At 36.2% G+C, this 472740-nt stretch overlaps 1 protein-coding gene and 1 pseudogene across 6 annotated transcripts; both read right to left on the bottom strand.

Moving 5' to 3' along the window:
- Positions 1 to 28129: 28129 nt before the first annotated feature.
- On the bottom strand, positions 28130 to 316439 carry KYNU (kynureninase). Of its 6 annotated transcripts, XM_055380094.1 has the most exons (15): positions 316304 to 316439; positions 314280 to 314379; positions 179359 to 179546; positions 145650 to 145770; positions 136630 to 136712; positions 109491 to 109552; positions 108087 to 108158; positions 106643 to 106717; positions 103576 to 103722; positions 79145 to 79243; positions 78312 to 78385; positions 40742 to 40794; positions 37096 to 37181; positions 29782 to 30012; positions 28130 to 28394 (listed from the first exon to the last, which is right to left on the bottom strand). In XM_055380094.1, the coding sequence occupies exons 3-15, from the start codon at positions 179525 to 179527 to the stop codon at positions 28269 to 28271; spliced, it is 1398 nt and encodes a 465-aa protein (XP_055236069.1). In that variant the 5' UTR covers positions 179528 to 179546; positions 314280 to 314379; positions 316304 to 316439; the 3' UTR covers positions 28130 to 28268. The 6 variants fall into 6 exon arrangements, with proteins under 6 accessions (XP_055236069.1, XP_063550874.1, XP_004032663.3 ...); XM_063694804.1 differs by lacking the exons at positions 314280 to 314379; positions 316304 to 316439 and adding an exon at positions 206174 to 206325; XM_004032615.4 differs by lacking the exons at positions 314280 to 314379; positions 316304 to 316439 and adding an exon at positions 186977 to 187260.
- On the bottom strand, positions 208697 to 210818 carry LOC109026006 (RNA polymerase I-specific transcription initiation factor RRN3-like; annotated as a pseudogene).
- Positions 316440 to 472740: the final 156301 nt, after the last annotated feature.

The raw sequence follows: 472740 nt of genomic DNA, 5'->3' as shown, positions 1-472740 counted from the left end.
TTAATTATGGATGCTAAAAGCAACTTGGACTTCTCCCTGAAGTTCTATATGCTGTCAGGTTTAATTATTCACTCTTCTCTGAATCATTGTCTGTGTCCCACCAGCACCAATGAGATTAGGTAGTGATAAGCACACTGAGCTACTATTTATTCCCCAGTCTAGAATAATGTTAATGCTATCCTCTACTGCTGTGAGCTCCTATTCTTGTTAGCATTGTACAGCCAAAATCTGCTACTCCTAACTCTATAGATGTATCATTATTTAATTCTTTGGAGTTCTCAGAAATTCACAATTCCCCTGAAACCCCAAGTCAGTAAGAGGTAAAAATGTCCTTCTATTATTGCCAAAGCAGCTTTAACAGGGAAGGCACAGCGACTTGCTTCAACAGTATCCTTCACAAGAACTCCTTGTACACACATTCCTGCCTACCTGGAACCCAGAGGATAGAAACACAAGTCCTAACCTTGGGAACCCTGATAAAGACAAATCAGTGACGGCCTGCTGCAAATCCAAGTCGGAAGTCTACTAGGGTCCATTGGGAGGTAGGCTAAGAATGCTCCTTCATGACAGAATACTTTTTGGTCAATCAGCTACTTTTTGTTCAATCTCTTAACAGAGATTTATGACCTGAAAAATTATGTCTATATTATCTGACCAAAAAGAACCACCATTAGAAATTCCAGAGAATTTTAAGTAGTTCCAATATGATTTCAGTGTGTGGGAACTGCAACAAATTATTGTTGAGATTTAGATGGACAACTGCATGTGTGGACACACTACCTAAAACACATGGAGTTTGCCTAAGTCATGAGTTGCACACAATTCTATACATGGCTCAATCTACTCCCATCTTATTAGCTATGGAATTCTCAGCATGCTCTGTAGCTGCAGAAGTTTACATTTTAATAGTGAAATCAGGTTTCTCAGTTTCTTCACCTATATCTGTCCACTTGTGAGTTCTTCCAGAACCAGGACCACATAATCAATCTAAGTGGGGATGTGCTGGTAGATGTTTAACGACTAGTAATCTGAGTATACTTCGGACATGAATGTTGGCTGATTATTTATTTACAGTAATGTGCCAGATGAAAATAAAACAACAAAAATATTAACTTGTTCCTCAATGATGTGAGTGATATTTTGATGAAACAGATAATAGTTTCGAATACTGAAAGAATATTTCCCCATTTAAAAAATGTTATTCAGTGTAGCAGCTACAGCCATGACACACTTAAAAGTTTTATCTAAATTATTAATATTCTCTTTTTTATGTCTAAAAAATCAATAAAACAATAAGTCAAGTCCTGTTTTGTAGTGTTTGCCAATTTCCATGGTATAAATACTTCTACCATGGCTTATTTTAAGCTATCAATGTAACGTTAAGGAATGCAGAATTGGAACAAAATATGCCATTTTATAGTATTTTTTCATATTTAGATACAATAGACATAAACTGAAAAGTACGGATAAAAGTAAAATGAATAGGAAGTGATAAGGTTTGCATGTTTATGGCTAGCTCTTAAAAAAATTTTATAAAGCAGAAGTTGCCAAGAAATATACAGGGGGATCTGACGCACCTTCACTTCCCTTCCTCTAACGTTGCTATCTTGCATAACTACAGCACAATAACAAAACAGGAAATTGACATTGGTACAATACACAGAACCTATTCATATTTCACAATTACACATGCTCTCGTGTGTGTGTGTATAGTTCTATGCCATTTCATTACATGATATGGCATTATAGCATTATATAACCACAACAATTAAAATACAGAACTCTTTCATCACCAATGAAATACTCTCAAGTTACCCCTTCACAGCAATTTCTTGATTCCCAATCTTTAACTCCTGGCAACCACCAATCTGTTCTTTATATCTGTAAAATGTGTTATTTCACAAATGTTGTGTAAATTGAGATACACAGTGTGTAACCTCTTGAGACACGCTTTTTTCACTCAACATAATCCCTTTGAGATTCATCCAAATGTCTGTAAGTATTACTGATTTGTTTCTTCATATTTAGGGGTACTATTTTACGGTATGGATGTACCACAGTTTGTTTAACCATTCATCCATTGAAAGACATGTGGCTTGTTTTCAGTTTCTATTATGAATATAGCTACTATGAATATTTGTGTGCATATTTTTGCATGTTTTCATTTCTCCAGTATAAATTTCCAAGAGTCCAATTGCTGGGTTCTATTGTAAGCACGTTTTTGGTTTTAAAGGAAACTGCCAAGCTAATTTGCAGAGTGGATATGCCACTTAACATTCTAACAAGCAAAATATAAGTGATCCAATTTTTTCTTCACCTCAACAGCATTTGATATTATCATGATTTTTTTTAGCTGTTCTAATAAGTGTGTAATAATATCTCATTTTTGTTTTAATTCACATTTTCCTAATGGCTAACAATGCTAAACATGTTAATTATTATTTTTTACTAAATATAAATAGTGCTTATTTAAAATCTGTATATTCTCCTCAGTGAAATATCTCTTTAGGGTTTTTGCCCATTTGCTATTTGGATTATTTGTCTTACTAATGCAGAGATTTGAGGATTATTTATATATTCTAGCTAGAAGACATTTCTTAAATGTGTGGTCTGAAAATATTTTATCCCACTGTGTAGGCTGTATTTTCATGTTTTTAACAGGATCTTTCTTGGAGCAGGTCTTTCCACTCCTGATAAGGTTCAACTTAATTTTTTAATGAACTATATTTTTGGTATCAAGTCCAAGAACTGTTTGCCTATCCCTAGGTTCTAATAATTTTCTCCTAAGTATTTTTCTAATAGTTTATGGTTTTATGTCTCACATTTAAGTCTGTGATTCATTTTTAGCACATTTTTGTATGAGGTGTGAGGTTTAGGTCAAGGTCTCTTCTTCTGCTGTTGAGTGTCTCCCATACCATTTCTTAAATAGGGTATCTTCCTGTATTATCTAATGGTATTGCTCCCGTACCATTTCTTGAAAAGGGTACCTTCCTCTGTTGAATTGCTTTTTCACCTTTGAAAAAAATCACTGGGACACTTTTGTATGGGTCTCCATCTTGGTTCTCTCTTCTGTTCTGTTGATCTTTTTATCTATTCCTCCTCCAGTACCACACTGTATTGAATATTGTACCTATATAGTAAGCCTCAATGTCAAGTAGAGTGATTTTTTCACATTATTTCTTTTCATACAATATAGAATAGCTTTTGCTGTTGTACATCCTTTGTCATTCCATATAAATTTTAGACTAGACTTGTCTACATCTATAAAAAGCTTCAAGTAACCAGCTAATAATAAATAAATAAAAATATACAAAGCTGACAAGGTTTTTAATAGAAATTGTCTTAAACTTACAGATTTAGGGAGAACTGTCATCTTTATTATGTTGACTCTTCCAATCCATGGATACAGAATATCTCATCAATTATTTAGATCTTCTTTGATCTCTTTCATTAGCATTTTACAGTTTTCAGCATACATATCCTATGCATGCTTTGCAAAATTTATAAATGATAATTTCATTTTATTTGGAGCACTTGCAAAGGGTACTATGTCTTTAATATTGATTTCTACCAAATATTCATTGTTTTGGTTTCCATCCATGTTCATTGTTAGGATGTAGAAATGTAATTGTTTTTGAATATTGATCTTATATCCTGTAACCTTGCTGAAATGATTAATTGGTTCTAGGAATTTTCTTAAAATTGGTCTTTAGAATTTTCTACATAGACAATAATGTCATCTGCAAATAAAGACAGTTACATTTCTTCATTTTCAATCTCTATATCTTTTCAAAATTATTGTCATTTTTGCAATATTATGCTTGCCAGTACTCTTTGTTGAATGAGAGTGTGGAGAATAGATATCTTTGCTTCCTTCCTGATCTTAGGGGAAAGCATTTAGTCTTTTATTGTTAAGTATGATGTCAGCAGTAAGTTTTCTGTAATTGCTCTTTTTGAGTCAATATCACTAATAGATAGACTCTGTAGTTTTCTTTTCTTATACTCTGGTTTTGTTATGAAGATAGCTCTGGTCTCGTAGAATGAGTTGGGAAATGTTCCCTTTTCTATTTTTTAGAAGAGTTCATAAAGTATTGCTGTTAAGTCTTTAAACGTTTGATAGAATTCAACATTAAGGACATCTGGGCCTGTAAGTTTCTTTGTTGGATGTTTTAAAATTACTAACTAAAACCTTTTAAGTGTATTTAGATTTTCCATGTCTTTTCATTTACGTTTCAGAAGTATGTTTCTGTTTGTTTTTTGTTTTTTTTCATTTGGGTTATCTAAGTTGTTAGGACACAAAATTTTACACAGTGTTTCCTTCTAATTCTTTTTATTTCTGTAAAATTATTCATGATGTCTCTACTTTCTTCCCAGGTTTTAGTAATTTCAGTTTTACTTATTTTTCTTGGTTTCCCTAGTGAAAAATTTGTCAATGGTGTTAAAATATCAAAGAACCAATTATTGGCTTAGTAGATTTACATTATTACTTTTCTATTCTTTATTTTATTAATTTCCATTCTAGGCTTTACTATTCTTGTCTCTGCTTTCTTTGGGTTAAGTTCACTTTTCCTTTTCTAATTCTTAACATGAGAGATTAGGTTATTAATTTAACTTAATTTTTGTTAAACATAGATGTTTTAGCTACACATTTCTCTCTTAAGCACTGCCTTTGCTGTATTCCATAACTTGATATGCTGCATTTTTATTTTCACCTCAAACTACTTTTAAATTTGCCTTATGATTCCATCCTGGACCCTTGGTTACAGAGGAGTGTGCTGTTTAACTTCCACAGATTTTTGAAATTCTAAAATTTCCTTCAGTTATTGATTTCTAATTTTATCCCATGTTGTTGGAAAACAAATTGTGTATGATTTCAACTCTTTTTTTCAAATTTGTTTTATGGTCTAATGTATGGTCTATCTTCAAGACTGTTTTATGTGCACTTGCATTCTACTGTTGTGGGGTGAAGTGTTCTATAGATATCTATTAGGTCTATTTTGTCTATAGAGTTTTTTAGTCTTATATTTGTGTGTTGATCTTCTACCCCATGTTATCTTAAGTATTAAAAATATAATATTGAAGTCTCCAACAATTATTATTGAATTTTCTATTTCTCCCTTCAATTTGATTTGTGCTTTATGTGTTATTGAGCTTTGTTGTTAGGGGCATACATGTTTAAATTGGTATGCCTTACTGATTAACCCCTTATTATTAAAAAAAATCTTCTTAGATTGCTCTTGAGAATAAAAATAACATCTTAACTTAAAACATTGTAGTTTGAATGAAAATCAACTTAATTTCAATAGTATATAAAAACATTGCTTCAATGTATCACTATTCCCTGCTCTTTTTTGTTCTATTATTGTCATACAAATGACACCATTACACATTATAAACCCATTAACATGGTTTTATAATTATTGCTTTATGAAGTTGTCTTTTAACTCTGATATGAATTAACTCTAGTAGGAGTTACTAACACAAAAAGTTTATTTTGTCTCTTTTATATTTAACAATGTAGGTACCTTTATTTCTCCCACATACCTTGTCCTACATTTGTGAAGCCATTCTTTAGACTATATACAGTTTACAAATTCACAGTATAATTTGCATTGAACACCACTGCTCTATATTTTTTCATTCTAAGGTAGTGCATGAGTCAATCAGCAGGCTTACTTTTTATTTTAATTGACATAAGTAGATGAAGTAGAATTAGATTTTCAAAGACTTTGAGAGATATAACTCGTTCTCATTATAACCATCCAAACAGCCAAAATATTACATTATACATTTTAGGCACTCAATGTATAGCAAATATTTTTTAAATTCCTACTATATGTAGGATTCTGTAATAATAAGTGATTTTCTATTTAATATCTAAATATAGCAAATAAAATGAATTGAATTTTCTATATGATGAATGTTTCAAAAGAAAACCAGCAATTAATCTTCTTAGTCCTACTAATTTGTTCTCCTTTCCTTTTTATTCTTTTCCCATTCTTCATTTTCTGTCTGGTAAAAAAATACTATGAAAGTAAATTTGAAATGTTTTACAAGCTGCAAATAACTTTTAAATAACTAAATACAACATGAGTTGAATGAACAGAGGAAAATGTAGATAAATTTTTCATTATCATGTAGTTTCTTCATACCTAAATTTTTTTGACTAGAAATGTCTTTAAGTGTTATATGCCTGGCAGTAATGATTGGATTAGTCTTTGTCCTTTGAATAACTTGTTCTTTCCTTTAGTCATCACATACAAACACACACACACACACACACACACACACACACACACACACACACACACACACACTAGCTTTACTTTTTTCATAAATTGTATATTATTCAGCATTTCCAGGATGTGCCTAAACTTGTGAAGATAAACATGTCTCATTTTGATTCTTTCCTGACCCTCAGATACTCAGAATAAAAATACTTCCAGATCCAAATAAAATGTATGATGTTGTATATTATGATGTTGTATATTATCACATGATATCTTTCCTCTCTTTTAGATTATGTATGTTAAAAAAATGAAAACTAAGTATTTATTTTACATCATGAACCTCTGTTTCTTCACATATAAAATGAAGATGGTGGCAACCTTTACTTCACAATATTGTTATGAGAATTATATGTGATATTTTATGTAAAGCATATAGCACAGTGTTTGGAATTGGTAAGTTCTCAGTAAATTCTACTTCTAATTATATCTTCAAGTCTAAAGGAAATTAATGATAAGTCAATTTAATAATGGTAATTTTTAATATTTTAATTTTTTATGACTTGGAAACATGGAAGATTATTATTTAGCTCTACAATATTCTAATTTTCACCATTTATGAAAATATAAATTTCTACATCATATTTAAACCAGGAAAATTGAACTTTTCTTTATTTGTAGAAGAGCTTAGTCTACATGGTAAACTTTCTTTCTGTATTAGTCTGAGAAAATTGGGTCAAGCATGGAATACAAACTCAGCTCTTGGGGTTGTGGCAATGTAACTTTGCAAAATTGGCCAAAGAAAGCTGTATTTGTATTTCTGACCTTCTGAAAGGTCAATTGTGCAGTAATAAACTTAATTGACCATAATAAAGACAACCCAAAATGATGATTAAGACTCAAAATAATTGAAAGTGATGTATTGTCTTTATTTTTAAGTATGGAGACCCGCTTAAATTTTAGTCACGCCATATCAATTACGAATTGAAATAGCTTAAGGATTTATGCATGTTATACTGACTAGCAATTAAATTGAATGTATATGTGTATCACTCAGTAATGATCTTTGCACAGGATGTGTACCATACAGATATACTTGTCTCTTCAGTTACCCCATACTTCCCTATAGAGTGTGTTGTGCATGAGGACTTGAGGCAAAGATTTGGCCCATGTGTGAAAGAGCAGGTTTCTATTTATACGACACCATTCCTCCTCAACTCACTCAAGCCTGGATTACAGTATGTTGTCTAGCTTCTCCAGAAATCTCCTTTTTCATTTACAATAATAAAAATTCAATTTTTTGTCCACATGTTTAAAATGTTTTAAAGCTGCCATTCAGTAACAGCCGTAGTTTAGTTACACACAAACTGTTGGAATACCATCAGAACTTCTTAAATTACAGCTTTCTCCCTAATTATGAGCCATACATTATTGTCTATATCATCTGTCAAATAAACAGTTTTTGTGCCTGCCAAAAGAATATCTGGAGGTGTTCTTATTTACATTGTATGTTGAAAATATAAATAAAAACACAAACATGATTTACTGCATGTTATAATTAATAAAAGCACCATGATCAAAACATTACCTGATTTTTTTTTTCTTAGTTAACAGCATTTCTTTAAATAGAGTTGATATTTGGGGGAAAAAAGTCTTTCACTTCCATTGAAGAGGAAAAAATGTCAGTATCAATTTTGCTGAAATTTTGAATTCACTGTATATTAAAGGTAGAGATGTGTTATAAAAGGTAGAAATGTGTTAAAATATGTTGAGAATTTAGAATTTTCTTAATGTCAAATTGAGATATAGAAAGCATATCTACTACTATATGAACATATCTAAATCAGATGTAGTACTAATGTTCAGCAGAACAGAGGAAATATTAACATAAGGATTAATTATCCTTCTGACAAATGTTAATTATTAGTTTGAAATCAATTGTACTGTCTTGATTCTTTTCAGTGAATAAGATTCCTATTTTTTTAGAAGCCTATTTTAATTTATACCTTTGGCAATATATTCACATACTGGTAGTTACAAAAGACACAAATGAATTTTTCATGATTAAGCATAATTAGTGAAATATTCTTGTTTAGATGTTAGATAATAAGAAACATACTTTATTTCATTATTGAATATTCATCAACTTTCAGTTTTGAAATATAATGATTCTTTCTATTTATTCACTACTTTCCATCTATCTTACTATGTGTTTGCCTTCTTTGTAATTTTTTATTGATGTAATTCATGTAAATAGTTAACAGCCACATGGCAGTACTAATACTAATAAATTGTGCCAAATATTATTTAAATGATTTCACATATTAACTCATGTAATCTGTAAGATATCAATATGATTTACTAATATTAGTATTCAATTTTATAAACAGAGAAATAAAGTCATTAAATATCTAAGCCACAATATCACAACTATTAGGTGGTGGAAACAGTATTTGAACCCTATATTTTGCTTTCAGGGCCTGTGAATTTAATGCTTACAGAGTAGTTATTTGTAGATTTTAATGCTTATGCTAAAAATAATGGTCCTCTGACCCATTCACATCTATCTTAATTTCTGCAAATAGGGAATTGCTTACAACTATTTTCGCTGTTTCTACTTATATTTAGCTCGATATTTTTAAGTAATATGGGTTGATTGCTATTTTGTATCTTTAAATTTACATTTTTCCCTATTGTGAAAATTAAAGATTTAGCTGTCACATATCTCCCTCTCCCACATTGTGCCTGCATGCAAGCACAGACATACACATTTTCTCTTTCCTCATCCTCCAAATATAATGAAATCATGACTTTGATCACATCAATATTCATTGTTTGCATCTTAAGGCTGCATTAATATTATTTACAACTGGTGTTGTGTACATATGAAAGAGTAGGGACATAGGTAAAATATATTGGGGACTTAGCAATGTTTAATATTAAATATGTCATATTTTGTACATTACCTGGTTTACTCTGGTAATGTTTCCTTCACTGTATAGTTTCATTTTAGAGTTCACAATTGACTTCATTTACATTTGTTCAACATTGTTGTCTCTGTTTATTGGGATCCTCAAATTAGTTCCTTCAGAACTTAAAATAGTAGATGGGAAAGGAATATTCTAAGACTTTGCTTACTGAAAAACATCTTCAGTCTACCTTCACATTAATTGATAATTTGGCTTGTCATATAATTCCGAATTGAAAATAACTTCCATCTGCTGACTTCTTGCATTAATCTAATTATTCTCTTTTGTTCTAATTTTGAAAATGTTTCTCAATTTTATATTACAAAATTTTCTTGAATTATTTATTTCCTATATTACATCTTTCATTTTCACAAGCTCTTTCTTGTTCTCTGTATCTTTTTAAGAGGATAGTTTTCCCATGGTATTTTCTTTTCTCTCTGAATATATTAATTATACCTTTTTTCCCTGTGCTTTATCTTCACTGTTTCCATTGAATTGTTTGTTTCCTGTTTGTCCTTTTGGACTCTGTCCTGAATTTTAAATGTTATGGTTGACAGTCTGGTGATACTTTGGGTGCATTCATTTTTAAAACTGGAACTCTAAAAACCAGGTGCAAGCATTTTGTGCAAGGGCAGAACTTTTTGATTGGTGGACACCATTGTACCACAATGAGCCCGATGTAATGATTTGTAGCTCTTATCAATTGGACTGGGCAGTTTTCCCAGAGATAAATCTATAATCATATTCCTGGGGTGTGCTGGGGGAACGGCGAGTATAAGCCTGGGTGTATGAGTAAGTTCTTAGGAGCTAAGTAGGGAAAGGGAGCAGGGGCTTTCACCACTTAGAATGCAAAATGTTGCTGAATCACCCTATTTTTCTATCAAATGGCTCACTCATCTGCCTCCTCGGATGTACTCATGTCTGTAAGCCCAGAACTATACTAGTTCATCTTTTCTAGAGAGTAAACTCCCACTATCATGGATGTGGAGAAGATTCAGTGTTCTGGTTGCACAGGCTGGAGGAAAGAATCTGGGCTCCAACTGCTAACTTTACAGACTTTCAACCACCTGTTTTCCAACTCCCCTGCATCGTAGCCTTCAGCGATAACTAGTACCTCCAATGCTGAAACATTTCCATGGTTCTTTGACTTGGATCAATTACTACTCTTTGATATCCTCCCCTTCTCACACAGGCAATTATCTTCGAACTTTTCTGCAGCCTGCTAAGTCAGTTTCCTCTACTTTCTAGCTTTGAGTAAGTTGACATTCCTAATATGCTCTTGTCCCTTATCATTTTGGAAGGGCTTTTCATGTTTGTACCACTTTTATTCATTTGTTAACATTTTCTGTGAGTTAGATCACCAATATTACCTGGAGGTGTGGTTATTATACAGTAATTTTTCTCACTTATGATTATTGTAAGTTATTCAACTTTGCCAGAGAAAGTACTTAAAATTTTAGTTTTTTGTTGTTGCCTTTTTTACATTTTTACTTTCTCCGACACAAGTATACATCTAAGCTAAATAAGTTATTTTCTAATGAATAGGTAATCACACAAGTGCTGAATGTTAAACTGCACAGAAGTGCATGAATTGATTGTAATGAGTATGCCAGCCTTTGGCTAGACTGACTGAAAGCCATTCAAGGGAAGTGTCCCCGAACCTTTAACCTGCTTCTCTTCAATCCTCCTAAGCACTGTTGAAACAAAGAAAGATAAGAAAGAATCTAGACAACAAATATAATGTATAAAAATATATGTAACAAGCTTGTTATGAAAGAAGTTAATATGGCCACCAATATAACCAAGTAATGGTTATAAAATAGCAATATTATTTAGCATTCAGTGAAAAATGTGACATTTGGAGTCAGTTACCAGTTTCAAGCAGTCTGGTTCTGTTGTTGCCACCTAAAAAAAGACTGTCTGTGATTCTCTCTTTCTGTTCTTTTTTTCCCTCTTAATTGCCATTTTTTCCCAGACCAGCTGTAGCATCTATGTCCTGACTTTGATCCAACAACTTACTTTAACCCATAGAGAAAATGTCTCCCATAGACTGTGTATATTGCTGCAATGCCTCCATTCTTGACAAGCTTGCTGTTTTAACACAATAGAACGTGCAGAGAGCTGCATGAAGTGAAGCTCCCACATACTGGGAAAGAGAAAATTAAGACCTCTGTTTAGTAAATATTGGCATAAAAATGAAATTCTTTTCACCTAAAATAACATTGTGAGTATGTGAAATTGAAATTTCAACAGAGGCCAAGGAATCCAATGTTAGCTTGTTTGTCTTTCCTGAGAAATCATGCTTTAAAACATGTTTCTCATTTGATTTAGGACAAATAAGTCATTCTCAAGTTCAGTCCTAGGTGGGGCACTGGCAGAGGGTCTTTGAGGCCCTTCTAAGGCAAAGAAGGTTGTAGTGTGATAATAAATAAGACATAGCCAGTGCATTTAGATGCTCTCAAATCTGAAGATTTTATAATTATCTTCAAACTGGATAATAGAGTAAAATTGAGTTTCTACATGTGGAAAACTGGTATCTATTAAAATTATGTTTTGTAAATTTCACGTATTTCTGAATTTTTCCAGTGAATCCGATTCAATTATAAAGGAGTTTCTATAACCTGCTGTTTTGAGGCAAAGGCCCCACTGTTAGACTCAAGGTAAATATGTACAGCAGATATTACTTGTCGGGACTACACACTACTCATTAATTATCTGCTCATGATGGGATGAACTAAGTGTTCAGCACAAGTGTAAGTACTGTATACACCAACAAAAACAGAAATATTAACTGCATTACTGATCGGTATATGTTAAAGGAAGGAGGAAATACTTTGTCCACAAATACAATGCAGGATCCAATGTTTTCTTCGAAGCCTATTATAAGAAAATTACAGACAAAAACTTTTAAAATATGGAGGCTGATATGGTTTGACTTTGTGTCCCCATCCACATCTCATCTTGAATTGTAATCCCCATGTGTTAAGGGAGAGAACTGGTGGGAAGTGATTGGATGATGGGGGCAGTTTTCCCATGCTGTTCTCATGGTAATGAGTGAGTTCTCACGAGATAGCTGATGGTTTTATAAGAGGCTCTTCCCCCTTTACTCTTACCTTATTCTCTCTCCTGTCACCTTGTAAAGAAGATGTCTCCTTTGCCTTTTGCCATGATTCTAAGTTTCTTGAGGCCTCCCCAGCCATGTGGAACTGTGAATCAATTAAACCTCTTTTCTTTAAAAATTACCCAGTCTCAGGTAGTATCTTTATAGCAGCGTGAGAACAGAGTAATACAGTAAACTAGTACCAGGAGAATGGGGTACTGCTATAAATATACCTAAAAATGTGGAAGGGACTTTGAACTGGGTAACAGGCTGAGGTTGGAACAGTTTGGAGGGCTCAAAAGAAGATAGGAAGATGTGGGAAAGCTTGGAATTTCCTAGAGACTTGTTGAATGGTTTTGACCAATATGCTGATAGAAAACGGACAATGAAGTCCAGGCTGAGGTGGTCTCAGATGAAGATGAGGAATTTATTAGGAACTAAAGCAAAGGTCACTCTTGCTATACTTTAGCAAAGAGACTGGTGGCATTTTTTCTCTGCTCTAGAGATCTGTGGAACTTTTAACTTGAGAGAGATTATTTAGGGTATCTGGTGGAAGAAATTTCTAAGCAGCAAAACATTCAAGAGGTGGCAGGGTGTAAAAGTTTGGAAAATTTGCAGCCTGACCATGTGATAGAAAATAAAAATCCATTTTCTGGGGAGAAATTTAAGCTTGCTGCAGAGATTTGCATAAGTAACGAGGAGCTGAATGTTGATCACCAGGACCAAAGGGGAAAATGTCTCCAGGACATGTCAGAGACCTTCATGGCAGCCCCTCCCATCACATGCCCAGAGGCCTAGGAGGAAGAAATTGTTTCCTGGCCTGGGCCCAGGCTCTGTGCACCCTTGGGACTTGGTGCCCTGCATCCCAGCACGTGTGATTGAAAGGGGCCAAGGTACAGCTCAGACCATTGCTTCAGAAGGTACAAGCCCCAAGCCTTGGCAACTTCCACATGGTGTTGGGCCTGCGGGTGCACAGAGGTCAAGAATTGAGGTTTGGGAGGCTCCACTTACATTTCAAAGGATGTATGGAAATGCCTGGATGTCCAGGCAGAAGTCTGCTACATGGACGAAGCCCTCATGGAGAACACCTGCTAGGGCAGTGCAAAGGCGAAATGTGGAGTTGGAGCCCCCACATGGAGTTCCCACTGGGGAACTGCCTAGTGGAGCTGTGAGAAGAGGGCCACCATCTTCCAGACCCCAGAATGGGAGATCCACTGACAGCTTGTACCATGCACCTGGAATTGCTGCAGACTCTCAATGCCAGCCTGGGAAAGCAGCTGGGAGGGGAACTGTACACTGCAAAGCCACAGGGTTGGAGCTGCCCAATACTATGGGAGCCCCCCTCTGGCATCAGCTTGACCCAAATGTGAGACATGGAATCAAAGAAGATAATTTTGGAGCTCTAAGATTTAATGACTGCCCTGTTGAATTTCAAAATTGCATGGGGCCTATGGCCCCTTTGTTTTGGCCAATTTCTCCCATTTAAAATGGGAGCACTTATCCAATGCCTGTACCCCCATTGTATCCTGGAAATAACTAACTTGGTTTTGATTTTACAGGCTCATAGGCAGAAGGAACTTGCCTTGTCTCAGATGACACTTTGGACTTGGACTTTTGAGTTCATGCTGGAACAAGTTAAGACTTTGGGGGACAGTTGGGAAGGCATGATTTTGAAAAGTGAAGACCAGAGATTTGGTCAGGTGTGGAATAATATGGTTTGTCTTCGTGTCCCCACTCAAATCTTATCTTGAATTGTAATACCCACATGTCAAGGGAGAGGCCTAGTGGAAAGTGATTGGATCATGGAGATGATTTCCCCCATGCTGTTCTTGTGATAGTGAGTTCTCACAAGAGTTGAAGGTTTTGTAGGGTCTCTTCTCCCTTTACTTTTCCTTTCTTCTCTCTCCTGCCACCTTGTGAAGAAGGCGCCTGCTTCACCTTCTGCTATAATTGTAAGTTTCCTGAGGCCTCCCCAGCCATGCAGAACTGTGAGTCAATTAAATCTCTTTTGTTTATAAAGTACCCAGTCTCAGGTATTTTTTATAGCAGTGTGACAATGGACTAATACAAAGGCAGAAGGGATTGTTTCCAACATCAGAATATATGGTGAAAAATATTACATACAAGATGTTATTGAAGTCATAAATTTTGAGGCAGGTGACATAAATTCTCATCCAAGTCATCAGTGTTCATTGTTTTTATTAAATTTTCCAACATTAACAAAAATAGAGAGAATTCCACATATTATTCACCCAGTTTTCAAATTTATCAAGATTTTTTCATACTGTTTTTTTCTTCTTCCCTCCTACCTCTCCTCTCCTCCCTTTCCTTCCTTCCTTCCTTCCTTCCTTCCTTCCTTCCTTCCTTCCTTACTTCCTGTGGTAAGATGACTAATGACCCTCAAAGATGTCCATGTCCTAATCCTTAGAGATATGAATATTTTACATTATATGGCAAAGAGGAATTGTGATTGTAGATGGAATTAGGTCACTAATCAATTGACCTTAACATAGGGAGATAATCCTGGATTGTCCAGTTGTCCTCAATAGACTCAAAAAGGCTCTTAAAAGTGGAAGATAGAAGAAAAGGAATAGTTAGAGAAAGATGTGAGGATGAAAGAATAGGTAGAGAGATGAAACATTGCTGTCTTTAAAGATGGACCTTAAGCCAAGGATTGTGGGAAGCCTCTAGAATCTAAAAAAAGTAAGAAAACAGAGTTCCCCCTGGAACCTCCAGAAAGAAACATCACCCTGCCAAGGCCTTGCTTTTGATCTCATGAGACCCATGTTGAACTTCTAACCTATGGAACTGTAAGATAATAAATGTGGGTTATTTTCAGTCACTATGTTTTTTGGTAATTTGTTATAGTGGCCATAGAAGAATACTACACCTTTTTAGTTTGTCATCGTTCTTTTTTATAATTTTGCAGAGGAATTTTAAGGCAAATTCCAGATTTTGTATTATTTCACTCCTATGTACTTGGTATATATATATAGAAATATGAATAGCTTCTTACTACCACAATACTATTATCACAGCTAACAAATTAGATAAAAATACATTTCTCATTCAAATTTCCTCAATTCTCACAACAATGTCTTTTTATAGTTGGTCTTTGAATGAAGATCCCAACCAAGTCCACACATTGTATTTGTTTATTATATCTCTTCAGTCTCATAATTCAGGGTAGTGCCTTCTCCCCTACCTGCCTCCTATTGTATTCATGCCACTGACATGTTGAATAAATCCAATCAGCAGCTATGTTGCATGCCCTGTATTTGACTCTTTATGGTATCATTTAATTGCCCGTCTATTCTTCATACTTTTTATAAACTGGAAGGTAGCTTTAGGGCTATTTTGATTGGACTTGGTTTCTTATTTCCTGACTGTACTGCAGAGTGGTGCAGTCTACTTCATATTCATCACATTGAGCACATAATTACATGTTGTTCCATTTTTAGTGGTATCAGTATTGATCAATGAAGTTTTTAACAACGTGATGCCTCCACTATATATTAATAGTTTTCACTAACTTTTACTTTAATGTTTTATCTTTGCCTGAATCTGTTATCCTAAGTATTGAAAAATGATTATATTCGATTTTCTTCATCAAATATTATCTGTAATTTCCTATAAAGAATAATTTTCCAAAGTGGAGTATTTATAATATGCTCTATATTATATATGAGAAAAGAGAGAATTGTGAATTGCCTATATAGCTCTATTATATAAAAAAAGCAATAGAAAGATAAAGTGAAACTTGGGGAAATACTTATACATAGTAAGAGGGAATAAACTGAAGAATTGGAGATATTGTAGAATCTAAAATTTAAATAGAAAATTCATAAAAATTAAAAGAAAAATTTCAAAATACTGAAACAACGTATCCAATTGGTGGTTGTAAGGACATAGGGAAAAAACCAGTGTTATTTCTATTCTCTCACTCAAGAATCAACATAAAATGCTTTACCTCTGGTCACCAAAATGTGTATAGGGATTTCTCCTCACCAGCAAGCAATTCTGCATTCAATGCAAGCTAGGTATCCTCTAATTGAATTCAATTCTGACATGATATACCTGGAGATATCATTCAACCCCACAGGTTGAGGGCTCAGTTCCACAAGACTGCCCCCACAACCCCACTTCCAACGCTAATGGCAAGTCCCTGGCTTTTTACCTACTAGCTATAAATTAGTATATTAATCCGTTTTCCCACTGCTGATAAAGACATTCCCAAGATTGGGCAATTTACAAAAGAAAGAGGTTTAATGGACTCACAGTTCCACATGGCCAGGGAGGCCTCATAATCATGGCAGAGGTGAAAGGCACATCGCACATGATGGCAGACAAGAGAAGAACTTGGGCAGGGAAACTCCCCTTTATAAAACCATCAGATCTCATGAGACTTACTCACCATCATGAGAACAGCACAGAAAAGACCTGCCCTCATGATTCAATTACCTCCCACCGGGTACCTCCCCAAACACATAGAAATTCAAGATGAGATTTGACTGCGGACAAAGCCAAACCATATCATTCTGCCCCTGGCCCCTCTTAAATGTTCTCACATTTCAAAACCAATCATGTCTTCGCAACAGTCACCCAAAGTCTTAACTCATTTCAGCATTAACTCAAAAGTCCGCAGTCCAAAGTCTCATCAGAGACAAAGCTTTAAGATGGACCTTAAGCCAAGGATTGTGGGAAGCCTCTAGAATCTAGAAAAGGTAAGAAAACAGAGTTGTCCCTGGAGTCTCCAGAAAGAAACATCGCCCTTCCACCTATGGGCCTGTAAAATCAAAAGCAAGTTAGTTACTTCCTAGATACAATGGGGATACAGGCATTGGGTAAATACAGGCACTCCAAATGGGAGGCATTGGCTAAAACGAAGGGGCTACAGGCCCCATCAAAGTCTGAAATCCAGTGGGGCAGTCAAATCTTAAAGCTCCAAAATGATCTCCTTTGACTCCATGTCTCACATCCAGGTCACACTGATGCAAGAGGTGGTCTCCCACAGCCTTGGGCAGGTCCGCCCCTGTGGCTTTGCAGGGTATAGCCCCCTCCTGGCTGCTTTAACAGGCTGGCATTGTCTGCAGCTTTTCCAGGTGCGTGGTGGATTTACCATCCTGAGTTCTGGAGGACAGTGGCCCTCTTCTCAAAGCTCCACTAGGTGGTGCCTCAGTAGGGACTCTGTATGGGGGCTCCCACCATACTTTTCCCTTCTTCACTGCCCTAGCAGAGGTTCTCCATGAGGGCCTTGCCACTGCAGCAAACTTCTGCCTGGGCATCCAGGCATTTCCATATATCCTCTGAAATCTCGGTGTAAGTTCCCAAACCTCAGTTCTTGACTTCTGTGAACCCAGGCTCAACACCATATGGAAGCTGCCAAGACTTGGGGCTTCCACCCTCTGAAGCCACAGCCCAAGCTGTACCTTGGCCCCTTTTAGTCATGGATGGAGCTGCTGGGACACAGGGCACCAAGTCCCTAGACTGCACACAGCAGAGGGACCCTGTGACCAGCCCACGAAGCCGTTTTTCCTTCTAAAGCTCCTGGTCTGTGATGGGAGGGGCTGCCACAAAGGTCTCTGACATGCCCTGGAGACATTTTCCTCATTGTCTTAGTGATTAACTAACATTCAGCTTCTTGTTACTTATGTAAATGTCTGCAGCCAGCTTAAATTTCTCCTCAGAAAATTGGTTTTCCTTTTCTACTGCATTGTCAGGCTGAAAATTTTCTTAACTTTTATGCTGTATTTCCCTTTTAAAACTGAATGCCTTTAATAGCAACCAAGTCACCTAGTGAATGCTTTGCTGCATAAAAATTTCTTCCTCCAGACACCCTAAATAATCTGTCTCAAGTTTAATGTTCCACAAATCTCTAGGGCAGGGGCAAAATGCCTCCAGTCTCTTTGCTTTATGTCTAAAACATAACAAGAGTCACCTTTGCTCCAGTTCCCAAGAAGTTCCTTATCTTTGTCTAAGACCACCTCAGCCTGGACTTCATTGTTCATATTATTATCAGCATTTTGGCTAAAGCCATTCAACAAGTCTCTAGGGAGTTCCAAATTTCCCACACTTTCCTGTCTTCTTATGAGCCCTCCAAACCATTCCAACCTCTGCCTGTTACCCAGTTTAAAGTTGCTTCCACATATTCGGGTACCTTTTCAGCAGTGCCCCTCTCTACTGGTGCCAACTTACTATATTAGTCAGTTTTCAGGCTGCTGATAAAGACATACCTGAGACTGGGCAATTTACAAAAGTAAGACCCAATTCCACATGGCAGGGGAGGCCTCACAATCAGGACGGAAGGTGAAAGGCACGTCTCAAATGGCACAGACAGGACAAGAGCCTTTGCAGGGAAACTTCACATTATGAAACCAACAGATCTCGTGAGACTTATTCATTATCATGAGAACATCATGGGAAAGTCCTGCCCCCATGATTCAATTACCTCTTACCAGGTCCTTCCCACAAAGATAAAACTACAAAATCAAACAAGTTAAATAAAACATCTTATTATCCCAGACAAAATTGAAAATACCACTATGAAATAAAAATATAATTTATAATTTTAAAATATGTATTTTCTTTTAACTAAAAAATCCTAGAAACATGATCAGCTCAATTAAAATGAGCACTCTTCCTGTTAAGATTCTGGTTTCTAAAGAAGGTTTTTCTCTGAAAAGAACTGTATAGTCTTAGATAAATAAATAACAAGTTTGAGGTTGCAAATATGTAATATAAGCCTACCTGTTTTTATACTAAAGGCTATGAAGTTATCAAAAATAGATAGGGTCATGTCAAAAGGACTCAAGAACCATCTTAAACAATCAAAAGTTGAAAAACTAGAGAATTAGTCAAAACAATTATTGCAATAAACCAAAACCACATCAGATCTATTTACATCCACTACTTCACAATGACCTCCATTATTATTGTGTTATTTGAGACTATATCTTGCTGAAATTAAAAATAAAATTATTAGTGGGAAGAGAACATAGAGCATATCATACACACAGTGCACATGCTAATGGCCCACATAAGCATCACATCCATAATCTCAGTAACAGGGTACCCTAATCCATTGATTCCCAGGTTGTGCTTTATTGATGTGATATTTCCAGCCTGTTTGAAGGTTTCTTTCTTGAAGTGGTGCAAAAATCCATTTACTTAAAAAAATCAATGTTCTAACAACTTCAGTTTATGGAGAAAATACACTATATAATTTAAATGTGAACCCATAGAGTTTTGAACTCAAGAATAAGTAGAAAGTTATTGAGCATAAAATAGCTGTAGAAAAGTTTATTTAATTTGAAATTAATTTACTGACTTCACACCCAGTCTTTCTTCAGTCTGTTTTTTAATAAGTTAAAGCAACATGAAATAAATATAATTAGTTTTAAACTAACAGCCCTATATATTGTAATAGCCCCAGAAGATCCCTATAAAAGAATTGACATTCATATAAATTTGCATGACTGGATGAAGAAAATGTGGTATATATACACCATGGAATACTATGTAGCCATAGTATTGAGGAATGAGATCATGTCCTTTGCAGGGACGTGGATGAAGCTGGAAGCTATCATCCTCAGCAAATTAACACAGGAACACAAAACCAAACATCGCATGTTCTCACTCATAAGTGGGAGGCGAGAATACATGGACACAGAGAGGGGAACAACACACACCAGGGCCTGCTGGGGGGTGGGAGGTGAGGGGAGGGAACTTAGAGGACGGGTCAATAGGTGCAGCAAACCACCACGGCACACGTATACCTATGTAACAAACCTGCAGGTTCTGCACATGTATCCTGTTTTTCTTTAGAAGAAATTTTTTAAAAATACAATTGCTTCAAATATTTATTATATTTATATTATGTAAATATATATTTATCATGTTTACATAAAATAGATTTTACATAAAATAGATTTTATACTGTATTATATATTTCATATTTTATATGTTTTTATTTTATATAAATATATGTTTATATATTATATATATATATATATTCAGGTAAATCCTACTTATGTGATTGGAAAAAAACCGAAAACAAGAATTTAAAGTGTTCTTCTCATTGATTCTCTGCAACTGACAGAAGCAAACATAAAAACTCTGGAAAATCAGACAACTCAGTTTTCAAAGAATTCAAAAGGTCAAGGTAAATGAGCAGTTCGAAGCTATCAATCACAAAACTACAAAGGAAACAAGGCATCATATGTGAACTCCAACAGAAACAACTGTACATTCATTATATATTAGATATGGACTATCAACTAGTTGTGATTAAGAATAAAGAAAATGCTGACTTAGATCAGGTTCCCGTGACACCGTGCTTGAGACTGGGATTTGGATGACTATGTTTTATTGAAGGAGTGCTCATCAGGGAAACCTGTAACAGAGGAAGTGAAGGGAATCACCAAAAGAGCTGGGCAAGGGATGGTCTCAGGAAACTTCTAGTCATGGTCTAATCCACAGAGAAGGGGTGGCTTCTGAAGCATAAACTGTAGTGTGAAAATTATCCTTCTCCTGACTGATACAAAGTGTAAGTTTTTCATATTTTCATTTTTTTTCCAATCCTTTATAGTGTGTGGCCTGACCCCAAAGTTTGAGGAGGGAGGTAGCTAAAAGCGTTGGTGGCAGCCACCAGGCAAAACAGCTGATGCAGGGAAGCTCAATGGGGAACCAGAATGTCCACTGCTAATGCCTAAAGCAGAAGCACATTCGAAAGATCACAAATGGAAGGAATTTTGAAAAGAAATCTAATGAAACTTTTAGAAACTAAAATATATGTTTTAGAATTCTTAATCAAGAATGCAGCCCAGAAATTCAAAGAAATAGAAAATATGAGGTTAAAGGCATAAAGGAGAGAGTGAAAAATTCTAACATATATCCTTTTATTTTAAAAAGGAAATAATAGAAAGAGGTAATAATTGAATAAATAAATAATACTTCTGAATTTTCTAGAACTTAAAAAATTAATCCTCAAATCTTGGATAGACAGCAAATAAAGAAATAGAATAAACACAATAATAACTGCCTAGACACATCATAATAAAAGTGCAGATCATTAAAGACAAAGAGCCCTTAAGAGCAATGGTTGAACTAATTTACATTCCCACTAACAGTGTAAAAGCATTCTTATTTCTCCACAGCCTCACCAGCATCTATTGTTTCGTGACTTTTTAATGATTGCCATTCTAACTGGCATGAGATGGCATCTCATTGTGGTTCTGATTTGCATTTCTCTGATGATCTGAATGCTTAACAGCAGTAATGGAAGCCAAAATACTGTAACTTAATATTTTCTACTTCCTGAAAGAAAATTACTGTCGACATAGAATTCTATATGAAGTGAAACTATTTTTAAGTAATGAGAAAATGGTATCAATAAATGTTTTTTCCAAAGACTAATATAATTTACCACTAAAAGTTTTTCATTAAAATGAATTGTAATAAATTATATATGTACTTCATCCATAAATAAAATTCTGAATTGTAGGGAGAAATAGCAAACATTAGTGAGAGAGAGAGAGACAGAGAGAGAGAGAGAGAAAGAGGAGGGAGGAAGCAAGACTAAAAATGCTATAATGAATAGCAATAGTGTATAAGTAAAGAGTTGGCTGTTTGATGTTAAAGCATTCTCATTTCTTCAACTAGTCAGAAGGAGAGTTATAAAAATGGCTAATTCTAAACTTCATTATATTTGCATGTTAAAATAGCCAGAGTAATTGCTAAAATAACAAAGAATAAGTGTATAATTTCCACACAAATTGAAAGAAAAAACAGACTCAATACACCTCCACACACACATCCCTAAATCCAAAAGAAGAAAAACAGAGGAAAATAAATAAAAATCAAAAAGAAAATGAGGGGCTGGGTGTGGTGGCTCACACGTAATCCCAGCATTTTGGAAGGTCAAAGTGGGCGGATCACCTGAAGTCAGGAGTTTGATACCAGCCTAGCCAACATGGTGAAATCCTGTCTCTATGAAAAATACAAAAATTAGCTGGGCATAGTGGCCCATGCCTGTAATCCCAGCTACTTGGGAGGCTGAGGCATGAAAATTGCCTGAACCCAGGAGGCAGAGGTTGCAGTGAGCTGAGATCGTGCCACTATACTCCAGTCTGGGTGACAGAGAGAGACTGTCTCAAAAAAAAAAAAAAAAAAAAAAAAGAGGTCCAGGAGTGGCAGCTTATGCCTGTAATGGGAGGCTGAGGAGGGAGGACTGCTTGAGGCCAGGAGTTTGAGATTAGCCTGGGCAACATAGCAAGACTCTGAATCTACAAAAAAAATTATTTTTAAAAATTAGCTTGGCATCGTGGCATGTGCCTGTAGTCCCAGCTGCTTGGGAAATGGGGGGCAGAGGATCACTCAAGTGTTTGAGTTGGAGGTTGCAGTGAGCTATGATCATGTGCCGCTGCACTCCGCCTGGGCAACAGAGTGACACCCTGTGAGAAAGAAAGAAAGAAAGAAAGAGAGAAAGAGAGAGAGAGAAAGAAAGAGAACAAGGAAAGAAGGAAGGAAGGAAGGGAGAAAAATGTGCTCATTTGCATAAAATTTCCCATATTAAAAATATATATCAATCAAATTCATGTATATACAGTATCAATTATCAGTTAAATGTTAAATTTTATAAAAGATAACACATGGGGCTGGTGCAATGCCTCATGCGTATAATCCGAATATGGGAAGCTGAGGCAGGAAGATTGCTTGGGGCCAGGAGTTTGAGACCAGCCTGGGAAATGTAGCAAAACACTGTTTCTACAACTTTTTTTAACTTAACACTTAAAAATGAGCCAGGCATTGTGGCACATGCCTGTAGTCCTAGCTACTCCAGAGGCTGAGGTGGGAGGATCACTTGAGCCCAGGAGGTTGAGACTGCAGTGAGCTATAATCACATCAGTACACTCCAGCCTGGGTGACAGAGGGAGACCCTGTCTTTTAAAACAACTACAAAAAAGATAATGTGGAATGACAATAAAATTAGAAGTACTTAGGAATTTGTCAAACTATAAATGTGCGTTTCCATAATAGAGAAAATAAAAAATTTTGAGAAGCATTAAAGAAATCATAAATAAATGAAAATAAATGCCATGGTCTTGGGTAGGAAGGCTCACTATTGAGTCAATTCTTCCAAAACTGATCTAAAATTTAACTGCAGTTCAATTGAAATCCCAACAGGGGTTTTATGGAACACAACAGATTTATTCTAAATTTATTTAGATGTATTCAAAAATATAAAAAAAAGTAGGGGGCCCAGGATAACCAGGACAATTCAGGGCAATCTTAATAAAAAGAAGCTGAGAGATTTAATCTAGCAGATGCCAGGCCCTGCTATGTTGTAGTAATTAAGGAAGTGAAGTATTGATGAAAAAACAAGCAAATTAGCCAGTGTGAAAGTACAGATAGCCCAGAAAGACATCCATATATATATTGCTTTCATATATCTACATATCTATATTTATATAGATATATAGAAACCTTGCTTATGAAATAGAAGGAATTATTAATAATATAAATTATCTATATGGGAAAAAATGAAACAGAATCACCACCTCACATCATTTACAAAATTACTTGTAACATAGTAGAACTTAAAGATGGTTTATGATTCTTCCCTAAAACAAATGTAAAATTTGTAATACAATACTGAGCAGCAGTGAAAATGAATGGAAAGCTACATGCCACAAATGGATGAATCTAAAAATATGTGCAAAAGCAGAATATATACAGTATAATTGCATTGATACAATATTCATGCACAACAAAAATTAGCTAATAGATTTTTATGGGTACATACATGGGTGTAAAACTTAAAGAAAGTAAGGGAATGAAGAAAATAAAATATAATTTGATGGTTATCTGTGGATTTGGGGAGGGAGCAGAATGTGAGCTGGAAAGAGAATTTTTAATGCTATTTTTTAACCTAGGTGTTGAGTACATGGTGCTGAATATGTTTTCCATGATAGGTATATATACTTTGATATAATTTTAATGTGATTAGCATGAAATATTTTAGAACATTTATAAACTTATGAGCACCTTCCAATATTTCCCCCACTCAAACATCTAATTAATACCCTTCAGAAATTATGATTTGTCATTATAGATTTACTTCTCTGCTTACAAGTTCAACATATGTTTCTCCTACTAAGCTCATTGTTCCATGAGAACTGAAAACACATATGTTTTGTTTACCACTATGAAGTTGAAAAACAATTCCTGGTCAGGCACGGTGGTGTGTGACTAAAGTCTCAGCTACTCAGGAGGTTAAGGTAGGAGGATCATTTGAGCCCAGGAGTTTGAGACCTGCCTGAGTAACATAGAGAGACATCATCTTCCATCTTTAAAATAAAAGCATTCCTATATACCAACATATGTATATAGGACAAACAGAGAGCCAAATCATGAGTGAACTCCCATTCACAATCGCTGCAAAGAGAATAAAATACCTAGGAATACAACTTACAAGGGATGTGAAGGACTACTTCAATGAGAACTACAAACCACTGCTCAAGGATATCAGAGAGGACACAAACAAATGGAAAAACATTCCATGCTCATAGATAGGAAGAATCAATATCCTGAAAATGGCCATATTGCTGAGAGTAATTTATAGATTCAATGCTATTTCCATCAAGCTACCATTGACTTTCATCACAGAATTAGAAAAAACTACTTTAAATTTCATATGGAACCAAAAAAGAGCCTGTATTGCCAAGACAATCCTAAGCAAAAAGAACAAAGCTGGAGGCATCACACTACCTGACTTCAAACTATACTACAAGGCTATAGTAAACAAAACAGCATGGTACTGAACAAAAACAGATATATAGACCAATGGAACAAAACAGAGGCCTCAGAAATAACACCACACATTTACAACCATCTCTTCTTTGATAAACCTGACAAAAACAAGCAATGGGGAAAGGATTCCCTATTTAATAAATAGTGTTGGGAAAACTGGCTAGCCATATGCAGAAAACTGAAACTGGACCCCTTTCTTATATCTTATACAAAAATTAACTCAAGATAGATTAAAGACTTAACTGTAAGACCTAAAACCAAAAAAAACCCTAGAAGAATATCTAGGCAATACCATTCAGGACATAGGCATGGGCAAAGAATTTAAGACTAAAACACCAAAAGCAATTGCAACAAAAGCCAAAACTGACAAATGGAACCTAATTAAACTAAAGAGCTTCTACACAGCAAAAGAAACTATCATCAGAGTGATCAGGCAACCTACAGAACTGGAGAAAATTTTTGCAATCTATCCATCTGACAAAGGGCAAATATCCAGAATCTACAAGGGACTTAAACAAATTTACAAGAAAAACACAACCCCATCAAAAAGTGGGTGAAGGATACGAACAGACACTTCTCAAAAGAAGACATTTATGCGGCCAACAAATATATGAAAAAAACCTCATCATCACTGGTCATTAGAGAAATGCAAATCAAAACCACAATGAAATACCATCTCATGCCAGTTAGAATGCTAATCATTAAAAAGTCAGGAAACAACAGATGCTGAGAGGATGTGGAGAAATAGGAACACTTTTACACTGTTGGTGGGAGTATAAATTAGTTCAACCATTGTGGAAGACAGTGTGGCAATTCCTCGAGGATCTAGAACAAGAAATACCATTTAACCCAGCAATCCCATTACTGGGTATACCCTAAGGATTATAAATCATTCTACTATAAAGACACATGCACACGTATGTTTATTGCAGCACTATTCACAATAGCAAAGACTTGGAACCAACCCAAATGGCCATCAATGAAAGACTGGATAAAGAAAATGTGGCACATATATACCATGGAATACTATGCAGCCATAAAAAAGAATGAGTTCATGTCCTTTGCAGGGACATGGATGAAGCTGGAAACCATCATTCTCAGCAAACTAACACAGGAACAGAAAATCAAACACTGCATGTTCTTACTCATAAGTGAGAGTTGAACAATGAGAACATATGAACACAGGGAGGAGAACATCACACACCAGGTCCTTTTGGGTAGTTGGGGATAAGAGGAGGGTTAGCATTAGGAGAAATACCTAATGTAGATGACGGGTTGATGGGTGCAGCAATCCACCACGGCACATGTATACCTATGTAACAAACCTGCATGTTCTGCACGTGTATCCAAGAACTTAAAGTATAAATATATATATATTTATACTTTATATATATTAAACTTTATATATATTTATTTATATAAATATATTAAAATATAAATATATAAATATAAATATATATAAATATATATTTATATATTTATATTTATATATAAATATATATTTATATATTATATATTATATATATTATATATAAATATATATTTATATATTTATATATAAATATATTTATATATTTATATTTATATATAAATATATTTATATATTATATATATATAAATATATTTATATTTATATATATAACACATATATATTTATATATATGTATATGAATCCACTTATGCCTGAGTTTTAAGGTTTTGAGAACTCTTCCATCTATGAGGATTCGTTACAGTAGGAAGATTTGCTAAAGCAGTATGTAGCCACTCAATTAAGGGAGATAACATGAGTAATGTAGCACAATACATGGTACATGGTAAGTACATGATAAATATCGGTAGTTACTGGTATTGGTAGGTGTCGATGTTGGAGTTCCACATATTATTATTTACGTCTATCATCCAAAGTGTTTATCTAGGTTTGTTTATTTCATTCAAACTTGTTTAATCGGAGGCAATAATTATGTCACTCTTTCTTGTTGACTATGTATACAAATCTACACTATTTTGTCAACTTATAAATAATGATTGTGGCATCAACAATTGAAAACTAGGTAAGTCCAACAGGGCTAAGTGTAACTTTAGGTTTTTCACAGTGGGTAAGAAAGGTCCATAGATTTGAGATAAACATGTCAAGAGATGGAGCACATATTTCTTATACCTCTAATCCTCAAAAAGATCTCGGGGTTATTTACTTACTATGGAAACATAGTAATATAATATCTAAGCTCTTATATTAGGGGAAGTTCTCATTTAAAAAGTAAGAGATTATGATACCATTAAAGGAAGAAACATTCTTAAAAAGTGTGAATTAGGGCCCATGAGTGGGTAAGGAAATCAATATAATGAGTTTCCAACATTTCTTATAAGATAAAATGGAATAGTACCTATTAGAGCACAGGCAAATAATTGTAAAAACTTTTATTGTTGCTGTTTAGACTATTTTATCAAATAGAAGATGGTAACTGTTTATTTGAGATGCATGCTAATTTCATAGATGGTAATGAGAAAGATGGCCAATGGTGACTGTAAGAAACTATTGATTGAAAATTGAAAGATGGGTCCTCTTTCAAAGATGTTAAAATACGATAAAATATCTTAGAATCAATAATATTTCTCATATATTCACATAAATACTGGTTTCTGACATTACAGATCAGCAGGAGCAATGTGGATTGTACCCAAAAAATATTTGAAAGCCACTATCATATATATATTATATATATATTACATATATATATAATATATATATATCAGACTACAATGCTTCAAAGAAACTCCTTGGTAAATTGAAGCTCAAGTAATATTTCCAAATTTGACACAATAATTGCACATACATTATGAAGTTGTCAGTTACATCAGAAATTAAACCAACATAAAACATTTCAATGACCATGAAATGTGACAGCTTATCGAGACTGTATAGATAATACTTGAACCAACACAGTTTTGGTCCCCCAAACACAAAGCACCTAGGCAGCCCTGTGGACTCCTTAGTGCCACAGACTCTGAAAAATTATATCAGATTTTCTGTAAGGTATATTATTTATTGTTAGTTACATGTGGTCAATGGTGACATACTTTCAATAATTAAAAATTGAATAATACTGAAATAACCACAGCAGCTTTCAGTATAATTTGCTTAAGTTGTTCTAGAAAACACTGCTAACTTGTTGTTTCTGCAGAGTCAAGTATAGAAGTGAGCAGATTGGTAAATTTATAAACATCATGGAAAGAATTATAGAGAGGAACTGGAGCCACTCGAATGCCATTTGGATTCCGCTTGTCACACTGTGGGGAAAAAATAAAGCCACTATAATGTTAGCGTTATTCACACGTTGAAAATCTACATTCCAGATAAACTTATGTAAAGCACTTTCATAATGATTTCCCTAAAAATTAATATATACGCAAAATTTTTTTACTTTAAAACATGGTGTTTTTCTGTTTTATGAAACTTTTCTCTTGATAATAATTTAAGAAATAAGAATGGATTGGTGCATAAATAGCCAAGATAAATTCCTGAAATCTATTCAGCAACTATCTTCCTTAAGCATTTAATAGACCATAAATACATTTTGTTTTTTTTTTCCTGTGGGGACCCCATGGAAGGACTGGAATTCTTGGGTGAATTTAAGTGAATGAAAACCTCATTAGGGTCTAGAGAGTTTTAGTAAATTATCCTTGAACTTAATTCTCTAATCTTTGATCTCACAAATAAGAAGTGGGCTACATTGTAGGTCCTGAAGTAGCACCAGATAATTTGACATGCCTAGGGATCACTATGGTTAACTTTAGAAAACACCTGCTATAGGCTAGACAATATAGTATATAGTTTATGTGTGCTCTCCCATTTCAATCCAATCACAACTCTTGGAGGTAATTTATTTTATACCCCAAATATGGATGAAAATTTCAAGCCAATAGATCCTAATGAACTTTCCAAAGAGGACAGAGTTTGACGACAGCAGAGTTTGATTTAGAACCTTGAACTTCTGACTTGTGTCTCTAGCATCTGGGAGTAACCTCTCCTACAGGTAAACATGAGCCAAGCAATGCCTTAATTACATAATCATTGGAAGTAGATACATTATCTTTTTTCCCTGAAATTACTCAGTTCACATTTATTAGTTCTCTTCAAGAGACCAAGAAGGTCATATAGGCCGAAGGGTTAAAAAAAAATTATTCCTTGCAATGTTACCACTCCTGAGAAGTGTATATATATCTTTTTTGACAGAAGTGACAAGGTTGAAAATAACTTAATTTGATCAAGCGACTAAATAAGACTTTCTTTTTTAACCCTTCAATAAATTGGTATGATCTTTAATTCCATTCATCCAATAAATGAATTGTAGTACAGACTAGAGAAAACAATGTCCCGACTGAGTATGATGAAATAATAATTTTTTCTGCCCAAACTGTTATGAAAAGAATGAGTAAGTTACAAAAAACTATTCCTATAAGCCAAGTTTGTGGTATCTTCTCTTTTATCAGAAACGACAGATCTCTATGCCTTTCAGTTAGCACAGTGCTGAGGGCTTAGTTGGCACTTAATTTATCCTTAATTGACTGACTGATGTGAAATAACATGCAACAATGAATAAACCAAAGAATCCAAATTTTATCCCTAACATGCGGCCCATAGACAAAATCTGGTAGCAAAGCAAGACATACTTACAACCACTCCTCTTTTTTCTAGTTCTTGGAAAACATCTTTGTTTGGAACAGAAAATGTTATTGTTAGCTGGCACCCCCGCTCCTCTACATGAGACGGAGTAATTATGTTCACAACTGGTTTCTTGGTTGCTGCTTTATCTTTGCCATAGTTATGCTTGATCAGGTATTCCAGATAGCCAGTTAGCAAAACAGATTTTTTCCGCAATGCCTTCATTGTCGCTTGCTTAAAGATCTGTGGAATGAGAAACAATCAGATTAAAGTGTCTTATTGATTTACAAAGAAGCAAAAATTAAGAGTAAATCATGCATAAAAAGGAAATGCCCATATTTGATCTTTCCAATAAATATCTCCCTTTACATAATCTTTTTGTGTAAAATCATGCTCTCCTTTAAATGCTTTGCTATTAAATACTGAAGGTCAAATTTCCATGACAGAAAAATTGTACAAATGTCACTTAAATAAAACTTGCAAAGGAAGAAAATGTAAGTTAATATCACGTACCTGTGGCAGGCCAGGTTTCACTAATGCAGGCCTCCATCACAACTGTTTCAGTACTGACCGAGTGGTTACGTTAAATATTAAAAACTAAAAAAGTCAGTGCCCTTATACAAAGGCTGGGATGAACAAAAGCCTATCAAGAGTTTTGCCTAGGCTTTCCCTGGGCCTTAAAGCATGACAGAATAATGAAGGAATTCTTAACAGGACCCATTCAGGATTAAACAAGTTTTACTGTGGTTGTGAAGAAACTCTCCAGGCCTCTACAAACAAGTTTATTGAAGGTCTAAAGGAACTCCTCAAACCTCAGTGATTTAGCAGAAGACAAGATAAGGGTAATCACTCCAGCACCTGGACCCATTTAGATTAAGTAAATTTACTGAGGCTCCAGAGGAAGGTCTTCAGGACTCAGACCTTAGTTGTAGATTAAAAGAAGTTAATCACTTATGTCTTTAGATGAATGCACACTTACACCTGTAAAACTTCGTAATTTTGAGTTGGTCTGGTGATAATTTCCAGGCCTTCTCCCTGTAACCAGTTACAGAAATAAAAACTCTCTTCCTCCCCTGTTCATCTGCATCTTGTTATTGGGCCAAGAGAAATAGCAGCCCAACCCTCAATTTGGTCCGGGAACATACCTTCAAAATTATTTTAAATTAAGTTAGTATAATCAAGTAAAACATACCTTAATAAATGGATTTAAATATCATACAATGTAAGCTTTTCCCCAAAACCACTTTTTGAAATCATAATCAAGAAGACTTTTCCAACTTTGATGTAAAGTTTGTTTATCCTCAAAAAAGTGCAATATGAGCTAAACAAGTGCAAATGTGGAAAGCAGTGTTACTGGTGATATTTATAACTGCTTTACTGACTCCCAAATCTCTTCCAGTTTAACAATAAGAAAACAAGCAGTTAAATAATAATGCTAAGTTTCCTCAGAGAGGAAAGCAAATAATATTAGATAATGCATTTATTTTTACTGAAGCATTTGGGCTTGCTTTCTCTCATTTCCCCCCTTCTAAACTCTAGCACTGGTGTGAAAATACTGCCATTTGTGGGCTGAGATGTCTTATACTAAGATGAGTGACAAGGGCACACAATAACTGGTGTTGGAATATTAGGGGTCAGAACAGATGTGCTTTTCTGGCTTATCTCTTAAGGTCAAGTAGAGTGTAAAAATATATCCTATGTATAAGAACTAAATGAACTGCAAACAGAGCGTGATGCACTGGCCTGCCACTTAATGTTCCTTTTCTGTGTCATGAGCAAAGATATCAAGAGCAAAGATAGGGTCATTTGGTGATACTGAGACTTTATCAAGTCTATGAAAACAGTTATTCCTGTATGTACACGTGGCATGTGTAGGCAGGCACTCTAATAAAACTCAAACCATTCAGCCATAGATTTCCTGGAACTGTACTGTATGGAGGCTATGGATTGGCTGAAGCAGAGGCTGGGAACAGTACTGAAGGTAAATGATATCTAAGCAAGAGAGGAAAAACAGGACAGAATGGTGCCTGTCTCTCTCTTCAACCACAACTCCCAGACAATGTCTGAAGTCTATAGAGACAGCTCAAGTAGAGGCTGATATCTTGGCTTCATAAGCCCCCGAGAGAGATCTGGAGTACAAATAATAGTGCTCCAGATTCAGATGACCCAGGTTACACAGAATTTGGTAGGAGGCATCTCCTTCATTTTCTTGGGCAAAGCAAATGTAGGTAGACTTGGCATAATGAAGACTCAAGGGAACACTGCCAAGTTTTGGGTCAAGGGACAAGAATCAAAATTCTCCCAGAGGAGCAGGGACAGGCAAGGCACGGGCCACAGCTGGTTTGGCTGTGAAGTTTGGAATAAAAAGACTATGTGAGGAATCTTTCCAAGATTCTCTCTGGAGCTTAATAATATTCTAAGAAATTCTAAATAATAAATAATTCTAGGAAATTTTGTGGTTATGCTATGGGTGCCCTAATATGTACATGGGGGCAATCGATATGTGAAGTATCACATTTAATGATAGTTCATTTGCGTGCATAGGTTAGTAAAACTTTGAGGAATATTACTTGCATTTAGTTTTTAAAGGGGCGTAGGGAATGTTGCTCTTGAAGCTTTCTCTTGATAACTAGAAACCAATTTTTTTGGTATGACAAATAGCTTCCATCTTAATATACTGTGGAATGTTGCCACTCTTTAATCATAAAATAACTTTTAAATATAAAACTTACTTTCTCCATTACAACCACAATAAGGGCAACTGCATTCTGAGGCACTTTTAAATTCATCTCACAGAGGGTAAAAGTCTATTCTGAGCCTCACAGAAAAATATTGAGAGAGAATAACAGGGAAGTAACATAAATATTCTATTTTCTTTTTTGCTTCTCATAAATGTTATGCTTTCAATATTGAGAAAGAATAATTTTTTTTTAAATTAGAAAAAATGAAAAGTGTGGTTTGAAAAATATTCAGCTTAGAAGATAATACTTTGCAGAGTTTCAACTACTTGTATTTTTTTTCTTACTGACAAAATGAACACAAAGCTTGAAAAGCTAGATAAGTTTAAACAGGAAAAATAAGTTTGGTGTGATGTTTTCAATTGTCATATTTTTCTCTTAAATTCTTAAAACTGTCTCTCTAGGAAATTTGAAAGGAAACGTATAGTACATTTCTTTGTTGAGTCTTCTGACTCGCCATGTATTTTAATTGAATGCTCTAACTTTGTATTTTGAAGCCATTTATTTCATTATGAATTCAGAATACTGAAAGGGACTAAATATTGTCTACCTATTGCTACACATAAATATGAACCCTCAAAATATAATATATGTATTGTTTAAATTTAAGTATTTTGGAAAGTGAGGAGACTTCCAAAATAATCTTGTCCAAACATCTTACTTTAAAAAATAAGGCAAACACATCCAAAGGGAGTTGTTGCTTGTGTAAGGTCACACTTCGTGCCCATTGAGGGAGAGAGTACTTGCCACCAGGTTCCTGGCCTCAGGCTTCATCCCTTGATCCACAATATTTTAAGAATTATTGTATAAATGATTCGGATCAAAAAATATAAACAAAAGGACAGTTTGAAACTGATTACAATGTGCTATTTTTTATATCAATCAACCATATACACACGTATTTATAAAAAAGACATATTAATATCTTTTTAAAAAGTCATTGCATTAAAAATCTAAGGTCTTATTTATATATGATTGATTCTTAAGTATAGAATCTCTCCTCCAGTTCGTATTTGACTGTGTTGAATATTTCTTAAAAGTAGAGACAACAAAGAGGCAGTTTGATTCATGCATTTACTTCTTTCGTTTATTGAAACTTCAACCACCTATCTCCTAAAATGGAATAAACTGGTTTAAAAAGATAAGGTGGCTGAGTGCAGTGGTTCATGTCTGTCATCCCAACTGCTTAGGAGTATAAAAAGTAAAGTAGAGGTTCCTCTTCAAAGACTTTCCTTCCCGTCTAATTAGGAATAAATAGTAACTTCTCTTAGAAGCAAAATTTATTCAAAGACCTGTGCTAACATTCTTAAATATCTGCTAGCTGTAATAAATCAATCAATATACTTTATGTTTTTAGCTCCCACAATTTAGCCTAAATATTTGCCCTGGCATGCTTATACTGGTCCAAGCAGCATTAGGTCACAGCCTGTTCCTCTTCCTTATTTAAAAGTGTTTTTACCTTTCTTAGCATTGCACAAGTTACTTCCTCCTTCCTTTGTTACCCTCTACCTTTACGTCTTTTAAAAAGTTCTAAGTTACTAGCCAATCGGGACAAATACAGAATGGGAGGTCCCATTCCAGCCATTGGAACTGGACACAGCAGTAGGGTGGACACGTCAGGTTATAAATGACCCTGTCTCCTTTGTTCGATGTACTCTCATGGCAAAACTGCTGGCGAGTGTATCCTTTCTGCAGGAAGTAAAAATGGCCTTACTAAATAAATTAAATTTGCGTTCAAGTGCTATTTCTTTATAGCACTGAAAAACAAACATTTCAAACAGGAGACTGAGGCAGGAGAATCGCTTGAGGCCAGGAGTTCCAGATTAACATGGACAACATAGCCAGACCTTATCTCTAAAAAAATTTAAAAATAAGCTGAGCACAGTGGCATGCCCTGTAGTCTTAGCTACTCAGGAGGACCACTTGCAGCCAGTAGTTCGAGATCAGCCTGGGCAACATGGCAAAATCCTGTCTCTATAAAAAAATACAAAAATTAGTTGGGCATGGTGGTGCACTCTTGTAGTCCCAGCTGCTGTGGAGGCTGAGGTGGGAAGATCAACTGAGTCCAGGAGGCAGAGGTTGCAGTGAGCTGAGATCCCATCACTGCACTCTAGGAGTGACAGAAGGGGACCCTGTCTCAAAAATAAAGAAATAAAATAAATAAATAATAATAATCAGCCAAGTGTGGTGGTGCAGTCCTGCAGTCCCAGTTACCTGGAAGGTGGGGGCAGGAGGATCACTTGAACCCCAGGAGTTTGAGGCCATGCTAAGTCATGATCGTACTATTGCATTCCAGTCTGAACAACAGAGCAAGACCTCATCTCTAAATATAAATAAATAAAACTTAAAGAAAGGTAAGTATTAATAGAAGCATAGTTAATTCACTGATGCTTACTCACATGAGAAACCCATAAATGTCTAGAAAATAAGACATTTTAACAGTTAGAGAAAGGGAAGCAATTCAATGCATTAGTTTGTAGTTCAAAAATTTTGCAATTTACAGTAGGAAAGAATTTTGAAAAAACACTTTTACCAACATAAGGCTTGATTAACTAGAGATAATTTTGGTTAGAACATAGCCTCAGCAGTGAAATGAGCAGAAAGAGGCTCAAGGGAAATATGTAAGTGATTAGAAGATCCAGAGAAATGCATATCATTCTTCTTGTGGCTTTTAGGGTTTTAAGTTTAGATATTGACTGGGTAACATAGTAAGACTTTGTCTGTACAAAAACTACAAAAATTAGCCTGGTGTAGCGGTGCACACCTGTAGTCCCAGCTACTCAGGAGGCTGAGGTTTAAGTTTAGATATTAAAAAGAAACAATAAATCAGTTCTCAGATTATAACTGAAAATAAAAACTTTGTCTAGGTGACTCTAATACAGTGTGGTAGGAAAACAGCGGCTGGAAGAATAGGAATGTGCTTCCTTTCCCACAAGAGAAGGGTGAATACTACTAGAAAAGCCAGTCCACTGCAGAAAGTATGCCAAAGTGAGGGCGTCTAAAAGGAAATTTCCAGGTACGTCTGAGAAGTTATTTGCAAAGATATGGTGCATCAGAGGAAATTACTTTAGGTACAAGCTCTTCCTAAGGTATGTCCTGGTGCTTCTGATATTGTCACACATCTTCTTGCTGATACAAACTTGCAAGGAATGCAGAAACTTTATTTTGTTTTAAAATGTTTAAACAAAATATTTATCTGAATGGATACTATAAAAACAACTCAAATATCATTGTCTGATTTACTAAGCAGATTTTTACTCAAAAAACTGCCAAAAATATATACCACTGGCTGAAAAATCTCGTTACTGTGTCTATTTTCCAAGTTAAAGAAAAATTCTGCCATGAAGTGAAAACAACACAAGCTCCATCTAGTGGTTAAACTGAGTAGGTGCGGTTTAAATTGAGACAGAATGAAATGAGGTGATGATCACTATCCAGTGGTGAAATTTAATAAAAACAGAGGAACTTGATGCTGCCATCCAGTGGCCAGAATGAGAAACTGCTGTAAGTGTTCACAGAATTATGCAATTTTAGATTAGAAGGAATTTTGAATCTTCATCCTGTCACTCATTTGATGCTGAAATCGTCTATAAGTTTTTGCTAAAATATCATAAACTACATGATTTTAGAAGGAGACATGAAAAAATTTCAAATCCTTGTTTGAATAGTTCTATGTAAAACTTCTATTAGAAATATATATGCACATTTACTTAAAATATATTTTACTTAAATATAGGTATACAAAATATACATTTACTTTATATATTTACATTATTATGAATTTTATACTATATAACCTATATATTTTTACTTGGCCACATTTAGTCTAATACTAAATAATAGTATCTAAGGAATCACAATTTCATTTTCTTGTTATGTATATTTATCATTTCAGGGTGAAACTAAATTTACCTAAATAAAAATATAAATTAATTTAAAGGAAAATATTGAGTCAGTGATAGTGGAGACTATAAATGGATATAATGGCATAGAAGTCCCAATTTAAAAAAATCATAAAACCACCCTACCTTATGAGACCACCTTATTTAATCTTTGGTTTATTCTGATTATTCTTTTTTCCTTCAAGTAAGTCTTTCCTAGCTTTGTCACATGGTACTTGGTCAGTCCATTCACCTACAATGAACTAGAAAAAGTACTGTCCCCAGTAATCTCATCAGGCACACAATATTTTCTCAATAAATTTATGTTGAATGAGCGAATTTATGAAGAACTAAATATTGCATGCTTATTTGGTATAAAGAGAGGCCAAGAGAAGGTTAAATAACTTATTCATGTTTAAACAGATTCTAAGTGGAGTAAAAAATGTATCTCCCCAAAAGAGTTCCATTTAATATTTACTATGTGCCAACAATGTGCCAAGCATTGTGCTGGGGGCTGGTGACATGAATGAAGGGAGACCCTCACCACATCATCACTGTCCTAAAGGGGAATGCTGCCTTCTGTCCCTTGTTCATGCACAGTGCACATGTATCATCTTGCTGTGTAGCAGAGAAAGTACTACGAATTGTCACAATCAGATCAAGAAAAAACGCAAAGATGTGGGAAGGCTGAAACATACATCACTTACCTCTAAACTAGCATGCAAGGAACAGACCAACAAAATGGGAGGATTTGAAATTCGGAATCCACAGACCCCAGGGATTAACTGCAGTTCTGAGAAATTAATATCATGTCATTATCATAGAAGGTAACTTTAAAAGTGTCCATAAAGATACTAGAGTACTGGAGAGTAAAAGAGCAAGGCTTAAACTTTTATTCCTAAGTAGGATTTCTGAGATATTTAAGATAAGCTCCATGGAACTAAAATATCGACGTTATTTCCCATTTACCAGCAGTTCCCACCTCCCTTGTCCCCACCTTCTTAGCAGAACACCAGAAATCTTAGACCCAAGGTAAAAATGACCTCTTCCGGAAGTTTTTCCGGACCCCATTCTCTGCCTTCCTATTCCCAAGCCAGGATTCCTTATTCTGCTCAACATTTGCTATTCTATTATGAAACCATGTCAATGAGAAAGAGCATCAGCTTTTAGTAGCATGTAATTATAATGTCTCCCAAAGGCAGAAATATGAATGAAATGACCTATGAAGGTGACTTTTAGCTCTAGGATTGTTAGGTCAAGTGGTTTCTCTTACAGAACACACACAGACACACACATGCACACGCACACACACACACACATACAATAGAGGGAGCTTTAAAAAAAGATCTGCCTAAGTATATAAAAAAGGTAAATTAATAACAGATGCTCTACTAATTAGAATTAAGCAGATTGGACTGTAGCAAGTTAAATTCAATAGGGTTAAGATAGCTAGTCAGAGATAAGTTAACACTATGACTGACTAAAAGAATGTTAAAACTTGATGACTTTTTTATAGTTATCAAATCCAGGATTAAGCAAACTATGGTGATATGGTTTGGCTCTGTGTCCCCACCCAAATCTCATCTTGAATTGTAATCCCCATATGTCCAGGGAGGGACCTGATGGGAGGTGAATGGATCATGGGGGTGGTTTCCCGCATGCCGTTCTCATGATAGTGAAGGAGTTCTCACAAGATCTGATAGTTTTAAAAACAGCAGTTTTTTTTTGTTGTTGTTGTTTTTGTTTTGTTTTTTTTCAGATGGAGTCTCGCTCTGTTGCCCAGGCTGGAGTGCAGTGGCACAATCTCGGCTCACTGAAACCTCCGCCTCACAGGTTCACGCCATTCTCCTGCCTCAGCTTTCCAAGTAGCTGGGACTACAGGTGCCTGCCACCACGCCCAGCTAATTTTTTTGTATTTTTAGTAGAGATGGGGTTTCACAGTGTTAGCCAGGATGGTCTCAATCTCCTGACCTCGTGGTCCTCCCGCGTTGGCCTCCCAAAGTGCTAGGATTACAGGGGTGAGCCACCGCGCCTGGCCAAAAACAGCAGTTTTTATGCACTCTCTCTCTCACCTCCCATCGCCTCATATGTGCCTTGCTTTCCCTTTGCCTTCTGACATGATTGTAAGTTTCCTGAGGCTTCCCCAGCCATGTGAAACTGAGTCAATTAAAATTCTTTCCTTTTCAAATTACCGAGTCTCAGGTGGTATCTTTATAGCACTGTGAAAACAGACTAATATATGGCCATATGGCCTATGGGCCAAATTTGACCCACTAGTTTCGTTTTTGTTTTTGAGACAGAGTATCACTCTGTCACCCAGGCCGGAGTGCAGTGGCTCAATCATGGCTCACTGCAGCCTTGACCTCCTCGGGCTCAGGTGATCTTCCCGCCTCAGGCTCCCAAGTAGCTGGGACTACAGATGCATACCACCACTCCTGGCTAATTTCTGTAGTTTTTATAGAGACAAGGTCTCACTATGTCACCTAGGCTGGTCTCAAACTCCTGTGATCAATTGATCCATCTGCCTTGCCTCCCAAAGTGCTGGGATTACAGGCGTGAGTCTTCGTGCCAGGCCCTGTTTTTAAAATACAGTTTTATGAAAACATAGCCACAATCTTTCACTTATGTATCACCTATGGCTGCTTTACCACCACAATGATGGAATTGAGTATTTGCCACAGAGACTGTATAGCCTAGAAAGCTTAAAATATTTCCTATCTGGTCTTTCACAGAAAAAGTTTGCTACCCCTGATCAAATTCAATTCCTTTATTTTCAAATAAGAAAACCCATCTCAAAGAATTTAAATAACTGGTATAATAATAGATCTAATTATTTTAGCAGCCAAGGTAAAATACAGGTATCCTGACTTGACTGGAATATCCCATTTTGCAATTTGGTTGCTACAAATCTGCATACCAATGGTCCCTGACTTAACGATGGTTTGACTTAATATTGTTCAATTTTACAGTGATACAAAGCAGTATATCTTAAGTAGAAGCCAGACTTCGAGCACCCATACACCCATTGTGTTTTCCACTTTTAGTATAGTATTCAATAAATCACATAATATATTCAACGCTTTATTATAAAATAGGATTTGTGTTAGATGGTTTTGCCCAACTCTAGGCTATGTAAGTGTTTTGAATGTGTTTTAAGGTAGGCTAGGCTAAGCTATGATGTTCTATAGATTAGGTGTATTAAATGCATTTTTTACTTAAGATATTTTCAGCTTATGATGGGTTTATCAGGAAATAACCCCATTGTAAGTCAAAGAGCACCTATATATATAAAATATTATCTCAGGCCAGCCTGGACAACATAGCAAGACCTCATCTCCACTAAATAATAATAATAATCATCATCATCATCATCATCATCATCATCATCATCATCCAGTCATGGTGGTGCACACCTCTAGTCCCAGCTACTTAGGAAGCTAAGGCGAGAAGATTGCTTGAGCCAGGAATATCAAGGCTGAACTGAGCTTGATCGCACCACTGTACTCCAGCCTAGGTGACAGAACAAGACCTTGTTGCAAAAACAAAAAAATAAAGTCAATAAAAAATGAAAACGAATTTAAAACAGTATCTCAGGGTTTAAAGCAATCTGAAGGATCAAGTTTATGTTGAACTCTCAAAGCACGTATGATCTTTCTGCATCCCATGTGATTGAGAAATAAGGTCATGCAGGAAAAGGAAGCTCTGCATGGTAGAGTTTCACTTCTATCTGCTGGGGTTGACTGCTCACAGGAATTGCTACACTCTTTGGTACATGGCAAAAGCCACAAAAGGAAAATAGGAAAAAAGAGGAGTGAAAATGAGTATTTATTAAGGTACTGCTGTGTCCTACTTGGCTTATTGTTTTGAGCTTGACTAACCCTAAAATCAAATCTTTAAATAGATTTTATTATTCACATTAGATAAGTGGGAAAGAAAAAACAGTGACACAAGATGATATAACTTGTGCAGGATCAAAAAACTATTAAGCAGCAAAGTGTGATTAACACCCAAGTCTTTCTGGATCTGACTCCAAGCCCCAAATTTCCTCCTGTCCTCCATGCCCAGTGTTTCAGGCACTCTGTATTGATGGCACCTGACCAAGCCACATGACCCTTACCTTGGACTTCATTTTCTTTTATCTCCCTGCTAAGGGATAGACTCAAAATCATGCTAAAATCTATAAACTCTTAGTCTTACACTCTGGAAATGTCATTTCTTATTTGAGAATTCTCAGTGACATTTTTGAAGTGCACTCTCCCTGGGGCATATACATTACACATAATACAAAGACAGATGAACACTGAAATAAAGTTAAAATAAAAATGACTTATTAGGTAAAATAAATACACTTACTGTTATCCATCTTAAATCTGGTGCTGAGTTCATGGCCAAACCATCCCACTAATCTAAAATATAAATAAAAACATTAGGTTTTTGGGGGTTTTTTTGGATGGAGTCTTGCTCTGCTGCCTAGGCTGGAGTGCAGTGGCGTGATCTCAGCTCACTGCCACCTCTGCCTCTTGGGTTCAAGCGATTCTTGTGCCTTAGCCTCTCAAGTAGCTGAGACTACAGGCATGCACCACCATGCCTGGCTAGTTTTTGTCTTTTTAGTAGAGATAGGGTTTCACCATGTTGGCCAGGCTGGTCTTGAGTTCCTGAGCTCAAGTGATTCATCAGCCTTGGCTTCCCAAAGTGCTGGGATTACAGGTATGAGCCACTGTGACTGGACATGATATTTTGATCTATAAAAATAAACACTACTAATTTAGAAATCTGGGGCCTGCATTATAAAGCCATTTGTAATATAAGTCATCAAATACTTCAGCAGATAAAATACTATATGGTATCATATGGTAATTAATATTTATAACTAAAAGAATGAGGATAAAAATCTATCCATCTCTATTATTATTTTTGTGTGAAATGTCAACTTAAGAGTTATAGTTAATGACCAGTTTTTATTTAATATAAAATGAACAAAAATATTATGCAGTTTTTATTTTAAAATTAAGCTAAAAGCTCAAAAGGTCAAACAATTAATACAATATTTTCACAATAGAATCTCTAAAGAGAAATGTACCCAAAAAGCCCATACAATTGTTGAAAGTTTTAAAAATACTTTTAAAGGAAATTGGTTGCTTTCATATTGTTTTTGTTTCGTTTTGTTTTGTTTGAGACAGAGTTTTGCTCTTGTTGCCCAGGCTGGAGTGCAATGGAGCAATCTTGGCTCACCACAACCTCCGCCTTCCGGGTTCAAGTAATTCTCCTGCTTCAGCCTCTCAAGTAGCTGGGGTTGCAGGCATGTGCCACCATGCCCGGCTAACTTTTTTGTATTTTTAGTAGAGACAGGGTTTCACCATGTTGGTCAGGCTGGTCTTGAACTCCCGACCTCAGGTGATTGGCCTGCCTCAGCCTCCCAAAGTGCTGGGATTACAGGCCTGAGCCACCATGCCCGGCCTCATATTGTTAATAAGAATGTGGGCCAGGCACTGTGGCTCACACCTGTAATCCCAGCACTTTGGGAGGCCAAGGCGGGTGGATCATGAGGTCAGGAGTTTGAGACCAGCCTGACCAACATGGTGAAACACCATCTCTACTAAAAATACAAAAATTAGACAGGCGTGGTGGCATATACCTGTAGTCCCAGCTACCAGGAGGCTGAGGCAGGAGAATCACTTGAACCCAGAGGGGGAGGTTGCAGTGAGCCGAGATGGAGCCACTGCACTCCAACCTGGGTGACAGAGTGAGACTCCATCTCAAAAAAAAAAAAAAAAAAAAAAAAAAAAAGAATGTAAAATAAGCCAGACATAAAATACAAAATATATAGGGGAAATCACATACGTGTGTGTATATATTACATGAAAAAGACTATAAAACAATTTAGAGAAAAATATAAAAAATTTAGAAAGAGAAATATCATGTTGCTTCTAATCAATTATCCCTAAATATTTTAGTTTTAGTGATGTCAAAATAAAAATTCCAAGGCACTATTTTTTGGGAGATGACAAAATGTTTTAAAATTTATATAGAATAGAAAAGTATAGCGAGGAATATGCTATATTATCTTGTAATAGTATCTTATATGCTTTATATGATAATATCACATATTATAAAATGCAGTACATAAATGAGACTAATTCTAGTAAAGAAACATCAGTGAGACAAATGAGATATGACGGTAAATACAGAAACAGTCCTCAGATCATGTCACAATTATCACCTCTTAATTATGACATTTCCAAAATGCAAAAATGAAAAAATTATATTTACATACTCATGATTTTCAAAACAGAAATTTCTAAGTATAAAACAGAAGAAAATTCAAAGGAACATACCAACAGATTTATAAACATTTAAAATTCTGTATTAAAAAGACAGACAAAATTGCAAGGCAAACCAGAGATGGGGAAGAGAAGTGATATTTGTCCCATATGAAAGAGTTTTCACTAAGAGTTTTTACATAGAAAAAGGACAATGTACCAAGAGCAACCCAGCTACAGAGCAGGGACAGGCAGTTTATAAAGGAGAAATGTCTGTGCCCCATGAATTCAGGAGAAGCAAACAAAACAAACAAAAACACCTCATTCTCACTAACGTTTCACACTATAATGTAAAGATGAGACCATATTTTATATATCAAATATACAAAATGATTTAAAATTATGCATATTTTCATTAAAGATTCAAAGAAAAGGAAATCAGCCACTGTTGAATAATGATAATAAATAAGTAATAAAATCTTTCTAGAGGACAATTTAAGAAGATATATGGGAAATATGCATTGTTTTCTGTCCCAGAAATTTTACTCCTTCCAATTTATCTAAATTGGATTACACTATTTGGATTACACTATTTGAAGTACACCAAGATTTGTGTATTAGTGATAGGGAACAGCAGGCACAGAAAATCTAGGCAGAAAAGAGTAGGTCCCCAGGAATTCCCACCCTCAAGCTGAAAAGCCTGAAACCACAGCCCAAAGTGAGAACTTCTATCCCCGTTTTCCCGCTCAAATGTTGCCTTTTTCTAAACCACTCATGGCCCCACCCCGCCCCATCCTGTGCCTATATTAATCCCAGACTCAGCCAGTAGACAGGATACAGCTGGGCATCGGAGAGAAGTGGCTTGACTTCAGAGGGACAGCTTGGTGGAGTAACTTCGTAACTTCGAGAAGAATCTGGCTGTCACACTGGCTCTTCACCCGGGCTGGTGGAAGGCAGCCGCCTCATGTGAAAAGTCAGAGGCCCCACTGAGCTATTAACACTAATGCGGACTGCGGAGCACTGTAACGTGCCCTCTGGGGCTCTGAGAGTCGCAGGCACCCCCGGTTGGACTCTGCTGTGGGGCCTGCATGGAGTTCAATCCTGCCGGTTCTAAAGCGTGGGGCCAGTTCCTACACCTGCTCACCTGTGCGCTCCCTCCCATGAGGGGTGGAACGCTGCAGGTCCGAGTGAGTGGGGTTGGGTCCTACCAGCGCCAAGTGGCCAGCCGATTCCAGCACTCATTCATTCCAGCTCCCGTACTCGTTCGCTCGTGCACTCCCTCCCGCGAGGAGTTGAGAGCAGCGAGCAGGGCTGAGTAAATGAGGCACCGCTGTCAGGAATTCCGCCAAGGGGTCAGGGAAATATCCTGCTTCATTAGGACAATTAACACAATACAATTTTCAGTGTCGAAACCACCTGAATATCTCGTAATGGAGAACTGATAAAAACAAATTACACCATTGCATATGAAGGGATACTCTGCAGCCATTATAAAAATCCTATTTAAAAGAATATATATACAAAAAGATTAAAATAGAGATCACAATATTTTGAGTGTGATTCTAGTTTTAAAACAATAACATGTATGCATTCATATTTGACTATGGCCAAAATGTTAAATATTTTAATTTATGCTTTATTCCTATGTTTTCCAGATTTTTCTTAAAGAGCACATATTGTTGTTGCATCAAAGAAAGTTTCTAATTATCATTTTAACTCCTCTTTATTAGTCCAAATTTTAATTTCAAAAATATTTTATGCATTTTGCATATAGTTTTATAGAATTAATTAGCAGAGTCTGATTAATTATGCAAATGATTAAATTTTTTAAAATCCATCACTTAAAAATATCATACAGTTCTCACTAACTTATTAAAATTCATAGTGTACCAACCCAGGCATACCTTTGAAACCTTATTTCTAATATATATTCTCTCGTTTCAAGTAATTCATTATGAGAAACTTAATAATCCTCTCTTTTTATCCCCAATGGTTCTTCTGCCTATATTGATGATATTGGGTGGAATCTGCATAGGAGGAACTGAAAAAAATCAGAGCAGAATGGTAAAAGCTCAAGTGATGGAATATCTACTGAAGTTCCAGTTAAAAAAAAAAAATTATCTAAAGTAAAAACAAGGTGCCCAATTTGAATTCCAAAAGCTACACCCTTGATACAATTAAGGGTATAGAATACAAGAGAGCAGGGCCATTTTCAGAGCAGTGGTTACATTATGTATCCTGCAGAAAAAGGAGGCACATCCATAGAAAGAATCAACAGGACCCCTAAGGGATGGAAGTAATGAGCAAATGAAAAATCTGAAGGGCTACTGTATCCTTTCTCCCCTAGCCTCCTGCTTAGGTACCTCCCCCAAATTGCTAATCCAGGAAAATTCAACACATTCAGTGATGAACAATGAAAAAAGAACTGGGTATAGCACTAACACAAAGATTTTCCATGAAAAATGGGAGAAATCTACAAGCAGATGAAAAATATGCACGAGGAAAAGATTGCCTGAAAGTGGATGAGAAATGTAGTGAAAATGAATACATAAAGAAAACAACAGAAGCTTAATGAAATAATATTCCATGCGTTTGGAAAAAGCCAAGTAAAAATGTAGGAATAGGATTAACATATCTTAACAATAGGAGGGATGAAAATGAGCATGCAGAAATCAGGAAAGAACTAGAAAAGAAAAACAAAACACATAAAAGAAAGGAAAAAAGATTTGAAAAACTTCAAGAAAGGCAGGATACTATGGAAAAACTAGCAAGGGACAAAAGATAGTTGTGAGAAAAAATAAACAAAAAGATATATTTAAAATAGTTTAGAGAGAAAATGACAAATTTAGTAAGCAGATAAATAAGTTCTATCATAATCAAAATGAGTTTCCAAAGAAGAAAAGCCTGAGAAGAATTTTTTTAAAGTTATAATTCAAGACAACTTTAAGGAAATAAAAATGATTTGAATCTACATTGAAAAAATGCAACATCCTCTGAGTTAGTTGGGAGCGATTAACTCAGAATGGTCAATTTTGGTTACTGCCTATTAAAATTATTGGATTTTAAGGATAGAGAAAAAACTGAAGTTCCACTCAAAAAAGGTGAAGTCAGACTAAAGAAAGAAATGTCAGATTGGCTTCAAATGTATCAAATGCAACCATTCAATGACAGAGACTAATATAGAAATACCTGTACAATACTCAGAGAAAAAAAAATGCGATACATGAATGCTATGTTTGACCAAGTCGAATTGTATAAGTTTTACTGGTATTGATCAAGCAAGTGTTCAGCTAATATTTTTCCCATGAATTCCTCATTACTGGAAAAAGAACTTAAGTCAGCCAAGAGATGACTGGTGAAACTATAACAAAATGACATATTGTGACTATCGAATATACTTAATTATAGGACTAAGACTGAACAAATGTGGAGATTAAGGTAACAGTAAATAGGAAATGATATGTGAAAGTGTAAAAATAAACAACTAAACAAATAGAGGAGTTAACGTAGTTTTACTCACTATCCATAATTTAAACATGATAGATCAGGTAAAACAAGTATAATCAAATCTAAGAATACAAAGTGAATATCAAGAAAGTTAAAATTATTGACAAAAGTATCCCTCATCATTTTTTTTGGTCTGAATTCCATTTTGTCATATATAAAGATTACATCTTGCTTTATTTTACATTTTCTATTTATACTTTTGCTCATCCTTTTATTCTATTTTTTTCTGAGTTATTTATTTTAATTGAGTCTCTTTGCTTTGTAGTACAATCTGGTGACTTTATCTTTCAATATATGAATTAAACCTATTGATATTTATCACTTTGACAAATATGTCTGGTCTTAATTCAATGTCATTTAATGTCATATTTTCTATTTCTAAAGCTTTTTTAAAAAGTCTTTCAACATGAGATGATTTGCTTTTATTTGAGTAATTTACTCATTTTTTATTTAGTACTTATTTTGATATTTAAGGTTTTAAATTTTTCTTTTCCTTTATTCTATTAGTTCTCTTCCTTGAACAATTATAGATTTAGCAGCTTTCCTCTTCCTTCTACCTAATCTGTTATCACTTGATAGTTTTGTCAATAATTTGAAAAATTCACAGTAAAGATAAAAGTTATGAATTGCTGTTCATAACACAATACCACACCAACACTCATAAAGCAAACATTACAGAGACTATAAGGAGAGAGAAATATCCTGTGGCAGAAGTTTTATTAACCTAAGTCCATGACAGATCAAGGGGACAAATATATCAATTAAGATGGTAAATCTAACATAAATGTTTAACGCTGTGACTTGAAATAAAGATTATAGCTTTCAAAAGAAATGCTCATAAAATGTTGACTATAACTATAAAAAATCTTTAATATCTCCAAAAAGTATATATTGCTGACCATAGTATCTGAGTATAATCCAATAAGACTAACAATCAATAAAAAACTCAGAAAATGAAAAGACTCAATTACCTGGCAAGTTTAAAGTAAATTGATCTGAAATTACTTTTAGGATAAAGAGAAATACATACTGAATTGGTAAAATTTCCTTTATAAGAATGATTTTTAAAAGCTCCAGATCAAGACTTTTGGGAAATTGCCAAAACAGTGCAGAGAGAACAATTCATAGCTTTAAACTGTAGATCAATTTTAAAATTAGAAAGAAAACAAATAAATCAATAATAAGACTAAAAAGTGTTATAAAAGTACATGAAACAAATCTAAAATAAAGCAGCGGTATGCAATTAACAAAGAAAAAAGCTGAAATTAATAGTTAGAAAACATAAAATGACAGTTACACTGATACATAAGTCAAGTTTGTTGTGGTGAGGGAGAGGAATACCAATTGATCAAGAAAACATGAGAAGGTAAAGCTATGAAAAGAAAAACATATGCAGAAGGATATTCACAAAATAGGGAAAAATAAGCACATCATAAAAGAGACATTGCTTAAATTGACAAATCTAGATTAAATGAATAATTTTATGGGAGAATATTACTTATTCATCCTAATCCCAGCAAGGAACAAAATGGAAACTAATAGATTTTAATAGGAGAAATAGAGAAAAGACCTAAACATCTAAAACTCACAAAAGAAGGTAATCTCATGGGGAAATTCTATCAATACTTTTTAGTAGATAATTCCAATGCTATTTAAACTAGCTCAGTGCATAGAAAACAAAAACCAAATCAAAAAAGAGGTATGGGAGATATTATCATTTTTTGTGATGCTATTATAATATTAATATTAAACTAGGTTAGGATTGCATACATAAAATATTCAGTCTTAAAAATATTAATACAAACATCATAAAATACTGCAAACAGATTCTAACAGCATATTAAATAACACATTATGAACAGTAGGGTTCACATAGAGCAAAAATGGGTCTATACTAGCAAATTTATTAATATACAATTCATTTTATTAATAAAACTAAAGGAAAAATAAGATTATCTCCTTAAACCCTGTAAAGACATTTATGACATTCTTATTCTTAAGTTTTAAAAAATCTAAAGAAAACAATAGTAGAAAGATACTTAATGTAATGAAATACAGCAACCTCAGCCTGAAAGTCAAACTCTGATTTAGCAACACCGAAGTAATTTTCGTTAATACCAAGATTTGGCAGATATAAAAACAGGAAAGAAGATGTAAATTATTACTACTGTACTTTCAAGTTACATAATTTTTTTACTTGATATAAATATTCAGATACTTTAGTATGGTAGTCTGGTGGAAAATTAATATAAGAAATAAATATCTGAAAACTAAATTGCAACAAACAGATATATTACCAAAAAAGTGTTCAAGACCTGCATTCCTGAACAATAAAAATACTTGAACAATATTCAATATTAAGAAAATGTCAATTATCCTTAAATTGATGCACAAATTTAATATGATCTCAGTTGATATAATGTGGATTGTGTCCCTGCCCAAATCTCATATTGAAATGTAATTCCCAATGTCGAAGGTGGGGCCTGGTGGAAGTTGATTGGACCATGGGGATGGATTTCTCATGAATAGTTTAGCACCATCCCTCTTGGTACTGTCCTTGCAATAGTGTGTGAGTTCTTGTGATTTCTGGTCGTTTAAAAGCGTGTAGCATCTCATTCCTTGCTCTCTCTTGCTCCTGCCACGTGAGGTGCCTGCCCCCCATTTGCCTCCCGCCATGATTGTAAGTTTCCCAACACTTCTACAAAAGCCAAGCAGATTCCAGCACCATGCTTCCTGTACAACCTGCAGAACCACGAGCCAATTAAACCTCTCTTTTCTTTGTAAATCACCCAGTATCAGGTATTTCTTTATAGCAATGTGAGAAAGGCCTAACACACCAGTAAAAATAGATTTTTATTTGGGAAGCAGAAAAGCTGATTCTAATGTCATTTGGGAAAACAAATAATATTAAGAAATCTCTAAAAAACAATATATAACTCATTCTATTAATAAAGCTAGAGAAACTCAGGATCAATTCTATAGACCAATGAATCAGAAGAGAAAGTCCTATCAAGCAACAATATATTTTTTAAAAATCCTCTGCAGCTCATATTACAAAGGGTTAATCTTTCTAGTACAAGAGTATATATAGATCAATAAGGCAAAAATAAAAATCTAAGAAAAATGGCCAAAGGATACGAATAGACCATTTACAGAAAAGAAAAACAAGTAGTTCTTAAAAGTTAAAAAGAAAATCTCTCCAATTACTAATAATATAAATACAAATTAAAACTACATTGCGATACCATTGTTCACCTCTCAGATTGACAAAAATACAAAAGTCTGATTATGTACTCTATTGGTGTGACTGTGGGTAAGGGCTAACTCCCATGTATTACTTTGAGAGTATAATGTGATGCACCTCTGTGAAAATAAATGAGCAATAGCTACCAAAGTTATAAAGATAAACACCATTGACCTATGAAATTCACTTCTGGAAATTTAATCTCCAGAAGTATTTAAATAAGTATGAAGTAAATTACGTATAATTATACTCAGTGCATCTTTTTAGTAACAGTCCAAGATCGAAAGGAACCTACAAATTGTCTACACAGAAAATCATCAAAGAAATATCAAAGTTAAACTACAGTCTACCAAATGGACCTAACAGACACTTCCAGAATATTTCATTCAACTACTTTAGCATACACATATTTCTCATCAGCACTTAGAACATTTGCCAGGATAGACCATATGTTAGGCCACAAACAATTCTCAACAACTTTTAAAATGTTGCAGTCATATCAAGTATCTCTTCTGATCATAAGGGAATAAAACTAGAAATGAGTGACAAAAGGAACTTTGGAAACTGTACAAATACATGGAAATTAAGCAACATGCTCCTGAACAACCAGTGAGTCAATGAAGAATGTAAGAAGGAAATTTAAAAATTTCTTGAAACAAATGAAAATTGAAACATAGCACACCAGAACCTATGGGATACAGCAAAACCAGTGCAAGAGGAAAGTTTATGGCAATAAATGCCTACATCAAAAAAGTAGAAAGTAGAAAGATTTCAAACAAAAAACCTAATGATGCACCTCAAGGAACTAGAAAAGCAAGAACAAACCAAACTCAAAATTAGTAGAAGGAAGGATAGAATAAAGGTCAGAATAGAAATAAATAAAATTGAGAATAAAACAAATATAAAAGATCAACAAAACTAAATGCTGTGGTTTTTTCAAAGATAAACAAAATTGGCAAACTTTTAGCCAGACTAAGAAAAAAGAGGACCCAAATAAATAAAAACACAAACTGAAAAGGGAACATTACAACTGATACCACAGAAATACAAAGGAAAATTACAGACTATATGAACAGCTATATGCAACAAGTTGAAAAACCTAGAAGAAATTAATAAATTCCTGGATGCACATGATCTATCAGGGTTGAACTATGAAGAAACAGTAAGAAGATTGAAGCAATAATAAAAAGCCTCCCATTAAAGAAAATCCAAAGACGTGATGGATTCACTAATAAATTCTACCAAACACTTAAAGAAGAACTAATACCAATTCTACTCAAACTATTTCAAATATTTAAGAGGAGGGAATACTTTCAAACTCATTCCATGAGGACAGCATTACCCTGATACCAATAGCAGACAAGGACATAGCAACAGAAAAAGAAAACTACTGGGCAATATCCCTGATGAACACAGTTGCTAAAATCCTTAACAAAATACTAGAAACTCAATTCAAACAACACATTAAAAAGATTATTCACCATGATCAAGTGGCATTTATCCCAGGGATGAAAGGATGTTGCATCCAACATCCTTGAGCCATCAACATACACAAATCAGTAAATGTCATAATCACATGAACACAATCTAGGACAAAAACCTTATGATAATTTCAATACGTGCTGAAAAGGCACTTAATAAAATTCAACATACCTTCACAATAAATATTCTCAACAAATTGGTTATAGAAGCAATACACCCCAATAACATAAAGGCCATAGATGACAAACCCACAGCTTACATCAAATTGAACAGCAAAAAATTGAAAGCCTTTTTTCTAAGGTAGGAACAATACAAGGATGCCCACTTTAACCACTGCTGTTGAACATATTACTGAAAGTCCTAGACAGAGCAATCAGGCAAGAGAAATAAATAAAAATCATTCAGACAGGAAAAGAAGAAGTTAAATTATCTCTCTTAACTGATGATACACTTCTATATCCAGAACACCCTAACTAATCTTTCAAAAGGGCCCTGAAACTGATAAACAATTTCAATAAAGTTTCAGGCCACAAAATCAATGTAAAAAAATCAGTAGCACTTCTATACATCAATAACAATCAAGCTGAGAACAAAATCAATAATACAATCCAATTTACAGTAGCTGAAAATAAATAAATAAATAAAATACCTAGGAATACATCTAACCAAGAGGTGAATGATCTTTACAAGGAGAACTACAAAACTCTGCCAAAAGAAATCAGAGATGACACAAATGGAAAAACATTCCTTGCTCATGGAATCAATATTGCTAAAATGGCTATACCATTCAAAGCAATCTACAGATTCAACACCATTCCTATATCAAGCTACCAACATTATTTTTTCACAGAACTAGAAAAAAACTATTCTAAAATATAAAGAGAACCAAAAAAAGAGCCTGAATAGACAAAGCAATCCTAAGCAGAAATAACAAAGCTGGTGGCATCACATGACTTGACTTCAAACTATACTCTAAGGCTACAGTAATCGAAATGGCATGATACTGGTACAAAAACAGACACATAGACCAATGGGACATGACAGAGAATCCGGAAATAAAGCTGCATAACAGCCATCTGATCTTTGACAAAGTAGACAAAACAAGCAATCGGAAAAGGACTCCCTACTCAATAAATGGTGTTGGGATAACTGGCTGTCAATATGCAGAAAAATAAAACTGGACCCCTACCTTTTACCATATAGAAAAATTAACTCGAGATGGATTAAAAGCTTAAATGTAATACCCAAAACTATAAAAGTCTTAGAAGAAAACCTAGGAAATACCATTCTGGATATCAGCTTTGGCAAAGAATTTATGACTGAGTCCTCAAAAGCAATTGTGAGAAAAACAAAAATAGACAAGTGAGACCTAATTAAACTAAAGAGCTTCTTCACTGCAAAAGAAACTATCAACAGAGTAAACATATAACCTATAGAATGGGAGGAAATATTTACAAACTATGCATCTGACAAAGTTCTAATATCCAAAATCTATAGGGAACTTAAGCAATTGAACTAAATATTTTGCCCACTAAAATATGGGCAAAATACATGAACAGATGCTTCTCAAAAGAATTGAACTTAAGCAATTGAACTAAATATTTTGCCCACTAAAATATGGGCAAAATACATGAACAGATGCTTCTCAAAAGAAGACATACAATTGGTCAACAAACATATGAAAAATACTCAACATCACTCAGAAAGATGCAAATCAAACCCACAATGATACACCACCTCACACCAGTCAGGATGGCTACTATGAAAAGGTTAAAAAAATGGCCGGGCATGATGGCTCACACCTGTAATCCCAGCACTTTGGGAGGCCAAGTCAGGTGGATCACCTGAGGTCAGGAGTTTGAAACCAGCCTGGCCAACGTGGTGAAACCATGTCTCTACTAAAAATACAAAATTAGCTGGGCGTGATGGTGCATGCCTGTAATCCCAGCTACTAAGGAGGCTGAGGCAGGGGAATCCCTTGAACCCAGGAGGCGGAGATTGCAGTGAGCTGAGATTGCACCATTGCGCTCCACCCTGGGCAACAAGACTGAAACTCCATCTCAAAAAAAAAAAAAAAAAGAAAAGAAAAGAGAGAAAAGGTCAAAAAACAACCAATGTCGGTGAGCCTGTGGAGAAAAGAGAACAGTTATACGCTGTTGGGGGGAGTGTAATTTTTTTCAGCTATGTGGAAAGCAGTTTGGATATTTCTCAAAGAATTTACAAATACCATTCAACCCAGCAATCTCATTATTGGGTACATATCCAAAATAAAATAAACTATTTTACCAAAAAGACACACGCACTTGTATGTTCATTGCAGCTACTCACAATAGCACAGACATGGAATCAACCGAGGTGCCCATTAATGGTGGGTTGGATAAAACAAATATGGTGCATATACACAATGGAATACTATACAGTCATAATAAGGAATGAAAGTGTGTCCTTTGCAGCAACATGGATGCAACTAGAAGCCATTATCCTAAGCAAATTAATGCAGCAACAGAAAACCAAATATCGCAGGTTCTCACTGATAAGTAGGAACTAAACATGGACATAAAGATGGGAACGTGGACATAAGGATGGTAACAACAGACACTGCGGACTACTAAAGCAAGGAGAGAGGGAGGGGATTGAGAATTGAAAAACTGCTGGTACTGTGCTCAGTACCTAGGTGATGGGATCAGTAGGACCCCAAACCTCAGCATCACACATTATACCCAGGTAATAAGCCTGCATAGGTACCCTCTGAATCTAAAATAAAAGGTGAAGTTATAAAAATAAAAAATAAGAAATAAACAAACTGGAACTAAGCCATAAAGTCATAATTACAAAAAGTTCTAATTTTCTTTTTGGTATGGTTAGAACACAAGTCAGAACCCTTCTCAAATCTGATATAAACAGCAGTTCATATAACTGAACTACATCAGTGGGGGTAAACTGGGAGAAAAAAATTTTGACACGGTTGTTTGTATGAGATGTCAAGCTAATCATAATGGATTTTCACTTGGAAAATTATTAAGAATTGATTTAGAAGACAGGCATAAAGTACTTGAGACTTTTCTGGTAATGATTTAAAAAATTCATGTCCACTCAGAAAATTCTCAACCTGCATTGTGTACATGAAAGAGAGAATTTTATAATCCTATTAGAGATAACCAAATTGTTTCCTAAATTACATATTAACATATTGAAATGTGCATCTATGTGAAAAACATAATTTGAAATACAGCTGAATATGAAGTCTTGCCTCAGAGGTGAAGTACATAAATCTTATTCCAAAGGAAATAATCACTGACTGTAAAATTTTACATGATAGTAATAAACTTGATACTTTATCTGTACAGACGTCCACTTTCACTTTTCAAAGCCTCAGAGCAAGTTTTATTTTAAGTGTTAACTCGCTAAAATATTTCAACAGAATGAACGTTTAGAGAAAACTATATTCTAGAATTGGTTGTTGTTTAGACTTGCAGCTAAAGGACAGATTTTGAACAGTCTGGAGAAAAAAAGGAAAGGAGATAAGAATATGTTTCAGGTGTGAGGAAACAGACTATTAGGGCAAAGACATGCCTCTGGCATTACTCCAAACTGAACTTGAGCCACTGAGTTAAATTCAAAGAACCTATCAATGAATTTCACTGTTGAAATTGACGTTCTGTCTAAGCCACACTATTTGTTGCTAGGAAAATCTGAGCTTCCAAACTGACGTCACTGATTCCAGTGTGTCTCAAAATATAAAGTCTTAAATTGAGGGGAAATGTTTTGAGTAGTCTCATTTATACGCTCACAAATCTATGTTTATATTTCACTGATCCTACCTAATGCAGAACTTCATAAACAGAACAAAATAAAAGAGGGACAAAAACCCAGGAAGAAAGAAGGAATGTCATTCACATAAACATAAACAAATATCCAAGCTTACATCTAGCATTTAAGGACATTTAAGGACATACAGATGGTCTTTATCAGGTCATGAGACATGACCTGATAATATATTATATACAGCATTTAAGTACTGATCATATTTTCAGTTGTATGCATTGACACTGTGAATAATTACCACATACTTATTCACTCTACTTGGCGCCTGAGAATTTTGCATGATGCCCCTGGTCTGTTCATTCTACCTCCAATATGCATACAGGATAGGTAATTTGATTTCCCCACACCCTCTTTTTCCATTCAAATTTTTACTTTTAGTATTGAACTGTTTGATCTTAAAAGAGTTCTGAGGACCTCTTCCATTAAGTTTGCTAAATTTTTAGGCACACACTTAATATTTAGCTTCAGAATTGTTGTCTAATGATTTTTCCAGAAAAGCACTAAATCTGATTAGAAAACTTATCATCCATTGAGAGGCCAAGACAGGAGGATTGCTTGAAGCCAGGAGTTTGAGACCGGCCTCCACAACATAGGAAGATCTGTCTCTTAAAAAACAAAAAAATAGCCAGGCATGGTGGCACACACCTTTAGTCCCACCTACTTGGGAGACTAGGGTGGAGGAATCACTTGAGTCCAGGAACTCGAGATTACAGTGATCTATGATCACGCCACTGCACTCCAGCCTGGGTGACGGAGCCAGACCCTGTCACTAAACGAACCCAAAACACAAATAAACAAACACCTGATGAGTTTTAAATCTGTCCCTGTTTTTCTATGCTATATTAAATCTCATGTTGTCATTTCCTCTGATTTGAAAACTGTATGGATTCAGAGACAACTACTCATATCCTATTGCTTGGAAAATGTTTGAGGTGATAAAACTTTAAATGTATTAAGAATTTTGCTCATCATTTATAAATGGTCTCCCATAACTTTCTTCTTCTCCACAGTGAATCAATACATTTTATTGCTTCAGGATCATTCGTTAAGTGGAGAACACCAAACGGTGCATATAGAACCAAAATTCTAATTTTTAGCTTTGAGTTCCAAAACAAACTTCTGAAACTTATAGCAGAGACAATTCTCTTTAAAAGCCAAGACTTTTTATTTGCAGTAGACATGTTTGATCTCAAATCATGTGTTACCTATAGCCCAGCATAAAATTTATGCCTGATACAGCACATATAAAAGAAAACTGAAGAAACAATGGATCTCACCCATTAATTAAACCAAATTTGCTCCTGCTGGGGAAGGAGAAGCCTCAGAAAAGGATGAGATTCATACCTGATTCAGGTTCCTAATACTTAGCCAGGTTGTACTCCATACCACTAGATAAATTCCAAGGGATGAGGCTGGGAGGGTTGAGAGGTCAGTGGGAACTCCACATATGTTTGAGAAGATCTGATGATGGAAATGGCCTGAGCCATGCTCCCTCAGCTCTAAGGGGCAGTCCAAAGGTTTGTAAAGAATTTCTTCATACCCCAAATTGGTGCCATAGTCTTGGTGTAGGAATGTTAGGAGAATGGACCTGTGTGTGATAGCACCTCCATTTAAAACCCAGGTTCATACTATATCCTCCAAAGATGCAAGGGACTATTTTGAAATTCCTGCTCCCCCAGGGATAGGTATAGAAGTGACTGACAGACTCCAAGTCTCCAATGGAGCTTTGGGATGGTTGGGATAAAAGGCATCAGGCCATTTCAGTTTCATACACATCTTGGAGAAAGTAATGGTAATGAAAGCAGTTGACCAAAAAGGTACAAGCACATCTCAGTGTACTCCAGGAGATGGCTGTGGGTCCGAAGCCTCTCCCTTACCTATGCCTGAGTGTTCTGTATATCATCTACCTTTGCAATGTCATTCTGTGGAGGAAAGGAAAAGAATGCTGAACCAACAGAACTTAAAGTCCAAATTTACTGAGAAAAACAGCAAAAGTCACTAAGCTTACCTAGAAGTTACAAGACCAAATTTCCTTCAAGAAACAGATGTGGGTTCATGATAGAATTAAATTCAGATAGACAAAAACAAAGAAAATAAAATTATTTGCTCATTTAAATTCAAGACCTGATAACATTCACATATGCAACTTTTCTTTAAAATTATCAAATTTCTAGAAATTAAAAATAGAGCTACAATAAGACCTAGCAATTCCTTCTCTGGACATATACCCAAAGGAAATGAAATCAGCACCTTGTAAAGATATCTGCACTCCCGTGTTCACTGCAGCATATTCAAAAAATTGTGAAGATTTGGAATCAACCTAAGTGTCCATCAACAGATGAGTGGAAAAGAAAATATGATGGACACACACACACACACACACACACACACACACACACACAGAGAGAGAGAAAGAGACAGAGAAACAAAGAGAGACAGGAAGAGAGAGAGAGAAATATTATTTAGCCCTAAAAAATAATAAGGTCTTGCCATTTACCACAACATGGATGAGCCTGGAGTACCTTATGCTAACTAAAATAAGCCAGAGCCAGGTGCGGTGGTACACACTTGTAGTCCCAGCTACGTGGGAGGCTGAAGTGGGAGGATCACTTGAGCCTGGGAGTTTAAGGCTGCAGTGTGCTGTGATAGCACCTATGAATAGCCATCACACTCCAGCCTGGACAACATAGTGAGACTTTGTCTCTAAAAAATTAATAAGAAAAAAAGAAAGAAAAAAGCCAGAAATGGAAAAATTGCATGATCTCACTTATGTATGAAATCTAAAAAAAATTCAAATATACAGAGATAGAGAACAGAAGAGTGGTTACCAAAGACGGGTGTGAGGGAAGAAAATGCAGACAGGTAGGTCAGAGGACACAAAGTAGCAGATATGCAGGATGAACAAGTCTAGAACTCCAATGTACAGCATGAGGACTATGGGAAGTACAATTGTATTATATTTGGGATTCAAGCTAAATGAGTAGATTTTCCCTGTTCTTGCTAGAAAAAAAATGGGTAACTGCATGAAGGTGGATATCTTAATCTGCTTCACTATAGCGACCTTTTACTGCTTCTATGTATCCCATACATCATGTTATAGACCTTAAATATACACAGTAAAAAATAAAACAAAAATATGAAAACTATTATGGGAAATGACACATGGGCCTTTGTACTCCATAGTCCCTTTTTCTTTCTTTCTTTTTTTTTTTTTTTTGGAGATGGATTCATGCTATGTCACCAAGGCTGGAGTGCAGTGGCATGATCTTGGCTCACTGCAACCTCCACTTCCTGGGTTCAAGCCATTCTCCTGCCTCAGCCTCCCAAGTAGCTGGGATTACAGGCATGCACCACTAGGCCCGGCTAACTTTTTGTATTTTTAGTAGAGATGGAGCTATGCCATATTGGCCAGGCTGCTCTCGAACTCCTGACCTCAGGTGATCCACCCGCCTCGGCCTCCCAAAGTGCTGGGATTACAGGCGTGAGTCATCGTGCCCGGTCCAGAGCCCCTTCTGAGATAGAGCTGCTTTCTTCTGTTCTCCTTTGTCGCAGGAAACATGTTATATTTTGGAGAACCTCCAACTTGGGGAGACCCTCCGATATGGGGACAACCAGTGTATTTTCTCTAGCTGAATCAGCAGTGACTTTGGATATTTCCTCCCAGAGCCATTAGTATTCTAGACTCTACTTACAGCTTCAGTGATTTGGGTTCTGAGGACTTCCATGTATTGTCGGAACACAGCATGAACTGAAGCAATGTGTGCTTGTCGCTTCAGATTGCAGCAAACTTTACCTTGCTTTCCATCCTTTTCTATTCAGACTGGTCTTTGTAAACCAATAATCTATCATTCTCTACCCAGAAATATTACATGTTGGTGCGAAAGTAATTGAGGTTTTTGTCATTACTTTCCATGGCAAAAACCACAATTACTTTTGCACCAACCTAAATAGTTCCAGGTTTTTTCTCTTTGGTAATCATAACAAAAATACTTGGGAAATAATGTACTATTCAAATATACAAGGTGTGTATATTTATACTATTTTATGCTATATATATTTATACTATTGCAAACATACAACTTTGTATACTTCTGCTTTCCCGGGAAATTTATTGACATATGACTGAGCCTTTCTTCTTATTTTTTCATCAACTTCTCACTCCTATTATAGATGCACATGTGACTTGTTGACAAAAAGGGTCAGACTATTTTGTTTCCAGTTTCTCTAGGTCGCTGGAAACTCTTATGAGCAGGGCCTTGTTCTGTTTCTCTGCATGCCTAGGTCCTAACATGGAACCTGGTATATGAGAGCTCTACAGGTGCTTCTTAAAGTGAAATGGGACTGCCCTAAGCAAACTTTAGACACAACCAGGTAGGTCATTTTCACTTGCTACCCTTTAAAGCAGTGTTAGACAGTGCCTGGGGGAAGGACTGGTCTCTCCATCTGTGACTGCAGTCTCATCATAGTATTAATGAATTTGCTAGTATCAGACTTGAATCATCTATTACACTCGTCAAATACCTCACATCTCCACTACAGGGTAGATCTTTCCATCCAACATGGGGAAGACATATCCCTAGAGTCTGGATGACCTACTTATCAGGAAGCCTCACTCTTAGCTTAAGCTAGGGCAAGATATTTTGGTTGGTTTTTATTTAGAGAAAACACAATTTATGTTAGCCTTGAGGTGATTTGACTATGATGCATTGGATCAGATGGCACCCAACCGATGAAAATAATACTAGTGACCCCGTTAGTAGAGGGGGGTTAGATACTGGTGATGGCAGATTAACTTCCCTCCAGGTGACACCTAATGAGATATGATTTCATCACCCTAAGTGCTTAATTTAGTAGTACCTAGTTTAACTAGAATTTAGGAAACATTGGTGATAGTAAAGATAGTATTGTATGCTCGGGAGGAAAAATGAATATTGCCTTTATTTTTATTTTTGAGACAGAGTCTTGCTCTTTCACTCAGGCTGGAGTGCAGTGGTGCCATCTTGGCTCACTGCAACCTCCGCCTCCTGGGTTAAAGTGATTCTCCTGCTTCAGCCTCCCGAGTGATGGCGCACACCATCACACGCAGCTAATTCTTGTATTTTTAGTAGAGACGGGTTTTCATCATGTTGGCCAGGCTGGTCTCGACCACCTGACCTCAAGTGATCCACTGACCTCGGCCTCCGAAAGTGCTGGGAATACAGGTGTGAGCAACCATTCCAGGCTGCCTTTATTTTTTATTTCCTCTAGCAGCTTCAACACATTTAGAACTATCCATGTTGAGAGCTGACAAGGAAGATTTTACTGGACCTGAGACTTGAATCTCAATCCCACAACTTTCTACCAGTAGAGAGCTGGGTACCAGTTTATTCATCTATAACTTCATAGGCCTATAGTTAAATAAAGTGTGAAGTTTCTAGCACAGTGCCTGTCAAGGTAAGCTTATTGTAAACATTAGTTAGATTCCCTCCCTACTTGAATATATCTGGTATTCATCTTAAACCTTACAGTTGAAAATTAATGCATGGGGAAGGAAATGTAGAAGCCTATCATCTAATGAGTTTGTTATATTTTCATGAATTAGTCAAAATGATAGGCATATTAAGTAATCTGTCTTCTGGAAGCTTAAAGTAAATGAAAGTGATGTTTGTTCATGGAAGATCTTAATCAAGTAATAGGAGAATGTCTTTGATTAGAAGTCAGAAGCCCTATTCTCTAGTTCTGCTTCTGCCCAAAACACAATATGTCAAACACAGCATTCATGTTTTTCTTTATATTTATTCATCAGCTCAACTCTTTTTGTTAGGTAGTTTTAGACACCTGAATTGGACACCATTAGGTTATTTCCCTCTTCTCTTTGAGTCTTATGAGTTATTAATTTTGTTGTTTATTCTTCAAAATGGACTTGTTATCTACTCCTTCCTTTATATTCCACAGTTAGACCCTAACCTAACCCATATCATCTGGTTTACAGAAAAAAAAAATCAAATTTCTGTAGACAAGCAAAATTAATGACAAAATTTTGAAGTATGAATACCAAAGTCTTGTAAAGAAGTGTTTTTTGTTTGTTTGTTTTCAGACAGAGTCTCACTCTGTCACCCAGGCTGGAGTGCAGTGGCGTGATCTCAGCTCACTGAAATCTCTGCCTCCTGGGTTCAAGCAATTATCTGCCTCAGCCTCCTGAATAGCTGGGATTATAGGTGCCCGCCACCACACCTGGCTATTTTATTATTATTATTTTTTGTATTGTTAGTAGAGACGGGGTTTCACCATCTTGGCCAGGCTGGCCTTAAACTCCTGACCTCAGGTGATTCCCCTGCCTTGGTCTCCCAAAGTGCTGGGATTATAGGTGTGAGCCACCCCGCCCGGCTGTAAAGAAGTGTTTTTGTATTAAATATCAGAATCAGGATTGGACAGCTATCTTAAGTTAATTTGAACAGATAACTGAGCTATATTAATGAGTTAAATTGTGTAGAAAAACAAAATCGTCTTAGAAAGTAATTGCTTATTTAATGTACTAATGTTTATCATGATGTATATTCAAAACCCATTCTTTCCGCAAGCATGAATGGCCCTGTGCTGAGTACTGAGGGGAACTTATTATGACTCCCCCATTAAGGCTGGTAAGATAATGTTTGCATAAAAAGGAGGAAATAAGGAAGGAGTTCTAGCATAAATGAATCAGATCCATTCACCATAGTTTAGAACCATAGGGCCATTGACAATTATTTTATGTTTTATTTTTTGAAAAGAAGAAATGCTAAAATTTACCAAAGAAACTTACTTCTCCTATATTGACATATCAAAGATAATATATGAAATTTTATGCACATAATGCTTTCTGTGGAAACTGATTCAAAATGTACTGCTTGGCATTTTCTTTTTTAAAAATCTGATGCAAACAGCGGCTGTGAGACAGAGAAGTGAAAAAAATAGCAACATGTATTTCCCATTTATTTTCAATGGGATCAAAACAAAAATCAGGAGCAATATTTCAGTATTTCAATCTTTCTTCTTATTTAACAAACTTTTCTTTCATTTTTTGTGCATTCACTAAAGAACTGGGTACTTGACACTTCTGTTTGTGGAGTGATATTAAAAATTCAAGAGTATGAGTTATGATGATTGCTGGGTATATCTGACAGAAACATCAAAGACCTAGTGTTCAAACAGTAACACAGGAGGAAATAATAACTTGTGCTTGAAAATAGTGATGACATTTTCATAACCCAAATATGAAAGAAACAAGGGACTACACGAAGAGTAAAATGTGTTCTTAGAAAAAAAGAACTCAGAACTGATTCCATAACTGTGGTCAAGGCATTGGGGTTTTATTAATGTTTTATTTACTGAAGTTACAAAAGTGCTTTATATCTGAAAAAGTATAAGTACAATATGATTGTTTACAAAGAAAGAATTTCCAAGTTGCCTATCTCATTATTTCATGCTAATATCTCTCTTTTGCATTTATTCACTTAAGAAATTATATATTTCCACCAGCTTTGTACAAAGGACACAAAGAGACCATCTGGACCTTGAACCAGCTCCACCGAAGACTCTAATTGTTTGCCATCCACTGTCTTTCCCCATCCCCATTACCTGTGCATCTATTACCCCTGTATGGAAGCTATAAAATCCCATAGAACATTTAAGAATGGCCTGGCGAATCAAATTATTGGCTCCTGTGCCAATAAGAAATCCTGTTCAAAAGGAATAGTTTAGCAAAGCTTCTGCACATCTAGCTGCTAAGGAAAAATGGATGGAAACTAAGACATGTTTGCTGGGAAGTGGGCATAGTCATTTCCTGTATTCTCACTTAATTTTTACAACACCACTTTGAGGTAGATAGTCTTTCTACCATTTTAGATTTGAGAAAAGTAAGGCTTAAAGTGGTTGAGTGACTCATCCAAAGGGGCACAGCTAGTTAAGCCAATGTTCTGCTCAATAAATAATCAGGAACACTGACCACAAGCAAGAAGCTGTGATCAAGATAGCATAACCAGAACAAAGTTGAAGGAGGGAGTAAAACTGAGTATCTTAACAAGCCAGCAGGAAAGCAGAAGCTGAGATGCTCGGTCCCTGGAAACTGAATGGAAGAGCAGAGGTGAAAAGTAGGGCTGAGTAAAGCAAAATGGTTTAACAACTCTACAGTTGATACTTGTTACTAGGGGCTCTATATATATTGTTTATGCTCCTGATTAAATTATCCTTCTTTTTGGAGGCTTATTAGAGTTTTCTTATGTTTCACTTATTAATAACCCAAAAATAGTTAATGAGACACTTTGCTAGAAGCCAGAGAGAGACAGCATAAGACAAAACAGGCATTGTCTCTGCCCACCATCCCTGCCCAATAGTTTAAAGTCTATTGGGTGTGAGGATGGCCTGGGTAGGGGGTAATTAAGTATATTCAATGAAATTGTGGTGGGCAGACTCTTAAAGTGCCCTCCTAGTGTTCATGCCTTTGTCTAACTCACTCCCTCTTGCCTAGATAGGATCTGTGACTCCACACCAAGAAGTAAGAATCCAGGGGACAAAGTGAGATAGAAAGAATGAAGAGAAGGAAAATAGAGTCAAAGCTAGGTGTCTGATATTTTCATAGTCAGTACTTAATGAAGACAAAGTGCTGACATATCCCATCATGAGTGAGGCAATAAGTGGATTGAAACACTGAAGGATATGAAACCAGAGACTCAAGATAAGATGTTTCAGTTTTATCGCCATGAATAATGAAGCAATTACAAGGGGAGAGGAGGGTGAATGCTGATTATACAAATTGGGTCATTCTTGTCATACTCACCTAAATCAAAGTCTAAAGGCCAGAGGAAAAAAAGCACCCAGGGCACATAGCACTGCTTCAAGAATTGACTTCTCCACAAGCCCAGCTGCTGAAACTATCTGCTGTAATCCGAAGCCCAGTTTCACTTAGTATCTGCTGAAATACCTGCTATAACTAAGACTAGTTTTACCTACCACTGTCACTCACCAATTAGAGACTGCCAGCTCCCAAAAGCTTTTCTAGTGCCAAAGAGATTTCTTTCAAAAGGATATGTAACACTTCTTTAAAATAAATACCCCAACATTTTCTTTGTTCTTTAGACATACTGATGACTGCCTGATCTGTATGTGTGCCCCAAATTGCAACTCTGTGATTCACAAATAAAATGTTAAATTTAGAGATTTGTCTCTGTATTCTATTTTGACCTCAATAAGAGTAAGATAAATAGAATAAAGAAAATAGTTGCTCTTTATAGAGTTTATTTATATTATAATTCTCTAACAATGAGTAGTAAATGGAGTCAGAGTACTCTGGATGTGGAAAATAATACAATTTTCTGCAAAACATGGCATAAAGATTAATATCTTGATGTAACAGTGACATCATTGAATTCAGTGGTCATAGCAATTACTTAAATAAAATATTCATCAAAACAATTCAACCAGTCATAAATACAGACTCACATAGTTTTCTGCCATGTAGCAACAGAAAAGTAGGGGAGGGAATATTTCATATTATATGTGCTATAAAGTCCTGGGGCCATTGGTAGCTAATTATTTCGGACTGTCACTAATTTTTCATATGATGTTTTTCTTCCTTTATGTCTTTATTTGGATATAGAGTATTAATAATTACCTTGTTATTTTAATAATTGGTGGTTTTGATCTTCAATCTTAATGAAATTCTAAATGTTATCTCCTCTAGAAAAAATTGCAACTTTGTAAGATGAATGCTCTACATGTTCATTTGATAAAGAAATTTAATCATTTGATAAAAGAAATTTAATCATTTAAGTGGATTACTATAAAAAGAAGATGAGATTTCTGTCTTATTAAAATTTATTTTTACCCATACCCCTTGTGAAATAAAGACATGTTGGCTCTCTTCTGTGATGTATGACATTTTTCAGGCTATTCTGAATATTTTCATGAGGAACAACATCAATGATGTTACATTTTTAATATAACAGCCCATACTGATATATGGTTAGCTAAAGTTTTGAAAAACATTACTAATTTAAATAAGAAAATAAAAAATAATTACATTTAGTAAAACAATATTAGAGAGCCTGTTTCCCATATTATCTTCCAATTGCTAGCTCACAACTTGACCTTAGGTGATTGATGACTCCTCAAACACTCAGCTAAGGTCTTATAAAAATAATCAAACAAGTTTAACTTAGAGCATGTGTGATTTTTCTTCCACTTAGGTTCTTTTAGTTGTTTTAATAATATTGAGACCAACAAAAACAAATGTTAATTGAGATTTTATTATAAGCCAGACACCATTCAAAGCAATCACTTAATTTTTAAAATAATCCTATGAATTATACTATCATTATCCACATTACAATACAAAGGAGGAAATGAAGGCTCTAAAATTCTTGATAAATAGTCTAAGATTCCACAGTTATTAATTGTTAAAGTCCAAATGTAGACATAGACCATCATGACCCAGGATATTCACAGAAAATGCAAAACCATCGGGAGCAGGTTTTTAAAAACGAACCAGTGATTTAATAAAAGCAATGTTCTCCAGACTACTTCCGGGTTTGGGGCTGGCAGAATGCTAGGCTAGGATAGACTAGAATAGGCTAAGATGGCAGAGCTGCTGTTCTTTTTTCTTTTTTTTTTGAGACGGAGTCTCAGTCTGTCGCCAGGCTGGAGTGCAGTGACGTGATCTCTGCTCACTGCAACCTCAGCCTCCCGGGTTCAAGTGATTCTTGTGCCTCAGCCTCCCGAGTAGCTGGGATTACAGGCATGCACCACTACACCCAGCTAACTTTTTTGTATTTTTAGTAGAGTTGGGATTTCACTGTGTTGGCCAGGATGGTCTCAATCTCCTGACCTTGTGATCTGCCCTCCTCAACCTCCCAAAGTGTCAGATTACAGGTATAAGCCTCTGCGCCTGGTCACAGAAGCTATTCTTTTTAGTATGTACAATGTCCACTCCCTCAAACAAATGTTCTTTTGACCTTCTCTATTCTTTTAGAATCTCTGTAAGGAGTTGCCTTTCTTCAAAATGCATGATCCTAGACACTTGATTTAGTGAACTTGAGTAAGCATATCACTCATCTGTTACAAGTTCAAGTCTTTACAAACAGAAATAAGAGCTGTTTAAAACCTTTTAAAAAGCAAATAAAGAAATGATTATTTCAAAACAACATTTAAACATGAAATACATTGCACAGAATCTAGGAGGAAGTTAAATTCATTTTAAGACCCATCACTTGGAATGTAGGAAAGGTAAAATCCAAACACAAAAGAAATGCAATCGTAATGAAATCTTGGATTCTTACAAAGCAAATATTCAAAAGCTAATGAAGTAAAATTAAAAATCACTGAATTAGTTTATAAGTAGCTATTATCACAATGGGCTCATAAATCATTCCTAAAAACTAAATGTCAACAATAACAATTAAGATACAATCTCCTTGTGCTTGGACTAGAAATTCAAATGCTTTCTCATCAAAAATTAAAAATCAAAAAGGGAATTAATTTACTAAGAATGGAGATATAAACAGAATTTGAGAGAAGTAAGGTGTTGGAAGAGATCCAATAAATAATAAAAGCAGAGATCTTAATATGCTGTGTGTTCTTTGAACATCATAAATTCCAAAAAAGTAGTTTCAAATAAATGTTATCAAATGGAAAGCATCGCTTATCATAAAGACATCTTTGAAGCATGATACTCAGATTCAGTAAGAGAAAGCCACTGGGGATCTAGTGAATATGATTTCGGATGTGAGGAGTTATGAAATGAAATATCCAAACTCTCCTTGATCTCTTCAGCAAGTCTTTAATAGCAAAATGCTCAATACGAATTCCTAAATATGTCATTCATTAACTTATCCTTTAAACCCCTTACCTCTCACCTCAACCTCACAAAAACTAAACAACAAACATCGGTTTCTTAGCTTATGTTAAAGAATAATTTCCCCTTTGGCACAAAATCAAAATATAATAAAAATAGTTCACAATCTTTCTTAAGAACATACATTTTCATAGAAGACTGCTGTCATAAGTTTCTTCAATTTGGCAACTTATTATCATACATTTAATAATTTAAGTTTGTGTTCAGGAATGAGAACATTCTTTTCCTCTTCTCTCTCTTCCTAAAGGCTATAACTTAAAATGAAATACAATTGTCTTACTGTTTTCTTGGCTTTAAAAAATGTGCTGATCAGACAAATTGTCATAGCATTGCAAAAACATGGAACATGCTGGGTACAGCATGATTGTTTATTCTAAAAATAAACAAGAGTCTGTAATAACAACTTGGGATAAGTTAAAATGCCTGTCATCCCAGCATCCTCTATAACCTAATCTGAAGTATGTTACTTATTTTCCTTATTAAATAATCAGGGTTCATAGAGTCAAAACTTCCACAAAGCTTGTTTTGTTTAGAGAACAATCAGAAATTTATCCATTTAAATAACTTTGATATAGTCTTAATTTTCACAGTAAAAACTTTAGCAACTGAAGTTTAAGAAATATATACATAGTACTCATTCATACTTGAGAAAAGGAAAAAGATAAGAATGTTATAGCAAATTTGTTATCAAGTTGTCTGAACTGACTGTACTTTACTGCATGCACTTATTACAGAAAGGAGTGGAAAGGAGGGTCACTGAAGTTATTGATATAGCCGGTGATGCACAGATTTCCATCAAGCTGGTTTTAGTTTCTGAGCTATCGCTACCAGCAGTTCACTCAATTGTGATAATTCATTTTTATCACTTGAGAATGACAGCGTTCGAAAGCTGGAAGAGAATCTTCCAGAGATCACTGGGGTCTATTTATTTTTTCCACAGGCAAACCAAGACTTAGAGAGGTGAAGAGACCTGAATTTGTAATCTTGTTCCCCATGAACAGTCAGTGGCTCCCCTTTGTCTTTAAAATAAAACCAAAATTCCTTAGTTGGAACATAAGGATCTTAATGTTCTGGCCCCTGACTGGCACATGTGGAAAATCACCCTGCCCAAGAGGGCTGCCCCACAGTTACTGCCTGTTCCCTTTCAGTCTGACTGAAAGTTAGGGGATTTCTCCAGTTAGCTTACATTTCATCTTTGTAAGGTTCTCCCAACATCTCTCTTCTTTCACTGCCCACACTGAATGGTAAGTTCAGGACAATGGGGGCTCATTCATGCCTGTATCCCCAATGCTTTGAATACAGCCCAGTCTATAGTAAATCCTCAAGAAACAGACCAGCATGGGCAACACAATGAGACCCCGTCTCTACAAAATAAAATTTTAAAACTTTGAAAATGTCATAATTCTTTCATAATGTTCAGTATACATACTAACTTTTTCTTATGAATAGGTATAGACTTTCTGCTTTTCCTTTTGATTGTTCCAAGCTCTATTCATCTATCATCAGCCAAAATGTTTCTTCCAGCCTCCACTAACAATCTTTTTTAGCCAGTCAATCCAATTTGGATGGCCTACTACAAAAAGCATGAGCTTGACCATACTACAATTCTGTCTTCAAGAAAGTAAGGTCAGTTCGGTAGGATTTGGGCATGGCTGCATGGGTTCATAAATCCCCTAGTCAAGATCTTCAGCCATATTCCCACAGTAGGGCATTAATGTTGCTAGACTACCATGTGTAGTGAGAAGAAAGGCTTAGGAAACGGAGACACGTTTGGTACAGTGCAAGCAGATATTTGAGTTCAGAAATAAGAGTAGTTCAGGCACATATAGAGAACACAGAACTAGTGCCTATAAAATGACGATCAGACAAAACAGTAGATATGCATCAAAACAAGTGGGCAAAACAACACAAAACAAAAAACAATGAGAGAAGGAGCAAACAGAGTCTAAATCCAGGCAGTTGGTAATCAGCATAGCGGTAGGAAAAACAAAAGTATGGCTAAGTGACAAAAGCAGATTCAAGGGTACTAATGACAAAGAAAAAGTGTTGAAAACTGAGAAAGTAGATTGCTTCAGCTCATAAACTGTACATTCACCCCTTGATGCCAGCAACTGGTCCCCAAGCATGCCCATTAGAAGGCTTGGCATGGGATGACATTAAACAGGTACAATATTGCTAACATACTCTTAGTTTAAAAAGATCTCTATCAATTCCTAGTTTAATAAAATATTCATCTAATCACAATTGTTCTGCTTTGTTCGAAGTTAGCTGACTTAATGCTATTCTAGAAAGTAGTTTTAGGATGTATCATAAAATTCAATTTCATTTTTTTCTTCTCATTTTCCCACCCATCTGTAAATATTAGTGCTTCACTTGGTTCTGTTACATATTCAATTACCTCTTCAAATCTTACTCTGTAAGAGGCTTGTTCTAATATGTCCAGTAAGCTAACAGTATGATAAGCATAGTCATAAAAAAGCACTTCCAGAAATGATAAATTTTAGTTAATAAAAATTGTTTTCTGAAGTTTCAGAATATGTTGTTCTTATAAGAGCTAAGTCAATATCTTTTTTGGCATGAGACTATTATTAACAAAAAAGCCTTTGAACATTTTCTGAATATACTTTTCTGAAATATCTTATTATTTTGAAATATTGGTAAAATAATCCTTTGAGTTAATACCGATGCTCCAAGTCCAAGAACAGAAAGTTTTCTAGATTTAGGACTTTAGAAAGAATGACTTGAATTTTGTTCATCAATGTTGATTAAAAATTCATAAAGGATTTTAAAGTTGTCTGTAGCTAGTTTTCATGGATATATTTGGTCTTCATAGAAGCATATGGAAATGCATATTTAATTTGACAGTATTTTGCAAATCATACCCACTTCAGAATAATTTGCAAAGTAGAAATGCTTCCATATGCTAGAAGATGGTTTGTCTATTATGCTGAGAGTAAAGACAGAGCCATATATTCAACAACAAAAATTTAAAAAATACTTTCTTGGGCACTGTAGATTATGAAAGTAAAGAAAGATTAACAGGACAATGTCCCAGGACTCAAAGAATTTAGAATTAAGATTTCAATCTATAATAAACTTATTAAGCAACCATATAAGACATGCTAAAATGAATTTTCATAGGGATCATTGGGCCCTTAAAAAACATAGTGCCACATGGTTATTTTCTGCCTAAATTGCCATGGCTTGTGTGAAATCTTCTTAAATCCTGACCAAAGCTGATTGGAGCAGGGACTGATATGGGAGACAAAGCAAGCTATCTATACATGAGTTGGTCATGAGGACAATAGATGCTAGCTCTGGACAAAAGAATAATTCCCACCCAATCAAATTCTCTCCTGTTGAAGAGCAAAACAGGTGAACATGGAGAATATGGATCATGTGGTTTAGAAGTTTGTTGTGAGTAATATATTCCAAGTATTCTTGTGTAGACTGTGAAGTTAGCCTGCCTCAGTGTTGGAAGTACCAGGACTCGGTACCTGGTCTGTGTTGCTGAGGCAGCTCGCAATGCTGCTTCACACAGCATGGATTATTACAACAAACTTCCACCCTGTCTGCTTGGAAATCATAAAAAGCCAGATGGATACATGTATGTTCTAAACAAGAACACATGAAAATGTAGCAATAGCTCTTCACGATTAATAGTAAGAAAAAAAAATAAAGCCCCTGCAGATTTCAAAGGTTACTTTAGGGATAAAACTTGAAGTAATTAAAACAAGAGCTGAAGCTCTTTGACAAGTTTTACTTTTTATGCCTGAAAGGTTCATTGACCCTATATATCTTCAGAGACACTGGACTGCAGTTTTAGAACAGAAAATAAATGTTTAGGTTTCAAAGGACTTCAGTGTTCTCAAATTAATGACTATTTCATCATTATCTGAGAGTAGTGATTTACAAGCAAGAATAGCTTTAATGTATGTTTTTATACTGATAATTACTATTTTGGCTTTCTTTAAGATCTAGGATTACTTCATCTCTGGAGTTAAAAAAATACAGATTATTTACTGAATTTATTTTTAACTGTGCTCGTGCCTCAATGCATGTAAGTTATTTTTATGATCACAGCTTAAATTCCCTACACAAGAAAATTATCTGGAGAATTTCACACAGTAAAAATTGTCAAGCCAGGAAGATTTTTTAAAAAATCCTTTAAAAATTATTGATCTAAAATGGTTTCTAAATGAAAATAGGTTTAGGTTGTATGTCATGATTCCACAGATGAGTTTTCTTCAAGTGGTGTGTCTACTTTTGGGTCCCTTACAGTCACCATTTGAGGACTAAGACTGATGACCGGTGTAACCCACTTCAAGAGTGTGTTCCCAGAGCGAAGGGAGAGCTTAAAGCAATCACGATTTTACCACTGTTTATAATGGCTAAAATATTGTTGAAAGATAAAGAACAATTTTATGATAATGAGGCAGGCTTTAAAATGTTAAGTCAATAACTCCAATTCCATAAAAATTCTAATGAGGAGAATAAAAAGGAAAAGATCACTTGGCATATTCCTTTAAGAAATGCCATTTAAGTAATTCTTTCTTCTTTTTTATATCCCCTTAAATTTATGGAACTTCTGAAATGAATCTTCCTCACAGGCAACAATTTTAGTTTTCAATGTAACAGAGTAAATTTATTCACTTAGTTAGTATTGCATTCCATTTTACAGAAGATTCGTATCTGTAAGTTTCCCCACCTCCTTGCTCAAGCTCTTCCCAAGCAGCTCTGAGTCAGTCTGCTATACCTCCGCTGCCCCTACGGCAAAAGCAGTCTGAGAATTCACCCAGTAATTAATCAGAGGCTGCCTTATGGCACATATTCTAAGCTTGGGTTGCCTGTAACTTAAATCACTTATTTAACTGGTTAAAAGATATATCTCCAAATGAATTATAACATTTTAAAATCGCAGGCAATAGCCTATATTTATTTTTCATCTATGAAAGCTTTTTGCACAAAAATATTAGTTGGTTATGTTTGTTCATGTCTCCTTAATAAACTCAGGATCATTCTCTTTACATGAGAAAGTGAAGATTACCTTAGAAAGATACCTATGTGAGATAAAATGCAAGTTTTACCATATTTAGTTTCTGAGATAGAAAGATGTATGTGTGTGTGTATGTATACACACACATATACAGACATATCCAAAGTCCTTAATATCTGATGACAAATGAAAATATGAAAAAACCACTTAAATAAATCAATTTTAAAGTCAATGGCAGAAGGTTTGACAGAGATGCTATCTTAAAATATACAGCTTAAAATTATTTTTAAAATTTAATATATGATTTGAAAAAATATAGATTAAAATTATAATATTCTAATAATTAAGAATAAGGATAAGGCGTGTTGATTTTTTGGTATATTTCTTGACAAAATGATATGGTAGCAAAATATCATCCCTTTTATAGTATACTTAACTTTCTCAGCATGACCTTAAAGATAATTTTTACATAGATTTGTGAGGCATTTATCATTTATCTTGAATGCTTGATATTCCAGTTATTTCCTTTTGAAGTACATTGTCAAATGTCCTCTACTTCACCTGTTAACTGCTCTGACATATTATCATTGGTCGTGATTTTGTGATTCAGGAGTTTTCCAAATTCACTTGTATCATGACATCCTGAATCTCCCTTGAAAAATCTTACTTTAAAATCATTTTCATTATATTTTCACTGTATTATCTGATATTTATGATATTATATAATCAGCAAGACACTAAGACTTTGTAGAGTAATTCATAGAGATAGATGCTGCTACTACTTGGAAAATGATGTTCAGGTAAGGACTAATTTTACAAGCGGGGAGTTTATTAGTGAATATTTTCCTTATATCTTTGGGGACTGAGATCATGTTTGAATAATGACAAACTCTTGCAATTTGCAATCGATGAAAATAAGGGCTAAAAATTATGCAAGTGGTAAAGCTGGAAATAAAAGTTCGTTTCTTCTACACCAGTTGTATATTGTTGAAATAACTGTGGATGAGATACTTTTGGGCAAGAGGATTAAGGACTGAGGTTTTGAGAGAATCAATGAAAAGGTGAAAAAGTAAACATTTTAAAATACAGAAGAGTTCTCACATCCATTGGAGCAGAAGCACAAGAAAATGGTACCACAGAAGTTTAGAGATGTGGGAGGCAAATATTAAAGACAAAGGAGATAGCCAATTATATATGGCTGAGAAGCCAAGAAGTAGTAGCTGGAAAGTCATCCATGTTAACACTGGCTAAATACAGGCTAAATAAGCAGAACAGGTGCCTCAGAAGGCCGAGGTCATATTTCAACTGGGGATTCTATAAAAACTCACTGAGAAATCTATTGGTACTGGTCTATCTCATTTGAAAGCATCAGAAGTGTTGTGAAGTCACACATCTTGCTACTGTGACCTATGTGTCCTGTTGTCTCAAACTTTGCACAAGAAGGCCTTATTCTGGTACTAGATAGGGACTTGATAAGTAGTAATTCAGAAGGCATCATTCGAAAACTAAAACAGGATTTAAATTATAGATAAGTTTTGGGCTACGGCATTCTCAACTATTGCCTGGAAAAGCATATGGAAGTGAAATATATAAGTCAGTGTTACCCAGAACAAATGTGCAAAAGATGATCTCTTCACACAATGTTAATTGTACAGTTGGGACAAGCATGGTATAAAGTTATAATTTTTAAGTCTTTTTGCTGAAATTTCTGGATGTTTATTTTTATTCTTTCTGGGACTTTCCTGGGAATTGTTTGATGCATATTGTTTTTCTAATGTTGTTGCCAAATAATAACAACTCTTATTCCTTAACCATGCACTGAAGTCAGCCAGCCTTTTCAACTGGTTCTTTTTCACCAGCAAATTACTCTTTACAATAAAGGAGATAATTCAAGCCCTTAATAAGGCCTTTAAAATGTCATCACTGTTTAAAACTTTCAATCAAATACCTCTAGCTGATTATGGAAATGTGTTGGCATGATTTAAAATTCAAGCATTTTTATAAAAATTGTCAGTCGGCCCCATTCTTGCCCATTCAAAAAAGCTCAGAAGAAAAGTATCCCAAGGGAAATGTGCATTTTAGGAGAATCTAATACCATGGGCACATGTGGAGGTTTGCTACACCAGCGTGAAGAGTGACGAAGAGCAGGTTTTCAGTATGTATGATTTCACTGGCTCACATAAAAAAGTAAATGATAGATGGATTTGTAATACCTCGTATTATCCACTCCTGTTTTCATAGTAGACTCTCTATTAACAAAAAAAGAGAGAGGTGGTATCTTAAATCGCAATGTGTGGGCTCTTACAGAAGAATCCTTTTAAAGGATTCACAAAGCTTTGAATCCCCTAAAGTTAAAAGGTTAAATAGTCCTCTAAAGTGTGCCATGAGGGTTAACATTTGTAACTTTTTTTAAAACATTCAAAATTTACAATGTTATTTAAGCATGTTTTTAGCGAAACATTTCATATTGTCAAATTTGTACAATTAAGAGTAGTTCCCTTCATATTTCAGAGCAATAATTAACTGTGTAGACTGAATTAAAGTCTACCTTGAAGTGGGGCAAAAACATCCAAGAAGTCATGACCAGTCCTAATTTATTGTACAGACAGAGTTTAGAATATGACATTGCAATGAGCAAAGTTAATAATGAACTAGGAAAAGGTTAAATTCTAGGTGAGAATAACAGCTTGAGTTATGATGCTTAATGCAGTGGGTTGACTCTGGCCTCTAATTTATTCACTCTCTTTATGGGCAAAGGGCTCTTGGAAAAGCCTTAGGTCATAGGTTTTGAACAATGTCCAAAATGCATATTTAAACAAAAAAGGAAGTGAAATCTCTTGGTACAGATGCAATTTGCCGTTTGCTAATGGAAACATCACATAAAGGACTATTTCAAAAATTATATACCAAATATTAGACTTCTAAAATGCAATGTTATATATCTGGGGATACACTCTCTACACAAGGTGGGTCACCCATGCTTATAATTCCTTTCTTAGACCAGCCTTTATGAACTGTTAAGCTTTCTGTTTAACCAAGCACTAAGAATGCCCCCTCAGGTTTCCTTCCAATTTTCATCACATTCTACCTCTTTATTGAAGGCTTAAACTGCACAATTATTGCACTATCAACATATAGTCAAATTGTCAAAAAGAAGGACACACAATTCAAACATATATACTTCAAAATACTTGTTAAAGAGTGAATGAGTGGACCATGAAAAGAAATGTTATTTCGATATTATTTATTTGAAATAACATGTTTGGCCAGTAGATGTCACCCTTTTTAAGCAACAAAGACTACTTCACAAAGTGTGACATCAATAGCAGTTACATTTGTTCCACTGTATTTGATGTTCTCCATATGGTTCTCGGCTACATACTGAACACTTTAACAGTGAAAAACTCTTTGGTCTCTCTAAAGCTCTAAGAGAACAGAAAAGTAAGATGACAGAAGGCTTATTAAACATAGTTAAACCAGCTAATCTTGGAATACTAACAACTGAAGTATAATTATTAATTGGCAAATAGAGTCAGTAGTCATACAGACTCTAAAGTTTACTCAAAGTTTAAACTGGATTTGACCTTGGAACTATAAATATTATTCACAAGAAAACTTCCTCTCCCCATCTTCACAATATTTTATGTATGGAACATTGTTGTAACATCTGAACAATTACACTTATTTGAGCAGCGTGATATTGTAGGCTTTTGGGTCTTTTCTTTGTTTATCACTCTTCTCACAGGTGGTATTTGATTTTCAGGTGAATAAAAAAGTAAAATACACTAAGGGACACAAAGTTAAGTTTCAGCAAAACATTTCTTTTCCTATCAGGGACAATGAAGTGATGATTGGAAAATACCTTGTTCTTGACTTGTCCAAATCTGTTGCATTCCATTCCTAATTAAAGAGCTCCGATCTCCTAATGCAAATGAAGTACAATATAAGATACTTGGTACAGAATAGAGAGCCAAGGCTAGAAGTTGACAGCACTGAGATCAGTCACTGACATCACTTAAAAAGAAGCTTAGGAGTGTGAGAAAACAATAAACAGAAAAACAACCAAGGTTTTCCTTAACGTGGCCTTCATGAGTCAAGCCTAATTTAAGTCCCATAAATTTCCATGGCTAAATTGTTAAAATGCAACAACAGCTAATAACATATAATTTTCCAAAAAAGTTAAAAGCAAGGTTCTCATACACATACAAAATAAACAGCCATGAAAGATCTCATTCAACCCACTAAATAGTGGCAGAATCAGTAAGATGGCAGGAAGGCCAGAATTCTTTCTTATAGCATATAAGAGAGATTATATCTCCAAGGAATGGAGATTATATTGTACAGTCAGCTCATCAAAGGTCTGCTAAAATAAACTTGGTGATAGTTACAAACTAATGTCCTACAAAGTCACAAACCATAAACTTTGAGGTTATATTTTCTGCTTAAGAGAAATGATCTCCACTGGGCAAAGTCTACATGTTACTATGCACATTCACAGTGAGTCAACGAAGTACTTAGGGGTCAGTATTAAATAATTACCAAACAATACTTGGGCTATGGTGTTACAGAATGTCACCCATCTTTTTCCTGTATATTTTAAATTTTGGATTTTTTTTTCATATAACCCCATACCTATTGATCACATATAATGCTGTATTAGTCCATTCTCTCACTGCTACAGACAACTGCCTGAGACTGGGTAATTTATAAAGAAAAGAGGTTTAATTTGTTCATGGTTTTGCAGGCTGTGCAGGAAGCATGACTGGGAAGGCCTCAGGAAACTTACAACCATGGCAGAGGGTGAAGGGGGAGGCAGGAACATCTTTCATGGCCAGAGCAGGAGGAAGAGAGAGAAGGAGAAGGTGCTACACACTTTTAAACAACTATATTTCATTAAGAACTCACCATCATGAGAATAGCAAAGGGAAAGGCCCCATTGTCCCATCACCTCCCACCAGGACCCTGCTCCAACACTGGGGATTACAATTCTACATGAGATTTGGGTGGGGACACAAATCCAAACCATATTAAATGTTCAAGTGATACACTTAGTGTTTTACATACATCATCTCATTTTATTCTCACAATAACTGCTTATGTGTAGGGGCTGGTACTACCTCAGCTCGGAGACCAGAATACTGAACAATCATAGAAGATTCTCCAGGTGACAGACCACTGAAAGACCAAGCTGAACTGTGAACCTGGTCTGCCTACATGGTCTTTCTCTTGGGAGCCTAGACTTAACATAGATTTAAACATTGTCTAGAAGATTTTGAAATTCCACAAAATGAGGCATATGTGAGCACAACACAATCCCTTTGTCCTTGTTCCTTGTCCATGGTGAGAGAAATCTCAAGTGCAAGACCTGTGTGTGCTAGGAGGTCAAAGCTTAACTCCGAACACTGACATTCTGTAGAATTTGTGTATATTACTTCTTCCCCCCCACCCCACCTCCTTCTATCCCGGCACTGGCTTACCCTTTGGGTTGATATAATACATGAGATCCTCTGTTTCAATTTAAATAAATGGAGACTGAGAAATGGCCAGGGTTGTGAGTCATCATACAAAAGCAAGCAATATCTTATATACTGTCTATGTGGAAAACATGGTATTCTTATAATATTTGCTTTTTAATCTTCTCAGAGATGTTGGGACATACATGGAGGGAAATCTAATGTACTGATAATGATATTCAAGTAAGATGTCTGGTTGACTAAATATCTGTCCAAAGATATTTAAACTTAAGACAAATGTTGTCTTAAGTTTAAAACCTTAAAACCTTGAAAAAAATTTAGACACAATTAAAGAAACTATAGAAAATCATCTTAAATTCCTAGGATTTATATGCATAGAACTTCAGAAATGTGAGGTGCTCCAAAGCCTATTACTAATTCAGCTTCAATTCTTGTAAAGATTATACCACTCAGTCAGTGGCTGAGGAAATTCAGAAAACTAATCAAACATTATTACATTATCTATTAGGAGTCTAGACAGTCTCCTCACCACACATACTCCAATACAACAACTATGAAAAGGGTTTTTTTTTTCTTCCCAGCATATTATTTCTTTATTTCCATACCAGAAAAAAGTAAAAGGAACACTTATGAATTCCCCAGTCAAATAAAAATGTGTAAGTTTGTTGGTGTATTACATTTGCATTTATACTTGCTCTAAAATATGAAGAGTTCTATAAAACAGAAAAGTATTACTTTTTATGTAGTCAGTCTGTTGTTCAGTGTTCAGCTTCTTCGGGTTTCATGGATTATAAACTCTTTTAGGACAGAAGATATTCCCTACAAGCTATCATGTAACATTTACAGCTTTAAAGGTAGATGCAATTTTAATAATAATATGCCATATTTAAGGCTCTATTAGGCACAGCTCTGGTTGCCTTTGATTTATTCATTAACGTGAGGAATCTGAAATTTTCTAAAGTCTAATTTTTGAAAAAAAATATTCAAGTGGTCTCTTTGCATTAAACCATCTGCTTTACATGATTGCAGTGACTCGTTTTTAGCACTGAAGCTTCCCTTTTTGATTAAATTTCTTGTTCAACCAATTGAATTCTTTGGAAAGCATGTATTTCGAATGAAGTATATTGTTGTTAGCAGAGTAGGAAAATAATTATAATCCAATCCTAATTCCTATTGGATAGCATCTTAAAGAACTCATGTAAATTTAACATATTATTAATGCAAATTAATTTGTTCATCACCAAAAAATTAGCTGAAGATGGTACTCACGCAGGTTTAATCGTATGGGCATGCTTTTCATGAATGAAGGCACCAGCAATTCCTCCTGCTCCTGCATTTAAATACTAGATTGAAAATAAATTAAATTATGTGGGTTTACTTAAATATATGACAAAACTAAACAATGTAGTCATTTGAATTTTTTAATTGAAACCACAACGTTTGATCAGTTCAAAATGTGTGATTATTTGTGTATTTATGATAAAACAGAAGCTTAGGTCACCTTCTTCAAAGAAAAACAAATAAAAAATAGTATTATTAGGTTGAGAATAAATGGCTATTACTTTTACAGGGCAATTTTGCTCCAGCTGGTAGAAAGCAGTTTTAATGAGATCTGGCTTTGAAATTCATACATTTAAATTATTTTGTCCTAAAATATTGTAATAAAAATATATTTTTAAAGCAAGTAAATTGTAATTGGTTTTATTTTCATGCTCCCTGTCAACTGTTTTAAAATATGAATTCTAAGTTGATTCTCTAAAAATTATCTTTATATATGCAGAAATTTCACAACTTATCAATAAAAAAACTAAAAAGATCATCAATTTGAATTAAGTGTAGGGCTTTTTCTACAGAATCTCCTGACTTTTTCATAGCAGCCTAGGAATTGAAGAATTAATTTCTCTATATTGATAGAAATACTAGAATTACATTAATTATCATACTATTCCATCATATAACTCGATTAACTAAAAGCAGAAAATACAATAAAAGAAATAGGGAAAGTAACTCAAATCTTTAAAATTGGCCCACAGATCCAGTTTCTCCTTCAGATTAATGTCAATGTGAAATAAAGGGATGTAAATGTATTAACTCGTTTGTACCTTGTAGGAACACCAGCAGGCAAAATCAACTCCCCAGTCATGTAAGTAGAGTTCAACATTTCCAACTGCATGTGCTAGATCAAAGCCAACATAACAACCCTAGGGAAGAACATAATAATAAGCTTTAAGTTTGCTTCATGATTAGAAATAATAAGTACAAATATTTTTAAGAAAACATTTGACAAACTTCTGTATCATAAATTATGGTTTGCTCTTTGATGCAATGGTTCACAAAGTATGATCCATAATTCCCAGGACCCTTTCAGAAGGCCCACCAGATCAAAGCAATTGTCATAATGCTAAGATATTCTTTGCCTTTTTTGCTGGATTGACACTTGCATTGATTATGCAAAAGCAGTGATGGGTAAAACAGCTGCCACCTTAGCAGGAGCCAAGGCAGCGGCACCGAACTGTACTAGTAGTCATTACATTGGTCCCAGCCTTTCACCTGGGGGCATGGGAAAGTTTCATGTGAAAATATCCTTGTGAAAACTGTAAAAATGATCAATTTTCATTAAATCTCAATATCTTAATTCTATATTTTTAATGTTGAGTGTGGGAAGTACACATAAAACCCTTGACCACATTCTGATGTAGGATGGCTATCTTAAAGCAATGTATTTATGCAATTATTTGAGTGGCAAGCTGAACCTGCCACTTTTATATCATGGACAACCATTTCTGCATGAAAGAGCAACTGACAAACAATGACGATTCACATGTGTGATGTATTTAACAGATATTCTTTTGAAAATGGAGTGTCACTTCAATAAAACAACTTATAATATTTGCTGCCAATGATAAAATTAGAGTTTCCAGGGGAAATTAGAATATTGAAAAACTTGTATATCCACTTCCATGAGTATGACTAGCTCCCATTATTGAGATAATTCTGATGAATATAGTAGTAATACATAATTTCTAATTATTATATGATTAAATATGTCAATATTTGGAAAATACACATAATTCAATGAACTAATATTTTCTGAATGGCCAATGCTCGATGTTACATATTGTGCATTGATAAACGATCTATTTAAAATGCAAGTTCAGTCGATGAATTTTAATATAATAAAGTACAGAAAGTTCAGTGATTCAGTTTCAAATTCCATACCAGAACTCCTAAAAAGTTCTCACTTGTCAAATTCTGATGTAATATCAAAGAATACACAAAATTGACGGAAAGGCTATTCAACTACTCCTGCCTTTTCTGATTACATATCTTCATGAGTGCCTATTTTCTTTGTAAGATTCAAAAAGAGAAAAAAAGATTGAATGCAGGTATAAAAAACCAGCTGTCTTTTATTAAGTCAGGTGCTAATAGGATTTGCCATATATAAACAATGCTACTGTTTTTTAAAGAAAACATAGTTTGTATAACAATATTTTGCTTATGTTAATATGTAATGCATTTGTTGTTATTCTAAAACAAATAAATACATTTTAAAATTTTGTTTTAATTGCAAATACAGTAAATACAGATATAGAGCCAATGTCAAATCTCTAAGATCCTCAGTGGTTTTTAAGAGTGTAAAAGGTTTCCTTTTCTAAAAAGTTTCTGAACTGCTGCTTAAGTGTATCCTAGTAATATGAAAGAGTCAATAGTTTTCTTGTTTAGCATTTAATCCCACATCGTGTGCATATTTAATCAGTTCAAGTATATGCACTGTTATAAATTCTATCAATGGTTCTGCTTCTCTGCCCTCTCTTGCACCCATGTTATTTGCCATGTAAGTTCTAGCTCCTCCACTGTGGGTAAGGTGTAAGTCTCAGCCACTGGGATCAGCCATGTGACTTTAGACCAACAGAATGTTAGCACATGTAATAAAAATAGTCTCAGAAAAGTACTTGAGTGACTAAGCTTGCTCTCTCTTGCTCTCTGCCATCTCTATGAGAAGGACTTGCTTGCGCCAAACTGCTGGCCCAGATGGAAGATAAAAGAAATGTGGAGCATAATCATCCTCACCTGAACTCAATCTGGATCAGCTGCTCCTCCATGCCCTCCTCACCCCTTGCAGTTTGCCACAGAAACATGAGTGAGCTCAGCTGAGACTTGCAGAACCCCTCCAGCCAAGTCCTACCTTGATGCTCTGACACCAAGGTGATCCATAAATCAATGGTTATTGTTTTAAGACAACAAGTTTCAAGATGATTTGTTACACAGCATTTTAAGGGAAGAGTGAATTGATATACTCAGCCCCCAAAAACCAAGACATCCTTTACTTGGTCTCAAGAATTACCGCTGCCATTCCTCTTAAAGAGTACAAGATACCAAAGGATCACAAGATGGAGGCTTGGATCAGTTACTGCGTGAGTTCTTCTAGTTCTCATGTTAGAATAAGAGTAACAATCCTTGCTTAATACTATTCGGTAAGCAAAATATGCATACTTTGATACAGTACAGATCCTCAGTGTGAGCCAGCTGTTTTATATGGTGCTTAATTTTTAAAAAGTATTCTTATCCAATAATAAAGAGAAAGAATGATGTTGTTTGGGAGAGAATTTCAAAGTTTAATGTTAACTCTACTGTCTCCTTCATACACATTGACTTTGTACCCTAAGAGTCTCTTCTGATCTGACTCCATTCTGTTTTAGTTATTTACTTGTCATGAGGTTTTAAGTGTTTTGTGTGTCTGCCTAGTGGAATTCACAATGTTAAAAAAGCAAGTCTCTGTTTCCACTAAATTCCCAGAAGCACAAACTGGAACAATGAATACATATTATCCAAATTGTACCCAAGTAGGAAGTTTCTAATTTATTTACTGATGATCAAAGTTATTTAACTTACTACATATCAAAATGTTGAAATGTTTACTGAGAAAATATAAAGATTCATTCCACATTAAGACAACTTTGTACATGAACATGAATTTAAAAACTGATGGCTAAATGCAGGTGATAGAACTTTGCAAAACATTTTACCTCTGGGTTTGTGTATGATTGGTTTACCAAGTGTAGTTTACTATGTGTATGATTAGTTTACCAAGTGCACATACCTGCTCCAAACTAGATTTTTTGGAACACTGAGGGCACACAACTCTCAATGGAATTAAAGTTTTTGAAGTAAATACTTGAATAAATTTTAGAAGTGTTCTAACACTTCCTAAGAAAAAAAAAAACCCAAATTACAAATACAGGTGTTTTCCCTAGAGAAGAGACATGCAAACTATAGTCTGTTTCTGTAAATTTAATTTTGGATCACGGCCAGTCTCATTTGTTTAAATATTGTCCATGGCTGCTTTTACGCTACAGCAGCAGAAATGAGTTGTTGCAACAGGGACCATATGGCCCACAAAGCCTAAAATATTTGCTACTTGGTTCTTTATGGAAAGATGTGCTTACTTCTACCCTATAGGATTGGTTTGCATAAAGAAACCTCAATATACTGAAAAGTTAATTAATTAAAAACCTCATTCACTATAGTATGACTGGAGATAGTATCTCACAAAAGGACAATATATCAGCACAATATAACTGCATTTTGAGGGAGGAAGGGAGATTAATTTATTCTTTTTTCCTCACCAAAAAAAAAATGAGCAATACGTACCATGAAAATAAGACAAGTGCTCCATTGTAATATAAGTTTAAGGAGTAATAGGACATGAATATAATTAATCTTCATCAAAACTTACAAGTCATCAAGTCATCAAAACCTAGGTTTGGAGACTAATGTTTAGCTTTAACAGACACACACACACCCCTCCACACACATTTATTTGTTTATATTTTAAGATACACTTATAATACTGAAATTCCATATGGGGAAAAAAAGTTAATTATTCTAAATTTGAAACCCTCTTTTCTTCTCATCAATATTTCCAATTAAAGCAACTTTTATGAAGCAATTTTTACAGCTCAGATTTTCACAGATTTGTTTTTACAACTCAATTTCTCTAAGAAAACTCAAGAAATAGAAAAAGCAGCACTTTCGTTATCAATTACTTATAAAGAATGGCACATTGAAGAAACCACAAACCTTTATGTACAATATCCCATTATTAAAATCCTTGCGGCCACATTTGTGGTACCACGTTGAAAAATCAAGTATGACTTCTACACTATGTTTAATGCATTTGTAATTATTTCCCCATTGGTTGGTAGACAATATAAATTATTAAAATCTAAAATGTATTGAGAAAAGAACTGGAAGATACAAACATGAATATCACTGCAAAGTGATTTCACAAAAGTGTCACTAGATGGCAGCATCTTAAACATTAAAAAAATCTAATGGTTCTCCAAAACCTCTCTACAGCCATCCAGTTATTTTCATTGTTTTGCCTCATGTAGGTAACATGATATGCATAAGTGAAAGCAAACACTCTATACTTGAGTACCTACTTTATGCAATTTTTCAATAAAAATCAAGTATTTTTCAACACATTTTATTTAAAATTACCCACAGGTGCTCACACTCATGTTGATACAATCACACTCATACTGACACAGCTCACACTCATATTGACACAACCAGCACAGCATTGTTCAGCCACCATGCCACCTTACTTTATAGTCAATCCAAAACTTGCAATCATTTTCAGGCCATTCTGATTATTTCCAGCCTGCCTTCCTCCCAGAAACATTATAAATGATACATTTGATTATAAGACTCACTGCCTTTGTTCACAGAGCCCCCATTAATTTCAGAATGCAACTCATAGTCCTTGGTATGGTTATCAGAGGTGTTTGAATCAGAGCAACTCCATCTTGGGTAGGGCCTGGGTAAAATAAGGCTGAGACCTGCTGGGCTTCATTCCTAGTAAGTTAGGCATTCTAAGTCACAGGATGAGATAGGAGGTCAGCACAAGATACAGGTCATAAAGACCTTGCTGATAAAACTGGTTGAGTAAAGAAGCTGGCCAAATCCCACCAAAGCCAAGATGATGACAAGAGTGACCTCTGGTCATCCTCACTGTTCATTATAAGCTAATTATTAGCATTATAAGCTAATTATAAGCTAATGCATTAGCATGCTAAAAGACACTCCCACCAGTGCTAGGACAGTTTACAAATGCCATGAAAACATCAGGAAGTTACCCTATATGGTCTAAAAAGAGGAGGAACCCTCGGTTCTGGGAATTGCCCAACCGCGTCCCAGAAAAATCATGAATAATCCACACCTTGTTTAGTATATAACAAGAAATATAATAACCACAAAAATGGGCAACCAGCAGTCCTCGGGGCTGCTCTGCCAATGGAGTAGACATTCTTTTATTCTTTTACTTTCTTAATAAACTTGCTTTCACTTTACTTTATGGACTCACCTTGAATCCTTTCTTGTGAGAGATCCAAGAACCCTCTCTTGGGGTCTCTTGGATTGGGAGCCCTTTTCTGGTGACATAGCTATTTATTTTTTATTTTTTAAGTTTTTGTAGATGAGTTCTCACTACGTTGCTCAGGCTGGTCTTGAACTCCTGGGCTCAAGCCATCCTTATGCCTCGGCCTCCCAGCGTGCTGGTATTGCAGGTATAAACCACCATACCCAGCCCTCCTGGGTATGACTAAAGATCTGTATGATCTGTTAGTGCCCCTTGTTCAGATACCCCATATAGACTTCTCTCTATTTACATAAACTTTTCCCTTTCCTGGGGATGTGCTTTCTCTCCTCCATTTGCCTAGCAAGCTCAGATTTTGATCACCAGATAACTTTGAGTGAAGATTCTTTAACCATCTCTCTCTTCTCTCTTATTCTACTGCCCTGTTTGTATATCTCTCTTGTAACAATTTTCTAATCTTACTGTCTTCTCTCACACAGTATGAACCCAAATAATTGTTGAATAAAAAAATAAACGAATGAACAAATAATAAAGTCTTACAAAAGGCAATAGCTATTCTCTAAAGTGATGTTAAATTTATAAGAATATTATTTGAGGGATTCTGTTTCTGATGCAATTTTATTGCATGTGCTATTTATTCAGAAATGACATCTTTTAGAATGAAGTATCTTGGGCAAAATAGTAGTTAAGAATATGTTCAAAATCATTCTCAATTAACAAGAAATATCATGTGTGTTTTGTCTTTGCCATCTTCACTAACACAAAACTAAAATTTTTTCTAATTCGTGAAATAATATGATACATAGGGCCTGTGGTGAAATTTCCAGGAGAAAAGCTAGCTCACTCTTTCCTAACTTTGATTAATTGCCTATTGAAATGAAACATAAAATGGTAAAGCTGAAGTATTTTCCTAGTAGCATTAAAGCTCTGATCACTTTATTGATTGATTTGGTATCAAATTGATTTTGGGCTATCATTATTGTTATTATTTAGTTTATTCCTTTTTCACCAAGATTAAATCCTGTGAACTGTGAAGACTCTTAATAATTAGCAAATTTGGTATGAAAAATAGTACTTATACAAGATAAGATATTTGTCACTATACCCGGGGCTGATATATAGATGGTATGCATTGATATGCTCTTATTAATTATTAAAATAATAAAATAGTTAAGGTACATAAAAAGTCTTTGTCCTAAGCCACCTGACTAACCAACCATGATTGCAGCCCTTGAGTTCATGAGAGGTGTCTGCGAATATCAGCCTGTGAATGTTCACTGCTAGGGACTGGCCCAGGCTCCAGTGGATGAGACAATGCCTTTGCCAGTGCCACTATCATCATGGTAGGTGAATTCCAGGTGAATATCAGTACTTTCTAATAGGCTAATGATGGATACTACCTGGTATTAACATGGAGTATGACCTTCTTTGTGACTGTGGGAAATGCAGCTTCTATACCACACCAATCAGAACTTTAAGTGTTCTGAATATCATTCCTTGTTTGATGCAAAAGTAATAAGAAACAATCCAAGAACTACAGTGCTATAAATTTGGACAATATTACTTTTTATAAAGTATAATGGGAAATTTAAAGAAAATGAACAAAAAAAAGAAAATGGTATAGGGAGATGTGTGTCTGGGTGTGTGTGTGTGCACACATGCTGGTCATCTTTATATAGAGGGTAGGAATAAATGATCAGCAATAATAGGTTGGCTAGTTAACTCTGATATTGGAATTTCCCAAAGGAATTCCTAATGAGGGAGTTTTTGAATAGTACTAGAGAAAGTTGGGAATGGAAAGCAGGAAGATGAAAGCTGGTAGGTTTTTTTGCCACAGTCTTGGAGCATTTAACTTTCCAGAACTCATTCAAGTGTTATGATTCAAAAGCATACTTAGGTGCTAAGTTAAAAACAACAGTAAATATTTCTATAAGAGGGGCCTCCACTATCTCTGTAAATGCCTCTTTTCAGAGTGAATTTCTATTCTGAAAGTTCTGCTTTTCATGCAGACTAAATTTGCCATGGCCTTCAAAAATCCTTCTCACTCTTTATTTTTCCTTTCCTCCCAACTCTCTGGTTATGAGTAGGAACTAAGCATTATTTTGCATATTATGTTCATGGTGTACTTAAAGTCAGTAAGTTCTATAGGTCACAATTCCTTTCCAAAAATTATTTAATATAGCTATCTACTATTTTATGCAATGTGTTAAGCTTCATTTATTTATATCGGTATAGTATAGTTCAATGAGAATAGCAACTCCTCACTATTAAAACATGAAACAATAGAAAATGAAAACCAACACAAATAAAAAGGAAAAAGACACAATCTTCAAGTGGAGCTTCAGTGAAATTTAGTAGAAATCATGTCGCATGGCAACCAGAACCAAAGCTTACGTTTTCTGCAGGACAAAACCAGAATACTGTTCCAACTTATTTTAATCCTATGGCTTTTATAGTCAATATAAGAGATCAAAAAATGAATAATCAGTATATATATATATATATCTCCACACAAAATTCCATCCAGGAAGCTAGCCACCTGAAAATCAATTCTAAATGCTCACATTTTAGTTGAGCACCAAACAGGAACAGAAACAAGAAAAATTCAGATGGTAGAAAATATTTGAGCCTCAATTTTGTAAACCACAGATAAAATTCTAAGGCCCCCGAACCATCTGAATGGACCCCTCCTCTTGGCCAAGGGCATTCCAGAGTTAACCTGAGAAGCTAGTTCAAGCCATGATGGAAGAGGGAATGGACATACTTCATTATACTTTCCAACACTAACATCAACACAGACCATAAGTCTGATAAGAAATATTTACATTCTATTCCCTCTGAAGCCTGCTACTTGGAGGCTTCATCTGCGTGATAAAACCTTGGTGTCCACAGCCCCTTACTGGAACCCAGCCATTCCTTTCTATTGATAATAACTCTTTCAACCAGTTACCAAAAATATTTTCAAATCTACCTATGACCTGGAAGCCCAGCCCTCTCCTCCCCAGGCTTTCAGCTTCGAGTTGTCTTTCCCTTCCAGATTAAACCAATGTAAATCTGGTATGTATTTACTGATGTATTATGTCTCCCTAAAATGTATAAAAGCAAGCTGTACCCTGACCACCTTGGGCACATGTCATCAGGAGCTCCTGAGGCTGTGTCATGGGTATGTTCTTAACCTTGGCAAGATAAACTTTCTAAATTGACTGGGACCTGTCTCAGATACTTTTGAGTTCACAACCTTCTGATAAATTACCTAAAATTAAGGTAATTTACCTAATGATTGATTTCAAATATATCTTTTACCAAATATTTTAAAATATAAGTGCATAGAGAAGGCGATCATTACAAAAAACCTTTACACAACAAATAACTTGGAAAAACCCCATTGTCCTAGAGCTATTGAATGACTGTACTTATGTCAATATATACAAACAGAGGAGACAACAGGCCCTGGTAGAGACAACACTTCTCCATGCCACTCAGGTGGGCTAATGCTAGAGAACTGGATGCCATGAATATACTTGGGAGATTCCAGAAAGGTTAAATGTGGAGTCTTGATAAGTAAGCAACAACAAAGAAAGGGCCCCAGGTGGGGAAGAACAATGAATAATTGTTCTGAGAAATGTTAATCACAAGTAACCTGTGGACACAGTGACCTCCTTCCACACATAGCCCCAGCAGCATGGCTTCAGTCAGCATGTGGCTCCCTCCAGCACAACGCCATAAAACTTCCCTCCACCCCTTGCCTCTCTGCAGACAGCCTCTTCTCTGTTGTAATGCTCGTTGCTTTCTTGCAAGGTATCTTCATACTTTCTCTAATAAATCTGCCTTTCTTTACCTATGACTGTCTTGGTAAATTCCTTTACCACCCATGATGAGCCCCAGCTAGTCGCACCTGTGACATTAATTTTGAAGATAAGAAATCCAATAAGGGAGTGTTCTGAATCAAAAAATGGGTATCATGAGAAAAGTGTGCACAGCAATCAAGGAACTCATTGAATTAAAAATGAGTATCTTTAACTTGGAATCAGAATGAAATTAGAGTAAACATGTTTACGTAGTGATTTAAAAACTCTGGTATGGATCCAAGGATAAGCTAAACAGTGAAATGAATTCATCAAGATATATTCATTTATTTATCAACTTGTGCAAATTAGGCTAACACAGAATTAGGGAGATGGGAGAGCTCCCTGGACCCCTTCAGAGGATTTACGACATGGGTGTGCTTCACTTACTCAGCTGCTTGTGGGAGGGGGAGCATGCAGGCGAGTGTGTGCTGGGGCCAGGGTGAGTGCTTTTGGGCTCCTGACCCATGGTAGCATCTAGGGGTATGTTACAATTAGTGCCCTTTTAGCAGTTGCCTTCCATGGATGGCCAAATGTTAACAAGCTCAGTGGGGAGTCAGGTGACAGTCTTTTACAACTGGCCCTCTTGGCACCTAGGAGGTCCTTGTCTGGCATCCAGGAAGAATGAGGTCACAGGGACTTAAAGGATGGTGAATTGAGTGATGGAGGTGGGATCTCAGTGGGATGAGGAACTGGAAAGGGGATGGAGTAGGTAGCTAATTTTCCCCTGGAGCTTGGCTGTCCCAGCTGAAATCCTCTCTGACTGTCCAGCTGCCTCTTTGATGTTCAGATGCTTCTTCTCTCCTTCTCTGCCATGCCACTCTGCTCCTCTGCCAGAGGAGTTTGGGGTTTTTATGGGTACAGGATTGGGGGGGGGCGGGGGCGGTCATGCTGAGCCAGGGTGGTTTTGGAAAAAACAACATTTAGGCAGGAAAACAGGGATAACTGTTCTCATTTAGGGCCATGGTCTCCAGGCTTGAGGGTGAGGCCTTTGCTGGGGAAGCGCCTCTTCTACCCAGTATTTCCGTGGCTCCTGACTTTATCATTAGAATTTTATTACCCACTGATTTCAAGCCATACCCTAATATTTTAAAAAAGTGTAGTAGCTTATAACTATTGCTACTCTAAAGGAAAATATGAAGGGAATGTCCTGTGGGAAAAGAGTCACAGAATGGGTAGTTGGAGAGAAGAGGCTGGACAGAAGCAAGCTGATGCTTGTCTTTCAATAAAAACCCTGGATTCCTGAACAGCGATGGTGAAGATGTTGAAGATGGCCAAGCTATCACAATTTTTATAGGCCTTCTTGAGCTATGTTTATTTCACAAGAAGGAGAGCCTTTACATTTTTTTAAATTAATATGTAACTCAAGTTACTCTTTGTTTAAGTTCCAGAAGGCTTCCAGCAATGTGATTTACATAGCTAGTCAGTTACTCCTTGGGGGAAACTGGCAAAGAATCTGGCACCATTGTTATGCCCTCTAGTTATGCAAATAGATGGCAGGGGGAAATGACAGCTTCTCAACTTCAGTGGTGTGAAAGAAAAATAAAAACTGGGACCTCAATTTACTAGGCCAAAAGGAAAAAGCTGAAAGCTGAGTCGTACTAGAAGCTGCCTTTCCTGTTTTTCTTAAGCAGATAGCTACAGATAAAAGGTTAAATCCTACTCTACGTTCACCTTATTTTATGTAAAGTGCTGATTTACTGAGCATGAGAGGAATACATAATTGATTATTCCCTTACCTGCTCCTTCTCTCTTGCACCATGTGGGTTACCATACCCTTCCTCTTTCCCCTCCAGCCCACTTTTCCCTTTACTGAGGCCCTCAAAATTATCTTTGTAGAAAGGCACAGACCACAGTTTCTGTGATTCCATTTTTATTTCTTCTGGGCATGTACTTATCCTTGGAATAATAGACTTCTAAACTGAATGAGACTTGTCTCAGATACTTTTTGGTTGACTATGGGAATGAATGTTCTGAACTATCTGAATGCTCTCCTTGAGGTTATTCACAGTTTGTGGTTTTGGCCAACCTTAAAGCTAAATGAATTGGAGCATACATAAGTATACTTTGGGTGGTGTTAGAACAGGTCGAGGGTGTTTTTTCTAAGACACCTTAGTGAATCTATTGTTTCCCTTTGTCAAGCACTTAACACAGTCTAAAGCAATATTCTCTTTACATATTTCTATGTCACACCTGATTCTGATCTCTTTAAAGACAGAGATGGTGGGATTTTTTTCTTTTATTCTCTATTTTCTCTCTGTCTCTTTTTAAACCCAGAGCCTGACATAAAATGAGAGGTCATTATACATCTGAAAGAATAAAATTTCTTGAGTGTAATGTGCACATCAGCTGGTATTAGACAATGGGAGCAGGGGATGAGTACTTCCTGCTGGAATTCTCTCCAGTGGTTTGCAGCTGTGTTTCCCAATCACACGGAGGCTTGCAAGCTCTTAATTAGAGGGAAAGCTGCTGCAAACACCCCAAAGGTCACTGAAGGTATGAGGATGGGAGTGGTAATGCAGCCATCATTGCTGGGAGCTGTTGCCAATGAAGCAACTGCCTAAGAGACCTGCCAGAAGGAGATAAAAGGGGTATGGAGGGGCCAGTGTATTGGGGCTTCCCTATATGAGGGTAATTGGAAAGAGTAGGCTTGAGGTTCTGAGAAGGAACAGTGATGAATGCTGGCACTATCTCATTCAGAAAGACTTTTGATGCTTATTGACATTTAGGCAATGCCTTCTTGACATTTAGGAGCAAAGTAAAATTTGTGGGTTTTCAATATTCTCAAGAGAGACAATTATGTAGACTACAGAGACAGAGGTCTCAGATTACCAAGAAAATAAAGGACCAAGAAAAAGATTATATATTTTTTCTTTGATGTTTCTAAATGCTGACACCAATTTGCCATTATATGATTAGTTTATATATACATACAAAATATATATAATGTGTATATATGAGATTAGTTTATATATAAATATATATTAGATGTATATATGATTAGTGTGTGTGTATATATATATATACACTAATCATGTAATGGCAAATTGGTGTCAGCATTACAAACATCAAAGATACAATCTTTTTCTTGGTCCTTTCTTTTCTTGGTAATCTGAGACCTCTGTCTCTATAGTCTACATAATTGGCTATGTATGGCAAATTCATATATATATGTAGAGAGAGACCTCATCTCTGTAGTCTCTCTCTCTCTCTCTCTCTCTCTCTCTCTCTCTCTATATATATATATATATATATATATGGCCTCTGTCTCTGTAGTCTACATAATTGACTATAAATGGCAAATTCATATATATATATAGACAAGACAATACTGTGGAAAGAGAGCTTTGGTATCAGCTATAGCTAGACTCCAATTCTAGCCTTTACTTGCCAGTTAAATTGCCTTGAGGAAGTGCTTAAACTCTCTCAGATTCACTCTCCTCAAATGAGCAGTGGTGAAAACTTACTGTTAGGGTTGCTAGGAAAATTGGAAATACATGTCAAGTACCAGAAACACAGTAGGCCATCAACTGTAGCTATTATCATTCACATTTTTACGAAGCATTATTTCAGAGACTAGATTCACTGTTTCAGCTCTGCTTGCTTAAAGTAGACATTGACAAGATTGTCAAATCCAGAGATGAGAGATAAGAGGAGGGAAGAAAATGAGCATTTTGCTAATGAAATTTAAGGGAAAGGTGTGAATTGAGAAGGTATTAGAGAGAACTGACAGCTGGATGGATAAGAGTAAAGGGTTTGGAAGAAAGGAAAAGCAAACCAATCCTGAGCCCCTAAACCATTGTATAATTTGCAGGTACAATAATCACGCCACTTTAAATAAAGCATATGCTTGAAAGAGCAAATTTCAGCTGTTTCTTTTTACCAGAAAAAAATAATTGTCTTTACTTACTGTCAAAAGTAAGTATGAAAACCAAGAAAAATTAAATAAATTCAGTCATGCTGTTCTCTTCTACAGTCTTTCTCTGGCTAGCAAGGACCTCACACAAAATGTAGTTTGTTTGATTTATTTCTGAGACTCAAGATGGGAAAAATAGCTTAAGATAATTTTTCAAGGTTAATTTAGTTCATTTAATATTTAATGACTTAACGGAGCAGTCTGCATGTCCTAAATGTGTCAAAGAATAGAAGTGGAATTTGAAAAAGAACTCAAAACTTACAAAAAGCATCTTGATTTTTTAGACTAACTAACCAACCATTATAACTTATTCTGTAGAAGCTTCTGATTCTTTTTAAACAGGAATACAGTTGTGCTTTTTATGCAGTATTGTTCTATCAAATCAACCTGGCCCACTTGACTGCTGATGTACACACATTTATACATTCACTTGTCTAGCAGGTATGTATTTAATGATGAAAGACTATGTGCAAAGCACATGAATCTGTGAAATTTGCAAGGTCTACCCTCAATCAGTCATTGAACACTCTACTGAAATAGCTTCCTAAATTTGAGAATTAAAATAGGCATAGAAGTAATTATAAGACAGTGCAAACAGTGGCCAATGATACATTTTTCATCATGGTGTGGAAGTATAACAGGAAGACAGATATATCCTGATACAGAAAAGTGAGAAAATGTTGCCAATAAAAGTCAAGGATTTCATTTGCAGGTTTCTACAAGAGTCAGTCAAGCAATGTACGAGTTGGGCCTGCAAGAAATACTTTATTTTACACTTCATTGTAAGAATATCATAAGCATGAATACACACACACACACACACACACACATAATGTTGTGGTATTCATATAGATATATTCACCAGCTATGACTTGGCTTCAATGGTGGGCTCAGTGGGTAAACACGGACGTTGTGTTGAAGAGCTTAAGCCCCATCTAAGGGACAGAGCTGCTACCCAGTGTTGCCACCTATAGGAATGAAGATCCATTGTTGTCAAACTTCTAATTTTTTGGAAGATATTTGAAACCAGGAGTTTTTATATCAAATCTCATCATTTCCTATTGTTGGCATATGACTACATTTTAAAAATACACCATGTTTGCTAATACAATGAGGGCCTACACAAAGCAAATCTCTAGGACAAGTTGTAACCTGTGAAGCAAGTAATGGTTGACTGGGAATAGAGGAAAGGAGAATCTTCACTTGTGGGAATATGTAGGTGGAGGGAAAGCTAAAAAGGAAGACAAGGAGGCACAAAGTAGGACACTGAGACAGGGAATATATACAACTTTTGGCTTAGCTGATATATGTTATGTGAAGAAGAACAGTGGAAAATATGATACTGATAATTCAGCATATGCAAAATCATAAAGAGCTAAAGTTATTTGCATTCTATTCCACAATCAGTAAAGGAACAATGGTCATCCTGTGGGAGAAACATGATGCAGGAAATTCAAGTAGGCAAAACATGGTGCCAATCACAACCGTCCCAACAAAGTCCAACTGACTTTTCAGACACATGGTGACTTTTAACCTTTATTCATCAATTTACCTAGTAGTCTTATTATAAAGTGGATTTAAAGCAAGTATTTAATTTGTCCATCATGTACTAGTGACAGTTATATCTGGAGATAGCCCCATTTAGATATAAAATAAAGGAACAGTCTCCCATAAGGTATTTTTCTGCTGAATACTGTCAACATGAATGGCCTATTCCTCAACCAAATTTACTTTATCTTAAAATATTTATTTACATACTGAATTTGATAATATTGCATAGACACTATGGGACAATTCTCGAAGACACTGCTTCTAAATTGCTTCCTTTGATGCCAGTTTTTATAGACAATATGATGATTATCTTCTTTGCTCACCACCCTCCTCCATAAGATAGATTATCTGCTGGGAAAATATTTTCTCTTCAAATCAACTAACCTTTCATGTTGACATCCCTAATCTTGTTTGTATAAATAATTTAACTGATGAAAGAAGTGAATTTCAGAGAATGGTGTGGAATAAATCTCTCATATTTTATTGGGATTTTTTTTTCTGCCCAAAGCTCTTTTGGAATTCCATTTTTATTGCCATGAGACATAGACCTCCTTTTCCATTTTTATGGAGGGTAGAATAAATTAGAACTGATGTGTACATTTCACATTGGAACACTTTTATTTTTCAGTTTAACAAAGACTTAAATCTGCCTTCCTTGGTTAGTCAAGAGGCATGAAAAATGGAATATTCAAGAATATACTCTGGGCTTTAGGCAACTTAAGTATTTTATGAAACATCTATCATCTACAAAAAACTTAAGTGTAACACTCCCTTCGGGAGGCCCTAGGTTTAGCTGTTATGCCAATGAATGAGGCTAATTCAGGAGAAATAGATATCCCTCATGGCTTTGATAAGGGTGGCTGCAGAAGCAGAGATCCTGATTGACAACCAGGAGGCTTGCTTTTCCCAGATCTGTAATCCTATAACAACATCTGGAGGCCAGGCTTCATTTCCATTGAGAATTAATCATTATTTCTCAAATGGTCTATTTAATCAAAAGCTTAAATTAAACACCTGATGAAGACTTCTTAGAAACAGCTCAAAATTTTCAGATTCTTGGGCACTGATCCTCACCAATATATTTTGACTTATTTGACATATTTTAGGCTTCCACCTGCATGGATTTAAGACTACAGATTGTTCACTATCTGTCTGAACAAAACAATCTTCCACTATTTCCAAAATGAAGAGTAAAGACCAATTAGCTAATGGAACATTGCATCTAAGCTTTATGTCATTTTCCCCTACATCAAAATACAGGTGTAAATTCCTTAATCAACATTTTTCATAAGCAGATATAGTATATCTTTTATCACCCTGAAAATATGTGTCAAGTATATATACACACATACATATACACATATATAAGCATAGCCACAAATATTTACAAATATATATATGTGTGTGTTTGTGTGTGTTTAACATGTCTTTTTCTTGAATTCTGTGAATAGAACCAAAGGTGAGTTAAACTACAGGAGTTCAGTACAGATACTTTATTTCTGATGCTTATACGTAACCTGTTTTTATTGTCACTGAGGGAATGAGGATGAATAAAAATGATTTCCCCTGAGATAAAAAAAAATTGTGTGCATGAAATGGATCTGTCCTTTCATACCTTCATCTTTTGAACTGTATCATAATGACAGAGCATATTTATTTATTTATTTATTTATTTATTTATTTATTTATTTAGAGACAGAGTCTCACTCTGTCCAGCAGGCTGGAGTGCAATGGTGTGATCTTGGTTCATTGCAGCTTCCACCTCCTGAGCTCAAGTGATACTCCCACCTCAGCCTCCGGAGTAGCTGGGACTACAGGCACACACAATCACACCCAGCTATATTTTAATTTTTTAAATTGTTTATATAGACGATGTTTCAACATGTTGCTCAGGCTGGTCTCGAACTCCTAGGCTCACGCAATCCACTTGCTTCAGGCTTCCAAAGTGCTGGGACTACAGGCATGAGCTACGGCGCCCACCCAACGGAGAGTTTTCAAATTCTTGCAAAGATACTGCAATTGCCTCCTTTCGTCCACTTGTATTTCATTCCAATCTATTCTCACCACCATATGCAGTATATTTCTTTGTAAAATTAATATAAATATGGCTCTTTGAATGGCTAAAACCTTTCAATGGCTTTCCATGGGTCTTCAGGGCAAAGCTAAATAAATGGCTTAGTGGGACCTTCTTTAGTTGGCCTTTGGTCTGCTTTATAGACTTGTCCTCCCTTTTCTAAAATTATACAAATTACACTGAAATACTTGCTTCCCTGCAATCCTACCAATATTTTTAACTTTCTAGAAGGGATTTTACCTTATAATTTCTACCCATATTCTATAATTGGCTCAGATCTCATCTTCTTTAAGAAGGTCTCACCCTGACAATCCAGGTTAAATTAGGTGTTTCTATTTGCAACTCCTTTATTATAATTTACTGACCAAATATGCACTGATAAAAGATCCAAATGCATACCACTCTATGGTTCTACTACAGAAACAATAGCGACAGGATTCTTCTTATACACTAAGATCCTATTCGGTGAATGGCCAGTGACAATAGCAAAATGTCTCTAATGTCAACAATTTCTGGTAAAGATGACTTATTATTTAACATTCCAGTATTAAACTTCTATGAAAGAGGTTAATTTTTATGGATAAAAATTTCATACATTATGCTAATTTATATTTGTACACAAAAGTGTTTAGTACTCATTTATTCTAGCTAATTAATTGCTCAAGTTCTGATATTCCATGTATTATTGATATCATTCTACTGTAATAGAGATATTACAGAGATATTATTCTATTATAATATTACGACAGTTGATTTCCAATTTTCAGGACTAAAAGCATCACGGCCAAGCTTTCTGTAGAAATTTGAGGCTTGATCACTCAATCATTGTGTTCTAAAATAATCTCAAAATTGTTTTTAAAAAATAATTAGGACTATCTGAAGATAAATAGAAGGTTCACTGAGGTGGATATTCATATTTAAATGTGGTTTGGGTACCTGTGATTTTACTAAATGATTTTATTAATGATGTCTTTATTCGTATTTCTGATTTTTGCCTTAAATTATTCTGGATCCAGAAGTAATTCATTTTTATTCAAACTGCTTGGGCTATCATTGTGATTATTATTTTTTAATAATTTAAACAGTTTATGATTGAGTCTAAGAGATGTGAGACGTTTGCACCCAAACAAAGCATTATATGGCACACAAAGAAGTAGAAGCTAATAAAACAATGTTGGAGTTTGCAGAATTTGGTCTTCTTTTTAACCACCATTTGCATTCAACTTTTAGTAAGCTGAAAAAAAACAAATATGCCAGCATCCATTAGGTACACTAAAATGTGTAAAAGATGTGAGAAATTAAGGGAATCATTCATTCGTTCATTCAACAAATACTTATTTGGCTCTTCCTAACAACTAGGTCCCATTTAAGTTTCCATGTGCTTTAAGCCACTTTAGATGAAATTAGAAAGGGATGGAGGAGTACAAAGAGTTTGTGCTGAGTTTTTTTAAAAATAAGATTATTGAAATTTTTGTAAGTTCCATCTCTTAACTTTTTAAAACTTCAGTCTAGTCTCTCGAGTCCTGGCCAAACTGCTTAGATTATTCTTTTCTTTTTTTTTTTTAATTCTAGTGTGGAACTATTCAGTGACAGTCTTTAATAAAAAATTCTGGATATTTCACTTTCTGCCTAAAAAATCTCATTTCTTCATTATTTCTTTTTCCAACAAGGCTGGATAGTCCAATTTTTTTTCTTAACATGTTGACAACTGCTAACATTTATTGAGTGCTTACCATCTGCTAAGCACTAAGTATTTTTAAAATGTATACCTTTTCATTCTCTTTAGAACAAACCTGTGAAGTTGGCACTATTATTTTCCTAATTTGTTAAATGGACAAAATAACTCACATTAGTAAGTGAATTAAAACTATGCTGAAAAGTAATGTAGAGACCTAGAGTCAAGTCCAGGTCTGACTGTGTCTTCCTGATCTACACATTCTGTTAATGAAAATGCCATACTGCGTCTTAGAATAAGTATCCTACTCCATCAGGAACACACAATAACTAGTTCCAGGTGTAGCAAAACTAATAGCTGTTCTTGAGCATGCAGTAATACTTCATTTCCCAGAAAAGGTCATGGACTGAGTGTTAGTCAATGGAATATAAGTGGAAGTAAATGTTGCCATTTCTAAGCTAAGACTTTAAAGAAGTGAGTGTGCATTCCTTTGACTGAATCCAGACAGAGGCTGTGGACACAAAAGCCAAAGGCCACAACCATGAATCTTTTGGAAACCTGAATTAATGGATGGAGAGAAAGTTAATTCCTGCCCGATGCATGAGTAAAATATAAACATCTATCACTGTGAAGACATTTGTGACTGTATTTATTTATAACCAATAACTATTCTACCTAACACATCTAGTTCTTATTAAAATATTTTTCATTATTTATTTCCTATTTCTTATTATAATCTAAATTTGTGGGAAAGTCTATTCATACCTCAAGATAATTTAGCCATACAATCTTGATTCCTCTTGCTTTATATCTTATTGTCACCTTGTCAATTTTCCATGAATTGTTTCAAATGCTTTGTGAAATGAGATGACAAAAGAAAAAAGGAAGAGAGAGAGCAAGGGAGAGAACAAAAATAAAGCAGAGCGAGGGGGAAGAATAAAGGGATAGAAAAAAAGGAAAAAGGAGCAATGAAAGAGGAAAGAGGAAAATGGGTTAGGAACAATGAGATCCTATGAGGGTATAATTGAGGAACATAAGAAATATTATATTTAGCCAACCCGAACCCCATTCCCAACCCCTTCCTCTTAGTCTCTCTCTACTTTAGGGCCATAGATGTGAAATATTTCCTTACTCATGCTCTTTCTTAGCTGCCATTTCAGGAAGCAGTGAGTCATTAGCAGGAATCTGCTAGGTTTTTTTCTGGGAAAGATTTAGCACTTAGGATGAAAGAAACAGATGAAGCTGCCCTGCTGCTTCTCCCTTCTTCCTTCTCTCTGCCTTAAATAGAAATGAGATTTCTGGATTTGAGACAAATATCTTGTGACTGTGATGGAAAAAGTCTGAGAAAACTCTAAGGAAACTTGGGAGATGGCACTCAGACATAATTGAGTTGCTGAGTGGACCCCAGCAGCCCCTTGCCTCAAGTCTTTCGTGGTGAGAAAAAGAAATCTGCATTTTTCACCCAAGGTTAACATTTGTTTCTTGTAGCTGAAAACATTCATCTTTGATTCAGAAATATTAAAAGAAAGACAGACCCTGAAAGGATGAAATTAATAAGAGATAGGTTAAAAAGGTCAAGAACAGAAAAGCTGAGTGTACTGGTCCAGAAAGATGGTGACATGATGATACAGTAGAGACATCTTGTGGATGACACAAATCTCTTTGGAGCATATTGATCCCAAGGCACATATAGGACATCCAGATGTAGTGGGGAGATGCAGGCTATTTCCTATTGTATGAGTAGCCTGGAGTCTGCACTTGACAGTGGTAGCTGAATTATGGCAGTGGTTAAAAATCACTAGAGATACAATGCAGGGGACAATCAGAAACATCTACAATTAGTGGGTGTAGGAAAGAAGTTCCTAGTAGAAACAAGTAACAGAATATGAAAAATATAGAAACATGGAAGTAAGACAGAGCTCCAAAAAGATGAGTTGGCACATCTTCATCTTGAAGAAGCATCTTCAAACTGATGTCTCTTGCCACATGCTGGCCCTCCCTTGTGATTGAGCTCTCTAACCTGTTTTCCTTGGCCTCCCCCACTTGCTACAATCTCAGGCCTCCTCAGTTAAGAAAAGCCTCAGTATCTTAAATCCATTGTGTGAATCAAAGTCATATTATCAATTGTTCTTTTTATTAATTAGTTTTCTTCTTTGATGACCACTTGAAATCTTGTATTTTCTCTCTCCTTCAAAATCAATTTCTATACCACCTACAATCAAACCACAAAAAGAAAGCTAACCATATAGAAAAATGGGCAACACACTTGAACAAGCATTTCATAAAAGATATATAGAAAATCAACAAATATTTGGAAGATTCTCAATCTTATCAATAATCAGGGAACTGCAAAATAAAACTGCCATGCATTACCACTGCAAACTACTTAGAACAGCTAAAATTATAAAGACTGAAAATAGTAACTACTGGTGAAGCTGTAGAGAAACAGAAAGTCTAATACATGCTGGTAGAAGAACAACTTTTTTGGAGGATTGGCATTATTGATTAGAAATAAATATACAAATACCTTATGGTCCAGGAATTCTAATTCTAGGTATATACTTAACAGAAATGTATATGAATGTATACCCCCCAAAATTTATGTGAATATTTAGAGTAGCATGTATTATTATATTAGTAGTTCTCAAATGAAAATAAAATCCAAATATCTACCCTAAATAAAACAGAAAAAACCTGTGATCTATTTCATACTATGTAAAAATACACTGAAATAGAAACAAAAACAAACAAAAGTACTGCTAGGTACTACATGAATGAATCTCACACATATAAAAGTCAGCAAATAAGCCAAACACAAAAAAAACTTTATAAAAGATGAGCATCTAAAATCCCAAATTTAGAAATCTGAAAGGCTCCAAAATCCAAAACTTTTTGAACACTGACAGAATGCTCAAAGAATAAAAATTTCATTGGAGCACTTGAGATTTCCAGATTTGGTGTGTTCAAGCAGTAAGTATAATGCAAATATTCCAAAATCCAAAAATATCCAAAATACTTCTTGTCTCAAATATTTCAGGTAAGGAATATTCAACCTGCATATACCTTCATATAAAGTTCAAAACTAGACAAAATAATGCATTTATATAAAGTTCAAAATGGACAAAGCTGACTATGTGGTTAGAAGTTAGGGGAATTATAAATTTGAAAGGGGGATGCTATGGTCTAAATGTTGGTCTCCCCAGACCCCACTTTTATATGTCACAACCTTATACCCAATGTGACAGTATTAGGAGGTCAGGGCTTTGGAAATGATTAAGTCATGATTAAGTGATTCCTCATGAATGGAATTAGTCCCTTTGTATTAGAGGCTTTAGAAAGCTCCCTTAGCGCTTCTGCCATGTGAGGAAGGGCAAAGCAACAAGGTGTCATCTGTGAAACAAACAGCAGCCCTAAGCAGACAACAAGTCTGCTGGCATCTTGATCTTGCACTTCCCAGCCTCCAGAACTGTGAGCAATATATTTATGTTTTTAAATTACCCAGTTTAAGGTATTTTGTTATAGCAGCCCAAGTGGACAGAGACAGAAGGTAACAGGTAGTATTTGGAAGAAGACACAATTGAGGATTCTGAGTATTGGAAATACTTTTTTTTCTTGATGGGGTGATGGTTACAAGGCCTCAAAATAACTCATGAAGCTATTTGCTTATGATTCATGCTGTTTTTGGTATACATACATTTCTTAAATTAAAATATATTTCACAATTTCTGTTTCTTCTTCCTTATCACATGACTATGAAGATTTTACCTCAGAACCTCCTGATTGACTCTCATTGCTCCATCCCACCATCATTTTGTATTCCCACCATGCTTTATTTCTGAAAACTTTTTTTTTGCCTCACATGTCCAAATCTACCAGTGACTGTGTCATGCCCTTTGTTCCCAGAATTTCCTATCTCTTTCTTGATTGACACCTTTAATTTCTTCTCTGCCTCTCTCTTCAGTTTTATTCACAGATGACCAGACCACCGGAGAGACCTACTGAAGTCTACATTTCAAAGAACTTTGCCTCACCTTGGTTGATAATAAGAGGAACTATAGCAAGAGGGTAAAAATTTGTTAGAATAATCTTGATAATGGATAAATCTACATCTGCTATATCCCCATTTGATTCCCATAGTATTGATTGCTTCTTCATAGTTACACTTAAAGCTGCTCATTCCTACCTTCATTTATTTGACTGAGAGTTCTATGAGACTAACTTGGTAGGCATTTATTATATTTTTTAAGTTAAAGAAAACCTGCAAAACATTTAACAAATGGCTTTAGCAATCAAAGTACTTAAGTATGAGATTGATGTATAAAACCTAAAATAAACAAATTTATTTTGTGTTTCAATGGGAAACAAAAGAAAGTGTCTCTCAACCACTTTATAATGTCATATTAATTGAGAAGAGTAGAAAGGTAAGGAAACCATCATTTAATAGCAGAATGTGTGCCAATCCATTTGGTGTTTTATATTCATCATTCTCACACTGAACCTATAAGGTGGGTGCTGTTATGTTAAATTAGCACTTTTAAAGAGAGATGTCAAGTAACTTGCTCAAGATTGTGTAACAATTAAATGACCTAGCCAAGATTTGAACCTCAGATTGTGTGATGGAAACCCATGGTCTTTCTTCTGTATCTTGCTGTCTCATATCTAGGAAGGTTAATGAGATATACGTGTATACTAAGGAAGCAGGGACTGCTGATTACTTGCATAACATTTCAAAATATGATTTTTTATTGGCCTCCCTTTATTTTGGTGCTTAACATTTAACATCTAAATTAAGAAGACATTATCTTTATATCTTTTGTAATGCAACACTTTCAGAGTTATCCGTCAAAGCAGTTGGAAGTCGTTGTTAGAAATTCCTAGAGACTGCTGATAACAGTGCTAAATATATTTTCATTAGTTCCATTCATTAGCTTCAATAACTGAATATATTAACTAGATCTCACACGTATATTAATCCCATAACTTATTAATGTTCAGAATAAAATTCAATTGTCACATTTTTAAATACATGGCTTGATTGCTGAATGAAATAGAAGTGCTATTTAAAGATTTTAAACACAAATTGTGACTGTTGAATGTTGCCCTTTTTTTTTCAAATAAATACTAAAAACACTTTTTACAAACACTTACATACAAAGAGACATGACTTCAAAACAATTTAACTGTGATTTAGTAGTGGGTAGGAAAAAAAGCTCTCGTTACAGGCAGCATAAAAAATTTTCAAGAGCCTTAGGAATAAAATGGCCTCCTTAAAGTAACTTGTATAAAATTTGATCTACTGATAAAATTGAATTCTGCATTTCTTCATCTTTAGATACTCAGCATTAAGTGAAAACTCATTTATAGAGTGATTTATAGTATGACAAAGTATGAGTTGAATTTTTAATAGACCTAGCATGTAGTTCCTATCCTAAGTATTTTGTCTGCTTCCTGGTGACTGACCAGCTGAATACCAATGGCATCACCTGCAGCTTGCCTGGCCTGCTGACTAGAGGCAAATGCACAGAGCAGCTGCTACTAAGGAGGTGAGACCACAGAAGTGGCCAAAAAAAAAAAAAAAAAGCAGTTTAAATAGAGGTGCCTGAAGCAAAAAAGAATACAGATTTTCTTTTAAAAATGTAAGATTTACTTGCTTTTTTTTTTTTTTTTTGAGATGGAGTCTTGCTCTGTTGCCCAGGCTGGAGTGCAGGGGCATGATCTTGGCTCACTGCAACCTCCACCGCCCGAGTTCAAGTGACTCTTCTGCCTCAGCCTCCCGAATAGCTGGGATTACAGGTGCCCACCACCATGCCCAGCTAATTTTTGTATTTTCAGTAGAGATGGGGTTTCACCATTTTTGTCAGGCTGGTCTCAAATTCCTGACTTCGTGATCCCCCTGCCCCGGCCTCCCAAGTGCTGGGATTACAGGCGTGAGCCACCGTGTCTGGCCCAAGGCTTACTCTTTCTTTTTTTTAACTTTTGAAATAGTTTTACTCAGACACAAGCTAAAGTACTTCACAAGTCATGCAATTAGAACATTCTTAAGTAGAGTGATGTTTGGAGTAAGGTGGGAAGAAGTAAATGGCGTGCATACCTTCGCTTGTCCAGCTTTTGTGATGGCAGGAATATTAAAGTGCTGTCCAGTGTAAAAATGCACCCCACTGAACAGGATCACTGCAATTGAGTCTCCTTCCTTCTCAATTACTTCAAGGATATCCTCTATTCTTAAGGTTTCTTCCCCCTAAATCAAGTTAGGCACAAGTTAGGTCATATCGATAATAATAAATTTGTAATTTCATATTGCTGATCTAAATTTCACCACGAGCTCTTTTGCATTATAAAATAGTTTTTTTTTCAGATTAAGGTTCTTTAAAAATCTGGCATAAGAGCAGCATTTGAGCATAATTTTTATTATTAAGAAATGATAATTAAAAAGTAAAAAGTGGTTTTTAAAGTGAAAGTCTTCAAAAGCCTAATTGCTTGATTTATTCTCTAGTTTTTAAAAATTAATTTGTACTCTTTCCATAGCTATAAGTTGTTTTCTCCTTATTCCTGACTAATAAAACACCACAAAGTGCAAGAAGTCCATGAAGTATTATATAGCAAGATAAATTATCAGAAATTGGTATTGCATTTATCAATCTGATATCCTGTTATTTTTTCCAAAGAAAGAAAGCATGCTGGGTGTGTGGCTCATGCCTGTAATCCTGACACTTTGGGATGCCAAGGTTGGCAGATCACTTGAGGTAAGGAGTTTGAGACCAGCTTGGTCAACATGGTGAAACTCAGTCTTTATTAAAAATACAAAAATTAGCTAGGTGTGGTGGTGCATGCCCGTAATCCCAGCTACCTGGGTGGCGGAGGCACGAGAATAGTGCCACTGCACTCCAGCCTGGGTGACAGAGCAAGACTCTGTCTCAGAAAAAAACTAAACTAAACTAAACTAAACCAAAGAAAACATAACACTTACACATCTTTTATCTGAGTTTTACCTAGCCAATATCTTCTATTAGATTAAGATTAAAATCTCCTCCAAACTAATCTAAAGCTCAAGACCCAAACAAGAAGAAAAATATCAATAAAACTGACTATAATAGAGGGTTTTTTTCCTTATATCTTGCCACTACAACTAATAATTGATTACTTACTAAAAGTTGTGAAAGAATTTAGATTTGGTCTTGCAAACAACTTGAGCTGAAAAAGATTAGTTAAATACAAAGTACCTATGTGTATCCTGTATCCTAGCAATTCTGAAGTTTTCATAATTTTTTTTTTCTTTTTTTTTTTTTGAGACAGAGCTTCACTCTTGTTGCCCAGGCTGGAGTGCAATGGTGCGATCCTGGCTCACCACAACCTCCACCTCCCGGGTTCAAGTGATTCTCCTGCCTCAGCCTCCTGAGTAGCTGGGATTACAGGCATGTGCCACCACATCTGGCTAATTTTGTATTTTTAATAGAGATGGGGTTTCTCCATGTTGGTCAGGCTGGTCTTGAACTCCCAACCTCACGTGATCTGCCTGTCTCAAACTCTCAAAGTGCTGGGATTACAGGCGTGAGCCACTGCACCTAGCCATGAATTTTCTCCAGTGCTGTCTGACATGATTTTGAGGTCAATGCATCATTAATTACGTTAATATTTGGGGGAAGCTCATTAAGATATTATCCTATAGTTTACTTTTAATTTTTAATTATCTTGGTATTTGCCAATTACTCTGTTCCATGTTAAGAGAGTACGTGTGTGTGTGTGTGTGAGTGTGTATGTGTGTGGGTGTGAAATAAACTCTCTACTAGAAGAAACCAGGAATTTGTTTACAAAATGGGCATCAATAAAAATTGGCATCCCAATATTAATGGGATTGTTATTAAAATATCTGAATTATTAAGTGAAGCATACTTTATATAAAGAAAAGAATGTCATTAATTGTAAGTAAAATTGATAACTTGGCAATCCAAAACTCTTTATTCTTAAAATAATCTAATAAGGTTTACCCACCATAATTTCCAATAAAGTGGTAAGGAAAATATTATAGATACTAATACTTAATTTATATCTTAAAAAATCGGTATTAAGCACATAAGAAATACATTTCTCAATGACAGGATATGGCCCTCTCTCATGTTGACTTGTTCTAGGTAATGCTCAACAGTGGTCCCAAGATTATGAGTAACTCATGAAACTCCACAATATTGGTCACTTATGTGATTATTAGCAGCTATGTTCATTTTTGCTAGAAATTAACAGTTTATATCCTCTCAATTTATATCTTCTCATGTGAGAACTTTTTATTCCATTAATTTATTGTATGTTGGCAAATGGAAGTGAATAGAGTACATCTTTAATTTATTCAAAGTAATTCTGGGTTGAAAGAAGTAATTGTCCAAACAATGACTAGCGGCCTGGGAGCATCTTATGTGAAACCTAAAATTTATTCTGTATGATTCGACTAGTGACAAATTACACAAGCTGCAGGGTTTAAATGTCAAAGTCTGTGAGCCTTTTATCTCTATTAATGTAAAGTACACATTTAGATCTGAGGTCAAGCCTGATTAGACACATGCTTTTGTTATCTGTTTAAATATAAAGGAGTCTCAGAGAATAAAGTAACTTTCCCAAAGTCACATAGCCAGTAAACTGGAGAGTCTGAGATTTCACTGGAAATATTAGCCAGACTGTAAAGACCAAGCTCTTCCCATTTACCACATCCCTTTCTCCACTATCCTAGTCTAAACACAAAGAAAATGTTTGATACTTAGAGTAAGAGGGGACATGAAATATAGTCACGATTCCATTTTAACAAATAATTCTGGTCTTTAGCATGATTTTAATGGCACCCATGGGCGTGACATTTGGAATTGAAAATGATATACTAAATTTGTCACCCTTTTCCCATCCCATTGAAGAATATGGCAGAATCCAGTGGTATTAACAGAAAAATAGTTTGCTTGCCATATGGCTAGCCCTTGAAAAATGAAAATAAATACACATCTGAGTTATTCTCTATTTTAAGCAAAATGATCTAATAGTAACAGAAGTATAGGTCCTTCATGCTTTCTTGAAAGTTCCATTAAAATAATGACGATTTTAATAAACTTTTGAGGAAAATGAAGGAAAAAATCAATACTAAACAAAGCATGACGAATATTTCTTTCTTTCTCAAATACCTCTCTTGGCTTTATCATCCGCATACTTTCTTCAATGTTAAGTCCGTGAAGTTGTAGTTGTGACTCAATAGCATACTAAAAAGGAAAGATGATGTATTTATCAAATCAAGCTGAGAGCACAGAAGTACATTGAAATAACAAATAATAAAGTAAAAATAAGGGCATATTATTATATTAAATCCAAGGTGAAGGTTAAAACACCTAAACAAAATACACAACAGAGAAGAACCACTTAATAAAATTCACATATAGAATTCTGAACATTCTTTGAGATAGATGAAAACAGAGGGATCTCCTTGACTTAAGGAATTATAAGAGATTTTAGAATAAGAAATTAAATCATCTAATCTAAGTCAAAACCAGAATTTGCAAAATAAGCAAAATGAATAGTAGGGACTTGTCATCCTTGAACATAGGATATAGAAATGGCTTACCCTAGGAAGAGTAAGTTAGCTAAAAAAAAAAAGGCATTAAGAAGTTTACTTCATTAAGAGTACCAGATATGCATGTGGATAAGCCCCCACACCGACCTGGAATCTTTTGTAGATATTAGGATTTTTATCCATTTTAGTAAGATATTAGGGTTTTATTCCTTTTGACATAATTACTTGCCCTAAAATGACAAGGGCTAGAATAAAAGACAACAATAATATAGAGAAATAAAGTTTCTCTAACACCAAAACTAAAATATAAAATGTACATTTAAAATTAATTAATTAATTTATTTATTATTTACATTATAGAGACGAGGTCTCACTATATTGCCCAGGCTGTTCTCAAACTCCTGGGCTCAAGTGTTCCTCCTGCCTTGGTTTCCTGAAGTGTTGAGATAGCAGGAGTGAGCCACTGTTTCCAGCCTTACAATGTACTTTTATTTGTGTTTGTGTCTGAAACCATTAAATTTCTTATCAAGTAAGAATAAACATCTCATCATCAAGTAAAGTAATGTGACTTTTTTTAGTAAATCACAAGAAATATTTTTAATCTCTAATAAATAATATTTTGATAATAATGGGCCAACATTTATGGTAGCATGCTATGAAAACAAACTGGACAAATAAAAGTTTATATTCCTATTCTATTTAGCTAAAGGGTTAAGCACTGGGGTTTGTATTGATTTGATTCCATAAAATAAAAGAGCAAAAAGAATTAATAAAACATTTATAACTGCACTTGATTTACAGCAGTGGTTTGCTCAATGTCTTTAAAAAGACTAATAAATCAATGTTCCTATTCCATCTTCTCTTCCCTTAACACGTGTTTTACTTTAACAAAAGAAATAAAGCTATAATCTATTAAAAAATTTAATCAAAAGCATTTGACAGATCTTTTTATTGTAAGATTGCTTGGAAGAGCCTAGTGAGTAAACATTCAAGTCAGGCAAATGATACACTGCTCTAGGAAGAGTAGAAAGAACATAAATACAATTTGAAGAAGTCCTTACATGATCAGAAGGGAAGGCTTTGGCTTCTAGAAGAATTTTATATCGTTTTGGCGTAGGCTTAAAAAATGATAACTGCAATAAAATGGATTTATTGAGAAAGCATTAATACACAATTTATACATTTGTTCATTTTATGTCACACTTTCATTTTATAATCTCCAGTATTTTAAAGACATTAATTAACTCAACATCTTAAGTGTTTGTCAGGGCTACCTTTTCAATTAGCCATGTTTCCAGTGAATTGCAAAGAGAAAGAAGATATTGGCTCAATTTGCTTATCAATGAAACAGCAAACTCGGGGGAAAATGTGAATGTGATAACGAATCCTCAAACTTTACTTATATATTAATTGATGAAACTTAAAGTCTGGTGATTAACAACAAAAAAAAGCTGTTAATTGACAAATTATCTTCCCAAAGCATTTCATGGTAATTTTGATGGCATGACACTGAAATATTATGGTCTATGTATGTCTTATTTGTATTGATAGTAGCTCATTTGTTCAGTGAAGCTCTTTCATTTCTCCTCACAGTTCCTAGAGAGTGATATTGACAATAATAACAACGAAGATGATAGCTACTGTTAACTGAGTGTTGATCACTGGCCAGGGTACTAACGCAATTTTCACATATTATTACATTTAATTCTCATGCAGATCTTTGAGGTAGATATTATGTTTCTCATTTTTACAAAGGAAAATACTAAGACTTAGAGATGCCAAAAGCCTTTTTCAACCTCAAATAAGCATTATGTAATTTAGCTGGGAGTCAAATCCAGGAATATCTGAACTTGTAGACATGTTTCCAAAACATACTTGAAAAAATGAAGTCAAGATTCTTTAAAGCACTGGGCAGTCACCATTAACACAATATCCCAAATAGATAATAGATTTGACACTTTAAGGTAAAACTGTTTATTGAGTAAGATGTAAGAAGTACTTTAAACACATTAACTCATTTAAGGTAGTAGACCTCTTTTTAAAAATTTAATTCTCCAAGTCTTTTTTAACCTATATTAATATACAAAAGTATACTGATCCACTAACTCACTCTGCTGAAGCCATTAGAATATTGTCTTTCCAAAAAGGTCAGTGCTTTGCTAGCATTGTACATCACTGTTTTGTAGGCTTGCATGTAGTTTGCCTATTTACCCATTATGGCTCTTATTCTTTATTTTCCCAGACAAGAACTGTTCATTATTCTAAAGCTCTTCTCAAGAGTCAACTCTTCCATGATTAGGAAGAAGCTATTATATCATGGTCCAGCATTTCCTAGTAAAAATGAAAATAACCTCACAATTTATTTTTAAATAAGTAAACCCCCAGAAGCTCATGAATTAAAGATAGAAAAACATCAGATTCTGTAAATGAATGTGTTCTAAACATTAGTGGGAAAGAAAACTTACCATTAGAAGATGTAAATTTACAGTCAAAGCATTCATTAGGGCTATTTCTTTCTCATTGGCTCCTGTAAAATAAACATATCATAATTTAGATGTTTCTACTATGTCTAAAGATACTGAAAAAACAAAGTAGGAAGACTTCACTCAATCATTCTTAATGTCTTTAGAGATAAGGGCATATTTGATGTGTCATCACAAAGAAATGGAAGTTTTCCCACTTGACTCATTTTATCAAATGATATCTGGACTTAGATGCACACAGCTAGCTAAAATTAAATTTCTTTTATGATGTAGTAAATAACAACAAAATAATGAAGCATTTGCTTTTGCCTGTAAACTAAAAATGATATATCCTATTATCAGCTCAATTGTCAAATTCCCAAGGAGCATATTTTTGTGGTAAGTATATCTTCAAAGGAATCTAAAAAGATATTAAGGCCAATTACATGTTTAAAGTTCGTTGTTTCTAACATCAAATTAAAATACACCTTTTATAAAAGGAGGCAAACTTTGTGAATCATAACTCACTGTTATTACAGTGAAATATATAACAAGACAAAACAGCCGCATAGCAAATTATGACCCAAATAGCTCTGACATTTATTCATACACACTGAGATAAAAGATAACATAGACGTGTATTGTCTGATGAGAAAATATGCAAAAGTAAGATATCCACTACATAATTATTAATATAATCTGATCTAATTCCTGCTAACAAGGGTTTTGACACTAGAAACAGACCCAGAGACAGAGAATACATTGGTTACTTAAGAATTCAAAGCATAATCACAACAATAATAATACCTTCCATGTTTTGAGTCCTTATGATGTTTCTTCAAGGCAATTAGACCTGTGTAATAGAAATTACACTCCTTTACTGTCACTGAGAAAAATGAGATGTGTACCTTATCCAGAGGGATATTTCTGAGAGAGTCCCATTTTAAAAGAATAGACAGTACATAGAATAAATCTAATTGACAGATTCCAGGATAAGTTCACTAGAGGGGAGAAGCCATGTAAATAAGTATATAATTTAAGAATTTATATTTCAACATAGCCATTTAAGGAAGGGCTTGTATCTTTATTGGGTCAAGGAAAACTTCTTGTTGCATTTGCCACATAGATTTCTCCATTTAACAGACAAGGTTGATGAACAAGTGGTGGATGTTAAAAGATGTATCTCTGATCACTGTAAGGTGAATAATATCTAACGTCAAGGGGCAGTAAGAAAAATCTCACTGTATATTCCTAGAACTAAATAAAATTTGTCCTGGATATACTAAACAGATATGAATATAAGCTTATGTTGCATATAGTGACATATGCCTTCTTCTCCATGTTTCAAAGAGAAGATTTCTTTGAAATATGGTTTAAAAAATACTGCCATCTTCATTATATTTATTTCCCTACATTATTGTGGAGGCTAAAGCAACTCTATATTGGGTGTTAATCTGCCATGTTGACTTCTGGGTAACCCCTATTCTGGGAATGCCTTTAAGATTTCTATTTTAACTGCTGCTACCATAAATCCTGCCCTTAGGCAGATTCACATAGCATTCTTGCCTTTCCCTGAGAGGTTGACTTCAATCGTTACACATAATCCTTCCCTATGTTTTACATATAAGTCATATGCTGTGGGTAATGGTACGGGGGGATTCACTATCTAATCTTGTTGCCAGTTGCCAGGACATCATGACTTCTGTTTCTCACTCCCTATTAAATGTTTCTTTCTGAGAAACTGGATTTGTCAGTCTCTTTCTTGGGCCTTTCAGCTTCCTCCGGTTTGGGGGATAGGTCTGCATAAACCTGTCGACCACAGAACAATTATAGTGTGAATTTTTACTGCTATTTCTAAAACAAACACTATCTAAAGTAACTTGATCTTACTCTTGACTCCCTGTTATTTGCACACATCTTTTTGGAAAACCATTTATTTGAAAAAAAATGGCAGGGTGAGTGGAAGGAGGAAAGAAAAAGTAATATGAAGAAAAATACAGAATTAGTGGAAAGAGAAGCATTTTAAAGAATAAAGTGAGGAGAAAATAAAAGAAAAAATAATTATCACAAATAAAATCAAGGAACGGAAGAGGCAGGAAAAAGGAGGCTTTCTGTAGAAGCTCAGACATTCCATTTTTGCTTAAATATTATATTCTGATTAAAATGGATATAATGGTAGGCTGAGGCAGGAGGAATGCTTGAACCCAAGTGTTCAAGATGGGCCTGGGCAACATAGTGAGATTCTGTCTCTGCAAACAGTTTTTAAAAATTAGTCAGGTGTAGTGGCATGCTCCTATAGTTCCAGCTACTCTGGAGGCTGAGACAGGAAGAGTGCTTGAGGTTCCAGTGAACTATAAATCGCACCACTGCACTCCACACTCTAGCCTGGGTGACAGAGTGGAACCTGCATCTAAAAAAAAGCAAAAACAAAAACAAAGAAAGAAATAAGAAAACAAACAAACAAACAAAAACAAATAAAAAGAAACAGAAAAACATAAATGAAAAAAGAAAATTTGGATATAGGCTGGGCATGATGGTTTACATCTGTAATCCCAACACTTTGAGAGGCCCAGATAGCTGGATGGTTTGAGCTCAGGAGTTCAAGACCAGCCTGGGCAACATGGTGAGACCCTGTCTCTACTAAAAATACAAAAAACAGCTGGATGTGGTGGTGCATGCCTGTGTTCCCAGCTACTTGGAAGGCTGAGTTGGAGAATCGCTTGAGCCTGGGGAAGGTGGCGGGTCAGGAGAGGTAGCAGTGCACTCCAGCCAGGGTGACAGAGGGAGATTCTGTCTCAAAAAACAAAACAAACAAACAAAACACGATACAGATTCCTGGACATTTTGGTTCTCCAAACAATACAGTGTTCATTTTGAATCACCTAAAATTTTTCTGGCTTGGGAATGTGATGCACCTACACACGTTCCCCTCCAGATGTGCTGGGCAGAATTAAACTACACTTACACTTGGTATAGAGCTTCCCTCATTTCACTTTCAATGGCCTCCTCACACTTGGGCCAATTCTTTGTAAATAATCCCTTCCTGATTTGAACAATTTTTCTGTACACATATACAAACATTATTGTACAATGGACCACTTTAAATTAAACTTAACTGAGCACATCACAAAATGCAATCTTCATCTGCTACTGACCTTTGTCCAAGGACAGGGTTAGTCCAACATGCAAGAATGTGTACACTTATAACTGGGGGTGGTGCAAATAGTAAAGTTTCAAAACATTAACAGAAGTGTTTACTACAAATATGACCTAAAGGCACTAAAGAATTTAGTGTTCTTAACATCAAAGAGCTACAACAGACTGATTTTTAGTATACAGGCATACTTTGTTTCATTGCTTTTCACTTCATTGTTTTTTGTCTTATTTTGTCACTCAGGTTGGAGTACAGAGGCATGATCACAGCTCACTGCAAACTCTGCCTCCCAAGGTCAAACAATCCTTCTACCTCAGTTACACGACATCCAGCTAATTTTTTGTATTTTTGGTAGAGACAGAGTTTTACCATGTCCAGGCTGGTCTCAAACTCCTGAGCTTAGGCTATCTTCCTGCCTTGGCCTCCCAAAGCGCTGAAGGGATTATAGGCATAGGCCACCACACCTGGCCTTTTGTTTTTGTTTGTTAAACAAACTGTAGGTCTGTGGCAACCCTCCATCAACTGATCTTATCAGTGCCATTTTTCCAAAAGAATGTGCTCACCTCATGTCTCTGTATCACATTTTGATAATTCTTGCAATATTTCAAACTTTATTATTATTTCTGTGATCAATGATCTTTGATGTTAATACTGTAATTATTTTGGCATGCTACAAACCACATTCATATAAGACAGAGAACTTGATCAATAAATGTTGTGTGTTCTGACTGCTCCACTGATCAGCCCTTCCCCCATTTCTCTCCCACTTCTCCAGCCTCCCTGTTCCCTGAGACTCAACATTGAAAATAAGCCAATCAATAACCCTACTATGGCCTTTAGGTGTTCAAGTGAAAGGAAGTGTCACATGCCTGTCACTTTAAATCAAAAGCTGGACATGATTAAGCTTAGTGAGGCAGACATGTCAAAAGCCGAGGTAGGCTGAAAGCTTGGTCTCTTGTGCCAAACAGCCAAGTTGTAAATATAAAGAAAATGTTCTTGAAAGAAGTTAAAATTGCTACTTCAGTGAACACAACAATGATAAGAAAGACCAACAGCCTTGATATGGTTTGGCTGTGTCCCCACTCAAATCTCATCTTGAATTCCCATGTATTGTGGGAGGGACCTGGTGGGATGTAATCATGGGGGCAGGTTTTTCCTGTGCTGTCCTCCTGATAGTGAATAAGTCTCATGAGATCTGATGGTTTTAAAAATGGGAGTTTCCCTACACAAGCTCTCTCCTTGCCTCCTGCCATCCATGTAAGATGTGATTTGCTCCTCCTTGCCTTCTGCCATGATTGTGAGGCTTCCCCAGCCAGGTGGAACTGTGAGTTCTCTGGTAAACCTCTTTCATTTGTAAATTGCCCAGTCTCAGGTATGTCTTTATCAGCAGCATGAAAACAGACTAATACAGTAAATTAGTACCAGCAGAATGGGACATTGCTGAAAAGATATCCAAAAATGTGGAAGCAACTTTGGAACTGGGTAACATGCAGAGGTTGGAATGGTTTGGAGGGTTCACAACAAGACAGGAAAATGTGGGAAAGTTTGGAACTTCCTAGAAACTTGTCAAATGGCTTTGACCAAAATGCTGATAATGATATGGACAATGAAATCCAGGCTGAGGTAGTCTCAGATGGAGATGAGGAACTTGTTGGGAACTGGAGCAAAGGTGACTCTTGTTATGTTTTAGCAAAGAGACTGACGACATTCTGCCCCTGCCCTAGAAATTTGTGGAACTTTGAACTTGAGAGCGATTATTTAGGGTATCTGGCAGAAGAAACTTCTAAGCAGCAAAGCATTCAAGATGTGACTTGGGTACTGTTAAAGGCATTCCATTTGAAAAGAGAAACAGAGCATAAAAGTGTGGAAAATTTGCAGCCTGACAACACGATAGAAAAGAAAATCCAAATTTCTGAGAAGAAATTCAAGGTAGCTGCAGAAATTTGCATAAGTAACGAGGAGCAGAATGTTAATCCCCAAGACAATGGGGAAAATGTCTCCAGGGCATGTCAGAGGTCTTCATGGCAGCTCCTCCCATCACAAGCCCAGAGGGCTAGGAGGAAAAAGTGGTTTCATGGGTGGGACCCAGAGCCCACCTGCAGTGTGCAGACTAGGGACTTGGTGCCCTGAGTCCCAGCCACTCCAGCCATGGCTGAAAGGGGCCAAGGTACAGCTCAGTCCGTGGCTTCAAAGGGTGCAAGCCTCAAGCCTTGGCAGCTTCCACATGGTGTTGAGCTTGTGAGTGGACAGAAGTCAACGTTTGGGCACCTCTACCTAGATTTCAGAAGATGTATGGAAATGCCTAGATGTCCAGGCAGAAGTTTGCTGTAGAGGTGGGATCCTCATGGAGAACCTCTGCTAGGGCAGTGCAGAAGGGAAATGTGGGGTGGCAGCCCCCACACAGTGTCCCTACTGGGACACCACCTAGTGGAGCTGTGAGAAGAGGGCCACTGTCCTCCAGTCCCCAGAGTGGTAGATCCACTGACAGCTTGCACCATGCGCCCAGAAAAGCCACAGATACTCAACACCAGCCCATGAAGGCAGCTGGGAGTGAGGCTGTACCCTGCAAAGCCACAGGGGTGGAGCTGCCCAAGACCACATGGGAACCCACCTCTTGCATAGCATGACCCAGATGTGAGACATGGAATCAAAGATCATTTCAGAGCTTTAAGATTTGACTGCCCCACTGGATTTTGGACTTGCATGGGGCCTGTAGCCCCTTTGTTTTGGCCAATTTCTCCCATTTTGAACAGTTGTATTTACCCAGTGCCTGTACCTCCATTGTATTTAAGAAATAATTAACTTGCCATTTATCTTACAGGATCATAGGCAGAAGGGACCTTCCTTGTCTCAGATGAGACTTTGGACTGTGGACTTTTGAGTTAATGCTGAAATGAGTTAAGACTTTGGGGGACTGTTGGAAAGGCATGACTGGTTTTGAAATGTGAGAACATGAGATTTGGGAGGGGCCAAAGGTGGAATGATATGGTTTGGTTGTGTCCCCACCCGAATCTCATCTTTAATTCCCACATGTTGTGGGAGGGACCTGGTGGGAAGTAATTGAATCAAGAGGGCAGGTCTTTCCTGTGCTGTCCTCCTGATAGTAAATAAGTCTCATGAGATCTGATGGTTTAAAAAAGGGGAGTTTCCCTACACAAGCTATCTCTTTGCCTGTCGCCATCCACATAAGATGTGACTCTCTCCTCCTTACCTTCTGCCACTGTCATGAAGCTTCCCCAGCTATGTGCAACTATGAGTTCTCCATTAAACTTCTTTCCTTTGTAAATTGCCCAGTCTTGGGTATGTCTTCATCAGTGGCTAAAAACAGACTAATACAAGCCTTATTGCTGATATGGAGAAAGTTTGAGTGATCTGGTCAGATGATCAAACCAGCCCCAACATTCCATTAAGCCAAAGCCTAAACCAGAGCAAGGCCCCAATTCTCTTCAATTCTTTGAAGCCTGACAGAGGTGAGGAAGATGTAAAAGAAAAGTGTGAAATTAGCACAGGTTGGCTCATAAGGTTTAAGGAAAGAAACTTAGAAGTTCAAGGTGGACATAGGTCCCAGGAAGAGGAGTACATAGCATAGGAGCCAGGCAGTGGCCAGGGTGCAGCAGTGCCACTCCCTGCATAGGGTCCAGGTGCACTTGTGTATCATGAAATGCAGATCCTTTTATTGATGATTTCTTCGGTGGACACAATTATTAGATCTTAAACATCTGGTCATTTCAATTGAGAAAATAGAGGCAACTACTCTTTGTAAATAAAGAGGCATCCAGGCCTGACTTGGAGGACCCAATGATACAAGAAACTTTGAAGAGCAGTCTCTCAACAGGGCATCATGACAGCAGCAAACTGAACCCTGCTTTTTTCAGCCTATAGCTATACTGCCTTTCATGATGCCCATGGTATTTCTGTAGATGATGCCAGCAAAAGGGAGAAAGTCCATGGTTTTGCCCCAGGTTTCTTATAAACTTACATATAATTATAGCACACAGCATTATCAGCAGAAATGCAAACTGTAATCATTGCCAAAGAGTATATTACTAGGGGAAGGAGTAATTGCTTCTTCAATCTTCTTTGGAATAATCCCTCATTTGGGCCCAAATGAAGTATGCCCAGGATAATCTTTAGATGAAAAAAACCTGACCTATCATCTTTCTCAACCAAGTCAATGGAATGAATGTTTTTGCATTCCAAAGTTTTGGGCCCATTCAAGGGATCAAGGTAATGAGCAAGAAAGGCAATGTCATGGACCATCTCAGAAGAGCTGGGAAAAAGGCTGTTAAAGAAACAGCAATATCCAGGGAAGCGCTGTTTGGGACATTAGCTTTCATTCCGATGTCTTCAACTATTTTTTAAAAAGACACAGTACAGTAAGCTTGAAGAGGAAATCCCATCTGCAACAGAAAAAATGGAATGCTTCTATGACATAGGTGTGTAGTGGTGAGTTTTAAGTGAATTTGTCTGGTTCCTACTTGAAAATCTTCCTCTCTCAAGGTTTCAGTTTAGAGAACTCCACTGAAGTTTTCTTGGGAACCTCAGAGGTGTCTGCATTAGCAAGATGACTTAAGATTACACATACTGAGGTCATTTCCAGGTTGATTGTGTTGGGGGTCTGTAAGGGTGGCTGAAAAAAGCAACAAAAGGATATACTGTTTGACATTACTCACAGGAGTTGCTTGGGGAAGGGTGAGGTGAGAATCAGCCCACAAAAGGGTACCATGAAATTACTAATAAACTTGTCTCAAGTTGGCTATTTGAAATACAAAAAGTACAAGGTGAAACAGTTAAGTGCTGATGGAGAATCTGCAGCAAGTTACCCAGAAAATCAAGCTAAGATCATTGATGCAGGCTTCACTAAACAACGGATTTTCAGTATAGATGAATGAGTCCTCTATTAGAAGAAGATGCTATCTAGGACTTTATGGCTAGAAAGGAGGTCTCAGCTACAAACCTTCAAGGGACAGGCAGAATCTTATTTGGGATTAACGTAGCTAATGACTTTAAGTTTAGGCCAATATTTATTTACCATTCAAAAAATCCTAGGGCTCTTAAGAATTATGCTAAATCTACTCTTCCTGTGCTTTATAAGTGAAACGACAAAGCCTGGATGACAGCCCACCTATTTACAGCATGGTTTGCTGACTATGTTAAGCTCACTGTTGAGACCTAATGCTCAGAAAAAAAAATATTTTCAAAACATTTAGTGCTTATTGACAATGCACATAGTCGCCCAAGAGCTCTGATGGAGATGTACAAGGATATTAAACTTTTCAAGTTTGCTAACACAATATCCATTCTGCAGTCCATGGATCATGGAGTAATTTTGACTTTCAAGTAGCATTCTTTAAGAATAAAATTTGGCAGCTGGGCAGGGTAATCCCAGCACTTTGGGAGGCCTAGGCAGGTGGATTGGTTGAGCTCAGGAGTTTGAGACCAGCCTGAGCAAAATGGTGAAACCCCATTTTTACCAATCATACAAAAATTAGCCAGGCATGGTCGCTTGTACCTGTGGTCCCAGGTACTCGGGGGAACCTGAGGCCAGAGAATTGCCGGAGCCCAGGAAATCAAGGCTGCAGTGAGCTGATTGCACCACTGTATTCCAGCCTGTGTGACAGAGCAAGACTCTGTCTCAAAAATAAAAAATAAAAATAAAAAACAAAATACAACAATTAAAGTTAAAAATTTGGAAAAAAGGCCAGGTGTGGGGTGGCTTATGCCTGTCATCCTAGCACTTTGGGAGGCCACAGTGGGTGGATCACCCAAGGTCAGGAGTTTGGGACCAGCCTGGTCAACATGGTGAAACCCCACCTCTACTAAAATTATAAAAATTAGCCAGGGATGGTGGTGCATGCCTGTAATCCCAGCTACTCGGGAGTTTGAGACAGGAGAATCACTTGAACCTGGGAGGCAGAGGTTGCAGTGAGCCGAGATTGTGCCACGGCACTCCAGCCTGAGCGATAGAGACTGCTTTTCCAAAAAAAAAAAAATTAAATAGAATTAAAAAAAGCATTTTGTGAGGATATTGTTGCCACAGATAGTGATACCTCTGATGGATCTGTGCAAAGTCAGTTGAAAACCTTCTGGAAAGGATCTACCATTCTAGATGCCACTAAGAACATTCATGATTATTGGGAGGAGGTCAAAATATCAACATGAACAGGAACTGGGGAGAAGTTTATTCCAACCCTCATGGATGACTGATAGGCTCAAGGCTTCAGGTGGAGGAAATAATTGCAGATGTAGTGGAATAGCAAGAGAACTAGAATTAGAAGTGGAGCCTGAAGATGTGACTGAATTGTTGCAATCTCATAATAAAACTTCAACAGATGAGGGGTTGCCTCTTACGAAAGTGCAAAGAAAAATGGTTAAGATTTTGAAGATGGTGAAGATGCTGTGAACATTGTTGAAGTGACAACAAAGGATTAAAATGTTTCATTAACTTAATTGATAAAGCAGTGGCAGGATTTCAGAGGACTGTTCAAATTTTGAAAGTTCTACTGTGAGTAAAATACTATCAAATAGCATCACAAGCTACAGAGATTTCTTCCATGAAAGGAAGACTCAATTAACATGGCAAACGTGATTGCTATCTTATTTTAAGAAATTGCCACAGCCACTCCAGCATTCAGGTAACACCATCCCAATTGGTCAGCAGCCATTAATATAGAGGCAAGACACCCCACATCAGCAAAAAGATTACAGCTCACTGAAGGTTCAGATGATTGTTAGCATTTTTTAGCAATAAAGTATTTTTTTAATTAAGGTATCCACATTGCTTTTTAGATGCAATGCTATTGCATACTTAATAGACTACAGTATACTGTAAACATAACTTTTACATGTACTGTTTAACCAAAAATTTGTGTGATTCACTTGATTACAATATTTGCGTTACTGCAGCAACCTGGAACCAAGCCACAATATCTTTGAGGTATGTCTGTATTTTCAAAAGATTATTTACCTAATTGGCCTATCTTTTTTGGTTCAAATTAGATTTCTGAAACCAATATTGTCCTAAGATGTTTCAATATCATCATTTCACTAACAATCTTTTTTTTTAAAAGTTAACCAAAGTTTATTCAAGTTGTTTTTCTTCATTCCTTTACTTTTTCCTAATTATTTTGAATTAATGTGGAAACATCAAGAGCTCCAGTTATGTTGGGGCAAAATTTTTAAAATGCTTCTGGAGAGCTTAGCAGGTTTTGAAAGGATCTTTACTTTATCAGATCATCTATGACTCACTGCAATAAATGTCAAGATTTAAATCACTTCTGAGATGAGTGTGAGCCAGTGCTCTAATCCAGAGTGCTTCTCTGCTTATTTATTCCTTGTTTATTTATTTATTGAACATCATATTTTTGCTTTACCAGAAGATAAAACTTAGTTAAATGCAAACAACTGCATTCTGGTCTCAAAGATCAGCAAGCTAATGTTTATGGATCCCTCAAGTATTTCAGCACCTCTAATTATGTGACTTGTATTATTTCAGCATGCATAGCAACTCAATAAGGTACCTACTCTAATTCTCTTCATTTCATAACGAGGAAACTGATGTGCAAAGAGATGAACTAACTGACCAAAAGTCTTGTAGAAGAAAAATAAAATAAGAATGTTCTTTCAGGGTTAAAGCATTGTTTACAGAAAATACTCTGTGTATTTGACTTGAGACTGAGGATCTTAACCAACTTCCCTCTGTGTCTTTTGAATCCTAACATAATTTCAAATCTCTTGCAAAGTGGGGATGACAAGGCCCCAAGCTGTTTACCATTGGATAAGAGGGTTCATTACGGGTCTCATAACTGCCATACCATGTTCTGTATATTTTATTAAGCAGATGCAAATGTTATTGTGGCTTTGGCTGTAAGGTTTGTAATTAGGCTAAGTCCAAGAACTTTACATTCCATTTTTCAAGTAACAAATTTCAGCAGCCTTTAGAGGTGGCTGGTACATGACTGAGGGTCTGCAGCTGTGGGGGGATAGCTTCCAGGGATTATTGCTTCTCTGAGGGTCAGCCACAGATTTCATAAAGCAAATTTATGTTCACATTACACCATTTTTATAACCTTGAACGCATGTAGCTAACCCTGTGTGATTTTTATCTATCCAGGGAGAAGTAAGCTTAATAATAATATTAATAATATTCTTCAGCAATTTTATTTCTACCATCTTGATAATATGACATTAATTATAAGGGAAAGTTATTCCATGTTTTGAAGAATTATTGGTTCTCTATAAAATGTTTCATTAATAGTTTTTCTTCTCATCTGAAATTGAATTTTTTATACTTCTATGAATAAATATGGTTGTTTATTATTTCTTTCTCTTCTCTATCCACACTATCAATTTGTACACATAATAATTTTTATTATCCTCTTGGTAACTTCTTTTTAAAATTTTTTATGGTAAATTAAAGGCTGTGGTTTTAAGAACCTGGAAGACTCAATCATGACCCAAAATATACAACTTGTCTGTTTGCTCATGGCACATTTAGACAACCTGGTGTTACAGTAGGTAGTCAGGCAGACATGAGCAGGGCAGGCATCTCCCTCCCATCACCAGGAATGTCAGGTGATGGTCAGGCAGTTGTTAATTGTCTCTCTAAAATAATAATTGGTTGCAGCCAGTGCCAGGGAAAGACAGTCTCCCAAAAGATAGAAAAAAACCTGAAACTGGTGATCAGCAGTTTCCTAATATCTCAGGATTTGGGTGAGTGGGCTCAAGCATGTACATTAAGAGGCAAAATGGCCAAGTTTTAATGTCTCTTATGTGACCTTCTAGGGACATTCAGCTGGTAAGGGAAGAATGCCTCAAGTGAGCATGCACATATCTCCAGTAAACGCACTGCACATGCAGCCCCTCCCAAGTGCTACCAGGCCAATGTGCATGAGGACAGCCCATCCCAAGGGAAGAATCAGGGGAGAAGGGACACAAGCCTCCAGAAGCATGCCAAAATACAAAACCCAAAGTCAAAGGTCAAACCATGCACTTGATCTCTCAAGTTGCCCACTTGGCCCTTTCAAGCGTACTTTACTTCTTTTCATTCCTGCTCTAAAACTTTTTAATAAACTTTCACTCCTGCTCTAAAATTTGCCTTGATCTCTCCTGCCTTACACCCCTCAGTTGAATTATTTCTTCTAAAGAGGCAAAAACCGAGGTTGCTGCAGACCCATATGGATTTGCTGCTAGTAACCCTAGCAAGTAGAAAAAATAAATTTGGCCTTTGCTACTCTTTACTGCAGTTACTACACAATTATTTTAATTATTTCATCATTTAAACCACACTTACTTCCAAAGAGGGTTTCAGATAAATTGTAATACAAAACTATTTGAGGAAGAATGATAGAAAGTAGCAACACAATAAATGCAGATGAGAAACAAATTAGAATTTATTAAATATTTTTGTTACTTCAAACTTGATCAAATTTTTCTCAGAACTTCTTAGTAACCAAGGCAAAACGGGAAGCTGCATGGGGTTTGCAAACAAAATGAACACACACACAAAAACACATTCTAAAAGAGTCTATCTGAGTGAAGTTACACATTTTTCTTTTTTTTTCTTTTTTTTTTTTTTTTTCTGTCACCCAGGATGTAGTGCAGCAGCATGATCATGGCTCACTGTAGCCTCAAACTCCCAGGTTCCAGCAACTCTCTCACCTCAGCCTTTTGAATAGCTGGGACTACAGGCATGTACCACCATGCCTGGGTAATTTTTGTATATCTGCATTTCTTGCAGAGGTGGAGTTTCACCATGTTGCCCAGACTGGTCTTGAACTCCTGGGCTCAAGCAATTCTCCTTCCTTACCTTCCCAAAGTGTTGGGATTACAGGCGTGAGCCACTGTGCCTTGTTTATTCATTTTTTCAATTTGACTTAAGTAAGGACCATTTCTCTGACTAATATGTATTTAATTTTGGAAGCTAAAAAATTTCGGAGCTAATAGTATGATCTGAAAGACCAAAACAGATGCTCCTTTATTGATAAAGATGGATCCAATGGTTTAGGAAACTAAATTACCTACGGGTCAGGTCATGGGTTCAGGGCCCATCCAGCATGGCAAATCTCTTAAATTCCTGTGGCTCTAAACTCCCTAACCATAGGAGCTATCACACCCTTCCTAACTCTGATTTACAACCCAGACCACTGAAAAGACTTCAAATAAAATGTGACAATGCATTTGTCATATAAGGTTTGAGGCTTTGGGAAAGTTATAAATATTTTCTTTATGAAGTTTCAGGTCCACAAAACTCACTTTGCCCATTTTAAGAAATAATTGTTATCTTCTATATCCCACATTATATTTTGGGACCAAACACATCTAATTTAACTAATGCAGCATTCAAAGACAAAAATGTAGAAAACTAAATGAATTTTGTCCCATAGATGTGTTGTAACAAGAAATATTTGGTTTTTGTTCTCAGTTCAGGGTACAGGGCTCCTAAAACCCTTGGATATTCCAAGTGGTAAAAGTATTTTTTGTTATTCGTAACAAGCTCCCTTAGATCACAGGAGAGTTGATGCTAATGAAGTGACTTAAGTTGGGGCCCTGAGAGACGTCTCACGATGGGGGGCTGCCCATCAAAAAGACCAAGTGATCAGAGGGAGTAGAGGTGAAACTTTTAGCTCTACCCACTGACCTCCCAGAGGGAGAGGAGGGCTGGGATTGAGCTTTATAAAAACAGTAAGACTCAAAGAGGTTCTGGGCTGATGAACACATTTAAGTACCAAAAGAGTGGCAGGCTCAGAGAAGGCATGGAAGCTCCCTCATTTCCATGCCCTATGCATCTCTTCCATTGGCTGTTTCTGAGTTGTATCTTTATAGTAAACTGGCAAACATAAAGTAAAGTGAAAGTAAAGTTCTGAAATTGCTCTAGCAAATTATAGAGCCTGCAAAGGGCACTGTGGAAATCCCTGAATTTACAGCTGGTGCGTCTAAAGTAAGGGTGGTTTCTAGGATTTTTGACTGGCATCTGAAGTGGTGGCAGTCTTGTGGGCCAGAATATAAATTATATTACTGTGTGATTTTTCAAAGACAGGCAGAAAACCCCTACAGCTATGGTTGACGAATTTTCTTTTAAAAATTTAAAGTAAGCTTAATCCCTTTAGTTTTCTAAACAAGACTGAATATGTATAGTCTTTCTCTTATTTTTAGTTTTTCCTTAGTAACAATAATGAAAGGTGACAGGTTTGAAATTTCAGTGATCTTTATGTGTCATACATGTATTTATGTGTCAACAAGGCTCTTGGACATTTAATAAGTTGCAATAGAGCTGTAAACTTTCAAATGGTCAAAGGACATCTTTTTGCAGGATTTATTGGCTTCATAAATAAATCTCATTGAATAATATCACTTTACCACTTCCCTGGCTTGTATATAAACATTCTAACTTCTCTTTAGAGGATGATAAATATTAAGAACAAAATAACAGGATTAGAATGCAGTTTATGTTCTGAAAGCAAACTGAATAAAGTGAAAAAAAATTCACAGCTAAGAGAAGCACATATTCTCTGGTCAAATTAAATGCAAATTCTTTTTCCAGTTTTTTTGTTTACATATTAGAATATTTGAATGTCTAGAATTGGCTTCTAACAAACGAACACAAATGAAGGATTTATTACACAAACACTTCGCACACTTTTAAATGCAATTCAGGATTGTTCAGAGAATTCTCTCCATCAGAATATGCACTGCTCTAGGTAATTCTGACAGCCTGATCAAGTGCACTGTGTTTTGAGAATCTACTGGTGTGGGAGGAGATTCTTGGTTTTGGCCTTTACTGGATCTGGCTGTCAAAGATTCTGGCCCTGGGTTCCAGACTTAAGCATCCAGGGCTGCCCAGATTAGCCCTGGGGCTTCTTGGTAAAGTCTTTGACTCAAGTCCTACACTGAGCCTGACTCCACGTGAGCTGCCCTCAAAATACTACTTTCTGATTTCTGACTGTTCCTTTCTTCAATAATGGTTGTAAATTCCTGGTCTATGCAGATTTCTATTTACTTATTTTTAACTGTTGCTATATGTTTGTTAATTTTTTTTTTCAATCACTTCTCGGTATTTGTCATAGAATGGAGAATTTTCGGTTTGTACTCAATCTGTTATCTTTTCTTTTTCTTTTTTCTTTTTTTTTTTTTTTTGTGAGATGGAGTCTCGCTCTGTCACCAGGCTGGAGTGCAGTGGCACAATCTCGGCTCACTGCAACCTCCACCTCCCGGGTTCAAGCGATTCTCCTGCCTCAGCCTCCTGAGTAGCTGGGATTTCAGACACATGCCACCATGCCCGGCTAATTTTTGTATTTTTAGTAGAGACAGCGTTTCACCATGTTGGTGAGGCTGGTCTTGAACTCCTGACCTTGTGATCTGCCCGCTTCAGCCTCCCAAAGTGCTGGGATTACAGGCATGAGCCACCACTCCCAGCCTCAATCTGTTATCTTAAACTAGAAGTTGATATTCTGATCTACAATATAGTCACACAAAACCAGTAGAAATTTGTATAATGTAATGATTAATAATAATTGGTAGGAACTTGAGTTTGCTTTTGTTTACAACTCTACTATGGAGGTTTGAGGGGTTTGTTTTGTTTTGTTTTGTTTGAGACAGGGTCTTACTCTGTCACCCAGGCTGGAGTACAATGGTACAATCATGGCTCACTGCAGCCTCCACCTCCTGAGCTCCTGCCTCAGCCTAAAAAGTAGCTCAAACTACAGGTATGAGCCACCCACACCCCACTAATTTTTCTTTCTTCTCTTATTTATTTTACTTATTTATTTATTTATTTATTTTGTAGAGACGGGGTCTCACTATTTTGCCTCAACTGGTCTTGAACTCCTGGGCTTAAGTGATCCTCTCGCTTTGGCCTCTCAGTGTTGGAACTACAGGTGTGAGCCACTATGCCTGGCCCCCTATAAAGTTATTTAAAAAAGTTTAATAGGTTAACATATTCATATGGTCATAAACTAAAAACAGATTTCTTTTTTCTTTTTTTAAAAAATTTTCCACACAACATGGATGTATAAAAATAGATTTTCATGAAAAGTTTTGTAATTTGGGTATAATAAACATGAGTGTTGTTGAATCAAGTTTAGCCTAAAGCTATCTACTTACATATTTCAAGTTTGGCTTAAAGGTTTCTCTGTGCATAGTGAACTATAACCTAAATGGAGATGTAAACAAACTGTAACCTGCTCCAGTGCTAATCACCGCATTTTGGCCAAAGAAGAGAAACTGTTCAAACCCTGCTCAAATAAGGCAAATGCTGAGCTGTAAACAACCTGGCTGTTTCTGTACCTCACTTCCCTTCTCTGTATGTCACTTTCCTTTTTCTGTCCATAAATCTTCTTCCACCACGTGGCTGCGGTGGAGTATCTCTGAGTCTATTATGGCTTGGGAGGCAGCCCGATTTGTGAGTCATTCTTTGCTCAATTATACTCTGATAAATTTAATTTGGTTAAGGATTTTCTTTCAACAGATTTAAACAAAATTATGGGAGGATACTGTTTTGGAGTGAGCTCATGCACTAGGACCCCACAGACCAGACCAAACCAAAAAGCAGTCACTTATGATAAATGTGACATAATAAAAAATAAGACTTCAAGGAAACAGATATATCCTAGAACAGACTAGGTTTTGTTTTTCTCCTGTAAACAGGATATTCCAGCATGAGGAGGTACCCTCTACTCTAATCCATAAAAAAAAAAATTACCGAAGTCCTTGTTCCTATCTTACAAAATCCACTATTATGCTATTTTCCGGTGGGTTTTAAAACCAAATAAGGACATTTATGATGGTGATAGTTACATCAATGACTAAAGTTTTGGTCAATCTCTCAAAATTGAGAAGATGACCAAAAAGGGAGATTGTTAAATTAACTTTAGCCTAAACTTGCCTCCTTACATATTTTAAGTCCAGCCTAAAGCTTTCTCTGAAAATCATGAACTGTTACCTAAATGGAGGCATAAGCAGACTGTAACCTACTCTTGTGCTAATCACCACATTTTGGCCAATCAAAGGAGAGCAACTGTTCAAACCATGTTAAATTAAGGTAAATGCTGGGCTGTACCCAATCAGGCTGTTTCTGTACCTCACTTCCATTTTCTGTACATCACTTTACTTTCTCTGTCCACAAATCTTCCAACCACATGCCTGTGCTGGAGTCTCTGTGAACCTACTCTGGCTTGAGAGGCTGCCTGACTCATGATTTGTTCTTTGCTCAATTAAACTCTGTTAAATTTAGTTTGGCTCATGATTTTTTTTTAACAGTGTGTTTTGCACATGATGGGGTTTGTTGTAAGGTGATCCCATTTGCCCATCGTGCTGGGAAATGCCCTCATGTCAGACTCTTTAGGTTGTGCAGATAACAGAGTAGACTTGTCCAGCCTCCTGTGTGGGGACTGGTAGCTAAATAAGAGTGCAAGTGGATAAACATTTATTTAATGCTTTTTTTTTCACTATTGTAAGATTCTTCCTGGGGCCTGAAAGTTTAAGATGAGTAACTCCTCCCTTCTCAGGCCCAGTACCAAGGTGCAAGGCCACTTACATTAGCAGGGTGCACCAGCAAAATAGCAGAAGCAGGAAGAGAGCTGGCCAGAAGATAGCTACCCTGGTTGGAAGACACATACTCCTGAAGATCGAGAAAGAGGCCATCCAGGTACAACATAGCAGTTACGACAGACTAGGACACTTCCTGTTTACAGGAGACTATAAAACCTTTATCCCGTCCTCACTTGGTGCTGATGCCATTTTAGGCCTCAGCCCACCTGCACCCAGGCGCTCATTAAAACAGCATGTTGCTCCACACCACCTCATCTTGTCTGTTGCACTCTTGGGTTTCAAACCAATACAAAAATTTTACGTTCTGGTGCCAAAATCTGGGAGGGGCTCAAGTCTGCGTCCTCCTTGGGCCTACCCCTCCACCTCAGAGAGCAGGCCACAGCAGCCAGACAAAGGAAACTCCTCAGCCTCCAGTCACCCCTCTGCATGCACATCAGTCACTGATCTCACCTACCAGTAAGTTTCCTGGGAGCTCTGTCAACAGGGAAAAATCTACATGGCCTCTCTTGGTTTCTCCGGTCCGAAAATCCAGCGTTGGTCCAAGAAGGCTCTGGCGTGTGCCAGGCAGTTGCTGATCATCTGTTCTTAGGGGACACCTCTAAGCCAACTGATCCCATTCCCGGAATGAAAAAGGCAGCAGTGACGATCACTCCTTTTATCGTCTCCCTCCAGCTGTCCAGGACGGTCTCCTTTTTCTCTGTTCTCCCATGCCTACCCTCTGTTATGCGAAATTCCTGGTCTTCTATTCCAAAAAACAGCCCTCTAGGCTGCCTCATAAAAAAACCCTGCAAACCTTAGGCCTCAGACAAGATATCCACCCTAAGTGCCTCGTCTTTTTTTACAATACAGCCTGGATGCAGTACAAATTAAACAATGCATCTAAATGGCCCTCAAATAAAACATTTGACTTTATAATTTTAACAAACTTAAGCAATTATTGCCAATGACTGGAGAAATGGGGAGAAATTCCGTATGTCCAGGCATTTTTTGCACTCAGATCACAGCCTGACCTCTACAATTCTTGCTTACCTGTTCAAATCCTTCTCTTCCATTCTTGCTATCCAGATCACCTTTCTCCTCCCAACCCTACCTCTTTTGCCTCATTCAATCCAGCAGACTGCTGTCCATGCCTCCCAGCCACTACCTCTTTCTCTCAACTGCCTTCTTTAACCCGTTCGTTGTCTTCTCAGTCATCATCTTCTCAGCCGCCACCTTCCCAGTCAGCTGTATCCACTTCTTTTCCTACACCGTCCCATCAGGACAATTCTAGCATTGCCTGTACTCATTCTCCTTCCTCATCGCCCTCTCCTGAAGCCTATAAACCCATCCTGCCACCTTACGCCCGTATGTATCCTCCACTGCTTATCAACTCAACTCCCTTCCCCCTTCATACCCTCAGCAGGAACCACTTCCGGCTTTTTCCTTCTCTCCAGCCCATACTCCTTCAGATGCCATCTTTAGCCTATGACCCACCCTTACTTCAGGAAGTAGCAGGAACTGAAGGTATTACTAGAGTTCATGTTCCCTTCTCCCTTACTGATCTGTCTCAAATTAACAAAAGACTCGGTTCATTTCCAGAAGACCCCACCTCTTATATTAGGGAGTTTCAGTACCTTACCCAGTCTTATAAACTTACCTGGCATGACCTCTACATTATCCTCTTCCACCCTCACCCCAGAAGACTAAAACCATATCTGGACCCTAGCTCAGGCGCAGGCTGATACAATTCATCACCAAACTCCTGCCCAGCCTACCGGCGCAGAGGCAGTTCCCAATCAGGACCCCCACTGGGATTATCAAGATGGGGCCTCTGGATGCCACCATCAAGACCACATGATTGTGTGTCTCCTTGCAGGACTCAAAAAGGGTGCCCATAGAGTAGTAAACTATGAAAAACTTTCAGAAATCACCCAGGGTCCTGATGAAAACCCAGCCCTTTTTCTCTCTTGTTTAACTGAAGTCATAAGAAAATACACCAACCTAAACCCAGCCAGCCGAAAAGGAACCACTATCTTAAACCTTTGGTTCACCTCCCAGCCCACCCCCAATATTCCACGCAAACTTCAGAAGCTTGATGACGGCCCTCAAACCCCACATGGAGACCTTCTTAATTTAGCCTTCAAAGTCTTTAACAATCATGATGAGGAAAATGAAAGGCAAAACACAGGTAGTTTCAAATGCTTACCTCCACCACGCCCGCAGGGCTGCAGCTCAACAGGGAAGCCTCCTAGCAATCCACCTCCACCTGGCGCCTGTTTCAAGTGTGGCAATGAAGGCTACTGGTCCAGACAATGCCCAAACCCAGGTAAGCCCACCAGGCCATGTCCCCTTTGCGGAGGACCCCACCGGAGGTTGGACTGTGAGCGGACCCCACAAGGACCGCCCCCATCCCTTCCTAAGCTGGCCAAAACCTCCTACTAGGATCTCATCGGCCTTGCCACTGAAGACTGACGGTGCCCTGAAATGGACACCCTGGCAACTACCATCTCTTCATCCGAGCCAAGGGTAACCCTGATGGTGGCAGGTAGGCCAGTATGTTTTTTAATTAATACCAGGGCAACCTACACTGCTTTACCTAATTTTTCAGGACCCACTGAGTTCTCCCAAGTCTCTTTTGTAGAAATTAATAGACAAGTCTCCAAACCCCAAGCCACCCCTCCACTTTTCTGCTCCCTGTACACCTTTTCCTTCACTCACTTTCTTAGTCCTACCCTCATGCCAAACTCCACTCCTTTCAAAGCTCCACACTACTCTTCACTTCCATGTTCCCCATAGTACCCAACGCATCAACCCAGACCCCTCTGGGGCTTCTAACTTTCTTCTACTCCTCCAACCTGCCACCTTAAAACATGCAACTTTTCCTTATCCCCCATCCGTAGTTAACCCCTCTGTTTAGGACACTTCCACACCCTCAGTCACAAAACACCACACCCCCATCCACATTGCCCTTAAAAAGCCCACCCAGTTCCTATCACAGAAGCAGTATCCCATCTCCCAAGCAACTCGCATAGGCCTAAAGCCTATCATTTTTCGCCTCCTCACCAGTCACCTACTCCACCCAACAAACTCCCCTTTTAACAAACCAGTTCTACCTGTCAAAAAGCCAGATGAAACTTATCACTTAATCCAGGACCTCAGGCTCATTAACCAAGCTGTACTCCCAGTATGTCTAGTAGTTCCTAACCCATATACTTTACTTTCTGTAATTCTGTCTAATACCACCCATTTTTCTGTTCTAAACCTAAAAGATGCTTTTTTCCCCCCACAATTCCTTTACACCTTGATTCCCAAAACCTCTTTGCCTTTACATGGGAAAACCCCAACTCCAAACTTTCACGTCAGCTCACCTGGTGCATACTACCTCAAGGTTTCAGAGACAGCCCCCATCTTTTTGGACAGGCCCTTGCTCTTGACCTCTGTACCCTATCCCTAAAACCATCCACTCTCCTTCAATGTGTTAATAATCTGCTCCTGTGTAGCCCCTCTCAAAAACACTGCAACACCCACACTATCTCTCTCCTTTAAACTTCTTGACAAAACGAGGGTATTAGGTCTCCTCTAAGAAAGCACAATTATGCACCCCCTTAGTCACCTATCTAGGGCTAGCTCTTACCCCGTGAACCCAAGGGCTCACAGCTGACTGCATATCTCTCCTCCAATCCCTCCTGCCTCCGCAAACTAAGCAAAAAATTCTCTCTCTTTTCTAGGATTAGTAGGATGTTTTAGGCTCTAGGTTCCCTCCTTCGCTCTACTTGCCAAACCATTATACCAAGCTGCTAAAGCCCCACTCCATGAGCCTTAAAAATCTGCACAGCCTATTACCCAACCTTTCCGTCTACTCTGGAAGGCTCTCACCTCAGCCCTGTCCTCACTCTCCCAGACCTCACCAAACCTTTCTCCCTCTATACTGACAAACAGCATAGAGTTACACTAGCTGTTCTAACCCAGGCTAAAGGACCCACCCTTCAGGTTATTGCCTACCTCTCTAACCAGCTTAAAGCCTCAGTTCTTGGATGGCCTGCCTGCCTCCGACCATTGGCGGCAGCTGCTGTCCTAACCCTTAAAAGCCTAAAACTATCTCTCCATGCCAACCTAACAGTTTATTCAACCCATAACATCAAAGACATGCCAACTCACTGCAGTGTACTAGTCTCATCTCTGCCCCATGACTCCTCCAACTGTATGCTCTATTCATAGAAACCCCCCAAATCACTATGCTAACCAGCTCCCATCTAAACCCAGCCATGCTCTTACCTGAAGCTACAACCGCCAAAGACCCTAAACACTTCTGTGTGAACACTGTTCAAACCTTTCTTATACCTTTTCCAAACCTAACAGATGAACCCCTTCTTTACTTGGTTTGTAGATGGCAGCTCCTTCTTACAGCAAGGACGCCGGCATGCGGGCTATACTATAATGTCCCCCGCACCCCGCCCCCACATACTATTGAAGCCAATCCACTGCCCCTAGGCACTGCCTCCCCAAAGCTGAACTCATTGCCCTCACTCAAGCTCTCACACTGACAGCCGGACAACAAATTAACATATATTCAAATTGTCATTATACGTTCCATATAGTACAGTCACACTCGTCTACCTGGAAAAAATGGGGTTTCCTAGCTGCAAAAAACACTCCTGTCATAAATGGCTCTCTCATCAACAAACTCCTTCAAGCTATCAGGCTCCTGCAGAAAGTTGCCATCATTCATTGCAGGGGCCACCAAACCCCAGACAATCATATATCGGCTGGAAATGCGCTAACAGATCAGGTAGTGAAACAAATAGCCCTACGATCCGTGCAAGGCCAGTTTTTCTCCCTGTCCTTGTTCTCTCCTCTTCACTCCTCAGAAGAAAAGCAGGACTTCTGAGCCCAAAACCTTCGAAAGCAAGGACCATGGTATGTCAAGGAAAGGTGCTTCGTTCTTCCTGACTCTCAAAATCTTCCTCACCTCCAAAGACTCCACAACTCTTTCCATGTTGGTTACAAACCTCTCTTGCAACTTTTCCACCCTATTCTCACTTGTCCTCATCTTTCCAGCCATGTCTGAGAAATTACCCAGTCTGGCTCTATCTGCCACTCGTGTCACCCCAAGGCTCCCTCTGGCTGCTACCTTTTCCTACCGACCAAGCCTGGGGCCAGGTACCAAGGCAAGAATGGCAAGTAAACCTCACTCACATGCTGCTCTGCTATCTTCTAGTCTTTGTCTATACTTTCTCCAGGTAAGTAAAAATGTTCCCAACAACTTCAGAAGGTGCAAATGTCGTCACACAAACTCTCATCATGCATATAATTCCCCATTTCGTACTCCCAACATCCATCCAGCCCAATGACAGGCCGGCCTTCATCAGCCAAATTATCCAAGGTGTCTCTACATCCCTAAATATGAAGTAGGTTCCCCACACACCCTACAGGCCTCAATCTTCAGGCAAAGTTGAAAAAACTAAATCTGTCCTTAAAGCTCAACTCACGAAGCTGGCTCTAAAAACCCACCAGTCGTGGACAAAAAAAAATCTCCCTTTTGCCCCCATGAGACTCCGCACAACACAAAACGCACCCTCTTTTTATAGTCCCTTTAAAATCATTTATGGCCGAACTTTTATCTTAGGGCCTCCACCCTTACCAAACTCTAACCCACTCAGAAATTACCTCCCCTCCTTAACCCAGACACAGTCTTTCATTCGTGAAGCAGCAAATGAGGCTGTATCTCTCCCTGTCGACACCTCCTTGTCCTCTCAACATAACTGTCTTGCAGGCACAGACGCGTTTCCAGACAATACAGACGATGCTCCTACTACAAGGACAATGTGGATACCAACCCGTCTCTCAAGAATACCCAAAAAATTAAGGTTTTGCTTTTCCAAGGTGCCCACACCACCCCCTATATCACACGTGAAGTAGTTATTGAGAAAGAGGCCCCTTTTCCCTTTTATCTACAACCAAATAGACAGGAATATAAGATTCTCCCCGAGGCCTGAAAGCTTAAGGAGATGAATAACTCCTTCCTTCTCAGGCCCGGTACGAAGGCGCAAGGCTACTTACGTCAGCGGCGTGCGCCAGCAAGACATCAGAAGCAGGAAAAGAGCCGATGGAAAGACAGCTACCCTGGCCGGAAGACACGTACCCCTGAAGATCGAGAAAGAGGCCATCCAGGTACAACGCAGCAGTTATGTCAGACTAGAACACTTCCTGTTTACAGGAGACTATAAAACCTTTGTCTTGTCCTCACTTGGTGCTGATGCCGTTTTAGGCCTCAGCCCGCCTGCATCCAGGCGCTCATTAAAACAGCATGTTGCTCCACACCACCTCGTGTTGTCAATTGACGTGCTCTCGGGGTTCAAACCGATACAGAAACCTTACAACTATGGTATATATTGTTAATTGAGTTGGTTGCCCCAAATTCATATGTTAAAGCCCTAATCTCCAATGTGAGTGTATTTGGGGATAGGCCTACAAATTAGTAATTAAGGTTAAGTGCAGTCATAAGGGTGAGGGCTTGATATGGTAGACCTGGTATCCTTAGGTGTCCTTATAAGACGTGTGAGAGACACCAGAGAACTGTTTCCTCCAGTACACAAAAGAAAGGCCGTGTGAGGACATAGTGAAAAGGCAGCCAAGAGGAGAAGCCAGGAGGAGAACCCTTACTAGAAACCAACCCTGACAGCACTTTGCACGTTGATCATGAATTTCTAGCCTCCAGTACTGGGAAAAAATAAATTTATATTGTTTAAGCCACCCAGTCTGTGGTGTTTGTCATGGCAGTCTGGAGACCCTTTCTCCTCCCTTTTCTGGAAATTAATCCTCTAGTCATCTCCTGAAATGGGGTGTGGGAGTATTCACCTGCAGCATCAAGTTGGCAAGGGGATCTGATATTCTAATTATATTTTAAACAGAATTTCAACAAATCTTTTTTAAAAATTCGTATTTTCATCACTACCTTCTGGAGGTGTGAGGACTAAACTGTGACCTTTTTTCTGTCTTGCCCAAATTCCTAAGAGGCCTGGGGAGTAACATCCTACAAAGCATAAAATCTCACCAGATGGGTTTTATTTTATCCTATATGACAAGCTTACTTTCCAACCTTACTCTGGCATAACATCAAATGACAGATAAAGAAGAAAATCAAAATATTTTACCCCAAAATATGTCTCTTTGACATACTTTGAGTGGCCCTACAAAGCCTTCTGTTGTGAGGGAAAATTTACATCTGTCAAGAATATGAAGAATATAACCAAATCTTTCCCTTTTCAGTCCCCTCCAATCCTGAAGAGATGAACTGAGAAACTAGAACCCTTTACAGTTAGGAATGGGAAACAATTGCCATCTATTGTCTGTAAGGCCAACCACCTATGAGACTTTATCTACATAATAAGAACCTTGGTTTTCATCACCCCTTATCTTCCTCCAGACACTCCTTTCTATTGATTCCAGGTTTTTAGATAATAACTTAAGTCTTTCAACAAATTGCCAATCAGAAAATCTTTGACTCCATCTATAATCCTATGACCTATAAACTACTACACTTCCCACCTGTGCGCCTGTCCCCTCCTCTCCCCCAAACCTATGGATACTTCACATGTGTAGATTGATGTCTTTTGTCAACCCAACCACCTTGGGCACATGTTCTTAGGACCTCTTGAGACTGTGCCTTGGGTCATGACCACTCATATTTGGCTCAGAATATTTTACGGAATAATTTACTCTTCAAATATTTTACAGAATTTGGCTCTTTTCATGGTCAGGTGATTAGCAGGGTAAAGCAGCTGGCTTTTTATTTTTTTGCCATTGGGAGATTAGGATTTGGTTTACTTTTTTTTTTTTTTTTTTGAGAAAGGCAATTACCACTTGTCTATCAGCGAGCCAGCTCCCCAGATATTATTATCATCTCCTTTGGCATTCTATTTTGTCCTCTGCAGTTTAGACTTTGTAATTTTTTTTTCTATTCCATTCAGAATTCTTTGGTGAGGTTTTAGAAAAAAGAGTAGTTACATGCATGTGTTCAGTCCTAAATCAACTGGAAAATTATGCCTCTTTGGTAGTGTGATAAATTTTATATTTCTTTGTATTTTACTTATGTATGTACATTAATTTTGGATTTCTTTGCATCTTCCTTTACTGGCAGTCCATGAGGATAAGGAAGGTGAGTGTTGTTCGTTTTTTTTTTTTTTTTTTTTTTTGAGACAGGGTGTCACCCTGTCGTCCAGGCTGAACAACAGTGGCACGATTTGGGCTCACTGCAGCCTCAACCTCCCAGGCTCAAGCTAACCTCCCACCTCAGCCTCTCAAGTATTTGGGACTACGGGTGTGCCAGCATGCTTGGCTAATTTTTAAAATTTTTTTGTAGAGATGGGATCTCACCATGTTGGCCAGGCTGGTCTCGAACTCCTGAGCTCAAGCAATCCACCCACCTCAGACTGTCAAAGTGCTGGGATTATAGGTGTGTGTCACTATGCCCAGCCCTTATTCACTTTTATGTCCTCAGAGCTCCCACAAGTCATGACATATAGCAAAGAATCAGTAATTACTTTTTAAATAAACAAGATAGTCTCCAGATTTTAATGATTTGCCAGTTGCCATAGTTTTTTCTATGCATAAGTCCAGCTTTCCCCACTCCATTTCCCTTCCAGCCACGTTGATTTTCTCTCGAATTACTGGTCAAGATTCAAATGGAATGAAGCAATAAAGATATTTTTATGTTTGCTTATAAGAGAATAAGCTTTCAAAAAGGATTTGAAAACTTGAGTTTTCCCTGAGTCCTTAAAATAGTTCCAAATAGCACCACTCCAATTACCAAAATATCATTAATTTTTTTGTTCAGTACCTTAAATTTTAAACAATGCTGAATATTTAAGCCAATTAAATAAATTTTTTCAAAATGTTAACACATTTACCATCTAAAACTATCTTAAATACCACCGATAGTATATATAACTCTCTTTAGGATAGCACATTTTAGACTAAAAACAGCATCAGCTATGTCATTTTCAGTAACATGAAGCTAAAATTTAAATAGATCACCAAAGATTAAATTGAAATGAGCAAAAACATGATTGGTGTTTTACACCTTTAGCATGTGCAAATGTTCATTGTATCAAATAGTTAAATTATAGAAAATTCATTTCAGTTGATTTTTATGAAATGTATTCAATTATAAATTAATACAATGTGTGTGTTTTTCATGTGTGATAAATATTACATTTAAAGTATGACAGAAAAAAATAACATATATTTTATTTTTTATATAAATAACCTTGTTATGCTCACCATAGCAATCTTTGAGTTAACAAATTTAAGTTGAAAGTGTACTTCCTTTTTACTATTATAGATTAAAATAGAAAATCACTATGTTCTTCAATAAGATTTTGACTTTATGAGCCTGTGTTTATAACTAAATGATAATATCTTTACAATTCATTTGGAAAAACTTCAGTGTTTTGTACTTACCTACAATGTCCTTCATAAGGCCTACAATACTTTCATCTCCTGTAATCCAAGGACGCTTCCCCACTTCATGACCATAGGCTGCTCTGAAATTGAAAACGGACATAAACATTTCTTAGCTTTTATGTGCATGTGTGTGATTATTTCAAATATCAGCTTTAGCAAATAAACATTTCTATGTGGACCTTTCTATGTGTTAGTAATTATATAAAGTCAGGCTTTTTTAAAACAAAATATATAATACTTGGGATTAATGTCTTTTAACTTCTCTTTTTAAATTTCTTTTATTTTCTTTTTGTGGGGAATGGGGGATATTGTTCATATGTTATTTTAATATTTTGCTATATTCTAGAGTCTAATTTTTTTGTTCTCAGTTATTTTGCAATTTTTAAGATTATTTGAACACTACTTTTATACCTGTAGAATGTAGTATCTATACTAAAACTTCCATACTATTTTGTAAGGCTAGAGACTAAAATGATTATAAATTGAAATATAGCTATAATCTGTAAATTTAATAGAAGTGTATAAAATATGATTATACTCATGATACCATTTTATAGGTAAATAACAAAATTTATGAATAATCAAAGCCAACACTACTTGGTCTGACATATTTGCTAGCAATTTCATCTGTCACATTCCAGCTCAATTTTATTATTCTAGTAAGTATCCCAGGAGGCATAGTAGAAAAATGCAAAATACATAGAGTACTTCAACTTTCAATAAATTTCCATGAAATGAAGAAGGCAAATACACTTGAAAAACATAGAAGAAATTAAAACAGAGGATTAAGATGAAGCGCCTCTGAGTGCTGTTACATTGTTGTATCTTATGATGCTCTGAATGTGATAGTTCTGTAAGCAGGCAGGGGGGTCTCCAGGGATTATAACATTTAATAAAGTTGAACCATCAGCCTGTTTTACAGCCTCCTGCCCTATCACTTGTTTTTTTCCCAAGCCTGGTGTGTAATGCTGTCACCTTGTTGGTTAGGGCAAGCTTCTGACAGACCCCAGCAACTCATAGACGAGTCTGTGTGAAATTTCCTCATTACCATGCTAAAGTCTCCCCCCTGGGGAGGAGCTATAGCTTCATTACCATAACATGCGATCTATGCACTGGCGTGATTACTCACTGCATCTCCGCAACTGGGACTCTTCCTCTACATGAGATGATGCACCTTCTCCCCTATCACCCCATAAAACTTCCCTGTCACTTTCCCTCTGGGAGACACTGCTTTTGTGAAAACTCCCAGTGTCCTCCTTACTTATGCCAAGTAATCAAACTTCTATTGATCAAAACCTGCTCTATTTTTTTTTTACTACAGAGAAATAATTTATTTTAAATCATATTTTAGAATTATGCAATATTTTAAAACTTATTTCATAATAAATGTTGCAAAGATGATTTCACGATTAAAAAGATAAATATTTGAGCCTGCTATATATTCCTCTGACTTTTTTTTATTATACTTTAAGTTCTGGGATACATGTGCAGAACGTGCAGGTTTGTTGCATAAGTATACATGTGCCATGGTGGTTTGCTGCACCCATCAACCCGTCACCTACATTAGGTATTTCTCCTAATGCTCTCCCTCCCTTAGCCCCTCACCCCCCACAGGCCCCAGTGTGTGATGCTCCCCTCCCTGATTCCATGTGTTCTCATTGTTTAACTCCCACTTATGAGTGAGAACATGCGGTGCTTGGTTTTCTGTTCCTGCGTTAGTTAGCTGAGAATGATGTTTCCAGCATCATCCATGTCTCCAGAAAGACCTTTGTTACTCACCACATGAATAAAGCCCATTTTTTTCTGGGTAACAGTTCTTAATTCTTTAGGAATCCAAAAGTTTGTCAGTTTGAAAGAAAGGAATGAAAATGTGCTTTTTGTATAGTACCAACCTGGGTTGAATCTGTGTCAGTAAACTGGTGCTGGTGGGCTGGTACTCCCTAAGAGGGGTGGTAAGACCAGAGGACTAGAGCACTGTTTTTCCTCCTTTGCAGATTTCCAAGGTATAAATACTCCCATCATGGGTGATTTCATACTACCAACAGAAATTCTGAGTATTTAATAATTGGCTTTTGATATCTGGTATAAGCCAGCTCCAGGTCAGTACTGGTCGTGAGACCACATTTATTGGAAGCTATAGGGCTTCATTTTCCACATTTGTACAAGTAAATGGGTAACAATATGGACCTTAAAGGATTCCCGTGAGAAATAAATGAGATAACATGTGAAAGAGACGGTTACATAGTACCCTGTTTCTGAGTCTTCTTTCCTAATGTAAACCTAATGCTAAAACTCCCTTCATCAGCATGTGGTATAGAACACAATTTTTAAACTAACATTTCTATTACCATATAAACTAAGATGAAGGAAGAGGACTTTCTTTGAGAATAAACATAGGCTGCTAAGAACTAAGGATGGAAGAGAGGGGCAATTGTTAGTTATTATTATTCGTATTATTATTAGATAGCCTGCAGCTTGCCTCTTTCTTGATTTCTAATATAAATGCTAAAGACAAAAATCATTATCATTAAATGGTAGTTAAAGGCAGATACTTGGATCCTTTTTTATTTTCATCACATAGAGCTCCATGGCCTTTGCTGATAGCACAATACATCTTATTACATTTAGGTAGTAAAATTCTATGTTCTGCCTCAGAGAATTTATATCTCAGAATATTATGCCACCTACTCCTCACTCTGGTAGACACCATGGTAATAATCTTTAAGGATATGTTTCTTCCTGCAATGCTTTTGGCATCTCCCTCCCTTTAAAATACCACACAGAGTCTGCTTCTTCATTTTGTTAGCCCACTAGCCTGGGGTAGTGAAATGTATTTAGAAAGTGTTACCCAAATAAACCCAAAGTAAAGTGGCCTGTCATTAGAAAGAGTTGATGTAGATTAAAGTGCAGTTATAAACATCAGTATTAAAGTTAAGAAAAAATATTATATTGTTCAAACAAAGCTACTTAAAATAGTCGCAGCATAGATGTAATCTTCTTTTACAAATGCTGGAAAGGAAAAGAGAGCATGGGAGAGAGTTAACTCACTGCCACAGAATAAATCATTGCTATAAGTGGGTGTTTTCTGAGACATCTACTAGGAGTATTTACTCACAAAATTAGAATTGCAGGATGTAAAATTAGGAAGTTAATAGAAACTTGGATCCTCTTTAAAGTAGGACCATGCTGCAACCATCCCACAAAATGAAAAATGATCCTGTTTTTAGAAAGCTTCCTTCCATAAGTAAATAATTACAATTTCACGGGCTGCCTTCATTACATTATAATTTTTTTTCCATGATCCAATTGATGATTAGCCAATAAAGATGTTGAGAGGCCAGGGACGGTGGCTCACGCCTGTAATCCCAGCATTTTGGGAGTCCAAGGTGGGTTGATCCCTTGAGACCAGGTGTTTGAGACCAGCCTGGGCAACATAGGGAGACGTTGTCTCTACAAAATTAAAGAAAAAATTAACCAGGCTTGGTGGCATGTACCTATAGTTGTAGCTACTCAGGAGACTGAGGTGGGAGGATAGCCTGGGCCCAAGTGTTTAAGGCTGCAGTGAGCTATGATCACGCCGCTGCACTCCAGCCTGGGCAACAGAGTGACACCCTGACTCCAAAAAAAAGAATGTTAATTAGAAAAACAAAAACAAAGATGTTGTGAAAAATCTTTGTAACATGCCATTCTATGTATTTTCTTAATGCTCTCTTATTCAAACACTATTGCTTTTAATGGAAGAAATCCTTAAATTAAATGAGACTAGAGGGATCTGAAGGAGGCATCTACATCTCTCTGGCATGTTTTATCAGTGTCCTGTCAGCACACACACACTGCCATGTAAAGTAAACTCTGTGGTTTATTCCTGATATTTAATTCAAAGGGACATTTTTGTCTTTAAATAATCTTACCTAAACTGTCACAGTTCTTAGAAGAATCCCTGTAGAGACAAAACTGTAGTAGGTTTTTGCTCTTATGAAAAAGAGAGAACACCCTTTATGTAGCAGATTTGACAATGTAAATGACCTAAAATATTGTGATTCTATTTTAGGAACATAATACCCATCTCCCAGCTTACAATATGCTCTTTAGGACTGATATATCCTTCTGTTCTAGCTGAATTGTGACACTATGATTGTTAACCAATGTTATTCTCCATTAAATAATCCAGGTCATTAGTAAATATTTAATATAAACTATTATTCCCAAATACTTTATGCCTATTGCCTACTCATTCCGACAGACCCATAGGTTTCAGGCATATTGTTGCTTCTTCTTGTTACAAAACCTTTTTACTTATAATTATTAAGTATCAAATAAATATAATCACCCAAAAAGTTTTATATTTCAGAATACTGGAATTGCCTAAATATTGCCATTTTGCAAAACAAATATATTCTTCAATGTGTTATTAATCTACTTTAGAAATCCCATAGAGTTGAAAATGAAAATGCAAAATAATGGTAATAGAATTTTAAAACTAACACAGAGGTAAAAGATTCTAAGAAAACTATTTTCACAGTTTTCCTTAAATAAGTGTAAGTTTTAGAAATCATTTGGTTCTACTATCATCTGAATGTGTCCCCTTCAAATTCTTATGTTAAAATTTGATCTGCCAATGTGACAGTATTAAGAGGTAGAGTCTTTAGGAGGTGATTCAGTCATAAGGGCAGAGCCCTCATGAATGGGATTAGTACCCTTGTAAAACAGGTGGGAGGCAGGTGTTTGCCTCTTCTGCCACATGAGGATACAGCAAGAAGCACCATCTTGGAAGCAGAGAGCAGACCTTACCAGACACTAAGTCAGCCAGCACCTTGATCTTGGACTTCCCAGCCTCCAGAATTGTAAGAATATTCATTTCTCTTCTCTATAAATTATCCAGACTCAGGTATTTTGTATAGCAGCGGGAACAAACCAAGACAGATCCTAAAATATTTCTAGTTGTACCTCTATTCTTGGTTTTTCCTTAGTATAAGAAATCAAAGATGGTAGCCTTATGAATTACAAAATCAGGCTGCATTATGACAAAAAATCATTTATTCAATACTTAGGTGTGGTAGGCAGTATGTCTGCAATAGGCCATAAAACTAGAGAAGATGGAATCCATGAGCCAAATGGCATTTCCTACTTTACAATACTTGGATGGACAGAGATTTGACATCTATATGCCTGTGTAAAATCTTGCTTTGTTGAAGCACTCTAATTTTTATGTTACTGTTAAGATTATAATTTTTTTTGAGACTGGGTCTGACTCTGCTGCCCAGGCTGGAGTGCAGTGTCACAATCTCAGCTCACTGCAAACCCCCACTTTCCAGGCTCAAGCGATCCTCCCACCTCAACCTCACGAATAGCTGGGACTACAGGCATGTGCCACTACATCCAGCTAAATTTCTTTTGTATATTTTGTAGAGACAGGGTTTTACCATGTTGCCCAAGCTGGTCTCAAACTCCTGAACTCAAGTGATCTGCCTGCCTTGGCCTCCCAAAGTCCTGGGGTTACAGCCTTGAACCACCGCGCCTGGTCAAGATTATACATTTTTAACATTATCTTTTTCAACTAAGCAACTACTTTCAATGTGCATTGTAGTATTTAATAAGTGTGTAATCCTCTTTGACTCAGTGATTCCCATAATCTTCCATTGGTCAAGAAGAAAGGGAGTCACTGACCTGGCTTGAGTATCAACCAAGAAGTAGAGCAGAAGTGGCATAGAGGGAGGCAAAGAGGAAGAAGTGATCAGATAAAACTTACCACAATAATGGGAGGCCCTGGATGTAGAGGCAACTGAACACATGCAGGGTTTGATTTTAGTACAAAAAAACAAGGCAACAGTCAGAATGAAAACTGAAGAGACCCACAGACCACTGAAGTGGCATGAAGACTACATGTATGTATGTATGTATGTATGTATGTATGTATGTATGTATGTATTTAAAGACATGGTCTTGCTGTAGCCCAGGCTGGAGTGCAGTGGCACAATCACAGCTTACTGCAGCCTTGACCTTCTGGGTGCAAGTGATCCTCTCACCTCAGCCTCTCAAGTAGCTTGGACTACAGGCATGCACCACCATGCCCAGCTAATTTTTGTATTTTTTTGTAGAGTTGAGATCTCACAATGTTGCCCAGGTTGGTCTGGAACTACTGGGCTTTTGTGGTCCACTTGCCTCAGCCTCCCAAAGTGCTGGGATTACAGATGGTAGCCACTGCACCCATCCCTTTGTTGCTCAGGCTGGTTTTAATTCCTGGGCTAAAGTGACCCACACTGGCCTCCCAAAGTGCCGGGAATACAGCCATGAGCCACTATGCCTGGTCTGACTACTTTGAACACATCTGAACAAAGAGCAGCCACAGAAAGAAATTTATCTAAACTTAAGCAAAGCCTCCTAAAAATACAGCTGCTACTGACCCATCCTCAGAGGTAGATGGACCTTAGTACCTGGAGGTACAAATTCAGCTGCCATTCATCTCCCTCTTGGGAGCTTCCAGCTAGGAAGGATACTGCCCATTAGCATCATGATGAAAAAGCCCAATAGAAACTTTTATATTTTCCCACTGAAGCTCTAAAACTCTTCCCTTTAGTCAAGCTGGTATATAAACCCTTACCCATGGCTGTTCATCAAACTACCCCTTGTAGAATTCTTGTATCTGAGTGTGAAATAAACTTTTCTCCTGTTAACCTGTCTGTTGTCAATTAATTGGCAGGCCCTCAATCACCTTGACCTAAGTACTCATTTGGTAGAGAAAAAGTTTCCTCCCAACAGAACTTCAGCTGGAAAACATCAGAAGTGGGATTTTAAGCTAAATATTTGGGAGGTAAAAAATAATAATGAGCAAACAGTTTTGGGATCAAAAACGATGGGTGAGGTAGGAAAAAGAGGCAGGTGATCAGGCATCCCAAACACCACAGACATTTATGGGTGGGGCCATGATGTTGACTGAGTCACTACAGCTTAAAACAAGAAGACTAAAATAAACAAAGTGAGGATGGAATAGATGTCCATTTGCTTAGAAGTCTTCTTTAATTCACTGTACATTGCCTGAAGCATTAAAATATACAACCTTTCTGAATCATCTGTCTAATGAAAACTCAGTAAGAAGGTTTAATTAAAATGATGAAATTTTCCTTCATCACAAGGTGAAATATAAAAGACAAAACAATAGAAGAGCATGAGGTGCTTTCCTCAAATGCAACTTTAAAGTCTTGAAAATAATCAACCAGTTTCTTACTTAAGTAGGATGACCATAAGGATATGAATAGAATAGCAGGGCAGAGTATATTTTAAATGCTTAGGGGATAAAAATTCACAACCTTGCTGAATGAATATCCAAGAGGCAAGGACACTCTATAAAGTTCAAATTCATTCAATCTAATTATCTGCCCTCTCTTACATTAAGGCCAAAAATGAATATTAACCATTTTTATTAACTATGACCCCCATTCATTAAATACTAAAACCTGCTAGAGCAAATGTGGTGGTATGTATTTTGCAAATTATGCATAAAATTTATGCAGATAAAGTTATAACATGATTAATAAATTATATAAACTTCTATCATTCTTACATCAAGTGGTGAAATTACGTTCTTAATCACTAAAATTAAGAACTTCACAGTGTTATCTAATAGCCATAGTTGTAATCATTTGCACAGTGTAAGCTAAACATTATTTATTCATTTATTTTATTGAAGCAGAGTCACCCAGGCTGGAGTGCAGTGGTGCAATCTCCGCTCACTGCAACCTCTGCCTCCCGGGTTCAAGCTATTCTCTTGCCTTAGTCTCCTGAATAGCTGGGATTACAGGCACCTGCCACCATGCCAGGCTAATTTTTATATTTTTAGTAGAGACGAGGTTTCACCATGTTGGTCAGACTGGTCTCAAACTCCTGAGCTTAGGAGATCCATCCATGTCAGCTTCCCAAAGTGCTGGGATTACAGGCGTGAGCCACCATTCCCGGCCTAATTTTTGTATTTTTTTTAGTAGAGATGAAGTTTCGCCACGTTGGCCAGGCTGGTCTCAAACTGTTGACCTCAAGTGATCTGCCTACCTCGGCCTCCCAAAGTGCTGCAATTACAGGCATGAGCCATTGTGACTGGTCTACTAAACTTTAAAGAATGGATATTATTCCCAATTTGAAAACCAGTAGCATGAAGAATGAAGAAAGGTAAAGAATGTATTCTGAGTTTCTATGACAGCCAAATGTTTTTCCTCTGAAATTCTATTTGGTTTGGTTTCATCTTTCTGAAACGTTTTCCTAACTGTCAAGTTTGGCTCATCTTCATATTGATTTTTCAGTTTCAAATAATTAGAAAATATTTCTGGTTATCATAAAAGTAAGTGTTGATAATTTAGCCTAATCATGAAGAAATTAAGCTTCGGAACATTAACTCCTCTGTTAGCTATTAAAGAAATAAAATAAAATGATTACATGTGGTTTAGAGATGTCAACACAGGAGAGGAACTTAAACGTTTAAATATTGTAAAAGTTTTAGTCCTGATTCTGCCACTAGCTTGCTATGTTACCTTATTCTGATCCTCAGTTATTTCATCAATCAAATGAGACTACTGAGCAGCTAAGATTTCTCTGTATCCATGGATTCCCTCTCTATGGATTCAACCAACTGCGGATCAAAAATATTTGGGGAAAAAAATGGATGGCTGCATATATATACTAAACATGTACAGACTTTTTTTCTCGTCACTATTCCCTAAACAATACAGTATAACAGCTATTTACATGACATTTATACTGTGTTAGGTATTATAAGTAATCTAGAGATTATTTAAAGTATATGGCATAGGCCTAGGTTCTTTGGAAATATGATGCCATTTGTATTTAAGGGACTTGACCATTGTGGATTTTGGAATGATAGGGAGGCTCTGGAACTAATCCTCCACAGATACCAAGGGATGACTGTACTAGGATTCTATTACACATCTTTCCAAATATTAGACAACCTAATTTGATTTTGTAAATTTTTGTATGAGATGTAGAGTAGTAGCTTTTAAAATAATACTTACATTTTGGCCCACTTATCTAGTTCTTCTTCAAGATATGTTTTAACCATTTTTGGTTGAAGGCCAAGAGAATTTCCCAAGAAATAGATGGCATTTTCATCTTTATTCACTAATGATAAATCAACTGAAACAGAAGAAATGTCAAAAAAAAAAATACAAGCTTTTTCAGTATGGTATTGTTAAGCCAGTACAAATAATTAATGCAGTCAACTCTAAGAAGGATAAAAAGTAATTAAAAATTACTCCCAAGGATGACATCAGGTCCTCTAAAAAATAATTAACTTTTGCATTTACATTTAAAATATAATTTAAACCTATAGAGGCTATTATGAGGATCTCTCATATTTACTGTGCTCCATGAGGAAATCTAAATTAGCAACTACTTCCAATCATGAATTGCCAAAGCATTAGAAAAGAGTTAAAAACAAATGTTTTTAATTAGGAAATACATCAGCCTATCTAATTGTATAAGAAGATTACCAGAATTTAGTCAAGTACTAACACTGTACTAATTTGTGTTGTAGACATGGCAATTTTTTAAAAAAATGCAAATAATTATTTACATAACTTAAGTAGATGTACTGGATTTATGCGTTTTTTTCATTCTATATCCATACACACGTACACATAGTACTAACACATGTATAGGCAAAGATTGTTTTCTACATCTACTTCTTATTCATATAAATCAAACTTAGATGATTTTTATCCTGCAGTTAACCCACTGCAAACAAACCAATCCATGTGCTTAAGACGTAGTCCAGAAAGTCACAAGTTTACAATCACATTTGTAAACTACTGAGTTTTCTCTTATATCTTAGGGAAAAAAAGACTAAGCTTCTCGTTTATATTTCACTGGAATCATTAAGTACTATGTTGGTGTTTACTTCAGACTACTTAATTAAACCTTTAAAGACTTTTTAAAGACATACCATCTATTTCAACCTGATCCCTTTTATAGATATTGTTTTTCACTGGCATCTTTTAAGCCTGACCAATAAAAGATATGTACATATTGTTTACACATGTGTGCCAGAAGAGTCCTCTTGGTTAAGGTATCCATTATTTCCTGGATCTAGGATTAGATATGCCTCCCCATTTCCCATCCTCAAGGTTATCATGTCAGCCAGGCACAGTGGCCCATGCCTGTAATCCCGGTACTTTTGGAGGCAAAATTGGGAGGATCACTTGAGCCCAGGAGTTCAAGACAAGCCTGGGCAACATAGTGAGACTCCATCTCTATTTAATTTATTTTTTTTTAATAAAAGGTTATCACATCAATCGTTCTTGTCACATTGGACATTACTGATAATCCCCTTATAGCTTGAGTCCATGTTTAGTGCCTTTGGGATTATATCCACAGTTTTCATGGCTCCTGCACTTCCTCTACACAACCGTTGAGAATATGGGAGCTCTAGGTTCATCCATAGTTCCCAGTCCTTCAGTGCCAGATGCTGACTCTTCCACAACTCAATGTCGTGTGGATTCTGTTGGACATCTTGTTTAGTATTTAATGCTTATGAAGTGGGAGAGGGTCCGCTTTCTGAAGCATTTATTGTATTTATCTTTTTTTCCCAAAGGCAAGTCAGGATTAATGTACACCAGTCAATCCTATTCTTTAGGATTATTTTCTGTCTCCTCTACTGACAACTTTTTTAGCATATTGTGGGTTTAGTGCTATGCTAAAACATTTATTGTAGAGATTGTGATATTATTACATTTTTCTTTAAAGTAGGTATTGCCAATTAGGGCATACATTTTTTGCAGTTTCTCAATGGTCCTCTTGGTTTTCTTTCTCACTTCAATGGCCTTTTCACAAAGGCCGTGGAGCTTACTAGAACTTTCCTTTTCAAAGTGAACTGCTTGATTAACACATGTCCTGTTAGTAAATCCCAAAATTTTGGTTAAGTCACAATGCTTCAAGACCGCAGTTCACTCTTCTTGTAGGTATTGTTTTCCAACTCTTTCTTTTAGTGCCTTTGCTTCTTATTCCCTGGAAAGTCTTCCTGCATTGAATTTAGCCTGATCTTATTAGGGAGAGGAAAAGGGGGATAAGGTGTCTCAATTTCTTCCTCTTAATCCATACTGTCCAGATCTACTATGAGAAAACACTGAGAGGTGTCATGATCTGGGGATCCTGTGGGTTCATGTTCAGATCAGATCATTTGCTGCATTTGTTCTGTTAATACCCAGCAGGCAGGATCTGTAACCAGTACCCTTGTTTTAAGCAAGGCAAGGCAAACTTTTTCTGTAAAAAGCCAGAAAGTAAATATTTCAGGCTTTCCAGGCCATACAGTCTTTGCTGCAATTCCTCTTTTTTGTTATGATAGGATTAAAAAAGCCATAGATAATTAAAAAATAAATGTGGCAGTGATCCTAAAAACTTTATTCCAAAAAAGAAGGCAGAGATTTTTGAGCCTTGTCTTAGGGTCACACTTCAAATTCTGGCACAGATTGGCCATGTTAAAAGAGTTCATCAGTTCCCCCTATCAGCCAAGTCTCCACATTCAGTAAATCCTCCTTGAGCTGGGAATACTTGCTTCATGTAACAAGCCCCCCTAGTTTACTAGGGCTTCTAGAACTAAAGCTTCTGGGTAGCTTAAACATAAATTTATTGTCTTACAATTTTGCAGGCCCTAAGTCCAAAATCAAGTGTTGACAAGGTTGATTACTTTCAAGCACTGTGATGGAAGAATATGTTCTAGGCCTCTCTGCTTGGCTTACAGATGGCCATCTCTTGAGTGTTTGGCGTTCTCCCAGTATGCCTGTGTGTTTCCCGATTTCCCCCTTTTATAAGAACATCACAACATATTGAATTAGGGCCCACTCTAATGATCTCATTTTAACTTGATGATTTTTGTAAGGACAGTATTAGGAACAGGTGGTTAGGCTGTCAACACATGCATTTTTAGGGAACATAATTCAACCCATAGCACTCTGCTTAAAAGTTCACTTGACTTCAAACTTGTTTACGAGCTCAAGATTTTCAGCTTTTAACAAGCAGGGCTTGCTCCAGTTAGTCCTTAAGTCAACAGTGTTAGAGCCATTCTTCTGGAATGCTCCTTTCTTTGAAAAGGCTACAGTATGATTGCTATAAAGCTCATGGTTCTGAAAACTCACTTGATTGCTTGAGGAGCATTTTAGTGCATCAAAAATGTCCACCACTGTGGACCTTATGAGCTTACTCTTTTAGTTTATATGAAGCTTAACCTAGGAACTAGTTTCAAAATATCAACATCACTTCAGATTTAAATCTTCTCCCCAGCCCTAGCTCATGCTTGACTTAAGTTCAGGAAACTGCAGTTTGGAACAAAGGAATGTGTCTATTAAGAATTTATTTTCTTGTTCCTCACTGCTGCTGCTTCTAATTCCTCCAATGGAGTGGAAAAAGAAAGGCAAGAAAATCTTAGTCCAGCTTTGGTGCTTTTTGGTTAGCTCTTTCCCTTATGAAGTATTTTTTCTGAGTTCATGAAAATCTCCTTCCCACTGGAGACCTCCAATCTCCAGTTTCCTGAAGTAGTTAATGAATACTTAAGCTGATGTCTCACAATCTGCTCACTACCACCACTTCCCACCTCATACAATATATTTCTAGAATATTCATGCAAAAATTACCACAACCCAACAAGCAGGCTTCTCAGGTATGACCCTTTTGCAGTATATTTTTGTTATAGGAGTTATTAAGAAATTATTTTAGGCAGATACAGATGAAAAGGGGTCCTTGGGAAGTTTTTGTTTCTTTTAAAGCAGCTCCAGAAATGTTTCTTGTCTAACAGGAAAGCCCCGGCTCTTAGAGCCTGCAGGCAAGCTTTAATATGCAAATGAAGGCCATTAGAAACTGGGTCCACCAAACATGGTGATTTCCCTTGTCTTCCTCTTGTCCCCACATGTGCCTGGCAACATGGCCGCCCTCACATATCCCCACAACTGGTCTCTAGCACAGTCAGAACACACACAACATTTATTGATAAAGTTCACCATCTTATACGGACATAGTTCATGTTGCCCCAAGATAATGACAATAATAACATCAAAGAGAACTGATCACAGATTACTATTACAGAGATAATAATGAAAAAGTTTGAAATATTGTGAGAACTGCCAAAATGTGCCACAGAAACACAAAGTGAGCACATGTTCTTGGAAAAATGATGCCTATAGACTTGCTGGAATTGGAGTTGCCACTAACCTTTAATTTATAAAAAATGCAGTATCTGTGAAGCACTCTAAAGAAAAATATAGAGCTCCCCAGATATGGGCAGTTTTCCAATCAGGAAAACAGGTGAGGTGCTCAAGATGGCTGACTAGAAGTAGCTAGTATATGCTGCTCTCATGGAGAGAAAACAAAGTGGTGAGTAAATGCTACGACTTCAAGTAGATCATCTAAGATGTCATGTTGGGATTCAACAAGAAAGCAAGAGGACCCACAGAGAAGAGAGGAACAAAGCCAAGGACTTGCCCACTTGGGACCAGTATAGACCTGGGGAAAGTTACCTAAAGTCAGGAAAGGGTTGATGAGTGAGAGTTCCCAGGGGATCCAAACATCTGCCATGGACCTTTGCAATCCTGGGCATGGGAGAAGCCCTTGACCTCAGTGGAACTCCAAATCAACACAGAGACCAGCCTGGAGTCTTTGCAGGGGTACCGCTTAAGCCCAGTGGAGCTGCACAGGCCTTGGATCCCTGAGCAGCTAGGCATCAGCTGCCATAGCGCCAGTAGAGGCTACTGTAATGGTGCCAAGGAGTGGCCAGACTGCCTAAGCCAACAGCAATAAAACAGGTCAAAGAAGAGCAATACATAATGATAAAATGTTCATTTCAACAAGAACACTAAACTATCCTAAATATATACATAGCAAACACTGGAGCACCCAGATTCATAAAACAAGTACTTCTAGACCTATGAAAAGACTTAGATGGTTAACAATACTAGTAGGGATTTCAACACCCCAAAGAGAGCATTAGACAGATCATCAAGTCAGAAAACTAACAAAGACATTTTGGACTTCAATTCAACACTTAGCCAATGGGACCTAATAGACATCTACAAAACACTCCACCCATCAACCACAGATTATACATTCTTCTCGTCTGTGAACAGAACATACTCTATGATTGATCATATGCTTGGAGATAAAGCAAGTCTCAATAAATTCAAAAAATTGAAATCATACCAGCCATACTTTCAGGCCACAGTGGAATAAAAGTAGAAATCAATACCAAGAAGATCTCTCAGAAGTACACTATTACATAGAAATTAAGCAACTTACTCCTGAATGACTTTGGGGTAAACAATGAAATTAAGGCAGATATCAAAAAATTATTTGAAATAAATGAAAACAGAGACACAACCAACATGCCAAAATCTCTGAGATGCAGCAAACACAGTATTATGAGGAAAACTTATAGTGCTAAGCACCTACATCAGTAAGTTAGAAAGATCTGCAATTCCAAATTTAGTAACACACCAAGAGGAACTAGAAAAGCAAGAACAAACTAACTCCAATGCTAGTAGAATAAATAACTGAAATCAAAGGAGAAAAGAATGAAATCAACTCCTAAATATTCATAAAAAGGATCAATGAAACCAAAAGCTTTTTCTTTAAAAGGATAAACAAGATCAGCAGACTACTATCTAGATTAAAAAGAAAAAAACAGACGATTCAAATATGCACAGTCAGAAACAACAAAGATGACATTACAACTAATCCTGCAGAAATACAAAAGATCCAGCCAGGAGCGGTGGCTCCAGCCTGTAATCCCAGCACTTTGGGAGCTGAGGTGGATGGATCACGAGGTCAGGAGATGGAGACGATCCTGGCTAACATGGTGAAACCCTGTTTCTACTAAAAATACAAAAAAAAAATTAGCCAGGCGTGGTGGCGGGCACCTGTATTCCCAGCTACTTCGGAGGCTGAAGTAGGTGAATGGCGTGAACCTGGGAGGCAGAGCTTGCAATGAGCCGAGATCGTGCCACTGCACTCCAGCCTGGGTGACAGAGCGAGACTCCATCTCAAAAAAAAAAAAAAAAGGAAGAAAGAAAGAAAGAAAGAAAGAAAGAAATACAAAAGATTCCGGCTGGGTGCTGTGGCTCATGCCTGTAATTCCAGCACTTTGGGAGGCTGAGGTGGGCGGATCACCTGAGGTCGGGAGTTCGAGACCAGCCTGACCAACATGGAGAAACTCCGTCTCTACTAAAAATACAAAATTAGCTGGGTGCAGTGGCACATGCCTGTAATCCCAGCTATTTGGGAGGCTGAGGCAAGAGAATCGCTTGAACCTGGGATGCAGAGGTTGTGGTGAGCCGAGATTGCACCATTGCACTCCAGCCTGGGCAACACGAGTGAAACTCCATCTCAAAAAAAAAAAAAAAAAAAAAAAAGAAATACAAAAGATCTTTAGAGACTCTTATGAACACTTTATCCGTGAAAACTAGACAATCTGAAGGAAATAGATAAATTCCTGGAAAGATACAACCTCCTAAGACTAAATCAGGTAGAAACAAAGACCCTGAACATTCCAATAGAGTTTCAACTTGAATCAGTCATAAAATCTTACCAACCAAAAAAAGTCCTGTGCCAGATGAATTCATAGCCAAATTCTATCAGACTTACAAAGAAGCGCTGGTACCAACACTGCTGAAACTATCCCAAAAAATTAAGGAGGGGGTGACTCCTCCCCAACTCATTCTAGGAAGCCAGTATCACTCGATACCAAAATCTGCCAAAGAAATAACAACAACAACAACAACAACAAAATTACGGGTCAATATCCCCATTGAAGCAAAAATCATCAACAAAATACTAGCAAACCAAATCCAGAAGCACATGAAAAAGTTATTTCACCACATTCAAGTAGGTTTTATTGCTGGGATGCAGAATTGATTCAACACATGTAAATCCATAAATGTGATTCCGTATGTAAAGATAATTGAGAACAAAAACCATATGATCATGTCAATAGATGTAGAAAAAGCTTTCAGTAAAATCCAATATCCTTTCATGATAAAAACCCTCAACAAACTAGGCATCAAAGGAACATACCACAAAATAATAAGAGCGATCTATGGCAAACTCACAGCCAACATCATACTGAATGAATAAAAGCTGGAGGTATTCTCCTTAAGAACTGGAACAAGTCAAAGATATCTCCCACTCCTACTCAATATAGTACTGGAAATCTTAGCCAGGGCAGTCAGTCAAGAGAAAGAAAGAAAAGGAATCTAAATAGAAAAAAAATTATCTATCTTTACTAATGATAAGATTCTATACCTAGAAAACCCTAAAGACTCCACCAAAATTCTCCTAGAACTGCTACACAATTTCAGTAAAGTTTCAGAATACAAAATCAACGTTAAAAAATCAGGAGCATTTCTATATGCCAAGAATGTTTAAGCTGAGAGCCAAATCAATAATACAATCCCATTTGCAACAGCGAAAAAACAGTAAAACACTAAGAAATATATCTAACCAAGGAGGTGAAAGCTCTCTACAAGGAGAACTCCAAAGTACTGCTCAAAGAAAAATTATAGATGACACAAATAGAAAAACATTCCATACTCATGGATTGGAAGAATCAATATCATGAAAACCACCATATTGCTCAAAGCAATTTATAGATTCAAAGCTATTCCTATCAAACTACCAATGTCATTTCTCACAGAAATAGAAAAATCTATTCTAAAATTTGTATGTGACCAATAAAGAGCCTGAATAGCGAAAGCAATCCCAAGCAAAAAGAACAAGGCTGATGGCATCATTACCTGACTTCAAACTACAAGGCTACAATAACCAAAACACCATGGTACTGGAACCAAAACATATACATAGACCAATAGAACAGGTTAGAGAACCCAGAATAAAGCCATATATCTACAACAGTCTAATCTTTAACAAAGTTGACAAAAACAAGCAATGGGGTAAGAACTCTTATTCAATAGGTGGTGCTGGGATAACCAGCCAGAAATATGCAGAAGAATGGAACTGGACCCCTACCTTTCACCAAATACAATTATTGACTCAAGATGGATAAGACTAAAATGTAAGACCTAAAATTATAAAATTCCTGGAAGAAAACCTAGGAAATATCATCCTGGACAGTGGCTTTGACAAAGGATTTGTGACTGAGTCCTCAATAACAATTGCAAAAACCCCCCAAACTGACAAGTGGGACCTAATTAAACTAAAGAGCTTCTGCACAGCAAAAGAAACTACCAGCAGAGTAAATAGACAACCTACAGAATGGAAGAAGATATTCACAAACTATTCCTTGCAAATATTTAATATCCAGAGTCTATAAGGAATTTAAGCAATTCAACAAGCGAGAAACAAATAACCCCATTAAAAAATGGGCAAAGAATAGAGGCAGAGGCGGGCAGATCATGAGGTCAGGAGATTGAGACCATCCTGGCAAACACAGTGAAACCCCATCTCTACTAAAAATACAAAAAATTAGCCATGTTTGGTGGCAGAGGCGTGTAGTCCCAGATACTTGGGAGGCTGAGGCAAGAGAATCGCTTGAACCTGGGAGGTGGAGATTGCAGTGAGCCGAGATCACACCACTGCACTCCAGCCTGGGGGACAGAGCGAGACTCTGTCTCAAAAACAAAAACAAAAACAAAAAAGGCAAAGAACATGAATAGACACTTCTTGAAAGAAGACATACATACAGCCAACAAATATATGAAAAAATGCTCAACATCATTAATTGTTAGTGAAATGCAAATCAAAACTGCAATGAGATACCATCTCACACCAGTCAGAATGGCTATTACTAAAACGTCAAAAAATAACAGATGGTGACAAGGTTGCAAAGAAATAAAACACTTATACATCGTTGGTGGGAATGTAAATTAGTTCAGCCACTGTGGAAAGCAGTGTGGAGATTTCTCAAAGAATTTAAAATAGAACTACTATTTGACCCAGCAACCCCATTACCAAGTATATACCTAAAGAAAAATACATTGTTCTACTAGGAAAACACAAGCATTTGTAGATTCATTGCAGAACTATTCATAAAAGCAAAGGTATGAAATTATTCTAGATGCCTTTCAATGGTGGATTGGATAAAGAACATGTGGTACAAATAGACCAAGAAATACTACATAGCCATAGAAAGAATGCAATCATGTCCTTTTCAACAACATGGATGCAGCCAGAGGCCATTATCTTAAATGAATTAATGCATGATCAGAGAACTGCATACTATATGTTCTCATTTTTAAGTGGGAGCTAACATTTGGTACATATAGCTATAAAGGGAGGAACAATACTACCTATTGGGTACAATGTTCACTACTTGGGTAACAGGGTCATTTGTACTCAAAACCTTGGCATCACACAGTTTACCCATATAACAAACTTGCACATATATCCCATGAACCTAAAATATAAGTTGAAATTAAAAAAAATAATACAAACAGCAAAGTGCAGTAAAATGAGTTATGCCTGTATGTCCCTTTAATATATTCATTGTTGCCATCCCAATAAAGCTAATTTTAATCTGAATTGTAATTATGTTAAAGTCTTTGTGTAAAGGCTTATATCTTCTACAAATATGGATTACCTATCATAATGACTTCCACACACAAAAAAAAAACGATATATGTTTGGAACATCCTATTAATAGCATCAACATTAGCCATATATGATCACAATTGTAAGTACATTGTTAGATACAAGTATCAGATAGTCTGTGTTTGAAAGAGACAAACTGCCATTAATGTTAATGTCATACATATATTGATATGTTACTTTTAAAACTGGTTAGAATAATATTCCTGAAACAATTTTTTGAATTATATAATTAGAAAATAAATCATTTTGGCTGGGTGCAGTGTCTCACACCTCTAATCCCAGCACTTTGGGAGGCCAAGGTGGGTGGATCACGAGGTCAGGAGATCAAGACCATCCTGGCTAACACAGTGAAACCCTGTCTCTACTAAAAATACAAAAAATTAGCCAGGCGTGGTGGCGGGTGCATGTGTTCCCAGCTACTCAGGAGACTGAGGCAGGAGAATGGTGTGAACCTAGGAGGCAGAGCTTGCAGTGAGCCAAGATCATGCCACTGCACTCAAGCCTGGGCAACAGAGCAAGACTCCATCTCAAAAAAAAAAAAAATTGATCATTTCATATTTTATTAGGACTTAGATACTGGTCTATCACATCAGGAGCTTGAACAAATACCAGTGCCTAGGTTTGAGTCAGAAACTCTAAATTTTTTGGTGTAGGACTCTAATATAGGCATTTTTAAAAAAAAAAAAAATCCCACAACCAATTCCTTATATGAACTCACTTCAGAGGCCTGGCATTTAATTTACCCATTAAAAACAAAACAAATAATAAAAAAAATGAGACTTCTCAATTTAATTAAATTATTCAAGGTCACATAAGGTAGCTTACCTTCAACTTACTACAGCATAAGGTTACTGTAATTTAAGATTTAATTAAGTTCATTTTAAATATTTTAAAATTCAATAATAAAATACATATGAACTCAAAACTTTCCAATACTTTTCACAGATGAAACATACAGAAAATTACATTGTTTCCCATTTGTAATAAAATTAAAAAGCTACGTTAGGACAGAGGTGAAGGGCCAGTCCAGTTCCCCCAAGGGCTAAAAGAATAAAAATCTCAGCATACTTCTAACTGCCAAACAGACACATATACAAACACTCAATAAACAAACTCATATTGAAAATCAGGTGTAAGTTTAATTGAGAAATTACCTATATTTTCCTTTTCCTTTTGCAAATTGAAGAGGAAACCTAGAAGTAACAATATGTTTTGATGGAAAAGCAAAGGTAAGTTCTAATTTTTTTTAAATGGCTCGTCTGTGTAAAGAATATTTGAAGTATTGAGAGACAGGACTAGCTGGATTTCCTAGGTTGACTAAGAATTCCTAAGCCTAGCTGGGGAAGGTGACCACACCCACCTTTAAACACAAGGCTGGTAACTCAGCTCACACCTGACCAATCAGGTAGTAAAGAAGGCTCACTAAAATACAAATTAGGCTAAAAGAAGGAGGTAAAGAAACAGTCAAATCATATATCACCTGAGAGCACAGTGGGGGGACAATGATAGGGATATAAACCCAGGCATTTGAGCAGGGAGTGGCAACCCCCTTTGGGTCCCCTCCCATTGTATGGGAGCTCTGTTTTCAGTCTATTAAATCTTGCAACTGCACACTCTTCTTGTCCGTGTTTGTTATGGCTTGAGCTGAGCTTTCGCTCACCATCCACAACTGCTATTTGCCACCATTGCAGACCCGCCATTGACTCCCACCCCTCTGGATCTGGCAGAGTGTGCTCCTGATGCAGCGAGGCACCCATTTCCACTCCTGATTGGGCTAAAGTCTCACCTTTGTTCCTGCACAGCCAAGTGCTGAGGTTCATCGTAATCAAGCTGAACACTAGTCAGTGGTTTCCATGGTTCTCTTCCATGTCCCATGGCTTCTGATAGAGCTATAACACTCACCACATGGCCCAAGTTTCCATTCCTTGGAATCTGTGAGGCCAAGAACCCCAGGTCAGAGAACAAAAGGCTTGCCGCCATCTTGGGAGTGGCCTGCCCCATCTTGGGAGCAGCCCACCATCATCTTGGGAGCTCTAAGAACAAAGATCCGCCGGTAACATTTGGTGGCCTCGTATGGGGATTCTCCAAAGCAGTGAGTAATATCAGACCACTTTTGCTTGCTATTCTGTCCTCTTCCTTAGAATTGGAGGAAAATACCGGGCACCTGTTGGCCGGTTAAAAACGATTAGCATGGCCACCGGACTAAAGACTCAGGTGTGAGGCTTCCTGGGAAAAGGCTTTCTAACAACTTCTGGGTTGGGAGCATTGGTCTGCCTGGAACCAGCTTCCACTTTCACAATTTTCCTAGGGATGCCAGGGGTCAACTAGAGGCAGAAAGCTGTCGTCCTGAACCCCTGGCATTGGCCGGTCGAGATCATGGTGCAGGCTAGAAGTCTCTACTCAACCAGTTGCCCATGTGTGCGCCCCTACCTGTCCTTCTGACCCATACCTCTTGGGTCCTAACCATGACTTTCTTGAAAGTGTAGCCCCAAAATTCTCCTTACCTCTGAATCTACTTCCTCCAATCCCTGCCTCCTAGATACTAATGCTTCAGACTTTCACTCTCTCTCCCAAGTATTAGAGTAGGTTGTATCTCCAAAGGGATCTAAGGAAGCGCTATGCTGCATCCTTAGGCATCTAGGCTATGAAACCAGGGAATCTTGTCCCTGGTGCCCCTCCCAATTTAGGTATATAACTTTTGATATGGGCAGTTATGTGGGACCTGTTCTCCACCACCCTTGCCAGGCCCCGAGTTTGTAAATGGCTAGGATTCCTCTCTCATTGTGTAAGATGCTCTCCTCCCCTAATTTCTACCCAGCATCCCCCAACCCACCACCCCGCAAGGCAATCTTCAATACGATCTTCAAGCCTTGGCTCCTTGGCCAGGGCCTTAGAACTGATGACCTAGTACTTTAACTTCTGGAACTGGGTCTACAACAACATAATAGATCAGGATGAAAGCAAATTGAGTAAATTAAAGGGAGGCACATATTCCTATAGTGGCAAATGGGGGCAACAAGCGAACTTCCTTCCGCTGTTTTCCAAAATCCATCTACAGAGACAGAGAGGAGACAGAGAGAGAGACAGAGATGAGATAGAGAGAGAGAGACAGAGAGGAGAGAAAGAGAAAGAGGCAGAGAGAGAGAAAAGGGAGAAAGAGACAGAGAGGAGAGAGAGACAGAGATGAGAGATAAAGAAATAGAAAGATAGAAGTAGTAAACAAAAAACAGTGTGCCCTATTCCTTTAAAAGCCAGGGTAAATTTAAAACCTATAATTGATAATCGAAGGTCTTCTCTGTGACCCTATAATACTCCAATACTACCTTGTTGTCAGTGTAAACAAGGGCATAGCCAGAAACACTGAGACCACTGACAACCTGTAGCCTTCCTATCAAAAATTCTTAACCCAGTAACTGCTTTGCTAACAGAAGAAAGTAGAAAAATAACCTTTAGAGGAAACCTTATTGTGAGCACACATAACCAGCTCAGAGCTATCCTAAGTCAAAAAAAGCAAAAAGGTAGCTTACTAACTCAAAAATCTTAAAGTATCGGGCTATTCTATTAGAAAACGGTGATTTAACACTAACCACTGAAAATTCCCTTAACCTAGCAGCTTTCCTAACAGGGGATTTAAATCTTAATTACCATACAAAGGTCCGACCAGACCTAGGAGGAACTCCCTTCAGGACACAAGGATAGATGCTTCCTCTCGGGTGATTGAGAAAAAAACCACAATGGGTATTCATTAATTGATAGTGAGACTCTTGTGGAAGAAGAGTTAGGAGAATTCCCTAATCATTGGTCTGTCAAACGTGCGAGCTGTTTGCACTCAGCCAAGCCTTAAAGTACCTACAAAACCAGCAAGCCCATCTTTTTCTCCTTGCTCTCCCTGTAGGAAAGAGGCACATAAGATAAACAGGATCCCTCTCTCATATTTCGTACCCAAAAGGACTTAATCTGGGGCAACAAAAAGCTTAATATCAATATTTAGGGCATATTCCTACAAAAGTAAAGAAGGACAAAGACCCTAGTGGGCAAAGAACTCCATCTCACTCCTGACTCAAAAGGTTACCTACTCCCTCTCTGAAACGAATTTGCATAAGAACTGTTGTTTATGGGAATGCATCTTGATGGGCAGCCGGGTTGTTATGAAAGACTCAGGAACTCCGCCCAGCTCTAGGACTCACCCCTGAGCACAAAGGCAATGTTGGGCACGCTGGTAAAGGACCACTAGAATCCAGCAGCCTGGATCCCTTTCTCTGTGGTCAAGAAAGGCGGGAAAAGGGGTGCAGGACTGCTACATTGGTGAGCACAACTAATCCAATAAGCAGAGGTCCATGGGTGGTTACACACCCTGGAAAGGACCATAGAGAACACTGTAGAACTAAGCTCATCAGAAAATGACTAGGGGTGCTGGCAAAACATTCCCCCCAAGGCAAAAACACCCCTAAAATGTATTCTGGAGAATTCGGCCTTGTCAGAGTGTATGTACCTTTTTCCCTGTCAGACTTGAAGCAAATTAAAATAGACCTAGGTAAATTCTCAGATAACCCTGCTGGCTATATTGATGTTTTACAAGGGTTAGGACAATCCTTTGATCTGACATGGAGAGATATAATGTTACTGCTGTTATGCCCAGACCATTAGTTCCCTAAAGAAGACCACCAGAGTCCAGAGTCAAAGCCAAGCGGCAAGGATCTTTACTACAAGTTCGAACCTGGTCCCTCCATTCCACAGCATACAAGAGGGCCTTGAACAATGTGAGTGTTTGCTTTTTATAGCCTGAGAGTTACAGGGGAACAAAGGAATTCTTTTGGTTCCCACTTTTTCAGTAAAACTTTGAACGGCTGTCCTCTTATCGGAGACTTTCTTGGTGGTGTTTGTACTGGGCTCAGGAAGTTTGAGAGATATATGGCGATATGTGGTGAGATGGGAAGATGGGATGTGTTTGTACTGGGCTTGTTTGTTTTGAGCCCGGGGCTGAGGAATGTGCCCGGCTCCTTTCACTGCTAGATCAGACACTAATCCCAAATGAGAGAAGTGCTGCCATAACTGCAGCCTGAGAGTTTGGTGATCTCTGGTATCTCAGTCAGGTCAATGATAGGATGAGAACAGAAGAAAAAGAACAATTCCCCACAGGCCAGCAGGCAGTTCCCAGTGTAGACCCTCATTGGGACACAGAATCAGAACATGGAGATTGGTGCCACAGACATTTGCTAACTTGCTTGCTAAAGGACTCAGGAAAACTAGGAAGAAGCCTATAAATTATTCAGTGATGTTCACTATAACACAAGGAAAGGAAGAAAATCCTACTGCCTTTCTGTAGAGACTAAGGGAGGCATTGAGGAAGCAAACTCTCTGTCACCTGACTCTGTTGAAGGCCAACTAATCTTAAAGGTTAAGTTTATCACTCAGTCAGCTGCAGACATTAGAAAAAAACTTTAAAAGTCCACCTTAGGCCCAGAGCAAAACTTAGAAACCCTATTGAACTTGGCAACCTCGGTTTTTTATAATAGAGATCAGGAGGAGCAGGCAGAACAGGATAAACGGGATAAAGAAAAGGCCACCACTTTAGTCATGGCCCTCAGGCAAGCGTGACTTCAGAGGCTCTGGAACAGGGAAAGTCTGGACAAATTGAATGCCTAATAGGGCTTGCTTCCAGTGCGATCTACAAGGACACTTTAAAAAAGATTGTTCTAATAGAAATAAGCCACCCCCTCGTCCATGCCCCTTATGTCAAGGGAATCACTGGAAGGCCCACTGCCCCAGGGGACGAAGGTCCTCTGAGTCAGAAGCCACTAACCAGATGATCCAGCAGCAGGACTGAGGGTGCCTGGGGCAAGCGCCAGCCCATGCCATCACCCTCACAGAGCCCGGGGTATGCTTCACCATTGAGGGCCAGGAGGTTAACTGTAACCTGGACACTGAACCGGCCTTCTCAGTCTTACTCTCCTGTCCCGGACAACTGTCCTCCAGATCTGTCACTACCCAAGGGGTCCTAGGACAGCCACTAGATACTTCTCCCAGCCACTAAGCTGTGACTGGGGAACTTTACTCTTTTCACATGCTTTTCTAATTATGCCTAAAAACCCCACTCCCTTGTTAGGGAAAGACATTCTAACAAAAGCAGGGGCCATTATACACCTGAACATAGGAAAAGGAACACCCGTTTGTTGTCCTCTGCTTGAAAAAGGAATTAATCCTAAAGTCTGGGCAACAGAAGGACAGTATGGACGAGCAAATAATGCTCATCCTGTTCTAGTTAAACTAAAGGATTCCACCTCCTTTCCCTACCAAAGGCAGTACCCCCTTAGACCCGAGGCCCAACAAGGACTCCAAAAAATTGTTAAGGACCTAAAAGCCCTACGCCTAGTAAAACCATGCAATAGCCCCTGCAATACTTCAATTTTAGGAGTAAAGAAGCCCAATAGACAGTGGAGGTTAGTACAAGATGTCAGGATTATCAGTGAGGCTGCTGTTCCTCATCAGTGAGGCTGCTGTTCCTCTATACCCAGCTGTACCTTACCCTTATACTCTGCTTTCCCAAATACCAGAGGAAGCAGAGTGGTTTACAGTCCTGGACTTTAAGGATGCCTTTTTCTGCAGCCCTGTACATTCTGACTCTCAATTCTTATTTGCCTTTAAAGATGCTTCAAACCCAATGTCTCAACTCACCTGGACCGTTTTACCCCAAGGGTTAAGAGATAGCCCACATCTATTTGGCCAGGCATTAGCCCAAGACTTGAGACAGTTCTCATACCTGAACAGTCTTGTCCTTTGGTACATGGATAATCTACTTCTAGCTGCCTGTTCAAAAACCTTGTGCCATCAAGCCACCCAAGCACTTTTAAACTTCCTCGCCATTTGTGGCTACAAGGTTTCCAAACCAAAGGCTCAGCTCTGCTTACAGCAGGTTAAATACTTAGGGCTAAAATTATCCAAAGGCACCAGAGCCCTTAGTAAGAAATGTATCCAGCCTATACTGGCTTATCCTTATCCCAAAACCCTAAAGCAAATAAAAGCGTTCCTTGGCATAACAGGCTTCTGCCAAATATGGATTCCCAGGTACGGCAAAATAGCCAGGCCATTATATACACTAATTAAGGAAGCTCAGAAAGCCAATACCCATTTAGTAAAATGGACTCCTAAAGCAAAAGCAGCTTTCCAGGCCCTAAAAAAAGGCCTTAACCCAAGACTCAGTGTTAAGCTTACCAATGGGGCAAGACTTTTCTTCATATGTCACAAAAAACAGAAATAGCTCCAGGAGTCCTTACACAGGTTGAAGGGACCAGCTTGCAAACCATGGCATACCTAAGTAAGAAAATTAATGTAGTGGCAAAGGGTTGGCATCATTGTTTACGGGTAGTGGCGGCAGTAGCAGTCTTAGTATCTAAAGCAGTTAAAATAATACAGGGAAGAGATCTTACTGTGTGAACATCTCATGATGTAAACAGCATACTCACTGCTAAAGGAGACTTGTGGCTGTCAGACAACCGTTTGCTTAAATATCAGGCTCTATTAATTAAAGGGCCAGTGCTGCAACTGCATACTTGCGCAACTCTTAACCCCGCCACATTTCTTCCAAACAATGAAAAAAGATAAAACATAACTGTCAACAGGTAATTGTTCAAACCTATACCACTCGAGGGACCTTCTAGAGGTTCCCTTGACTAATCCCTACCTCAACTTGTATATTAATGAAAATTCCTTCATAAAAAAAGGACTTCAAAAGTGAGGTATGCAGTGGTCAGTAATAATGGAATACTTGAAAGTAATCCCCTCACTCCAGGAACTAGCTCTCGGCTGGCAGAACTAATAGCCCTCACTTGGGCACTAGAATTAAAAAAAGGGAAAAGGGTAAATATATATACAGACTCAAAGTATTCTTACCTAGTCCTCTATGCCCACACAGCAATATGGAAAAAAAGGGAATTCCTAACTTCTGAGGGAACACCTATCAAACATCAGGAAGCCATTAGGAGATTATTATTGGCTGTACAGAAACCTAAAGAGGTGGCAGTCTTACACTGCCGGGGTCATCAGAAAGAAAAGGAAAGAAAAATAGAAGGAAACCGCCAAGCGGGTATTAAAGCTAAAAGAGCCACAAGGCAGAACTCTCCATTAAAAATGCTTATAGAAAGACCCCTAGTATGGGGTAATCCCCTCTGGGAACCCAAGCTGCTACTCAGCAGGAGAAATAGAATGGGAAACCTCACAAGGACGTAGTTTCCTCCCCTCAGAATGGCTAGCCACCGAAAAAGGAAAAATACTTTTGCCTGCAACTAAACAATGGAAATTACTTAAAACCCTTCACCAAACCTTTCACTTAGGCATTAATAGCACCCATCAGATGGCCAAATCATTATTTACTGGACCACGCCTTTTCAAAACTAACAAGCAGATAGTCAGGGCCTGTGAAGTGTGTCAAAAAAATAACCCCCTGCACTGCAGGCCATACATTTCAATCCGTGTATCTTTTTTTTTTTTTTGAGATGGAGTCTTGCTCTTTCGCCCAGGCTGGACTGCAGTGGTGCAATCTTGGCTCACTGCAGGCTCCACCTGCTGCAATCCCTGCATCTTTAACATCCTTGTTAAGTTTGTCTCTTCCAGAATCGAAGCTATAAAACTACAAATTGTTCTTCAAATGGAGCCCCAGAGGCAGTCCATGACTAAAATCTACTGCAGACCCCTGGACCAGCCTGCTAGCCCATGCCCCAAGTTAATAACATCAAAGGCACCTCTCCAGAGGAAATCTCAACTGAACAGCCCATACTACACCCCAATTCAGCAGGAAGCAGTTAGAGCAATCATCGGCCAATCTCCCAACAGCACTTGGGTTTTCCTGTTGAGAAGGGGGACTGAAAGACAGGACTGACTGGATTTCCTAGGCCGACTAAGAATTCTTAAGCCTAGCTGGGAAGGTGACCACATCCATCTTTAAACATGGGGCTTGCAACTTAACTCATATCTGACCAATCAGGTAGTAAAGAGAGTTCACTAAAATGCTAACTAGGCAAAAACAGGAAGTAAAGAAATAGCCAATCATCTATCGCCTGAGAGCACAGAGGGAGGGATAATGATCAGGATATAAACCCAGGCATTTGAGCTGGCAATGGCTATCCTCTTTGGGTCCCCTCCCTTTGTATGGGAGCTCTGTTTTCACTCTATTAAATCTTGCAACTGCACACTCTTCTGGTCCATGTTTGTTACGGCTTGAGCTGAGCTTTCGCTTGCTATCCACCACTGCTGTTTGCCACCGTTGCAGACCCACCACTGACTTCCACCTCTCTGGATCTGGCAGTGTGTTCGCTGTGCTCCTGATCCAGCGAGGCGTCCGCTGCCACTCCTGATCGGGCTAAAGGCTTGCCATTGTTCCTGCACGGCTAAGTGCCCAGGTTCATCCTAATGGAGCTGAACACTAGTCACTGGGTTCCACCGTTCTCTTCCGTGACCCATGGCTTCTAATAGAGCTATAACACTCACTTCATGGCCCAAGATTCCATTCTTTGGAATCTGTGAGGCCAAGAACCCCAGGTCAGAGAACAAGAGGCTTGCCGCTATCTTGGAAGGGGCCTGCCACCATCTTGGGAGCTCTGGGAGCTAGGACCCCCCAGTAACACTTTCACTTAGGCATTGATAGCACCCATCAGATGGCCGAATCATTATTTACTGGACCAGGCCCTTTCAAAACTATCAAGCAGATAGTCAGGGCCTGTGATGTGTACCAAAGAAATATTCCCCTGCACTTCAGGCCTACATTTCAATCCCTGTATCTTTAACCTCCTTGTTAAGTTTGTCTCTTCCAGAATCAAAGCTATAAAACGACAAATCATTCTTCAAATGGAGCCCCAGATGCAGTACATGGCTAAGATCTACTGTGGGCCCCTGGACCAGCCTCCTAGCCCATGCTCCTATGTTGATGACATCGAAGGCACCTCTCCTGAGGAAATCTCAACTGCACGACCCCTACTATGCCCTAATTCAGCAGGAAGCAGTTAAGAGCGTTGTTCAGCCAACTTCCCCAACAGCACTTGGGTTTTTCTGTTGAGATGGGGGACTGAGAGACAGGACTAGCTGGATTTTCTAGGCTGACTAAGAATTCCTAAGCCTAGCTGGGGAAGGTGACCGCACCCACCTTTAAACACAGGGCTGGTAACTCAGCTCACACCTGACCAATCGGGTAGTAAAGAGGGCTCACTGAAACACAAATTAGGCTAAAAGCAGGAGGTAAAGAAACAATCAAATCATATATCTCCTGAGAGCACAACAAGGGGACAATGATCGGGATATACACTCAGGCATTCAAGCAGGGAGTGGCAACCCCCTTTGGGTCCCCTCCCATCGTATGGGAGCTCTGTTTTCACTCTATTCAATCTTGCAACTGCACGCTCTTCTGGTCCGTGTTTGTTACGGCTTGAGCTGAGCTTTTGCTCACTGTCCACCACCGCTGTTTGCCGCTGTTACAGACCTGCCATTGACTCCCACCCGGGTCCACCACTGCTCTTTGCCACCATCTCAGACCAACCATTGACTCCCACCCCTCTGGATCTAGCAGAGTGTCTGCTGTGCTCCTGATCCAGCAAGGTGCCCATTTCTGCTCCCGATCGGGCTAAAGGCTCACCATTGTTCCTGCACAGCTAAGTGCCCGGGTTCATCCTAATCAAGCTGAACACTAGTCGCTGGGTTCCATGGTTTTCTTCCGTGACCCACAGCTTCTAATACAGCTATAACACTCACCGCATGGCCCAAGATTCCATTCTTGGAATCTGTGAGGCCAAGAACCCAAGGTCAGAGAACAAAAGGCTTGCTGCCATCTTGGGAGCGGCCTGCCCCATCTTGGGAGCTCTAAGAACAAAGACCCACAGGTAAGAGCATCAGTATTCCCACTGATTAATTTCAGCATTGCAAAAATTTAAAAATTCTTTCCATATAATTAATGTTTATTTTTGGAATATTACTAGTTAGGTATTTGAGTTTAGAAGGAAAAACTAGTTTGTACCATATTTTGCTTTATAATAATTTTTTGAAGTAAATATTCATTGTTTTTAATACCATTGAATTTAAATTGATTTTTTTTTCCCTTGAACTAGGGAATACAACTTCCTACCTTTCATATTTCAGGAGAATCCTAAGACATAGCTAAGAATGAAAGCTCATCAAAGTTGTGGCCTATGATCTAAGAGAGCATTTGATGCTCAATAGCTACTGTGGAAGCAAAGTCCTGGGATTGGCTACAGCAATTGCTAGGATCTTGATGACAATTTTTTGGCCTCGAAGTATGAAAAAAAAAAAGAAAGAAAAAGAAAATAAAACATCTCTGTGGAAGTTAACTTCTATGAGAAATGTGTGATTTGTTGGTTTTGAAAAGAATTCAGCTGTGTGCAGTGGCTCATTCCTGTAATTCCAGCCCCTTGGGAGGCCAAGGTGGGCAGATCACTTGAGCCCAGGAGCTGGACACTGAGCCTGGGGAAAAATTTTTAAAAGTTAGCCAGACATGGTGGTGCATGTCTGTGGTCCCTGCTTCTCAGGATGCTGTGGTGGGAGGATCGATTGAGTCCACGAAGTTGTGGCTGCAGTGAGCTCTGACAGCACCACTGCATTCCAGCCTAGGTGACAAAGAGACATCCTGTCTCAAATAAATAAATAAATAAATGAAGATAGACAGAAGAAAAAAGAATTTACATTTAACATACTTTCCTCCATATCTGTATGTAAAGATAATACTCTACTAAAAGGCCAGGTGAGTTTAGGGGTTTTATTAGAATGCTCTCGTGTTTAGATATCGTAGGTTAAAATTTTAACATATTATGACTGTTCATTTGAGAAACTTAAGTGTTGCTTATTTTTTTTTAACCAAGAATTTAAGGAAAAAGAAGAAAAGCACATCCCTAAAGATATACAATGTCTCTGCAGATTGGTGAACCTGAAATTGTTGCTGATTGTATTATAAGTAGTAATAGAAAGCATAAAGATTTCAGCTGTGTTTGTTTCATTTGTGCTTTGATTATTTGGATCTCTGGTATTACCAAGAAAAATACAAGCATCTAATATGAATTTGTTGGGTGACAACTGTCTAATTATAAAACTTTCCCAATCTTAATAATTGTGGTACTAATGTGATTTATTTGTTGTGTTGTTATTGTTGCTGGCAATATTGAATTGAGTTTCAGCAATTTGGAACAGTGCTTAAGTGGGATTTATGATTATGTCCATAAATCTGTGACCAGGGTCCTCTGAGGAACTAGGTCTACATTTTATTAGCAGACAAATAATCCCCAGAACTGAAAAACGCCATGAACCAAATGAATGTAACTGGCTTTTAAAGAACACTCCAGCAAACAGCAGCAGAATAAATATTATTTTAAATGCACATGGAGAGTCATTAAGACAGACCATTGTCCTGGGTCAAAAACAAACCTTAACAAATGTTCTCTAACCACAATAGAATTAAACTACAAATCAGTAATAAAAAGAAAACTGAGAAATGTTCAAATACTTGGAAATTAAACAACACACTTCTAAATAAATTATGGGCGAAAGAAGTCTTTAAGACTGATGGTTAGATGAGGAGGTTTTAGACATGGTAACTAAAGCACAATCCATAAAAGAAAAAATAAATATACTGTGCATCCTCAAAGTTAAAATCTTTTGTTCTGTGATAGACGCTAATAAGAGAATAAAAAGATAGCTACAGACTGTGAGAAAATATTTTCATATCGTTGATTCAACAAACAACTTGTAAGCTGAAATGCATAAAGAACTCTTAAAACCGAAAACATGACTCACGCCTGTTATCTTAGCACCTTGGGAGGTCAAAGTGGGAGGATATCTTAAAGTCAGGAGTTCAAGACCAGTCTGGGCAACAAAGCGAGACCCTGTCCGTTAAAATTAGCAGGAGATTTGCTTGAGCCCAAGAAGGTCAAGGATGCAGTGAGCTATGATTGTACCACTTCACTCCAGCCTGGCTAACGAAACAAGACTTCGTCTCTTTAAAAAAAAAAAAAAAAAAAAAAAAAAAAAAAAAAGCTCCATAATCCCCAAAAAACAAAATTCAACAATTAAAAAACAAAAAATCCAATTAAAAAAAAGTGGTCAAAATATTTGAGCAGACATTTCTCTAGAGCATGGATGGTACATAAGCTTATGAAATGTTTAATGCTTAAGTTCATTAGCCATTAGGAAAATGCATATAAATACCAAAATAAGATACTTATACAAACATATGTGACTAAAAAACAAAACAACAAAAAACTGGTAATACCAACTGGGGGTGAATATGGGGAACAATAGACATTCCCACACATTACTGGTGGCAATGCAAAATGCAAAATGGTACAGCCACTCTGGAAGTTTGCCAGTTTCTTATAAAGTTAAAAATATACCTATAATATGATCCAGCAATCAACTTATAGCATTCTAAAACAGGACTTGACAAACTGTGGTTTGAGTTCCAAATCAAGCCCATGACCTGTTTTTGTATGGCCTGAAAGCTAAGAATATTTTTACATTTATAAATGGGAGAAGAAAAACTAGGAGAAGACAAAGGAAAAACAGAAGAGAAAGAATATATGAGACCTGGCAAGATGCAGTAGCTCACATCTGTAATCCTAGCACTTTGGAAGGCCAAGGAATAAGGACTGCTTGAGCTTTGTTCAAGATTAGACTAGGCAACACCGTGAGACCTCATCTCTACAAAAAGTTAAAAAATTAGCCTGGTGTGGTGGTGCACACCTGTAGCCTGGGCTACTCAGGAGGCTAAGATGGAAGAATTGCTTGAGCCAGGGAGATCAAGGCTGCAGTGAGCTGTGATTATGCCACTGCGCTCCAGCCTGGGTGACAGGGCAAGACCTTTTCTAAAAAAATAAAAATAAAAAAAGAATACATGAGACCTGTCAAGAGTGAAATATTTACTATCTGATCTTAAAAAAAATTTAGATAAAAAATTTACATTCACACAAAATCCTGTACATGAATGTTAATATTAGCTATTCATAATCACCAAAATTGGACAGAGCTCAAATGGCCTTTAGTGGACAAATGAATAAACTACTGTAGTCCATTCTTGGGGTAGAATACTATTCAGCAATACAATGAAAGACTTCATTGACATAACTTTGCTTAATCTCAAAGGCATTTCCTTAAGTAAAGGAAACCAGTCTCCAAAGACTAAATACAGTATATAATTTCTTCATATGTTATTCTGGAAAAGACAATAGGGATATAAAATAGATTAGTGGTTGTCAGAGATTAGAAGTATAGTGGAGAGATTGGTTACAAAGGGCTAGCATAAAGGAGTCTTTTGGGGGTTATGAAATTGTTCTATATACTGAGAGAAGGTGTGTTTATGTAATTCTATACATGTGTTAAATCTCAGACTGTACAACAAAATATTCCAATTTATGGAATGTTTATTTAAATATTAGCAATATCAATAATAAACTCTCCTGATGAAAAGTTATTTCATACTTCTGTCATTAGGAAAGAGAACATTCTACCAATCCTTCTTAATGGGGGATAAGAGCAGATCTTAGGATGAAATTAAAAAATAAAATGCTGGGAACATCATGGTCCAGCAGCACTTGTTAAATAGAAGTATGAACAGAAAAAGGTGTGTAGTGACAGGGTGTCACTATGTTGCCCAGGCTGGTGTTGAATTCCTGGACTCAAGCGATCCTCCTGCCTCAGCCTTCCAAAGAGTACTGGGTTACAGGGGTGAGCCATATACTTGGACAAAAAGAAGCAGTTTTAGCTGTCTGGCTTAAATAATTGAACTATGGCATTAGTTTAAAAAAGAAAATATATATTCTTCCATCTCTCTCTATATATGTAAACATACATATTTTCATTTTAAACCTATTTTCTATTAAACATATTTTCTTAAATACATATTAAGTTGTGGCATTTACATATGTTACACCAGATCCACAGGTTTGGGTCATTGAATAAAAAAGAACTTGGAGTGAATTTTAGGTAAAACTTCAGAAGTTGATATTCACATACTGGCTACAGAAAAACTGGTTAACCCTAAAGAAGGAGTTCCTGAAAGGGGGTACGAGGCAGTTTTCCCAAGTGCTGGCAATGTTATGTTTCTTGATCTAGGATCTTGTTACACAGAGGTGCTCATGTTGTAAAATTTGTAGAGATGTATGATTTCGGCATTTTACTAAATAAAAAGGTATATTCTCTTTACTGTTATTCAGAAGGTAGTGAGTGAAGATTTTTTTGTGTTGCCATGTACCTCATAATATTAAATTTCCTGGTGGTGCGCTGAGGAAATATTCATGTCCTTTTTCCAATAGGGATGCCCCATACAAGGCTATGCTCCCAACAAGCTTCTTGGGCTTTGAATATAATTCCTATAATTTCAGGAAGAAGATGGAGAAAAATGTAGGATCACTACAGTCTACTTGCACACACTCCTTAGATACTCTTGCCTAATTTTGAACCCATTAGTTCTCTCTGAGGTCTAGATTGATGAGTGGTATGGCATCTGAGGGAGAGACACTTCGTATTTCGAGGATTTCAAAAGAGATTTTCCACGCCTTTGTGGATAAAATTCCTTGAGGAAAGAGTTCACATGACAAGACAGAAAAGACCAAACATTGTCCCAGGCAAAGGTGAAAGTGTACTCTCCTTGTAAGAATCTTTCTATTCCCAGTCCTTTGTCCTGTGGCTGAGGTATGTTATGCCTGGTATCATATTGCCCAAAAATATGGAAAAGTTGGTTGGGACCTTGAGATTTCTTTGTAAAATCTCAATCTGGCTAATGTTGACCTTAGACATTGGGGCCAATATATCCTTAGAGAGTAGGGAAAGATTGTCTTCAGCAATTTGCATTATCTTAGAATATTGGGTTCCATGAGCTGAAAAAGGTGGGAATAGACAACAGATCCAGCATGCACTCTGCTTGACTGAAAATCATATTCACCTCTGTTATCTGTCTGTCTGTCTCTTTTTTTTTTCCCATACCATCTTCTCAATGCACAATCATATTCAAGCCCCCACCTTGCTTGAAAAAAGCATGCATTCATTTCCTTTTGTTCCTTGTTATGTTTCCTTTTACAGCAAGGTTTCTTGGAAAAGAAGCCTAAAAATCTCATTTCCGATACTTTACTCCTTCAATGACATCTAGAAATATACATAGTTTCCCTGCCTGTCATTCCAGTGAAGCTGTTAAAGTTAAGACAATTTAATAAAGCTCTCCTGACTGCTAAAATGAAAGGCTTATACAGTCTTTGTGATAGCTGATGATGGCAAGCCCTCTGATTTCTTTGAATATGTCTCTTCCCTTGGTTTTAGAACACGACACTTTCCTTGTTCTTCTGTGTCTCTGGCTCTTTCTAGAGTTCTTTCTTTGTCAATGCCTAGAATTTTGTTTCTACCACCTTCTTCTCACTTAGGTATGATGCCAAGATAATATCATCCGTACCCACAGTTTCAACTATTACCTAAATGCTGATGACTGTCAAATTTCTACCTTCTAACTAAACTCAACTGCTAGTTGTACCCTACATGCATTTCATTTTTCCTTTATAGAAATAGAATTGTTCGCTTTGCATGTGGCCACCAAGAACAAAAATTGTGTTTTAGACTCAGTCTTCTTTGCAGATAGGCAGGGCCATGACCAAACACTGGCCCAGGGGCTTAGGTCTATATATGTGTTAAAACTCATGAGGCAAACTGAAACCTTTCTCAAGGGAGAGTACACACACATTATTTGTCTTTTCTTCTTTGTCACTGCCTGCTTCTCACTGCTTGTAACAGCTGCCACCTTCTTGGACTCGGAGGTCAAGGCCACAGATGACAGGGCAACAAGAGATAAACAAACAAATAAAAAACTAGTTCGTCTTTCAATGAATAGTTTCCAAAACAAGTTAATTGTATCAGTGAATATCACCACTATTCACCTAAAACAGAAATTATGGCTCATGGTATGCCTCTCCTACTACTAAATCAGGTTTATTTAATGAGTATTTCATGTATTTACTGAATATTTTCCTTTACCTCCACTTCTATTACATTTACTTCTTCAGACTTACTGTTAGGTACCCACACGCACTCATTTACTCTTCACCATATTATACCAATCATCCTAGTACCCTATATTCCCTATTCCATACCTTATTATTTACCATTTACCAATACCCAGCTTTTTACATGACATTCTTTGATCATGTAAAACTATTCTTAGGGATCAAAGTAACTATGCTTTCTCTTGTGTGTTTGCAAATGCTGTTCCCTCTTTGTGATTGGACGTCACTCCACTCTAAGGTCTGCCTAGGTGACTCCCACACATTCACAGAGAAAGAAGACAGTTCCTACACTCAGGGAGCAGACAGTCCAATGCAAATGAAATGACAAGGTTACAAATATGTCCACTAAATGCAAAATTTAAGTAACATGAAAGGCTCCCAATATTGGCCAGGCATGGCGGCTGACGCCTGTAATCCCAACACTTTGGAGTCTGAGATGGGCAGATCACTCGAGCTCAGGAGTCTGAGACAAGCATGGGCAACATGGTGAAACCCTGTCTCCACCAAAAATACAAACAGTTAGCTGGGTGTAGTGGTATGCATCTGTAGTCCCACCTAATTGGGGGGCTGAGGAGGGAGGATTCTTTGAGTTCAGGGGGTGGAGGTTGCTCTGAGTCAAAATTGCACCACTACACTCCAGCCTGGGTGACAGAGTGAGACCTCATCTAAAAAAAAAAAAAAGTCTCAATGTCTACAAAATTAAACTTTTAACTAAGGAATACTCTTAATTGTTTTCTTATGAAAGTTAGAGATTTATCAGACTATCAAAATTACAGTTATAAATACATGTCCTTTTATAGCTGGATAAAATCTTTTATTTAACATATCTTTATCTGTTGTTGAATAAAAGATTCTAGTTTATAGAGAAAAGTATGCTTTCCTATATTTCATGCACTGATAACTCATATCTGTCACAGCCTTCTAAGCCTAAAAGCAGTTGAGTTTAAGAGGCTCTCTATTATGTTATATGGAAGCCCTGGAGACAAACTGAAGCATGATTATTTTGCTATGCCAATTTTATCTGAGTCCAAACAATTACATGTGCAAAATTGTAAAAGATCTTGTTTGGATAACTTTAAATTTTATAAGTACTTACTAAAGTCTACTAAAGTTGGGTGTCAATTTACTGATCTCTCTCCTGGATGTGTGGTAAGATTGAAGGAGAGGATTATTTGACTATGAAAAGAATATTGAAAGCAGCACCGTTTTTTTTTTCTCCAAATATAGTTTAATAGTAAAAAAATTCTTTGAGTTAATAATCTTCTATATAGATCAAAATAACAGCAAGCTCAGTAGATTACTGTTTGCCTAGGCTAGAGATAAAAAAGTGGAATGAAGAAATGTTCTAAAATTGGATTATAATGGTAGTGTAATCATATGCAATTACTAAAAATTATTAAATTGTATATTTAAAATGGATGAATTTTATGGTCCATAAATTATACTTCAATTGAGTGATTTTAAAAAAGTAAAAGCAGGATTGAGTCAAGACACATGGGCTAGCAGTCACAATATTTGGAACCCATTTCTGGTTCTGCTATTAGCCAGCTATATTGACTGGACATTTTCACTTAAAATTCCTAAGATATATGAGAGAAGGAGTTTATATCCTTAAGAGAGAAAAAATAAAACATTACCACTTATATTTATTTTAGTTTAAAATTAAATGTATACATTATGAGCAACTTAAGACAAAAAGGAAAGCAATGACCAAGGAGTTTATGAAAACTATCTCCAACGGTTGTCTAAGAACTGCAAATTCAAAGAAGAATGGAATAATTATTTTATTATCTAATGAGCAAAGATTCTTAAAACTGCTAATCCTGCCTGGCATGGTGGCTTACACCTGTAATCCCAGCACGTTGGTAGGCTGAGGCGGGAGGACTACTTGAGTCCAGGAGTTTGAGACCAGCCTGGCCAACATGGCAGAACTCTGCCTTGACAAAAAATACAAAAATTAGCTGGGCATGGTGGCACGCACCTGTAGTTCCAGCTACCCCAGGAGCTGAGGTGGGAGGATTACTTCAGCTTGGGAGGTCAAGGCTGCAGTGAGCTGAGATCACGCCACTGCACTCCAGCCTGGGTGACAGAGGAAGACCCTGTCTCCAAAAAACAGAAACAAAAACAATCCTACTGATCCGCAAAGTCAGTGAGGCAATTGTCTTTACTGTTGGAGGAAATGTAAATTTGCACAACTTGTTTCTGGGATGGCAGTTTGACACTCTGAAAAAGATTGTCTTTGTCTTGTGTCTGTGCAAAAGCCATATATCTTATGGGGCTATCCAGTATGCTTTCAGAAATTTAGGTATGAGGATGTTTCAAACAGGAATATTTATTATTTTAAAAATTTTAGAAAGATATCTTTCCACATGTATGCCTTGCATTTCTCTTGCTTTTCTTTTTATTTCTTTCTTATCTCTTCCTTTTTTCCTCCCTTCTTTCTTTTCTTTCCTTCTCTCTCTCTCTTCTTCCTTTCTTTCGCTTGTTTATTTTTCAGCTGTGCTCTTTAGGACAATGTTGAACATAAGTACAAAAGCTGATTAAAAATATTTTTGACCCCTTTCTCTGATAACATCTCAGGCACCATCTAAGAATAGAAACTGAAAGTACTTATTTTAATAAAATTATATTAGAAACCCAGAGAAAACATAATATATAATAGAAAAACATCAAAAAAGTACAGGCTATGCCTGTAGACTTTCTTCAAGATTAAAAAAAAAATCTCATATTGGGAGTTGTGATGCTTTCATTTGTTCAAAACTTGTTTATTTCTGTTCTGTTTTTCATTGTTCAGAACTGCTAAAGAAAGTTTATTTTCTTGGTGTTATGCTAGTCTCCAAAAATAATCCGACATGCTTTATCATTTTTAGATGCTCTTGGAAGGCTTCAATAAGATAGGGAACACTGGTTTCCTGATGAATTCACATCGTGTCAAAACAAAAAAGAAGGAAATTTCAACACTGTTGGGGGTCAGAACATAGTATTCTAAAATACAGCGCCTTGGAATGCTGAGTACTTGGAACTGAAGGAGATTGAGAGGGCCTCAGAAACAAGGTCTTTCTGATCTTCTCCAATCCCCTGCCCTGTGTCCTGCAGCCAGGTGAGTCAAAGAAACTGAAATCCTCTCCTACAGCAAGCCTTAAAACCTAGAAAGCTCACGCACTGACCTTTTCCCTTCTCCCTGATAGACTTTCATATGACAGGTGCCCCGCCCTATATGCGAAGGGAAGAAATGCTACACCGAGGGAGCAAGAAGAATCCAAAAATACAGGACTTGCTGAGTCCCCCCACCACTGTCTGTTGATTACGGTTAGATCATATTTCATTCCAATTCTATTTAGTCACATCTATTCATTTCTTTCATTCAACTTAGCATAAAATCTCAAGTTTTCCCTAGGTTTTTCTCTTGCTAACCTGTCTTTGTTATAGAAACATCAGCCATGCCTCTTGTGATGGTTATGAAAAATGTGTTATCTTTTTGCCCCTACATCATGTGCTCCTGAGTTGGTACCTCTGTCCAGCATAAACCTGGACCATGACCAGGCTCAGCTTCACCTGTGCTCCATGAGGCTCACTTCCTCACTGTGCTGTCATCTTTGTTCAGATGGCACCTCACCATATTTCCGTGGGTAAGGTCACACCCTTATCTTCACAGCCCTTATTATCATTTAGAGTGCTACCTGATGGTAGAGCATAATTAAGTTGTTTCTAAGTTTGGTTATTATCTGTTGTCATACTAGATACACGTTCAAGTATGTGACAGCTTTGCTCTTTGGTTCTCTGAACCGTTCTGACAGAAGTGTCTCGAGTAGGGTAACTGACTATTAAATATTTGCCGAATACATGAATCCTTAGACATTAAGATGCAACTGGCGTGAGAATAGTAAGAAGGGGAATTAATTGACCCAACTCTAGGATACCATCTTATCCTAGAGGATCTAGAATAGAAGGCTGGGCCTCACCTTAACAATCTGATTCAGTAATTCTGAGTTGGGACACAAGAACTTGTATTTTTAATAAGATCTCTAGTGAACCTCATGCTTTTGGTCAAGGGATCACATTTTGACAATCACTGATGTAGAAGAACACTTGGGGTTAATAAAGTTTTACATCATTCAAAATTATTAGAATAATTATTGTTATTTAGAGACAGGTTCTTGCTCTGTCACCCAGGCTGGAGTTCAGTGGTGTGATCATGGCTCACTGCAGCCTTGAACTACTGGGCTTAGGTGATCCTCCCACTTCAGCCTCCGGAGTAACTGGCAGTAAAAGCACATGCCATCACGCCTAATTAATTTTTGTATTATTTGTAGAGATGGGGTTTTGTCATGTTGCCCAGGCTGGTATCAAACTTCTAGACTCAAGTGATCCTCCAGCCTCCACCTCCCTAAGTGCTGGGATTACAGATGTGAGCCACCGTGTCCAGCAAAACTATATTTTTTAAACAAGCAAACTATTTAAATTCTTTATTAAACTAATTTCTATCTCTTATCTTTAAGAATCAGCAATGACTTATCCAAGGTTGTAATCCTTCCATTACTTTCTATTGGATAACTAATCAAAATCAATATCATACCTATAATTAGGATACTAAGTCAACTTTTAAGTATAACAGAAGTGATTATATGTACAATGCTGCTTTTCTCTAAGGGGAAAACGTTTTTATTTTTGATAAATATTTAAAATGCTGTGCTAAAATGCCCCTAAAATTTCTTCTCTTAACAATTTTAAGGGTACAATTCAGTTAAGTACATTCACATTATTGTGCAACCAATCTCCAGAATTTTTCTACCTTGCAAAATTGAAATTTTATACCCATTAAACAATAACTCCTCATTTCTCCCTCTCCAAGCTCCTGACAACTACCATTCTACTTGGTTTTTATGAATTTGACCAATCTAGATACTTGGTATAATTGGAATTACACAGTATTTTTCTTTTTGCGTCTGGATTATTTCACTTGGCATGATGTTCTCATAGTTCATTCATGTGAACCATGTAGAGCATAGTTCTTTTTAAAACTTAATTCCATCATATCTATATACATTTTGCTTGTCTTTTCATGCATTGATGAACATATGGGTTAATTCTACCTTTTGGCTATTATGAATAATGCTATGATGAACATGAGTGTACTAATATCTTTTGGGGATCTTGCTTTTAATTCTTTTGGCAATATATCCTGAAGTGAGATTGCTGGATCATGTGGTAATTCTATTCTTCGGTTTTTGAGGAAACTGCCATACTCTTTCCTACAGTGGCTGCACCATTTTACATTCCCACTAACAGTGCACAAGGGCTCTAATCACTCTATATCCTAGCCAATATTTATATCCTGCACTTTTTAATAGTAGTCATAGAAAAGGGTGTGAGGTGATATCTCACTGTGGTTTTGATGTGCATTTTCCTGGTGATTAGTGAGGTACAATGCTATTTTGTTGTTGTTGTTGTTGTTGTTGTTGTTGTTGTTGTTGAGATGGAGCCTCGCACTGTCGCCCAAGCTAGAGTGCAGTGGTGCAGTCTCCGCTCTCTGCAAGCTCCGCCTCCCGGGTTCACGCCATTCTCCTGCCTCAGCTTCCCGAGCAGCTGGGACTACAGGCGCCCGCCACTACGCCCGGCTAATTTTTTGTAGTTTTAGTAGAGATAGGGTTTCACCGTGTTAGCCAGGATGGTCTCAATCTCCTGACCTTGTGACCCGCCCGCCTCGGCCTCCCGAAGTGCTGGGATTACAGGCGTGAGCCACCGCGCCCGGCCGTACAATACTGTTTTTAAACTGGGTTCTGACTCAGTACAGGAGCCCTGCAGGCCAGAGAGCACATCAGGGCAGGGCCACCATCAACCAGACCTGACTTGTCTCATGTGGGTCCTCGCTGTTTCTAAAGGTTTCCACATTGTGTGATGCACATATCACCAAGCCCCTTATCTCCCATTTCCGTAAGAATTCCTTTCCTAAATTTTATTTCCTCACAATTCACTCCCATAGCAGTATTTTATCCCTTACAATTCAAATAAAAATGTCCTTTTAATTTTCGTTTCTAGAATGACCTAGAAGATTTTTCTTCTATGGTCTCAGATCACTTATAGCCTCATTTTATTTCGTCTCTTCTAGCTGTCATTTCCATCAATATCTCCCTCAACTTATACTACACAACTTTAAGTCAGATACAGGTATTTCTCTTCTTTCATCCTTCCAGAATTCTATAGGTTGTTGGGTACATAGTTGAAGACAAATAGGTGTTTTTAACATTTGTTATATAGTATATATTAGTGTTATACAAACCAGACATCCTAAAATTTTATTAGCTGACCTTCATGGCTCCTGAGTACTTGTACCCAAAATTGTACCTTATTTAATCTGAATAAAAATGTAATCAGACTATTATAAAGGATGCGAAACCCAGTTTGGTAGACTAATTCCATTCAACCTGGGAACCTTTTTTATTAATGTAAAATGGAGTAAAGCTAAATATGATGAATCATTTTTTATTGTTATACCTTTGCTACTTATGTTTTATTTTTTAAATGACTTCCTCAAACCCAGAACAGAGTCAGATTACTACATTATTTTAAAATGTAGTATGTATTTGTTGGGCATTTGTTGTTTCTTTTCTTGGTAACTCTTACACTCGCCATCTTTACAGCATGCAAAGATGGCTATTCATATAACATCCCTCCTAATATATCCAGGTCACAAAACAATATTTTCTCTAAGACAAACATCATATTATTATAAACTAAGTGCCAGAATATAAGAGCTATTCTAACACTGCATTCTAAAATAATTGCTTTGAATCCCAAGTGCTTAGAGAACAAGTAAATGTATCTGTCTATAATTTTCAATCAGTCACTCGATTGTTCAGAGAAGTAGTTGACAGTATAAGTACCCTGCATGTATTTCATTCAGAGGAGGGGAGAAAACAGATAATCTGAGGCTAAGGTAGGCTGACAGGTTGATTGAGAGCACGAGGGATCTTCTGCTTTTCAAACATAATTGCAACAGCTCTACTATGTAATACAACAATGATTTTCAAAGATTATAATAAACACATGCAGTAGCAAAAATAAATAAATAAATAAAATTTAAAAACCTTCGCAGCATTCTTACCTGGAGGCAGATCCTGTATTTTGGGAATATAAAAGCACTCCCTGAAGTGCCTCAGCTTATCTTCCTCATCTAGGTGGAGAGCCACCCTCTCATCCGTTGGGTGGCATTTGAGTTCAGCCGCAATGCGCTGCACTGTGTCAGCCGGCAGCTCAAGAGATGAAGGCTCCATTACAAGTTGTTCTCTAAAACTGAAAGAGAATAATAAAACATAATCTAGCCACCATAATTTTCCTGTAGAAAATGAGCCCTTTAGGTAATACACCTTTTGTTTTCACTAAGACTCCCCTTTTCCCAACCTCAGGAATAATATACTTAACCAACCAGCATTAAACTCCATGCATGAGTTTTTCTCATATATGAAAAGAAGAAAATAGGCCAGGCGTGGTGGCTCATGCCTGTAATCCCAGCACTTTGGGAGGCCGAGGTGGGCGGATCACTTGAGGTCAGGAGTTTGAGACCAGCCTGGCCAATATGGTGAAACCTCATCTCTACTAAAAAAATACAAAAATTAGCTGGGCATGGTGGCAGGCGCCTGTAATCCCAGCTACTAGGGAGGCTGAGGCAGGAGAATCGCTTGAACCCAGGAGGTGGAGGTTGCAGTGAGCTGGGATTGTACCACCGCACTCCAGCCTAGGTAACAGAGCAAGACCCTGTCTCAAAAAACAAACCAAAAAAAAAAAAGGAAAAGAGAAACAAAATAATAGTAACTTAGAGATATTGAAAGGACTAAATTAGATAATAGTGCTCAGGACAGAGTAAGTTCCCAATAAATGTTAGCTCATTCCATTCTTATTATCTAGAAATATGTACCACACCTGTGGCTTCCAAATATATATAATGTCATCACCTTTTCCTCTAGGTATCTTGTGAGGAGATAATGGTAAGGATGATCTTTGTCAAAGTGTCGAAAAGCAGCATCCCACTTAGCTTGTCCTTCTCCATATCCCAACTCCACTGTCCCATCCCCAGTGGTTCTTGGATCATGGTTTTAAAACTATGGACATAGTGAACCTGAACAAAATCCTTTTTTGTGAGTGAAAATCATATTCATGGAAAAGGTAACTTTACTTAAAATGTTAGTACTTTGTTCATATGAATACCAAAGAGATTCATCCACCTGCTGCTGTTAGTAATTATAAATTTCTTCCTTTCAACACCATATTTATTATCTTAGAACAAACAGGATTGTGTGATGTTTCTTGAAACCACATTGTATTCTGTTTAATCATCATGCAACATTTCCCACTTTTTGGAAAAGGATAAATGACAATGGAGATTTAATCACATATGTTTTAAACTTCACCCAAGCTTGTTTGTTTATATTTCTCCTCTCCTAAGTTTGGTTTTTTGAAATTGAACAAAATGATATTACAGGACATAAAATTTCTTTGGGCTAGTTAGATTTACATATGGTTTTGCTGATTTCATTTAATTTATACATTTATTTACTCTTTCAACAAGTATTTATTTGGTACCTATTATGTGACTCCCAGTACCGGCAGGACAGCAGTGTATGAGAGAGTGCATAAGTGCCAACCCTTGTACAATTTACTTGTAAATGAAGAATAGAAAAACAATGTAGTTTCAGACTTAAGAGCTATGAGGAAACAGCAGAGTAATGAGACAGAGTCACTGGAGTGTGGAAGAGCTACCTTAAAGGATCATGTTCATCCTTCTGAGAAAGTGATAGATGAGAATGCCTATATCATGTGAAGACCTGGACCTGGAGGAACCTGGCAACAAGTGCAAAGTTCCTGGGGTGGAAATGGGCTTGGCTTGTTCAACTAAATGCACTAGGGAGGGAAAAAGAGGGAAGGAGGAATGACAAACTGTGATATGCAAAAAACAAAGGCAGAAGGTAGTCATAAAGAAATTTGGGGCCAGGCACAGTGGCTCACACCTGTAATCCCAGCACTTTGGGAGGCAGAGGCAGGCGGATCACGAGGTCAGGAGATCAAGACCATCCTGGCTAACATGGTGAAACCCCGTCTCTACTAAAAATACAAAAAAAAATTAGCCGGGCGAGGTGGCGGGCGCCTGTAGTCCCAGCTACTTGGGAAGCTGAGGCAGGAGAATGGGGTGAACCCCGGGGGTTGGAGCCTGCAGTGAGCCGAGATTGCACCACTGCACTCCAGTCTGGGCGACAGCGACACTCCATCTCAAAAAAAAAAAAAAAAAAAAGAAATTTGGGAGCCAGAAAGAAAATTGAAATTTTATAAGTTTAATGGGATACCATTGGGGAGTTTTGAGTAGAAAAGTAATGTGATATTATTTTACATTAAATAAAAACCACTTAGCTCTGTAATGAGTTTTAAAAACAATGAGATACCACCTCACATCAGTTAGAATGGCGATCATTAAAAAGTCAGGAAACAACAGGTGCTGGAGAGGATGTGGGAAAACAGGAACACTTTTACACTGTTGGTAGGAGTGTAAACTAGTTCAACCATTGTGGAAGACAGTGTGGTGATTCCTCAAGGATCTAGAAGCAGAAATACCATTTGACCCAGCAATCCCATTACTGGATATATACCCAAAGGATTATAAATCATGCTGCTATATAGACACATGCACATGTATGTTTATTGCAGCACTATTCACAATAGCAAACACTTGGAACCAACCCAAATGTTCATCAATGATAGACTGGATTAATAAAATGTGACACATATACACCATGGAATACTATGCAGCCATAAAAAATGATGAGTTCATGTCATTTGTAGGGACATGGATGAAGCTGGAAACCATCATTCTGAGCAAACTATCGCAAGGACAGAAAACCAAACACCACATGTTCTCACTCACAGGTGGGAATTGAACAATGAGAACACTTGGACACAGGGCGGGGAACATCACACACCGGAGCCTGTCGTGGAGTGGGGGGATGGGGGAGGAATAGCAGTAGGAGAAATATGTAATGTAAATGACGAGTTAATGGGTGCAGCAAACTGACATGGCACATATATACATATATAACAAACCTACACGTTGTGCACATGTACCCTAGAACTTAAAGTATAATTAAAAAAAAAAAAAGTTGAAAAGGGAGACTGATTAAGGATAACACAGTAGTTCAGGAGAGAAACGGTGGTGAATTAAATTTGGTGATGAGGGCAAAGGTAGAGAGAAGAGTGTGGATTTATGATGTAGTTTGGAGAAAAAGTAGATAGGACTGGCGGATAGATTATTTCTAGTGAGGACAGGAAAGGAGCTTTCTTCTAGCTTTGGGATATGGGCAAATATGTGAAATATGATGAAATAAAAATACCTGGGGAAGAAAAATTTTGAGGAGGGAAATTGGAATTCAGTTTAGCGGGCTGGTTGTGGTGGTTCGCACCTGTTACCCCAGCAGTGGGAGGCCGAGGCAGGGGATTGCTTGAAGCCAGGAGTTTGAGACCAGTCTGGACAACGTAGCAAGACGTCATCTCTACAAAAAAAAAAAAAGAAAAAAAAGAAAAGCCAGGTGTGCTGGCACTGGCACGCACCTGTGGTCCTAGCTACTGAGGAGGATGGGGTAGGAGACCAGCAGTCTGAGGTTGCAGTGAGCTAATTGTGCCACTGCACTCCATCCTGGGCAACAGAGCATGACTGTTTTAAAAAAAATTATATTTAGGATATATTAAGTTTCAAATAAGTATTGAACATGCAGGTAGAAATGTCAAGCTGGTCATTGGATATTTGAGTGTATAACTTAGGGGAATATTGGATCACAAGATATGTTTAATATTTTTCAATTCAGACTGTACTTAATGCCTAGAACTTCTGGGGGCCCAAACTCACACAGAACTAAAGCTCTAGAATTCAATTCAATCTCCATTCTTCTGCCTCCCTTCACCTTTTACCTTAACTAACATACACAGTGTTTGGCAATAAAGAGTTGCATATCTGAGTGTTAGATAATGCCAGTAAAACAGACATTCTTCTTGCACTCTCGATTTTCATTCTTGTACTTTTTGGGCTTCTTCTTTTCTCAATTGTCAATGGTCTCCACTGATAAGCCATTCTTTATATTCCTAGACAAAGTTACCAAGGTTCACCATTGCATGTTTTTTACTTTGATATCAGTTGTGACTCCTAACTGCTTCAATCCATGGTTCTGTACAAAAGTGTAGGATTTCAACATCGATGGATGGTGCTTTCAATATCTGACCATAAGTATTATTTGTCCTCCACATGAAATTTTCTATTTATGTGATTTTTTCTCATGCCATTTCCTTTGCCTAAAATGTTTTGCTCCCCTTCAACTTGTTTGGATTCTAGCCAACCTTCAAAGACCTAATGCTCCAATGCTTTTTTCAAGAGGCCTGTTAGGATGTCTCAGGCAAAAGTAGCCTGTCTTCCTCTGAACACCAATAACAATTAAGAGCACGCTTATGTACTTTACTTACAATAATAATACATTCTGCCAGGTACTATATTTATTTGGACATATGTATGGATAGGAAAGATCAAAAACATTTGCTATGCCTGAAACTTGATTCTAAATGGCTCCCCACCCATAGCTTTCTGATGAAGGAAACTGCATTTTGAAGAGAGATCACTGTGTCTCTACCACTTGGCATTATCAATTGCCTGGTCATAGCTTATTAGACCTCTGTTGGACACTTACCCACTAAAGACAATGTAGTTTCATCAAAGATCTGTGAATTATTTGCTATAAAAGCTGTAACCAAACAGTGATGATGTTTAGCTGAGTATATAATCAAATTCTTTCAGGAATCTGAACTGTGGGATGTGTTTATTCATTCAGTTAGATACAGGAGCTAGAATTTAAAATAATCACAGATAGAAGCTATGAAATGCTAGGGTCTAGGAGGAATACTGTCATAGAATGACTCATTTTTCAAAGTAAAACAGAACCACTGATTGTTAAAGCATGAAAAGCATGAAGTGATTCCAGCAGCAAGAGTCACTTAGTTACACAATGGCAAGGGATTGAACAGCTATGAAAAGGTGACAAGACAAGCCCATCTTGCAAGTCACTGAATCCTTCATGCAACATGCTATGTGCAAGTCTCCAGGGGACCCATCTTCTTGGCTATTCCTAAAATTCCATGAGATGTTTTTCTGCCTTACTATCAGATTAGTCTTACTACAAACATATTACTGATGGTAGCTGGACTGAGTTGCTGTTCTACCCTACTGAACTGAACTCTACCTGGGGGCCTGAATCATGTTTAATTTATCTTTATAGACATCTCATTTAGACAGAGTACCCCTGCCGCCAAAGTGGCAGTTCGAGAGAATAAACAAAATTGGTTGATGAATTATTTGACATAATGACATATTACTAGGAGGACACCCTCTCTCATTCTGACCATATGAGAAAGACTTAGACAAACATTTCTAATGAAATTCAGAATCAAGAGAGCTTGCCTTATATTTGAGACTTTCTTTGGGAGGTCAGCCCTTTGAGTTGATTGGAGGTGACTTTAAACTCTAAGTGGGGTTACTTAAATAAAGAGATTAGTTTGTTAACAACAGATTCTGAATAAAATTCAACTTTCCTTATTTTAAAAATGATACTCGTTAGCGTCATTCTATCTGTATCTTATTTAATGCTTGTAATAATCCTGAGGCATCAGAATCCTTTTCCTCTATATTGAGATGAAAACCTGACACAGACAGAGTAGAAACAACAGTGGACTAAAAGGATAGCAGAGTGCACAGTAGGGTACGTAACCATGCCTGAGATGCTGAGTCCATTGTGCTGGTCTTTGGCAAAGCCCATGAATGGAATGCACAGAGCTCAATTCCTCCTCAAAGACTTGAACCTCTCACTTTATTTTTCCTTGCATGTTGCTTCCTGATGTGTGTGTGTAAGTGTGTGTATTTCTTCAGCTCATTCCCTTTTTCTTTGGCTTCTTTTTTCAGTCCTACACTTAAGCTGCAAAGGACCACAAGCTACGTATGAATTGATTTACCTTTTTAATCCATCCTTCCCAGTCCAGTTTCAGCCAGGCAAAAATTAAAGTGGCTGGTTCCGCTCCTGGGCCTATCACATCTGGGGTACCTTGAGATACCTGATGGGCATAGTCTTCCAAATGACTGCACCCTGCCCTACTCCACCACTGTGCACAACTTCGCATGGTCTCAAATATAGTCTTTAGTTCCCAGAATAGCATAGTGCACTCACTCTAAGGATGCAATTTATTCACTCATACTAATTGCTGCTTAATTCTGCATTCACCCCAGCAGCTAAGACAATTAGTGTTCACAAGCCATAATGTTATGCCATGTTTAGTTTGCAAATAAAGTGACATGCTCATATTCTGAAAGGAAGAACTTAAATCCAAACTCTTAAAAACTTCAACTTTTACATATTTTACAAATTTTCCAATGTTACATATTTAGTGTTAATTTTATCAAGAAGGGGGACATACATACCATATGGTCTCAGACAAATCACCTAACTGCTCTGTATGTCAATGTTATTTAAAGTTAAATTTTACTTTCTTCAAAGGATTATGGTTAAGCTCAAATGACATTAGGTCCTTTATAAAAAGATAAAAGATAGTTTGTAATATTTTTTTAAATTATCAATACCTTCTGATGGACAGCACCAATGTGCCTTCGATTTAGGTTTGGAAATTGTGCTTTCACAATTTTATTTAGACAGCTACAACTTTAAAGTAAAAAGCTTGTATAATAATTAAAAACTGATTGATTTTAACGAAATCACAGAATTCAGAATCTCCTAGTCACCCACTGATTTAGGGCTAAAAAGTTAAATAAATGACTGTGAGTGTCTGGTAGTTAATCTTTATACAGTTTCACATTCATGCCTGAAATAAGCAAATTGTACATAGGAGTTCAAAGTTTAGAACCTGACTTAAAAATATGTTGAGAAAGTGTGTAGTTTTTCATTAGTAAAGAAAAAAGGAAAAACAATATGCATATTGAGCAAGATTCTTTAAGCATATCATTGAGAAATGGGTAACATTACTCTGCTATGAGTGTATATTTCATATCTAGGATATGAATTACTTGCTGAACACGTTAAGAAAATCAATATATTTGCTTCAGTGTTACTATTAAATAACACCCCACTGGCCTCAAAATAAAAGCAGAAAGGAAAAAAGAAAATCTAGTATATTTTTAAAAAGTGTATCAACTTTATTTCTTAGGTTTCATAAAATGAAAGGGGAAGAAACTCTGTTCAAGAGTAGGCATTTTCACTTCTCTAAATAAATATTTAATATGACTACTAGCAGCATAAGACAATTAAAGTTACCAGAAAACAGAGGACTTAAAATCTGTTTAAGAATATCTTTCCCTCATCTGGAGTTTGACCTAATCTTACCGCTTAAACTCAAATAAGAATAGGACTAACTTTGGTTTGTCAAATGTAACCATATTCAGTGCACTATGTTCATCAGTTCTTTTCCATTACATTAGTAAAGATCTCTTCATTTAACCCATTTCTAAAGGTGGGGCCTTTAGGAAGGTCATACCATTTTTATTTACAAAAAGAATATATATAAAAAAAGAAGAGAGTAGCAGAAAAAAACCTCTAAAACACTATGACAAGGATTCTAGCTGACAGAAGTTTCATTTGGAAAAAACATGGAGTAAACATTAGGGTAGAGAGTTTTTATCAGCGCCTCAAGCTTACCAGCTAGGATCCCAACGGAGTGTTTGGCTCCCAGAATCTCTCCAAGGACCTCTCAAGAATTCCTTGAAAATGTACAGGCCAGATCTTAGGGTGAGAAATTCAAAGAACTGCTCAGACTCCACCCAGTGGAGAATTTATAAATATTTTACTTTACTTCCTCTCCCCTAACCAATCTGTAATCTCCAGCCACTGTCAGAAATTTAAGCAACATGTGCTCCTGCCCACCATTTCAAATGCCAGAGCCTCCAGTGAGGGCTTGTTTCCAGAGGCAACTTTGCTCTTTAAACTCAGGTAAACACACACTTGTCCTTTAACTATATAAATCTCTGACCACTGAACTGATGAGTTTGTCCTAGAGCTAAATTCCAAATTTTGCCTTACTTCTTCACTTTGAGCTCTGTATTTCTGAGACAATACCCTCCTTCAAATACACTGAGGATTTTCAGTCTGATGGTTGAATCTATGACATTTAATGGGTAAACTTTTTAGTCAAAAGTTTAAAATAGGCTCTCAATTCCAGAATACACTCTATTGCCTAATATGTGAGTTTTAAAAAACTCCTAGGTAATAAATCTGGACAGTTAACAAGACAATGAAGGAAGAAAGATCTGAAGATTCAAGTGGAAACTAGCCTGGCAAACTTCATTAATGCAAATTATTCATTTAAGTCTGTGAATTGTCTTTTGTTCTAGTCTGACTACCTCTTTAGGCTTATTCCTGAGCTTGGGTCTTTTGATGAATATCCTTGTAGTTATAAAAACTAAGAGCAAAGACTTTCGATATTAGGACTAGGGATGAAGCATGTGCTTGAATAATTTAATGACTTATGCACACCTATGCTTTATTTAGTAACCCACAACAAATCAAGTAAAGTGTCATTTAATCATTTCTATCAAGTGTTCATTGTATAACCCTGAGCAATTCACTTAACCCTTGTGGAGGCTCAGTCTCCTATTTATCAAATGAACTTAATAATACCTTCCTCCCAAGATTACTGAAATGATAAAACCACGCAGGTTGAAAGCCATAGATACCATGACACTCAAGTCAAAAGTGACATATTGTCTTTTTTTTAATCTTAAGTAACCAGACAAAAAGTACTACTCTCCAGTTTCCAAGAGAGGGACATAAAGTGCATGAAATTGCTTTAATACGAGTAATTGACCATTGAAAAGAAAATATATTTCACTTCATCGATCGTATCCTTACAATAATCCTATAAAGTAAGTAGACTACCAATTGATTAACTTAGAATAGTAAAAGTTTGAATCCATTCAGGAAATTTCAGAAGGTGTACTTTTTTTGCATCTATTCTGTGTATGCCTTATGCTGTAAAAACTTTGGAAGATTACCAGGCTCTAATATATGGGGAGCGAACCAGAGGGCGGATCTGTGTCATTTTTGTGTCACTCTTTTAAAGACTATAGATTTAGAGAGCTAGATATGGACATTAAGGTTTTGTTTTCACAAGATCTTGTGAAAGGAGCCGGGCACATTCCTCAGCCCCGGGCTCAAAACAAACAAGCCCAGTACAAACACATCCCATCCTCCCATCCCACCACATATCGCCATATATCTCTCAAACATCCTGAGCCCAGTACAAACACCACCAGGAAAGTCTCCGATAAGGGGACAGCCGTTCAAAGTTTTACTGAAAGAGCGGGAACCAAAAGAATTCCTTTGTTCCCCTGTAACTTTCAGGCTATAAAAAGCAAACACTCGCATTGTTCAGGGCCCTCTTGTATGCTGTGGAATGGAGGGACCAGGTTCGAACTTGTAGTAAAGATCCTTGCCGCTTGGCTTTGACTCTGGACTCTGGTGGTCTTCTTTGGGGAACTAACGGTCTGGGCATAACACTTGCTTCTTCTAAAATCTTGTAATAATATGATTAAAAATTTCATCAAAATATTATCTTAAAAACTACTGTTTAACTTGTCACCTTTAAAGAACTTGCTTGGAGGTCTAAGCTATACTTCTATTTCTTATGTTTTATAAATTTCTTTCTTTAAATTTGTTACATTTGAGGAATAAAAATAAAATCCCAAGCCCCTAGATTAACTGAACAGACACCCTCTTGGCCAAGGGGATCCCAGAGTAAACTTGAAAACTAAATTTTTGGCCATGACAGGATAGCAAGTGGAACACATACCCGCTCCATCACTAACTATGATTAGGCTTTCTGCCCTATGGCTAAAAAGAAACCAGTCATTTCAAAAGATTACACCAATGACATCAACCATCACCTAGTGTTATCCCTCTCTTTTGTGGTTTGGAAAAAAAAGAGAATACTGATCATGGAATGTTTCTGGCTAGTCTATGGAGAATGTGCAGTAAAGGTTTTCATGTCCTCTGCTTCACATTGGGCTGAAAACTGCCCCCTCAGATTGTATTAATGCTGTCATTTTTTGAACACAGATCCCATGGAGAAGCATGAAACTCCATTGTGCATGTGCACATTTCTCCTTTCACAAGTATTCATGGCTTCCCCTATAGCTTATTGAATATATATATTCAGCTACCCTGCTCAACATAAATTTATGTTTCCTTTGCTCCTCCCTCAAAATGTCTGTTTCCAGCTTCTGATTAGAGGCTATACTTTTCAGAGGTCAGAATGATCACCCTGCAGGTTGCAACCCTTTATGTGAAATGAAGCTCTCCTTTCCAAATGTATGAACCTGTCATTCTTCAGTTGACACTTTCATTCATTCAAGAAAAGTATTAAGCATATTCTTTGTACCAAGCACAAAGTGAAATGCCAGGGATGTAATGGGGAGCAAAACTTGTATAATAACATAGGCCGCTAAATACAGAAGGGAATTACGAGAGAACAAGTCATGCGGGGAGGGGTGAAAGCAAGACCCGCTACATGGCCAGCAGTCAAGGTTAAACAGAGAACACTGTGAGATACCATTCCTTCCTTTTGGAAACAGGAAGAAAAAAAGTGTTGCCAGAATAAGCTGTTGTACAATTCCGAGTTGTCTATTAATTTCCAGGTATGGCATCCTGCTTATAAAATGATACGTTTCTGAGAGGAAAAGACTAATTTTATCCTCCTCAGAGCTCTGCCTATGTATGGAGCTAAATAAATATCTACTGAATTGGTTAATTTGTTTTTTTTTAATTAAGATCTAGTTTATTTTCTAAAAATTGATTATTGGAAATATGGGAAAGTTTTGTCCTCTCAAAAGGTAATCTTGAACCATGAACTTTATTCTTATTCTTCAGGGCATTTTTGCCATAGTTAGGCCAGTATCTAGCATTTAGTAGACTAAAATGGGTGCTTGCTGGATCATTAACTAAATTAAATTCAGATCAGCAAACTCTTTCTGTAAGAATCCAAGGCTGCACTACCAGGCTGATCATAACGCTGTAATGCTGGGTGCTCAGTATGTGAAATGAGTAATGAGATTAAAGACAGGGACAAGTTAGGAAAGAACTAATAAAAAAAACTGCAGTCTCAAACTTGGGTAAACAGAAAATTTCACAATACACTATTTTTCTTAATTAAATAAAAAGGCAGAGCTCACATGTGACTTCTTAGGAGGAAAATTTACTCTGAGTCATTATTGGAACTCTCCTTTCTTCTTTACACAGGGTGTTGGGAAGTTCCCAGATGGGAGGGGCAGATTAGCTTCCTTCTCTCTGCCCTCCTGCCTCTCCTTTCCCCTCACCATATCCCTGGGGCCTTGCACACCCAATCACTCTTTCCAAACTTCCCCTTGGGGATAACCAATATAACATAACAAAAACTTTCTCAAATGCCAGTCATGAGATTTGTCTTAAGCAATTTCTGCCAAGGAACCTACAGCATCTTCTCTATATAGGTAGGGGAAAATATAAAAAACAGACCACACACAAAATTATCTCTCCTATCTTCTTCCCTCTCCCCTTATCTGTCCTTCCTTCCCCTCTCCTTCCTTTCCTGCTGCCCCCTCCTCTTTCCCTCTTCTCGCCTTCTCTCCTCTTTCTCTAATGCCCTCCTCTTGCCTTCTCTTCCTCTCTTTCTCTCTCTCCTTTTCTTTTTCCCTTTTTCTCTCTTCCCTCCACTGCACTCTCATTTCCTCACCCATTCTCTCCTTTCTTCTCCCTCTCCCTCACTTCTACAACAGGGAAGGCAAAGCAAATTAATATGCTAATAAATCACTAGGCTATGTTTAGACAATCTACTTTTTCCTTCCTGTGAGGTACATAGTCTGGTTATTAGAAAAATTTCTCAGTAATGGGTGGGGACTTTCCTACCCTCTCTATATGTTGTATTTTCAGTTTTTCAGAGGAAAATGCAAGGGCTTGTTATAAGCAAATGACATTTTGCCAGTTGGTGATTAAAATTTATTTAGAATCTAAAATTTCTATAACCCATTCCCTTTTTCCTAGATCAGAACTTTTTCCTCACTGTTAAACTCACAAAGGTATAGAAGGCAATCTAAATCATGTGCGGTAGCAGAGGAATTTAGTAGTTTTCTGTTATATGTGTTTGCAGGTCAATTTGCTCAATTGTCTGATTGTTTACATGAGGAATTTCTGAGTTTCCTGTAAAACATGAAAAACCCAAAGTGACTTGAGTCATATTGACATCATTGACCACATAACAACATCATTGATGTCATGATGACTCTGGAAAATGGGAACAGGCATTACAAAATCTCCATTTAAAGACAAAGCTTTCATATACCAGGGTTTCTTTCTATAGTACAAGGTACGATGTACATGCCCTCTTTTACCACAACAACTTACAACAGAAAATTTTTTTTCTTAATATTAAAAATGACTATCAACAGGGATAGTGTAGAGCTGATGTTTGGAGATGTCACTTCAGGATCCTCTTCTGGGATTTATCCTTTTTCGTATGTTTGTCTGGCAAAGTATTTTCTAGTGTCACTATAAACGCTGTAAAATTTCCCATTTTGGAAGTGTCCAGTATGGGTCCACCATTTTGCTAGTCGTTTGAAACTTCTCATAGCTTACAGTATGACAGACACCAAAATATAGCAAATTCCTAAATTGTCTTAACCCCACATCGCAGGCAGGGGAAAAGAGTTCACTAGACTAGGATCTGAAGAATGGTTCAATATGTCCCCAAAAGCCAAAGAAAAGTGCTTCTGAGGGGCTCTGAATCTAGACAAGGAAGATGCAGAGTATTAGATAAGGATAAGAGCTAGTAAGAAACAGAAAAGGACAAATGCATTTGAAATTTTAACTTGTCTTCATGTAAGAAAATAGTATCCTCTATAGAAATATTTTTGTAATTTAGAGGAAAAATATAATTAGTTAGCAAAATACAAATTTTCAAAACTGACCAAATAAGAGAAACACTTGAAGAAAACAATTCCTTTAGAGGAGATTAAAAATGCATTTAAAGAGTTATTGTATAAAAGGAAACATCCCCACTGCCAGGAAGTACAGAAAAAAAAAGAAGGCAACATTACATTTGAAAAGTTTTGCATATGAATTCTAGCACAGCATTAAAGATTAGGAGAATCTCATGTTATTCAAACTATTCCAGATCATACAAAAAGATGAGCTTTCCTGTTCATTTTCTGAAATTATGCTAATTTCAGTTCCAAAGCTTGATTAAGAATAGGAGTGTAAGCTTCAAAATACTGTTTCAATTAAAAAAAAAGTTGATAAGGAATTGTATCACATCTATTTTCCTCCTCAGAGCTAAATATTATTATTTATTTCAGATAAACAGGTTTTATTTTCACCTTGAAAGATTCTGTTTTTTTTTTGTTTGTTTGTTTGTTTTTGAGACAGAGTCTCGCTCTGTCACCAAGGCTGCAGTGCAGTGGCGTAATCTTGGCTCACTGCAAGCTCCACCTCCCGGGTTCACGCCATTCTCTCCCCTCAGCCTCCTGAGCAGCTGGGACTACAGGCGCCCACCACCATGCCTGTCTAATTTTGTTTTTGTATTTTTAGTAGAGACGGGGTTTCACTGTGTTAGCCAGGATGGTCTCGATCTCCTGACCTCGTGATCAGCCCGCCTCGGCCTCCCAAAGTGGAAAGATTCTATACTTAAATTGTTTTGTAAAAAGATTATACAAAGTTTAAATAATCCTGCAAACATACAAAGTAAACAACCAAGTATATGTGCAATAGTTTTGAGCAATATCACTCATAATTACATAACAGTAATAATTCGTTTTATTCAGGATACACTAATTCAGTCTAAAATAAATTACAGCTTTTCCCTGCTGTATTGTTTTATCATATTTTGTTGTTTTACATGGTGTTGAACTGTATTTTCCTTTTCAGCTTATTTTTAATTAAAAAATGTTTATTCTTTTATATAGATTTTATTCTATTCCATTGTGCAATTTTAGGTTCATAGCAAAACTGGGCAGAAAGTACAGTGAGATCCCTGTATCCCCTTACCCTCAACTTATTTTTTTTCTTTCTTTTTCTTTTTGAGACAGGGACTCATTCTGCTGCCCAGGCTAGAATGCAGTGGTGTAATCATGGCTCACTGCAACCTCCACCTCCTGGGCTCTAGTGATCCTCCCATTTGAACCTCCCCAACTAGCTGGAACCACTGGTGCGCACTACCACATCCGGCTAATTTTTGCATTTTTTGTAGAGACAGGTTTTCACCACGTTGCCCAGGCTAATCTCAAACTCCTGAACTCAAGCGATCTGCCCACCTCGGCCACCCGAAGTGCCAGGATTACAGGTATGAGACACTGTGTGGTCCCCTCAACTTATTTTTTTAACGTTTTTTTTTCCAATCAAGTTGCTTGTCTCTTTCACTTTTGTCCAATTTGTTTCTTATATTTTCTTTTTATTATTATTTTAATATTGATTCATTTTTTAACTCTTTTTTATTCCTTTTATTTCTTTCCCTAGTTTATTTCATAACTCACTTTTATGCTTATTTCTATTTTAATGATTTCAGTATTAATTATTTTAAATTGCTTTCTTTTGCACAGTTTTAGCTTTATTATTTCTTATATTATGCTATTTATTCTTTATTTTTACTCAACTTCTTAGTTTCTGGCATTCTGTTCTTTCACTTTATCTCATTGGTTTAATTTCATAATGCTAATTATTTCCTGGTTATTTTAACGTTCATTTTAAGAAATTGTTATTGTTTTTAGTTTAAAAAATGGTCTTTATATGGTATATGAAAAACAATTCAATATGGATGGCCCCAAGGACAAAGAGTCTGTACCATGGAAAGGTGGCCTTGCAGTTTTCTATCAAACTTCCCAGGAACAGAACTTTGCAACCTCCTCTTTGCCGCAACACACCAGAAGGAGCAGAATCATTGACTCTTAGTAGTTCTCAGCTGTGATGCAACAAAGCATTTCAAAACCTCTAGCTGAATGCTAAGACAAACGTAATCATAACTTTGGTTCATATTCCTGTCGCATTATTTGTAGTAGAACATTTTATATCCTGAGTAATATCAGTTCTATTTGTTAGAAATGTTTTCTTCCAACTTATAAATGTTATGCTAAGTTAAACTGTTTCTTCACTGTAACTGCAGGCTTCTCATTGTGTGAAAGCTGAAGGATCTCTCCCTGCATTCCCTTCATGGGCATCTCTAGGCTACTTAGCCTCATGGATGCTTCAGGCTCTCCAGTGGCTTCAGAGATCCCTAGTTTCCAGGTTTGATGATCCTGCCTCATTCCTAACCTTCCTGCATAAAGACAAAAGACAAATGACAAACTGGGAAAAAATACTGGAATATATAGTGAATATACAAGTTAATATTCTTAATAGATAAAACTATTATTATTTATTTTCATTTTACTCAATAAAATATTCCCATTTGTTCATGTTATACTTTTTCCTATGAATTTAATTTTTATCTTAATATAGGAAAACCTGTTTTCGTTGATATTTTGCTTGTATATTTTCTTTGATTTCCTCTTTTTCAATATCTTTTGTGTCATTTTATTTAGTTTTTTTTAAGGCACATACTTAAATAAATATCTACATACCACTTTACATTTATATCGATTCTGCCACTGTGTTTCACCCTGTGCAACAGAGCGAGACCCTGTCTCTATTAACAACAAAACAAAACAAAAGCAATTCGTCTCATACAGGACCCCTATATCTTTATTGTGCTTGAAAAATGGACCTTTGGACTCACTGCACTGACATAGGCTGAATGCAATAGTAGGTTAATGTTTTACTGACACCAATGAGTAGCTAAGCAGGATACTCCAGATTTTTAATTGATGAAAAGACACGAATATAGAACAAAAAAAAATCAGCCAGAAGACATAGGCAGAAGAAATTGCTTTCTAATTTCCTCTTATCCATGACTTTTCACAAAAAGCGTAGAATCATAAATTCTATTGGGTTTTTAACAGAAAACATGGAGTCTTCACTTTGACCAATGACTGTCTACTCCTTCCTTCTATAGCATTCCCCCTCCTGCTGCATGTCTCAGTCTAACTGGTCATTGATAGTGGCAGGAGACAGACAAATTCCTAGGCCGACAGGGTTGGGTTCCTGGTGAAACCCAGCCTTCAAATCAAAGACAATTTAAAGCCTGAAAACCGAGCTGCTGATTCCAGATAGAGTCTACAACCGGAGTAAGAACTTCTATTCCTGTTTGCCCACTGTTTCCCTAGTTGGTCCTTTCTGAATAATGCTTTTTTTTTTTTTTTTTTTTTTTTTGAGATGGTGTCTCACTCTGTTGTCCAGGCTGGAGTTCAATGGCATGATTTTGGCTCACTGCATCCCCCACCTCCCAGGTTCAAGTGATTCTCCTGCCTCAGCCTCCTGAATAGCTGGGATTACAGGCATGCCACCACACACCGCTAATTTTGTATTTTTAGCCAGGACGTGGTTTCACCATGTTGGTCAGGCTGGTCTTGAACTCCTGACCTCAGGTGATCCACCTGCCTTGGCCCCTCAAAGTGCTGGGATTACAGGCATGATGAAGAATGCTTTTTAACCAATCAAATGTTGCCTTTTCCAAGGCTACCTACAACCCGCGCCTCCTAATTGCAAACCTATAAAAACCCCAGACTCAGCCACACAGACAGCAACCTGCTTTCTGGCCCTTGGTACACAGCGGGCTACCCACTTTGGGTCCCCTCTTGCTGTTGAGAGCTTTTCTGTCGTTCAATAAAATGATTCTCTGCCTTGCTTACTCTCCGCTGTCTGCATACCTCATTCTTCTTGGTTGCAGGACAGGAACCCAGAACCTGAAGAAGAATGGGAGCAAAAGAGTTTGTAACATACTCCTGGCCAGCTCACCAAGCTGAAGGGGGTGAGGATGACAGGAGCTGTGACCCTTCTGGGGGCCCAGACCTTGGGACTCTCTGAGCCAGAGCTGTAACACACCACTGTTCACTAAGCCACAGGCGGTAGGAATGAACAAGCTATAATACGTTCCCACTCGCCAAGCTGCAAGCAGCGGGAAGGAGAAAGAGAGTTGTGGCATTCCCTGGTGTCTCAGACCTCGGGACTCCCCTAGCAGAAGCTGTGACACCCACTTGGTGCTCCGCGGTTGCTTGTGTTTCTGAGTTCTCTGGCACCACCTTGTCCCTCCTTGTCTGAAGGCCCACACCCAGCTGTGGAAACCACTTTGGGCACACCCGGTCCCACTATGGGCTGTGCACAGAGCTGTGGTGATCACAGAATCTGGGAGTAAGCCAACAACAGCCTGCCAGGCCAAGCGGGCGGAGCAAGCCCAGAGGGACTGAGCAAAGCTGGGGCAGAGTACCAGCCACAGAGGTTTTCAGCCGGCAAAGCGGCAGCAAAAGAATCCTGTCTCATCATCATGTTACAACTTCCTTTGGACAGTTTCTTAACTTCATTCCCTGTCTCTATATTTCACCTTATAATCAAAACTCTATGTCATCCATAGATCAATTTTTCTAAAATGCAAATGAAATCATGTCTTAAGATATTATGTAAAGGCCTTTTATAAAATACATCTTTTTCTATATTATGATTATTTTTCATTGTAGAGATGGGGGTCTCACTATGTTGCCCAGGCTTAAAAGCCTTTCTTATTGATATCTGAAAAGGGTGAAGTTTTAATATGACACACTGGGCCTGTGCCTAGTTCTAGAGTCTCATTTTGAGTGTCTCTTCCCCATGGATGCTATAGTTCAGCAAACTTAAAATTGAACTGCCCCAAACTCTCTCACTTGCCTCTCTGTTTTTCCTTAAGTGCAGTTACTTCTTTTCTTTGCAATATTCTTTTTTGTTTCTCTTTCTTTCTTTCTTTTTTCCCATTCACCACTGATCAGAAGGCAGGAATATTTTCTTTCTTGATTGCCCTTTTTAGGAAATCAACTTGAGTTTCAATCCTAACTTTGAGATATTCCTTTGTACTCCAGTCAGTTTGTTGTCCCTTTTTAAAATGTTTCCGGCTGGGTGTGGTGGCTCATGCCTGTAATCTCAATGCTTTGGGATGCTGAGGCAGGAAGACTGCTTGAGGCCAGGAGCTCAAGACGAGCCTGGGCAACAAAGTGAGGCCCCATCTCTGCAAGAAATTTTTAAAAATACAATAAGATAGAGAGGAAATAAGATAATTACTTCTGAAGGAGGTAACATGTTCTATAAATCAGAAGTATGACTGGAGGTATGAGGTATCCTGGAGGTATGAGTGGATTTATCTGCCTGGTAAGGCCCAATTCTCTTTGTTATTAAAGCAGGAAATCAACACGACTCAAGTTTAGCACCAGGTAACGTAGGTTTCATGTGGCAAGATGACTTAGCTAAACCTGATCATCATGTTTGAAGCCAATGGCTGCTGATCTTTACTTCCCTATCAAACCTGCTGCAATGCTTTATAGTAATGGCTATGTACTTTCTATACACTGTCTCCTTCAGTCTTATGTCTCTTTCCAATACTCAGAGTGGAATGGAGTTTAGGGATTGCTCCCTGGTCTATCCAATTTTCCAAAATTACTACTCTGGGTAAGATTTTTTTTTTTTTTAATTTTTTGAGACAGGGTCTCACTCTGTTGCTCAGGCTGGAAGGCAGTAGCACCATCACAGTGCACCGTAGCCTCGACCTCCAAGTCCCAGGCTCAAGTGATCCTCCCTCCTCAGCCCTACAGGCGTGTGCCACTGAACCTAGCTAATTTTAGATTTTTTTTTGTAGACTCCCTAATTTGCCCAGGCTGGTCTCAAACTCCTGAGATCAAGCAATTCTCCCACCTCAGCCTCCCAAAATGTTGGGATTACAGGCATGAGCCACCACACCTAGCCAAGATATTCTTCACTGTATTCCACGGGACCATACCTCCTGTCCAGGGAGAACTCCCTGGCTCACAAAAGATAAGAGTGCACTCTCTATGCCTAGCTTCTTTTTTTATATTTATTTATTTGTGACAGGGTCAGGGTTTGCTGCCCAGGCTAGAGTGCAGTGGTGCAATCATGGCTCAGTGGCTCACTGCAGCCTGGACCTCCCAGGCTCAAGTGATCTCCCACCTCAGCCTCCTGAGAAGCTGAGACTACAGGCGCATGCCACTACATCTGTCTGATTTTTGTATTTTTATTTTACAGAGATGGGAGTCTCCCTATGTTGCCCAGGCTAGTCTCAAACTCCTAGGCTCAAACATTCCACCTGCCTTGGCCTCCCGAAGTGCTGGGATTACAGGCATGAGCCACTGTGTCTGGCCCCACACTTGGACTTCGTAGGTCTGAAACTTCATTTTATTCAAGAGCTATTCTTAATATAATAGTTTGTGGTTTAAGATTATAGCTATTAAGTTTTATTAAAGACAGAATTTTCTTCTCAGTCTTCTAAAAAGCTTTTTTTTTTTTCATATTCTCTTGGCTTTAAAGAGAAGAGCAGTGTAAAAGTGGCTAGCCTGCCCCTTTAACTGCAAGTTCCCCTTAAATCTTACTTTCACTTCCACTGTGTTACTGAACCTCCTCTCTGACAAAGGTCTAATGACTTCCTAATTGACAAATCAAAAACTGCCTTCTCTGCTGACAGCCTCTACATTGAAAGCTCTCGTTCCTATCACTTCTTTTACAGTGCAAATCTCAGTTAATTTCTATTCTCATTCTCCTTTGTCTTCTCTTTCAATCTCACTCCACTCTTTTCCTTGGGTTACTAAGGACAAACATATCCCTTTATTTTCGTACCTATAGCAGTTTTTGTACTGCTGTTAATAACCCTTAGTATAGGCTAAGTTCTCACTTTACCTGTACACGATTGCTGCTGTGGTTTGTTTGCGTGTATTGCTCCAAAATTCATATGATGGAACCTAACCCCCTAGGAGGTGGTATTAGGAGGTGGGGTACTTCGCAGGTCATTAGGCTATGAGAATTCTGCCTTCATGGATAAGATAAATGCCCTTTTAAAAAATGCATCATAGAGCTGCCTCCCTGCTCCCATGCCTTTTGCCATATGAGGACACCTAGACTGCATTATCTCTGAAAAATGAGCCTTTTTCTTTTCTATTCTCCTTCTACCATGTGAGGACACAGCTTTACCTCCTTCTCCAGAGGATGCAACAATAAGGCACCATCTTGGAAGCAGAAAGCAGCCCTCACCAGACACCAAATCTGCCAGCACCTTGATCTTGGATTTCCCAGACTCCAGAACTGTGAGAAATAAATTTTTATTTTTTATCAATGAGCCAGTCTAAGGTATTTTGTTATAGCAATGCAAACGGACCAAGATAATTACCTTTTTTACTAGCATATTTGTTACTTGAGCATGAAGTTTTATCTTTCTTTACTGCCTTTTACATAGGAGGTAATCAAATGTGTTCTAAATTCAGGTTATTAAATTATATAATGAATTAGATTATATTGCCACTGTGTTGTCTCTTTTCACCAAAATCTACTAATAAATAGTTATGTTAAGAAATTAAATATATTGCCGGGTGTGGTGGCTCACGCTGTAATCCCAGCACTTTGGGAAGCTGAGGTGGGCAGATCACAAGGTCAGAAGTTCAAGACCAGCCTGGCCAAGAGACCAGCCTGGTCAATATGGTGAAACCCCATCTCTACTAAAAATACAAAAATTAGCCACGCGTGGTGGCAGGTGCCTGTAATCCCAACTACTCAGGAGGCTGAGGCAGTAGAATTGCTTGAACCCTGGAGGTGGAGGTTGCAGTGAGCTGAGATTGAGCCATTGCACTCCAGCCTGGGTGATGGAGCAAGATTCCGACTCAAAAAATAAAAAAATAAAAATAAATAAATAAATAAATAAATAAATAAATAAAATAAATTATATTAAAATATCACAAATTAAAATCAACACCAAAAATAAAAGCATTACGACAATGGACTAGAAAATTTAAAAACAATAAAAACAAAAAAAATCAATGTTGAGCCATATGCCTGAGCATCAGTTTACTGTCTAGATTTAGCATGAGTATAACTTGGGCTGTTAGCTTGAGTAGGCATACATTAAGTAGACAAAAGAGAAAGTTATTCCACACAAACAATATTTTTAACAGGTTAAGCTTAAAATCCTTTAATATGCAAGGACTTACTTCTGGTTTCAAATAGCAAAGTATGTTGAAATATGATGATTTTTAGTCATTGGTCAGAAAATTTATTTTAGTCTAATTTTCACTAACAAAATTTTACAAGTAAAACATGGCAGAGGTATACAATTTTAACTAAAATTTAAAAAAATCCAGCAGAATAAAACAAACCCTTTTTTTTAAAGAAGCCATCACATTAAAAAAACCATCACATTAGGCCGGGTGCAGTGGCTCATGCCAGTAATCCCAGCACTTTGGGAGGCCAAGGTGGGCAGATCACTTGAGGCCAGGAGTTTGAGACCAGCCTGGCCAACATGGTGAAACCTTGTCTCTACTAAAAATACAAAAATTAGCTGAGTGTGGTAGTGTGTGCCTGTAATCCTAGCTACTTAGGAGGCTGAGGCACAAGAATCACTTGAACCTGGGCAGCGGGGTTGCAGTGAGCAAAGATTGTACCACTGCACTCCAGGCTGGGTGACAGAGTGATTATTCTGTCTCAAAAAAAAAAAGCCATCACATTAATAAGAATGCCCCCTGGTATTATTAAACTCTAGCTGTAGAAGCATTACAAAGAGGAAATTCTTTACCAGCACTTCTTTCCTCATTGTCACACCCCACAGCCTACTCTCTCAAAAATGAAGTTGCTTCTATCATGAGCAATCCCAGGGATGGCAGGAGAAACATATACACACACATACCGGCAGAGAGTTAGAACTAATCCTTTCCACTGCATGTCCACAAAAAAAGACTGTGTTTACATTTTCAGCTAGAGATCATAGGAAAAGCTTATTCTTTGCAACTCTGTCTCTTAGCTTAACTGTTGACCCAAAGTCTTTGTTTATTTAATGAGTCCAACTCATGTTGTATGAGATATCCCTATTGTGTCTATTACCCTTTCTTCTTGTGCTCTCTGTCTTGACTACAGTACAATTACAGTACAAAGCAATAAAAGAGACACTTTCCTTTATGTTTGCGAGAATAGAGCCTATTGACATATGGTTTACAAAACAATTATGAGTACACTTACAGTGCCCATTGAATTAAGAGGGTTGGCTCAGTTTGGAAAACCCTAGCATATGTATAATTTCTAAATCTGTAATATCTAGTAATCTACTTGATAAATTAATTGAATTTATTGATTAATGTAATAAAAGTCCATAGCTGATCTGAAATCTTTCAAGAAAAGTAATTATTTTATATTTATATTTAATCTATTAGATCTCCAGAGAACATGATTAGAATTGAGCCCTTCAAAATATTCTGAAATTACATCCTCATGGAATGGCAAGAAGTAATAATTGTTCTGCTTGGGGAAGTCAGAGAGGGTTCCAGAGCAGAGTATACACACATGAACCTACTCCCTCTCATTTGCTTACTGCAGACATTGCGAATAAAGCTCACACTTCACTCTTTTCCTCTGTTTCTAGATGTGGTCTTTCATTTCCTCAGCAGAATACTCCTGGCATGATCTTTAAGGAATGAAATGTTGTCTACCAACCTCGGCTGAGTGTACACAGTTCTGGGAAAATGTGCATCTTAGACTAATCTGATTTAGTAAGTGAATATAAAATGCTCCCCAGGACACCTTGCTAGTAAAGACTCCAACTAAGATTAGAGTATGAATTAATAGAGCCAAGAATGGACATTGGAGTGGGAATTTACCAACTAGCAATTTATTTTAATGATTATTTCCTGATAACTTCTGAAATATTTTTAATGTTTAGAGAATTTGTTTAGCAACTGAAAGGAAAACTTTCTACTAAAAAATATGCCATGCACATTTAAAAACATTCCAATTGCTCCACTGTCTTTCATATCTATCTCTGTTTGCTAATATCTATAATGCAAATTTTAGAAAACACATCTTGACTCAGCAATTTATGAATTATTTTACTCCCTATCATATTAGCAGTACATTTTTTTTCCTTTCCCTTCTAGGTTTGTTTTTCTTCAGGAAAGGAAATCAGATACAACATAGATGTTGTGTTTCACGATGTCTTTTTCAAAATATTTTGACAACCTGGGTAATAAACCCTGCAGGAAGGGCTAGAGTAGAGTAATGATGATGAAAGTGTCACAGTTTTGAAAATATAAACATACAGATTTAATGGGTACTTTTGTGAATCCCTTTGTCATCAGCAGGTCAGGTACCTGATGCAGAAAGGGAGGTCAGATTTAAGGACAGGGTCTCTTTCCCACACAGGCAGGAGTGCCCGGCTAATGTGGGTTCAAGAACAGAGTAAGGCTCCTGATTTCCCAGCACATCTTTGTCTATCAGTGTAGTCTACATGCTAAGCTTAAGGTGTCTAGCCTAAGATTTTGGTCTGGGATTAAATATGCTACTGGAAAAGCACTTAGTTTAAATCTAGATTAAACTTAAATTTCCTAAATTTATACATATATCTAGGTACAACAAAATATCAATTCAATTTGAAAAGAGACACTTCTCAAAAGAAGACATTTATGCAGCCAAAAGACACATGAAAAAATTCTCATCATCACTGGGCATCAGAGAAATGCAAATCAAAACCACAGTGAGATACCATCTCATACCAGTTAGAATGGCAATCATTAAAAAGTCAGGAAACAACAGGTGCTGGAGAGGATGTGGAGAAATAGGAACACTTTTACACTGTTGGTGGGACTGTAAAGTAGTTCAACCATTGTGGAAGTCAGTGTGGCGATTCCTCAGGGATCTAGAACTAGAAATACCATTTGACCCAGCCATCCCATTACTGGGTATATACCCAAAGAATTATAAATCATGCTGCTATAAAGACACATGGAGATGTATGTTTATTGTAGCACTATTCACAATAGCAAAGACTTGGAACCAAGCCAAATGTCCAACAATGATAGACTGGATTAAGAAAATGTGGCACATATACACCATGGAATACTATGCAGTCATAAAAAATGATGAGTTCATGTCCTTTGTAGGGACATAGATGAAGCCAGAAACCATCATTCTCAGCAAACTATTGCAAGGACAAAAATCCAAACACAGCATATTCTCACTCATAGGTGGGAATTGAACAATGAGAACACATGGACACAGGAAGGGGAACATTACACACTGGGGCCTGTTGTGGGGTGGGGGGAGGGGGGAGGGATAGCATTTGGAGATATACCTAATGTTAAATGACGAGTTAATGGGTGCAGCACGCCAACATGGCACATGTATACATATGTAACTAACCTGCACATTGTGCACATGTACCCTTAACCTTAAAGTATAAAAAAAAAAAGAAAGAGGCTTAATAAATCCCTGGTGGTATTGAACCCTCACTATGTGTCAGATGTTGTATTAGTGTTTCACGTTCATTATCTCATTTAATCCTTAGAGGAAAAAAAAAAAGAGTTATAGGTATGATTATTTCTACTTTACAAATCAGAAAACTGAAGTAGAGATATAATAGGCCCAGTTAATGGAAAGTGACAGATTAGGAAAAGATTTATATCTAGAATATTTAAGCTCCTCGGGAAGAAAGAAGACACAATAGAAAAATGACCAAGGAATTAAAATAAGCAATTCCCAAAGGGAAAACCTGAATGGCTAATGCATTTTTAAAGAGATGGGCACTTTAGAAATCAGAGAAGTGCATGTTAAAGGCATGCTGAAATATTTTTATATATGAATCGTGTTGTTAACAATTAAAAATTTAGATAATATTTACAGCTGGAAAGAATGTGGAAAAGTAGGAAGTCCACTTTGCACTCTGTTCCAGTACAGCCATTATAAATAGCTTTATTCAGTTTATTGACACTAAATAGGAATATACCCAATGTCCCAGCACTTTTACTCCTGGGTATATATCTGTATTGTTTTTTTCCCACATCAGTTATTTAAAGTGTCTCACCAGACCTCCTTGAGGCTTTTAAGGCTTTTTGCACCAACCTAATATCTAAAGAACGCAGGCACGCTTTGGAAATCCAAGAGATACCTACAGCATGAGCTCTTGGGGGTCTTATCTTTGAGCTCTAGGACTGAGCTGAGTCTCTGATTCAAATTTCCAGGATCTGTGCTAGGAATTTTGTCTTTGGAAGAGCTCACCTCAAAAGCTCTCAGTTCCTCCTTAAATAGTACAATCAGGCTTATCCAATGGGTTAAGACAAAGTCAACAATAAAGAAGCTAACTTTGGGCTTGGCGTGGTGGTGCATTCCTGTAATGCCAACACTTTGAGAGGCCAAGGCAGGCAGACTGCTTGAGTCCAGGAGTTCAAGACCAGCCTAGGCAACACTGCAAAATGCCATCTCTACAAAAAACAAAAAAAATTAGCTGGACATTGTGGTGCATGCCCATAGTCTCAGCTAGTCCAGAGACTGAGGTGGATGGATTGCTTGAGCCTGAGAGGTCGAGGTTGCAGTGAGCTGAGATCCTACCACTGCACACCAGCCTGGGCGACAGAGTGAAAGGAAGATAACTTTGGGTATCTAGGAAAGTTTCAAACCCTGAACAGAATATCATGAATTCCATTGCCCTTTCCTTGGCAAAGGGTCAAAAACCAGACTTCCAGGCACCTCCAGAGATACAGATAGAGCTCTTCCTGTCCAGCTGGAAATCAGCCCTATCTGTACTGGATCCCGCAGAAACACTTCTTCACTTACAAAGAGAAATGTGGGCTATTGTCCATATAAGCATGTTTTCCATAACAAAGATTAGAAATGTTAAACATAAGAAAATGAAGAGACACAATATGTGATATGCATATGATGGAATACTATAGAACAGTAGAAAGAATAATATCTATCTATATCGACAGAGATATCAAAAGTAAAATATTCAGTAAAAACCACAATCATGACATTTTCATGATACATAGTATATAATGCAATTTTGATCATAAAACATACAAGCATATACTATATATTATTCAAAAATCCCCATGGATATAAATAATGGCATGGACAGTGGTTTGGGAAGAATGCAGATTATGAAAGAAATAATCAATGCTTATTCTAAGAGGGAATTGGATTAGGAATGGATCAAAGGAAAGAAAATAAGATATATGTGTGTATGTGTTTGTGAGAGGGAGAGAGAGAGATTGAGGGAAAAAGAGAGGAATTGGGAAGACTTCCACACAACATAGTCCTCAAAACTGCAATAATAGATAATATAATAAAAGAAAAGCAAAATAATTATAGCTGGGATTCAAAGAAGACATATTTCTGTGGATTAGAAGTAGAAAAACAACAACAAAACCCTAAGTAGGGCTGAAGTTATGGGCCTAAAGTGCTCTGGATCTGAGTAAAAAGAAAAAAAGATACAAGTTTGGCTCCCGTTGGAGGCAGAAGTGCCTCTTACAATTTGGGCTACTGGAACTATGACTGTTACTTTTGAAAAACAGAATTGAGTGGGTGGGCATGATTTGAGTAAGGCAATTAGAGTGGGAGGAGAGAGAGAATATTAATAATCACATGAAATTATTTCTTAAGTCTACAAAGTAAAATTTCAAATTATATTAAGTAGCATAACACTCAGAAAGACATACACAATGATTAAGCACTCAGATGACAAATTTCTTCCACATCAAATTATGGTCAAAGGAATAAGTGTGTTTTAGATTATTTAGGAAGTAAAAAACAGGAAGATTGAAACAATAAAATATGAGTATAAAAGAAACATCAATTAAAATCTTGATAATAAAAATGTAGACACTAAAACATACATAGATATAACTTCAGGCTGAGCACAGTTGGATAGAGAACTAGTAAAGACTAGGACTTTAGTTGCACGTCAATAAAGCATGTAGGCTGACCAAATAACATACTTACTGTATTTATTATTTGATTTCCAGCATCCCCAATCTTTTTCCCCCAGAATGGAGCCCACAAAATACCCTTTTCTTGGCTGGGGGATCTCTCTCCTCCATAGTGATACTTGAGCAATCTGTTCTAGTTATTGTTTGGTTTTAATTCGATCCATTTCTCCTCTAATGGGTGTAGAATAATATGGTTTTGATTATTTGCGTATCATTAGATAGCTTTATTTGCTCTGACAGATGAATGATTCAGGGCTGGGTATAGAGTCTTGATTACAGTCCTTTTCTCTCGCCCTTCTCTCTCTCTGTCTCTCTCTCTCTTTTTTTTTAAAGGGAGAAGTCTTTTTAAAATTGGGATACCTCCTTTTATTGGCATAAGAATGAAGGTTCTGGATTAATCATATCATTGCTTTATTTTCACAATGGATTTTTTTTCTCAAACTCTTTCAAAACTAAACAGACTTATTTGTAAATAGGTCCTTCTGTGTTAAAACTGCTTCCCAACCCACAAAGATTACACTTCCTCTTAACTTCTCTAGATACAATTTCATTTACTCATTTTATCCAACATACAAAAAGCCACTTTTTGTTGGCAATTAAAAAAGAACCATGAGGTTCTCAAATGACTTTCCACCAAGTCACCAAAATCAAATCACCAATATCCAAATTTTTTTAAGCAATGACAATTTCTGTTTTCCAAAAAACATATTTATGGACTGAAATTCAAACTCTATATTGCCACCAGTGTAATTATGCAATAGCATACAAAGCCTTAGGATAGAGGGTGTGATTCATTACAAAATACTTGTGGTCAAGAAAATATTGCCTGTCTTCAAATAAATAGAAGGGGCAGAAAAATAAATATGCTTGAAGATGGTTATTTTCACAAGTAAACAAAAAAGTACACATTTAAAAAACAAAGCAAAAATATACTTGAACTTCAAAATGACTCGGGCAGTGCTTGGGGAAATTTGTTATAAAGCAAGGTTTCATCTTAGACTTCCCGTCTCTCCCAGTGTTTAGTTATGCAAATAGAAAAAGAGGCTTGTAGAGAAGGATTTCACCAAGCTGAATCCATGATAGGCATAGCTATTGGATAAAGACTGCCGTAGTAAGTTTGGCCTATTATTGGCCTATTATTGCTGGCAAAACCATTCCACCAAATAACCTCCTTTTTATTTATTTTTTTCTTTTTTTTTTTTTTTTAAGAGATGGGGTCTTACTCTGTCACTCAGGCTGGAGTGCAGTGGTACAAACACAGCTCATTGCAGCTTCTGCCTCCCTGGCTCAATCCATCCTCCTCCTCAGCCTCCAGAGTAGCTGGGACTACAGGCATGCACCAACATGCCCAGCTAATTTTTGTGCTTTTTGTAGAGACAATGTTTTGCTATTTTGGCCAGGCTGGTCTCAAATTTCTGAGCTCAGGCAATCCACCTGCCTCAGCCTCCCAAAGTGTTGGGATTACAGGCGTGAGCCACACCATGCCCGGCCCTAATTTTTTTCTTTTCCTGTTTGAAAAAAGAAATTCTCAAAATAACCAAATGATGCAGGTCAAAAACAACTCTATCTAACTGCTACCAAAGAGCAATTCTAGTTCTAACGGGACACTTGAAAGCTGAAGAGTAAAATATGATGTAATTTTTTTTAATGCAAGCCCAAGCCTACTTTCAGTCAATGTGAATTACATTTACCTGGATCTCCACTTCTTTTTCAAATTCATTTTTACACCATGAAAGTATATTATTTGTCTGATTCTGTTTCTCTAATCTCTCTATCTCTTCCCTACTGGCTGTTATTGGTTTCTGGGGTCCCTAGAGATCTCCTTCAGTGCCAGCTCCAACTCTCTTTGTCCCAGACCAGGTTTGGATGTCTCCCCAGTTTCCATTTCCTCTGCACCCTACTGAAATTCCAACACACAACTAGAGCAGGAGGTAAACAATGCAGCAAAAATAAAACATTCTAGTTAAAGTCTTTAAATAGAGGATTTATCTTAAAGGATTCTTCATTGAAAGTAGATCAGCAAAGTTCTATGACTGTGGCTCTGAAAAAAAAATCCTGTGTTAAAAAGGCAGTCTGTCAAAATAGGCTGCTGTCTATATTAGAAATTACACAATAATTATGTCAAAAAGCTGTAATGCATAAGAAAAGTACTTTTCTTTCTTTCTTTCTTTCTTTTTTTTTTCTTTTGTTTTTGAGACGGAGTCTTGCTCTGTCGCCCAGGCTGGAGTGCAGTGGCATTATCTCGGCTCACTGCAAGCTCCGCCTCCCAGGCTCATGCCTTTCTCCTGCCTCAGCCTCCCGAGTAGCTGGGACTACAGGTGCGTGCCACCGTGCCTGGCTAATTTTTTGCATTTTTAGTAGAGATGGGGTTTCACCGTGGTAGCCAGGATGGTCTCGATCTCCTGACATTGTGATCTGCCTGCCTGGGCCACCCAAAGTGCTGGGATTATAGGCGTGAGCCACCACCATGCCTGGCCAAGAAAAGTACTTCTTAAACAAACGAGCAAAGTATTTATCATTTATCATCAACCCCACCATAAAATATTGCACATGATATTCAGTCTTCTAATTTTGTCTCTAAGGGGAACAAAAAAGAAAAAAAAAAAAAAGTCTGTTCAGATGCTCAAGTCTAACTTGAAAGTATGATGCCTGAGTCAGGTGCTCATTCTAGTTCAATGCAGTGCCCAAACAGCATAAACAGTTGCTAAAGAACATGATGAGTGATGGGGAAGAATGCTGCATCTCAATCACAAATCCTCGAGATGAGAAGGAACTGGTCTGGCAGGTATAACACAGGTGGGGAGCCCACACTACTTGAAGGACTTTGGAAATGTGCATCGCATCAAAGTGGCTCGGTATAATCCCGATCATGGTATCATTTGGGGGAACTTCACCTTTCAAAAGATCATCTTCATCTTCTTCCATCTCCTTTTTCATAGGTTTCTTAAACTCCTGAAGCTCTTCGACACTTATGTCTTCCTATATCTGATAAATAGAATCAATGACTTTCTTTGACTGCTTAAGCGCACAAGGATCAAAGGGGAAGAAGGCGTCCAATGGGTTGGTGCATGTTCACACCGAGTCTCCTCCAGCTGTATTTCTGGCCGTTGTTCCTCTCACTGATAGTGTAGCAGACTAGCTGATATTTATTCGTGACAGCAGCAAATAAGTTAACCACTGAGGGCAGGCAAATATTCAGAGGATTTAGCTGCCTAGTCACTATCCCTTAAAAATGTAGGCACTGAAGACATCTCAAACTTTCTTTCAGGTTTACGCTTAAAAGCTGCTTGTGTCTAAAAACAAAGGGGTGGAACACAGCTTGGAAGGCTGAGTAAAATGTTTGATGGAGAGCAATATCACAAAAAGTCTTCGTTCTCAGATCCTGGTTAGTAAGGTATTTGTGTGGCCAGTTAACCGAAAGACCTAGGCATGATTTTATAGTTGTAACGAGAGGAATGAATTTAGCTTTTGCCAAAGAGCTTCCAATATAATTTCCAGCAGCTCACCTGATGATGACAGGATTATTTGGATCCTGCATTTTTTTTCCCCAGAGACGTTCCAAAAATGCTTCTGAGAGTCGCAATTTTAAGCTACAGAGGTAAAACATAAAAAACTGTACATGACAGGAGGCAGGGGTTTGTCAAATATGTTTATCAGTTTGTGATATATTATAAATCCTTTATTTTGTTGTTATCAACCTTACCATGTATTTTACATAGCAGACATACTTCAAGTACTGCAAAAGCAAAGACAGCAGGATGTCCAGGCATTCAGCTACAGGGTGTGCCATCTGACCGAGCCATTTGGAGTCAGCCTTAGAAACAGTCTCTTCATCTTCGTTCATATTGAACAATCATTCCATGGAATCTGTCCCACCACAAGTTTGAGCTGCTGTTTCCTCAGCATCTTCAATATCCTGCCAGAATGTATTCACATCCAACTTGAATAGATTTTTAATAATAAGCTTCAGAATTTCATTCCTCAAGGTTGGAAAGTATATACTAATCTTTAGTAAGTTATGAATGTAACATTCCAGTGTTCTCTCTGATTGAACAAATGGAAATGTTTCCACCAGTATGGGCAAAAGAAACCACAGTGCCAGTGGGACATATCTTGCTGTTATTTGCAAGGTTGTATGACGTGTGTCAAAATCTGCAGGAAGGTAATCATCTCCATCATCAGAATCTGAAACATTTACATGGCTCTTCTTAATGATCATTCAAGGAGGGTACCCCAAATGGGAAGCAATTATGCTGAGACTTCGGCTAAGGAAGACAGTCTGTTGATACAAGACTACCCAGAGAAGCCAAATACTCTTCCACCACTGTTTGAATTCTATTCAACCAAGGCAATCTCAATGTAATACTGAGGAGCTGCTCAAAGTATTTTGCCAAGTACATGATAGAAGAGCAAAATTTTCACAGCCAGTTCAAGATCTGGTCATCCTTTATGTTTGGATCTCACAAGTGGCTCTTCAACATCTCAAAGTTAAATTTGTTTCACTCTTTGTACTTCAGCAAGACTTCTGTCCCTGTTCCATCAAGATGAATAATTTTTCTTGGGGGAGAGCTGGAAAAATCATTCTTGAATGCAAGCATATCTGAAATACTGGTCCATGACATACCCAGCTTCTTGACCACAGAAGCTGAAGCCTCTGCTTCCCCGGCAACCATGTGAGAAGCAGCCTGGTTGCCCCAGGGCTTAAAGTGATAGCTGCACCTCGCCTGGAAGCTCTTTCTCTTGATTACTATGTTACAACCCGACGTTGTTCAGCTATTTGCTTTATATAATGAATACTTTTAGGAAGAATTTTATCCGACTTCTAAAATTCATTATTTAAGAATGCTTTGTTATGGTAACTCACTTTAAGTCCTTTGTTAAATTTCAAGTTTTAATTTTCCCCCACTATTCAAAACATACTTAAATGCACCTATAGATAAAATCAAAAGCCTGCATAAAATATTATAAAGAAACTGGAAATAGATAAAGAAAAAAATCCCAGCTATAGCTTACATAAATCTGCTTCCTTAAATGCCAGATTTGTTACAAACACTTTGGAATATTTCATCGAAGTCTCATTATAGATGAAGAATGAGTTTTATATCTCAGGAAAATAAAACACAAACATATAATGCCTTTGCATCAATGTTCAATATAATATTTTCTCTTAAAAGAAACAATTTACATTTAAAATACATAAGCATTGGATGCACATGCAGAGATATAACTGCACCTGCTTTCTGCCCTGAAGAAATGTACTGCAATTCCTTCTAGTCTGTATTACAATCTGTTTTCTAGCTCCAAAAACTATTTCAGCAGTGTTGTTTTAAAAATTAAACTATTATAACGTAGCTCAAGCAAATGATGGATCTTAAACCGATATTCAGAGTATAGCCCTCTACCACTGATAGAAATTGATCCTTCTAAATCTCCAAAGTCAAAACATATTCAGGGGGGAAAAAGTCTCAATTTGACTTTTAAAGTGACATATTTTATTCTGCCCAGCCAATAATTCTGTAGTATCATTTGAACACCTATTGTGTGCAAAATGTCAATGGACTACCAGTAAGAAACAGGATTTTAAAGCTCTTTTAATTTTATTTATGTATTTTTTGGAAACTCACTATGTTGTCAAGGCTGGAATGCACTGGTTCCATCAAGGCTCACTCAGCCTCAGCCTCCAGGACTTGAGTAATCCTCTCACCTCAGCCTCCCACTGAGTAGCTGGGACCACAGGCATGTGCCACCATGTCTGGTTTATTTTTATGTTTTTTTTTTTCTTGTAGAGACAGAGTCTCCCTATGTTGCCCAGGCTGGTCCCAAATTCCTGGGCTCAAGCAATATTTTCACCTCAGCCTCCCAAAGTGCTGGGATTGCAGGCATGAGCCACCATACCTAGCCAGCTCTTTCAATTTTATACACCTATTGTTTTTTGTCCCTTGAATTGTTGCCTCTTTGCTTATGCTAAGTGAATCTCTACATTTACTATTGCTGAGCAGATGGTCTTCTGTTACTTTAGGCTGTGTTTTGATGAAGGTTTCTCTTAAGTGAAATCTCACTATTTCCATATTTCCATAATATACCACATTCAGTCTTTTTTCAACGTTTTTTGTTACATTGGTTCCCCACTTCTTACAATACCTTTCATATTTATTTCTGAAACTTCCAGTCTTAAATCCTGCTACAAAGTCTTACTGAAAACAAAGAAGATTTTTTAAAGCATTTTAGTCCTGATGATTCCACATAACATTAATATTTAACTACCTTTAATGTCATTATTTGCCCTTAACATTTTAATTATTTAATAAATATTGAAATTTTGGAATATGGAAATGAATATTTGAAAATATTCAAATAAATGTTGGACCTCCAAGTCGATCTTTTTAACCAAGATCTATGTCATTTCTTTCTTTGATTCCTAGCAGGGACTCTAGTAGGGGCACGCTATATGAATGTTGATTGACTGATTGTTTCTTCTATTTGTCATGCTGTTTGTCATTCCCATTTGACTCACTGCACAGGAGCCCAGTAGTTTTTCTGCTGCTATCCATCTTTATAGCTACATCATATGGTGGGTATGAGAACACAAAGGCTTTGATCAGCATTGAAAATGGACTCTCAAGGATCTCATATTGAATATTAGGTCCAGGCATGGAGTGAAATTGTATACTCATAAATATTTGCAAAGAAATCCACCAAATTTTGGAAGTAAGTTATTAAGTATTATGCTCTGAGCATTTATCTGCTTATAACACAATGCTTATCTAAGTTTCTAAGATTGAGACAATTCACAGGTAGAAAATCCACATGTGTAAGTGGCCTATTGGCCCTTTTCACTTAACATTGATTATATTCATAAGTTCCTCTAAAGGAAATTTAAAATCCTCTGTCTGTCATTTCAAAAATCTATTGCTCAGAAGACGAGACCACACTAACAAGCCACTCAAGCTGGAATGAACAGCAGAAATAAAACATCAAACGCTATTAAAGGAATTAACTAGAGAATTATTAAGAACTATCTGAGGATCAACATGGATCATGAAGCAAGAGGGCAAGGCACAGGCAACAAATCCAATCAGATCATCAGAAAAACTCTGGCCAATGATTTCCACTAGTGCTTCAATGGGAGGAACCAAGGTTATAACAAAAACTCACTGCAGAGATGTTATAGTTCATGGTGTATAAGCATTTAATGTACTGAAGTCTCATTACAGATATGGGTTCCACTACTTTTTACATACTCCTTCTCTTTATACAATCCCTTCAAAAATGGCCTCAAGATTTTGCTATATACAGAGCCCTGGTCTGTCTAGATGCAGACTTTCCATTAAGTTCCTATTCTGGTATGCAGAGGAGGAAAAAGCATGAAAGCCTCACCTCTGCAGAATGCTCTCAATTAATTCTTCATCAGTGTGCTACCTGTGCTACTGTGCTGAGATGTCAAATGTGATACAAAAATAAACCCAAATTATAGCATTCAATAATTTCAGTGAACTGTACAGTTTTAAATTATCCCTTATTAGTTAACAACATGAACTATCTATTTCAATCAGACTAACCTTTTAACTATGCAAAATACCTCTCCTCCCATTTCTTCCACCGCATGCAGACTCTCCCAGCACAGACACAGATGCCATGCTGTCACACTCCTTATGTCCTGTCTGTGTTTGCTCTCCTTGGATAGCTTCTTCTTTCTTTCAGCCCATCTGTGTCCTGACCATCTTTCAGAAGTCAGGGGTTGGGTGACACTCACTTGACAATACTGAGGACTTTTTTTCTCTAATCCCCTTTTATTATTGTCAGTCAATTACATCGAACTTGTTCAAGCAGATGAACATAGGACACACTCAGTCAACTTTATGATGATTTATTTCTCTGCAGATGGCATCATAAAAGCAAAAGTATCATATCTGCTACATGGAGTCAGCTGGGTGCTGCCCCTATCAGAATTTTGTCACTTAGCAGGGCACCAAAGGATGGGTGGCAGGAGATGTTTTGTACCTGATGCCAACTCAAATGTCAAAAAACAGCTCCAAATACATCAATATTTTCCTTGAAAACCTCTATGGAAGTGTCGTCAGTGCATTAATTTCAGACATTATGATCTAATTTATGTTTCTAACATGTACTATCAATTGATTTATGAGCACGGTCAAATACAGAGAAAATCATAATATAGGAAGCCTCTTTATAGGTATCCTCCTTCATTATTCTCTGCCTTGCACTTCAATTTATCCAGTGTTCCCATACTGCTTGCCTTTCCAATTATGTTTTAGTGCTTCACTTGTTTCAGAAATAGTTTCATATCAATGTATGAGAAGAAAATATCTAACATGAATTAACACATTAGGATTGGTTGAATTTGAAGCTGTCAGGGGCAGGTCACTGAACAATATATGGAGATTTTTTAAATTTTTTAAATTAAAAAATTATACATATTATTGTGATGGAGGGGGGATCTTTTCTGCTACTCTCTTAGGTTAAGTAACTAGGGGCTTGTAAATTAAACTAACAAGAGACAGATTAGCAGAAGGAAAAAGCATGGAGTTTAATTAATGTTTTACATGCATGGGAATTCACAGAAAATAAGGAAAACTCAGAGTGGTTTGACTTGGGGACATACATCATTTTAACAAAGGAAAAGGTGTTTGGGCTTCAAGGGTCAAGAAATCCTGGAGAATCGACCAGGAAGCTTATGAGGGAAGATAAGTGTTATTTTAGTAAGGCCTGTTGATGTCAATATCTCTTAGCGTAAATTCTTTCTCAGTGATTAATGCTCTTCTATGCCTGACACAGGGAAGGAGGAGGATCCCTTCACAAAGAGAGATTTATGCTCTACTTTTAGGCAGTTAAAGGGAGTGCAGAGAATTCTTCCAGAACTCAACTCAAAATAATTCTTATGCCAACGTGGCATATTTTGGGGTGGCATATTCTGATGCCCTTGACTGCTTACTGTAATGGGCACAAGACTGGATCATTGGTCTTTTATCCTTTTTAGAGAGGTTTATCAATTCCTAATTATTGTTTGAAGGGATTGAGTCTAATGTAGAAGGGAATGATGCTGTTTAACCAGGGCAAAAATTTCTGAGAAAGCAGAAGAGCAGAATCCATCAATAGCTTATAAAGGTAGTGTATTGTAATGGATAGTGAAGCAAACTCTGAAGGGAAAGATTCGTGTTCAACTCCCAGTTCAGTACAGTCAGCCCTCTGGATCCACGGGTTTTGTATCCATGGATTCAACAAAATGCAGGTAAAAAAATTATGAAAAAAAAGACAAAAATACAGCAAAAAAGACACAAATACAAATATATATAGCATTTACATTATATTGGGTATTGTAAATAATCTAGAGATGAATTAAAGAATTCAAGAGGCTGCACATAGGTTATATGAAAATAATGAATTTTTTTTTTTAGACAGGGTCTTGCTCCGTCGCCCAGACTGAGGTCAATGGCATGATCACAGCTCACTGCAGCCTCGAAATCTCAGGCTCAATCAAACCTCTCACCTCAGCCTCCCTAGTAGCTGGGACTACAGGTGCATGCCACTATGCCTGGTTAATTTTTGTATTTTTTGTAGAGACAGGGTTTTGCCCAAGGCTGGTCTCAAACTCCTGAGCTCTAGGGATCTGCCCACCTCAGCCTCCCAAAGTGCTGGAGTTACAGGTGTTAACTTTTTTTTTTTTTAATAGGGATTTGAGCATCCATTGATTTTGGTATCTGTGAGGGGTCTTGACACCAATCCTCTATGGATATTTAAGGACAATTGTACTTACTGTGAGAAATTTTTTTGGTTTCAGAATCTCTCTTAGTCAGTTTCTCAATGCATGAAATAGAGCTAATAAGCTAAAATTGTTATGAAGATCAAAGATAATAGTAAATACAAAGGTTCCAATATGTAAAACACTACATATGTAAAACATTTTACATATGTAACAATATGTAAAACACTGCAAAAATATAGTGTAACTATATTTAACATATATTTATATATGTTTATATATAGTGTAACTATACATAAACACTATTCTTTATTTTTCTCCTATAAGGTAATTTGGTTCTGTGTAGAGTTTCTCTGCTAAAAAACACAGAGAGTGCTACATTCTGTATTTCTCATGTCTGAAGTCAGTCCATTGTGCGCTGCTGATATTACCAAGCTCTGCTGAGATCTGCTTTGGGGTCTCCATGACACATTGAATAGAACATGACTTTAAAGTCAGAACACACAGAATTTATACTGAGAATCTGCCTTTTTTTTTAGTTCTGTAGCTTTTGTCAAAAGACAACCTCTTTGAGTCTGTTACCTTATCTGTAATAATACGATGTGTTATCTCCCTCACAGGGTTCCTGGGAGACTTACATAATATTGTATATGTCTAGGGATGTTTTCATGGGAAGTTTTTTTGAAAAGCTGTATGGAACTGTCATCAGTGCATTAATTTAAGATATTTATGGTCTTGTTTATGTTTCTAACATGTACAATCCATTGATTTATGAGCAAGGTCAAATATAGATGAGAATCAGTAGATGAGTTCTTGGTCACAGGAAGTTTTACACATGAAAACATGATCACGGAGTGCCCCTTTCTCTCCTATCCCATTCATCTCTTAGTAAAATTTTCTGTGGAGCTACTTAGGAGGCTGAGGCAAGGCATTTAGCACCATCCTAAGCAACACAACAAGACCTCATTCCAAACAACTTTTTTCTTTCTGTGGATATGGAAGATGAAATACCAGTTTTGGATAGAGAAAGCTTGTATCTGGAAAGAACTCACCTTCAGAATGTGAATATGATTTAAAAATCATATTTTAAATGACAAATAATAATTACGTGTATTTATAAGCTACTGTGATTCTTTGATAAATGTATACAATGTGGAAATCAGCTTATGTAACAAATCCATTACTTCACACACTTGTTTTTTTTGAGGGGGGATAATATTTAAAATCTATTATTTTAGCAATTTTCAGATATGCAATGCATTTTTATTTATTATAGTCACCATTCTGTGCAATAGATAACTCAAATGTATTCCATCTGTCTGAAACTTTATGCCCTTTGACCAGCTTCTCTCTTTTCCCCATTCATCCACCTACTCCAGCCTCTGGTAACCATCATACTCTCTGATTCTATAAGTTCAACTTTTTTGGATTCACCTGTAAGTGATATCATGCAGTATTTTCATTTTTGTACCTGGTTATTTCACTTAGAATAATGTCCTCCAGGTTCATCCACGTTATTGCAAATGGCAGAATTTTCCCCCTTTTAAAGGCTGAATAGTATTCCATTATGTATATATACCATATGGAATATGTAGGCTCCTTTGAGTCAAAGGGAGTGTGCTATTTTGCTTTTAGCCATATTAAAGTGACCTTGAGACAAGGCACTACTGTGTTAATGGCATAGTATTTTACATACCTCATTACAGGTTGATGAATCTAAAGGCTTTTGTTTTGTTTTATTTTCTTCAGGAGGAAGAGGGAAATAGAGAAGGTATGCATTAAAGCAGTGCCGTGTTAGAATGTGTCTGCCTTAACAGAATGGTAGTCAAATTGACTTAAGCTTAGCTTAGTCTGAAAATTCTTTAGATTCAACCAATAATAACAAAAGTTGCAGGAAGGAAGTGAGTTAATGTAAGAAGAGTAGCTATACTCATATTAATGACATCTAATATTTTCTTTTTCTTCACAGCCCACTCCCCAGACCTTCACCCTGACACACACGCACACACACACACACACCCACACACACACACAGAGTACAGCCAAGAAGACAAAGTTGCAATGTGCCTAAGTTACTCTGTATCTCTTGAGGTACTTATACTGTGCGGGAGAAGGCAAGAACTAACATATTTAAACAGTGCTACCATCCCTACACTATTCTATGTTTACAGGTCAATGGCAAAATGAGGAAAAGAAAAGGAAGGAAAGATACACATAAAAAATGTCATGGCTGGGCGTGGTGGCTCATGCTTTTAATCCCAGCACTTTGGGAGGCCGAGGCGGACAGATCATGAGGTCAGGAGATCGAGACCATCATGGCCAACATGGTGAATCCCAGTCTCTACTAAAATACAAAAAAAAAAAAAAAATTAGCCGGGCATGGTGGAGCACACCTGTCGTCCCAGCTATTCTGGAGGCTGAGGCAGGGGAATTGCTTGAACCTGGGAGGCAGAGATTGCAGCGAGCTGAGATAGCGCCACTGCACTCCAGCCTGTCCAGCCTGGCAACAGAATAAAACTCCATCTCAAAAAAAAAAAAAAAAAAAAAGAAAAGAAAGTCATTATGTTCCTCTGTGTTTGGTGAAATATGGTTTTCATATAATCATGCCGAGCCAACGAATTCTCTCAAATCCACTGAACGCTTAAGGTACATAAACACACACACATACACACACTCATCAGTTTATAAATGTGAATGAGAGGAGAGAAGTAAATAGTGAATGTTTCTAAGAATCGCAGAAATCTCTTAGTGTTTTATAAATGTAACTTTTAGAAGGTAAACTTGGGATTTCTACAAAAAGCTACCTTACATTTTGCAAAATATTTTAAATTTATTCTAGTGAGAAAAAGCATTTGTGAGAGGTATGTGCATTTTTGATCACTGATTTATGTAATCAGAGATCTCTGTATGGAGAGGAGAGGAGAATTTTGCCACATAAGATTTCTTTTTTAAAATTTCTTAAATGTAAAAAGTAGATGAACCAGCATATAAAAATTCTGATAAATGTTAGTAGAAATGCCAGTGTAATTTTAGGGAAGGAAAATAGACTGACCAAAATTAAAGTGCAATGCTCAATAGACTAAAAATATTAAAGACGTGAATGAGCATAAAAGGAAAGACTAGCATAACAAAATGCTGTTGAATCAGAGCTAGTAAGAAACAAACTGTAATCCTAATCAATATAGAAGAGCATAAGTAGAAATGCATTTTAAACTGTAAATTCCACAGAAGAAAATACTAGGGCAATAGTTAAATGCATAAGTAATCAAATTAATATTGATTTATAGCCATTAGGGTTGAATGAATTTGCATCTATTACACCAGGGCCAAAAGATGCAGCAAGTTTTTTATATACTCTTGTTTATCCAATTAAAAATATTCTAAAGTTACATCCTATTTGTCAAAATGTTGGCACTCATAAATAGTTTAATTTTGAATGAATTTTACAGGAATATTTTCTATTGATTTATTATTATTGTTGTCATTTTTGAGACAGGGTCTCATTCTGTCACCCAAGATGGAGTGCAGTGGTGCAATCATGGCTCACTGCAGCCTTGACCTCCCTGAGTTTAGGCAATCCTCCCCCACCTCAGCCTACTGAGTAGCTGAGACTACAGGTGCATGCCACCACACCTGGCTAATTTTTGCATATTTTGCTGAGATGGGGTTTCTCCATGCTCTCCAGGCCGGTCTTGAACTCCTGAGCTCAAACAATCTGCCCACCTTGGCCTCCCAAAGTGCTGGGATTCCAGGTGTGAGGCACGGTGCTCAGCCAAAAATTTTCTAAAAATGAAAACTCTGTTTGTCTGCAAATTTTCCTTGAAATTTTACTCATCCTGATGATCAACATGTACAGAGAAAAACTAGCTTGACTGTCTTTTACTTTGTTTGTGTAGATACTGGCTAAAGTTACTCATAACACACTGCTGATTGTCATGAAACTTTTCAGGAAGCTCAAATACAATGCCACTAGTAAATCCAGATTACACAGCCAAAGAGTTAGTTGAGTACTAGTTACCAGCATGTAGACTCAGAGTTGATCTTGCAATTAAAGAGGCAAATAGAAAGACATTAACTACATATTACACTTAATTGTGTTTGATCCACAAATTGTATTACCCACTTTGTGAGTCTGCCACTGGAAACTCAGGGACCCCGATTGCAGTCCTCAGTATAATTAATGATGACAGTTTTCCTATATCTACTTGCTAATGCCATCTATTGCCTGTGAGGTCTCACTAAGACAAATGACTTAGTCAATTGTGGATAAAAATGTTTTCCATCAGAAGTAGGCTGTGACATTGCCACAGAGAGTAAGCTCAACCTGACTATGAATGGTAAAAATTTTCTTGCCAAAATGTGCAATGGTAAATTATATTGTTAAGATTTATTTCTATCCATACAAAGGTAGCAATGTCAACAAGACCAATTGTTTTAGTCACATCTGTCGTACAGGTTTAAAAATATCTACTTACTGCCCAAACTAAATTTGGTACAGCTTTGTGTTTTAGACTTTAAATTTACTTTAGCCTGCCAGGTTTTAGTTTTTCAGGAGAAGTAAGGAGTAAAATATTGATAATGTTTACCCATTATAATCAGTCAGGGTTAATATGCTATTTCTCTTAGGGCTGAAGTAAACCAAAATTTAGGGTTAGTTTTATAGAAAGTAATGCTCTTGGACCGGAATAATTGTCATTAATTTTCCCTCCCACATCCAGGGGAATTTAAGTTAGTTCTCAAATAAAAAAAAAAAATAAAAATAAATAAATAAAATCAATCTTAAAATGTGTCTGAAGACAGAAGTGATAAAAATAAAAGTTTTATATTTGTGATGCACACGAATAAAATTACAAAAATTGTGACTTTTAATGCATGAAAGGGAACATGTGTAGAATTGTAATAGTAATTCAATACTACCTTTTTGTTATACTTTATCATTGAGAAATTTAATAGAAACTGCACGTGATAAAGATTTCTTTCCCTAAGTGCAGGCCTTTGTCTATATATAGCTGGGATTTTTTTTTAAGTAGGAATCAAATTGCGTTATTTGCAGCACAACACTCTCCGGAAAATTACAAGGGAACAGGAAATGAAGGCCAAATTCTATTCATAGTCATCAAAGCCTTACATGATTTAGCTCCTGATAACTTTCTGAGTTCAACTCACATTGTATTCTTTTGTTCCTCAGTGATCTCCAAATACAATGGCCTTCATTCCATTCCTCAAACAGCCCATTTTGGTCACTTCTAGTGTTTTATATTCACTCTTCTCTCTGCCTGGAATCTTCTCTTCAATCTCCTTGTAGCAAGTGCAATTTTCCCATTCTGCATCAGTTCTAACGTTACCTACAGGGGAGATCGTGCTTGAATGCTTTAACTAAAAGTGAAATCCCAATTCCTTCCCCACCAAATTTTTTCATTTAGAATTCTCTGGAATGATTTAATTTGTATATTGGTTTACATTTGTTTCCATGAGGTAAGAAAATTTTTTTCAGAGTTATATGCCCAGTACATAGTAGGTGTTCAGTAAATATTTGCTGAGTTGATGTTGAACACATTGACTATTATATTAGCACATTTTAAAAATCCCTACATTTGCTCATATAAATTGGAATATGGGAATATAACTTATTCCCATATTCTTTCACACTGTTTCCTTGTATATTAATAAAAGATATAAGTGATTAAAATGATCAACTATAGAAATTACACCAGGCTTCTTTAGGTAAAAGGAAGGATAGCAAAGATGAATAAAGTCACTTTTATTAATGTTTATTTTATTAATGTTGATTAATGTTTATTTTATTAATGTTTATTAATGAGACCTTGTTATTTATTTAACAGGGTCTCACTCCATTGCCCAGACTGGGCAGGATCATAGCTCACTGCAGCCTCAAACTCCTGGGCTCCAGGGATTCTCCTGCCTCAGCCTCCCGAATACTTGGGACTGTAGACATGCACCACCATGCCTGGCTAATTTTTATTTTTATTATTTTTTTAAAGGTGCATTCTCCCTATGTTGCCCAGGCTGGTCTTGAACTCCTGGCCTTAAGCAACCCTCCTAAGCTAGGATTACAGGTGTGAGACACTATGCCTGGTGGTCACTTATCTTATTGCTTTAAAATCACAAATGCAAGTTAATTTTAGAATTCATCCTATATTATGGATGTTTTTTGTCTTGAAATGATCAGATTTCTTAATCTGTTCATTTGCTCATTCATTTACTTACATATGGCTTGACTTAAGATATTTACTGAGCCACTGCTACCATTGCTACCTGTAAGGCACCATTCACGGTTTTTGGTATTCATCAGACAAGAAAACCCTTGACTTGTGGAACTTAGTGGGAATAAATAAATAAATAGCAAAAGCAGTGAATAAGAAACATATATAGGAATGCTAGAAGGTGGATGAAGCTATAGAAAGTAGGGCAGGTAGCAGGTGAGGAAGGGCGGCAGGCTACTCTTGTTGACTATTGATTATTGCATAAGGACAGCATTGTTTACATGATGTATGCTTTGCTATTTGTTCCTGGAAATCAATACTGTTTTCAAAAGGTCTATCCCAATATGCATGCCAAATTTGCTATTTTTCACATATTTAATTATCTTTATTATAACCACTTTTAGTTACATTTAATGAAATGATTTTTTACTAGTATTTCCAGAACTTACCCAGGTTCTATTTCTTTCACAAAACTTATTCATAATATTCATAATACTCTGTTTTTAACTTACTATTTCTCTATCACTAGATTTTAGCTTCAAAATACAGCCTAGTATTTTCATTATTCTAGAAAAATTGCATATTTGTTTTTATTTACCAGTGCCAAGCATATAATAGGCAATTAAAACAATTTTTGGAATAATTAGCGAATGTATCTGTAAATGTTCATAATATTCCCTAATGCATCCAACCATTGCTCTGTGGGAAGAACTGAAGTGCCCATTAACCTAAATGCAGATGATTTAGTGGGAGAAGCTAAATATTCAGCTTCGCAATATAAAATTGTGTGCGTTTGTCTGAGTCAGAGCTCTATCTCTGCTGACATTGTTGCTGTTTTTGGCCTGGTTGAGAAGACAGGAGGAAACAGATGGTAGAAATATTTATTTTCTTTAAGAGATTTAGATTGGGTTAAACTACATTAAACTGTATTGTTATACTGCAGAAATGAGTTCTTGTTGAGGATGACTTAGAGGAAAGACAGAATCTGGGACAAGAAATGAGAATTCAGGATACAAGCCTTGGGTTTGGGTAATGGGAGAATTTTCCTCCCCAGACTTCATAATAATTGAACCTAGAAGAGAATGCTCCACTGCTTTTTTGATGGTTAAAACTAAGCTGACCCCTAGCAGTTGTAAGCAAGTTGTCACCTTGAGTGCTAGGCTTTCCCCTGAATATGTCCTGGACCGGTGGACTTTGAAAAGAACCACAAGCGTTTAGCCATTAGAAATAACTGCTGATTGTATACCACCTGGTTACTCATGAACTCTCAGTTAAACTTTTGTAAAACTGCAATCCAGCCACAATACTGTAGAGAGGGATTTAGAGGAGAACCTTTTTCACTCCAGTGTCAAAATGGTAAAGTGAAGGTTGTATTTGTCTCATCCCCATCACTCCACTCCCGGTTGCCTTTAGGTTTGTAGCTGCAATGGTCCAAATGATGGTTTGGGGGGCGGCAGTTGGAGAGGAAGCCAGAAGGTGAGGCAGACATGCATGTAGTGACAACAGCCACAGCAAAAAGCCAAGGAGTCACCTATTAATGTCCAGTGAGGTCTTATTCTGTTCTAAGTGTTATTCATGTATCAATTCATGTAATTCATCAATTACAATATCATGTAATTGATAGAGCGCTATCAATACCACGTGCTACTGGTATGAATGTAGGGGGAGAGAACATTGAATAAGAGGCTGCCACTCTGACAAGTAGCTCAGTGTCATAATTTTGATATCAACAGAAATATGTCTAAGTTGATTTACAGAAGATGATAAAGAACACCATACTTGTTCCAGAAGTTCTATTTGTGGAGAGTTCTCTGGGAGAGATTATAGGCAGGGGTGGCCTGGAATAGGAAGCTATGGAACAAGCTCCTGTTGATCACTAAGACTGGGTATTATCACTTTGATTATAACTTAGTTTTACAAAGAGTTAAGAAGTTCAAAGGTCTTTGTCTTAGTTGCTGGATACATGCTGAATACAACTTTGTGAATTGATCAGAAGCATAACTACTAAAACCAAGGCTGTAACTTATGAAATAATTTGTACCATCATAAATTGTTACCTTTTAGCTTACAGGGCTTCCCTGGGGAGCATGAACTCTGTTGATCAATTCACCCTGAGTACAAGAGGTGATACTCGGGGGTTAGATACCCTGGTTAGTTCATTTTCAGACATTGCCACATATCAAAACCAAGAAGTTACTGAGGACACATGTGTCTCAGGCCCACTCCACCCATCCTGACCTAGGACTAGGGAAGAGAAAGAGAGTGTTTCATTTTCTTACTGAAACTCTAATGTCAAAAGTGGGCTATGCAATCTGTGTTCTATAAAATATTTGCAGAGAAAATGAAGGAAAAAGAGAATGACAGACAGAGCTTGGTATCTGCAACCATGCCTGTCTAGGTTGGTTAACTGAGGTAGGATGCAATATACTTGAGAGAATGATTCTGATTGTCTTTACTGTTGACATCAACTGCTATCATCAAGTCAATTTGGCAGTGATCTCTACTGATTATTAAGGTAGCTTTGTAAGCAGAATCAACTAAGCTTTAGTGATGTTTTGGTACACATCCATAAATCCACCTATTTATTTATTTTTTTCTTGGTATTTTATCAGAGGAAAAATAGGTGTTTATTCTCTGCATATGGTGAACTAATTTAACTCCTTAATAAGTAATTTCAAAATAAAAGAATTTGTTGCTGAAAGATATAGATATCAACCAATAGGCACTAAAATGGATAATCTCATGAGGCCTTCTAAGGTTATTAAGGTGAAGCCTTAATGGAGCAGAGAATTCATAAACATTGCAGGATAAAATATGAAATGTGATGCTCAAGTTGACATATCTATTGTAAAGCTTTTTGTTTTGAACTGAATTATCCAAGCAAATATAAAATATTACAGATTATTAAAAAGCATATGACATACATATGTTAACAATAAAACTACCAAGTATTATTCAATTATTTACATTTGAGCCTGAACATAACTTTTATTATTAGCTTGGTAACTGCTCTGCTTTATTCTTGCATATGTCTTGGCGGAGGGTACCAAAAGTCAAAACAATTTAACTGTATATTCCCTTGAAGAGGCCTAAGCCTCATGTCTATAGACACAACACACAGTAAGCCTGAATATATTTAATATTCTTTTCCTTTCTTGTTTCTTTTGTATAGCTGTGCTTATAACGCTACTATGTTGTTAAAGAAAATAGATATGTAGAAAATAGTTAACCTAAATAGCTGGGCAATACTAAAAATGGTTAATTGTTAATTTGAAACTATTAATCAAAACCTGCAATGATATATGAAAAGTTATTTGAGTTTAGTAAAAACAATGTGTGTATACATAGAAAAGTGGTTGAGGTATACAAACAGTTCATAAATGTTGAAATACAATTAATAAATGTAGAAAAAGATGTTCAATTTCTCTTGTAATTAAAAGGAAGTGTCATTTTCCATTAAATTGACAAAATAATAAAATAAGCTGTGCTTTTAGTGTTATTATGTCATTAAAGAAAATAGATACATAGAAAATAGTTATCCTAAATAGCTGGGCAGTATTAAAAACTATAGAATACCCAACTGAATACTTACGTTGATATCCATGTCAACAACCCAAGCCCTTTGCCTCAAAACAGAATTAAAAAAAAAAGTGGGGGGGGGTGGTTTGTTTGTTTGCTTTTTTTTAGAAAAGAAAAATGCAAAAAAGTGTAAAAAAGTTTGAAACATCATGTTTCAGTTTTTACAGTTGAAAGTCTCTTCAAAAAGGATTCAACCTAAAATAGTTGTCATTGAAACCACAAAGTCTAGTTATTTCTATGAGAATAGCTCACTGGAGTTCTGTCATTAGGATTCCTGGGCATTAGGGGAGAAAATCTCTGCTGTATAGTTTACCTGCCTATTTGTTCTGTGTACCTGAGGGAAAAGAGTATTGTTCTTTTGGCAAAGAGAGGAAACTGTGAGATTCCAGACATTACAAACTTCTCTCTTCTCGGAATTCTTAATTTTCTTTTAATGGTTAAATGCACATTACATATTTCTCTGATTTGATTACAAACTCTTTGAGAAGACAGACTTATTATATCTTCTACTTCTTTCTATACACTCTTAAACAACTGAGATTTCTACGAGTAACCAATGTATATTATATTAATTGTTGATTCAAACTGATTGAACACACGTGTCATAAAAATTGTAGAGGGGTATTTTTTATTTGTGTAATTTGATTTTTACAGCTTGGACAAATAGCTCACATTTTAAAAGCCTTCAAATATGTTTTTGAATCAGTCAATAAATATTTACTGAAAGGTTTCTGTGTTCTCAGCACAGCAGAGGATGAATAACAACAGTGTTGAATGAATCCTTCAAATCTACTTTTATCCCAATTCTACAGGAAACGTTTCTTTCCTTATATTTATTTCAAACTCCAGATGACTCTCAATTTTACATCAAATGTGACTTTCTAAAATGTGGTTTAAGATAATCATTTAATATTGCACATTTTTAAGAATAAAGAAAGTAAAATATTCAATAGCTTTTGAAAAGAAGGACGGTGAAAGGTGCTTTGCCTTAAGATATATTAAGATACATATGTAAAGTTGAGATGTTATATACCATACTTAATTATTTAGTTTGGTTACTAAATATATATTAAGTAAAAATTTAATGACATATCATTTTTAATTTTACTCTATTTCACAATTAGTTATTAAGAAGTACTATTATAAATGTTAGTGGGTATATGAAGGGAGCAGAGAAATATACCTGGAAGCAGATCCAGGTGTGTGTGGGTGTATGGAATTCTTATACAGTATATACATATTTTGTATTTATATTAATTATTTTTTAAAAATTAACATCTTAAAGCTATGGAGATAAAAGATTATTTTATAATATATAGTGATAATTGGCTGACGATTAGGTAACTGTAACTTAGATTCCCTATTTTACTGCATAAGTCAAAATAAATTCTAGATGTATTTAATATTTTAAGACATGAAATTTTAAAGTGACTAAAAAAATTGAGTGCACCTTAGGATAAGGAAATACTTTAAAAGTATGATACCACAAGAGAAGCCATAAAGGAAAAAGACATAGATTTATCCACATAAAATATAAACTTTTAATAGGGCAAAAGTTAGAATATAATTAAAAGTAAAACTTTAAAGCTATATACTATATATGTAATAAAGACCTACTATTCTTACTGCAAAATAGGTGCAATACTTTGGAGACAGTTTATATTTGAGAACAAAAAACCTGATTAATTGCCCAAAAGAGTTGAGAAGAAAGGACACTGTTAAAATGTTAATTTTCTTTACTTGTGTAAAAGGAGCTAGAGATACACAAAGCAAATTTGGCCTAAATATTGATAAAAATAGAATCATTTCATGTTTTTTAATTGTTCATTTGAAACCATCAATCAAAACTTGCAATAATATATGAAAAGTTATTTGAATTTAGTAAAAACAATGTGTGTATAAATATAAAAGTGGTTCAGGTATACAAAAAGTTCATAACTGTTGAAATACAATTAATAAATATAAGAAATATATTGAATTTCTCTTGTAAATAAAGGAAAGTGTCATTTTCCATTAAGCTGACAAAAATGTTAAAAAGCAGCAATATCCTATACGGGAGACGATATGGCAAAACACTGGCACTCTTGCATGATACCAGTTATTTGTAAATCAGCACATTCAGTCTTAGAATACTTTGACGATTACAATATTAAGCCTTAAATATGCCCATATTCTTTAAATCAGAAATTTCTTGTTTTGTGAGTATATCCTTTGAAAATTAATCAGAGAAATGCACAGAATGTCTCTTCCAGGTACTCAAGAACACCTCGATTATAGTTTTTCAGAGAATGGTCTTAAGTTCTAATTAATGCTCGTTTGGATAATAAATTACGGAGTGAAAGCAAATCTCTTTATTGCACAGAACACTGTGGACTGGGTCTCACATGTACACCCTTTTTCATTTTTCTCATCCTCCTCTCATGAACTTTCACATCTGCACTAGGCTCTGTAAACTGACTTTGCAGATGTTATTATATTCTCCCCTGCATAGCTAAATCCTTATTTTTGGTTCATTTGCCCCACTTCTTTGTGTATGACTTCGCCCGTGATTCATTATATTGTGATACATGCTGAAAGCAAAAGGTAAAAAACAGTGTGCAGAAATAGTGAAAAACAAAGGACTATGAAATTACATAATATGGTCAAAGAGAACCTCTCTGAAAAGTTGTATTTACATCAGTCATGGGAAGGAGAAGAAATTAACCAATAAAAGAATTAGAGAACAGTGTTTCCGATAGAGGTGAGAGGACAGCAAATATAAAGGCAGGAAGGAGCTTGTTTAAAGACTTGCAAGGAGGGACATGTGAAAACAATGGGACAGTGGCTGTAGGTGAACTAGGTAAGACAGGCAAGGTTTAGATTACAAGCCCCTTCTAGGTCAAGACTACGTATCTGAATTTGTTCAAAGTGTACAGGGAAGCCATTAAAGGGTTTTAAGGCTAGAGGTGACTTTATGTAATTTATATTTTTAAAGGTTGCTGTGGTTACCCCTACTTCTATCCAACATGTCCACGAAAGCAATGATTAAATATAGAGAAACTATTTAAAGCAACCATTAAAAGACATTAGAGAGAACTAAGAAAGATAAGATGTAGGGCTCTTTTTCTTAAGAGAAGGGAAGCAAAAATAGTAACATGCAGGTATTTTGGCTCTCTCCTCTCAAGGCTTTTGCCAACTTTCAGTTCAAGCGAATACAGCCCAAGCCAAAAATGGCCAATTTTACAGGTGTGTGTTTGGTACTGGGAAAATGGATAGAACTTGAGAGAAAAAAGTCCTGGAGAGAGGAAACTTCAGAAAAGTGAGTTTAAAAATCTGCATGCAAATTTCTCTCAAGAATTGGCTGATGCCTACAGAGCGAGATTCCAAGAAACTCAGCAGAAACAGTAGATAAAAGCCAAACAGGTGAACAGAGGTTTCAGGAACAGTTTTGGGGATGTGGATGTTGGCATCTGCTTTCGAGAGAGGGTCCTTGTTAGACTCCAAGAGCTTCCAGCTGTGAGATACCAGATGGGTCATGGCCTAACAACAGACTCTGCTGTAGGAGCACAGCCACGCAAATGATGATGTAGGAGTAACCACAAACTGAAATAACTGCTTAGAAATAGATTTAATGGAGGAAAATGACTTAGAAACTTTAGGAAGGAGGAGGTTGGGGTGGTTCAATTGATGGGATCAGAAGAATGAAGTCCAAACTTGACTTTTTTAGTAGTAGAAATATTCAAGATTCATAAGGAAAAATCAACAATATTTTTGGTAATCTCTGAAGTGTACACTCTGAAGTTAGCTTGGAATGAAATCTTTTGACTTTACAAGAATTTTCTTAAAGAATGAACCTATTGTTTCTAAAGAATTTGTTCTATACTATTTCCTGGATATGAGTTATATATTAGTTAGGGTTGTCCAGAGAAACTGAACCCAGAAGATGTATGCATATTTCACATCATCTATCTATCTATCTATCTATCTATCTATCTATCTATCTATCTATCTATCTATTTACCTATGTATCTACTTTCTTCCTATGAATCATCTATCTATGTATCTATCTTCTTTCTTCCTATTAATTATATCTATCTATCTATCTGTCTGATTTATTAGAAATAATTAGCTTGCAAGATTACGGAGATTGGCACATCCAAAATCTATAGTGTGGGCTAGAAGTCTGGAGACCCAGGAGAGCCAATGGTGCAAATGAAGTCTGAAGGCAGTAGGCTAAAGAATTCCTTCTTGATCAGCAAGACTTATCTTTGTGCTGTATTTAGGTCTTCAAATGATTAGATGATGCCCAATGACATTATGGGAGGCAATATCCCCTATTCAGAGTTCACAAATTTAAACGTTAATCTTATCCAAAAACACCTCAAAATTGACACATAAAATTAACCATTACAAGACATAATTGGCATAACATGCACAGATGTTAAGTGATTGGTTCAATGAATTTTGACAAATATATGCTCCTATGTAGCTATCACTACAACTGAGAACATTTCTGTGACCTCTGAATGTTTCCTCATGTACCTGTCCACTCAATCTCTTCCCAGGCCTGGTGAACATTGATCTAATCTCTATCATCAGTTTTTTTCTGCTCTGTAACTGACTGTAAATGGAATTTTGAATATCTAGTGTCTTTTGCCCAACATAATTCCTGTGAGATTCATCCATGCTGTTGTGTGCCTTGATCACATTTTGATTTATATTGCTGAATAGTATGCTATTATATAAATATCTACTATTTGTTTACTCTTTCACATTTTACTTTGTTTCCAGCTTTTAGCATTCTAAATAAAGCTATGATAAACATTCTTATAAAAGTCTTTCTGGGAATATAAATTTTAATTTATTGGGAAAACATCTGAGAGTAAATTTGCTAGGTCATGAAGTAGGTACTGCTTTACACCAATTTGCCGAAGAGTTTTCCAAGCGAAGGTACAGTTTCTCTTTCACCAGTGACATGTGGGAATTCCAGCATCTGTACATGTTTATGACTTCTTCGTATTTCCATTCTCTTAAATTTTAGTCATTCTAGTGAAGTGACTTCTTATTGTGGTTTTTACTTGCATTTCCATGATGACTAATAATATTGTACATTTTTTTGTGGTTTTGTTAGCCAGTTGTATGTTCTTTGGGGAAGTGTCAAATCTCTTGCCAGTTTTTATTGTGCTTGCTTTTAAAAAAATTATTGGGTTTTAGAGTTTTTTTAATATATATTCTACATACAAATTCTTTATCAGAAATATGCATTGCCAATATTATCTCCAGGTCTGTGGTTTACTTTTTCATTTTCTTAATGATTCATTTAATAAGCACATATTATTTTGTTGTCTAGATCTTATCTTTTTCTGATTTTATTATTAGTGATCTTTGTGCTCTGCCTAAGAAATCTTTGTCTACGGAAAGTCATAGGGATATTATTCTTTTATTCTAGAAGTTTTATATTTATGGCTTTTATGTCTTTGTCTGTCACCCACCAAAAATTATTTTTTCACAGCATTATTGAAGAATAATTGATGTACATTAAACTGTACATATTGGCCAGGCTCAGTGACTCATGCCCATAATCCCAACACGTTGGGAGGCCAAGGTGAGAGGACCACTTGAACTCAGGAGTTCGAGGCCAGCCTGGGCAACTTAATGGGACCTCATCTCTATAAAACAACAAAAAGTGACTTGGGCTTGGTGGCATGCACTTGTAGTCCCAGCTACTTAGGAGGCTGAGGCAGGAGGATCACTTGAGCCTAGGAGGTCAAGGCTACAGTGAGTTGTGATTGTGCCACTGCACTCTGGCCTGGATGACAAAGCCAGACCTTGTCTTAGAAAAAAACCCAAAAACCCAAAAACAACAACAAAACCCAAATCTGTACATATTTAAAGTCCATAACGTGATGGATTTTGACACATATAGCTCTTTGAAGCCATCATCACAAATCAAGATAATAAACATATCCATCAGAAAACATATTTTGATCACTGAAGGAATTGTTCATAAATGACATTGATGAAATTGTACAAGAAGCCAGATGTGACATCTCTAGAGGTTTTCATCTGGTGGAAGCTATGTTATTTCATTTTCTACTAATTCTAAGTACATATTTTCAACACATTTTTGCTAGTTATTTTTTCTTAGATCTAAGCACATATTTTCAACATACACTTGCTATATATTTTTATTCCATCAGTACAATGTATACTTTCAAGTCCAAAGCACATTTTTGCTCAATATCTTTTCCAAGCCTTTAAGAGAGGCTAAACGGTTTCTCTATCCTACTTGAGAAATCACACATTAGTTAGGAGAGGTTGCTTTTAGGGCCACTCTGCTTTTCAAAGCCTAAACTATTTTTTCATTTTAATTATGATAAAATATATATAGTATAAAATTTACTATTTTATCCATTTTTAAGTGTACCGGTTATTGGTATTACATACATTCACACTGTTGTGAAACTATCACTATTCCTTTTTAGAACTTTTCATCAAACCCTACTGAAACTCTATTAAACAATAATTACCCATTCCACCATCACCCCAACTCTTGATAACCACTGTTCTACTTTCTGTCTCTATGAATTTGTCCATGCATTTTTTTTGTATTGTGTGAGATGGAGGGAAAGATCCATTTCCCCCCCCCATATGGATATGCAGTTACTCTAGCACCTTCCAACTTGTCAATTTTTACTCCCCAAAAATCCTGCTAGGATTTTGATTGGGATAGCACTGAATCTACAGATTAACTTGAGAGGCACTGAGAGCTTAAAGATATTGAGGCTTCCAATCTATGAATAAGGTAAATCCTTTTCCTTTTCTAGCTCTTCGTTAATTTCTCTCTGAAGATTTTTTGAGTTTTCTGTGCAGACATTATGCACATCTCATTAAATGCATTATTTTTGTTTTCTGATGGTATTGTAAATGGGATTTTTAAAACTTCATTTTTTTGTTCATGTAATGAATCACAATTATAGTGTATAATTTGAAAAAAATTGACCTACATATACACAGGTGAAACCGTTACAATCATAACCAAGCAATAAACAAATCCATCATCCCTAAAAGTTTTCTAATGCACATGTCTAATGCTTCCTTCCTGCCCCTTTGTACCTTGTTCTCTCCACTGTCTGCTTTTCTGTCACTGTAAATCCATCATTTTGCACTATGTTAATGGAATTATACAGTAAGCCTATGTTTTTGTCTGGCTTATTTCATAAAGCATAATGTTTTGAGATTACTCATATTGTTGTGTTACCAATGGGTCACCCCTGTTATTGCTGAGTGCTGTTTCATTGTAACGATGTAACACAATGTGTTTATCCATTCACCTTTGGTAGGCATTTGGATTCTTTCCAGTTTTTGGCTATTACAAGATAGTTATCATGAACGCTCATATACAAGTCTTTGTATGAACATATGTTTTCACTTTTCTTGGGTAAACACATAAGTGTAAAATGTCTGAGTCATATGGTAAGTGTATATTCACCTTTAAAAAAATGCCATTGTTTCTCAAAATGGTTGTACCATTTTCCATTCCCATCAGCAGGGTATGAAACTTCTAGTCCTCTGAAACGTTTGTCATGTCCAGTCTTTTTAAATTTTAGGCACTCTAATACACTTTTAATGTTATCTCATTATGATTTGAATGTGCATTTCCCTAATGACTAATGATGTTGGGCATCTTTCATGTGCATGTCTGCCATCTTGTTTGGTGAAGTGTTCAAATCTTTGCACATTTCCTTAAATTTTAAATTTCTTATTATTGAGTTTTAACAGTTCAAAATATATGCTTTATATAAAATGTGCTTTACAGGCTGGGTGAGATGGCTCACACCTATAATCCCAATTCTTTGAGAGGCTGAGACAGATCACTTGAGGTTAGGAGTTCAAGACTAGCCTGGGAAACCCAGTGAGACTCCATCTCTACAAGATATAAAATAAAATTAGCTGGGCATGCTGGCACATACCTGTAGTCCTGGCTATTTGATAGACTGACACAGGAAGATTGCTTGAACCCAGGAGCTCGAGGTTGCAGTGAGCTATGATTGCACCACTGCACTCTAGCCTGGGCAACAGAAAAAAACAAAACAAAATAAACATTAAAATAAAATAAAATAAAATAAAATATGCTTTATAAATACTTTTTTCCATTCTGTGCCTCATTTAAAAAAATGCTGGACACAATCAATCAAATGATAAAGGGTGTATCACCACTGACCCCAGAGAAATACAAACAATCATCAGAGAATACAATAAACACCTCTATGCAAATAAACTAGACAATCTAGAAGAAATGGATAAATCCCTGGACACATGCACTGTCCCAAGACTGAACCAGGTAGAAGTTGAATCTCTGAATAGACCAATAATGAGTTTGAAATTGAGGCAGTAATAAATAGTCTACAAGCAAAAAAAAACCCAGGACCAGACGGATTTACAGCTCAATTTTACCAGAGGTACAAAGAGGAGCTGGTACTATTTCTTCTGAAACTCTTCCAAACAGTTGAAAAGGAGGGACTCCTCCCTAATTCATTTTATGAAGCCAGCATTATCCTGATACCAAAACCTAGAAGAGATACAACAACAAAAAATACACCAAAATTTCAGGCCCATATCTCTGATGAACATCGATGCAAAAATCCTTAATAAAACACTGGCAAACCGAATCCAGCAGCATATCCAAAAGCTTACCTACCATGATCAAGTTGGCTTCCTCCCGGAGATGCTATACTGGTTCAATATACACAAATCAATAAATGTGATTCATCACATAAGCAGAACTAAAGATGAAAACCACAAGATTATCTCAATAGATGCAGAAAAGGCTTTTGATAAAATTCAACATCCCTTCATATTAAAAACTCTCAATAAACTAGGTATTGAAGGAACATACCTCAAAATAATAAGAGCCATGTATGACAAACCCACAGCCAATATCACACTGAATGGAAGCATTCCCCTTGAAAACTGGCACAAATCAAGGATGCTCTCTCTCACTACTCCTATGCAACATAGTATTGGAAGTTCTGGCCAGGGCAATCAGGCAAGAGAAAAAAAATAAAGGGTATTAAAATAGGAAGAGAGCAAGACATATTGCCTTTGTTTGCAGGTGACATGATCCCATATCTAGAAAACCCCTTTGTCTAAGCCCAAAAGCTTCTTAAGCTGATAAGCAACTTTAGCAAAGTCTCAGGATACAAAATCAATGTGCAAAAATCACTAGCATTCCTATATATCAACAACAGACAAGCAGAGAGCCAAATCATGAATGAACTCACATTCACAATTGCTACAAAGAGAATAAAATATCTAGGAATACAGCTAACAAGGGAAGTGAAGGACCTCTTCAAGGTGAACTACAAACAACTCCTCAAGGAAATCAGAGAGGACACGAACAAATAGAAAACATTCCATGCTCATGGATAGGAAGAATCAAATCGTGAAAATGGCCATACTGCCTAAAGTAATTTACATATTAAATGCTATTCCCACTAAATACCATTGACATTCTTCTCAGATTAAAAAAAAAACTACTTAAAATTCATATGGAACCAAAAAAAGAACCCACATAACCAAGACAATTCTAAGTAAAAAGAACAAAGCTTTGGCATCGCACTACCTGACTTCAAAGTATACTGCAAGACTACAGTAATCAAAACAGCATGATACTGGTACAGAAACAGACACATTGACGAATGGAAAACAATAGAGAACTCAAAAATAACACCACACATCTACAGCTATCTGATCTTTGACAAACCATACTAAAACAAGCAATGTGGAAAGGATTCCCTGTTTAATAAATGTTGCTGGGTGAACTGGCTAGCCATGTGCAGAAAATTGAAACTGGACCCCTTCCTTCCATCTTGTGCAAAAAATTAACTCTAGATGGATTAAAGACTTAAATATAAAACCCAAAACTAGACCAGGCGCGGTGGCTCATGCCTGTAATCCCAGCACTTTGGGAGGCCGAGGCGGGCGGATCACGAGGTCAGGAGATCGAGACCATCCTGGCTAACGCGGTGAAACCCCGTCTCTACTAAAAATACAAAAAATTAGCCAGGCGTGGTAGTGGGCGCCTGTAGTCCCAGCTACTCGGGAGGCTGAGGCAGGAGAATGGCGTGAACCCAGGAGGTGGAGCTTGCAGTGAGCCGAGATCGCGCCACTGCACTCCAGCCTGGGCGACAAAGCAAGACTCCGTCTCAAAAAAAAAAAAAAAAACCCAAAACTATAAAAACCATAGAAGAAAATATAGGCAATACCATTCAAGACATAGGTACAGGCAAAGATTTCACAACAAAAATGTCCAAAGCAATTGCAACTGCAACTAAAGCAAAAATTGACAAATGGGATCTAATTAAACAGCTTCTGCACAGCAGAATGAATTATCATCAGAGTGAACAGGCAACCTATAGAACGGAAGAAAATTTTTGCAATGTATCCATCTGACAAAGATCTAAAATCCAGAGTCTACAAGGAACATAAACAAATTTACAAGGAAAAAAACATTAAAAAATGGACAAAGGACATGAACAGAAACTTCTCAAAAGTAGACATTCATGCAGTCAACAAACATATGAAAAAAAGCTCAACATCACTTATCATTAGAGGAATGCAAATCAAAATCACAATGAGATATGGTCTCACTTCAGTCAGAATGGCGATTATTAAAAAGTCAAGAAACAACAGATGCTGGCAAAGTTGTGGAGAAATAAGAACCCTTTTAAACTGCTGGTGGGAATGTAAATTAGTTCAACCATTGTTGAAGACAGTGCGGCGATTTCTCAAAGATCTGGAGGCAGAAATACTATTGACCCAGCAATCCCATTACTGAGTATATACCCAAAGGAATATAAATTATTCTATTATAAAGATACATGCATGTGTATGTTCATCCCCCTATTCGCAATGGCAAAGACATGGAATCAACCCAAATGCCCATCAATTATAGACTGGATAAAGAAAATGTGGCACATATACACCATGGAATTCTATGTAGCCATAAAAAGGAACGAGATCATGTTCGTTGCAGGGACATGGGTGAAGCCGGAAGCCATCATCCTCAGCAAACTAACACAGGAACAGGAAACCAAATATTGCATGTTGTCAAGTTGAACGTTGAGAACACATGGACACAGGGAGGGGAACAACACACACTGGGGCCTGTTAGGAGGATGTGTGGAGAGGGAGAACATCAGGAAAAATAGCTAATTCATGCGGGGCTTAATACCTAGGTGATGCGTTGATAGGTGCAGGAAACCACTATGGCACACATTTTCCTACATAACAAACCTGCACATCCTGCACATATACCCTGGAACTTGAAAAATAAAATTAAATTAAAATAGATTTTACAAGTGAAAAAAATTAATTTGCTTAACAGTGTCTTGAAAGAGCATTTAGACTATTTACAATTAATGTAAAATTGACATGGTTATGTTCAAGTCTATTATCTTGATGTTTTCACTTTTCACTTTGTCCCTTGTGTTCTTTATCCTGTATTTTTCCATTTCTCACTTTTTGGGAAATAATTGTTTTTAAGATTCTGCTTTATCCCCTTTGGTAATTTATTGGCTATAATTTTTTGTTTCCTTATTTTATAGTTACTTTAGGATTTATAGCTCATATCTATAACTTATCACAGTCTGTCTTCAACTGATGTTATCAATTTCACCTATAGAATAATAAACTTTAAATTGTATATTTCCATTTGCCCTGTTGGCATCTATTGTATCTATACATATGTTATAAATATATGTACATATATGTACATGTATATACAAATACATATGTTATAAATATGTTATAAACTTTAAAATCTATTTCTATTTTGATTTAATTGGCCAGTTATCTTTTTAAAATTAAACTTTTTATTTTAAGATAATTGTAGATTCACATGAAGTTGTAAGAAGTAATGTTGAGAGATTCTGTGTATTCTTAATTGAGACTCTTCCAATGCTAACATATCGCAAAAGTACAGGAAAATATGTCAACCAGGATATTGACATTGAAAGAGCCAAGATATAGAACTCAAGATATACCCCTGGTTCCTGTGTGCCAGCCCCACTATACTATGAACACCCTGAGAGCAGAGACAACGGCGTCTACTTTTCTGTTCAGCAGGCAGTCATCACTGCCTGACAAAATAACTGGCTCTTTTAAACACAAGGAGTGGTACCGTCTTGCATTTTGATGGGACACGATGTGCGGAACGGAGAATCAGCGTGGCAGCCATGGGGGAAACCAGGCGTCAAACAAGTGTGTCCTGGCAGTGGAGACCAGGGTACTTGGGGGAAGGCCTGTGCTGGGGCAGGCAGCTGGGCCTGGCAGGAAGGTTCTTTATCACCACACAGATTCTTCAGTTGTTTTTTTGCATCCACATCCACTTCACTCCACCCACTTATTTACAACTGGAGACCACTAATCTGATCTCTATTTCTGACATTTTGTTATTTCAACAATATTCGAATTTTTTTTTTTTTTTTTTTTTTTTGAGACGGAGTCTTGCTCTGACACCCAGGCTGGAGCGCAGTGGCGCGATCTCGGCTCACTGCAAGCTCCACCTCCCGTGTTCATGCCATTCTCCTGCCTCAGCCTCCCCAGTAGCTGGGACTACAGGTGCCCGCCACCATGCCCAGCTAATTTTTTGTATTTTTAGTAGAGATGGGGTTTCACCATGTTGGCCAGGATGATCTTGATCTCCTGACCTCGTGATCTGCCTCCCTCGGCCTCCCAAAGTGCTGGGATAACAGGCGTAAGCCACCACACCTGGCCTCGAATGTTCTTTAAATGGAATCATACAGTATGTAACTTTTTGGGATTGGATGTTTTCACTCAGCATAATTCTCTGGAGATTCATTCAAGTTCTTGTGTGTATCAACAGCTTATTCTTTGTATTGTTAAGTAGCATTCCATGGTGCAAATATGCCACAATTTGTTTATTCACTCAGCAAGAGGCATATAGGTTACTTCCAGTTTGTGCCTATTATGAATAAAACTGCTATAAACATTAATGTAAAAGTTTTGTGTGAACATTAGTCTTCACATTGCTGAGATAAATATTCAGAAATGCAGTTGCTAGGTTGTATGGCAGCTACATATTTAATTTTTTCAGAAATTGTTTAACTGTTTTCCGGAATGGCCATTAACATTTCACATTTCCACCAGCAATTTCTCTGTATCTTCACCAACATTTGGTGTTTTCACTACTTTTTACGTTAGCCATTCTAATAGATACGTAGTGATATCTCATTGAGCTTTGGGGACTCAGAGAAGTTACCTGCAAAGAAGTTTGGTCCTTTTAGGTGTTGCTCTTAAAATTTGTTAGTTGTGCCTAGAGCAGTGCTCAGTTCATAGGTATATATTCCCAACTACCAAGATAAACTTTCTGAGTTCTCTGTTACATGTATTATGAGTTTATCCAGTGTGTCTGGAAGAGTTGGACACAGTTCCCAGCTGTGTGTGTTCCAAGCCCTATTCTTTCTAATTAATGGTTGGCATTTCCCCAGCCTCAGGCAGTTTCCTCTTTCCAGCTCTCCCACAGCTCTATGTCTGGGAAGCTATTCTCACTTTTCAGATACTCTGTTCTGTTAAATCTTGCTGTTACGTTCTTTTCAGATTCTTAGCTCTGTCTCCTCAATTCAGTGAGTTCTCCATGTTATACCAAGTTTCCTCCTTTCTGTGTCATGGCCTGAAATTTCTCTGAAGACAGCAAACTAGGAAAATTACAGGGCTCAATTAATATGTTTATTCATTTCATTTGCCTGGAAGAAATGACTGTCTTTCATTATTTGATGTCCAGTACTTTGAAAACTGTTTTTCATGTATTTTTGTTTGCTCATTTTTGTTTTGCTTTATTTGGTTTGATTATTTCTGGTGTGATGGCAAATCTTGGCCAGAGGTGCAACTCTGAGAAGTCCTATTTAACAACCATAAGTTACTAGTTTTCTAATACTGCTACAAGAATTTATCTCAAATTTAGTGATGTAGAATGACATGAATTTATTCTCTTAACATTCTGGAAGTCAGAAGTCTAAAACTAAGGTGTTGGCAAGGCTATGTTTCCTCTGGAAGCTTCAGGGGAGAATCCCATTTCCTCTTCCTATACTTACAGGTTGACTGCATTCTTTGATTTCTGGCCTCTTCTTGTGTCTTCAAAGTGCATCATTCCAACCCTTGATTCCATTATCACATCTCCTTTTACTGACTTCGTTCTTTCTGCCTCCTCTCTCTTACGATTCAATGTAATCTCCATACCTCAAGATCCTTGACATAATCACATCTGTAAAGTTCCTTTTTTCATGTAGGGTAACACATTCACAGGTTCTAGGGATTGGGATTAGGACATGGACGTCTTTGAGGGGCTATTTTTCAGCCTATCACAGATTACAAATTCATTTTAAGACAACTGCAGGGCAAACAAGTAAATATTTCATAACTAGGTATGCCTTGTGTCTTTTTGTGAACAACGGCTTTTCTGTTCTTAATACCGTTGTCCATTTATTAAAAATATACATTTAATATTTATTACATGTAAAGGTTATCTGTAGGTAAGACTATGAAGATGTTCTGTAGCTTAATTTGAATGAATTGTATATTCAAACATGTTTAGTATGACTAGTTACAAGATGACTAATAATTTAAAAATGCCTGTGTGGGTCAAAGGAATCATCTATGCTAATGTATTTGAGCCAAATTATATTATGTTAATTACATAGTGTGTTATTTTACTTAGAATTAAACAAACATATAATGAAAGATATAATGGAGACCACCTTATTCAATTTACAGATCTGTTTAGCATGGTAGCAGATATACCTCAGTATTTTCTCAAATATGGATCAGGTTCAATCCTCTCAAGTCAGATTTTCTAAGACATAGGACTGTTAGGAATAACAATAGAAATACATTTTAATCAGCCATTGACATTTCCACTATAACAAAATTATTCTATAATTTGTAAAGTTTTATCTTGTTATTGCATGCTACTTCTTTATAGCGTCACGGTTAAGATTTGGGAGTAGAGTTGGAAAGATCTGAATTTAAAGTTTCTTAATCTGGGGAATGTTTCTTAACCTCTCCATATTGTTTTTCCTAGATTCTAAAATATTACCTTCCTCATGGGATTGTTTGAGATTAAATGAAGTGATATAAATAGATTATGTAGTGCTGGAGTTACATGTGATTACATATTTAGTGTTTAGAGACGTGTAATTAGGACACAAAAGTGTTAATTCTTAGTAATATTATTATGGCCTGAATAATTTATACTTAGAGAAAGAGACAAGAAAAGGAACATTCATCTTTTTTTAAATTATTGTAGAACAGGCTTAGTGTATTACTATTTATCTCAGTGGAAGTGATCTTAGAGCTTGAGATGAGATTAAATTTGGAAAATTCTAAATATTAACTGACGGGCATTTTTAATGCCCTCTCTGCATTAAAAATGAGAGAAATATATTAAAAATAGTTATTTAACAACTAAAAATTTGATCAGTTCTGTAACTGTGCTTAGTTATATATCCAGAAATGAAGTACACTTACCCAGTAGTTATTGCCAAAAAAAAGTCCTTCAAAGATGAGTTTATCTAAATGTCAGTGTGCGTATACTATTTATTCACTCACTACTATTTGCAAAAGTGTTTTTCTTAAGGTCAAGCATGACTACAAACACGAAGGCACATAAAATTATTAATAAATATTTCACAGATGGTTGATGAAGAGCTCTAAATCTAAAGGTTAAATAGCAAATTCTTCAAATTAAAGTGTTTAGAAAATAGATAAATAATTTTACTCATAACTAAAACCTGTATTCTAAATTTAAGCAACAGGAGAAACCTCAAAGCAGTATAAAAAACTCTCTTTTTGTGATTTTATAATAGAAATATATAACTATAGCAATTCAAAAGACAACAGAGTAATTTAAGTTTCAGTAAGTATGATATAAAAATTACTCTCAAAATTCTTCCTAAAGCCATCACCAAATTGTTCCATGTCATAGAATATATGACATCAAAATTTATCTTAAAATATGTCAGGGTGCAATGAAAAACAAGAGAAACCAGAAAACAAGAGAAAGATCAAATTTGATTTTCTTAACCCTTGCCTTATCCTTTAGATTGAAAACAGCTCTCTCCTTGCACATCACAGATAAGTGGGATTGTTCCCACATCAGTATATATACTCTCTCTCTCTCTCCATATATATATATATATATTTATGTATATATATTTATGTGTATATATGTATATATGTACATATGTACATATATACTGATATATACCAGTACATATATACCGTATATGTATGTATACAGTATATATACCAGTACATATATACTGATGTGGGAACAAAGCCACTTATATACTTGCATATGTACTGTGTGCCTTTGAAAATATAGGCTAAGATTCATGCCTTCCCTTTCTCATTCTTAACAACATTCTTACATTTATATTGTACTTAGATTTTTTACTCAAAGCTCTTTTCAAACACCACATTTTTTCATTCATACCACAAATATTTATTGGAAACTTCTTGTATCTCAGGCACTTCCTAAGAGCCAAACATATAGCAGTAAAGAAACCTGACCAGTTTTTGTTCTTACAGATATTATGCTCTTGAGAGACAGAATGACCATACAAAGTAAAGAGATAATTTAAAATGTTAATATAATGCATGCTATGACCACAGGAGTAGGTCATTGGCAGAAGCAGGTGACAGAGAGTGACTAGGATGTTACTTAATATGTGGTGGTCAGAAAAAAGTCACTTGGCTCACAGTTTCCACTTAATTGTACTTATTTTTCTATTATCAAAGAAACAAATGGACTTATTTATTTGTTTTTGTATTTTCCAAAACAGTTATATTATCTCTGGTTCCTGAAAAGATAGCTTCACTGACTTAAGGGGTGATGCTATATATTTGAGCTTTTCTAGATAGTTAATTCAAAAGTTGCTATTTTGAACTTCATTGCCATATCCCTGGTAAAATGATTACTAAACGCTATGTGCCATGCAGATTACTATTTTGTATATAAGAAGCCATGCAAAAAATCCACAAACATGTTTGGAACACCAAGTGAATTTACAGAATGATTTCTACCAGATAATGTATTTCCTAATCAATTGTTTTCATTTTTGCATTAGAGACCAGTAAAATAAACATTTTGGTGTCACGTAATGTTTCCCTGAAAGTTAATGTCACAGCTAGACCTCTTAATTATGACTCAATGCACTTCCTATGATATTACAGTCTCTAAAGCTAACTTGATCTTCTGATAAAAAAAAACTGATTACTTTAAAGCACATAGTGTACTTCTTGACTCTGAAGCACCATTCACTCTAGGATGCAGTGTTACTTCTAAAAAAGATGCTTCCAATTAAACTAAAATTCAATGCTTACTGTCACTTACATTTGTATTTTATATGTGTATACTAAAAGAGCTTTTTAAAGGGTATATTTTTATCAAGAATAAGAAACAGGTTGAGTTGTTCCTGTAAATTTTACATAATTAGACTACACATTTTTAAGTAATTTTTCAATTCAGCAATTGATATCATCTTCAAAAACATTGATAATATAGTATTTCCTAAAATCATATATAGAAGAACACTTTAGTAATGGGTTCTTAAGACAACTTTGTAATTATGATGATCTAGCTTACTTTTAAATACCACATCAGGAATTTTACTAAATACTGTCTAATTCAATTTCTTTACTCATAGTTTCTAAGAATTTAAAAGAACTCTCCAGAATTATTTCTGGGCTTTCCTACAAGCCACTGCTACCTTTTCTGCAAGTTTTTATCTGGCATTTTGATGGTTGCCCATAAATAAGTAATAGAATTATCCTCACTGGCTGATTGCTGTTGGGAGACACTATTGATTTCAACACACATCCAATTTCAACGGTGTTAAAATGAGAAAAAAATCAGTGTCTCATGAGTGAAGAAACACAGTAACATAGTGAGAATATTCAAGTATCACTAATTCAACAGGAGGCTCTGCTTAAGTTCTTATGATTTATGGTCAAGCCTTAAAATCAAAGTCCAAAATGTTATATTAATACATTAGCTTTTTTTTTAAATAAAAAGACATTCATTTTAGGATCAAAATAAAATTTCCACATATTCTAGTTTTTCTTTTTGTTCCCTAAGCTAAATTAATATAGACCTTGATGCTTATCTCTAAAACTTCAAATTGCTTATTTGTACTAATATAACTAAATTCTCTGGAGTAAAGTATCCCCGTGAAATCCATAGGATATCCTACAGCAAATCCTATGGACTTTACACTCAAAACACATCTTGATTTGAACATTTCTTATCATCCCTCTGCTACTACACTGGTCCAAAGCACCATATTCTATTGTCTGGATTACTATAGTAATCTAACAATTCTTACCATTTCTACCCCAGCTCTGTTTTGCTCTATTCTCAACACAGCATCCAAAGAGGTACTAATAATTTTTTTGCCTAAAACTTGGCAACTGTTTCTCATTTAACTCAGAGTATGATTCAAAACCTGTAACAACTTAATAATCCTCGTGCCTACATTTCATTCCAAATAACTCCCTCAAATTTTGTATCTTCCCTTCTGTTGTATTTTTCATATCATTTACTACCATCTAACATTTTTACATATTACACTACAATATAAGTTTCACAGGGAAAGATTCTGTTGTTTTGTTTACTGTTGTATTCCCATTATGCAGAGCAGAGAGTGGTGCACGGTAAGCATCCACTACTCAGCTAACAAGTGAATTCATCCTGCCAAGCTAAGCATATACTTTCCCTGGGGGCATAGATCAAACTATAAGAAGTAGGTGAACATAGACTCAAAAGAAGAGCAGTTATTTGCATGTTTCATACTATCATAATCCAGTGCTTCTATTTCCAATGCATGGTATGAAGAGATGCCATGCATTATATTTAGAGTCCAGCCTGAGTTTGTGATTCAAACTTTTGCTTTCCTGAAAATGCCTCCTAAGCCTTATTTACTTTTATTTTCATTTTTCAAATTTTTATTACACAAGCAATACTTTATTGCCTTGGTCTTTTAAATAATGAGAATATGAGATTGGAAGGTTGAGTCCCTTGACAACTATCTTCCACTCTCCCCATCTTTGCCTGATTTGTGTGCATTCCCTTAGGGGAAAACACACAGACAGTTTATATCTCCAAATACGTGCAAGAAAATTTATAAAATTTTTGGTGCAGGTTTTTGTTTTTATATATTTAAGAGTATGGTGTGTGTTTCATTTTACAATTTTCTTTTTTTCCACTCAAATATGTTTTCAATCTGCCTATGCTAACATATATACAGTCTTACACTTTTTATTGCATGTCACTTTATTGTACTTTGCAAACATTGTGTTTTTTACAATATGAAGGTTTGGGACAACCCTGTGTTGAGCAAGTTTAAGAGTGCTATTTTCCAGCAACATGTGCTCACTTCATGTCTCTGTTACATTTTAGTAATTCTCTCAGTATTTCCATTTTTAACTTATTATTATCTATTAGAGTGATCTGTGATCAGTGATCATTGATGTCACTCTTATAATTGTTTTGGGGTGCCACAAACCATACCCATATGAAATGGTGAACTTAATCAACAAATGTTGTATGTGTTCTGACTGTTCCAGCCATTGGCCACTCTCCTGTCTCTCTCCCTCTCCTCAGGTTGCCCTATTCACTGAGACACAAGAATGTTGAAATTAGGCCAAGTAGAATACTACAATGGCCTCTGAGTGGCTAAGTGAAAGGAAGAGTTGCTTGTCTCTTACTTTACATAAAAAGCCAGAAATAAAAAGCCAGAAATAATTAAGCTAAGTGAGGAAAGCATGTTGGAAGCAAAGCCAGGCAGAAAGCTAGATCTCTCGCATCAACATTAGCTAAGTTGTGAATGCAAAGGAAACATTCTTTAAGGAAATTAGAAGTGCTACTCCAGTGAACACAGGAATGACAGAAAGCCAAGAGCCTTCTTGCTGATATGGAGAAATTTTTAGCAGTCTGGATAGATCAAGCAACCCACAACATTCTTTTAAGCCAAAGCCTAATCCTGAGCAAAGCCTTAACTCTCTTCAATTCTATGAAGGCTGAGAGAGATGAGGAAGTTGCAGAAGAAAAGTTTGAACCTAGCAGAGGTTGGGTCATGAGGTTTAAGGAAAGAAGCCATCTCCATAAAAGAAAAGTGCAAGATGAGGAAAGTGTTGATGTAGAAGCTGCCAGAAGTTATTCAGAAGACCTAGACACGATAATTGATGAAAGCGGCTACACTAAAAAAACAGAGTTTCAATGTGGATGAAATAAACTTCTACTGGAAGAGGATGCCATCTAAGACTTTCATAGCTAAAGGGGAGAAGTCAATGCCTGGCTTCAAAATTTCAAGGATAGGCTGACTCTGTTGTTAGAGGTTGATGCAGTTGATGACTTTAAGTCGAAGCCAATGCTCATTTACCATTGCAAAAATTACAGGGCCCTCAAGAATTATGCTAAATCTACTCTACCTGTGCTCTATAAATGAAACAAAAAAGCCTGGATGACAGCATATCTCTTTACAGCATGGTTTAGAGAATATTTCAAGTCCACTGTTGAGACACTGCTTACATAAAAAGATCGCCGTCAAAATATTACTGCTCATTGACATGCACTTGGTCATCCAAAGGCTTTGACAGAGATGCACAAGGAGATTCAAGAGATGCACATGTTTTCATTCATGCTAACGTAATCATTCTGCAGCCCATGGATCAAGGAGTATTTTTTTTTCCACAGAAGGGAGTACCTGCAACAATCAAGGAGTAATTTTGACTTTCAAGTTTTATTATTTAAGAAATACATTTTGTAAGACAATATCTGCCATAGACAGTGATTTCTCTGATGGACCAGGCAAAGTAATTTGAAAACCTTCTGGAAAAGATTCACCATCCTACATGCCATTACGAACATGATTTGTGGGTTGAGGTCAAAATAACAACATTAACAGGAGTTTCAAAGAAGTCAATCTGAATCATCATGAATGACTTTGAGAAGTTCAAGACTTCAGTGGAGGAAGTAACTGTAGGTGTGGTGGAAATAGCAAGAGACTAGAACTAAAACTGGAGCCTGAAGATGTGACTGAATTGCTGCAATCTCATGATAAACTTTAATGGATGAGGAATTATTATTTAAGGATGAGCAGAGAAAGTGATTTCTTGAGACAGAATCTACTCCTGGTCAAGATGCTGTGAAGAGTGTTGAAATGTCAATAGATTTAGAATAGTCTGTAAACTTAGTTAGCAAACAATTTTAAAAGAAGCTCTACTGTGGGTGAAGTGCTATCAAACAGCATCATATGCTACAGAGAAATCTCTTGTGAAAGGAAGAGTCAGTCGATATGATATTGCAGTCTTAGTTTTATTTTATTTCATATTTTATTTTATTTTATTAGTGATAGGGTTGTGCTCTTTTGCCCAGGCTGGGATGCAGAGCACAATCATGGCTCACTGCATCCTCAACCTCCCAGCCTCAAGTGATCCTCCCACCGTGTTGTCTTATTTTAAGAAATTGCCACAGCTATCCCAACCATTAGCAACTAGCACCTGATCAGTCAGCAGCCATCAACACTGAAGCAAGACCTTTACCAGCAAAAAGATTATAACTTGCTGAAGGGCTCAGATGATAGTAAGCATTTTTTAGCAATAAAATATTTTAAAATTAATGTGTGCATTTTTTAGACGTAATTTTGCACACTTAATATTCTGCAATACAGTACAAATGTAACTTTTTTATGTACTGGGAAACCAAAAAATATGTATAACTCTCTACATTGCAATGATTTGGAACCTAACCCACAATATCTCTGAGGTATGCCTGCAGGTCTAGTTTAAGCCTTATAGCTGTTGTGTATTATTCTATCAAATGAACAAACTAGATTTAATTGTTTTTGCAGTGTTAGGATTTCTGTTTGTTTCAATGTTTCGGTTTTGGCAATCATGTCTTCATTAAACATCTTAATATGTCTCTATTGAGGTCATGTCCAGGTCTTGTTTCGTTGTTTCTCTTTGTCTCTACCATGATGTACATTCTTCTCTCTACATTGTCTTTTGCATGCATCTGCTCTCAATAATGTGTTTTATTTGGCTCTAATATTCCCAGAACAAATATATTTTTGTCTCACTTTCTATGGTTTACTTTAGCAGTTTATCATTGAGAGAGGAAGAAGAGAAGCAAAGACAGTGAACTGCAGTGGGAAAATTTTGAACAGAAATCAAGGAAGTTATTTTGTGCCTTATGAGTATTTAACACAGGTGAAAAGATCAAGTCTTCATACTCTTAAAAGTTTTCTATTGCCATGTACATGAAATGAGTCCTGTCTCTTCCATTTCTGTTTCACTGACTTTTTAACTGCCTGGGAACTCTGTGTGTGACTTCTTCTCTGTGCTAAGTTGCTTAAATCAGTTTCTTTAAGGCAAAATAAATGTTCTCAGATTGTAATCTCTTGAAGGACAAAGGGCACATCCTGTAGTTATCTTTGTTCAGTGCCTGGGACAGCATTATGATGATGAGGACTTTATTTGATTCCTACTTCTTTAGAGTAAATAGTGGTTATTAAATCACCAGAAATTTCTCTTCTCCTACTATGATGTACTCTAATACCAAGACCTTTATTTTACTGGAAAATATTCTGAACAAGCAATGCTTTAAATCTCATTGCTGTCTTTATGAATTTAATACTAACATAGCATGTAAGGATGTCAGAGAAAAGAAAAGACTTTATGAACATCACGTAGCTTTATCCAGTATTTATGAACCATATTGTGCTGGGATTCCCATGGAGTTATTTAGCTATCAAACTGCTCTAAAAACAATATTTATACTATTTTAAAAACCAAAACACAATATAAGATAAATTCAAACACTCTACTTTTTATGAGGGGTCTTATGAGTAAAATGTTTTCCTATGTCTTTGGATCTGATTCCTCTGGAAAAAAATTAAACACATATTTCCTGTGTGTTCTAATTTATTACTTAATCATATATGAAAAATAAATTTGTTATACTTAGTAGAAGTAATTTTTATTAACAAAAATTCCAATCTTGGATGGGAGGCAATCTATGCTTAATTTCCCTAATGGAACCAAAGATGAGAAGGCTCCTAGATGTACTAAGGAGGTTAATCATTTATTTTCTATTCCATACTTCCCTTTTCCATTTAAAAGAAATTTCTTTAAAATCCATCCCATCCCTACCCCATGATTCATAAAAGTGAGTAGTTTTATATGAACTAAGTGATCTACTTTCATATATTTTCATTAGTACTAGAGGCATGACCTAGAGCAGTGGTTCTCAAAGTTTAGCATGCATTAGAATCACCTGAAAGGCTTGAGACACAGATTTCTGACAGCCACCCTGGAGGTTCCAATTCAGTAGGTCTGGGGCTGGGCCTGTGAATTTGCATCTTTAACACATTATCAGGTGTTGCTACTCTTACAGGTACAAAAATTGCACTTTGAGAATCACTGACCTAGAGAAGTTTTGAGCTTGGGCTCTTAGTAAAAGTTAATAAGATTCCCCTTACTAAGAATTTGGAATTGGAGAATGTTATCAGTTATCTTTATGTAATACCTATGAATCTGGGGCTAAAGTGGCCACATGGGTCATGGGCAATTAGAGAAAGTTATTTTGCAGAGTAAGGAATAAATTAGATATTCATCAAGCGAAGTAAAGAGCAGAGGAAATGCAGCTTCAGAAAAGAGAGAAATGGAGAAAGCAGCTCTTCAGGTAATTTGCTAATTTCTAGTTCCAATCATTTGATATGTCTGCTTAAAGTTCTTATATTTGGGTTCTGAAAGATATCCTTTGGTAACTTTGTAATAAATACCAGCTTTTTCATCATGAAGTATTTTGCAAGGCACAGAATCTCATTTAAAAAATTATTGCTGAATGAAAAAAAGAATATTTTTTTCTGGACTAATCTTATATATGAAATTATTGGTTTATACACATATTTCAACAATAACACAAACATAAACTCTGCTAGTGTTTATGACGACTATGGCAAAAGGCCAAAGATCTTCACTGATCAACCTATCTAAAACAGCATATGGCACTATATTGTTGATTTATTTGTTTATATTTTAGAGTCTGTCTTTAGAATGAGATCAAGAAACTCTGTTTGTGTATTCTCCACATTTGAAATAATAATGAATAATGAACAAATACATAAATTAATAAAGGATAACACATTTTTAGCTTAAGCAAAATATGTCTTTTTTGAGAAATATTATTTCTTGAAATTGTTGGCCAAGCCTACCAGTTGCTTTCTGTGTTATGCAAGTGCTGAAAAATTAATAACATTTTCATTTTCTCATGGCTTTAAATGAAATCACCAGATATTATGTAGCCAGTCACAACAGATCACGATGGTGAGGTCAGAGAGTTGCACAGATACTGATCGCAGAGATTATCTATGTTAGCAATTACATAGAGAGAAGTCAGTAAGTTAGGAAAAGCTAAAATATGGTAGAAAACTATGACAGTAGTAGCTTTGTCGGCATATCAAACAATTTCAAAATCTCAAAGACAAACATAGCTTTTATTCACATTTTCTCAGGCCTGTAGTTTGGCGGAGGCAACTGAGCTTTGTGCTGCAAGTCTGCATGTGTGTTGGAGCAGTTCTGATCCATGCATGGATGAGACAGGAAGAAGCCAATTGAAGCAGGAGTTTTTTCTGGTAGCAGTCAGAATATTCCCAAGGCATTGGCGGAAATATGTGATGCCCCCTAAGGCATAAGATTGCTACTTTATTGCTGTTACTTAACTTGTATCCCATGGATCAAGGGAAATCGCATGGCTATGTTCCACATCTGTGGAGCATAGAAATGTACTCCCTATATGTAGATCAGAGGGAATGAATTTTTGTCGAACAATGTTCTAATTTACTTCAAGCACCAATAAGGAAAAAATAATTTTGCTAAGACTACTCATAAACCCAAAGCAAATGCCTTCATCTCTTATTCCATAGGCTAAAGTAGAGCTGGAACTCAGATGTTCAAAATAGTGCTGTTTTTGGTGATATGTCTTCCATCCCCGTTTGTGTTGAAGGACTGAGTCAGAGTTCAGTTAAAGAAATAGATCAACTCTATTAATTTAGAGGAAATGCAATATGGAGAACTGGCTTTAAACATGTAGAAAGGACAGGAATATCAAAAGGGGGAAAGGGTGATATTATCTAGAGAAAGAAAAGGCAAAAGATATGATACTCAAAGATCAAAAGCTGTGAAAGTCCTTGACCTAGAGTCCATGAGCTTGTGCCTGATGCAATTCTGTTAGAAACTGTGTTGTAGTTGGTGTTTGATCCACCAAAGAGGTTACAGCTTAACCATCCCAGGACTGACACTGAAAAGGTAGCCTTTCCCAGATCGCTGAAGTCCAGTATCATCCTCTCTCTCTGCATTTCTAGCAATTTTCAACAACTACCAAAGTGAATGAACCAGAAACGGAAAGCTTCTCTCTTCCTCCCACTTTCTGATTCCGTGTTCCCTCTCCTAATGATAAGTACTCAAGAAAAAGCCAGCTGTCAGAGGAGGTCTGAGAAATACAATGTGCTGACCTCAGTCTCCTAATACATAGCAGTCAGGCAGGATGGAGGTTAGGGGTCAAGAGCAAATAGACAAATGATCTCCATGAAAGTGCCCTTATCTTTTGGCTGAAGGAATATGGACAATCTCTTTGCAGAAGGACTTAGGGAGAGGAGAGAGAAGTGACAAAATTAGAGAATTGATAGGACAGCATTTTTTGGCTTACCAGTCAGTTAGGTTAGGTTTGATATCTGGCAAAAACAAGTAGGCTCAAGATAGAAGCTTAAATAACTCATTTCATTAACTGCACTATGAGATCCCAGGAATAGAGCTTTGGTGCTTCAGTATCAGGGTCAACCTGATACTGTGCATGAAATATAGCACTTGCAGAAACTTCAAGGACTGAAAATGAGTCTCAGCACAAACTTGGTTCAGTTCCTACAAAAGAATGCCAGAGTAGAAAAAATTATACTCAAATCATCATGACACATGCAGGATACCTCCAGCCTTCATATTCTCTACAATAACAAATTGGGAGAACAGGAATTTTAGAAGAGATGAATTTTTTGCTTAAACTGATGAAAGTTTTAAATCCAGTGGAAATTAGTGTTTAATGTGACACAGTGTTGTTACAGCCTGATGGAATCTAAGACAGTTTACAAAACTGCAGAACTTAAGAAATGAAATGAAACTAGTCCATCTAATATATCTTATGATGGATTACACACACACGTACACACACAGAGACATATTCCAAAATAACTTTAAAAAATATTTCATGAAACAGCACTTACCCTCATGTGATATGCTTTGATGTTTTCTGTTTTTTCTATTCTATACCATTTTATTTATTAGAAGAATGCTGGTTGTGACCCATTTATTTAATTTCATGACTGCTTTTTATGACTTTAAGGGAAGTATAACAGCCCTCTTTCAGTTTAAAAAACACTGATCACAGCTAATTCTCAGCTTATAATTAAAAAAACTGAGATATGGTTTGATAAATCTTTACATGTTTCTTAATGTTCCTTATGCATTAGGTTGCCTTATGTTGTTTTCAGTCATAAAATCCTTAAAAAGTTAGGTTATAACTAGTTAAAGTGTATTTAACATTATTAGAATTTTCATCGATGTTTTTAGTGAATGCTTTACAATGATTATGAGTATGTATTTGAACTGCATGTTTCATGAGCTAATCTAATTTCCCCCAAGGAAATTATTAGCCCTTTAAGAACAGAGAAAACAAAAATTGACAAGTGGGATCTAATTAAAGAGCTCTGCACAGCAAAAGAAACTATCAACAGAGTGAACAGAAAACTTTCAGAAAGGGAGAAAATATTCGCAAACTATGCATTTGACAAAGGTCTAATATCCAGAATCCATAAGGAACTTAAACAGTTCAACAAACAAAAAACAAATAACCCCATTAAAAATGGGTAAAAAACATGAACAGATGCTTCTCAAAAGAAGACATGCAGGCAGCCAACGAATATATGAAAAAAATGTCCATTATCACTAATCATTAGAGAAATGCAAATCAAAACCACAATGAGACACCATCTCACACCAGTCAGAATGGCTATTATTAAGAAGTTGAAAACAATAGTGAGGTAGTAGAGAAAAGGGAATACTTACATACTTCTGGTGGGAATGTAAATTAGTTCAGCCACTGTGGAAAGCAGTTTGAAGGTATCTCAAATGACTTAAAATAGAACTATTATGTGGGGATGAGGGGGAGGAGCCAAGATGGCCGAATAGGAACAGCTCCAGTCTACAGCTCCCAGTGTGAGTGATGCAGAAGACCGGTGATTTCTGCATTTCCATCTGAGGTACCGGGTTCATCTCACTAGGGAGTGCCAGTGGGCGCAGGTCAGTGGGTGCGTGCACTGTGTGCGAGCCGAAGCAGGGCGAGGCATTGCCTCACTCAGGAAGCACGAGGGGTCAGGGAGTTCCCTTTCCTAGCCAAAGAAAGGGGTGACAGACGGCACCTGGAAAATCGGGTCACTCCAACCCGAATACTGCGCTTTTCCGAAGGGCTTAAAAACTGCGCACCAGGAGATTACATCTCGCACCTGGCTCGGAGGGTCCCACGCCCACGGAGTCTCGCTGATTGCTAGCACAGCAGTCTGAGATCAAACTGCAAGGCGGCAGTGAGGCTGGGGGAGGGGCGCCCGCCATTGCCCAGGCTTCCTTAGGTAAACAAAGCAGCCAGGAAGTGAGAACTGGGTGGAGCCCACCACAGCTCAAGGAGGCCTGCCCTTCTCTGTAGGCTCCACCTCTGGGGGCAGGGCACAGACAAACAAAAAGACAGCAGTAACCTCTGCAGACTTAAATGTCCCTGTCTGACAGCTTTGAAGAGAGCAGTGGTTCTCCTAGCACACAGCTGGAGATCTGAGAACCAGCACACTGCCTCCTCAAGTGGGCCCCTGACCCCTGACCCCCGAGCAGCCTAACTGGGAGGCACCCCCCAGCAGGGGCAGACTGACAACTCACAGGGCCCAGTACTCCAACAGACCTGCAGCTGAGGGTCCTGTCTGTTAGAAGGAAAACTAACAAACAGAAAGGACATCCACACCAAAAACCCATCTGTACATCACCATCATCAAAGACCAAAAGTAGATAAAACCACAAAGATGGGGAAAAAACAGAGCAGAAAAACTGGAAACTCTAAAAAGCAGAGCACCTCTCCTCCTCCAAAGGAACGCAGTTCCTCACCAGCAACGGAACAAAGCTGGACGGAGAATGACTTTGACGAGCTGAGAGAAGAAAGCTTCAGACGTTCAAATTACTCTGAGCTATGGGAGGACATTCAAACCAAACGCAAAGAAGTTGAAAACTTTGAAAAAAATTTAGAAGAATGTATAACTAGAATAACCAATACAGAGAAGTGCTTAAAGGAGCTGATGGAGCTGAAAACCAAGGCTCGGGAACTACGTGAAGAATGCAGAAGCCTCAGGAGCCGGTGCGATCAACTGGAAGAAAGGGTATCAGCGATGGAAGATGAAATGAATGAAATGAAGCGAGAAGGGAAGTTTAGAGAAAAAAGAATAAAAAGAAATGAGCAAAGCCTCCAAGAAATATGGGAGTATGTGAAACGACCAAATCTACGTCTGATTAGTGTACCTGAAAGTGACGGGGAGAATGGAACCAAGCTGGAAAACACTCTGCAGGATATTATCCAGGAGAACTTCCCCAATCTAGCAAGGCAGGCCAACATTCAGATTCAGGAAATACAGAGAACGCCACAAAGATACTCCTCGAGAAGAGCAAGTCCAAGAAATATAATTGTCAGATTCACCAAAGTTGAAATGAAGGAAAAAATGTTAAGGGCAGCCAGAGAGAAAGGTCGGGTTACCCTCAAAGGGAAGCCCATCAGACTAACAGCAGATCTGTGGGCAGAAACTACAAGCCAGAAGAGAGTGGGGGCCAATATTCAACATTCTCAAAGAAAAGAATTTTCAACCTAGAATTTCATATCCAGCCAAACTAATCTTCATAAGTGAAGGAGAAATAAAATACTTTACAGACAAGCAAATGCTCAGAGATTTTGTCACCACCAGACCTGCCCTAAAAGAGCTCCTGAAGGAAGCGCTAAACATGGAAAGGAACAACCGGTACCAGCCACTGCAAAATCATGCCAAAATGTAAAGACCATCGAGACTAGGAAGAAACTCCATCAACTAACGAGCAAAATCACCAGCTAACATCATAATGACAGGATCAAATTCACACATAACAATATTAACTTTAAATGTAAATGGACTAAATGCTCCAATTAAAAGACACAGACTGGCCAATTTGATAAAGACTCAAGACCCATCAGTGTGCAGTATTCAGGAAACCCAACTCACGTGCAGAGACACACATAGGCTCAAAATACAAGGATGGAGGAAGATCTACCAAGCAAATGGAAAACAAAAAAAGGCAGGGGTTGCAATCCTAGTCTCTGATAAAACAGACTTTAAACCAACAAAGATCAAAAGAGACAAAGAAGGCCATTACATAATGGTAAAGGGATCAATTCAACAAGAAGAGCTAACTATCCTAAATATATATGCACCCAATACAGGAGCACCCAGATTCATAAAGCAAGTCCTGAGTGACCTACAAAGAGACTTAGACTCCCACACATTAGTAATGGGAGACTTTAACACCCCACTGTCAACATTAGACAGATCAACGAGACAGAAAGTCAACAAGGATACCCAGGAATTGAACTCAGCTCTGCACCAAGCAGACCTAATAGACATCTACAGAACTCTCCACCCCAAATCAACAGAATATACATTTTTTTCAGCACCACACCACACCTATTCCAAAATTGACCACATACTTGGAGGTAAAGCTCTCCTCAGCAAATGTAAAAGAACAGAGATTATAACAAACTATCTCTCAGACCACAGTGCAATCAAACTAGAACTCAAGATTAAGAATCTCACTGAAAACTGCTCAACTACATGGAAACTGAACAACCTGCTCCTGAATGACTACTGGGTACATAATGAAATGAAGGCAGAAATAAAGATGTTCTTTGAAACCAACGAGAACAAAGACACAACATACCAGAATCTGTGGGACACATTCAAAGCAGTGTGTAGAGGGAAATTTATAGCACTAAATGCCCACAAGAGAAAGCAGGAAAGATCTAAAATTGACACCCTAATATCACAATTAAAAGAACTAGAAAAGCAAGAGCAAACACATTCAAAAGCTAGCAGAAGGCAAGAAATAACTAAAATCAGAGCAGAACTGAAGGAAATAGAGACACAAAAAACCCTTCAAAAAATTAATGAATCCAGGAGCTGGTTTTTTGAAAAGATCAACAAAATTGATAGACTACTAGCAAGACTAATATAGAAAAAAGAGAGAAGAATCAAATAGACTCAATAAAAAATGATAAAGGGGATATCACCACTGCTCCCACAGAAATACAAACTACCATCAGAGAATACTACAAACACCTCTACACAAATAAACTAGAAAATCTAGAAGAAATGGATAAATTCCTCGACACATACACTCTCCCAAGACTAAACCAGGAAGAAGTTGAATCTCTGAATAGACCAATAACAGGATCTGAAATTGTGGCAATAATCAATAGCTTACCAACCAAAAAGAGTCCAGGACCAGATGGATTCACAGCTGAATTCTACCAGAGGTACAAGGAGGAACTGGTACCATTCCTTCTGAAACTATTCCAATCAATAGAAAAAGAGGGAATCCTCCCTAACTCATTTTATGAGGCCAGCATCATCCTGATACCAAAGCCGGGCAGAGACACAACCAAAAAAGAGAATTTTAGACCAATATCCTTGATGAACATTGGTGCAAAAATCCTCAATAAAATACTGGCAAACCAAATCCAGCAGCATATCAAAAAGCTTATCCACCATGATCAAGTGGGCTTCAACCCTGGGATGCAAGGCTGGTTCAATATACGCAAATCAATAAATGTAATCCAGCATATAAACAGAACCAAAGACAAAAACCACATGATTATCTCAATAGATGCAGAAAAGGCCTTTGACAAAATTCAACAACCTTCATGCTAAAAACTCTCAATAAATTAGGTATTGATGGGACGTATTTCAAAATAATAAGAGCTACCTATGACAAACCCACAGCCAATATCATACTGAATGGGCAAAAACTGGAAGCATTCCCTTTGAAAACTGGCACAAGACAGGGATGCCCTCTCTCACCACTCCTATTCAACATAGTGTTGGAAGTTCTGGCCAGGGCAATTAGGCAGGAGAAGGAAATAAAGGGTATTCAATTAGGAAAAGAGGAAGTCAAAGTGTCCCTGTTTACAGACAACATGATTGTATATCTAGAAAACCCCAGTGTCTCAGCCCAAAATCTCCTTCAGCTGATAAGCAACTTCAGCAAAGTCTCAGGATACAAAATCAATGTACAAAAATCACAAGCATTCTTACACACCAACAACAGACAGACAGAGAGCCAAATCGTGAGTGAACTCCCATTCACAATTGCTTCAAAGAGAATAAAATACCTAGGAATCCAACTTACAAGGGATGTGAAGGACCTCTTCAAGGAGAACTACAAACCACTGCTCAAGAAAATAAAAGAGGATACAAACAAATGGAAGAATATTCCATGCTCATGTGTAGGAAGAATCAATATCGTGAAAATGGCCATACTGCCCAAGGTAATTTACAGACTCAATGCCATCCCCATCAAGCTACCAATGACTTTCTTCACAGAATTGGAAAAAACTACTTTAAAGTTCATATGGAACCAAAAAGAGCCCGCATTGCCAAGTCAATCCTAAGCCAAAAGAACAAAGCCGGAGGCATCACACTACCTGACTTCAAACTATCCTACAAGGCTACAGTAACCAAAACAGCATGGTACTGGTACCAAAACAGAGATATAGATCAATGGAACAGAACAGAGCCCTCAGAAATAACGCCGCATATCTACAACTATCTGATCTTTGACAAACCTGAGAAAAACAAGCAATGGGGAAAGGATTCCCTATTTAATAATTGGTGCTGGGAAAACTGGCTAGCCATATGTAGAAAGCTGAAACTGGATCCCTTCCTTACACCTTATACAAAAATCAATTCAAGGTAGATTAAAGACTTAAACGTTAGACCTAAAACCAGAAAAACCCTAGAAGAAAACCTAGGCATTACCATTCAGGACATAGGCATGGGCAAGGACTTCATGTCTAAAACACCAAAAGCAATGGCAACAAAAGCCAAAATTGACAAATGGGATCTAATTAAACTAAAGAGCTTCTGCACAGCAAAAGAAACTACCATCGGAGTGAACAGGCAACCTACAAAATGGGAGAAAACTTTTGCAACCTACTCATCTGACAAAGGGCTAATATCCAGAATCTACAATGAACTCAAACAAATTTACAAGAAAAAAACAAACAACCCCATCAAAAAGTGGGCAAAGGACATGAACAGACACTTCTCAAAAGAAGACATTTATGCAGCCAGAAAAGACATGAAAAAATGCTCACCATCACTGGCCATCAGAGAAATGCAAATCAAAACCACAATGAGATACCATCTCACACCAGTTAGAATGGCGATCATTAAAAAGTCAGGAAACAAGAAGAGCTGGAGAGGATGTGGAGAAATTGGAACACTTTTACATTGTTGGTGGGACGGTAAACTAGTTCAACCATTGTGGAAGTCAGTGTGGCGATTCCTCAGGGATCTAGAACTAGAAATACCATTTGACCCAGCCATCCCATTAGTGGGTATATACCCAAAGGACTATAAATCATGCTGCTTTAAAGACACATGCACACGTATGTTTATTGCGGCATTATTCACAATAGCAAAGACTTGGAACCAACCCAAATGTCCAACAATGATAGACTGGATTAAGAAAATGTGGCACATATACACCATGGAATACTATGCAGCCATAAAAAATGATGAATTCATGTCCTTTGTAGGGACATGGATGAAATTGGAAATCGTCATTCTCAGTAAACTATCGCAAGAACAAAAAACCAAACACCGCATATTCTCACTCATAGGTGGGAATTGAACAATGAGAACACATGGACACAGGAAGGGGAACATCATACTCTGGGGACTGTTTTGGGGTGGGGGGAGGGGGGAGGGATAGCATTGGGAGATATACCTAATGCTAGATGACGAGTTAATGGGTGCAGCACACCAGCATAGCACATGTATACATATGTAACTAACCTGCACATTGTGCACATGTACCCTAAAACTTAAAGTATAATAATAATAAATAAAAAAAGAAAAAAAAAAGAACTATTATGTGACACAGCAATCCCTCTACTGGGTATATACACAAAAGAAAATGAATTGTTCTACCAAAAAGACACTTGCACTTGTATATTCATCACATTCAATAACAAAGACTATACGATGGGTTCAACCAAGATGCCCATAAATGGTGGACTGGATGAAGCAAATATGGTTCATACACACCATGGAATACTACACAAACATAAAAAAGAATGAAACCATGTCCTTTGCAACTACATGGATGCAGCTGGAGGCCATCATTCCAAGCAGTCTAACACAGGAAGAGAAAATGAAATACTGCATGTTTTCACTTATGAGTGGAAGCTAAATGTTGAATAAACATGGGCACAAAGATGGGAAAAACAGACACTGCAGAATACTTGAGTGGAGCATGGGCTGGAAGCCTACCTATTAGGTACTATGCTCACTGCCTACTTGATGGGATCATTCATACACCAAACCTCAGTGACACATAATTTATCTATGTAACAAATCTGCACAAGTACTCCCTGAGCCTAAAATAAAAGGGGAAAAAAACCCAGAGCTATGTCCAGTATTCCTGCTTATCTGCTACAGTAATAACAATTCTAAGCAAAGACTTCTAGGACTCAATGAAGGCATATTTAACTGAGTGACAGAAAAACAATTATAAAGACAAAATTTCTAAATTGACATGCCCCTGTGTTAGTGGACAGGCTTCTGTGTTACCCTTCAAAACATAAAATATAAGTCATAGAAGTTAATTAATAATATGGACAAGCTATCATTTCTTTTGTTACTCAATATGAACTGTTGACACAGTGACTATAAATATTCTTGGTCTGGAGTCCATTACTATTAACAAAAAGAGTTTTTAGATTTACAAGCACAGAGTTTGGAATAAACAAGCCTTCAGACTGTACAACTACCTTACAGTTTTCTCAAATCTGTAGAGTGCTGGTATACTGAACAACCTCACAGTTACCCAAGATTCTTGTTCAGCTGAAGTGTTCAGATTTCATGAAGAAAACAAGCAGGTAGGCTGATTTTATATGAAAAAGAAAGGAAGCAATCTCCACAGTGACTTTCAATTCTGCCTTTCTATCAAATAGAATTTTTATGGTTTTGGCATAAACCTTTGAAAAGCTGGAATTTTAATAGAAATGCCAATGTAGTTTTAAATATAGCACCCCTGGGCTATGATTGCATTATAGGGAAATTCAATGTCCTTCGTAGCAACTGAATCTTGGAAATACAAATGGCATAGTTCCATTCAATATTTAGCTACTTGGAAATCTTTCTTTTGATAGGAAATGAATTTGTTGCCATTTACATTTTTCAAGTACTAAATAATTCTTTAAATTGCTATAATCAATTTAAGCCTACGTACTTAAAACTACTACTTAGGCAAGTCTAAGTATTATAGTGAACAAATATGGTGAAATATATTTATTACCTATGAAGTGTAACACTTCATATGCAGTCAGCAGAGTGCAGTAAAAAGAATACTATACCCTGCGAAAGAATACTTGATTGTGAGAGCTAAATTTGTTATTTATTATCTGTGAGATATTGGCAGATCACTTTTCAATTTACATCTCAGTATTCGGATAGCAAAACGGAACAATAATGACATTCTTAAATTGCTATTATGAAAACCAACTGAGACATAAAGTGAGAAGTGATTTTCAAGCATAGAAAAGATATTAAAGACATAAAGCATATATTTGTATGTATATTCTGTGTAGGTATGTTTACATATATTTGTATATGTACACATATATTTGTATATATGTATATATGTTCTGATTTTAAAATATGTAATTATTGTAAACAGATGCAATATTATATTGTGAAACACAGGAAATATTAAAAAATTATGGACAGGGTAAGACCCTGTCTCAAAAAAGTAGGATCACAAATAACCTAAAATATAAAAAAAAGTTTAATTTCTCTGTAAAATTCTATAAATATTGCTATTTTATACTTTATGTATTTAAATTATGTCTGAGCTAAAAATTTTGGGGTTTTCATTATTAGCATAAACACCTTTGTAAATAAATATATATGTGTGTATATGTGTGTGAGTGTACACAAATATGTGTATGTATACCCACACACATATATTTTTTTTCAGAAAAAAATACTTGAAGTAGATTTATTAAGTCACATTGGTGAAGATATTTGTAGCCAATTTTCCTCTGGAACTTAATGCTAACTTTGGATCCTCTAAGTAGTGAATCAGAAGTCTTGGGTATTTATCACTTAAAACAAATCTTTGATAGTTCAATAGTTAAAAAATATTGGTCTTTCAATAAGTATATTTTGGCTTACTAGAATAAATCATTTTTAAAATTATTGGGCATCTTATTAATGTTGTTTATTTTTCTATGAGGTAATTAGTCTCTTATTTTATTAATTTGTATGCTAATTTGCTGAACTCCAGTATTCTTATCTGGAGTATGGGGAGAATAATCCTTCTTCATGGAGAGTTTTTTAAAAATTGGGTCATTAAATGAGATAATATAACCTAGATTTTGGAGAAAATTATTAATAGAATGGCAAAGGTATCATAGTGAATAAGGTAGCATTAGAAGATTAATTATAATGTTCCATAGCTCATTTTTTTAAAAAACATAGAGTTCTAGAAAAACAAAATTATGAAATCAATTACTACAAATCATTTCATAGAATGAACTATATAATTATATGTTTTCTATATTTTTTTCCTGGAAATTGATTCAACCAATAAATATTTATTAATCACCTAATAGATCTAGTCACCTTGCTGGCTGGGAAAGCACATATTGTATAATTTAAAAATAGATATTAATAATGTATATCACTCTAATAGGATCAAAAGTTAACTGTTAAATGTTCTATGGGTGAACGTGTAAACAGATTGTGATTCATCCCCACAAAATAATATGAAAACATTCTTGAGACATGCAACAAATTGGATGGATCTCCAGGGCATTATGCTAAGTGTAAAAGGGAATTTCAAAAGCTTGCATTTGGTATGATTCCACTTGTATACTATTCTGGAAATAATAAAATTATAGTGTTGGGGAACACATCAGTGGCGGTCAAGGGTTAATGCTGTGGGAAGGCTGGGACTAGAAGATTGTAGCAAGGGCAGTTTTGTTTGGAATGAGAGAATATTACTGTATCCTGATTTTTGTGGTGGTTACAAATCTACACATGTGAAACAATCATATAGAACTACACACACACACACACACACACGCACAAAAAGTGTGTCCATAAAAACCTAGTGAAATATGTCTGAAGTCTGTAATTTAGTTAATAGTATTAAGCCAATGTCAGTTTCCTGGTTTTGATCATTATACTTTGGCTATGTAAAATGTTGTCATTGCAGGTATCCGGGTGAAGGATGCCTTAGAATGCTCTGCAGTATGTTTACAACTTCTATATAAATATATTTTCAAACGTCAATAGTTGAAAAATACATTACCATTGTTCTATATACTGTACAGTCTTCAATATTATCATAGTTGATTATGACTGAAATATAGTTAATTCCAACAAGATAGGACCCATGTACAATGTATTGCCACTCCATCTCCAACACCTGTAATGTTTCCTGGAATATAGAAGGCACTCAATAAACACTGCTGACTGAAAAAATTAACACAAAAATTATCAAGTAGGTGAATCTGAAATAAATAAGCTAATTGCATATTGTTGTAGTTTTAGATTGTTTCTAACTTCTGCAGATACAATGTCACCACAAAGAGCATCTTCATAGATACAGTTTCTCCCCTACCCTTTAAGGTTTTTAAATACTTTTTCTTAAGTATCAATTCTAAGGAATGAGGCTACTGGTTTAGACCTATGTAACTTATTTGGAACTTAACGTTGATGAATTACTTTCTTTTTCTTTCTTTTCTTTCTTCTTCTTCTTCTTCTTCTTCTTTTTTTTTTGATGGCATCTCCCTCTGTTGCTGAGGCTGGAGTTCAGTGGCACAATCTCGGCTCACTGTGACCTCCGCCTCCTGGGTTCAAGTGATTCTCCTGCCTCAGCCTCCCAAGTAGCTGGGATTACAGGTGTGTGCCACCACACCTGGCTAATTTTTTGTATTTTTAGTAGAGACGGGATTTCACCATATTGGCCAGGCTGGTCTCGAACTCTTGACCTTGTGATCCGCCCGTCTAGGCCTCCCAAAGTCCTGAGATTACAGGCATGAGCCACTGTGCCTGGTTGCAAGTTGATGAATTACTTTATAATTTATTGTATTAGTTTACTTTCCTGAAGTGATATGGTTTGTATATTTGTCCCATCTAAATCTCATGTTGAGATTTCATCCCCAGTTTTAGAGGTGGGGCCTGGTGGGGTCATGCGGGCAGATCCTTCATGGCTTGGTGCTGTCCTCACAGTGGTGCATTCTCATGAGATCTGGTTGTTGTAAAGTGTGGCACCCCCACTGCCACTGTCTTTCTTGCTCCTGCTTTTGCCATGTGAAGTGTCTGCTCCCCCTTCACCTTCCACCATGAATAAAAGTTCCCTGAGGCCTCCCAGAAGTGAAGCAGATGCCGGTCTCATGCTTCTCATGCTTCTTGTACAGCCTGCAGACTGTGAGCCAATTAAATCATTTTTCCTTATAAATTACCCAGCCCCATGTACTTCTTAATAACAACCCAAATGAACCAAAACACTAAGTATTATAATTTACTGTAACATTTTATCCTTCATCCCCCACTTCATCCCTGAAATCCTACTCTATACCTGAGCCTTACCTGATGATACCTGCTACCCAAGTACTCCCTCAAATCCCTGCCCAAATCTAAATCTCATTTCTGCACTGCACATCATGACCTAAGATGTGATAAGGAGTATTATCATGAAGATTATGTTGCTAAGTGTTTTCACCCTTTGTGTGTATGTGCATGCACATGTATATCACATATGAGCTAGTCATTAGATGAACATAATTGTGAAATTCCTTTACGAAGTAAACTTTAGGAATGTTTCAATTAGATTGTGTGTTAACCAATCTACTTTTTGTGTATAATCACAGTGTTAGCAACACTGAAAAGTTCAAATTGAAAATCCTTAGTAAGTCTTCAGGATAAATGTTATTAATGCCATACATTGAAATGTAGAAGCATTTTATTTTTTAAGGTAATTCACTAACCACATATCATCAAGATTAGGGTAACATTGTCTGCTCAAATATTTGATTATTTTTCAACATTGTCTAACTTCTGAAACTAGACTGTTATAGTATTTAAAGTGTTCCTTTTGCCAAAAACTGAAGACCCCTGCTATCTAAATTATTGCCTTAACATTTTCAGCAATTTTAGAAGTAAACTGAAATATATTTGGAAATTTTTGTTTCAAAACTGGCTTTTAGCCTAGCATGGTGGAGTATACCTGTAGTCCCAGTGAATCAAGAGGCTGAGTGGGGAGGATTACTTGAGCTCCAGAGTTTGAGGCTACAGTGCAAGTTTGAGACCATCCCTAGCAATATAGTGAGACCCAATCTGTCCAAAAAAATAAAATAAAATAAAAAGCTGGCTGGGCATGGTGGCATTTGCCTGTAGTCCCAGCTGCTTTGGAGACTGAGGCAGGAGGATTACTTGAGCACAATAGTTCGAGGTTGCAGTGAACTATGATGGCACCACTGCTCTCTAGCCTAGGTGACAGAGTGAGACACTGTCTCTATAAAAATAAATTAATAACTGAAAATAAATAAAATCCAGCTTGTAATTTTTTAAAAGAACTTATATACCAATTTTTAGTTTTTATCAAAAAACAATTCTTAATTGACAAGAATTTTTACTTCAATCACAAAACCTTTAATTCCTGAGACTTTCTAAATTTCAGGAGGAACATTTACTGGAAATAGTATTTGACTTTTCTGAGTCATGACCCTGCACTCTCTAAGGTGACTTTTTGTGGCCAGGACATTTCAATTAGTAGCTTAAAGTGACAGATGTGCACACCAAAATGAATTTCCTAGTAACATATTAATCTAGAAAGCATTTAAGAGTTAAAATTGATTCATTTTCCAGTAACATTGTATAAGAATCTCCCTTTATAAAAATTCATTACTTTCCTTTAATGGGATTTTATAAAAAGTAAATTTATAATGTATTTATTCTTTTGAAGGTCTGTGGAAGATACCCCATTTCTCATTTGCGTAAAAATGATATTTAAATAACACTTGACTATTTTGATAGCAATCATGGAATACTTAACCATTAAGTTCATTAATTCAAAGCACCAGATTTTGTGACAGTCTGTGTGGGCGTGATATACCCATTTAATAATGATAATGTGCCTCTCTTGAATTTACTAACTGTAATCCCAATGTATGGTAAAGTCTGATATTTAATGATTAATACAAAATGAGATTAAGACTCACAGAAGACTACTATGGGAAAGAGCAATTATGTACTCATACTTGGCAAAGCAATAATTGTCAGTTACTAATTAATGAATTATCTCAACTGGTTAACGTAAATGTTTTCTTGCCACATACTGTGTTTCTAACTCTGACAACTGGTCTCTCAAAACATGCATTTTTAGTCCAAAGAAATACTGAGGATGGGATGAGTAGACAAAGTTAAATGAATCAATGTTAAGTCTATCATTTACTATTTTTAATACATTATTAAATACTATCTCAAAACATTGTTCTATTTAATAACCTTATTTAGTCTTTTTTGTATATAAATGACATATTGATCAAGTCTTGACGTGACACCATTGTTTGAATAGTGTAACTGGGACACACAAATTAGCACATAAGAGATTATTTTAAAGTGAGCACTGGATAGTTTCTTTCTTACCAGCTTTTGGCACTCTCAAATGGAAAAAAGAAAAGCTATAAGACTTAAAGGCATTTAGTTGCATTGAACTTTAAAGCAACTCAGGACCAATATGTCTCACTGCCAAGTTATATTTAGTCTTTCTGGGGTGAATAGTTTTATCTTTTTAGATAAATGGAATTATAAGAGTTTTAAATTGCTCTTGTCTTATGTTAAATATGAATAATAATACTTATAACCTGACTATTTTAGAGAGATATAATGAGGAGGATTTATGAGATGCTTGCAAAGAACTCCAAGCTTCTTGGACCAAAAGCTTCACATATCTACATTTCTGGAAATATAAAAATACTTGAGCATCAATCGTGGCATAAAAGATGTGCTGGCATTACAGTACATATTAAACTCTATGCACATCTGATCTGATTTGAGGATTTTGTATATCATTTTTTCTCATAAGAATTCTGTACCATTTTACAAATATTTCCAGTCACTGCACCGTGATGAACTATAAGCTAATTACCAATTTACGGGCAAATTTATATTATAATTTTTGGGGAGGGTGGGGGTTGGAAAGAACAATAAATAGACATGGCTAAAATTGTCTTGGCCAGGTGTGATGGTTCACACCTGTAATCTCAGCACTTCGGAAGGCTCAGGTTGAAGAATCACTTGACACCAGAAGTTTGAGACCAGCCCTAGCAACATACCAAGACCCCATCTACTTAAAAAAATTTTAAAATTAAAAAGCTGGCTGGGCATGATGGTGTTTGCTGTAGTCGCAGCTGCTCTGGAGACTGAGGCAGGAGGATTGCTTAAATAGAACAGTTTGAGGCTTCAGTGAGCTATAATTGAGCCACTGCTCTCTAACCAGGGCAACAGTGTGAGACCCAGTGTCAAAAAAATAAGTCTTACATAGTAAAATAAATTGTTTGATTTACATAACCATAAGATTTGAGATAGCACTGTCTTCAGATAATGATTGATTTAGAGACTCAATAGTCAATGATATTCCCAAGGAAGATGCTTCCTCTACTTTCCACTTTGCCTTCAAATCTGTTGGTGTCATCCTAAAGCTTTTTCCCATCATGGTATGAAGATGGCTTTTAGCAGCTCATGAGACTGCATGTTTGCTTCTCGTATCTTAGCCTCAGAAATCTTTTAAAAACTCCAGAATTTGCTGATGGACTTAGCCTAGGTCACATGTTTTACTGTGGCACCATTAATATGTGAGTTTGTTTGGTATGTAAATCCCCAAATGAAAACTGGGACCTGTTGTGAAGGTTGAGTTTAATTTTGAGGTGCACAAAGATATATATCTCAATGTATATGTAAATCTAGATATATCAGCTTCAAAAATTAATACCTATTCAGAGCAAGTTAGTTATTTTATTGTATTAAAAATATAAGTATAAATGGTATGGCAAGGGCTTACGTGCACGTAAGTATCAAAATAGCTTATATTTGCCCTCAAAATTTGTATTTCAAAATGGCATACCTCATTCTAATTTTATTGCATATACGTATATATGTGTGTGTGCTTTTGTGTGTGTATTTTTTTCACTAAGTTCCCCCCCTGCCAAAATAATTTCTGCAAATTTCTAGACTACACTTATATATTCCGGAAAGCAAACCTAGTCTTCAGTTTCCACTTCACTTTGACATCTGCTTCTGGTCTATTGATCCTTGCTTTCTACCCACCTATTGGACTGTACATCTCTGCTTTTTTTTTTTTTTTTTTTTTTTTTTTTTTTTTTGAGATGGAATCTCAGCATGTCACCCAGGCTGGAGTACAGTGGCGCGATCTCGGCTCTGCAACTTCCACCTCCTGGATTCAAGCGATTCTCCTGCCTCAGCCTCCCCAGTAGCTGGGACTACAGGTGCATGACACCATGCCCGGCTAATATTTTTGTATTTTTAGTAGAGATGGGGTTTCACGGTGTTTCAATCTCCTGACCTCGTGATCCGCCCACCTCGGCCTCCCAAAGTGCTGGGATTACAGGTGTGAGCCACCGCGCCCGGCCAGTTCTGCTTTCTTTAAGGCCGTGGAGTTTGGTGTTTCTCTGTACAAATTGCTTTTACTAAGCTCCTTATGGAACTCTATAAGGAGCTGGCTGGCTTCGTATCATTTCAGGTATCTATTCAAAAGTGATTCTTAAAAGAGGCCTTCTTGGCCATCTTTTCAAAATGATGTCCCCATCATCTATTATATTAACTTATTTTATTATTCTGATAATACTAATTAGTATTTAAATTTTTATACTGTTCATTTTTTAAAATCGCCAATTACTTTATTCATCTCTTCACATTAGAATGTTAGCTTTGTAAGAGACATTGTCTCATTTATCAAGGCTATTTTACTCACCCATGTATTCCCTGCATAGGATAGTGTCTGGTATATAGCAGGTGTGACAAACATGTGGAAAAATGAGCACATGAATGTGTTGTCTCTGTGATTTTTCTCTCTTGTCCTGCTTCTCAAGTATGAGTGTAAATTTGTCCTTAATTTCTCACTGAGGAAGTTGAAACTTAAAACATTTTAGAAGAGAAGCAAAACCTTGTGTAATTTATAACTGGTACTAGATATGCTAATCTCAGAGCTCAAAGGTACACCTAAACTAGAACTTACTATTAAGAGGCTCCTCACAAGATAGCTCCTGTCTAGCTTCCAGTCTGTGTCTATACTGTATTGGCCAATTTCCACTTCTCCAAATTCCTCTGCTCGCCACCCACCTAAACAAGTATTCTTTAGCATGACAATCCTACTACCAATGGAAAGACAGATTTTCTCCCTCCTCCCAATCTTAGACTCACCAATTCAGTTTCTGTTCCAAGTTTGACCTCTTCCCTGAATGATTTTCATAAACATTTCTATTCTGTTTAAGGACAATTTCACTTCCAACCACACACATATGATCTTGCCCAACTTATTCTAAAGAACAATCCTATTGGGACAAAATAGTCTTCCATCAGCCCCTCTCTTGAAAAACACACTATTTGCCTTGAATAATAATAGCACGAGAAATCAACAATCTAATCTAATGGTTCAATGTTTAGCCAAGCCCAATTTATTTCCACTGTACAGTTTATTTTTTTTTTCCCCAAGCTCGAGTTAATTGAGCTTTCAGGTCTTTCTTGAAGTCCTTAGAGGTCTCTATTGCTGACATCTTGTGGCCATTGTTTTCACAAAAATGTCCCCAAGGGCTTGCTATAATTTTCAGAGAGAGCACATTCTAAAACCATCCTTGGAGAAAAATTCCTCTAAGGGAAGTACAATCTGCGGAAATGCAACTCTGCTTGCAACAAAGCCAGCCTCTTTATATTATCTTACAAAGCAATTGCATTCCTTGGAGTCACACCACTGATTTACATCCTCAAAATTAAAAAGCACATTTTCAGTGTGTGGTGTTCCTAGAACAACAAAACAGCCTCTCTGAAAGTAGAATCATCTCTAACAATTGGAAGGCAGAAAATTTCCTGACTGCTTTAAAAGAACAGGTTTGTTTAGTTTAGATTTTATTTCTTTGCTCTACCACCCTTTCAAACTTGCCTATGCTAGCTTTAGATTTCAGGGATATTAGCATGAAGTTTGAATCTTAATTAAAATAAAAGTTTCTGGTATACCCATAATCTACAGACATCTTTGCTAGTAAGATGTCTGCTTAAGGCTTTCACATGCTCTTCCAGGGATCACTGCCTTTTCCATCTTCCAAATTGTTTTTATGTCATAATTAGCTAGTTATATCATCTTGGGAAGAAGTGAGCCAAATTGAGATGCTCAAGTGGAATACAGGTCTGAGCAAAAATGTTGAATAAAAATTTTCAAAAAACCTAGCTGTCTGCCCCACCATTCTCCAACAGGAGAAATCGCATCATGAACAACTTTAGTTACATCCTTCCAATTTATAGGTACATAACATTTGGAAGACTGACATTGGGTAAAGGTTTTCTCACATCAGGAAGAAAACATATTTCGTGCACATCATAAGGATTTTGGAAACTGATTTATCAATAGTGAAGGATTTAAGCCAATAATCAAGAGTTGCTGCTTATATTTTCTGATAAATTTCAGTTTCTCCAGAAGAAATTAATACATTTCTCTACATGTAAATCATGTGGATAGCTCTCCTCTAGGATTATAGAATTCTTAATGCTGAACTTGATATTTTGGAGGTTAAATACAGAGTCATATTTAAGAACAGTTTTTTTTCCCTCTTAGGCTTTCAATGATATAGGCCAAATACTTGAACTTGGGGTTTGCTAACCTTTAAGGCCAAAAGTCTCAAGAGAGAAAACCCCATGTTAATGGCTTAATGTAGAGTAGTGGAGACATCTGACAAAGGAATTCATTTTAGTAGCACTTTAATGAAGTGAGAATTTGGCAAAAGAAGCTGAGAAGTCAAAGGTTGAGGTGGTAATGGACTGGATTTCTCTTGAATTATTGGGACTTCAGTTTGATTGATTTAGTAAAAGATATACTTAAGGCCATTATAGATAGAGCACTCAGAGGTGCCATTATCTCAATCCTTTCAATGCTACTACTTCAATACTTCTAGAAATTGTTACTTCCTTTCACTTCTTATTGCCTTTTTCTATCACTATATTAGCGTTTAAATTAGTATCTCACATGTCATTGTTTCTTGCTATAGTCCATCTTCCAGACTTCACATAGAATTATCATTCTGAAACACAACTGCTAAAATCATATTTGACTTATGAGAAGGTAAATTGCTTCCACCTTAATGTACAACTATGGCAATATCTATCAAAATTAAAAATATCACTTAACCAAGTAATTTCAAGAATTTGTCTTGTAGCTGTATACTTACCCATGTAAAATGGTGAATGCCTAAGAATATCCATTGCAGTACAGAAGACATCAAAAAGATCTGGAAAAAGCTAAATACCTATCTGTGACAGACAGGCTATATTTACTGTGGTACATTCAAACAGTGGCATTCATGTAACCATTATAATGAATAAAACACATTTGCATGTATGAAAATGCATTGTCTGTTAGATTTATTTATTATTGGAAAAATAAACAAGATATGGAATAGCATATGGGGAAAAATATATAGAAAGAGTAGAAGGATAAACATGAAGGTGTTCATAGCCATTACCTCTCAGGAGGGATCCAGGAGTAAAAAGTAGGTGGGAGACGCACTTGTTATTGTGAACATTTTGCTTATTTATAAATTCAACTTGTGCTGTAATGCTCATTAAAACATAATTGGTTTTAAAAATCATACAATGGCCTTCAGTAATCTCTTGGATAACCTAAAAAACTATTAGTATTATATTTCTTATAGACAGATGCATCTGATACAATAACATTAGTATTATATATAATATAATGCCATATATATCTATGATATCATATATATACCTCATAATGTCACATACAGGTGATATTTTGAAGATAATGTATTATTATATACCTAATGTAAATATATAACAGCGGTGTATGGGAGTATTTCTGTTGCCAGTCATCAATTTAAAATCTTCCAAAATTTGCTCCAACAGAGCTTTCTTAGTTTGTACAAGTCACATAGTAGGGAGTTTGGTGGTCTCTGTTATAAATTAGTTCTGTGTGATTTTGAAGAATTGCTTAAAGTGGAACTTTTTTGAATTTTTAAAAATGACTTTTATTGAACACTATATAAAATTCACAGTATATAAAATATTAAATTTATAATCTCAGTACTTAACAGAAACTTTTATAAGTGTGGGAACTGAGAGGTAAGGGAGGTTAAATAACTTATTCAACATCACCAAGCAAGCACATGAAACAGTCATGATTTGAACACAGTTCTCCTGGCTGAAACCTGTGCTTACTCTCTCCTCAGGGACACCTCCAGAAGTGATGCCATGAGGGAGCAATGACAGTGTGATTGCAGAGTAGATTTCTGTAGGGAGGAGAAATCCTTTCAGGATAAGGCAATTGTGGAAATTTTCCTGAGGAAAGTGACATTGGATGAGTAGAATTTTAAGAGACGAAATAGTGATAATATTTTAGTTTGAATAATATGAGCTCATCATTTTTGTATGTCAAAAATTAAAATATCGAAAATTTCATGTGGTTTATCTAAAATAGATTTGTGGCGGTGGTTATTACAAGGGTAAAAGTTTTAAAAATGAGGAGTTTCAATCCTCTCTCAGGATCTCTATTCTCAAGAGGGCTCCTAAATGTTAGAAGGAAAGGAGAAAATCAGAAATGTGAACAGATTAGAGTACAGGTATTCTGGGAAAAGAAGAATGAATCTTTAAATGGGACGAAGTTCAAGGATAAATTTTTAATGCCATAATCGTGAACATATGAGTAATTCATTTATTTTTAGACCTTTGTTTAAGAGTGAAAAATTATGCACTAAAAACTCAAATGTTGTTAAATAATGCTACTGAAAGAGTATGAAGAAAATAATTTAAATAATAAAATATTAGAGACAGCTTTAACAGAGTGGACAAATAATTGAAGAGTGAGTATATTTTAAGAAAATACATGCTGGGAGTAGAGGTCTTATTTCAGGATTTGGCAGTACATTTAACATTAGAAATATTTTAAGGTGTTACTTTAAAAAAAAGCTTTCATTTTAGGTTTTGGGCTATATGTGAAGATTTATTATATAGGTAAACTCATGTCACAGGAATTTGTTGTACAGGTTATTTCATCTCCCAGGTATTAAGCCTAGTACTCAATAGTTATTTTTTCTTTTCCTCTTCCTCCTCCCATCCTCCATCCTCAAGTAGACCACGGTGTCTGTCATCCCTTTTTTTGTGTTCATGAGTTCTCATCATTAACTCCTACTTATAAGTGAGAACATATGGTATTTGGTTTTCTGTTCCTGCATTAGTTTGCTAAGGATAATGGCTTCCAGATCCAACCACGTCCCCACAAAAGACATTATCTTGTTCTTTTTATGGCTGCATAGTATTCCATGGTGTACATGTACCAGATTTTCTTTATCCAATCTATCATTGATGGGGATTTAGGTTGATTCCGTGTCTTTGCTATTGTGAATGGTGCTGCAATGAACATTCGTGTGCATGTGTCTTTACGGCAGAATGATTTGTATTCCTTTGGGTATATACCCAGTAATGAGATTGCTGGGTCAAATGGTAGGTCTGCTTTTAGCTCTTGGAGGAATTGCCATGCTGCTTTCATAATGATTGAACTAATTTGTACTCCCACCAACAGTGTATAAGCATTCCATTTTCTTCACAACCTTACCAGCATCTGTTATTTTTTGACATTTTAATAGTAGCCATTCTGACTGGTATAAAATGGTATATCATTGGGGTTTTGGTTTGCATTTTTCTAATGATCAGTGATATTGAGGTTTTTTTCATATGCTTCTTGGTCACATGTATGTCTTCTTTGGAAAAGTGTTTGTTAATGTCCTATTCCTACTTTTTAATGGGGCTGTTTGTTTCTTCTTGTAAATTAAGTTATTTATAGATGCTAGATATTAGACGTTTGTCAGATGCATAGTTTGCAAAAATTCTCTCCCATTCTGTAGGTCGCCTGTTATTCTGTTGATAGTTCTTAGCAACTATCAACAAGCTTTTGGTATGCAAAAAGCTTTTGCTGTGCAGGAGCTTCTAAGTTTAATTATATCCCATTTGTCAATTTTTGCTTTTGTCTCATTTGCTTTTGGCATCATTGTCATGAAATTTTTGCTCATTTGTATGTCCAAGATTGTATTGCTTAGGTCATCCTCCAGGGATTTTATAGTTTTGGGTTTTACATTTAGGTCTTTAATCCATCTTGAGTTGACTTTTGTATATGGTATAAGGAAGACATCCAGCTTCAATCTTCTGCATGTGGCTGGCCAGTTATCCCAGCACCATTTATTAAATAGGAAGTTTTTTTCCCATTGTTTGTTTTTGTCAGCTTTGTCAAAGATCAGATGGTCATAGGTTTGTGGCCTTGTTTCTGGCCTCTCTATTCTGTTCTACTGGTCTAAGTTCCTGTTTTTGTACCAGTACTATTCTATTTTGGTTACTGTAGCCCTGCAGTATAGTTTGAAGTTGGGTCATGTGATGCCTCCAGCTTTGTTCTTTTTGTTAGTATTGACTTGGCTACTTGGGCTCTTTTTTGGATCCATATAACTTTAAAATTTTTTTCTAGTTCTAAGAGGAATGTCATTGGTAATTTGATAGGAATAGCATTTAATCTATAAATTGTTTTGGGCAGTATGGCTATTTAAATGATATTGATTCTGCCTATCCATGAGCATGGGATGTTTTTCAATTTGTTTGTGTCTTCTCTGATTTCTTTGAGCAGTGTTTTGTAGTTCTCATTGTAGAGATATTTCATCTTACTGGGTAGCTGTATTCCTAGGTATCTTAATTTTTTGTGGCAGTTGTGAATAGGATCAGTTTCCTGATTTGACTCTTGGCTTGACTGTTGTCTGTGTATAGGACTGCTAGTGATCTTTGTACATTGATTTTTTATCCTGAAACTTATGTGATACAGAATCATATAGTCTGCAAACAGGGAGAGTGTGACTTCTTTTCTTTTTATTTGGATGCCCTTTATTTCTTTCTCTTGCCTGATTGCTCTGGCTAGGACTTCCGATATTATGTTGAATAAAAGTGGTGTAGGACATCCTGCTCTTGTTTTGGTTTTCAAGGGGAATGCTTCCAGCTTTTGCCCATTCAGTATGGTGTTAGCTGTGGGTTTATCACAGATGGCTCTTATTATTTTGAGGTATGTTCCTTCAAAACCTAGTTTATTGAGCATTTTTAATATGAACAGATGTTGAATTTTATACAAAACCTTTTCTGTATCTATTGAGACAACCATGTGGTTTTTGTCTTAGTTCTGTTTATGTGATAATCGCATTTATTGATTTGTGTATGCTGAACCAATCTTGAATCCTGGGGATGAAGCATACTTGATGTGGTGGAATAGCTTTTTGATATGCTGCTGGATTCCATTTGCAAGTATTGTGTTGAGAATTTTTGCATCAATGTTCATCAAGGATACTGACCTGAAGTTTTCTTTTTTTTGTTGTTTCTCTGCCAGGTTTTGGTATCGGGATGATGCTGATCTCATAGAATGAGTTGGGGAGGAATCCCTCCTCCTCAATTTTTTGGAATAGTTTACTAGGAATGGGACCAGCTCTTCTTTATACATATGGTAGAATTTGGCTATGATTTCCTCTGGTGCTGGGCTTTGTTTTGTTGGTGATATTTATTACTGATTCAGTTTCAGAGCTCATTATTGGTCTATTCAGGGAATCAGTTTCTTCTTAGTTCAGTCTTGGGTGAGCGTATGTGTCCAGGAATTTACCTATCTCATCTAGGTTTTCTAATGTGTGTGCATAGAGGTGTTTGATGTAGTTTCTGATGGTTAATTTTATTCCTGTCAGATCAGTGATAACATCTTCATCATTTCTAATTGTATTTACTTGCAACTTCTCTCTTCTTTATTAGTCAGTCTAGTGGCTTATCTATCTTATAAATGCTTTCAGAAAACCAAATTCTGGATTCATTGATCTTTTGAATTTTTGTGTGTCTCAGTTTTCTTCAGTTCAGCTTTGATTTTTTTTTTTTTTTTTGTCTTCTGCTAGCTTTGGGGTTGATTTTCTCTTGCTTCTCTAGTCCTTCTACTTGTGATGTTAAGTTGTTAATCTGAGATCTTTCTACTTTTTGATGTGAGTGTTTAGTGCCATAAACTTCCCTCTTAACACTGCCTTAGCTGTGTCCCAGAGTTCTGGTACGTTGTATCTTTGATCTTGTCAGCTTCAAATAACTTCTTGATTTCTGCCTTAATTTCATTATTTACCCCAAAGTCATTCAGGAATATGTTGTTTAATTTCCCTGTAATTGCATGGTTTTAAGTGATTTTCTTAGTCTTGACTTCTATTTTTATTGGGCTGTTGTCCAATAACATGTTTGGTATAATTTTGGTTCTTTTGCGTTTTCTGAGGATTTTTGTATGTCTGATTATGTGTTCAACTTTACAGTATGTGCCATGTGGCTACGAGGAGAATTTATACCTACCTGTTGTTTGGGGGTGGATAGTTCTGTAGAGGTCTATCAGATCCATTTGGTCCAAAATTGAGTTCAGGTCCTGAATATCTTTGTTAATTTTCTGCCTTGATGATCTGTCTAATAATGTCAGTGGAGTGTTGAAGTCTCCCAGTATTATTGTATGGGGGTCTCCATCACTTCATAGGTCTCTAAGAATTTGTTTTGTGTATCTGGGTGTTCCTATGTTGGGTGCATATATATTTAGAATAGTTAGGTCTTCTTGTTGAATTGAACCCTTTATTATTATGTAATGCTTTCTTTGTCTTTTTTGATATTTTTGGTTTAAAATTAATTTTTTCTGAAATTAGGATTGCAACCCTGCTCTTTTCTGTTTTCCATTTGCTCAGTAGATTTACTCCCATCCCTTTATTTTGAGCCTATGGGTGTCATCATGTGTGAGATGGGTCTTTTGAAGACAGCATACCATTGGGTCTTGCTTTTTTATTCAGTTTGCCACTCTGTGCCTTTTAAGTGGGGCATCTAGCCTGTTTACATTCAAGGTTATGTATAGATTTGATACTGTCGTTTTATTGCTAGCTGGTTACTATACTGGCTTATTTGTGTGGTTGAATTATATTGTCTCTGGTCTGTGTATTTAAGTGTGTTTTTGTGTTAGCTTGTAGTGGTCTTTCCTTTCTATATTTAGTACTTCTTTCAAGATCTCTTGTAAGGTAGGTCTGGTAGGTCTGGTAGTAATGAACTCCCTCAACATTTGCTTATTTGAAAAGGATCTTATTACTCCTTCACTTAGGAAGCTTAGTTTGGTTGGATATGAAATTTTTGGTTGAAGATTTTTTTCTTTAAGAATGTTGAATATAAGCACCCAGTCTCTTCTGGCTTGTAGGGTTTCAGCTGAGAGGACTGCTGTTAGCCTGATGGGGTTCCCTTTGTAGGTGACCTGCCCTTTCTCTCTAGCTGCCTTTAACATTCTTTCTTTCATTTTGACTTTGGAAAATCCAATAATTATGTGGCTTGAGAATGATCTTCTTGTGAAGTATCTTGCAGGGATTCTCTGTATTTCCTGAATTTGACTGTTGGCCTCTCTAGAAAGTCTGGGAAAGTTTTCATGAACAATATCCTGAAATATGTTTTCCAAGTTGTTTGCTTTCTGTGAGTATTTTAAATCAGTTTTTAAACATTATTTTTTAAAATTTTATTTTATTGTGTAAGAACACAAAGTGAGATCTCTTAACAAACTTTTAAGTGTTCAAGTGGAACTTCTTTATCAAAGCATTTATACATAGAGTTAAAGCCCAATGTACAATGTATCTTTAAAAATTATCTTATTAAACTCTATATTGTAGTATAATATATATATAGAAAATTGCACAAATCACAAATACACAACTAAATAAATATTATAATGCCACCAAATTTTATTTAAATACAAAAAAATTAAAAATATAACCTAATCAGAATAAAGAAGCCTACCTTGTTCCACTTCCTAGTCATCGTTATGCTCAAATAAAACTTCCTTACTGATTTTTAAAACTCGATTGTCTTCTGTTTTAAAATTTTATGTAAGTAGAATCATAAATTATATATTTTTTGGTTTGGCTCATTTTATTCAACATAATGTTTGTAAAATTCATATTCATCCATGTAGTTACATGTAGTAATGATCCATTAATTTTCATTAATGTTTTATATTACATTATATGAATTTAGTGCAATTTATTTACTTATTTAACTGTAAACATACATTTGAGATGTTTCAGATTTGGAGCTGTTACATACAGTGCTGCCATGCAAGTGCTAATTCATGTCCTTTGGTACACATATGTTCACATATATAAATATGTAAATATATTTCTTTCAATATACTTTTGATGTTGATTGGACATTTAGTATCTCTTTTTTTGTGAAATGTCCTTTCAAGTCTTTGCTCTATTTTTTGATTTGGTTGACTATTTTTTTCTTATTGATTTATAAGAATTTAAAAAATATGTGCTCTTCAATATTAGTCAAATACATGTAATTAAAATATCTACTTGTACTTGCTGAGTCATCTTTTTTACTTTCTTAATGATATGTTTGATCAATAAAAGTTCTTAATTTTAAGGTTGTTCAATTTATTATTGAAATTGTCTTTAAGATTAGCCCTTTCTTTTCTATTTAAGAAATCTTTGTTACACCAATTTTATGAAGAAATTCTCCACTGTTATTTTCCAGAACCAACGTAACCAATAGAACTTTCCAAGATGAGGAAAATATTCTACATCTGTGCTGATTATATACAGTAGTCACTAGCTGTATGGGAATAATGGGCTCTTGAAATGTAGCTATTACTACTGATAAAATAATTTTTTTATTTCATTTATTTAGAGACAGACTCTCCCTTTGTTGTCCATGCTGGGGTACTGTGGTGCAATCAGGGCTCACTGCAGCCTCAACTTCCTGTGCTAAAGGGATGCTTCCTCCTCAGTCTCCAGAGTAGCTGGGACTACAAGTGCAAGCCACTGTGCCCAGCTAATTCTTATATTTTGTTGTAGAGTTTTTATTTTATTTTGTTTAGAGACACCCTAAATTCAAAAGAGTGTCATTATGTTTCCTAGGCTTATCTCAAACTCTTGGCCTCAAGCAATTCTTCTGCCTTGGCCTCTCAAACTACTGGGATTGCAGGTGTGAGCCATTGAGCCTGGCTGAAGTTTTAATTTTTAATTTAAATTTAAATAGTCACGTGGCTAGTAACTCTCCAATTAAATACAACAATTAATTTATTTTAATTTTTTAAAAGTTTTATGGATAGATCTACAATCCATCTAGAATGGGTTGTTTGTGCATCTGGAGAATTAATTAACCCAGCACCATATTTTGGGAAGGGTCCCTTTTCCAAATGGACATCAGTGATACTTTTGTAACTATGAATGTGTGGGTGTTTTTCTTGACTCTATTCTATTAAATTATTGTGTTTATCAATCCTATTATAGTGTCTTAGTTATTGTAACTTTATAATATTTTTTGACTTATGGTATTGTGAGTCTGACATTTTTTCTTTCTTTTTCAATATTATTTTGACTATTCTTGGCTCTTCCTAGTTCTATAAGATTTTTCAAATCAACTTATCAATATTTAAAAACTTTCTGGGATTTTGATTGCATTAAACCTAAGAATACCTTGGGAATACTAATACCCTTTTTTGAATTTGGGAATATTTCTTTTATATATTCATCTTTTCTTCAATTTCAATCCATAATATTTTATAGTTTTATCTGCAGGAGACTTGTCCATCTTGAATTGTATGGTAAACAGTATAATTCTTAAAATTTAAGTTTCTAATTCTTGATGGCTGGTATATAAAGATGCAATTTATTTTTATATTGACCTTGTATAGAGGAATCCTACAAAGTTTCTGTTTTAATTATAATATTTTATATATTCTTTTGGATATTCTACATACACAATCATATCACGTGGAAACTGCTCACATAATTATGGAGGCTGGCATGTCCTAAATCTGGCTGGCAGGTTAGAGACCCAGAATAGACACCTGTGCAGATGAAGTCCTAAGACAGTCTGCTGGAGAACTCCCTCTTGCTTGGGGAGGCTGGTCTTTTTGTTCTAGTCAGCCATCAACTTATTGAATAAGGCCCACCCACGTTATGAAAGGCAATCTACCCAAAATTCACTGATTTAAATCCTGAACTCATCCAGAAATACCCTCTAAGTTTAAAAAATATATTGGTGACATCTTTGAACAAACCATGTGAAGTGTATGTTTCTCTCAAAAATTATGTGTTAATCCTTTAGTCTTTTATCACTAAATATTACTGATACTGCTTATATGTCTTTACACTGTCTTAATAAATACATCTGTCTTCCTGCCCTTCTACTTCTCTGTAACTTCTCCTTGGCTTCCATGATCCTCTTACAAATGACATCCCTTATCAATGTCACTGGCCAAACATGTACCACAAACATACTTTTAAATGCAACAATTCCATGTGTCTTTTTTCGTCCAAGAAACAGACATTCATAAACGTGGCAAATACTTATATAAATGAATAAAAACAGGTCAATAAATATGTAGCATAAAATAGGAAAGGAGAAAAAAACAAAGAAAATAATTATATGAATGTATCTTGATTTTAAGAAATTATTATGAGATAAATGGAATTCATTTGACATATTTGGTTTTCCTCTAAAATAACAAAAATAAAAGTAGTTATGATACTTTTGTGCTTCTTACTTCAATAAAAACTAAGTTAATGGGTGCTAAAAATAAGAAGCAGATACCAGAAATATTAGCGAGGAAGACAAAAATTCTGATTGGCTAAAAAAGATATAAAAATGTTGAAAGTTTCCAAGGTTATGTCCTATTTCAAGTCAGGTTGCGTAATTTCACTGTAATATGCATAAAGTAAATTAGTTTTTGACAAATGATCAAAAAATCACTTTTGTAAGTACATAAAAAATAAAATATTGTAAATTATCATCTAAAGATTTGATGTTAAAACAAAAGACACACCTACTTATAGAGCTCTCCGATCTACTGACAGATCTTTCAGAAATGTACAAATGTATTCCCTACTTAGTGGTGTCAGATTCTATTTAGTAACTCAGTTTCTTTTCACAACATATTACATATTCTTATTTGCCACTATTCAAAATAATTTATTATTATAAAATATTGAGTAAAAGTAAAAGAGACCATCTACATATTACAAGTTTACAACTGGTTCACAAAAGTTATGTCTTATTTGAAAAGGTACTTAAAGTGTTTAAATCTAAGATATTTTATAATTGCCACAAACCTTGTTCAATGACAATATGTAATTCATGTAAGTTAAAATCTAATTCGAATTATTGGGGTGAACAACATAAAGCTAATACCTCTTTCAACAAACTTTCTATATATGAAAGTCTTAGGACACCTGTTTATTAAACACACAGTATTAAAACAGGGTGCATTGTTTGCTATTGACATTTTTAATGTTAAAATACAAAAGCAATTGAAGTAAGAAGTATAATGTAGAATACTGATAAATTTGTTTAAATTTAATTTCAAACGTGTATGAGAACCTTTAAGTGTACATAGGTTGATTCGTTGCTGTAGAAGATATTGCAGTTGGCCTCAATCAATATGCTTCTTAATCTCTTCACTTGCCCTCCTCTACTATGAGTTCTGGAAAGCTAAAAATTAAACTTCCATTCATCCTTGCTGCTATGGGCAGCCAAGTGATCCCTGAGGGTGTAAAATTTATCCTGCCAACTAGGGAGAATAAGCATGAGAATTAAAGCTGTAAAAGATGAAAAAGATGGGATGAAAGTTCAGTGGCAGTGGTGGTGGTCAGAAATAAAAAGAACCTGCATCCTTCCTGGTACATTGAGCTTCTTTACCAGCTCAAGGCTGCTCCTCTCAAGATTTTATGGTACGTATAACAAAACTCAAATTTCAAAGTTGCTGTAGGTTATGTTTTTTGTTTATCTGAAGCCAAATGCATTATTAAATAATAAAGCAACTATGCATTTCTCTCTCTCTTTTGTTTTAATGGCTCCTCAGGAGTCAACTTGAAGCAAATATCCATTTTTAAAATTCCGTATATTGACTTAAATATTTTTAAATGTACACCTTTTTATATATTTATCACTGATATGAAAATATGAGGAAGTATCCAAAACAGATACAACCCATCAAGAAAATAAATAATTGTCATCTTTGAACTTCATTCAGATCTAAAATTATTGAGTCTTTTACTTATGTAATATGAGATATATATGAGATATATATCTCTTTTATTTATATCTCATATTTAATTGTGGAGAACTACCAGATAGTGCCTGCAAAGTTCAGAATACTATTCTAGGTATTTTATATGCATTGTTCATTTTTAAATCTTCACAACAACCTTGCAATGGAGGTAATGATACGTTTATTTCACAAATGACAAACCTGTGATCAGAGTAGATAACCAATCTGCCCAAATTCATGTGGCCAGAAAGGAACTTAGCCAGCATACCTACCCATTCTCATCAAGGTTAACAATGTGTGCTCTTCCACAGCATCTCATTCCCTCTGAACCTTCCATGATCTAGAAGCAGGTTTGAAAATTTTATTTTCTCTCCTTCAATTATTACCCAAATTAATATGTCAAATATATTTATTCATGTACTTTTCATGCCTCACACTTCTATTTTGAAAAGAAAAAAATCTTTTCCCATGAATAATTTCATTTTAATGCTTCAAATTTACACACTAATCTATCAACTGAAGATTGATGGTGTATTGAATTTGACAGTTGAAGGACGCAAGACATATATACCATGACATGAGCTCAGAGAGAAGTCCCCGATGAACGTTTTTTCTTGCAGATAGATATTCATCTTGATATGTTTCATCAAATATTCACTTATTCAACATACATATGGCGAAGCTGTCTGTGTGTCAGATTCTGTGCTGCACCCTGGGGACACAGGTAGAGCAGAGATTCTTCCCTCAAATTGCTTAGAGTTTACCTGGGGATGTTTTTATATAATGAAAAGAAAATGTGCTGTGAGAGGGTTGGGACAAGCAGAAAGGATTTTGCGTACTGTCATCTTACAATGACTCTTACTCTGGATGACTGATGTGTGATGATCAAAGTTCAAGCCAGTTATTTCCTTCTAGCCCTGTGCCCACTTGGAGGCTGTTTCCAGCTAGAGAAAGATCTGCTTATTTCTCACTGAGTAAGGTTCCAACAGGCTGCCAAATCCTGTGTATGCCTGTACCCAAATGGAAGGAGTGCCTTTCCTCAATTCATAAAAAAGACAAAGACAGTGGTAGGATCAGCTATTATGTCAGTACATGAAAGGAACCCCCTATCTCAATCAAAATGGTAAAGGAAGCTTGTCTCAGATAATAGCAAAGAAACTCATTTTACCAGACTATAAAAATTCTTTGGTCAAGAAGATAAAGAGCTCTCCAGAATAAGAATACCTATACATGTATGGATGTGTGGAAAGTCGACAAAATGTGTACAAGCAAGTTGAATTCTGGAAACTTTGAGTTTAGCAAATAGGAGGGTAAGAAGGCTGTTAACGTATTTGAGGAACCAGATCTTGAAGGGTTCATATTCCATAATAAGTATAATATGAATATTAGTTTTGTAATAGAACAGTTTCTACCTGTATAAAAAAAAGCATAAAGAGATAGAAGTTAGAGATTTACTCATAGGGGGATGATTGTAACTACTTACTTATACAGAATATCAACTCAAAGACCTAGTGAATGGTGATATAGGGAAAAAATAGACTCTTTTCTCAAGATGAAACTGAAATTTTTTACTTAGACATTGTAGAATGAAATTACTTATAACTTGGAAAGAATTGCAGCACTCAGAGAATCAAGATTTTTTCTCATTTATAGTCCATGAGCCATCCATACATGGATAAAATCCATTCAATGTGCACTGCAGCATAATGGGTTTTAATGTAATAGGGCATATAAAATGTATTGACATAATTTGAATTTTCACATTGCAACACACCTTTAAGAAATTTCCACTTGTTGAGTTTTGATATAATATCAAATAATGGTCACAATTATTTGAAAAGGCTATTAAAGTATTACTGTGTTTTTCAACTATGTATCTGTGTGAGTCTGCATTTTCTTTAATCAACCAGTACAACATATACCAATAGATTGAAAGCAAAATCATATGAGGATCTAATTGCCTTCTATTGTCAGGCTTAAAAAAAGATTTGCAAAACTGTAAACTGTTGTCCCAGTTTTCAATAAGTTTAGTTATTTTCATAAAAATGTTACCTATGCCAGCATGTAATAGTTATTATTATTTTAAAATAAATCACTGTATACCTTTAACTTTTCTTAGTTTTAACAATCTAGTCAGTAATATTGATAGCTATAATCCACACAAATGGCTATTAATTCCACAATAATATTAACAACTTTATGGAGGTATAACTGGAATACAATATTTGCATATTTATAGAATAACATGATAAATTTGACATAATTAATCAAGACTCCACCATGACAATCAAGATAAATATATCTATCTCCAGAAAGTATTCCTTATGATCTTTTGTAATCCATTTATCTCACCTGTCCCCTAGCATTCCAGGGAACATGTACTTTCTGTTCCTGAAGACAAGTTTCATTTCCAAAAATTTACGTATATAGAACCATAGTGTAAGTATTCTTTTTTGTCTGGATTTCTTTCAGTCAGCAAATTTATTTTAAGACCCATTCTTGTTGTTAAATGTATCAATAGTTCATTTGGGTACTTTTAAGCTTTTAGTTGCTAAAAATAAAGGTGATATGGACATTCATGTACAAGCCTTTGTGTGGATATATGCTTTCTGGGTAAAAATAAAGGATCATATGGTAGATGTACATTTTAAGAAACTTTTGAACTATTTTCCAAAGTGGTTGCACCGTTTTACATTCCTTTTAACAGTTTATGATAGTTCCATTTGTTTGATAGTTTCACCAACAGTTAATATGATTAGTGTTTATAATTTTAATCATTTTCATAAATGGTCTTAATTTTCATTTACTTTATGGAAAGATGGTGAGAATGTTTTTTATGTGCTTATTTTTACACTACATATATTTATTGTTGAAGTGTCTTTGTAAGTTATAAATAATTTCTTTATTGAGTCATTTGTTCTCTTAGCAATGAATTTTGAGGGTTCTTATTTATTCCAGATACATAATATTTTTTCTACTATTTTGTCTCAAAGAGTGGCTGGTTTTCTCAATGTTTTTCTGCTGAAAGTGAATTTAACAGTATCTTTGAAGAAACAGAAGTTTTTTAATTTTGATAGGGTCTGATTTAACATTTTAAAAAATGGGGCTGGGCGTGTGGCACACGCCTGTAATCCCAGCACTTTGGGAGGCCCAGGCGGGTGGATCACCTGAGGTCAGGAGTTTGCAGCCAGCCTGACTAACATGGTGAAACCCCACCTCTACTAAATACGAAAAAAATTAGCCGGGAATGGTGGTGCAAGCCTGTAATCCCAGCTACTTGGGAGGCTGAGACAGGAGAATTGCTTGTACTTGGGAGGCAGAGGTTGCAGTGAGCCGAGATCACCCCATTCCACTCCAGCCTGGGAAACAAGAATGAAATTCTGTCCCCCCAACCAAAAAAAAAAAAAAAAAAAAAAAAATCCTGCTGTTCTTGTTGCATCTAATAAGTCTTTACCTAAACCAAAAGCATACAAATTTTTCTACTTTGTTTCATTTCTAGAAGTTTCCAAGCTTAAAGTTTTGCATTTAGGTGTAAGATCCATTTGTAGTTTGTTTTTGTTTAAGGTATAAAAGAAGAATTAAAGTTGATTTTAAAAATATGGATATGCAATTGCTACTGCCCTTTTTAAAAGACATCATTTCTCCAATGAATTGCCTTGTTGATATCAGTTGAAAAAAATGTGAGTCCATTTCTGGATAATATAGTCTGTTCCAGTGAAATATGTGTTTATATTCATGCCAATGCCACACTATCCTGATTATAGTAGCTTTTAATAAGTCTGGAAATAATAAGACAGGATTAGACCTTAAACTTTCTTCTTTTTTAAAAAAAGTTGCTTGAGTTTCTCTTGGCTATTTTCATTTCCATATGCATCTTAGAATCAGCAATCAATATCTACCCCAAAAAAAGCCTATGAAAATTTTGACTGGGATTGTACTGAATTTGTGGATCAACTTGGGCAGAAATTACATCTATATGTAATCTTCGGACTCATGAACACAATACATTTCTCCATTATTTAACACTTCTGGAGAGAAGAGTAGAGCAAGATGGTACAATAGAAGGCTCCACTAATTATCCCCCCTGCAAGAACATCAATTTAACAACTATCTACATAAAACAAAGCACCTTCATAAGAACCAAAAATCAGGTGAGCACTCATAGTACCTGCTTTTAACTTTTATATATGAAAGATGCACTGAAGAAGCAGGAAAAACAGTCTTGAATCACCAATGCTACCCCTTGCTCATCCCCCAGCAGTTGCAACAAGGTGCAGAGCGTGATTCTGTGTACTGAGGAGAGGGGGAGTCAACCAAATGTGAGGCATTGAACTTGGTGCTACCCTGTTATAGCAAAAAGTAAGACTGCACCAAATTCAGCTGATGCTCACCCATGGAGGGAGCATTTAAACCTACCCTAGACAGAGGGGAATCACTGGTCCTAGTGGTTGGAACTTGAATTCCCACAAGCCTTGCCACTGTGGGCTAAAGTGCTGTTGGTCACCAGATAAACTTGAAAGGCAGCCTATGCAACAAGAACTGCAACTCCTAGATAAGTCCAAGTGCTGAACTGGACCCAGAGCCAGTGAACTGAGGGGTCATATGACCTACTGAGACACAAGCTAGGGCAGATAAAAGAGTGCTGAAATCATCCCTCCTGTAACCCCAGGCTGCATAGTTTGTAGCTCCAAAATAGACCCCTTCTTTCTGCTTGAGGAGAGGAGAAGGAAGAATGGGGAGGATTTTGTCTTGCACTTTGGATAGCGGCACAGCCACAGCAGCATAGGGCACCTGTTAGAGTCACAAGGTGCCCTTCTGAGGCCCTAGCTCCTGGATGACATTTCTAGACAAACCCTGGGCCAGAAGAGAACTTGCTGCCTTGAAGGGAATGATCCAGTTCTGGCAGAAATCATTACCTGATAACTAAAGAGCTCTTGGGCCCTGAATAACTAAGAGTGATACCCAGGCAGCAGATTGTGGGCCTTGGGGAAAACTGTGAGACTTGCTGACTTTAGGTGAGACTAAGCACATTCCCAGCTGTGGTGATTATGAGGCAAGACTCCTTCTGCTTGGGAAAAGCAGAGGTAAAAGTGCAGAAGACTTTGTCTTGCACCTTACATACCAGCTTGGCCACAGAGATTAGAGCTCTTGGGCTCTAATGGGCTCTTGGGGTCCTCGATTCCAGGCCTTGGCTCTTAGATGGCATTTGGGGACATGCCCTGGGCCAGAGGGGAGCTCACTGCCCTGAAGGGTGAGTCCCAGGTCAGGCAGCATTCACCACAACATGACTTAAGAGCCCAAGGGCCATAACCTTTTTTCTGTTTGCCCCAAGAATACTCACTAGTGGCACTTGTGGCTGCAGTGTTTACCCAAAGATAACTTTGTCATGAAATACTGCACTTTTATTATGTTCACATCACTTTAGTGTATTGACTTTGGAAACAAAGACATCATTCTATTTATAGCATTCTGTTTTTAGTAGTGGTATTTCCATTTACAAAATATAGTAATTCTCGATTGCTGAAAATGTCAAATCCTATAAAATGTAGTATTCCTATGGTGATGCTAACATCTTTCTCGAACAGTTGTTGGCTGAAGATTCATTTGATGAATCCGATTTTTCCAAAATAGATGATTCTGATGATTCAGATGGTTCTGATGTTAGTTCTGTTTAGAAATAACTTCAAGAACAGTTTTTATATTTTATTTTTATATTGAAAATCAGTCAGATTTGCTTCAGCCCCAAAGACCGTGTTTATGTAAAGTTAAATGAGCTCTGGCAGAGAGCTGCACTTCTTTTTTTTTTTTTTTTTCCTAAATGGGAAAATGGTTAAGGGGACATTAGCATTAGTCTGGCAGTACTCCCTGTGGGCCTGTGGTGGCAGTGGCCATGGAGTGAGGTGTTACTGCCTTTAAAAAGGGGAGGGAAGAGTGGGAGGAACTGCATCTTGTGATTTGAGTAGCAGCACAGCCACAATACAATAGAACACTAGGTAAATATCTAAAGTTTTGGCTCTAGTTCTAGTTCTTGGCTCTCAGACAGAATTTCTGGACCTCAGTGGGGCCTGGGGGAACTTGCCATCATGAAAAAAAAAGACACAGGCCTAATGGCTTTGCCACCTGCTGATAGTAGAGCCGCAAGGTCTTGAGTGAACATAGGCAGTAGCCAGGGAGTGGTTAAGCAGGTCTTGGTCGAGACCCAGCACTGTGCAAGCTTCAGGTCTGACCCAACACAGTCCTAGTAATGGTGGCCACAGGCATACTTGTGTCATTTCACCCCAGGCTCCAGGTGGCCCAGAACAGAGAGAAGATTTGTCTGTTTGGGAGAAAGTTAGGAGAAAGAATGAGTCTCTCTGCCTGATAATCCAAAAAATTCATCCAGATCCCATTCAAGACAAGGTGTACCTCTATAATTCTGCAAGAACCATGAAATTACTTGGCTTGAGGTGTCCCCTAAAGCAGATACAGCTTAGATTACAATACCCAAGTCCTTTTGAATGTGTGAAAAGCCTTTCCAAGAAGGATGAGTATAAATAAGCCCAGACTGTGAAGACTGTAATAAATACCTAACACTTCAATGTCCAGGCACAGATGAACATCTACAATTATCAAGACCATCCAGGAAAACATGACCTCACCAAATGTACTAAATAAAGCACCAGGAACCAATACTGGGGAAACAGATATATGACCTTTCATATAGACAATTCAAAATAGCTGTTTTGAGGAAACTCACAGAAATTCAAGATAACACAGGGAAGAAATTTGGAATTCAATCAGATAGATTTTACAAAGAGATTGAAATAATTAAAAAGAATGAAACAGAAATTATAGAAAATTGCAAATTGACATTCTGAAATTGCATTCTGAAAATTGCAATTGACATACTGAAAAATACATCAGAATCTTTTGATAGTAGAATTGACCAAGCAGAAAAAGAATTAGTGAGCTTGAAGACTGAGTATTTGAAAATGCAGTCAGAGGAGACTAAAAAAAATAATGAAAAATGATAAAGCATGCCTACAAGATCTAGAAAATTTCCTCAAAAGGGCACATCTAAGGGTTCTTTGCCTGAAAGAGGAGGTAGAGAAAGAAATAGAGATAGAAAGTTCATTCAAAGGGATAATAACAGAGAACTTTCCAAACCTAGAGGAAGATATCAATATCCGAGTACAAGAATGTTATAGGACACTAAGCGCATTTAACTCAAAGAAGACTGTCTTCACCAGGCATTGTGGTTCATGCCTATAATCCCAAAACTTTGAGAGTGTCACTTGAGTCCAGAAGTTTGATACCAGCCTGGGCAACTTGTAAAAACCCTATCTCCACAAAAAATACAGAAGTTAGCTGGGCATGGTGGCACGTGTCTGTAGTCCAGGCTACTTGGGGGACTGAGGCCAGAGGATTCCCTAAGCCCATGAGGTTGAGGCTACAGTGATCTATGAGTGCACCACTGTACTTCAGCCTGGGTAGCAAAGTGAGACCCTGCATCAAATAATAATAATAATAATCAAACTCCCAAAGTTAAAAAAAAAAAGTATTCTAAAAGCAGCAAGAGAAAGGAAACAAAGAACACATAATGAATCTCCAATACATCTGGCAGCAGACTTCTCAGTGGAAATCTTACAGGCCAGGGGAGACCAGTATGACATACTTAAAGCGATTAAGAAAAAAAAAAACTATACCTAAAATAGCATATCTGGTGAATACCTCCTTCAAACATGAAGGTAAATAAATACTTTTTTGTGACAAAAGCTGAGGGCTTTCAATAACACCAGACCTGTGCTACAAGAATTGCTAAAGGAAGTACTTCAATCAGAAAGAAAAGGATCTTAATTAGCAGTAAGAAATTATCCAAAGGTACAAAACTCTGAAGAAACATATATGACCTGTCAGACAGAGAATTCAAAATAGCTGTTTTGAGGAAACTCATAGAAATTCAAGATAACACAGGAAAGAAATTCAGAATTCTATCAGATAAATTTAAAAAACAGATTATAATAGAAACTGGTAATAGTAACTACACACAAAAAACAGAACATTATAACACTGTAACTGGTGTATAAATTACTGTTATCTTAAGTAGAAAGACTAAATGATGAACCAATCAAAAATAGCAACTACAGTTTTTGAAGACATAGGCAGTACAATAAGATACAAATAGAAAGAACAAAAACTCAAAAAACAGGGAGACGAAGTTAAGATACAGGGGTTTTTATTAGGTTTTCTTTTTGCTTATGCAAACAGCATTAAGTGAATATCAACTTAAAATAATGGTTTTTATGGTTTGTATGATAGTATTTGCAAGCCTCATGGTAACCTCAAACCAAAAAACATACCTCGAATACACAAAAAATAAAGTGCAAGAACCTAAATCATATCAACAGAGAAAAATCACCTTCAGTAAAAGGAAGACATGAAGGAAAGAAAGAAGAAAGAGAACACCACGAAACAAGCAGAAAACAAATAACAAAATGACAAGAGTAAGTCCTTAGTAATCAATAATAACATTAAATGTAAATGAACTAAACTCTTTAATCAAAAGACCTACATGGCTGAATGAATTTAAAAAAAAAGACCAAATGATCTGCTGCCTACAAGAAATGAACTTTATCTATAAAGACACATATAGACTGAAAATAAAGGAATGGAAAATGAGATTCCATGCCAACAGAAATCAAAATAGTGCAGAACTATCTATTATTATATCAGACAAAATAGATTTCAAGACAAAAACTATGAAGAATTGACCAAAAAAGTCACTATATTCATAAATGGGTCAATTTAGTAAAAGATTATAAAATTTTAAATAATTTTAAATATATCTCCCAACACTTGGAGATATATAAAGCAGATATTATTACAACTAAAAAGAGAGATAGACCTCTAATACAATAATAACCGGAGACTTCAACAACCTACTTTCATCAATGGGTAAAACTCACAGACAGAAAATAAACAAAGAAACATCAGATATAGCCTGTACTTTAGGCCAAATGAACCTAATAGATATTTACAGAATATTTTCTCCAGTGGCTGTGGAATACATATTCTTTTTCTCAGCACATGGATTACACTCAAGTATAGACTATATGTTAGGTTAGAAAACAAAACTTAAAGCATTCAGAAAAACTAGAATAATATCAAGCATCTCCTCTGACCAAAATGAAATAAAACTAAAATCAATAATAAGAGGGATTTGGGAAACTATACAAATACACGGAAATTAAACAATATGCTCCTGAATGGCCAGTGGGTCAATGAAGAAATTTTTTAAAAATTGAAAAAAAAAATTGAAAAAAATGATGTAATTTCACACAACACACCAAAACCTATAGGATATAGCAACAGCACTACTCAGAAGCGAGTATATAGATGTAAGTGCCTACATCAATAAAGAAGAAAAACCTAAAATAAACAACATAATGGTGTATCTTAAAGAATTAGAAAAGCAAAAGGAAACCAAACCCAAAACTAGTAGAAAAAAAGAAATTATAAAGATCAGAGCAGAAATAAATGAAATTGAAATGAACAGAACAATACAAAAAGTCAATAAAACAAAAAGTTGTTCTTTTGAAAAGTTAAACAAAATTGACAAACCTTTAGTCAGACTAAGAAAAAAAGAGAAAAGATCCAAATAAATAAAATGAGAGATGAAAAAATGACATTACAACTGATACTGCAGAAATTCAAAGAATCATTAGTGGCTACTATGAGCAACTATATGCCATATATTGGAAAATCTAGAAGAAATGAACAAGTTCCTGCCTACCAAGTTTCCTATCTACTATAAAACTACCAAGATTGAAGCATGAAGAAATCCAAAACCTGACAGACCAGTAACAATTAATGAAATGGAAGTCATAATAAAATGTGTCCCAGTAAAGAGAAGCCCAGGATGGCTTTAATTCTGAATTCTATAAAACGTTTAAAAAAGAACTAATTCCAATCCTACTCCAACTATTTCAAAACATAGAGGAGGAATAAATACTTCCAAACTCATTATATGCCCAGTATTACCCTGATACCAAAACCAGACAAAGACACATCAAAAAAAGAAAACAACAGGCCAATATCCCTGATAAATATTGATGCAAAAATCCTCAACAAAATATTAGCAAACTGAATGCACAATACATTCAAAAGATCATTCATCATGATCAAGTTGAATTTATCCAATGGATGCAAGGATGGTTCAATATAGACAAACCAATCAATGTGATACATCATATCAATAGAATGAAGGACAAAAACCATGTCATTATTTCAACTGATGCTAAAAAAGCAATTGTTAAAATTCAACATCTCTTCAGGATAAAAGCCCTAAAAAATCTGTATATAAAAGGAACATACCTCAACATAATAAAAGTCATATATGACAGACTCACTGCTAGTACTACACTGAATGGGGAAAAAATGAAAATCATTTCTCTAAGATCTGGAACATGACAAGTATGCCCACTTTCACCACTGCTATTCAGTGTAGTATCAGAAGTCCTAGCAAGAGCAATTAGACAAGAGAAAAATACAAAGGGCATCTAAATTGGAAAGGAAAAAGTCAAATTGTCCTTGTTCACAGATGATATGATACTATATTTGGAAAAGCTTAAAGACTACACACACACACACACACAAACACACACATGAAAACATTAGAACTGATAAATTCAATAAAGTTGCAAAATACAAAATCAACATATAAAATTAAGTAGCATTTCTATATGCCAACAGTGAACAATCTGAAAAATAAATAAAAATGTAATCCCACTTACAATAGCTACAATCAAGTTAAATACCTAGGAATTAACAAAATAAGGGAAAGATCTCTACAATAAAAAACTATAAAACAGTGATGAAAGAAATTAAAGAGGAGACCAAAAAATGAAAAAATATTTCCTGTTCATGGATTGGAAAATTCAGTGTTGTTAAAATGTTCAACTACCCAAAGCAATCTACAGATTCAATGCAATCTCTACCAATGACATTCTTCACAGAAATAGAAAAAAAAAACTTAAAATTTATATTGACCTACAAAATACCCAGAATAGCCAAACTTACCCTATGCAGTAATAACAAAACTAGAGGAGTCGCATTACCTGACTTCAAATTATACTACAGAGCTATAGAAAACAAAACAGCATGTAAATGGCATAAAACAGACACAGAACAATGGAACAGAATAGAGAACCCAGAAACAAATCCACACATGTACATTAAACTCATTTTCAACAAAGGTGCCAAAAGCATATACTGGAGGGAAAAAAAAGCCTTTTTAATAAATGGTGCTGAAAAAACTAGATATCCATTTATGAAAGAATTAAACTAGACCCCTATCGCTTTCCATACAAAAATCAATTGAAAATGGATTAAAGACTTAAATCTAAGACCCCATACTAAAAAACTGCTACAAGAAAATATTGGGGAAACTATCCAGGACATTGAACTGGGCAAAAATTTCTTCAGTAATTTCCCAGGTAAAAACAACCAAAGAAAAAATGGACAAATGATATCACATCCAGTTAAAAATCTTCTGGACAGCAAAGAAAGCAACCAACAAAGTGAAGAGACAATGCACAGTATATTAATTCATTCTCACTTTGCTACAAAGAAATAACTGAGCCTGGTTAATTTATTTAAAAAAGAGACTTAATTGGCTCACAGTTCTGCAGGCTGTACAGAAACCATAGAGGCATTTTCCTGGCTTCTGGAGAGGCTTCAGAAAACTTATAATCATGGCAGAAGGTGACGGGAGCAGGCACCACACAGGGCCAGAGCAGGAGGGAAAAAGAGAGGCAGGTGCCACACAGTTTTAACTGACAGGATCTCATGAGAACTTACTATCATGAGAACAGCACCAAGGGGATGATGCTAAACCATTATTAAGAAAGTGCCCCTGTGATCCAATCACCTACCACCAGACCTCGCCTCAAACATTGAGGATTACAACTTGACAAGACATTTGAGAAAGTACACAGATACAAACATATCATTCTGCCCCTGGCCCCTCCCAAATTGTATGTCCTTCTCACATTGCAAAATACAATCATGCCTTCCTAACAGTCACCCAAAATCTAAATTCATTCCAGCATTAACTCAAAAGTCTAAAGTCTTATTTGAGACGAGGCTAGCTCCTTCCATCTATGATCCTATAAAATCAAAATCAAGTTATTTACTTCTAAGATACAGTGGTGGTACAAGCATTAGGTAAATACTCCCATGCCAAAAGGGAGAAATCAGCCCAAAGAAAGGGGCTACAGGCCCCATGAAAATCACATCCAGCAGGGCAGTCATTAAATCTTAAAGCTCCAAAACAACCACTTTTGACTCCATGTTCTATATCCAAGGCACACTGATACAAAGAGTGGGCTCCCAAGACCTTTGGCAGCCCACCCTTGTGGCTTTACAGGGTTCAGCCCCCTACAAAGGCCTTTTCCACATTCAACATTGGCATTTAAGTCATGTGGCTTTTCTAGTCTGAGGGGTATCGGCTGCTGTTGACTCTACCATTCTGGGGTCTGGAGGATGGTGGCCCTCTTCTCATAGCTCCACTAGCGAATGCCCCAGTGGGAACTCTGTGTAGGGGCTTCAACTTCACGTTTCCCCTCCACACTTCCCTAGTAGAGGTTCTCAATGAGGGCTCTGCCCCTGCAGCAGACATCTGCCTGGACATCCAGTCTTTTCTACACATCCTCTGAAATCTAGGTGGAGAATTCCATGTCTCAACTCTTATACTCTGTGCACCTACAGGCTAAACACTACCTGAAAGCTGCCAAGGGTTATGGCTTGCACCCTCTGGAGCAGTGGCTGAAGCTGTATCTATGACCCTTTGAGCTGAGGCTGGAGTCGCCAGAATGTGGGGAGCAATGTCCTGAAGCTATTCAGGGCAGTGGGACCCTAAGCCTAGTGCATGAAACCATTCTTTCCTCCAAAACATCCAGGCCTATAATAGAAGGGGCTGCCATGAAGTCCTCTGAGATGCATTCAAGGCCTTTTCTCCACTGTCTTGACTATCAGCACTTGCCTTCCTTTTAGTTATGCAGATTTATGTAGCAAGTGGTTGCTCAGCAGTCTGCTTGAATTCTGAAAATGGGCTTTTCTTTTCTACTACATGGCCAGGTTGCAAATTTTCCAAACTTTTACACTGTGCTTCCCCTTTAAATATAAGTTCCAGCTATAGGCCATTTCTTTGCTCAAGCATGTGAGCATAGGTTGTTAGAAGCAGCCAGGCCACATCTTGTATGCTTTTTGCAGCTTAGACATTTCTTCCACTAGATACTTTAAATCATCGTTCTCAAGTTCAAAATCCACAGATCCCTAGTGCAGGGGAGCAATGGAGCCAAGTTCTTCGCTAAGACATAACAAAAGTGACCTTTGCTCCAGTTCCCAATAAGTTTCTCATGTCCATTTGACACCTCATCAGCCTGGCCTTGACTTCCCATGTCACTATCAGCATTTTGGTCACAACACCTTAACCAGTCTCTAGGAAGTTCCGAACTTTTCTTCATCTTCCTGTCTTCTTCTGACCCCTCCAACCTCTTCCAATCTCTAACAATTACCCAGTTCCAAAGTTGCTTCCACATTTTCAGGTATCTTTATAGCAATGCCTCACTCCTTTCATGAGTAATTACTGAGTAATTTATAAAGAAAAGCGATTTAATTGGCTCATAGTTCTGCAGGGTGTACAGGAAGCATAGCATCATCTGCTTGGCTTCTGGAGAGGCCTCAGGAAAGAATCCTACATTTATGGCAGAAGGCTAAGAGGGAGAAGGCACCTCACATGGCCAGAGCAGGAGGAAAGTGTGTGTGGGGAGAGGTGCTACATACTTTCAAACAACCAGTCTCATGAGAACTTACTCACTACAATATCATGAGAATATAGCACCAAGGGGGTGGTGCTAAACCATTCATGAGAACTGCTTCTATGATCAAATCACATGCCACCAGGCCGTACCTTGAACACTGGGGATTTCAATTGGACAAAAGATTTGGGCATGGATCCAAACCATAGTGAGAAAATATTTGCAAACTATTCATCTGACAAAAAATTAATAACCAGAATATATAAGATGCTTAAACAACTCTATAGGCAAAATTCTAATAATCTGATTTTTAAAACTGTCCAAAGATTTGAACAGACATTTCTCAAAAGAAGACATACAAATGGCAAACAGACTTATGAAAAGGCATCCAGCATAACTGATCATCAGAAAAATGCAAATTAAAACAACAATGAGATATCTCACCCCAGTTAAAATGGCTTATATCCAAAGACAAGCAATAACAAATACTGATGAGGATGCAAAGAAAAGAGAACCCTAGTACACTGTTGGTGGTAATGCAAATTAGCACAACCATTACGGAGAACAGTTTGGAGAGTCCTCAGAAAACTAAAAATAGAGATACCATATGATCCAGCAATCCCACTGCTGGAGAGATACCCAAAAGAAAGAAAATGAGTATATTGAAGAGATATCTGCACTCCCATATTTGCTACAGCACTGTTCACAATAGCCAAGATTTGGAAGGAACCCAAGTCCAACAACAGATGACTGGATAAAGAAAGTACTATTAATCCATAAAAAATAAGATTTTGTCATTTGCATCAACATGGATTCAACTGGAGGTCATTATGTTAAATAAACCAAGCCAGACGCAGAAGGACAAACATCATACATTCTCATTTATGTGATGTAAAAATCAAAACAATTGAACTCATGGAGACAGAGAGTAGAATGAGGGTCATGAGAGGCTGTAGGGTAGTGGGGAGGTGGGTAGTGGGGAGGGTAGTGGGGAGGTGGGGAGGAGCTGAGGATGATTAATGGGTACAAAAAATGAGTTAGAAACCATAACTAAGACCTAGTATTTGATAGCACAACAGGGTGACTATAATCAATAATAATTTAATTGTACATTTTAAAATAACTAAAAAAGTATAATTGAATTGTTTGTAACAGAAAGGATAAATGCATGTGGGGTTGAATACCCCATTTCCCATGATGTAATTATTACACATTGCATGGCTGTATCAAAATATCTCAAATACCCCACAAATAGATATGCCTACTTTGTGTCCACAAAATCAAATAATTTACAATTTCTATAATTTCTCCCAGAAATATTTTGTACTTTTAAGTGCATTATTTCCACACATCTTGCTCAATTATCCCTTGTCAGAAACTTTCTATTTCAAGGTTTAAAAAATTAGTAAATGTAATTTGTCCTAATAAACTAAAATATTATATTGGCAGGTACTATAATTTCATTTTTTGATGTTATTGTATACATACTTTCCATTTCAGTTCTAATTTATTTTCCAATTGTTTGTTGCTAGTACATAAAATTGACTTTTAAATGAATTTTTCATCCTCCAACCTTAACAATATCACTTCTTAGTTCTAGCAGCTTCTTTGTAGATTTTATTCATTATTTTACTCATCTTACATGTATACAATCATTTCTTCTATAAAAAAGACAGTTTTATTTTTTCCTTTCCAATTTAAACGCATTTTATTACTTTATCTTGACTTGTTACACTCGCTATACATTTCAATGAAATACTGAGCAGAAATGAGATGGACATCCTTGATTTGTTTCTGCTCTTAAGAGGAATGCCTTCAGTGTTTCACCAGTAGGTATGATGTTACCTGTGAATTTTATACAGATGCTCTGTATTGGGCTGGGAAGTTTCTTCTATTACTATTTTGCTAATAAATATTTTTAAAATTTTTAAATTTTGCCATGTGCCTTAAATTTTTAAATTTTGTCATGTGCTTTTTTCTGCTGATATGACAAATTGTTTTAGTTCCTTATGTTGAAATATATTTATTGTTTATTTTTATTGATATATATATATTTAACATATTTATGGAGTACATGTGATTATTTCTCACGTGAACAGGATGTGTAATGATCAAGTCAGGGAATTTGGAGTATCCATTACCTTGAGCATATATCATCTCTATGTATTGGGAACATTTCAAGTCCATTATTCTAGCTACTTTGAAATAGACAATACATTCTATCTAACTATAGTCATACTACTATGCCATCAATATTGGAACTTACATCTTCTATCTACCTGTAGATTTGTACCCATTAACCAGCCTGTCTTCATTGCCTCTGTCACCTACACATCCTTCTCATCCTCTGATATCTATCATTCTATTCTGTACCTACATGATATTAACTTTTCCAGCTCTCACATATACTGATAACATGACATGTTTGTCTTTATGTGCCCAGCTTTTTTCATTTAACATAATGACCCTCCAATCCCATCCATGTTGCTGAAACTGACATGATTTCATTTTTTATGGCTAAATAGTATTCTAATGTGTATGGATACCACATTTTCTTTATCCATTTGTCCATTGATGGACACTTAGTTTGATTCCATATCTTTGCTATTGTGAATAGTGCTTCAGTAAATATGTGAGTGCAGGTATCCCTTTGTATAATGATTTTTTTTGGATAATTAATAGTGGGGTTTCTGGGTTGTATGGTAGTTCTATTTTTAGTTTGTTGAGAACTCTCCATACTGTTTTCCATAGTGGCTGCAGTATTTTACATTCCCACCAACAGTGTATGAGTCCCCTTTGCTCTGTAGGCTCATCAGCATCTGTTTTTTTTTTTGCCTTTTTAATGATAACCATTCTAACTGGGATAAGACGATATCTCGTGGTTTTGGTTTGCATTTCACTGATGATTAATGATGTTGGGCATTTTTTCATCTACTTCTTGGCCATTTTTATATCTTTGATATGGTTTGGATCTGTGTCCCTACCAAATCTCATGCTAAAATATAACCCCCAGTGTTGGAGTTGGGACCTTCTGGGAGGTGTTTGGATCATGGAAGTGCATTCCCATGAGTGGCTTAATATTATCCCCTTGGTGATGAGTGAGCTCAGGTTAGTGAGTGGCACCTAATGCTCACTCTCCCTCTTTTGCTCCTGCTCTTGCCAAATGAGACACTTCCTCCTGTTTTACCTTCCACCATGATTAAAAACTCTCTGAGGACTCCCCAGAAGCTGAGAAGATGCCACTTTCATGCTTGTACAGCCTGCAGAATCCTGAGACTTTTTTCTTTATAAATTACCCAATCTTAGACATTTCTTTATAGCAATGTAAGAATGGCTTAATACAATCTTCTTCTTCTTCTTTTTTTTTTTGAGAGAGAGTCTTGCTCTGTCACCCAGTCTGGAGCAGCGGTGTGATCTCCACTCACTGCAACCTCTGTCTCCCAGGTTGAAGCGATTCTCATGCATCAGCCTTCTGAATAGCTTGGATTACAGGCATGCACCATCACGCTTGGCTAATTTTTGTATTTTTAGTAGAGATGGGTTTTGCCATGTTGGCCAGGCTGGTCTCCAAGTCCTAGCCTCAAGTGATCTACCCATCTCTGCCTCCGAAAGTGCCAGGATTACAGGTGTGGGCCACTACACTTGGCCAACACAACTTTTTTAAAGAAATGTCTATTCATATTCTTTGCCCATTTTTAACTGGGATTATTTGTTTATAGACACTATTGAGTTTCTTACATATTCTGGATATTAGTCTTTTATTTGATAAACAGTTTGGAAATACTTTCTTCCATTCAACAGGTTATCTCTTCATTCTGTTTTTTCCTATGTTGCACAGAAATTTTTTAGTTTAATAAAGTCTCATTTGTCTATTTTGCTTTTGTTATCTATGCTTTTAAGGCCTTAGCCACAAAATCTTTGCCTAAACCAATGTCCTGAAGTTTTTTCTCTATATGTTTTCTTCTTGTCATTGTATAGTTTCAGGTCTTACATTTAAATCTTTAATCTATTTTGAGTTGATTTTTGTATATGGTGAAAGATAGGGGTCCAGTTTTTTCTTTCTGCCCAAGGATATCCAATTTTGCCAGCACCATTTATTGAAGAGGGCATCCTTTCCTCAATGCATGTTCTTGGCATCTTTGTAAAAAATCAGTTGGCTTCCAATAAGTGTATTTATTTCTAGACTCTATCTTTATTCCATTGATCTATATGTATGTGTCTCTGTTTTTATATTAATACTATGCTGTTTTGGTTACTACAGTCTTGTGATATATTTTGAAGTTGGTTAGCATGATACCTCCAGCTTTTTTTTTTTTTCCTCAGGATTGCTTTGACTATTTGGGCTCTTTTTTGGTTCCTTACAAATTTAAGAATTACTTTTTCTATTTCCTTGTAAAATGGAATTGGTATTTTAATAGGAATTGCATTTAAATATGTAGATTTCTATGGGCAGTATGATAATTTAAGCAATTTTAATCCATCTGATCCATGAGCATAGGAAGTATTTGTTTTTTGTTTTATCTTCTTCAATTTCATTAGAATTTTATAGCTTTTCTTGTAGAGATCTTTCACTTCCTTGGTTAAATTACTCCCAGGTATTTTATTTTATTTTTTTAGCTATTATAAATAGAATTGGTTTCTTGATATGGTCTTCAGCTGGATCATTATTGGTGTATAGAAATGCTGGCCTTGTAGAATGAGCTAGGGTGAATTCTCTCTTTCAATGTTTTAGAATAGTTCGAGAATAATTGGTGTTTATTCTTCCTTGAAAGTTTGGTAGAATTTGTTAGTGAAGTCATTCAGTCCTGAACCCTTCTATGTTGGAAGGCTTTTTATTACCAATTCAATCTCATTACTCATATCAGTCTGTTCAGGTTTTCTGTTTCTTCCTGGTTCCATCATAGTAGGTTGTATGTGCCCAGGAATTTATCTGCTTCTAGGTTTTCCAGTTTGTTAGCATATTGTTGTTTACAGTGGTATTTAAAGAACTTTTGTATTTCTGTGGTATCAGTTGTAATGTCTCCTTTTTTCATTTCTGATTTTGTTTATTCGGGTCTCTCTCTCTTGTTTAGTATAGCAAGTGGTTTATTGGTTTTGTTTATCTTTTCAAAAAACCAACTTTTCATTTTATTGAACTTTTGTTCTTTTAGTCTTTTTGTTTGTTTGTTTAGTTCTGTGCTAATTTTTATTATTTCTTTCCTTCTATTAATTTTGGCTTTGGTTTGTTCTTGCTTTTCTAGCTCCTTGAGGTATATTGTTAGATTGCTTATTTTAAAATTTTCTACTTTTTTGATTCAGTGTTTTTATTGCTATAAATTTTCCTCTTCACACTCCTTTTGCTATATCTCATAGGTTTTCCTGTATTGTTTCAATTTTCATTTGTTTCAAGAATTTTTAAAATTATCTCCTTAATTTCTTAGATGACTTAATAGTCATTCAAGAACATATGCTTTAATTTCCATGCATTTATACAGCTTTCAAAGTCCCTCTTGTTATTGATTTATAGTTTTATTCCATTGTGATCTGAAAAGATATTTCATTTGATTTTTAAAATTTGTTGAGCCTTGTTTCATGGCCTAACATATTTTCTATCCTGGAGAATATTCCATGTGCTGATGAGAAAAATGTGTATTTTGTAGCTGCTGGATGAAATATTCTGTAAATATCTGTTTGGTCTAAGGCGCAGTTTAAATCCAATGCATCCTTCTTAATTTTCTGCCTAGATATTCTGTCTAGGGCTGAGAATGGGGTGTTGAACTCCCTCACTATTACTGTATCGGAGTCTACCTCTCCCTTTAAATTTGGTAATATTTGCTTTACATATCTGGGTACTCTGGTGTTGGGTGAATATATGTTTAGAATTGTTATAATCTATTGCTGAATTGATCTCTTTATTGTTATATAATGACCTTCTTGTATTTCATTTTACTGCTTTTGACTTAAAGTCTGTTTTATCTGATATAAGTATACCCCTGCTGGTTTTGGTGTTTGTTCGCATGAAATACCTTTTTCCATTTTTTTACTTTCTCTCTATATGTATCTTACAAGTGGGATGTGTTGTGTACGCAGAATATTGTTGGGTCATGGCTGATAATTCATTCATCCAATCTATCTTTAAAGTGGCAAGTTTAATCTGTTTACATTCAAGGTTATTACTGATATCTGATGGCCTATTTCTTGTGGTTTATTAATTGATTTCTGGTGGTTTTATGTATCATTTTTTCTCCTCTCTCTCTTTTATTGTTTATTATTGTGATTTAGTGATTTCTATAATGCTAACATTAGAGTCTTTTCTCTTTCTTCCCTGTGTGTTTGCTCTACCAGTGTTTAAAACAATTTTTTCATGTGTTTTCTTCATAGTAGATATCATTTTTTCAATTCTAGGTGTAGGACTTCCTGAAGCATTTCTAGTAGGGTTGGTCTATTGGTAATGAATTGCCTCAGCCTTTGCTTATCTGGGAAAAACTTTATTTCTTCTTCATTCATGAAGAGTAACTTTCCTGAATATACTATTCTTGGCTGCCAGTTGTTTCTTTTGGCATTTTAAATATATCATCCCATTCATTCCTGGCCTGTAAGGTTTCTGCTGAGAAATCCACTGTTAATCTAAAGAGGATTTCTTTGTAGATGGCTAGATGCTTTTCTTTTGCTGTTTTTAGTATTCTGCTCTTGGTTTTTACTTTTGACAGTTTGACTATAATATACCATGGAGAAGACCTTTTTGCATTGTATTCATTTGGGGGGTCTCTGAGCCTCCTATATCTGGATGTCTAAATCTCCTGCTAGACTTGGAAAGCTTTTAATGTATTTTTAAAAATGTTTTCTAACACTAGTGCTTTCTCTTAGCCTCTGGGACTCCACAAATCCAAACATTTGGTTACTTTATGATATTCTATATTTCATGTAGTCTTTGTTCATTCTTTTTTGTTCTTTTTAATTTTTTAATTTCTTTTTTCTCAGTAGTAGCCTGGGCTGGGCAATTCCAAGGCCCTTGGACAGCATGCTTTGGCACAAAGGAGTTGCAAAGCCAGGCTGTGTGTTTTGTCCTCTGGCACCCTGGTGGCATACATATAGGAGCCGGCTGTGTTAAGCAGGGATGGCATGTTCCCAGGTCTCCATTTTTTGTCTGACTGGGTTATTTCAAAAGACCTGTCTTCACATTCTGAAATTATTTCTTCTGACTGATCTCATCTATTGTTGTTGTTTAAAAATATATTTTGTATTTCATTGAATGAATTATTTAGTTCCAGAATTTCGTTTGATTCTTTTAAATAATATCTATCCCTTTGCTAATTTCCCATTTACTTTCTAAATTGGTTTTCTGACTTTTGTATTGTTTATAGCATTCTCTTTTATCTCACTGACTTTCTTTAAAATCAATATTTTGAATTCTCTTTCCAGGATTTCATAAATTTATTTTTAGTTGGGATCTGTTGCTGGAGAATTATTGTATTCACTTGGAGGTGTCATATTTTCTTGCCTTTTTATGTTTCTTGTGTGTTTATATTGATATCTGAGCATCTGGTGAAACAGTCATTTCTCCCTATTTTTTGAATTTGCTTTAGTAGAGGAAGACTTTTTCCTGAAGATGTATCTATGGTGTTCGCTGGATATGGCACTTTGTTTTTGATTCTAGGTGCATGAGTAGTGTAGTCTCTGTATGATTTCTCAGATGTAAATAGCATCTGTGGTGTCTGTGATTTCCTTGGTGGGATAGGGTACAGTTTTCAGTGGTGGCCGTAGTGAAGCTTTGTTGGGGACTGGGGCACTAGGTGGGCCAGACTTTGAGTCCCAGTGGTGGCAACAGTGGGCTGACTGTGCCTGTCCTTGGGCACCAGAGTGACATATACTGGTATCAGTGTTAGTACATCCAGGTAGATCAATTCTTAGGCCTCCAGGTGGCTTGCTCAGAAGGTATTAGTGGTAGTGATGGGCCAGATGGGTGAGCAGCTTTACAGCCCCTGGACCGCAGGTGTGGCATGAGTGATGTCAGTGGCAGTGACCACTGGGTCTTGAGTGGTGCTTGCTGGTGTTGGTGATGGCTGTGACGGGATTTTAAGTCTCCTCTAGGCCTGCAGGTAGTACATGCAATTGGGTGCCAGCTGTAGTAGTAATAGCAGGGTGGGTGGGTCCAACCTACGGCCTCTGGGAGGAGTGCTAAAGTGCCAGTAGGGGTAGACTGGACTGGATGAACTTCAGGCCCCTGAACTGCATGATCTTCAGGACCCTGGACTGCATATCTTAGAACAGTGGAATTGCAAAGCCAGCTCAGGCATTGTTTTCCTTAGGTCCTATGGTGGTACATGCAGGTAATGGCTGTAGTAGGCAGTGATGGGATGATCCCCAGGCCCCCAAGTAGTGTCAGTTTAGGTGTGGCAGTGATTGTATGGGTATAGAAATATGTAGGTTATCTAATTGTTCTGAAGTGAACTGTAGTAATTTATGTCTTTTAAGAAACTGTTAATTTTATCTAAGATGTCAAATTCATTGGCATAAAGTTGTAATTGTAATATCTGTCAGTTTTTTGGTGACATCACCTATCTCAACCTTGACATAGTTAATTAGCATATTTTCTCTTTTCTGATCAGTCTGGATGGAGTTTTCTTACTTTTTTAAAAGTTAAACAGATTCATTGACTTTGCTCTATTGTTTTTATCTGTTTTCTACTTCATCTTTTTTTTTTTGGTCTTTAGTTTATTTTTGGTCTTTATTTTATTTTTTTGCCTGCTTACTTTGGGTTTAGTATGTTGTTTTCTCTATTATTAAGGTAGAAGCTAAGCTGAAACTTTTTTCTTTTAAATGTGTGTGTTTTAGTGCCATAAATTTCTCTCTAAATATTGTTTTAGCTGTATCTATAAATATTAGTATATTTTGTTTCCATTTTCATTCTATTCAAAATACTCTCTAATGTTCTCTTTCAATTCTTCTTCAAACCATGGGATGTTAATAAGTGTTCAGTTAGCAGGTAGTTGAGGGGTATTTCAGATAACTTTTAGTTATTGATTTCTAATTTAACTCCATTTTAGTAAGAGAATATAATTTATATGATTTTAAATTTACTGTGACTTGTTTTGTGGCCAAAAAGATATTTTGTAGTGGATTTACCTGTTTCCATCTTGACCAGATACAGAAGTCCCCTCAATAATTTTGAAGAGTGTAATGAAGTCCTTAAACCAAGTGTAAGAAAAATGGTTTTAGATCATGCCATGGAAAGATCATACCTTAAAAAGGTGTAAAGAAAATTAAGAACATGATTTGATTCTAACATGTCAGATATCAGCTTAATTGTAGTTTTATATTTAAAAATTGTTTCTTATTATTACTATTTCGAGACTGGATCTGGCTGTGTTGCCCAGGCCAGAACTGCAGAGTCATAATTGCAGCTCACTGCAGCCTCAAACTCCTGGGTTCAAGGGATTTTGCTGCCTCAGCCTCCTGAGTAGTGGGGACTACAGGTGTCCACCACTACAACTGGCTAATTTTCAGATTTTTTTTTGTTATATACAGGCTGTCACTATATTTCCTAGGCTAGTCTCGAACTCCTGGCCTCAAGCTGTAATCTTCCCATTTTGGCCTCTGAAATTGCTGGGATTATAAGCATAAGCCACCATGTGGCTTCAATTATTATTTATTTATTAGTAGTATTTTTAATTTCCATATTTATTTAGACTCGGGGGTACATGTGCAGGTTTGTTATGAGGGCATATTGTGTAGTGCTGAAGTTTGGGCTTTATTGATCCCATCACATAGTTAGATAGGGAAGTTATTTTTTTAGTTCGGGCTTTATTGATCCCATCACACAGTCAATAGGAAGTTTTTTTTTTTTTGAAACGGAGTCTCACTTTTTCGCCCAGGCTGGAGTGCAGTGGCACGATCTCGGCTCACTTATAAATGAGAACATGTAATATTTGGTTTTCTGTTTCTGCATTAATTTGCTTAGGATAACAGCCAGCAGCTATATCCATGTTGCTGCAAAGGACATGATTTTGATTTTTTTTTTCATGGCTGCATAGTAACCCGTTATGTATATGTACCAATTTTTCTTTATCCAGCACACCCACTGATGGGCATCTAGGTTGATTCCATGTCATTACTATTGTGAATAATGCTGCAATGAACATACAAGTGAATAAAGTGAATATATCTTTTTTGGTAGAATAATTTATTTTTCTTTGGGTATATACCCAGTAGTGAAACTGCTGGGTCTAATGTTAGTTCTATTTTTAATTCTTTGAGAAATCTCCAGGCTGTTTTCCTCATTGGCTGAACTAATTTACATTGTCACCAGAAGTGCATAAGCATTACCTTTTCTCCACAGCCTTGCCATCTTCTGTTATTTTTTGACTTTGTAATAATTGCCATTCTGACTGGTGTGAGATAGTAGCTTATTGTGGTTTTGATTTGTGATTCTTTGATAATTAGCGATGTTGAGCATTTTTAAATGTTTCTTGGCTGTATGTATGCCTTTTGAGAAGTGTCTGTTTATATCCTTTACCCACTTTTTAACAGAGTTCTTTGCTTTTTTCTTGTTGATTCATTTAAGTTCTTTATAAATTCGAATATTAGTCCTTCATTGAATGTATAGTTTGCAAATATTTACTCCCATTCTGTGGTTGTCTGTTTGTTCTATTTAGAGCTTCTTTTGCTATGCAGAAGCTCTTTTGTTTAATTGAATCGCATTTGTTTATTTTTAACTTTGTTGCATTTGCTTTGAGCTATTAATAAAAATTATTTGTCCAGGCCAATGTCTAGAAGAGTATTTTTGAAAACTCTGGTAAAATGTACATAACATGAAATTTATCACTTTTACCACTTTTATTGTACAGTTCAGTAGCATTAAGTAAATTGACATTGTTGTGCAACACTCACCATCGTTATCCATCCACAGACTATTTTTCGTCTAGCAAAACTGAAGCATCGTACTCATTAAACAACTCCCCATTACCCATGACCCCATCCTCTGGCAAACATCATCTTTCTGTCTCCATGAATTTGATGACTTTAAGTACCTCATATGAGTAGAATTGTACATTATTTGTCTCTTGTGACTGGCTTATTTCACTTATTAGCATAAGATATTCAAGATTAATCTATGTTTTAGCATGTCTCAGAAGGTTTTTACTTCTTAAGGCTGCTACTATTCCATTGTATGTATATGCCCTATTATGTTTATTCATTCATCTGTTGTGATCGAGATATATGGTAGAATATATATTCTACAGCTCAAAGAGTCATATGCATTCTGTTCCACTTTTTGCTGTATATTATACTCATTTAATGTCTTTTTTTATACATTTTTCCTTTATTTGTAGCTGACATGTAATAATTGTCAGCTACAAATAAATGAAACATAAATAATCTATTTATATAAATAAATTATTTATAAGATAGAGAGTGATATTTTGATTCATGCAGACAATGTGTAATGCTTAATTTAGGGTAACTGGCATATCTATCACCATAAACATTTATTATTTCTTAGTGTTGTGAATATTCAAAATCCTCCATTTTAGCTTATGAAAATAAACAATAAATTATTGTTACACCTATTCAACCTAGGTGCTATAGTACACTAGAACATACTCCTCCCATCTAGTTATGGTTTTGTATCTGTTAATCATACTCTTCCTACCTCTCCCCTACCCTTTCCAGCCTCTAATAACCACAATAATATTATTTACTTCGATGAGCTAACTTTTTCTTTTCAGCTCCCACATATGAATGAGAACATGCAGCATTTATCTTTCTGTGTCTAACTTTTTTACTTAACATATGTCCTCCTCCAGAATCATGCAAGTGGCTGTGAATGCTAACTGGAAACCAAATTAGTTTCACTAGTTACAGTTATGATATTTAGATAACCCATGTATAGGATTAGAGAACTACAGAATTGATGTATAGGGCAGGTCAAATAACTCTGGACTACTGAGATTATCTTGTCAACTCTGGTTATTTTGACTCTGCAGATGAAAATGTATTTTTGGTTCTAAAATTAAATGATTTAATATTTCAAATCACTCTTACAAAAATCAGTAATAGAATAAAATTAATATAAAATTTAAGAGAAACAAATGCCAATTTATGCCTTTATTAGTAAAGATAAAACAATGATTGTGTAGGTAATGACTAGGAAGAAACAGTATGATAGTACCTTTGTGCTATCATAGTAAAGTCTTGTGTTTTGTTGACCATGATAAGTTCAGCATGTGTCAACACCCTGATCATGCCACTAAAAATATTATCATGACATGGTATTAAGTTGTATCAATCCAATATCATGTCCATATAAAGAATGTTAGTCACCCCATCTACTAAGCATTCACACTTGAAATATTTTCTCTAACACTATACACCACAAGGTAACAGAGTCATTGGCAAATAAGTGTATGTTCAGAACAATGAAGTGTCTGAAAACTCTGACCCATGAGGAAAGATTAAAGGAACTTGGTGAATTTAGTCTGGAGATAAAAAGATTTAAGAGAGCTGGGTGCAGTGGCTCATGCCTCTAATTCCAACGCTTTGGGAGGCTGAGTTGGGGGGATTGCTTGATTTTGAGATTGGCCTGGACAACACAGTGAGACCCCCATATCTACACAAAAATTAGCTGGGTGTGATGAAGTGTTCCTGTAGTCCTGGCTAATTGGGAGGCTGAGGTGGGAGGATTGCTTGAGCCCAGGAGGTCGAGGCTGCAATGAGCCATGATCATGTCACTGCCTTCCAACCTGGGCGATGGAGCAAGACTCTGCCTCAAAAATAAAAGAAAAAAAAAAGACTTCAGAGAGCCATAATAGATGCTTTTAAATATTTGTGTAGCTATTCTATTAGAGAAAGAATAGATGATTATATATATTCTACATATCTTTCAGACATCATTAGTATGTATTAATTAACGTTTTAGTGAAGCAGTTGCTAGCTTCTTAGAAAGATTCTTGGAATGATAAATGATCTGCAATGACAGATTAAGCAAACAGATAATATTATGAAAACATCTTTAGTAGAAATATTTGAGTAGCAGATAATTCATTTTCTGTAGTGAATATTTGGTGAGCACATGTGTTTAACAGTCAAGTATTCATAATTTTGAGATGGACTTTAGAAAAACAATCAAAATGAAATTGGTAAAATTCATCATGTGCTGAAATTACTTGAGTGACTGTCCATTAATAACATGTGAAGAAATATTGAGGCATGCAGTCTTAAAGCAGGACTGGAATATGATTCTTGCTGAAGAACCTAAACAAATCTGAGACCTCTATTCAATATAGGCTCCATATAGGATACTATCTCATTATCTCATTTACTTGATTGCAACATTTTTGGGCATCTTTGAATGCAAAGAGATAAATAGCTTTAAGTTCAGAGTTAGCAATGAATGAATCATTTGAGGAGGATGTGGAGTTAGAGAAAAAGGCACACAGAAACAAGGAGGTAATAAGAAAACTGAGTCATAAGAGTGACTAAGGAAGTAGAGGTGAAAACCTCATGTATCTGAGGGTATAAAAAAGATGAGGTCATGAGACCTTCTATTGGGTCACCAGAATTGACGTTAAATATAATGTCCTAAATAATGGTTTACAATCTCAGTTTTACAGAAGCAGCTGTGCTGTCATTTAAAATAGTTTTCTTTGCTCTTTTTACTCCTCAGGTACTTGGTACAAAATCCTGAGGCAACCTGAATCTGTCTCTATTACTTGCAATCTTAAGGAATCCTAATTAGTATATACCTTTAAGTTCAAATTTTTTTTTGAGAGGGGTAGAATGTGATCAGCATAGAGTCTAAGAAAAGCAATGGAAGAGCCAGGCATTAATGGAAACATAAAATTAATGCATTCAGAACATTTTCTGATTCTATCACTTCTCACCCAACATTGGGCTGATTTCTTTCCAAATAGCAGTTTTGCTATGATTTGTCCTTCCATGAAAATCTCTCCTGAACGATGCACTTACAAATGTGACCCAGGGAGCACATATATTAAAATCACCAAGGGGCATTTGTTTTACATGTTCCTGGGATCAATACCACTACGTCAGATTCCACTGAAACAGAATCTCTGGTGGTGAGTTCTGGGAACCTGCATTTTAAGCAATTGCTCATGTAACATTTATGTACATAAAATTTGATAATCACTGTCCTATATAGAAAGGTTGTGCTGACAAGTCAGTGTGAACATAGCCCTAGATTCCACTAGATAATCCTCGTTCTTGATCCCTGGTAAAACCACCTTCTTAATTTGTCTCTTTAGTCTAGTGGTGGAGAATGTAGGGACTTCTATTGTTGTTAATCTCTGGGTTGCCTTATTGTCTCCTGTTCACTGATTATTAATTAACCAGTCATCTCTAGGCCTGCAAGTAGTACATGCAGGTGAGTGCAGCTGTAGTAGTAATAGCAGGGTGGGTGGGTCCAACCTACGGCCCCTGGGAGGCGTGCTCTAGTGCCAATAGTAGTAGACTGGACTGGATGAACTTCAGGCCGCTGGACTGCATGATCTTCAGGCCTCTGGACTACATATTTTAGAACAGTGGAATTGCAAAGCCAGCCCAGGCATCTCATAGATTTTGTTCATAGTGGCATTTAAAGAACTTTTGTATTTCTGTGGTATCCCTTTAATACCACAGAATTAAATTCTATGGTATTAATTTTATTCTGTGGTGAATGCTGCCTGACCTGGGACTCACCCTTTAGGGCAGTGAGCTCCTCTCTGGTCCAGGGCATGTCCCAAAATGCCATCTAAGAGCCAAGGCCTGGTTGTTTTCTGGAGTGTTTCATCATTAATCTAGCTGTTTCCTTGCATTTCATTCCCTCTGGTTTATACATTCAGAATGGTTTCTTCTTTTCCAGTTTGTGTTCTGACATCATCCCTAGAACGGCCAGTATTTCCCAGTTTCATACTCTTTGAGAGCATACCTCTTTAAGTCAAACACTGAAAGAAACATTAGGGTCAATTTTTGACTCTTAGATAATAGGAAGTTTTGCATCTTTTCAATGGCTAGCCAATGAGAACAGCTGTGCAAGAAAGGAAAATGATTTAGCTAAAATTTATGTGATTTTTTGACTTTGCTATATATAACCCAAATCAGAGGCTTGGCAGCTCTGAATAGGGTTAGATGTAACATTTTTTTCTCCCTGGGTTCAGTTAAAGCCCTTTAACACAATTGTATATAAGTTATCATTAATGTAAAAAGCTCTGTTTTTCCACTAAAACCAGAGAGAGGTACTCTGCAAGCTTGAATGTTAAATGGAGGCACTTCAAATTTATGAATAATCAGAGTGGAGGCTATCTTGACATTTTGTAAGTCCTACAGAATGCCAAAGAACATTTAGTTTTCAACTTAGATATTAGAGTAGGTTAGAAGAGTTACTTATTTCCCATAGGTGCTATCATATTTAAATTTTTCACTGTTATTCTTCTTAGCTCTGAAGAAGAAAAATATGAAAAATTCATTCTCAAATTATTTTTAGTTCACCAAGTTAAAGGAAACATAACTATAAGAAATGTAAAACAATGTTTCTTTTAGGTCAGATTCCTGATTGTACTGACTTCTTAAGAACTGTGAAGTGATGTTGCTTTGGATAGTATAAAAAAAACTCATTGTGAGCCAATGTGTTTAATGTACTCACCAAGATAAATAAGTCATGTTTCCTGTCCTGGGCAATTGACCAGTAGGGAAGGTCATTAAGAAAGCAAATAGAAGTGATACAAAGAAGTAAATAAATAAGCTTGTCTATTTGTTTGTTTGTTTTGAGACCTTTGGGGAAAGGACGGGAAATGAACCAGAGAAAAGAAACACTACACTTAGAATGAGAAGGCAATCTTGTTGTGTATTCTGGATAGTTTAGATAATATTATTTGTATCTTTTATTCTCCAGCAATCCTAAGAAGTAGGTATCAATATCCTTACTTCACAGTTAACTAAAAAACGTTTGGAGATATTAAGTCATTTGCCAAAGTTAATTTTGAAGTTTCCATTGTAGGTCACACGTCATTTCTTCCATCTCTAAATAGTGAAGTGATCCAAGGCTCAGTCCTCACACCTTTCCCTTCTCCATCTACACTTACTTCTTGCATCAGCTTTTCTCACTTCTCACGGCTTTAAATATCGTGTCACCAGTGTGCTGACTACTCTCAAATTAAATCTCCAGCTCAGATGTCTTCCCTGCTCTCCAGACTCACATATCCAACTGCCTAATTGACATTTACACTTGGATGTATAATGGGCACTTAAACTTAGTACATCCAAAATTGAACTTCTGATCTCTCTCATCTCTGAAACCACCTCCTCCTGTAGTCACTGCCATTTCATTACATAATAACTCTACTTTTCTAGTTTCTCAGGCCAAAAACCTTGAGTCACTTTTGATTTATCTTTTCCTCATAAAGCCCACATCCAAGCTCTTTCGACTCATCAAGATATATTCAGATTTTGATTACTTCTCATCATGTTTCTCCTCTGAAGTCTCTTTTACATTTTGTGTTAGTCCGTTCTTGCACTGCTATAAGGAACTACCTGAGACTTGGTAATTTATAAAGAAGTTTAATTGGCTCACCATTCCACAGCCTGTACAGGAAGCATGGCTGGGGAGGCCTCAGGAAACTTACAAAGGTAGCAGAAGATGAAGAGGACAGAGTCATGTGTTCCATGGCCGGAGAAGGAGAAAGAGAGGAAACTGGGAGGTGCTACACACTTTTCAACAACCAGATCTTGTGAGAACTCACTAGTAGGAGAACAGCAAGGGAGAACTCCACTCCCATGATCCAATCACCTCCCACCAGTCCCCACCTCCAACATTGGGGATTACAATTCAACATGAGATTTGGGCAGGGACACAAATCCAAGCCATATCACCTTTTAAAGGGTGCTTTGCTAATATAGACTAATCAATCATTCATCTATCTCAATATTTGTCTCTCTATCTATCATCTATCTATCTATCTATCTATCTATCTATCTATCTATCTATCTATCTATCATCTATGTATTCAACTGATAAAGGCTGGCTTTTTCCATATGCCACATATATAGTTTCAAATGGTTCCAGGTTCAGAAGGATCTATGTTTGGCTTAATGTTCTGCTGTTGCCATCTTGAAAACTGTGGATAATTTTATCTTTGAACTTATGATTTGTAGGTGAAGTCCAATGGGACAATGGAGCATGCACATTAGCAGAAGAGAAACATGAAATATGCACGTTTGCTGCCTTTTCTTGCCACTCCATTCACATTTCACACCGAAAGTAAGCAATGGCATTTTACGAAACACGGGCAACCAAGGAACCTTAATGTAACCTTTCTTCGGAGTCCTACTTCCCTTTACTAGTCAACACCTTATGCTAAAAATGGTGACACTGAATGGAAAAGAACTGAAAAGATAGGACAACCCATAATTCTTTTTTCTTCAATTAGTCCTTATAAATCAGTAAGCTGAAGGTAGTAAGTATTGGTTAAATATGCCTGTATCCAAATGAAATAAATATATTTGAATTAATGTACATTTCCATCATTCTGGTAAGAACAAAATTCATATGCATAGCTCAGTTATGAAATAAGAGCTGTGTAATTTCAGTAATTCCACATATCTACCACATGCTCGTATTGGCACTTAAAAATAGCTTTGTGCAACACAAAAATGAACAATAATGGCGCTTACATTTCTGCCTTTTGAACAAGAGGATTCATATTTCCATTTTGCAACCTGTAAGTTATGTAGCTAGCCACAATAAATTTATATCATATATTTGTATGTGTGTCCCTATATATGCACATTTATGTAAACACGTACACTCATGCACACACACTTATGGGCATACACACACATACCTTCCTTGTCTTACTCTGGTCTTGGCCCTGCATTGTATGAATAAACTGTAATATATGCATACGTTTTTCTTCTTGATAGACATTTAGGTTGTTTCCAATTTTAAGCTGTAATTAATAACTCTTTTTATAAGTATATGTTTTCATTTTTCTTTTATAAATATCTAGTAGTTGAATTGTTCAGGCATTGAGTGGATATATGTTTAAATTTATAACAAAATGTCAAACAGGTCTCTAAAGTGATCATATTATTTTACTCTCCCATGAGCAATATATGGGACGCTCATTTATTCCATACACTTGTCATACTTAGTAGTATCTGTTTTTCATGGTTTAGCTGTTTTAGGGGGTGAGAAACAGCATTTCATTCTGGTTTAATTTGCATTTGCTGGTGACTATTGCACTTATTGACATTTGTTGATTTTTTTAGTCCAGTATATTTTTATGACTTTTGACCATTTTTGATTGTTTTCTTGCCAATATAGATTTGTAAAAGTTCTTCATACATTCTAAGTAAAAGTTTTTGGTCAAATAAATGTGTTGTAAATATTTTCTATCAATCTGGCTTATTATTGAGTACTATCTAGGTTAAAAGTCTTCTTGGCATTGCAAGCTAGATGATTAAAGTTTCTTTCCTCAACAAGTTTTCAATCACTAGTACTAAGAAAAGGTCAGCTGGAAACTTTTAGGGAGGATGGTAGGTACGTTTTTGTTTTTGTTTTTGTTTTTTTTTACTTTGGATAGGCGAGTGGACACTTTTTTAAGGCTAATATTCTCCAGTTCTAATTATTAACACAATTCCAGATTTGTGTTAGGTTTGATACATGTAGCCTCTGATCTTCTGACTTTCTATTTCCATATGGTTTCTATTTTGGAGTTCATACCCAAATTGAAAGCTTTTTCTTATAATATAATAAATTTTGTAGCTATTACATGTGATCTTTTTGCAGTTTGTTAATATGTATGGTGATGAATGCAAATAATTTAGAATTTCTTGATATCTGCTAAACACAAGTGTATTCTGGTCTCTACACTTAGGATATTAAACTAAAACATACAAGATTGTACATTAAAGTTATTTATTTACCTCAGAGATTACAGATTAGGTAAGAATTGTAGGTACTGAAGTCCAGCCACTAATAAAACAAACAGAAAAAAAACTTACGGTTATCCGTGGGAATCTTTTTTTTTTCTTTTTGCTGGAAATTGTGTAATTTTAGCTGACAGTGTTATTCAGGAGATGACTTGTGTCCCAGGACAGATATCTACATAATAGAAGGAATCATGTTTGTTTGTTTCAAAAAATCCCTTCCATAAAAAATGATCTAAGTTGTTCCATTAAAGCTAATTGCTAATCAAAATTTCAAAAATGTTAATCAAGAGCCCTCATAGGAACAAAACCATTTTCTTAACACAGTGGAAATGTGCAATAAATAAATTACGCCATTCATTGAGGTGAGAGCTCAGAATGTAATTATTAGCATTACTATTTAAATGGTAACCTTGTTTGACATTTTACTGGAAATTTATCTTCTTGGCAAAAACAACCAAGAGGACATCTCATTATGGGTTATTAACTATATCTGTTGCCCCTGGATGCTTATATTCATTAAATAGGTCACACAGTTTCTAATTTTGTATCTACCAAAAGTATTTGGAATTGGCTGCCTGTATGTTTTATCTTTGAGGCATCTAAGAAGATATTTTTCTCTTAGTAATCATGTTTCATTACTACTGTTACCTATTCATTATTTTATCATAGTTTCATTTTGAGAAACTCTGTATCATTGTTCAATACTGATTTTGTTTTAGGATATCATACTAGTGAAAAGCTCCAGATTCATCAATTGGATTTAAATCTCAACTTTGATATTTCCTAGTTTTACAGCATGGAGAAATTATGTAACTTCTCTATGCCTTACTTTCCTCCGCTTTAAAATAGAGATAATGAATATGCTTATCTTGAAGGAATATTCTCAGGTTAAATACGTTAATTTTAAAGACATATAGATACCAAATTAGTGTGTGTGTGTTTAAAATAAATTGGAAGGTGGTTCAAAAATTTATTCCCCTGAATTCTTTTTAAAAAATTGCTAAATATCTTTGAGCTCAAGAAGAAACTAGAAATGACGTTATCTTATGATGTCAAGAATATAATACAATGGAAATATTTATTATCTAAACACAATATTAAGGAGGGATTTATAACAAAATGCATTTGTTGGGAAAAAAGAAAGAAATTAAATGAGCTAATCATTTAACTCAAGGAATTGGAAAAACATTGCCAAAGTAAACATAATTAAATAAGAAGGAAATAAATAATAAGACATAAACCAAATATCAGCAAAACCAAGAACAAAGAAAAATAGAAAAATTGAATAAAATTAAATTTGTTTATTTGAAAAGACTAATGAGATAGGGAACCAGTAGAAAACTTACTAAAATAAATGAGAAAATCGAAAAATATATAAAAAATAAAGGGAATATCAAAATATTAAAATTTCAAAGCATGTTACAAAGATTGCATAAAATACATTTTAAAATAAAATACAATTGATACATTTCTGAAAAATGAGAATGGCAGAATTTGGTAAAAAAAAAAAAGCAGTAGAAAATGTTAATAGACTTGTATTCATGAAAGAAATTAAATGATAAACAAAGATTCCTATACTTCCTCAAAAAATCTCATGCCCAGACATTTTTAGAGACAAATTGTTTCAAATCTACCCCTCTAAATTTTTTAAAAACATTAAACAAATGGTCACAAAAATCAAAAGGAAGACTAATTGCCAACTTATTTTGTTGTAGCTCATAAAATCCCATAAAATAAGAATAAGGAGAAATAAGGAAAATAAATTAGAGACCAATCTTATAAATGCAAATGCATAGCTTTTAAATAAAATTTGACTATCTTAATTAAACAGTTTGTTGGAAAATTTTTAAAATCCTTAAAATACTGTTTATTTTTAAAATGGAACGATACTTATTGACAGAAAATTATGATATAGGACTTAAGAAGAAATTATTTTTAGGCAGATTGTAAGGTTTCCCTTTTAATGAAAAGCAGCCCCCACATCATTTTGTTATCTAACAAAGAGCAGCCTGTAAAAACAAGCTGCAGACATAGATGAGCGAGCTGGAAGCTTGCAAGGGTGAATGCCTGCAGCTGTGCCAATAGGAAAAGGCTACCTGAGGCTAGACATGTTCAACATGGCGGCTCCATTGTCTCCTTTCCTTGTCACGGGCACAGTAAGGAGCAGGGAACATAGTGCTGGCCAAGTAGAGACCCCATTTGCATAACGAAAGATTAAGCTGGGGTGGCCAGTTTCCTCATGCACTATGTAAACGTCACACCTGGTCCAACCAATCTGTGAGCTGTGCGTAAATCAGACACCGCCTCCTCCAGGCTGTCTATAAAACCCTGTGGGCTCCACAGATAGCCAGAAGTCCCACTGGGGCACCTCTCTCTCAGGAGAGAGAGAGCTTTGCTCCTTTCTCCTTCTTTTGCCTATTAAACCTCTGCTTCTAAACCCACTTCTTGTGTGTCCGCCTACTTAATATCCTTGGCGTGAGATGACGAACTTCGGGTATTTACCCCAGCCAACAACGTGGCTTCAATTATACCTGTCATCTACTCATAATGTTAATAATTGGTAACCAGTGTATAATATTGTTCATCACATTGAAGGACCACATAATAAAAAACACTATCACTTCAATAGATCTGAAAAATAAATAATATCACACTTGTTTTTATTAAAAACTCAGAAAAATTGTGGTAGAAAAAAGCGTCCCTAAAGAATGTGCCTATATACTTGGGAACTATACCAAATGTTATATTTAATTGAGGGCATTTAAACATAGTTTCTTTAAAAACAAAGAAAAGAATGCCTATTTTCATCAGTAGTGTTTTGCACAGTTATAACCAAAACTATCAGAGAAAAAAAAAAAAGAGTTTGAGATATGAGAGGGATATGGTTTGGCTGGGTCCTCTCACCCAAACCTCATTTTGAATTGTAGTTCCTATAATTTCCACGTGTTATGGGAGAGACCCGGTGGGAGATAATTGAATCACTGGGCCGGTTTCCCACGTACTGTTCTTTTGGTAACAAATAAGCCTCACCTGAGCTGATGGTTTTATAAGAGGAAACCCCTTTCGCTTGGTTTTTCATTCTCTCTCACCTGCTGCCAATGCAAGATGTGCCTTTCACTTTCCGCCATGATTGTGAGGCCTCCACAGCCACGTGGAACTGTGAGCCCATTAAACCGCTTTTTCTTTATAAATTACCCACTCTCGGGTATGTCTTTATCAGCAGTGTGAAAACGAACTAATACGAAGAGGTAGAGTTAAAAATGTCTTCATTTGTTGATTGCACAATTGTCAAAATAAAATTAAATTCAACAAAAAAAAAGCAATTATTACAATAAATAAAGTAATTTATCAAGATTGTTGCTCAGAAAGTCAGCCTAAACAAATCAATAGTATTTTGTTGTTGTTGTTGAGAGGGAGTTTTGCTCTGTCGCCCAGGCTGGAGTTTGGTGGCGTGATCTCGGCTCACTGCAACCTGCGCCTACGGGTTCAAGCGATTCTCCTGCCTCAGCCTCTTGAATAGCTGAGATTACAGGCGTGCCGACACGACGCACAGCTATTTTTTTTTTTTTTTTTTTTTTTTTTGTTAAATCTGAGAGGGTGTCTACCTCTGTAGCCAGGCTGGAGTGCAGCGGTGCGATCTTGGCTCACTGCAAACTCCGCCCCCTGAGTTCAAGCGATTCTCCCGCCCCAGCCTCCCCAGTGCTGGGACTACAGGCACGCCCCGCCACGCCCAGCTAATTTTTGTATTTTTAGTAGAGACAGGGTTTCTGTTGGCCAGGATGGTCTCGATTTCCTGACCTCGTGATCCGCCTACCGCGGCCTCCCAAAGTGCTGGGATTACAGGCATAATTACAGGCACCGCAACCGGCCTAATTTTCTGTATTTTTAGTAAAGACAGGGTTTCATCATGTTGGCCACGATGGTCTGGATCTCCTGACCTCAGGTGACACAAATCAACAGTATTTATCTTTAATGATTCATGTTAACTTCCAAAGGAAAGAAAGAAAACTCAATTAAAGATTTGGTAAAAAGATGAGCAGTTGATTTACAAAGAAGTATAGTTGATGTAAAGTTATATGGAGAAATGCTCAAACTCATTAGTAGTCAGAGAAAAGTGAAACTGCAATGGAATACCTCTTTACAATCTCCATAGGTAAAAATTGGAAAATTAGATAAAAACAACATTGGCAGAGATGTGAGAAAATAAGAATATTTATAAATCTTTTAAAATTATTATCATGGGGAACATAAACGAGAAAAACCCTTTTGGAAATAAATCTGTCTATACTTAATGATCTTAATTGTTTCCTGTTGGGCTTCTGTGCCCCTGAGAAATGAGTTCTAGGTGTATATCCCAAATAAATATTTGTACAGAGTACAAATGTAATGTGCTGAAAATAATGTTGGGAAATAAATAAAAGATATGTGATTGTGGACACTATGAAATATTTTGCATCATTTAGAAGCTACAAAACAAATCGTGCATACAATATTCAATGCCATTAGGACATTTTGACAGCCAGTGTTTGTTGCACCGAGGTCCTTGTTAGGAAGTTACCCATGAGCTCCCAAAGAAGAGGGCTTTCTATGAGAAAAGAGTGTGTCTGGTCTGATGGAGCTGTGCCTAACTGACAGTTTTATTGGATATGAAGAATCCAATTGTGACCATGATACATCATGAAAGCTCTCTTTGGACTGAATCAACTCCAGGAATATTGGAGAGTGGTTGGATATGGAGTGAATTAAACAATAATAGATGGCCACATGAATGCTTGAGTGGTTTCTTTTAGGAAAATAAAAAATTTAAAAAGATAAAACCTTACGTGTACCTTAATCAGATGTCACAAATAACAGTGGATCCTAATAGTTAAATAAACAATTACTTCCTTCTCTTCCTCCTTCTCCTCTTCTCTTCCTACCTGTGAATTTTCAAGCTAATCATGTTTCCCTTTTTACACTTACTACTAGAAAGTTTAGAGTTAAATGTAAGGGCCGTCTGCTGCCAAAGTCTGGTTGTGCATTGTTTCAGCTCTATTTATTTATTTATTTTGTTTTAGAGATAAGGTTTTACTCTGTCACCTAGGATGGAGTGCAGTGATGTGATCATAGCTTACTGAGGCCTTGACCTTCTGGCTCAAACGATCCCACAGCTTCAGCCCCCACAGTAGCTAGGACTACAGGCTTGCTCCACCATACCTGCTGGGTAATTTTGTTTGTTCGTTTTTTTTTTGTTGTTTTTTTTTTTTTTTTTGTAGAGACAGAGTCTTGCTACGTTGCCAAGGCTGATCTTGAATTCCTGGTCTCAAGCCATCCTTTCACCTTGCCCTCTCAAAGTACTGGGAGTAGAGGTGTGAGTCACCATGCCCGGGCTAGTTTAGCTTTATACCTGACATTATTACATCAAATTAGTTTAGTTTATCCTTGTACCCAGCTTTAAAAAAAATCCACTTTTTAATTTTTGATATATATCTTCTTATATTTTACATTTTCTCCAAATTGCTTTAAACCTTTTCTGGAATAACGCACGGCATAAGTTATGACATAAACAAACAAGCAAATGCATACACATATTAGTATCCACATGAGAAAATCAAAACCACTTTAAGAATATATAATAAACAGAGAGGAATTCAGTAAGGAATTGAAGATATAGGTGATAGAGGCACAGAGAGAATGGTGCGATAAATCAAATAGAAATGGTAGAAAGTCATTACCATTTGTAGGCAATTGACATAAAGAATGTAGGATGATATCAGAGTGCAGAGGCCAGGATAATGTGACAGAGGCTGGAGTCCAATGGGCCTCTCTAGTGGGAGCTAGAGACATGGGCAGGAGGGTGAGGAGGTGGTGGAGTAGCTGAGGCAGGGGAGGATGAGATATATTCTGGCTTCTCCTGGTTTTCCATCAGTTCATCCCAGCGAATTCAGGGAAATTCATCCTGCAGAGCTGAGAGAGGCAAAAAAAATAATAATAATCTGAGGGCAAACAGCCCAAAATTATCTCAATCATTTGATAAATAACTCCTTCAAAATTTCCAGGAGTTATTCACTTTGCCTTGGTCTCTTCTATAGAAGTAAACCAATGACAATGAAAAAACAGCCCCTGACATTTGAAAAATGACCAGGTTAGATCAATTTTCTTCGTATTTAGTCTGCCGTCTATAGACTGCCTCAAAAGTAAAACATAAATTATTTCATATGCAATTAGACTCATGTAGTAACTAATTGTAAGTTATAAATTAAATAGTTTTTAATGACAAAGCTTAGTAACAGGTAAATATTCAAATCTTTTTATCTTTCCCTATCAAGAGCAAATGTTAGGAAATCATACTAAAAGAGGAACAGAAGCTACTACATTTAAGGACACTTCTGGGTGGGTGCAGTGGCTCATGCCTGTAATCCCAGAACTTTAGAAGGCCGAGGTGGGTGGGTCACATGTCAGGAGTTTGAGACCAGCCTGGCCAACATGGTGAAACCCCGTCTTTACTAAAAGTACAAATATTAGCCGGGTTGGGTGGCGTGTGCCTGTAATCTCAGCTACTTGGGAGGCTGAGGCAGAAGAATCGTTTGAACCCCAGGGGGCTGAGGTTGCAGTGAGCCAAGATCTCACCATTGCGCTCCAACCTAGACGACAGAATGAGACTGCATCTCAAAAAAAAAAAGAAAAGAAAAGAAAAGAAAACAACCAAAAGGACATTTTTATTTTCAGAAATTGTGGCCAATTTTTGTCTCAAACATCTTATGTGTCAATGTGTACCATTTAGACGTACTCTGTGGGAAATGGTTGTTGACCGCCTCTTGACTTCCCGACGGATTATAACCTAGCATGTGGTCATAACAGATTCCTATTTAGGGAAATTTGGATCATGATTTTATAGCCAACTGGCTTTAAAATGTGCTATTAATATTATATTTTAATAGTTCTATCGAAAAATATAAAATACTATTGTGTAAATTTGGGTATAAAATATGAAAATAAAGTTATACAAATATAAAAATCAACTGTAATTATACATATTAATATTTTTAGCATTTAATTATATTTCCTAATTGGGTTAAAATGTTAGATATGGTTTCTCCATGCTTGAAACATTAAAGATGATAGGGAAAATATTTTTGAAGTTATAAAAATAGAGTGAGGGTTGGATTTCATTGCTATTTGGGAGGCTGAGGCAGGAGGACTGCTTGAGCCCAGGAGTTTGAGACTGCCATGAGCTATGATTGTGCTACTGCACTCCAGCCTGGGGAACAAAATGAGACCTTTTCTCTAAAATAAAAATAGAATAGAGGGAAGATCTTATATTTCTTCATAATTTGTTGATCATTGTTGCTCATAGAAAAAATACAATTTTTTTATTTCCAAATATTTAGACTCCTGTGTAATAATGTCTATGATATAAGGTTAAAGCTGCATCCTAAGTGACTTGATTCTTGCAACATCAGCCTTTTGTTATCAACTTGTGAAGTCTTTCCCCTGAATAAGCCAGCATGCTGCCTCTCATGTCTCCATCTAGAAGGCATAAATAGAAGCTTTATTAAAAGATAATAAAAATAGGAGCCGGGTGCGATGGCTCACGCCTGTAATCCCAGCACTTTGGGAGGCCAAGGCGGGCGGATCACGAGGTCAGGAGATCGAGACCATCCTGGTTAACACGGTGAAACCCCGTCTCTGCTAAAAATAGAAAAAATTAGCCGGGCGTGGTGGCGGGCGCTTGTAGTCCCAGCTACTCGGGAGGCTGAGGCAAGAGAATGGCGTGAACCTGGGAGGTGGAGCTTGCAGGGAGCCAAGATCACGCCACTGCACTCCAGCCTGGGCGACAGAGCGAGACTCTGTCTCAAAAAAAAAAAAAAAAAAAGATAATACAAATAAATAAACATCTTATGTTTCAGACAAGACAAATTGCCGTCCCACAATAGTCCAGGGACTGACATCGAGCATTTCCCAAAGCCTAAGTAACTTGATGAGCTATTCTTTTCACTCAGAGTTTGCACTGCTAATGGGATTGTGGGAGGGGGGAAGGCAGAAACAGGAGTTTCTGTATTAGTCTGCTCAGGCTGCCACAACAAAATGTCACAGATGGGGTGGCTTAAACAAAAAGCATTTATGTTCTCACAGTTATGGAGGCTAGAAGTCCAAGATAACGATGTTGTCATAGTTGGTTTCTATTGAGTTCTTTCTTCCCGGCTTACAGACAACTGCATTCTCTCTGTGTACTCACATCATCTTTCCTGTGTGCATGCATTGGGGGTGGAGGGAGGGGGGAGAGAAGGAGAGGGTGGGGTAAGAAGGTTCTTACAAGAACATGAGTTCTATTGGATTAAGGCCCCACACTTATGCCCTCATTTAACTTTAGTTATCTCCTTAAAGGTCTTATTTCCAAATACAGCCACATCAGGGGAAGGGTTTCAACATATGCATTTTGAGGGAACATAATTCATTCCATAATAGTATCCAAATTACCATAATTTACCAGTGACTGTGGGCCCCCTGGTAGAAAATCTATGATCATGGAGGAGAGTGTATATCAAATGCAGCTTGACTCAGTGATAAGATTTCAGAGCTGGAGAGGATGAATCATCCTGGTTACATTAAGTCAGCTTTAGTTGAACTCAGGTTAACCTACCGGCTATCCCTGAGCATTTATCCTGGGGAAAGAGAGAGACCATGAGGTCATGTATTTGTAAAGCCAGACTGAACTGTAATAGTTCTAGCACCAAGCAGCCCTACTATGAAATGTGTCCAAAAAAGACCGCATGGGAAAGAGAAGTTTTCTCCTTATTTTGTAGCAAAGCATCTCAGAGATGCCTGAGTAGGGCAGTCAGTTGTGATGGCATCAGTGGTTTGAGTAGCAGTCTTAGAAAATCAAAAAGAGAGAATGCCTCCAGGAAGCATTGTAAGAAGAGCAGCTGCTTGAGTGTGGATGCTGACAGCAGTTCTGGTGCAGTGCTGTGTACATAGTTTAGGAAGATATATAGGGATGTGATCTAGATTCAATGACAGCACTATGGACACTGCTCCAATAGCTTACAGGTGATATCAGCAAGGCACACATATGTGAGTTGAATTTATTTGTAACTATGATGCTGTCAAGAACCATGAAAAGTCTGAGATTTTACATTGCTTTCAAGCTAACAAATTAGTTTCCACAGTTTCATGAATGCTGGTAGAAGACACGAAACTCCTGAGTCAGAAACAAATAACTTTATTACTCATAATACAACAGTCATCATGAGCTTTATGGTCATATCTGTTTCCCTTCTCCCCCAGATCCCACAGGGTGAAGCAGATTGGCTTGGGAAGATGAGGTGCAGCTAGTGGGTTTGCATTACCGATGAGTACTCTTGTGCTTTGGAACCCCAACCTTTTAAAGGGGCTCCTAGCACACCTGACCAATTTTTCCCTTGGAGAGAGACATTATTTTTATTACCTTGATCAGCAAACAAATCTGCCCTCTTGGGAGAGGCCTCCCTTGAAGGGAGAAACTATCTTTATCTTTCTTCCAAAGCCCTTTCCTGTACAAAAATTCTTAAGTGTGATGGTTAATATTAAGTGTCAACTTGATTGGATTGAAGGATGCAAAGTATTGTTCCTGGGTGTGTCTGTGAGGGTATTGCCAAAGGAGATTAACATTTGAGTCAGTGGACTGGGACAGGCAGGCTCACCCTCTGTCTGGGTGGGCACCATCTAATCAGCAGCCAGCATAAAAGCAGGAATGGAAAGAGCAGAATTGCTGAGTCTTCTGGCCTCCGTCTTTCTCCCATGTTGGATGCTTCCTGCCCTCAAACATTAGACTCCGAGTTCTTCAGCTTTTGGACTCTTGGACTTACACCAGTGATTTGCCAGGGGCTCTCAGGGCCTTTGGCCACAGACTGAAGGCTCCATTGTTGGCTTGCCTACTTTTGAGGTTTTGGGAGTCAGACTGGCTTTCTGGCTCCTCAACTTGTGGACTTCCTATTGTGGGACTTCACTTTGTGACTATGTAAGTCAATTCTCCTAATAAACCCGCCTTCATTTATTCATCTATCCTATTAGTTCTGTCACTTTAGAGAACGCTGACTAATACAATAAGATATTCTGAAGCATACCTGTCCAGCCCTTTTGTTCAGAAGACATGCAGAAATGTGAAAGACTGTGGATAATTGTCTTTCAATATGCATGACACCCCAGGGAACTGGCTGAGCTATGGGTGAGAGGGGCTGGAGATATGAGTTAATCTCATTTATACCCATAAGCTTGAAATTACTATGTTATACTTTTAAAGGCAACTATGCAAAGTATTTTTAAATATGTTTTATCCCTTTGAATTAACACATATTTTTATCAATATGAAATCCATTTTGAACGTAAAATATTTTCTAAATGAAAATCTATGGAAAAAAGTAAGCAAATAAATGGATAAATTGGTAGTACTTTTTCTTTTTTTTTTTTTGTCATTTGAACAACTAATATGACTAGTAACTGAAGAGAGACTAGACAACCAAAAATGATAGTTTGAAAATACATTTCAAGTAGATGAATTTTCTAGTATTTAGTCCTTTCCTTTTTATGAGAGGTACTGGAAAGAAAAAACACATGTACTTGGCAGCAGAACCCTTGTTAAAAATTACATCTGGGACAGGGAAGTTTGGTGGGGAAGATTCTAATGTATAGCTTCCACTGGTATTTGAGGGGTCACACACAGACAGCAACTCCCCCTTTGAGATAGATAGTTCCTTTATGGAAAATAAAACAAGAAGGAAAAGAAATACTTCTGAAAGCCTTGGTTACGATCAGGTAAAAACAATAATTTAGTTCAAAATAATGAGTGGTAAAAATGTCTCTGTCTGGCAATAAATTATTTTTAAGTGAATTGATTATTTATGTTTTAAGAGATTAAGGCGTTTTTGGTGGGGGGATTAAAAGGACATAAGTTTGGGGACTTTGGAAATGGGAAATAAGATTAAGAGGAGATAAAACTTCCGGTTGGAGCAGGAAGCAGGAAGCTAGGCCTATGCCTGTAAGAGAACCTTTTCAAGTTGTATTTAAGAAATATGAAAAATAATATTGGATAGCACCCATGTGTGTATATATATATATATATATATATATTTTTTTTTTTTTTTGAGACAGAGTTTCGCTCTTGTTGCCCAGGCTGGAGTGCGATGGCACGATCTAAGCTCACTGCAACCTCTGCCTCCCGGGTTCAAGCAATTCTCCTGCCTCAGCCTCCTGAGTAGCTGGGATTACAGGCATGCATCACTACACCTGGCTAATTTTGTGTTTTTAGTAGAGACGGGGTTTCTCCATGTTGGTCAGGCTGGTCTCGAGCTCCTGACCTCAGGTCATCCTCCCACCTCGGCCTCCCAAAGTGCTGGTATTACAGGCGTGAGCCACCGCGCCCAGCCAGCACCCACTTTTAAATTATAAAGTTTACTGAGGTATAATTACATTGAGAAAAATATTCTTTTTTAAAGCTGTATAGTTTCATGAATTTTGATAAATATATGCTGTCAGATAAACATCTCCACAGTCAAGGTGTCTGGTGGTCCCTTAACTTCATAAAGTTTCCTCATTCTCCTTTGTAATTTATTTCTTCACTTCCTCCCATACCTAGCAAACACTGATCTGTCTCTGTCTCATAGTTTTGTCTTTACTACAGAGTTTTGGCTAAAATATAAATGAGATCATACTTTTTGAGTTTGGCTTCTTGTATTTAACATAGCACATTTGAGGTTCATATATGTGGTTGTACATATTAATAGTTATTTCCTTTTTAATCCAGCAGCTACTTTTTGGTTGTTTTCTCTTTCACTCCAAGATTTCTCTCAGCAACTTCCCACCCTATTTTCAAAATAAGTTTTATTAACTTATGAAATTAGTTTTTATCTTTAATTGCTCTGCCATAGGGAAGTAGGCATACTTTTGTTGATGTTTTGCGGTTTTAGCAAACTGGAGTAAGCTGATACAGCATGGTGGAGGACAGTCAAAGGGTTATTGAGAAGAGAAGTCTGCAGTGAGAGGTGTAAGAAAACAATAATCAATGTTCCCTTTCTTAGCCTAATCTGCATGTATTTTCAAGGCAGTATTTTAATTCCTATAACCACATAGAATCCAGTTTAAGTTATTTAATTTATACAATGAAGAAAAGAATAATTTCAGTAGAGAGTTTGGAACCTGATATTGTTTGGCTTTGTCTTCACCCAAATCTCATCTTGAATTGTAGTTCCCATAATCCCCGTGTGTCATGGGAGGGACCTGGTTGGAGGCAATTGAATCATGGGGGCAGTTACCTCCATGCTGTTCTCATGATAATGAGTGAGTTTTCATGAGATCTGATGGTTTTATAAGCGGCTTTTCCCCCTCTTGCTCAACACTTCTCCTTCCTGCCATCATATGAAGAAGGATGTGTTTGCTTCCCCTTCCACCATGAGTGTAAGTTTCCCGAGGCCTCTCCAACCATGTGGAACGTGAGTCAATTCAACCTCTTTCTTTTATAAATTACCCAGTCTCAAGCACTCCTTTATAGCAGAGTGGGCATGGACTAATACAGAGCCTCTCTGGTTATAAATGCAATGGAAGATTTCTTAAAAATGAAAAATAATGTCCCAAATAAAATCTAAACCATGATGTTAATCTCTGTCTTGTGAAAAAAGATACACAGAAAATGGTGCCTAAATTTTATTTCTGCTTTTGTTTAATACTAACACTAAAACATGATCATTATATTTCAAAACATATATAATAGCATGCCATAGTTTTTCAAAGTAAAATGTATTTTATATTTGGCTTAAGAATTTCTCGTAGAAAATCCTATTTATCATGTGAAAAAATGCTCAACATCACTAATCATCAGGGATATGGAAATTAAAACCACAATGAGATACCACCTTACTCCTTCAAGAATGGCCATTATTAAAAAATCATGAAATAACAGATGTTGGCCTGAATGTGATGAAAAGGAGATACTATTATATTGCTGGTGGGAATGTAAATTAGTACAACCTCTATCGAGAACAGTATGAAAATTCCTCAAAGAGCTGAAAGTAGATCTACCATTTGATCCAGCAATCCTACTTCTGGGTATCTATCCAAAGGAAAAGAAGTCATTATATGAGAAAGACACCTGCACACACATGTTTAGAGCAGCACAATTCGCAATTACAAAGCTATGGAACCAACCTAAGTGCCCATCAACCAACGAGTGGCTAAGAAAATGTGTTATATATACACCATGGAATACTACTGAGTCATAACAAAAAACAAAATAATGTCTTTTGCAGCAAGTTGGATGGAGCTGGAAGCCATTATTCTAAGTGAAGTAACTTACGAATGGAAAACTAAATATTGTATGTTATCACTTATAAGTGCGAGCTAAGCTATGAGTGTGCAAAGGCATACAGAGTGATATAATAGACTTTAGAGACTCAGAAGGGGAGGGTGGGAAGGTGACTGGGGATAAAAAATACTACACATTATGTACAATGTACACTACTTGGGTGACAGGTGCACTAAAATCTTAGAATTCACCACTATATAATTCATCCATGTAAGAAAAAACCATTTGTAACCCAAAAGCTATTCAAACAAAAATTTTAAAAAGAGAAAATTCTGTTTGTTTATATGTGAAAATTTAACACAAGGAAAAGGAGTGCACACTAAGAGTTCCAGTAGGGAAAAATCAAAAAATATTAAGGAGAAATTCATCAAAGAGATTTTGTAAATTATCTCATGCATCTCACACATTTGACATATATCATTATGTTGGCTAAATGAAAAAAAATGTATATTGTACTAAGAGTCTTGGAAAAGACCACGTAGATGTCAAATCTGAGAAAACATTTTGCTTAGCTCTATGACATGAACTTATTTAACAAAAAGTAGTGTTCCTCCAGGGCATAAATGAATAAACATGGATTGCCAATTCATATTCCACTACCACTTGAAAATTTGAGAATGGAGAAAAGTGTTGGACATAGCAGATGTTAATTAATCTGACACGTATTGTGTAATAAAACAAAATTTCTAATTCTCAAGTATTAACTTTTAAAATGAGTTACAAAAAAGCTAGATCCTTATTATAGAATTGATACCTTGCAAACTGTTTGAAATGGATTTATTTCTGTAATGACAAGCATTTCTATCATTTTAGAATATTTTATAAAAATAACATTATTCTGTTGATAAATGACTACTAGAAACAAAGAGTTAATTTTTAATCAATGTGTGCCTTACAAAAATAAAATTAAAGCAATCACTCACGGTAGCATTGATCGCTTAAAATAAAGCTGTAGAGGATCTTTATTTTTATATTTACATTTGATTAAAAAATAAAAATCCATTCCCTAGATGCCACACTTTTGCTTTTAAACCAGAATGATATATTGATTCAAGTGATGAGAAATTAGTCTTCTGTCAACCCCTCTTCTATACACAGTTGGGATTCATAGCGTTGCACCTAAGTGGCTTAGTGTTCATCCTTTATTCCGTGGTCTTTAGCTGTGAGAAAACTGCTGCTTGTTTTTCTTTGCAATCATTTCCTCCCAAATAATCTCGTTTCCTTATGTGTCTTCTATGAGTAAGCATTATGTTTCTACTTTATTTTTTTCCAAACCATTTTATAATTTGCTACATTTGTTTTCTTTAAAGGCCATATTGAATACTCATTAGCCATGTGTTCTTCTTTGTTCTTCATGGTAGCCTTAGCCCAGTTTAGGTAGGAGATGTACTCTGAGATATTTTTGTATTCCCACAGCAGGCTTACATTTTCTTTGATCCTGTTATATACTCTTTGACCCAAGTCCCACAGGACTATGATGAATCAGTTGCTGGTTTTCTGTTCAGGGTTCAAAGTGCGGATAGAAAGTAGAGATAAATTTCTGGCCTGGCGTGGTGGCTCATGCCTGTAATCTCAGCACTTTGAGAAGCCGAGGCGGGAGGATCACCTGAGGTCAGGAGTTCGCGACCAGCCTGACCAACATAGCTAAACCCCATCTCTACTAAAAATACAAAACAAACAAACAAACAAAAAAGCAAACAAAAAAAAAGCCAGGTGTGGTCACAGGTGCCTGCAATCCCAGCTACTCGGGAGACTGAGGCAGGAGAATTGCTTGAACCCGGGAGGCGGAGGTTGTAGTGAGCCGAGATCATGCCATTGCACTCCAGCGTTGGTGACAAGAGCGAAACTCCATCTCAAAAAAAAAGAAAAAAAAAGTGGAAATAAATATCCAAAGAAGGTCAAGACTACGACCTCATCAACATTATCTTCTATCAAGAGTTAACATTTAAAATTCCAAATATTCACTAAAAATTTGATTACTTTCCAAATCTCTCAGAAACCCAAATGATTATTCCTACTTTACAGATAAACATACTAAATTTTAGAGTGGTTCAATATTATCCCCAGGGTTGCACAGTTAAGAAGTAGCTGATTCTGGATTCATCCATATCAGTTGACTTTAAGCCTGTATTCTTAAATACTGGGCAACTCTGATTTCTCAGAAAAAATAAATGTGAATAGTAAAAATGCATCAGTTTTCCTTAAGATTCATCATTTTAAAAGTGCTACAAGCAGACTACTGGCACTAATATTTTTTAAAAATGGATTTCATTGAATAACTCTCATTTTTCTACCATTAGATTTTACTTATTTCTTTTTTAACTTCCCTGTGATCTCAGTAAACCAAGGTCCTGCTTTGTTTTATTTTAAGATTTTTTTCTGTTCATATAATTTTTAAAAGTTTATGGAACTGTTTTATTATCCATGTGCTGAACAAGTTCATTCTACATAACATTAGAAGGAGGAGGTTGTAGAGAGATTATCCATTCTTTTCTATCCAGATCCTTTGCTCATTCCAGCTGGAGAATGCTGCCTAATGAGCAAGACCTATGAAAGTTACGCTAGATGCAAATCTTGGGCTAATTGTCTTTGGCTAAATTATTACATCCAAGTTATTAGAGTCACTAAGCCTCAGTCATCATTTGGAAAATGAGGCTAAAGTTTCTTGTCACAGGCTAGTGAGAGGATTAAATGAGATGATGTAGGGAAAGTTCTTTACAGGCATGGAAACCAAATAATTGCTATTATGTGTCCCCTACACTGCACTTCCTGCCCTCTGTACTTCTGGTGAGTCAGATGCTTTCAGCACAATGCACTGCATGATTGCCAGCCCATAGGTGCAAACTCTGCGCCAGCCTTCCTTCCCCCAACTTCTCTACTTGCTGCATACCTCCTCTCGCTCTTATCTCATTGGCTTAGCTTCAAACTCTTGTAGACCTTGGCATTTTGACTTTTTATGTGTGAGTATTTAGTTTTTACTTTGGTGCTTTTTATAATTGCTTACACTGTTACTCCATGTCGTGCCATGTGGACTCTGGAGGAAAACTCAACCTCCTTCTTCCACTTTGAATTTGGCACCATGGATCCTGAGTCTAACCCTAAATCCATGGTCAGCTCCCTAACGAGGGCACCCCACCTGTCCATCCAATTAGTTGTGACAGAAATATTTAGATACCTATCCATGTATTCCCTTTGGTTGGTATATTTTAGAACTTCAAAAAAAAAAAAGAGCTTATGTTGATCTATGGTGTTTTTGAGTATATAGTTGCGTATATTAGGTGGGTGCCATTACTTTTACTTTTAATGGCAAAACCACAATTACTTCTGTACCAACCTATAGTTTCCTTAGTGGTCACTCCAGGTATTGCACTACACATACATAACTTATTCTAGCCTACCAGTATTGATGTTTTATCTCTTCAAGTGAAGTACTGAAACCTTATTTCCATTTAGATTTCTTTCATCTCCCTACTTTGACAATGTAACAAACAGCCTTGGGTATTTCTTCCATATATATTGAGTACCACATCAGATGGTGGTGTAACTTTTTCTTTAATAATTAAATATGTTTTAAGACCCATGACAAGAAGGATAGCCTATTGTATTTATCCTTATTTTTACCCATTCCAAAGGTTTTTTTTCCCTGAAATTACAAAACTTTTGTGATCATTCCCTTTCTGTTAATAGAACATCCTTTAGCCATTTCTTAATGGCAGGTTTGCTAGGGACTAATTTTCTTAGTTTTCTTTCATTTGATAATATCATTATTATTATTATTATTATACTTTAAGTTTTAGGGTACATGTGCACAACGTGCAGGTTTGTTACATATGTATACATGTGCCATGTTGGTGTGCTGCACCCAGTAACTCGTCATTTAACATTAGGTGTATCTCCAAATGCTATCCCCTCCTGCCCCCACCCCACAACAGGCCCTGGTGTGTGATGTTCCCCTTCCTGTGTCCATGTGTTCTCATTGTTCAATTCCCACCTATGAGTGAGAATATGCGGTTTTTGTGGTTTTTTGTCCTTGCGATAGTTTGCTGAGAATGATGGATTCCAGCTTCATCCATGTCCCGACAAAGGACATGGACTTATCATTTTTTATGGCTGCATAGTATTCCATGGTGTACATGTGCCACATTTTCTTAATCCCATCTATCATTGTTGGACATTTGGGTTGGTTCCAAGTCTTTGCTATTGTGAATAGTGCCACAGTAAACATATGTGTGCATGTGTCTTTATAGCAGCATGATTTATAATCCTTTGGGTATATACCCAGTAATGGGATGGCTGGGTCAACCGGTATTTCTAGTTCTAGATCCCTGAGGAATTGCCACACCAACTTCCACAATGGTTGAACTAGTTTACATTCCCACCAACAGTGTAAAAGTGTTCCTATTTCTCCACATCCTCTCCAGCACCTGTTGTTTCCTGACTTTTTAATGATCGCCATTCCAACTGGTGTGAGATGGTATCTCATTGTGGTTTTGATTTGCATTTCTCTGATGGCCAGTGATGATGAGCATTTTTTCATGTGTGTTTTGGCTGCATAAATGTCTTCTTTTGAGAAGTGACTGTTCATATCCTTCGCCCACTTTTTGATGCAGTTGTTTGTTTTTTTCTTGTAAATTTGTTTGAGTTCATTGTAGATTCTGGATATTAGCCCTTTGTCAGATGACTAGGTTGCAAAAATTTTCTCCCATTCTGTAGGTTGCCTGTTCACTCTGATGGTAGTTTCTTTTGCTGTGCAGAAGCTCTTTAGTTTAATTAGATCCCATTTGTCAATTTTGTCTTTTGTTGCCATTGCTTTTGGTGTTTTAGACATGAAGTCCTTGCCCATGCCTATGTCCTGAATGGTATTGCCTAGGTTTTCTTCTAGGGTTTTTATGGTTTTAGGTCTAACATTTAAGTCTTTAATCCATCTTGAATTAATTTTTGTATAAGGTGTAAGGAAGGGATCCAGTTTCAGCTTTCTACATATGGCTAGCCAGTTTTCCCAATACCATTTATTAAATAGGGAATCATTTCCCCATTGCTTGTTTTTCTCAGGTTTGTCAAAGATCAGATAGTTGTAGATATGCGGCACTATTTCTGAGGGCTCTGTCCTGTTCCATTGGTCTATATCTCTGCTTTGGTACCAGTACCATGTTGTTTTGGTTACTGCAGCCTTGTAGTTTAGTTTGAAGTCAGGTAGCGTGATGCCTCCAGCTTTGTTCTTTTGGCTTAGGATTGACTTGGCAATGCAGGCTCTTTTTTGGTTCCATATGAACTTTAAAGTAGTTTTTTCCAACTCTGTGAAGAAAGTCATTGGTAGCTTGGTGGGGATGGCATTGAATCTATAAATTACCTTGGGCAGTATGGCCATTTTCACGATATTGATTCTTCCTACCCGTGAGCATGGAATGTTCTTCCATTTGTTTGTATCCTCTTTTATTTCCTTGAGCAGTGGTTTGTAGTTCTCCTTGAAGAGGTCCTTCACATCCCTTGTAAGTTGGATTCCTAGGTATTTTATTCTCTTTGAAGCAATTGTGAATGGGAGTTCACTCATGATTTTGCTCTCTGTTTGTCTGTTATTGGTGTATAAGAATGCTTGTGATTTTTGCACATTGATTTTGTTTCCTGAGACTTTGCTGAAGTTGCTTATCAACTTAAGGAGATTTTGGGCTGAGACGATGGGGTTTTCTACATATACAATCATGTCGTCTGCAAACAGGGACAATTTGACTTCCTCTTTTCCTAACTGAATGCCCTTTATTTCCTTCTCCTGCCTGACTGCCCTGGCCAGAACCTCCAACACTATGTTGAATAGGAGTGGTGAGAGAGGGCATCCCTGTCTTGTGCCAGTTTTCAAAGGGAATGCTTCCAGTTTTTGTCCATTCAGTATGATATTGGCTGTGGGTTTGTCATAGATAGCTCTTATTATTTTGAAATACATCCCGTCAATACCTAATTTATTGAGAGCTTTTAGCATGAAGCATTGTTGAATTTTGTCAAAGGCCTTTTCTGCATCTATTGAGATAATCATGTGGTTTCTGTCTTTGGTTCTGTTTATATGCTGGATTATGTTTATTGATTTTCGTATGTTGAACCAGCCTTCAATCCCAGGGATGAAGCCCACTTGATCATGGTGGATAAGCTTTTTGATGTGTTGTTGGATTCAGTTTGCCAGTATTTTATTGAGGATTTTTGCACCAATGTTCATCAAGGATATTGGTCTAAAATTCTCTTTTTTTGTTGTGTCTCTGCCAGGCTTTGGTATCAAGATGATGCTGGCCTCATAAAATGAGTTAGTGACGATTCCCTCTTTTTCTATTGATTGGAATAGTTTCAGAAGGAATGGTACCAGTTCCTCCTGGTACCTCTGGTAGAATTCGGCTGTGAATCCATCTGGTCCTGGACTTTTTTCGCTTGGTAAGCTATTAATTATTGCCTCAAATTCAGAGCCTGTTATTGGTCTATTCAGAGATTCAACTTCTTCCTGGTTTAGTCTTGGGAGAGTGTATGTGTCAAGGAATTTATCCATTTCTTCTAGATTTTCTAATTTATTTGCGTAGAGGTGTTCATACTATTCTCTGATGGTAGTTTGTATTTTTGTGGGATCGGTGGTGATACCCCCTTTGTCATTTTTTATTGCGTCTATTTGATTCTTCTCTCTTTTCTTCTTTATTAGTCTTGCTAGCAGTCTATCAATTTTGTTGATCTTTTCAAAAAACCAGCTCCTGGATTCATTGATTTTTTGAAGGGTTTTTTGTGTCTCTATTTCCTTCAGTTCTGCCCTGATCTTAGTTATTTCTTGCCTTCTGCTAGCTTTTGAGCATGTTTGCTCTTGCTTCTCTAGTTCTTTTAATTGTGATGTTAGGGTGTCAATTTTAGATCTTTCCTGCTTTCTCTTGTGGGCATTTAGTGCTATAAATTTCCCTGTACACACTGCTTTGAATGTGTCCCAGAGGTTCTGGTATGTTGTGTCTTTGTTCTCGTTGGTTTCAAAGAACACCTTTATTTCTGCCTTCATTTCGTTATGTACCCAGTATTCATTCAGGAGCAGGTTGTTCAGTTTCCATGTAATTGAGCAGTTTTGAGTTTCTTAATCCTGAGTTCTAGTTTGATTGCACTGTGGTCTGAGAGACAGTTTGTTATAATTTCTGTTCTTTTACATTTGCTGAGGAGTGCTTTACTTCCAAGTATGTGGTCAATTTTGGAATAGGTGTGGTGTGGTGCTGAAAAGAATGTATATTCTGTTGATTGGGGGTAGAGAGTTCTGTAGATGCCTATTAGGTCTGCTTGGTGCAGAGCTGAGTTCAATTCCTGGATATCCTTGTTAACTTTCTGTCTCGTTGATCTGTCTAATGTTGACAGTGGGGTGTTAAAGTCTCCCATTATTATTGTGTGGCAGTCTAAGTCTCTTTGTAGGTCACTAAGGACTTGCTTTATGAATCTGGGTGCTCCTGTATTGGGTGCATATATATTTAGGATAGTTAGTTCTTCTTGTTGAATTGATCCCTTTACCATTATGTAATGGCCTTCTTTGTCTCTTTTGATCTTTGTTGGTTTAAAGTCTGTTTTATCAGAGACTAGGATTGCAACCCCTGCCTTTTTTTGTTTTCCATTTGCTTGGTAGATCTTCCTCCATCCTTGTATTTTGAGCCTATGTGTGTCTCTGCATGTGAGATGGGTTTCCTGAATACAGGACACTGATGGGTCTTGACTCTTTATCCAATTTGCCAGTCTGTGCCTTTTAATTGGAGCATTTAGCCCATTTACATTTAAGGTTAGTATTCTTATGTGTGAATTTGATCCTGTCATTATGATGTTACCTGGTTATTTTGCTCATTAGTTGATGCAGTTTCTTCCTAGCCTTGATGGTCTTTACAATTTGGCATGTTTTTGCAGTGGCTGGTACTGGTTGTTCCTTACCATGTTTAGTGCTTCCTTCAGGAGCTCTTTTAGGGCAGTCCTGGTGGTGACAAAATCTCTCAGCATTTGCTTGTCTGTAAAGTATTTTATTTCTCCTTCACTTATGAAGCTTAGTTTGGCTGGATATGAAACTCTGGGTTGAAAATTCTTCTCTTTAAGAATGTTGAATATTGGCCCCCACTCTCTTCTGGCTTGTAGAGTTTCTGCCGAGAGATCAGCTGTTAGTCTGATGGGCTTCCCTTTGTGGGAAACCCGACCTTTCTCTCTGGCTTCCCTTAACATTTTTTCCTTCATTTCAACTTGGCGAATCTGACAATTATGTGTCTTGGAGTTGCTCTTCCCAAGGAGTATCTTTGTGGCATTCTCTGTATTTCCTGAATTTGATTGTTGCCTGCCTTGCTAGATTGGGGAAGTTCTGGATAATATCATACAGAGTGTTTTCCAACTTGGTTCCTTTTTCCCCGTCACTTTCAGTTACACCAATCAGATGTCGATTTGGTCTTTTCACATAGTCCCATATTTCTTGGAGGCTTTGTTCATTTCTTTTTATTCTTTTTTCTCTAGACTTCTCTTCACGCTTCATTTCATTCATTTCATCTTCCATCGCTGATACCCTTTCTTCCAGTTGATCGCATTGGTTACTGAGGCTTGTGCATTCGTCACGTAGTCCTTGTGCCATGGTTTTCAGCTCCATCAGGTCCTTTAAGGACTTCTCTGCATTGGTTATTCTAGTTATCCATTTGTCTAATTTTTTTTCAAAGTTTTTAACTTCTTTGCCATTGGTTCGAACTTCCTCCTTTAGCTCAGAGTAGTTTGATCTTCTGAAGCCTTCCTCTCTCAACTCGTCAAAGTCATTCTCCATCCAGCTTTGTTCCATTGCTCGTGAGGAGCTGCATTCCTTTGGAGGAGGAGAGGCACTCTGATTTTTAGAGTTTCTGGTTTTTCTACTCCGTTTTTTTCCCCACCTTTGTGGTTTTATTTACTTTTGGTCTTTGATGATGGTGACATACGGATGGGTTTTTGGTGTGGATGTCCTTTCTGCTTGTTAGTTTTCCTTCTAACAGTCAGAACCCTCAGCTGCAGGTCTGTTGGAGTTTACTGGAGGTCCACTCCAGACACTGTTTGCCTGGGTATCAGCAGCGGTGGCTGCAGAACAGTGGATATTGGTGAACCGCAAATGTTGCTGCCTGATCATTCCTCTGTAAGTTTTGTCTCAGAGGAGTACCCGGCCATGTGAGGTGTCAGTCCACCCCTACTGGGGGGTGCCTCCCAGTTAGGCTACTCGGGGGTCAGGGACCCACTTGAGGAGGCAATCTGTCTGTTCTCAGATCTCAAGCTGCATGCTAGGAGAACCACTACTCTCTTCAAACCACTACTCTCGTCAGACAGGGACATTTAAGTCTGCAGAGGTTATTGCTGTCTTTTGTTTGTCTGTGCCCTGGCCCCAGAGGTGGAGCTTACAGAGGCAGGTAGGCCTCCTTGAGCTGTGGTGGGCTCCACCCAATTCGAGCTTTGTTTACCTACTGAAGCCTGAGCGATGACAGGCGCCCCTCCCCCAGTCTCACTGCTGCCTTGCAGTTTGATCTCAGACTGCTGTGCTAGCAATGTGCGAGGCTCCGTGGGTGTAGGACCCTCCGAGCCAGGTGCGGGATATAATTTCCTGGTGTGTCGTTTGTTAAGCCCATTGGAAAAGCGCAGTATTAGGGTGGGAGTGACCTGATTTTCCAGGTGCCATCTATCACCCCTTTCTTTGACTAGGAAAGGGAATTCCCTGACCCCTTGCGCTTCCCAGGTGAGGTGATGCCTCGCCCTGCTTTGGCTCATGCACGGTGCGCTGCACCCACTGTCCTGCATGCACTGTCTGGTACTCCCCAGTGAGATGAACCCAGTACCTCAGTTGGAAATGCAGAAATCACCCATCTTCTGCGTTGCTCACGCTGGTAGCTGTAGACTGGAGCTGTACTTATTTGGCCATCTTGGCTCCACCCCAATATCTTTATCCTAAAGGATAATTTTCTCAGATGTAGAATTTTCAGTTATCTTCATTCAGAGCTTGAAAAATGCTGTGCTGTTTCTTTCTGGTGTTTATTGTTTTGGCTGGAAAATTCTTTGTCATTCAGATTGGTGCTCTCAAGTAAACAATGCGTCATTTGTGTCTGTTGCCTTCAAGATTTTTTCTTGTTTTTAGCTTACAAAGTTTAATTGTTTGTCTTCTCATGGATTTATTTGGGTTTATGCTATTTGGGATTCACTCAACACACACAGAGAAACAAACACACACACATGTGCGTTTACAGATTTTCTTAAAAAGAAAGATATAGCTCAAGAATATAGAGTTTATAGACATTGCAGGTTTAAGCTTTGATCTTTGTAAGTTATATAAGTTAATAAAGTCTAACACATTAATGGTTTGTAAATTTCAAGCTGGTCCAAGCTGAAAATAATAATTATATCGGTACTACTTCCACATTGCAAATGACTCTTTGAACATAAGTTTGAACTCTTTAATACCAATTTTACAAATAAGTTAAAGAGAGGATGGGAAAACTAAACTGTAAGTGACTATTTAATTTAAGACTAATGTTCAATTATTAAACTTTAAAAAATAATCTAGCTAATTCCTTTTGGAATGAGTAAAATGTTTCATTTGAATTTTTTTTTTAAAAATTGAAAAATAATGTCTTTATATATAGTTAGTTGAGTATTAAAGGCCATGATTCAAGTATACAAAATGAAAAGTTTCTTTGGGCATTTTAATAGAATTTCATTTTATTTTTAAAATAGCATTTCCTTAATTGATAGAAAAATCTTCTACTGGTTTAAAGGATACTCATGGCTTCTAATGTTTTTTGGGTAAATATTTAATCAGTTCAGAAATTTCTACCTCTAACTTCTGTTTCTGCTTCTGCCATAGGGTCATCTAAATTCAAGATTAGGTGATAAATGACACGCTCAAAGTGGATAAAGGTAGAGAGTATGAAAAAGGGATGATTTACAAACATGTGGGCAAGGTTCAGGGATAGGAGTAAGAGATAGTGAACTGCTCAAGGATTTGCAACAGGGAGAAGTTGTTACTACTTCTATACCTGACAGGCAACAGGGGAAGCAATACGTGAAACCCAGTGAAGATGAACAGTCACAGACATGGAGAAGTCATCCTATGCCAAAATTTGTCTTGGCAGAAACAGGTAGAGTCGGATAAAATGTGGAGAGGGTGGTGGAAAAATATAAGTGAATCTTGACCTATTTATCTGTCTCCCTCTTCTCTCTTACTAGTGCTTCTTATTGTCTAAATCAACCATAAGACAGTTGACAATAGGGCCTGACCAAGTGGGGCAATATATGCAAGTCAGCTCAAGATGGAGAGCAAGGCAGAAAAGAATAAATCTGGAGTGGCAAATAGGAAACACTGGTCAAGGGCTCACATATTATGCTCACATAGGGGAAAGCTGTCTGAACCTTGCCTGAGCAGGCATCTTCCTGGCTGCTCCTGTGGTACATAATTCCCACTGATTTTTAATCATTGGCTCCTATTCCTACTGCTCCTGTTTTGGGTTCTTTGCCCTTTCCTCCCTGGAAATGTTTAGGCTTTCTAATCCCCCCTTACCCCAACTATGTAGCCCTTAGCTATATATGAGCCTCTCACGGCATGGAAATGGAGGAACATTAAAATTTGTTAAATGTTTTCTTGTGCTTCTCTGAGAGTAAGATTTGAGGGACAGTAGAGTTCTCTTCCTGCCACCTCATGCCCTGACATTCATTCTCAGAAGTGTCTATTTACAGATTTCAGTACAGAAAGTCAGACACTCGTCCTTCTGCAATTAGGCTCCTCTAGAAGTACTGACCTTTTGTTATTCCCTCCTAACCCTGGTAGGCAGCTGGGAGAATTCAAGAGCAGTGGGAAAGATCAGCTCATCCTTCATAGCCTTCAAAAGTATTAATTTACTTAATTTTTTTCCACTGTTCTCTCATTTCAAGTCATATCTTTTATCTAGTGTGGAACAAGAGGTGACTCATATCATCACAGTTTTTTTTACTTTGTTGTTTGCGTTATAAACTATGTCTTTTGATTTTAGAAGAAAAAATAAAACTTAAACACCTTGATAAAACATCAAAAAGTTTTTCAAACAAGCCAGCTATTCAAGTTCAAAAGTGCCTTGATATAAGACTACAGTAGTGGGAGGTATGAGTTTTTAAAATGATCTATTAAGAAATTTGCTTAGCTATTTTGTACTCCACCTCCCACTCCGCAACCTCCACCTGTCCAAGGAAGGGCTGCCATGAAGTTAATGGGATGGGATCAAAGCAGGAAGAAAAAATAAAGAAAAAAAATCAAATCTGTTATTATTTCCCAATATTTTATGACATCAATACTTGAGCAAATAGATTTATTTTAGGAAGTTTTACCCTTAGAAATGCTGAATGGTATACACATGGCAACCACAGTGCTCCTTAAAGTGGTATGACTATTTTGCTAGAAATTCATTCTGTAATAATGGAAACAATTCAAGTATGCTTTTACTTTACTTGTAAATCAGTATTAAAAATTTCAAAATGAATTAATACTAGTATCTGCATATATCTTTTGTATAAACATTTCAGAAAAACTTATCAACACAATATATTTACTGAAGATTTGGACCACAACAAAAATAATGTTTCTATAGTTTCACTTCTCTTTGAGATCAACTCTACCTTTTAATTTGCTTCAAAATGATTGTCCAAGAAATGTCAGAAATTACAAACTTTATGTGACTGACTGCAGTCATAGAAACATAGGTTACAACTGTATTTGTCAAAACTGTTTTTGGAGCATTTAAATGTTCTATTGAAATTGCCCTTCTCAGCAAGGTAAAGAAAAGAGGGTCAAAGCATGTATACACCTCAGTGCCCGAAGGAGCACAGTAAACATCGTGTACTGTGATAAACAGAGCCAGATAGGGCAAGGCTTCTTGGACTTACACTATCATTTTCTTTTCCTTGTTACCTTGGCTACAGATCTTCTTTCTATAATTATTAATAGTTAATGAGAAGTAAAAGGAGTCTGAAAAAATTTAACAGTTTGACTACCTGTCTTTCAAATGTGATACTTTAACACTTAAGCTCAAAAATACGTTTGCAATGGTTTGACTGCTACAAATACACACTATTATAAATAGTTTATTAAGTATTTAAACTATATGAATTATGAGATATTAGTTCATCTAAATTATGTCTATGAAAGAATGTACCAGTTTTTTTCTATTATTCAAGTCTATATAGCATTGAGTTTTATGTTGAGCAGAACATATTTTGACATTTTGCTATAGAAAATACTGCAGTAACCTCTTTCAAACTTGAATAGTTCTTATTCAAACACAATTCAATGAGTGATTTTTTTTGGACACTTGTAATTGAGAGAGCTTCTTAAGACTAATGTGTCAAACTATATTTAGGTCAAGCTTCAACTTCCTTCTCTCCAGACCAACCAAGCAACCAATAGCAGCTGGAACAAAACAGACAGAAATACCACAGCATACACAGATATCTAGAAGAATAAGTCAGTAAATAAATAAGCAGTAATAAAATGATAGTCCCCAAATTTATTAGTAAAGGCAATGCCATTCTTAAGCTAACTGATTTGAAGAAATTTGATTTTCAAAAAATAATACATATATATTTCTGTTTAATATATATATGAAATATAGATATAGAGTTATATAAACTATTCTATATATGTATGTTTGTATGTGTATATTCAATGTCAAAGTGTTACATACTACAAGACTTCATTTATATACCAACCTTGAAGTGACAAATTTATAGTGACAGAAAATACATCAGTGGTCAGAGGTTAGAGGTGGAAGAAGGATGTGACTATTGAGGAATCATCTGAGAAAGGGTGTGTGTGTGTGTGTGTGTGTGTGTGTGTGTGTGGTGATGGAATGGTTCTGTATCCTAATTGAGGTATTGGTTACTCAAATCTATACATGTGACAAAATTTCATAGAGCCATACTTTCTACTCAGTTACGTGCGTGCGCATGCACACACACACACACACTCAAAAACACACACACAGAGTACATGCAAAACATGAGAAATCCCAATAAAGGCCTGTAACTGAGTTAGTAACTTAGTACCTTCCTTATTTTGACATTGCATATGGTTATGTAAGATATTATCACTGGGGAAAGTCAAGGGAAGGCTACATGGGAAATCTCAGTACTGTTATTGCAATTCTTTGTGAGTCTTTACTTCTTTCAAATAAAAAGTTATTTTTAAAGAATGATCCAGAACTGACAGAGATGTTAGAGTTAGTAGCAATGTTCATTAAAAGAATCATTATAACCATATTCTGTATGTTTAAACAGTTAGAGACCTGAAAGATATAGAAATGACTCAAATCAAACTTCTAGAGAAATGACTGAGATGGAGACTAAAATATCTGAGATGAGAAATACCCTGAATTCTATAATTATACTATGATTATGTAAGATTGTGTTGCATGATCATAGTATAAATATGTTCTTGTTTTAAGAAATTATTAATATGTATTTGTTTTAAAAAACGTGTCCTTGTTTTAAGAAATTACTTGTTTGAAATTATTTCAAAACATTTTTTAAAAAGAAGTAAAATGGGGCTCAATGTTAGTAAGTGATTTATCCATGGGCTCATAGAAATTGAATGTCAGAGTCTATCTAGTATTCTTACTGGTACAATACTATACACTGTCTTGAAGTGACTCCTTCTTTCCTTTTTATTCTCATTTAATTAGGTTCCTTTTCTTAAATTTCATGATTTTATCTCAGGCTATGTTCTTCCTATATTTTTATCCAGAGACTATGTGTCCATATATAAATTGAAGTTTTTCCAGTTGTTGGCACTCTTATGTAAAAGTAGAAATAAACAAATTTCATGTATTCTATATGATGTATTCAAATTAATTGTCTAAGAATTTAGAGTAAATTATTGCAGTCCTGATTTCACGGCAAACTCATCTGTTACTACAGAATAGGAAAATACGCTTCTTAACTCTGAGCAGAAATCTGGTATTTATGTCAAGGAATTCTATGACTCAACAATAACAGTCTCAGAAATGTTAACAAATATGACCCAAGTGATGAGATTCTTCAGCAGAAACATTATGGCATGTTAGTCTTTTAGTAGATTTTTTTTAAAAAAACACAATTAAAATCAAGATGTGATTTCATTTTATGCTAAATTTTGAATAGAATGTATATTATTTACTGGAATTTTTCTCATTGCCATTAAAGGTAACAGAATTTGACTTATAAATAAAGCTGTTTTCTTAATCATACACTGTGTTTCAGGCACTGTTTTATGCAATTTATATTCATTATCTTATTTAATTGAATGAATTTGTATAACAGTGATGCTCTTAGAGTCATTATGCTGATAAAGAAACTAAGGTTAGAAGCATTAGGTAACTTGGCCCACATAATACAGCTAGTAAACAGGAAAACTGTTTTAACCCTTGGTCTGTCTGACAAGAGACGGTACCACTATTCTATGCATCCATTCATTCCTCCATACTCTTCCTGAATGAATAGCTCCATTAGATGTGTCATAGGCAACTTAGACTCAACCAGTAGTAACAAAAGGCTGCCTGAAAGAAGTATAGATCCATTCTCATTCCCACTGCATGCATAATCACACACACAACACACATTAATCTCCTTGGATATGGACAAGTGATATTTTCTCAATCTTATGTAAAATGCTATAAAAACAAAGATGTACCAGATCCATCTATCCTGATTGCCAAGCATAAGGCCACGCTACTTAGAAATTCTGGAAGTGCTGTTCAATTCCAAATTGTTCAAAATTGAACTTGTTGTGCTTTCTAACTAAATAGTAACCTGTCCCATATTCCCTAATACTGATTATGTCACAGTCAACTTTCTAATCATCCTAGTGAAAAATACAAATCTTTAATTTTTCTCTTTCCCCGCCCCCCATATCTAATCAGTTGCTATCATCTTTGGATTTTGCTTAATTAATAGGTCTTCCACTTTGTGCTTTCCTTGTATTTAAACAATTCCTTTTCTAACATTCTGCGATTTTTATTTAATCTTGCTTTTTCCATGCCCCTCAATACCCATGTCTCCTGTGTTCTTTTGGTTTTATTGATTTCTTTATGTTTCTACTTTCTTTCCCTTGAACACACACCCATACAGTCATTCTATGTTCTGAAATTAGCATAGCCTATGTCTCCTTTTTAGTGGTTACCCTTATAGCACAATATGCATACTTGGACTTGGGACACTCTAAAACAATACAAAGCCTGAGAATGATTCAATTTCAGTTGCCTCTCTTCTTTTATATGTTATTGATGTCTTACTCTTTTTTTCCTTTTTGTAATTTTTGTCTGCTGTTTTATTACTCTCCATACTAGTCATCAAACTATTATTATTATTTTATATTATTGTTTTATAATGCCAATTCTTATTACGATGTGTTCATATTCACCAGTTTTCTTGCTTACCATTTCTTTTAAATCCTGGTCTTTCCTTCCAGATTGTCTTCTGAGAAACCTACATTTGAATTACTAGAAGGAGAGTCTGTGCTTCTATTTTGGTTTGCTATTGTTTTGTCATTTTAATGAGTCTCAGGAGGTAAATGTGTGGTAGAGTCCTGGTGGCCCCCATTGATCTCTGCCTCCTATGCTTATGTCCTTGAATAATCCCCTTTATTTGAATGTGAGCTAGACCTGGAGTCTCTCTTCTAACAAACAGAATATGGTGAAAATGGTGGGATGTTACTTCCAAGATTAGATTGACCAAAAGTCTGTTCACATCCTGTCAACAACAAACGAGTGAATAATAGTGTCTGCTACAACTTCATTGGTAACCTATCTGGACTATTTTCTTCTTCTGAACTCTCATGCTGCTTTATATATTCGTCTTTATGGAATTTCTCATTTTCAATCATTTGTTAGATTTGTATAATATGCATGTCTTAGTTCTCTTAGTAGAACCTGGGCTCCTTTACAATCAGGATTTATTTATTTTTATAAAAATATTTATGGAAAATTTAGTATAATCTTGTTACTGCTGAGAGAAAAATTAAAAGAGAAAAACAAGGTAGAGTGAAAAGTAAGTGTAAAGTAAATAATGTCATGTAATTGTATATAATGTGGTAATGGAACTCCAGTTTTCATGTTAATTAGGTGGTGACCACATTCTCTGTAGACAGATAGACATGTATAAAAGATTTGGTATATTAGGAGCATTACTCTGTAAAATATGGTTTTACTTAGGATTTACTCTTTATCAGATATTTTATTAACCATGAGATATTTAGAATAACCTTGCCATTGAAAAATCCACAATTTAATGGAGGAGACAAAAATGTAAAGAAATAATTACATTACAGTGTGATTTACAATTATAGGGTTATTGGACCCAAAAGAGGTACCTAACATATGATAAGGTATGAAGAGTTGGGATTAGGTAAGTCTTCCCAAAGTAACTGATTTAGCCAGAAGAAAGGAAATAGAAATAAAAGGATGAGAAATTCTATTGTATGAAGAAGAAATGATAAATGTGAGAGCAAAAAGCCATAGGGCATTTAACTCACAGCACTTTGAATATAACATGGCCATATTGGAGCACATTGCATTAAAGTTATCAACAGCAATAATAATTGTTACAAGATTAGGTGTAATGAAGAATCGTGTATGACATTCATGCTAAGGAACATGGATTTTGTTCTGAAGGCTATTAAAGCCAGTGAAACAAAAAGTTATATGAATGTCACCTAAATGCTTGGTATTTACAGTGTGGTCCATGGACTGGCAGCAACATCACTTATAAGAGTATTCGAATGCAGAATCGTGGGCCCTACCTGAGATCCACTGAATCAGAATCTAAGCTTTGTAAAGCACTGACCTAGATCATAGTGGTTTGTGACTGCTAGCTATTGACAACATTATATATGCCAATAAAACTATAATTTCTGCCACATTGTCCTGGCTAACAAGACCCCAGTTTCATTCAGGACAAGTAGAAATTTGTCTAAGACTACTCAGGTACTCTAATTCCCATTGCTAGTAACTAGGGTGAGCCTAAAGCATAGCTTACCCAGTCAGATGTGAAGAATGTGGGTGTATAAATGAGAAAAGTGTCTCTGATCTTAAAGAAGCACCTTATCTACTTTTAGATGATAAGGTGCAACTACTTATCTGCAACTACTTTACCCATATGAGGAGCAAGTCAAAGGGTCAAAGTGACATTCCGAAGTTGGATGAGGAGAAAGGTGCACAGTGTCTATGTTCTTGATGATGATGTTGAGCCCCTGAATTAACAACATTGGAACCAACCTATATCTGGACTCCTGTTATGAGATAGCAGATACCTTTTCTGTTTAAGTTATATTGAGTTGAGCCTTTTACCACTTTCAGCCAAAGCATCCTAACTAATACAAATGCTAACTGATGGAAGATCAGTCAGGTTGCTGTGACAAAAGCCTATACTAGAACCTCATCACTTTCCTTATGTCTTTTTAGGAATTTTCAAAAATGGCCAAAGGTGACTTAAATATGTTTCCAGGGTGAGCATCTGTGACTTTTGATCCTATCTTTTTTCATCTCTGGATGAAAAAAATTGAACACCTTAAAACTAGCTTATAGTTGTTAGCAAACATGGCTGTTGGGTATACTCCACTTTGATTAATTTGTTTTTTTCTTTTTTTTTTTTTTGGAGATTTTCTTCTCAGAACCAAAGTTGTTACTTCCCGAAATCAGGTTTCTATAAGATCTTCCAATCCGTCAGACACGTCTGCATAGGTCCGGACTCCTGCCATGAGCCATGTTCAATTTTTTTCTCGTGATAGTTCCAAGTCGCAGGAGCTTAGGATATGTTACTTGACTCCTGTTGTTACTTGTCCAGGGGTGTTAAATGCCACTAATGGGAATGCTGTCTATGTGCACATGCAAAGAACTAGCCAAGCAACCAAAGGGTTTAAATAAGACAGAAAATATGTTAAATATGTGCTTTAGATATATCTGTGGTATCAGCGTAGAATAGAATGATTACGATGACAGATGGGAGGCAGAGGGATCTGTTTGATTACTCCACAAACCAGATGAGAAATGATGATAGCTTGAATTAAAGCTGGAGCTGAAGGAGATGCAGTGGCAAGAACCAACGTGGGAGATATTTTCAATGATCAAATTTAATATGGGGCATGAGGAAAAGGGAAAATCTAAAATGTTCCCAGATTTCAGTCTGATCCACATAAATTTATTCCCCTTTTCTCATCTCGTCACCAGAAGATATGTTTTATTAAGAGATGGCATGAGCTTAGGGTACCATATAGAGGTTGACTTGACCTCATTAACCCAATGTACACTGTGTAGACCAAAAGAAATTATAACCACGCTAAGGGGATCAGCTTGGGCCTTAAATAAAATGATGCAATGAAGCTAAATAAGTGTAATGCATTATGCCTGTCCTTTCTACTCTGTTTGGTTCTTCAAGGGAATATTTATTTGTAAGGGAATGCTAACACATATTATCCTGCAATTATTTACTGCCAGGACATAAATATGCCCTCTTAGCCTATAATGGGGAGGAGAGAAAATTGTGGAAGCAATGAAAGTATACAGAATTTCTATGCAGTTTCATGTGAATTTTGCAAGCCAAATAGATTATCCTTACATATGAAGGTCTTCCAAACCAGTTTCAATATGGGATAGTTTAGTGTTTCACAAACAAATTGGTTTAAGTTTACACAATTAAAAAAGAGTCTTATTTCCTACAGCTATGCATGAAAGTAAGCAATCCTGTGTGTTGGAAAATACAAAGGACACAGAACTTTGAGACTTTCCAGCTGCTTGTGAAGTTGGTTGGTATTTCTACGCTCACCTCCAGGTGCCTGTCTCAATGGTGTTGTAGCTGGAGTTCAGTCCCATTTCTTAAAGAAAAAAACTGTTCATCTAATTGTTGATGGTGCCTGCTGTTTATAATTCCTCTGGCACAACGTAACATTTAAGAAGCAAATTCTTGTGCTTTCTCACATTCTGATGTGGGTTTTTGCCCAGTGGATGGAAATTTATAGCTGGTTGGATTTTGGTAATTATTTCTTTACTCTCAATTTGTGCTGATAGCAAATTCTATAATGCTTTAAAGAGATTTTTAGTTTCAAAGATCATTCTCATAGCCCACTCTTCTTCCAACAATGATAAGTTTACCGGTGAGCTTGTTATTTTTTCTCTTTGGGTCATGACACTTTGATTTAGTCATTCCTAAAATGCATTTGTTATGAAATGAACCTGAAAGAGGTGTTTTAATACGCCCTGAATTTGACCTTTTGGGAATGGGAGGTTGTTTTCCACTCTTTTTATTTGGAAATGAATCAAAGTATTTGAATGTAACAATGCATTCATTAATGAGTTGTATTTTTTAGACTCATTAAAATCCTGGCAAAGAATATCTTTGAACTATGGTATTTTCTAACCCATGCAGTGTTATTCATTGCTTTGTATTTAATAAGTTATGTGACTTTACCTTATATATAATGTCATTATTTGTGCACATTTTTTATTTTCAGAAATGTGCTACTCTTTTCCTTCCATATTGCTTGTCAGGATTTTAGAGGACAGTAGAAAACCTACTTGGACTAACTCTGGCAATGAGAGAGAAACTTCCCTAAAGGGAAACCTGAAGCTGTATTCTCCTTTGAGTGAACCCCTGTGGAGCGGAGATGATGATTGGCAGCAGCTGACCTGGACACTTGCCTTCTTTCAGTCCTTGGTTCCTCAACACAGAAATTCCCCAGCTGAATGCCAAACACCCTGTATTTCAGAAGTGCCAAAGGCGTCAATTGTGATGGGAATTGGCATTTGAGAAATAGCCTGACCCCTAGGGAATGCAGAGAAAACATATCATGTGTTTACCATTTGTGAAATGCAACTTTTGAGTTCTCTCTTTGTTGCTAGATTTGCGCCTCTGGACTTTTTGCTGATAGCTGCTCTATTGTCCTTTAGTATCCCAAGTGAGAGAGAAAAGAAACTTCTAGTTTTTCTCTCTCTTATTAGCACAGTAGGCATGTATAGTGTTCCACTGCTGGATTTTTTTATAGAAGTTCTGCCTTGGGTAGCAGTCATGTCAGCTTCTAGTAACTAAAGCTAACAAAAGCAACCCAAGGAGGGCTATTAATATCCTTCCCTTCCTCTGTTACTCACTATGCCTGGGAAATGGCTGGCCCAAAGCCATGAAGCCATGGGAAGATTCTGTCCTGGAATTCTCAGGAGTAATGTCATTTTCTTCATTATTCAAATTACCGTTCAGACACCAACGTTGGACCAACAACTCTGTCTCCATTATATGAGTGCCACCTTTGGTGGCAGTTCTTAACTCCTGTGCACATGAATAATTGTTGTGCTCTTGGCTCAAAGAGTAACCAAATCTTAAAGGTAAAATATAAATTAAGAGATGTAATGAAGTATTGAATTTTTTCTGAAATCCAAATGAGATTATAAATAACAGATGAAATGCGATGACTTAGAACTTAAGGATAAGTGACTGTATAGAGATCTGAATTTCCAATTACATTCAGATAAGCATGTCAAAGTTTGGTTCTTCAGTTTATTCAAAACTATGGTCAGTCTAGCTTTGGGCCAATTCTGTCACTTCAGTAACTATCCTTGTTTTATGTATGTGCACTTGTTTTAATGGCTAAATGGCTGGCAGGACTAGTAATAGTCTGATTAATCTGATGACCCATGGTCTAAAATACAACCCCCTCTATTATGCTGATTGCATGTGGGCAATTGTGAGTTTTTCTTACTTAAATTCAATTAAAATATTAGAAATCAAAACACGAGATTCTCCTCTAGGAATTCACCAGAGAAAAAACAACAGTGTATAATTAATCAAACTGTGGTAGGCAAAGCCTCCTCAATGGTCAAAATAATATCTAGGATGCAAACTGATTAAAGGAGCTATTTAAATCCAACATGGCCTGTTGGTCAAGGCCTCCACATTAGAAGAAAATGCAAATGACTACACAAACACTACATGTGGTAAAGAGAATAATTACAACCTCTCCCCCATCCCTAAGATGTCCATGTTCTAATCTCTGAAACCTGTAAACATGTTGTCTTACACGGAAAACTTGACTTTAATACGTGATCATGAATACAGATTCTGAGGTGGGGAGATCATCTTGGATTATCTGGTTGATTTCATCATATAACATGCATTTTTAAAAGTGGAGAACCTATTCTTGCTAGGTTAGAAGGATGAAAAAGAAAGAAGGAGGAGAAATTCAAAGCATGAGGGAGACGGGGCTGCCAGGGAAGGCTTTGAAGATGGAGGAAGGGGACCATCAGTCAAGGAATTTAAGAAGCTGGAAACAGATCTTGGCTGACGGCCAGCAAGAAAATGGGAATTTCAACCACAAGAAATTGAACTGTGCTGAGAACCCAAATAACCAAGGAAAGGAAATCAAAACCCTAGAGTCTCCAGAAAAGAATGGAACCCTGCTGCCACCTTGACACCAGCCCACTGAGATCCAGGTTGGACTTCTAGCCTGGCCTACAGCATTGTAAGATAACACATTTGTCTTGCTTAAGTCACTAAATTTGTGGTAATTTGTTCCAGCAGAAAAAGGAAACTGATACACTGCTTCACTAACATACTGCAATTAATACACTACAGATCAGGCATTTACCTATTTCATCTATGTATCTAAATGTCTGTATCTAGCATCTATCTTTGCAGTGTTTTTTAAACCTCACACTATGGCACTACAAATATGCCTTAGGAATTTCTTTGCTTTTTGACTGGAAAAGAGGAGAGTGCAGGCTAGTGGGTCTCCTGGTTGTGACTACACTTCAAACACTTTTACATGTCATTTGAATAATAGAACATTCTGATCATAAAAAAATACTTTACCACTGTTATACATTTCGCTTCTATTAAAATGAGTAAAAAGAAAACCAGAAAATGAGGGCTGGTTTTAACAATAAAATACAGGTTTCATAACCTTGATATACCTAAAGCAAAGGTGGGACTCAATAGGAGAGCTGAAAGTGAAAAAGAATTTGACTCAGATGGATGATCATTAAGTCTAAGCCTGTCAATTCTATATTCTATTGTGAAGGGAAATAACAAAGTAAGGAAGTGTATGAGATGCTTGAAATATATCCGCAAAGATCACATCTAAAATGTGATATGCAATTAGAGATTTTAAAATATTTTAAGCTCCTTGGGAAGAGAATCCCCTTCTTTAAAACATGCAAGCCATATGTTTAAGTCAAGCACACTTTTTTAGCATAATAATATGTATGACAGATATCTAAAGAGAAGCTGCTTCAATCAGAAGAAAGGTTTTTAGAAAATCATTGAAAAGAAAGTCAAGAAGACATATAAGGACTCTATGCCTAAAGCTCAGGGGAGAGAGAACGTGCCCTGGACTACAACTAATTGTCCAGTCTTTGCAGAAACTCTACCTTTATTGGGAAGAGAAATAAATCATGTCCTCACGACTCAGTGGCACTACTACTTTATATTCCAACAACAGTCTTTCTGATAATAATTGGCATTCATGTAGGTCTGCCTGCAGGAATGAAAATGCTGTTCAGTTAATAAACTCAATAGTCATACTTCTTATTATAAATAGATAACTTCTCTCTATCTATATAGATAAATAGATGAAAAGAAAGAAGGAGGGAAGAAAAGATGAAATAAGTAAATAAATAGATATATAGATAGGTATAGATATATAAAGACATATATATAGATATGAAATGTATGCAGATAAATATAGATATAGCAATTAAGTAACATATATATTCTCTAGGTCTCTCTTTTTTATTATACTTTAAGTTCTGGAATACATGTGCAGAACCTGCAGATTTGTTACATAGGTATACACATGCCATTATGGTGTTCTGCACCCATCAACCCATCATCTACATTAGGTATTTCTCCTAATGCTATCCCTCTCCTGGCCCCCTACCTCCCAACAGGCGCTGATGTGTGATGTTCCCCTCCCTGTGTCCATGTATTCTCATTGTTCAACTCTCACTTATGAATGAGAACATGTGGTGTTTGGTTTTCTGTTCCTATGTTAGTTTGCTGAGAATGATAGTTTCCAGCTTCATCCATGTCCCTGCAGAGGACATGAACTCATTCTTTTTTAAGGCTGCATAGTATTCCATGGTGTATATGTGCCACATTTTCTTTATCCAGTCTATCATGGATGGCCATTTGGGCTGGTTCCAAGTCTTTGCTATTGTGAACAGTGCTGCAATGAACATACCTGTGCATGTCTCTTTATAGTAGAAATGATTTATAATCCTTTGTGTATATGCCCAGTAATGAGATTGCTGGGTCAAATGATATTTCTGGTTCTAGATCCTTGAGGAATTGCCACACTGTCTTCCACAACGGTTAAACTAAATTACACTCCCACCAACAGCGTAAAAGCATTTCTATTTCTCCACAACCTGTCCAGCATCTATTGTTTCCTGGCTTTTTAATGATCACCATTCTAACTGGCATGAGATAGTATCTCACTGTGGTTTTGATTTGCATTTCTCTAATGAGCAACGATAATGAGCTTTTTTTCATATGTTTTTTGGCTGCATAAATGTCTCCTTTTGAGAAGTGTCTGTTCATATCCTTTGGCCACTTTTCGATGGGGTTGTTTGTTTTTTTCTCGTACATTTGTTGAAGTTCCTTGTAGATTCTGGATATTAGTCCTTTGTCAGATGGATAGATTACAAAAATTTTCTCCCATCCTGTAGGTTGCCTGTAAACTCTGAAGACAGTTTCTTTTGCTGTGCAGAAGCTCTTTAGTTTAATTAGATCCCATTTGTCAATTTTAGCTTTTGTTGCCATTGCTTTTGGTGTTTTAGTCATGAAGTCTTTGCCCATGCCTATGTCCTGAAGGGTATTGCCTAGGTTTTCTTCTAGGGTTTTTATGGTTTTAGGTCTTATGTTTAAGTCTTTAATCCATCTTGAGTTAATTTTTGTATAAGGTGTAAGGAAGGGATCCAGTTTCAGTTTTCTGCATATGGCTAGCCAGTTTTCCCAATACCATTTATTAAATAGGGAATCATTTCCCCATTGCTTGTTTTTGTCAGGTTTATCAAAGATCAGATGGTTGTAGATGTGTGGTGTTATTTCTGCAGCCTCTGTTCTGTTCCATTGGTCTATGTATCTGTTTTGATACCAGTACCATGTTGTTTTGGTTACTGTAGCCTTGTAGTATAGTTTGAAGTCAGGTAGCATGATGCCTCTGGCTGTGTTCTTTTTGCTTAGGATTGTCTTGGCTATATATGCTTTTTTTTTCTTTCATTCCATATGAAATTTAAAGTAGTTTTTGCTAATTCTGTGAAGAAAGTCAATGGTAGCTTGATGGGAATAGCATTGAATCTACAAATTACTTTGGGCAGGCAGTATGGCCATTTTCACCATATTGATTCTTCCTATCCATGAGTATGGAATGTTTTTCTGTTTGTTTGTGTCCTCTCTTATTTCCTTGAGCAGTGGTTTGTAGTTCTCCTTGAAGAGGTCCTTCACATTCCTTGTAAATTCTATTCCTAGGTATTTTATTCTCTTTGTAGCAATTGTGAATGGAAGTTCACTCATGATTTGGCTCTCTGTTTTTCTATTATGGGTGTATAGGAATGCTCGTGATTTTTGCACACTGATTTTGTTTCCTGAGACTTTGATAAAGTTGCTTATCAGTTTAAAGAGATTTCGGGCTGAGATGATGGGGTTTTCTAAATATACAATCATGTCCACCTGCAAACAGAGAAAACTTGACTTCCTCTCTTCCTATTTGAACACCCTTTATTTCCTTCTCCTGCCTGATTGCCCTGGCCAGAACTTCCAGTACTATGTTGAATAGGAGTTGAGGGAAGAGGGCATCTTTGTCTTGTGCTGGTTTTCAAAGGGAATGCTTCCAGTTTTTGTCCATTCAGTATGATATTGCCTGTGGGTTTTTCATAAATAGCCCTTATTATTTTGAGATATGTTCCATCAATACCTAGTTTATTGAGAGATTTTTAGCGCAAAGTGGTGTTGAATTTTATTGAAGGCCTTTTCTGCATCTACTGAGATAATCATGTGTTTTTTTTTCATTAATTCTGTTTATGAGATGGATTACATTTATTGATTTGCGTATGTTGAACCAGTCTTGCATCCCAGGATTGAAGCCGACTTGATTGTGGTGGATAAGCTTTTTGATGTGCTGCTGGATTTGGTTTGCCAGTATTTTATATGGGATTTTCGCACCTAAGCTTCATAAGCGAAGGAGAAATAAAATCCTTTACCGACAAGCAAATGCTGAGAGATTTTGTCACCACCAGGCCTGCCTTACAAGAGCTTCTGAAGGAAGTGATAAATATGGAAAGGAAAAACCAGTACCAGCCACTGAAAAAAATAACAAATTGTATAGCTCATCGATACTATGAAGAAACTGTGTCAACTAATGGGCAAAATAACCAGCTAGCATTATAATGACAGGATCAAATTCACAAATAAGAATATTAACCTTAAATGTAAATGGGCTAAATGCCCCAATTAAAAGACACAGACTGGCAAATTGGATAAAGAATTAAGACCCTTCGGTATGCTATATTCAGGAGACACATCTCAAGTGTAAAGACACACATAGGCTCAAAATAAAAGGATGGAGGAATATTTACCAAGCAAATGGAAAGCAAAAAAAGCAGGGGTTGCAATCCTAGTCTCTGATAGAACAGACATTAAACCAACAAAGATTAAAAAAACAAAAAAACAAAAACAAACAAAAAACAAAAACAAAACAAAAGAAAACAAAAAACAAAACAAAACAAAAACCATAGAAGGGAATGACATAATGGTAAAGGGATCAATGCAACAAGAAGAGCTAACTATCCTAAATATATATGCACCCAATACAGGAGCACCCAGATTCATAAAGCAAGTTCTTAGAGACCTACAAGGAGGCTTAGACTCCCACAGAATAATAGTGGGAGACTTTAACACTTCACTGTCAATTTTAGACAGATCAATGAGACAGAAAATTAACAAGGATATTCAGGACTTGAACTCAGCTCTGGATCAAATGGACCTAAAAGACATCTACAGAACTCTCCACCCCAAATCAATAGAATATACATTTTTCTCAGAACCACATCGCATTTAGTCTAAAATTGACCACCATAATTGGAAGTAAAACACTCCTCAGGAAATGCAAAGAGCAGAAATCAGAACAGTCTCTCAGACCACAGTGCAATCATATTAGAACTCATGATTGAGAAATTCACTCAAAACCACACATCTACATGGATACTGAATAACCTGCTCCTGAATGACTACTGGGTAAATAACGAAACCAAGGCAGAAATAAATAAGTTCTTTGAAACCAATGAGAACAAGGACACAATGAACCAGAATCTCTGGGACAAAGCTAACGCAGTCTTTTTTATAGCACTAAATACCCAGAGGTGAAAGCAGGAAACATCTAAAATCAACACCCTAACATCACAGTTAAAAGAACTGAAGAAGCAAGAGCAAACAAATTCAAAAGCCAGAAGAAGACAAGAAGTAACTAAGGTGAGAGCAGAACTGAAGGAGACAGAGACATGAAAACCCCTTCAAAAAGAATCAGTGAATCCAGGAGCTGGTATTTTGAAAAGATTAACAAAATAGAAAGACCGCTAGCCAGACTAATAAAGAAGAAAAGAGAGAAGAATCAAATAGACACAATAAAAAATGATAGAGGATATCACCACTGATCCCACAGAAATACAAACTACCATCAGAGAATATTATAAACACCTCTATGCAAATAAACTAGAAAATCTAGAAGAAATGGATAAATCCCTGGACACATACACCCTCCCAAGACTAAACCAGGAAGAAGACGAATCCCTGAATAGACCAATAACAAGTTCTGAAATTGAGGCAGTAATTAAGCCTACTGACCAAAAAGCCCAGGACCAGACAGATTCATAGCCAAATTCTACCAGAGGTACAAAGAGGAGCTGGTACCATTCCTTCTGAAACTATTCCAAACAATAGAAAAAGAGAGACTCCTCCCTAACTCATTTTATGAGGCAGCATCATCCTGATACCAAAGCCTGGCAGAGACACAACAAAAAAAGAAAATATATATCTTTTAACTGGAATATCATGAGAGAATTAGGCGCTGATGCGCCAAGACATCCACTGAATGTTATGAATTAACTTCTCACATATCTCTCTAAAATGGTACTCATTGGAACAATTAAGAAAATTGTCACTCTAAACATTTTCTGTGTAATGTGGTTCAATGTGGAACTGCAGATAAGAAACTTCAATTAAGATGGATTGATTAGCATGAGTTAACTTGTTATTCAGAAACCTAAAATTTCCAAGTTTGCAAACTTGAGGACCAGACTCTAAGATGTGGCACTCATTATAAATTTTTTGTTAATAGGCAGCGAGTTTGCTTTCCTAAACATCAACTTTTCCTCTCTTCTGTACTTCACTTTGCATTGTAAACTAATGGTGAAATAACTCACCGTTTGGTCCAACTTTGTATAGTATTCTTCTCAAAATAATATTCAGTCATTGAAGAGGATTATAAGAGGTGCCTTTTACTCTATTCATTAATTCTTTAACTACTTGGATATATATTTTCAATAAATAAACAAAACCTAATACATATTGATCAATTACTATAATGACAAATAGTATGCTAAGTGCTTTTAAAATATTATCTCTTAGTTTTCATAACATTATTAAATAAAAGCTATCATTAACTCCATTTTACAGGAAGAGGCTCCAAGACTTAGAGAGCTTGCCATTGCCACTTGGTGATAAAGCTGGGATTTAAATTCTCAAAATCTGATGTTGCAGTCCAAAAAATGTTTCCTGTTGTAGCTATTATGTCATATTCACTATAGTACAAAATAGTTGAACATATTCCGTTTTGGATTTTGCCTCCAGATTACTGTTTTATTATTAACAATACATTATATATACAGTTTTCCAGTAAGTAGGCAAACTGTTTATATTGCCTCAACTTATCAAGGTAATAATTCTAAGAAGTAGGGAGAATAACCTATGATAAAATTCCTCTTATCAATGCTATTCCTCTTGACTTCCAATCAAGGTAGTATAGAACTTTATTATCCATTTTTAATCAGGAAAATGAGGCTTGGCCAAAATAAAGATATGCCCAAGGTGACATATCCCATGCAGTGGTGCCAAGATGAGCACCTAGACCTTCTAACTTGACTACACTGCTCACACTGTCTTTCATCGGCTCTCTCTGTGAGGTAACTGTGATCTTAATACATCATATTATATACATGTTGCTTGATATAAAACTCTCAATACAGATATAAGTATGACCTTTTCCAAGAAATCCTCTTTTGCCAGTTTAGCCAGATGTGATTTCTCCCTTTCTCAAGTTACTTTTGCCTTTTATTTCATGTTTTCCATCTTATATTATATTTAGATATTACCTTTTTTCTCCTAGATCTTAATATCTGTAAGAGAAGACAATCTCTCTGTTTCTTCCTCTGACCCTGATTATAGTGCGCAACCTACAGTGCTAGATACACCGTGCACATTAGTGCAATGAGAAACTTAATTACTGATCGTCTATCACTATCTGAAAAGGCAGTGGATCAAAGGAAGACACTAATCATACCAATTCATGTAATCTTTTGATCCTCATGCTATCCCATGCTTATATGTAACTACTGGTTTCAAAATTCTTTTTATTTTATTTTCTAAGAGACAGGGTCTCACACTATCGCCCAGACTGGAGTGCAGTGGTGGGATCATAGCTCACTACAACCTTGAACTTCTAGGCTCAAGCAATCCTCCCACCTGAGCTTTCCATGTAGCTGGGATTACCGGCAAGAGCTACTGTGCCGGTATTACAGGAGTTATTAAGAAATTAATTTAGGCAATTAGAAAGGTTAAAAGAGTCTTCCGTAAGGCTTTTTCTTTTAAGAAAAAAGCAGCCCCCAGAACATTTTGTTTCTAACAGAAAGTGGCCTGAAAAACCAGCCCTGCAAGCATTGATATGAAAGCCACGGGCTTACATACGTATACGCAGGCGGCTAAGAGTCAGGTCGACCTAATATGGTGGTTTCCTCTACATTTTCTTTGTTGCCACATGTGCGGACATCCAGGTCAAGGCCACTTGCGCCAGGTAGCCAGATTTGCATAATAAAAAGCTAAGAAGGGTGGGACAGCCAGTTTCTTTCCCAAGGCTAAGTGAATGAGATACCTGGTCAAACCAACCCCTGGGTCCCATGCAAATCAAACACTGTCTCCTGGAGCCTCCTAACATAACGGACCGCTTTCGCTTCAGGCGGGGTTATTCCGTTGGGCGCCCTCCTTCTCCTGTATGGGGGAGCTGTTTTCTTCTTTCTTGGCTACTAATCTTTCCACTCCTTAATCCACTCCACGGGTGTCCGTGTTGCTAATTTTCTCCGCAGGAGACCAAGGACCCTGGGTGTTTCCCCAGACAACAGAGCCATATCACTGGGCTCTCAAAATTCTTTCGTACCATTTCTCACCAGACAAAAAAAAAAAAATTAACCAAGATTCAGTAGATACCAGAAAGTTTGTGGGTGGGCTAGCGTTTTCTCACTACTCTGAATAGAAAAAAAAAATAATAAAAAACAAAATTGTGGGGGCCTAGAGTGTTGTTTTATAATAAAAATAGCGTATCATAAATTTATAATTTTCTACTCAGGATAGAATGTACTTAATACATCAAATGCCTATGTATTAATACCAAATTTAATATTAATATTAAATTATTAGCAATTTAAGGAATGTATATAGTGCTTTTCCTGTGTATATATTAAATTTATTTTTCACCTAAGATTTATTTTGACTGTGTGTTCGTTTCATCACTTACTATTAAATCTCCAAAGATTACATACTTCCTTTGCCCCAAGTTCTGTACATTTTTTATTCTTCTAAAATCCTAAAAATCTCATGGGTAGTATTACTAAAGCAGCTAAATTATCCATTGGATCATCAAACATTATTGGATGTACACAATATGCCCAGCTGGATGGTAGGAGCTGGATGAACAAGGATCAGTATCTTCTGTCTTCCTAGGGCCTACTCTTTGGTGGGGCTCAATAACTTTTAATCCAGGCACTACTGCTAATTTCTCATTTACCTGTAGTCAATTTCTTAATGTCATTAAGCAGTTTCTTTTTATGATAGGAAACAAAAATGAATAATATAAAATAATTTCCTCACCACACATTATTTATTATTATTGTTATTATCTTGTTGGTTTTTTGAGATGGAGCCTCACTCTTTCGCCCAGGCTGGAGTGCAGTGGCGCCATCTTGGCACACTCCAACCTCTGCCTTCTGGGTTCAAACAATTCTCCTGCCTCAGACTTCTGAGTAGGGGGGATTACAGGCGCCTGCCAGCAAGCCTGGCTAATTTTTGTATTTACAGTAGAGACGGGGTTTCACCATTTTAGCCAGGCTAGTCTTGAACTCCTGGCCTTAGGTGATCAGCCTGCCTCTGCCTCCCAAATTGCTGGGATTATAGGCATGATCTGCCACTCCCAGCCTAAATATTATTTTTTAAAGTCATTTTTAAACAATGTTGGACACTGATATTCTATACTCAAATGAAATTAGACTCTCTTGTAATTGTTTAAAGATTTCAATTAGGTTTATCTCAATTTAACTATTCTGTTCCTGTATCAAGATTTTATAGAGTGGGTTCAATTATCCAAGTACTTTCCCATCAAGTCCCGTCGTAAAAATTTACTGAATTTAAAGCATTTTAAATCATGTTTTTCCAGAATCCTAAGCATATCTAAAATATTAGTTTGATTGTAACTGGGTTGTTTAACACTGTAAGTAACTCTCTAAAAATGCCATGAACATCTGTAAAATTATGTATACATAATGATCTTATGCTTCCAGAATCTTACATATAGAAAAATAATGACTTATAATCCTGGGGTCATATAAGTAAAACCGCTTGATTATTTTAATTCACCAAAACATGATAATAAATCTTAACTTTTCTTATTTATGTTAGCATGTAATATAAAAAATCTGAAGACCACTACGGAGCTTTGCTTATTTAATTTTACATTAAAATGTGTTCCTTTCTGTTAAATTGATTTATTTTAGGTGAGCACGTTATTATTATTTTGACCCAGAGCTTCAAGAGAAAAAGAGCACTTGCAGTTAGAATGCATTCTGGATGGACGGTGTGGCATATTCAGAAGCAATGAGTAATGTGTACAAGCTGTGAGGTAGGTAGATCTTGAAACAAGCCATTGAGAAAAACAAGTTTAAAATACAAACACAAAATTCCTATTACACAAGAACACAAGCAAACAAAAGGATTATATGTATGTGTGTATGTGTGTACATACACACATACACACATATATATGCACGCACACACACATACACACATATGTATGCATGCACACACACATATGTATGCACGCATACACACATATGTATGCAAGTATACACACATACACACATATGTATGCACGTATACACACATATATGCACATATACGCACACATACACATTTGTATGCACGTATACACACATACACACATACACACATATGTATGCATGTATACACACACATATGTATGCAGTACACACATGTGTATATACGTACACACATGTGTATGTACGTACACACATGTGTATGTACGTACACACATGTGTATGTACATATACACACATATGTGTATGTACGTATACACACACATGCACCTGCACACATACCCTTCTATATGAGAAATATGTTAAAATGTTTGCCTTTTTGCTGAGTAGAGAAATGGCAGTAGGCAACTGAGATGAAGGGAAATAAATATTAACATGAAACAAAACAAGAGCCTTGCCCAGATCACTTTTGTCATGAACTGAGACACATGATTGATTTTCTTTCTCTGTATCTGAGGTTCAGAAAAATAAATAAATAAATAAATAAATAAAAGAATATTACCCTCATTTAAAAAACAGTGTAACCTTTTAACACAGTTAATTTTGGTCTGTTATGTATATTGCAATCTATGAAGAACAGTGACAACTAAACATTGAAACACATGTCAGCCCTTTCTTTACTTTCCCCATACATCCAATTATACTCAATAATTTTGGAGGTGGGGAGTCTCAAATGTATCAAAGACATCACAGAATAGACAGAGGAGTTTGTAGCACAATCCCCCATTAAATTCTATTCATTCATCTTCTCAGGTGCATCTGTGAGTTCTCTTGCCATTGCCAGTAGACTGCTATCTTTCCAGATATGATGCTTAGCCTCTATTCCATAGATGTGAGCAGTTCAGCTTTGTCCCCAGAGACAATATGGTATGGGATGACAAGGCTCCCAGGGGATTCACAGTCATAACGTCTCTGTTCAAATCCCAGGTTGGCTGCTGACTAGCTGTATGTCCCTAGGATCGTTACTTAACTTCTATGTATCTGTAAAATGAATGGAATAATTCTACTCACGTGGTTATTATGCAGTGTAAATAATTGTTTGGGTATGTAAATCACTTAGTACTGAGAGGGAGTAAGCCTTCAATATGTTACGACAATTAGTCCTTTAATAATAAACTTGTATACCATTTTAACAAATCAAAAGCTTTGCAGTTTACAAGACCAACACTCTTCAGAAAGCAGTCACATAATGTACTATTTTGATGCTACTCAAATCGTGTTCCACAGTTTGGTGGTCTGTAAATTGGTTGTTATAAGTCTGTGATAAGCACAGAAATTGAGAGTAAGTGTTTAGAAACCTGTGAGGTGATTTGACTAAGCAATTTTTGTGTATTGAATCTAAAAATTAAGCACGTCAGTTTAGTGCTGTTTTATTTTATTTTTCTATTAATTCTTTTAATTTTATTTTTAAAATATTGGCCTACAATGAGCTAGGATTAACAAAAACAACAATAACAACACAACTGGTCCTTTACCACATATAATTTGAGCAGTCCTGCTTTATAGTTATTCTTTTATCTTAAGTGATTTTTACCAGATTCTTCCTACCACTTATAATATTCTCTCAGAGAGAAATTAAAGAACCTATACCTTTCTCCATGTTATTACACATGGGCATTGCATGTCTATAGAGAAGAACTGGAAGATTTCTATGAATTTTATAAAATGAATGATATTTCATTAAATAAGAATATAACCACTTATTATCTTATAGAGTATTGGTTATTAATTTCATTCTCTATTATTATAAATAGCATAAAAATGAACATCCTCATATGTTAACTTTTTCATAAAGTTACAATTATTTCCTAAAAATTAATTTCTAAATGTGAAATTGGGTCATAAGAAACACATTTTTAAGTGTTTGTTATACATTGACAAATTTCTTTCTCAAACATTGTACTAATTTGCAGTATCTCAAACAGTGCTCGTGTGTATGCCAATTTTCTCCTGATTATCCAAATTTTATTATGAATAAATAATTCTCGACTTTCTAGCTCCAAGCTTAATTCCCATGAAGACTGAACATTTTGCTTTTTAATTATTTCCTTTCAATTTGTGCAAGCTTCATTATAATTTAGTTACTTGCAACCACAATCTTCCTTTCTAAAGATTATTTTCTCTCTGATAGCCCATTTATCACTTGACCTATTTGTAAATTTTATTATTTGATTCCTCTTGTTAGTTATTAGCTAAGTCTTTGCATTTAACATGCTGTATTTTAATTTTGCTTATGTTACTTTTGAGGAAGCTGTTAATACTGTTAAAATGAATATATATTCTTTTATATTTTCTGACTTTCTTATAATACTTCAGAATCCATTTTTCATATGCAACATTTATTTGAATTTTACCAATATTATAGTATAGCTAATTTGTTTATTTGCTTACTTGGTATTTTTAATACAAGTAGTTCTCTCTTTGTGGCAGTTTTAGGACTATAGAAATAAAATACCCAACCATGTAAAGTAATTTTATTAATGAATAGGACTATTCTGATTTTCTGTGACCTTTAAAATTTTCTATCCAAACAGTAAAAACTTTCTTAATGTTGATTATAGATGTATAGATATGCAAAAACTCAGTAAAACTAATATTTACTTAGTACATCATAATTTAAAACCTTAGAGACATTGAGAACCAAAGTGTTCTATTTCTTTCCTAAAAAACTTTTCTTTTTTTCTTTTTGTATAAGTTATGATGAGAAAATGATATTTTTTCATGCTCTGGTAAGTTATCTTACTCCTTTCCAAGTTTGAATCAGCTTCCAACATTTTACCCTTTGTGCTTACAATGTTATAGAATATCTCTGAGAGTTCCTGTGAAGTTTTTATGAGTATCACCTTATCTGGGACATGTTCATCATTTTAATCACAACAACTTTCCTCATTTATGTCACTAAGTTCACCTTTACTATAATAGTTTTCTTTGGCTACATGTCTCTTGAATGGCAGTGTTAACATTCTCACAGTCAGCTATGTATTGTGTTATTATGCAGTGTAAATAATTGTTTGGGTATGTAAAGCACTTAGTGCTGAGAGGTAGTAAGCCTTCAATATATGTTAGTTATGACAGTTAGTCCTTTAATAATAAACTTGTATATCATTTAACAAATCAAATTCTATTTGAATTTGATTCTTTGAATTTACATTCTATTTGAATTTCACTTCCAGCATCTTCACTTTTCTTCATCTTCCTCCTTCTTTTTGCTACACTTCTATCTTTGTTGGTCATTTCTCTCTTTCAATTTTCCATTTTCCATAAAACGTAGCATAGATTTACCACTGGGAGACAGGGAGGCAACACAGTGCTACACTTTGCTGCCTGGTTGTGGACCTGTTAATAGATGCTCCGAAATCAATTGCCAACACATTTTGAAACAAGTGTCATGGTTGGTGACCGATCATGATGTACATCAAACATTAACTTACTGAGTTGTGGACCAGTCCCCAAAAACACAGTTTAATTTAAATTGCCACATTTTAGTTAAATAACAACAGTCCTCCAACAACACAGTTTAAATTTCAGTTTTCATGATATATGAATTGTGAGTAATTACGTAAAGTAAAAACTTTGCTTACAGCTCTTTAGTCCACAACTCAGTTTTTGTGTGGTTCATCAAAGATCAATTAGATATAAGTATTGTGCTTTATTTCTAAGTTCTCTATTATGTTCCATTTATCTATGTGCCTATTTTTAAACCAGTACCATGCTGTTTTGGTAAATATAGCCTTGTAGTATAATTTGAAGTCAGGTAATGTGATGCCTCCAGATTTGTTCTTTTTGCTTAGCATTGCTTTGGCTATGCAGGCTGTTATTTGGTTCCATATAAATTTTGGGATTTATTTTTTCTATTTCTGTGAAGAACGATGATGGTATTTTGATGGGAATTTCATTGAATCCATGGATTGCTTTGGGCATTGTGGTCATTTTCACAATATTGATTTTTCCATCCATGAGCATGACATGCATGTATTGCCATTTGTATGTGTCATCTATGATTTCTTTCAGCAGTGTCTTGCAGGTTTCCTTGTAGAGATCTTTCACCTCCTTGGTTAAGTATGTTCCTAAGTATTTATTTATTTATTATTTATTTTGCAGCTGTCATAAAAGGGAATGAGTTCCTGACTTAATTTTCAATTTTCAGCTTGGTCATTATTGGTCATTGTAGCAGTGCTACTGGTTTATGCATGTTGATTTTGTATCCTGAGACTTTAGTGAATTCATTTATCAGATCTAGGAGCTTTTTGGATGAGTCTTTGGGGTTTTCTGGGTATAAGATCATATCATCAGTGAACAGCAACAATTTTTGACTTAATTTTTTTCAATTTGGATTTTTTAAAAATTTATTTCTCTTGCCTGATTGCTCTGGCTAGGACTTCCAGTACTATGTTGAATAAAATTCATGAAAGTGGGAATCCTTGTCTTGTTTCAGTTATCAGAGGGAATGCTTTCAACTTTTCTCCCATTCAGTATGATGTCAGCTGTGGGTTTGTCATATATGGCCTTTATTACTTTGAAATAAATCTCTTCTCTGCCTATTTTGTTGAGGGTTTTTATCATAAATGGATACTGGATTTTATCAAATACATTTTCTACATCTGTTGAGATGATCACATATGGTTTTTGTTTTTAATTATGTTTATGTGATATATTATATTTATTGACTTGCATATGTTAAACAATTCCTAAATCCCTATGATGAAACCAACTTGATCATGATGTATTACCTTTTTGAAGTGCTATTGGATTTGGTTAGCTAGTATTTTGTTGAGGATTTTTGCAACTCTCTTCATCAGGGATATTGGTCTGTAGTTTTCTTTTTTTTGTTATGTCCTGTCCTGATTTTGGTATTAGGGTAATACTGGCCTTATAGAATGATTTAGGGAGGATTTCTTCTTTTTCTATCTTTTAGAATATTTTTAGTAGGATTGGTACCAATTCTTTGAATGTCTGGTAGATTTCAGCTGTGAATCCATCCGGTCTTGGACGTGTTTGTTATTGCTGGCAATTTAATTTTTTTATTACTGATTCAATCTCGCTGCATGTTATTGGTCTCTTCAGGGTTTCTATTCCTTCCTGATTTAACCTAGGGAGGGTTATATATTTCTAGGAAATGATCCATTTTCTCTAGATTTTCTAGTTTGTGTGCATAAAGATGTTCATAGTAGCTTTGAATGATCTGTATTTCTGTGGTATTGGTTATAATAATTCCTGTTTCATTTCTAATTGAGCTTATTTGGATCTTCTCTCTTGTTTTCTTGGTTAATCTTGCTAATGATTTATCAATTTTGTTTATGTTTTCAAAGAACTAGCTTTCAATTTTATTTATTGTAATTTTTTTGTTTCAATTTCATTTAGTTCTGCTCTGATTTTTGTTATTTCTTGTCTTCTGCTGGGTTTGGGTTTGGTTTGCTCTTGTTTCTCTAGTTCCTTGAGGTGTGACATTAGTTTGTCAATTTTTGCTCTTTTAGACATTTTGATGCAGGCATTTAACACTATGAATTTTCCTCTTAGCACCACTTTTGCTATATCCCAGATGTTCTGATAGGTTGTGTCACTATTATCATTTATTTCAAAGAATTGTAAATTTCTTCTTGGTGTCATTGCTAACCCCAGATAATTCAAGAGTAGATTATTTAATTTCCATGTGTTTATTTAGTTTTGAGGATTTCTTTTGGAGTTGATTCCCAGTTTTATTCCACTGTGGTCTGAGAAGATACTTTATATGATTTGGATTTTCTTAAATTTATTGAGATTTGTTTTGTGACCTATCATATGATGTATCTTGGAGAATGTTCCATGTACTGATGAGAAGAATGCATATTCTGCAGTTGTGGGTAGAATGTTCTGTAAATATCTGTTAGGTCTATTTGTTCTAGAGTATAGTTGTTGGGAAGATTTTTGAAGAAAGGAAGTGAAAGAAGGCAACTCATAGGCCAAACAGGTTTATTTACAAGAATAAGCCGTCGAGGGGTTCCAGTCAGGAATCTGGCTGAGACCCTGATCACTTACAAGCTGAGTTTTTATAATGAAGCTTCTATAGGGGAGGGGTTAGAGAAGTGCTGGCAGGTTGGAAGCATAGGGGGATGGGTAAGGATGTGGTAAGGGTCGGACAGGCTTCATTGTAGTCAGGTTTGTTATGTTCTGTTAAAGGTATGGGCAAGGTTGACTTTTGCCTTGTTTTTGGGAACACCGTCACCAAGGTAGGAAACACAGCCACCAAGGTAGAAAAATGGCATCATTTTGTTAATTCTCACAGTTGTTTAAGTCCATGTTTGTTGACTTTCTCTCTCAATGGCAGTATAGTATTGAAGTCCCCCACTATTATTGTATTGCTGTGTATCTCATTTCCTAGGCCTAGTAGTAATTGTTTTATAAATCTGGGAGCTCCAGTGTTAGGTTCATATAAATGTAGGATTGTGATATCTTATTGGACTAATTATTTTATCATTATATGTGTCCTTCTTAGTCTTTTTTTACTATTGTTGCTTTAAAGTCTGTTTGTCAGACATAAGAATAACTATTTCTGCTCACTTTTGGTTTCCATTTGCATGGAATATCTTTTTCCACTCCTTCACCTTAAATTTATATGAGTCCCTATGAGTTAGATGAGTCTCTTGAAGTAGACATTTGGTTGGCATTTTTTTAAATCCATTCTGCCATTCTCTATCTTTTAAATGGAGCGTTTAGGCCATTTACATTCAATGTTAATATTGAGATGTGAGGTACTGTTCTATTCATTATGTTAGTTGTTACCTAGATACTTTTTTTTTCATTGTGTTATTGTTTTATAGGCCCTGTGAGATTTGTGATTTAAGGAAGTTCTATTTTGGTGCATATCAAGCTTTTCTTTCAAGATTTAGAACTCCTTTTAGCATTTCTTGTAGTTCTGGTTGTGGTAGTGGCAAATTCCCTCTGCATTTGTTTGCCTGAGGGAATTTGCCACTACCATTTGTTTGTCTGAAGGAGACACTTTGTATCTCCTTCATTTATAAATCTTAGTTTTGCTAGATATGAAATTCTTGGCTGACAATTATTTTGTTTATGGAAGCTAAAGATAGGACCTCCATCCCTTCTGGCTTGGAAGGTTTCTGCTGAGAAATCTACTGTTAGCCTGATAGGTTTGCCTTTATACGTTGCCTGAGCTTTTGTCTCACAGCTCTTAAAATTCTTCCTTCATGTTGACTTTAGATAGCATGATGACTATGTGCCTTGGTGATGATCATTTTGCAATGAATTTCCCAGAAGTTCTTTGAGCTTCTTGTATTTGGATACCTAGATCTCTAACTAGGCTAGGGGAGTTTTCCTCAATTATTCCCTCAAATAAATTTTTCCAACTTTTAGACTCCTCTTCTCCCTCAGGAACACCAGTTATTCCTATACTGGCCATTTTACATAATCCCACATTGTTAAGACACTATTCTTTATTTTTAAATTCTTTTTTCTTTAACTTTGTCTGATTGGCTTAACTCAAAAGCATTGTCTTTGAGCTCTGAAATTCCTTCTTCTACTTGTTCTTATCTATTGTTGAAACTTTTCACCGCATTTTACATTTCTCTGAGTGTGTCTTCCATTTCCAAAAGTTCTGATTGACTTTTCTTTATGATGTCTATCTCTTTTGAAAATTGTTCATTCATATCCTGGATTTCTTTATGTTGGTTCACCTTCCTCTGGTGTGGGGAAAAGGAGAGATCAGATTGTTACTGTGTCTATGTAGAAAAGGAAGACATAAGAAACTCCATTTTGATCTGTACAAAGAAAAATTGTTTCTGCTTTGAGATGCTGTTAATCTGTAACTTTAGCCCCAACCCTGTGCTCACAGAAACATGTGCTGTATTGAATCCAGGTTTAAGGGATTTAGGGCTGTGCAGGATGTGCCTTGTTAACAATATGTTCGCAGACAGTATGCTTGGTAAAAGTTACTGCCATTCTCCGTTCTCTATTAACCAGGGACACGATGCACTGCGGAAAGCCACAGGGACCTCTTCCCAAGAAAGCCTGGGTATTGTCCAAGGTTTCCCCCGGCTGAGACAGCCTGAGATATGGCCTCGTGGGAAGGGAAAGACCTAACGGTCCCCCAGCCCAACACCTAACACCCATAAAGGGTCTGGGCTGAGGAGGATTAGTAAAAGAGGAAGGCCTCTTTGCGGTTGAGATAAGAGGAAGGACTCTGTTTGCCGCACGTCCCTGGGAACAGAATGTCTCACTATAAAGCCAACTGTTTGTTCTATTCTGAGATAGGAGAAAACTGCCCTGTGGCTGGAGGTGAGATATGCTGGCAACAATACTGCTCTGTTACTCTTTGCTACACTGAGATGTTTGGGTAAAGAGAAACATGGACATCCAGGCACAGTACCTTCCCTTGAACTTATTTATGATGCAGATTCCATTACTCACATGTTTTCCTGCTGACCTTCTCTCCACCATCACCCTGTTCTCCTGCCACACTCCCCTTGCAGAAATAGTGAAAATAGTAATCAATAAATACTGAAGGAACTTGGAGACCGGTGCCAGTGCAGGTCCTCGCATGCTGAGTGTGCCAGTTCCCGGGCCCACTGTTCTTGCTCTATACTTTGTCTCTGTGTCTTATTTCTTTTCTAATTTTCTCAGTCTCTCATCCCACCTGACGTGAAATACTCACAGGTGTGGAGGGGCAGGCCCGCTTCACTCTGGCATCTCCTTGAGGAGCTTAATAATCAACCTTCTGAATTCTTTATCTGGCATTTCAAAGATTTTATCTTCATTTGGATCCATTGCTGGGGAGTTAGTGTGATGTTTTGGGGGTGTTATAGAACCTTGTTTAGTCATATTGCCAGAATTACTTTTCTGGTTTCTTCCCATTTGGGTAGACTATTTCTTCAAACTGCTCTTGAATTTATTTTTGATTTCACTATATAATTTTTAATTTTTTTTCCCCTCTTAAGGATCTGACTTTAATGTTTATTATTATTATAGCCTAATTTGATTCTTGGTACTTTTAGGGGTGAAGATGCTATATGAGTTCCTTACTTATAAAGAGTCTATGTGCACTGACTTTCCCAGATCCTGGTTGTAATGTACGTACTTGTAATGTGAGCAAGTTCACTGTTTGTTATGCGGTTGGAATTTTAGGGATCTCTTGAAGCTTATCTCATTCTCTTATGGTGTATATATTATTTATTTATTTAATTTTTCCCCAGTATTTTATTTGCTGATTTGATGATTCAGGCTTCAGGCCAGTAAGGGAGATATCCCTGGGTAGGCACTGGTTATAGCTAAAGCAAGTGGGTAGATGTATTACCCAATAGTGGGCAGAGGTCCCAGCCTTGATGAAGGTGGCTGAGGGAGCCCTCAATTAGGTGGGCTGAAGTTTTATCAGGGCGATGGGTGGGATCTACCTCAGCTCCACTGCCAGGGCAGCAGGAAAGCCATCCACCTCCCTTCCAGCCTCGCTCCTGTCCTAGTGTTCCAGCTATTCATATCAGACAAGGATCTGGCCTCTTTCCCATGATTCCTCCCTTAGAATGGGCTGTCTGCTTGCACAGTGCCCTCCTCACGCGTGGGAAGTGAGCACACGCAGTGTGTTTAGGAAGTTGTATGCATGTCCATCTGAGGCTTATCTTTCCTTTTCCAATGGAATGTCCCCAGAAAGTCACACTCCACCATTTTGTGTCTCAATGCAAATGCCCAGGAAGTTGCTTCTCCCTGGCACCTGCATTCAATGAACACCTAAGTGCAACTGGTGTGGATATCAGGAAATGGCTTCTTCTTGGCACAGGCTGCCAATTTATCACTTTTAAAGAGGCAATGTGGTAGTTGCTGAATTACGACCTGATATTCCTAGTGGGTTGGGGGGTAGCCCACTCTTGCCTCACTCATGCATGTCTAACTACCTGTAACACCTCTGCTGCTCAGAAATATTCACAAAGGGAGTGGGAGTGGGGAGAAGCAGTCAGCAGAAAGCCCCACCCATCTCCCACGCAGTTGGTGAGGCTGGTCTCACTCCCACAGTGCTCCCTTAATAATTCCTAGGTTTAAATCCAGGAAGTCTGCTCACAGAATTCAGACATGCCCCAGGCCATGAGCTTCCCTGCATAGATAGCAAGCACAGCTTTCAGGCCACACTCCTCCCCTTCTGCCCATAAAGCTGAGCTTCTAGCTTCTGTGTTCATGTCTGCAGCACACTTCCTGCTGGCCCCCAGATTCTGGTCAAGGGAGTTTGTCCCCATTCAAGATTATATCATAAAATTCAGTTGGGAGCTTTCATCTTGCGACCCCTCCCTGAGTTCTCTGGCTGATTTCTTCAAGAGCCCCTGTGGGATATAGTCAGAAGTGACTTCCCCACATTTACTGTGGAGATTAGGAATGACTACAAGACACTTCTGCTGTTGCTTCTACTTTAATATTTCATGCAGCTTCTTAAATTCAAGCATGTCAGCTCTGGGTAGGGTTAAGCCCTTCTCCCTGACCTGGATTTTCAGATTCCCTGCTGGGGACATGTGCTTAGAGGCAGAATCTTCCCATCTCATACTCCAGGAACTCACAGATTTTCACTTGTCTCACAGAGTAGGTTGCAACCTGCCAGTTCCTTCAAAGGATCTATGGATTCTTTTGGGTTTCCTGTTAAATTCCTGCATTGGCTCTTGGGGAAAAAAAAAGTCACAGAATGAATCTCTATCCACTATTCTATACTTCCAAGTGGGACAGGCATGCTAACACTGCCTCCAGTCTGCCATCTTGAAGAAAGAAACAAAACTCATTGTTTTTTTTCCTACCAAATTATGTTACTTGCCATATTTCTTATTTCATATTAATTACTGGAAGATTTGTAGTCAAATTTGTATTCTGTAGCTGGAAAATATGTTGGTGGGCACTTCATGTATTGATGGCATGTTTCCTTTATGTTACGTTTCCTTTTCTCATTTTTCCTTTGTCCCACTTTTTTGATTATTTAATTATATTGGTATTTTTTATTCTCATTACATACACACATATACATTTATCTTAAAACCTTTCAGACAAAGATACAAACAAATATGTGGATATAAATAAAGACTGATTTTATAAAGTTATAAAATCTTTAAAGTTATCTTCAGTCACAAAAAAAATTTGTATTTAAAACTTTCATATTCAAATTTGGCATAAAACCATCTGGTCAACAATTTTGTGAGAAAACAGGATTAAAAATCTTGACAAACTTAGAATTTAAAGCCATTTGCTGGTTTGTTTATCTAAATATCAAGGGTGAGCAAATGTGCGTTTTAAAGTCATTGGTTTGAAAAGAAAGTAAAAACTACAATATCACAAGATTCGTTTGTAAAGAGCAACCTTCTGTTTTCCAAACAAGTTTAGCCACCTCAGTAGCCTAATCGGCAGCTCAGTTAGCCATTCTTTCCTTATGCTGAGGTCACAATTAACTGGCTGGGCAGGCAAGAAAAAATTCAAGGGCATAATGCATTTTTGTTTAATTTGCTTTAGTTCTGTAGATGAAAATTATTGTGAACGAAATAATATCTGTAGATTCATAACTAATATGCAAGATGAATATTACATAACAGCTCTTGCAGCATTAGAAACAGAATTGTGAGCGTTGCCAACAGCAACTAAAGAAACAAGGCTAGAGTTAATTGGAGGTGATGGATTAGGACAACAATTAGATTTGGACATCAAGACAATTATGGGAGGAATTAGAAATGCCTTTTCTTTTACCATTACAAAGAGATAAAGTACTTAAGGATCTCTTGCAAGGAGCGATTTGATGCTGGAAGAGAAAGGAACACATTATATGGGCCAGAAGACTGCCTTTATGCAATTAATTTATGTTATTCTTACACATAATGGTATTTATTGAACAAAGGGTATACTCCAGATGTGCTCTTTTTAAAATAGCATTTGATATTTTACTTGTAATATAAAGTCTTTAAAGACTGCTTTTCTTTCTTTAGCTATGTTTCTACATTAAGGAAATGATTGAAAATTAGTGCCATATGAAATTATCTTTTAATTCAGGGCTTATGTAAACACTGTAAGCACAGTCTTTAAAAACAAGGTTATCTTGAAAAGAACACTTGAAAAAAAATTTCCTGCCAGTTCATGTCAATTATTTTTGTGAACTATTATTACTCAAACACCAGCTGGCAAACATGTTGCCTAAAACTTTTTTTTTTTTTTTTGAAGAGTGTTATACATCGTTCTGGATGATCTTAACCTTATTGTTAGAGACAATTTTATGTAATGCATAGAAGGAAGAGTCTATGTAACATTATTTCCAAAGGAAAAAAAAACTTTTTAAACATTCAATTAAAAATTAGAGTACATTTCATTTTGATCATAGAAACAGTACATACTTAGAGAATTTGTGAAATACAAAGAAATTGGAAGAAGAGGAGAAAACTGAAATTCTTATTATACAAATAAAATTACTGATTATATTTTGCTATATTTCCTTTCAGATGGATATTAAATAATATTTTAATAAATGTAAATGTAGTATAGTTTTTTTATAATTAGGAGAACATATAAATACATAAATAATAATACATTCAAAAGTAATTACTATAGATTTTTAGTAATTTGTCTTTCAACATTTTGGTTTATAGTCCTTTTTCTTTTATTTATATAGTTTTCATCTTATAGTCTATGAAATTTTATATTCTGAATTTTAGGTATTATAATTATTGTGGAAATTTTTTTAATTGCTATATAATATTATGTTATATGGATAAGGCATCATTAGCACATCTATTCCCTCATACTTGATACTTCTTTTTTTCTTAGTCTTTAAAAAATGTTGTAATTATTATCTTTGTATATATAAAGTGTTTCCATGAATTTTTGTTTGTTTGCTTTTGTTTGTTTTGTTTTTTTTTCCTTAAAATAAACTGTGGAATAATAAATAGTGGAATTTTTAGGGCAAAAGTTGTTAACATTTTTAAGATCTCCAATACACATGTTTTAAATGTTAACTTTTTTCAAATATGCATCTATGAAAAAACTAATATTTGAGGAGAATCCATTTCTATGAAATGGTGAACTAGATGATTCAGATCATCTCCTGTCAAAGCTACCTAAAGAAGAGGACCAATTAAAATTATCTTAATAAAATGATGACAACCTCATAGAATAGGGAGAGAAGAATGTGCCACTTCTCAGGGGAATTTTCGACCCTAAGAACACCATTGAAAGGCAGACAATAGGGTCAGAGTCCTGGATGCATCTGAGAGGGAAACTATCGTTTAACAAATGGAAAGCTGGGAAGTTGAGAGCTAATATTCTTGCTCTGGGCAGGAACCTGGAGAAACTGCCTTCAAGAGGTAGGGTATGGACTTAACTCCAGCAGGCCATGTAGTTAACTAAATCACACAGTTCTCAAGTTTTGGTCTTGGTCTGCTCATACACACTCCTGTAGAAGAAAACAGAAGTCATTTCTGAAAGAATACATCAACATCTTAGGACTCAAATTATTTTTGAAAATAATTATTCAAGTAAACAATCAAAGACAACAAACTAGAATCAGTACATCATCATTTAATACATGTTGATCTAGAGGAAGTCTGGTTATGAAAACTCTCAGATACATATTATGATACAATTGTGCTTAGTCTGTTCAGAGTAAGAAAAATGAATTTAGAATTTAAAGCAAGAAACTGGAAATTATAAAAAGTGATACTGCATATTTGAATAAAAATCAATGAGAAATTATGAAACCAAAATATATACTAACTAAAACCAAGTATGATTTTAATAGCAGGTCAGACACAGCTGAGCTAGAAAAAAAGCAGAGAAACAAATACAAAAATCAAGAAAATGGGTAAGAGAGAATACCAAGAGAGGGTGTAATACCTCTCTCGCAACAAAAGAGGAAAGCAACAAAAGAGAATAGCCAAAATGAGGCACAAGGAGATTTTTAATGGGATAATAGATGGGAATTTCCCAGAATTGCTGAAGTAAACAAAGCATTACAATATTAAAAGTAGCTAAAGATTAGCCTCAAAGGAATGATTGGCTACTGAGCAACATTAGAGGCCTAGGACAGCGGAGCATCTTCAAGATGCCAAGGCACATACTTGTCAGCCAGAATTTCTCCACTGTAGACAATAACATATTTTAAAATGAAGTAGGGATAAATACATTTGCAGACACACCATAAAGAATTCAGTACCAGCAGACAAAAATGCAAAAAGAAACAACAAAAACTATTCTTCAGGCAGAAAAAAAGATAATCTCAGAGGTAATCTCAGAAATGAAGCAAGAAGAAAAGGCAAAGAATATGAATCTGAGAGTAAATCTAAATGAACACTAATGATATAGAGTAATTATAACTGTATTGTGGGACTTAAAATATATGGTATTCATTAAGACATCTAAAATGTTTTTTAGTAACACAACAAATGAAGTTAAAGCATGCTAAGTGCATGTGTTGTGCAATAAGAGAGTAAATATATGCAGAAAATACAAATTTTGTATCTAAAAGGAGATTAGCAACAGTATTCATTTAGCTGGAGTTTCACTGATTAAATCCCTTTGTCCAAAAAAATACAAATGTGATAATAAATGCAAGGCAGGGCTCTCTATGTAATGTTTGTTTTCATTATGTAAGAGTGGCCTTCAATCATTACTTACCCTGAATATTAGTTTCTCACATAAAAAAATAGAGTTACATAAGCTTATGGGAAAATCCAAATAAAAAATTTTCTTTCCACTATAATAGAAACTCATGTTTTACTCTGAATGCAGGTGCTGTGATGCCATCTAGGCAAAGAGATTATAAGAAAAATGATGAAATCATGATGTCCTCATTTCTCCATAATGTTGTGGGATCAAGAATTGTGAAAAGAAGGAAAAATGAATCTGAAATCAAGAACCATTATCTCATATGGACTCTAGATAGATCTTTGACCTGATTATTCATACATCAGAAGAACAATGATGAAATTTGAAAACAGTTCACAAAAGTAATATTGTTTTATGGTCTGAAGGTTAATATTCTGTAAATGAAGAAACGAAGAGCCTAACAGATTAGGAACATGAAGAGAGCTAACACTTCTGGCAACAAATGATTCCATTTCAAGATTTTTAAACACTTAATTAAAATAAAACTCATAAAAGTGTAAAGAAACACTATGAATAGTGAAAGGGAATAAGAGAGGTTTCAAATGAGTTTGTTTTTTATGTATTTTTCTCATTAATTTGCAAGAAGGCAACTTATACATTTGCATTAGGATGAGGTTGGGGATCATAGCGACTTTAAAGTGCCGACTATTTTATTTTTGTAAATGTGCAAAACACTTAAAATATCAGAACCAAATGCTGCATATTTTAGCAAGTAAAAGGAAAGCTGACTATCAATAATGTATGATATTACACTACATAATAAGAAATGTATGATTTTATTTTCTTTAAATACATTTTTGTAAACATGAAATAGAATTGCTCTTATAATACATTTTGAATTTATTGGGGTATTATTTGATTTGAAATTCAATGAAGTAAAATGAGAAAGGATTTTAAAATACATATAAGACGTTTGATCCCAAACTAGATACTTTTCACATTTACAGATATTACTAGACTGTAATTAAAGGGACATGAATACTTTGCATCTTTTTACTGTTGTAGCCTAAGGGTCTCACCAGAACCCAGAGCATGAACCTAGCATATACTCCTAGCGTCTATGTGCTTGACGAATAAATGAAAATGACTGAGGATGAGTTAAGAAATGATTTTTTGTTTAAATTTCCATCAGTAGTTTTTAACTTTATTTTTTGAAATTTAATAGAATCTGTGAATTTGTTTTCTGACAAAATATAAATATGCAATCTATAGTTTAAAACTTGTATATTTTTGGATACAATTTTTGATGGACACCCCATAATGAGGCACCTTTGGGCTTCATAGATCCATCTATTGCCAAAAATGTTAGTGAAGCTGTAAAAATACTCAAAATTCAAAAGTATTGGAGATAGATTTTAATGTATTTTTAAAATTTAAATCTAATACTATTCTTTTTTTCTTCTTCAGCCTTAAGCTCCTGTTTGTGTTTCTCCTTTATACTTTACAGGTATGCTGGCAAATGATTTTGTATATGTGAAATCCTACCACGTGTTGTGCCATAGATATATTATGTAAGCACATGCACAGATTTTGTGTATAAACATGTCCAAAATGATGGCGAACCAGCTTATGCAGGGACTAGATTTTGAACACGATAAATAAGGTGTAAAATCGTATGTGACCAAATAAACTATGAAAATCTTTTAAGTCACCCTTAAATCTCTGAGACGTTGGCTCTTGAAAGTTCAAAGTCAAGAAATTTATTATTCAACAAAGATTTATTCAGTACTTACTTCTTAACAGGTATAGTTTGAGGTGCTGGAGATACAAAAGGCACAAAATAGCAGAAGTCTGTACCCTCATAAAGCCTACATTTTCATGTGGGACACAGATAATACAAGCGATAAACACATTTTGTCTGTTTTATATGTAGTGATACATTAAAGAGAAAAAACAAACCACTTTCAATTCTTTTTTTTTTTCATCTTTTCCTATAGCAAAGGAAAAAGCAACAAGGTAAAGGAAACTCTCTTCCTCCCTTCTCTCTCTGTCTCCCTCCCCCTCCCCCTCAGCCTCCCTCTCCCATCTGTCCCCTCCCCTCCCCTCCCCTCCCCTCCCCTCCCCTCCGCTCCCCTCCCCTCCCCTCCCCTCCCCTCTCCTCCCCTCCCCTCCTCTCCCCTCCCCTCCCCTCTCCTCCCCTCTCCTCTCTTCCCCTCCCTTCGCTTCCCTTCCCTCATTTCTCTCTGCCCAGCTGCTATTGCTAAATCCAGTTCCTTTCAATGCTGGAATTATATAATTTTAGATATTGTAGGTCATTTGAATTCTAGATTTTGACAAAATTTGAACTACTCACAACATCCTTATCAAATTGTTTTAACCAATCTGCAAAATGCTTGAGGCAAAGCCTAAAGGAGGTGATGCATTTTGAGATTAGTATGTAGGAAAAACCCCTTAGGTAAATGAGTGAGCCTAGCTGACCATGTATGTATCTCAGGGTATATATTTATTTTATTTTCCCTAGCGAGCTCCTTTTCATTACATTTAATGACCACCTCTTGGAATTTATCCTCCATTTCCTCTCAGTATCATTTTGTAGAAGTATTTGTGTCATCTCCTCCAAAGTCTCTCCATTTGTTCAGGTTCATATGATTATAATGTTTTTGATTCTGTATTTGTATTAGGTCATTCTTGCATTGCTATAAATAAATACCAGAGACTGCCGGGCATGGTGGCTGACGCCTGTAATCCCAGCACTTTGGGAAGCCTAGGGTGGCGGATCAGGAGGTCAGGAGATGGAGACCATCTTGGCTAACACGGTGAAACCCCGTCTCTACTAAAAATACAAAAAATTAGGCGGGCATGGTGGTGGGCGCCTGTAGTCCCAGCTACTCGGGAGGCTGAGGCAGGAGAATGGCGTGAACCCGGGAGGTGGAGCTTGCAGTGAGCCGAGATCGCGCCACTGCACTCCAGCCTGGGCGACAGAGCGAGACTCAGTCTCAAAAAAAAAAAAAAAAAAAAGAAAGAAAAAAAAGAAAAAAGAAATACCACAGACTGGATAATTTATAAAGAAAAGAGGTTTAATTAGCTCAGAGTTCCACAGGCTGTACAGGAAGATGGCGCTGGCATTTGCTGGGCTTCTGGAGAGGTCGCAGGAAACTTTCAATCATGGCAGAAGATGAAGGAATCAAGTCAAGCACATCTTATGTGGCTGGAGCAGGCGGAAGAAGGGGAGGGGGAGGTGCCACCCGCTTCAAAATGACCAGATTTCAGGAGAACTATCTCACTATACCAAGGGGGATATCTGCCCCCATAATCCAATCACCTCCTAGCAGGCCCCAACTTCAACACTGAGAATTACAATTAAACACGAGATTTCGGTGTGGAATACTGCCCCAAATCATATCAGTATTAAATAGCAATATTTTGCTGGCTAACCCTTTCATTTTTCTGAATAGCAAACTATCTTTTCCCCAATGCTCCATTCTTGGGATGTTCCTACTTTCTCTATAATCTATTTTCAGGCCACATAATGATTTCAATTCTTACTTCTGTGTCTGTGAGTATTATATTTGAATCTCCAATGATACCCTCTCTTTCTCAAACTCTAGCACCACATTTTGAATTACTGGACATCAAATTCACTTTCTGGACATCTCTATTTGCAGGAACCCTGTATACCTCAAGTCCAATGTGTCTAATGATGAATTCGTTACTTTCCCGTTCACAGTTGCCACTTTTCTCGTGTCCCTTACTCTAAAGATAATTAAGACTAAAGCTATGTTTCAGAATCATCCTTGAGGCCTCCTTCTCTGCAGTCCTCCAAATTTAGTAATTAATTATTATCAAATTCAAAATATATACAATTTGTTTCTTTCATCATCAACATGAGGCTACTGCCTATGATCACTCATGTTGTACAGTGCAAAACTTAGGAGTTTCTATTTACATATTCTTTTATGGGAATGATACTCATTAAAGATGTGCAGAGTCATCTTCCTAAAGCATTTCTTTTACCCTTTATTTCTTCCCTCTAATCAGAAACAAGGAATATGAGAAAGTGGAAAGTGTGCAGATAATGGGATCAGATAATCTACGAAAAGAATTGCGATGGCTGGCGCAGTGTCTCACACCTGTAATCCCAGCACTTTGGTAGCTTAAAGCAGGTGGATTCCTTGTGCCTAGGAGATTGAGACCAGCCTAAAAAACATGACAAAACCCCATCTCTACAGAAAACGTAAAAAATAGTCTGGCATGGTGGCGTGTGCCCGTATTCCCAGCTACTCGGAAGGCTAAGGTGGGAGGATCGCTTGAGGAGGTTTAGGCTACGGTGAGCCAACTTGGGCGACAGAGCGAGACCCTGTTTCAAAAAAAAAAAGAAAGAAAAGGTATTGCTCTATGTCACACTAGATGAGTGACCTCTGGCAAGATATTTAACATCTCTGAGAGTCCATTTTTATCTTCTGAAACAGTAATTTCAAGGTAGGCAATTTCTGAGGCGGTCATAAAAAGCATTACTCTATCCAGTGAGAAAATATTGCCTGGTGGGTATGATGGGGGAATTCTTAGTATCAATGAGAAGAATAAAGGTTTTAGGCACTTGGTAGTAGAATGAGCCACAGAGAATGAAGATGCCATAAGAATGTGTGAGGAGGATGCCAAATGTCAATCTTTCTTGAATCACAACTTGCTTAATATTAGACTGGATAACCCACTGAAATTATTAAATAATTATAAACATCAAAGATTTAAAGCACACCACTATTGTTTGTCCTTGCTCACCTTGCAGTGAAAACTTAAATTGGAACAAAGACACTGGAGATAATAGATTATCAATTTAGCCCTTAAGGCTGTTTTTAACCCTGATACCACACCACATTCTGAATTGTACTTCTGTTAAGATAGGTGGTATAGCAGAATTAATAGTGACAAGAGAATTTGGTGCTAAAAAATGGTGTTCGAAATTCATTCATCTAACCCTGTCACTGAAATTGGATAATTAATTTGCATGGCAAACAGTTAATTCAATCCAAGTTTATAAAGGTTAAAATGCAGAGAGTATCTTAAGATCACAATCTTCCCCCAGTTAATTGAGCTAGCACTAAACATTTTTTTGTGATAATTAAAATTGTTGCTTTTATACGTCAACTTGATCCTCAAAATCACCCACAGACTTTCTCTCAACTTTATACCAGCTAAAATTGTTTTGTAGTTAAGCAAAACAATGAGATTAAATCAGATGTGGTAGGAAGAAAATGTAATGGAAGGTAAATATGTTATTTAAAAAATTGCATCAGCTTCTCCAAAGATTTCATTTTGATTATTATAGATGTTCTTTGAAAAAATAATATTTTGAATGATTTAAAAACATATAATTACTTTCTTTTTAGAATAAAAAATCTAAGGTACACTATTAAAACATATATAATTCTGAAGAAAAAACTATTAATGGGCTTTATATTTCTGAATTAAAATGTAAAAAGAAAGAATTTTAAATGAGTAGCATTTAGCTTAGAAAAAGACTTGCTCACTGTTCTATTTTTCCTCTCAACAATGAAATATATTTTAGCTAAGTGTTGTTTTGGGTTGGGGAGAAAACAGAAGAATGCCTTAATTTCTCATTAAACACAGCATTAATCAGTGGTTAATTGTAATTATTTAGCCTGTAGAAAAAGTGAAAGTAGAATTAGAATTTGACTGCAAGTAAAACAAACTTTGTCTTTCTTATTGATTGAAGCATTTTTAAGACAGCTATTCAACAGGGTTTGCTTAGCAAAATTTTGGTAGTGCTTAGTCAATGTGTTGAATAGTAATTGAAGTCAGTTGTTATATCAAACTCTGTATCTTTTTCTGTGTCAACTTTTAAAAATTAATATTATTTAGTAATAGAGGACAATATTAGTATTGTTTTTCCAAGATCAATGCATAATTGCAATTAAGTGTTTTAAGTAGTTTTGGAATTTACTTTCTTGCTTTTTGGACTGCAAGTTTGATATTAAGATCTACTGAATCGCTGTTTTTGAATGTGTTCCCTGATATTTTATTTAGAAACAATTGAAAATGATCTAAATTGTCTGTACAGATTTTCCCAGTACTGTTGATGGCTCTTGCTAATTGTTAATTTGTTGTTAAAGGCACAAATCTTGAGTCCTATCAGCTTCAACTCCCATTTTGCCTTTTAAAAGCTCTGTTTTGTTTGTAATGCAGGGGAGAAAATTGAAGACCAAACTGTTTCTCAACAGGATGCCAGAAAATAAATAAACACCTTATTTCAAAATGTGGAAATGTCAACGGCATGCCTTGTGTAGTTTCTTATTTGGTGAAAGTGTGGTGGTCCTAGAGTTGCATCCTTTTCCTAATCACTATACTCAGAACCTTGCTATGATGTTTTAACAGAAATTGTTCACCAAAGAAGCAACACATGAATTTGGCATTCTTTAGCTTCTCTTTCATCGGTGTCTAAATTATCCTTACATTTTCTATATCCTATTCTAACAGGCCTCTGCAGTCAAATGCTCGATGTTATTAACCTCTAACAAATTGGATTCCTGATGAATCCATGTTCTTTTTTGAAACAGTGTGAATAAGTCACCACAATGCCCCCAGTAGAACTCTTCTAGTGGATTTGTGAATGGACCCAGTCTACTTGGTCTTTGCTTTTTAAGATTTTGATGCCACCTTTTGGTGGTTTATGAAATAATTACAAACATAAATGAATTTTTTTTCTTTCTATTCAACCAATATCTTTTAGCCTAAGTTTTACGGTTGGTAATTTGCTTAAATCTGTGGACTATTAAAAAATATGGTATGTCCACAGTAGTGCTTCATTTATGTAGTACATTTGGATATTTGTGGTTTTACCAAACTAAATGTCACAGTTTGTATCCTTCCTAAAAAGCAGGCTCTGACATGTCAATTTTTATAAATTGAATTAATAATGAGATAGGAAATTATAATGTAATCTATTAATTGTATTTTGTTTTTAGTTTTTTTTCTACCTTTATCCTCCCCCTTCTCCCATAAAATGTCCTTCAATGGGGTCATAAGTAGCTTTTAGAAGGCGGCTGAAATATGGCTATTTCCAGGAACAGGGAAGTAACCTCCTCTGAAACAGCTTCTGTTTTCCATAACCTAGGTGCACGTTGCAAGTAAATTATCTAAGAAAAGGTGGTAGCTCCAAAGCCAGGGATAATAATAAAGACCAACCTCAGCAATTTCTTAAAATGCACCAGTGTAGCCCAAAACAGCTTCAAATGTCAGAATTGTCTCTGTGATTTTTCCCCTTGCAGGGGAGAAATAATTCTTTTTCCTTGCCTATCAGTAGGTTCATGGCTGAGGACAACATTAAGAAAAAAAAAGACAGATTAACAAGAGAAAAGCAAAAAATTTTATTGGATATGTTTTACATAACATTAGAGCCTTCATAAGGGAGTGAATACACAAAGAAACAAGTAAATTTGTGTATTTTTATGCTTAGGTTTGATAATGAGTGGGCAGTCATGGAGAAATATGATTGTAAGATAAAGGGGTTATGATCTAATGGTAATAAATGGGAGGGCTGCGTTCAGATTCTTCTTTGTGCCCTGGTATCTTTGAGATAAAGATATCTGGATTATCCTTCCAAATCCCAAATCAAGGTGTTGGTATGGGCATGCTTCCTACGAAGGCTCTAGGGAAGAATCCTTTCTTTCCTCTTTCTAGCTTCTGGTGCTTTCCAGCAATTCCTCTGTGGTCTTTCGCTTACAGCTGCACCATTCCAATCTCTGCCCTCATTTTCACATGGCCTTCGTCCCTCTGTGCCTCTAGATCTCCCGTCCTCTTATTAAGGATATTACACCTAGGATTTAGGATCCACTCTAATCCTGAATGACCTCATCTTAACTAAGCTAATTACCTCTACAAAGCCCCTATTTCTGAATAAGGTCATATTGTGAAGTCCTAGGAGGACATACATTTTGGGAGGATACTATATACAACCTACTACAGGAATGATTGTCACCATTAATATCAAGCAGCACCTCTGGGTATATGGATGGCTCTTCTAGAATAAGGAATTTATGCTCTGCTACAGGGGAGAAGGGCCAGGGGAAGGTGACAGTGATCTTGCTTCTTCTGTTTTCTCAAATGCCAAAGTGCCGTATTTTGGGATAATGTAGCCTGAACCCCATCACTCACTTGATTTTCAGATCTCTAATTTCTTACTATCTCATGAGCTCTTATATTTTTTTCCTACCTTTTTACTTTTCTAAGTGGGAGGGGTGGTCTGGATAGCTGATCTATCATTAGCAAAGTCTGCTCCTGCCCCCAGTGAGGCTTCCTGTAAGTGCCTCCTCACAGCACGCTTTCTTTAAGCTTGATATTTGAAGAGCAACAAGACCCTCAATGCTTCTCATAACTTTGTCATAACAGTGTTGGTGATAGAGGGCAATTCTCTTCAAAATTATGAGTTTAACAAATCTTTATCAAAACTTCCAGTTTATGCACATTTTCCCCTTTGCTTTCTCTTCTGTTATTCCCTGCCTCTTTTATTGGTGGTACTTCAGCCTTTCAAGTGTAGAACAGCATGGGATTACTGGAAAAAAAAAAAGTTAATACAATGGTTTTAACTACAAAGTCAGTTGCAGGAGAAAGGAAAGGGAATAAGAGGCTTTGGGAATAAAGATGAGTTTGAAAAGTATTCATTTCAGAGAAGTATGGAGCAGATTTTTATTTTTAAAAAGACTTTCAAGATAGAAATACCCAAGAGATAGTGGACTGAGGATCTCTGATAAGGGAAAATAAGGAAACTCCACTTTAGGTAGTGGAATGAAGTTTTGGGTTCTGAAATTGTGCTGTTAGGAAAAGGATCCAAAATGTCTGGGTTGTGTCTATGGCCACACCACCCCGAACGTGTCTGATCTGGTCTGAAATGTCTGGCTTGTAAGGAGTTTGCATGCCAGGGTCCAAAAAAGAACTGAGGGCTAAACTGTTCCTACCACCAAAAAGATCATTCAACAATGCCAATTATACATGACATGAACAAAAATGTGGGAAAAATTTAGATTAATCACAAAAATCTATGTTAATCACTTATAATTATTGCTTAAATTACTTTTTGGGAATTGTATTTATTTTCTTGGGGGTTACTATAAACTACCATCAGCTGGGTGGCTTAGAGTATCAGAAATATTACTCTCTCGTACTTCTGGAGGCTAGCAGTCCAAAGTCAAGGTCTTGGTATGGCCATGGTTTCTCTGAAGGCTGCATGGAAGAATCTTTTCTTTTCTCTTTCTAGCTTTTGGTGCTTTTCAGGAATTCCTTTGTGGTCCTTGGCTTATAGCTGCACCATTTCAATCTTTGCCCTCGTTTTCATACGGCCTTCTTCACTCTGTGCTTCTGAATCTCCTGTCCTCCTATAAGGACACCACTCATGAGATTTAGGACCCACTGTAATCCAGTATGACCTCATCTTAACTAATATATCTACAAAGCCTGTATTTCCGAATAAGGTCACATTGTGAGGTTCTAGGAGGACATACGTTTTGGGAGGATATTATATACAATCTACTACAGGTATAATTGTCACCACTAATATCAATAGCTAGGTGTGTATATTATTATATGTGTCAGACAACTTTTGACATTTTGTTTTGTTATGACCCTTTTTCTTATACTCATAGGCTTGGTCAGAGTTTACATACTTTTTCAATTACAGATGGGATTCAATTGTCCATTTAACAAGCACTTATTTTACATCTGGTAGGTGATACGTACCTTGCAGGCACTTAGGGTACAACAATGAAAAAAAAAAAACATAGAAGATGAAGAAACAGAATGCAATGGGAGAGGCAAGTTTCTAAATATCCAGTAATACTAAAGTGAGATTTGTAATGGCTGCATCAGAAGTGATAGATTCCAAGCAGAGGAAACAGCATGATAGTCAATGACAGCTTTCAGATATCATGGTGAATTTTGAGAACTGCCGGTTATTCTATATGGCAAGTGGATACAAAGAAAGTTTCAGTGAAAAGTAAAGCTAGGATGGAGTTCAAGAGCCAAATTATGCCATATCTTGTATAACCTAGACAAGGTGACTCTAGTTCTCTGGATCGAAAAGAGTTACTGAAAAGTTTTAACCTTGGTGAGGAAGACAGGATTAAATGATTCACTTTGTTTCAAGTTTCTTCACTTGCTTCAAATTTATAGAAATTACATCATTTACTAATCCTCTTCAGGTTTGTACATTCTAATATTATGTGACATTTATTTTGCTTCTGCAGTTTGAAAGAATGTTTTTAAAAGGAATGGTGAATTTACTAAAAATTCCTGTCTCCAACCCTCCCCCACCCCAACCCCCTCTACAGGTGACTATCCACCTGAGTACATTTTGAAGATTTGCTTGTTACCCAGGGATTTGTAATTTTATTTACTTAATTAAAATTGTATTTGTAACTTTAAGTTCCTATGGACACTCTTAGGTGATGAGGGGAATCATGGGATTGCTCTGATATTTTATTCAAGAGTGAGAGTAGTTTAACCTCTCCCAACCTCCCAGCACTTCTACCGCTGTGGGAACCAACTGAAAGTAGAAGACAACAATTATTTTTTCAGATCCCATAATATGATACTGTTTTGTTCTGTCAGTCACAGTCACACACACACACACACACACACACACACACACTCGTCTATTATTTGATCACTGCCTTTCTCCTGCCTTGCTCTGGTAAACCTCTTCAAAGATGGACATAAGAAATAGAAGGATTATACCTGTTGGCTATGGACGGAAATTGCATTTGAAGTCATTAATTCAGTGAAAATTGTCAAGAGATCACACACAGAGGATGTGAAGAGCTGTAAAGGCATCATCAGAGTTTTATGTAAGGATACTCAGAAACAGAAACACACAAAAGAGGAACGGCACAGAGAATGTATTTTGGAATGTGGCTATAAGAATAGCTAGAAACTTACAAGTTGCTGATACTGGGAAAACATGACCTGAGAGAGCTATGCAGTTGTGAGAATATTACATACACAGAACTTAACAACCCTCTCAAAGCGCATATAAATTTCTACAAAAATAATCCCACTAGCCAGCAAATCAGAGATGTACTTTTTATCTTTCTACTGGCTCCACAATAAAAGAAAATAAAGTTAAGAACTTTCTGGAACTAGTAGGCAATTATAATAAACAATAATAATACTTTTTTTTATTTGAGACAGAGACTCGCTCTGTCACCAGGCTGGAGTGCAGTGGCATGATCTTGGCTCGCTGCAACCGCCGCACCCTGGGTTCAAGCGATTCTCCTGTCTCAGCCTCCCGAGGGGCTGGGACTGCAGGTGTGAGCCACCACGCTCAGCTAATTTTTGTATTTTTAGTAGAGATGAGGTTTCACCATGTTGGCCAGGATGGTCTCAATCTCTTGACCTCGTGATCCACCCTCCTTGGCTGCCCAAAATGCTGGGATTACAGGTGTGAGCCCGGCCAATAATACTTTTAACATAGAAAAAATACAGTTAGATGTTATTAAGCTAGAAAGCATTTTATTTGTACATGATAGATGTTTTCTAAGGGAGAATAGTCGTTGGCTAATAGACTGTAAATATATGGTACTGAGAGAAACTGACTGTAGATTGAGGGATTGCTAGCAGGATAAATGGTCATTTTAAAGCCTGACTCATTTATAAGGGTCACAGTGTAACTGGATGAAGACACACAGGAGGAGACTGGGTTTTAGAGAAATGATAAAGACCAAGTTCATCATCATCTTCACAGAATTAGTCTTCGCACCATAAGTTTCTCATTCTCAGCCTTATCCTTGCTCTGCTACAATAAGCATTTACACATTAGGATCCAGAACTGAAACTATTTTATGGGGATTGATGTAATAAAATGGATGGTTTACTATCAAACTGTGATAATTCATGATTTTTGGATCTGACATGGAACACAACATTTTCTAAAAAATGAAAGCTTTGAGTTATATGAAAACTTAAAGATGAATAAGAAAGTTTTTTTTTTTTAAATGCTGGCTTAGGCAAGTGAGCTTCCATTTAAGATATTCTATGTTAAATATTAAAATGGATATGTGAACTGAAAGAAACACAGTCAATATGGACCTTAGCATTTGAGTTGGAATGTCATCCTCAGTGCTTAATTATGTAAAAAGATTTCTTAAATAAAATTTAAAAATGATTCAATGGCATATATAAACTGAAACTCTAAGTCAGAATTTTCTGACTTAGAAAAAAATAAAACAAAACATTATACATTATGGATCCAAATCTGAGCTCAGTTCACAGACATGTTCTTGCTCTATTTATAGAGGATTTGATACCTGTCTTTGGCCTGAGTTTTTTTTTTTTATATTGTAATTTACCATACTTCTGATTATTGTCCTTAAACTTCCACTACCAGAGCACCTTACTGTGTCAGAAAATAGGAAAGTACTAAAAAATACTCAAGCCCCACAAGGTTAGGATATGTCAAATCAATACAGAGACCAGCTGAAAAAGAGCCCAATTGCCAAAGCTGGAACAATTTGAACAACAAAATAAAGAATGTAGCACAGGATTATAACTAAAAACATAAAAAAAATCCATGAGTCTATACTGCTATCAACAAATGATTGAATACATAAATAAGTTGGGGAGAATAGGCAAATATTCCATGCAAAAGAAGGCCAAATAATTTACATAGACACTCTACCCTCAAAGAGATAGAGCATAGCTCCCCACTCCCTGACAGTACACACATAGTAACTCCCTTTGCGAGAGTACATAATGGAATCAGGTGGAAGTAACTCTATGGTGGAAAAACCTCACAAACGCTACCTCAGTAAGGTGATAAAAGTTAACATCATCGGTGTTATGTTGATATCATATACCCATGATATGATGTGTTGAAATGGCAATTTTCCTCTGTGATGTTCCTCCCCAAAAGAAATAATGCCAGTCTAAGCATGAGAAAAATATCTGGCTAATCCAAGCTAAAACATATTTTATAAAATACCTGATCAGTACTCTTCAAAACTGTCAAGGTTTTCAAAAACAAGTGTGAAAAGTAGTCTCAGCCAAGAGTAACCTAAGAAGGCATGATGACTAAATGTAATGTGATATCTCTGATGGGATCCTGGAACGGAAAAGACATTAGATGCAATTTAGGAAATCTGAATAAAGCATGGACTATTGTTAGTAATAATGTGTCAATATTGGTTCATTCATTGGAACAAATGTACTGAACTAATGAAGAATGTTAGCAATGGCGGGAATTGGGTACAGGATATGTGGGAACTTTTTACTCTTTGCAACTTTTCTCTATCTAAAACTATTCTGAAATGAAAAGTTTATATTAAAAAATCCACTTCTTACTCATTCTAAGAGATGATGCATCTTTGATAGAGCGGGCTCAGTGCCTGGTTCCGGCAGTGGGAATGTGACCCAGGCCTGGCTCGTTTGAGCTTTGCCTTTTATATAAACACACAGACTTTTTCAGAGACAGACATCTAATTTAAAAATTTAATTACTTTAATCAGAGAAAATCCTGAAGTGATTATGGAGGGACAACGAGGTATTTTTTTCTTTTCTGCAGACTTTGAGCTTTATGCATTCAGGCCTAGAGCTATTGGCCATCTTGCCACCACAAGGGCAGAACTGATTCAGGACAGAATGAAAAAATGGAGCCAAGATTTGGAGATTTTGAGACTAACTCTTAACTACATTCTTTGTAGTCTTGAATCTAGTCGTTTTTAAACCAGCTTTGACTCTTGGATTTTTCCACTTATATAAGGTAATACAGTCTTCCGTTTTCTTAAGCCAGATGGAGTTGTGACCTTTTTTTAATGTCTTTTTTTTTTATTATTATTATTATGCTTTAAGTTCTGGGATACATGTGCAGAACGTGCAGCTTTGTTACATAGGTATACATGTGCCATGGTGGTTTGCTGCAGCCATCAATCTGTCACCTACATTAGATATTTCTCCTAATGCTATCCCTCCCCTAGCCCCCCACCCCCGACAGGCCCCGGTGTGTGATGTTCCCCTCCCTGTGTCCATGTGTTCTTATTGTTCAGGAGTTGTGACATTTGCAACCAATCACTATAATTTGAGCCCATATAAAGTATTTAAGATAAAGCAATGCACTGTCAGAAAAGTACAGACTTTCTAACAGTGTTCCATTTGGAAAGCACCTTTTACATAGATTAAGTGATGTACCTGGCGGCACAGTGACAATATGTTATACTGAAGAGTTATCTGATATGCTCCTCAGCATTTGTATAAAACACAGCTGTTCCATTTATTGTGGAGATTATGTGTCTCCTTATAATGAATGAATTGATTGAAAAATAATATGTTCCATAAATATATAAGTCTTTACTGAGTGCCTCAGAAGCAGCACCATTATCTGGGGTAATACCTGAGGGTTGTTGCCTCATGCCAAGAAAATTAAGGACATGAACACAAACAAGGAGTGAGTTTAAGGGTGGAGGTTTAGTAAGCAAAAAAAGAGAATGGAGATTTGGGAGGCCAAGGTGGGCAGATTGTCTGAGGTCAGGAGTTTGAGACCAGTCTGGCCAACATGGTGAAACCCCGTCTCTACTAAAGATACAAAAATATTAGCTGGGCCTGGGGCATGGTGGCGTGTGCCTGTAGTCCCAGCTACTCGGGAGGCTGAGGCAGGGGAATTGCTTGAACCAGGGAGGTGGAGGTTGCAGCGAGCTGAGATTGCACCACTGCGCTCCAGCCTGGGCAACAGAGTGAGACTATGTCTGAAGAAACAACAACAACAACAACAACAACAAAAAAAACAAAAAAAACAAAAAAGAGAAAGGAGAACAGCTGTCTCTCCTGGGAGAGAGAGGGGTGCCTGAACAAGGACTTCCAGCCTGTGGCAGAGTGCACTGGATTTTATAGACAGGCTTGAGGAGCTGCTGATTTACAAGAGGCCCGCAGATTGTCTGGAGTAGATATGGCATTTAAATAGCACGCAGGGAAGCTGTCCACCCCACCCTAATCTTATTATGCAAATGGGCTTTCCAAATGACTGCCCAATGTTGTCTGCTCCCTACTGCCCATGTGGTTGGAAAGGAAAAGGGAAGATGAAGCCAACATGTTGGACATGCCTAGCCCCAGGTAGACCCTTTCCTATTGGCACAATGGCCAGCGTTTACCCATGCAAGCTTCTGTGTCTGCAGCTCGGTTTTACAGGCTGCTCTTTGTTAGAAAAGAAAATGATTTGGGGGCTGCTTTCCATTAAAGGGAAAATCTTACCGAGGACGTCCTTACCCTCACTATCTGCCTAAATCATTCCTTTTGACTCCTATATCACCTATAATGTACCAATACTTTTCAAGATGTGGGACAGCAGTCATGAACAAAATAGACAATGTCTCCTGTCTCATTCTAGTGGGGAAGGTGAATACTAAACAAAAATAAACACACAAAGAAACAAAAACAAGTGACCATATTATCAGTCAAATGGTGATGGGTACCACAGAGACTCATGATGGGGATACCTGAAGGAGGGGAGAGAAGAAGAGCGTTGCACAGATACCTGGTGAAGGGGTATTGCCACCAGACAGAATGGTGCCAGAGGCCTTGAGTGGGATATGGAGATGCTATGGTTTTATGTGTCAACTTGGCTGGGCCATATGCCCAGATAACCTGTTCAAACATTATTCTGAATGTTTCTGTGAAGATATTTTTTGGATAAGATTAACATTTAAATCAGCTGACTTTGAGTAAAACAGATTTCTCTCCATAATGTGAGTAGGCCTCATTCAATCAATTAAAGGCCTGACTAATATAACCTCCCCCAGGCAAGAGGGACTTCTGAGAGCAGCAGACCACCTTTGAACTCAGATGGCAGCTCTTTCCTGGATCTTCAGTCTGCGGATTTCGGACTTGCATCTTTGCAGTTGTATAAACCAATTCAGTAAAATAAATCTCTTTCTCTCTCTCACCTCTCTCTCTCTCTGTCTCTCTCGATCTCTCTACATCCTGTTAGTCTTTTTTCCCTGGAGAACCCAGAGCCCTAACTAACATAGCAGGGTTGTGGTGATTTCAAGAGATAGCAACGAAGCTGGAGTGGATTGGTCTAGAGTCAGTGAAAGGGGAGAGAAATGGAAGATGATGTCAGCATTTTTTTGACTCAGGAGATTTTTATTCATATGGTGAAGGTTGTTCATCGAGGAAACTGACAATCATTAAATCCACTTACAATTTCCATCATCCTAATTTCTACATCATTTCTTCCTTTAGCATAGTCATCATGTGTTGATACCTTTTTATGATAATGTGCACACATTATTTCTACATCTGAAAATTCTCCGATTATGTCCGGCTCTGTCAATGATAAAACCACAAGCTAACGGTAAAATAAAATAAAACAGAACTACAAACTAGGTGTTCAACAACAGATGAATGGATAAAGAAAATGTGGTGTGTATATATATATATTTTATATATATACACACACACACACATATACACACACACACACAATGGAATACTATTATTTAACTATGTAAAAGAATGAAATCTCACCCCTGGAGCCAACAAGGGTGGAACTGAAGGACATTATGTTAAGCGACATAATTAAGAAACAGAAAGTTAAATACTATATGTCCTGATTGATACTTGGAAGTTAAAAAAGTTGATCTCATAGAAGTAAAAAGTAGAACAGAGGATACTAGAGGCTGGAAGGGTAGGGGTAAAGGAGAGAAAGAAAGGAATTTGTAAAAGGATCCAAAATTACAGCCAGACAGGAGGAATAAGTGTTAGTGTTCTACAATGCTGTAGGATGACTATAGTTAACAATAATATATACTTTCAAATACCTACAAAAATATTGAACATTCCCAACACAAAGAATTGATAAAGGATTGAGATGATGGCAATGTTAATTATCCTAATCTGAACACTATAGATTATCTGTATCAAAACACCACTATGTACCCCATGAATATGTATGATTATTCGTCAATATAAAGTAATATTTAAAAATTAAATTAACTTAAAAGTAGAGCAAGATAAAAATATAGCAAAAGAAAGGTGACTGATTTGCTGTGTATTAAACAAAGTGAAACAAAATTCTGCCCCTGCCCCTCATTATTTTAATAGATTTTCTGTTTTTCAGTTGCTTTTCTGGACTTGGGGAAATATAACTTAACAAATTAAAATATGAAATATTTCTAAATTAGCCAGTTGCTCACAACTGAAATTTAGAGATAAGCTTTCAAAATTCTGATTCTTTGGGGTTGAAACCAAAAATTACTATGCTTTTCCACTCATATAAATTGTGATATACAGAGTAGTTTTTAGAAAGAAACCTTTCTGCAGACTGTTAATCACTCAAACACACAACAGCTAAGTAATTCTAGTGTTTCTATATTTCTAGTTAGTTGTAATAAATTCTATCTCTGACTCCTAATAGCTCTTCTTCATCCTATTCATTTTTGATTTTAACTGTAAAGGTAATGACATTTCATTAGTTTTAAAAAGAAGAATCTCTTATTGTGTCTAATGCACTAAATTTCACTTTTCTGATTTCAAAGCTCTCTTCCTCTTCCAGAGGAATTTGAACAACTAAAACAAAATCTTTGACATGATTATCAGACAGAACTAGGCCATCATATACGGTGGGATTCAAGAGAAAACAGCTTTTAAGAAACATGCCTCTACTTATTGATACATTCAAATTAATGTTTGCTCTAAGTGGTCACCTTGGGAAAGGTCATTTTCTTATTCTATTGATGTGGTTTGTATTCAAAATATTTAAAAATATTTTTTGTTTTGTCTTGTTTCCATTTGGCTTTAGAAGCCAATTATGAGTCATTTATGAAAATTATTTGTCCCCGTGTATTATTTATTTAAGAAATACTTAAAGTATGGTAAATCCAATGCAGGCCTTGTTCAAAGAGCTTTTAAAATGTTGATCCTCATAACAACCTGTTGAAGAAACCAAAGCATTGCCCAATGCTACACACCTAAGAAATTAGGGAGTTACATTGAATTTAGGAAGCCTTGTCTCACAACACCTGTCTAATCACTGCATTATGTTATCTCTCACATCCTTTACTTTAAAATTATCAACCCCGTTTTTCACAACTTTTACAATGCCCCGTGAACTTTTTTGTGTGTGTCTTTAATATAACAAGAGGCTTCTTTAACTGCCTTTCTTTGATAGATCAAGGAACTTGAAGCAAAACAAGAACATGTATCAGGAAAGATTCAATCTTCTACGTACTTATTAAATGGGGGAAATGAAAAAATTCCTTCAAGAAGTGTTCTGTTTTGTGTTTTGTTAATGAGAAGAACTCATATGGACAGAATCTCTTTTCTTTCATCTTCTGGTGAACTGAAGTTTTACTGAGGCAAATATAGCATCAATTATTTTAGCTAACCAATTCAAACCTATAATTCTGAAGTTTAAGATGTACTCTGTCAGCACTTTATTGACTTTCACCAACTTGGTCGGACCATTACTCAGTTGCTCTTGATGAATCTCTACTGGTAGGATGATTTTGATGAACTATAAATCAGCCTTGATATCTTTTTTCCCCCTAAGCCTGTCTTTTGGTAGATTACAGACACAAGTTAGCTGGGAAATTTTGTCCAAATCTAGACTCAAAGATTGTAGTGAAAAAGAATAAATTGTCGATTTTACACACACACATACACATACAGACACATTGTGATCTGTTCTTTTATTCTACTACCTGCTAGGAATCCATGATATAACCCAGAAGAGAATTGAATGACTCTATGGTTTTTTAATTGTTCATAGGTCTAATTAAAAATTTAGTCTGTTTTTATAGGACAAGTGATTTCTTACAAGGGAATAATTTAAGTAAAATTCTTGTAAAATGGTTTGTTGACAGTTGAATTGTTTCATGTAGCAGAAATAGCATTTGGCATTTGGTCAGAACTTTTTAGGGTGACTTGTATTTTTGGCATATTTCCAGCCAGAAATGGCCATGGGCTGTCTTATTACAGGACTCTCTAGTGATTTGGTGACATGGAGACATACCCCAGATGTTTTGTGAACAGTGTTCAACCTTGGAAATTGATCATATATACCTGCTTCTGAATTGAAAATCTCAGCCACTCTGACCTTGAGAAGAACATTCAGAATGTAGTCAGTGACAACCAAGGTTTTAGCTCATTAAAATTGTCTTTTTATATACAAATAAAAAAAGTCATCATCTGAACATGCATCTGGGTCCAGGCAAGCGAAATAAAGTGAGAAAACATCCAGAGGTATGAATGATAATTAAATCATAAATTACAATCCTTAAATTTTTGGTGTCCATAGAAGAAACATGCTTTGGTCTAATACAAACTGGTTATTTATATTGATTAACATTGTAAACTTTTGCTTCCTATTATTTCTTTGTAAAAGATGATTGTTTCCTAAAGGTACTGTAAAATATATTTTTTGCTTCATCATTAGATATAACCTCCATCAAAGTAATGATGATGTTTATTTCATTCATCACTGTACACAGCAAATGATATAATGCTTGGAACCAAATGGTAGATGTTCAAAACAGTTACTGAATGAATGAAGACTGTATTTTTACTGTGGTATTTATTATCCTTTTCAAGGCTGGCAGGGGTAATTCATATCCCAGAATGGTCTTATAATATTTTAGGAATAGACTCAAGAGACCTCAGAGTTAGAGAAATAAGTGATTTGGAATGCCATGATTAATCCCGACACCTTCTACTTTAACCTATTCAAGGTACATCATGAACAGTTATTTTTCACGAAAACATCCATAAGAATAGTAAAATAGGTTTTGTTGCTTTTGTTTTTACAGATGATAAAATAGTCTCAGGTAGTTTAAAACACTGGCTCAAGGGTCATACACTGAAGTCAAAAACCTAAAGAAGGATTTGAACTTCTCACAGAGGTCAGAAGAGTATGAATCTGCCCAAAAAGAATACTTTATTAAGTGATCTAGAGTCATCTTTCTACATTCCATTGAGGCTATCATATTTGCACGTTTGTAATTGCAGAAGAGAGAGAAAACTCATGGTAGCTGGCAAGAAGGGCAAGCAAATTAATCAACTTATGGCATGTTTATAAACTCACAAAAATTTCAGGGGTTCCCAGTCTTTGGTTTTGCTTCCCTAATTCCTTACGTGGATTCTTACAGAACCTACATTGAACAGCAATGGATGGTCAGTACAGATTTATTCAGTTTATTTATATGTTTTAAATATTTTGAGAGGTGAAACATATCAAGTTTCTTTTAAAAAACCTAGTTATTCAAATCAGTGTTATTTATGAAATGTATTATGAAATGGCTAATTACAGTTACTGGCCTCCCTATACCCATTGTGCATAAAGTAATGAGTTCCTCACAGCAGGCTCTACTTTTATTAACCTTTCCATAGAGGCAGTGATCTCATTCAGAAATATTTTTTGAATTAGGTGTACATACCACACACTGGTTTCTTCATACCTGGAGGGGAGAGGAGCGATATGCAGCTGTGGATTGATTTTTCAAATTCACACTATTAAGGGAGGTGGAGAAAGATGAAGAGGGAAAAGGGGGGATAATTTCACTAATACAGCTATCGAAGCTCCTTTTCAAAGCATTATTTTCTACTTTTTCTTATTGTTCCCTCCAGTCCAAAGAAAATGCCTTTTTAAAAGAAAAAAGTTGAAGAGTGACACATAATGATATGGTAGTTGAAAATAATAAAATCATAAGAGCCTCTCCCTTTCTTTCTCTTTCTCTCCCTCTCTCTCTGTCTTTCAGTCCTTCCCTTTCTCTCTCTACTTTCCTTCCTTTCTCCAGGTAGTAAGCTGAATCTCTTGATAAGTTAAAGACAATGAAAATGTCACCTCTTCATCATGATGCTAGCTGAAGATAAATCTTTCCTCTATCCTACATTCTACCTTGTTGAAAGGCCAGGAAATTCCTGTATTTTTTTTTCTAAAAAAGCAAAATGTATCAGCAAACTAAAGATACATTCTTTTTGCACATTTTTACACAAAGAGTTCAAGATAGCCACTAATGTTTTACAATTTTCATCTTCTCTTCTTGAAATGCCCTTAGATGTCCATGACCTTCATGAAGTACGGAGAGAGAAGAGGCTATAAATGCAATGAGTGCTGCTGCAGACCTCTGACCCTTGATGTTGGAGTCCTTTAGGTTTCAAACTTATGTAAATTTAGCTCTTCCATGGAACCTGAAACCTTTGGGTAAGTTAAAAAAATATCTGGGCTATTAATTATTTTCTTTAGGATCAAACCCCAGCAGACTTTTGATCCTACTTTAACTTTATACACCAAGCCTAGTAACACGACTTTTCATTGACTATGATGAGGACCTTGAGGTATACTACATTTCTAACCACTGCAACCTTGTTGTATCAACATACAATTGGGTTTTTTCTTAGTTCTTCAGGTAATATTCAAGTTCTACTAAACTAAAATCTTTCATTCCTCTGTCCTCCATCCTTCAGAAATATATTTCCTTTTTTGTTTCTGTTCTCAGTGGTCTAGTCTTCACTAGTGGCTTCTAGATTCTTCTGAGGCCTATTACCTATAAATTCTTTAAATATTATTTCTCTCTGAGGATGAACACCTATCTTACTCTTTTCTGAACATTTTAACCCATCTGGTTCCCCAGATCTTGGTCATTATTGATTGGATAATCCTATTTCCAACTAAGTCCTAGTTAAAATAATGTAAAAAATACAGACACGGTTTTTGCTTAAGTGTTTCAATTATACTCCAAAGACAAATAATTTTATCTCTGATGTAAGCATCAGCTAGGAGTAGTTCTGAAATTGTTTGAAAACAAGTCACATTTGTTTGAATAAGTACACACTTAATTTAGGCAATGTACAACCTTCATATTCTTCCATAAAGCTTTTTAAAAACCATTACAAAAGATATTACAGTGAAATCTGAATTTTGTCACTTAACCACAAAAGTGCCCTGGCTTAATAAATCATGAAGAGAATCAATGAGGCTTGCATTGAATGCCTGAAAGAAAGCTGCAATCATTCATAAGAAGTAGCTTTGGATGATTACTAAGTTTTCTAAAGTAGTTGAGACTGCAGAAAACCATAAATGCTTTGTCCAACAATTATCACTATCCCATATACCAGTGGAGCAATCTTGAAATTATTTCCAATAAATCCACAGATACCTTGACTGGAACCGATGTGGACTATTTTCACAGAACTCTATTGTAACTCTCAGCTACAAAAGCTGCTGTCTGAATAGAATAATAATGTTTTTTTGTCAGGGTGATAAATATTTGTTTGTAATTGTAGATCTTTTGATCAAATGCTTCTACTCAAGAGGAAAAACAACAAAGGAAACACTGTTCCTATGTAGGGTAATATAAAGTACATGGAAGATGACAGAATCACAAAACTGACTTAATATAAACTATGGGTGATTGACGGGCATCCATTTAGAAGTTTGAGTTAATTTATTTCCTTCATATTCAAAAAATGTGTTCCTTAAGTATTTTTTTTTCTATGTGCCAAGCATCCTGTTAGATTAAGGAGGGATATAAACATGAGTAAAATGGGTCTTTATCCTCAGAGTATGTCCAATATGGAGAAAATTCATGTGGTACAAGTAAGAGCACAATTATGTGTGTATGGCTGGAGACAAGGTATTTCTAGATATAGTCATCCACATGATCAGCTTATGCCTATCACCATCAGCACAGGGATTGTGGCTGCTTCTAAACAAACTATTGAGATCATATTGAGTTCTCAGCAACTGCTCTTGTTGAAGAAGAGTTTTTGAGTTCATTTAAAGAAAAAAATATACATATTGAAAGTGTATATTCCCTATTCAAGAAGGTAGAAGCTGCTTGAGAGCCAAGACTAGATCTTACCTAAGTACACCAAGAGGACATAGAAGGTCTTAATTAATTTGCTGGTGACTGAATGAACCTAAGATAATTACGCAGCCCATACTAGAAATTATTATTCATGTTGTACAGTCTGTGCTCATAAACATTGAATATATTCAGATTAATGGTATGTTTAGAGATCAAAGACATTAGAAAGAGTAGGAGAAAGAAGCTATTAGGTATAAGTTAAGGCCAGTGTATTGGTTGTAATGAAATCATCAATATATAGGCCAGTAACAATTTTAATGATTGATATATTTACAAGGGCAAACTTGATTTGCAGTATGAATCTGCTGTCAAATCAAATGGATGATATGTGAAAACATATCTACTAGAGTACATAATTGAAAGTCAGTTTGTACTTTCAATCTGCTCTTAAAAATAACTTGTTTTGCAATATATTTCAATACATGATGTTCGGCCTTAGTTCACTGGAATCCAGAATGTAGAAGAGCATCTGTATGTTCTTCCAATGGTGACACTGCTTCACTTATATAGTTCTCTGAATCATTTTCACATCTTTCTTTGCACACTCAGTGTAATAATCTAAATGCTGAGTATTCTCTGAAGTCAATGGAAATCTGTGATTAGGTTAGCTTGATATGGATGTTACAAAAAATAGATTTTTTTCCTTATGACTAAGGAGCAAGGAAAACAGATGGTAGGGTGAGGAATGCGGAGGTTGTCAGATAAAGCTCTTGCCAACAAGATTCGGTGCTAACATAATATATTCAGTCAATTGGAGCATCTTGATGTCACCAAATATAGAAAAGAAAGATGCTTCTGGTTGTCTTTGTAATTTATGTGATAATTGAATGAAAACTGACTTGGGATGAGTGATATTTGCTTATTATGGAATAGATGCACACATTTTTAAAACAAAATCAGTATCTTGCTCATGTATCTGACTTTTACAAGTAACTAAAAGTTTTATTTTTTTACCTTTAAACCCCCAAAATTATTAATAACAGAACAATTCTGTTGATTCTATGGTAAAATTAAACTTATGTATTTTAGTTAGTTGTGGATGGATGAGGCAAGTAGGTGTGTAGTCATGTAAAAAATCAATTTGAATTGTTAAATGATAGAAAGAATGACCCATTTACAATTAAGGAAAAAATACTATATTTGATTGGAGAATATAATGTAATATCCAACAACAATTATTTTTGCAGATAATCCCTGTTGTATTCCAGTACAGAGCTGGCAAAGATGACATTTATGATATCAGAACAAATATTTAGTGGCACTAGTCCACTATATGGTCCTCTGTTAAAAAGGAAAATAATTCTTCTCTCCTTTTTTGGACCTATACCCTGTTAAACAAAATGAGAGGCCATTGTCTTGGACTGAGCCCCTGCACTAGGCCCCAACAGACAGGACCAAAACAAAATGGAGCCACTCACGTTAAGTGCCTCATAAGCAAACCGCAATTTTAAGGCAGACTAGTTTTCCTGAAAACAGGAGATTCCAGTACCTGAGTCAGTATAATAAGGAAGTCCCCTCTGCCTTAGCCCTTAAAAAAGTAGCCTGAAGTAATTTGAAGTTAACCACTTTTTTATTTTCTATTGTTTTGTTTCCTTGTTTCCACCTGTCAAAACTCACTGTTCTGGTCTTTCCAAGTGGGAACATCATTCTGTTTTACAGAACAGGATGGTGCCATGATTTATGAATCACAAATAAAAGCCAAGCAGATATGTTACTACGTATGTTGTGATTTTGTCTTTTGACAACCCCAAGATTGTCCGTTGTCTTGGACAGCCTGTCTATATCTTCTTTATATCTCTGTTCTTCTTTTGGTTATGAACTATATTATCCCCCATTTTTTAACTCTTCAAATTTCTTTTTCTTATGCCTTGGTGGACACATTCATCAATATTTTTAATGATCAATACTGTATCTTTGGGCCTAAAGCACTTAGTAACTCAGCAATTCGAGACTGTAGATCTTATTCTAGAATAATAATTAGTGATTCTTTTGTATTTTTTTTATGGGCAGTTAAGAAAAAGGTAGAAAACAGGCCATTTTGTCCAGGGCTAAATATGATCAAGGATGTCTTCAGGAATGGTAAGACGCAAAGCTTGAGTCACAGAGAAGCAAATTATCTTTTTAATATTGTATTATATAGTCATCAGAAGATCCATATGCTGGTTATGAAGATACCATCATATTTTGAAAAAAAAAAAACAGTAATACAAACTTAGATTTTGAATTAACTCAGGCCTGAAATAAAACTCATTTAAGTTTCTCACTAATCGTGTTGTAGGCAAGTCACAGCTACTCTGAACCTGTTTCTTCCATTCCAAAATGAGCATAATTGTATGATTTTTAAAGGTTGTTGAAATAATACATATGCAGAATCTACCACTGGATTGAAATTGTTCTATTTATTTTTATATTTTCCCATAGTAGTTATTGATGGGAACAGTGAGATAAATGATAGTTGTGGCCAGATGTGGTGGCTCATGCCTGTAATCCCAGCACTTTGGGAGGCCAAGGTGGGTGGATCAGCTGAGGTCGGGAGTTTGAGACAAGCCTGGCCAACATGGCGAAGCCTCGTCTCTACTAAAAATACAAAAATTAGCCGGGCATGGTGGCACATGCCTGTGGTCTCAGCTACTTGAGAGGCTGAGGCTGGTGAATGGCTTGAACCCGGGAGGCGGAGGTTATAGTGAGTCAAGATCGCACCATTGCACTCCAGCCTGGGCAACAGAGCCAGACTCCATCTCAAAAAAAAAACAAAAAACAAAAAACAAAAACAAAACAAAAAAAAGATAGTTGTATGACATCTGCAATGTTGGCCACTTTCTGCTAATTTCCATTTTCTCAATACTTACCAGATGCACTAAAATGATAATAAAAATATTAATGCTAGGTTTAGAATTTAACTTTGGCAAGTTTGATAAATTATTGTTTTTCACTTTAACCATTTCGTGTGTCTGAAATTCTGAGCACTTGCATTCCTAACACGGAAATCAGCTTCAGAGAATTGTTCCATTAACCAATGTGTACCTCTGAGGCTTCTATTCTGCAATTACTTAAAATAATAATACTCTCATTCTTGCATAGTAATTTACAGTATGCCAATATCTTTATAGAGATACAATGTAATCAAAAGATACTTTTTCTTCATTTTTCAGGGAAAAAAGGCTGGAGGAAAACAGAGATCGTGCAAGGTGAAAGGGTTTCTGAGTGGAGGATTGAAGCCGCAAACTGCACATGTCATCATCTCTTTAACTCTACAGTGCACTGCTTTGTTGCTCCTTGGATTCCTGTGATCTTTGCTTCCATTTTGCAGAGATCTAACTTCTCCTGGATTAGTAGATTGGTAGATGAAATTGGCATGTTTCTGTCTAGAATTTAACTAAATATGCTTAGATTTAAGTACATTTCCTTACAAATGGTTTAGAAGAAAATGATGTTCTACCTATGCTAAATCAACTTCATCTTCACATATGTTTTCTCCACATGAAAAGGAAATTGTTTCAAAATCAATAGAATGGTAATTTCATACTACCCATAGCTTACCTTGGCATTTTGATTAGGAAACATAGTCTTTTCAGCTCCTCTCTGAAATCACATTTCTTTATTTTTTTTTCTCATGAGAAAAAGAGTTTGTCTTTTTTAGAAGGTTACTAAAAAAAATTAAATTCCATTATTATTTCATTTTCTATTCCTTAAGGTATACCATTATGCTGCAATTTGAGAGCAGTAAAATTTAGTATGAATATCAACTTTTATAAATTGCTCCTAACTTTAAAAGCCTCAGTTATATCATTTGATTTCTGACATTATTTTCTGTTTTTCTGAGGCAGCTGAAAGATTCACTGTTGATTTTTTGGTATGTGTAAAATGTTTATACAACATATCTTTCACTCTTGCTAACACAAAACTCCAAAGCTGGCCACCTAAGCAACAAAGATTTTTAGGGTAGCTTGATTTTGTCATTATTTTTCTTGCAGCATTAGTAGAAATTTGTTAAGCAGGAGAAAGGGTATTTGGTATATTACAGAGTAATTTTTTATTTTTATTTTTTCCTTTTACTTTTAGTTGACACATAACAATTGTACATATGTATGGGATACAGAGTGATATTTCAATATGTGTATACAATGTGTAATGATCAAATTAGGGTAATTAGCATTTCTATCACCATCAAAACATTTATCACTACAGAGTAGATTTTTGAATGTAAGTTGGTTATATTACCAACTTGGTTGTTGGTAATTTGCTGTACTGATCTCCCTCTTTTCAAAGTTAACTTGTATAATTTGTTTTTCAAGGTAGGTTAACACACCAATTCATTCATCATGGGAAAAGATCCTAGGGGCTTTTAAAAATTTCACAAAATACAGGAACCCCATAATATCACTAAAAATACTCATTTAACTTTTGCTTGAAGATGTCTGTGGTTCTCATTACTTCAAAGAAAGTCACTCTATTCCTTTCTGGAGATGAAAGAGCACCCTATTTCCATATTCATTAGGGAGTTGTTTCTTATATGATCTGAAATCTATGTCCCCGTAATTCCAACTCATTAGTTCCCACTCTCATGTATGAAACTATGCAGATGAATTTTTACTTTATTTCTACATGAAATTCCTCCAAATATCAAATATTAAATACCTAGGTTTCAAAATTCTTCCTAAAATATAACAGACAGGACTGAACACAGTGCTATATATATCACCTAGGCAGTACAATGAAAAATGGAATTACTCTTCCTTTTCTAGGGACCAGGAATGGATGTTAGCACTAAGATCATTATCCCCCAGCCCTGCGGCTCTGCTAGTCAAAATTGAGTAAATTAACAACTATACTACTCCTCCTCCTGGTTACTTATTGGGCAGCCACTACTATGTTAAGCAGCTTATTTATATAACAGCCATCTTACGTGGGTACTTCACTTATGTGAAACAGACAAGGAAACCAGAATTTACCCAAGGTAACATAAACTACAAAATAACATAACTACAAAGAAGATGGGAAGCCTGAACTCTCTCATCTCACTGCTCATATTTTTAGGCACTTGGCAATATTGTATTCCCTAACTAAAACACCGAGAACTCTGTCATATGATCAGTATTGCTGGTGAGATGATCCTCAGAAGAATTTATCTGTCCTTTGGCTTTGGTCTAGATGTCTGGCACCTGAACCTCTAACCTGATTCACCATCCTTCCCTGTAATTTTGATATATGACCTAGCCTGTTAGAAAAAGTGGTTTCCTTTTAATAGGCTCTTTTTAAAGGTATCCTTTACATTTTTTTCTTTAAAAAATATCCAGAATTAGAGTCTGTGTTTACTACTAAGATTGATAGATAGACTTATCTAAATATTATTATGCCACCATCATTTTTTTTTGTTTTTGCTGTGATCAGGATGCATTATATTACAGTACTTTCCTTATTTTCCTGTCCAGTAATCTTATTAAACATGAGGTTAACTTTGCTTGTTCTGTAGAAACTACATTTTTCTAAGTGCTTACCATCTCTCTGTTGAATAAATTAATTCATTTATAATTTTCTAGGGATTATAGTAAAAAATTAAATCTATTTTAGCAACAGTAATGTATCAATTTCTTATTCTGAAAATTATGGATTATCCATTCCTAGACTTCTGTTAATAATAACAGAAATAATATTGCCAGCACTTTATATCTTAGGTTATAATGTTTGGATGTCAAAAAAGTTGTCACATTAATCTAATAAGAACAATTTCTTTCAAATTGATTTAGAAAGGAATCAACTTAAACATTTGCTTGTGTAATCAGTATATTTTATTTGACAACATGCTTGCCCTTTCAAAATTTTCTCTGATAGTAACTTATTGTCTCTTTTAGTCATTCTCTAAGCAATTCTTCTTTCTATCTTTATAATTCTGGTCCTCTTTTTCCCCACCTATCTTTTCTTCCTACGTTCCAATATACATTCAAAAGGCCCAGAAACAGTCTAGTCTTCAAAAAGAAATTATTTTTCAGTATGGCAGTCTACATTAGTCATTGTTTTCTAGTGCCCCTAGTAATTCATATCATACTACCTAGCACTTTACTTTAAACTAACTAATGTTTCTCTTGATATATCAAATATGTATATCTAATCACACCCTAATTTGAGTTCAAGACTCTCTAAAAAGAAGAAACAATTTACTTTCCCTGCACTCTTTCTGCATCTATTTCTGTATGTGAAACACAAGATCCCCAGTATTACATACTAGCCCTCTATTTCAACAGACTGCTTAGTTAAGAATTTTTCCCAAAGAAGCTATAAAGCTATCCTTGTATAAATTCAAGGTCTGAAAAGTGACTTGCATTAATATACCTTTTTGACTGCAGCGGTTTTAGAAATGATTTCTTTTCCTTCTTTTTTCCTTCATGGACCAGGAGTGCTTATATCTTAAATTCACTGCAAAAATATTTTTGGCTTGTTTTTAGATAGTGTAATAAAGACCTTTCCATTCATCTACCAAGCTCTCAGTGGGGGTCCTGGCAGCTGTGATTGTTCTGGGTGACTTCATTGTCCTGGACATAGCTATCTGCAATTGGTTTAGACACCTGGATAGAGCATGAATTTTTAATTGAGATATAGAAATACTAGTTAATTCTAGCTTTTTTTCTATACTAAAATTTATGACTACAAAGCAGTTGGACTGACATTTTCACCACATAAAAGAGGAGCAGGGGAACTTCAGGCAGAAGAGCAGAATTTAAGGTACTCTGAATCAATCAGATTTGAAAGACTCCATGGCTTTAAAGAGTGAGGGGAGAAGGAAAGCAAGACAGGGAAGAAATGAATGAAGATAGCCAGAGAAACAGAGGAGCTGCCTTAATTCCTGATGTCTTTTTGGTCCATTTTCCCCAAAGGCTGACCTAAATACCTCCCCACCTCCACAAAGTCCATGAGCTACAGGTTTAGTTTTATCATACATTTTCTGTTTCTATTAAAGCTAACCTGAGTGGGTTTTTGCTACTTGCAAACAAAAGAACTTTAACCTAGTCATGCAGCCATGGATATAAAAAGGGGGAAAATTTAAATTTTAAAGTCAAAAAAGGATAATTTGATAGAGTTACACTCATATTAATAAGACTATAACTTCCATTTTATTGGGAAAACTTTTCAATCAGAATCACAAAACAAGGGGCTACAGAACGTCTCCTCTTCTGCAGTTGGGAGGGAAACATGGAGGTAATTCAGCACCTGTCCACAGAAGCACAGTTGGGAAAGACATCAAGGACTTCAGCAGTGAACATGGAGACAATTCCTAAGTTGAAAGAGGGTTAACTTGCCGAGTAAACAGAAAGCAAGAAGCGTTTTGATGTATAATTAGAGTTGTAATGGAATTCTGTACAGAATTCTGTAATCTGAATTCTGAGCTACTCTAAACCTAGAGTCTGGAAATTATTTTCAATTAGTCTAATTCACTGATATGAAGCACCTACCATTCCAACAGAGAACCCACTAGAAGAACGTAAGATACTGAGTTAATCAAAGAGATAATCCAGAGTGAGGTATTGTAGAACATTTCTTTAGCCTAGCTAAGAAGTTCACTTATTCCTTAGTGAGACATAATTATGTCAGTTCCAGTATCATGCTGCACAGAATTAGTAGATTTTTTAAGACTTCGACCCACGTTGATTACATGGTTGTCATTCTCTAGTAAGATATGATCTTTCTCTTATAGGATATTTTTGCATTTTTATTTTATTTTATTTTTTTTTTTTGAGACACAGTTTCACTCTGTAACCCAGGCTGGAGTGCAGTGGCACAATCCTGCCTCACGGCAACCTCTGCCTCCTGGGTTCAAGTGATTCTCATGCCTCAGCCTCCCAAGTAGCAGGTACACACCACCACGCCTGTCTTTTTTTTTATTATTATTAGTAGAGATGGGGTTTCTCCATTTTGGCCAGGCTGGTCTCGAACTCCTGGCCTCGGGTGATCTGCCCGCCTTGGCCTCCCAAAAATTTGGGATTACAGGCGTGAGCCACCATGCCGGCCCTCATTTTTATATATGACAGTTTCATTTGTTTTGTTTTTGATGCATCCAACGCAAATGACAGCTGTCTCAGGAATCCAACACATAATTTCTCTTTAGATTATTGAGCCTGGAAAGGCAAACAAAATAATCAATATGCTTACCGAGTAGCCTTTAGTGGAGCTTATTTCTATTTGTTGCCTCATACTACAAAGGTTTACTATGTGAACCTTTCCTGACTTTGATTTTAAGAAACTGAGGAGATTATTAAAATCAAATGGCTAAAACTGATGCCTCGATAGCCCATGAGTTGTATTTTGTCCATCAGCTTGATTGACTGCTCTTTAGTTAGGAAAATACCACATACAAATTGGGGTGAAGCAAAGATATTCATTAAAATAGCGATATACTTTTGAGTACTAAAATTCGGTTACCTGTAAGATTTTGCTCGTCCATAATCTGTTGGCAGCATTTGCCTCACATTAGTCAGCATCACTGTTACAATGCTTGAGGCTATTCACAGTCCTTATGATATTTTGTTCAGTCTGTCTGCACACAGGAATAACATTGCAGCTCACAATTGATGGCAGGATTTAGGATGTTTTCTATTTTGTACACTTAGCCAAATTGATTATAGCTTCAAACTCTGAGGCTAAAGGATTTTTCTAACATTTCTCTGCTGACTTCACAAAAGTTAATATTGTCCCAAAGTACCACTCTTTTTGGAGGGTTGATGAAGGTGGAAATGAGTAAACAGAAAGATTAATTTTTTTTCTAATCTATTAAATAACAAGCATCATATATACCAAATCAGGACATTCTTTTTCTTAGAAACAATATAGTTATATCTGTCATGCAATAGAAGATAGAACGCTATTTCAACAATAGAACTGAGACACTTCTTACTTTAAAAATGAATTGAATGAGTAAAATGGGACATGTTTACCATCACCAGTTGAGACCAAGCCAGTAAAGTGTAAGGGGAGAGAAAGAATGCCTTTGGGACATTTATTATTTTAAAAGAAGAGCAAAGGATAGTTAGCTCCAAGCTGAGGTTCTGCAGAATAATTAGTGCTAAATAAATGTTTGATGAATTAACTAATAAATAAGGAATGGAAAAATGAGTGAATATATGAATTTACTTTCCTGGTTCATGTTGCTAAAAATTATCTCGGTTTTAAATTTTACCTGTGTTGAATGGTAAAATTAGCATGGAAATTGAGCAGAGTATTAGTAATGGAACTTAAACTAATGACTTTTTTCCATTAATTTTTCATTTTTTGTTTATCTGCATTTTTCGAAGCAATGTTTTAACATTGTGAGATATACGTAAATGAATAAAATCATCCTTCCCTTGAAGGAAATTTTATTATAAAGAAAGTATATAAATACATACAAATGATAGAGGGAAGTAATCAAAGAAGAGGAAAGGGTGGATGGTTAGAGAGTTGAGAAATACGTAGACATCAAAGAAGCTATATTTGTACTATAAACAGACTAGTTTTTGTTTTCTGTCTTTAAGCTTTTAAATTTACTTAAAATTATGGGTTTTCTGGCCGGGCGCGGTGGCTCATGCCTGTAATCCCAGCACTTTAGGAGGCCGAGGCAGGTGGATCACCTGACATCAGGAGTTTGAGACCAACCTGGCCAACATGATGAAACCCCGCCTCTACTAAAAATACAAAAATTAGCTGGGCATGGTGGCAGATGCCTGTGATCTCAGCTACTCAGGAGGCTGAGGCAGAAGAAGTGCTTGAGCCTGGGAGGCAGAGGTTGCAGTGAGCCAAGATCGTGCCACTGCACTAAAGCCTGGGCAACAGAGTGAGACTCTGTCAGAAAGAAAGAAAGAAAAAGACAAAAACAAGTTTTCTACTATAGAAGCAATATGCCTTTATTGCAGAAATTTTTCGTAAAGTAAACAATGAAGCCAAAAAAAAACAAGTTACTCAAAATATGGCTAAAGCCCTAGATATTAACACATTTGTATCTCAACTTCTAGAATATGCACAACTGAAAGGATTGCCACAGCAAAATTTTACAGAGTAAAACACTTGTAGCCAAAAAGCTCAATAATGGTTACTAAATGCTTAGTTATTAATAAATTTGATGTAGTCAAACAATAAAATTCAAGGCAAACATTAAAGAGTAATTTTAAAAGCATATTGAATACCATGGAAAGGTACAGGAAAAATACACATACTAAACTTCCAGTTTCATAAATTTATGTCTATTCCTATATTTCTACCTATATATTAGCTATCTCTCTCTGTATCTATCTATTATCACTGAAAATTCTGAACAGCACAAAGAATAACTTATTGGAAGTATAAGAACATGATTTTCAACCAAAAATTTAAAGATTGAATAAAGGAAGTGGATTATCACTGTTAAGATTTGAATTAGTGGTCTGGGAAATCAAGTAGAAGAATATCCCAAAATGCAGAGCAAAAATATCAAGTGATGAAAATCATGAAGTGGAAGAAAAGAGAAATTGAGAACAGATACAGAAGACATAACATGTGAATAATAGAGGTTTCAGAAGAAAAAAAAAAGGAACAGATGGAGGAGAGACAGTAATTAAACAAATAGAGAAGAAAATTTCCCTGGTGTGAAGGAACACTTGAGTCGGGAAATTAAAATTGGTCATTAAATTCTGGGCAAGATTGGTGGAACACAGAACTAGGTATATCCTGGCAAAATTCCTGAACTCCAAATTTAAAGAATTTTTAAGTCTGCCACACACAAGGCTAAAGTTACAGACAAAGGAAAAGAAAAATTTCTCACCAGTGACCCTAGACATTATAAAAGCATATAATATAAACTCAAGAGAAATAGACTTCCGCCAATGAATATTCTACCTAGGTAAGAAAGCTTTCACTTGGCAATAAAATATTGGAGAGTATGTAAGCTTCATAGGCTATATCTTTACATTTAATAAGAGCTCAACATTCAAGCAAACTCTAATAGATAAACCAGATCGGTGATCTCAATGAGAGGAAAAGGAAAAGAAAAATGCAGTGGTAAGTGGTGGGTAAGGATACAGTGACCGATAGTATATAATCAGTCCTAGCTATAATTTCTTAAAATAGAAGACACAAGCTGCTATAAGGAACTAAATGTCCTAAGTGATCACAGCAAAACCTGCTGAATGGAAGTGGAGCAGAAGAAATAAAGTACTTTCCAGAGTTTCATCTGTGGGTGGGGATGTAAAAAAGTAAAAATGTTTTCAATATTATATTTTCTTTATAGGAAAGAAAGAGTAAGAAGAGTGTTGGTGTGGCTACATAGCCGACAGTTGGTTCTTACACAGAGGTCAAGTGTATATAGTAAGGAGTGTTAGTAAAAGAAATACAACCACGGCTGGAAATCAGAACTACAGAAGAACTTCCAGATGAGTCAATCAGAGGGCAAAACGGAAAAGAAGGAAAACAACAAAGACTAACAATCTATTTTTTTTTTTAGATGAAGACCATTGTCTCAGCCCCAAATCTACATAAGCTGATAAGCAACTTCAGCAAAGTCTCAGGATACAAAATCAATTTGCAAAAATCACAAGCATTCCTATACACCAATAACAGACAAACAGCCAAATCATGAGTGAACTCCCATTCAAAATTGCTACAAAGAAAATAAAATGCCTATTACAAGGGATTTGAAGGACCTCTTCAAGGAGAACTACAAACCACTGCTCAAGGAAATAAGAGAAGACACAAATAAATGGAAAAACATTCCATACTCATGGATAGGAAGAATCAACATCATGAAAATGGCCATATTGCTCAAAGTAATTTATAGATTCAATGCTATTCCCATCAAATTCCCATTGACTTTCTTCACAGAATTGGAAAAACTACTTTAAGTTTCATAGGGAACTAAAAGAGAGCCCACATAGCCAAGACAATCCTAAGCAAAAAGGACAAAGCTGGAGGAATCATGCTACCTGACTTCAAACTATACTACAAGCCTACAGTAACCAAAACAGCATGGTACCAGTACCAAAGCAGATATATGGACCAATGGAACAGAACAGAGGCCTCAAAAATAACATCAAACATCTACAACCATCTGATCTCTGACAAACCTGACAAAAACAAACAATGAGGAAAGGATTCCCTATTTAATAAATAGTGTTGGAAAAACTGGCTAGCTATATGCAGAAAACTGAAACTGAGCCCCTTCCTTATATCTTATACAAAAATCAACTCAAGATGGATTAAAGACTTAAACATAAGACCTAAAACCATAAAAACCCTAGAAGAAAACCTAGGCAATACCATTCAGGACATAGACATGGGCAAAGACTTCATGACTAAAACACCAAAAGCAATGGCAACAAAAGCTAAAATTGAACAAATGAGATCTAATTAAACTAAAGAGTTTCTGCACAGCAAAAGAAACTATCATCAGAGTGAGCAGGCAACCTACAGAATGGGATAAAATTTTTGCAATCTATCCATCTGACAAAGGGCTAATATCCAGAATCTACAAAGAACTTAAACAAATTTACAAGAACAAACAAAAAGTGAATGAAGGATATGAACAGACACTTCTAAAAAGAAGACAAACAGCCGACAAACATTTGTGCAGCCAACAACCATGTGAAAAGAAGCTCATCATCACTGGTCATTAGAGAAATGCAAATCAAAACCACAATGAGATGTACCATCTCAAGCCAGTTAGAATGGCGATCGTTAAAGTCAGGAAACAATAGATGCTGGAGAGGATGTGGAGAAATAGGAATGCTTTTACACTGTTGGTAGGAGTGTAAATTAGTTCAACCACCATGGAAGACAGAGTGGCGATTCCTCAAGGATCTAGAACCAGAAATACCATTTGACCCAGCAATCCCATTACTGAGTATATACCCAGAGGATTATAAATCATTCTACTATAAAGATACATGCACACATATGTTTATTCCAGCACTGTTCACAATAGCAAAGACCTGGAACCAACTCAAATGCCCATCAATGATAGACTGGATAAAGAAAATGTGGCACATATACACCATGGAATACTATGCAGCCATAAAAAAGGATGAGTTCATGTCCTTTGCAGAGACATGGATGAAGCTGGGAACCACCATTTTCAGCAAACTAACACCGCATGTTGTCACTCATAAGTGGAAGTTGAACAATGAGAACACATGGACACAGGGAGGGGAACATCACAGATTAGGGCCTGTCGGGGGTAGGGGGCAAAGGGAGGAATAGCATTAGGAGAAATACCTAATGTAGATGACAGGTTGATGAGTGGAGCAAACCACCATGGCACTTATATGCCTATGTATCAAACCTGCACCTTCTGCACATGTACGCCAAAACTTAAAGTATAATTTTAAAAAAATGAAGACCTAAGCTAAGGATCTCACTTTCTTCATGTAGAAAATGACCACTAATATCCCTCTCCAATTAGAAAAGAAAGAATGATCAAGTTCCGTAAGTTTCACAATAAAGACAATGAAAATAAAAGTTTTCTTCAAAAGAAGTTGAGTCAATTTTGTTTGACGAAAGTATAAATATTTTTACAGATTCCATTTAACAATTATTGATTCAACAAACTTTTATTCAGTACCATGTATGTGTGCAGTACAGTGATTGTTATAGAAGAAACAGAAATGAAAGACATAATTTGGTCCCTTAATGGATTCACAGGTACACACCCACACATGGAAACACACACACACACACACACAAAATAAAATAGGGGCTAGAATTGTCATTGTTAGATTCCATTTAACAATTATTGATTCAACAAACTTTTATTCAGTACCATGTATGTGTGTAGTATAGTAATGGTTATAAAAGAAACAGAAATGAAGGACATAATTTGTCCCTTAATGCATTCTCAGATACACACACACACAGATGCACACACACACACACACACGTGCACGCACACACACACAATAAAATAGGGGCTAGAAATTGTCATTGCAATTTTTAATGTCAAAAAGTAATGCCATTACTTTTAATGTCAAAAACTGCAATTACTCTTGCACCAACCTAATGAAGAATTATTTATTTGTAATTATTGTATTAATAATTATCAATGCTTCAGTAGGCACTGAGCCCATCCTTCTGCTGAAAGAGAAAGCCTGGTGGCTTTGCTTTTGATTAGAATGACTGGTCTGTCCCAGATGTGCCTGTGAGGGTGTTTCTGGAAATTGGCATGTGAGTCTGTGGATGGAGTGGGGAAGATTTTCCCTCCATGTGGGCAAGCACCATCCAGTTAGCTGGGGGCCCAATGGAACGAACATGCAGAGAAAGGGCAAATACTTGCCAGATTCCTGCTCTCTCTCTTCTGGAACTGCGACACCATTCTTCTCCTGCCCTTGGATGCCAGAACTCCAGGTTCTCTCTCTTTTGGATTCTGAGACTGGCATCAGCATCCCCCAGGATCTCAGGGCTTCAGTTTTGGACTGAGAATTACATCACTGGCTTTGTTAGTTCTTGTACTAAACCCTACTACTGGCTTCCCTGGTTCTCCAGCTCACCAATGGCCTATGTTGAGACTTCTCAGCCTTCATAATAAAGTGAGTCGATTACCCTAGTAAATCCCTTCTTCTCTCTCTCTCTTTTTGTATGTGTATATATATGACTATTATATATATAATATATTACATACATTTTTAATATTAATTAGTAATGAATTTTTAATATTGACTTAATAATACTCGTCAGCTTGCAAATGTCTCACTTTTTGAATAAAGTCTATTTTTCAGAAGGTTGAAAAGAAGACAGGATACGAAGGAATACAATAAAACTAGTTTAAATATTTCAGCAGAATTAAAATAAGCACGAATTTAACCTTTGTGTTTGCATGCCTGTAATAATCTATAAATATATTCAAAATAAATGAATACATATATAAAAATAAAGGATAAATTAACATATATATGTATATATATGTTAATTTATACAAACACACACTCATATATCCTTTACATATATATGTGTGTGTGTGTGTGTATATATACACACATATATGTTTATATGTTCAGTCTCTCTGGAATCCTGACTAAAACAGTAGGTTAGGAAAATTTTCAGAGTGCAGGAGCCACTTGAATAGGGCCTTAAATAATGAGGAGGGATTTTCCATGTATTGTACAATGGGAAGAACATTGCAGGATGAGAAAGAGCATCTGTGAAAACACAGAAATATGAAATAGCTTGAGGGCACTGGCCTTTATTGTGTTGTGCATGGTGGTGATATAGGGTAAGTAGGGAAGTTGCAAATGAGATGCTATGGCGTAGGTATGAGCTTGGCCGAAACTCCCGATAAGTAGTGCTGAGAGTGAGCATATTTTCCTGTAGGGAGTGGGGAGCCATTGATAAGTATGGCACAACATCTTCCTTATTTAGATCTGTGGTTTAGCCGCAGGTTCCAAATTGTTGATAAGTTACTGTGGCATTTCCAGCTCTGCACCTTAAGATAACTGCCTTAATAAAACATTTTTACAGTTAGTATTGGTTTTAACTGAAATAAAATAAAGGATGAATTAAAATAAGTTAAAAATCTGAATCATAGAGATTAATATTTTTCTAATCAAAAGTTTTCCAAAAAAAAAAAAAAAGGTGATACTCTTTAGTTGTAGTCAACTCTCCTAATTTGTACAAGTCCTTCTCACCTCCGGAAATAATGACAAGAGGAAGAGAAACAAATATGATATAGTATATTTTAACAGTCTGGAATCCACTTATTTACACATTTTAACATCTCTAAAATCAGGATGTGTCTGTCTTAAAATGTCGGTTTACGACTTTAATTCCAGATTTTTTGTTTTTTTCCAGCAGTATACACAGTTAACAATGCATTATCTCAGATTTAGTGGAGTTGCAGTATCTGGTATATGTCCTCTATGTATTTGGCTTTATATTTTAGGAGCAAAGTGTTCACTCATATTAATTCAGTTCACTCATATTCACATATTTGGAAAATCATTCATTTTCTGAAGTTTGGTTGAAAGAGATGAGTCTACCGTAATTAATTTCATAAGTCATTTTCTTATAATTGTGCAAACAGAATAATTGCATATTCTTCAAATGTTCTAGCTAAAACTTCAGAAAGACTCTTACTTTTTAAATATTAGATAATTTAACAGAAAAAAACATAAAATTTTATCAAATACCTCTAGTTCTATTTTTTTTTTTTTTGAGACGGAGTTTCACACTGTCTCCTGGGCTGGAGTGCAATGGCGTGATCTCGGTTCACTGCAACCTCCCGCTCCTGGGTTCCAGTGGTTCTCCTGCCTCAGCCTCCCGAGTAGCTGGGATTACAGCTGCCCACCACCATACCCGACTACATTTTTGTATTTTTAGTAGAGACGGGGTTTCACTATGCTGGCCAAGCTAGTCTCAAACTCCTGACCTCGTGATCTGCCCGCCTCTGCGCCACAAAGTGCTGAGATTACAGGCAAGAGCCACCGCGCCTGGCCACATTTAGTTCTTAAAGTTAAACATGAGAATAAGATTGCATAAGAGGGAAAAGTGTAAGTAAACATGATTTTTTTTTTGCTCAATCTTCAGGAATTTTTGTTTTGGTCTGGCAAATTCTATGATCTATGATAAAGTCAAAATGTTCAAAGCACTGTTACCCGCTGGGTTCAAGAAACATAATAAATAATTGCAAAATTACAAGTTATTAATATCCTTTAGTCTCAAATTTCACTGCATATACATATCCCCATGAATTAATAATGATTCATCAGTTTGCAAATGTCTCACTTTTTGTGTAAAGTCTGTTTGTCAGAGGGTTAAAAAAAAGAAGCAATATGATAAAACTAGTTTAGATATTACAGTAGAACTAAAATAAGCCCGAATTTAACCTTTATGTTTGCCTACTATTGAGGGTTTTTACAACTATTTTCTTCTGTTGAAAACACATACTGGCTGACATATCAAGATACATATATTTTATGAAATATATGATTATCCTCTTTGATGTTCTGAAAACTTTTAAGTTTGCCTTTTCTTTTTAAGCTTACAACTCTTTTAAAGAAAACCATTTTCATGCTCCTATCTCTGTAGGGAAAGTGTCAATGAAGAGCAGATTGGAACTTCTGAAAACATCTTTTACTCTAGAAGCATTATCACAAGTGATCCCCTCCGGGGAGTTCATAAAAGTTGACAGAAACCCCTGAAAGAATTATACATTAATAAAATATTACTTGTTATCTGTATGCATGCTCAATATTAAAGCATTCTATCTCAAGACTATCAACATTGTTTTACTCTCTAAGAAGCCAGTGATGCGGTGATGACTCTTCTAGAAAAAGTCTTGTGTTCTAAGAATAAAATCACCTTATACTTAAGAAATTCCTTTACTGTAAGCTTGCCCTTTCTCATGTATGTTTAAGATACATTTTAACATGGCTTAAGAAGAAATGCAAGATAATTCGTGTATACTCTAGAACCAGGCATATAGTAGGTGCTTAATAATTATTGGTAGAGTTACATAATTTGTTCACTCACTCTGTTTGAAATATCTCCAGCACACTCCAGCTTACCAGAATTATTACAGGAAAAATAATTCATGTCTGTTCATGACTACTTTCACTACAAATTTTTAAAAGCAAGTAGAATATAATTAACCATAATGTAGTATCAATTTTCTACTTTAATTTGTGTATTATCTGACCACTCTCTATAATTCTTCCGAATTTCTCAATTATTTAAAGATAAAAAGGAGAAGGTAGATATGTTAGAAACACTATTGGTTCTCTGTTCCCTCAATTTCTTCCTCTATAATATTGGCCCTACTAAGCCCTTAGTTGAGGTATTTATTTGGTGTCTGTGTGTTTCAGGGTAGGATAATGATTTGTCTATGCCTATGATTTTAACATTGTAGCATGCATTGTAATTACCTGGAAGGCTTGGTAAGATACAGATTGCTGGGTCCCATCCATCCTCAGTGCTTTCTAACTCAGTTGGTTTGAGGTGGAACCCTAGGACTTCCATTACTAACTAGTTTCCAAATGATGCTGAAGTTGCTGCTTCAAAGAACATAGTTTAAGAACCACTAATGTAAGCCAACAATAGCAATTCCTAGTGCTATACAGATAGGCAGATAAAAGACAACTGAATATTCTTCTTTAATGGTTGATGGCCTTTGCCCATTCTGATTAGTTATATTCAGTTCTAACTGGAAGGTGACCATGTTACAATGATTGTTCAATATTTAAATATCATTTCTAATAATTCAATTTGTTTTCCTTTATTGGCTTAGAAGGGTGCATTAGATTTACTTCTGCCAAGTAATGAGAAGAGCTTCACTGGAGATGTCTAGATATTATTTTCCTTGTTTTTGAAAATGATGCACAGGAGAAAAACACAGCTTCAGGATCTGGATATTGTCTTCTTATCTGCTTGTGTCACCTAGAATTGTGGTAGCTACCTTTGGATCAAAAGGGGTGTAAGCCTTAGAGGATAAGTCAATCACTGTAAATGGCTTAGCAGAGACAGAAGGAACTTGAGAACTTGATAATATTGTTGAGAGGCTCTCATTTGGGAAAGACCACCCAATCTCTATATTTTTTGCCCCCATTAAGCCCCTTTTTATAGAGTTTTCTTTGCATCCAAAATCATTCTACCTGGTGCAATAGATAATTCATATAGCATAGTAAATTTAAAAATACTACATCTCTTGATTGGAAAGCAAAATGTGAAAGAAGAAAACAGGAAGATAATTATTAATTAGATTAAAAGTCATTAGTTTAAAATAATTGTATGTGTACACAACAGGAAAAAATTCCCATTAATCATTTATTGGTTGAAAATTCTATGTGATTTATTTTAATTTTTTGGGATTTTTAAATTTTTCTCCTGTCTAAAAGATGTGATCATTGTCTTTTTGGCAGAAACAAGGTAGACCTTGTAAAATACCAGTTTTAAATTCAAATTAAAGTCTTTCATTTGTCAACACAATATTGCTACTGTTGATTATTTTGAGGTGAGATAAATTTAGGGAGAAATGCAACTTAAAAAACAAAATTAATTATTGATTTTTTTTGCAATTTGAACAAAAATTCAGTTATCTCTATTGCCAACATATTTTATTATTGCTTGTAAGTTTTCCTGTATTATGAGCCCACATCTTTCTTTTTAATCCTCTGTTATCATTCAAATAAAGTTTTGATGTTTCTGGGCAGAAGACACCAGATTTTACACTGACTACTGTCTGTCATCAAAAGTAATTCTGGCAAACCAAAAAAAAAAAAAATAGATGTAGTATCTGGAAACAATCAGACTTTTAAGGTATTGAGAAACTAGTAAACCCCATTGGTTCACATATGGTACCAAAACCTCCATATTTTATCCAAAATAGAAATAACACCCTAATTCTTGCACCCCTTGCACCTTCACAATCATTTGAAATGTAGACATTGATCAAACAATTGGAGATGGAAATTTTGTTTATATTTACTGATAAAATTGATTGAAGAAATTAATACTGAATAGACAGGAAAAATGGACTTAAATTCCTAAATTAAACTGATTTACCTACCTAGTTAATGAGCCTGCTGGACAACAATGTCCTGCCGCAAAGGAACAAGCAAAATGCAACCTCTTCATAAAAAGACAGATGTGGAAACAGGATAAAAGGAAAGTAAGTTTCTTCTGACAAAATAATCAGGTAAGGCATTTCTCTCAGAAAGGGAATGAAAGAGAGAACAAAGCAGCTGAAAATGCTTCTTCATTAATTTTTTCCTCCTGAATAATGGAATATAATTTTGTCTCCTCTATACATACAGGAGGAGTAATAAATAAGTGTTCTTCCCCAATATCCTCAGTTAATACTTCGCAGTTTCCTGTCTCTTAATTTGTTAGGCTTAACAATTAAGGTTTGTAGTGGATCAAGCACATGGCTAGCTACATCTGGGGAGAAGATCAGCTGATCAGCAGGCCTCCTCACTGTACCTAGCATTGTTCTTTTTCTTATTTTTTTGGGACACTCATGTTCCAGTTACTTGTTATTGCCAGAAAGCTCTAAAAATAGGTCATGAAAGGACATTAATATAATAAATTCTAAGATCAAAATTGTATTCTCTATTCTAATAGTTATCCCAAATTGTGTCCAGATACCTTGCACAATAGAACTCATCAGAGGTTATGCAACATACATGTTAACCACACAGAGGTGTACATGGTTTGAATTAAGAAATTCTCAGGAAGAAATTAAATATCGAAAATGTAACCTTCTTTCCCTAGTAGGTGAAAGTAAAGCATGATCAAAGTCCAAAGTAATTAATTACATATTCAAGAAAAAATAAAGTCTGGAATAAAATTCCCCAATTGCTTGTTCATTTATTTTCTCTGTCTTGCCAGAGTTGGCCTTTTTTGTTGTAAAGTCTGAATAGACTTGGAGTTCTTTCAGCAGGAACAGTGGGCTGTCTTTACATAGACTGAGTATGGCTTCTTCAACATTTTCAAAATTGGAATTAATCCAAACCAAATTTAAGAGCCTTTACTGTATCAACTCTTATAATTGGGCGCAGAAGATGTAGAGTATAAACCTCCGCAATAAATTTTAGAAATGCAAGTGATTCTCTGGTTATTAGATTCTTGTCCTAGGCACAAACGATATTCCCAGAACTCAATGCTTCATATAAACCGGACAATCAATGTTCGTCTTGTCCAAAACCACACGAGAGACTCAATGATATCTATGGGAAGGGTCAAGCCACAACAACTTTCTAGGTTCAGCTTCGCCAGTCTGCTTATCGTTGCCCAGAGATTATGACATAGGAACTAAAACTCAGTGGGGAAAAAATATCTCATTAAGATTATTTGAGACACTACAGTCACCATATCTTTATGTTTCCTTGGGAAGACATTTACCTTTGTTTACTGTGTCTGCTCTCTGAGACACTTACACTTTCTTACAAAGTTGAGACATTTGTGATTACGGCAACTACAGTCACCAGGACTCACTTGATATGCCTTCCTTTCAATTCAATGCAATAAAAATCTCCTAATGTCTATTTCCCCACTGGCTCTGCATCTAGCACCCTGGGCTGCAATCAGTTATTTCAGTCTTCTCTTTGAGATCCTGCCTTTGTTTTTTCTGTTTTGTAGCATTGACCTGCATTCATCTTTTCATACAGAATAATAATAACGAAAGCAGCTCCTCCTTTTCCTTAATGCTGTTTTTACCAACAGACAGTCCCAGGCACATCTTTGATATTTTTTTATTTCAGCCTTGTCCTTTCAGATTGCAACCTTTCTTTTAAGACACTCTCTTGTCACCTTCTCTTTCATGATATTTCTATCATATTCCCATTGCTCTTGCCTTGGGAGTTATACTATAATCTATGTTTAAAACTAATCCAGTTACCTTTCAAATTCCTGTGCAAGCCTGTTTGATAAAGGCTGAGATTTCCAAACACAGGCCTATACATATAATTGTTTCATTCATATTTTTGTGTATAATATTTTAATAAGCCATTCCATTCTTCAATCAAGAAGATGGGGTAGCTTCCATGTCAGTAGTCTCTAAAATGGGGTATGTGAGCTCCTGGAGTTACACAGAAATCTACAAAGGCGCATTGATCTGGCCTTTTAAATTTGATTTGTTCTCTTTCCTTCCTTTCCTAATACGTTTCCCTTTCCTACCTCTCTCTTTGGAAAAGGAAGAGAGTTTTCTGTCCTGAATCTTGCTATATTTTCTGCTCAGGAGGCAAAAATGAGAGATCCTAACCATAGGACAATTCAAACAATATACTTTGGAAAAAGAAGTTTAATCATGAAAATTCAAGGTTTTGTACATCTATATTGGTGCTTTTAAAATTGAGTATCTTTTACAAAATACACTGCTTAGAAATGGAGTAGTTTGGCCTTTGTTGAGATATTATAAAATTGGATATTTTACGTAATGTGAATGATAAGAATGACGATTTTCATTTAAAGACTTCATAACTTCTATTGTCTGTTTATAGTTTACTCTTTTGGGGAAGTATTTGATAAGAACAAAGCAAAGACAGTATTAGTTAAAAATTATGAATGTGAAATTATATTTAATGTCTTTAAACATAAAAATTCTTTTCAGTTATTTTAACATTAAGCCAATGGATCTGTTATTTGCTAGAATCTTCTAGCAGAGGAAAGATTACAGGTTATGATATTTATTATTGTAAATGAACTAAGAATGTTTTTCAAATATTATCAAATAATCCAGATTATGTTCCAGAAAACTCACAGATAGACATTTTGCATGACTTTGTCTAGATTCAGTGAATGTTTTATTTTATTTTATGTTTTGAGACAGAGTCTCTCTCTGTTGCCCAGGCTGGAGTGCAGTGGTGCGATCTCGGCTCACTGCAACCTCTGCCTTCCAGGTTCAAGCAATTCTCCTGCCTCAGCCTCCCGAATAACTGGGATTACTGCCATCCACCACCACAGCCAGCTAATTTTGTATTTTTAGTAAATACAGGGTTTCATCATGTTGGCCAGGCTGGTCTCCAACTCCTGTCCTCAAGTGATCCGCAGAAGTCGGCCTCCCAAAGTACTGGGATTGTAGGTGTGAGCCACCATGTCCAGCCTCAGTGAATGTATTTTAATCAGGTTTTACAGTCTATTTAATGAAATGGTATCCCAAAATATTCTACTTATAATCAAATTATCATTTTATTTCATCTTATAAAATGCTTAGCACTTTTTCTACATCATGTTAACAAAAACTAAATCTTACCTAATCCTAAACTCAGTGTATATCTTATGTTTAATAGTAATTTTTTAAATTAAATCCATAGAGACAGTTTAGTTGTGCTTCTTTCATGAAGCTATTTCTGGGTTTTTAAAAAACATTATTAAAGTTTCACTTATTTAATTTTCCTTTGATTTTTCATGCATAGTTTTATGAATTCGTTTTTAAATTTAATTTTGTTTTATAATTACATAAAACATTTACATTTTTGCAAAGCCAAATCTGCAAACAAGAGTCATTCAGAGGAGACTGGCTACTATAACTATCCTTCTCCTAGTTCTTCCTTCCCACAAGTAAGATTTAAAAAAAAAAAATTTTGTTTTATTCTTTTAGTTTTTCAGTATAAATGCATGTGTGTTGCTTTTCCTCCTCCTCTTTCTCGTGTGCGTGATAGAGGACTTTACACACATTTCTCCATTTTGTTTTTTGTGCTTCACTTCTCTGCTTTTCCTGAAGATTACATAGCTACTCATTTGTTTTTATAGCTGTGGAGTCCTAATCCTTGGGTGAATGCATGACGGTTGATTCAACCAGTCTTCACTTTGGTGGTTCTCAGTCTTTACAAACGGTACAGGAGCAAAAAGCCTTGCCACATGTCCTTTTGCATTTGCCAGTCATGTTTGGGTTAGATTCCTGGAAGTGAGATTGCTGGGATTAAGAATAAATATAAAATTTGCTAATATTGCAAAATTTCCCTCCATAGAAGTTGAATCATTTTACATTCCCACTATAATTTTATGAGTCATTGTTTTCTCACAACCTCATCAAAATAATACATTGCTAAACTTTTAGATTTTTGCCAATCTTATTAAGAAACTGTGTCTCAGTATAGTTTGGATATATAGTTTTCTCTTATTTTTATGCCATTTCCTGGTTTTGATATCAGGGTAACAGTAGCCTCATAGAACAAATGGGAAATGTCTTCCTCATCTATTTTCTGTAAGAATTTGAGAAAGATTGGTCTTAATTCTTCTTGACAAGATTGGTAGAATTTGCCAAGGAAGCCATCTGGGCCCGCAGTTTTCTTTGTGGAAAGTTTAAACATGAATATTTCAATCCTTTCACCTTTTATATGTCTGTTCAGATTTTTCTATTTCTCTTTGATCAGTTTGAATAATTTGTGTCTTTTCAGGAATGAGTCCATTCCGTCTAGGTTTTTAAATTTGTTAGCATACAGTTATTCATGGCATTTTCTTATAATGTTTTCTACATTCAGAAGGTCAGTAGTGATGTCCCTTTTCTGTTTCTGATTTTAGTAATTCAAATCTTCCCTCTGTTTTACTTGGTCAGTCTAGCTAAAGGTTTGTCAATTTTCTTGACCTTTCCAGGGAACCAAATTTTAGTTTCATTCATTTTTTTCATCTGTTTTTCTGTTTATTTTATTTTATTTTATTTATTTCCACTTTTGTCTTATTTCCTTCTTTCTGCTTGATTTGGGTTTAATTTGTTCTTCTTTTTCTACTTTATTCTAAAGTTGAAAGTTAGGTTATTTATTTGAGATTTTGTTTTCTTAATATAGGTGTTTACAGCTATAAATATCCCTCTGAGTGCTGCTTTAGCTACATCCTATAAGTTTTAGTACATTTCATCTTGTTCATCTTAAAATATATTCTAATTTTTCTTGAAACTTTAACCTACTGGTTACTTAGGAGCACACAGTTTAATGTCCACATATTTGTGACTTTCTCATTTTTTTTTCTATTACTGATTTCTTTTTTTTCCCCCAACTTTTATTTTAGATTCAGGGGTGTAGATTTGTTACCTAGGTATATCATGTGATGCTGAGGTTTGGGTATGAATGATGCCGTCACTCCAGCTACTGAACATAGAACTAAAAGTTAGTTTTTCAACCCATGCACTGCGTCCTCCCTCTCCCAGTAGTATTTCCAGTGTCTATTGTTGCCATCTTTATGTCCATGAGTACCCAATGTTTAGCTCTATTTATGTGAGAACATGTGATGCTTGGTTTTGTTTTCCTGCACTAATTTTCTTAGGATAATAGCCTCCAGTTGCATCCATGTTGCTGCAAAGGTTACAATTTTTGTTTGTTTGTTTGTTTGTTTGAGACAGAGTCTCACTCTCTTGCCCCAGGCTGGAGTGCAATGGTGCCATCTCTGCTCACTGCAACCTGCATCTCCCAGGTTGAAACAATTTTCCCATCTCAGCCTCCCAAGTAGCTGGGATTGCAGGTGCCTGCCACCACACTCAGCTAATTTCTGTATTTTTTTAGTAGAGATGGGATTTCCCCATGTTGGCCAGGCTCGTCTAGAACTTCTGACCTCAAGTGATCCGCCCACCTCAGCCTCCCAAAGTGCTGGGATTACAGACATGAGCCACCACACCTGGCCAATGTTTTGCTTTTTTTTTTTTTTATTTAAACAATGTTTTTATTCCAAAACTTGCCTTTCAGAACCATTGTCTTACCATGAACTCCTCAAATTCTATTTTGTTTTTTTCATTTATATCTTTATTTATTTATTTATTTATTTATTTATTTATTTTATTATTATACTTTAAGTTTTAGGGTACATGTGCACAATGTGCAGATTAGTTACATATGCATGGCACATGTATACATATGTAATTTTTTGCTTTTTTATACATTGTTTTTATATAATTACTTGCAAAAGTTAAACACTAGAGGTCACTACAGTTATGCACTGGCGTTTACCCTATGAACATAATGCCTATTATTATACTCTTCACTTTTGAAAAATATATAAATTTTATGTATATATTACATTTAGTACTAAAAATAAAATTATAAGACAAATAATTTGGCTTCTTTTTAAAACTTATTTTGAAAAAATAGAAATTATGTCAGACACCTATGCTTTCAAACCTGATTCAGCTAATTTTAGCAATGCATGCTGTAAGATGGATTCTACAATTTATATATAAATAATTTATATATTTCTCTAAATACTATTAATAGACTTAATTACTTTTAAAAAATGATGCCATACTTTATTTTATAACCAAAGATAATTCTGATTGGCTGGTTAGTTTGATAATGAAAATTGGATTTGCTAATTAAGCTAGTTTGTGTTTATGTTCCATAAATGAGATGAGCCAAATCTGTGGCTTTAGTGTTTTGATAACAACATATATCAATGATAAATGATATCATTGATTAGAGCATTTTATCATGTATAAATGATAAATGATGAGAGCATTTTATCATGTATCTTTTACTGGCAAAACGTATTAAAACAATAGTTAGACAACTTAACCACTTTGGAGTGCACTCAATTCACAGAGTTCTCAAAGTGAATGAGAGAAGGAAGGGAGGAAGGCAGAGAAGGAGGAAGGTAGAAAGAAAAGAAGGAAGAAGGAAAGAAGGAGTGAAATAAATGATATCAACTTAGAATAACGATTATTTAATAAATTATTCTAATACTTTATTGGTATATTTCCCTGCAATTAAAAAAATACCTTTTAAAATAGGTTAATGAGTCACTTTTGCAAGTGAGGGCATCTCTATTTCTTTTATCTCAGTAAAATTAAAAGGAGAATTAATTAATTTGTTGGATGATATATAATTTATAGCAACATTTAATCATAGATAACTATGTGAATTTTTGCACGCTCTTTGAAAGAAGACAAGTGTGTGTTATTACTATTAAAAACAACACATGAAGGCCATTATCCTAAGTGAAATAATGCAGAAACAGATAGTCAAATACCCCATGTTCTCATTTGTAAGTGGGAGCTAAACAGTACGTAAACATAGACATATAGAGCAGAGTAATAGACATTGGAGACTTTGAAAGGTGGGATGGTGGGAGAGGGGGAGGGTTGAATTTATTGGGTACAATGTTCATTATCAGGATGATGGTACATTAAAGGGTCAGACTTCATCACCACACAATATATGCATGTAAGAAATCTGCACTTGTGCTCTCTAAATATGTAAAAATTAAAAAAAATTTGAAACCCACAAAACAAGACTCCTTTCTTTCTCATGTATTAATATAATAGGATCATATTTTGTCAGTGTATACATCAGTACAAGTGAAGTACAGGAATGAAACTTAGGTTAAATCTTGTTTTGTTATATCACAAATAACAGTAATATATGTGTGCAGGAACTATTTAAAAACACAAGCTACAATCATCTCAACAAAAGATTTAATAATTTTTAATAAGATTTAACAATAACCAATTAAAATGTATTTTAATATATACTTTATTTTGATCAATTGAAATTAAGACTAATTATAGTGATAATTTAATTAAAAAAATAAGAGAATCTATAGCAAATAGCAATTTTAAAGTTTTAAGTTGTATTTATATTTTTTGTTGCTGGGATATAAGAGGATCGACAAAAGTCATTTAAGCATGAAATATTTCATATTGCACAAGATTATATGAGGGAAGTAGAATGAAAATACGATTTCAGGGAAAAAAATCATATAAAATTTTTCATTGTTAAAAGTAAGCTTCTTTTTTTTGACAGATGACAGGTGTAAGTCACTATGTTACTATGATAGTCAGATTACATTGCTTCCATTTAAGCAGTTATTTTATTTTAAAATCTCAATACCTACACTGTAACTGGTTCCATAGCCTTCACAATTTCTTTTTCCTAAGAACAAATTTTAAATGTCAATTTAATATTTTGGAGTTAGTATGTAGTTTTTGAAATTTTTTTTAGACACACATAAACAAAAGATAAAGTACTAAAGACTGCTGTACTAGGTAATAATATTACTGTTTCTTTTAATATGTGAACTAGAAAATTTATTCTCTGATCTCTGGATGAAACCATTGACTAGGTTCCTGAAATCTGAGGTCATTGTTGATGATTATATGGTGTAGATAGAGTCAACCTGAGATCACATGGTAGAAGAAGACTCCTAAGCCTGTGGTGGCGACGCATAATTCCAAGAAGTTAGTTTCTCTGCAATTCTTTCTGCTGGCCCTGAATGCAGCTCCAAAGGACATTTGATGAACAGAATTCAAACAGCTTATTTAATGCTGATTAACTAAGCCTGGAACAGAGCTCCACATTGCTCTATAATTTAGACGCTTTGGAATTTAAATTCTAGAACTATAGGCCCGACTGAGAAATACAATAGGCAAAATACATTAGCCAAAATGCAGTAGCCATTATTGCTCCATCCATTAAAGACATTTATATAAAAGCTTTTAACTAGGACTTCAAGACTCTCCATTCTGTATAACCTAATAATTGGCCTCGGCCATACCTATTTTGATATGGGCAAGAATCAAGTGAGGTCAGTTGAAGACATCCACCCTCCACAGGACCTAACCTCACGAAGGTCAACTTCTATTAACTAACAAGTAGCCCTGGATGTGTAATGATATCCACTTACTAGGAGACATCGTGCTCATAAATGGCAATGACCAGCTGAGGACAATCCCATGTTAACTGCACTAATTTTAGTGAAAACTTAAAGCAGCCTCCATGTCTCACCCATAAACTTTGATGCTCACTTGTATTTTGGTCACTAAGTACAGGTCTTTGTCCATTTCTGAAAGTCCTAGGACAAGACGAAGGTGTTATGGTTTTAGAACACTAATTAATGCCTCCCTCCGTTTTAAATTCTGAATTTACAACAATTCAAATAGCAATTTCTAGGAGGCAAATAAAATTTAAAACGTCACCTTTAATACTGATTACTGCTGGCTGGAAGGCATGCTTTTATATGTGCAGTGAAAAGCACTTGCTAAAATCCTGCACTTCTCTACACTTTAAATCCTAAAACAACTCACTTGTAACAGTAGCCAAGAACTGTTGCCTCTTACCTGGGACGGTAAAAAAGAAAGAATGAGTCTTCGGTATTGTCAATTAAAAAAAACATAGATTAGTTCCATCAGTTAGAAGCATGGGCAGACTCATGCCACCAGCAATTGAAACTTAACTGCATATTTTTTGTGATATGTAAACATTAGGGAGAAAAGATAGAGATGCTACTGTAACAGAAATCCCTCCGCATGAAACTATAAGCTCAAACACCATAAATACAGAGGAAAACCCTAAGCTAGTGGGATGGTTAATTCTATGTGTCAACTTGGCAAGATCATGGGCAAACTTCAGTCTAAATGTTGTCATAAAGGTATTTTTTAGATGGGATTACCTTTAAATTAGTAGATTGAATAAAGTAGATTACCCTCCATAATGTGCATGGACCTTAAGAGAGAAGACTGGCCAGGTGCAATAACTCACGCCCCCTACATCTCAACACTTTGGGATACTGACGTGGGACAATCTTTTGAGCCCAGGAGTTCAAGACCAGTCCAGGCAATGTAGCAAGACTCTGTCTTTACAAAACAACAACAACAATGACAACAACAAAAGAATTAGCCAGGCTTAGTGGTGCAAACCTGCAGTCCCAGCTGCTCGGGAATTTGAGGCAGGAGGATTTTTCAAGCCCAGGGGTTTAAGGTTGCAACTCTAATCCTGCGTCTGCACTCTAGCCTAGGTGACAGACTGAGACTTTGTCTCTAAAAAATATAAACAAATAAAAAGAGAAAAGACTGAGGTATCTTGGGGAATAATTCGGACTTAAGACTGTCTTTGGTCTGGAGTTGCAACATCAGTTTTTCTTCCCTGAGTCCAGCCTGCTGGCCTGACCTGCAGATTTTGGACTTACTAGACCGCGTAGTCACATGAGCCAATTCCCTGAAATAAATATCTCTCACATCTCTCTCTTACACACACACACACGTATGTATATATAATGCACACACACACATACACATATATACATATATATACAAATACCTCCTGTTGATCCTATTGGTTCTGTTTCTCTGGACAACTCTAATAGACCTAGTACAAACATCTTGTGAATATGTTACTGAAATTGAGGACATTCTCTCCTTTATTAAAAATTAGTACCATTTGGACTGAAACTTGGACTTGAAATTCCTCAGTCCTTGTAATGGCTTCCATAATATTTAAGATGGTAAAATGTCATAAAATGTCAGACAAATAATGACACTTTGAAACGTGGGAGAAAAACCCATTTGATCCTCCAAAATAACTTTTATTTTCTTCTGCTCTAATATCTATCGCAGAGTTCCTCTTATTTTTATATCTTTCTTTTTTATCTTAATTATGACTTCTTTAAGGTTCTTCCATGCTTTTTCTCTCTATATCCCTGAAATGAAACACATAATAAGCTCTCAATATTTTTTGTATAAATGAATTAAAAGGCAACAGTTTAAAAAGCTTAATTAAACAATATACTTTGTTTATTTTGCTGGGAAAGCATAAAATTTAAAACTCTTTCCTGCCTAGTATGCAGCAATACCTGTGTGATAATGATAGTTTTTCATCAGTTGTAGGAGCTTTTGAAGTAAAGGAAGTCTGGGAACACTTGTAATGAACAAGAATGGAACCCTGAAAGGATCTCTTAAAAGCAGAAGCTAACTGATAACGTTACAAAATTTTAGCTTATTCCAAAGAGACATACTTTAGATGATATATATTGCTTTGATTGGCATTTTTATACAGTATATATGAATTAGTCTTTAAACCTCCTGCCTTTCTTTCTTCCTCTTTCCTTCTTTCCTTCCTTCGTTCCTTTCTTCCTTTGTTCCTTCCTTCCTTCTTTTTCTCTATTCCTTCCTTCATGTGTTTTTTAGAAAATATTTCTGTCATTTGTAATTTTAAATTGCTTAAAGTCACCCCTCATTGCAACATATTCCTATTTAGACTGAGTCTTTATTAATTGATCTTTCTGTGTAGTTCAATGACCTTACCAATATTACTAAAAACATAATTCCTAAATTAAAATGTTAGTAGGCCTCATAATCACATCAATTACAGTATTATTTTAAGCAGATTGGGCCATTTGAATAAAGTTGCTATGCACATATAAATATACTTTTCACGTTTTATACTACAATATTACTCAGTTGAAAGCAGTTTTTCTAGCACTTTAAAACCTTTTCTGAACTTCTGTTATCATTATAAGGTGGTTTTGGTTGTCCCTGCAATGACCTTTTAGATATCTTTGCTTTGGGGACATGCGATTTCACTGGAACAGCATCTTTGAATACTAGACCTTAAAAGTCAGTTCTGTGCTTCCTGTGACCTACTTTCCAGATAGCAATGTGACGCAAGGGAAAGATACATTGATAAATGAGGATCTTTGTTGAACATCAGAACAAAAAGGACTAAATTGGGTCTCCAGATATTAATTATTCTCAAAGAAACAGTCCATCTTGGTGATCTACAAACTGAAAGACAATTTTGCACTTTAACATGATTGAGCATAAAAATGTTTTAGACCTGGAGTGAAGTCAGCAATATTACAAATAGTTTTGGGGAGAAGAAGAAGAAGAAGAACAAAAACACAACTGTTTAACACATTTATTAATTAAATTGAAAAGGTAATATTCCCAGCCCTGAGACATTTTGGCTATCAAAGCTATCTAATTCAAAATCTGAAAACAAAGGATAATTTCTATCCTCTTCGGCTCAGACTGTTAGTACCCTCCGGACAATTTCCTTTGTAAGACAGATCAAAGCACTTTTACAAACAGATGCAGCTTAATCAAAGTCAACACAAATGATTTGGATTAATGCTCACTATGGGTAAAATAACAAGCACATGAGTCCTTTGCGTTTCTATTTTTGCATAATGTTAGCTTATTTTAATCTTATGTGTAAAAAGTGTCCGGGCTCAGTGGCTGACACCTGTAATCCCAGCACTTTGGGAGGCCAAGGCGGGCGGATCACGAGGTCAGGAGCTCGAGAACATCCTGGCTAACATGGTGAAACCCCGTCTCTACTGAAAATACAAAAATCTTAGCCGGGCATGGTGGCTGACGCCTGTAGTCCCAGCTACTCGGGAGGCTGAGGCAGCAGAATGGTGTGAACCTGGGAGGTGGAGCTTGCAGTGAGCCGAGATCGCGCCACTGCACTCCAACCTGGGCGACAGAGTGAGACTGTCTCAAAAAAAAAAAAAAAAAAAAGTATACATAATCAACTTACCTTACTAAGTGGATACTATTATGTTAATTATTGTAGATCCAGGATTGTTATGTGATCAGATTAAATAATGTATATTAAAAGGGTTTTGGAAAATATAAAGCATTATACAAATGAAAGTGATTATTACGATTGCAATAATCTTAAATAGTGAGAGTAATTGCTGTGAACATTCTTAAAATATGCTTCCAACTAGGACAATCAGTCTATCAGTCAATTGCATTTATTTTCTGAGTACACATGCAGAATTCTATATTATACCAACTTATGAGATAGAAAGAAAGACGAATATATGATCTGTGTTTTTTGGAAGACTTCACAATTTAAAACAAGTACATGAAAATCCTAAATGAATATGTGTAAGATAACATGTGCTATTATGTTATATACAAAATCCCAAACATTGAAATTAGGAGATGATTAAGACAGAATACCTACTCTTGAGGGACAGTAACAAAAACAAATGCAACTAAACAACTGCGATTAAATGGGCTAAGGGGGATAATACAGGTTTATGCAAAGCACATGTACCTCACAGGCTGGACAGGTTAGCACATTGGTGGCAATTTGGCAGACAATAATTCCAAATCTGCTTGAGAGATGTGTTTTATTTGGACACTACGGGTCACACCTTTGTCCTATCTTCCTGCCGGCCTGCCTTCCTATGTTCCTGTCTTCCTTCTCTTTCTCTTTCTCTCTCTTATTTGACCTTACATTTGAGAGATAATTTTATGCTTTAATGTGGTGGAACATGCAATGTTTTAGGCTTGCAGTACAGTAAGCAGTATTACAAACGGGTTGGAAAGAAGAAGAGCAACAAAAACCAACCATTCAACCGAATAATTTGCTGCCGTCTACAACTTTTGAGTATTTGAGTCTATAACCCCTACTTTGGATTGTCATAGAAATTTCACAGCAGGAGAGCAGTTAAACCACGTTTTGATAGTTGAATACGTTTATCAGATGGAGAGGGGAAAAAAAAGACCGCATAAAGAAGACAAGACTCTGTTATATGTTCAAAAAATATAATTATTTTCCATAAGATTTATATTGAAGAATGGTAGAAAATATGGGCGGTATTGCATTTAAAAGTCAAACTGTTAAGGGAATTATGCATTATCCTGAGAAAATCTGGCTTCGTTGCAGTTTTCCAGCTAAGAAGCCGTGGCACATTTATCTGCAAAGCATTGGTCCTTTCAGTTCTTGGGAGATCAGGGCAATTTTGGGAAGCAGTAATATAAGTAATAGGAAACTACTTTGGGAGATTGTTATTTAGCCTGCCACATTATATATGGAAAGAAATTAACATTTTGTTTGATAGTTTTAACCAATCTACTGCTGCAGAGAGGGGGCAACTTTTCTCGGTAATTGATTGTGTCTGATTTTTTCATTTGGCTTTCTTGTGATTTTCTGTATCTCTTTTTGTGCAAAGCCCCTTCTGTCTTTATTTGAGCTTAATCATTAGTGCTCTTTATTTCTTTGGGATGTTATGGATTTAGGCTATGGGTGTAACCACTTGCATTTACTCATATTTTCCTAGTTTTCCTTCTTCTCAGCCTGAAGCTTTATTTTTAAAACGATGTATATTTTAGCCAGCTTTTTAAGAAAGCTTAAAATATTAGACATATTATCGTTTATTATGAAAGTAAGATTTGTTTCTTATGGAAACACTGGAAAATACAAAACAGTAGAAGGAATTCATGAATGATGACTTTTCTCTTTTAATAATTTTTCTTCTATCATTTGTTTATGAAAATCTGTCGATTTGTTAAGCATGTTACCCAAGCATTTTAAAAAGTTTTCTAAACTTTTCATTATGTCAAAATACTTTCCCCTTATAATCTCAAACCTAATGTTTAATGGCTACATAGTGTCTAATAAAAAGATCGATTCCTATATTGTTTAGCATTTATAGTATTTTTCAAAGTTTTGCCAATTTAAATATGGCTATAATCATAGTATTTAAATGATTCTCTTTACTTATGATATTTTTCTTTAGCCACTGAAATGCCCAAAAATAAATCACAAAGTCAAATTCCTACATTTTAAGGCTGTTGTTAAATATTACTTTTTTTTAAGTTATTAGTGCTGTATTTTAAGAGATTTTAATCATATAGATGAATAAATTAGAAATAAGGAAAGTGAGTGAAGCTTATTTAGAAAGTTATTATTGTAGTCCACTGAGAACTGGTAGTCCATAGAAAATTAGACCAAGAGACGGTAGGACTTGAATTAAGCTGCCAAGGAAGAATTGGAATAAAGGAGATCTATTTATATCTTAAATATGTAGTACTTGTTAAGGGATTAGAGTGACAGTCGAAGAAATGAGCTACGTTTAAAATATTTCTGACACCTCATTAGGGTCACTATGTATCATGGTGATAATCATATTTAAATTAAAGACAGTATTAATGGAGAGAAAATATAGGGGGAGGATAAAGATAAAAGCATAAGACAACTACAGTTTGGAGATACAGATATAAATACACACATATAAAAACATTAAATAAGTGTCATTAAATTTTATTAAATGCATAGATTGGTATGTCTGGTTAAAGAGCAAACAGGGGAATGCTGGCTAAAATATACATCGTTTTAAAAATAAAGCTTCAGGCTGAGAAGAAGGAAAACTAGGAAAATATGAGTAAATGCAAGTGGTTACACCCATAGCCTAAATCCATACCATCCCAAAGAAATAAAGAGCACTAATGATTAAGCTCAAATAAAGAGAGAAGGGGCTTTGCACAAAAAGAGATACAGAAAATCACAAGAAAGCCAAATGAAAAAATCAGACACAATCAATTACCGAGAAAAGTTGCCCCCTCTCTGCAGCAGTAGATTGGTTAAAACTATCAAACAAAATGTTAATTTCTTTCCATATATAATGTGGCAGGCTAAATAAAAATCTCCCAAAGATGTCCACACCCTGTTCTCCAGAACCTGTGAATATGTGGACTTTACATGGTAAGAGAAATGTTGCAGATGTGATTACATTACAAATTTTGAGGTGGGGAGTAACTTAGTCTACTTAGGAAAAATATCAAAGTACCATAGGCTGGGTGGTTTAAAATACAGAAATCTATTTTCTCACAGTTTGGAGGCTAGTTGTTCCAGATCAGGATGCCAGCATAGTAGTGTTCTTATGAGGGCTATCTTTCTGGCTTGCAGACAGCCTCTTTCTCGCTATCCTCTTGTGGCCTTTTCTCAGTGAGTACATGTGGAGATAGAGAATCTCCCTTTCTTCTTCTTATTGTGAGGCCAACAATTTTATCAGATTAGGACATTACTCTTGTGATATCATTTAACCTTAATTATCTCCTAAAAGTTCCTTGTCTAAATATGGTAATTTCTCAGTATATGTGGGGAAGACTGGTTCCAGGATCCTGATCCCTCACCAAAATCCAGATGCTTAAGTCCTTTATATAAAATGATGTAGTACTTACATATAATTCACACATATCCTCCTGTATACATTAAATCATCTCTAGATTATTTATAATACCCAATAAAATGTAAATGCTATGTAAGTGGTTCTTAGTTGCAGTTAGTTGAATTTGCAGATGCAGAACCCATGGGTATGAAGAGCAGGCTGTACAGTTACACTCGGGGTTAGGACTTCAGTTGACAAATTTTAGTGGGATGAAATTCAATCCAAAGCATGGAGATTATCCAGAATTATGTAAATGTAATTACAAGGGTCCTCATTTGAGGGAGGCAACTGGGGCAAAGTCAGAAAAATCCTATGTGATGACAGAGCCAGAAGATGGAGTGATGGGCTTCAAATGTGGAGGAAGGGGCCATGAACCAAGGAATGCAGGCAGCTTCTAAAAACTGGAAAAGGCAAGAAATTTTATTCTCCTCCAAAGCCTCCAGAATAAATTAGCCCTGTCAACATAACACATATCAGAAAGGGAAATTTGAATATATACCAATTTAGTAATGGAAATTCAAGCCAACAAACTTAAATGAGGCTTGTTTAGAGACTGCCACATCCCTCCGCAGATGGAAATAAGTCTTGTTTTATAAAAAAGAAACAGGTCAAATTAAATAACCCCAAATTTGGCATTATATAATAATGTAGAAAAATAAGAATGATTAAGAGAAACATAAGTATATGAGATTGTTCTGTAGATAGTTTAATAGAATTCATCCTATAAGTAGTCTAATGAAATTTCCAGGAAAAAATCATAATACACAGGAGAACAAATGTTCAAAGGAATAATGCTATAGTTGAAGAAACAACAGGTTGAAAAATCTCATGGAGTCCAAAGAAACAGAATGGAAACAAATTCTGTCCTAGCTACACCGTAGTGAAAATATTAAACTAGTGAAAAATTAAAGGAAAGAAGATTAATCTCACAGAATGTATTTATTTATTCAGTGACAATGAACAAAATTTTCATCAGCCATAATAAATGCCAAAGCCCAATGAAATAACAACTTCAACAATATGAAAGAAAAGGATTGGCAACTCCCTACACTTCCACAGTCAGGTAAAGTATCACTCAAAAGTAGGAGCAAAACTTAGACGTTTCAAACAAACACTAAAAGAATCTTGCATTTATAAACCAGCCGTAGGAGAATTACTGAAGGGTAATCTTTATCATAAGAAATAAGCCTAAAAATTAGAAATGTGTTCAAGAAGCAAATAGGAAGAAAAATAAAAGGTAAACATATGAGCAAGTCTGATTTGGTTTGGCTCTGTCCCAACCGAAATTTCATTTTGCATTGTAGTTCCCATAATACTCATGTGTCATGGGAGGGACGTGGTGAAAGGTAATTGAGTCATGGGGGCAGTTACCTCCATGCTGCTCTTCTCGTGATAATGAGTTATCATGAGATCTGATAGTTTTATAAGGGGCTTTTCCCTCTTTACTCAGCACTTCTCCTTCCTGCCATCATGTGAAGAAGCACAAGTTTGCTTCCCCTTCCTCCATGACTGTAAGTTTCCTGAGACCTCCTCAGCCATACGAAACTGTGAGTCAATTAAAACTTTTTCCTTTATAAATTACCCTGTCTTGGGCAGTTAGTTATACCAGCGAACTAACACAGTCTTATTAGATAATCTCTAAAAATAAATAAATGATTCATTGGTTAGTAAACACAAAATGGGACTAAGCACTAATCAGGGATATTATGTAAGATGATAAGGCAGCTTAAAGCAGTTCGAGAGCTTTGTATTGTTTGGACTGAGATACTGACTTTTTAAAGACTTTGCTAAATACCAAAAAAAGAGTTACATTTTAAGGACTGAACACTAAAAATACAATATATATCTTCGAAACCAGATCTGGGAAAAAGCATGATAGCATGAAGAAGTAAAGCAGATATTTCATCATTTAAAGAGGACACAGAAAAAGTGAAAGAAGTGTACAAAAGCATAGAAAGTACAAAATAAGCTAATACAAATTTAAGTAGCTCAGTATTCTCCAACCACATTGAAAAGAAAAAAAAGAGTTAATGATCTTTTTAAGGATACACCTAGAACAGAAGAACATAAAAAGGCTGCAAGTAAATTTTCCAGGAAAATTTTATTCAAAAGAAGGCTAGCAGAACAATGCTAATAAATAAAATTTTAAGAGGCTAAGTCACATTAGGGCTTGAATGATCATTAGTTAATGCAAAAGAGAAAAGCTGGTTGAAGATTTAACAATTCTGAACTCATATGCATGTAGAAGTATGGCCTCAAATTGTATAAAGCAAACTGGCTACAATTAAATAGCAAATTAAGCACTCTGATAATCCTGGTGAGAAATTTTTAATGAAAACCAGAAAGTAATGATGAAGATGGTATTTTAGGTGTTAATAGGATTATGAGCAACTTAATTCATTTGAAATACACATGCACCTAATCACTATGGAATACTTACAGGCTACTAAATTAGCTTGGTACTGTTTTGGGATGGCAGCAGAAGATGTAAGACAGCTAAGTTAGAGACAAAAGTTTTATTATTCACAGCACAGCAAGGTACTATGTTTGTGACCATTCTCTTTGTCTCTCAGAATTCACAGAGGAAAAGGAATAGGTCAAAATGTGTGCTTCCAATGCAGGGGATTGTGTTACTGGAGGGGGAAACTGAGCTTGGGGAAAATTATCAATGAATTATAATTAAGGATAGAAATTTAAATAAATCCTTGCTAAAATAATTTTTAAAATTAATCCAGAAATGTATCATACCTTCCAGAAAGATTATCCTAGGAATAAAATATTTGACAAACCTATTTAAATATGCATGAACAAATATTAGAAGAAAAATTATGCTATTCTCTCAATTTATGCAGTTAATACTTGATAAATTCAATATCCATCAATGAGGAAAATCAATCCACGAAATCTGGTTTGAGAAGGACTATTTCTTAACTTCCACATAAAGGGTATCTACCAAAACTAACATCATTGTCATATCTCATGAAAATAAATTTTAAGTGTGCCTTTTAAATAAGAACTGTAAAAAAAATCCTCAATAAATTTATCTTTTGTAGAATTCTGATAGAAGCCTTAGCCAGTGTAACAAAGAAAAGAAATGAGGATTACAGGTAGAAAGGAATAAATAAAATTATTATTTTAGATGACAATTTAAAAATACTGCAATTAATAAATTTTAAAATGTACTGAACTCAAATATATCCATACGTTTATCTTTATAAGTAGATCTATATCTAAATACATGCATGTTAAAAACATTTCTATAAAATGCAATCATTTTTATTTAAAAGTCCATTTAAAATGTCAATGATAATCATAATAAATCTAGCAATAGATCTCACAGAAGATATGCTGGACTTTATATAGACAATTATAAATCTAAACTGAGGGTTATAATAAAAGCCCTCAATAAATAAAACGTACAATGCCTCTGAGATTTTATTTTATTCTACTTAAAAAGTAACAAATTAGCCTGTTACTATTTCATAAATTCTAGTAAAAGACACAAGACTCCTGCGTCAGAGACAAACACTTCATTACTCACAGCTAGGGAAGGAGCATATGTACCACCATCATTACCTTTGTTCCCTTACCTGACTCCACCCAGCAAGACCATAGGATGATGCCCAGATAGATGCCTGCACATGAAGTGGGTTGGATTATAGGAAAGAAACACTTCAGTTTGGGAACTCCATTTCTTTTATAGCAAACAGTAAGCAAGCTTGTTTATTCTCTGTTTTCAGTTTTAAGAGAGACATTGCCTCCTTTCTCAAAGTTACCGGCTATAGAAACAACACTGAGAAATGGCCTATTCAGTCCCAGTAAGAGCAGTTAGGACCTTGCATTCTTGTCATACCCAACAATATGTGAGGTGCAAGAACTGTCTCTGCCAACATACCATGTTCATAAATGGTATGTAAAAATTGTGTATATAAATAACATATGTTAATTCTCCCCAAAGTAATTTATGAGTTTATTGCAATTACTAAGTCCCACGAAACTCATTGGAGGATATGGAAATATATACATAACTGGAGGAGTGTATATTGACACAGTTATTTTGAAATTTTATTTGGCAATATCAAATAAAATTGGTAATGGTTATGCTTTACAATACAGAATTTCTTAGTGAAAACCCTTCAATGTGCACGTAAGTATACTTGTGGTATGGTGTTCCTTGCAATATTGGAAAAAATGGAAAAAATAGAAGTGCTTATCAATATGAGAATGGATAAATACCTTTCTGAAGAGTGACTAAAATATATGAATTAGATCCAGTGGGTTAAATGGGACAACATTTAAAAAGTTAATATTCAATAAAACAAGCTGCAAAAAGATACATACAATTTACGCAAATTAAGGATGCAGAAACATTATTTACTGTTAATGAATACAAAATACCAGTAATTTGATACAGAGGACAATAAGAATATACTACAAATTGAGAAATTATTTAACTTAGGAAAAACAGGAAGGAGAGAATAGAATAGAATGGAAATGCTTAACTATTTATGAAATGTTTTATTTCTTTAAAGTAAAGACTTGAACTGACCAGGCATTGGTGGCTAGTGCCTGTAGTCCTAGCTGCTTGGGAGGCTGAGGTGGGAGGAATTTGAGGCTTCAGTGAGCCATGATCATGCCACTGCACTCCAGCCTGGGCAACAAAGTGAGATCCTGCCTCAAAAAACAACAACAAAAAGACTTGCAGCAATTAAAACTACTACAGAAAAATGAAAAATGTTAACAGCTGTTAAATCTGAATGGTAAAACCAAGAATATGTGCCACAATATTATTTGTCTCTGTATGCTTAAAACATTTTGATAATAAATTAAAAAATATAAAAATGTAGACACTTAGCCTGCCTGTATGTCTTAATAAAGGAATACATATAAAAGTATTAAGGGTGGGCGCGATGACTCATGCCTGTAATCCTAGCACTTTGGGAGACCGAGGCGGGTGGATCACGAGGTCAGGAGATCGAGACCATCCTGGCTAACATGGTGAAACCCCATCTCTACTAAAAATACAAAAAATTAGCTGGGCGTGTTGGTAGGCACCTGTAGTCCCAGCTATTCGGTAGGCTGAGGCAAGAGAATGGAGTGAACCCAGGAGGTGGAGCTTGCAGGGAGCCGAGATGGGCACTCCAGCCTAAGCGACAGCACAAGACTCCATCTCAAAAAAAAAAAAAAAAAAAAAAAAGTATTAAAAATTTCTTCTGTAGCTATGCTTTCCAGATAGATATGTGTGATTAGAGTTGAGCATGAACTACATTCTTGTGGTGTTCAAGTTTACAAATGTAATCATAATCAGTGTGAAAAACAAAAGAATATATAATTGCTGAAAGATAATATTTTCCTACAAACAATAGAATGAGGATAAGCAAGACAAAATCTGCTTGGAGGGTTATCTGAAATAGGGATGAAGTATTCTTATCCCAAATAATGGGAGTCTTAATACTGAAAGTCTTGCAATGAGGAGGAAAATTATTTCAGGGATTGTGAAAGCAGGTGCGGTCTAGGAAAATCAGGGAAAGGCTTTTGCAGGCATTTGGCTCTCTTTCAGTCCTCTTGAAAGAGTTGCTTAGGAGTAAGAGAGTAAATGAATAAAGGAAGAAAATGCCAGATAAATTAAGTTTTAGGAATAATTCTTGCTAAATGATATTTTACCACAAAAAGGAAGATAACTGATATATAGAAGAGAAAAAATTCCCAAATATAGGTCAATTGAAAAGATTCAATTAATCAGAATATTGTATTTCTCATTCATTTTAGTTATGATGGTTTTACTTGAATGCATGAGTGTGTGTGTTCACGTGTATTTATGATGTTTTGACATAGTAACCAGTTAAAAGTCTAGATCTGCATTGTCAAATACACCACCCACTAGCCACAGGCAGCCAGGAAACATTTGAAACGCAACTAGACTGACCTGAGATGTGCTGGAAGTATAGAATACATACAAGATTTAGAAGACTTTGTATGAATAAAAAAAATAAAGTATCTCATCAAAGTTTTATATTTATTTTATGATGAAGGGTAATATTTTGGATATAGTGGGTTAAAGAAAATATATTATAAAAAGGAATTTCACCTTTTCTTACTACTTTATTTTTAATGTGATTCCTAGAAATTTTTGTTATATGTGTTGCCACATTTACGGCTAACATTGAATTTCTGTTGGTCTGGAACACAACTAACAATGACACTGATACATATAACATGCTACTATATATACATATATATATCTTAGAATATAGAATCTAATATATATATACTTTTTAGAATATAGAATCACCAAAATACTTTCATCTACATGAAAGATTAGATTACTTTAACTCTGAGTTAACTTTGTAACAGTCCTGCCAGGACGCATCCAAAGGATAAATGTTAAATTTCTCAGCAGTCACTGAGAGAGTTTACAACAAATCCCAGCAATTTTGCCTTTATACATTTTGCGACTTTTATTTCAAATTACCCAAGAGTTTATAGTGTACTCTTTTCAATATCCATTTTGAGAGTTTTCACCTGGGTTCTAAATGAGGTGAAAATTCGTGTTTTAAAATATAACTATGAAAGCCAAATTGTCACCTTATCGCTGATAACGTCTACTTTGCAGGAGAGAGCATAGTGTGAGAACCAAATCAGCCACCTAAAGATTTCCAGTAATATGGTAGGATCCCCCAGCTAGGCATGGCCGTTCTGCATTTAGGCAGCACTCTTCCTGAAGGATACCGCTCCTCAGAGCTCCTCATATAGTTGAAAGCACAAGAGTAGGCTGAACTCATTTTCTCTGCCAGAGCAGGAGGAAACCAGGAAGCACTGTTCAGGCATGCCTAGTTATTTTTCCCAAATTTAACCACCAGCTATGTCACTTTATCTCTGTAGAAGACAGTGAACACATGAGCAGAAAGACTCTGGGAGATGTGCTCATTAAATAGTCTTAGCAAGAAGAAAATTTATGGAGTGAATACATATCCCTACTAACAAAAATGTTTTTCTTAATTTTCCTTAAAAGTAATAACTCTCATTTATATATCTTTACATATCTCATAATGATGCTTTTGCATATTTTATTAAACAATCCTTACAACTCTTTGAGGTCAGTAGTTATGTTATTTCCATATTTAAGATAAGAGAATAGAGTCTCTGGGAGATAAAAAATATGCCCAAGGTTACCAGCCAAGAAGGGGAAGATATTAAACATAACATTGAAATTAAACATACTATCTTGGAAATTCTTCAGTCAACTGGGTCTAAGGTTTGTGAATAAAATGTGTCAGGACAATAATTAAAATTTGTAAAAACAAAATAAAGAAAACAGATTTTTCCCTGTGGTTCTGAATTATAATTGTAAAAAGAAGACCCAAACAAATTCTTTTTGACATTTGTTGTATTTTTAGAATTAGTGTAAAATATCTCAAAACAATTATTTTAAAAAAGATAATGCTATTAAGATTTAATAACTACACTTTTTTAAAAAGGAAAAATATATATTTTCTATAATTAATTTTAGTCAAACCATTTTTATTGTTTTTTACTACATAATGATATATAGAGACAATTATTATGGCTGTGATTTTGTAGCTAACATTATGTTCTTGTACAGCAGAGTACAATTTTTACAGCAAATTTAATTTTATGTAAAGATGACAATATAGATAATTTGAGGTTAAAGGAGCCCCCAGCATTTTCTCTATATTCTAAATACAGTTACGTGTTGCTTAATGACAAGGCCACATTCTGAGAAATGTGTTATTAGTTGATTTCACCATTGCATGGACAGTGCATTTAAACAATCCTAAATGATACAGCCTCCTACACACCTGGGCTATATGGGACAGCCCATTGCACCTAGGTTACAAACCTGTACAGCATGCCACTGTACTGAATACTGTAGGCACTTGTAACACAATGGTAAGTATTCATGTATCTAAACAGATATAAACATAGGAAAGGTACAGTAAAAGTACAATATAACTTTATGGGGCCACTGTCATATATGTGGTCTGTCCCTGACTGAAACATTGTTATACAGTGCATGGCTGCGTATAACACATTCTTTGTTGTTAGTTTTGATTGTTTTCTGTGTGTTAAGCTATTTTGTCATGTTGTATTTACATTATTATAACAGCAGTATTACTTTAATTTATACATCTTTATATATTTACAAACTTCTGCGTATTATTTGTGAGGTCTGTTGGGACTTACACTGTAGCTTTTACCAAAGCAAATTATTTCAGTGGAATTTTTGCTTAAGAACTATAACACAATTCCTATTAATATCACTGCACAATTAGGTCATAGATCAGTAGGCTGTCTTTCCATGCATATGAAAGCTTACATTTTTCAACACTTGTTACACTGGGTAACCTATTTGGCACTTGTTTGTTTTCATTTTATATCATTATTGATGCATAATTTGATGATGGAAGATTATTAATGCATTTGTTGATAAGTAGGAGACCAGCTTTGCTCTCTGTAGGATTATCGTGTTCTATCTTCTCTTCATTAAATTGTCAAGGCTGCTAACCTCAATCACAAGTACATCCTGAACATTAAGGTACAACAATGATTGGTGATGGAAGAGTGCACTAGAGAGCATTTCAATTTTTGAACTTCCTAGTTTGCAATTTTAGCTAATTATTTTACAATTGATGTGCATGTAGGGATGACATTGATCTCCATCTCCTAACTGCCTCATTTACTGTCTGATATTAGACAAGAATCCAGGGTGGTACATTAACTCTCTCAGGACAAAGGAATACTATAGGATGAATTGTAATAGAGCCTTGATTACATTTGGGTTTTTCTTATGTCGGTTATGGCAAGCATTGGAGCTGATGCCACAACCCTATATTCCTGGACAATTATTCTATCAATGTGTGTCACTAATTGGAATCATAATAACAGAATTATAGAGAAAAATGAGATCTTCTACTCAAACAACCTTGTTTCAAGAAGGCATTAAATTTTAGTCCCAAAGATTAAAGATTGTGTGACATCCGAAAGGCGATAACATCTCTGGAAATAAGAAGAAATGCGACTTGACCCTCCACACATAGATTCGAGAATATCTGTGGTTTTTCCACTTAAGTAGTGGTGTCATATCAGAGAAGTTATATCACCTATCTGGGTCTCAACTTCTTCATTTATTCTATATTGATAATAATAACAACTTACAGATTTTGTGAAGAAAAACAGTAGATATACAGTAATATTTGAATTCCCTTCTTTTATTTTTATAGCTTCAGAGAAGCTCACCATTAGATCTTAAAATTATTCCTTAATTATAGAGTCTTGGTAATATTGTCTTTATGATTGTAGGGTAGCAAATTTTATTTAAAATCATTACTTTAAATCAAAGAGTTAGCATGTTTTAAAACACTTTATTTTCGTTGGTAAAATGAGCAGAAGGAGGAGCAGAAAAGCATTGAGAAAGTTTGAGTTTTAATCTTGCTACATCAGGAAAAAACTGGAGCCAGAATATCTTAGTTCTTGCATTTTCTTGAGGTAGAGAATTCTTCGTAATTTTTTTTTCTTATTTCCATTGTATTTCCATGAACAAGAGTGATACAAGTGCTGATTTACTTGTCATCTACACAGCTAAGTCTAGCTAAGTAATACTCGTGGGATTCTATTATCATAGTTTTTTTTTCTATTGAGAAAAAACTAAGTTGAATATATGAAATTATGAGATATTTCAAAGATACCAGTATTCAATTGTTTGTTGATTTGGATACTGCTGAAATTCAAGAAATAGAATGAAGTTGTTGAAATCATTTATTTGAAATATAACTTTTAAATCTATGGACAGTTCAAAATGGAAATATTATATGTTTCAAACCATCTTCATTTCTTTGTTGATTAATCTTAGAGGAGAAATTAAATAAGTGATTTCTGATATTTTATAAACGTTAGATAAAAATTGCTTAGCCTCACTGCAGACCTGTGAGTTGTTAAGACAAATATATTTGGGTTGTGGCACAGTAGCATTAAGAAGGATATTACAAAAGATAAAGATGCCAACAGAGGCCGGGTGTGGTGGCTCTCAACTGTAATCCAAACACTCTGGGAGGCCTAGGCAGATGGATTGCTTGAGCTCAGGGGTTCAAGACCAGCCTGGGCAACATGATGAAATCCCATCTCTACAAAAAATATAAAAATTAGCCAGGTGTGGTGGCTTGCTCCTGCAGTCCCAGCTACTATGGAGGCTGAGGTGAGAGGATCACTTGAGCCCAGAGGCAGAGGTTACAGTGAACTGTAATGGCACCACTGCACTCCAACCTGGACAACAGAGCGAGAGCCTGTCTAAACTTTTCTAAATAAGAAACAAAGGCAAGATACCATGTGCACTCATATGCTAAAATATGGTCCCTCTCATTGTTCCATGTAATTTCTGAAGAGGCAAATGTAAAGGCAATGAAATAATTCCTTTTTAGAATGAAGGCTTTTCTGACAATGCAGTTACATTTGTTCACTTCTTTGATCTCTTATGAGCACAACAGAATGTTACCCTTTATACCATACTGTTTAAATCTATAAATTTAAAAATAATTGATTATAAATTTTATATAGGAGAAATTGAATTTTTTAATTAAATGATGAACAATTAACAAATGCCTTACTAGTTTTTATTAAGACAATTTCATCACAATCCTATAGATGAACATTTTAAGGTATAATAAATATCAAATTCTAGAAAGTAAAGCCTTTCTAATTTTTAAATGAGTTCCATTGGCTTTTCTTGGCTAAATACAAAGTTTTTAATCTAGATATCCTTTGTAAATCTGAAAGCTGTTTGCTGAAAGAAATTTTATTTTTAAAAAGTTTGCATTGAAAAGAAAAAAACAATGGACTTTTATTGTGAAGTTCAATTAAAAGGAAATTGACTCTAGGTTTGCAATGTTCTCTTTATTCAAATGTAACCAAAGAAAATTCTGAAATTTAGCTAAAATAAAAGTACTTAAAATGAAAGGAAACCTAAGGAAATTTGCTGAATTTGATAGTCAGCTTTCTGAATGAGCAGGAAAAGGAGAGTTGCAAATATGATTCATCAAATTAGAAAACAGTAGCTATATCAGCAATATTTCAGTTAGGAGAGAAATCACTGAATTCAATTATCTTAACAGGAAAACAATATACAATGGCTAATAGAAGGGCTTTTGGCTCTAAATTATCTTTAAACACCTCCTTTCTACCAGAAATGACAAATTCTATCTTCTGCCTTCACATCTTTAAATGGTATGCATTAAATTTTCTCCTTTCCCTTTCATGTTTCCTACTGCTGTCCATTAAGTGCCATTTCAAAGGCTATATGTGCTGTAATTAATGCATTTTCCCCCAATATATTCAAAACAATTTCTTCTAGGGTTCTATAGCTAGTTCTGTATTACACAAAATTAAAACTGTTATAATCAATACTAAAATTATATTTTGTGGTATATATCTATCTGTTTCTTTTTCTATGTCCTTGAAGGAAAAGAACTTTCCTGGTTAATCTTTGAGGTTCTCACATTATCCAACATATTTTTTAGCAATAATACATTTCCAATAAATGTTTGAATACACTAAAATGTGTATAGCTATTCAAATATGAGGCTATTATGCTTAGGAAATGATCAGTTTTGAAAGCAGTAGAACAAGATCACCTGGAAATTAAGGCCAAAAAATGTACAGAAATAGATGTCATGAGGAGGGAAAATAATTTCCTAGTTGCTAAATTGTAATAGATAAATTAGCCAGCCTGCTGCTAATAGTAACCTCTATTGCATATATGTGATGGTTGATATTGCCTTCCATAAAATAATTTATAATATTATTGCGTTTTCCAGCCCCGAAAATGAGTATAAGTAATTGAACTGTGACAACTCCATTTTTTGCAACACTTGTAACCTATTGAGTTACATTTTCATCTGCTCTGCAAGATTCTAATATCTTTCTTGACCAGAAATTTGAAGCAATTGTTATTTCCATATGCAGGCATGTAATTGATTACCACTAGCCAAAATATATGTTATTACACAAACTCCCAAATGACTAAGTACACAGAATAATTTCTTTGTTTTCTGAGCCTTTCATAAAATCAGATAACTTTAGATGTCTTTAACTGCTTACTTTTATTCCATGGGCTATGAATTTATTCTGTGGTTATTCTATGTGTCCTAAGGGTATTTATTCTTTGACCTTGCTACAGTTGAGATCTTCCCATTAGAAGAATTTTACCTTTTTATTTTAAAAGAAAGATAGGATAAATAAGCATTACATTTTTCATTGAAGAATCCATTATCTTTATTTTTTTTAAGTTTAACGGAGAGAAAACTATGACACCTTATAAGAAAATGAAGGCTCATGAAGCATTCTGCCAAACTTAGCTATGTGTCAAAATGAGTATTCTTTTGCAAAATACTTATTTTACCATACCATGTATATTACGTCCAAACGTAAGTAAACTCTTTCTTCAAAGATATATAGGGTCATTTTCTTAAAATTAAAAAAATCAAGTTAGAAAATTTCTGTTAAAATAAATAGCTTTGTTTATATCATTAGATAATTGCTCTGTGGACAGATTATATAGTTTTATTAGCAACGATGAAGTCTTCTGTATATTTTATTGCCACATTTACTTCTTTTCAGAAGTAAAAATATATCTTTTGGATTTGATTCAGTTTATTGACAATGTGTATTTTATTTTTGCTAATTAACTGTCTACTGCCCTTTGTCCATCTTTCTTTTTTAAATTTTACTTTAAGTTCCAGGATACACGTGCAGAACATGCAGGTTTGTTACATAGGTATACATGTGCTGTGGTGGTTTGCTGCACCTATCAACCTGTCATCTAGGCTTTAAGCCCTGCATGCCTTAGGTATTTGTCCTAATGCTTTCCCTCCCCTTGCACCCCATTCCCTGACAGGCCCTGGTATGTGATGATTCCCTCCCTGTGTCCATGTGTCCTCATTGTTGAACTCCCACTTATGAGTGAGAACTGGCAGTGTTTGGTTTTCTGTTCCTGTGTTAGTTCATTGAGAATGATGGCTTTCTTTTTTTTTTTTTTTTTTTTTTGGCTTGGTAAATATTCCTCCATCCCTTTATTTTGAGCCTATGTTTGTCTTTGCACCTGAGATGGGTGTCCTAAATACGGCACACTGATGGATCTTGACTCTTCATTCAATTTGCCAGTTTGTGTCTTTTAATTGGGGCATTTAGCCCGTTTACCTTTAAGGTTAATATTGTTATGTGTGAAGTTGATCCTGTCATCATGATGCTAGCTGGTAATTTTGCATATTAGTTGTTGCAGTTTCTTCACAGTGTCATTGGTCTTTATATTTTGGTGTGTTTTTGCAGTGGCTGGTACCAGTTTTTCCTTTTCGTATTTAGTGCTTCCCTCAGGAGCTCTTTCAAGGCAGGCCTGGTGATGACATAATTCCTCAGCATTTGCTTGTCTGGACAGGATTGTATTTCTCCTTCACTTATGAAGCTTACTTTGGCTGGATATGAAATTCTGGAATGAAAATTCTTTTCTATAATAATGTTGAATATTGGTCCCCACTCTCTTCTGGCTTTTAGGGTTTCTGCAGAGAGATACACTGTTATTCTGATGGGCTTCTCTTTGTGGGTGACCTGACCTTTCTCTCTGGCTGCCCTTAACATTTTTTTCCTTCATTTCAACCTTGGAGAATCTGATGATTATGTGTCTTGGGGTTGATCTTCTTGTGGATTAACTTAGTGGTGTTCTCTGTAGTTCTTGAATTTGAATATTGACCTGTCTTGCTAGGTTGGGGAAGTTCTTTTGGATAATATCCTGAAGTATGCTTTCCAACTTGGTCCCATTCTCCCCATCACTTTCAGGTACACCAATCAATTGCAGGTTTGGTCTTTTCACATAGTACCATATTTCCTGTAGGCTTTGTTTGTTCCTTTTCATTCTTTTTTCCCTAATCTTGTCTTCACACTTTATTTCAGCAAAGTGGTCTTCAATTTCTGATATCTTTCCTTCTGCTTGATTGATTCGGCTATTGATACTTCTGTATGCTTCATGAAGTTCTTGTGCCGTGTTTTTCAGCTCCATCAGGTCATTTATGTTCCTTTCTAAACTGGTTATTCTAGTTAGCAGTTCCTGTAACCTTTTTTCGAGGTTCTTAGCTTCCTTGCATTGGGTTAGAACACGCTCCTTTAACTCAGAGGAGTTTGCTATTAGCTACCTTCTGAAGCCTGCTTCTGTCAGTTCATCAATCTCATTCTCCATCCAGTTTTGCACTCTTGCTGGAGAGGTGTTGTGATCATTTGGGGGACAAGAGGTATTCAACTTTTGGAATTTTCAGCGATTTTTTTGAGCTGATTTTTCATCATATTTTTGGATTTATCTACTTTTGATCTTTGAGGCTGATGGTCTTTGGATGTGGTTTTTGTTTGTGGGGTCTTTTTTGTTGATGTTGTTGTTTTTGCTTTCTGTTTGCTAGTTTTTCTTCGAACAGTCAGGTCCGTCTTCTGCAGGTCTGCTGCAGTTTGCTGGAGGTCCACTCCAGACGCTGTTTGCCTGGGTATCACCAGTAAAGCCTGCAGAACAGCAAAGATTGCTGCTTGCTCCTTCCTCTGGAAGCTTCGTCGCAGAGGGGCACCGGCCTGATGCCAGCCAGACCTCTAATGTATGCGGTATCTGTCGACCCCTGTGGGAGGTCTCTCCCAGTCAGGTGGCACAGGAGTCAGAGACCCACTTGAGGAGGCAGTCTGTCCCTTAGCAGTGCTGGTGCGCTGTGTGGGGGAATCCCCCTTGTCAGGATCAGCTGCTCTCTTCAGAGCTGGCAGGGAGGAAAGATAAGTCCGCTTAAGCTGTGTCCACAGCTGCCCCTTCCCAGGTACTCTGTCCTAGGGAGATGGGAGTTTTATCTGCTGCTGCCTTTCCTTCAGAGATGCCTTCCCCATGAGGAGGAATCTAGAGAGGCAGTCAGGCCACAGCCGCTTTGCCACACCGTGGTTACTTCTGCCCTGTCCAAACCACCAAGTCTCCTTGGTGCTGTCAGGGGAAAACCGCCTACTCAAGCCTCAGTAATGGCGGATGCCCCTTCCCGCACCAAGCTGGATCTTCCCGGGTCGACTCCAGACTGCTGTGTTGGGAGTGAGAATTTCAAACCAGTGGATCTTTGCTTGCTGGGCTCCATGGGAGTGGGATTGGCTCCCTGGCTTCAGCCTCCTTTCCAGGGGAGTGGACGGTTCTCCTGTCTCACTGGGGTTCCAGATACCACTGAGGTATGAAAAGAAAAAACTTCTGCAGCTAGCTCGGTGTCTGCCTGAACAACTGCCCAGTTTTGTGCTTGAAATCCAGGGCCCTGGTGGTGTAGGCTCAGGAGGGAATCTCCGGACCTGCGTATTGCAAAAATCCATGGGAAAAGCATAGTACCCGGACAGGTAGCACAGTCCCTCACGGCTTCACTTGGATAGGGGAGGGAGGTCACTTGGCTCCTTGCACTTGCCAGGTGAAATAACGCTCCACATTGCTTCTGCTTGCTCTGTGTGAATTGCACCCACTGACTAACCAGTCCCAATGAGATGAACTGGGTACCTCAGTTGGAAATGCAGAAATCACCCACCTTCTGCGTTGGTCTTGCTCGGAGCAGCAGACTGGAGCTGTTTCTATTTGGCCATCTTGGCTCCTCCTTGGATTTGCTTTTTAAAATATATTTGGCGGGGCATGGTGGCTCACACCTATAGTCCCAGTACTTTCAGAGGTCAAGGCAGGAGAATTGCTTGAGCCCACGAGTTCAGCCTTGGCAACAAAGTGAGACCATGTGTCCACACAAAATAAAATAATTACCCAGGTATGGTGACATTCACCTACAGTTCCAGCTACTCAGGAGGCTGCGGCAGGAGGATTGCTTGAGCTGGGGAGATTAAGGCTGCAGTGATCTATGATTTTGCCACTGCACTCCAGCCTGGGTGACAGAGTGAGACTGTCTCAAAAAATAAAAAATAACAAGTAAAATAAAATTTTTATTAATGTTTTAAATTTCTCTTCTTACTGTTTTGTTTGCCTTTCTTTCTTTGCATATTTAGAGTATTTAATTTCTCCTGTAATTGGAACTTGGTCTTACAGTAATACTACTTGATGTATCTTGGAATTATGAATTTCACTTCTGTTATATTGTTTTCTGTTCTTGCCACTCGTCCATTAACTTAGTTTATTCTAACTTTTTTGGTTGACCTCGAATAATTATTTATTCTTCATTAAATCTGTTGGCTCACAATTTATACTTTGTAATGCTTAATTCAAGAATGTCTTAGAGTCAATTGGTACTCCAAATTGTACATTTCTGAAAGACTCTTAGAAATGTGAATGTAAGTACAAACTCCAGGAATAAAACTAAGACTTAAAAATGTTTGACTTTGTCCACATTTTTATGTAAAACTCACAACTAATTAAAGGTCTCATCTCCTCATAAAGCTTTCCCAAGTTACACCTTATAAATCTTTTCTTTTAAATTCCTATAGTATTTCTATGTAGGAAGAGTTTTTATATTGTTTTCTACATGTTTTACAAGTATTAATATAAACCTAGATAAATTGTACAATTTTGAAGGTAAGATTAAGGTACATTTTTTGTATTTTCAATATTTGAAAATGCCTACTGTCTTGTTATTAAATACTGTAGGTACTCAGCACATTGATTAAATGCTGAGATAAGTTCTGTAATGTAGGTCTTATTAATTTCATTTCGATTGAACACCTTTGCAGCATCATGAGCAGAAGTAATTTACAACTTCTAAGTATCAGTTATTTTGATTCAATCTGTTTATCAACAATAATTTTTAAAGACTCACACCAAAGTGGTGTGCATTATTTAGTTCAGCATCCTCTTAGCTAGGTGTAAACATTCCAGCAGCAAATTTTCAGTCATTTAATAATTAAAACATTAGATATCCTATTTGCATCATTGCAGAAGGGACCTTTTTCCCCTTGGTTCTCTAATCAAAACCAGTTTTTTTTTTCTTTTCAAGTACTCACTCCAAAGGCTACAATTCATAGGACGTACACAGATTTCCCTGACATCTGCCTCCTCCTCTATGTAGCATTTCTGCTGGAACAAAATCATGAATCACAAATTTTTATGGGAGCAAATAAGGAATTTTGAACTCAATGAATCCTGTTCACATAAAAGAGAGTTGTGTGTTTAATTACACTAGAGAAGAATCTCAATTGTTCTCTGCAACCCGAAGCTCAACTGTAGTCTCTTTAGGTTCTTATCACTGTAATTACTTTAAGTTATATAGATTGAAAGTAATAGCAACCATTTGTGAAGACTCCACTAGATTTGAGACATTGTATTGTGATTCAATTTAATCATGTTTTATGGTGGAACCCCTCCCCACTCCATGTAAGTTTTATTATTTTGTTTTAGAAAAGACAAGTTAAAATAACATGGCTTAAGTCATGCACCAACAAGCTCTATAATGAAAATTAAAACATAAATTTATCCTTCTTTAAATTCATACTCTTCACTAAACCATGTTGCCTCCACAACTCCTCTCAAGCATAAAGTATTAACTAATAAAACATGTTCTTAAATTTGCACTGTACATTCATCCTAATGTAATAGAGAAATCTGGTAGCTTCCATTTGGGAATATTAATTTTGAAATATAAAAGTAGTTAGTCAAAAGATTTAGAGTTCTTTTTTGTGTAAGGTGTTTTGACTCAGGTTTCTAGATCAATGGTTGGCATCAATTTTACCAATATGAATATATCTAAACCTTGGTTAAACATAAGAGACAAACAGAAATTTATTAAAGTAATAAACATAAATATTTTTTTATTTTTTAGCTATTTCACTTTCATTTTAATTTGTGGCATATTGTTTATAATCTGACACCTTGATTATGTGATTAAATAGCTTCTACTGTATATCATATTCAGTCAACATAGGTGACATAATCAGACAAATCGAGCAATTGTCTGGCCATCAGACTTTATTAATGCTGATAACCAATTCAAAAACATTCTTTGAAGTAATTGTCTCTTAGCTCAATACAAATGTTGCTTCAGTTTTTTCATCATGTGCCTTTGGAGAGCATCTAAATATTCTTTTTTTCTTTCATTTATTTTCTTGTTGCTTATGTTGTTTATGGGACAATGGTTCTCAAGCACTGTTGACTGCAAACAACTCATCTGGACAGCTTGTAGTTGGCCCCATCTCAGAGATTCTATTTCAGTTATTGACAGACAAAATCTGGCAATTCAGAAGCAATTTATCACAAGGACCATACTGTTGTGGGTAATACAGCTCCTTAACATCAGTCAGTTAGAAAATAATATTTATTTTGTGGGAAATATTGAATTAGTATTTATTACTGAATAGCAGGTATGCCTGCCTTCAGTGTTTTTCAGTCTAGCTAGGATGATGTAGTATACATACACATTTTAGGACTTTTGTGGACCAATCACCAAATAGTGATTATTCAATAGTTTAGAGCAACCATAATTTTCAAATGCAGATGTTTCTGATTACCTTCATTTTTACATTATTTTCCTTGATTATTCCCAGTTAAAGTGAATTAAACATATAGATAATTTTATAACTTTCCCTATATGTAGCATAAAATATTGACAACTGGTTGAAAAGCAGATAGTCAGATGTCATTATAAAGCAGGTAAATATAAATAAATTATTATTAGACCTAATAAAATATCTTATAACAGTTTAATTTATAGATTTCTGGGGATTTTCATCTTTTAAGAATGATTTTGTCTATTGCTGTATTTAATTAACATAAAACCCAAAAAATATATAGTTTACTCATTTTTAGTTTATCACTTGCTCCAATTCTGGGAATAAGTTATCAAAAATTTCATAAAATATTAACTTGGATTCTATAATTAAATGTATTTCGTTCTTATATATGTACACCATCTGAATTTATTTGGCTTCAATGTAAAAAGTTAAATAATCTTTACCAGACCAACAAGTATTGAAGTATTTATGAAAGTTCATATGTATCACTAACAAAATTGATGCAAATATCAAGGAAAATATCTGACAGACTCACTATGGGGAAAATAAACATATGAATAGTCAATCATGGGAGAAATAAACAAGATTAACAGCTATAGACATGTTGAAAATTTTATTGTATTAAATATAGCCATGTTTTGTTGTATCTCATTAAATTTCAGCTGGAAATTTTATTCAGAGAAGTTAATTTAAACAGGCTTTGCATTGAGTATTGTCATAATGTTTAAAATCTGGGTGATGGGCTTGAATCAAAGAATGATGGTAAACAATGTCATGTTCACTGAGTGCCATAGCGATGAATGTCAGCCTGGTCTTACTTGAAACCTTGTTAATGATCTGAGAGACGGAGTAAATAGCACACTAATGACATTCTGACATGAACTCAGATTGGCAGATACTAAAAACACCATTTAAAAAAAGGTCACTGCTGGAAACTATCTTAAACAAGTAGAATCTTGGCAAGAAAGTTAAAACACATTTAATTTTTCCAATGGGATGTAGCTGAAGAAAGTAATGGAAACTATAGCTTGTGAGTTCAATCTTTAAAAGGCAGTTTGGAAGCAGGTAAGAGTAACTGTTAAATTAAAACACTGTATTCTAATTTTGCAGGAAAACAGCTCCATAGATATTACAGCATTACATTCAAAGGTTTAAAAAGTTAGTAGTTCAAATTATACATACACAGAAATCTACATATCTATTTGAAAATCTACATTCACTTTTCTATACTTAAGGCTCCAGGTATATCTACATTATAGCTCCTCAGAGAATAAACTTTAAATTTTGTTATTGATGTTGGCTAACTCATTCCAAAAAAGCTGTAGATGAAGTGGCAGGAGAGAGAGAAAAAGTGCCATAAAAGGCAATTAAAAAGTGAAAAAGGAATAAGAATTAGGAAAGAATACATCCGTATGACACCTTTGGGAAAAGAGAGAAGAATGCCTTACTGGAATCATTTATATGAAATGGAAGAAGGGAAAATAAACAGTAAAAAAAGAAATTTAGAATAAATGTTATGAAAAAGCGGCAAAGTAATGGAAATAGCTTTCACAAATGAAACTAGTTTGAAAATGAGCTTCACTACAAATGTCACCTTTGCAAAACACATACATCTCAGTCTCTACAGTATAAGTTCAATTACCCTGTTTATGACGTTCCTAAGATCATTTTTGCTCTACTGATTTAAACATTTCAGTGACATAAAACTGAGGTAATTCCAAAACACTACATATTAATTAATTGTAACAAAATATATTGAGAAGCTATCAGTTTGTCAGTCCCTGAACACGTTTTGCCTTAGGCAATTTCTAAATTGTATTTGATATTCTAGATTTTGAGTTTTAAGATCATGTACTAAAAGTGCATTTTTTGGGGGTATAGGGAAGAACTCCCTTTTAAGTGTTATAGTAAACATATTTGAAAGAATACTGAATGAAAAGTCCAGGGAACCAGATTCTGTTAATGTAGTCACTAACCAGGATGGCCATGGGAAAATTTCTTAAATTCTTAGATTTAATGTTAAAATTGGAGTAATGGAATTACATTATCCTATAACTCTAACATTCTATGTTTAAGAAAGAAGTCTCTTGTCCCTCTTATCCTCTACAATCCAGCAAATATGGAAAAGATTCTAAGAGAATACTGAAAAGAAAGATATAGTACAGCCAAACAAAACAGATTCTACTGTACAATTTATGGAAATGAAATAATTACTTACACACCAAAACACTGTGTCAAGGCAGCATAATTAAGGTATTAAAAAACTACCTAGAATTCTGAGAATTAATGGAGCTGAAGTGTGGATATTTAATGACACATAGGGATTCATAATAAACTGAAATCATGTATATGAAGAGTAGATTATAAATAAGCAGAAAGAAAAGAGAACTTTCCTTCAGGGTTTGTTATTATTAAAGCTTAACTTTCAGATCTGATATTTAAATTTTTGATGTGGAATTTTGACAAATGCCACTTGGAGGCACTCTTATACTAACTATTCTACTGAAGAATTCATACTCTCAGGATGTCAAAGAATGAAAGTTCTAGTTTTTATTTTCCTTTTTTAATTCTAATAATCACTTGGGGATGGGTAATTAACACTGGTTGTGGTATTTAAACTTTGACATTATTCAAATTTATCACCTTGTGATTTTTACAGGTATAAATAATCCCCTGTTCATCTAATAAAACAGATTTCATTCATGCCTGTAAGGAATGAAAGAAGGGTTTTAGGATATCATCTAAAAATTAGTTTGAGAATAAATTTTGGTTTAAAAGCTAATGTCAATTTTTCAAGTGAGAAATTTTTACATTTTTTAAAAAAACTGGTCTTTATTTAAATTTGCTATTACCAAAAATAGAACAATCAATGAGAACTCAGAGACACTTTTGATGAGAGCCAATCTCACCAGCCAATTTTTAAATGTTTAAGGAAAATACAAAGAATCAACAGGATTATATTAAAATATTTTATGAAATACAACAGCATATACAATAGTGCAAGTTAAAATTGATTTGCACAGGAAAACTAAAGTTCATAGGTATCAATTTTTGGTAAGATATTTTTAAAGGAATGGATATTATTTTAAATTTTTCTCATTTTTTTCATTTTATAAAGTTAATTTTAAAAAATAATACAACTATTCTTACATCACATGTAAAGATGGATTGTTAAGTTCATATTTTATTTTGAATAGACTTGAAAGATCTTGACTATTATATGAACAAGTGTATGTATATTTTACCTTATTCTACTTTAATCTGAAACTATAATCTATAAAAGAGGACATTAGAAATAATCACTTTTTGCTATTGCTTTTGCATGGGATATTTTGATGTTTTTATGATGAATGCTATTATTGTCATTGTAACATTCAAACTATGACATTAAAATGCTGATTTTTAACAACATTTTAAGTAACTGCTCAAAGATAATACTGGTTAAAATAGTATATTTGACTACAAATAGAATGAGTAAATAGTAACAATTAGACTCTAACAAGTGTTAAGTAGGTTACTCTATTAGTTAGGTTACTAATTGTTATAGTAAATAGTAACCTATTACTGTTATTTACCTATAGTAAATAGTAACCTATTACTGTTATTTACGTATAGTAAATAGTAACCTATTTACTATAACAATTAGTAAACATGTATATGTTACAAGCTAATATTTGGAAAGGCTAATGAGCTTTTAGTTCTTTAAATGCTTGTTAGCCCTATGACATATCAAAAAGCATGTGTCATCTGGACACCTTAGGTAGGAAAGAGGCTACTGAAGAGTAGCCTGACTTGTGGGTTATGTTCCCATCCACCGCTGTGGGCACTGGCTCATTCTTCATTCTTTCTATATTCATGCTTCCTTGGGATAGTGATTTATCTCCAGGCTCTTAACACCTAAGACATTTGTATTTTTCAGCACTACAAAGTTTCTTTTGTCCTGTTCCTACACATAATGAACCACTTTCTTTAATCTAGGAATTTGATTAATATTTGGATAAGTTATATCTATATATATGTACATTCTTTTTATTGGTTGAGTTAATACATCACGGATTATAATTTTCTGATAGCAAAGGGCAAGGTCTATTTATATAAATTCATATATGAACTATAGTTCCACATAGTCACCAAAGACATACTTTCTCCAGTAATTTAATGGAAAATTATGTTTAGAGCTGGGGAAGTTGAAAATAGTAAACACTGGATTTTTCCTGTTTCCAAGTCAATGGATAAGGATCATATAAAGAAAGCACAGTAGTGGGATATTTGTGTGTTCTAGTTGTTCATTTTTTGTGTAACAAACCACCTCAAAACAGTGGCGTAAATCAATAGCAATCATTCATTTTGCTCACAAATCTGGGGATTGACAGGACTCAGCTAGTCCAGTTCTTGCTCAGGGTACCTCATGATGGAGCCGTCAGACAGTAGCTGAGGCTGGGACACCCAGGAGGCTCTTTCGTTCGTGCATCTGATGTAGGTCTCCTCAGGCATCCCTCTCTCTCCTTACGTGGTCTCTGCATATGACCACTCACCGTGGTTGGACTTCGCACATGAGGCTTTGTGCTGCCACCAGGCCCGTTGTCCCAAAACACCAAATGTGTGTGGCTTTTTCTTGGTTAGCCTCAGAAGTCACACAACATTACTTTGATCACATTATATTTGTCAAGCCTGCCAAAAGGGCCCACCCAGTTTCAAGGGAAGAGGACATAAAATTTACCTCTTGATTGAAGAATGTCAAAAAAATACCACATTTTTAAACGTAGTTCGTTTGTCAAGTTTTCCAATTAAAACCAGGCTCCTGCTTCAATCAAGTTGCAAATATCAACACAAAATATGAGGCGATATTTTGATTATTGAATATATTTAATTTAGCATTTTGTATACTTTGAGATTCCCAATTCAGTGAAGTATATCTGCATTCTTTCAAATGCATTGTGCTTTCACTCCCAAATTTTAAATAAAATATATTTCATTTGTGCTAGTGAGAAAAGGTTTTCCTAAATCTGTAATGTACTAGGACTCCTTGATTTTCTAATTCTATGCATTTTAGGGTGGACTGCTTAGAAGTTATCTAGTCTAATTCTCTGTCTAAAACTTGAAACCCTTTGACAACATCCCTGCTGGATGAGCATACAGCTTGTGCCCAGGTAAACAAAGGAATAGTTGACTCATGGGAAGTACATTCAATTTTTACCCAGAGACAGTAATCAGAAAATGTCTTCCTTAATTTAAGCCACCTTCTGCCTGCCTTTCTACCTCACCACTTCTCATTCAGCCTAAAAATACACATAAACCATTTTTGTCTTGGTCTCATCCCTATTCCACCAAATCGGTAACAAGTTTTACTGCCTGGAAAAAACATGCTACTTAGACGGAATCACAAACATGAGATTTCATGCAAACTTGGTAGCAATCATGTGGGTAGTGAGCAGAGAGTTTGGCTTGCTCCTCTGGCCTCAAGGATAATCCAAGATGGGAGAGCAGAAGGAGAATGCAGACTGCTCCAATAAAAGATTCTGGATGTGATCTTTGTCCCAATATCCTCAAGTTGCAAATTCTAATGGAACATTGAAATCTGTTCATCTCGTTCATCCTATTTTAAGAGATGGAGAGGAAATAACTGCTCTTTCCTCTGCCCTCATGCTGTCTTTATCTGCCTCCTTTTCCTGACTGTAAATTGAAAGAGAGGAATACATATATTCCCAGTTGTACACAATACATGAAGTTTCTGGCATTTGAAAATCCAATAAATATTTATTCAATAAATATATATTTAGCGAATGAATACATAAATAAATATTTGAAGTGTCTGTAGTATCAGAAGTGTCTCTGACATCCAGTGAAGAAACAGGAAATAAACTGCCCCCAGAGAGTTTTCTGGAATGCAAAGGGAGCTAAAAGATCACAGAAGAAAGAAGGGTGTCCTCTCTCATGTTAATACCAGAACATATTCCTTTTTAGAGTATTTGGGTATGCATTTAAGAGAGGTTACTATTTTCCTAAACTCTGTGATTTCCCAAAAATGTGTTTACCTAGTCTGAGGACAGCTCTGCCCTCTGACTTTTTCCAGCCAAAGAAGAAAACTGCAGAGGCCAGCTCTAGGGGAATTATTTGATCAGTGACCCTCATGCACTACAATCTTATTTAATAAAGCAAATCAACTGATGGACTTACTGCTGGAATGGTGGATTAAATTCCTGCCTGATGTAAAAGTAAATAACACATCAAGGAGAAAGGAATGGGGAAGTGGGACATGCCATTTTTCACAATATTTTTATTTACTAACATACTAAATATTCTCATTGTATTGAGTCATTATGGAATTGGGGAAATGCACAGTTTGAAGTCAGGTAGATGTGGGATCAAATCTCAAATTTAAGTGACTTTGGAAAGTTACTGAACTTCTCTGAGCCAGTTAGCTCATTTATAAATATGGCTGTTGTGAATATTAAACAATATTGTGTAAGCATCATGCCTAGAACTGTCTCTTCCCTTCCTCTGTTTCCCCTCTTTTTGTCATCACTGATTTGCTCTAGAAAATTATCTTATTTAGGGAATTAGAATTGTGGTGTGGATTTTATTCTGTAGTGAATATTATGTATCTTCCCAAAATATTGAACCTAGATCTGACGACATCAGTGTGTACATAAGTGTGAATGCATCCCTGGTGCTTCCTTAGACCTTTGGACTATATAGGGCAGTAATCCCTACAATGCAGATCAAGCATATACCAAATATCCAGGTCACTTGATCTTATGAAGCCCTTTGTTTAGTGGGAAAGACAGAACACAATATAGGGCTATTTTCAAAATACAGGACAAAGGAAGCAAGATATGAACACAGGAATTGAACTCAGAAGACATGGAGCCCTCTGTGTGTTTTAAGTTCAAGCAAGAGAAATAATAGTCATTTAAACTCGGTGGCCCTCCTCAAGTTTCTCACCTGTGGAGAATAGTGCCGGGTCATAATAATTATAAGCTATATTAAGGGTTTAAAAGTCATGATTTTTTAAACTTATTAACCAAATATATGCTTTTCAAAATAGAGGGAACTTTTGTTTGGTGTTTTTTTCTATTAATGCAGTGTAAATGAAAAGTGGAAAAAAGAGGGGTCTATAAAGACACGTGGAGAATTAACTTATATTTAACATCTGGCTTTTTAACATTTCTTGACTCTCTGAATTTAAAAATCAATTTATTTGCAGGTGTGGAAGATGATAAATCAATATCAAATGAGTTTCAATCTGCTAAGTGATAACTGGTAACACATGAGTTGGTTACATCTGAGTTAGTTTCTCCTGTTCTCCATTCACAACTCTTTTCTGGAATGTTAGCAGAAATGTTTTGCTGTTGTTGTTACTATGAATCATGAACAGTTTTAGACTTTCACTATGGCAGAGACAATTGCAACTGCCAAATGCTCTATCTGCACTGCCATGTCCCTGTGCCCTTCTGTTTACCTGGGACCATGTGATGAGTTCTGGCCTATGGGCTGCGGGTATAAGTGATGTATCACCCCCACCCCAAGCTTGAAAAAGCAAGTTCACAACTCTCCAGCTGTCTCCTCTGCTGAGGGGACAACAGGCAAGGCCTCCTGCTCAGATGAGTGCTATAAGAGCAGTACAGTCCGCATTGCTGGGCCCTGATTGTTAACAACATTTGCCCAAATCTATAACAAAATAGGTACTGGGGAGAAAAAAAAATCTTTGTTTTGTTAAACCATGGAAACTTTGGGGATGCTCGTTTCCACAGCATAGACCTACTGTAGACTGATTACTTCTTATCCCAGATATCAGTATAATGAATTCATTACTATACCACTTGACACTGAGTTTGCCCATGTAGCCATCAGCAAATACATCAAAGTATACTTGTTAAAATCAGTTACACAATTAGAAATATGTAAGTGTATGTGAATAAATTGCTGAAAAGAGATGACGGTTCTTGGTGGACCACTAGTCTTCAATAATTACACTATAATAAAGTAATTATGTTAGAAGAAATTAATAAGGATATAAGCAGAAAATCTTGGAAGTGATATGCTTTTCCTCATACTTTCAACCCAACAGATCCACCAGCTGACTGGTAACCAGCAGCATTCCCAGAGGAGTCCAAGCCTACCAATTGTCCCTACTTCTCTTTCCAATTTATATAAAACAGAACTTGTAACTTACTGGTAAGTTCCTAGTTAGCCCATAGGATAGGGTTGAAAGTTCAAAAGTTCCTTATTTAATTTTATTTATTTATTAATTTTATTTATTTATTAATTTTATTATTTTTTTATTTTTATTATACTTTAAGTTCTAGGGTACATGTGCACAATGTGCAGGTTTGTTCCATATGTATACATGTGCCATGTTGGTGTGCTGCACCCATTAACTCACATTTACATTAGGTATATCTCCTAATGCTATCCCTCCCCCATTCCCCTACTCCACAACAGGCCCCAGTGTGTGATGTTCCCCTTCCTGTGTCCAAGTGTTCTCATTGTTCAATTCCCACCTATGAGTGAGAACATGCGGTGTTTGGTTTTTTGTCCTTGCGATAGTTTGCTGAAAATGATGGTTTCCAGCTTCATCCATGTCCCACAAAGGATATGAACTCATCCTTTTTTATGGCTGCATAGTATTCCATGGTGTATATGTGCCACATTTTTTTAATCCAGTCTATCACTGGTAGACATTTGGGTTGGTTCCAAGTCTTTGCTATTGTGAATAGTGCTGCATCCTTATTTAATTTTAGTAAAATTACTGTGGAAGCAGTAATCATGGATAGTTTAACTTAAAAGGCTCCCTTTATATAAAATCGTCTTTGAAATGAGCTACAGTGGGAGACATCAGCAAGACAGCTGACTAGACGTGCCCAGCACTCACCCTTTCCACAAAGAAAGACAAAAACCGTGAGTAGATGACCACATGTTGAATAGAAAGTCTAAAGGAAAATGCGAGACTTCAGCAGGGAACCAACAGGGACCCGAGTATTTATATCCAACTGATTTTCTCCAAAGGCACCAAGAACACAATTGAGGAAAGTATACCCTGAAGCAGTGCTGGAAGAAATAGATACTCATATATATAAGAATGAAAGTATATCCCTATCTCTCATGATATATATAAAAGTCAACTCAAAATGGATTAAAAACTTAAACATAAGTCCCAAAACTATAAAACAACTAAAGGAAAACAGGGGAAATGCTTCAGAACATTGGTCTAAGCAAAGATTTTATGGGTAACCCTTCAAAAGCACAAGCAACAAAACAAAAATAGACAAAAGAGACTATAACAAACTGAAAAGCTTCTGCATAGTAAAGCAAACAATCAACAGAATGAAGAGGCAACCTGTAGAGTAGAAAAAAAATTGCAAACTATTCATCTGACAAGTGACTAATATCCAAAGTTTGCAAGGAACTCAAACAACAGTGCAAAAACAAACAAAAAACCCACAAAGAAACTGATTAAATATGGGAAGATTCTAAATAGACATTTCTCCAAAAAAGACATACAAATAGTCAAATATATAAAATATTCTCAACATCACTCATCATCAGAGAAATGTAAATCAAAACAAAAATGATATATCATCTTACCCAGTTAGAATGGCTGTTATCGAATAGACAAATAAATGCTGGCAAGAATATGGGGAAAAGGGAACTCATACATTGTTGGTGGGCATGTAGTTTTTGTATTCACTGTGAAAAACATTATGGGGTTTCCCATAAAACTAGAACTACCATGTGGTACAGCAATCCCACTACTGGGTATTTATCTAAAGGAAAGGAAATCAGTATATTATTTTTGTTTTTTTTTTTTTTGTTTACAAACAAGGTCTTGCTCTTTTGCCCAGGCTGGAATGCATCATAGCTCACTGCCATCATAGCTCACTTCAGCCTTGAATTCTTGGGATCAAGTGATCCTCCCACCTCAACCTCCCAAGTTGCTAGGACTACAGATGCATACCACCATGATCAATTAAAAAAAATCAGTATGTAAAAGAGATAGCTGCACCTCATATTTATGGCAGTATTATTAACATTAGCCACGGTATGGAATCAACCTAAATGCCCATAGGATAATTAATAAAGAAATGTGGTATATATACAATGGAGTAATATTCAGCCATAAAAATGAATATAATCCTGTCACTGTCGGCACCATATATGAGCCTGGAGGACATTATGTTACATGAAGTAGGATAGGCACAGAAAGATAGATACTGCATATTCTTACTCATGAGGGAGCTGCAGAAGTAGAGAGTAGAATTGTGATTATTAAAAGATCAGAAGGAAAGCGGAGAGGAGGATAGGTAGAAGTTGGTTAATGGATACAAAATGACAGCTACATAGGAGAAATGAGTTCTAGTTTTCTATGGTACCGTAGGGTAAATATGGTTAACAATAATCTACTGTATATTTTTGAAAAGCTAAAAGAAAGAATACATGTTTGAGGGGGTAGACATGCTAATTACTCTGATTTGATCACTATACATTTTCTACATGTATCAAAATATCACTCTGTATCCCATAAATATGTACAATTATTACATGTCAACTAAAAATAAAAGCACCAAAAAGATATGAGCTACATTGGAATTAAATGAATAAACTACATTGTTCTTTACTAAAATTATTTGGATGTAAAACTTTTTGGCTGCTGATGAGGGGTAATACTTACAATGTTCTAAATATGTTTGTACACTATTAAACCAATGAACAACAAATATGTGACTAGAAAATGTCATCAATCCACTTATGATTATAATGATGATGATTATTTTTAGATGGAGTCTAGCTCTGTTGTCCAGACTGGAGTACAGTGGCATGATCTTGGCTCACTGCAACCTCCATCTCTTGGGTTTAAGCGATTCTTCTTCCTCAGCCTCAAGAATAGCTGGGACTACAGGTGCATGCCACCATGCCCGGCTAATTTTTTTGTATTTTTAGTAGAGATGGGGTGTTACCATATTGGCCATGCTGGTCTTGAACTCCTGACCTTTTGATCTACCCTCCTTGGCCTCCCAAAGCGCTGGGATTACAGGCATGAGCCACAGCGCCTAGCCAATCCACTTATTTAACCTAGTTTAAATCTAGTATTGAGACAGTACATTTTCCTTCAGGACATTTTGAACACTAAAATTCGAGAATTTAATTGCTTTGGTTCTTTTGTTACTTGTTTCAAATATTCAGATGACTATATTTAAGATAGACCTGTGTCATATTGTAATTATCACTGGCTGGAAATTGAAGCCAATATGAAACTTTCATTTTCATATTACTTTCTAAGATATATTTGTGACCTTCTCTTCTAGAAAGACTCTTTTGCAGATATAGTTTTACTTGCTCATGGGTCACTAGATAGATTTATGCTTGTGATGTATATCTTAACTGGTGCCTGATGTTAATTTGACCAGCCAACTGGTGGAACACTTAAAACACTTTCTTGTTAAAATGATTCAACAGAGGTAGAATCATGCACTACAACATCGATTTAAAAAACCCATCTGTTCTAACAAGAAAGTTTGTAGTTTCCGAGTTGCTCTCTGAAAAATTGGTGAGGCTTCTAGATTCTAAATCTCACTACATGCATAATATTGACACAGATTATAGATTAGTCTATAGTGTTTGTAAGACAAAAAGTGTACAATACTATGTATATATAAAGATAATTCTACACCTTCTATACAGTTATGCAAATTTAGTCTAATTAATTCAACAGTAGTCACTCTGTAACATTTTAAAATAACTGTATAGTTAACAAAGTTTGATGGGAATTCCTGATTTCAAATTTATTACCTAAGAATGTCCATATTCTTTCAGAATGTGCTCTTTAGCAGCCTCAACAACAGTTATTTGGAGGAAAGCGTGGTCTCTCTGAGGGCAGGGATTCAACATTTCTTCTCGAAGTTCCACGACCTTGGCTCTAAAGTGAAAACAGGTAAGAAATACACATGGCTTTTCAATGCAGGAAAATATTAATTAGAACCTTTCAGCTACAGGTAGCACCACACCCAACTCAAAATTGCTTAAACAGTAAGGACGTAAGCCTTCATGTAACAAGAGTACTGGGAAGGAGGTTCCAGAATTTGTTGGATTGGTGAGATAATAAAATCCTCAAACACTCATTTTAAAAAATCTTCCAGTGCATGTATCCTCACCCTGTCAGGTAATGTCCTCAGATCTGACCCCTTTCGAGGTTAAGAAAATATCAGTCCATTTAGTGTTGCTATAACAGACTACAATAGACTGGGTAATTTATAAAGGAAAGAATGTATTTTTCACAGTTTTGGAACCCAGGAAATCCACTGTCAACTTGCCTGCATCTGGTGAGGGTCTTCATGCTGATTATTCCATGTTGAAAGGCAGAAGGGCAAGAGAGTGCGGGAGCAAAGAAGAAGAGATCTGAACTCACCCTTTTATTAGGAAGTTACTCCCATGATAAGTAACCAACTCCCATGATAATATCATTAATCCATTGATGAGGACAGATCATCTCATTATCTAATTACCTGCTAACGGTCTCACCTCTTGACACCGTTGCATTGGGAATCAAATGTCCAACACATGAATTTTGGGGGATACATTCAAACCGTAGCAAACTGAATAGCTTTCAGCATGCTACCATCCCCAACCATCTAAATGCTAAAAGGGACAAAAAGGGTGTAGATCTTTCTAAGATGGATGAAACCCATTCCAGAAGCCCCTGGATGATTTCCTCAACACTGTACTTCTCCAGAATTGCATAATAAAATCTCATCTATATCAATCAAGGTTGAGAGGAATGGAATTGTCATGATATTCAGTAATCAAGATTCAACCTCTAGCTAGGTCTAAGGGGAGCTCATCTTTCTAATGCAGGTGGCCACCTGATGTGTGAGTAAATCTGTTGTTATATTAACAAAGAAAAATTGGAAAAGGATGGCTGGCTGTTTCTTCAGCAAAAAACAGTGCCTGCCGTAGATCATAATATCATTATTTCTAATTAGCCATAAGTAAATACCAAGAGGAATGTGATGAGAGAAAAAATTAGATAAGAATCGTGGTTTTGTTCTGAAATCCTGGGGAAGACTTTTGGTACTATTTTGTATTTGTGGAAATGTAATCATAATTTTTTTTTACTTCTAGTCCTTCCAATGATTAGTATTTTTGCAAAATTAATAGTAAGTTATGTATAGTAAAACTGAATATTTGAAAGAGAATATCATTTTAATCATGGAATACTGGAGAATATATACAGGAAAGCAAAATAATGCTTTTTAGCATTTTTCAACAGGCAAGGGATATACTTAAACACCCTTAACTCAGGTAAAGAGAGAATAAGATAGTGCTAAAACAGTGGTAAAATATATAGTTTTTGTAATATTATAAAAGAAACTTTATAATTAGGCCATATCCAATGCCATTCCTAAAATTTTATCAATGTACATAAAATTCCCTAATTCAAAATTAACACTATCACTAAGAAGTTCAAAATTAGTATATTATCACTATATTGTTATTAAGAAAACTTACTTGTTTTAATTCAATGGGTAACTTTTATGTTCAGAAGCTTTAAAACATAAAATAGTTAACAACTTTAAAAATAGAAGATAAATACTGCAGTTAATAGTTTTTGCTTAAGAATTCTAACAGTAATATTTTGGGATTTTAAAAATGAGCAGGTTATTCAGTAACAGGAAAGTGCTCTCTCCGTGAAGTCAGTTAGATACTGACACATCCAGTATTAATGGGGCAGAAATGTAGCTTAACTTGACAAGCAGACCTGCCTCATTGTTACCTCCTGAAATCATCCAGAGGGTAACCTTCAGGCTAGTAGATATGGTTCTGGGGACATAATTGAGGTGTCTTTGTTTGTAAAACAGATAATTGAGGTTGGCTGATATTGAAACCCCTTAGTATCCACAGGCGTAGTAAATTTTCCATCACCTTGTATTTTCTATATCCTCGATGTTAATCTTTTTTTCTTAACACCAGAGGATGGAAGGTAAGACTTTTGATTTATTTAAAGTTTGTTGCACACTTTGCACATTTGGTTTGGATGAGTCATTGACTAAGCAGTTATTGTTTTAAGACAGGTAATGCGTAGGTAGTAATGAAGTTGCCTAATGCCTAGAGAATCTTCTTTTTATCCCCTGCAATATTAAGTACATTTTCTCCTCTAATCCTAAAACAGGTCCCCAAATTCCACCATTTGTAGAAGACTTAATAATAGGAGGAAAACCAAAAGTACAGCTGTGACCTTATTCAGTTAAACATTAAACCCTAATTAGCTGTCCTTGGTCACTATCTCAGAAAATTAAATAAAACTTAGTATTTTAGATTGTATATTTTTCTATTCTTACATTTTCTTCCCAATCTCAGCTTCTTTGGAATGATAATTAATATGGTTGTATAAGCCAGCTTTTTTTGGACCATTCAGATATACGTATTTGTCCCCATGTGCACTTACTGGTCAGATCAAAGTACATTTATCCCAAAGCACTGCCGCATACAAGGCTAGAATATGTCCTCATTCCTCATGTAGGGACTCTTTTTACACAAACAAATTTGAGTAAAATTACAGTCCCTCTTATGTCCATATGTGAAGTTACTGGGACTTTTAGTATTATGTGCTTATTGGGTAAAATCGAAAAATATAGAAAGGTACAGAAGAGTTGATTTTCCACAGAGTATGAATGCCAGGGGAATTACTATACATATCAAAATATTTCTCTAGCACACTGCAGAAACATTCCCTTTGTTGGTATTCAGGTATGTGTGAGCATCCTTAGAGTCCTGGTGGTATATTCCTAAGAGAATTCCCTTCCATGGCATTTGAAGAAACCCTTGGGAAAGAATGTAACTTGAAAATTGTCTGGAGCATGTCTTGAATAAATCACATAACAGGCCAAACTGACACTAACAGAGGAAGATAATTCATCCCAAGGGAAGAAGTAGCTGTGCATGATAGCCGACTATTTAAGCCAGAGTCTTTATTGTCAAAGGGGAGTCATGATTTGAATTCCACCATGGTGGGTACTTCCAGCCCACTCCCACAGATTGTACAGAGAAAAAGAACTGTAAAAACACTCTACAGAAAAATCTCTGAAAAACATAAGGCCACAAACAGCCCTGCTTAAAGAGCTCTCTAACAAAACACTGCATGAGTAGCAGTGGCCTTTATCTCCATTTTGTCACAAATTACCAAGTAGCCTGGGTGCCATGACATGCTAGGTCATTGATAACTGGGCCTGGGATATGAGCATTCTAAGCATTCTCCAGAGAAACAGTATTATCCAGGGATAGATATTATAGATCCATAGATATATAAAACATACAGATATATATAAGATAATATATGGATATATAGATATAATATCTACTATATATTTATATATCTGTAAATAGATTCATCTATATAGTATGCATTTATATATCTACTACTAATATATGGTAGATATTTATATTCTACTTATAAATATATGCTAGGTATTTATATTCTACTTATAAATATATGGTAGATATTTTTATATCTAATATAAATATATGGTAGATTTTTTATATCTACTATACTATAGATGTATATAATAGATATAGTAGATATGTATATCTACTATACTATAGATGTATACAATAGATATAGTAGATATGTATATCTACTACACCATAGATGTATATCTATATCTATCTATATCTTGTGTGTGTGTGTGTGTGTGTGTGTGTGTGTGTGTGTGTGTGTGTATGAGAGAGACTGAAAGAACCAGAGTGAGAGAGACTAAAAGCAATCTGCTGGAGTATATTTTCCAGCTTAGGAAGGCTGGCCTTTTTATTCTATTCAGGCCTTCAACTGTTTGCATGAGTCCCACTTACATTATAGAGGGCAATCACCTTTACCCAAAGATCACAGGGTGGGTGTAATGACTTGTGCCAGTAATTCCAGCACTTTGGGAGACCAAGGCAGGAGATTCACTTAAGCTCAGGAATTTGAGACCAGCCTGAGCAATATAATGAGACCCCTATTTCTACCAAATCATTAAAAGAGCAGCTGGCCATGGTGGTGTACACCTGTAATCCCAGCATCTCAGGAGGCTGAGGCAGGAGGATCACTTGATCTCAGGAGTTTGAGGTTGCAGTGAGCATCAATGATTTTACCGCTCTAGGTGACAGAGCAAGACCTTGTCTCAAATACACACACACACACACACACACACACACACACACACAGGAGTTCACCGCGACTGATGGAAAGAGACATGTTTATGAGCATTTTTTTATATCCCCTGGGGTTCCCAGAAACTAGTGGTGAATTAAGAGAGGACTCTGTGAGTTGAGAGACTATTACAAGAGCAGTGGCAATATATGTCAGTGGAATTCAAATTATTACAGTTATTTAATTCCACACCATCATGTAAAACAAGCTATTAAAGGCAATACAGCCTCCTGCTACGTGTTGTTTCTTCATCTGTAGGGTACATTTGTGAAGTTACAAACTGTTACAATGTTAAACAGTGTCAAATTTAGAAGGTCTAGCCTAGTACTGGCTTTTTAACGATATTTTGTGATTATTTGTGTGGAGAGGATGACATTATATTATAGTATTTAAGAGAATGATGAAGTCAGTTCACTTGGGTTCAAATCCCAGCTCTAGTTGCTGAATGTGTAACTTTCAATAAATTACTTGATTTTTCTATGCTTCCATTTCCTTGCGGGAAAATGCAAACACTTATATAATCTCCTTCACATGGTTGTTAAGACAGATGTAACAATTAATATTTAACATTTGTCACAATATGTAGTATATAGTCAACAAATGTCAACTACTGTTTCTATTATAACTTTAGCAGTATGGTAAAGTCATCCAAATGTTCAATTAATTATGGATCTGTCCATGTGTATGTATGTATCATGCAGCCAAAAGTCAATCAAAAGTTAATATTCAAAATAAGTAAAAGAACTGGATAACATTAGCATAAATGTGGAGCAATGACAAGTGACAGAAATGGTGAACAATTTCTGTGCTTTTTACTTTAATGTTATATCATAAAGACAAGTAAAATCTTCTGTGTGGATATATTTTGTAATCTATAAAATATAGCTTATTTTTAGTGGACACCATGTACAAGAAAAGTTCCTGTTTTCTTTATGTGTGATACATTTTTTTATCCCCAAATCATTCATTTATTCATTCTTTTATTTATAAGCAACCAATTTTTGAGTGACTCATACACCTAAGGCACTGTGCTAGACACTGAGCTTTCAAAATGAAAAATAAGATATGCCTTGCCTGCAAGGAGCTTCATTATCATAAGGGAAACAGAGAAGTAAATCAATAATTAAAATAAAATCATGCATATATGTTCCTGTAAGGCCAATTATTACTCTTGTATACTGGTAAGCATAAATTACAATGCATACATGTATTGCAATCTGACATTGTATGCAGGTTAAGTATAGAAGGACTTAACAGGAACAAACATCAACAAGATTTTAATAAATATTGTCTTTTAAAATGTTAATTTATTTATTCATTCAACAAATATTTATTAGACAACTGAAACCACTTTTGGAAAAATTATAACAGTGAGAAGATTATGACTGTGAAAGAGATCTAACCTAACTGACTCCATCTTACTTCTAACCTCCAGGCTGCCTTTGTTCATCTCTAGGTGTAGGCCAAACTAACTTCGGAGGAACTTAGTTTATAGTTCAGCTTTGAAACAAAGATGATAATAGCTCCTTCCTGAAACAAATCCCCTTCTTGCCTGAGGACCAGATTGCTTTTGTGGGACTAACAAATTAGTCACAAGATTAGAAATTATGGTTTAGGAGTCATGCAGCCAGAGGCCACAAGATTCTGCACTTCCCCTAATGCTACCAGGGATAACATCAGTATTTTAAAACCTAAGATTTGTGCTTGAGATATTTTTTAGACCTTGCATTCTGGTGAATCAGTTGGCTCCACCCAGACTGGTAATCTGGATCGGGAACACAGCAAGAAGAACCCATTTCAACCCCCTATGATTTAATCTCTGACCTGACCAATCAGCACTCCTCACTCCCCAGCCCCCTACCCGCCAAATTATTCTTAAAAGACCCTCTCTGAATTTCTGGAGAAACTGGTTTGAGTAATAACATCTCCTCTGTTCTCCCATTCAGTCAGCTCTGTGTGAATTAAACTGTTTCTCTATTGCAATTCCTATGTCTTGATAAATCCACTGTATCTGCACAGCAAGCAAAAGAACCCATTGGGCAGTTCCACATGTACTGTATGAAGTCACTGAGTTAGGCATTTGCATGAGGGTGGGAAAGTTGGAAAATAAAAAGAAATCAAATATCAATCTTGACTTTAGGGAGCTTGAGAATGGTGTGAGTACAGCCACATATATGATCATAATTCAAGGGTGAGTAAGGTACATATACTAAAGTACATCGAAAGCACTAAGGGAGTTCAGAAAAGGGAGAAATGACATTTCAAAGGCAATGATGAGGAAAATGACTGGTGCCTCCACAGGGATCAAGACATGAACTAGTAGTCATTGTATTTTTCAGTCACATTTTTTCAGTAATACAATCACAATTTCACTTCTGAATGTCCTCGATGAAGCAGTATTAATTTTATTAAATTCCCAATTTTGAGCACACATTTTCAATATTGTGCATGACAAAATGAAAAGCATGCATGAAGTACTCCTGCCTACTGAAGTATGATGGTTGCCTAAAGGAAAAGACCTTATATGATTAAGTTATGAGGTTGAACAAACAGCTTTTCCTCATGGAACATCATTTTTACTTAAAAGAATGACAAACTGATAAACTGAATATTTTGACTTGCATATTTGTAAGATATTTTCTCAAAAATAAACAACAGATGAAAGCAACTGACATATGCTGCCAAGAATAAAACTTGAGCTTTCAAGGGGAAATTAACATTTTGGAAAACTTATCTGCCACTGTGAGTCTGTCAGTTTCACAATATTTAATGACTTTTCTGATGAGATTATTTGTACTTAAATGAATGTGATTTTTTTGCAGTATATTCTAATTAAGTGTGTTCTGCATAAATTTAAGAGTCCTGCATTTAAGAGTCCTGCATAAATGAGTGAACCAACATTTTGCAAATAACCAATACATTGTTACAAAATCACGTGTGGGTAAACATTTGTTCAAAATGCAAGATTTATCAGTGCATATTTATGAAATCGAAAATGAAGAGCTCATTGATAGTTTTGAGAGAAGAGAGAAAGAGACCCCCCCTCCCATAATGTTCTATATTGTTTTATACTCAGCACATGTTTTAAGAAGAAACAAGGAAGTGAAACCAAAGGCAGGCAGCCCTGTGGCAGGCACCAGACCCAAAACCAGACCCAAAACCAGGCCTGAGCCTGGCTGACCCTAGCCTGATAGTTAAAATTCAACCCATGACCTAGCAACTGATGTTATCCATAGATTCCAGACATTGTATGGAAAGACATTGTGAAACTTTTCGTTCTCTTCTGCTTCACTCTGATTACTGGTGCAGGCAGCCCCTGTCACATACCCCCTAGATTGCTCAATCAATCATGGCCCTTTCATGTAAAATCTTTAGTGTTGTGAGCCCTTAAAAGGGACAGAAATTGTGCACTCGACAAGCTCGGATTTTGAGACACTAGTCTGCCAATGCTTCCAGCTGATGAAAAGCCACTTCCTTCACTACCTCGGTGTCTGTGGGGTTTTGTCTGTGGCTCCTCCTGCTACAGTTTCAGATTACACAGTGCAACCAATCTTTAAGGAAAAACTTGTCCATTTTGGGTGTTATATCAATGAAGACTATCCACAGTTATATGAAAAGGCAATGAAAATATTCCTCCAATCTGCAAGTACATATCTCTGAGGGTAAATTGACGTTTTAAAATATACTGCAAACAAACAATATATTGTAATAGGTTAAATGCAGAAGCAGATATGAGAATCCAATTGTCTTCTCTTAAATCAGTCATCAAAGTAATTTTCAACTTGTAAAATAATACCACTCTTTGCACTATTTAAAAAATATTATTCATAAAATATGAACATACGTTGACTTATAATGGACTTATTGCAAATCTAAAATTTATAAAATATTTTATAAATTTCTAAAGTGTTAATCTATAATAGATTTCATCCACATAAACAAAATCTCCTTTGGGATCCTTGTGCCAGGTATTAATGTATTCTTCTCCGTTCCAAATTCAGCCTGTTTGCCTGCTCTGTCATAATGGCACTGTGCTTTTACATATTTCACCTTTTCCAAACAGCAAGAAGTTAAGCTTTGTGTGTAAGGGAACTGCATTGACACTGGTGAGGGATTTGGGTTCCCCTTCTGCTTCTAGTATGGTTTCATTGTCAGGCTCCTACAAAACATGCTTTCTGCAGCAGTCAACTCAGGCATCAGCAGTGAAACCAGGACCTCTGACATTGTGGGAATCTACACAGCCCAACCTGTTACTGCTCCCCACATCCTCTCTTTAGCCTAGTGCACACCTGCTCATACCAGAGGCCCTATCATGCTTTTATTTAGCGAGTAGACCACTCTACCTTTACTCCACATGACTCAGGCCACAATAAGCTAGTTTCCTTCAAAGGGAGACCTGTCCAGGTCCTGGTTTCAGCAGTGTCTGCAATGGTGCGCTGAGTCTGTAAGGGCCTGGACACTAACTTCAGGTTACCTGCACCCCAGAACGTTCATTCCACTTGCTTGTGGACTGTGGACCAGCTTCATTCCAGGAAACAGCAAAGTTCTCTATCATCCAGTGGGCTATCACCAAACCTTTTTCAACAAAGTCTGAGCCCCTTCCTTGGGAACACAGTTTTTTTTGTTGTTGTTGTTTGTTTTGTTTTGTTGTTTTTTTTAAAGTTTATTTTCCTTTAGCAACTGTCCCTCAGTTCCAGAGTGCCCTTTAGAGCTATCTTTCCATCTTCATGGTTATTCTTCATGGTAGCTCAGTAGTAATTCTTTACATTAAATTTTCCCTGTTAAAATTACTGTGTGGCTTCTGACTATTGATCGGAGCCAGAATAATTTCTAAGACAGTTTATTAGTCTGTTCTCATGCTGCTAATAAAGACATACCCAAGACTGTGTAATTTATAGAGGAAAGAGGTTTAATTAACTCACAGTTCCACATGGCTGGGGAGGTGACAAACTCATGGTGGAAGGTGAATGAGGAGCATAGTCACATCTTACATGGTGGCAGGCAAGAGACCTTGTGCAGGGGATCTGCTATTTATAAAACCATCAGATCTCATGAGACTTATTCACTAACATGAGAACAATATGGGGAAAACTGCCCCCATGATTCAATTATCTCTACCTGGCCCCATCTTTGACATGTGGGGGATGTTATACCTCAAGGTGAGATTTGGGTGCGGACAAAGCCCAACCATATCAGACAGTAAAAGGGTCCCGAGACCAAAAAGTTTGAGAATGGCTGCTTATAGGGCATAGTGAAAGTAAATGCAGGTGATGGGCACTACTAGAGGAGCTAGGGAAGGATATCATTTGAAGTACTTGTCCCTCTAGCAATAAATCACCTCCATTTTAATAAAGCCTGGAAGATTGAAATGTCTTCTGAAATGCAAGAGAGAAATTCTCTTATGGTTATGAGAGTTTTAGAGCACTCTCTTTTTTACCTTTATGGTTTTGGTTAATAAAATTGGCCTTGATTCTGGGACATTTAAAAAATAGAGCCTTACATATTTCCAAAATGAATTTATTCTTCAGTCTTTCACATTTATATTAGTAGCCCCAAATTTGACCACTTCTCACCACCTTTATCACTATTACTCCTTGTCCAAGCCACCTCCATTTCTTGCTTAAATAATGACAAAGGCATCCAAATTGGACTCTGGTTTCTGCCCTTCCAGGCTAATATACACATG

This window comes from Gorilla gorilla, chromosome 11, assembly GCF_029281585.2.
Source record: "Gorilla gorilla gorilla isolate KB3781 chromosome 11, NHGRI_mGorGor1-v2.1_pri, whole genome shotgun sequence".
Lineage (NCBI taxonomy): Eukaryota > Metazoa > Chordata > Mammalia > Primates > Hominidae > Gorilla > Gorilla gorilla.
The sequence above is the reverse complement of the archived record's forward strand: the minus strand, read 5'-3'. Positions and strand labels throughout refer to the sequence as shown.

Bases quoted from the DNA above. Each gene is read 5' to 3' on its own strand.
- KYNU (XM_055380094.1), bottom strand. From the start codon at position 179,527: ATGGAGCCTTCATCTCTTGAGCTGCCGGCTGACACAGTGCAGCGCATT. The intron at 103,723-106,642 runs GTATTTGAGAAA...AACTTGATTTAG, and splicing joins GGATGATAAAGCCAAGAGAG to GGGGAAGAAACCTTAAGAAT. The intron at 30,013-37,095 runs GTAAGTGATGTA...CTCATTCCACAG, and splicing joins CCTTGCATGCTAGTTTAGAG to ATCTTTAAGCAAGCGACAAT.